Source organism: Schistocerca nitens, chromosome 5 (assembly GCF_023898315.1).
Source record: "Schistocerca nitens isolate TAMUIC-IGC-003100 chromosome 5, iqSchNite1.1, whole genome shotgun sequence".
Taxonomy (NCBI): domain Eukaryota; kingdom Metazoa; phylum Arthropoda; class Insecta; order Orthoptera; family Acrididae; genus Schistocerca; species Schistocerca nitens.
Window position 1 is genome coordinate 254,361,101 of NC_064618.1, and position 576,716 is coordinate 254,937,816.

General features: G+C 42.3%; 3 protein-coding genes and 1 long non-coding RNA gene across 10 annotated transcripts; 1 reads left to right on the top strand and 3 right to left on the bottom strand.

The window, feature by feature from the left end:
* The first annotated feature begins 910 nt into the window (after nucleotides 1-910).
* On the top strand, nucleotides 911-42,240 carry LOC126259286 (clavesin-1-like). 2 transcript variants are annotated; one of them, XM_049955933.1, is made up of 7 exons: nucleotides 911-963; nucleotides 18,120-18,274; nucleotides 19,047-19,206; nucleotides 24,880-25,129; nucleotides 34,407-34,517; nucleotides 38,132-38,237; nucleotides 41,982-42,240. In XM_049955933.1, exons 2-7 carry the CDS (start codon nucleotides 18,124-18,126, stop codon nucleotides 42,122-42,124), a joined length of 921 nt encoding a protein of 306 aa, XP_049811890.1. In that variant the 5' UTR covers nucleotides 911-963; nucleotides 18,120-18,123; the 3' UTR covers nucleotides 42,125-42,240. The 2 variants fall into 2 exon arrangements, with proteins under 2 accessions (XP_049811890.1, XP_049811891.1); XM_049955934.1 differs by lacking the exon at nucleotides 34,407-34,517.
* LOC126259288 (uncharacterized) lies at nucleotides 31,480-107,968 on the bottom strand. Its single transcript, XR_007546494.1, has 3 exons — nucleotides 107,924-107,968; nucleotides 96,383-96,592; nucleotides 31,480-32,817 (listed from the first exon to the last, which is right to left on the bottom strand). It is a non-coding gene; the product is annotated as an uncharacterized LOC126259288 (long non-coding RNA).
* A 22,893-nt stretch (nucleotides 107,969-130,861) lies between these two features.
* LOC126259252 (clavesin-1-like) lies at nucleotides 130,862-391,908 on the bottom strand. 4 transcript variants are annotated; one of them, XM_049955879.1, is made up of 7 exons: nucleotides 215,226-215,305; nucleotides 165,801-165,955; nucleotides 165,146-165,305; nucleotides 155,583-155,832; nucleotides 151,168-151,278; nucleotides 134,340-134,445; nucleotides 130,862-131,111 (listed from the first exon to the last, which is right to left on the bottom strand). In XM_049955879.1, exons 2-7 carry the CDS (start codon nucleotides 165,949-165,951, stop codon nucleotides 130,969-130,971), a joined length of 921 nt encoding a protein of 306 aa, XP_049811836.1. In that variant the 5' UTR covers nucleotides 165,952-165,955; nucleotides 215,226-215,305; the 3' UTR covers nucleotides 130,862-130,968. The 4 variants fall into 4 exon arrangements, with proteins under 4 accessions (XP_049811836.1, XP_049811837.1, XP_049811839.1 ...); XM_049955881.1 differs by lacking the exons at nucleotides 130,862-131,111; nucleotides 134,340-134,445; nucleotides 151,168-151,278; ... (2 more) ...; nucleotides 165,801-165,955; nucleotides 215,226-215,305 and adding exons at nucleotides 308,757-308,968; nucleotides 311,293-311,398; nucleotides 332,504-332,614; ... (2 more) ...; nucleotides 353,607-353,759; nucleotides 391,796-391,908; XM_049955880.1 differs by lacking the exons at nucleotides 165,801-165,955; nucleotides 215,226-215,305 and adding an exon at nucleotides 353,607-353,759.
* Nucleotides 391,909-397,489: 5,581 nt separating this feature from the next.
* On the bottom strand, nucleotides 397,490-461,872 carry LOC126259253 (clavesin-1-like). 3 transcript variants are annotated; one of them, XM_049955883.1, is made up of 9 exons: nucleotides 461,699-461,868; nucleotides 449,824-449,895; nucleotides 423,275-423,411; nucleotides 414,591-414,743; nucleotides 413,442-413,601; nucleotides 412,158-412,407; nucleotides 404,094-404,204; nucleotides 401,261-401,366; nucleotides 397,490-397,754 (listed from the first exon to the last, which is right to left on the bottom strand). In XM_049955883.1, the coding sequence occupies exons 4-9, from the start codon at nucleotides 414,739-414,741 to the stop codon at nucleotides 397,609-397,611; spliced, it is 924 nt and encodes a 307-aa protein (XP_049811840.1). In that variant the 5' UTR covers nucleotides 414,742-414,743; nucleotides 423,275-423,411; nucleotides 449,824-449,895; nucleotides 461,699-461,868; the 3' UTR covers nucleotides 397,490-397,608. The 3 variants fall into 3 exon arrangements, with proteins under 3 accessions (XP_049811840.1, XP_049811842.1, XP_049811841.1); XM_049955885.1 differs by lacking the exon at nucleotides 404,094-404,204 and having other exon boundaries at nucleotides 461,699-461,872; XM_049955884.1 differs by lacking the exon at nucleotides 449,824-449,895.
* Nucleotides 461,873-576,716: the final 114,844 nt, after the last annotated feature.

A 576,716-nucleotide genomic window follows, 5' to 3' on the forward strand; every position in this document is an offset into this window, starting at 1 on the left:
AGACTTGCAGAGGCACAGCGATGTTACTCTTCGCGTTATGGTATGGGGAGCCATCTGGTATGGCTTCAGTTCACGGCTGGTAGTGGTTCAGGGAACTGTGACGTCACAGCACAATGTCACGGACATTCTACGCCCTTCTGTGTTAACTCTCATACAACAGTGGCGTGGTACCGTTTTCCAGTTCCACAACGCTCGCCCACAGACAGCCTGTGTCTCTGTGGACGACCATGAAGTGCTGAGGTACTCATGGGGACAGGAGGATTCCCTCCCTGTCCGCAACAGAACATGTGTGCAAGTACCTCGGACCTCAACTCCGCTATTATCCAGGATACAGGCAGCCGTCACAAGACTTGTCTGCGAGTTTGCCTCAGGAGAGGCTACAAACACTTTGTGACACCTAACCCAATCATTGCATGCACGCAGACGAGAGCCGGTGCAATGTCATATTGCCAACTTCATCGTAAATTACATTCGGTAATCACTGAAATAACACGTCCTCTTAACCCGTGCAGTATTAACTTCAACATCAGGCAGTCATATGAAATTGAAGAAAAATCAATTTCATGTGCCATTTAGTGTCTTAGAAATCGAACGAAAAGTATTACGTGGAAAAGAAACGCACGGATCGGATAGGCGCTTCTTTCTAATTTCTTTTAAGGGGCAAGAGAACCTCCACTGCATAACTAAATACACGAGTTGATAGAATTTTGCTTCACTTACCGCATTTTTTATAGCAAGAAAATCGGAAAACTCGCGTGTTGCGAATTTCGGCCGGCCTTGATGGCCACTCACACTGTGATGGCCACAGCCGCGTGTTGCGTCAGTAAAACTTGTCCAACCGGTGCTGTTACTAACGACCCTGGCGCCATGTAGCGTAATAGTTTTTTCAAGGAGAGAGCCGGCAGTCTCTTTCCGACGGGCCTGGAGATAGGTCTGGCTCTGCTACAGAATACGATTTGTGCGGTGAGTCTAACGCCTTGAGCAGTGTTTTGTTTTCAACCTCGACTTATTACTACCGCTGTTAGAAATGCAGTGATAACAAGCTCGCATAACTTGGTATTATATGTGTTGTGTCTAGACAAGACAGCCTAGACACAATGAGAGGAAGCCGAAAGGTACGCGCTAAGCTCACGCAGATGGGCGTGAGGTCTGAAACAGGATACGTAATGAATGCTATAAAGAAAAGTACGTAGCTTCTGGAATACTTAACTTTAATCCATCCTTGTGTTACATCGCTGTTGACGATACAAGTGAGACTCTATAGTTTCAGACAATACACTGCTAATGGCGCCTTGCTAGGTCGTAGCCATTGACTTAGGTGAAGGCTATTCTAACTATCTGCTCTGCAAAGGAGCGAGGCTTCGTCAGTGTGCATCGCTAGCTACGTCGTCCGTACAACTGGGGCGAGTGCTAGTACGTCTCTCTAGACCTGCCGTGTGGTGGCGCTCGGTCTGCTATCGCTGAAAGTGGCGACACGCGGGTCCGACATGTACTAATGGACCGCGGCCGATTTAAAGCTACCACCTAGCAAGTGTGGTGTCTGGCGGTGACACCACAATATGATATTTAGGCTAGACGCGACTGAATCGTACACGTTGATTGTGATTCTACGTTTAGCGAGGCTGTATTCAAAGTAGTCACTAAGTAAATCGAGCCCTCCACGCGATAGTCAATCATATGATGTCATAAGGATTATCTAAATATCAGATCACTCTCAGTTATTTGTGGTTCAGTAGTCTAAAATTTATTTAACGGCAAAAATAAGTTGCAGTAGTAAAAGGCATTCCTGTTGCGGATGTATTGCTGTTTGAGGAAACGTATAAAATGTTGGGACATGTAAGGGATCACAAGAGATAACCGCCTCATATCCGAGAAACACGAACGTGCAGTTCGTTACAACTTCTAAAATTACTGCCTGCTGATGTTACGAACCAACGCGATTTGCCGTTACGTAATCTAAAGTGTACTTCATGCATTTTTAAGCAGGTAGTTATTAATAAAATGTGGCTGAGTATGCATTAATGTTACTTATAATCCGTCTTGATTGGAAAATTTTTATTCATATGACCGGTCTCGGTTCATCCAGAACCATCTTCAGATCTGTAACATAATGGTACTAATTTACTATATCGCGATTACAAATCTTTTTCATCCTATCTAATCAACATCAAATATACCAGAACGTATCTGATATTTCGGTTACAAGAGTAACCCGTCCAAATTCAGCAACTTTCACATGCTGTGTCACATAAAATTTGTAGGCAGAATGCACGTCATTTATATTTATTATAACACTATTACCGACAGGAGGCGTCTGGTACATATGTTACATTCCATTTGCACATATTGTATTCAGTAGATTTTTTTGATTAACTTTGATCTCCAAAAATACTTAATTAAAATCTGTGGATGTGAAGGTACTTATCAAAATTAAAAAACACAGTAAAATTATCGTTTATTTACGATCTAAAAAACATAGGGCGATTTCTGTATCTATGGCGCTGGTGTAGACTAGTTTTCCTCTACGGTCTGCTTCCGTGGTACTCGCCATTTCGGTGTTGTGCCGCGGTCCGCTCAGTCGTCTGACGTCCATCGCCGTGGGCAAGAGGGCCGCGCAGGAGGGCCCCGTCAACGACACCAGGAACCCAATTTTAACGTCAGACCCCACATCAATAAATGTCAGAGATTGCTAATAACAAAAGAAATCCACTTCTGTACATCTCATCGACGACAAGTTGCAGTAAACAGTATCTACCATAAAACATCAAGGAGTAACTATGCAGATGGCCGTGCGAACTAACGCTCGGCTTTCCGGCGGGACGGAGCGCCTGGCCGACGGCACGAATCCGCCCGGTGGATTTGTGCTGAGGTCCGGTGAACCGGTCAGTCTGTGGATGGTTTTTAGGCGGTTTACCACCTGCCTCGGCGAATGCGGGCTGGTTCCCCTTATTCCGCCTCAGTTACACTATATCACCGACTGCTGCGCAAACAAGTTCTCCACGTACGCGTACACCACTATTACTCTACCACGCAAACATAGTGGTTACACTCGTCTGGTGTGAGACGTTCCCTGGGGGGTCCACCGGGGGCCGAACCGCACAATAACCCTGGGTTCGGTGTGGGGCGGAGGAGGGGTGAAGTGGACTGTGATAGTCGTCGTGGGGTTGTGGACCATTGCGGCTGCGGCGGGGACGGAGCCTCTCCGTCGTTTCTAGGTCCCAGGTTGCAATAGGATGAAATACAACTATGCAGAGCGAACTTAAGTAGAATGACCACAAAACACGAACAGTAGGAAAAGTAGATGCCAGACTGACATGTTTTCTTCTCAGTAATTGACTTCGTTCTTTACTGAAAATAATATTACTACCGTTGCCAAGGATCCAGTCAATAAATTCAATTCAGTTCTTACAAAGAGAACAGATGACCACAACTTTGTACTGGACGTTGGGGAAAAGGTGATTTGAAGATGATAAACATTGCTGTTTCTGCCTGACGCTCCTATGTCAGTGTGAATAAACATACCAAAAGTGTTAGACAGAATGTAGATAGGAGATTCGCCCCTACCTACAAACTGAAAAAAATTTTAATTAAGAAATTAAAAGAAAGTTATGATTTTGAAAATTCACTCAACTTAAAAAGCGCTCTGGAACTTGCATTAATTTTACAAAACACAGTCATTTCTAATGACGCCACTTGTGTATCATTCGGCATTATGAAAGGACATACGAACACCCTTGTTAAGAAATGCCTAGAAATAATGAAAGAAAACTTATTATCGCACCAGAAATTGAGCCAGGCTGAATTTGTGGGAGGTCGCGAATCCTTCGTTTTCCAGGGTAACAGCTCCTTGCCACTTGTACTGCAAGGCTGAGACAAGCTGGCGGCTGCTCCATTTTGCTTTGGGGAATATACACCTGGGCATCCATGGGTCGAGTCGAAGACACCATGACGGCCAAGGTGTGTGCTACACTGGTTGCAGATCATGTACACCCCCTCATTATGATCATGTTTACAGACGGCAAAGGCATTTTTAACAAGATAAAGCGCCATATCACGAAGTCCTGGAGTATGATGGAGTATGGCGAGTTCAAATTGATATCCTGACCTCCCATCTCACCAGATCTGAACCCGATCGAACGCATCAAGGATATGATAAAACGTAGCGTCCGAGGTCATCGCCACCCTTCCCGGAATTTTCGGGAATCGAGCGCCTTGGGTGTGCAGATATGGTCCCAACTCCCTCCAGCGACCTAGCAAGGTCTCATTGCTTTCAAGCCACGACGTGTCGCCTTGGTTATTCTTGCGAAATCTGTTAGGTACGTGGTCGTAATGTACGGGCTGGTAAGTGTAACACACCATATGGTGATCACGTAGGACACTCAAAGCTCAGCATTACCAGCATCAACCACAAGACGAAAATTCTTCACAGTGCCTCTAAAGGCAAAACGCTAGATAGTCTTGAGAACTAACAGATATGTAGTCATGAGTAGCGACATAGCAATAATAACCTTGACGACCAGTTAAATTTTACAGTTAAAAGTATCTTTCAAATATTTCATGATGTAGTGTAGTGGCACTTTTTTACTTCAGCTTCTCTTATTAGCCTTCACAGATAATATTGTTAAAAATGTACCATTAAATGTTGTAGTCCACTTACCGGTTTTCCTGGTTTACAAGTCTCGTCACGCTTAACCATGAGCTATGGATCGAGATTTATACTCGACATTTCATATTACCACAGAGCTGAACGTCATCTTGTTTCACATGTCTTAAGCTGGATCATGCATGGGTCATTTTTTGGCCATGATCTCTATGTAATTACGTCGTAGATTTGTCCTTGCTTGTATCCATGGGCAATATACCGCGTAATTACACCTCTTAGTTATGACTATACGCCTGTTTCATGTAAACATCTTAGCGTCTTAATGAATTTTCCTTGTCAGCGTTGTTATATTACTATTTTAGTTTCGAGATTTTAATGTTTTCCCTAAACGTTGCTGGCCAGTGTGGCCGAGCGGTTCTAGGCGCTTCAGTCTAGAACGGCACTACCGCTACGGTCGCAGTTTCGAATCTTGCCCCGGGCATGGACGTGTGTGATATCCTTAGGTTAGTTAGGTTTAAGTAGTTCTCAGTTCTAGGGGACTGACGACCGCAGATGTTAAGTCCCATAGTGCTCAGAGCCATTTGAACCATTTGTCCCCTAAATGTTGCAGAGACCAAAATTATACGTAAACCTCTGGCTAATTACCAGATGACCTCCTGTGATATTTGACTGCATGTGTGGTTCGGGGACGGTTATGGTAAAAAACTGTTTCATGAAGGTTTGCCTCATCGTCACCTACAGAATAAGGTTATGTGGCTCTATACTGTGCAATCTCGTCGTCAGATGGTTTTCCGCTGTGCAAGCATATTGTCAACAAATGCTGCTGTGTGATTACTTTTCTTGTATCCGACGTTGCACAAAGATATAATAGTGGAATACGGCTTAGGTTGTAGTCGTAACTAGATGTTGTCTTTTTTGACTTCATTGTTCTTTAGAAAACATTTTAGTTTTATGACTGTATAACAGTTACAACTTTTTTTAGATTACGTAATTATATTCCCTGTTGACAATGATATGAATACACAAGAAATCTCTAGCAGCAATAAATGTCAACATGCTCTCTAGTAACGTCCACTGCGTGTCAGTTCAGCTGCGCTCTTGCATCAGTGATGTACCCTGAGATCGGTAGTATGGGACGGATAAATCTGGTGGAACATTTTCTAAATACTGATTTTAGCTTCGACATGCCAGTGTCAACTGTTCATCTAATAAAAATGTGGAGTACATGCATAGCTCAAATTGGGCACATTTATAACATTACTCAGGTATGTGTACCAGTAATCAAACTAAGTATTATATTTATGACTTGTGTGGTAGTTTTCTGAGTGTAATATATTTTACACTTTATGTACACGATTCACAGATCAGATGACGGTAACTTTTTTCACAGGAACAGGTCACCATAAATCAACATTTAAAAACGACGTATTGGCTGAGAAGTTGTTTTTCTTCAAGCTGAATACTTACTACTAGCTTAAGAAGTAATAATAATAATAATAATACGTGGCTGCTACATGTGCCCTTTTGCCCCCTGTGCTTTATCACCCAGCAGAAAGAGCTCTCCTCCCTCAACCTTTGCAAGTAAAGAAGAGCGTCCTGGAGGTTCTACTGCCATGGGTGGATACAAATGTCGCAGCGAATGGTGAGAACTCAGGGAGTTGGAACAAACGAGGAATTTAGCAGGCACAACACATCTCATCTCCTCCAGATCGTGAATAATTCGGCATCGAAGACAATGAGATATGGTGGCAGCTAAATCTTGAGGACAAGACCTGGGAGAACAACAGACCAGCCAACGAAATGCTCTTGTTTTGACCCATACATGAAAGTGGCTACATATTTGTATTGATCATTTAAGATGACAGAGAAAATCATATTAAAACCGCTGTACTGCACTAAATCTAAAATCCCTCTGGGCCTCTGCAGTCACTGGGGTGTCTGTCGGTTAAAACGCTGGATTTGAGCCCGTGCGTGCCCCACACAAAGGGACTAAAACCTTCTCGCTGGTTTCAAGAGGCCTCTTGGCTCGTGGAAGACTGGAGAAAACGTGTTTCATAACTGGACGAGCCACAGTACTATACGCTGGTGCGTTCGGAGCAGCGAGGAACTTAAATGATTGACGCACCATTAGCATTTTCCGCTGCATGTTGATGTGTTGATTCTCCAGCCTCAGTACGGAGGACCAACCTGGGTGTTTGGCTCGTAATGTAAGCACCCGAGCCCGTCTGATTGCCTCGTGGTGGATAACATCAAGGACTCTCGGGTAAAAAGGTCTTGCTGAGCCTTATACCGTACACCCACAGCCAGACAACTATCTCATGAAATCTCTATAAAACTGGAGCAGACGCTCCCTGTCCCTACTAAGGTGCTTTAAGTTATTCAGTGAATTTTCGTCCGTTGCATTTAGGCCCTTTGGGCGTGGTAACCACGACAGTAGCAAATCGAAAATAAGGACCAGAAATGTCATAAAGTCTGTACGAGGTAGAATGGTGTCCTTCCTATGCAAGTCGGGTAAACTAATATGCCGACGTGAACGATTACAAGGAACAGACACACACAATTGTCCGCTGCCTACTCTTCTATCTTCTTTATTGTACGTCAAAACTGGCGAGTCACTGTTGCAATGTTGGAGGAGGAAACAAATTGCAAAATCGTCCACAAATAAGCATTGTACATTACGCCTTCCTGCAGACATGATGCAGTTGAAGGCTCTAGCAAAGAAGGTAATCCTTAAAATATTCCCCTCGGGGATACCGTTCCTCTACTCAAATTTATCTGACACCACAGCACCAACTTGGTATCTAAAAAAGTGATGTGATTACAAGGACCGAATAATGATGGGAGGTAGCCACTGAAGCCCCATTGGTGGTCCTAGAATACAGTGTTGCCTGCTGCTGTCTTACGCCTCCTGATGTCAAAGGACATACCTAGAGAGTGTTGTTTACATAGGAAAGCCTTATTTATAATCGTCTCGAGTAGGATAGGGTTATCGACAACGGATCGCCATCTCCTGAACCGAGACTGAGAGCAGCTGAGGAGCTGCCTTGTCTCTATAATCCAGAGAAGACATCGGTTAACAATTCGTGCCAAGGTCTTCCCTCCTATTGTGACATTTTCGGTCCTTTGCTGGCTTCAGGAGAGCTGTCAAAATTCTTCTCTTCAGTAGATGGGAAAGTGGCCTGTCAGCCATATCGAAGTCTTGAATTGTGATTGGGAGCAGTATCTCCAGACTCAGCCAGTATTGAATCTATCTCTTTTATGTGGAAAACGGGCAGTTATAGGACACAGAATTGTTGGTCCTGAAATTCAACCCTCTAAATGGTGGCACATTAGTGACAGAGCACTGGATACAGGCTGGCAGTGGCAGTATCAGTGCGAAATGCTCTGCTATTGTCTGGATGATGTCTCTGGGTGTTGTTGGCAGCAACAACTGTGTGTAGAGAACCGACTGCAATTACCAGAAATCATCACTTTTAAACGCAGTTATTAGTGCAGAAACTAGCAACCTCCGTTTGTATAGAAGTGTCAGTTATCGGAAGAGGCTTTTTAAGAGCTGAAGAGAAATCTGTAGTGAAAGTGTAAGGATTCATGGCTTTTCTCGGCCTCTCTATACGGGATACGCCTCGTTATTGTCACCCCCTGTATCTTATGTTCTTCAAGGAAAATATTGCTGCATGCCCTAATCCCGACAGTGATGCCCAGAGTAGATGAACAACCGACTCCCTCGTGAATGGCCTTACCACATTTGCCGCAAGTGGCTTCTCCCTTAAGACCGAGAGTAGTGCGCGTAAAGCGCCAGCATTTGAAAAAGCGCACTATGTTAGGGACGTACGATCGCACACTTCAACTGTTGAAAGAAAGAGTAGACTTGTCTGATTTTAATCAGGTCGCCATCCATTTCATTATATTTTGCACGACAACAATGCCTTCTAGGCCGACTCAGCTTTCAGTTACTCCTTGGGAAAATTAGATCTCTGCACGACACAAGACATTTGCTGTAGTTCAAGATATTGTGTAGCTCACTTTCAACTTTACATTCCCTCAGGCTCTTAGCTTCCTAGAGGATCTTTAGATGTTGGGAACGAGGAATTTCTATGAACAATCGCTTGATAGATTTCAAAGTGCAACCGAGGCCCCATAAAACCTTTTGAATGAAGAAACCGGAAACTTTCTCAAAGTAGCCCTCTTCTCCCCCTCTTACTTTCCTTTTTGTACAACATTATGACCGACAGCATGCATTCTGTTCCTATTTACATAAGAACTCTGAAATATTCCTGAATCAGGAGGACTGGTTACACGAGCCCATTCGTTAGATTGATTGTTGAAACCCACCAGCGGTACATCCATTCCGCTTGGATCGGAAGAATATAATTACGAGGGTTCTACTCGGTTCCACGAAGAGCTGGGGTACACTCAGAGCTCCGCTTGCCTGAGTAAGCTATATAATTGAGGTGGGCATTTTCCTCAGTATCCCAGTTAGCGACAGTTCCACCTCAACAACCACGCATCTTATCAGTATGCAGCAAACTGGAGGCTTTCTTAAAGATGTTTTTACCATCCTCGCGACCCGGGTGGTCAAGCAAAGATTCTAGCTCCCAGTGGCACACAATGTTCTATTGTCGCGTCATACAGTGGTCATTGAAGCATTCCCAGAGTTTATAGTGACAGAAGTCTAGCGATGTTAGTCAGTTTCCTGCTCAGGCCCCCCCTGTGGGTCCGGGAGTTAGAATAGGCGCGACGTACTCCTGCCTGTCGTAAGAGGCGACTAAAAGGAGTCCACACGTTTCAGCCTTTATGTCTTGGACCCTTGTCTAGTTTGATCTCCATCTTTCTCAATTTTCCCAAAGAGCGAGCCATTTGTTGAAGGGCGCCTTACATGGTGCATCGCATCCGCCGTGCATTGAGATCTTTAGCCCACTCTCTGATCGTCGCATTTCAGTCCCGCTCATTCTCCATCTCTTGGGCGAGGACACCTTCCTCGGTGCGTTTTCCACCTTGCACTATGCAGTGTCGCTTTCTGCACCGACGATGACTATGGACTTACTAGCACCTCATATACAGCGTGGTAGCCAGTACATTGTGGTGGGGCTGCCATGTACCCTGTTGGTTGTAGCCCCCTGACAACACAGGAATCGCTCTGCTGATGCCTGCCAGGCGGCCCTTGCTGGGGCTGTGTGGCGCCCATGGGGAGGGCCCTGGTCAGAGTGGGTAGCATCAGGGCGGATGACAAGTCGTGAAGCATAGTATTTCATCTCTTGCTGGTGGTCAGCTGCCAGCAGTCTGTAAGCGGGCAAAGTCTCACTTCAATGCTAAAAATGTGACCCCAAATCGTTCTCCTCCCTGGTCACACCATGGGAAGAACGCCAGGCCAAGGATGGCAGTGAAGCCGATTCGCCCCGGTACCTTGTATGTACAAGAGTTGATGGGGAATCTTTCATATCCAAGAAGCCTCAGTTTTTTGTGGAGCATTTGGAAGACAAGTTTGGGGAGGTGGAGGGCTTGTCCAAAATGTGCTCTGGGTCAGTCTTGATAAAAACAGCATTCTCTGTCCAGTCAGAGGCATTACTCGCTTGTAACTGGTTGGGGATGTTTCTGTTACCATCACGCCCCATAGCAGCTTAAATATAATACAGGGTATTATATTGCAAAGGGACGTCCTTCTGCAGTCTGACGACGAGCTGAGCTCCAGTATAGAGCTGTGAAGTGTTCGTTTAGTCTGGTGCATCTAGTGGAGTCTGACGGATAATCAGGTTACCACCGGTGCCTTCATCTTGGCCTTTGAGGATGACACATTGCCCGAGAAAGTCAGGGTGATAGATGTTAAGCCATATGTCTTCTCGCTGTTCTTCCAGCATCACATGCCGCAATTGTGGACATCAATCACATCCCAATACTCCATGTGTCCCACCTCCTACCTGTGTCAACTGTAGAGATCATCATTCATCTTGCTCACCAGACTGCAGGATTTTACAGAAAGAGAGGAAAAACATTGAATATATGACCCCCGACCAACTGACCTACACTGAGGCTAAGAAGGAATTTGAGCGCCTACGTCCTGTGGCTATGACGTCCTCTTACGCTGCCGCTACGAGAACAGTTGTTTCCCCATCAGTTCCTCGCATTCCTGTATCCTCTCAGAATCAAAAGACTACACCTGCCCCCTTGATGGTGGGGGTCATTTCCTTTCCCACACCACCTACTTCAGGAGCAACACCCTCCCCAACCATTGGGGATATCAGGCTTCACTTCTGAGCCAGAGAAGTGTGTCTTCTTCCGCTCCTCTCGCTAGGAAGGGATCCCTTGGGTCTCTCCCTTCCCAGGTTTCTGCTAGTGGGAAAGATGACACCAACCAGTGGCTGAAGAGCCCAAAAGCAGCTGGTCATAGGGCTTCACGCTAAGCCTCAGTCTCAGAGACTGAATCAGTAAAATCCTCCTAGCCAGGGAAACCCAAGGAGGAGTAAGGAGTCCTCAAGACCAAGGGAATTGCGGTGGCACCCACAGCACCGCTAGCTACAAGCTGTGCATCTGCGGATGAGGTGGAGATTCTGACCTCTGCTGAAGACCTAGATCTCGTTGGATCCTCAGACACAATGGACATAGACTGCTCAGGCAAAATGTCAGTGGCAGCAGGTGACCCTGAGCTATAACTGCCTCATAGAATGTTCCATGCCTTCCCAGTCTCACGATGACATCATCCTCCAGTGGAATTGTGGCGGTTTTTTCCACTGCCTGGCTGAGCTACAGCAGCTGTTGAGCTTTACACCTGCTTTCTGCATTGCTCTCGAGGAAAGCTGGTTCCGGCAATGCGGACCCCTGCACCCTGTGGCTGTAAGGTATACTCAGGGACCGTAGCGACTACAATCGAGTGTCAGATGGAGCTTCCTTTTATAATCTAAACTCAGTCTGTAGTGAAACTTTGCCCCTTCAAACTCCTCTTGAAGCTGTAGCTGTCAGAATAAGGACGACACAGGAAGTAACTGTCTGCAATGTATATCTTCCTCCAGATGGTGCAGTATACCTGAATGTATTGACTGCACTGATTGATCAACTCCCTAAACCTTTCCTACTATTGGGAGATTTTAATGCCCTTAACCCCTTGTGGGGTTGCACCGTGCTTACTGGCCAAGATAGAGATGTCGAAACTTTACTGTATGAGTTCGACCTCTGCTTCTTAAATACTGGGGCCACCACACATTTCAGTGTGGCTCATAGTAGTTACTTGGCCATTGATTTATCAATTTGCAGCCCAGGACTTCTCCCATCTATCCACTGGAGAGCACATGACGACCTGTGTGGTAGTGACCACTTCCCCATCTTCCTGTCACTGCCCTGGCGTCAGGCCCATGGTCTCTTGCCCAGATGGGCTTTAAACAAGATCAACTGGGAAACTTTCACCTCTGCTGTCACCATTGAATCACTCCAACACGGCAACATCGATGTGATGGTTGAGCAGGTGACTACAACAATCGTTTCTGAGGCAGAAAACACAATCCTCGCTCTTTAGGGTGCCACCAGCGAAAGGCAGTCCCATAGTGGTTGCCATAAGTCGCTGATGCAATTAAAGAGCGTCGGTGAGCTCTACAGTGGCATAAGCGGCACCCTTTCATGGAGAACCTCATAGCCTTTAAACGGCTCTGTGCCCCTGTTCACCAAATTATCAAACGAGGGAAGCAGTAGTGTTGGGAGAGATATGTCTCGACTTTTGGGTGCAATACGTCACCTTCCCATGGGCAAAGATCAAACGTGTTTTCGGGTACCAGACCCCAACAGGTGTTCCCAGTGTTAACATAAATGGCGTGTTATCTACCGACGCAAACGCGATTGTCGAGCACTTTGCTGAGCACTATTCTCTAGCCTCTGTGCCAGAGAATTACCCCCAGCCTTTCACACTCTCAAAAGTTGGCTGGAAGGAAAGTCTCTCGTTCCCTGCACGCTACAATGAATTCTTTAACGCCCCATTTACACAGAGTGGGAGATACTCAGTGCCCTTGCACATTGCCCCGACACAGCTACTGGGCTGGATCGGATCCAGTCAGATGATTAAACATCTCTCATCTGACTACAAGAGACACCTCCTCGTCATCTTCAACCGGATCTGGTGCGAGGGCGTCTTTCCATCGCAATGGTGGGAGAGCAGCATCATTCCGAAGCTCACATCCGGTAAAGAACCTCTTGATGTGGATAACTATCAGCCTTACCAACGTTCTTTCTAGGTTGCTGGAATGTATGGTGTGTTGACAGTTGGCTCAGGTCCTGGAGTCACATGGCCTAGCCTACTGGCTCTATGCCAGTGCTTCCACCAGAGTCCCTCTACCACTGACAATCTTGTGTGCCTCGAGTCTGCCATCTAAACAGCCTTTTCCAGACCCCAACACATGTTTGCAGTATTTTTTGATTTACGAAAAGCGTATGACACCACCTGGCGACATCATATCCTTGCCACATTATACGAGTGGGGTGTCTGAGGCCCGCTCCCGATTTTTTTCCAAAATTTCCTGTCACTTCGTACTTTCTGTGTCCAAGTTGGTGCCTCCCATAGTTCCACCCCCCACCCCCTACATCCAGGAGAATGGGGTCCTGCAGGGCTCTATATTGAGTGTCTCTCTATTTTTAGTGGTCATTAATGGTCTAGCAACAACTGCAAGGCTGTCGGTCTCACCTTTTCTGTAGGCAGATGACTTCTGCATTTCGTACTGCTCCACCAATAATGGTGTTGCTAAGCGGTGCCTACAGGGAACTATCCACAAGGGGCAGTAATGGGCTCTAGCCTACACTTTCTAGCTTTCGGCCGCAAAGTCGTGTGTTATGCACTTCTGTCGGCGTCGTACCATTCATCCAGAACCAGAACTCTACTTCAATGACGATGCACTCACTGTAATGGAGACATATCGATTCTTAGGACTGGTTTTCTACACCTGATTGACGTGGCTTCCACACCTTCGTCAGCTTAAGCGGAAATGCTGGCAGCACATCAATGGCTTCCGCTGGCAGAGCAATACAAAATGGGATGTAGATCGCTCTACGCTGATGCAACACTACAGAGCCCTTGTTCAATCCCGCCTTGACAATAGGAGTCTGGTTTATGGTTTGGCGGCACCCTCAGCGTTGCGTTTACTTGACCCAGTGCACCACTGTGGCGTTCGACTAGCGACAGGAGCATTCAGGACGAGTCTGGTGGCCGGAATCTCACCATTGCAGGTTAGGCGTGCGTAACTGCTGGCCAGTTACGTTGCACACGTTTGTAGTCCTCCTGCGCATCCGAATCACCGTCTCCTTTTCCCAACCATGGCAGTTGATCCCCCCATCGATGGCCCAGGTAAGGGCTTCCAATTGCAGTTGGTGTCCCAACCCTTCTTTCCGAACTGGAGTCTTTCCCTTCAGCACCTATACTTGAGGTCCATTCACGTATGTCTCCATAGTGTACACCTAGGCCGCGGCTTCGAGTGGACATTTCACATGGCTCAATTAAGCCACTTCCTCTCGATTCTTGACATGTACCAAGGCCACGAAGTGGTTTACACCGACGGCTCGATGGCTGATGCTCACGTCGGCTTCGCATATATCCGTGGAGGACATATTAAAAAGCATTCCTTGCCCGATGACTGCAGTGTTTTTACTGCCGAGCTGGTCGCTATATCTCGTGATCTTGAGGACATACGTTCATGCCCTGGGGAATCGTTTCTCCTGTGTACTGACTCCTTGAGCAGCCTACAAGCTATCGACCAGTGCTATCCTCGTTATCCATTCGTAACGACCATCTAGGAGTCCATCTATGCCCTGGAACGGTCCAGTCGTTCAGTGGTGTTTGTTTGGACACCAGGTTACGTGGGAATCCCAGGCAACGAACTTGCGGACAGGCTGGCCAAACAGGCTACACGGAAACCGCTTATGGAGATCTGCTTCTCTGCAACTGATCTGCGTTCAGTACTACTCCGCAAGGTTTTGCGGCTTTGGGAGACGAAATGGCATAACCTCAGCACGCAGAACAAACTGCGTGCCATTAAGGAGACTACGAATGTGTGGCAGTCCTCCATGCGGGCCTCTCGCAGGGACTCTGTGGTTCTCTGCCTGCTCCGCTTTGGCCACCCTTGGGTGACACACGGCTACCTCCTGCGCCGGGATGACCCACCTCAGTGCCCGCGCGGCGCCCGGCTGACAGTGGCCCATATCTTGGTGAGCGGTCCTTCTTTGGCTGCCCTGCGACGGACTCTTCAGTTACCGGACTCGTTGCAATTAATTTTAGCTGACAACGCCTCATCAGCTAATTTAGTTTTACGTTTTATACTTGACGGTGTGTTTTATCATTCTATATAAGTTTTAGCGCATGTCCTTTGTCCCTTTGTGTTCTCCATTCTAATGCTTTGAGGGTGAATGTTTTCATGTGTCCCAGAGTGGCTAGCTTTTCCTTTTTATTCTCTTGGTCGGCCAGCCACGGACAACTGGTCCCTTATTTTTACCGTACGTACATGTTTCTTGCTTATCTCTCTAGTTTTCTTTTCCTGTTTTGTCCATAGTAATATTGGTTGGCCTTCTGCCGTTCTTGTGGTTCTTCCTTTCTCCTGTTATTGTGCTGTACATCTCCTTCATTTTCTTCTTTCCCTTGTGTAATTATTTTACCAGGAACAAGGGACTGATGATGTCGCAGTTTGTCCCCTCCCCTCGCCCCTCTTTTAAACCAGCCAACCTGCTCAGGAACTCCGGAGCCGTCAAGCCCGTATCCAGCAAACGACTGCTGATCCCCTGATGGTACTAATTTAAGATTTTTCATAAACTATATGACAGAGTTTGCCTCTTAAAAGGAGAACTTATCTGTGTATTATAAATTATTCTTCACATTTTGTTCAATTAGTTAGACGAAATCTTTTAATTTTTGCGCCATTGGGAGGTGGTTTACGAAAATGTTACAGTTCTTTTTTTATTACACGTCATTTATCCCAGTTCAGCTTCCGTAGAATTGGCGTACCTTCTCTGAAGTTGTCGAAGAAATATATGCAAAATATATAGGTACAGGAAAATTCAGCTTCCTTAGGCTTTTTTCTCTGTCATCAGTCCTCTGAATGGCCTGACGCAGCCCGTCACGAATTCCTCTCCTGTGACAAACTCTTCAGTACAGAGTAACAGAATCAACATCCGCAAATATTTCTTCGAAATACACTCTAAGACAAAAAGAAAAATGCCTCGCACGACGAAGGAATCATCCGACCGGGGCAGAAATCGGTAGATGTGATGTACATGTACAGGCTAGCAAAGAGGTGGACCGGATCGTCTTTGGTTTACCCAATTTGTGAAGCTCTTTCTCTTAAATAAATAATACATTTTTTAAAAACTGTAATTATTTGGTTCCCTGTATATGTACATCACATCTCCGATTCCTTCTTTTGTGTTAGAGAGTATTACTGTCGATATATTCCCTTGTTGTTTATACCCTCCACATCTCCTACAGCTACTATGGGAATTATTTCTTGATGTCCTATCTCCCTGTCCCTTCTTCTTGTTAATGTTTTCCACATATATCTCTCCTTATCCATTCTGGGAGAAAACTTCTCATTCCCTACCAGTCCACCTAATTTTCTACATGATTCTATAGCACCACAACTCAAACATTTCGATTCTCTTCTTTTCTGACTTTGAAACAATCTATGATTTACTTCTGTACAGTTCTATGCTGCAAATCGATGTTCTCAAAATTTTCTTCCTTAAATTAAGCCCGACATTTGATACAAGTGGACTTCTTCAAGCAGAGATGTCCTCCTTCCCTCTGCTACCGTGATTTTTTAGGTCTTCCTGTCTTCATCGTCATGTATTATTTTTCTTCTATGCCAGCAGAATCCGTTCGCTTTGTGTGCTTCTTGGTCCCGTAAGTTTTGGTGTTAAGTTTAACGTTAATCTCATTTGTTCAACTCTTCTTTTTTCTGTTTACTCTCAATATCTGATGGTATGTCTCCAGACTCTTCATCGAAAGTTCTGTTCAACTTTGATATTGACTCCCCTGTCTTCCATGATGATTCCCATTTCTTCTTCTACCGTGACTCCATACAGCTCTGCCCTCGTAGAGGTCTTCAATGCACTCATTCAGCCTACCCGCTCTCTTCCCTGTGCTTAACAATGGGATTCCCGTTGCATTCTCAACGTTGAGGCACTTGTTTTCAATTTCCCAGAAGGTTGTTTGCCTTGTCTGTACGCTGAATCTGTCCTTATGACGACAATTTCTCTCTTGATTTATTCGCATTTTTCCTGTAACCATTTCGTTTTCACTTTTCTTCGCTTTTTACTTATCTTACGCCTTAGCGACTTTGATTGCTGTATTTCTGTCATAATCTGAGATTTCTGAATTTCTGTACCTCCTCCCTTGGTCGTTCACCTAAAATACATCTGTTGATACCCAAGCCACAGTTACGTTCCGTTTACTTACATTTGGATGATCGATTACTGTGACTGCATTTTTGAGATGTGTAAATTCCTATTCAGCTGAACAGCATGCTGTGGTATTCATTATCGCTATATTACACACTTAGAGAAATTATCTCATCATTCCTCAGTAGTTCAGTAGCCTGCGTCTTTTCTCATTGATTCTTTTGGATAATTATCTTCACTTTTCTTAGTTTCATGTGGATTCTGACAGGGAAAGTCCTATCACTAACCATTCAGTGCAACATCTCTGCCCTACCCTACTATTCATGAGGAACCCTACTCCTGTACCGAGCGAGGAAGCGGAGTGGTTAGCTCACTGGACTCGCTGTAGGACGACGGTTGAAGCCCGCGTTCGGCCATCCGGATTTAGGTTTTCAGTGATTTTACTAACTCGCTTCGGGCAAATTCCTTGATGGTTCCTTTAAAAGAGCACTGCCGACATCCTTACCCGTCATTCTCTAATCCGATGGGACCGATGACGTCGCTGTTTGGCCTCTTCCCCCGAAATTAGCCAACCAAGTTACACCCGTTACACTATTTTCTGCTGCTGTGGATATTACCTAATATTCTCAGGCTAGATTTCTTTTAATTTCCATCTTCAGGACAATATGCAGAAACTGATTGCTGCTCTTGTCCCGTTCAGAACATTGTATATCGTCTCTGACTGAGAAGTACGAGTGGTTGGTTATTTGTAACCTGTTACGTTTCCTGAATGCAATCTTTGTCCAAGAAAAGGTCTACCGGAACTACAGCAATGTTCATTTGTAAAGTTCACTAGGAATGCAGCGCCTGCATCTCAAGACGCATACTCAACAATGTGATATATAGATAATAATTCAGAAATGTAGATCCATTCAAAAAGTACGTAAAGCAGTCCGGCCATTCATATTTAGGTTATCTGTGATTTCCCTACACCACTCCAGGCAAATGCCGTTGAACGGGATCGACCGATTTCCTCTCCGATCCTTCAAACAATCCAACATTGTTAACGCGACTTTATAAACTATACTCTTCCTTCTTCGATTTCTTTTAAGCAGTCGGAGGTTGTATGTCAAAAACACCTTCATGCTTTACCATAAGCGACTGTGTCTACTTTCTGCTTCAGAGCAATGACAGAAAACGGGAAATACTTGGTGACCACTGCTGAGGAGGTGGCGTATGTCAGAGAGCAGTTGGGCACCAGCGAGGAGGACATCAAGACGTCTGTGACGTCACTCCGAGAATGGCTCAGGATGCAGCCACACTTACCCGACGCCGTAGGTCTGTACATTTGTTACACTAGAGGCCATATAATACACCTAGGAAATGCAAACACTTTATTCATGAATGGTGTAACTACTTAGAGGTAATGCCTTGTACACCTAAATATTTTTTATCTCTTTCATAAGCCGATTTAGAACAGCATTGTCTTACCATTGTTGTATCTGAAACTCACTCCAATTTATTACACATATAACAAGTCAGAAATAACTCAGCTATATTTCGTTACTGATGATCAGGTTTTTTTTGTTGATGACTGGGAAACAAATACTGATAGTTTTGTTGACTAAATTGTGATTGCAACTTAAGGAGGAAGTAATCATTACCAATTTTCGTGTTAAATCTACCTCCTTATTACAACTTCAGTGCTTACATCTTAGCTTACGGAAGACACTGAATTACTATGATCAGCTCCACGTCTTATTTTTGAATATTATGTACCTCTTTCAGCTGGTTATCTTGGTTATCTGTTTAGTGATTAGGAATGCTTCGATATGCTACTACACTCTTTAATATTATGCATACTACAGTTCGCAGTAATGTGAACGCAGATGCGTATGTGTAGTATAATATGAATGTGGGATCATACGACCGTTCTAAAAGAACATATATAGTAAAAAACTGAAAAAGTTGATCTTATAACAATTTTATCATACGAAGTTTTATACAGCAAAACTGCTATCCATATGAGAACCCTTTCTGTTTTGTGTGTCCTTAATATCCTTATAAAAATCTACCTTCATAATCACTACTTGAAATCTCTGTGTTCCAGATGACTCCGTCATTGAGCGAATGTACATCAACTGCAAGTGCAGCATAGAGAAGGTGAAACTGGGATTAGACGCATACTTCTCCCTCAAACACAAATTTCCCGAGTTACTTATGAACAGAGATGCAGAAGGAAGTGACTTCCAGTTTGCAATGGAGCACTTGTGAGTTCCGACCTGTCTTAAGCTTTTTAAATTCATACAGAGTTGTTATTTTTCGAAGAGCTTTTCATGCTTTATTGTAATGGATGTATAACTCTGCAGAGCTCTGGTTCCAATGTTTGGACTCCAAGTATAGGCGTACGTTACCTTGTCACTTCTTCGTGAAATGATAATATTAGATATTTCGGGAAAACAGCGGAATATTTTGTGTTACTAAAACAGAATTTAAGTATTTGCATTTACGATCACATGAAAAATAATTTTTGAATCCTCTGGGACTGCTGCGTAATGAATGTCTTTAAAGGACATAATGAATTTGTATAACCAGTTACGCTGCTATGAGTATTACTTTTTATTTGAACTATGGGCCTATTTCAGCTAAACAGAGATCATCAGGTTAGCTGTAATTGAACATTTTAAAAGTTTTTGTACATTTCTTGTTTTACACGAGAATTATGATTAATATGATTTTACATTCGTTTGAAGTCCTGACTTCCATGCAGCATCGTGGTTACTGTTGCTATCTATTTGTTACTGATTATATTCTGGGTTAACGTAACAACAATAATTAGTTTTGTAGTTTGTCCTGACTTTTCGTTTAGTAGCACTCAGAAATAAATTGCAATCTGTTGTTGAAATCATTTACAAAATGTCAGCTACAGACTGCGATTTATATATGACCACTAGTAAAAGAAAAGTCAGACCAAACTACGAATATGATTATTACTGTTACACTAACGTAAAATATAATCAGTAACAAATAGAAAACAACAGAAACGACGTTGCATGGAAGTCAGGACTTGAACACGCAGGTAAAATCTTATTATTCGTAACTCATATGCTATTTAACAAATTTACCAAAATTTATAAAATGTAATATTTCAGATATGATGATGGCTGTTTAACTTAAATAGGCCTGTAGTTAAAATAAAAAAGTACTACTCATAGCAGTGCAACTGGTTATGCAAATTTACTATGACCTAGAAAAATCAGTTATGTATTTTGTCAGTCGTTCTGCCTTATAATTCGACAGTTGTTTTCAAATGGTTCAAATGGCTCTGAGCACTATGGGACTCAACTCCTGAGGTCATCAGTCCCCTAGAACTTAGAACTAGTTAAACCTAACTAACCTAAGGACATCGCAAACATCCATGCCCGAGGCAGGATTCGAACCTGCGACCGTAGCGGTCTTGCGGTTCCAGACTGCAGCGCCTTTAACCGCACGGCCACTTCGGCCGGCGACAGTTGTTTTAACGAGAGTTTCGATATCACACCGTTCGAGTGTTTCGTTAGGCTGCTTGCAATGGTATGCTTCTTTAAAAACTCGTTGACTGAAATGCACTTTTATAAACGCACAGTCGTGTCATTATTTCAACGCAGAAGACTTTATTCCTGTGCTCTAGATTTTCAACAGTTCTGCCAGCACTAAATATCTTAACAACATGTCCAGAACCTCCGTTGTTTGTCTATTAATTCTTCAACATTGGTGACAACTCGCAAAGTGATACAGACCCCTCTTCTTAGCTCATATCAGTGTCTATCTCGTCATTATTGTGTAAAACGGTCTGTCAACTATGGATCTGTCAGAATCAACTCGCAAACCCAAAAGACATATATGCCCACTGCATCCTCAGCTACATTTTTCTGTGTAAACCAAATGTGTGGCGTGTGGTGAAAAACAGATAGTGCATTCTCTGCTATAAAACTTAAAAGGAGGGATCACTCATTAGTCAGCTCTAATGTACATTGAAATATCTCCCTCAGTTTCAGTCTCAGTTGCATGTGTTGCATTATACTCACAATTTTAGTAATGCATTACGTTAAAAATGTCGTTCTGTGTAAACATTTTTTTCTATAATCGTGCGCCGATTAGAGGTTATGTTTTTAAATTTTTGGTACCTCAAATGTCCGTTATTTTTCCGGAAGATGTTGTACCACTCTTAATTTTCTCACCGTACTTTCGTATATGATCATCGGCGTTACCATCGAATTGTTATCGTCGGCTAGAGTACTGAAGAAACACTTTGGTGTTAAACCAGTATCAGGAAAACGCCGCACTGTACACTCCACGTTAAGTGTATTGAGACGCTAACAGTACTATATGGATACCGCTGTCTCCAAAAGCAAGTTTTTGCACTGTGTTCGTACTCGCACAGCACAAGCTAATACATTGCTTGGAGAGAGGTAGACACCGCTGTTTTTTTCTCTACGCCCCTGTTTTGTTTCCTACGCGAAAGGAAGTACCGGTTAAGCATTTAAGCAGACAAACAAACTTTCCTGTTGTTAACGTTATTGTCGCTTTAAGCCACGTGGTTGGAAGAACGCAATGCGATCTATCTTTCGAAGTTTCCAGTTTCTCTTCCATAAATGATGTACTAGCCCATGACTCAAAAAATCGAATGTAATATACCTTGCAAAATGCCTGCTAATCTAGTGAGACGAAAGAGTGGCAGAAAATCTAATCCAATGCATTCTAAGTCAGGTTCTTGGAAGTCTAAAATCAAACTTCAAAGTGATGCAGGGCGCATTTCTCATAGTTTTCATCGATCATCTTCAAAATGTCTCCTACAAAACAAACTCGTGGCAATACTGTCTGACTCCGCAGATTCTCATCTTCTTCAGAGAATTCAAAGATATCCTACACCGTCAGCTTCCTCACATATTTTATGGTGGATCTTCACTTACTTGAAACACTGCAGTAGCCCATATTGCCCTCTATACGATTAACGTTAAGCCTTATGGGATGTTCCAAGATATTAAGAAGGCTAAGGTGCATTTGAAACAATGTAACATATACAAAATTTACCACCACATAAAGGTGTCCCACCACAAATTTCTCTCCTATGCGGAACTCATCTGAGAATGGCACTTGCTACCGATATCCTCAATTATTTGCTGGATGTATCCCAATTTCTGTCTTCTTCCTCAGTTTTTCCCTTACAACGCCCTCTAGTATGTGCTACCATACTGTCCATTCTTCTTGTCAGTGTTTCCCATATATTCATTTCCTCATTGATTTTGCAGAGAATCTCCACATTCATTACTTAATCAGTCCACTTAATTTTCGACATTCTTCTGAAGCACCACTCTTCAAATGCTTCGATTCTCTTCTGTTCTGGTTTTACCACAGTCCATGTTTCACTACCACACGATTTTTTGGTCCAAACGTATATCCTTAGAAATTTTTCCTCAACTTAAGGCCCGTTTTTGACACTAGTAGACTATTCTTTGCCAGGAGCGCCATTTTTGCCAGTGCTAGACTCTTTGTTAGGCCGTCATTGCTTCGTTCGCCACGTGTTATTTTGCTGCCTACATAGCAGCTTTCCTTAACTTCCTCTACTTGTTGATCACCAGTTCTGATATTAAGTCTCTCACTGTTATCATTTTTGGTACTTCTCATTACTTTCGTCTTTCTTGGATTTACTCTCAGTCCATATTCTGTACTCATTAGAGCGTACATTCCATTCAACAGATCCTGCAATTCTTCTTCTCTTTCACTGAAGAAAGCAGTGTCAACAGCGAATCTTATGACTGATATCCTTTCAACCTTAATTCTGACCTCATTTTTGAACCCCTTATTTTTCCAATGCTTCTTCCATGTATAGACTGAACAGTTGGGGTGAAAGACTACGCCCCTGTCTTACACCATTATTTATCCAGTCTTATTTTTCCCCTTTGGTTCTTTTACATCCAGTATATTACCACTTTCTCCCTATCGATTACATCTACTTTTCTCGGAATTTCAAACATCTTGCTCCATTTTACATTATTGAACTTTTTTCTGGGTCGACAAATCCGATGAACGTGTCTTCCTTTAGTCTTCCTTCCGTTATCAACTACAATGTCAGAACCGCCTCTCTGGTGTCTTTACGTTTCCTGAAACCAAACTGACGGTCTTCTAAAACGATTTCAATTTTCTTTAAACTTAAGACCACACTTCACCACCACTAAACCTTGATGTGAGGGTACACCTTACATTCCTGTATCTGATTTCGGAATCTCTGCCTGACCACGATATAATTTAACTGAAATCTCCATGTGACCTCTAATTCATCAGATTTTCTTGTCGTGTCACTTCAAGAGGCGTTTTCGGGAGGTAGTAGTGTGTTACTTGACTCCTGGTGGAACGTACGCTCTCGCATTTGAAGTAGAATGCATCCCTTGTAGCGTCTGGCAATGGTTTGTGACGAGCATCACTGTAACACTCTGGCACTGTGTTATTGAATCTGTGAGAAAATGTGCCGCTATGAGCTTGATCTTTCCAGTCTCTTCTATTTTTTCGAAGTGGTGACGGTCCCAAACGGACGAATGGTACTCAGGAATTGGCCAGAGGAGTGAATGATAAGCTTCTTTAGTGGAGGAATTACAGTTACTTATGGTTCTTCCAATTAGTTCTGCTTGGTGCCCCCTTTTCCTGCAACAACATTCATGTAGTTTTTCCACGTTACATTGGAAAGGACGCATGAGGTAAAGTATTGTACCTGGAGGATAGTGTATCTAGGAGGAACACATGATGTTTCTTGGTCAGTGCTTCATTTTAGTGACTGATTTTGGAATCACGTGAAAGAACGTGCCGTAAGGAGTTTTGGTCATTTTCTAATGTTTTGTGTTGTTCTGAGACTTTAGGTTGTGTTTTGCCCAACTTTTGTAAATATTAAGAGTTCTATATATGTACACGTTGTGTAATATGTGAAAGTTATTTTGAAGGAAGTGTAAATTCCTCAGTTAATGATTTTTTCAGTGAGTAAGACTCTTAATATTTTTTAATGATAATTACATAACGTGTGAGCTGTTAAGTCATAGGTCATCAGACACGCACCATCTTGTACGTTGAGACTAAAGGTCATTTTACAGTGAAATACGTGATATTTGCAAATTAACTGAGTTTCTGTAATGTACCAAGAATATTCCATGTCTAGAAAATGGAAATTTGTATTAGATTCCAACGGAGTCTATTTGAAAATTTTTTAAACTGCGACTGGTATTCGATAATAGTTCTGCTTACTTTGATTTAATTTACTAATTATGGCCGTGTAGTAGAGTAATATTGTAGCACGTGGACTAGTAAATACAGTATTGGCAAGGTTCCCTCGAATTCGAAGAGTTAATTCCCTGGAACAGTTTTTCACATTTGGAATGAACCCAACTGCTGCGGAGTAATATTTGCAATTTCAGAAAACCACTGCCGAGTGCAACCCACATAAAGTGAATGCCATCTTTTCAAGTGGAATCAGAAAATTTATTTAACCTCTGTTCCAGGGCTGGTTAAATTGTTACATGATACAACAATGAGTTCTACTCACTGGTATTTAACAGTTGTTGATTCACAGAAGCTCTCCTGCATACTTTTCGGGTCTGCTACTCCAGAAGTAATTCCTAGACTCGCGTACAGAGGAAGGAGAAGATGTGAGGGCGGGTAATGATTGGTACCTATATACCTTAGGAGAGAGCCGCCAGCAAAGTTCGGAGTTTGTATCACGATCCGAGTCAAAGATTTAACCTACTAGGATTTTTCCAAAGAGTGCACACACCGCATTGGATTGAAGGATTCATTCTGGATGCATACATTATTGTTTCTTCTTGTATTTCGTAAATTGTAACTTCATGTTGGCCGACCGCATATATTATCCTCTGTCTCATAAGCATGTATTTACAAGAGTATAATGTCTCCTACAGTAAAATGATGATTATGCCACGACTCACAAAGGATGCATATCGCGTGCACGTCTGGACTGCAGTGGACGAAGACGCGACCAATATAACGTGGCCCCTGTATGGTAAGATAGTGACCGGTGCACTGGAAGTTATGTTGGCCGAAGACTACTCTCTTGGAGATGTCATCATCTTCGACTTGGCCAACGTGAATGCCGGACACATCGTGCGTGCAGATATCAACCTCATCCGCAATCTTGAACTCTGCTACAAGGTAAGTTAGCAAAACTATTCTATTCTGGTCCAATCGATTAAAATTATAACATGTATGGCCATGAAAACTATTTACCAGAGTGGGAATCAAACATGGGTAGAAAGTGGCCTGATGTTTTCTCCAAAAGTGACAGGAAGCTACCCCCTGACACAGATATCAGTTGCTGTATTGAGGTGGGTGGCGTGCTTGGAGCCTGTAACTGTTTGATCACAAGGCAATATATTACTAAATTTAAAAAAAAAAAAATATGAGCGACATGATGAACAACAAATAACAGGGTGTCGCACGAAATGTGTTACCATTTTGTTTTTGAATATAAACTTTATTTTCAATAGAATCTGAAAGGAACATATACTACAATGAAGGGCCGTCCATGGAGATTTGTTCTAACTCAGCACATGCTCAATATGTCCACCATTTCGTTTCCTAATTTCCTTCAAACGAACACTGCAGTTAGTGATTACCCTACGGCACATGTCTTCCGTAATTTCACTGCAAGCTTGAAGAATAAGTCTTCTGAGCTCCATTAAGTCACGTGGACGTTTCGGGAAAACTTTCCCTTTAGGTACCCCCAAAGAAAAATGTCACATGGATTGAGGTCTGGACTATTGGGGGGGGGGGGGGGCAATTTTGTCTGTCATTGAAGCGACCTGGAAACCTGAGTGAAATGATCCGCAGTCGAAATGCTCGTGTAAAAACTCCTACAAAGTGTTTGCAGAATGTGGCCTTGCTCCATCTTGCATGAACCACTGCGTGTTGAAGGGCAAGGCAGTAGCAAGAAGCTGTGGAATGAAGCTATTGCGAAGCATGCTCAAATAACGCTCGCTGTCCACAGTTTCTTCAAAGAAAAAGTGGGACCTATAAGTCCGTGACTGGAAATTACTGCCCACGCAGTAATCCTTGGAGCATAATGTCATTCATGAAGCACTTTTGGGTTTTCAGTGGCCCAAAATCATAACTGTTGTTTGTTAACCACACCGTCTAAATGAAAATGCGCCTCGTCTGAAAACCAAACGTTGTTGAGAGTTTCTTCCCTTTCCTCCGCCCACTGAGCAAACAGTAGTCTCTGCTGCTTGTGTTCTTCAGTGAGATTCTGTGCACAGGTCATCTTGTATGGGTACATATGGAGGTCACCTTTAAGAATGCGTTGAACGGAGCGTGTGGATATTCCCAGTTGCACTGCTGCCTTTCTACACGATTTCCCAGGACTTCTCTGTACAGCACTCGTACCGCTTCAGTATTCTCCAGCGAACAAACAGGCTTAGGCCGAGGTCGTTTCGCTTCCAATACTGTTCCTTCCTGTACAAATTTATCGTACAACCTGTCGTTGGTCTTCTTGCAAGGGACCCATCGTGTGTTAAACTGTTGTCGAAAATGCCTCTGAGTCACAACAAGGCTTTTCGTTTCGTGAAAAAGTAACACAATTGCCGATCGTTGCTGTGTCGTCAGTCTTCCATTGTCAGCCACTGCTGCTTACTAGTCTCCTAGCGGCAGTATCGTGAATTACAGGTCATTTCGTAACTCATTTGTTTTTCCAAGCTCTGCTGGTACTGCTGTAGAGATACCAGCGGGATATCTAATGTGCGCCGTAAATTGTGAAAGAAACAATTGGTAATACAGTTCGTGCTCCACCCTGTACAATCATTAACAGTATTATGAAAAACATAGTTGCAACTCGTCATATAGGTTAGATACTAAGTCGCAGATAGGAACAACAAAAACACTATCAAAAAGTGATATTTCGGCCAACATACAGACACACACTCACACAAACGCACACAAACGCACACATCACCACGGTCTCTGGCAGCTGAAGCCACACTGCGAGCAGCAGCGCACGATGAGAGAGGCAGCTGGATGACGGGGGAAAGGAGAAGTCTGGGGCAGGGAGGTGGAGGCATAATAGTGCAGGGGTGGGGGGCGGTAAAGTGCTGCTTGTTTGAGCATACAGGGACGAGATAGAGAGAGGGTTGGGAAGCAAGATGCAGTGTAGTGGTTAGATGAAGGGTGTGTGTGGGAGGGGGAGGGGTTAGCGGAAAAGGAGAGAGGTAAAAAGACAGTGCATTGTTGGAATAGAGGACAGTGTAGTGCTGGAATGGGAACAGGAAAGGAGCTAGATGGATAACAACGATGAGCAACGAAGATTGATGCCAGGAGGGATACAGGAACGTAGGATATTGCATGGAGAGTTGCTGGCCGTCCGCGGTGGTCTCGCGGTTCTAGGCGCGCAGTCCGGAACCGTGCGACTGCTACGGTCGCAGGTTCGAATCCTGCCTCGGGCATGGATGTGTGTGATGTCCTTAGGTTAGTTAGGTTTAAGTGGTTCTAAGTTCTAGGGGACTGATAACCACAGCAGTTGAGTCCCATAGTGCTCAGAGCCATTTGAACCATTTTTTTGAGAGTTGCTGTCTGTGCAATTCAGGAAAGCAGGTGGTGGGGGGAATGAACCAGATCAGACAGGCTGTGAAGCAGTCATTGAAATGAAGATCGTCGTGTTGGGCAACATGCTCAGCAATGGGGTCGTCAAGCTACTTCTTGGCCACAGTTATTCAGCGGCGAACCACGTGGACAGACAGTTTGTTGGTTATCATGCTCACGTAGAATGCAGCACCGTAGCTGCAGCTTAGCTTCTAGATCACATGACTGGTTTCAAAGATACCCCTGCCTTTGGTGGGATAGATGGTGCTTGTGACCAGACTGGAGGAGATGGTGGGGTGAGGATGTGTGAGACAAGTCTTGCACATAGGTCTGTTACAGGGATATGAGCCATGTGGCAAGAGGTTGGAAGCAGGAGTTGTGTAGGGGTGGATGAGGATATTGTGTATCTTCAGTGGGCAGCGGAATACCACTGTGGTTAATATGCACACAAATATTCACCTGCAGTTTAACGAGAGGGTATGGAGATGACTTCAAATTCCTGAAATCTAGACTGTATCTAACTCAGCGAATAATGACTAGCCAGTATAATTGTAGTTCAATCCAGATTACTGCTGGTGGCAGCACACGCAATTCGGGGTGGCTTCATGAGAACTGGAACTGGAATTGCTGGTAACCGGAAAAATAACTACCCGAGTGAAACCGTGCGGCCACTTAGAACTGCGGATAAGAGAATCATTTGTATGACATCATTCGAAAGCAGGACGAATGTCCTGCTTTCACCGCATTCTGTATCCGGCATGCACAGCTTTTGGTAGATGAGTCGGACTATTTTAATGTCTTGTGGTGGAAACATAATGTGTTTCCTGTTATGTGCACCATCTCTGTGACGAGCGATCCCATGTGATGCCATGCTGGTGACCGCCTGCCGTGTGACGCCCTCTCTGTACGGTATTTAACGGTGGCCACAGAAGGCTCAGTTCGACTCCCGATGTGGAGAGTATCATAGCAGCTTAACTGCCAAACGACAGAGGCTAGTTCCAACCTAGTTTCCTAGGTTCACTTTTACAAAAATAAGGGAAAAATATTACTCGTTTACGTGTTTGCCACGTGCTATCTATTTATTTTCTAATAGAAACTAATTTCATTGGTTCATAATAAATCTCATTATTTTCACTACATTCCCAAAAATTATAAAGTAAAAATCGTGCAAGTGATAGTGATAAAGATACTTGAACTGAGTACTTTGACATAAGGAACTAATGGTCAGAACCGTATATGACGGCTTTTATTGGTAAAATACTTGTACCTTACATCAACAGTTTAAGCTGATAGAAGCTGTTCCGTGTGACGCCCATTCTGCAATTCATTGGCGACGTACGAAAAACTATACGGGACTCGAAACCCGATTTCGTGGGCAGTTGCCTTAATCAGATTTCATTAATCAGGGTACGAAAATGCGCTAGATTAATTTAAGACCTGGGGACATGATAAAATAACAGACAACAAAAATTAATATAGAACGGCTTCCTGGCGGAACGAAACAGAACAGCGACCACACACCAGATGGAGACAGTAGATTCACATTGATCTCCAAGCCCCAGCAGGGGTGACACGGTCATATCTTCTCTAAAACCATTCCATAGTCTTATCACATGGCTCAAATAGTTGTGGAACAAACACCAAACAAATATTCTCCTTCTCATACCCAGCACACTGCAGCTATGAGGAGGATCCAGGAAAAGTATTCCCAAAAAATTGGCACAATACTGACGATACCTCGAATGGTGAATTGAAGAGGTATGACGATCTTCAAAAACGCCCAAAATATCAAGGATCCTCTTGTTGCCAACTTAACAGATACAATTCAGTGCGTTTCTGTTCGTGCATGCGAGAAAAGTCTCGTCCTGGAACAGAATCGGCAGTGGCGTAACAGCGTGTGGAGGAACATCGAGAAGGGAAGCAAGTATTTTCCTTATCAACAGCCACACCTCTGCAGAAGGTCCACACATCCGTTGATGTTCATCCATGTCAAGAGTTTGACACTGAGGGAAAAAAAGAAAATGTGCTATGTTAATGGCATCTAATTGGAGCCGCATCATGTGTCTCGCATTGACAACCAGGAATCAGCTCACACTAGCTTCCATGGTGAGGAGGACATGATGCAGGGGTCTGTATTCCACAGGCAGTGTGATTTCAGAATGGCGGTTCTACATGAAGTTCCGGGAGTGACCCCTAATCACGTGGCAATAAACGTCACATGTCATGGTACAAGGCAAGTCTACAGGGACATAACTTTATTCCATGAAGTTCTTGAGGCGCTAGAGTGCAGGAGAAATAGGCGCTATTGCAGTGGACAACACTCGGGAAAGAGGAACAAGTTTTTGTCTCGGAGTTCCCGACAAACAATTCTGAAACTTAACCATCATGCTGAGATAAAGGTCAGCCTTCTAACAAGACCAGGACCTCCTTCCAGAGGGGAGGAGTAAGTGTGTTATAACGAACCTTGAAGATAAGGCCCACGCTCACGAAATAGTCAAACGATGCTTGCAACGTGTTCGCATTGCCTTCGGCGCTGGTAAGCTGTGGGCCAAATGCTGTATCCTACAAGCGAGATGCACCACGTCCAAAGCTCTCACCAGATTATTTTTCTGTGTGAATTCCTAAGGGACCAAACTGCTGAGGTCATCGGCCACTAGGCTTACACACAACTTAAACAAACTTAAGCTAAGAGCAACACACACACCCATGCCCGAGGGAGGACTCGAACCCCCGGCGCAATCCGTGACGTGGCACCTCAAACTTCACGGCAACTCAGCGCGGCCAACCAGATTATTGCGAATACCTGTGTGGATCATTTGAAGGAGGGGTTTATAGACAGCTCCAGCAGTTCTGTGTATGTCATGTGCGAAGTTAATTCCCAAGTGTTTCCGAGTGTTCGTCCACTGCAGTGGAGCCGCACTCTCTTCCCAAAGACGCCTGCCAATGTTCGAAGCACCACAAATTGTCGAGGTGGCCCGTGTCACATCTGTAACTGCCTGCCCTACGGATCTTGGATATGATCGACATTTAATTTCTGTGTGCCTCGACTGTGCCACAATCTCTGTCGTCGGAGACACAGATCTTCTGAATGTGGTATTGTCAAAGAAAGCCGTTGACCACAGTTCAGTGTCAATTGGCGATGCTGTGAGACCGGGGGAGATTTACATGCTATCAAGAAGACACGACGAATGGCTCGTAATGTAGGTAAAATCCACTTAGATCACCATGCACACCTTCCCACGTTTCAGCGATATTCTACTGCTGCATCAGCAGTTGTAGCTCCTGGCATGTGGTATGATGAGGCAAATGATTCTTCTGGGATTTCATACAGTTGAAGCTCCCATTAAGGTTAAAATCTTCGTAGCGGTCCGCAACCAAAGGCGCGACTTCTTCCGAATAAAACCCCAACCGTTCTGCCCCTTTCCCGAGCCAAAGGGAGCGTAAACATTGATCATCCGAACATCATGGAAGGTCACCGTAAAATCTCTGCCCGACAGCAGATAAAAAAAATTACATCTTCAGCCGCGATACCTTTTTCATGTTATTTTTCGTTCATCTTTGCTCGCACAATATGATCGAGTAAGTGGTATGTAAAATTTCTCATTTCTCATGGTATATAATCAGTTATGGTAATTGGAAACGCTCTTCAAAATAAATTATTACAGTAGCATCTTCCCTTTATTTGTGTCTGCTGTTGCTAATGCCGGATCAGTACTCTTTTTAGCCACTCGATCACTGTTAATCGAGACAGATAACTCAAGACTTATCAGGCATATCAGTCATAATTTTCGTCTTACTCGTCAGAAACGAGAACATAAGAAGGTCGGCAACGACGTGCACACTATCTTATTTCTGGCTAACATCATATCAAGCCGTGGTTAATGGCCGAATTATTATTTTATTTATTTATTTATTTATTTATTTATGCATTTATTTTATCTGGCAAGATTAGGGCCTTCAGGCCCTCTCTTACACCTAACCAGCCATATTCAGATTCAACAAATTTCAGTTTCTACAGAACATTAAGGACATATAACATGTTATACAGTATTAATTTTAAAGAAAAAAATTAGAGATTATAAATGTAGTACAATGATAATTATAACAATCAAAAAATAATTATAATAATCAATAATAATAATAATAATAGTAATGCCTATGTATATGAAAATAAACATATTTTTCTTTTATGAATGTCAGTCCTATTGCTAGTTGGGAATTTTCTCGTTATATTCTTGCAGCTTGTGAGTTATTCTCATCAAGCAGAGACATAAGACGATAGAATGGGGTGAAAGAGATATAGAAGAGGTAGATAGGTTAGAGGAAGAGAAAAAGAATGGTAAAATTCGAAGCTATGATGGAGAGGAGAAAGAAAGAGATGAGAGGGGCACAACAATGGTGGCTATATCGTCCCTAATATGTAAGTCTTGAGTTCCCTCTTGAATGTTGAGTGGTTCTGGATAAGACGCAGATCACAGGGGAGCCCGTTCCATAGTCGTATGGCTGAGATGGAGAATGACACGGAGAAAGATTTTGTGTTATGTAAAGCTACAGCCAAGATGCTAGACGTATCCGATCTGGTATTGCGGTTGTGGAATGATGATAGGTGTTTAATGTGAGAAGATAAGTATTGGGGGCACCAGTGGCTAAGAAATCGATGAAGTAAACACATCGGGTGGAGATCGCAGGCCTTATGTGGGCGTATCCAACCTAGCTGGGAGTATGAAGGACTGATATGATCATACAACCGTATATTGCATACGTATCTAACGCAAGCATTCATCACTAGCTCGAGGCATCTCGAATTTTCACTATTTTACATTTTATTAAAAATTTGACGAATGTAACTTCTACCCGCAATGGAAGGTGAGATAAGATATGAGATGTCACAGTGGCACCTGTGCAACGAGCACAGTGTAAGATCCGAACAGTGCCACCACACTTACAGTCACCCTAACCTTAGACCACTTTGCACCACTCCTAAAGAGGTCTCTTATGACCATGAAGCAGCTTGGGCCGTAGATAAAGTGGGGTACATAAGAGGGTTAATCATAAAGTTTTAACTATCACTTAGTAAAATTAAAGTTACGTAACTAATTTCGTGTTTGTTTACAGTTACATGTCTGCCGTTCGAGTAAACAGTGCAATTCCCTGTTCATAGTACCTCTGCACTCCGATAGAGGCGACAAAGAGAATGGCCAAAGTTGGCTGCTCCATGGGTGTGCTGCAGAGGTGTGGAGTGGGTTTTCACTGTGAACCACGTCATGTGCCTGCAATAAACAAAAAATTAATTACATAACTTTATTTTTTCTAGGTGACAAACACAACAGTGTGGCTACCGCTCGTTCCTCAAGGAAAAACTATAACGTAAACTGTCCATTTGTCTCTCTTTTATTGCGAGTTTATATTTAATATCACAGCAGAAGAAGTTAGTGATTTCTTAAGTTCAAAGTACTGTGTTTATTTACTACATGTTTCCGAATTTATTTCTCAAAAAATATTCGTTTTAAGTATGCTCCCTCTTCAAGGTTCTTTCCTTTACCAATCCTCATCATATACATGCCTAGCGCAGGTGGCAGTTAATCTTCTTCGGACTACTAACTCGCTATAGCTGCGCAAATCATTGCTTAGTCTATACTTGTCTTGTACTGCTCGTATCCATGTTGAGCTATCCGTTCCCATTCCTCTCCAATCTTTAGTTACTTTATCGATTGTCTTGTTTTGGAGATTTTCCTAATTTTGAGAATCTCAATTGATTCCCATTATTACTCCTGTCCTCTCTTCTCCCTCATTCTTTTTGTAAGCCACTAGCCATCTTGTTGTGTGCCACTAGCTATTTCACCTACCTTCATATTCTCACTTGTCCACCTCTCTAGTAGATGAGCTCTGTTACCCATTTATATAGTGTTACAAGCTCTTAACTTTGTATCAGTAGAGCTTTTTCCTGACGTAAATGTACCTTGAAACTGTAGTAGCATCGTGATCCATCCCCGATCCATCCCTTTACGCAATTCAGCTTTTTTTTGTACTTCTCAAGCAATGTTATTAAACAAATGAATTTATGGGTCTTGTGCAGTTTCACCAACACATTATCAATTCTTCGACTATTACCTGCCTTTCTTCAAAATATAATACTAATATGTAATACTAATATTCAGACCAGCCAGTATTGCATTCCGCGTCAACTCCCTCACAATTTCTTCTACATCGCCTTTGTTCAAATGGTTCAAATGGCTCTGAGCACTATGGGACTCAACTGCTGTGGTCATCAGTCCCCTAGAACTTAGAACTACTTAAACCTAACTAACCTAAGGACATCACACACATCCATGCCCGAGGCAGGTATCGAACCTGCGACCGTAGCACATCGCCTTTGTGTGCAGCTGTTAGTAATATCATCTATGTAAACCATTCATTGTTTTCATTTAATAGCAATCCCCGACAATAATTTTGCTTATCAGCAGCCGTAATAATTTCTTTCAAAACTAGCTTAAAATTATATATGTATACATAAGTTGCCTGGTTCTCGTATTACCTTTAATGAGTGTGATATCACTACATTTCCACATCGATTTGGTGCTAGCTTCGTTTCATGCAATATAGTGCATACAGTTTGTCATTGAATACTGTCATGAATTCTGAAGATGTCTCCATCATGGTATTAGGATTTTCGTTAGTAGTTTACTTATTAAGACATTAAATGAATGAGAAATTTCAATTTTTGTTCCACTTACGCTAACGTTAAACCAAGTTTAGTTGTTTACAATTGAAGAAAATTCTTTCATAGCGTATTACACTTAAGTGCTCAGCCTTTAAAAGAACTTAGCGCTCATCTAATTAATAAATTTTATATGTATAGACTGCTTACCGCCGGAGGTTGAAAGGACTTCACTTGGTGAATGCATCGAAGATTATACATTCAGCCATGAAAATAGTGAAGCTGGCGCTATCTGAGAAGTTGCAAAAGAGGGTAAGTTATGCATATCTTTCATTGTTTTCGTCTCCTTCTTATCTGTCAAATGAAATCTGCTTGATGTAAACCCATAGGCAGTATACGTTTTACGATCGGACAATGTATAGCCTCTCGGTATGTTTAGTCTCCTCACACATATGCTGAACTGCACGGTACAAACTCCACGTAAAGAGCATAAATAGCTACACATTATGACTGCGTAAAAGCTACTTCGTATTACCGCCTGTCACGATTTACTTGTGTTTACGTATACTTTCCAAATAGTGTCGGTTAAGAGTACCGGTTTGGCAAACGGTTTGGGACTCTAAAGGGTTTTTCTTATCCAACAACATTTCTGACATAAACGTCGCCATCAAACAACTTTGACATCGTGTTAGAGCCGTTCGGCCCTCTGGGCGTCTTCACCTCACCAGCCAGGACACTGTCTTATTTGTATGTGTTGTGATCGTATCAGACATGCTTCCCGAGTGTTCATGAGAACTGTTCCATACATCATTATTGTCGGGTAGACTTCTGTAATTGCCTGCCTTCATTATGATGCTCTTAGTGCAGCAGAAAAGCGTACAGGCCGACCTCGTCTGTTGGCTGACATAGACCACCAACGGCTGAAGAGGGTCGTAATGTGTAACAGGTAGACATCTATTGAGACCATCACGTAGGAATTCCAAGCTGCATCAGGATCCACTGCAAGTACTATGACAGTTTGGTGGGAGGTGAGAAAACTTGGATTTCATGTTCGAGCGGCTGCTCATAAGCCACACATCAAATTTCAAATGACGGCTCGCATGGTGTAAGGAGCGTGAACATTGGGCCATTGAACACTGGAAAGTGGTGGTGTGGAGTGACGAATGCCCGGTGAACGTCATCTGCCAGCGTGTGTAGCTCAAACATTAAAATTCGGAGGCACAGGTGTAATAGCGTGGTCGTGCTTTTCATGAAGGGGATTGCACCCCTTGTTGTTTTGCGTGGCACTATCACAGCACAGGCTTACATTGATGTTTTAAGGACCTTCTTGCTTCCCGCTGCAATTCGGGGATGGCGACTGCATCTTTCAAAACGATCGAACAGCTGTTCATAACGCAAGGCCTGTGGCGGAGTGGTTACACGACAATAATATCCCTGCAATGGACTGGCCTGCACAGAGGGCTGACCTGAATCCTATACATCAACTTCGGGGTGTTTTGGAACGCCGACTTCGTGCCAGGCCTCACCGACCGACATCGATACATGTCCTCAGTGCTCCGTGAAGAATGGTCTGTAATTCCCCAAGAAACCTTCCAGCACCTGATTGGACGTATGCCTGCGAGAGTGGAAGCTGTCATCAAGGCTAAGGGTGGGCCAACACCATACTGAATTCCAGCATTACCGATGGTGGGGGCCACGATCGTGTAAGTCATTTTCAGTCAGGTGTCCGGATACTTTTGATCACATAGTGTATCTAGGATCGGAGTTGTGATGTACATATACAGGGAAGCACATGATTATAGTTTTAACAAAAAGGATTATTTATTCAAGAGAAAAACGGCTCTGAGCACTATGGGACTTAACATCTGAGGTCATCAGTCCCCTAGAACTTAAAACTACTTAAACGTAACTAACCTATGCCGAGGTAGGATTCGAACCTACGACCGTAGCGGTCGGGCGGTTCCAGACTGAAGCGCCTAGAAGCGCTCGGCCACACCGACCGGCGACATATCGTTGCCCAAAAACATTTGCCCGGTGGGCTGTCACATAGGTAGGTTGTGAAAGTGGCCGTTCACTCTACATGGATGGCGTTCGGTTTTACGGAACGCTTCTCCGTCATATCTCATTACATTTAGGACATACGCCATTTTTTGCGGCTAATCTATTCCATGGTAGTGACTATCACCCGTGGTTCTTTTAGTAATGTGTTATTATGTTCTTATATCATGACTTAACTCCAATTTGCACCTGAAGATGCAGCCGTGAGTGCTGTGAAACTCTTAGTGCCTAAGAATAAAAAGATTTTATGGCTGAAGAAGTTTTATTTCTTAAAATGATTTGTTGTGGCTGTGATTGCCCGAACTATATACAGTATATATATATATATATATATATATATATATATATATATATATATATATATATATATATATATATATTGTATGTAGAAGAGCGAGCTCGGTTGGAGAGTGCTGTGACATTCTAGGATGGTGGTAGATGCGGTAGTGAGAAAGCATACAACACACTTCAGGGAATGTAAGAACATTGGGCCAAATATTAGTCTCTCCATTAGCACTCTGATCGCTTCGTATCACTGTTAATGCCGAAGAAGTGATACGTGGCGATCGTCGAAACCTCCGATGCCATTGTATGACATGGCAGTTGAGTGCTTTGTGTGCCAGCGGTTGTATCAAATCGGCAGCGTGACGGACTGACGCAATCGAGCTTGGACGTCCACGTGACCACACTAGAAGTAAATTTTGGTCTAGTAACCCAGGCAGGCCAGTGTGTCCACAAATAATGTTGTTCGCTCGCCGCAACGTATAACAGCGCAGGGGCAGTAGCTGTAAAAAGATTCTAACCGATAGGGACCAGAGACAAGTGTTAGGTCTGTCAGTTAAATTTGCAAATCGAAGGGGACTGCAGTCAGCTGCAGTCAGCTTCGGTTTGCATATAACGTTTCACAACTATGCAAAGGTCCCGCATACAGCACACAGTTCTAATCTGCCAGGAAGTTTCATACAATTTCATTTTGGCCAGTAGTTTTCATGACGCTTATGTTATAGTCTAATGAGCTGATGTGTTTCCTCTTCTCAGTTGATGCACTGCATAGAGCGCACTTTCAGCCCACTGTGTGTAGAGGCCGTATTTCAGGGTGCAAGGTGTTTTGTGATGTTTTCAGGGTGATGTCAGTGCTTGGGGCCACTCATTCAGTTTATCGTGAATATGGCCAGGATGGTCACTTGAACATTGTCCTTAACCAAGTAGTGCCCTTTATTCTGTGTCACGGTAATTATTGCTCTTTACTTCCCCATCTTCCTGTTCGCAGAGTGCACGCACACGTTGTAGGTTTGACCAACACTCAAGCACCGTACACTCACTGGCTGCGGAACTGTATCATCCGACCTCATTCACATAAGTTTCAGGATCATTTGAAAGAGAGCATGAAATGAAGCAAACATCATAGCCACAATTTGGCTGCTCAGTGGGATGTGATCATCAATGAGCAGCTGCAGCTGGGTAAGCATACAGGAAGACACTTGTGGACTCTGTTACTCATCGAACTGCAACCATGACAGAGACCACTTGTTGTGGTAGACTGTGTTAGTGTAATGTTTCCTGGGATGACCAATACATTTTCCGGATTCTTAGCGTATTGCGTTTTCAATAACACATGCACTTGAATAAATTTGCGCATTCGTGACTGCTTATTACATCGTGTCACATAACAGGGCACTTTCAGGTCGAATTATTTGGGCACGTTACGAGTGCAGCGAATAGGAAAACTCTGTTTTTCTAACGAACAACTGGACTTGTTAACTGATCTCGACATATAACATCAGGTTCTCCAGATGTTTCGAGGTTAATGTCAGGCACTTTTCTGCTGTGTTCGGACTGTTTCGTGTCATAGCGCCTATCTGTTGCAGGTGTTCGCGCACCTTCCAGGATCGACGACTCTGTTCGACTACGTGCAGCGTGACTGCATACCAGACGAGCTGGGAGGCACTGCCGGACCTGTTGACAACTTTGCCTGTAAGCAGCTCCACTAAAAGTTCACCGAACAAATTCATCAGCGACTGCCTAGCACCTGTATTTTATAGACCATCCCGCTTCTTACCCGAATTATTCCAGTTGGCCTGAAGTCGTTTCAGATCGCGAAACAGATTACGCACAGGTTTCTAATTCCTTATGCAACAAAATCTTTGCCACCGCTGCTTTCATATACTTAGCAAAAAGTATCACTTTGCAATACACAAAACAATGTGTTGAAATATACAGAAGGCATCATTTTTATTTCCTCACATTGTATAAACATCATTTTACGGTTGTTCATCTCGTGGAATATCTACATCAGGGCAGCGAGGAATTCACCTCGCAAGCCACGCCTTGGCGCGCAAGCCATAGAGCTCAGCGTGAATCAACACTTTCCACAGATCCACGACACCATGTCTGAGTGTGACGAAGGGGAGGAGGGGTAAACAACGAACGTTCCGTATTTAGATAACAATGCAGTCGCACTGCATATGGCTTGGATTCAAATTATATACTTCTCAACAACAAAGATCAAATAGGAAACAGATATCCAGTATTATTTAATTACTTTCGACGCAATGAAGGTGTGATACAATATTTTTCTTATACAAACTGCAGGCATACAAACAGATGAGGACAATTTTACTGATTTTCGCACTCAGGTTTCCACGTAATCGTGAACTATTTAACATCGTAATCGTAGAAATGTGTTTCACACACATATGCTTATCGAAATACACACATCAAAAACAGTTTTGCATCACCCCGGTTCCCAGAACTCCTGAAGATAGACGTTGACTGTGGATATTGTATCACAGATACAGTCCCTTTCATTGTTCAGAGATGTCACTGAACCAGTCCAAAGATATAAACAACTATGCATGAGCAGCGCCTATTAGTAGGCGGGGGTCCGAAGGCCGATCAGTTCCAGTCATTCCACCAGAAAGGACGTACACGGCTTGTGTTATCTGTGGTTCAACCATACCTAGACGGTCAGTTCCGAGGTTGGATCGCGTCCCCATGTTACTTTGAGCCAGGATGCGCTCTCAACATGGGAAGTGTCCAGGCGTCTCGGGGTGAGCCAAAGCGATGTTGTTCGGACATTGAGGAGATTCAAAGAGACAGGAACCGACGATGACGTTCCTCGCCCAGGCCGCCCAAGGGATACCACTGCAGTGGAGGACCGCTACCTACAGATTGTAGCTCGGAGGAACTTTCACAGCAACGTCACCATGCTGAATTATGCTTTTCGTGCAGCGACAGGACGCCGTGTTACGACTCAGACTGTTCGCAATAGGCTGAGTGATGCGCTACTTCACTCCCGATGTACACGGCGAGGTCCATCTTTGCAACCACGACACCATGCAGCACGGTACAGATCGGCCGTACAACATGCTTAATGGACCGCTCAGAATTGGCATCACGTTCTCTTCACCGACGAATGTCGCATATGCCTTCAACCAGATAATCGTCGGAGACGTGTTTGGAGACAATCCGCTCAGGCTGAACGCCTTAGACACGCTGTCCAGCGAGTGCAGCAGTGTGGAGGTTCCCTGCTATTTTGCGGTGGCATTATGTTTGGCGACGTACGCCGCTGGTGGTCATGGAAGGCGCCGTAACGACTGTACTATACGTGAATGCCATCCTCCGACCGATAGCGCAGCCATATCGGCAGCATATTGGCGAGGCATTCAATTCGCCTTCATCGTGAACATCTTGTGAATGACTTCCTCCAGGATAACGACATCGCTCGACTACAGTGGCCAGCATGTTCTCCAGACATGAACCTTATCGAACATGCCTGAGATAGATAGAAAAGGGCTGTTAGTATGGACGGCGTGACCCACCAACCACTGTGAGGGATCTACCCTGAATCGCCGTTGAGGAGTGGGACAATGTGAATCAACAGTGCCTTGATGTACTTGTGGATAGCATGCCACGACTAATGCAGGCATGCATCAATGCTAGATGACGTGCTACTGGGTATTAGAGGTACCGGTGTGTATAGCAATCTGGACCACCACCTCTGAAGGTCTCGCTGTATGATGGTACAACAAGCAATGTGTGGTTTCCGTGAGCAATAAAAAGTTCGGAAATGATGTTTATGTTGATCTCTATTCCAATTTTCTGTACGAGATGATGAAAAACATATTTTGAAGTGTATATTATAGCAGTTTTGCAAACTCATTATGGAAACGTGGAACCATGCCTGAGGAAAAGGATGTAGGCGCCTTGGACAGTTTTTACGTAAACGGATTTGTCTTTAAATCGGGAATCTGTTTGGAGATTAATGGACTATATCTGCAGATGCACAGGGGCACTTTCGACTGAAATGGCAAATGGTCTCGAAAATAGAGGTGAGGTTGGCAGTGTCCTCAAAACGTTTAGGAAACTGCACTGGTAATTATAACAAGGCCATAATAAATTCATCAATCCTCAAGTTAGTAAACTTGGGGAAGTGGACCTCGTTACTCTCAATTTGTCCTTTGAGCACCGAGATTTTCTTTTTAAATGCATCCTCTTCAAATGAGGCTAAAAATCGTAGCAATGTATTTTTTTTAAAAGACATTATGTCTCAGCTTCACATGGTGAATTAATAATCACAACCTACACAAAGATATCAAAGTTAAATACTGACACTGTCAAGCTTATTTCATCACTGAATCAAAAGCCCAATATTTTGTTAAACTAATATTACCGGCGCTGCACCTCTTAGTTATAATTGTTTAACTGTCATTAAATCTTATTAATGATAACTGCAACCGCCCTGGCTCTATTAGGGATCAGTCAATCCAGAATGAATACAATTTAAGGACTAACAGTTGGGATATCCATTTTTCCTTCTCTTTGTTTCACAACCGCGGGCATGCATGAAGTGCTTCTCCAATGCCATCATATCACTGGCGGCTCAGGCAAAAAATAATTTTTTGTATAATTATCAATAAAATGAATTTGTCTCACTCGCAACTCTTTAATAGTCATTATTCTACTTTTAATTTGAAAGTAGTATTTTTTAATTTGAAATGAATATTTTAACGTATAATAAAAAATTTTACGTAGATAGACCATTAAAATGGTGTTAGACCTGTGGGAACTCCTCCAAAGCGGTGTAACACATATCCGTTGCACTTGAGTTCACCACTTACTCGAAGACTGCAAAATGCTAAATGAATTAACTATTCAAATACAATTACTGTGACTCAGTGTTAGAGAGCCTTTTCTTCTAAAATTGTATTCTTCAGTATTTGTCGTTCTTCCGACATCACAGATAAGGTGTAGAAGAAGAATTACTGATCCACTTTACTGGCAACAAGGACTTAATAACTGTATGAGAACTTACAAGCACTGCTTCTAACAGGTGTAAAGGTCATCTTCATGGTAATTCTCGTGAACATACCGCCCTTATGCCACTTTTAAACACTACGATTTTTGTTATTCAGTATGTTCTTGATTGTTAGGGAAGATACTTCAAACAAATACATTACGATGTTAGTTAGACTTACAAAATTCACATTGTTCATTTCGAACTAAGATCCAGAGCAAAAACTGCTTTGCACAATTTATCCAGCATTAGTCACAGTTACGGAAGAAATTGCTTGTTTCCTCGAGCAAATACGAACAGTACTACGTAACGACTTTGATAATAACAATGTCTCAAATTATTCCTTACGTACATACAGGAAAGCTACTGGAAACCAGAGTGATTGCGTAAGTTTGAATGCTAAACTGTTCCCTGTGTTTCAGACTTTGTTACGAAGACGACCAACCGTGAGTGGCTTCTGGAAAAGGACAAGTACATGTCAGACGAAAGCAAACGCCCCGCTGGGAGCAGCTATAGCGACATCTACGGCATCGCAGGCTCGTTTAAAAAATTGTCCGTGGATTGAAACACAACTCTTCTTTTCAAGATAGAGAGACGACATTTTTATACACGTGTACATATTATACAGGATTACCTGTAGCCAATAATCTGAAATAAACCGTTATCTACTAAATCTCTTAACACTAGTTTCATTTTATTATTTTTTAGTTTACTCTTTTTTTAACATATTGTTTGCATCAATACAACGACTTATCACTAAGTTAATCATCTTCTTCGAGACTACAACGAACTTTTCTACAGGTGTTCAGCACAACAGCCTTTCTGGAGTTGCCAACAGTTCGAAGGATACAGTTTTAGTTTCTGTGGACCTTCACATTGCGTTTTGGCATAGTGCTAAAGTCCGATATTACCTCCAGGACTGTGTGTATAGACTTGTGTATACATATGCTTGTATCATTCTTATTTTTTCATGTACAACGGTACATTAAAACAGTGTGAAATAGTGTCTGATTTCACTTTTATTTTGAGATTGTCAAGAATTTCGTGGACAAAACTTTGGAAACACTGAACACACACCGCCTTACCGCGGCTAGTACGATTTGGGAAACCCATTGGCCTTCAAAACAGTTTCCAGTCGTCCTTGAAAGGATAGAATCAGCATCTCTATGGTTTTCAAGACAATCCTGTACCATTCTTCCTGGAAATTATTGACCAATTCGGGTAACTATGATAGAGGAGGAGATCGACCACGCACACTTCTCCTCACAGCCGAACACAAACGCATAATAATGTTGAGAACTGGTGGCTGTGGTACATCTACATCTACATCCATACTCCGCAAGCCATCTGACGGTGTGTGACGCAGTAGCCCGGGGAGAATTTATAACTCATCCTCACATTCACTAACCCAGTCCTGGACACCGTAAGCTGTGTGCAAAGGTGCACTGTCGTCTTGGAGTGCAGCAGCGCCATTGAGGAGCAAACACTGTGCCATGGGATAGGAGTGATCAGCAAAACTGGCCAAATAATCCTTGAGAATTGTGTGCCCTTGTTGAGTAACCTACGTAGCTCATGGAATACAGCTATTTGGCCGACCCTATCATCACCGAACCTGCACTATGTTTCATTGTTAGGGTGTAAACTTGGGGAGAATTTGGAAACATGTGAAATAAGAACCATCCCAACAAATGACTTTCTTCCATTGCTCCATATTCGAAGTTTTATGTTGCACTTCCAAACACACAGACGTGGAACTGGCCTTAAACATACACACACACACACACACTTAAACAAACTTCCAAGGAGGCATGGTAAAGACCTTCATGATACCATGTAGTTGTTGACAACTGCTAATCGATCCCTCCTCTTTGAAAGGCGATGTTAATACTACTTCAGCCGTTATAACGATATTCATTTGATCATCAAATTGAAATTAAATCCTCTTAACGTATGACTATATTAGACATGCGGCTTATCATAATATTGTGGATGAATAAAATAAAACATAAACAAAGTATGTGGACTGCGGTTACGACGTCATAACGTCGTTCAGTATCATATTTGTTGATAATTAAAAATTAACAGCATTGTAACTCTTGTAAGAATCTGTGCACTTCCAGTGTACCGCTACACGTTGGTTGTTTACAAGGTAACACTCGTGGATCTTAAGCTATAAAAAAATTAAAACATTTTAACTCTGAAACTGTAAAAAAAATTTAAAAAAACCTTGCTTTCATGGACTCTGCTCCCACTCTTTCAGCCAAATCACACTCATTTGAACACAGAACTCCATCGGCTAAGAGAGATTTAATATCAGTCTGAAATCTAAGAGAATGATCATAGACATTAATACTTACGATCCCTCTGTATATGGATGTTCATTAAATCTATTTATTTAGAGAAGTACTCTTGCCAAACCACAATAAAAATTCTGAATGTTTATTGAGAAAGGTCTGCATGCATCGTGAAACTGAATGTTCGGGACAATGAACTATATGGAGCCCGACATAGCAGACACTCTGGTATTAAAATGCAACAGTTTTCAGAGACAATACACCACATGTAGGGCAACTGCAAAGGAGCGTCAGGAGCATTGTAGGGTAGAATAACATTGACTGTGGAGAAATTGGACTAGAAAACTACTGAAGCATATGAGATGTGGTGCAAAGATAGTGCACAAGGAACGCCCACTACAACAAGACTAATTTTCTGGCGATAAACAACCTTATTAGAGACATGTACTTCGAAGCGTGGTCGAGAATGAGCAGTGACGAATATATTGGGTCCAAATAACATTAACGGATCATACTTCAGTAAACCCTACAGTGGTTAAAAAAGGTGACTATCGGTGCAGCACAATATTGTAATATTTAATTAGGAGACACCCACATGTCCAAAATAATTTCTTGAGAGAACTTAGTACTGCAGAAATATTCCTTTTTATCTGTATCTTTATTGCGCATATTCTGCAGGAAAATAAGAAGCAGTTGCACAGGTATTCCCCAAACGCAATGCTCTCACCTTGAACATGTATGTTGTGAAAACGGCGCACCATTAGTATGCAGATAATCTGCGTGAATATAGTCTGTGTGAAAAAGTCTGCGTGTAAACTCGACAGTTGACGTCCTGTTGAGAGAAATACATTTTCCCATTTGCAGTTGGTGTCTCCATGACACTGAATGATGACATTACTTCATGTAAGTAGTGCTTAACTTTAGCTACAAGTATCAAAAATGTATCTCACTGTCGCTTCCGAAGTAGACGGCGTTGCACATTTTAGTATCTGTATATTTTCATTGAGTAATTCCTCAACGGCAGTGAAGGCGGTGATGTAGATTATCAGAACGGCGGAACTGGGGGGAAGAGGCAGGCCTTTGTATAAAAGCACAAGACGGTAGCGTCTGCTCCCACTGTGGGCGGCTACAAAAGGCGTCTGTCCCACATGTTAGTAGCGGCCTCTCGCTTATAATTCTAAGCTAAATTCTTGAATTTTTACCACAGAAAGGTTCAACTATCTTTCCCCAAACTAAACTTTAACCTAAGCCATGATAGCAAATTTCAAAAGGAAAGCTACTCCAGGAAGTAGCCAATCTTCCATCCCTATTCATGGCGGCGCAACTAGGCCTTTGTATACTGGAGAACCTAGAACATTATGCAAGGAATAGTCGGAGCTTCCTAGATCTTCTTCAAAGATAAGACCCAAGAAAAAACGCCTACTGCGGACTCTGAACATCAACACACTTATAAAAGTTGGAAAACTAAAACACATAACGGACACTCTCAGTCAACGCAACATACTTACAATAGCACTTAAAGAAACAAGGTATCTGGATGAAATGCATTTGAGTCAAGTCGATACAGGATCTGCAAAGGAAAGCCAGCCATTAAAAATTCCCATAATACGACTATATTAGGGACAGAATTTATGGTCAGTCATCAACTTACGGAATCAATAACTAATTTTAGCTCCCCATCAGCACGAATTTCATTTCTGACGGTCAAGTCAGGCAACAAACGACACACAATTATAAATTCAAATGCACCTATCAACCAATATAAAAGATTTTGGAAAAATGGCAGATTTTTGGGAAATGCTAGAATACGAAACATCCAACTTACCAAGAGAACGTATCAAAATTTTTGTGGGCGACTTTAATGTACAAGTTAGGAAATAAATAAAATTTAAATCACTAGTTGGAGATTATCTAGCACATGAAAGAACCAACAGAAATGGGGAAGACTCATAGACTTTTGTAAATAATATAACCTAAAACTAATGCCTGTGGTGTCACTGCCTGACACCACACTTGCTAGGTGGTAGCTTAAATCGGCCGCGGTCCATTAGTACATGTCGGACCCGCGTGTCGCCACTGTGTGATCGCAGACCGAGCGCCACCACACGGCAGGTCTCGAGAGACGTACGAGAACTCGCCCCAGTTGTACGACGACGTTGCTAGCGACTATACGGACGAAGCCATTTCTCTCATTTGCCGAGAGACAGTTAGAATAGCCTTCAGCTAAGTTAATGGCTACGACTTAGCAAGGCGCCCTTAGCCTTAAATAGCTTGTATATAAAGAGTCACTTGTATCGCCACAATCTCCAGATGTCTCATCAAGAACGATGTATACAAGGATGTATTAAAAGTTAAGTATATTCCAAAGATACGTATTTTCTTTATCACATTCATTAAGTCTCCTGTTTCAGACCTCACTCCATCCTTCGTGAGGTAGCGCGTGCATCTTGGCCGCCTGTTTCAATTAGTGTGCGTAGTGTTGGCAAGTCTGTCGACACTACAATGCCGACATTTTTCAGGAAACCTGCTAGAAAGAAGAAACCGTGAATATCACTTAGACCATATGGCGATAACGAGTCGTAACTATAAGGAAATCTTGGATGTTAGATTGAGGAAGGTTCTAAACATAGACTCAGAACATTATCTGACTGAAATACAGATAATGTTTCAACCGAACAAACCTAAACTTAAGCCCAAAAATATTTACAGGAGTAAACACTAAATTTATCATGCAAAATTAGGACAAATTCTGTGATATATTAAACACAAGAAAAATGGATTATTGGGAAGAAATTAAAGAAACAATGCTAGAGACAGTTGAAGAAATGGGACAGCCATGGAGGATACCAAGACACAGATGGTGGAACTAGCTGTGTGATGAAGCAATTGACAATCGACTAAAGGCATCGGAAAAATGGAACAGTAATAAGAAACATGAATACTGGGAAGAGCTTAAAGAAGACAGGAAAAAAAACAGAATAAATCATCAGATCAGTGAAAAGAAAATGTGACAGGGTCAGATTATAAGAAATGGATTCAGACATTAAAAGGAACAACACTAGAGACTTCTATAAGACTTTCAAAGACGGTCTAACAGGATTCCCGTCACCAATTTTACATTTTAAAGACAAAAAAGGAAACATGGTTTTAAGCGGTAAAGAGAAATTTCCAAATTTTAGTTGAACACTTTGAAAATCTATTTCATTTTGAAGAGACTAATGACAGATTAGAATTTCAAAAACCACAACATGAAAATCCACTATAGGAACCACTTACAGTAGGAGAAACAGAAAAGATTATCAAAGCATTGAAGAATAACAAAGCACAAGGAGAGGATGGGATATTAGCTGAAATGTGGAACCTAGGGGGCTTATCCACATGCCAGAAAATTCACAAAGTAATTAAAGACATCTGGACAAAAGGAATCATACCTAGTGACTGGAAAAATGCATTGATCCGTCCTCTCCATAAGAAAGGAGATAAAACATACAAAATACTGTCTAAAGAACTTTCAAATAGAATAGAGGAATAAGCAGGATCAAAATATGGCAGATTATCAAGAACTATTTAGAAAAGATAATCATGTGGAGAACAGATTCAGAATTTAAAAATACAAAATAAAAGTACAGTTGTTACTTTCATAGACCTCAAGAAGGCCTACGACTCAAATGACAGACAAACATTACTTTAGTTACTTTATGAATCAGGGATAGACGAAAACACTAGGAGACTTCTTGAACAAACGCTCACAGATACAACATGAAGGATTAAGTTTCAAGGCGAAATTTATGAACTATTCAAAATCAAAACAGGAGTTCGACTAGGAGATGGACTGTCCCCAATGCTCTTTAACTTGGTTTTAGGTAAAGTAATAAAAACGTGGAAAAGCACATTAAAAACAGAGGCACGAGGGCTGTAAGCATGGGCCAAGGAATGAACAAATTTGAAGTGAAATGTTTAGCATTTGCAGATGATATGACATTGATAACTGAAAACCGAACTGACGCAACAGTTATGTTTGATCTGGTACACGTGACTGCTGAAAAGACTGGACTAAAAATATCCTATGAAGAAACCGAGTATATAGAACACAAACCTAATACAGAAAAGTTTATGAAAACCAAGTATGAAAAAATTAAAAGAGTTGATAAATTCAAATACCTTGGGGAGTGGATCCAAGCCCATAGACTGGATTACACAACAAATAAAGAAAGAATAAAAAAGTTAGAATTTGCATATAAATTAACACAAAAGTACTACAATAGGAAATCAATATCCAAACAAGCGAAGATTAAGCATTATAGTTCTGTTATTAGGACACAAGCAACATATGGATCAGAGTGCCTAACATTGAATAAGAAAGGCTAATTAAGAGAACTAGAAAAAAGAGAGAGAGAAATACTAAGAAAAATTCTAGGTTCTGAGAAAAACAGTGAAAATAGGTGGATTAAGGGAGAAATGAAGATTTATACAAAAACACAGAAAAGATCAGAGATACAATGAGGAAAAGACGGCTAAAATTTTATGGACATTGAAAAGAATGGAAGAAACACGGATTACAAAGAAAATTTTTAATTACGTTAGTAAACTGAAGAAAACTGTAGGATGGATAGAAGCAGTAAAGAAAGATGCCAACAAAATAGGTGCTTCAGAAGAAATAACACGTGACAGGAATAACTTCAGGCTACTGATAGAAAACACAAACTATCATGAAGATGAGCCTATACCTCGACCCAAGAGAGTGTGGACGGATGAGCAGAGACGAGCAGTAGGAAAGAAAATGAAGTATTGGAAAGAAAGGAAGAAAAAGGAGCACCATAAGTCTTTAGCTGTATTCGGTTCATAGATGGCCAAACTAATAAATAAAAAAAGTTGATTAATCCTTGATTCAAACGTCATTTTCGTCGTCAGTTGTGGCATCTCGTTCCAACAACGTCAACTTAATTCAAGATGAATCTGCATTATTTATGGCACTGGAATATCAAACAATTAAATGTTTTGGGTAATGGTGTATTCACGAAACGCACTTCGCGTAAAACGTATAAATATGGCACGGAGAGAACTGCTATTATAATTACTGTTAGTTCCACGCAGCAACTATGCTGATAGTTAAAGCACCAACACATGCTGCAAAAACATTTGGCACCAAAAGATTTGCAACAGTTTACAATGATTTATTGACAGAAGTCTTGTAATACTTAACTGCACTCTTAGGACTGTGATATTTACTTTATTGGTTTGTCATGAAGCACTGGTACAGTGAACGATGAATCACATCACTTGTGTTATCCCTAGTTTCGCCCTCATTGGTGGCGGCTGTATATGAGTCTGACGCTCACTGAGAACTATTCTGACACTTTTTGACGACGGTTTACGTACACTATCGGGTAGATGGAACCATGTGTCTGGTTAGAATGATGAGCCAAAACATTATGGTCACCTGATTAATAGCTTGTTTCAGCCCTTGGAATGAAATAGGTCACTGATGTGTATCAGGGATCCGACAGTTTGTTGGTAGATTTGTGAAGGAATGTGGCATTACATACCTAGGCATAGGTCATGTAATTCGTGTAAGTAGCAGGCCGTTGATGTACGTACTCAGTAATGGCACCAGTTAGGGACCCAAATGAGTTTCCTGGGATTTACAGGAGGCGAATTTCGTCCGCAAGACAGCTCCTGAAACCGTTGTAGCACGGTTCTGGCTCCGAGACACCGACCATTATACTGCTGAAGGATGACATCGCCGGTGGCGAAGACATTATGTATGAAGGGAGGTAGGTGTTTCACAGCTGTCAGAGTGTTTTCGACTACTATTGCAGGTCACATGCCAGTGCATCAGAATGTCCCTCACGTTTCTAGCTGCTGTTCACCTCGATAGCGGCGTTTGTGGAGACGACCACAGATCTAGTGTAGCAAAAATGTGATTCACTCGGAAAGCCGACAGCTTCTCACAGATGCCATTGAAACCATCTATCGTACTTTACAGAGCAGACAAGCCTCCGAACCTCGTGTTCTCCGAAGAGTAGTGAACGTCCAAACATTTCGCTCCTAGTGGTAGTTTCATTGTCCTTCTACTTTTATCTGTAGATGCTCACGACAGTAGCACTTGAACATTAGACCAATTTCGCCATTTTAGAGATACTAGTTCACAGCATCTGCGTAAAAAGTGATCTGTCCATTATCAAAGACGCTTATCTCAATTGTTTTCCCCACTTGCAGCCCATATCTTCGCAAGAGTGACCGCCATCCCCGTCCGTTTCACGTACATACCTTTGTTAGTACCTCACTTGCTTGCAACACCACTAGGAGGCATCTACCGTTCCCATGGGCAGTGATCATAATATTTTGGCTTATTAGTCTATATTTACCTTTAACATACACTCCTGGAAATGGAAAAAAGAACACATTGACACCGGTGTGTCAGACCCACCATACTTGCTCCGGACACTGCGAGAGGGCTGTACAAGCAATGATCACACGCACGGCACAGCGGACACACCAGGAACCGCGGTGTTGGCCGTCGAATGGCGCTAGCTGCGCAGCATTTGTGCACCGCCGCCGTCAGTGTCAGCCAGTTTGCCGTGGCATACGGAGCTCCATCGCAGTCTTTAACACTGGTAGCATGCCGCGACAGCGTGGACGTGAACCGTATGTGCAGTTGACGGACTTTGAGCGAGGGCGTATAGTGGGCATGCGGGAGGCCGGGTGGACGTACCGCCGAATTGCTCAACAAGTGGGGCGTGAGGTCTCCACAGTACATCGATGTTGTCGCCAGTGGTCGGCGGAAGGTGCACGTGCCCGTCGACCTGGGACCGGACCGCAGCGACGCACGGATGCACGCCAAGACCGTAGGATCCTACGCAGTGCCGCAGGGGACCGCACCGCGACAGGCGTGAATGGAGGGACGAATGGAGACGTGTCGTCTTCAGCGATGAGAGTCGCTTCTGCCTTGGTGCCAATGATGGTCGTATGCGTGTTTGGCGCCGTGCAGGTGAGCGCCACAATCAGGACTGCATACGACCGAGGCACACAGGGCCAACACCCGGCATCATGGTGTGGGGAGCGATCTCCTACACTGGCCGTACACCACTGGTGATCGTCGAGGGGACACTGAATAGTGCACGGTACATCCAAACCGTCATCGAACCCATCGTTCTACCATTCCTAGACCGGCAAGGGAACTTGCTGTTCCAACAGGACAATGCACGTCCGCATGTATCCCGTGCCACCCAACGTGCTCTAGAAGGTGTAAGTCAACTACCCTGGCCAGCAAGATCTCCGGATCTGTCCCCCATTGAGCATGTTTGGGACTGGATGAAGCGTCGTCTCACGCGGTCTGCACGTCCAGCACCAACGCTGGTCCAACTGAGGCGCCAGGTGGAAATGGCATGGCAAGCCGTTCCACAGGACTACATCCAGCATCTCTACGATCGTCTCCATGGGAGAATAGCAGCCTGCATTGCTGCGAAAGGTGGATATACACTGTACTAGTGCCGACATTGTGCATGCTCTGTTGCCTGTGTCTATGTGCCTGTGGTTCTGTCAGTGTGATCATGTGATTTATCTGACCCCAGGAATGTGTCAATAAAGTTTCCCCTTCCTGGGACAATGAATTCACGGTGTTCTTATTTCAATTTCCAGGAGTGTATTTATGTCCACAAGAGAACCATTAAGTAAGACGGATATGTAACGTAATCAGTGTCATGTGTGCCCTCCCTAGAGTCCAACTACGCAGCTCCTGAGTAGTCTGCTGTCGGGTACTCTGTGCTCGTCCATGTAGGCTGCATCCCGTATCCTATGGAGGACGCAGCAGATAATGTTGCCTTACAGCGTCCAGAATAGAGTTCTGAAATGAAAAGGAGAAATGTCACTGGTTCTTGTACTGGCTTGAAACAGCTCCGTTCCTCACGTGATGGAATATTGGGTAAGAACCTTCTTTTCGGTCCTAACCACACTTATTGACTGTAGTGCTTCAGTCAGGTAAGAAATGAAGTACAATTATCTTGGGCCAGCACGCTCAGATAGCAGCAGCTCGACGTTCTGATTATATTAAGGTCTCGGGGTTCACTTTTTATCATCAAGGACAAATGTGCCGGCTGCTCCGAGCTCACAGAAAATTCAGTCTGTTTTGGAATATGGCGATGTGTCCGAGCGGTTCTAGGCGCTTCAGTCTGGAGCCGCGCGACTGCTACGGTCGCAGGTTCGAATCCTGCCTCGGGCATGGATGTGTGTGATGTCCTTAGTATTAGTTAGGTTTAAGTAGTTCTAAGTTCTAGAGGATTGATAACCTCAGAAGTTAAGTCCCATAGTGCTCAGAGCCGTTTGAACCATTTTGAACTCACGGTGTACTAAGACGATTGTGGGAGTCATTGAGTGAACACTTGTTGACAGGCTCGTCTTCGGTTGTAAGGAGTTAAACTGCAAAGTCTTCTAATATGGAGAATCGCACCAAGCGCTGACAGTTAACGTTTGTGAGCGATTTTAGTTCAACGACGTACGCGCTATTCCAGAAAAAGAGAGTGTACCATGATAAGTAACTTAGCTAGGGAATAAACAGGAGTCTCGGATTCAAGGAAGACGTAGGAAATATATCCGACTGTGTTTAACAGTAGAGAGAGATTTATAATAGATTCTCAGGTTCACAGCTGGTTCTGACAGCTGGCACTGTCGCCGCTGACGCATGGTAAACACAGGCACCCTCGTGCCACACCAGAGAGTGACATTCATTTGACACTCAGAAGTGTGGTCGTCTCTCACTCACCTATTTATTTTTTTGTGCATTCAACCAGGACCTATAGTTAAACATATTCACAATGGTTGGGCTTAATTGAAGCAGAAATGAAAGATGTCCAATCTATCGAAAAGGATGGATCAGCCACTGTAGACTTATGAATTGTTTTAATTATGCACTTCGGTTTGATTGCTTGTTACTGACCCTCATTCAGTTTTGTGTATTTACATTGTGCATTTTAGCGTAATTGATACCTCTGGTCCCAACTGCATTTAATTTGTTTGTATTTTTATCGACCCTAGACATGGTCATAAACCACCTTACCATTAAAGAATTTTATAATAGTTAGGAATTTTGCTTCACAGATGTGATAACCCAGTATCTATATGTTAGCATCCTGTACGTAATTTTGCTAACATTGCTATGTCATGAAGCCTTAAATAGAGTAAAAATAAACCTTAATTACGAAAATCTAAGATTTTCATTTTTACCTAACATAGTGTTATGCCTGATCCCGAACCCTAAATTCGTTTACAGGGAGTGCAGTGGAACCGACATTGAGATCATTGTCTGATTAAATCTCTGTCCTTACTGCTGCACTCTCCTGAACTCTGCATGTGTGAGATGCTACCCTCCTACCTTGCAGGCTGTAGGTTCAACACAAGATTCCTAAAATATTCACAAAGTGTCCTATGATATTAAGATAGATCCGAACCAGTCTCACACATTTTATATAATGGCAACCCTGGCAGGATGGTAAAATACCATGGTAATGTGGTCATCCATATATAATTATTTCGACAAAGGAAAATAATTATCATATTACATTTTTATAGCTAATTTTTGTGTTGTATCAACCAATGGTAAGAATTAGTGGCTACTGACAAGTCAGTAGGGACACTGAGACCTTCAAAGCACTGAGAGACTTATGCAGTATCCCCATAGTATAGTTCTAAAGCCATTGTTTGTGGTTGTTGTTGTTGTTGTTGTGATCTTCAGTCCAGAGACTGGTTTGATGGAGCACTCTATGCTACTCTATCCTGTGCAAGCTTCTTCATCTCCTAGTACTTACTGCAACCTACATCCTTCTGAATCTGTTTAGTGTATTCATCTTTTGGTCTGTCTACGCGATTTTTACACTCCACGTTGCCGTCCAGTACTAAATTGGTAATACCTTGATGCCTCAGAACATGACCTACCAACCGATCTCTCCTTCTAGTCAAGTTGTGCCACAAATTTATCTTCTCCCCAGTTCTATTCAACACCTCCTCATGTTATGTGGTCTACCCATCTAATCTTCAGCATTCTTCTGTAGCACCACATTTCGAAAGCTTCTATTCTCTTCTTGTCTAAACTATTTATCGTCCATATTTCACTTCCATACATGGCTACACTACACACAAATACTTTCAGAAACGAGTTCCTGACATTTAAATCTATACTCGATGTTAACAAATTTCTCTTCTTCAGAAACTCTTTCCTTGCCATTGCCAGTCTACATTTTATATTCTCTCTACTTCGACCACCATCAGTTATTTTGCTCCCAAATAGCAGAACTCATTTACTACTTTAAGTATCTCATTTCCTAATCTAATTCCCTTAGCATCACTCGATTTAATTCGACTACATTCCATTATCCTCGTTTTGCTTTTGTTGATGTTCATCTTATATCCTCATTTCAAGGCACTGTCCATTCCATTCAACAGCTCTTCCAGGTCCTTTGCTGTCTCTGACAGAATTGGAATGTCATCGGCGAACCTCAATGTTTTTATTTCTTCTTCATGGAATTTAATTCCTACACCGAATTTTTCTTTTGTTTCCTTTACTGCTTGCTCAATATACAGACTGAATAACATCGGGGATAGGCTAAAAGCCTGTCTCACTCCCTTCCCAACCACTGCTTTCCTTTCATGCCCCTCGACTGTCATATCTGCCACCTGGTTTCAGTATAAGTTCTGATGTTGAAGAGAGAAGATGGGCGAAAATATTTTAAGATATACCTTTCCAAATACCCGTCCCATTGTAAACTAGTTGAATGCGAAGAGCTAAAAAAATATAAATATCTTTAGCAATGTCTTGAGAAGAAAAATACACGTTTTTGAAGACAATATTCCACAAGACTCTGCACTAAAAGGTCTACATTATGCTGAGGGTCACACCAAACTACGGCAACATCCTGTTGCTAAAATCGACGAAGAATAACTCTGTCCACCCAAAGGTTTGCCGACAGGCATCTCGCACAAGTCGTTCACATTCGAGCAATGACATTCGTGACCAACCACACGTAAGAACATTCGTAGAAATTGTATGAAAATAGTGGTCAAGATTAGGTAAGGAGCAGTGTCAGACAGTGGAGAAGCTGCAGAAAAGCACAACAGTTAACATAGAACTTCGATGTTTTCATATCGACATGATACATTTAACATCTGTCTATACATTATGTATAAGTGTCAGAATAAGAACTGTATAACTATCTTTTCACAAGCTTTGTTCCATTAGCAATTCAGGAGAAATATATTTGTAAAGAAATGTCTTATGTACCTATAATATAATCAGAATAAGATGTTAAGAAGGAAACCTTTTCATGAATATTTTGTCTTAAAGATAACATCTTTGTAATGTTAATTTACTGCCTATGAGTGTAATATTTAAAAATTTTATCTACGCATAATTATCAATGCATTACTCTGTTACAGTAATAATTTATTTAGAATTATATGTGTGTACGAATACTGTTTGTGACTATAGTATTTTTGAATTGGATAAATCAATAATAGAAATATTACAATCTTTGACAATATTAGGATTCGCTAAAGAATTATTATGATGCTTACATTAGTTTTAGGAATCATAATTTTTGTAACACGAACAGCAGAATGTAAACACTGCAGTTTTGGATTACATGTAAAACACCTAAATTTTTAAGTTGATCTAAATACTGAGTGGTTGGGAAAATAGTATTAAAAGATCGATTTGAGAGGTTTCTCATCTTAGATAAAAAAGAATCTAAAATAGACACAACTCATTTAAATAAACGAAAGAAGAAGTTGATATTAGTGTAAAAATTTATGGTTTTCACTTAAGGGAGACAATTCAATCAATAACAAAGTTAACCATGTGAAAAATTAAAATATACCATCCAATCGAATTAAAAAGAATAAGAACTAGACCAAGTAGCTGACCAATATTCAATGCTTCACCAAAAGAATAATTTTTGACTGACTTAGACAACGCCTCAACTACAGCCCAACTTCAGCGCAAAAATTATCGCAGAAGAGTGGTGATATGTAAGGTACCAAACAAATGACACACCTTACATTGAATTTCTGAAACAATTCTGACTCGATATGTCTCACGACGTACTTCCGTGAAGTTGAACCAGTTTTATTAATATGTAGATGTAATAAATAAGCCAGTATTTCGTGAATATAAACTACTAACATTCACACTAGTAATTGAACAAAAGCAATTTCCCCAAGCAGAGCTACGAGAAGCATTTCTGAGGAGAAGGATACTTTTACGATGGCCTGCCACCATGCATGGCTAAAAAACTCTCACAATGGGATACCTAGCGAACACAATGAGACGCTGCCACCACTGCGTAGGCCGCTGGCAAAAGAAGCCCTTGTCCCTTCTTTTAACGATGGCCCTTTGGAAAGCCTTTCTACAGGGCCACGGCGGGAGATCCCAGAAAAAACGTCTGGAGAGACCAAACTCAAAACACTGGTGACTCAGTGTAGCCACCTGCGTTAGAACTCACATGAAAGAAGAAGCTGTCTAGCTCTGTAATCCGTAGTAGAAATTAAACTCTGCCCTACGAAAGAAACGACGGCTGTGACAAGCTAAAAAACTGCAGTAGGCGAAGATACAACAAGTAAAAACACCCTGATTGTCCAGAAAGAAAATGCTTGCCCACCAGCTTTGATATAGGCATACTGCAGACAGAGTAATTGGCTCTTGTATTGCAGAAAATCGTCCAGTGTTTCAGCAAGGCGACTCACACTGTGCTGAGACGATTGCGAGAGTCATTATGTGAACACTTTTTCACAGGCTCGTTTTCACTCGTAAGGAGTTAAACTGCAAAGTCTCCTAGTACGGAGAATCGCACCTAGCACTGACAGTTAACGCTAGTGAGCGATTTGGCGGCAGCGACATACGCGCTATTTCAGCCAAATAGCGTGTACCATGCCCATTAACTTATCTATGGAATAACTAGGAGTCTCGGTTTCACTGAAGACGTGGGAAATGTAACCGACTGGTGTTCAACAGTCGAGAGAGATTTAGAATAGATTCTCAGGTTCACAGCTTGGGCTGACAGCTGCCACTGCCGTCACTGACGCAAGGTAAACACATGCTCCCTCGTGCCACGGCGGCAAGTGATATTCAATTGATACTCAAAACTGCGGTCGTTTCCGTCTCTACAACTTTCTATTTTTTAATTTGTACATACAACCATGACCTGTAGTTAAGCATATCCACAATTGTCGGGCCTAAATGAAACAGAAATGTTAGATGTTCGATCTAAAAAACGGACTGATCAGTCACTGTAGAGTTATGAATCGTTTTAACTGTCTAGTTCTTTTTGATTGCTCTTTACTGACGCCCATTTAATTTCGGGCATTTCCATTGTGCATTGATATCTCTGGCCCCAATTGTATTTAATTTTTTGTATTTTTATCGCCCCCCAGACACGGTTATCAACCATCTTACCATTAAAGAATGTCATAATAGAAATTTCGTGTCACAGTTGTGAAAACCCAGTATCAATAATATTTACTATTCTGTACCTAATTTTGCTAAATTGCTATGACATGAAATGATAGAGTAAAAATAAACATTAATAATGAAAATCTAAAATTTTAATTTTTTGCTAACATATAGTTACGCCCGATCCTGTACCCTAATTTCCGTAGTGGAACCGACATTGAGATCATTGTCTAATCAGACACAAACAAATTTTCTCCATACTGCTGCACTCTTCTGTATTCTGCATGTGTGGGATACCTCCTACGTTGCAGGCCGTAGTTTCAACACTAAATTCCTAAAATACAGAGTGTCCTTGCTCACCTCTAATAGGAAGATAGATCGGAACCAGTCTCATACATGTTAGAGCACAACACGCTATTTACTGCGGTTTTCCCGGGGCAGTTCTTGCATCGTGTTACTGCGTAACACTGTAGTGCTGCCACATCCGCTTATCGTTTCAATTATTTTTCATCTGTGTGTCACTCAGCTCCCACCCCCCACGGCGTCCAAAATGTCCGCCTGCTTAGCAAGGTGGTAACGTGCTAGCCTCTCACGCAGTGGGCCTGGGTTCGATTCCCGGCCGGGTTGGAAATTTTCTCCGCTCGTGGACTGGGTGTTGTTTTGTCCTCATCATCGGCTCGCAAGTCGCTCAATGTGAAGCTGATGGAAAGAAGACTTGCACTAGGCGGCAGAACCCGAAAGGTACCTACCGGTCAAATGTGCCATACGATCATTTCATTTCATTTTCCCCCACGACTCGTAAACAGCTGTCACGTTAGTGGCGCATATTCTAAAGCCGAAGAATAAGCTTTGTGTGACGTACGAGAGAGAAGACAGGACTCAACATCTGATCTTACTTTCCGGACGTCCTGCTCTATCTCACAAGTTGCAGTTACCTGTAAGCCAATGATTACCAAAATACCTAATACCATTACGCATGACTTGTGTTCACTTGTCAACTAGTACCTTCCACAATGTTAAGCGCACAACTAGCTTTAAAATGAATAAAAAGGAACACTCACACGTGGAAAATGCCGAAAATAAATAATGTTTAGGTAACACTAGAATTCCTATAATAATAATTATAAAAGGTGGCAATTTCATTTACGCACTGTCTTTTAAATAGATATGATGGGATCTGATACTCAAGTAGTAATGCAAAGAAACGTAATGATGCTAAAATGCTTTAAATTCTTGCTATGATTTAATCTTTAAAATGTAATAATTCTCTTCCTGTTAATATTTAATTAATTAACTTAGTCGTTCAGATTTCGTAACGCTAACCTGGTTAAAATTTAAAGTTGTTCAGTCCCTGTTTTGTTTTCTTTCAATTGTTGCGAGCCAGTGATGGTGCAATGCTGTTCGCTTTCAAGTCTACACATTTATAAAAATCAGGTCCAGGAAAAACATTTTTGATCACGGTTGCGATTTAGACGGTATTCGCGTAATTGTACTGATTAAGAGTTATCGTTTCCGAAAGATGCATGTTCGATTAAAGCTGTGAGCACTTTTGCGCGTATAATGAAAATATTCCTAACACGTCGCGTAACAGAAAGTAACATGCGAAACACAGCCGTGGTCAAACGAAGAAAATATATGATGACATAAATGTTCTTCGCTGTTATTCAGGACAGGTTTAGATTAAACACCGCAAATTTTCAGTCTTTAGAAATCACAAGGCGATACACTTTAGAGATATTTGTTTTGAATAACTTGTATTTACCTTTTCTTATACAATATGGTGATTGTCCACAAGGATTATCTCTCTCTCTCTCCTTTTTATAGCCGTTACACATTCACATTACATGCATCGATTAAGAAACTTTTCTTTCTCTACCGACCAGTACGACAACAAAATCCGCCCAGACAAAATGTCTTACATAGAATCAGTTCACACTTAACAATCATATATAGTTTTGTAGTACAAACAACGCTAGTTTATTCCGTGCACTAGAAAGTCTTTGATTCACTGAGCACTAAAATTAAAATAATAAAATTTTAATTACATTTTTAATACCGTCAATTCATGTTTATATCATGAAAATAAGGTCTGACACAGTCGTGATATTATTTTTCATCGCTGTAGCACTACACACTCCAACACAAACAAATTTTATTCATTTAAATCAATAAAAGAAGTTAAAAAGTGAAATAACTAACATTAATTTTCTGCAGAAATATTTATGTTATGCCTCGTCATGAACTGGCTTTTGGCTTGTTAGATCATCCTCAGACAACACTGAACAGGTAGTCCACGTAACATCAGTGATAGTTTAGAGCTGCACAAAGATAATTGTCTTCAACGTTATGTAACTTTTTACAACTATACGACAATCCAGATGGAGTACGCAAAGGAACTATTACGTTGTAATCAAAGACAGAAAATTTATTAACGTCAAGGCTAAGAAAGTACACTAGTGAGTACTAGCACAGATTACTGCGATATAAGGAAATAAAATTCTTGACTGTAAAAAGCAAGCAAATTTGGGAGGGGTTAGCAGGGAGGAATGGGGCAGTTGAATGTTGTTGAGAAACAGTTGTGCTATTTGAAACAATTATATTATTTTGTGATGAGAGAAATGTTACTGGATGCTGCCACTTTATCAAAGGCGAACAATGGAGCCGCATTTATTCATTAAGGGTATGTCAGGATCCCATGATCCGTGTTTACGGATAGCTAGAATATGAAGTAATTATAGTTCTCAGCCTTTATTTGGTCTGTAGGGAACATCACATTTAATGTCAAAACGATAATGGTCATTCAGACAATGTTCAGCGAAGGCAGAATCTTTGTTTTTCAGTCTCGATCTTCGTTCATAATAGCTCAGTGACCCGGTGATTACTTCTTCTGTCCAACAACAACTTTTATTTTCTGATTGGTGTCAAACAGCGCACATTGTAACACCTCAAGATCGACATTCACACAGCTTCTTGTGTTTGTTTTTATTCCTACTCTAGTCAAAAGTTTTCATTCCTACTCTAGTCGGGAGTCTCATTTCACACCAGCAAGTTGCAGAAAGTGGAACCGGTATTAAGATTTTAGTGATAGTAAAGGATATGTGCGCCACATTTTTGTGAAAATGTCTCCAGTTCCTAGTTAGCTCTACGAGAGTCATTAAAATACACTTCGGTTCATGTGTCACAAGGCGATAATATTCCATCATCCACTGAATTTGACGGCAGGATCCACGAGTTAACTTTTCAGTACTTCCAATGAGGGAAAAATTAAGAACGGAGTTTGTTATTTTTACTAGTGTTGTTTCCGATAAGTGGATGAGCTTCGAAAGAAAGAAACAGAAGGGTACATGTGGCCAGGGTGCCTTTAGTAAACAAAATAGTTTTTTTAGGTGTGTGTGAATCAACATGTTCACAGTGAGTTAATATTACCAGTTTTGATTACGACAGTGAGACGTGGAACTTAACTGCACAAATATTCAAACGTAGAGGCAAGTTCGTTGTCAGCTGTCAATGGAGTCGTCGTTGTTGTTGTTCTTGTTGTTGCTGTTGTTGTGGACTACAGTCAAAACAACCGAGTGAGATGGCACAGTGATCAGCACACTGGACTCGGATTCCAGAGTACGACGCTTCCAATCCGCATCCGGAAATCGTGATTTGGTTCAAATGGCTCTGAGCACTATGGCACTTAACATCTGAGGTCATCAGTCCCCTAGAACTCAGAACTACTTAAACCTAACTAACCGAAGGACATCACACACATCCATGCCCGAGGCAGGATTCGAACCTGCGACCGTAGCAGTCGCGCGGCACCAGACTGAAGCGCCTAGAACCACTCAGCCACACCGGCCGGCTTCGTGATTTGGGTTTTACGTGATTTCCCTAAATCGATTGATACAAATTCCGGATGGTTTCTTTAAAAGGTCATAGCCGATTTCATTCCCCGTTCTTAGCACATAGAGCTTGTGCTCCGTCTCTAGAGACCTAGTTGTCGACAGGACATTAAACTGTAATCTTCTCCTCCTTCAGTTCGAAGAATGGTTTGACGCAGTGCTCGATGTTAGTGAATCCTAAATCTTATGGGTGTTGTATCGTCATTATATAAAATACTTTAATTATAAACTTAAAACCAACCTTTCAACCTTAAGACAATGGCCCTTCTTAGGCCAGGACTTGTGTTGGTGGATGGAAGACTGATTTATTTCTTGCAGACCATCGGTGTCAGTATGTCGGATTTCAGAAACTTTGTTGGCCTAGAATACAACAGGCTAGTCACGACGGAAGGCAACAGTCTCCAAGTCAGTGCTTGGCAAATTAGAGTGCTGGTGGGCACGTTTGCTTCCCGGTTTGCGCGGCAGAGTACTGGCACCTCCTCTGTCGCTGTCTATTTAGGCTCTCGCATCTGTGCCACTGCTGAATGGTTTCCATAGCTTCTAAAATTTTGCGTTGTCGTGTCCACAACTTTTACGCCAGCACACGGGCTTCCTGGAACAAGATAGGCTGTCTACAGTTACAGTGGTGTTCCGCTATCGCCGATGTATTGGGCTGTACTAACCGCATATAGCTTCGTTTTCTGATGCGTGCTAGCTGGTCTCTCTATCTTCCTTATGTACACAGCTCCACACTCACAAACTTAGTTCATATACACCTGCAGTATTTAGATTGTTGGCTGCATCCTTAGTGGAACCTAATCATTTTGTCGATTACGTGGCTGCTGCGGAATTCGGTTTTGAAGCCTATCCGTTCACTCACACCATTCACATATGGTAAGTATACTAGAGGACGCTTCTCTTCATTGCTCTCCTGTTCTATTTCGACTGGCGCGAAACGTTTGGTGTAGCTCCCTCTTCTTTGATGGTCTTAGTGTCACTTACCCAAAAGGTACAGGCAGTCAGCGTGTGCAGAACTGCATACTTCTGAGCTGCCTGATGATGGATCACCGCGTGCAGGTATCGATTTATGTGAGTTGGCTTCCGGTAGAGTTTGTGTTCCAGAGTACCATCCGCAGTTGTGTGTATTTCCACGTCCAGAAATGATAATAAACCTTTGTTTTTCCTTTCGTGGTTTAACTGTTTATTCATATGAGGCTGCGGAGAGGAAGGAGGACACTGCCGCTCCATGTAACTGCTCGTAACATTTTCCCCGCCTTGTGAAGTGCGTTGATTAACACGCATAAGCGCACTTAATAATAGATAACAAACAGAGCTACCTATCCTCCACCAAAACGAGTCTTGCCCTGAGGTAGGCAGTTGTGAGACGTCGAAACATTGATTTTAAGTTTATGATTGAAGTATTTTATATAATAGAAATCTTTGGGTAACAGAAGAGATATTGAATTTAATTTATGAAAGGAGAAAATATAAAAATGCAGTAAATGAAGCAGGCAAAAAGGAATACAAACGTCTCAAAAATGAGATCGACAGGAAGTGCAAAATGGGTAAGCAGGGATGGCAAGATGACAAATGTAACGACGTGGAGGCAGATATCACAAGGGGTAAAAATAGATACTGCCTACAGGAAAATTAAAGAGACCTTCGGAGAGAAGAGATCCACTTGTATGAATATCAACAGCTTAGATGGAAACCCAGTTCTAAGCAAATAAGGGAAAACACAAAAGTCGAAGGAGTATATAGAGGGTCTATACAAGGGCAATGTTCTTGAGGACAATTTTATAGAAATGGATGAGAATGTAGATGAAGATGAAATAGGAGATATGATACTGCTTGAAGAGTTTGACAGAGCACTGAAAGACCTAAGTCGAAACAAGGCCCCGAGAGTAGTCAACATTCCATAACATCTACTGACAGCCTTGGGAGAGCCAGGCCTAACAAAACTCTATCATCTAGTGAGAAAGATGTATGAGACAGGCGAACTACGCTCAGACTTCAAGAATAATATAATAATTCCAATCCCAAAGAAACCAGGTGTTGACAGATGTGAAAATTACCGAACTATCAGTTTAAGAAGCCATGGCTGCAAAATAATAACACGAATTCGTTACAGACGGATGGAAAAACTGGTAGAAGCTGACCTCAGGGAAGATCAGTTTGGATTCCGTAGAAATGTTGGAACACGTGAGGCAATACTGACCGTACGACGTATCTTAGAAAATAGATAAAGGAAAGGCAAACCTACGTTTCTGGCATTTGTAGACTTAGAGACGGCTTTTGACAATGTTGACTGCAGTACTCTCTTTCAAATTCAGAAGCTGGCAGGGGTTAAATACAGGTAGCGAGAGGCTATTTACAATTTGTACAGAAACCAGATGGCAGTTATAAGAGTCGAGGGGCACGAAAGGGAAGCAGTGGTTGAGAAGGGAGTGAGACAGGGTCGTAGCCTATCCCTGATCGTATTCAATCTGTATATTGAGCAAGAAGTAAAGGAGACAAAAGAAAATTTCGGAGCAGGAATTAAAATCCACGGAGAAGAAATAAAAACTTTTAGGTTCACCAGGAGGATATAAGATGAACATCAACAAAAGCATAACGAGAATAATGGAATGCAGTCGAATTAAATCGGTGATGCTGCGGGAATTAGATTAGGAAATGAGACGCTCAAAGTAGTAAATGAGTTTTGCTACTTGGGGAGCAAAATAACTGATGATGGTCGAAGTAGAGAGGATATAGAATGTAGACTGGCAATGGCAAGGAAAGCGTTACTGAAGAAGAGAAATTTTTTAACATCGAGTATAGATTTAAGTGTCAGGAAGTCGTTTCTGAAAGTATTTGTATGGAGTGTGGCCAAGTATGGAAGTGAAACTTGGACGATAAATAGTTTGGACAAGAAGAGAATAATAGCTTTCGAAATGTGGTGCTACAGAAGAATTCTGAAGATTAGATGGGTAGATCACATTACTAATGAGGAGGTATTGAATAGAATTGGGGAGAAGAGGAGTTTATGGCACAACTTGACTAGACGAAGGGATCGGTTGGTAGCGCATATTCTGAGGCACCAAGGGATCACCAATTTAGTACTGTAGGGCAGCGTGGAGGGTAAAAATCGTAGAGGGAGACCAAGAGATTAATAAGCTGAACAGATTCAGAAGGATGTAGGTTTCAGTAGGTACTGGGAGTGAAGAAACTTGCGCAGGATAGAGTAGCATGGAGAGCTGCATCAAACCAGTCTCTGGACAGAAGACCATAACAACAACATATAATGACGCGGTAGAATACCCAGAAGAATTTCAATCATAATGAGAACGGCAGCAGAAACCTATTTAGCTATTGTTGTACAAACCGCTTGATCTCTGCACAACTACCGCAACCTACATCCATTTTATACTGCCTGCTGTATTCAATCCGTCCTTTCCTCTACAGTTTTTACGCGTTAACACCTCCTTCCATTACCAAGTTGAAAATTCCTTTTTGTCTCAGAATATGATCCGTAAACAGAGCCTTCCTTTTAGTCAAGTTGCGCCACAAAATCCTTTCTTCCACAGTTCGTTTCAGTACCTTATTTGTTATTCTATTCTCATTTGTTTCACCTCGCTTGTTCCTATGTTTCTCCAGAACCCAGGCTATTCCTCTAATTGTTCTTCCACTATTCTGTAAGGAATTCGTCCTAAATTACGGAAGCATGACAAATTAAACTGACGGATCCGTAGTAGTCACACCTGTGTGCTGCTCCCTTCTTTGGAATATGTGCTGGAAATTGCTGGACTGGCAGAGCAACAAACAAATGCATCAGTTAACAGGCTGGCGCTAAAGATGTAATTATGATGTGATTGGGATGTGTAGTCAGGTGTATAAATGGTAAACGGACAAGAATATTTGTTGGGTTTAAGAGGGAACGAAGAAAGTAGACTTCTGTGCAGCAGAAGGAGGGTAGACCACACTGTAAATATGCACAAGTAGCGTGGAAGAGTTTCGCTGAAGACCGACATGATTACAAAAGTCTAGATGAGATTTTTATCTAGTTTGGATTCCGAAAGGATGCAGCTAATGGTGTCTTATAAGTAATGGACTACAAAGCAATAACGACAAATAAATTATTTTTACAAAAACAGTATGGGATCAGAGGTAATGCATAATCGAACACCTTTTCTTTATCTCTCACTTAATTTTGCTTTACTCCCTGGGGAATAGTTAAGTCCAGGTTGGGGAAACACTGCCCAACGTGCCTGTTTAACAGCAGGGATTTGAAACAGGTCTTCTTAAGAAACAAAATAATCGTCATATAGTAATTGAACGTGAAGTACACACCACCTTTGAAGAAACAAATGTGTACTTCGTTACGTCGTATTAAAATATCAAGACAGATGGGCCTATTGCCAACAATGTTCTCTCAACGGCTATTTAGCTTCAGTATGTTGCAAGTGATGTTAATTAGGTGGCCACTTTCAACCATCAAGAAACCTCCAATAAGCTTTTCGTAGTAGTGCAAATTGAAGAAAAACCAGTTCAGTTACAAGTAGACACGCCGCAGCTTGAGCATTCTGAATTACAGTACCTATTTGACAGCTGAAGCTCCTCCCTTGCAAGAAACATTGAGACATCTAATGGCGTAAAATAAACATACCATCCCAGTACGCGGTCAAGTCGAACTGCCAATTACATATCGTTATGTCATCAGCCACATTACCTTCTTAGTCGTTAAAAGTGATTCCGCTGAGAACTTGTTTGGACTGGACTCTTTCAGAAATTTTGATGTTTGATAGATGATCTTGTAAATTTAGTAACCAGATATGTTTCGTACTCGGATATAGAGACACTTTGCCGGGATTATGAGGACCTGTTTAACCAGGAACTCGGCACCGCAAAGGATTTTGAGTCAGTCGTCGCACTGAAACTGGCGCCATTCTGTTAGCTCCCGGACACCATGTAAAGGAAGAAATGGATTGCGATTCTAAAATCTAATCCTTCTAGTCAACGGGCTGCCCCGTTAGTCATAGTGCGAAAGCTATCCGGGAATATCCGCTTGTGCGGCGAATTTAAAGCAACTGTCAACTCCCAATCAGATATTGAGACACATCCTATTTCTAAGCTGGAAGAATTACTGTCAAAATTAAAAGGAGGAAACTTCTATAAAACAGATCTAGCGGATACATACATCCAACTTCCCCTTGATGCAGAATCTCAAAAGTCTCTTACACTTAACACACCGCGTGGGCTTTATCGTTTGAAACGCTTAATGTTTGGTACATCAAATGCAGCCGCCATCTTTCAATGGCCTTTGGACAGTTAATACTCCAAGTGGATGGATGCATTAACTATGTAGATGACATCACTGTAAAAGGGAGAATTACGGAGGAACATTTTCGCAATCTGAAACCTTTATACTGCGTCTTAAGGGAGACTGGACTAAAGTGCAGTAAAGAAAAATGTTGGTTTTTCCAGCAAGAAATTGAGTACCTTGGCCACATTATTTCCAACTTAGGCATTCGTCCAGTGGATAAACATGTCGAAGCCGTAATAAAACCTCCAGGACCAACAATGCTTAAGAAAAATGTTGGTTTTTCCAACAAGAAATTGAGTACCTTGGCCACATTATTTCCAACTTAGGCATTCGTCCAGTGGATAAACATGTCGAAGCCATAATAAAACCTCCAGGACCAACAATGCTTAAGAAAAATGTTGGTTTTTCCAGCAAGAAATTGAGTACCTTGGCCACATTATTTCCAAATTAGGCATTCGTCCAGTGGATAAACATGTCGAAGCCGTAATAAACCTCCAGGACCAATAATGCTTAAGAGAAATGTTGGTTTTTCCAGCAAGAAATTGAGTACCTTGGCCACATTATTTCCAACTTAGGCATTCGTCCAGTGGATAAACATGTCGAAGCCGTAATAAAACCTCCAGGACCAACAATGCTTAAGCAAGTTCGTTGCTTTCAGCGGAAGAAATCGTATTACCGAAAGTTCTTACCCGTAGCACTGACAGAAACCGCACCCTTGTCCCAGATATGCAAACAAGGGGTGCCTCTTCAGTAGATACCAGCTCGCGAGTGCGCCTTCCACAGGTTTAAATCGTGCCTCGCACGTTTTGATCCAACAAAGCATATATGAGGGTTGGAACTTAAATAGTGGCGACCATTTATTCATCACCGATACAAAAGAATTACATGTTTGCACCTGTTACTGTCCTTCAAAGTAGTTACCACCGTTGTGCAGAACCCGTTGCCAGCGATGTGGAAGGCGTAGTATACTGTTATCAGAGCCTGTTGTGTTGATGGTGCGACTGGAGCGGTCTACCGCCTGTCGAATCTCTGGAACAGTTCTGAAGCGAATGCCACGAAGTGGTTCATTCATCTTCCGAATCAAATCACTCACAAGGACATAGGTGCGGGGAGTATGGTGGATGGTACAGTACGTCCCAGTCCCATCGACCGAATGGAGCAGCCACAGCTTGCGCTGTATGCGCCCGCACATTGTCGTGCAAAATGATGGGTGGGTTGAGCAGAAAGTGTCGCCGCTTCTTTCAAAAGCTGGTTGCAGGTGATGCTCCAGAGCCCCAGTATGGTGAAAGTTGTGGTGATTCTCGTGTACGACGCATTACGTTCCTCCATAGCAGACCGTCAATGCTCAGTATTAATCTTCGTTTTCGGAGCATCACCAGCTATATTGCAACTTCAACTATTACTAGGCTTGGTATGTCAAAGGCCTTGTGGTTTCCGCCCGAAATCTACGTTTCATCTGCACTTCCTGGGCGTTGGTATAACCGTCACTAATTTATACAATTTCCAGAAAGTGTTCAGCTACAACTTGGTCCATGGTAACAGAATTATTTTGTATCAGTGTTGTGTCAATAAATCATAGAATGGTGATATATTTATTGTGTCATTCCTGATTATAACGTGTTTATGTTTGTTGTAGGAGTTCTGGATGCTGAAGTGCAAATTTTTAGGCTGTGTGCAGAATTGGTCAACATGAAATGTTGGTTGTATAGAACATTTTGATATAGTTGTGTCTGTACCAGTATTTTCTCTGTTAAAAGTTTCGTTGGATGTATTAGGTGACTTCGTCGTCATTGGCGTCTTAAATTTCTATAAAGTCAAGCTTTCAGCATTTCCCATCATGACCTTCGTCAGAAAATCTAGTAACTGTCGAATAAGTAAGAGAATCACACAGATATAAATAATCCAGATATGTATATATCCACAACGAGCTAATAATAAAACACCTCAGCGTAATTGGTTCCTTCGTGACAATTCAAAACATATTCTAACATTCTGCGTGGTGTCTGTTGTTCTAGGTCGTGTCTGCCTACCACTTTCGCGCAACGACGCTCTGAGCGTGTTTTTTAGGGAATTGACTAGTTTGAATCTGGGACCTGTTGCTGGTAAGGAGACGCCAGACCACACATGACATGTAGAGTTCAGAAGAGTTCAGTGAGACTAGTGATGATATAAACAAATACTTAATGATTTCAGCGTCAGCTCCACTGCACTCCCTGTAAAAGAATCTTAATACTAACTAAATTTAGTGGAAGGGGTTCAAGGCTTTCCTATTTTTAGTTAGCTGGTAGAATAAAGTCGAAAACGCAGTTAATTTTACCATTGGAAATTTTATTCTACTCCCAAAACACAATCCGCTGCAGAGTGAAAATCTCATTCTGGAAACATCCCCAAGGCTGTGGCTATGTCTCCGCAGTATCCTTTCTTTCAGGAGTGCTAGTTCTACAAGGTTCACAGGAGAGCTTCTGTAAAGTTTGGAAGGTAGGAGACGAGATACTGGCAGAAGTAAAGCTGTGAGACCAGGCGTGAGTCGTGCTTTGGTAGCTCAGTTGGTAGAGCACTTGCCCGCGAAAGGCAAAGGTCTCGAGTTCGAGTCTCGGTCGGGCGTACAGTTTTAATCTGCCAGGAAGTTTCATATCAGCACACACTCCGCTGCAGAGTGAAAATCTCATTCTGGTCACAAAACATTGTTTATAAATTGCACTATTGATAAAAGGAAAAGTTTTAATACAGGATGATAAAAACCAATTGCGTTCAACAAAAATGTGAACGAATATTCCCTGAATGGGTTTCCAAGTTCTACTATGGATCGAAGGATGACGTATGCCATATCACGTCTATAATCGAGGTTTAAATTAAGTTTCACAAAAGAGAAAACTATCAAAATGGTCTACAGTGACCCTCAATTATCTTTAATTACTTATCTAACTTGTCGTAAATTACAGTGGCTGATGTGGCTTCTCAATAATTATATAACAGAAAAATCATCGCATTTCATATTTTAACTTACGTAGCAAATGTGAATACCATGAGCTTTAATTGACGATCGACACTAGTATTACGCAAAACGGGAGTGTAACAGATGAGACTTGTGCAGTTCTGAGTGAAGCTTTATGCGCTGTTATGCGGCATCGCGTGCGTTCATTACATTGTCGTTGGTTAAGCAGCTTCAGGGGGGCAGCGGGCGGCGCAGCAACTCTTTTCTAACTTCTCCTTACTACCATTTACCGAAGCTGGTTGAAAAAAAAAGCTATCTGGCTGTGTTTTCATCTGACCAATCAGGGTCTCAATGTTAACCTTAAGCTCCACCTACAAAAATTCTGTCTATCCAATGAGAAACGTTATTCTTTTCGTGGTGGGGCAATGTTTTTAAAGATTGAAACGTAACAGAGACGCAAAAAAGTCTCACGCTAAAACTTGCAGCTGGTGTGACCCTTTTAGTGTTATCGTAAGATCTATACTGTTCTTCTGGAGGGCTCTATCTTTTAACATGGGCTGGGTGGTAGTCCTGGAGGTTACTTTTCTTAGTGGGGCAATGTTTTTAACGTTTGCAACGTAACAGAGATGAGAAAAAGTCTCACGCTAAAACTTGCGGCTGGCGTGGCCCTTTTTGTGTTATCGTAAGATCTGTACTGTTCTTCTGGAGGGCTCTAACTTTTAACATGGGCTGGGGGGTGGTCCTGGTTGTTAGCTGGCGACGTGGGTGTCCGTGCCTTATCGTAGGGCCTTCTAGCTTAACACGGTTCTGCTCTCGGCTTCTGTTCTCGTTTCTACACTCGGAACTGCGTCTGTCTCACGGTGGGAAGGTATGACATGCATTTAGACATTCTCTTCTTAGTTTGTGGTTTTCCATTTGCTCACTCGTTACTCGTATTACTTTGGTTAATTTAATGTCACGATTTATTCGGAGCTATGTGACATACTACTGGATGTGCTTATCATGTCAGGGTTTTCATGGAAGGTGTTGGTTTGCCTGACACCTTACAATATTGCTACTGCTTTTTGCTGACTTTGACGAGCGAAGTTCACTGCAGTGATGCCAAGTGTTCGCTAAGCGGTGGACAGTATACGTGACTGTTGCATGACTTCGCCGGCCGGAGTGGCCGTGCGGTTCTAGGCGCTACAGTCTGGAGCCGAGCGACCGCTCCGGTCGCAGGTTGGAATCCTGCCTCGGGCATGGATGTGTGTGATGTCCTTAGGTTAGTTAGATTTAATTAGTTCTAAGTTCTAGGTGACTGATGACCTCAGAAGTTAAGTCGCATAGTGCTCAGAGCCATTTGAACCATTTGTTGCATGACTTCTAATTTTTGTGCGATCTGAACGAAATTACTCAAACGTATCTGCAATCTACAACATTTTGAGAATACGAGAAATCAATGACGTGTCTCGCTTACTAAGTGCTTGAATGTATCTACAGGTACGTGGTCAAAATGAGGCTTTAATTATTTTACGCCAGCCGGCCGGGGTGGCCGAGCGGTTCTAGGCCCTACAGTCTGGAACCGAGCGACCGCTCCTGCCTCGGGCATGGACGTGTGTGATGTCGTTAGGTTAGATAGGTTTAACTAGTTCTAAGTTCTAGCGGACTGATGACCTCAGAAGTCGAGTCCCATAGTGCCCAGAGCCATTTGAACCATTTTCATCGAGGGTTGTAGTTTATCGCAGCTCAGAACGTAACTTCTGGGTTGAGACCAATATGTCTTGGACGAATGCACTGTACGATGCAGAACTCACCAGCTCTATGTTGTATGCACAAACGACCGTAACTTGCGTGCAAGCAGATCTGCTTTCATCGCTGAATACCATGGCGCGACATTCCATCTTCAAAGTGAACCTCTAACGGCACCACTCAGGCCGAGCACGTCGATGCTGTAGCGTGGTTAAAATGACTCTGAGCACTATGGGACATAACATCTGAGGTCATCAGTAGCTAGACCTTACAACTACTTAAACCTTACTAAGGGCATCACACATATCCACCCCCGAGGCAGGATTCGAACCTGAGAGCGTAGCAGTCGCTTGGTTTCAGACTGAAGCGGCTAGAACCGCTCGGCCACACCGGCCGGCTGCTGTAGTGTGAGTTGATGACGGGCTATAGATGTGCGTGCCCGTAGACCCACTACCAATGACTGGGTTGCAGCAGTTCATGTAAAAACGTTTGGCATCACAAGCCCTCTTATCTGTTCTGTGGTATCCTTACGATCCACTTCTGCTGCCCTTACAGTACGACGATCCTGGAGGGCGTCTCTGGCGTGGACGTCCAGAACCTCATCTGCGGCTGTGATACCAGCATCGTTGCACAACACGTTCAACTGGTGTGGCAGTTTCACGTAGAGACGATCCCGGTACTCGAAAGGCCACAATTTTCCACCTCCAAAACTTGCTCATTTTGATGTAGGAAGCAAGAGTGTGGTTACGTGGCATGGTTACCCCTTGCTTCACACCTTTCGAACACACGGATCCATTTGACTATGATACGCAGTTGACACGCTGGTAGCTATGCAACTGTGCTATCTGCGGGTGAGGTTGAAACCATTATCAGTGGCACGTGCCATAATTGGATCAAAATCGACGTCGTCCTTCCAGGTGTATTAATTTTTTCCGGCGTTGTAGTATATTAAACGAAAAGTCGTTTCTGAGGTGGCAATGGCATATTGTTCTTAAATATTTAACACAACGAATAGCACATTAAAGATTACAGGCAGTCAAAGAGAACCAGATGCATGCAGTATGGGCATGGTGGACCGTACCTTATCACCCACAGAGCACACATGGCGCTCTTAGGCTGGGCGTATTTGTATTCTAAACGAACATTCTGATCCTACGGATGGTGGCGGTCATGAAGGCATATGCCAGACTAGTAGAAAAAATACGGGGCTGTAACAGGGTCCGATATGTTGTGGAGAGGTATTCTGTTGAGTTTTTCCTTTCACTGCCATGAAGTAACGAAGAAAATAAAGTCTTCATCTGATAGAGCAAGAGGTGACGGATTAGTGTACACATGGCAGTACTCCACTAACGAAGTAGTAGGTAATATTATTGCTCAAGGCCATATTTCAACGCCCAAGTTTTATGTCTTTGGGGCACAGCGTCGTAACGTGAGTCGTGCATGCACTAGTATTGACGGTAACATGATGCTCCTGATGACGCGCTACCAAGGCGTTATAGGTTAAGACATTTGGCGCCATAGACAGTCTGTCTGTGTCTAGCTGCGGCAAGCTCTCGGCCTGAACTCGGTGTCATTTACAGAGAGTGAAAATTTAAAAAAAAATGTTCAAATGGCTCTGAGCACTATGGGACTTAACTGCTGTGGTCATGAGTCCCCTAGAACTTAGAACTACTTCAACCTAACTAACCTAAGGACATCACACACATTAATGCCCGAGGCAGGATTCGAACCTGCGACCGTAGTGGTCGCGCGTTTCCAAACTGTAGCACCTAGAACCGCTCGGCCACTTCGACCGGCAGTGAAAATTTCGTGAGTGGTTATCAGCACAATGTGGGGACACTAGAGCATGACTTTATAGAGGTCACTCTATCGCTTAGTTACGAAGTATTAAAGAACCGCAAGCCAAACTGTGTAAGAAATGTTTGTTGTTGTCTTCAGTTCAGACTGGTTTAATGCAACTCTCCGTGCTACTCTACCCTGTGCAAGCCTCTTCGTCTTCAAATAACTACTGCAACATACATCATTCTGAATCTGGTTACTATGTTCTTCTTTTGGTCTCCCTCTACAATTTCTGCCCCTCCACCTTCGCACCACTTCCCTCCAATAGTAAATTGGTGATCCCTTGATGTCTCAGAATGTTTCCTATCAACCGATCCCTTCTTCTAGTCAGGTTGTACCACAAATTTCTTTCCTCCTCAATTCTAGTCAGTGCCTTTCATTTGTAAGCTTAACATAAGCATTCATTTACATCACCATATTTTAAGTTTCTATTCCCTGCTTGTTTTAACTGTTTATTGTCCATATTTGACTTCCATACATGGCTCCATTCCACACACTCACTTACGGAAAAGACTTGGTACCAATTAAGCCCGTATACGAAGTTTGAAATATCTCTTCTTCAGAAACGTTTTCCTTGCCGTTGTCAGTCTGTATTTTATATCCTCTCTACTTTAGTCATAATCATTTATTTTGCAGCCCAAATAATAAAAATCAACTACTACTTAAAGTGTTTCGTTTCCTAGTCTAATTCCCCTAGTATCACCTGTTTTAGTTCTGCTACTGTCCATTTTCCTCGTTTTGCTTTTGTTGAGGTTCGTCTTATATCCTACTTTCAAGACACTGACCATTCCGGTCAGCTGCTCTTACAAGCCCTTTGCTGTCTCAGACAGATATACAGGGTCATCTGCAGACTTCAAAGTTTATTTCTTCTCCCTGAACATTAATTCCCGCTCCAAATGTTTCTTTTGCTTCTTTTACTGCTCGCTCAATGTACAGACTGAATAACATCAGCGATATGCTATATCCTTATCTCACTCCATTCTATGACTAAATAGTAAGCAACCAAATGCATAAAAGAAATTTAATATCTTTACCGGTTTCGGGGACTTCAGAAGCCATTACTTGAAAGTGTCAACAATAAGATGCACTGAACAAAATGCAATTCTCAACCACTGCTTCCCTTTCATGAACCTCGGCTCTTGTAACTCCGACCTGGTTTCTGTACAAGTTGTAAATAGCCTTTTACTTCCTGTATTTCGCCCTTGCTGCTTTTAGAATTTCAAAGACAGTATTTTAGTCAACATTGCCAAAAGCTTTCTCTTTGTCTACAAATACTATAAACCTAGGTTTAGTTTTCCTTAAGCTATCTTTTAAGACAAGTCATAGGAACAGTACTTCTTCGTGTGTTCCTGCATTTCTCTAGAATCCAAACCGATCTTCCCTGAGGTTAGCTTCTACCATTTTTTCCCCTCTTCTGTGAAGAATTTGTTAGCATTTTGCAACCATGGCTTATGAAACCCATAGTTCGTAATATTCACGCCGGTCAGGACCACCTTTCTTTGGAAATGGAATTATTGCATCTTTCTTGAAGTTTAAGGGTATTTCGCCTGTTACATACAGCTCGTTTACTAGATGGAAGAGTTTTGTCACGGATGGGTCTCCTAAGGCTATCAGTAGTTCTGACGGGATGTCTTCTACTCCGAGGACTTTTTTTTTTGGTCTTACATCTTTCACTGTTTTGTAAGACAGAAACCTTTCAATAACAAGCCGGATGATTAATTGAAAGAAAAATAAATGACTGAAAGAACAAATCGATACATTATTAGGAATAAGTGATCAAAATATGAAGTCCATTAAAACATCATGTGTGCATTCTTGACGTTGTTGTTAGATTTTATCTAAAAATTCTGCTCCAAGATTGTCTGTGGTTTGCGAGTGGCATTTGGAGTTTCACAATGCAGTCAATAATGATACTTGCAAAATTAGTGTACAAAAGAACTGTAGTTATAAAATTTATCAGTAAATTGATACCGATTGGTGAACTGATATCAGCGTTTCCCGTTATAATTCCACATGCAAACAGACTGTGTGCTCGGTTTTTGCCAAAATGGCCGGCTTTCTTTAGAACATGTACCTGTACCAAACATTCTTGTTACTAGAACAGGGAGACTGAACGAAATCCAGTGGAAAAATGTCAGCTGCTTACGACGAATTGGTACTGGCTATTCTTTCCCGCCGCACCTAGTTGACAGCTTTCTTAGATTAGATTATATTACATTAATTATTCATTCCATCTCATATTAACAGGGGATAGTTGAAGACTATTAATCTAGGCTTTATCAAAACATTTATAAGTTAAGTGCAAAGTGAAGTATGTTTTGCTGTAAAATAATTATTCTTACACTCCGTCTTACTCGTTAGAGAGGTCAGTAACGGGCTAAATCAAGAAGGACACTCTGTGTTTAGCAATTGATGGCATGAATAGCTTTCCATATATATTAAACAAAGCAAGGTGAGGACTAGCTGGAAATTCAGAACCATTCATCTGTGATTCAAATAGACATAATAGAAAAATGTGATGTGTAAGACATAAATCCTGGACTATCGAACAGTGGACGTAAGTCATTTCTTAGGATGAGTCTTTTGTCGCACTATTTCAAACTTCTGGTGTGTTTACTATTCAGGGGAGAAACATGAAGGGGCTTAGCGATATGATGTGGGCAGCCATATAATAGTATTCCTTGAGCTCCATGGTCAAACATGGAATAACACCCGCCAAGGTTTACGTGATTATTTTGGCTGATAAGGCCTTTACATTGGTACAATGTTTGTCCAGCTGTGGCAATGGTGGGTTGTAAGATGAAAAGGCCCCCGTTAACGCAGCTTGCATCCTCCAAGACTGGTTTGTGAGCACAAGGTTGAATTGTCTCAAGTCCCCTGTCCACCACAGCCCCGTATCTCAACATTATTATGCGTTTGTGGTCGACTTTGGAGAGAAGGATACGTGATCGCTATCCACCTTCACGTGAAGTTGCCACTACTCTGCAGGAAAAATGGCAACGTATTCCCGTGACGTGCATTTATTCACAGATAGATGACTGGAAGGTGTTTTGAGGATCAACATACGAGGCCTATCCAAAAAGTATCCGACCTTTGGCCAGAAAAAATATTTCGAATACCTCATGGGGTTGGGACCCTATTTCCCTTCAAAGTAGGTCCCTTGAGCTAGCACACACTTGGCCCACCGATTCTTCCACTGCTGGAAACACCTCTGGAAGACTTCTTTTGCAATAGTGTTCGACTCTGTCGTCGTGTTCCGCATTATCTATTCTCTACTCTCAAAACGAGATCCTTTCAATGGCATCTTCTACTTTGGAAACAACCAGAAGTCGCAAAAAGCCATATCTGGAGAGTACGGAGGTTAGCGAACGGCTGTAATTCCATGTTTGGCCAAGAAATTTTGGATCAAGTGGGAAGAACGTGCGGGGGCGTTGACGTGATGACATTGCCAGTCTTTCGCAGTCCACATGTCCGGTCTTTTACCCCGAACTGCGTTACAGAGTCGCCGGAGAACATCTTGATAGTAATCCGTTGTCACTGTTTGTCCTTCCGGTACGTATTCATGATGCACAATTCCATGCACATCAAAGAAGACAGTCAGCATCACCTTGATTTTGCTTCGCACCTGCCGCACTTTCTTCGGCCTTGGAGACTCGGGATGCTTCCATTGGGACAACTGTCTTTTTGTTTCTGGGTCGTACCCGTATACCAATTGCTCATATCTCGAGTTATCGGAGTGTTCAGAAACCCAGGATCAGAGTTGGTGGTGTCCAGAAGGTCCTGTGCAACGTCAAAATGAAAGGTCTTTTTCTTGTGGCGACAACGAGTTGGGTACGAGTTTCGCAGCTACTCGGTGCATGTTCAAATCATCAATCAAAATTGCATGTGCAGAATTTTTACTCACTCCAACCTCTTGGACAATCTCCCGCACGCTCAGACGACGATCTGCCATCATCAAATTTTGCACCCTCTCAAGAACAGCTGCACTCCGAGCAGTTCGGGGCCTGTCAGAACGTTGGTCACCCTCCGCTGATGTGCGACCATTTCTGAAATGGTTGAACCACTCCTTAATTTGTGTTACACCCATCGCATCTCCTCCAAACACCTTCTGTATCTTACGAATTGCTTCGCTTTGAGAATGAACAAGCTTTTGACAATATCGGATACAGAATTTTTGCTCGACACGTTTAGTCATCTTGAGAGAATCGGTAATCTGACGAACACGTTGTGTTGTACCTCCCTCAGCGACCGACAGCAAGCGCTGGAAGGCGGGGACAAAATTCACGCATGAACATAAAGGTCTCTTTCTTTACTGTGTACAGTGGTGCCACGCTATCGTCTCTATTCTGCGCAAGAAAATCATAGGTCGGTTACTTTTTAGACAGACTTCATATTTTTGTACACTCCGCACAGTAGTTCACACAGACGTCTGTGATATGTGCAACAAGAGTCATGAGAAAACCATAAGAAGCTGAGATTAAGAAGTGAGATATTGTTCATTCATATCTGGCAAACCCATACATAATTTTGAATTGTTAAACGTATCACTGTGTTTGAGAAAGTAATAATGACAATAACCATGTGTAAACAGAAGTCTGTGCACATCGTTCTTGTGGTAATGTCGAACACTAGTATTATGCAAAAACGAAGAGCTACAGGTGAAATTCGGCTCTTGATTTTGCCTGTCTTTTTCATGCAGTTCGAGATTCATTAAGTAATTAGAGGCAGATAACGGATTTTTATTTAACGTATATCGAATAACAGTGAATGGACATGCTGTGCTCTTTGCATGTTCATTTCCTGCAACTTAACATGGTGCCATGACGGCTTGTTTTCTGGATTATTTCTGTACTTGTGTGTCTTCTGTCTGATGTGGAACAGACTGTGCAGAGAATGCTACGAAAAAGTGGTTCTTTGCGGCCCGTGGAGGCTGTAGCCCCAGGTACCTGTATTCGTGTAAGTCGGGATGGCAGGAGCTACCCGGGCGGTAGCTGGCTATCGTGTATTTACAATCTGTGCCGTGCCTAGTGGCCGAACTATGGCCGGGGGATCATGCTAGCAGCAGGCGAACGCCACTCCCTCATGTTTCACTGAGAGCTGTGTGTGGATAATCATCGCTCGCTTTCCGAAAGAAACACGGTTAACAAAAAATAATGGCCTAGCCTCATGAGCAGCATTTCAGATTCCATCACAGAGGCGGAAATGTGGCGGTCGTTTTTTAGAAGTGAGAAGGCGTTTTGTCACGTGACTGGCGTTTTACAAGAAAACATTGCCTCGGAGAGATTTTGTGTGCTGGAAGGATCCAAGCTATTGGGTCAGCGTGTACACATTTTTCCACACTTGTTTTGAAAATAAAAATCGCCGTGCGTCCTTGTTCCATTTTATTTCTCCCAGGCGGGTTTTGCCCTTTTTCACTTTAAGGGATTTCGCCTTTTTTCACGTTATGGCATCATCAGAGGGATCTCGGCTGATAGTTTTTTCATATGTGTTACTTGTACATTATAAAACAGTTTACGGCCCGTTTTTTATGCAGATAAGTTATCACTTACTGTTCTTCGCGTTTTTAGTTGGCATTTTCGTTTTCTCTTATCTGGTCACATGGTGGAGGTCGCACTACAGCTCTATTTACGAAAAAGAAGCATGTTTTTATATTAGGAACTTTTTCTCCCCACTTTTCATCTTGTTTGCCTTTATTTTTGTGATGCATTGTCAGTCTTCTGTCTCTAATTATAGATACTTCATCGAAAACTGTGATTTCAGGACTCAACTACTTTGAGTGTCTCATCCTGTTTTTTTGTTTATAGATTTTTTTATTTTTTTCCCTTTCTAGTGAGTGGGCGTGTTGATGGTTATTCAGTGCGATCTGTAGAACGTTGAACGACTGAATTTACAAAACAAATATTTCTGTGTTTTATCAGGAGGATGGCCACCCAACAAATTTGGCATTTTTCGATATTGTCGGACACACAGTGTTTGGTGGGAAATGACAGTGAAAATTAGTGCATTCGATGGTTACGGCATAAGAGAGGAGATCGGAAGAGGCTTTGACATGTGCACGTCTTGTGCATATCAGACGCGTACGTTCGAGATGGTGATCAGCACACATCCTAGGACACAAACTTGGTCAAAAATTGTTCAAATGGCTCTGAGCACTATGGGACTTAACTCCCAAGGTCATTAGTCCCCTAGAACATAGAACTACTTAAACCTAAGTAACCTAAGGACATCACACGCATCCATGCCCGAGGCAGGATTCGAACCTGCGAACGTAGCGGTCGCGCAGTTCCAAACTGTAGCGCCTAGTACCCCTCGGCCACCCGGGCCGGCACAAACTGGGTCCGGAGTGGCGACAACAGCAACACTTCCTCAGCTTCTCTACGGCTGAGTCATTTCCATGACTGCGGCGTTCATCGCGACTGTCTGTGAATAATTACGGTGAGCATAAGCAGCTGCATCTGCATGATAGGGTATTCCTTGGTTCGCATTTGTAGACATCTCTACGATCCCCTGTTCTCACGTTCAACATTTCTGTATTGAATTTTTGAGCTTCTTGATCGACCAGCAGGTTCACAGTCACTGTTTTCGTTTGGGGTTAATGAACTTTCATATTCATGTTTAGACCCATACATCCATTAGGACCTCATCGTTCAAGTCAAGTAACATTGACAAATTGATAGAAATTCACTAACTAGAATTAATATGTATACAGTTGGCAAAGCATTACACAGTCTTTGAAAATCACTTGGATATGAATATAACCTGTTAACTGAAAGATTTCTTTTGATAGACACCTCTGACTCGTATTAAAATATTCTTTGAATAAATTTCCACTTTCGGATCCACAGCTGCGGCCTTAAAAACTGCGTTATCCATTGACGTAGTGTGTAGTAAAATTTATAACTTAGATCCCGTGGTCGTCGCCGGCTCATAATTAGTTTCCTGGTTCTGCGTGACTTAACGTACGTAGGAGGTTTCGCACTAGACCTAAAACGCAAGATTCGATCTGTTGGCAATCCAGAAGGCAGTTCCGTCGAACATCGGTAGAAGAGTTCATTATAGCCTCGGAGAACGTGGTTAACATAGTGATAAACTTTTATCATATTAGAAACAAAAGGAAAACGAGTAAATAATAATAGTAATAATAATAATGAAACTAGAATTACGAGATTTCGTGGGAAACCATTTCTTCAGTTTATTAGCTGCACAATATGAAGAAGTGTGTAAAAACTTCGTTTGTCTCTTAAACAGAAGAGCTGGTTCCGTCCATGGACAACTTCTTAAATGAGTCTGCAGTTCCGTAGACGTTACCTTACCAGTTATCGGCGGGACACCCATATACTTGACGGATGTTACCGCTTCTAAACACTAGGTATTTATTTTTTACTAGTACATTAAAGGGGATTTGCGCTTTGTTATACGCAGTAAGTTACTCTTACTAATATTGAGAGATAACTGCCAGCCATTTCACCATGCATTTATTTTCTGCAAAGCCTCATCGATTTGTTCACAAGTTTCGTGTGATTCTACTTTCCTGCAGACTACAGCATCATCGGCAAACTGTCTAATGCCGCTATCAATATCATCAACCAGATCGTCTATGTAAATCGTAAAATGCAACGGACCTATTACCCTGCCCTGGTGCACACCTGATGTTACGCTTGTTTCTGTTGAAGTGTCCCCATTCAGGACGACATACTGCTCTCTGTCTGTTAGAAAGCTTTTTATCCGACAGCATATTTCATCGGATAGACCGTAAGGGCTCACTTTTTGAAGCAAGGGACAGTGCGGAACTGAGTCGAACGCCTTTCGAAAGTCGAGAAATATGGCATCAACATGGGAGCCTGTACTTAGAGCCTGTTGTATATCATGCACAATGAGGGCCAGCTGTATCTCGCATGACCATTGTTTCCTAAAACCAAGCTGGTTTCTGCAGATGAGCTGCTCAGAGTCTAGAAAGGTGATTATGTCTGAACACAAAATGTGTTTCATTATTCTACAACAAATGGATGTCAGTGAAATTGGCCGGTAATTATGTGCATTATAAATTGATATTACCTGGGCCTTCTTCCAGTCCCGAGGAACTTTACGCTGTTCCAATGATATCTTATAGATGATGGATAAGAATGGTGCTATATTTGTAGCCAACATAAAATCGTACGGGGATACCGTCTGGGCCACATGCCTTCCTGGTGTCTAAGGATCTTAACAGTTTTACAATCCCAGATACACTAAACTCTACGTCAGTCATCCTTGCGTTGGTTCGATACCTGAAAGGGGAAATGGTGCTGCAGTCCTCTACCATAAACGAGTTTTTGAAAGCTAGGTTTAGAATTTCGTCCTTCTGTTTATCATCAACCATTACATTACCCGCACTGTCACCAAGAGAAGGTATTGAATTATTTGTAGCGTTCATAGAATTTAGGTACTACCAAAATTTTTTGGGGTAGTTTTTAGAATCTGTAAATAAAATATTGCTTTCAAATTCGTTAAAAGAATCTCTCATTGACCTTTTGACAGCTGCTTTCATTTCGCATGATTTCTGTTTGTCAACGGGGCAATGACTACATTTAAAATCACTGTTCAAAATTCTCTGCTTTCTCAGCAACTTCCTAATATGTTTACTGAACTAAGGTGGATCATTTCCTTCCCCTATATTTCTGCTAGGCACATATTTCTCTAGCACGTGGTGGACAATACATTTGAATTCCGACCAAAGATGCTCAATATCTTTTTGTCCCGCAGTGAATGCTTGGAGCTGACTATGAAGATATTCATTAATGACACTTTTATTAGCTTTTCCAAAAAACTCTACGCAGTTTCTTTGTTTTTTTTGCCACTTCCACTGACATACATGCCACAACGACATTATGGTCGCTAATACCATCCTCTAGATTAACTTCCTCAATAAGATCAGGCCTGTTTGACGCCAAGATATCTAATATGTTCCTATCTCGATTTGGTTTCCTAACCAATTGCTCAAGGGTGTATGTAGAGTGCGCTCCAAGAATAACTTCACATGAGTCTTTGCTTCTGCCCCCTGTGATAAACGTGTAATTTTCCCAGTCAATGGACGCCAGATTAAAGTCTCCATCTATAACTAACGGATTATTTGGATATTTATTTCCTGTATACTCAAGACTTTCCCTGAAATGTTCTGCGACGTTTTTTGTGGCTGCTGATGGTCTATAAAAACATCCAAATACAATGGTCACTCCTTGTATGATTGACAGCTTTATCCAGACTATTTCACAGTCCGACCCAGTATCGATCTCAACTGCGTTTAAACAGCTCTCAACTGCAATGAACACACCACCTCCTGTAGCATCAGTCCTATCCTTCATAAACAGTGTCCCATCCGATTTCCAAATTTCACTGCTATTTACGTATGGTTTCAACCAGTATTCTGTACCTAATACAATATATTATTACTTAGAGTAACTTGGGGATCTTGCTATAGACATTTCGACAGTTAACTAACATGAGATTTAGCATATTTAAATCCTTTGGAATGACCTTTTTGGCGAACTAACAATTTTTACAGTTGGCACACCCACACCAGTGTTATGAACTGGTAATTTTTCAGGCCAACGGTTTGTTTCCTTTGGGCAGGAATCTAATCTAAAAACCCTCCGTGTGCACGCTACAAGTACTGTGGTACCCACGTAGCTGCTTCCTGTGTGTAGTGCTCCCTTGACCTATCCAGGGGCGTCCTACAACCATCCACCCCCCAGCTTAGGTCGAGGAATCTACAACTATTTTCGTCACAGAGTCGACGTAGCCTTTGGTTTAGATTCTCCACTCGGCTCCAAACTAGAGGACCCCAGTCCACCCTGGGTACGAAGCTGCAAATCGTCATCTTGGCTTCCACTTCTCGAGAGATGGAGGCCGCCTTCACCAATTTAGCAAGCCGTCGAAAGGACCCAAGGGATTTCCTCAGAACCCCGACGACTGGCATCGTTGCTGCCGACATGTGCAGCAATCTGCAGCTGGCTGCAACACGCACGCTCGATAGCCGCCGGAAAAGCCTCTCCCACATCCCGGACAAGGCCCACTGGCAAGCACACCGAGTGAACGTTGGACTTCTTCCTCACCCCCGCCGCTATGTTCCTCCATGACCCGACCAACATTTGAGCTCCCAATAACTATCAAACCCACTATCCCCACGTGGCTGTCTGGACCTTACTGAAGGAGCGGCCACTATCCTGGCAGAAGGTGCATTCTGTCCCGGCTCAGACTCCTCCCCCCTCCACCCACCCAGCATCAAATAGCACACTGAATCTATTAGCAAAGTGCATGGGATCTGGTAGGAGCCCGCGTCCCTCATGCAGCCTTAGCCTTGAGGCTCGAGACCTCGACACAGTACGCCTCGCTCACTGAGGTGAGAGCGGGCCGGTGGGCTCAAAAAAATGGCTCTGAGCACTATGGGACTCAACTGCTGTGGTTATCAGTCCCCTAGAACTTAGAACTACTTAAACCTAACTAACCTAAGGACATCACACACATCCATGACCGAGGCAGGATTCGAACCTGCGACCGTAGCAGTCCCACGGTTCCGGACTGCGCGCCTAGAACCGCAAGACCCCGGTGGGCTCAGTCGCACCTGGGGTCGGCTCAGTGACTGAGAGCTGTGACATCCCCCCCCCCCCCCCCTGCACATCTAGCACAGCAGAGGCTGCCCCATGCACCCCATCCCCACAGCACCGCACCTTTAGGTGCCACTCTGGAGCCTGTTGACTGTGGCCAAGAGAGCTTCCAGCTACTTTTGGACTGTGGCCAACTCCTGCATCTACACACAACAGACACAGATCCTATCCATCTAGCTAATATGTGATTTGCTATAAGAAACTTAAGGAAACCTACTGCCAGACAAGATTAACAGCTACATTCTAGTTCGCAGAAAGGACACTCAACAATAAAAATGTATGGTAGTAGCTAGATCTGGTCTTATTTTCCTGCTAGGGGCTATCTAATGAATAATAAAGAAAAAAAAACAGTGACCGGCAGTAAACTGCTAGGGGCTATCTAGTGAATATTATTAAAGAATTAAACAGTAACCTACGGTAAACTGCACCTACTAATTATCCCTCGTATTTATAATGTAAACAAACGTTTATGTACACATGAAAATGACCTAATAAAACTATAAAAACTACGACCTTCAATGTATCGATTCTAAATGACACTAATAAACTTGTCTGAAACACAGAGAACAGCTTAGTTTTCAAAGTTACACAAGCACTCCGGGTTTCAGTAGTTTTCCTGCGTGTACGTAAGAAGTAATTTGAGACACTGTTATTATCAAAGTCGTTACATAGCACTGTTCGTATTTGCTTGAGGAAACAATTATATTCTCCTGTAATCGTTACTAATGTTGGATAATCTGTGGAAAGCAGTTTTTGCACTGGACCTCAGGACTAAATGAACACTGTGAAGTTTTTATGTCTGCCTAACATATTTGATCTCTTCGTTAGAAGTGTCTTCCCGAACTATTCTCTATACACTTATTTACAAATTAACATAGTCCTTAAACATGGCAGAAGGGCTGCATTTTCGCGAGAATTTCCATGAAGATGACCTTTACACTTGTTAGAAGCAGTGCTTGTCAGTTCACATTTCGTCATTAAATCTTCGTTGCCAGTTATGTGGCTCAATCATTTTTCTGCTATACCTTCTCTGTGATACTGCATGAACGACCAATACTGAAGCGCTTTCTAACAAGGGGTCATAGTCATTGTCCCTAAATTGTTACAGATTTAGCATTTTGCAGTCTTCGAGTAGATGATGAAATCAAGTACAACGGTCTTCTGTTACGTAACACTTGGAAGTAGTCCCAGTGCTGTAACTCCATTCTGTCTAGCTACTTAACGTTTTTATTAGTCACTAAAATATTAATTTGAAATTTAAAAAATGTCGCTTTCAAATTAAAACTAGAATAATGAATATCAATGTGTTGTGAGTGAACGGATATGGCGACAAGTTGTAAAATTTCATTTATTAAAAATTTTGGGAAAAAAATTTTAAGTGTACTTCATCGTAAGTGCTGCAGCCTGAGAGAGTTGGTAGGCTGCAGCACTTAGGGTATGTTACGATGAAGTGACACTTCTGGCTTTGTGTACGTGACGTAAGAGAATGTGAAGAGCACTATATCTAATGCTTAACACAGCAAATGGGCTTGGTAGCGGCTCATGGCCGAAATTAGCTAATAGCATGATTTTAATAAAGGACAATCAACGGACCAAACATTTACAGGCTTTGGATGCCTAGGACAGCAAAAACGTTGTGTTAAATTTGCAAGCACGGTGAAAGTGAAGAAATTGGGGTACAAACAACAAAAATGAGGTCATGCGCATTATGCCGCAGCCCGTTGCAACAGTTTTTTATAGGATAGAACGAAGCGTATGGAGACGATCAATCTTACATCTGTTTACGAGCTGCTTTCCAGGTCTTTTGCTGTCTCAGTTCAAAATGTGACTATGCATGTGGAGATATAAGCGATGCATGTGCAATGATTTTAAAGACAAATCCTGTCCAGGGCGTCTACATCGTTTTCTACAGGTAGAGTTTCCATCTCTCCATAATGAGATTGCAAAACTGCAATAACATTTCAATAAGCGTATTTGTGTGTGAGAGGTCTTATTCGACAATGAAACTAAATAAGTCACAATTAGGTGGGAACTTGAGTTTGAGAACCTGTAAAACTGTCTGCATCTGTCTTTGATCTAGCAGTTTGTACCAGATAAATATTATATTATTCCTTTAGAGCGTCAAAATAATTAAATAATACCCTATATTTGTTGCGTTGTTGAGAAACAGGCAATGCACCTGCATTGAAACGAAACACGCCGTGTTCGTTGTTTCCCCGTCTTGCGCCTCGATCCAGACATGGTGGCCTGGCTGTAGAGAAACTATGGGACCAGGATGAGCGCTATGGCATGTGGCTCGAGAGCTGAATTCTTGGTCACCCCAAATGTAGATGTTTTATGAGATGTACAAACGTAAACAGATGTTCTATGTTGTTGTTGTTGTGGTCTTCAGTCCTGAGACTGGTTTGATGCAGCTCTCCATGCTCCTCTGTCCTGTGCAAGCTTCTTGTTCTTCCAGTACCTACTGCAACCTACATCCTTCTGAATCTGCTTAGTGTATTCATCTCTTGGTCTCCCTCTACGATTTTTACCCTCCACGCTGCCCTCCAATACTAAATTTGTGATCCCTTGATGCCTCAGAACGTGTCCTACCAACCGATCCCTTCTTCTGGTGAAGCTGTGCCACAAACTTCTCTTCTCCCCAATCCTATTCAATACTTCCTCATTAGTTATGTGATCTACCCATGTAATCTTCAGCATTCTTCTGTAGCACCAGATTCTCTTCTTGTCCAAACTATTTATCGTCCGTGTTTCACTTCCATACATGGCTACATTCCATACAAATACTTTCAGAAATGACTTGCTGACACTTAAATCTAAACTCGATGTTAACAAATTTCTCTTCTTCAGAAACGCTTTCCTTGCCATTGCCAGTCTACATTTTATATCCTCTCTACTTCGACCATCATCAGTTATTTTGCTCCACAAATAGCAAAACTCCTTTACTACTTTAAGTGTCTCATTTCCTAACCTAATTCCCTCAGCATCATCCGACTTAATTCGACTACATTCCATTATCCTCGTTTTGCTTTGGTTGATGTTCATCTTATATCCTCCTTTCAAGACGCTATCCATTCCGTTCAACTGCTCTTCCAAGTCCTTTGCTGTCTCTGACAGAATTACAATGTCATCGGCGAACCGCAAAGTTTTTATTTCTTCTCCGTGGATTTGAATACCTACTCCGAATTTTTCTTTTGTTTCCTTTACCGCTTGCTCAATATACAGATTGAATAACATCTGGGAGAGGCTACAACCCTGTCTTACTCCCTTCCCAACATCTGCTTCCCTTTCATGTCCCTCGACTCTTATAACTGCCATCTGGTTTCTGTACAAATTGTAAATAGCCTTTAGCTCCCTGTATTTTACCCCTGCCACCTTTAGAATTTGAAAGAGAGTATTCCAATCAACATCGACAAAAGCTTTCTCTAAGTCTACAAATGATAGAAACGTAGTTTTGCCTTTCCTTAATCTTTCTTCTAAGATAAGTCTTGAGGTCAGTATTGCCTCAAGTGTTCCAGTATTTCTACGGAATCCAAACTGATCTTCCCCGAGGTCGGCTTCTACCAGTTTTTCCATTCGTCTGTAAAGAACTCGTGTTAGTATTTTGCAGCTGTGGCTTATTAAACTGATAGTTCGGTAATTTTCACATCTGTCAACACCTGCTTTCTTTGAGATTGGAATTTTTATATTCTTCTTGAAGTCTGAGGGTATTTCGCCTGTTTCATACATCTTGCTCACCAGATGGTAGAGTTTTGTCAGGACTGGCTCTCCCAAGGCCGTCAGTAGTTTCAATGGAATGTTGTCTACTCCGGGGGCCTTGTTTCGACTCAGGTCTTTCAGTGCTCTGTCAAACTCTTCACACAGTATCGTATCTTCCATTTCATCTTCATCTACATCCTCTTCAATTACCATAATATTGTCCTCAAGTAAATCGCCGTTGTATAGACCCTCTATATACTCCTTGCACCTTTCTGCTTTCCCTTCTTTGCTTAGAACTGGGTTTCCATCTGACCTCTTGATGTTCATACAAGTGGTTCTCTTATCTCCAAAGGTCTCTTTAATTTTCCTGTAGGCAGTATCTATCTTATCCCTAGTGAGATAAGCCTCTACATCTTTACATTTGTCCTCTAGCCATCCCTGCTTAGCCATTTTGCACTTCCTGTCGATCTCATTTTTGAGACGTTTGTATTCCTTTTTGCCTGCTTCATTTACTGCATTTTTATATTTTATCCTTTCATCAATTAAATTCAATGTTTCTTCTGTTACCCAAGGATTTCTACTAGCCCTCGTCTTTTTACCGACTTGATCATCTGCTGCCTTCACTACTTCATCCCTCAAAGCTACCCATTCTTCATCTACTGTATTTCTTTCCCACATTCCTGTCAATTGTTACCTTATGCTCTCCCTGAAACTCTGTACAACCTCTGGTTCTTTCAGTTTATCCAGGTCCCATCTCCTTAAATTCCCACCTTTTTGCAGTTTCTTCAATTTCAATCTACAGGTCATAACCAATAGATTGTGGTCAGAGTCCACATCTGCCCCTGGAAATGTCTTACAGTATAAAACCTGGTTCCTAAATCTCTGTCTTACCATTATATAATCTATCTGATACCTTTTAGTATCTCCAGTGTTCTTCCAAGTATACAACCTTCTTTCATGATTCTTAAAACCAAGTGTTAGCTGTGATTAAGTTGTGCTCTGAGCAAAATTCTACCAGGCGGCTTCCTCTTTCATTTCTTAGCCCCAATCCATATTCACCTACTACGTTTCCTTCTCTCCCTTTTCCTACTACCGAATTCCAGTCACCCATGACTATTAAATTTTCGTCTCCCTTCACTATCTGAATAATTTCTTTTATTTCATCATACATTTCTTCAATTTCTTCGTCATCTGCAGAGCTAGTTGGCATATAAACTTGTACTACTGTAGTAGGTGTGGGCTTCGTATCTATCTTGGCCACAATAATGCGTTCACTATGCTGTTTGTAGTAGTAGCTTACCCGCATTCCTATTTTCCTATTCATTATTAAACCTACTCCTGCATTACCCGTGTTTGATTTTGTGTTTATAACCCTGTAGTCACCTGACCAGAAGTCTTGTTCCTCCTGCCACCGAACTTCACTAATTCCCACTATATCTAACTTTAACCTATCCATTTCCCTTTTAAAATTTTCTAAACTACCTGCCCGATTAAGTGATCTGATATTTAACGCTCCGATCCGTAGAACGCCAGTTTTCTTTCTCCTGATAACGACATCCTCTTGAGTAGTCCCCGCCTGGAGATCCGAAGGGGGGCTATTTTACCTCCGGAAAATTTACCCAAGAGGACGCCATCATCATTTAATGATACAGATGTTCTATACGATGTGGAAAAAGAAAAATAGTGCCTTTGTACATTTACATATTTTACGTTGTGTATTGAAAAGTGATAATTTTCCGCATGTTTGTTGCATAAGAAATCTGTATGGCATCTATTTCGTATCTGAGCTATGGCGGCTTCTTTCTTTTAAGTATCCCGCGTGAATTGACATTGATAAAATATCGATATATCGATATTATTCCCACAATATATCCATATCGCAATGCCAACATTGAGCTCAGATATTTTTATTTTACATTACATTTTGTTACAATTTTCGTTAAATATTGGAAACCGTTCTCTCAAAATTGTAGTAGAACAAAATTTTAATTTCACTGTGCGAAGGAGTCTTACTGCTTTTTGAGCTTTCACATGTCCAGTCATTTTCTTTCACTGTGCTAAGCAAGTATAGGTGGCGCAGTATAGGTGGCGCAAGGAAGTTGTCAGACTGCAGTGCGGGGTGGCGTTGTGAATGTACACTACTGGCCATTAAAACTGCTACACCAAGAAGAAATGCATATGAGAAACGGGTATTTATTGAACAAATATATTATAGTAGAACTGACATGTGATTACATTTTCACGCAATTTGGGTGCATAGATCCAGAGAAATCAGTACCCAGAACAACCACCTCTGGCCGTACTAAATACCTTGATACGCCTGGGCATTGAGTCAAACAGAGCTTGGATGGCATGTACAGGTACAGCTGCCCTGTGCAGCTTCAACACGATACCGCAGTTCATCAGGAGTAGTGACTGGGGTATTGTGACGAGCCAGTTGCTAGGCCACCAATGGCTAGACGTTTTCAACTGGTGAGAGATCTGGAGAATGTGTTGTACAGAGCAGCAGTCGAACATTTTCTGTATCCAGAAAGACTCGTAAAAGACCTGCAACATGCGGTCGTGCATTATCCTGCTGAAATGTAGAGTTTCGCAGGGATCGAATGAAGGGAAGAGCCACGTGTCGTAACACATCTGAAATGTAACGTCCACTGTTCAAAGTGCCGTCAATGCGAACAAGAGGTGACCGAGAACCAATGGCACCCCATACCATCACGCCGGGTAACACGTCAGTATGGCAATGACGAATACACGCTTCCAATGTGCGTTCACCGCGATGTCGCGAAACACGGATGTGACCATCATGATGCTGTAAACAGAACCTGCATTCATCCGAAAAAGCAACGTTTTGCCATTCGTGCACCGAGGTTCGTCGTTGAGTACACCATCTCAGGCGCTCCTGTCTGTGATGCAGCGTCATGGGTAACCGCAGCCATGGTCTCCGAGTTGATAGTCCATGCTGCTGTAGACGTTGTTGATGGTTGTTGTCTTGCAGTCCCATCTGTTGACTCAGGGATCCGTTACAGCCATGCGGATAAGATGCCTGTCATATCGACTACTAGTGATACGAGGTCATTGGGATCCAGCACGACGTTCCATATTACCCTCCTGAACCCACCGATTCAATATTCTGCTAACAGTCATTGGATCTCGACCAACGCCAGCAGCAATGTCGCGATACGATAAACCGCAAACGCGATAGGCTACAATCCGACCTATTTCAAAGTCGGAAACGTGGTGGTACGTATCTAATACACTCCTGGAAATGTAAAAAAGAACACATTGACACCGGTGTGTCAGACCCACCATACTTGCTCCGGACACCGCGAGAGGGCTGTACAAGCAATGATCACACGCACGGCACAGCGGACACACCAGGAACCGCGGTGTTGGCCGTCGAATGGCGCTAGCTGCGCAGCATTTGTGCACCGCCGCCGTCAGTGTCAGCCAGTTTGCCGTGGCATACGGAGCTCCATTGCAGTCTTGAACACTGGTAGCATGCCGCGACAGCGTGGACGTGAACCGTATGTGCAGTTGACGGACTTTGAGCGAGGGCGTATAGTGGGCATGCGGGAGGCCGGGTGGACGTACCGCCGAATTGCTCAACACGTGGGGCGTGAGGTCTCCACAGTACATCGATGTTGTCGCCAGTGGTCGGCGGAAGGTGCACGTGCCCGTCGACCTGGGACCGGACCGCAGCGACGCACGGATGCACGCCAAGACCGTAGGATCCTACGCAGTGCCGTAGGGGACCGCACCGCCACTTCCCAGCAAATTAGGGACACTGTTGCTCCTGGGGTATCGGCGAGGACCATTTGCAACCGTCTCCATGAAGCTGGGCTACGGTCCCGCACACCGTTAGGCCGTCTTCCGCTCACGCCCCAACATCGTGCAGCCCGCCTCCAGTGGTGTCGAGACAGGAGTGAATGGAGGGACGAATGGAGACGTGTCGTCTTCAGCGATGAGAGTCGCTTCTGCCTTGGTGCCAATGATGGTCGTATGCGTGTTTGGCGCCGTGCAGGTGAGCGCCACAATCAGGACGGCATAAGACCGAGGCACACAGGGCCAACACCTGGCATCATGGTGTGGGGAGCGATCTCCTACACTGGCCGTACACCACTGGTGATCGTCGAGGGGACACTGAATAGTGCACGGTACATCCAAACCGTCATCGAACCCATCGTTCTACCATTCCTAGACCGGCAAGGGAACTTGCTGTTCCAACAGGACAATGCACCTCCGCATGTATCCCGTGCCACCCAACGTGCTCTAGAAGGTGTAAGTCAACTACCCTGGCCAGCAAGATCTCCGGATCTGTCCCCCATTGAGCATGTTTGGGACTGGATGAAGCGCCGTCTCACGCGGTCTGCACGTCCAGCACGAACGCTGGTCCAACTGAGGCGCCAGGTGGAAATGGCATGGCAAGCCGTTCCACAGGACTACATCCAGCATCTCTACGATCGTCTCCATGGGAGAATAGCAGCCTGCATTGCTGCGAAAGGTGGATATACACTGTACTAATGCCGACATTGTGCATGCTCTGTCGCCTGTGTCTATGTGCCTGTGGTTCTGTCAGTGTGATCATGTGATGTATCTGACCCCAAGAACGTGTCAATAAAGTTTCCCCTTCCTGGGACAATGAATTCACGGTGTTCTTATTTCAATTTCCAGGTGTGTATAATGTCTCCTGCAGCAAAATGATGACGCTGCCACGACTCACAAACGACGCATATCGCGTGCACGTCCTCACGGAAGTGGACAAAGACCCGACAAATATAATTTGGCCCCTTTATGGTAAGATACTGTCCATCGGAATGGAAGTTATGTTGGTCGAGGACTACTCTCTTGGAGATGTTCTCATCATCGACTTGGCCAATGTGAATGCCGGACACCTCATCCACAATCTTGAAGTCTGCTACAAGGTAATTTCGAAAACCTATTCCATTCTGGTCTAACCGATTAAAAGTATAACATGTATGGAATTTTCCACCATTAAAACTATTTGCATCACTGGGAATCGAACATGAGTAGAAAGTGCTCTAATGTGTTCTCCAAATAAGTTTGCCACCCAACATAAAAGTGGCAGGAAGCGAACCCCCTACCACAGAAAAATTTGCTGCACTGAGATGGCGTGCTTGCAGCCTGTAACTGGCTGATCACAAGGCAATATATTACTAAAGTAAAAAGAATGTGAGCAACGTGATGAATAACAAACAACCATCATTAACAAAATTACGAAAAGTTAGTTGCTACCCCCCATAAAGCAGAGATACTGAGTCGCAGATAGGCACAACAAAAGCACTGCCAGAAAGTGAGATTTCGGCCAACAAGACACACGCACTCACACAAACGCAGTTCACGCACACATGACCACAGACTCTGGCAGCTGAAGCCCGACTGTGAGTAGCAGTGGATGACGAGAAACACAGCTGGGTGATGGGGGTAAGGAGGAGGTTAGGGGAGGGGAAGGCGAGGCACATCACGGCAAAGTGTTGCTCGTTGGAGCACGCAGGACCGAATAGGAGAGAGGGTAGGGCAGCTAAGTGCCATTGGGAGATTAGATGGAGGGTTGAGGGAGGCAAATAGCAGAAAAGGAGAGAAGTAAAAAGACTGGGGGTGTATTGCTTGAATAAAGCGATGTGCAGTGCAGGAATGGAAACAAGGAAGGGGCTAGATGGATAATGACAATGACTAACGAAGTTTTAGGCCATTAGGGTTACGGCAAAGTAGCATATACAGCAGGGTGAGTTCCCATCTTCGCAGTTAAAAAAAGACCGTGTTGATGGGAAGCATGCTTGGATGGTGGCAGATGAAGTCGTGGAAGACAGCCGGACAACAAAAGAAAAATTACTGAATTTATCTATCACAACCTGGCATCGAGCATTCCAGAAAGGACCAGCAAAATCGATGTGTAAGCGTTGCCAAGAGGAAATGGCTTTTGGCCATGCAGAGAATTTCCGCTGTGGTGCTGACTGTTGTCTGGCACACACCATGCAAGAAGAGCACATATTCGTAATCGTCGCATCGATTCCGAACCAAGTACAGTGCTGACGAGCAAGTTGTTTCGTTCTCACCATACCAGAATGTCCTTGGTGGAGAAGCTTTAAGGCAGAGGACTGTAAAGAACGTGGGACCACGACCCTGGACTGATCACTATCAGAACGCAACAGCAAAACACCACGTCGAACAAAAAGTCTCTCCTTGTGAGCAAAAATCGGCGAACCAACGGGTCCACGATCCGTGACTTTAACAAGGGCCATTGCGTAGCAACAAAACGCAGAACAGTAGCAAGGACATGGTCGGCAGTTGTGGCTGTAGCTAAACGACGAAAATCAATGGGAAACGATTCGACCACGTCATAGGTTTTCGAATCAATGAACATGCAAGCAAGTTCGCAGGAATCGAATGCCCTATCCTCAGCAAGAGGCATACGGGACAGCGCATCGGCGTTTCCGTGCTTAGCAGTGGATCGATACAAGATATCGTAGCGGTACTGCGAGAGGAAAATAGACCAGCGAATGAATTCCTGCGCTGAACGTGGAGGTACAGGCTTGTTCGGATGAAAAAGCGATGTCAGAGGTTTGTGGTCTGTGATCATGGTAAAGTGACGACCATACAAGAAGTCATCAAACTTCTTAACATCAAATACGAAAGCCAATTCTTCTTTCTCGATCTGTGAATAATTTCTTTGCGCAGTCGAGAGCAATTTGGACGCAAAGGCAATAAGTGATCATGCGAGCCAACTTTGTGCCCAAGCACAGCACCGATCCCGAAATCCGATGCATCCACCATCAACAAAAGGGTCTTCTGGGGATCGAATGGCGTAAGGCAAGTATTGGAAAGCAACGCCGATTTCAACCGGCGAAAGGCGCGTTCGCATTCCTTCGTCCAGACGAACGGAACACCTTTACGGCGTAAGCGATGAAGTGGAGCTGAAATGGAAGAGGCATGCGGCACATATCTGTGATAAAAGTTGATTTTTCCCAGCACACTCGGTCGCTGCTTCAAATTCTGCGGCGAAGGCAGGTCTTGTATGGCACGGAGGTGCGTGGGACTGGGATTTATGCCTTGGGCACTGAGTACATGTCCCAGGTATGGCAAGTCACTAGCAAAAAACACACATTTGTCTTTCCGTAAGCGAAGACCATTTTGTTGCAAGACATGAAATAATGTTCTGAGTTTGGCTAAGTGTTCTTCTTCCGTCTTTCCGGAGATCACAATATCGTCCAGACAGTTTGCTGCAGTAGGGACCGACGCACGAACAGTTTGTAGATATTGCTGAAACAATGCATGGGCGGATGCACACCCGAATGGTGGTCGTTTGAATTGATACAAACCAAGATGCGCTTTAACCACCAAAACGCGCTGGGATTCTTCGTCCACCGCTATTTGCAAGTACGCATCTGCTAGGTCCAACTTCGAAAAATATGTGCCTGGGCACAGTTTGTCAAAAAGATCTTCCGGGCAGTGTAAAGGAAAAGTTGCAATCACTAGTTGTGGATACACTGTTGCCTTGAAGTCCACACAAAGTCTCAATTTTCTCGAAGGTTTTGGCAAAATTACTAAGGGTGATGCCCAGAGAGAAGCCTGCACACGTTTATTTACACCTTGTGATTCCAAATCGTGTAATGTTTTTGCGACCTCATCACGCAATGCGTGGGGAACATTGCGGGCTCTGAAAAATTTCGGTTGCGGGTTTACTTTCAGTTCTAAATGTGCTTTATAGTTCTTAGCACAACCGAGGTTGTGTGCAAAAATGTCTGCAAATTCTTCTCGTAGACAAGAAACACTGTCTGAAGGCACAGTCTGGTTCGCTGATAGGACCTGATTTCCTAAGACAAGTTAAACAACTGAAATGAATCGAAACCAAACATGTTCACTGCAGAAGAAGAACGAAGGACGTAAAATGACACAAGTTTTGTTTGTCCTTTGTATGTTGCAGGAAGGCTGCACTGTCCTGACACAGGGTTCTCTTGACCTGAATAGCTAGTTAACATTTGCGGCACGCAACGGAGGTGTGGCCAGCTGTTTGTAAGTGTCTTGATTGATCAGTGAAACTGCAGCTCCGGTATCGAGCTGGAATGGTATCGCTTTGCCGTTAATGTCCAAGTCTACAAAAAGTTTATTGTCCTGCTGACGACAAGAGCGACTGTCTCGTGCAATGTGAACTGACACAGGTACAAAATCACTTGCGACTTGACGGGAGTTCCGGCGATATCGACGCACGCTATTTGTGGGACGAACACAGTCACTGTTAGAGGGAGTGTCACTGCACGGAGTGTAACGCACGACATGAATTTCCTTGGGGAAATTCCGCGAGCCTGAGTATCCTTGGTTCGATTCCGATTCCGATGCGAAGCACAGGGCCTGGAATGGTTTTGAGTTTCCGATCTGAGCTTGTTCTGGCAAACACTCTGAACATGTCCTTTTTTATTACAGTAAAAGCAAATAGCTTGGCGTGATGCGCAATTCTCACGCGAATGTTTAGTAGCGCACCACAGGGCATTATTTGAGCACTACATTTGTTTGCCGGCGCGGCACACATGGCTGAGAGCCTGGCGGCAGTGGCGCGGCTGGGTGCGAGGGCTGAATATTGCTCCGTGCAGCACATCCGGCGGGCCGGTTAACCTGACACACGGCTGGGGAAGTCTCAAATGATTCCTGAGCAAAGTCAAGTGTGTCCTGCCGATCCAATATGTCCATCACTTGTTGAAGGGAGGGATTGACTAGTTTCAAAATCTGTCCCTTGTAGGAACATCAGAAACGTTCTGTGCAATTGCATCACGTACCATAGTATCTGAATATGGGAGTCCACATTGGCACTCAAAAGGACAATCCCTAGTAAAGCCTTCCAAGGTTGCAGCCCACTCCCGATTAGTCTGACCTGCCGTACGTTTTGTACGAAAGAAGGTATACTGTTTCGCAACAACATTGACTGATTGTTTGAAATATGCATCTAATGCAGACAAAATTTCTTCGTAGGACAGAGTTGCTACGTAGCGTCGGGAAAATAATTTGACTATCACATAGTAGGTTTGCACACCGGCGGACGACAAAAGAAAAGGCTGCTGCTCGTTACCTTGAACTCTGTAGGCTGCGAGATGGAATCCAATTTGGCGTGACCACTCCGTCCAGTTTTCCAGTGCAGCATCAAAAGGTCTGATGGTCGGCGCAACTGCGTGTTGTGGCTGCGTTAGCGGTGAGCGGCGGCTGCCGCATCGTTTTGCAATGCACGTTGACTCTGGATGAGCTGTCCAAGGACATCCAGTAATGCCTGCATCTGCTGGTTCTGTAAGCGATAAAATTCGGACAGTACGTCTGGAGATTGTGGCGAAGCCTATACACAATGAAATCAGGGCAGTCTCAACGACATATCCCATCCTCATCACCAGTTTTGTGTTAGCAGAAGAACCAACACCGTGTTACGAATTGAGGCCGAAATGCACGCGTTTTAGCTCAGGCAGGCTGGCATGAGGAGGGAAGAACTATACTGACGTGAGGTCTGGAACATGACAAGAAATGAGAATTCAGAAAGCGGACGTAATTAGTTTGATACTTAACTTTAATCCATTAATGATGAACGTCGCTCTTGATGGTACATGATTCACATTATTATCTGTTCAGAATACATTCTTGAAGAGAGTAATTATAGTAACTGAATATGGCCCCTTACTAGGTCGTAGCAAATGACGAAGCTGAATGCTATGCTAAACTGTCGTCTCTGCAAATGAGAGCGTATGTAGCCAGTGAACCATTGCTAGCAAAGTCGGCTGTACAAGTGGGGCGAGGGCTAGGGAGTCTCTCTAGACTAGACCTGCCGTGTTGCGGCGCTCGGTCTGCAATCACTGATAGTGGCGACACGCGGGTCCGATGTATAATAACGGACCGCGGCCGATTTAAAGGCTACCACCTAGCAAGTATGGTGTCTGGCGGTAACACCACAATAAGCTAGAACAATAGTTTGAAATTACTTTGTGTGTGGAAACAAAGATATTTACTCATGAAAGCAGGGGGACTGTGAAGCTTAAAATTAAGATATCTGCACATGCTGGTAGGTCGATGTAGAGTCTGGAGGGTAGGGAGCCTGGGGAGTCGGGAGGTTTGAACCTGAGGCCTGAGAACTACAGACCTGTCAAGTTTCGCAGAACTGCGAGATTTCAGATATTTGTACATGCTTGGTGTCGGTCTCAGGACCTTTACATTCAAGGGGTACTTGGGAAAGAGCTTGTGACATCAAATGCCACTGTGTACTAATGCTATTCTATAGCGTAACACTTGTTTTGAGAGTGGAGGGCTACTGCCCTTGCCGGGATGTGAAAGTATGTCAGAGGTGGCCCAGAAGGAACTAACACCTCTAGTAACGTATTCTCTTGTTCTCGTGTGCCCTTGGTTGGGCAGATATAAAATTAAATTCGTTGGGCGCGTGCTTGGCGGCGTACGGCGGAGGGAGGGGTGGGGGTTGTTACGCAATGCTGGTGTGTTAACTGCTTCAGTAAGCATAGGTGCCCTCAGCTCGATGGTCGATCTGGACAGCAATGTTCTCTACTACACGTAGTACGTCCTTGCTTGCTCCGACTTCCCCACTTACTTAAAAGCCATTCACAGAAGGAACAACTGTTTAATATTGTATATAATCCTAGTGTGGTGCAAATTTCTGTGTTTCACCTACATAGTTTACCGCCAGAGAGGGAAGGAGTGATAAGTGACAGAAACCAGCTGTGATGAACTGAACCACAAATTCCAAATTTTTGGACTTTTACTCCGTCATCCACCTAACCACAGAGCCTCACAGCCCATGTTTAGTACTGAAAGCTGGTGTAATACGACAAGAAAAACCTATAAGTGAATGGAAAATAATGTTCGGAGTAACTAGGATACATAAAACTGACAGGGTAAAAAGTTACGTAGCAATTTAACCAGAAATAATAAAATCGGTGCCCCAAGACACGGAGAGCTCTGTGCAAGCATTTGTGAAGAAAAGGTTTCCCTTACGCGATCGCAATCTTTTCCCGACCAGTGGCTAGTGAACCATGACATACGTCTGTGTAGCTGAAACTAATAGTCATAACGAAGCAATGTGTGATACATTTATCATTATCACGCAGTTGCTTCCTCCACAGTACCACAACTATTGGTTGGTGAATACAAGGAATGGAGCGTGGCAGACGCTAGGATAAACTTGGCTATGCCTTAATCCAGTCAGGGATTTTCTCTGCCTCCTGATGACTGGGTGTTGTGTGATGTCATTAGGTTAGTTAGGTTTAAGTAGTTCTAAGTTCTAGGTGACTGATGACCATAGATGTTAAGTCCCATAGTGCTCAGAGCCATTTGAACCATTTGAACCATAATCCTGTTTCAGGAACGCTATTATGCTGTGTCGAAGCCTCCGCAACACATAAGTTACGTCATGAAAGTTTTCAAGGGATGAGTAACAAGTAGAGTGAGACACCGGTTACTGACTGCCAGATAAGCGACTTGGGAGCCAAACAAAAGACAAAAGACAAGGGACAATTCAAGTAGTGGTTACAAAAGAAGCTAGAACACGAACGATTTTCTAGTAGACAATATGCCTGGAAGAGAAGCAACAGTGAGGACTACCAAAACGTATCATATTCAAGAGATGTATGATGAACGATGAATGCCATATCAAAATGGATACAAAACGGTACATCTGAGTTGCCGTAGGGCTAAATTGTACATTGAAAAATTCTACATCTTCCTTTGCCCACAGCTATCAGTTTATTCGGTTAGCGGTTCTGTTCATTGTCACTGAGTAAGTTTTTACAACCGTCTAGCATAATGGAGTTCACGAAAGGTAAATCGACATACTCTGCCTGGTACAATCAAATTACTCAAAGTTGTAAATATGAGACCTACTTACACAATAACAGAAAGACAAATACAGAATCTTCGCGATGGGCGAACGTCAAGAATTAGAACGTAAAATTCCTCCCAGCGAGCGACTGATACAGCTAATAACTCCAAATCTAAATGCAGCAGATACGAAGTACAGAGGACCACAGTATAATGGGTGGAATCTAAAATTTTATATTACGTGTGTTAGAGCAAATAAAATCCATAAATCGTTCTGAAACGAAGCAAATGCCGCAGCATAGTCAGAAACAGAGCTTAAATCATCCTTGAAAGGGCAGCTCTTGGATAACATTTTTTAATGAATAACGTGTGGATGACACGTGAAGAGTAGCAACTCTCAATCCTAAAAATAAATAATTCACCATTGATCAAATTAATACTGGCTTCTGAATAACTTAAAAATAAATACGACCAGTACACGTGGTTGACACATAGATGAAGAAACTCCTTAGTGCGAGCAAGCGTCTGTAAACATTTTATTTCCATGACAGAACATTTCCCACACCTCTTTACGATACCTGAATCCTGAGGAGCACATAGAAACAGAGTGCAGCTGCTAAGCAAATGAAACTCCTGCTTACATTAAGATGCTCTAAATGCCCACCTGTACAGCTGATACACGTAGCAGCTTCGCACCACACTGAATCTCGGACTGCTAGTTGAACTCTGGACTATCCACTAAAATGACTTAAGTTCGTAGCCGGCCGCGGTGGTCTCGCGGTTCTAGGTGCTCAGTCCGGAACCGCGCGACTGCTACGGTCTCAGGTTCGAATCCTGCCTTGGGCATGGATGTGTGTGATGTCCTTAGGTTAGTTAGGTTTAAGTAGTTCTAAGTTCTAGGGGACTGATGACCGCAGATGTTAAGTCCTTTAGTGCTCAGAGCCATTTGAACCATTTTGAACTTAAGTTCGTCTGTTGAGCCTGGATTGAAGAAGAAACAGTTATTACAGAAACTGACGGGCTGAGATGGGGGCGGAAGGGGTGATCCGCACCGGACCACGGGTTCTGGGGTGGAGGAGGGAGCTTCAAACCTCGAGTACCACTATATTTTGAGGTACTCCAGGACCAGACCATTCTTAATCACGTTGCAAAGAAGGTTAAAATATGTTCAGTATATAAGAGGGAATGGAGTTCTAGGCCCCAAAGTATGCAAAATAATAACATAGGTACGAACTTTCCTGTCATCATGCCGTGATCGTTGTCAATGGATTTGTCCAGAATATTTAGAATTTACGTAAAACGTCATATTATTATACATGAAACGTTTTCTGATACATATGCCATCTATATCACTATAAGTACAGTTTAAATCTACGCGCGTGAGTGTAGTGGAGAACGTACCAGTGATTGATCAATTTTTAACTGAAGTATTACATTACGATAATTACTTTTTCAAATGTGATACATAATAATTGCACAATATATTTTGTGAATATGAAAAGCCAACTAGATGAACCAGAGTCATCTAGCCGGCCGCGGTGGCCGACTGGTTCTAGGCGCTTCCGTCCGGAACCGCGCGACTGCTACGGTCGCAGGTTCGAATCCTGCCTCGGCCATGGATGTGTGTGATGTCCTTAGGTTAGTTTAAGTAGTTCTAAATTCTAGGGGACTGATGACCTCAGTTGCTAAGTCCCATAGTGCTCAGAGCCATTCGAAACATTTTAGAGTCATCTAGATTTAAGCAACGGTTTCTACCAGTCGTTAAGATCAACATCAGTGCTACAGTCGTCTGGACTTAGACTGGAATTAAGCACAAAAAAAAGTTTTGCAACGGTTTTTTTATGTCGGGAAAGACTGAAAAGGTTATTCAACAACATTGTTGTGGATATTGCCAATTGCAGGGCCCTAGGTGATGTCTGTGCCTCGTCAGAAAGATGTACACGGGAGAGTACAACGAAAAATTCGTGAAGCCAGTACAACAGCACTGTTTTGTCTCTGAAACAAATATTCCATAAATCTTTGTGGGGTTTACGTGTTCTATGTGTTGCTTCCAACGTCACATGTTTTAAAGTGTAGGGAAGTTACCCTCTTGTACATACGTATAGATGGGTTTTACTTGTAGAGAAAAATAGGAAAAAGTCTGACGCTACTTGATCATACCTTTCGCTGCCTAGCATACGCCAACGATCTTCTACTACTTGTCCAATTGAGTTCTGAGATACGCGTCGCACTGGGGTGGATTTGCGATACTGTAGTGTCGTTGGTAGTGTTCGGAAAGTTTCAAAGTGGTCAATCGTGAACATCGGATATGGTCTTCAGGATGGAGAGTGGCCCCAGCCTCATGTCGATTAACTTCGATACTTGGGCATCACCTTTACAAATAACGGCTTCGTACGGTGTCGATGAGCAGATTGTTGCAATCAATCCAGCACCTCCTACGCATCCTGGCCTCCCTCCAACGTGGGAACTCATGTGTTCATGTGGTTTCAATCTTGGTTCACGTAGCACAATTCCACCCGATCTCAGTGGATCTGGGGCACCAATTACAGGCAGACTTTGGATATTATATCTCCGCTAGGTCTATATTCAAGATAAAAATATAAATACAACACCTTTTACTTCCCTCTACGTAGGGGTAGTCTTCGCCTCATCAATGTGCAGGCAAGAGCGATGGCCTTATACATGAGCACAACGATAAAACTATGGACTTTTTATTTTTATTTAAATCTCATTTTGTCCATTTTCGTTCGTTTTATGTGCTGGGTAGGGACGTCGCAAGACACCCGTTTCAGTTCGTTGTTGATCCATTAACTCAGTTTTTTTTATTACAGAGGGCACCTAACCCTCTGACCGGACACGCTGAGTTCCCGTGCCGGCTGGACTGGATACCACAGATCTTTCACAGTCTCCTCGAAATTCTTATCCCAGTTTTTACTTCACCGCCGCTAACAGTTGCACATGTTGCTCACCCATACTCCCATTTCAGTGCAGAAGACAGCTATGTAGCTGCTACACTCCCGACCACAATCCCACCGAGGGCGACGGATTCTTCCATCTGCTACTGTGAAGTGTTCCCCAAAATTTCGTAGAAGTCAAACATACAGAAGTTCGATGGACAAGAGCACGGCGGTTGGTCGACATGCCATTTCTTCCCACCGCTTCAGGACACTGTGTTTCCATGTTTTCAACCTCAAATTTGCAACGAAGATCCTCCTCCTCGATATTGGACTGACCAATTGCGGTTTGTGCCCGGAATCTCTTTGTCCGGACACTGACGAACAACAATTGCCATGCACAATGTAATACAAACTGTGGGTATTGGTGACACACGTTCTTGCATTTTACCTTCCCACCCCGCGAGGGGTTTTTGAACCAGGGATGCTTCTATATCTAGCAGACTCTCACTTTCCAGTTGGCATACAGATTACATTGGCATGGTTTAAGGGCTTGTCCGTTGCGTATCGGTTCCAGGATGAAGAGAAAACGAAACTTCGTTACTAGCAATACGTTCAGGACATCCACGACATCCTTGAACGCACACCGCGATACCGACGGAACTTCGCCAACTACTTGCGAGGGGTCCCCTCCAAACACCGCTCACCATAGTTTGGGGGTGCAGGGCTCGCAGCGGATGTTTCACTGTGGGCTGACGATGGGCATGGCAACCCCATAAGTCCCGAAGTAGAACATCCTCAGTGGGTGGGAGGCACACTATAGGAACTGCGCCTCGTTCTTTCCGTACTGCAACTGTCTTCATTTTGTGGGTCGGTCAGTGTAGCATCCCAGTGGCATGCACACAGAGTTTAGAACAGTTCTATAACTCCACACTACCACAGTGCATTCTGAAAAAAAAAAGACATTTTCGGCACCCCTTACTGTATTTCAGTGTATCCGGCTATTTTTTTCCTATTTTTTCTTTCTTTCTTTTTTTTAGTTTTCTTTCTCTTTTTTTAAGTTTTCTTTCGAGACCGTGCCCATCCAACCGTCTCAACAGCATAATGTCAGTTATTACGACACGAACGTAACGACAACGCAACACCCAGTCACCGAGTGGAGAAAATCTTCAAACCCATGATCCTTTGCTCAGACCATCGCCACTCCGACCACGCAGCTACTGAGGCGTACTACTCTCACACTTTATCAACGCGGCTCGCCGGCTGGTGACGGCGACACCGAGGCCAAGGGTCGAGTTCATAGCCCTGCCCAATCTGTAGCCCTAAATCCTGCAACACTCGTTTGTTCTATTTGTAAGGTGGCTATAATTTCGCACCTTACAAACACTTATCTACATACTTTGCCGTGATTTACAACTGCAATTAGGTATCATTTGATAGGTTGTATATCGTATACATGAATATCTAAAGAAGACTGACATTGTCACGTACACCTTGTGAATAGTTGTTAATGCTTATTGCATGAAAGGTGACGGAGTGTCTTTCTTATCAAAACAGCGTAATGAATGATTGCCTATATTAGTAGACGTTGGAACGCCAGTGGAAATGAAACGGCAGGTGTGACTCAAGCCCTGGTGGAAAAGCCCACACAGGTGTGTTGGTCCTGCTTCACACAGAAAGTGCCAAAACGGACGGTTTGGGCACCTGAGCGGGGAAGTACAATACAGAGGCAGCCGGGCGTATTGTACTGGGGCCGGAAGGATAACCGGAAAATACTTCGGAAACTCTGAAAATCTTGGACGCAGCAGAGAGGAACGACGAAAAGTTACCTCTGAAATCGCAGGATGGGCTATTTCTGGGGATTTTTAGTCTGAGAAGCGTACCATTGTATGAGTACAGGTATTTCCTCGCAAACTCTCTGCACTGCATGACAAAAGACTAAAATATGGTTGGTCGGCGGTAGGAAGAATATGTAGAGAGGGAGAATATTCCAGGGTTTCGAGAAAATGAATCGCCTTCTGAGTAACTAGGGAGAGGAGCTGAACTTTGCTGGAAAGCCAGAGGTGGAAAGAGGAGGTCTTCCATTTTGAGCGCACTGGTTTGACAGTCGCTTAGTATCAGCTTTGTTGGCACAGACGGACTTGCTGTCTTTGCTCTCAGGAGATTTTATAGTTAGAACGGTTAGGCACTGTACTGCTGCGAACCTATACCATGCTGGATTTCGCCTCCAGGTTTGGAGTCGTCGTTGAATACACAGCGTTCAGTGATTGGGAGCACTACTTCTGCCTATACTCACGTTGAGACGTTATCTAAACTCCATCCTTGTGGCTGGGAGTTCGCGTTTCTCGTCTGAGAACACAGATAGGAGAAGACAGTATTAGATTATACTAGTCAGAGGACCATCCTGTGCCGACTTAAAGATTGAATGAGTTTCTTAAATATATTTTGTGGCTGGAGTTCTTCCGCCGTCGCAGACTTGTACGAGAACTACCACTCCGACGCACCGGACGCCATACATACGGTGATATTGCTAATTGCTTCGGTTTATTAGAGATATAAAGCTAAACAGCTGTGATCACGTAAATTTTATTTCCACTGAGGTATCACGCCGCGGTAGATCATCTCTGAAAGTAGCATCTTCTAGTGTTTGGTACTTAGATGACATCAGTCGTCTCGCGCTATTTATATTAGATCGCGTAGCCGTGAAAAGGGGCAGATTTGGTCAATCGATCAATCGTACTGGTAAGGAAATTCATTTGCATCTCTTTATGTCCATTGGACATTAATATGTAAACAGTTGTAATATAGAGGGGTTTTAATCTACAATAAATGTATGACCAGAAATATCATTTATCATTTTATAGTTATTAGTTCCCTTAATCATCCTTTAATGTTTATGTTGTATTTTATATGTTAAAGAGCAAGGAGATATCATCATTAAGAGATTCTAAGATCAGCTTCAGGGGGTAGTCAAACAGGGCCAAATCTTCATTTTAGCCTTCATTATTTTTCGTAGTGCACATTCATTTTACACCCGCCTGGAGTAGCATCTTGGATATTTAGTTAAAAAAAGTGGTTACCGTCGCCACTTCTAGATCGTAGGGTTACGTGTTCCAGTCTCGGCTGAGTCAGGGACTTTCTTTCATCTTTTATTGGGTGCTTGTGTTGTGCTCATCAGTTCATTTTACGTTCATCGAAGTGCATGCCGCCAAAGTGGCATCGTATCGAAAGACTAGCACCAGGCAGTACAGCTACACCTGCAGGGATCTCCCTGCCAATAAAGCTATACGATCGTTTCATTTTGCTACAGGATAGTTCCATGAACACAACACAGTCAGATCTGCGTATTGGTTCTTTAGTGCAGTTACTTTGTGGCTTGGGTTTACTCCAAGAGAGCTAATTGTGAAATACGGGTTTCCTACCGTTGAATATGGACTTGGAGGTCTTCTGATACTGGTATGAGTCTGTCGTTTTCCCAACCTCTATGAGAGGCTTCTGTCAGATTTGAAGTTTGTTCCGCCCAGAATGCCCACCAGAAAAAAAAAATGACTGCTGCAGGTATGTCGACGGCAATATCGTGCTTGTAGAGTCGTTCGAGGACGTTCGAGAACCACTAAAGAGAGAGCAAGTAAAAAAGCCAGAATGTCGGATAATGAACACGATGACAGAATAAAAACAGTATCTATGATTGTAAGTAAGAATGGTAGTACTCAGGGAGGCTGCCTCCAAACGGCACCTTCAGTACAATTCCACGTTGTCATTTAAACCAGAAAACATGTTCTTTTGTAATGTCGCAACAGATGCTCTAGGCAGCCTCCGTTGTTCCAGAGATCTACGATAAACTGTTGCTAGAAGAGGAACATGTTATTTCGCATAATTTTTGTGGGTCTTACAGGTATCACATCTTATTCTGATGCCCTTCCGCTAATAAGTTATTGGTGTTGCATATCGCAATATCTGCCATTTAGAAGTTCGTACGATCCTTGAGAGGAGGGACCGTATTACGAACTTCTGCGGTGAAAGTTTCGGAAGACCGAAATCAATACTTCAGCCGTCTCCTTGTTATCTTCCGTTTCTATCTCAGTATGATCACTGAGTGAATGAATAGATCGCTTACTGATTTTACGTAAACCCAAACTCCTTTAGGGTTCATAATCGGATCACTTGACAAAATTTTCTTTCAAAGTCACTGAACGCTTGTCTCATTCCTCTCCTCACGCTCATCTTTGCTTCGTTCGGCGTTTGTTTGTCAGCTACAGAAACTTCTCTTGAAGCTGTGATGGAACTATCTTTGTTTACGTAGCATTTTCTAACTCAGCTATTAAGCGATTGTGGAGCTTTCCCATCAATCAAGACTTTGCACTGAACGTACTTTTCTGAGGCATATGAATAAAAAGTTCTAACCAACATGTCCATTTTATAAATTAAAAGAAAAGTTTCAAATTAAACAGATTTCAACAACATTATTGAGAACGCCAGTAAAATAAAGGCACGGAAACATGAACTTTGTCAATGAGTCGTTGCTGATGAAAATCTGTAATTAATAAGTTCACAGCAACACGTGAATGGTTTGCTGTTGAGAGACAGCCGGCGGAGCGTTACGTTTTCCTTTCAGGGAGTGTGTCGTATCCAGCGCCAGTCATTGTTCTAGCTTTGATATAAATAATTTATTGTTGCTATGCGAGTTCACTTAGTAAATTTGTACTGTAAACAGCGCGAATAATATGAAACGTACTTCAGTTGGAAGCCAACCCCACTGCTGCAGCGGTAACACCGGCTCCTGTCCGATCACCCAAATTAAGTGCAAGCGAGCTTGGGTAAAACATGGATGGGTGCCCTTGTGAGGCAGACTGAGGAGCTACTTGACTGCAAAGTAGCGGCTCCGGTCACGAGACTGACAACGGCCTGGAGAGCGGGAGAGCGGAGTGCTTACCTCACGCCCCTGTGTATGCGCATCCAGTGACGTTCATAGGCTGAGGATGACACGGCGGTCGGTCAGTGTCGTAGGGTCTTCCAAGATATGTTATGACGCAGTTTGCTTTTAGTTTACTTAACTAAGATAGGTCCTCTAATTTTGGACTCAATTAATCCATGTATCATAGGAGCTGAATGAGAGTGAGCTGATGTGTACTTGGCTACGTTTTATTAGTAAGTATCTAATTATGAAGGCATTTACAGCAAAACGGCCCGAATGAAGTTTACTTTAATGAGGGGTTACGTAACTCCAAAACGCATTGGTTCGTAACATCAGCAGGCAGTAATTTTAGAAGTTAGAACTAACTGCATGTTTTGTATTTCAGATCATGCCGTTATCTCTTGTGATCCCTTACATGTCGCAACGTATTTTACAAGCGTATCCTCTAACAGCATGACATGAACAACAGGAGTGGCTATTACTAATGGAACTTATTTTTGCCGTTAAAAACCTTTTACGCTACCGGCCGGAGTGGCCGAGCGGTTTCTGCGCTACAGTCTGGAACCGCGCGACCGCTACGGCCGCAGGTTCGAATCCTGCCTCGGGCATGGATGTGTGTGATATCCTTAGGTTAGTTAGGTTTAAGTACTTCTAAGTTCTAGCGGACTGATGACCTTAGAAGTTAAGTCCCATAGTGCTCAGAGCCATTTTTTTTAACTTTTACACTACTGAACAGCAAATAACTGTGAGAGATTTGATATTTAGGTCATCCTTATGACTTCATAGGAGGCACTCTCACGTCGAGGACACGATTTACTTAATGACTACTTTGAATACCCCTCGCTGAGCGTAGAATCATTGTTAGTGCGATTCAGTCGATTTTAGCCTAAAGATCACCTAATCGCAAGTTGCACGAACTTGTTATCACTGCATTTATAACTGTGGTCGTGAAACGTCGAGGTTGAAAAGGAACCACTGTTCAAGGCGTTAGACTCACCTCACAAAGTGTATTCAGCAGCAGATCCCGACCTTCTCTCTCCAGGACCGACGCGGAGAGACTGACGACTGTGTGTTAGCAAAAACTAGTATGCTAAGAGACGCCAGGGGTCGCTAGTAATAGAAGCGGTTGCACAGGTTTTAATGACGCATCTGGACCTGTTGCCATTACAGTGTCAGTGGCCTTCACGGCAGATCCTGATTCGCAACACGTGAGAGTTCCGGTTTTCTTGCTGTAAAAAATGCGCCAATTGCAGCAAAGCTATATCAACTCGTGTGTTCACTTATTCGGTAGAGTTTCTCTTGTTCCTTAAAAAAAAAAAGAATATGAAAGAGTCGGCTTTCTGATCGGTGCGTTTCTTCTCCGCGTGATAATTTTGATTCGATTTTTAAGACTCTAAATGGCACATGAAATTGACTTTTCTGTGCCTTAGTTTCATATCACAACTTCATGTTGGAGTTAGTACTGCACGGGTTAAGATGATATGTTAAGTTATTTCAGTGATTAAATTTAGAATGAAGTTCACAGTATGACATTACAACGACTCGGGACTGAATGCATGCAGTGATTGGGTTAATGGTTCAAATGGTTCAAATGGCTCTGAGCACTATGGAACTCAACTTCTGAGGTCATCAGTCTCCTAGAACTTAGAACTACTTAAACCTAACTAACCTAAGGACATCACACACATCCATGCCCGAGGCAGGATTCGAACCTGAGATCGTGGCGGTCGCGCGGTTCCGGACTGTAGCGCCTAGAACCGCTCGGCCACCCTGGTCGGCTTCGGTTAATGTGTCACAAGGTGTTTGTGTCCTCTCCTGAGGCAAACTGCACAGAACTCTTGTGTCTGGTCCTTGTATCCTGGATATAGGCACTGGGCGGAGTTGAAGTCTGAGCTGCATGCACACACACATTCTATTGCGGATGGAAAGGGGATCTTCCCGTCCCAGGGAGTACCTCACCATTACACGATAGTTTGAAGAGACGCAGGCTGTCTGCGGACGAGCGTTGTCCAGCTGGAAACTGGCACCACGCTACTATCGTGTGAGAGGTAACACAGGAGGGCGTAGGATGTCCGTGGCATTCCATTGTGCCGTCACAGTTCCCTCAATCACTACCAGCCGTGACTTGAAGCCATACCAGATGGCTCCCCATACCATAACGTGAGGAGTAACACCGCTGTGCCTCTGCAAGTCTTTGGATTAATGGGATCTATCCCAAGGTCGCCTACACACTCTCCGAAGGTGGTTACCCAGAGTAGTGAAATCAGCGATTCATCGCTGAACACAATGTCACCATTTGTACAGATTGTGTTGTTACAGTCAGCCTAGGCGTGGGACGGCAACTGGCCAGTCCTGGTGCCGCCAGCCTCCTCCCTGTGCGACAGGACACCGAATTTTCAGGGAGTCCGCTACTCGTTCTGGGACTGCAGACGCAGATTTGAAGGGGTTACTGTCTGCCTTATGCACAATATGGCGGTCCTCACTTCTGAGGGACAGGTGGGGTCTACCGAAACCATGACGAGGTGTACGCCTGCCCTCACGTTTCCATGCCGTCCAACATGAGGCCAATGGCCCAGCCGAATGACCCACAAGTCTTAATGTTGCACGATTCACAACACGACCCACAAAAGCGTCGGATGCTCATAATGCTGTCTCAGTCGATCACGTGGCGAGTCCTTCACAGTGATCGCTCCTTATGTGACGCCGTTCATGGGCCTTACTTTATTAGGTCTGGTAACAACACGAAACAAGGACAACAGTGAAACTTCCTGGCAGATTAAAACTGTGTGCCGGACAGAGACTCGAACTCGGGAACTTTGCCTTTCGCGAGCAAGTGCTGTACCAACTGAGCTACCCAAACACGACTCACGACCCGTCCTCACAGCTTTACTTCCTACTTTCCAAACTTCACAGAAGCTCTCCTGCTTCTGTGAAGTTTGGAAACTAGGAGACGAGGTACTGGCGGAAGTAAAGCTGTGAGGACGGGGCGTGAGTCGTGTTTGGGTAGCTCAGTTGATACAGCACTTGCTCGCGAAAGGCAAAGGTCCCGATTTCGAGTCTCGGTCCGGCACAGAGTTTTAATGTGTCAGGAAGTTTCATATCAGCGCACCCTCCGCTGCAGAGTGAAAATCTGATTCAAGAACGACAGTCGTTCACTCTGAGGGCTGTTCTGCCGCAGAGAACTACGATTCTGACAATTTGTAAAAAATTGCAAATTTGTGGTAAGGTCTTATGGGACCAAACTGCTGAGGTCATCGGTCCCTAAGGCTACACACTACTTAGTCTAACTAGAACTAACTTACGCTAAGGACAACACGCACACACCCATGCCCGAGGGAGAACTCGAACCTATGACGGGGGCAGCCGCGCGAACCGTGACAAGGCATCTCAGCCCATCAGCTACCACGAGAGGCTCTCACCATTTGTGTATGACTAGTTACGTACAAACGCGTTGTTGTGAGCATCATTCAAATTTGGTATCCCTGTTGCGCCATCGCGAGAGAAGGCAGAGCGCGAAACCGGATGTTGCCGGATGTACCCTACGGATATCGAATAGCGATAATGGGTCCGCCGAGATTAATGTCTCTATCCGAAAGACAGGTCACCATCAACTTTGCCACATGCTCTCATTTCATGCCTGTGCAGAGATCCGGATTAAATTCGTGGCATTGGTGCAAAAACTGGCGGTCAGGAACCTTATGACATGGCCTGACTTCCCTTTGCCGGCCAAACACTGGCAGCTGAAATTCCATCCACCACCAAGATTTTAAGTGGTCCACTTTAGAGTCGAGCGCCACAGCACTGGAGTGCGTTAACAGCTTCCGCTACAGAGGTGGGTATTGATCATTAAGATTTGGCGACTTGGTCATTCAGTGTGCTGAAGCAAATCTTGTGGTTCACATTAGTGGCAGTCTGAATACGTGGGCCCAAGTCAAAGCATTTCCCAGAAACAACACTAACTTCCGGCGTGGGCGTTATCCTCCACAAACCTGGGTCGTGAGTGCCGTCGACGCCATGCATGATTTGAGAAGAGACAAAACAGCTGACTATCGGATCATGTCACATACCTCCAACCCGTACAGTTTCTGTATTTCTTGGTCGCCTGAAATTGCACAGTTTCATGTTGTCTTGAGAGCAGTGGCTCTTTGAAAGGTACCTGAGTGCAGATGTCAAGTGCATGTAGTTCACTACGTAATTTCTGCTCTTGTTGTAACTAATTGTCATTGACGAGGAGTGGACGCTTGTCGTCGGGACTTGTCGGTTAGCCTGCGAGTGGTCCAGTATTCCTTATATGCACGTTCGACAGTCTGCATTTATACGCCAACATATAGAGCAGGTTATGGAAAAGCATGGCATTTCCTTTCTGCGATTTTCCCACCTCGCGTCGGAACCAACTTACTGCACTGATTCCACAAGGAACATACACACCGTTCACTGCCACGGTTTCTGGAGGAGATCGAGGACCACGTAAATGCCTGACACAAGTTCTGCATAATCCACGGCAGTGAAAGACTAATGTTGTGTTGTGTCCTGCGAGGTAAAAACAACGACAAAATGTAGCTTTAGAGAACTACCGGAGTCTTGTGTGTTATAATTACGGGTATTCCTATGTTAAGCAGTGAACAGGGACTTATTAATTGCTAATTTATTGTCACAGTGCTAATACCGAACACGATGACGCTACATTTAGGACAAAGGAACCTACTGACAGTGAGTAATGTGAGAATCTGTTAATCTTTAATGGTTAGTTTTTTGTGTTGTGTTTCTCCTAAGTCACAGCTGACTTGATCCACCAACTTGGTTCAACTTAGCTGGTGACATCTCTGCAGTGACCTGGATACTGATTACACTTTATGCTCAAACCACCAGGTTCTCGCAACTTGAAGCTGACAGTGCCTCAGTTTCTGCTGCTGTGTGCAGTTGGACATGTCTCACTGTATAAATTTGAAGCGGAAGCCATGGTTGCTTCTCATATCAGAGAAAACGGGTCTCATGTTACTAAAGGTCTCCGAATAACATTATGCTATAAAGCATACATCATGCCCCTCTCCCCACATACCCCTATTTGCCAGCCAAGCAAGTATCTGAATTCCGGAAAATTTTGTCAACCGTGTTTCAATTACTGTATGCCACAAATTCGTTTAGGTCCTGGAACGCCAGTCCCATTGTAAAATTCATTGCAAAATGTAAATCATTTGCCATTGAATAATGGACCGAATAGACAGCTTACTTCTCTGTAAATAATTAAAAACCAACATTTGTTTATAAAATTTAAATAGTGAACTAGGAATTTGTTGGAAATGAGTATGACTTTAATAACTGTCCCACCAAATCAGAGGATGCAAAAAATAATCAAGACCTGTTTCACATCCTAGTTGTTATTGTAACCAGCAGATGGTTGCACTGAAGAAAACGGGTTATCCTGTCACTAGTAGATTCCTGCACTGCAGGTTCAAATGGCTCTGAGCACTATGGGACTTAACTTCTACGGTCACCAGTCCCCTAGAACTTAGAACTACTTAAACCTAACTAACCTAAGGACATCACACACATCCATGCCCGAGGCAGGATTCGAACCTGCGACCGTAGCGGTCGCGTGGTTGCATTGTAGGAAATGAGCACAGTTCGATCTTTGCACCACGATTTGGATGAGGCTGTTACTGCCACTAACAGATGGTTGCTCTGTAGAAACTTGGGCAGTTCGTTCTTAGGACTATGAGTAGTTCTATCTGTTATCAATAGATGGTTCCAACGTAACAAAAAGTAATAGTGTAGTAAATTTATTGGCTGGCTCTGAGCACTATGGGACTTAACATCTGAGGTCATCAGTCCCCTAGAACTTAGAACTACTTAAACCTAACTAACCTAAGGACATCACACACATCCATGCCCGAGGCAGGATTCGAACCTGCGACCGTAGCGGTCGCGTGGTTGCATTGTAGGAAATGAGCACAGTTCGATCTTTGCACCACGATTTGGATGAGGCTGTTACTGCCACTAACAGATGGTTGCTCTGTAGAAACTTGGGCAGTTCGTTCTTAGGACTATGAGTAGTTCTATCTGTTATCAATAGATGGTTCCAACGTAACAAAAAGCAATAGTGTAGTAAATTTATTGGCTGGCTCTGAGCACTATGGGACTTAACATCTGAGGTCATCAGTCCCCTAGAACTTAGAACTACTTAAACCTAACTAACCTAAGGACATCACACACATCCATGCCCGAGGCAGGATTCGAACCTGCGACCGTAGCGGTCGCGTGGTTGCATTGTAGGAAATGAGCACAGTTCGATCTTTGCACCACGATTTGGATGAGGCTGTTACTGCCACTAACAGATGGTTGCTCTGTAGAAACTTGGGCAGTTCGTTCTTAGGACTATGAGTAGTTCTATCTGTTATCAATAGATGGTTCCAACGTAACAAAAAGCAATAGTGTAGTAAATTTATTGGCTGGCTCTGAGCACTATGGGACTTAACATCTGAGGTCATCAGTCCCCTAGAACTTAGAACTACTTAAACCTAACTAACCTAAGGACATCACACACATCCATGCCCGAGGCAGGATTCGAACCTGCGACCGTAGCGGTCGCGTGGTTGCATTGTAGGAAATGAGCACAGTTCGATCTTTGCACCACGATTTGGATGAGGCTGTTACTGCCACTAACAGATGGTTGCTCTGTAGAAACTTGGGCAGTTCGTTCTTAGGACTATGAGTAGTTCTATCTGTTATCAATAGATGGTTCCAACGTAACAAAAAGCAATAGTGTAGTAAATTTATTGGCTGGCTCTGAGCACTATGGGACTTAACATCTGAGGTCATCAGTCCCCTAGAACTTAGAACTACTTAAACCTAACTAACCTAAGGACATCACACACATCCATGCCCGAGGCAGGATTCGAACCTGCGACCGTAGCGGTCGCGCGGTATCAGACTGAAGCGCCTACAACCGCTCGGCTACATCGGCCGGCACTAAATTTATTGTTTGCAACGCCTAACATGTTGGAAAATTGTAAAATATACGCAAGATGCGTAGGGAGCAAAACAACTCGATGATTATATCTATTATTCCGAACCTAGATGGGGTTAAGGGACTGAAAAAACAGTGTAAAACTCATCAAGTAATATAATGTTGCAATATTCCAGAAATGCATCTTCAGTGTAAAAGGAAGTGCAAATCAATTTCCACAAAAACTCATATTCACCAGATTAGTGTCCAAAATTTTAATTTCTATACTCCAGTGCTACATTTCCACGCCTAAGTATAGGTGACATTTCAGAAAGCGTGCTGAAGCATTCTCCGTCGTAGACAGAGGGGCATCAAAGTGAAGCAGTTGATGAGAAGAGCATTTTGCTTTATGCATCTTATTGTTCACACTCGCGAATAATGCAATTGATATAAACTTCTGAAGAAGGGCACTAATTGCCTGAAAACGGTAAAGAAATTACATTTCTTTCTGGTTGCTTACTATTTTGCTACAAACGTGAGCGTGGCAAGGTTGTAGCGTATCACTGATGTTATTCAGTCTGTACATTGGGCGAGCAGTAAATGATACAAAAAAACTGAAATTTGGAGCGGAAATTTAAGTTCAGGAAGATGAAACAAAAATTTTGAGGTTTGCTGATGACATAAAATTCTGTCAGAGACAGCAAAGAACATGGAAGAGCAGTTGAACGGGATGGCATTGTCTTGAAAGGAGGATATAAGATGAACATCAGTAAAAGCAAAACGAGGAGCCGGCCGAAGTGGCCGAGCTGTTCTAGGCGCTTCAGTCTGGAACCGCGCGACCGCTACGGTCGCGGGTTCGAATCCTGCCTCGGGCGTGGATGTGTGTGATGTCCTTAGGTTAGTTAGGTTTAATTAGTTCTAAGTTCTAGGGGACTGATGACCTAAGATGTTAAGTCCCATAGTGCTCAGAGCCATTTGAACCAAAACGAGGAAATGGAGCTGTAGCAGAACTAAATCAGATGATACTAAGGGAAGTGGATTAGGAAAGCAGACACTTTAAATTCTAGACGAATTGTGTTATTTGGGCAGCAAACTAAATGATTAAGACGGAAGTAGAGACGATATAAAATATAGACTGGCAATGGCAAGAAAAAGGTTTCTGGAGAAGAGGTATTCCTAACACCGAATTTGAACTTAAGCGGTACGAAGTCTTTTCTAAATGTGTGTATGTAGTAAATCCATGTATGGAAGTCAAACTGGGACAATAAAATTTAAAATACGAAGAGAATTGGAACTTTAAATATATTGTGGTTGATAAAATGAAATGAGCGTTTGCACTGTTGGCCGGGAGGCACCATCTGGGGAAGTTCGGCCGCGAGTGCAAGTCTTATTTCAGTCAACGCCACATTGGGTGACTTGGATGCCGGTGATGAGGATGAAATGATGTTGAGGACAACAACACCCATTTCACGAGCGTAGAATCGAACCCGGGCCCATTGCATGGGAGGCAAGCACGTTACCACTCAGCTAATCAGGCGGACGGTGCTGTAGGGGAATGCTGAAGATAGGATGGGTACACCATGTTACAAATGAGGAGGTACTGACTAGAACTGGGGAGGAAAGAAATTTGTGGCACAACCTGATTAGAAGAAGGTATCGGTTGATAGGGCAAGTTCTGCGACTACTGGAGGGAAGTGGGAGAAAGGGGGAGGGGCAGAAATTGTAGAGGGAGACCAACAGAAGAATATACTAACCAGATTCAGAAGGATTTAAATTGTAGTAATTATTCGAATATGAAGAGGCTCGCAAATGGTAGAGTGGCATGGAGAGCTTCATGAAACCAGTCTGAACTGAGGACCACAACAAACATGTCTTACAAAATTTGGCCACCGCTTCTTTAATATTTCATAAGCTAATGATAGAGTGACCTCTATGAACGATGCTCTCGTGTTTCCACATTGTGCTGATAACTATTCACGAAATTCTCACTCTCTGGAAATGAGCTACACTTCGAGACTGAGTTGAATTTGAAATTTAAAACTTATTAAAGGAATCAGAACTCTAATCTAAATTTGGACAGGCTCAAATCATTAAAAAAATATATAAAAATTGTAACGTTAACAGCAGGACATGAAAATCAGAAGTACAGTATTCCCAGAAAACAAGAAAAGTCGCATCAACTAGGCGTGAATGCAGGCAGGTTCAAGAAACAATTTTATCAACCATCTGAATTACGATAATTGGTGTTATATATATTGACAATTTCTCAGTTCCTTAAAAAATAACTTTAACAATTGTACCAGTAAGAGCAGGACATTAAAGTAGGAAGGACAGTCTTCTCAAAACATAAAAGTCACATCAACTAGACGTGGGTATAGGCAGGTTCATCAAACATTTTTATCAACTAAATCAATTAAAATAATAGCAGCTAAATATACTAACAAATCAGACATCATTTATCGAAATACGGGAATGATCACAAGACACGTCACTGACTGTAGCTGTTGGAAGGTCGCTTAGTAATGCACAACTCTTAATAAGAATATCCCTTAAATAATAAAGTACACAGTCCTTCAAACTGGCCAACTGGGAAGGTGTAAAATTTAAACATAAATGCCCACCTGTATATTCCAACCAAACATTAACAAAAACCATTAATAATGTACAATTGACAAACATTCACAATAAGCTGAAGGACCTGCAATTAAAATGTCCTGCAACTGTTACACACCAGCAGAAGCTTTGAAGCAACCTGCAGTAACTATATACACTATGTGATCAAAAGTATCCGGACACCCCCAGAAACACACGTTTTCCATATTAGGTGCACTGTTCTACCACATACTGCCAGGTACACCATATCAGCGACCTCAGTAGTCATTAGACATCGTTAGAGAGCAGGATTGGGTCCTCTGTGGAACTCACGGACTTTGAACGTGGTCAGGTGGTTGGGTGTCACTTGTGTCATACATCTGTACGCAAGATTCCCACACTCTTAAACATCCCCAGGTTCACTGTTTCCGATGTGATAGTGAATTGGGAACGTGAAGTGACACCTACAGCACAAAAGCTTACAGGCCGACCTCGTCTGACAGACACTGCCGACGGTTAAAGAGGGTCGTAATGTGTAATAGGCAGTCATCTATCCAGACCATGACAAAGGAATTCCAAACTGCACCAGTTTCCTCTCCTTAGTGCAGCAGTGCTGCCATTCCCCAAGAAAGCTTCCAGCACCTTATTCAATATATGCCAGCAGAAGTGGAAGCAGTCATCAAGGCTAAGCGTGGGCCAACACCATACTGAATTCCAGCATTACCGATGGAGGGCCCAAAGAACTTGTCATTTTCATCCAAGTGACCAGATACTATTGATCACATAGTGTAACTGCCCAAAAGTCGAAGTAAGCTGAGAGATACAGCAGACGGGTATCACAGCCAACAAGGACACGAGTTTAGTAGGTAATGACTGTGGACGAAGGTAAGGCTCAGCAGTTTATAGTACAGTCTGTCTTAAGTCCAGAACTGGCCCATCGGTACAATCTGACCGTTGTGTCATCCTCAAATGAGGATGCGGTTAGGTGGGGCGTGTGGTCAGCACCCCGCTCTTCCAGCCATTATGATGGTTTTCTTGGACTGGAGCCACTATTATTCGGTCGAGTAGCTCCTCAATTGGCATCAGGGGGCTGAGTGCACCATGAAAAATGGCAACAGCGCATGGCGGCCCAGAGTGTCACCCCTCCAAGTGACCAAATTGTTGCCTCCAGGCTACTGCACTTCGCCACGTTCGTATTTTGGTTGCTGGTGATTTGTCTTTGCTTCTGCGAAGTGCGATGCTGGTGTTCATATCTGTGTTTTGTTGACAGGACATGTGTACATCTTCGTAGTTGATACTTGTATGCATATCCTAACTAAATGGCCAAAGACAGTTGTCTCATTGTTTTTGTTATGGAGTGTCCTAGTTGACAATGTTGGTGACATCATACTCCGTTTTTTCTATTTGTCTTTTGTAGAGTTCTTTGTAAGTAGGACAGTCTAATCCCCAAGCTTTTTTATATGTTCTTTTCCTGTTGTTTCAAGGAACACAGTCAACAGTGGTTTATTCATGACATTCGAATTTTTTATGAGCAGGTTTCGCACATTTCTTGCATATAGCTTCCTTGTCACATCTTTTCAAAGAATGACCAAAATCCCGACGTTGACGCACTTTTGTACCGATACATAGTTCCTAGGGCGTAAAGATTCAAATCATATGTACACCATATCCCTCTGTAATAACATTATTATGTCCGTTGGTGTCATAACTAGAATATTATTTACAGTTTTTTTCCCTTTCGGGCCGGTTTGGAATCATATTTTGACTTCTTTTTGAAATTTCTCTTTGGTGATACGATCGCTGAGACTTATTTCAAGCCGGCCGGGGTGGCTGAGTGGCTCTATGCGCTTCTGTCTGGAACTGCGTGACCACTACGGTCGCCGGTTCGAATCCTGCCTCGGGCATGGATGTGTGCCATGTCCTTAGGTTAGTTGGGTTTAAGTAGTTCTAAGTTCTAGGGGACTGATGACCTCAGATGTTAAGTCACATAGTGCTCAGAGCCATTTGAACTTATTTCAAACTATTCGTCTAGGAAGCCCTGATCTGTTGGTGTTGCTGGAACGCTGTGTACTGCCAGTAGTGATCATAGTTTTCTTGACTCTTCACATCGAATGTCCTTTAAGTTTGATGTTTTTTTTTCAATAATCTTCCTCTTGCTTGCTTATGCCTCTGTTTCAAGAATTACTATGTTCGCTGCATTCCTCACTGCTTTCTGTAACTTTCATTTTATCAAGTCTCGGGTTTATTGCTTTAGTTAATGTATCCCTTGTTCCTTTAGCATCCTGGCTGTTCTTTGATTTAAAAAAAGAGGACAGTGGCCTGTTTATGTTTTACTAATTCAATTTGTTTTTCAGCCCGGGTTATCGGCTTTGTGACAGGACTACCTGCCGCAACTGCAGCGAAAGTCAGTGGTGTTGGCCACGTTTCGATACGTAATTTTTGATTTTCTTCCTTTAGGGCCACAATCTCCATTTGCAAATACTGTATTCTGTCTGTTGCTTGAGGGGTATTTGCCTCCGTTAATTCCCTACACAGTCTTTCGTTTTCAGTTCTTACTTCGTCGTTTTGTCCACAAAGTCTGACTTGGCCAATGCCCGTATTTCGTTCCTGATTTGAGGCAGTAATTGTGGAGGACACCCTTTAGTGTTTTAGCTCTGCTTGCAAATCTGCCATAATTTCGTCTGCAGCTGCTGTCATTTTGGAATCCATGTTTGTACGTCTGTGTGTTACAGCCTCTATAGAGCTTGTTCGCCAGATCACTCCTTGTTCCCGTGTTGGTGTGTTGCCATTGCCAGTTCCTGCTGATGTTGTTGTAATGTTTAATTGTGGCGTCTGTCAGCCTTCATCGGTGTTTGATCCAGCCGACGCCTGCTTGATCCACGATGTATGCTGCAGGGTCCTCGTGTTAGCGCGCACTTGGAGCTAAACCTCATGCACAGCCTAATATGCACGTTCTTAAAATCTCTCACAAAGTGAGACAGAGTGAGCCCACGCCAGGTGGCACTTAGTAGCTGACATCCAGCTCCCGGTATCTGGGTCTAACGAAAGAGAAAAACAGCTTTAAGACCTAGAAAACATTGTTAACTCGTCTTTCGTGCTCAGGCACTATGCCAGTGTGCCAGTATCAAAGTAGCGCGAAGAAATAAGAGCCACGCACCAGCTGAACATACCTGCAGCCAGCTTTCTGTAGACGGCCGCTGTTGTCTGTGACGCCAGACGCACCGAATAGCTGTAGCTCGCGCAATCAACTCACCGCAGGCCGCGGTGTCAGCACGGTCAGCGTCCCGGGGTCACTGCAGTCGGCTGCGCGGCGCACCGTCAGCAGAAGCAACACCGACTCAAAGGAAGGCCTCGGATAACCTTGATCTCGGCGCTTGTTGGTGACGTCACGTCAGCTAGGCACGGCGAACGCCAGGTCTGTTGCAGGCAGAAACGCCTGGGCGTGCTTATCACTGTAAATCTCTTATTTTAGGACAAAACGTTTGGTATTGTTTCGGATTCTGCAGTTTTATTTAGATGAAAGATTTTCTTACTATCGTAAAGCTACAAATGAAGATCGTAGTTCTATATTACTGAATCCTGTCGAAACAAACGTAGATCAATATGAGAAGATGCTTTGCCCCATTGCAAGCTTCGGAAATTTTACATTCAAGTATCTATAATTACTTGATCCCCTTACAATTAACTCGTTTCTATTATTTATTTATTTTCATTTGACATCGTCACTGGAAATGTGAACTAATTTACATGTGTAAATGTCCAACTGTTGCCAGTCATTAGATTACAGTCATTTTCAACGAAAGGAATTCTAAACAGGAAACAAAATAGCTTCATACATCGAAAATACTGCTGAGCTTAAACTTTTTTAAGCATGCGCATTAGAAAAGATAAATATTCCCCTCTTGCAACTGAAAGGAGAAAGTTTATAAGATAAAAAAATTTTATTTGATAAAACAAGTATCTCTCTTTTGCCTCTCCTTCTGTCCCCCATCCCTTCCCCAAACGTGTACAATCGCAAGATATTTTACTAACATTCAGTGCTCCTCACCCCATAGTCAACCAAGATACATAAAGAAGAGCACCAATATGTTAACAGTTTCTTGTAAAAGCAACCCAGTACAAACGTAACTTCCTCAGATTTACAAATAAGGTAAAGAAGCACGAATTCTGTTGCTGCTGGACCATGAAGTTGTTTTTGTATGTCAATCCTTAAAACAGGTGGAAGTTTAAGTTCAGGAGTACACTACTTGTTAAGAAGTGTAATGAATTGCTCTGGTAATTGATTGCAGAAATCTCTCAGAACGATGTGTGTTGGTCAACTACGGCCAATAGTTTCACATTTTCCTGTGTCAGAGAGGGAGACACCACCATTATGAGTATGCCTTCAACAGACCTGGGGTTCGCCGTGCCTAGCTGACGTGACGTCACGAAGAAGCGCCGAGGCTTTCCTTTGAGTCGGTGTTGGCAGAAGGCGCCACGCGTCGCTGCCGCCAATGGACAATGACAAGCTACTCTGCCGACGAAGCTTGCCACACGTCTCACAAGAATGCATCCACTATCACGGAGAAACGAAATCTCACCGTGAAACTTCAGTCCCGAACTAGTATTTATTGTGCAACGTGGCGGATTACACTTTTAACTATCTACAAAGAAAAGTTCACTCCACTATAACCACTCTTTCCCACCACAAAACACGAAACTAACCGGAGCTCCGAACACGTCCGCACGCCAAGCCGCGCCACATGGCAGTAAACAGGACCACGAATACCTAGTAGAAATCCTAATTCACATAGCTCATGCTTTCGACAACCTTTGGTGGCTAGCGCAGTTTGCAAGACTTAGAGTGATGAATGTTCCACTGGTTTCATACAACAGGCTTAAAGATTACTGTAAAAACAGGATAATAACGAGTTGTCCGCAATGATCCCCATGCTGAAAGATTTTCTGGGACATAGCCATAGAATTACTACTGACTGCACTAGAAGACAACGACATAGCAAACTGGGTGGCTACGTATGCTGATGACCTTCGGTCATGGTATCTGATAACTCCAGTCCAAATTAGAGAGTAGAGCCACGTGGTTCATTGTGTTCATCGGTGAATGGTGCACGAAGAACAAATTCATAATAGCGAAAAACAAAACTGTTCACCTACTTCTAAGAGGCATACTCAAAAAATGGCTCTGAGGACTATGGGACTTAACATCGGAGGTCATCAGTTCCCTAGAACTTAGAACTACTTAAACCTAACTAACCTAAGGACATCACACACATCCATGCCCGAGGCAGGATTCGAACCTGCGACCGTAGCAGTCGTGTAGTCCCGGACTGTAGCGCCTGGAACCGTTCGGCTACCACGGCCGTTTAAGAGGCATACTGAAAAGAAATCCAATTATAGAGCACTCTTTGAGTCAATAACTTGTTTTGCGGCTAGTGCGTGGGCCCATCGATTATGCTTAGGTACGCATAAAACGATTATGAGGCCCGACCAGAGGAGGGTCCTGCAAATAATGTTGGGGGGCTTTCGGCGAGACCTCGATTGAGGCACTATGCATGTGTAACGTCCCCTTAGAAAAATTCTGAATGACTGTGCTGCTAAACTTCTACGTTGTTTGATTTTCAAATAGCTGAGCAAAACTCAACGTACTCTAACCGTTTTCTCTTTACTTATTCTGATCATCACTAAACCGACACACAATATTTTTAGCGCAACGCAATCTGACTTTCAATAATCCCTATAAAAGAATGGCCCTGACTAACAATAACCTATACCTTTCATGAATCACTTACCTCACAAAAATCAGCGTTACTCGAACTACTGCAATACAGCGAGTGCCAAAACTGCCAGCTAGATAAAAGTTTCTAACTACTGAAGGCACTAACTACTGATAGTAATAGTTAGCAAATGAAAGATTTTGATAGAGAAAAAACAATGTATTTACTTTAATAATGTTCAAAAGTCATATATATATCCATCAATTTATGACACCCATCTTTACAAATTTCCTTTTTCTGGCGGACACACGTCCAGATCGTCCGCTTATGGTAACCTCTCTAAACTCTGTCATCTCTCTCTCCACATCCACCACTGCTTGCGGTTCACCTCCAACTGCCAACGCTACGCGCTGTTCACATCCAACTGCCCAACACTACTCAAGCGAATATTCCAATAATGAGTCAAACCAGCCACAGACTGTACACAGCGCAGTCAACGATTTTCGTACAGAGCACTACGTGGCGTTACCAACGTACAAACATGAACAGCCTACTTACATAGCCGCCATGCTCCCCACAAAAAATTTTACAAATTCTTTTGGGCAGTGGACAATACTGATTTAAAAATTTTTTCTCAATTGCTATAACAAAGATACCACATGCACGCCCTTTTTGATACACTGTTGGTCAATAGCAAAAATATTACTCACAGTCCATAAAGACAGTCCCGATCATTCATCACAGTAGTAATTGCACCTTTTTTTTTTTTTTGCACACAGTCTGAGCAGTAAAAGAAAATGCACACGGAAGTAGTTGATTTCCATGAGTCTTGAAGAAGTAGTGTTTTCCTTCCAGCGGAAACAGAGTGGTAACTCTTCACATGCAGACAGGTAATGGGCCACAAGTGAGCAAACCTGCAGCAGAGTCATTTGAAGTTTTGAAGAAGATGATGATATTAGTGGGCCACCGCAGATGCAGATCCACTCTATTCCTGGTTGAGATTATGGTATTGGTGGGCCACCAAAGGAGCAGACCCACTGTAGTCCTTGTAGAGATGGGCAGCAGCCATCCGTTGTGACTGTGCGGTTGCCAAATTACCACTGAAGAGTCTTGCGAATAATATACCAAGTCCATGAACCACCACTTGTGCACTCACAAAATTTTTCGAATGTCCTAAGAACCAGCGATTATGTTGTTCCGATGAGGCTTCTGCTATTAGAATATCGTATACATATAAGGTGATACGACGTTTTAAGAACTCAGGTAATATGGAATTTAGCCCACGAATGAATGCTGCCGAAGAAATCGTCAGACCAAAACGAAGTTTCCGAAATTGATAACAAACGCCGAAACAAAGAAAAGCTGTGTATTTTCTACATTCTGGATGAAATTCGATCTGATAAAATCTGGACCTGAGATCAATAGAAGACAACAGTTTTACACCATTAAAAATTCTAAACAAGTTCTTCCAACGTTTTTGGCCTGTCTGTTTCAGGAATGATGATAGTACTGATTTGTCTCGAATCTAAGACAACCCTGATCGATCCATTAATCTTCTCAACAAGATGTAGTGGATTGTTGTAAGAGGTTACTGCAGGCTCAATAATGCCCTAATCAAGCATAGATTGTATTTCTGTTCTATCACGGTCCCTATAATGTGCCGGAATTACGTATGAGCCGGCCGGAGTGGCCGTGCGATTCTAGGCGCTACAGTCTGGAACCGAACGACTGCTACGGTCGCAGGTTCGAATCCTGCCTCGGGCATGGATGTGTATGATGTCCTTAGGTTAGTTAGGTTTAATTAGTTCTAAGTTCTAGGCGACTGATGACCTCAGAAGTTGAGTCGCATAGTGCTCAGAGCCATTTGAAGCATTTTTTGAATTACGTGTGATCTAACACAAAATTTAGTATGCTCACGGACACGAAATTGGTATTGAAATCCCTTGACTGTTCCTGTTCTGTGAGTAAAAACTGTGGAATGTGCTTGTAAAATGTCAAAAAGGTCCTGCCCATCAGTATCATTATGGTTGTCAATTGTTTGAATTTTATGCAGAAATAAGTCATTAGAATCAAATACGTCGTCGATATCATCCCTGTCAATACTTGCAGAGTGATAGTGTCAAGTTCTGTCGAAAGTTCCGAACTGTTGTCTAACAAGATTAGATTAGATTAGAGTACATTAGATTAGGTTAGTGCTTGTTCCATAGATCATGAATACGACACTTCATAATGATGTGGAACGTATCAGTTTAATATAAGGTGTCTATACAAGATATTACATTACACAAAATATTACATGACACTTAATATTTTTATTTTCTTTTGTGGGGGTTGGGGAAATTACCCACTTCGTATATCCAAAAGTTCATCTAATGAGTAGAAGGAGTTGCCATTAAGGAATTCTTTTAATTTCCTTTTAAATTCTATACGGCTATCTGTCAGACTTTTGATGCTATTAGGTAAGTGACCAAAGACTTTTGTGGCAGCATAATTTACCCCCTTCTGAGCCAAAGTTGGATTTAAGCTTGAGTAGTGAAGATCATCCTTTTTCCTAGTGTTGTAGCTACGTACACTGTTATTTCTTTTGAATTCGTTCGGATTGTTAGTAACAAATTTCATGAGTGAATATATATATTGTGAGGCTACAGTGAAGATCACTAGCTCTTTAAATAAGTGTCTGCAGGATGATCTTGGATGAGCTTCAGCAATTATTCTGATTACACTCTTTTGTACAATGAAAACTCTTTTACTCAATGATGAGTTACCCCAGAATATGATGCCATACGAAAGCAGAGAATGAAAATAGGCGTGGTAAGCTAATTTACTCAGATGTATATCGCCAAAATTTGCAATGTCCTTAAGAGCATAAGTAGCTTAACTCAAACGTTTCAGCAGATCCCCAGTGTGTTTTTTCCAGTTCAACCCCTCATCAATGCATACACCTAGATATTTCGAATATTCTACCTTAGCTACCGATTTCTGATCGAAGTCTGTATTAATAATGGTGTCATTCCATTTACTGTGTGGAACTGTATATACTGTGTTTTGTCAAAGTTCAATGAGAGCCCATTTTCAGAGAACCACTTAATGATTTTCTGAAAAACATCATTTAAAATCTCACTAGTTAATTCTTGTCTGTTGGGTGTAATAGTTATACTTGTGTCATTGGCAAAAAGTACCAGTTTTGCATCTTCGTGAATATAGAATGGCAAGTCATTAATATATATTAAGAACAGCAGAGGACCCCAGACCGAACCTTGCGGCACCTCATTCTTGATTGTTCCCCAGTTTGAGAAATCACCAGTTTTTTGCATATTATGTGAACTGCTTATTTCAACTTCCTGCACTCTTCCAGTTAGGTAGTACTTAAATCATTTGAGCACTGTCCCATTCATACCACAGTACTTGAACTTATCTAGAAGTATTCCATGATTTACACAATCAAAAGCCTTTGATAGGTCACAAAAAATCTCAATGGGTGACTTCCGGTTACTAAGAGCATTTAATATTTCATTAGTGAAAGTATATATAGCATTTTCTGTTGAAAAACCCTTATGGAAACCAAACTGACATTTTCTTAAAACTTTATTTTTACAAATGTGTGAAGCTACTCTACAATACATTATTTTTTCAAGAATTTTGGATAAGGCAGTATTGGAGCGCGAGTGTCCTCTGAAACATGTCATTCTTGTTTACTTGTGCCAACTGATCTTGTACTTACCGGATTTCTCTTTTGTGTTCCGTATTATTTTGATTCTGATTTTGTTTGAATTTCCTCCTCCCCCCCCCCCCCCCCATGAACCATGAACCTTGCCGTTGGTGGAGTGCCTTGTGTGCCTCAGCGATACAGATGGCCGTACTGTAGGTGCGACCACAACGGAGGGGTATCTGTTGAGAGGCCAGACAAATGTGTGGTTCCTGAAGAGGGGCAGCAGCCTTTTCAGTAGTTGCAGGGGCACAGTCTGGATGATTGACTGACCTGGTCTTGTAACACAAACCAAAACGGCCTTGCTGTGCTGGTATGCGAACGGCTGAAACCAAGGGAAAACCACAGTCGTAATTTTTCCCGAGGGCATGCAGCCTTACTGTATGGTTAAATGATGATGGCATCCTCTTGGGTAGAATATTCCGGAGGTAAAATAGTCCCCGATTCGGATCTCCGGCCGAGGACTACTCAAGAGGACGTCGTTATCAGGAGAAAGAAAACTGGCGTTCTACGGATCGGAGCGTGGAATGTAAGATCCCTTAATCGGGTAGGTAGGTTAGAAAATTTAAAAAGGGAAATGGGTAAGTTTAAGTTAGATATAGTGGGAATTAGTGAAGTTCGGTGGCAGGAGGAACAAGACTTTTGGTCAGATGAATACAGGGTTATAAATACAAAATCAAATAGAGGTAATGCAGGAGTAGGTTTAATAATGAATAAAAAAAATAGGAGTGCGAGCAAGCTACTACAAACAGCATAGTGAAAGCATTATTGTGGCCAAGATAGACACGAAGCCCATGCCTACTACAGTAGTACAAGATTATATGCCAACTAGCTCTGCAGATGATGAAAAAACTGATGAAATGTATGATGAGATAAAAGAAATTATTCAGGTAGAGAAGGGAGAAGAAAATTTAATAGTCATGGATGACAGGAATTCGAGAAAAGGAAAAGCGAGATTGGGGTTAAGAAATGAAAGAGGAAGCCGTCTGCTAGAATTTTGCACAGAGCATAACTTAATCATAGCTAACACTTGGTTCAAGATTCATAAAAGAAGGTTGTATACATGGAAGAATCCTGGAGATACTAGTAGGTATCAGATAGGTTATATAATAGTAAGACAGAGATTAGGAACCAGGTTTTAAATTGTAAGACATTTCCAGGGGCAGATGTGGACTCTGACCACAATCTATTGGTTATGAACTGTAGATTAAAACTGAAGACACTGCAAGAAGGTGGGAACTTAAGGAGACGGGACCTGGATAAACTGACTAAACCAGAGGTTGTAGAGAGTTTCAGGGAGAACGTACGGGAACAATTGACAGGAATGTGGCAAAGAAATACAGTAGAAGAAGAGTGGGTAGCTCTGAGGGATGAAGTAGCGATGGCATCAGAGGATCTAGTAGATAAAAAGACGAGGGCTAGTAGAAATCGTTGGGCAACAGAAGAAATATTGAATTTAATTGATGAAAGGAAAAGATATAAAAATGCAGTAAATGAAACAGGCAACGTGGAATACAAACGTCTCAAAAATGAGATCGACAAGAAGTACAAAATGGCTAAGCAGGGATGGCTAGAGGACAAATGTAAGGATATAGAGGCTTATCTTACTAGGGGCAAGAGAGATACTGCCTACAGGAAAATTAAGACCTTTGGAGAAAAGAGAGCCACTTGTATGAATATCATGAGCTCAGATGGAAACCCAATTCTAAGCAAAGAAGGGAAAGCAGAAAGGTGGAAGGAGAATATAGAGGTTCTATATAAGGGCGATGTACTTCTGAACAATATTATGGAAATGAAAGAGGATGTAGATGAAGATGAAATGGGAGAAACGATACTGCGTGAAGAGCGACAGAGCACTGAAGGACCTCAGTTGAAACATGGCCCCGGCAGTAGACAACATTCCATTAGAACTACTAACGGCCTTGGGAGAGTCAGTCCTGACGAAGCTCTACCATCTGGTGAGCAAGATGTATGATACAGGCGAAATACCCTCAGACTTCAATAAGAATATAATAATTCCAATCCCAAAGAAAGCAGGTGTTGACAGATGTGAAAATTACCGAACTATCAGATTAATAAGTCACAGCTGCCAAGTAGTAATGCGATTTCTTTACAGACGAATGGAAAAAATGGTAGAAGCCGATCTCAGGGAAGATCAGTTTACATTCTGTACAAATGTTGGAGCACGTGAGGCTATACTGATCTTACGACTTATCTTAGAAGAAAGATTAAGGAAAGGCAAACCTAAGTTTCTAGCATTTGTAGACTTAGACAAAGCTTTTGACAATGTTGACTGGAATACTCTCTTTCAAATTCTGAAGGTACCAGGGGTAAAATACAGGGAGCGAAAGACTATTTACAATTTGTACAGAAACCAGATGGCAGTTATAAGAGTCGAGGGGCACGAAAGGGAAGCAGTGGTTGGGAAATGAGTGAGACAGGGTTGTAGCCTCTCCCCTATGTTATTCAATCTCTATATTGACCAAGCAGTAAAGGAAACAAAAGAAAAATTCGGAATAGGTATTAAAATCCGTGGAGAAGAAATAAAAACTTAGAGGTTCGCTGATGACACTAATTCTGTCAGAGACAGCAAAGGACTTGGAAGAGGAGTTGAACGGAATGGACAGTGTCTTGGAAGGAGGATATAAAATGAACTTCAACAAAAGCAAAACGAGGATAATGGAAAGTAGTCGAATGAAGTCGGGTGATGCTGAGGGAATTAGATTAGGAGATGAGACACTTAAAGAAGTAAAGGAGTTTTGATATTTGGGGAGCAAAAAACTGATGATGGTCGAAGTAGGGAGGGTATAAAATGTAGACTGGCGTTGGCAAAAAAAGCGTTTCTGAAGAATAGAAATTTGTTAACATCGAGTATAGATTTAAGTGTCAGGAAGTCGTTTCTGAAAGTATTTGTGTGGAGTGTGGCCCTGTATGGAAGTGAAGCATGGACGATAAATAGTTTGGACACGAAGAGAATAGAAGCTTTCGAAATGTGGTGATACAGAAAAATGCTGAAGATTAGATGGGTGGATCACTTAACTAATGAGGAGGTACTGCATAGAATTGTGGAGGATTTTGTGGCACAACTTGACTAGAAGAAGGGACCGGTTGGTAGGACATGTTCTGAGGCATCAAGGGATCATCAACTTAGTATCGGAGGGCAGCGTGGAGGGTAAAAATCGTAGAGGGAAACCAAGAGATGAATACACTAAGCAGATTCAGAAGGATGTAGGTTGCAGTAGGTACTGGGAGACGAAGAAGCTTGCACAGGATAGAGTAGCATGGAGAGCTGTAACAAACCAGTCTCAGGACTGAAGGCCACAACCAAAAGCAACAAAATTTGTTCGTACTCTTCTGTGTCAGTAAAGACTACCGGTCTTGTGTCATTCAGATTATCATCTACCATCGTACTCTGGGCACAGTCTGTGTCGCCTGGCCACCAAGAGCGGTTGCGTAACGATTTAATTAATGGATCCTGTTATATGGCTCCTTCCGTGTATAGGGGTTTTACGACTATGACGTGTGGTGCCTGAAGATGGCATCAGTGTAATGCCGAAACTGGTAGCACATAAGAAGTTCATAAAATCAATTTCTACAATACATACGGCTGTTGGTAAATTACTGCATCAAGAAAAGAAGTATCATCCGCTAGGCCACAACACGCACGAAAATGTGTGCAGAGTGGTCGTGACAGAGGATCAGTGAAGGAAACTGTGACGAAAAAAATAGAACGGTGGTTGTTGTAAGAGTCAGTGCATAAATCAATGTTGCATTCGCAAACCCTATCAGCACCATAAGAGCACGTCGGGAGCTACGTAAGCAGGGAACTGTAGGGTGAGCTGGATTCCCAAAACCACTCATCAGTTATGGAAATGTCCGTAAGAGGAAAGCTGCGGTGTTTGAAACTTCGAATATGGAGCAATGGAAGAAAGTCATTTGGAGGGGATGAGTCCTGTTTCACATGTTTCCGAATTCCCACCAAGTTTACGTCGTAAGAGTGAAACATAGGGACGGTTCGGTGAAGATGTGGCCGGCCATAATGTGGTATTCCATGAGCCACGTGGTTACTCAGCAAGGGCACACAATTACGGAAGATTATTTGGCCATTTTAGCTGATCACGCGTATCCCATGGTTCAGTGCTTGTTCCCCAATGGCGATGCTGCATTCCAAGACGACAGGACACCTGCGCACACAGCTCACATCGTCCAGAACTGGTTTAGTGACCATGAGGATGAGTTATTGCTTCTACCCTGGCCACAACAGCCACCAGATCTTAACATTATTGTGCGTTTGTGGTCTGCTTTGAGGAGAAGGGTAGGTGGTTGCTATCCACCTCCATCATCGTTACCTGAATTTGTCACTACTTTCCTGGAAGAATGGTACAGGATTGTCTTGAAAATCATAGAGGAACTGATTCTATCCATTCAAAGACGACTGGAAGCTGTTCTGAAGGGCAATTGGTTTCCTACATCGTACTAGCCGTGGTAACACACTGTGTTTTCGGTGTTTAAAATGTTTGTCCATCCTCTACAGAAGTTCATACAGAAAACTGTGATACTAAGAAAAGAGAGGAGCACGAAATTCAAGATAACAATCTGAGAAAAAAAGTGAAAATACTGTTGTTTTGTATCTCTTAAACCAAACACAATTTTGCACTGTTATAATATATCGTTGTACAAGAAAAAAATAATAATGATAGAAGCTTATGTACACACAAGTCTGTACATACAGTCCTTGTGGTAATATCGGTCCCTAGCATTAAGCCAAAACGCAATGTAGAAGGCCTGCAAAACGTAAAACTGCATTCTTCGAAACGCTGGCAATTCTAGAAAGGCAGTTTGCTTAACATCTGTAGAACTTTTCGTCGTTGTCTCGAGGAAGATGGTTAACTTAGTGATAAATCAGTGTCAGTATACAAACAATATGTAAAGAAAGAGTAAACGACTAAATCATAAAATGAATCTAGAATTACGAGATTTAGTAGAGAACAGTTTATTTCAATTATTGGTTACAAGTAATTCTGTACAATATCTACACGTGTTTTACAACGTCTTCTCTCTGTCTTACGAAACAGGGTTGTGTGTCAGTCCACGGACAATTTTTTAAATGAGCCTGCGATGCCGTAGATGTCGCCATCGTGGTCCTCGGCGGGGCGTTTGCTCTCGTCTGACTTGTACTTGTCCTTCTCCAGCAGCCACTCACGGTCGACCTTCTCCAGAAGTTTGTCTGAAACACGGAGAACAGTTTACCTCACATACTTACACAAGCACTCCGATTTTCAGTGGCTTTCCTGTATGAGCGTAAGAAGTAATTTGAGACACTGTTATTATCAAAGTCATAACGTAGGACTGTTTTTATTTTCTTGTGGAAACAAGTATTAATGTTCTTCCGTAAATGTTCCTAATGCTGGATAATCTGTGCAAAGCAGTTTTTGTTCTGAACCCCGATGTTAAAAGAACAATGACAGTTCTGTAAGTCTGCGCAACATCGTTATCTATTCGTTAGAAAAGTCTTCCTTAACAATTCTGTACAGACTAATTTTGAAGTAACGTAGTGACTGAACGTGGCAGAAGGGCTGCATTTCCACGAGAATTACCATGAAGATGACCTTTACACAGAAACAGTGCTTGTCAGTTCACGTTCAGTTATCAAGTCTCCTTTGCCAGTAAGGTGGTTCTATCGTTGTTGTACTGTATCTTCTCTGTGATTTCTGAAGAACGACAAATATTGAAGATCTGGATTGACTGATTCCCGATTGTGGCGGGGCGGGTTGTAGTTAACATTAATATGTTTTAAAGACAGTTCGACAACTATTTATGATACGTACAGTGCCTGTAATATTACTTGAAAAGGTATTTGGCTTTTAACTCAGTGATGAAGGGTTTAATTTACAGAGTGAATTCGTGTGACAGTGTCAATATTTAATTGCTCATCTCTGCGTAGTTTACGGTTGTTAATTCACAGTGTCAAGCTGAATCAAACTTTTCCTCTGTGATTTTTGTGTTCAGTTGTTTTATGAAAGATGACCGTAGCAGCGGAATATTTTTTTAAATTCACTGCTTTGATTTTTACCCCCATTTGACTGGAATGCATTTAAAAAGAAAATCGTGTTGTTCAAAGGACAAATTGTGACTAACATATTCCAGGTCCCTAGGCTTACTAACGTGACGTTTGAAGAATTTATTACGGCCTTGAAAGAATTACAAGGGTAGTTTCCTAAACGTTTTGAGGACGCTGCAAACGTCACATCTGTTTCCTAGACCGTTTGCCATTTCAATTGAAAACGCCCCTGTGCATATCTACATAGCTGATTGACCTTCAGTGTGATTCCCGATTTAAATAGGAATCCGTTTACGTTAACACTGTCGAGAGTGCCTACATTGTTGTACTCAGGTAGAGTTTCCACGTTTGCATAATGGGGTTGCCAAAGTGCTGTAATACTTCTATTAGCATATGTGTGTCGAAGACTTTTTTTATTACAACACTAAAGAGGTCACGATTACGGGGAAGCCAGAGTGCGAAAATCCGTAAAATTGTTCGCATCTATTCGTATGCAGGCAGTTTGTGTAAGATAATACGGTATTACGCCTTCAGTGCGCCGAAACTAATTAAGTAATACTGAAAACCTGTTTCGTCTGTGATCTGTGTTGTTGAGAAACACGGCATTGCTATCTAAATACGGCGCGATCGTTGTTGCTCCCTCTTCCCCCTCCTTACACTCAGACATCATGGAGTGGATGTGTGGGAAATCAGAATCCACGCTGAGCTCTGTGGCCTACGAGCCAGGTACGATAATAATTAGGGTAAGGGGCCAGATGGTCTTTAAATATAGACTACTGGCCATTAAAATTGCTACACCACGAAGATGACGTGCTACAGACGAGAAATGTAACGGACAGTAAGACGATGCTGTATTATGCAAATGATTAGCTTTTCAGGGCATTCACACAAGGTTGGCGCCGGTGGCGACACCTACAACGTGCTGACATGAGGAAAGTTTCCAACCGATTTCTCATACACAAACAGCAGTTGACCGGCGTTGTCTGGTGAAACGTTGTTGTGATGCCTCGTGTACGGAGGAGAAATGCGTACCATCACGTTTCCGGCTTTGATAAAGGTAGGATTGTAGCCTATCGCGATTGAGGTTTATCGTATCGCGACATTGCTGCTCGCGCTGATCGAGATCCAATGACTGTTAGCAGAATATGGAATCGGTGGGTTCAGGAGGGTAATACGGAACGCCGTGCTGGATCCCAACGGCCTCGTATCACTAGCAGTCGAGACGGCAGGCATCTTACCCGCATGGCTGTAACGGATCGTAAAGCCACGCCTCGATCCCTAAGTCAACAGATGGGGACGTTTGCAAGACAACAACCATCTGCACGAACAGTTCGACGACGTTTGCAGCAGGAAGGACTATGAGCTCGGAGACCATGGCTGCAGTTACCCTTGACGCTGCATCACAGACAGGAGCACCTGCGATGGTGTATTCAACGACAAACCTGGGTGCTCGAATGGCAAAACGTCATTTTTTCGGATGAATCCAGGTTCTGTTTACAGCATCATGATACTGGCAGAAGTAAAGCTGTGAGGACCGGGCGTGAGTCGTGGTTCCGTAGCTCAGATGGTAGAGCACTTACCCGCGAAAGGCAAAGGTCCCGAGTTCGAGTCTCGGTCGGGCACACAGTTTTAATCTGCTAGAAAGTTTCAAGTTTCAGCATCATGATGGTCGCATCCGAGTTTGGCTACATCGCGGTGAACGCATATTGGAAGCGTGTATTCGTCGTCGTCATACAGGCGTATCACCCAGCGTGATGGTATGGGGTGCCACTTGTTACACGTCTCGGTCACCTCTTGTTCGAATTGACAGCACTTTGAACAGTGCACGCTACATTTCAGATGTGTTACGACCCGTAGCTCTACCCTTCATTCGATCCCTGCGAAACCCTACATTTCAGCAGGATAATGCACGACCGCATGTAGCAGGTCCTGTACGGGCCTTTCTGGATACAGAAAATTTTCGACTGCTCCTCTGGCCAGCACATGCTCCAGATCTCTCACCAATTGAATGTTCTGGTCAATGGCGACCAAGGAACTGGCTCATCACAATACGCCAGTCACTTCTCTTCATTAACTGTGGTATCGTGTTGAAACTGTATGGGCAGCTGTACCTGTACACGTCATCCAAGCTTTGTTTGGCTAGATGTCCAGGCGTATTAATGCCGTTATTATGGCTAGAGGTGGTTGTTCTGGGTACTGTTTGCTCAGGATCCATGCACCAAAATTCCGTGAAAATGTCATCACATGTCAGGTCTAGTATAATATATTTGTCCAATGAATACCCGTTTATCATCTGCATTTCTTATTGTTGTAGCAATTTCAATGGCCAGTAGTGTAGGTGGATGTGTGGGATGTGATGAATCTGTTCGGTGAACTTTTAGAGGAGCTGCTTACAGGCAAAGTTGTCAACAGGTCCAGCAGTGCCTCCCAGCTCGTCTGGTATGCAGTCAGGCTGCACTTCGTCGAACAGAGTCGTCGATCCAGGAAGGTGCGCGAACACCTGCAGCAGACAGGCGGTATGACAACAAACAGTCCCAACACTGGTATGTTTTATTCTAATGTACTCCTGAGTCATTACCACACTGTCACTTCAATAAACAAACTAGTCTTTAAACTGAAATTAATGAGCACTACAGAATGCAATGGAGAAACAAAAAAAATTAATGATAATGTTCTCAGTAGCCACATTTGTAGAAGCAGAAACTTATCTAAGTAAAACTTCATTTAGTTTCACTTGAAAATAGTATTCCAGAGACTAAGCTTAATAATGGGTGGGGAAAACAGATGTTGCTACTTACGTCATATCAGAAGAAATGTGCCTGATATTAACCTTGAAATGTCTGGAGTATCTGATGTCATCAGATCAGTTAACAAGTCCCATTGTTCATTACAAAAACAGTATTTTCCTGCTTCGCTGCACAAATAATTCGACCTCAAAGCACCCTGCTGAAACCAGGATTTCATTACCAGACAAAAATGCGCAAATTTATTTAGCTGCATCCGTCATCGAAAACGCAATAAGCTAAGTCTCCGGACAGTGAATTAGTCATCCCAGGAAGCATCACACTAAGACAGTCTACGTTTCATGACTTTTTTTATGGGGATGATATCACATAATACAGTTTCGCAGTCAATGGGCAACACGGTGATTGTGTAGTCGTCAAACATGCAGCGTATGCATGCACTCTGTGAACAGGAGAGATGAGAATGTCCATAGAATAATTACAATCACACAGAATAGAGGGCAAGACTTGGATAAAGAGAATGTTGAAGTGAACACCCTGGTCCATACTCACGATAAACTGAATGAGTAGCCCCAAGTCATAGCACCAACAACACCCTGAAAACATCACAAAACCACCCTCCACCCTGAAATACAACCTCCACACACACTGGGCTGCAGGTGCGCTCTACGCAGTGCATCAACTGAGTAGAGGAAAACAGCAACCCATTAGACCACAACACAAGCGTCTAGACAGCTACTGTCCAGAATGAAATCACCACTTTGCAGCGGAGTGCTCGCTGATATGAAACTTCCTGGCAGATTAAAACTGTGAGCCGTACTAAGACTAGAACGTTAAGTATTAATTTCCTCGTCTTCTACCGTAACACAAATTCGTAAGACATTTAAAATATTTTCAGCATGATTCGGGTATATAAAATGCTAAAGCGAAACCAACACAGAAACTACATTGAGGCATATATTCATGATAACGTCGCACTATCCACAAGGAATCGTTAAATGCTATATACAATCAAGAGTGAGACTTTTTTAGTCTTTTGCAGCCATACAGTAATGTATCTGCGAAATAACATTCAACACATTGACGATTCATATAGTAAAACAGGTGCTTATATACAGGTGTAAAATCTCTCAAAATATAAAACTGAATGAGAAATGCAGTAGACTCCTGAAGCTGTATTTATGTAAGTGGATTGGACACCCACATAAGCCGGTTTCGCATTTTTTAATTTGTGTCTCCTGCTGTGTATAAATGCTCTATCATATGGTGTAGGGAGCTGTTACAGAATGCCGCAGTGTAAGATTTGGCGGGGCTAGGCAAAGTTCTCAGCCCTCTTAAACTGACGAAAACCATCATCAAATATAAATGTCCAGTCTGTGTTAAAATCACGAACTGTCTTCACTTTACCGCTAGAATATGTTCCTGTCGTCCTATGTCAAGCACCAATTGCTTGACATACACTCCTGGAAATTGAAATAAGAACACCGTGAATTCATTGTCCCAGGAAGGGGAAACTTTATTGACACATTCCTGGGGTCAGACACATCACATGATCACACTGACAGAACCACAGGCACATAGACACAGGCAACAGAGCATGCACAATGTCGGCACTAGTACAGTGTATATCCACCTTTCGCAGCAATGCAGGCTGCTATTCTCCCATGGAGACGATCGTAGAGATGCTGGATGTAGTCCTGTGGAACGGCTTGCCATGCCATTTCCACCTGGCGCCTCAGTTGGACCAGCGTTCGTGCTGGACGTGCAGACCGCGTGAGACGACGCTTCATCCAGTCCCAAACATGCTCAATGGGGGACAGATCCGGAGATCTTGCTGGCCAGGGTAGTTGACTTACACCTTCTAGAGCACGTTGGGTGGCACGGGATACATGCGGACGTGCATTGTCCTGTTGGAACAGCAAGTTCCCTTGCCGGTCTAGGAATGGTAGAACGATGGGTTCGATGACGGTTTGGATGTACCGTGCACTATTCAGTGTCCCCTCGACGATCACCAGTGGTGTACGGCCAGTGTAGGAGATCGCTCCCCACACCATGATGCCGGGTGTTGGCCCTGTGTGCCTCGGTCGTATGCAGTCCTGATTGTGGCGCTCACCTGCACGGCGCCAAACACGCATACGGCCATCATTGGCACCAAGGCAGAAGCGACTCTCATCGCTGAAGACGACACGTCTCCATTCGTCCCTCCATTCACGCCTGTCGCGACACCACTGGAGGCGGGCTGCACGATGTTGGGGCGTGAGCGGAAGACGGCCTAACGGTGTGCGGGACCGTAGCCCAGCTTCATGGAGACGGTTGTGAATGGTCCTCGCCGATACCCCAGGAGCAACAGTGTCCCTAATTTGCTGGGAAGTGGCGGTGCGGTCCCCTACGGCACTGCGTAGGATCCTACGGTCTTGGCGTGCATCCGTGCGTCGCTGCGGTCCGGTCCCAGGTCGACGGGCACATGCACCTTCCGCCGACCACTGGCGACAACATCGATGTACTGTGGAGACCTCACGCCCCACGTGTTGAGCAGTTCAGCGGTACGTCCACCCGGCCTCCCGCATGCCCACTATACGCCCTCGCTCAAAGTCCGTCAACTGCACATACGGTTCACGTCCACGCTGTCGCGGCATGCTACCAGTGTTAAAGACTGCGATGGAGCTCCGTATGCCACGGCAAACTGGCTGACACTGACGGCGGCGGTGCACAAATGCTGCGCAGCTAGCGCCATTCGACGGCCAACACCGCGGTTCCTGGTGTGTCCGCTGTGCTGTGCGTGTGATCATTGCTTGTACAGCCCTCTCGCAGTGTCCGGAGCAAGTATGGTGGGTCTGACACACCGGTGTCAATGTGTTCTTTTTTCAATTTCCAGGAGTGTATATCATACGACAAAGCATTTACAAACACCAGAAGATGCAACATGTAAGTTGTTTGGGTCTCTAAACGACCGAAATAATTACAGCTACAGCAGACTATTGGACTATATTTTAATAGTTTTAAAACCTATATTTAATCACCTGTTGTACTATATGACTTGCCAACTAGTTATGCATAACTAGTTTAGCTGTGGCTGCTCCAGTTTTAAAATTGTCTGTAACTTTGATTTTAATAATTACATTTAAAGGAACATAGAATGCGAAATTACTGTCTTACTAGGCCACTGTAATCTGAGTTGATTTTTCAGCGGTAAGACGCTTTGATCCCCTCTATAACATCAGTATACGTCTCTTGAATGCACTGTTTACATATCAGACACAGAGTCATGTCTTTCTTGGAATCACCATAATAGGTAGTACAGAACCAAGTATCCTCGTTGGAATTGAAACGTCTGTTTACTGAAGGCAATGAACGTTTAGCTTTTGCTATCTTCTTCGGCCTAGAACTCGGGAGTCGTTTTTTCACAGCGGTTCTTCTTCTCCCTATTGTTTTTGTCGCACCATGTTTCAGGATCTGACTGTGTTGACCACATGTTAGTATAACTCTTGTCAGAACTTTGTTTGTTTTCGCCTTTTCCAAATGAGATTTTGGGTGGTTGTAACATACTTTCTCCTTGAAACCTACATGCCATGTGACAGTTCACTAGTAGAAGCTGTTTCTACTAGCGAACTGTCTCAAACCTCTAAAACAGGACACCATCTGTTTCAGACTGAACTGCTGCTACAAAATGACAGTCTTGAAACATACCTCTGTTAAGTGGCCAAACTCTTGTTTTAGCGAAACCATTATTCCCGTACCTACTATTGCTGATGGTCCATATGCTTTCCCAAACAATGTTGCCATGTGGAACTGGGTGACAACCTCTACTCTCTCTTCGCTCCGTCTATGTCGTAGGAACTTCTCCATTTCATTTATGTAATAACTATTTAGTGGCCTGAAGAATGAAACGTCAAGGGGCTGCAGCCTATGTGTCGTGTGATCCGGTAGTGAGAGCATAATTACACCATTTTTTCCAGCAGGCTCTAATGCTTCGTTATTTACGGTGTGTGTACAATGTTCGGCTAGAAGGAGTAAATCTTATTTTTCCTTCGAAGGGTACACGACTTCGATTAAATGTTTTAATCACGGCACAAATACGTCTTTATATGCGAATCCACTTTCGGGGCTGTACGCAAAATATGTTCCAAGTGGAGCACCGTCTTTTAATCAGTCTGCAGGACACGTACTTTTGCAAATTAGAAGTGTAGGGACATATAGTTCAGTGGAAGATACACAGCAATCTGCTGTTGTAGTAAGCCTTTTCCTCGCTGAGTATGGATCTCTCAGCCTTTATACCCTTCGAAGCTAAAACTTTTCGAGGTTTCTTTTGGGTTGTTGACAAGCCTGTCTCATCCGCGTTGAAAATTGGTGTAGCATCAAGCTTATTCTCGTCAAGAAACCACGCTCAGACGTCAAAAAATGGTTAACGTTATCTTTTTTGAATCCTTTGGCCTGCGCAAAGGCTGTCGGCTCTGACTCACGCAAGTTGAGATCGGAATGTCTCATAAACAAATAACACCACTTTTTTTCCTCGACTCGAGCTGTCACGAAAGCTGGGATGCTCAACTCCCGAGGTGTTATCCCAAACAAATATTCCTCTACTTTAACGGCATGCGACACTAGTTCTTGTTCCACATCCTGGGAAGACCACACGTTGCTGTCTGTTCTTTTTTTCTGCTCCACTGGAGAACAGTTTATTCCGTTTGAAGTATGTGCAACGCAGCTCTTGGAACATCATATGACCTGGCATCCTCATTCAACCCCATGTCACATTTCGCGCTGATTCAAGTGCACGACTCACATTATCTTCCTCCCACTTGCGATATTTCGTTCCTAGCGGCATCTAGAAGAAAACATAAACGGTATACAGTGCAGTAATAATGATTTTCAGTCTACGTATTGACCAAGTACACTTTAAAAGCTACAAGTAGGTGAAAATCACTAATGAAATAATGGGAACATAATTTCAATAAAATATTCGTTACGTTAAAATTAGATTCAAATAATTAGTTTCGTAGCAAAGGAAGCGAGAACTACTCCAGTTATCACCTCCAAGACGACATGTGGCTGCCGAAAAGTACATATACGCGAAACGGGAATGACTGTTAAACATCGTATGAAAGAATACGAACGCCACACGCGCCTGAAACGAAATGTCAAATAGGTGGTGGGTTGACATTGGTTTCAATAAAGAACGTGAATTGGCCGAGGAAACCAACGCTTTTTGAAGAAAAGCCGAGAGGCGATTGAAATTTTTAACAACATATGTAACTTCATTAGAGAGGACGGCTACAGGCTCTCGACACCGTGGCTCCTCGCCATCACGGGTGTGAATACGCGGCCGCGATGTACGAGCAATGCAAACAACGCCCCTTCAGCCACCTCTGCAGACAGTAATATTTTGGATAAACATTTTCCCTCTCTCGATCTGCCGCTTTCGCTTCTATCCCATGATCATGGCCCAACAGACACATTATTTCCTCCGATATGCGTCTCGCCATATGACAACAACGGGAATACCCCAGACATTTGAGCTAATGGAAAAGCTTACCGGCTGTTGTCATTCTTCCCACTCGCCATTCAAGAATGCAAAAGAGAAGGTGGGATCAGACAGTGGTTTCAGAAATACTTACAGCTACACACTATCCGTTACCTGGCAGAATACTGATGTAGATGTAGAAGGTCCCAAATCGACATTACAGGGTATTGCACGAACACCCAAGGACATGGGTTACTAACACTCTTTGAATTATTAACTAGGCAGGTTACTACGGTAATATTTCGGGCAGTGACTGAAATGTGACGCTATTAAATTCGTAGTTCATTCAATGGAATGTGAATGGAAATGCCGTCACCTTTTTTTTTTTTTTAGCTGGAATTATCTGACAGTGGTCAGAAGACTTTGACGGAGGTTTTGGACAATTTTGAATACTACCGTCCTATACAATGTAGAAATTTAAATTTAAGGACTCTGCACACAGTGACACAACGTGGACATGGCGTCTGAGATTGGTGGTTAATTGGGAAGACACAGCGGATAGTAGCATTATAATGAAGGCAGATGATGTCAGGCTTCTACCGGACATTATAGTGATGTGTAGAACAATTCCCATGTACAGTCATACTCAAAAGTATCCGAACGACCTGAATTGCATTTCGCCTGATTCGCATGCAACCCACATAACGCAGCTGTCTAGCAGGTCCTCTAATCGCTCTTTGGTACAGTCGTTTGACTATTGAAAATGGTTCCAACAAGTCATTACTAGAAAACACTGCTCTGTATCGCAATAACTCAAGATGTAAAGTAATACTACTATACTACAAATATCAGGGAACACCTTATCACAGGTAAGACTGTCCTTAAGGTTTGTAAGCTCACATTTATTACAATAAATGACATACCTGAAATGTTACCACTCTCATTATTACGTCAGATAGGTAATCCACGTAGTAAGTTCGTCGTATTCATGATTTCCTCTTCAAAGTAACATACCTTACTTATTATTTAACACAAAATGACATTAAAAGTTTAAGTTATTCACGAGCAGCTAGATGAGAATGTGTATGAACTTCAAATGACACGACGAACCGTCTCGTTCTGCATATGGATTCAAACCCAGGTCATGCAGACTAAGCAAAGATTTCGTGACTGATGGAAGCTAACAGTCATTCCTGATTAGGCATACAGAGAGTGATATACCTCGATTTTAGACAGTATCAATTAGCAAATACCAACTTTAAATTACATAACGCAAACATTTTTAACGGACGCGAATTCCTACCCAGCACCTAATGTCCCTGTTAACGAACTACGAGAGATGTTAAATATTGCTTCTTAACAAGTAACTTATTTGAAATGCCGTTAGGTAAAGTCTTGTGTTGGACAGGGATTCGAACCCAGAACCTAATCGGATAGATATCGAAGCACAATCAACTGTGACATATCGCATTTTCTCAGCAGTAGCTAGATGTTTTAACTGAAATGACGAGACGAAACGTTAATTTTTTCCTTCCCAGGACTGCTACCCGGCACCTATCGCTGTTATATTATAGAGAAAACGAACGTTAAATATGGGAGTGTTGCACCAGCAACGACATGTGAGCATGTTTGAATTAGAAATAATATGACGAAGAATTCAGTGCTGACTGGTAATAGAGCTCCACACATATCGTTGTCGACTATACACAAAGAGACGTCAGCTACCGAAATTTTCTCCACCAGCAGCTTGGAATAACATCTTGAACTTACAATGAACTCGCACATAGTTCTGTCTCACTGGGAGTCAAAAATGTCGGATATCGTTAGTGTTGACAACGGATCAAAATGCATTAAAAATCAAAATTATTATCCACCAGCAGATAGTTGTTGTCATGATAGATCTCGATAATACATAATGAAATCTTTACTGCCGGGCCAGGATTCGAACCCATTCACGCGCAATATGTGGAGATGTTGAGGAATCTCCAGTTTTGAACAAACAACAAATTGTAGCCGAGCTGTATTGTCACAAAGGAATCAAATTCCGCGTTAAGGGCGGTCTGAGTTGCATTCCCAGTTCAGAACCAATTTTATCTACGTACAGAAGCTCAGATAAAAGATGGAATAGGTGTCCTGCGATCCTACATAGCGCTTGTTTCGTCCCTAGAAATAAGTAACTAGTATAAGAAACGTTACTGGTGATAGAGTTTCACAAATGTCGCCACTCCAGACTTTATTGTTGCTCAACCTAACGTCTACTTGGTAAAGATGGGATATCATTTTTAAGGTGAATTTCAGACCACAATGCCATTATATCTTCTTCACTTGGTGTAGCCAGAAGACAATGGAATCTGTCTCTCCCTATCTAAAATTCCTGCCCGAAGTTGGAATCGAACCCAGACCATAAATATATGAACCTATCATCAGCCCAATAGACCACCAAATCCTCTTCTCAGGGGGCTCATTTTTCTATCATAACGCCGGTGTGCTACAGTGGCTGAGAATTCTGACACACAGGGTCCCTGTTTCAATTTGCAGCATGTTCAGTAAATTCATTTACTTGGTTGATCGAATGACCATGAACTAGCTGCCTCGGCTACACAGTGCATACATTCTACTTTATTTTGTAATCACCAAAATAAAATCACGTAACTGCCACCAACACAGAACTGCCGACAGTGCAGGATGCAGAAATTTAAATAGGAAGCGTTCCTTTCCACTTGAGCTACTCTATTGCGCTATCTGTTTGTTGAAAACGTCGTGCAGTGCAAAAGAAAGGTATAACTGTTTGTCTCTCGTAAGTATTGACCTGGCCTTATGCATTATCCCACAGCGCTGTGGAATACAGAAGTTTTTTAGCAATTGTAATTGACTTCTTGAGCTATTATATCAATGCGTCAGCTAGTAGCGTGAGGGTATGTATCGCGCGTGGTAGGTAAGATGTCGCAAGTTCTACTCTATTTACTAATATATTTTTTAAAACGCAGTTCTGCTGTCTGCTAAAGTAATCAATCTAATGGAACTTGTAACATAATTCCATTCACTTCTCAACCAAAAATAGTCGTATGTGGAAAAAGGGTTAACTTCTGCGACATTTTGTTCATTTCAGGTTTAACAGACAGCCAGACAGTAGATGCATCTCGAAACTTTTGTATTATGTATGGGTAGAGCGCATCGTGCCAAAATACGTCGGGAAAGTATTTTCTACATTAGCTGTCGTCTGGTAATGGCATTTTATTCTTCTTCAAACCTTGTTTGAGAGCTTTAACTCAGAATAAGTTTTCTACATGCATGTAATCAATAAACTGCATGGGCATTTTCAGACTGTTATAGATAACATCAGAGAATTTGCATATATCGTTGATGATTAATTTCTCTCTCATGTTTACTATTGTTTTAACAACATTAAAGGAAACCTTACGAAAATTGTGAATTGTACTACAAAAAATGAAATAAAACTACCCACGATACCCTTAAGACGAAAGTCTGTTTTAATAAAACTGAGTATCTGTACACAAACGTGCCTCTATCGTCACGAATTGGTAAAATACTACTCATTTAGATTTTGATTGGGTCTGTGTTTAATTGGCATGCTGTGTCATTCTCAAGATGTATGCAAATGTGGCATTTCACAAATAAAGTTATGTATTCCTAGAAACCCAAAATATGCTTGTCAGCAGCGGAAAGAGGCGTTACCTGTTGTGCAGCATTGTAAGTTTTTCACCATGAGCCGAAAGTATTTCGTTGAGATTTCCTTAGCGATGTTTGATCTGACTGCTTGTAGCTCTTTCACAGAAGGGATAAAAACGCTACACTCAGTGAGACTGGAACTGCGGACCATAACACAGGCTCTTTCACAGGTCAGCACGTTACCACAGAGTTGGCGAAGAACTATGTGTTTTGCTTCATCTTACGAGATCAATAGTGACTAGAACTCGTAAAGCGCTATTTGAAGGATGAGATTAGTTGCAATTTCGAGGTGCAACGATTTTCCTGGGCTGAAAACCGTAAATTTACAATCTTTTGTTACATTTCAAGCGATAATAACTGAGATTATTCAGTGGAAGTGACAGGTAAAATCAAGTGAACTTTGAGGCTTAATTCCGTGCACACTAGGAAGTAACTCGTCTATCACAGCGTTGCCTAACATACATTGTCTTGTTGCCAAATCTCAGTTACAATAACAGCAGGAAGAAGACGAACCGATGTAATCTTACAGCGGGCTGGGAAGTGACCATAGCTGGTGTCACCAAGTCGCGGCTGCTACGGCCTGGAATACGTAATGCGTCTGATTCGCATTTCTGTAACTAGGTTTAGGGACTGGAGCGTAGTTACTAATAATACTCAGAACTGACTGCAAACTAAGCATCATGAACCAGTAACTCTCATGTTTTTATATTTCTTTCGTAAGTGTACTCAAAACTAAGAAACTCATTCACAGACGTTTTCGTGTGTGTGTGTGTGTGTGTGAGACAGAGACAGAGAGAGAGAGAGAGAGTGAGAGAGAGAGAGATAAAAATCAAAAAGAATGAGAGAGTGAGAGAGAGAGAGAGAGAGAGAGAGAGAGAAAATTGTCAAGAAATTGAATCATGGTATGTAAAGAAATCTTTCATTAAAATGATAGTTCCACATCATTACAAAATGTCGAATTCATGATCTATGAAACAAGAATTAATCTAATGTAATATAATCTAATCATATCATATTGATGACTAGCCATGAAGAGTCATGGATTACCGAAGTTTTTGCCAATACCAGTAACCAAATCTAAAATAAAACACGACAATTTTGTAATAAGCCGAGACTTCTGTCAAGACCCTTTCGTCCCTGTTAATTAACCGCGAATGATGTCTGATATACTTCTATTCTGAAGTAACAAAGTGTGCATGCATTTAAAGATGAGGTGCATGATGTGAAGTTCTGTGACAGAGATACGAACCCAACACGGTTCTTTCCCTGTCAACCGAATCCTTTTTATGTTAATATCAAACATCAGTGATTACTCGTAGATTACATTAAAACTAAAGTAATTGATGAAGACGTAACTTGATAACAAAAACGCACTGCCTTTCTTCATTTACTTGCGCCTAGAAATGGCTATCGAGTACTGTCAAACCAAAAGGCAAGAGATCTTGCTGCCTTCCGATATACGTCGCTGTCTGTTCTTCCATATGATTTGGTCGACATGACCTGTTTCAAGTTGTGACAATGTTTTTGAAAATAAATTGTTTTCCTTTTCAATAAACAGAAAGATTTTCTTTGTAAGCTATTCAAGTACAAAATTTTCGCAATATTAGTTCAAATTTAATATTCGCTTCTATAATGTAGGAAAGTATTTCACAGTTGCAAAACTCGCGTCCGACTCATTGACCTTACACTTAGTCGCTGACCATAAATTCTAGCTCAGAGTGACACCGCATTAAGCAACCTAATGTAGCGAAGACTGTTTGCCAGTGCTCTTTCTCACCGCAAAATACGCAATTCACGCATTGGGCTCCGTAAGTACACTGTAACAGTAATTTGTGTGTGTATGCAATGCATACGGATTAGAATTTAGTGGTGCTCTCACTTCCACTTCTGTATACAATATGCCTGACCTAAATGCGTCCTTTATCATTACAGGCCCTGGGCAGTGCAACATCATACTGACAACAGTAATGTCCTTATACTGACAACCTGACTGTTCGTTTTACCTGATTTTGTAATCATTTAAATAAAACAACATGACCTTCCAGTTGGAGACATTTCGTCCCCCTTTTCCTTCTGTGAAATTTGTCAGTAAGCTTTGTGCCTTCCAAACAGTGAAAGACGGCAGAGTACGGCCGGTAAATGATTCACAAACCACGACTTAGTGCCGCTAAGACGATTTATTTAAACGTCACAAGACTGCACATAGGTGTAATCGATTTCTAGGTGCAAAGTGTTTGTTATCTTACTTTTGTGACAGGTGGGCATAAGTGATTTCCAAAGACTTTTTATTGTACTGAAATAATCTTTTGTCACAAAGTAACAAGGTAAGTGTTTTATTCGTATATATTTTGTAGGATACTGTAATCGTGATGGATGATTATACACCTGAATGTTTGACACAACTGGTAGGAGAAAACGCTGCATATTAACCGATCCCCGCGCCTCCTCTCCGTATCCTCCTATGACACGAGCACGGGATTCTCCTCGCATACCGCTACAGAGCTGTTCCTAGCACAGCTGAGAAATGGCAACATCGTCACAAACATTAGGCAACACTGTGACAGAGCAATCACTTTCACGTATGGTACTGAATTGAGTCGCTAAATTCACTTGATATTCCCTTTACTTTTCAATGACTCGTGCTATATAATCCTCATGTAAACTAAGACACTGAGACAGAAAACTCTATTTTTTGCTTAAGGAAATGCTATTCTTCACATAAGTGACAACTTTTATTATCTTTCACGATGCTTTATGAGGCTGAGCGACAAATACCATGATGAGAGTGGTGTACAGGCAGCAGTGTGTCTGTAGCACGGTGGTACCGCCCGTATCTCGGTTCAGAACGGTTCAATCAGTCGTCAATTCTAACCGTGGTAGGGGCCATTGCATGCGAGCTTTTTTTCTGATGTATTTTATGGAGCTGCGAATTTCCAGAAAAAATTCCTTATCGAAATCGGAAGAAAACCCTTACACATCAAATCCTCTTGGTAGCTCGACTCAGTAAGTTATGTTAATGGTCATAGATCTTGGCTTCCGGACTGCCAAGCTGCTTCGCAATACCAGCGTCTCTGAAGAAATTCGAATCGACCATCAGCGATACGAATTTCAATATTGTTCTTCACTTAAGAATCACATGCCAGGGTGATAAGTATGAAGGAAATGAACTTCTTGATTACTATAGGGCCTCTATGCTAAATTTCCACAGCAGCAATTACGAACTCCCTGCAGACATTTGCTAACACGGCTCTAGCAACTTACTTTTTATCTGGGTAGGTAGCATCAAATATGGGCGATTGTGTCGCCTTAAATCCAGTTGAATATTTTATATTTCACTTGTGAACAGCCTTCTCCATTAATCAAGGTCTAGACCTCAAAACAACCAATTTGCCTGAGTAGCTGTAGAGCAGGTTCTGATACGTATTGACACAATCTTTTGTATCCATTTACCATAGAGAATCAAAGAAAGAAATCAAACACATTACATTGCGTTTACTCTCTGTGCCTTGACTAACACATATGAATCCATGACAATAATAAATTATGTGAGGAACCTCCCGTGAAAGGAAAAAGAACAGAATTTGACTCTTTAACTGTAGTGCACTGGGTCAGAAACAATGAAATTAATTCTGTGCCACATTGATGTATTGCATTCTAGCGTAATAAAATAATCATCAAATAAAAACGGTTTTGCGCCTCCTTTGCTATCAAGAGTGAAACACAAATCGCGGACAGATTTTATTAGACCACTCAACAACACTAAAGCATTTTACATGGTCGAGAGTGCGGCGTGGAGCAGACGTTGTCGGCAGAAGGACAGACAATGCAGCGCCTCAGGCCCCGCCGGTAGGCAGTAAACGGGTCCCAGAGAACTCAGACGCATGCGGTGTTCAAAGGCAGATGGTCGGCAAAGAAATCTTTCGCTAAAACATTGTTGGACAAAACTGTTATTAGCAGTGTGACAGAAAGCGAACTCTATTGTAGATTCGCTTGAATTACACTCATAGCTTCAGCACCGAGAGGAAAGGGGCGATAAAAAACTTTGTCGACGTGTGCTTGTAGTTACCAGACGTCGTATTAGCTAGTCTCGCGTTTTACCTCAAGACTACGGTAGTAGTCAAGAATAATGTACTAAGACTGAAGTTGAGACTTCCTCTAGGAAGTGCTACAGTCTACAATCTTGCCAGATCGAGCATATTGCCGGACATAGGATTCTGAGAGGAGCACGACTGTATTGCCCACCTTACGTGAACGACTCGGCGGTCAATTTTTTGTTCTAAGACTGTATCTACAAAACATATTGCACGCTGAAGACCCAGAAGAATTAAAAAACAAAAGTAGTTTATGAGAGCAACGTTAACTACGGGGTTCGAAGTATTCACAGTATTGTATACGTGTGTTTCAACGCCTTCCAATGCCCACTCAAGGCAGACAACGATACACAGTCTAGTTTCAATATTATAAATTCGCCTCAGTTTGCGGATGAACTCAGATTTAGGTTGATAATCATTTTGAATATTTAGCAGTACTATACCCATTGGTGTTAAACTCGCTTTCAACCAATGATTCCCACAGCTACAGGAAAACAACTTGTGATAATGCATTTTGATCCGTTGTCAACACTAACGATATCTGACGTTTTTGACTCCCAGTGAGACAGAACTATGTGCGAATTCATTGTAAGTTCAAGATGTTATTCCAAGCTGCTGGTGGAGAAAATTTCGGTAGCCGACGTCTCTTTGTGTATAGTCGACAACAATATGTGTGGAGCTCTATTCCCAGTCAGCACTGAATTCTTCGTCATATTATTTCTAATTCAAACATGCTCACATGTCGTTGCTGGTGCAACACTCCCATATTTAACGTTCGTTTTCTCTATAATATAACAGCGATAGGTGCCGGGTAGCAGTCCTGGGAAGGAAAAAATTAACGTTTCGTCTCGTCATTTCAGTTAAAACATCTAGCTACTGCTGAGAAAATGCGATATGTCACAGTTGATTGTGCTTCGATATCTATCCGATTAGGTTCTGGGTACGAATCCCTGTCCAACACAAAACTTCACCTCATGGCATTTCAAATAAGTTACTTGTTAAGAAGCAATATTTAACATCTCTCGTAGTTCGTTAACAGGGAAATTAGGTGCTGGGTAGGAATTCGCGTCCGTTAAAAATGTTTGCGTTATGTAATTTAAAGTTGGTATTTGCTAATTGATACTGTCTAAAATCGAGGTATTTCACTCTCTGTATGCCTAATCAGGAATGACTGTTAGCTTCCATCAGTCACGAAATCTTTGCTTAGTCTGCATGACCTGGGATTGAATCCATATGCAGAACGAGACGGTTCGTCGTGTCATTTGAAGTTCATACATATTCTAATCTAGCCGCTCGTGAATAACTTAAACTTTTAATGTCATTTTGTGTTAAATAATAAGTAAGGTATGTTACTTTGAAGAGGAAATCATGAATACGACGAACTTACTACGTGGATTACCTATCTGACGTAATAATGAGAGTGGTAACATTTCAGGTATGCAATTTATTGTAATAAATGTGAGCTTACAAACCTTAAGGACAGTCTTACCTGTGATAAGGTGTTCCCTGCTATTTGTAGTATCGTAGTATTACTTTACATCTTGAGTTATTGCGATACGGAGCAGTGTTTTCTAGTGGTAACTTGTTGGAACCATTTTCAATAGTCAAACGACTGTACCAAAGAGCGATTAGAGGACCTGCTAGACAGCTGCGTTATGTTGGTTGCATGCGAATCAGGTGAAATGCAATTCAGGTCGTTCGGATGCCTTTGTGCACGACTGTACACGCGGGAAGGACGTCTGTTACTATAGGAACTGGTACAACTAAGACAGTGTCGTGGCTTTTCAGGTGAAGGCGTCCAGAGGGCCGAACGTCTCTAACACGGTGTCAAATGTGTCTCATGGCGACGTTTATGTCAGAAGTGTTGCCGGCTAAGGAGAACCTTATAGAGTCCCAAACCGTATGCCAGAGCAGTACTTTTATCTGACGCTATTTGGAAAGTATATGTCACCACAAGTACTTCGCGACAAGCGATAATACGAAGCAGCTTTTACGCAGCTATTTATGCTTTTTAGTCTTATGGGACTTAACTGCTAAGGTCATCAGTCCCTAAGCTTACACAGTGCTTAACCTAAATTATCCTAAGGGCAAACACACACACCCATGCCCGAGGGAGGACTCGAACCTCCACCGGGACCAGCCGCACAGTCCATGACTGCAGCGCCTAAGACCGCTAGGCTAATCCAGCACGGCTGTGTAGCTTGTAGCGTGCAGTGGAGCACACGAGTCATGAGGCTAAACATAGCGAGAGGCTGTACAAAGTCAGATATGTAAAACGTACCACTGCGTATGGACTTATATCCAAGTAGATTCTACACTCCTGGAAATGGAAAAAAGAACACATTGACACCGGTGTGTCAGACCCACCATACTTGCTCCGGACACTGCGAGAGGGCTGTACAAGCAATGATCACACGCACGGCACAGCGGACACACCAGGAACCGCGGTGTTGGCCGTCGAATGGCGCTAGCTGCGCAGCAGTTGTGCACCGCCGCCGTCAGTGTCTGCCAGTTTGCCGTGGCATACGGAGCTCCATCGCAGTCTTTAACACTGGTAGCATGCCGCGACAGCGTGGACGTGAACCGTATGTGCCGTTGACGGACTTTGAGCGAGGGCGTATAGTGGGCATGCGGGAGGCCGGGTGGACGTACCGCTGAACTGCTCAACACGTGGGGCGTGAGGTCTCCACAGTACATCGATGTTGTCGCCAGTGGTCGGCGGAAGGTGCATGTGCCCGTCGACCTGGGACCGGACCGCAGCGACGCACGGATGCACGCCAAGACCGTAGGATCCTACGCAGTGCCGTAGGGGACCGCACCGCCACTTCCCAGCAAATTAGGGACACTGTTGCTCCTGGATGAAGCGTCGTCTCACGCGGTCTGCACGTCCAGCACGAACGCTGGTCCAACTGAGGCGCCAGGTGGAAGTGGCATGGCAAGCCGTTCCACAGGACTACATCCAGCATCTCTACGATCGTCTCCATGGGAGAATAGCAGCCTGCATTGCTGCGAAAGGTGGATATACACTGTACTAGTGCCGACATTGTGCATGCTCTGTTGCCTGTGTCTATGTGCCTGTGGTTCTGTCAGTGTGATCATGTGATATATCTGACCCCTGGAATGTGTCAATAAAGTTTCCCCTTCCTGGGACAATGAATTCACGGTGTTCTTATTTCAATTTCCAGGAGTGTATGTTATAGACAAGGAGAAGAAAATAATGAGAGATACGTATGACTTACCCTCTTCTGCAACTTTTCAGATAGCGCCATCTTTGCTATTTTCATGACTGAATGTATGATCTTCGATGCATTCACCAAGTGAATTCCTTTCAATCGCCGGCGGTAAGCAGTCTATAGATACCAAATTTATTGATTAGGTGAGCACTAAGCTCTCTTTAAGGCTGAACACTTAAGTTTAAAATGATATTGAACTATTTACTTCAGTTGTATATAACTAAATTGAATTTAAACGTTAAAATAAGTGGAGCAAACATTTCAATTTCTTATTTGTTTGATGTTTTAAAATCTAAACTGCTAACGAAAATTCGAATAAGATTAGTGATATTTCTTCATAATCCATGAAAGGATTCAACGACAAACTACTCGCACTATACTGCATGAAACGAAGATAGCACCAAATCGATGAGGAAATATGTACGAAGAGAAATGGTCTCAGACGAATTTAAGGTAATACGAGAGCTGAGGAATATTATTACAGATGTTAAAAAACAAAAGTAATTGCGAGGATTGCTACTAAATGAAAACAATCAAAGGTTTACACAGACGATCATACTAACAGCTGAATACTAACCCAATGTAGAAGAAATGGTGAGGTAGTTAAATCAGAGTGCTACATTGGTTGCTCTGAATATTAGTATAAAATATTAAGCATTAAATATTAGTATTCAATTTTGAAGAAAGGCAGGTAATACTCGAAGACTTGAAAATGGGTTGGTGAAGCTGCTCAGGAAGCACAAATTCATTTATTTAACGGTATGCTTTATTAAGGAATAAAGCTGTAACATAAAGGGATGGATCGAGGATGGATCACGAAGCTACAACAGTATCAAGGTACATTTACGTCAGGAAAAAGCTCCACTTCGATAAACTAAAGAGCTTACTGAGATAAAGCTCTTTTTTTTGTGATATGTTACAATACAGCATCACCGGCATATTGCGGTCTAACTGTGTTGGTGAGGCAGTAAATTTCCACAGGGCAGTGACTGCGTCACTGCAATTCACTTTGGAGGTGTGGCGGTGGGACTTGTAGTCCCGTACCACCCTCTGACGGTGACAGTAAGAGATAAAGTTAAGAGCTTATAAAACTATATACGCGAGTAATGTAGAGTACAACTACGAGAGAGGTGAACCACTGAGAATATTAATGAAGGTGAGATGACTAGGGGCACACAACAAGAATGAGAGAGAAGAGAAGACAGGAGCAATAATGGGAACCAATTGAGAAGCTCCAAACTACGAAATTCTCCAAAACAAGGCAACCGATGAAATGATTAAAAATTGGAGAGAAATGGAAACGGGTAACTCAACGAGGATAAGAGCAGTACAAGACAAAGTGTGTCTGGAGCAATGATTTGCGCAGCTATAGTGAGTTAGTCGTCCTAAGAAGATTAACTGTCATATGCGCTAGGCGTATATATAATGAGGATTGGTAAAGGAAACAATGACGAGGAGGGAATATAGAGTATTTAAAGCGAATATTTTTATGAGAAATAAATTCGGAAAAACGTAGTAAGAAAACACAGTTCGGCAAATTACTTTGAGCTTAAGAAGACACTAACTTCTTAAGCTGTGATATTAAATACAAACTAGCAATAAAAAGAGAGACAAAAGAGCCGTTTACGCTACATTTTTTTATTGAAGAACGACCGTTTTGATTGCGACCTAGAAAAAATAGAGCTGTGTAATTAATTTTGTGCTTATTGCAGGCACATGACGTGGCACACATTGAAACTCCGCACCACACCACACCCCTGGAATAGACAGTTTTGGCCATTCTCTTTGTGGCCTCTATCGGGGTGCAGCGGTACTGTGAACAGGGAATTGCACTACTTACTCGGACGATAGAGATATAACTGTAAATAAACGTGAAATTAATTACATAACTTTATTTTTACTTTATGACTAACCCTCGTATGTACTCCACTTTACCTACGGGCCAAGCTGTTTCGGCGTCATAAATGGTCATGTTAGCAGGGGTCTAAATTGGTTTAACATTAGTTTGACTGCAAGCGTGGTGTCACTGTTGTAATCTTACACTGTGCTCGTTGCACCCGTACCACTGTGATATCCCACATTTTTATCCACATTCCACTGCGGGTAGGAAATACATTCATCAAGTTTTTAGTAAAATGTCAAATAATAACTCGGCCATTTACCACGGCTTGAGATAATGTTAGCCAGAGATAAGACAGTGTGCACGTCGTTGCAGACCTTCTTCTGTTCTCGTTTCTGATGAGTAAGACGACAATTACGAGTGATTAGTCTTGAGTTATCTATCTCGATTAACAATGACCAAATGGCTAAAGTGAGGACTGATTCGCCATTAGCAAAAAGCACACGCAAATGAACGGAAAATACTATTGTAATAATTTATATTAAGGAACGGTTTCAATTACCTTACCTGATTATACACGATGCGAAACGAGAAATTTTACATACCACTTACTCGATCATTTTGTGCCAGCCAAGACGAACGAAAAATAACATGAAAAAGGTATGCGGAAAATCTAATTATTCTGTGACTCTTCAGTTTCTCCCGTAGTTTTTCTTAATCAAACAGTCTACTAATTTACTGCCAATCCATAGTGCACAAAAGGGCACAAAGCTTCGGCGATCAGACATGTTTCCATTGTCATGTGCACTGATGAACTGAGATCCTGAGGGCTCGCGGCTGGCTTATATACCCTCCCGCCGCAAACCGTTCCCTCCACAGATGCTGCACTTTTATGCTTCCACCAAAAAACATTAAAACAGTGAGGGCTATCTGCCAATTGTTGTGTATGCCGCTAGAGAATGCGCTGAAAGCATACCCTTCATCCTGCTTTCGAGTAATGCCAGACAAATAGTTCTCTGATTCGCAGTTATAAGTGACGGCACAGCTTCACTCAGGCAGTTATTGTTCCAGCTGCCAGCAGTTCCAGTTCCAGGTAATAGCAGGCCACCACCAGTCGTCGCAATCATCGCCGAGAGTCGCAAAAATTTATCCGGTAACTGGGTCTGTAGCTACCAACAGTTGTCGGGACTGAACTGTAATGATATTGGCTAGCCATAGTCCATTGGGTTAGATACAGACCAGAGTTCAGAACTTTAAGTCATTTCCACGCTCTCTCGTCAAACTGCAGCTGAATATTTGTGTATATATTACCTTAATAAATTCCTCCCACAGTGGTGTTGTGCATCCCTCCGAACCTACATAATATCCTCATCCATCCATGCACAACTACTGCTTGCAACCTCTTGCCTCAGGGCTCATATCCCTGTAAAAGACTTAGGTGCAAGACCTGTCGCATACATCCTCCCACCATCACTTCTCTAGTCTGGTCACAAGCACTACCTATCCCATCAAAGGCAGGGGTATCTTTGGAACCAGTCATGTGATCTAGAAGCTAAGCTGCAGCTAGGCTACCAACAAAGTGTCCCACATGTATAGCCTCTGACAAACTCTGGCAAAGAAGCAGATTAACGACCCCATTGCTGAGCACGCTGCCCAACACGATGTTCATTATTTGGATGACTGCTTCACAGTCTATGTGATCTGGATCCCTTCCACCAACACCAGCTTTTCTGAATTGTACAGAGAGAAACTCCCCTGCATCATATCCAACGTTCCCGTATCACTCCTCAGCCTTAGTTAGTCATTGTTGTTATCCATCTAATCCATTACCTGTTCCCATACCAGCACTACACAGTCCTCTACTCCAAAAACTCACTCAGTCGTCTCTCCTCAACCCCCCACCCTCCGTCTAACTTCCAAACTGCAGTTTCCCCATCCTCTCTCCATCTCGTCATTGTGTGCTCCCATAAGCAGCAGTTTACCGTCTCCGAACCCTGCATTGGTATGCCTAGCCCTCTCTGCCCCAGCCTCCTCCTTAGCCCCATCAAGCAGCTGCCTCTCTCATCATGAGCTGCTGTTTGCAGTCTCGCTTCAGCTGCCAGAGACCATGGTCATGTGCGAGAGAGTTGCATTTAGTGTGTGTGTGTGTGTGTGTGTGTGTGTGTGTGTGTGTGTGTATGCTGGCCGAAATCTCACTTCCTGACAGTCTTTTTGTTGTGCCTATCTGCTACTTAGTATCTCCCCTGTATGGTGAGTAGCAACTACCTTTTTCATAACACTGTTAATGATTCGAATTTGTTATTCACAGTCTTGCCCACATTCTTTTTACTGTTGTAATTTATTGCCTTGTGATCAGACAGTTACAGGCTACAAGTACGCCACGTCAATACAGCGACTGATTTCTGTGGAAGGGGGTTCGCTTCCTGCCACTTCTATGCTCGGTACCAAACTTATTTGGAGAACACATCACTCCACTTTCTACCCATCTTCAATTCCCAGCCTCATAAATAGGTAATGGCGGAAAGTTCCATATATGTCATACTTTTAATCAATTATACCTGGAATAGGTCTCCAACATTACCTTGTAGCAGAGTTCAAGATTGCGGATGAAGTTGATATCTGTGCGTACGACATGTCCAGCATTCACATTGGCCAAGTCGAAGATGACCACATCTCCAAGACAGTAGTCTTCGACCAACATAATTTCCAATGCGCCTGTAAGTATGTTACCATACAAAGGCCAAACTACATTGCTCGAGTCTTCGTCCACTGCAGTCCAGATGCTCACGCGATATGCATCCTTTGTGAGTCGTGGCATCACCATCATTTTGCTGTAGGAGACGTTATACTGCTGTTAATACATGTTTATGTGAAAGAGGGTAATATATGCCGTCAAAATGAAGTTACAATTTACGAAATGCAGGAACAAACAATGAAGTATGAATCCAGAATGAATCCTTGGCTTGGTGCTAAAAGGGCCAATGTCCAAAATCAAAGTTTTTCAGTTGTTGTCTCTACGACACTGTCCGTAAGGCCATTGTTTTGGTGTAAAAGAGGCCAGTGGTCAGTGCCTTTATTAACAGACATACAGATTCATTTAGGGCATATGTCCAAACGGAATGTCAGAAGAGCATTAATGAGAAGAAAGGCCAATATACACTTAAGCCCATTTGAAAAATATTTTTCTATAAATAAAAAGGCCAAAGTGCACATTGGCCTTTTTAACCCATGTGTGTTTGTGACATTGGCCCCCCATCAAGCAACGTGTATTGGCATTGTTGTATAACATTGTGTTGACATTGTTGTGTAATTGTGTGTTAACACTGTATTGAAATCGCTTGTCGAGATTTTTTGTAGTGTTTGTTTAAACGCCAGTTTGACCATTGTTACAAAGGTTACAAGATGGCAACAAGAGGGAAAAAGCTGCTACAAATGGGTTTGAGAGAACCTCCAAGCCAAGGTAATAAATACTTGTATTATTCCTTTTACTTTATTACACTTGACACTTAAGCATTAGTTTTGTTTGCTTTACGCTATAATAATCAACATAAAATTAGCAGTTATGAGTACATGTGTGTTTTAAATAAATTATTAGCATACGCGTTCTCTTCAGGTCTGTCTCGGGAGCCCCAGCAACAGGCACTGTCGTGCACTGACGAACTATTTTTACAACTTAGTAATGAGATTGATGGTCACCAGCTCACCACCTGATTGTGGCGATCTAAATGACTTTTCTTTTGATGAGTGTTTTTCCTCGGAAGGTAATTTAAGCGATACAGGCAGTGAAGCGAATGGACAGAATGAAGCGAATGAAATGAATTGTCGTGAACACTCCAACTGAAATGAATGCTTTGAGTGAATTGAATAATGACGAAAACGAACAGGACAATTTATTTCAGGAACAAAATGCATCGACAAAGAAAAACCGCGGAAGAAAGAAGGCTGAAGGAAATATTACCAGAAAAAGGATGTGGAACCCAAACTCGTGGGCAAGAGTAATAAGGAAGAAAAGAAGAAATGCAGGGTTAGAATATAAAAATGCTACAGGAAAAACGGTTAAGACCAAAGGTCTTAAAGCAGCCTGTACATTTAGGCTGAAGTGTTTTGAAAAAAACTATGTTTGCAGACTATTACTCATTAAGTAAGGAAGCAAAAAACCAATTCATAGCAGGATTCGTTTGTGAAAAACGTAAAGCTCGCCAAAGATTACGAGATGGTAGAGAATTGGAGAGTAGGCGAAAATTCACTTGCCTCTATTCACTACCTAAATCTGGTGAGCATATTGCAGTTTGTCAAAAAATGTTTTTAAATACACTTGGCGTCACCTTAAAAAAAAGTCCGAGTTGTAACGGAGAAGAAAAGGAAATCGAACTCAGGTATGTGTGCTGAAGGTCTGCGGGGAAAGCATGGGAACCAGCCAAAAGTGTCTCAAGAGGCACGGAAGATTATTCTCGATCATATACAGATGTTTGCTGCCATTGAATCTCATTACTCTCGTTCACATACTGCAAGAAAGTACCTTTCACCCGATCTGTCAATTTCTAAAATGTACAAACTATGTGTGGACTTTTGTACAGAGAACATCATACCTCAGAGTAGGTCTTTCTACAGGCAGATGTTTGTGGAAAATTTCAACTATCAATTTGAAAAGCCCAAAAACGATAGTTGCGCAAAATGTGATAAATTTGATATGATTATTAAATCTACCGACCAAAAAGAAGAGCGAATAAATGCTGAATAGTTAAAAATAAACACCTTGAATTTGCCGAAGATGCGTACAAACAGGATATAGACAAGAAGTTGTATTTGAAGGATAAAAAGCTAGCTGTCGTTTCCTTCGATTTGCAAAAGTGCCTTGCAATGCCGTTTTTAGTGAATGGAGTACCGTTTTACAAGAGGCATATCAGGACCTGTAATCCCACAGGTAATCAAGCTAATACAAAACGAAAAATTTGCTTCATTTGGGAGGAAACCATTGCCAAACGTGGTAGCCAAGAAATTGCTTCGCGTCTGATGAAGTACCTAAACAATGTATTAGACAAAGAAGTATCAGAAGTAATATTCTACAGCGACTGTTGTCCAGGTCAAACAAGAAATATCTTTGTTAGCGCAATGTTCCTTTATGTCATGCAAAAAGTCACGAAAAAGGGCATACACTTGTTATCCACCATAAATTCTTAGAACCAGGTCATACTCATATGGAAGATGACACAATTCATACCCTTATTGAGAGAACAAAGGAAAAAATCTGTAGACCCCACTGAAATTCCAAGGGATTGGGTGACCTTCATCAGGTACATACAGTGTGATTCAAATCTTATTGTATTCGAAATGGAGCAAAGGGAGTTGTTTGATCTCAAATCCCTCATGAAAAACATCTTCATCCACAGGACTAAAAACACCGAAGCGGAAACTGTGTATTGGAACAGTGTTAGGTGGGTTAAATATGCGTTTAATGAAGATTCACATGGCAAGTTGTTGTACAAAACCACTCTTCAAGATAATGTACAGTTCAAAGTATTGGACATAAGTAGAAAAAAAAGGGAAACGGCATGGGAGCAAATACCAAGCTAGCCTGCAGCCTGTATCAAACCAACCACTTTCTCTGTCAAAAGAAAGACCCGCAAAGTATGCAGGAGAGCTTCTGTGAATCAGTAACTATAAAATACCCGTCAATTGAAGCAGTGTTGTACCATGTAACTCTTTAACCAGCCCTGGAATATAAGTTTAATAAATTTTTGAAATTGTGGTGTACACTTTATGTGGATTGTAGTCGGCAGTGATTTTTTGAAATTTCAGGAATTACTCTGCAGCAGAAGGGTTCATTCCAAATGTGAAAAACGGTTCCAAGGAATTAACAATCTACCATGAGTAAAAAAAAAAAAATTCGAATTCGAGATAATATTGCCATTACTGTATTTAATGGTCAACGGTTACAATATTACTCTACTACACGGCCATAATTAGTAAGTTAAATCAAACTGAGAACAAATATTATCAGAAACCAGTTACAGGTTAAAAAATGTTTTCCAAACACAGGCTGTTGGCAATTAATACATTACAGAAACTCAGTTAATTTTCAAATATCACTATTTCTGTGTAAAATGATCTTTAGTCTTAACGTACAAGGTGGTGCACCCCTGACGAACTATGGCTTAACGGTTCTCACGTTATTCAATTATTTTTAAAAGTTATGGAGAATCTTACTGCTTGTAAAACACATTAAGCGTCTGTAGCAGTGTAACGTGGCAAAAGTTCAAAAATATTGTTACAGGTAAAGGAGGAACCAAGCAGAACTAATCGGAAGCACCCTAAGCTTCTGTAATTCGTCCACTAAAGAAGCTCCTCAGTCAATCCTCTGACCAATTCCTGAATATTATTAGTCCGATTCGGACCATCACAAATTCGAAACAACAGAAGAAACAGAAGAAATCAAATTCACAGCTGTGCATTTTCTCACGATTTCGATTACAGACCGCCAGAATGTTACAGTGATGCTCATTAAACTTCATTGGCAGATGCTGTAACTGATGCGCTGTACATCAAATGCGAGAGCTTACGTTCCACCTGGAGCCGAGTAACACATTACGTCCTCCCAAAAACGCCTCGCGAAGTGACATGACAAGAAAATCAGATGAATTAGAGGTCATATGGAAATTTCAGCTGGATTACGTCATGGTCAGGCCGAGATTCCGAAATGACATACTGGAATGCAAGGCATTACGAGGAGCACAAACAGACTCAGATCACGATTTAGTAGCGGTGAAGAGTAGGCGTTAAAAGAGACTACTCAGGTAGACTCAGCGCGTAGGTAGTCTGATGTGAAAATACTAAGAAATGAAGAGACAAACTTGAAGTTCTCTGATACTAGCGATACTGGAATAATGAATGGCTCCTTACGCAGTAAAGTTGTAGAGGAGAAAAGGGCATTCACTGAATGAAGGCTTTCACGACCGGGTGACATTGCTGTTGATATACTTTCCGGGATGTGTGGTCGTGGTCCAAGAACTTTTCTGCTCCTTACGTTTCGTCCAGGACTGCGCTGGACTTCCTCAGAGGCGCTGTTCAGTCGGCAAGACTCTGCGGAGCAGCGCCTCTGAGGAAGTCCAGCGCAGTCCTGGACGAAACGTAAGGAGCAGAAAAGTTCTTGGACCACGACCTCACATCCCGGAAAGTATATCAACAGCCGCATTCACAGAAGTTGGAAAGAAAACCATTCGAACAAGGAAGGCAACTGCGAACAAACAACAGATGATAGATCAAACACTTCCGCTGATCGATGAAAGAAAGAAGTAAAAAAATGTTCAGGGACATTCGGGTATACAGAAATACAAGTCACTCAGGAATGAAATCAGAATTAAGTGCAGAGAAGCTAAGACGAAACGGTTAGATTAGAGATATGAAGAAATCTGAAGAGAAATGATTGTCGGAAGGAGTGACTCAGCTTATAGAAAAGTCAAAATAACCTTCCGGTCAGAACAACCTTCGGTGAAATTAAAAGCAAGATTGGTAACATTAAGAGTCCACTGGGAATTTCACTGCTAAATGCAGAGCAGAGAGGGGATAGGTGGAAAGGGTACACTGAAGGTCTTCACGAGGAGGAAGACTTATATGAAGTGATAGAATAAGAAACAGGAGTCCACAGGGAAAAGACAGAGGATTCACTATTAGAATCAAAATTTTGAAGTGCTTTGAAAATCTTCAAACATGATTCAAATGGCTCTGAGCAGTATGGGACTTAACATCTATGGTCATCAGTCCCCTAGAACTTAGATCTACTTAAACCTAACTAACCTAAGGACGTCACACACATCCATGCCCGAGGCAGGATTCGAACCTGCGACCTTAGCAGTCGCGCGGCTCCGGACTGAGCGCCTAGAACCGCTAGACCACCGCGGCCGGCTTTGAAAATGTTAAGGTCAGATAAGGTAGAAGGGACAGATAACATTCCATCGGAATTTCATGGGGTGGAGTGATAAGGGATTGTAGTAGCAACAAAATGATAACTCACGTTGGGCTGCTGAATGTGTGAGTCTAGCGGTATACCCCTGAATTTCGCATACTCACACTATTCCGAAGATTGGAAGAGCTGACAAATGCAAGAATTATCGCGCAGTCAGCTTAAACGCTCAAGCATCCAAGTTGCTGTCAAGAATAATGCACAGAAGAATGGATAACAAAATTTAAATCGTTTTAGAACACCATCAGTGTGGGTTTAGAAAACGTAAAGGCACCAGGGAGACGGTTCTGACGTTGTAGTTGATAACGGAAGTAGAACTAAAGGAATACACTTTCATAGGATTTATCGATCTAGAAAAAGCGTTGGACGATGTAAAATGGAGCAACATTGTACAAATTCCAAGAAAAATAGGAGTAAGCTATAGGGAGAGAGGGATAATACACAATATGTACAGGAACCAAGGGGGATCAATACGACTGCTCTAATAAAAGAGGGTGAAAGAGAGGGACTTAGTCTCCCGCCCGTACTGTTCAATATATACATAGAAGAAGTAATTGAAAGCTAAGAGGTTCAAGAATGAGGGCAGGTTCAGGGTGAAAGGATATCAATGACACTACTGTCCTCAGTGAAAGAGATGAAGAATTGTAGGATCTGTTGAATGAAATGAACAGTCTAATGAGAACAGAATATGGATTGAGTGTAAATCCATGAAAGAGGAAAGTAATGAGAAGTACATAAATTACAAAAGCGATAAAATTAATATCAGAATTGGTGATTGCGAAGTAGAGGAAGTTACGGAATTGCTCTACGTAGGCAGCAAAATAACACATGACAAACGGAGCAATGAGGGAATAAAAACAATCTAGCACAAGCAAAGAGGGCATTCCTGGCAAAGAAAAGTCTGCTAGTATCAAACACAGGCCTTACGTTGAGGTAAAATTTCTGAGGATGTACGTTTGGAGCAAAACATTATGTGGTAGTGAAACATGGACTATGGGAAAACTAGAACAGAAGAGAATCGAAGCATTTGAGGAGTGGTGCTGCAAAAGAATGTTGAAAATTAAGTGGACTGATAAAGAAAGACATATGGAGGTTCTATGCTGAATCGGCGATGAAAGCAATATATGGAAAACACTGACAAGAATAAGGGACAGTATGACACCACATCTTTTAAAATGTCAGGGAATGATTTTCATCATAATAGAAGGAGCAGTAGAAGGGAAAAGCTGAGGAGGAAGACAGAAACTGGGATACATGCAGCAAATAATTGAGGATATAGGCGGAAGGTTCACTCTGAGCTATGTTTGACATTGGAGAGGAATTGGTGGGGGGACGCCTCAAACTGGTGTAAAATTTTGGTTATGTTACATTGTTTTAAATACACCTGAAACTTATTATTATCATTCAAAATCAAGTAAGGCTTAACGTTAATCGTGTTGAGGGTAACATGTGATACTTCAGCGTTCCAAGTAAGTGAAGATTCGCTATGAAAGATGTGAAGAATCTGATGATTTAAGATATCCTTGAATTCTCTGACTGTTACATATATGAAAAAGATGATGATGTTCAGAGTCAAACAGCACATTATTGACACTAGTTTGTTTCGTAGGTGACATTTTGGAGATGATCGTTAAAAACCATGAGAAATTCGCCCTGCATCACTTTGAAGCTTGATTTGAGAGATCCAAGAACCTTACTTAGAATGCATTGGATTAGATCTTCAGCCACTCTTTCATCTGACTAGAATAGAAGGAATTTTTCAGGACAGATTAAATTCAATTTTTTGAATCATAGGTGAGCAGATGGAAGAGAAATTAGAAATTGCGAAAGAAAAATCATATTGTGCTCTTCCAGCCACGTGGCTTTAAGCGACAATAACGAAAACAACAGTGAATGTTTGTTCATCTGATTAAGTATTTACCCAGTACTCCTTTTCACGTACGAAGAAAAACAGGTGCGTAGGGAAGAGAACAGGGATGTCTAGTTCTCTCCAAAAACTACATTAACTTGTGGTGTGCGAGTCCGAGCACAGGGGAAAAACTTGCATTTGGAGGCAGCAGTATCCATATTTTACTGTTATCGAAACAAGACACTTAACTTGGAGTGTACAATTCGGCATTTTCCTAATAATGGCAAAACGTCAAAAGATTTCTTTAAAAATCTAGTCAATAACTACAATTTGATGGTAACGCCGAGGATCATATAGGAAAGTACTTGACGGTGAAAAAATTACGACAGGTGAATAATCTTTTGGAAAAATAACGTATATGTGATGGAACCAAAACTAAATAAAAACCTGTGATTTGAACACAAATATAATACGAAAATAGCTGCACAGAATGACGTGTTTTAGTGTAACCCATTACTATAAATCGTGAGTGCAATACAACACAAGCAATTAAAAATGAAACAGATAGATATTTCAATGTACATTAGGATTCAGTATTAAGTGATCCCTACTTTTGAGTTTCAGAGCAAGAATGCACTCTCTATTTTCCACCACACACCACACATTTTGTTGACACAGAAAAAATCTAGCTGGGGACACTGTGGGTTTATATGTCTTTTGGGTCTGCAAGTTGATGCTGGCGGTTTTATAGGTGTCAGATCGTTTTACACAACAATGAGATAGGCACTGAAATGATCCAAGAAGAGGGCGCTGTGTCGCTTTGTGGGTTGTCACTAATGTTGAAGAATAAATGTACAAACAACGGAGGTGCTGGTAAGATATTTGGTGGCAGCAAAACTGTTTAAAATCTAGAGCACGGCAATAAAGTCTTCTGCGTTGAAGTGACGATACGACTGCATGCTTATAAAGGGGCGTTTCACTCAGCGAGATTTGAAGAGGCAAGCCATTTCAAGCAGCCTGACAAGATTGTCGAACGCTGTGAGATCGAAACACTCATTAAAAGAACTGTGGAATAATAATGCAGAACGACTGATTAAACTCACAACTGATTTTTCAAGGACATAATAAATTTGCGTATCCCGTTATCTGTAATAGAGCATTTTAAAATTTTTGTTTAATTTGTTATATAGTATGTGAGTTACGAATAATAAGAATTTACATGCGATTTCAAGTCCTGACTTACAAAGAAAGGCGTTTCTGTTGTTGTCAAATTGTTGCTGATTATATTTTACGTTAGCTATGAGTATTATTTTTTTATTTTAACTATAGGCCTATTTCAGTCATGTTATCTGTAATAGAGCATTTTAAAAATTTTGGTAAATTTGTTATATAACATGTGAGTTACGAATAATAAGAATTTACATGCGATTTCAAGTCCTGACTTACAAGGAAAGTCGTTTCTGTTGTTGTCAAATTGTTACTGATTTTTTTTATATTTTTTATAATATACTTTATATTTTATAATATATTTTATAATATATTTATAATATAATATATATAATATAATATATTTTTTATATTTTACTTTAGTGTAGCAGTAATCATCATTTTCGTAGTTTGCTCTGACTTTTCGTTTATTAGTGGTCAGAAATAAATCTCAGTCTCCAGTTGACATTTAGTGACGGCAGTTGTGCAGATTTGAACAACAGACTGAAGTTTATTTCTGAGCACTACTAAATGACAAGTCAGAACAAACTGCAAAATTAATTATTGTTATTAGGTTAACCCAAAGTATAATCAGTAACAAATTGATAGCAACAGTAACAACGTCATTGCATGGAAGTCAGGACTTGAAACACATCTAAAATCATATTTTTCATAAACCACATGTAATACAAGAAATGTACCAAAATTTATAAAACGTTAAATTACAGCTAACCTGATGATGGTTATGTAGCTGAAATAGGCCCGAGGTTCAAATAAAGAGCAATACTCATAGCAGCGTAACTGGTTACACAAACTTTTTATGTCCTTGAAAGAGATTCATTACGCAGCAGTCCCAGAGGATTCCAAAATAATTTTTCATTTGATCGCAAATTCAAATACTTAAATACTGTTTTAATAGCACAAAATACTCCACTGTTTTCCCGAAAAAAGTAATATTATCATTTCACAAAGAAGTGACAAGTAACGTAAGCCTATACTTGGCTAGAGTCCAGATATCGGCACATGTGCTCTGCAGAGTTATACATCCATTACAACACAAAATGAAAAGCTACAGAAAAAATAACAATTCTTTATGAATTTAAAAAGCTTAAGAGAGATAGGAACTCACAAGTGCTTCGTTGCAAACTGGAAGTCGTTTCCTCCGATATCTCTGTTCATTAGTAACTCAGGAAATCTGTGTTTGAGGGAGAAGTATGCGTCTAATCCCAGTTTCACCTTCTCCATGCTGCACTTGGAGTTGATGTACATTCGTTCAATGAGGGCGTCGTCTGGAACACAGATTTCCCGTAGTGATTATGAAGGTAGATTTTTACAAGGATATTAAGGAAACACAAAAGGGAAAGGACTCTCATATCGACAGCAATTTTGCTATGCAAAATTTCGTATGATGGAACTGTTAAGACGTCAGCTTTTTTTAGTATGTGGTATTTGTATGGTCCCATAATCCCTTTATTAAACTGAAGTCACAAATTAGTATACAAAACTGTAAGTATTTGTTTCACAGTGATCAATAAAAGAACCTGATCATCTGTAATGAGATAAGGTTCAATTACTTCTGCACTTGTTAAATGTGTAATAAATTGGAGCGATTTTCAGATAAAATAATAATACTAAGACAATGCTGCTATAGACATGGTAATGAAAGAGACAAATAATATTCAGATGTACAAAGCATTACATCTATGTAATTATACCAGTAATGGTGATTGTATGACCATTACTCAGGCGTAATATATGGCCTCTACTGTGACAGATGTACTGACCTACAGCGTCAGGTAGGTGTGGCTGCATCCTGAGCCACTCTCGCAGTGACGTCACAGCTGTCTTGATGTCCTCCTCGTTGGTACCCAGCTGCTTCCTGACGTACGCCACTTCCTCAGGTGTGATCACCAAGTATTTACCGGTGTCTGCCATTGCTCTAAAACAGGAGTAGACGCAATCGCTTGAAACAGAACACCAGTTCTTTAATAGTAAAGCAAGAAGGCGTTTTTGACATACAAGCACTGATTGCTTAAAAGAAATCGAAGAAGGAAGATTAGAGTTCTTGAAGTCGGATCAATAAGGTTGAATTGTTTCAAGTATCGGGAAGAAAATCGGCCGATAGCTTTCAAAGTCATTTGCCTGGAGTGATTTATGAAATTCACAGAAAACCTAAATATGGATGGCCAGGCTGCTTTAAGTTTCTTTTGAACGAATCTACACTCCGGTATTATTATCCATATCTCATTGTGAAGTATGCGTCTTGGGGTGACGGCGCTGTATTCCTACTGAACGTCTCCACTGAAGACAGCTGTAGGACGGTAGAATTTTCATTGGACTAAGATTGCGTTTAGGAAACGTAATAAGTTTAAAATAACTGAATGAAGCACTGTCAGAGACGGTATACAATACTGTGGCGGGGACGTTGAGCAGATCAGTTTCTGCACAGGACCGTGAATATGGAAACTAAAAGAAATCTAGCCTAAGGATATAAGATAACATGAACAGCAGCAGAAAATAGTAGAGTAACTTGGTTGGTAATTTGGGGGACGGAACCAAACAGCGACGTCATCTGTCCCTTCGGATTAGGGACATTTTAAAGGATCCATCCCAGAATTTGCCTGAAGCGTATAGGGAAATCACAGGAATCCTAAATCAGGATGGCCGGACACGGGCTTCAACCGTCGTCCTCTAGTTTACGAGTCCAGTGTGCTAACCACTCTCGACCTTTGTCAGTACGGGAGAAGGATTCCTAATGAATAGGAAGATAGGGCAGAGAGTAAGTCATTCTGAATGGTTAGTGACAGGATTTTCCTCATCAGAATCGATATGAAACGAACGCCAATAATGAAGAGCAAACTGTATAGGATTATTCCTAGGAATACATGTGGAAAAAATGGTTCAAATGGCTCTGAGCACTATGCGACTAAACTTCTGAGGTCATCAGTTGCCTAGAACTTAGAACTAATGAAACCTAACTAACCTAAGGACATCACACACATCAATGCCCGAGGCAGGATTCGAACCTGCGACCGTAGCAGTCGCTCGGCTCCAGACTGTAGCGCCTAGAACCGCACGGCCACTAAGGCCGGCCCGTGTGGAAAGAAGCAGGTACTAAAGTATTGTGGAGTGATGAGATCTCTAAGTGTGTACTATAGAAATAATGAATACCACAGTAGGCTGTTTAGTTGAAGAGGAATTTACGCATTTAAAAAGGAAACCATAGTAACTGATCAGTCAGATTTAGGTAAAAGGAACGTGACTGTGGAGACGCCTTGTGTCAGATGTATTTCAGTTGATCAGTAACAGAAGGAGGTACAGACTTCTCAGATTACGACAGATGTTCAGCAATCAAATTCGCTAAGGCATAAGATAAGTAAGAAGAGCAGAGAAGCCATGATGAAATAGTCACAGGAAAAATGCGAATAAATCGAGAGAAGAACAGATTCAGCTTACAGAAATGCCAAACAACCTTCGGTGAAATTAAAAGCAAGGGCGCTAGCATTGAGAGTGCTATGGGAATCCCATTGTTAAACGCAGGGAAGGGAGCGCTTAGGTCGAATAAGTACACTGAAGACCTTTACGAAGGGGGGAGTTGTATGGTGGCATGGTAGAAGAAGAAATGAGAGACGACATGGCAGGGTATTCAATAACAGAGTTAAACATAGCTTTGGATGAACTGAGATCTACTAAGGTGGAAGACACCGATAAAATGCCTACGGAGTTTCTAAATTGCTAGGGAAGTGACGACAAAATGACAATTCAAGTTGCTAAAATCTGTGAGTCTGCAGACCGAAGAAAGACGAGTAGTAGAAGTGAGATTGACGTTAAAAAATACCGGAACTGGGGGACCAAAAAGTAGATAAGGCGAAGGGGTCTGTTGCCTTAGAGGCAAAATATTATATGTCGATAAGGCAAGGACGACTCAAAGAAGTAGAGCACGTAGGCAAGGAGAACATCCGTGCTTAAAGAATTCTACTGGTATAAAACATCAAACTTAACTTAAGGGAGAAAATTTTCAGAACGTATAGAAGGAAATCATAGATTGTTTCTAAGGCAGAAAAGACGGGAATCGAAACGATTGAGTCATGTTGAAAATTAGATGGACTGAGAGGGAAAGATGAGTTTTCCCGATGAATGAACGAGGAGATAAATATGTGGAAATCACTGACAAGAAGAAGGGACAGGGAGATAGGACATCAAGGAATAACTCCCATAGTACCTGAAGAAGGTGTAGAGGGTATAAAAAGCAAGGGAATATATAGACTGTCATACACCATAAAACATAAAAGGAGTGCGAAGATGTGATGTGCATATACAGGCAAGTAAATGATTAAAATTTCAGAAATATTGAATTATTTATTCAAAACTGAATAAACCAAATACGTTTTGCTTCACCTCTTTGCTTGCCTTTACATGTACGTCACGTCTACCTATATTGGTCGCACTCGGATGATTCCTTGGCGGTTCGTCGTATTTTTTTTTCTTTTTTTTTTTTTTTTGTCGTAGTGTGTATTTCGAAGGAATATTTGCGGCTGTTGATTCTGTTACTCTGAGATCAAGAGTTTGACGCAGGAGAGGAATTCGTGACAGGCTGCGTCAGGCCAGTCAGAAGACTGGTGACATAGAAAAAAATTTAAGGAAATTAAATTTTCCTTTACCAACAAATTTAGACTGCATTTCATCGACAGCTGCAGAGATGGTACGTAAATTCTATGGAAGGTTAATTGAGATAAGAATTCTGTGCTTAACAAGGAACGGCAACTTTTCCGTGAATCACCTCAAAACTTGGCAAACATAAAACTTTCCGTGTGGCTAATTGAACGAAAATGTAAACAATAATTTTATGTGTAATGAAGAGACAAGTTCTTTTTTTAAGAGACAAACTCTGCCTTAAATATTATGAAAAATCTCAAATCAGTGCCATCAGGGCTCAGCATTTACACTCCTGGAAATTGAAATAAGAACACCGTGAATTCATTGTCCCAGGAAGGGGAAACTTGATTGACACATTCCTGGGGTCAGATACATCACATGATCACACTGACAGAACCACAGGCACATAGACACAGGCAACAGAGCATTCACAATGTCGGCACTAGTACAGTGTATATCCACCTTTCGCAGCAATGCAGGCTGCTATTCTCCCATGGAGACGATCGTAGAGATGCTGGATGTAGTCCTGTGCAACGGCTTGCCATGCCATTTCCACCTGGCGCCTCAGTTGGACCAGCGTTCGTGCTGGACGTGCAGACCGCGTGAGACGACGCTTCATCCAGTCCCAAACATGCTCAATGGGGGACAGATACGGAGATCTTGCTGGCCAGGATAGTTGACTTACACCTTCTACAGCACGTTGGGTGGCACGGGATACATGCGGACGTGCATTGTCCTGTTGGAACAGCAAGTTCCCTTGCCGGTCTAGGAATGGTAGAACGATGGGTTCGATGACGGTTTGGATGTACCGTGCACTATTCAGTGTCCCCTCGACGATCACCAGTGGTGTACGGCCAGTGTAGGAGATCGCTCCCCACACCATGATGCCGGGTGTTGGCCTTGTGTGCCTCGGTCGTATGCAGTCCTGATTGTGGCGCTCACCTGCACGGCGCCAAACACGCATACGACCATCATTGGCACCAAGGCAGAAGCGACTCTCATCGCTGAAGACGACACGTCTCCATTCGTCCCTCCATTCACGCCTGTCGCGACACCACTGGAGGCGGGCTGCACGATGTTGGGGCGTGAGCGGAAGACGGCCTAACGGTGTGCGGGACCGTAGCCCAGTTTCATGGAGACGGTTGCGAATGGTCCTCGCCGATACCCCAGGAGCAACAGTGTCCCTAATTTGCTGGGAAGTGGCGGTGCGGTCCCCTACGGCACTGCGTAGGATCCTACGGTCTTGGCGTGCATCCGTGCGTCGCTGCGGTCCGGTCCCAGGTCGACGGGCACGTGCACCTTCCGCCGACCACTGGCGACAACATCGATGTACTGTGGAGACCTCGCGCCCCACGTGTTGAGCAATTCGGCGGTACGTCCACCCGGCCTCCCGCATGCCCACTATACGCCCGCGCTCAAAGTCCGTCAACTGCACATACGGTTCACGTCCACGCTGTCGCGGCATGCTACCAGTGTTAAAGACTGCGATGGAGCTCCGTATGCCACGGCAAACTGGCTGACACTGACGGCGGCGGTGCACAAATGCTGCGCAGCTAGCGCCATTCGACGGCCAACACCGCGGTTCCTGGTGTGTCCGCTGTGCCGTGCGTGTGATCATTGCTTGTACAGCCCTCTCGCAGTGTCCGGAGCAAGTATGGTGGGTCTGACACACCGGTGTCAATGTGTTCTTTTTTCCATTTCCAGGAGTGTATAACGGATGTTAACGGTGCGCTCCGATCTGTTGTTTTCTTTTTTTTCCATTTCCAGGAGTGTATTTTCTGCGTACGGGGTTGGCGACCGCGGAGTTCCTGAGCAGGAGACTGGCAAGCATCGATCACCACAAACTCTGGGAGTGCTAGAACGACTACTGTGCGACGTAACAGTCGAACATTGTGGGCCACAGGGAAGTGTAATCTTGGCTTGACCACTTGGATCGCGAGGATGGTATAAACATCTATAATAATCCCTCCAGTCTCAAGGTGTGCTGCCCGCTGATGAGATGCGTTCTTGTTGAGGTGGAGCTGTCGTTAACTGGCAAAATGAGGTATTTGCCCATTTCAGTTGTACGTTGTACAGCTTACTTAGACAAGGGGAACGGATGTACCGTTGGTGGGCTTCTGTAACCAATCTAATAAGTGGACTCGTGTAACCGGGCTTCCTGATTCAAGGATTCTTATTTTAACAGCAACAGACTTGATGCTGTCAGTCATAACGTTCTTTTATAGTTAAAGAAAATGAAAGAAAAGAGAGGACGTGAAGGCAACTTTGAGATAATTTCCACTTCCTACACTGAAAAGGCTTTACAGAGTTTTCCTTTGTTAGCATTTTCTTACGGTAATGGCCTTGCCGCAGTGGATCCACCGGTTCCCGTGAGATCACCGAAGTTTAGCGCTGTCGGGCGTAGTCGGCACTTGATGGGCGACCATCCAGGCCGCCATGCGCTGTTGCCATTTTTCGGGGTACACTCAGCGTCGTGATGCCAATTGAGGAGCTACTCGACCGAATAGTAGCGGCTTCGGTCAAGAATACCTCCATAACGATCGGGAGAGTGGTGTGTGCTGACCCCAACCCCCTCCTATCCGTTTCCTCCACTGAGGACGACACGGTGGTCGGATGGTCCCGGTAGGCCACTCGTGACCTGAGGACGGAATGCTTTTTTTTTTAGCCTTCTCTGATAATATTGGTAAAAATGTGTATTTAAATTTCACATTACCTTAGAACTGATCGTCATCTTGTTTCACATGTCTTAAACTGGATCATACATGGAGTATTTATTTTGCCGTTGCCTCTACGTAACTACGTCGCAGATTTGTCCTTCGTTATATCTGTCGGCAATATACCGCGTAATTACACCTCATACCTATGATTATATCCCTATTTTATCTAAATGTCTTAGCACCTTAGTGAATTTCCTTTGTCAACGTTGTTGTACTACTGTTTTGTATTCAAGATTTTAATGTTTTCCCTTAGTAACAGTTACGGAGTCCAAAATCATACATAAGCCTCACGCTACGTATCATGTGGTTTATTATCAGGTGTTGCACAGATGACCTTCTGTGATATTTTACTGCATGTATGGGTCGGGGAAGTTATGGTAAAACTGAGTAATGAAGAGTTGCCTCTTCGTCACCTACGTAACAAGCTTATGGGGCTCTATACTCCGCAATCTCGTCGTCTGCTAGTTTTCCGCTGTGCAACAATGTTGTCAACAAATATTACTATGCGACTACTTTTCTTGTATATGACGTTGCACAAAGGTATAATGTTGGAATACGACATAGGTTGAAGTGTTAAGGACATGTTTTTTTACTTACTGTTGAACTGACTGTTTTTTTTTTAGAAAATGTTTTTGCATCTACCTGCCACAACAGTATTTTTAAAACTGTATACCTGTTACCACTTTCCTAAATTACGTATTTATATTCCCAGTTGACGATGACATGAATACGCAAGCAACCTCTAGCAGCACTAAATCTCAACATCCTCTCTAGTAACTATCACTGCGTCTTAGTTCAGCGGCGCTCTTCCATCGGTGATGTACTCTGTGATCTGTAATATGGGACTGATGCACTTGGCGAAACATTTTCTATGTACTGGTTTTAACTGAGAACATATTGTACTAGTGGTAACATCGATACGCCGGTGTATCTTATGTCAATTGTTCGTGTAATTAAGATATGGAGAACATTCATAGCGCAATTTGAGCACATTTATAAACCCTTACTGCTGTATGTGTAATAATAATAGAATCTATGTATTATATTTATGTCGTGTGTGGTAGTTCTCAAACTGTACTATGTTTTACACTTTATGCTGACGATTCACAGAACGGTTGATTGTAACTGTTTTTATCGAAACTGGAGGTTATAAGTAACTGTCTTAAATGTGTGATCTTGGTTGAGAAGTTGTCTTTATTCGAGCTGCATACTTACTACTAGCTTACAAAAACAAATTAACAGGTGGCTGCTACATCTGGCCTTTCGATCCGCTTCATACCCCTGTGTCTTATCACCCAACAGCAGAAAGACATCTCATCCCCCAGCCTTTGTAACTGAAGAAGGGTGTCTAAGATGTTCTACTACACTGAGTGCATGCAAATATCGCAGCGAATGGTGGGAATTCAGGGAGTCGGAACAGGCGAGGAATTTAGCAGCCACGACACATCTCATCTGCTCCAGCACACTCAAGGTCGTGAATAATTCGGCATCGAAGACAATGAGATCGGGAGCCAGCTGAATCTTCACGACTCACCTAGGGAAAATAACAGACGAGGCAATGAAATGCCCCTGTTTAGACCCATCCGTGATTGTAGGTGCATAGTTGTATCGCTCATTTAAAATGACGGAGAATGTTGTATTAAAAATGCTGTACGGCATGAACTAAAAAATCACTCTGGGCTTCTGCAGTGACTGGGGTAGCTGTCGGTTAAAACTCTGAATCTGAGCCTTTACTTGCCCCACACAAACCGGACTCCAATCGTCTCGCAGGTTTCAAGTGGCCTCTTTCTTCGTGGACGACTGGAGGAAACGTGTTCCATAGCTGGACGAGTAGCAGTATGATACACTTGTGCATTCGGAGCAGAGAAGATCTTACAGGATTGATGCAGCGTGAGCAGTTGCCGCTGGATGGAAAGTGTTGATTCTCCGGCCTCAGTACGGAGCACCAGCTTGAGTATGGGGCTCGTACTGTGAGCACCCGAGCCCGTCTGATACCCTCGAGGTTGACAGCGTCAAGGATCTTCGGGTAAAAAGATATCGCTGAGCCATATATCGTACACCCATAGTCCAGCAGCGATCTCACGAGAGCTCTATAAAACTGGAGCAGACGCTCCCTGTCCTTTGCCAAAGACCTGTGGCGAAGGTACTTTAAGCTAGCAGGGAATTTTGAGCTCTTGTTCTCAGGTCCTTTCGGCGTTGTAACAACGACAATTTCAAATAAAAAATAATGCCCAGAAACCTTACAAAGTTTGCTAGCGATAGAATGGTGTCCTTCATATGCAATCGCTTAAATTAAAATGTCGACAGGAACGATTACAATGAACATACACACAATTACCTGCTGAAAACGTAAAACTATTCTTGAAGCCTACTCTTCCACCATCTTCACCGTACGTTGCAATTGGAGAGTCACTGCTGCAATGTTGGAGGAGGAACAAAAAATGCAAAATCGTCCCCATATAAGGAGCATTTTACAAGACTCCTTACTGTAGACATGATGATTTTTTAGTCTACTCCAAAGACGGTAACCTTTTAAATATTCTCATGGGGGACGCCCATCTTCTGCTCAAAAGTATCTGACAGTAAAGCACCAACTCAGTATCTAAACAAGTCGTGAGATTGTAAGGACCCAATGAAAATGGGGAGGTAGCCACGGAAGACCCTTTGGTGAAGCTGTCCAAGAATAGTGTTTCCAGGTAGTTTCTTACGCCTTTTGATGTCATAGGACACATCTAGACAATGCTGTTTAAGTAGGAAAGCCCTATGGATATCAGTAAGAGTAGGATCACATTGTCGACAGTGGATCGCCATTTCCTGAACCCCCACTGACAGCGGCAGAGGAGCTGGCTGATCTCTAAGACCCAGACAAGTCGTCAGTTTACCATTAGCTCCAAGGCCTTCCCTACATAGGTGACGCTTTGTTAACTACCAGGACACGTCCAGTCGTTTGCTGACTTGAGCAGAGCCTTCTTTCATTAGATGGGAAACTGGCCCGACAGCCACATCTAAGTCTTGAATCATGATTGGAAACAGTATCATGAGCCTCAGTCAGTGCCGAATCCCTCTCCCACGTGGAGAATGGGCAGTTTTAGGGATAAGAATTGTTGGACCTGAAGTTCAACTCAGTCCTCTCAATGGTGGCACGACCATGGCAGAACAATGGATCCAGGCTGGCAGTGGCAGTAATCAGAACAAAATGCTCTGTCATCATGCCATCATCTGGGTGATGCTTCTCGCTGAACTATGTCCCGTTAGCTCTACTGATCTTGGCGGTGCTTTTAGAGGGAGTGCGAGCGCTCCATCCAATAGTAAGAGTTCCTGGAATGAAAGTCATCAAGAATTTCCCATTAATCCGAATCTACAATAGCCAGAGAGTAGAAAGAGAGGTCGATGGCTGAGTATGAGCAACTAGCAGAGTTGAATGGATAGGACAACCATTGTTTGGTTACATAGCTCTGGAGAAATCATGATATTCTCAAAACTCGGCCCTTGGGGCAAGTACAGCGGAAGCTCCACAATATATAATAGACAGTAAATTCTCGTAGTAAGAGAAATCAAGGGGAAGGAGTTATTCTATAAGATTTCTGAGATACTCAGATTCTATAGCTCCCTCAGATGGTAAATGCAGAGACCAAATAGTAATCCACTGACCCACATGAACTTCAATGGCTACTGCTTGTAACGAAGAGGAGAGTGGTGCAGGGATGTACAAACTCAGTGATACTTCCCTTGGAATTTTCCCAGTAAGGTCATCCTTGCAATAAAGGGCTTGGATTGCAACAGGTGCGTCCATATGCTTTAAAATGCATTTCTTGTGAACAAAAGCACAGGGGATGTTCCTGTGCTAGGAATTTCGATTCCTCCAAATGGGTCCGGAACCCACCGATGTTCTGCTGTACTATGGGCGCTATCACGGTGTTGCACTTTGAGTATCTCTCCATTGGGGTGAGGAGCTGGCAACAATTTTAGGTTCAGTCTTGGGGTGAGGTGGTTGCCCTTGGCAGTCATCACATAGCATTAGCAAACGAAGTAAAACCGTTAGCACGAATGACATCGACATGGAATGACGATATACCATCTGTTTTCACCTGCAAAGGGAGCTTTTTGTTTGGTTTTTGGTCTGGGAAGGCTTGGCAGGAACTACCACAGTAGTGATGGTGGCAGTGATAGACTGTTCACCAGATCTTAGCTCTGGAGGTGCTGAAAGGTCTGCAGTGTCCCGACATTCTAGAGGGGGCTGTTGACTCTGAAATAACTACAGTTGAACAAGTGCACTTTTAAACGCAGTTAGCAACCTCCATATGTATAGAGGTATCTGCTATTGGAGGAGGCTTTTTGAGAGCTGAAGACATAGTGAACGTGTGAGGCTTCATGACTTTTTTGGCCTCTCTATACGGATACACCACGTTGTTTTCAGCTCCGGCATCTTACGTTCTTCAAGGCAAGATATTGCTGCAGTCCCTAATCCACACAGTGATGCCCAGAGCAGTTAATATACTTCGGAGGAGATGAAATACCGAATCGTTCATTAGTGATCTTACCACATTTGCCGCAAGTGGCCAAAAAGTGTAACTCTTTTTTACATCATGAAATATTTGAATGACATTTTTAACTGTAAAATTTAACTGGCCATTAAGGACATTATTGCTGTGTCGCTTCTTATGACCATAAAATTTTTAAGTTTCAATAAGATTTCTCTCTTTAGGGGTACTGTGAAGAATTTTCATGTTGTGGTTGATGCTGTGCTTGTGCTTCGTCTCTCAGATGATCATCATATGCGGCGATACACTGATCAGCCAGAAATTATAACCACCTACCTAATAGTAGGCGTGTCCTCCTTTGGCACGGACAACAGAGGCGTCACGTCGTGTCATGAAAGCAAAGAAGCCCTTCCAAGTCGGTGGAGGGAGTTTTCGCTGTATCTGCTCGCTCACGTCACCTAATTCCCGAAAATTTCTGGGAGAGGGACGATGAGCTCTGATGCCATATTTATTCGTATTCCTCATGTTTTCCATCGGATTCAAATCTGGTGAGTTGGGGGCCCAGCAAATCAACTGGAACTCGCCACTTGATTCCAGGAACCGCACCATCACACTCTTTGGCCTTGTGCCATGGTGCGTTGTCTAGCTGAAAAATGCCACTACCTTCGGGAAATACGATCATCATGAAGTGGTGTACGTGATCTGCAACCAGTGTACGACACACCTTGGCCTCCACGGTGTCTTGCGCGATCTCCACTCGACCAATGAATGCCCAAGTGAATGTTCTTCAAACCATAATGAAGCCGCCGCCAGCTTGTCTCATTCCCGCAGTACAAGTGTCAAGGAACTGTTCCCCTGCAAGATGACGGATTCGCGCCCACACATCGGAATGATGAAGAAGGTATTGTGACTCATCCGACCATGGAACGCTTTGACACTTCACCAACGTCCAGTTCTGATGGTCACGTGTCCATTTCAGTCGTAGTTATCCATGTCGTGGTGTCAACATTGGCACACTCATCGGTCGTCGGCTGCAGAGGCCCATCATTAGCAGTGTTCGGTGCACTCTATATTCAGAGACGTATTTAATCTACCTAGAATTCAAATCAATTCCGCCACATGACCGATTTTACCAGTTTGCGCAGCCTATAACATCCGGCGTTGTAATGATGGATGGCAACGCAACCCCACGACGTTTGGGCGTAGTTTCACCGTGGTTTGGCCACGTGCTGAAGACACTCAACACAGCAGTCCTCAAACACCCGAAAAATCGTGGGGTTATCGGAATGCTATTGCCGAATATCGGGGCAACAGTAGTCTGCCCCCGGTCAAACTATAAACAGATCGCGCACCTTCCCTATTTTACACACCGACAGCTTGCTCGCTGCTACTACATGCACCTTGCGTGTGTCCAGTCATTCATCGACAGGTGATGATGCTTTCTCCTGAACAGGTTTATATCGATACTAGGTCGGTGGTCATAACATTCTGTCTGAATAGTGAATGTTTTCCAGTATAGAAATATATGTTCTATATCTGACAAAAAAAAGATTGACCCACTTGACATATATAAAACCCTTTACACTGGTTACGTTCTAGCTTATACGTACCACACTTCTCACATTTGTCACTATTCTCTGCGATCTCACGGCATAATTTAAATTTTATAAGTTCTGACTGCTTGGAAAACAATTGAAATATCACATTTAGATAATTTTTGAATACAGGGTAATAAATATAAAATCAAATAGGGGTAATGCCGGGGTAAGATTAATAATGAATAAAAAAATAGAAGTGCGGGTAAGCTACTACAAACAGCATAGTAAACGCATTATTGTGGCCAAGATAGATACTAAGCCCAGTTTATATGCTTACTAGCTCTGCAGATGACGAAGAAATTGACGAAATGTATGATGAGATAAAAGAAATTATTCAGATAGTGAAGGGAGACGAAAATTTAATGGTCATGGGTGGCTGGAATTCCGTAATAGGAAAAGGAAGAGAAGGAAACGTAGTAGGTGAATATGGACTGGGTGTAAGAAAAGAGAGAGGAAGCCGCCTGGTAAAATTTTGCGCAGAACATAACTTATTGATAGCTAACACTTGGTTCAAGAATCATGAAAGAAGGTTGTATACATTGAAGAAGCCTGCAGATACTAGAAGGTATCAAATAGATTATATAATGGTAGGACACAGATTTAGGAACCAGGTTTTAAATTGTAAGACATTTACAGGGGCAGATGTAGACTCTGACCAAAATCTATTGATTGAGAACTGTAGATTAAAAGTGAAGAAACTGCAAAAAAGATGGAAATTTAAGGAGATGGAACCTGGATGAACTGACTAAAGTAGAGGTTCTACTGAGTTTCAGGGAGAGTATAAGGTAACAATTGACAGGAATGGTGGAAAGAAATACAGTAGAAGAAGAAAGGGTAGCTTTGCGGGATGAAGTAGTGAAGGTAGCAGAGGATCAAGTAGGAAAACAGACGAGGGCTAGTAGAAATCCTTGGGTAACAGAAGAAATATTGAACTTAATTGATGAAAGGAGAAAATATAAAAATGCAGTAAATGAAGCAGGCAAAAAGGAATACAAACGTCTCAAAAATGAGATCGACAGGAAGTACACAATGGCTAAGCAGGGATGGCTAGAGGACAAATATAAGGATGTAGAGGCTTATCTCACTAGGGGTAAGATAGATAGTGCCTACAGGAAAATTAAAGAGACCTTTGGAGAAAAGAGAACCACTTGTATGAATATCAAGAGCTCATATGGAAACCCAGTTCTAAGCAAAGAAGGAAAAGCAGAAAGGTGGAAGGATTATATAGAGGGTCTATAGAAGGGCGATGTACTTGAGGACAATATTATGGGAATGGAGGAGGATGCAGATGAAGATGAAATGGGAGATATGATACTGCGTGAAGAGTTTTACAGAGCACTGAAAGACCTAAGTCGAAACATGGCCCCGGGAGTAGACAACATTCCATTAGAATTACTGACAGCCTTGGGAGCAGTCCTGACAAAACTCTACCGTGTGGTGATCAAGATGTATGAGACAGGCGAAATACCCTCAGACTTCAATAAGAATATAATAATTCCAATACCAAAGAAAGCAGGTGTCGACAGATGTGAAAATTACCGAACTATCAGTTTAATAAGTCACGGCTGCAAAATACTAATGCAAATTCTTTACAGAAGAATGGGAAAACTGGTAGAAGCCGACCTCGGGGAACATCAGTTTGGATTCCGTAGAAATGTTGGAACACGTGAGGCAATACTGACCCTACGAGTTATCTCAGAAAATAGATTAAGGAAAGGCAAACCTACGTTTCTGGCATTGGTAGACTTAGAGAACGCTTTTGACAATGTTGAGTGGAATACTCTCTTTCAAATTCTAAAGGTGGCAGGGGTAAAATACAGAGATAGAAAGGCTATTTACAGTTTGTACAGAAACCAGATGGCAGTTATAAGAGTCGAGGGACATCAAAGGGAAGCAGTGTTTGGGAAGGGAGTGAGACAGGGTTGTAGCCTTTCCCCGATGTTATTCAATCTGTATATTGAGCAAACAGTAAAGGAAACAAAAGAAGAATTCGGAATAAAAACTTTGCGGTTCGCCGATGACACTGTAATTCTGTCAGAGTCAGCAAAGGACTTGGAAGAGCAGTTGAACGGAATGGATAGTGTCTTGAAAGGAGGATGTAAGGTGAACTTCAACAAAAGGAAGACGAGGATAATGGAATGTAGTTGCATTAAGTCGGAGGATGCTGAGGGAATTAGATTAGGAAATGAGACACTTAAAGTAGTAGAGGAGTTTTGCTATTTGGAGGGCAAAATAACTGATGATGGTCGAAGTAGGGAGGGTATAAAATGTAGACTGACAATGACAAAAAAGCGTATCTGAAGACGAGAAATTTGTTAACATCGAGTATAGATTTAAGTGCCAGGAAGTCGTTTCTGAAAGTTTTGTGTGGAATGTAGCCATGTATGGAAGTGAAGCATGGACGATAAATAGTTTGGACAAGAAGAGAATAGGAGCTTTCGAAATGTGGTGCTACAGAAGAATGTTGAAGATTAGATGGGTGGATCACACAACTAATGAGGAGGTACAGAATGGAATTGTGGAGGAGTTTGTGGCAGAACTTCAATATAAGAAGGGACCGGTTGGTAGGACAAGTTCTGAGGCATCTAGGGATCATCAACTTAGTATTGGAGGGCAGCGTGGAGGATAAAAATCGTAGAGGGAGACCAAGAAAGGAATAGATGAAGCAGATTCAGAAGGATGTAGATTGCAGTAGGTACTGGTAGATGAAGAATCTTGCACAGGATTGAGTAGCATGGACAGCTGCATCAAACCAGTCTCAGGACTGAGGACCACAACAACAACAGCAACAAATTTTCTGTTAGAATTTGTTAGAAATTTTTCCTTTACATACTATGGGTTTCTTATTTTTTATTTACTTCAATCTTATTTTTGTAGAGCTTACTGCTGTTATCGCTATTAAGTATCTGTTTCATTTTTTTATATAAGTTCTCGACTAGTTGGCTATTATATCCGTTGTTCAATGCAACTCTGCCTCAAGGTACGTAATTCGGTGGGTGTAAATTCTGGTTCTAGTGGTGATTTAAGGATTCTGTGAATCATGGAGTTAAAAACGCATGTTTATATCGCGTGGGGTGACAGTAAGGTGCCTTTATAATGGAATAGTTATTCTTTCGTTTACAAGAAATGATGAACTTACGCTCACCACATTTAAATAATGAGTTCTGGGTAATTAATGCTTTCTTTTTTTGCTGTGTCTTAGGTAAACTGAATATTCTTGTGTATCTTATGTGAAGCTGTTAAGTAATCTTGCACGACCTCCCCGTGCGGCGTGGCGGGATTTTTTGCTTTTCCCGTTCGTGGTACCGCTAATTAGATTTCACCTTCTTCAGAACGTGTTCTACTCGAGGTCGCTTCACTTGGCAACGTAGATACATACAAGCTGATGTAAAAGCGCTGCCAATCAGAATGCTCGCTCATGATCATACTCGCGCCAAAACTGCCCTGCACCAAACCTTACATACAGACGCATCTACGTCATTTTGATATACGAATATTAAAGTAATGTTTAATAAACGAAAACGAAAAGGCAATAAATCTGGAAATATTCTTTAGATACCGATAATACTCCAGCTGACATTCTGGCTACTCTGTTACAATAGCAATCACACCTAAACATACGTCATCAGCAAAGTGGGTAAATTCCCTATGAACATTAGCAACGTCAGTGTTTTGTAAAATCAATGAAAGCTCTAGAGAGACTGAGTGAATTTTCAAAACGAACACTTTCTTTTAATTTCTTAGTAAAAGACTTGTTCAGTTTGTAGTTAGGGTTGAGTCTCCTATCGAAAATATGGTTTTTGGCATGTTTGTTTCCATTCACTTAGGAGCGTAAGGCAAGAATAGCAAAGTTCATTATCATCAGATCACGTTTTATCCCATCGTCCAGGAGAATGTTGTGGCCATCTGCTTTTTTTTTTCGTAAGAACTGAATTGATTTTATTGACTGGATATTTGCAAACGGTAGTAATATTATTTTCAGCGAAGAATAGTCAAAATCAAGCAGTGTGAAGAAAACATGTTAACATATTATGAGATCTCAGGCTTTCCCGGCGAATGTGCTGTATCCAAGGTTCTCGAGTGTCCAGCCGGATTCGTTCGTCGAAGTTCCACGATATTTCGGCGGATAACCGTTCTGCCATCATCAGGTGGTGCTGATGGAATGATCTGTCTGCGCACCTGCACATTTGAAGGAGGAAGATATCCTCGACTGGGGGCGAAGTACTAGCGCACGAGGCGCTTCACCTTCTAGCATGACGGTTTGGCTAGAAAATTACATGGCTTTATCGTGCTGCTTGGCTTTGTGCATTTTTCCCTTTTTTGTGATTTTTTATATATTTTTTATATTAAAATAAAAGAAATATTAAAGGATAGTGAGAGGGACAGTGAGAGAAATGGAAAACGAACGGCCTAAGTGACTGGCCCGTGGTTTTAGCAAGAGTCTCCGCTACTGTGGTGATGGCCTCGCATGGTTTTCGTTACTAAAACTGTTGTTGTTTACGTGCAATGGCTTCCATGGCTTCCTGAGCTTCGGGATCCACCTTCCTCCTACCACACCGGAACTCTTCCTTCACCCATAGGTCTATAACGTCTACTAGGTCGTGAAGATGGGGTGTGAATTGATCAAGGCTAGTTCTTCCTTCGTGAGCGCTTCCATCAACGCGTCACGGTATCTGTACGTGCGAAGGGGGATCGGTCGATGGGGGAGGGGAGGTATAGGCTGGTCTGGCGGGGTGAAGGGGTATGGTTGATCTGAATAGGGGTAGGACCCGTTCTTCAGTGCCGCGGCAATGTTCTTCAGGATGACCTGTACGTTACTCACTCCGGGGAATGGTAAGGTAAGCCACCTCTTCATCATTGGCTTCTCAGCTTGCGAGGAGTCAGGAGGCGCCTTAGCGCCCTTGCTTGCGGCTGCCACCTTGGAGGGGGGCAGCCCAGGCGGCACATCGTCTGTTTCCATGGGCGCCACCTCCTGCATTGCTGCAGGAGGCGGAGCGGCGGTTGTTTGCGTGGCCGCGTCGACCCCAACCGCACGACTCACAGCGGGGGCGGCGGCGGGAACTGGCGGCTTCTTCTTGATAGCCCGCAGCTCATCGCGCAGCTGCTGGAGCTGGCGATGCACAACTGCGAGCTCCTCCTTCAGTGCGGCCTTTTCGGTCGCGAAGGCGGCTTGGAAGCCGGCCATAGCTTCATCGGTGGCGGCCTCAAGGTGGCGCGGCTCGCACCCCTCGCCGGAGCGGGGGGGCGGGGCAGCCGTCGAGGCGCTTGACGTCGCCGCAGGGCGTGTTGCGGCGGGTAGACGGCGTGACTCGCGGAGGTAGCCGCAGCTACGCGAGTTGGCGGCGTGTGGTCCGCCGCAGTTCGCGCAGCTGCAGGCCACCCCACGAGGCCTCGTGCAGCTGCGGGTGTCGTGAGCCGCCGCGCACTTCAAACATGCGACGGCGTTCTTACACCCGCGCGCAGTATGCCCCAGCTGCTGGCAGTTGTAGCACTGGAGCATCGTCCTGTTCTGCTGCGTTCGCTTGCGCCTTGGCTGCCGTTGGCGGCCGCCGGTGAAACCCATCGCATTGATGAGGGCTTCCAATGCGGCGGCAATCTCCTTCCTAGCCGTAGCGTTGCGTGCGCGGTGACGATGTGAGTCGCAGCGAGTCGAGCAGCGGAATGATCTGTCTGCGCTGTGTCCGTGGTATTTATGTCCGCGGGGTCCCGAGTCGTACCCCGGCGCGGGCGGCCGGCGGGACGCCGCGTGGTGGGAGGGGTGGGGGAAGCTGCAGCCACGCCCGGTGGTAGGCGCAGTCCATCTCCGTCCGCCGTGGCGGAAGGATCTCGCGTCCGCTCGTGCCGTTGCTCTTTGATGGTGTTTAATAACGGTTTCCAGGCCTTGCTAAGTTGAAACCCGGTGTCCCTGTTGATGAGGTTATCTGTTACTCGAATTTCTATGGCCTCCTTGTAGATACTGTCCCAGTAGGCACTTGTGGCAGTCAGGATTTTTGTGTCTTCGAATTTCGCTGTGTGTCCGGTTTCAATGCAGTGTTCTGATAGGGCTGGGTTGGCGTAAGCGGGTGTGACATTCGTGTTCTTTGCATCGGTCCTCGACCGTGAGCACTGTTTGGCCGATATAGGATTTGCCACAGCCGCACGGGATTTTGTATACGCCCGCTTTCCTCAGCCCTACGTCATCTTTTGCCGTTCCTAGTAGGTCACGAATCTTTGCTGGTGGCCGGAAGACTGTGTCAATCTTGTGTCGCCTTAACAGTCTCCCTATTTTTGACGACACGTTGCCAGCAAACGGCAGAAAGGCCAGAGCTTGCTTTTCTTCTTCGGGTTGTTCTTCATCTGGGTTCTTGCTGCACTTCTGTTGTCGGAAGGCCCTTTGGATTTGGCGGTTACCGTACCCATTCTTGCGGAACACGGTCTCCAGGTGTTTGAGCTCCGTTGGCAAGTTCTGTTCATCAGAGATCGAGTGTGCTCTATGTACCAGGCTGTTGAGCATTCGATTAAGCTGCGCCGGATGGTGGCAGCTGGACGCATGTAGGTACAGGTCAGTGTGTGTGGGCTTTCGGTACACACTGTGACCCAGTGAGCCATCAGACCTACGTTCCACTAGGACATCAAGAAAGGGTAGTTTTCCATCTTTCTCAGTCTCCATCGTGAACTGAATGTTACTATGGACCGAATTTAGATGTTGCAGAAATATCTGTAGCTGTTCCTGTCCATGTGGCCAGATGACGAACGTGTCGTCCACGTAGCGAAAGAAGCATACAGGTTTCAGTTCGGTGGCTTCCAGTGCTTCCTCTTCGAAACTCTCCATGAACAGGTTGGCCACCACTGGGGAAGAGCGGGCTCCCTATGGCTACTCTGTCGGTCTGCTCGTAGTATTGACCGTTGAAAGGTGGCTACACTGAGCCACAGCGCCAGAGATCGCTAGAGAGCATTGTTCCGCCGCCTCCACTGGCGGTGATTATTGAGATGTCGTAGTGGGAGTGCTTGTCGAGGACTCGTAGTAGTCAGTTCGTGTTCAGATGTGCTAGTAGGGAGTGCTTGCTGAGATGTGATGCTGAAAAGTTCTTGTTGAGATGTGGTAATAGCGAGTCGGTGTGGAGATATATTGTAATGATAAGAGTGATTTTGGTCAATATATGAAGGTAACGAAACTTGATTTATTTTTCATTATTTCCATGTTTTAAATAATGCGTCATTACAGGTTCAGTCAACAAAGCATCTGGCTTGTGTTCTAGGATTAGAGTGTAATTCTGGTTCTCTTGAGTAATTATGGTATTTTTATTTTCTTTAATTAATTCAGTATAAATGATATTTAAAATTTCTTGTGTTGTTGAAGAAGAACCGTGCCAGATGCGTACGTTGAGTTATACTTCCACACGCAGAACAGTTACACTTGTGCTTTGGTTTCGTAGGTTTTATAGTTGCTGGGGACTTAATTAATTAATTGTGTTAATGAAAATTTCCATTTCATTCTTTGTTATTGTTCTATGCAGTCAGATAGCGTAATAAGACTAGTCAGGGCCAACCGTTACGAGACTTCGTAATCGGACAAACAGCTACTAAAAACAAAAAAATAAAATTATTTTCATTATATATTAATTAAGCCCCCATGCACGTGGCGACCGCTGCTTCGGATCGTCCCTTGGAATTCTTCTGATTGTAAAAATAGTAGACAGTAGTATTGTTGTAGTAATTTGTAATTTAGTAATTGTAGTCTATTTTGCATGTGTAGATTTGGTAATTGTCATTCTTCTAATGGTATTTTTTTCTCTGAATTTGATTGTTGTCTTGTATACGCGTTTGACGATTTAGTGCAATTATTTCAATTGTTCGTTAATCGTGTTTGAGGGAAACATTTCGAGTGAATGGTATTGTTGGAGATAAAGAGTCATTGTGTATAATTTCCATACAGTGACGAGTTTTGTATGTTTTGTAAATGATTACGCGATCAATGAAAAAGGCGAAAATGATGGATAGTGAGAATGACGAAATTGTTAACATGGCGAACTCGCCAACAGAGGAAAACAGTATGATGATAATGAAGTGGAAAACAATGTAATAAGTCGGGAAAATAGTCCGGAACCATTTCAAAATTTTTCTCAATCAGAAAATTCACAGAATCCGAGATTAACGACAGAAGATTCTGAAATAGTATCGAACACAGATAGCTTTACAGCTATGACGAAAGAAGTTGGTTTCGCGGGAAATGTTAGGGGCGAAAAGAATTTCGAACCGGCTATTATGGAGCAGTTGATGGGTGCAATATTAAATTTGGGATCACAAATAGGAACAATTAAAACTGAGCTGGGAACAATGGGATCACAGTTACGATCTGAATTTAAAACAGAGATGGGAACTTTGGCAACACGGTTAGACTCACAAATGGAAACACGGATGGGAACAATGGAAACACGGTTTGGTTCTGAATTAAAAACTGAGATGGGAACAATGGAAACACGGTTAGATTCACGAATAGGGACATGTTTCAAAAATATGAAAGATGAATTAAAGAAAGAGATCAGAGAAGAAGTACAACCGATTTTGAATGCTCACAATAATAGATTAATTGCAGTAGAGATTAGACAAAGGGAACAGGATAGAGAACAGGAGGAAAGAGATCGCGTGATAGTACAAAAATTTTCAGAGTTAAATTTACAACGTGCACACGATAAGGAAGAAATATTTGAGAGAATCGAGGAATCCGTACCAAATGACAGATTAAATAACCTAACACAACAATATGGACAGTTAACTACCAAATGTGTCAATACTGAAACCCGAGTCGCGACACTTACGGAAGACGTAAGTAAACAGAAAGAAAAAATAGGTGACTTATCGGAAAGAGTTGAGGAGATTTCAGATAAATTGACAAATCTTAGTTTACATGGGGACAGAGATTCGGATGATACAGCTCCATTACCATTTGCAGAGACCGAAGAGTACCAGAACATAAATAAACATGTTGACAATCAGGGAAAATTTAATGAACGCGTTAAAAGGGAATTTGAGGCATTAAAAAAGCAAGTCAAACAAATTGAAGGCGAAATCGTAGGAAAAGACGGCAAAAGAAATTTAGAATCACAGATACCAGAGGGGTTTGAAGAAGATAATTTGTTTCATTTACGGGACGCAACAAGAGAGCGCCAGGCGCGCGAACTTGACAATAATCGACATTCAAACTGGGACAGACGCGGTAGGTCTTTGTCGCCACGAGGCGAAAACTTTTGACTATAAACACTTTTTGACTGTTCGGAAATTTAAAATCTTCCGCAATTCTAAGAATGACATACATCCATGTGCATGGTTAGATCAATTTATGTACGCACTCCCACCAAATTGGCCACTAAGTCACAAACTGGAATTTATGTGTGGATATTTAGAAAACGAACCGGCGACGCGGATGCGCGCACTCATTAGAGATTGTAATAATCTGAATGATTTTTATCATACATTTCTATCGGCATATTGGTCCGAAAGCACGGAAGACAGAGTCAAACACAGTCTTATTATGCAGCGTAATTTCAAACAGTCTGAGTTCCGCACGCCAGCGGAATATTTTGAAGACATGATTCGAAAGAATCAGTTCCTTTCCAACCCTTATAGCCCGACTGAATTAATTCGCATTTGTTTAACTAAGCTGCCACAATCCATAAGATAAATTGCTTTAGCTGGAAGATGTAAAGACGACATCGAGACTTTTAAGACTTTATTGCAAGAACTTGAGTATGACAACGACGACGGGACTTCTTGTAACTTTTTCAGTAACAGTAATTACGATAGATTTTCAGAGAAAAGGGATAGTGATCGGAACGGGCGTTATATGGGTAATTTTGAGAATGACAGACGTAACAGACAGGACAATAGATACCAGCCCTATGACAATAACAGACGTTCTAACAGAAATTACACAGACAATTATAAAAACGGTAATTCTTACCGGAATGATCAATCATACGGAAACAGTAATCGGTATCATCAAGACAGAAATTATTCATACAATAATAGAAACTCTTACTACAGAAATAACCAGGGTAGTAGGTCTAACAATAATTTCAGAAGTGACAGTCGAAATTATACAAGAAGTAGTTATGCAGACAGAGAGGAAAACAGAAATTTTAATAACAGACACAACCAAGAATTTGCATCTAACAGACAGGAAGGACCTAATTGGCATCCTCCGCGTGACAGAAATTCAGAGAGACAAGTGGAAATAGTAGAAATTGATCCGCGAAATGTCGGGAATAATCAAAGACGTGACGCAAACAATCGACAATGACTAGCAGCTTCGGCTTCTGGCAGCAATATAGACGGTTCAGAAAGTAATGACACTACAACTTTACACTACGTACGCCTGGAAGATATGAGAGACATTTTGCTAGGCGAAAAGGAAAATAATGTAGACGCATTTTTACATCCTGTTATTGAAGTATGTGTGGGTAAGAATAAGTTCACTGCAGTTTTAGATTCTGGGAGCCCATTGAACGTCATTAGTGAATCAGTTTTTCGTATATGTGAAAGAACTATTGCCTGTCCTGTGTTACCTATTTCTAAAACTACAATTCGAGGAGCGATTTCTGGAAAAGGTGTGGAAGTTAAACAACAGACCAACCTAAATTTCATTTGTCAAGGATACGAATTGTCTGCTAATTTTATTATTGTTCCATTACTCAGTACACAGATTATATTAGGTATGGAGTTTCTTAACACACATAAGGCAATTTTGAACTTTAAAGAAGGAAGTGTGAATTTGACTGTTGCCGGAATGCCGAAATGTTTGAAATTTTTCGAGTGTTTAGCAAGATCTGAATCAGATACAAAATGTTTGAGGTTTCTTACTTCTGATGTTTTCGTTGAGCATTATGACGACAGTGTGTTTATTCATGACAATGACAATAGATACAGAGACGCGATGGAGGATATAATTAGTAGCGAAGAATTAATTAATGAAAAGGTTAAAAAAGCTGAAGTGCCAGATGACGTTGCAAGAGAAGAGCTGCACCATATTTTGACTTCACATGCTACAGTGTTTAGTCATCACACAGGAACTATACAAGGCTTACAATATTTATTTAAAGTAAAAGAACACACACCATTTCGCGGGAAAACGTACGCTATTCCTTTGGCTTACAGAGACAAGGTTAAGAATGATCTTCAATACATGTTAGATCAGGGCATTATTGAGCCAGCAGTCAGCCCTTATACCAGCCCATTACACGTTGTTCTTAAAAAGGATGGGTCAATTCGTTTGGTTCTGGATTCCAGACAGATAAATAATATTATTATTCCTGAAACTGACCGTCCACAAAATTTAGATGAACTTCTTCAACATTTCCATGGAATTAAAGTTTTATCCACGATTGATATGCGCGCAAGTTTTTGGCAAATAGAACTCCACCCTGATTGTAGAAAATATACTGCCTTTTTAGCCTTTGGTAACTGTTACCAGTTTCGGAAATTACCGTTTGGACTTACTGTATCTTCAGCAGCATTCATTCGTAGCTTAAATGAAATTTTACCTGTTTATCTGCGTGACAATATTACTTCATATGTTGACGATATTCTTATTGCTAAACGTTCTTGGAGTGAGCATAACAAAATTTTGGATTCATTATTACGTATTTTTGCAAGAGTTGGCATTACAGTGAACTTAGAAAAATCTGAATTTGGTCGTTCTCAGGTGAAATTTCTCGGTCACATTATTTCTACAGAAGGTATTCTTCCTGATCCAGAAAAAACTAGACGCGATTCGTAATTATGCTGTTCCTACCACAAAACGTGATGTTCGTAGTTTCCTAACAGCTACATGTAAACATGCAGAGAATACAAGGATACCGCGCTATGTTCTGGCGGCGGCGCGTACTCAAAGCAACAGTGAAGTCTGCACGCCGCACAAGGCAGTCGTTGACCGCAAACAATCACTTTCCACGTCACGCGTCTACAGCTGATCGAGCGCTCAGTGCGAATGCACTGACAGACGTAAACAAATACACAGTCTAATTTCTCCGATTAAATTCAGTATAAAGCGATAGTGACTTTATAAATTATGTTATTAACGTTCAGTATTTTTCAGGATACAGTTGTATAAAATATTTAAGACCTTCAGGTAAATTCTATGTGTGTCCGACGTTAAGAGGACTTGCTATGGAGAAAATTTCAGAAAGAATGTATTTTCAAAAAAAAAAAAAGGGAAGTAAAAAACCAAAAAGTTAACGATTAATTGAGTTTATTTTTCAGGTAACATATTTGCACTTAGGTACGTACTTTAGACGTAATTTGCTGCTCGCGATTACGTGATTCATACTTTGTGCTAAATTTCATGTTCTATGAATTTACTAGTGAAGCGACGTGCTTGCGCACATTAACTGATTTTGACAATTATTGACTAATGAACAGGGTTGTTATTTGTATATATTATGCATTGCTTGGCTGCACTGCTTTTTCACTGATGTCATATTTTTTATTATGTGCCTGCTGTGCTTATTTATTTAAATTATAATTGTCACCCTATTAGTTGTGCGGTTATGTATGTAGGTTACACTTTGTGATTTATCTGCTTGCGCCTTCATGTTTACTTATTAAGATTACATACGAACATTTATTTGCTTATGCTGATATGATGCTAATGACTTGTTTATTACGTAAGTTATATGTTTGCTGCTTTTTGTATGGATTGCATATTTACACATTTCTGTTTTGTTGTCATAACTACTCTCCAATTTAGAATATAGCAATGATGATGTACAGTGTACGAACATAGAGTTTAGGTTACACTGTGGTATTAATTATAGATTGTTCGCTTGGCAGAGCCTCGTTGTAAGAATTGTGCTGCATCCACTTGTTGACATTCTGTTCTCTACTGGTATATTTACTCGCTATTGCATGTTTTGCTTATGCCCACTGCCTTATATTTTAAGATAAGAAAATGAACTGCTATAATTCGACGAACGACATTAGTACAAGAAACTTCACAGAAGCCACATGAGCTGGAGGTTTTATGGAAGGTGTATAAATTTATGCTAATAGGAAGGAAGCTAACGACATGACATACCAACGCTAGGTTAGACCATTAACAGTTATTACACTGCATTCTTCGCGAGCAATTGAAATAGGAAGTGACACTTGACACAAGAAATACTCCATATGTTTGCTTCTGTTTGCCATAATTTTTGAAGTGGTGTACACACTGTGAAATATTATGATCATTCACACTCCGTAATCGTACTTAATTACTGAAAGTTATTCAAACTAAAGGCTGTTAGAGGTCATGTATGCATTTCTTTTATTTAATGATGGACAAGGAACCAAAATGTGTCTTATAATTTATAATGAGTAGAAAATTTGGGTCAGATGGATTACACAGAGGTTGTGTGTAGACACTGTGTCTTCGGATTGTATGGGATGATGAATTGAAGTTGCACTAGGATTTTGTCTGTACTTGTTCGAGGAAACTGACTAGAGGAGAGAGTTGTTATGGAAGTGAAATGATATTGGTGCTGAGGTTTATATATATCGACGTAGTGAAGAGGTATTATTGAAGTATTAAGATTAAGTGATGATTATTGGAGTTTTCGTGGACAAGAGGTAAGGTAAATGATATTGATGATAAGGTTTATATGTATCGACGTATTGAAGAGGTATTAGTGAATTAATGAGATTATGCTGACGATTATTGGAGTTTTGGTGGATAAGAGGTAAAGTAAGTGAGGAGCATATTTTTTTTGTTGGTCCATATGGAACAAGGAGGATGAAGATGGCAGACTAGAACACTGAAGTAGAAGGAAGATTGTCTACACACACACTTTGTCAAATCACAAAGCAGCATATACTTTTTTTTGAGAGAGGAAGCATTTGCATATCTTGGTACACTGACAGTTGTTCAGCAACCGTACATTTTGATCTGGCTTGGCAAACATTGGTCTTGACATGATGACTATGACGTTGACTTAACTATTATTGACTGTTATACATTGCTGCCACTACTACTTGGTACACATGATGAACATCAAATCTTGGACAGAGTTACATTTACACAGTTAACACTATTCAATTACACAGTAGTACTTAATGTGGATGAAAGATGAGTGAGTGTGTTTTGTGTGTTTTCCTTTCCTAATCCTACCCACCTATCTCCTAAATATTATTTTATTTGTTGGTAGTGGCTTGCACTGACACCCATAAATGTTATAGGTTTACTGGTATTTGTGTATTGTAATAGTTAATAGGACAATTATCTGATATCATTTGTGTGTTCGTTATGATTTGTATGTTTAGTGTAAAAGCATTGTATGTGTATTCAAACTATTGTTCATGCCTGAACTGTCTGATTAGTGATGGTGCTGCACTTTTCAACATGATGCGTGACATTTAGTCATGTTTAATTTCTGCTGATGAACTGTGTGATCAGTGATTGTAAAAAATTATGGACTGTTACTTGTACCTTTTCTACATGATTGGTGCCGCTAGGACATGTTTAATTTCTGCTTATAAACTCTGATGAACAGTGTGATCAGTGCTAGTGAATTTTATGGAACTGCTTCTGCTGAGAAATGTGACTTGTTGATGTCTGCACCTGCTCAACATTGCTGGGTGCCACTGATGGACTGTTTCTACTGAAAAGATGTCACCTGTTGATATCTGTACCTGCTCAACATTGCTGGTGCCACTAATGGAACTGCTTCTACTGAAATGGTGTTGCTTGTCGCTGTCTGCACCTGCTCAACATTACTGGGTGCCACTGATGGACTGTTTCTACTAAAAAAATGTCACTTGTTGGTTTTTGCACCTGTTGACCATTGCTGGGTGCTACTGCTGGAACTGTCAACTGCTTATTCTTGGGCTATGGAAAGCGTTTATGTGAATATTTGTATAAACTGATTTTTTGTGTATTACTGTTTGTGAAAAGTTATGAGACTCTTACCTGCACATATTCGTCATTGCTGACGCTATTGATTGAATTGTTTAACCACATAATACTTGTGTAAACTATTATGTAAAGTCACATGTATGAAAGAATTTGTATTGCTTACTGTATTCAATATAATAGGTTATTGAAAGGTCAGTGCAAAGCCAAAATTTTATCTAGTTATATGATATTTACGTATTAATATTATCTTTTATTTTTGTCTGTATTTTTTTTGACGAATTTGGTGGTATTTTCACCACCAATGCTGGCAAAAATACCATCAAATTCTAGCCGTGGAGGAAGGGCATATGAAAGGTGGCTACACTGAGCCACAGCGCCAGAGATCGCTAGAGAGCATTGTTCCGCCGCCTCCACTGGCGGTGATTATTGAGATGTCGTAGTGGGAGTGCTTGTCGAGGACTCGTAGTAGTCAGTTCGTGTTCAGATGTGCTAGTAGGGAGTGCTTGCTGAGATGTCATACTGAAAAGTTCTTGTTGAGATGTGGTAATAGCGAGTCGGTGTGGAGATATATTGTAATGATTAGAGTGATTTTGGTCAATATATGAAGGTAACGAAACTTGATTTATTTTTCATTATTTCCATGTTTTAAATAATGCGTCATTACAGGTTCAGTCAACAAAGCATCTGGCTTGTGTTCTTGGATGAGAGTGTAATTCTGGTTCTCTTGAGTAATTATGGTATTTTTATTTTCTTTAATTAATTCAGTATAAATGATATTTAAAATTTCTTGTGTTGTTGAAGAAGAACCGTGCCAGATGCGTACGTTGAGTTATACTTCCACACGCAGAACAGTTACACTTGTGCTTTGGTTTCGTAGGTTTTATAGTTGCTGGGGACTTAATTAATTAATTGTGTTAATGAAAATTTCCATTTCATTCTTTGTTATTGTTCTATGCAGTCAGATAGCGTAATAAGACTAGTCAGGGCCAACCGTTACGAGACTTCGTAATCGGACAAACAGCTACTAAAAACAAAAAATTAAAATTATTTTCATTATATATTAATTAAGCCCCCATGCACCGTTGAAGACAAAATACGTCGATGTTAACACGTGCCTGAACAGTTGTGTCGGCTCAGGCCCGAATTTCTCACTGATTAAGTGGAGAGAATCTTCCAACGGGACACGTGTGAATAATGAGACGACATCGAAGCTGACCATGATGTCGGATTCTTGTACTGTCATCTCCTTCAGGCGGCCAATGAAGTCCGTCGAGTTCCGAATATGGTGCGCACATTTCCCCACATAAGGTCTTAGCATGCCCGCTAAGTGGTTCAAATGGTTCAAATGGCTCTGAGCACTATGGGACTTAACGTCTATGGTCATCAGTCCCCTAGAACTTAGAACTACTCAAACCTAACTAACCTAAGGACGTCACACAACACCCAGTATCACGAGGCAGAGAAAATCCCTGACCCCGCCGGGAATCGAACCAGGGAACCCGGGCGTGGGAAACGAGAACGCTACCGCACGACCACGAGCTGCGGACCCCGCTAAGTGCTGCGCCAAAAGATACGTCGGTGCCTCTATGTTGCTGACTATGGGTCGCGTCCCTTCTTTGTGCGTTTTTGGGAGACCATGTATCCTCGGGGCTACCGCCGAACGTTGCCGAAGTATTTTGATGTCCTTCTCCTGGAGCGCGCCATTTTTCAGAAAGGTTGTAAGAGGTCCGAGCAGATGTAATTTCGATGTATTGCTCATGCGCTGCCTGCGATAAGCAAGGTCTCTGACCAGAGAGCAGTGTTGACTACAGTAGGAACTGTGTAGCTGTAGCAGTAAGTTGTTGCTAGTCTGGAGTCTGCTCTAGTCTGCTCTGGTGTATCGTGTTGGGTGGCCGGTCGCGGTGCAGCTATGCCGGAGTCTGAGTATTATTGTATAAGGTAAAAAGCAGCCTCGCGCATATGTAGTAATGTCATCTCAAGTCCCATGTAAATGTTTTAAAAATCTCGTAATAATAATCTTTCTCATAAAAAGTAACTTTTAACAACCATTCATTTCAATTTAAAGAATTTACTAATTTCTCCCATCCATGATCATCCCGATTGTTGTAAAAAAAAGGAAAAAAATCAGTTGCTTCCTTTCATAAATGACAGATAGGTCGGCCAGCATTGCACAGAGCTGTGCCGGAAAAATTTATTGTAAGAGCAGATATATCCGGCGACTTATTTGAGGTAAGAATTTTTCCTTTTCTTTTATTCGGAATGATCTTTCAGGGCCATGACGCAGCACTGCTGTCGTCCAAAATTTACCAGGTTAAATTCACAGTGACTTATTGAAAAGTCATAAGTGAGCGACAATTTAATTGAGAGGTTAGTTACATTGTTTTATTACCAGGTTACAGAATTTATTTTTTTATTGGGATGTTATACTGAATGTGAACGACATAATTATAATTATTACTGTTTAGAGGTTTAGGAATTTTTCTGTTTTGAGGTTACGCTAAATGTGAATGAATTTTGAGCTTAGATTAAATGAGAAAGAATTTAATAGGGAGGTTACAAATGAGAAAGAATTTTGTGGGGAGGTTATACTAAATTAGAATCATACTCATATTATTATTTATTTAAATTTTTGTGGGGAGGTTACACTTGGCGACAACCGGCCAGGATCGTATTTTCTTTGTGAATTTCTGAGTAGTAGTCATATATCTGCTCTTATTTACTTAAATGTAGTTTGCATCTGGCGCAACGCATTTACTAATTTGTTACCTTTTTTCACAGATCATCGGCAATTTATTGCTCTTTGTTGTAACTGTGTTTGTTCCATTTTTACTTCGTCTTTGTTTCATTTTTGTGCTTAATTTTGATTTGTGAGAAATGCCGCGAAAAACTGTTAACAGTACATCGCGATGTGCAATGAGTGAAATAGCCGACTCGAATAATTTGACCGATAATACTTGCGACACTCAGTGTAATAGCGATAATCCTCTAATTACTGATAATCAGTGAGTACCGATCACTAGTAATGATTTTAATGCTAATGATGAGCAAACGAATTCAATTGTGTCCTCTGTTAATTTAACGACAATTGATGACGTGTCACGTTCTGTTACAATGAACGCTAATTTTGGCTGGGATCAAGTTATGGCAGTATTGCTACAAATTAGTGAATCGCGTAAACAACTTAGTGAAAATCTCAAACAACAACTTAATGAAAATAATGAAAATCTCAAACAACAACTTAATGAAAAACTAGAAAATAATTCCAAACAGTCGAATGAAAAACAAGACAACAATTACAAACAACTTAATGAAAAACTAGATAACAATTCCAAACAGCTTAGTGAACAGATTACAGCCGTTTCCGTGCAATGTCATGATACTAAGGAACAATTACATCAGGAAATGAAGGCTTGTGCTAGGAGCAGTAGTGAAGAAATTAGATCTGTGGCACAGTAATTAAGTAATACACATGCAGCCACAACTAAATTACTTAGAGATGAAATTAGTGCTGTCGCTAAACAATGCTCTGAAAACACAACACAGTTACGCGACGAGTTTAAATTAATGTCAGCAGAACTTTCACGAATGCTGGATGCGAAAGTAGACGCGAAATTTGACCAACAGAACAGCCAAATTGACGAACGCTTTAATCACCACCTACACAACACTGAAAAGCGTTACAGTAAATTTATACAGGAACAGAATAAAGTAAAGCAACAAGTCATGGAAACAATTACTGTACAAAGACAGGAAGATAAGCGTAAATTGTTTACGAAAGCCAAAACATACGTAGACAACAATATTGCTACAGTATCAGACGAAATTAACAGTATCAAACAGTTGAATAACGAATTGCATGATGAAATCTCCGATCTTAAAACAAAAACAGACACACACATATTAGACTTTCAGACAATGACCAACAGACTTGAAAAATTGGAACTAATACAGGATTCCGATGCGATCAAAACAGACGTTAAAAAATTGAACAAAACCACACGTAAAATACAAAAACAAATTAATGTTTGTGATACTAAAAAGGATGATCACGTAAAAGTACTGACTGAAAAATATGATGAATTGGCCAGTCATGTTGATGTTATCGAAAATAATAATGACACCAAATCAGACGGTACGTCACGAGTTTCGCTTAATCAAACACCCGAATTCCAAAATTTACAGCAGACTATCAGTGAGATAGGTTCGTCCAATAATACATTACGTAGAAAATTGTCAACTATACAGCAAGAAGTGACGGAGATGAAAAATATTTCAGCCTTTAACACATCACAGCATATGCCACTTTCCGAACATTTGTCAGACTCACACAGCCAGTATAATTTAGGTAATTTACAGAGAGTACGTGACTTCGATTCCGAACAGTCACAGACAAACAGATTAACATACAATCCTGAACCTGTTCAGACATTCAAAGACGAAAATTTTGATTACAAGCACTTTCTATCCATGAGAAAATTTAAAGTATTTAATAATGACAGAACACAGATTCACCCTTTCGACTGGATACGACAATTTGCTTTTGTATTTTCATCAGCTTGGCCTGTAATGCAGAAACTAGAATTGGATTGGATACCACAACTTGCTTTTGAATTTTCACTGGCATTGCCTGTAACGCAGAAACTAAAATTTATTTGCAGCGCGGAAGTGACCTCAGGGGATTCATTACACTTCGATGAATATGTGCCGTAGCGTGCACAGGGCCCCGAGCCACAGTAGTGCTGTTTCATCTTTAGTTTTCTGCACTGCTGCCTTCTCTTCTACTATCCTTTATATTTATCAAAACAGCTCTTCAACTATCGATCTATCTAGGATTAGAAACGTGTAAAGAAAACCTGATATGACAAGTTTTACCGAAAGTGACAGTTTTCATTAGACATTCTTGAAATGACAACAACTACCAGCGTAATTTTAATAAGTGACAAAATTTTTAATCATCAATATCGTCAAAATTATCAGCAACAGCAAAAAACATTTTGGTAACAATAGAGGCTTTTCCCCACAACATCAACAAAACCAGCCGGTTAGCATACCTAACCAACAATGTAGTCTGCAAGGTCAACCAAGCTTTAGTGTTTAGCCGCGTACACGTATAGCGTCGGCTCCGCCAAATAGTAACGCACAGCAGCAAGGAAATCACTACGTACAGAAAACACACCATTTCAACTCATATCGCAATGCGCAGTATGGAAATGACTATCATGACAGACGTAAAAGTAATGAGCACAATTTTCAGCGTATGTTTAATAACAGTCGGTCTTACCAGTAGCATAATCAACCACAACAACAGATTATCATGAATGAACCAGACAGTAGGTATCATCCCGAACCTAATACGTCAGGACGAAGTAACAGAACAGTACAAATAGTTGAAATGCCACAGCATCCTCCCGAAAATAACAGCACGTCAGAAAGAATTTGACTAGATACAGTGCAGAATGAATCTTCCAGCAACGCAAGCAATACTTTTGACACAGAGAATCTTGTTCACGAAAATGTTGTTACTTTTGACGACATCTGAGACACACTTTTACATGAAAAACCAATAGTCTGAATTTGTCAATCTGAAACAAGCTTTGTTGAATGCACCACTTTTATCACATCCAGATCTTACTAGAAATTTTTCCATTGCCACCGATAGTTCTAACACCGCTTTAGGCGTACACATTTTTCAGGAAATTGAAGAAGATGGTTCTACAGTAATTAAAAACTTCGCCTTTGCGAGTCGCATTCTGTCACCTGCTGAACGCTATTATTCTGTTACAGAATTTGAAACATTATGTGTTGTATGGGCATTTACGAGATTTCGACATTTTCTTTATGGAAGACATACGACCGTTTACACAGACCATAGAGCTATCCAGTTTTTACTTTCAGCAAAATTTACACATGACAGGTTAAGCAGATGGAAACTTTATTTACAGGAATTTAATTTTACAATTGCTCACATTCCTGGTACACAAAATATTGTAGCAGACGCACTATCCCATTCTCTCAGCAACAATCAGCAAGACATCGCAACCAACTTCTGCCAAGCAAATTTCAGCGTCATGTATATTCAACAAGTTGCATTCGAAAATTTTATTTCGGCGTCATTACGAGACATAGCACAAGAGCAGAGTAAAGACAACGTGTGGAAAGAAATTAAACACCTTTGGCAAGATAGGAATAATGTTACCATTAGAGACCATTACACTGTACGCAATAACATTCTGTTTCGCCGCTCTCACCCTGACAGCAACAATTGATTACTATGCATTCCTGACGAGCTTGTTAACAAATTAATTTGGTATACTCATTTAAGTTACGCACATTATGGAGCCAGAAAATGTTTTCTTATACTGAGACAGAACTGTTATTTTGCCAACATGGAGAAACGTATTCGACGAGTTTTAGCGTCATGTAAAATCTGCCAGAAAGCTAAGTCAGACACGACTTCGCATATTCCTCCGTTACATCCCATTGTAACTGTTAAATTGAGACACATGGCCGCTGTAGACATTTTTGGTCCGATTCCCAGATCTAATAGAGGTTTTTGCTACATCTTTGTCGCTGTTGAACTCACTTCAAAATTTATTACCTTCACTCCGTTACGCAAAGCTACTGCTAAATCTGTTTCGAATGCATTTGTAAAACATTTTCTATTTCATGTAGGGCATGTATTGAACGTAATTTCCGACAATGGACCACAATTTCGATCTGCTATATGGACACGTATGTTACGAGCAAGAAACATTTCTCCGATTTATATATCCAAGTATCACGCTTCTTCGAATCCTTGTGAACGTCTAATGAAAGAAATTGATAAACTATGTAGAATATACTACTATAAAAAACATATCGATTGGGATACACACATACTGTCATTCCAGGACGTAATTAACTCGATACCAAATGAATCTACTATGCTATCTCCGACTGTTATATTGAAAAATGTTGAACCACCTAACAAAATTAAAGAATTAGTATCCTTTCCTACATCTCGTCGACTACGACACCATGAAATAATTGACTTTGTGCTGAACAACATCAAACGTGCCGCAGAGCGCCGGAGAAGACAGCAAAAACAGGTTTGTACACGCCGTGACTTTCACATTGGACAGAAGATATTAGTACGCACACATTATTTATCCAACAGAGGAAAGAGTAGATGCAGTAAATTTGAGCTTTTATACGCAGGTCCACACAGAATTCGCAGCATTCCTCACCCCAATGTAGCACAAGTCGAAACTCTGAGAACCAGAAAAAGTAAAGGCAATCACCATATCTCCAATATTAAACCCTTTATTGAATGAACATACTTTATGATTTATCACATTGTAATGCCATTTCCTGATTTTTATATGACCACTTATGCAATTGTATTTATATGACTACTTACTGATGATTATCGTATTTTTTCTGGGCAAGTGCCCGGCAACGTAAGGTTAGCAGGTCGCTTTTCTTGTCGTTATATATCAGACCATGCACATTTTCCATTTTCGTGTATGTATGATTGTTTTCCTGTTTTGTTTGTATGCACTACGAAATATTTAAGATGTAACAAACGCCAGTTGACTTTAACATTTTTCCTTATGATATCTCAATATCTTGACTATTCTACACTATTGGCTACTGCATTATGAGACTATGTGTACATTTTTGTACCTGAACACTCTCTATGTTTTTCACATAATACGTTTTCTGTCATGCTATGCTGTATGCTTAATTATATCACTAGGAACCAGTTTTTATTTAATGAGTATATGAATTAAATGCAAGATATTAATCCTTATTCATCATTTTCAGAAAGCAATAACGTGTAAAAGAAATGAATTAAACAAACCACAGTGGATTACTATGAAGTGGAAATTTCACCTTCGGAATGAACGAAATATAATGCAATACCTCGTCATGAAGAGTATATAGATCAGAATTAACAAGCATTAACGAGAATATACTATACACATCGTATGATAGCAGTCTTAACTAATTTTTTCTTTCAGAATACGAGGCGATTGATGCACGCTGTTAGACAGAACTACACATCTTAGTTTTAGTGATGAAATATGCTCGAAATAAGAAACTCTGTACTATGAATAGTTGTATGAAGTAAATGGTAATATGAATAATGCATAATGAAGTGTCTTTTTTGCAGATGATAATGAATGATGATGAATAGTTATATGGAGAATATGCTAATATGAATAATGAAGTTTCTCTCTGCAGGTGATGATAGTAATGAAGTTATGGTAATATGAATAATGAAGTTTCTCTTTGCAGGTGATGATAGTAATGAAGTTATGGTAATATGAATAATGAAGTTTTTCTTTGCAGATGAGGATAACGATGAAGTTTTTATATTTACTGTTAGTTAAGAGATGCTATGTAGTTATTTAAGTATTTGTTGCAGTTCGTTTTGACAGTATGTCTTATATCGCATGGTATAATGACTGAATGTTTTGTAAAGGACAGCTAGAGTACATACAAATTGAGTACACCTTTCATTACCTGTTAATTCGAAGTTCACTACTTTTCAGCATAATATGCGTTTCTTCTTTCAGCTTAATAATCCATTTTGTATTTTTTCCAGGAGAAGCTATTCATGGAAGTAATGTGCTATAAGCAGTTAGTTATTAAACCTGTTCTAGTACTTGCATTTTTATTACCCATTTGTGTGTGTCATTCATGAATGTGATCACATATACTCTACTTGTTCATAACCTTGCTACAGCTGACTCATGACGAATGACGTTACTAATCCTTATTTGCAGCAATAGGTCAAAAGCAAATATTTTCATGCCCCAGCAAATAATTATCGATCCCAACGCAATGCATTGCTGGCACAAAAAAAAAATGTATTACCAGTCCCAAATATTGCTACTAGTTTATGAGATATTTATAGTAATAAATATAATGCAGATTTGTCAGATGTATTGAATCCATTATATCTATGTATTATTGACGCACAGACCTTGAGTAATAGTTACAGTGTGTTACATTTTAAATATGTCCTATGTCACGTGAATGATGATATCTGAGTAATACTGAATGATGTTTTCTAGCCATAGACGTTGAGTAATAGTTATAGTGTGTTACATTTTAAATATGTCTTATGTCACTTGAATGATGAGTTCTGAGTAATACTGAATGATGTTTTGTAATAATGCATATATGCTATGCCAATAATTTCTGTAAATAATATTTTTGTTATACTCTATAAGTGCTATGCCAATAATTAACTCTCATTTTGAATGATGACTTCTGAATAATACTGAATAATGTTTTATAAAACTACATGAATACTTTATAACTGGCCAATGAATGCCACTGTTTCTTTTATTTTAAATTTGTCTTATGTCACTTACATGCTATTATATATGAATACCAGTAGTTTGATGCTACTACACTCATTAACTCCTGTTTTGAGTGATGACTTCTGAACAATGCATAAAAATGTTCAGTAACTGGCCAATGAGTGCCAATGATTACTATAACTAGATGAATTATGTAAATGGTATGCCATTAATTAACTCTTGCTTTGAATGATCACTTCTGAATAATGCATAAAAATGGTTTGCAACTGGCCAATGAGTGCCAATGATTACTATAACTAGATGAATTATGTTAATGCTATACCATTAATTAACGCTTGTTTTGAATGATAACTTCTGAACAATGCATAAATATGGTTTGTAACTGGCCAATGAGTGCCAATATTTAGTGTAATCAGATGACTTATGAATAATGTTCTGTAATACTCCATACATAGTACAGAAATATTTAGTAACTAGGCAATGAGTGCCAACAATTACTCAAATCGGTTAATAGACTAGTGTAATTCTCAATGATGACTAGCGTAAGACTTAAAGTCCTTCACCTTCTGACCTAATTACCAGAAATTACTGCAATATCCGTTTTTCCTGTCCATCCTCATGATCATGGAGCACTATATTTGGATTTTGCACTAATTCTACGTTGGTGAAAAAGTATCAATTCTTCAGGAGTGTGGTGTTGACACATCATGCTGTCCACCACCTTGAACGATGGAGATGTTATTATGGTCCCACTGTTTGGTGTACCTAATGTACTACCAAAATGATAACATTGAATATTAATACGACATTTCAGTGTCTTGGCTACACTGATTAATACTTCAGGGAAGAGAACTTCAGATTGTCTCACTTGGTGTTGTGCTTCTGTAGAAAGATATGGACTTTCAGTGCAGCTACGTGCAACCTACTGTGCTACAACCATGATGCAATCCTTCCCTTCCCTTTCCTAGTTCTTGTAAAATGGTAGAGACACATACAGTGCGTGTGCCCTTTATGTCATTTATTAATATGTTTTGTACTCATTGCGTATCCTAGTTCTTGTAAAATGGTAAAAAATATATACAGTGCATGTGCACTTTATGTCATTTATTAATATGTTTTGTACTCATTGCGTATCCTAGTTCTTGTAAATGGTAAAAAATATATATAGTGCTTGTGCACTTTATGTCATTTATTAATATTTTTTGTACTCATTGCGTATCCTAGTTCTTGTAAAATGGTAAAAAATATATACAGTGCGTGGGCACTTATGTCATTTATTAATATGTTTTGTACTCATTGCGTATCCTAGTTCTTGTAAAATGGTAAAAAATATATACAGTGCGTGTGCACTTTATGTCATTTGTTAATATGTTTTGTACTCATTGCGTATCCTAGTTCTTGTAAAATGGTAAAAAACATATACAGTGCGTGTGCACTTTATGTCATTTGTTAATGTGTTTTGTACTCATTGCGTATACATTTTGTCATTGGTTGATATTTGTCATTGCTTGATATGTTCTGTACTCAGTGCAGTTGCACTCTATTTCATTTCATGTTCTGCACTTATATATATATATATATATATATATATATATATATATATATATATATATATATATATATATACTCAGTGACTCTAAACTTAGTTAATTAAGTAGATTTTAGAAAAATTTGTTGCTCATGGCAAGTCCAATTGACTCAGCATCGCTGCCAAATTTTAGCCCCCCGCCCCCCAGTGGAGGATTAATGTAAGAGGTCCGAGCAGATGTAATTTCGATGTATTGCTCATGCGCTGCCTGCGATATGCAAGGTCTCTGACCAGAGAGCAGTGTTGACTACAGTAGGAACTGTGTAGCTGTAGCAGTAAGCCGGCCGAAGTGGCCGTGCGGTTAAAGGCGCTGCAGTCTGGAACCGCAAGACCGCTACGGTCGCAGGTTCGAATCCTGCCTCGGGCATGGATGTTTGTGATGTCCTTAGGTTAGTTAGGTTTAACTAGTTCTAAGTTCTAGGGGACTAATGACCTCAGCAGTTGAGTCCCATAGTGCTCAGAGCCATTTTTTTTTTTTTTGTAGCAGTCAGTTGTTGCTAGTCTGGAGTCTGCTCTGGTGTATCGTGTTGGGTGGCCGGTCGCGGTGCAGCGATGCCGGAGCCTGAGTATTATTGTATAAGGTAAAAAGCAGCCTCGCGCATATGTAGTAATGTCATCTCAAGTCCCATGTAAATGTTTTAAAAATCTCGTAATAATAATCTTTCTCATAAAAAGTAACTTTTAACAACCATTCATTTCAATTTAAAGAATTTACTAATTTCTCCCATCCATGATCATCCTGATTGTTGCAAAAAAAAGAAAAATCGGTTGCTTCCTTTCATAAATGACGGATTGGTCGGCCAGCATTGCACAGAGCTGTGCCGGAAAAATTTATTGTAAGAGCAGATATATCCGGCGACTTCATTGAGGTAAGAATTTTTCCTTTTCTTTTATTCGGAATGATCTTTCAGGGCCATGACGCAGCAGTGCTGTCGTCCAAAATTTACCAGTTTAAATTCACAGTGACTTATTGAAAAGTCATAAGTGAGCGACAATTTAATTGAGAGGTTAGTTGCATTGTTTTATTACAAGGTTACTGAATTAATTTTTTTATTAGGATATTATACTAAATGTGAACGACATAATTATAATTTTTACTGTTTAGAGGTTTAGGAATTTTTCTGTTTTGAGGCTACGCTAAATGTGAATGAATTTTGAGCTTAATTGAGAAAGAATTTTATAGGGAGGTTACAAATGAGAAAGAATTTTGTGGGGAGGTTACACTGAATTAGAATCATACTCATTTTATTTATTATATTTTTGTGGGGAGGTTACAAGGTGGCGGTGCTTTGTTGTATCTTCCTGGTCGGGTCTGTGTTGATTTTCCGTTATGCTGGATCGTCTAGCATTTGCAGCATCTTCTTTTCGTAGTCGCGTCTCCCAAGGATGACTGTGGCATTTCCTTTGTCGGCAGGAAGAACAACGATCTCCTTATCGTCTCTGAGGGCTCGTAGTGCTGCTCTTTCTGCTCCCGAGATGTTGCTTCTGGCTGGTTTTGCCCTTGAAACAATCCGGCAAGTTTCCCTTCTGATTTCTTCTGCTTTGTCATCTGGTAAGCCACGGACTGCCTGTTCTACTGAAGAGATTATTTCATTGAACGGCAGATATGCAGGTGTCGGTGCGAAATTGAGTCCTTTTTCAAGTACAGCTGTAGCTGCGTCGCCGAGTGGTTTACCCGTGAGGTTAATCACGGTCCGCCTACTGGGCACTGCCTCATGTCTCGGTTTGCCAGGTAGTCGTGCAAACTTGGTGATCTGCTTCTCCGTGGATTTACGGTGGGTCCAGTCTGCCTGGGCCCAGGTAACACCGTCCACCCATTCTCAAGAGTGATCTTGGAGTACGGAGGATAATCGTAGATGAAGATGCAGCAGCTCCTTGGCGTTCTTGTCCAGTTGTAGACGGGTGTAGCGAATCCTCTCCCCGACCAGGGCCAGACTGGCTCTTCGCTTAATACGATTCGCTGCAGGCGTGCATATAAAATGCATCATTTTGGCGAAAGTAGGTATGGTGTTTTCATCCCTACACCTTAGTAAAAAGGCGAGAGAACTCAGCCGACGTCCTTTCTGGTTCCGAAGCTTATCCAGTTTCTTCACCAGTTGGTACATATCCTCCCCGTAGAGGTTGGTGATATGAGATCTCAGGCTTTCCCGGAGAATGTGCTGTATCCAAGGCTCTCGGGTGTCCAGCCGGATCCGTTCGTCGAAGTTCCACGATATTTCGGCGGATAACCGTTCCGCCATCATCAGGTGGTGCTGATGGAATGACCTGTCTGCGCTGTGCCCGTGGTATTTATGTCCGCGGGGTCACGTTATTATTGTATAATTTATTTTGTGAATATGGAAACCCAACTAGAATAACTTGAGTCATCTAGATTTAAGAAACGGTTTCAAAATAAATAAACGGATTTGTAAATTTTTTTGTGACGTGAAAGACTGCAAAGTATATTCAGCTGCAGTTGTGCTGGATATTGCCATGTGTTTGGCTCTAGATTATGTCAACGCCACGTCAGTCAGATGTAAACGGGAGATTATAACGAAAAATTCGAGAAGTCAGTACTAGAGCTCTGTTCAGTCGCTGTACGAAATATTCCATAAATCTTTGTGGATTTCAAGCATTCTATGTCTTGCTTCCAACGTCACCTGCTTTTGATCTGTATGGAAGTTTACCCGTCTTCTGCATTTATATGGATGAGTATTAATTGAATAAAAAACAGGAATAAGGCTGAAATGACTATCTGATACTCGCTGGAATGGTCATTAATTGAGTAAAATAAATGTTGTGTGACTAGGGCCTCCCGTCGTGTACACCGTTCGCCGGTTGAAATTCTTTCGATTTGACGCCACTTCGGCGACTTGCGCGTCGATGGGGATGAAATAATGATGATTAGGACAACACAACACCGTCCCTGAACGGATAAAATCTCCAACCCAGCCGTGAATCAAACCCGGGTGCTTAGGACAGACATTCTGTCGCGCTGACCACTTTTATTTTTATTTTTCTTTTTTGGTTCGATATAGCCACTCAGCTATCGCGGGCGGATATTAATTCGGTTAAAGACATAAAAGGAAACAATTGTGGGCACTTTGGAAGATATGCAGGATCCATCTAAGGCAATCTTTGATATTAGATATGCAGCAAGCTTATTATATGTGATTTTAACTTTTCTTATCCACACGATGCTGGAAGAAGTAAATTTAGTCCAGCAATATTTACAATCTTCAGAAATGATTTTGCGTAAAATACTAGCCAAATTAAAAACCTTGAATGAGCTTTCAGTGGTGGCATGAACCACTATTATACAATATCCTGTTGCGCTTGGCACTAAAAAATGCAGTGATATGGACGTTAATATTGATCGACGAGGAACAAGGAAAGTAAATAAAACAGCGCCATGTGAACCAGCTTGTGATGCTGGATTATCGATTTAAGAAGTTCGTCGAACAGTGTTTAAACGCGCAGAGCGCTTTATACAAGAATTGTCACAACGATACACAGCCATGAAAGCAATCACAAAAAAATTTCCAGATTGTTGAAACGAAATCTATCCTTGAAGATCCCGATGTCACTATGGCTGAAACACTGGAGAATCTTGCAGAATCTTACATTTGATAAGATACGGGCGCAGCAAGAAACAAAAATGTTATCGTGGACAATAACGTGAACCCGATACGTATGTGAACTTTGCTGCTAGATACAGCCGAAGAAACCCTTCAGTTTACATGTAAGTGGGGCGTCAGTGAATGATTGCCGTGGAGAAGCTTTTCTAAACCTCTGTCATGTTTGTCGGATTCGGTGTTAACGAATATATTGCTTAAAGGCCGAATTCTTGAAACATGTTTTTATCTTGCCTATCATCTTGCGAGGTGGTATATGTGTAATGTAGAGCATGTTGTACATTTTATGTAAATCTGCATTTTATGAGTCTTATTGAAATATTCATTTTAGGCTATAAGGTTGCCACCCTTCCACCGTAAGGCCCCTTAAAAAAATTGCACTTTCGCTGGCAAATAAGTTGAGTGTTGTACCATTTACATCGCTCTTACGGGGTGCATAGTTTACGGTTTGTGGTTTGTGTGAGTTGTTAAAAATTTTGTAGTTTAAAGTAATCTGATGTGTTGCAGATTTGCACCAGTGTACTCTTTCAGAGGTTGTTGTGAGCGGTCATGACTGCGGTCGTGTTGAAAGGGAGCAGGCAAGCGTCGCAGTCCGAAGGCTCATACTGTCAATATTGTTCTTTCTGCCTCTAGATAAAATTCACATTTGTTAAAGTAATTTCATTTTCCATCAGTTACTTCCTGGCAACTACTTCCAAGCTCATCTAGTGTGATTAAATGTGTTAATGTTCTTCATCAATCGCTAGTAAATAAAGTAAATTTTTTAAGAAAAGACTCTGAAAGTAAATTTACGGTTCACCTAGACAAGTACAAGCAACAGAAAACCCATGGGAGGACACAATCAGGACCACAGATTCTGAAACCGAAGAAGGAACCAACACACTAAGTGAACATGTCTCAGAAAGGATCAACATGTAAGGGACCCAAATCAACAACGCATGACACTGCATGCCACAACACAGTCACGAACAACACAACAGGCAGTCACAATCATAAAAGAAACAAATACCGACAGCACATAGTAAGACTCTAGTAATAACGTAACGTCGCTTGGGAGGAGAAGGCTTGAAGAACATTTATTTCGACGCTCCTACTCCCCATTAACATATTGCGTGGTGTTTAAAGTATACTGCACACAAGCAGTAACGTATTGTTTTATTATGTGTAGATATAAGTATATTCTCCACTCTATTTAGAGCTACAATGAATTAATTTTATACATCAAATATGTTTTCTGTATAAAGTATTATAAATCTAAAAATGTAATGTATTAAGTTATTTAAGGAATAATCCACTCGAGTAGCCATGAACTTCATTATTCTTCTACTAAAAAATTACATAAATACATTTCTCATGTAAAGCTAAAATTCATGTGTCACTTGTAGCAAATGCTCAGGTGTATGTATCTAAGGTACCATATAGAATGTACCGCAACTACCCACAATAGGACAAACAAGCAGCTGCTGAATATCATGTAGTGTCCTGACTTGCAACACTCCCAGTAATATATCAATATACACAAACACAGTAAACATACACATGCAAAAATCATTTCAGATCAGAATAGCTCCAGGTTCTACCGAGATCTTCTCACCTGAAAAACGTAGAATTAGGCCATTACCAACCTACATGCTACACACGCTATGCTACACATCCAGATACAGTATATCACTTTCCTCAATATATTGTAAATTATTTCCACCACACTCATTGTATTACATTTTTTTTGACATTTGCACGTATAAAGTATATTCTCATCAGATAGGCAGAAAAAAATTGTATTGAACCATTTTAACTACTGTTACGCACTCAATTCGCTGTAACATTAGAGAAATTTTTAAATTATAGTCTTTATATTATTTAAAAAATAATAATTAACAACTGTATACCAATAACATTGTAATACTGAGAAGTGTTTGCTATTGGATTCAAAAGCATCCGACCCACCTTACATTTCAAGGCGATCTGTTAATGAAATACATGAATAAATATGTTCCACACTACCACAGTGCTTTCTGAAAAAAGAGACCATGTCGGCACCCCTTACTGTATTTCGGTGCTTCCGGCTAATTTCTTTTCTAGTTTCTTTCTTTCTTTTTTTATTTTTCTCTCCTTTTTTTAATGGGCTTTCCGCGCCGTGCCCATTCAGCCACCTCAACACTGTAACGTCAGTTATGACGTTACGAACGTAAGGACAACGCAACACCCAGTCCCTGAGTGGAGAAAATCTACGAACCCTGGACCATTCGCTTAGCAAACCGTCACTCTGACCACACACCTACTGAGGCGGACTACATTCAAATTTTATCAGCACGGCTCGCCAGCTGGTGAGGGGGACACGGTGGCCAAGCACTGCGTTTTCCAATCCTGCCCACCCTGTAGTCCAAAGTCCTGATGAACTGGTTTGTTCCATTTAGATCGTCGGATTACGTGTTCGATTCTCGGCTGAGTCGGAGATTTTCTTTCATAGTTAATTGTGCGCTTGTATTGTGCTCATCACTTCATTTCACCTTCATCGAAGTGCAAGCCGGCAAAGTGGTATCATATCTAAAGTAGAACTACACCAGAAGGGCTCTCCCTGCCAATAACACCATACGATCATTTCACTTGGCTACACAATAGTTTCATGAACGCAGCGCGAGTCATATCTGCTTATTGGTTCTTTGCTGCACTTACTTTGTGGCTTGGATTTACTACAAGAGGGCTAAGTTTCGAAATATGGATATTCTACCGATGAATATGGATTTGGAGGTCTTCTGATACTGCTATGACTCTGTGATTTCCGGACCTCCATGAAACGCATCTGCCGGATTAGAAGTCCGTTTCTCCCAGGACGCACACCAGAAAAAAAGTGATCGCTGCAGGTATGTTGACGACACTATAGTGCTTGTAGAGTCGTTCGAAGGCGTCGGAGATTCCCTGAAGTGCGAGCAACTAAAAGAGCCAGAATGTCGGGTAATGAACGCATCGACAGAATAAAAACAGTATTGATGATTGTAAGAACGACAGTATTCAGGGAGATTGTCTCCAAAAGGCACCGAATGCAGTTACGTTTGGAAACCTTCAGTATAATTCCACACTGTCACTTAGTCCACAAGAAATGTTCTTAAGTAATGTTGCAACAGGTGCAATATAGAATTTAGAACTACCTACTAAAGAGAATTCAGTACGTCACTGGTAATGAAGAGACTTCGCTACAACCTAAAGTAATGTCAGCATACCTCAGCGAAGCGAAATAGGATTGTAACCATCTATCATATCCATACTCATAGATGAACCAGCGCACTACGCTTGTACGTATACAGTGTTTGTACGCTCGTTAGATTTATGTATCTTAAGAGACAGACACTAATCTTACCATCACTCGTCAGTAGCAAGAATACTGATACAAAATTACAACTAAGCAGTCCCTTTGTATACATCTACATCATCTGGGAACACCAGTAATGAAAATTATTCTGCTATACCATACACAGTACCTTTTCTTGTGAAATACTGATAAAGATGTAGGACCTGATAGCGTTGACAAAAGGTATATATAAGTAGCACTGTTGAAGCTGGCTGGGTGTTTAAATTGAAATTAATTATTAAATTTAACAAGCACATAAATCATTAATAGGATAGTGTATAGGCAGAGGTCATTGTTGGCAACCGGAATAAAATAATAATTGGATCCTTTTACTGACCTCTCAATACAGATGATTCAGTTGCTGAAAGGTTCAAAGAAAACTTGAGTCTGATTTCAAACACGTACCCGACTCTTACGATAACTGTTAGTGGTGACTTTAATTTACCCTCGATATGTCGGCGAAAATACATGTTTAATTCCGGAGGTACGCATAAAATATCATCTGAAATTCTCTGAAAATTTTTTCCAACAGTTAGTTCATGAGCCCACGCGAATAGTAAACGGTTGTGAAAACACACTTGACCTCTTAGCAACAACTAATCCTGAGGTACTAATGAGCATCAAAACCGATTCAGGGATTAGTGAACATAGGGTTGTCGTAGCGAGATTGAATACTGTAATCCCCAAATCCTCGAAAAATAAGCGAAAAATATACCTATTCAAAAAAGCATATAAAAATTCACTTCAGGCCTTTCTATGAGGCAATCTACAATCATTCCAAATTAATAATATAAGTGTTGACCAGAGGTAGCTTAAATTCAAAGAAATAGTATCTGGCAGCAGTTGAGAGATTTATACCAAATAAATGAACAAACGACGGAGCTGATCCTCGTTGACACACAAAACGGGTTAGAACACTGTTACAGAGACAACGAAACAAACATGTCAAATTTAAACAGACGCAAAATCCCCAAGATTGGCGATCTTGTACAGAAGCTCGAAATTTAGCGCGGACTTCAATGCGAGATGCCTATAACAGTTTCCACAACGAAACTTTGTCTCGAAACCTGGCAGAAAATCCAAAGAGATTCATCTCGTTTGTGAAGTATGTTAGCGGCAAGAAACAATCCATATCAATGGAGATACTATCGAAGACAGCGCTGCCAAAGCAGACTTACTAAACACAGCCTTCCGAAATGCCTTCATAAAAGAAGACGAAGTAAATATTCGAGAATTCGAATCGAGAACAGCTGCCAACATGAGTAACGTAGAAGTAAATATCCTAGGAGTAGTGAAGCAACTTAAATCACTTAATAAAAGCCAGCCTTCTGATCCAGACTGTATATCAGTTACGTTCCTTTCGGAGTATGCTGATGCATTAGCTCCATACTTAACAATCATATACAACCGTTCCCTCGACGAAAGATCCGTACCCAAAGACTAGAAAGTTGCACAGGTCACACCAATATTCAAGAAAGGTAGTAGGAGTAATCCACTAAATTACAGGCCCATATCGTTAACGTCGATATGCAGCTAGATTTTGGAACTTAAATTGTGTTCGAACATTATGAATTACCTCGAAGAAAACGGTCTATTGACACACAGTCAACATGGGTTTAGAAAACATTGTTCCTGTGAAACACAACTAGCTCTTTATTAACATGAGGTGTTGAGTGCTATTGACAAGGGATTTCAGATCGATTCCGAATTGCTGGATTTCGGGAAGGTTTTTGACACTGTACCACACAAGCGGATCGTAGTGAAATTGTGTGCTTATGGAATATCGTCTCAGTTATGTGACTGGCTTTGCGATTTCCTCTCAGAGAGGTCACAGTTCGTAGTAATTGACGGAAAGTCATTGAGTAAAACAGAAGTGACATCTGGCGTTCTTCAAGGTAGTGTTATAGGCCCTTTGCAGTTCCTTATCTATATAAACGATTTGGGAGACAATCTGAGCAACCGTCTTAGGTTGTTTGCAGATGACGCTGTCCTTTATTGACTATTAAAGTCAGCAGAAGATCAAAAAAATTACAAAAAGATTTAGAAAAAGTATCTGAATCGTGCGAAAGTTGGCAGTTGACCCTAAGTAACGAAAAGTGTGAGGTCATCCACATGAGTGATAAAAGGAACTCGTCAAACTTCGGTTACACGATAAATCAGTCTAATGTAAAAGCCATTAATTGAACTAAATACCTAGGTATTACAATTACGAACAACTTAAATCGGAAGGAACACATAGAAAATGTTGTGGGGAAGGGTAACCAAAGACTGCGTTTTATTAGCAAGACACATAGAAAATGTACCAGATTTACTATGCCTACACTACGCTTGTCCGTTCTCTTTTAGAATACTGCTGCGCGGTGTGGGAGCCTCACCAGATAGGACTGACGGAGTACATCGAAAAAGTTCAAAGAAAGGCAGCACGTTTTGTATTATCGCGAAATATGGGAGAGAGTGTCACAGAAATGATACAGGATTTAGGCTGAACATCATTAAAAAAACGGCGGTTTTCGTTGCTACGGAATCTTCTCATGAAATTCCAATCACCAACTTTCTCCTCCGAATGCGAAAATATTTTGTTGACACCGACCTACACAGGGAGGAACGATCACCAAGATAAAATAAGGGAAATCAGAGATCGTACGGAAAGGTATAGATGTTCATTCTTTCCGTGCGCTATACGAGATTGGAATAATAGAGAATTGTGAAGATGGTTCGATGAACAATCTGCCAGGCACTTAAATGTGATTTGCAGAGTATCCATGTAGATGTAGATGTAGATGTAGATAGACATTTTAAAACATTCAGTATCCGAGTACTTCGACAAAAACTTAGTCAAGTCACAGTTCTCCGGAACAGAATACAATTAGAGTATTGAAAGATCCCACAGCTAAACACGTGATTCTCTCTAAGATGGGGATCCTAATATACAAAATCCTGCATTGACCACGTTCCAAACTATAAATTACTGAAGAAAATTGGAGATATCAAAAGAAGCTTTAATATTTTAGCCAAGTGATGAGGCTTCCTGATTAGCCAAGCTCTCTAGTGGACGTCTCAAGGTAAATGCATCAAATGAATTTTCCTGAATGGCTATGGACCAAGGTAAAATGCGATGTTCTACCCCAACAAACACTAACGGGTTTCTAATTGAAGAGCAAGAGTTTGAGGACGAATTAAAGCTTTTGACAATGTGTAGGCCCTACAGTCGCACTTGGTGAACTATCTTCGCAGTAGCTACATAAGACCTCTCTACTGAACATTACAATAAACTTGAATTGTACGTCTAGCAATCAGCAAAACCTGCCAAAATTGTAGGATAAGGTGGTTGGTAAAAAAGTGGTCCATTCAGCTGAAACTGTTCTTCGACGTACACAAATGAAAAAAAAGGGGGAGGAAGCCAGACTTCTAGGTTTTTAGTCCATCTTGTAATTTAACTGTAAGAGGAAAGTTGCGGGTTGTAGGTATGAGGAAGGAATGCATCTCGCGACTCGATGCGTCACACGGATCCATAAGCACCGTTGATGTTCACATCTGCTGTACAGTCAGTCAAGACTTTGGTCATGAGTGTATCTGAGTCGTTGATAAAAATCTGTTTCACAAGCTAGAGACCACAATAAACCCGACAGCACATAAATGCCACCTCCAAAGTCGTCTAAGCAAGTACACAGCAACACTGAATGCTTTGCTTTCGAGAGTCAGCCAACGGAGCGTTACGTCTCCCTTTCAGAGGTCGTGTCGTATTATGCGTCAGTCATTGTTCTCGCTTTGATATAAATAATTTATTGTTGCTATGCAAGTTCCATTGAATAATCTGTACTATAAGCAGAATAAATAATGTGCAACGTACTACCGCTGGAAACGTGTGTACAGTACGCAGAGTAAATAATATGCAATGGTAGCCGACGGCCTTGCCGTGGTGGAAACGCCAGCTCCCGTCCGATCACAGAAGTTAAGCGCAGTCGAGCTTCGCTAAAACTTGGATGGGTGCCCTTGTGAGGCAAACTGAGGAGCTACTTGATTAAGAAGTAGCAGCTCAGGTCACTAAACTGACAACGGCCGGGAGAGCTGTGTGCTGACCTCATGTCCCTCCCTATGACGTTCATAGGCCGAGGTTGACACGGCGGTCGGTCAGTTCGTTGGGTCTTTCGACACGTGCGCTGGCGGAGTTTCGCGTTAGTTCACTTCCCTTTGAAACTTAGATAGGTCGTATAGTTTTGGATTCTATTAATAGAACCATGTATCACACAAGCTAGACGGAACTGAGCTAATACGTACTTAGCTATATTTTATTAATAAATATCTAATTATGAACGCATCTACAGCAAAAGGGTTCGATTGAAGTATACTTCAATGAGAGATAGCGTAACAACAAAACGCATTTGTTCGTAAAATCAGCAGGCAGTAATTTTAGAAATCGTAACTAACTGCATTTTCGTGTATTTGAGATATGGTGCCGTTATGTCTTCTGATCCATTACATGTCGCAACATATTTTGAAACTGTTTCCTCCAACAGCATGACGCCCGCAACAGGAGTGCCTATTACTGCTGTAACTTATTTCTGCCGATAAATAACTTTTACACTACTGAACAGCAAATAACTGAGAGTGATTTGATATTTAGGTGATCCTTATGACATTATAGGATGCGCTATCGCGTGGAGGACTGCTTTGAATGCTGCCTCTACTGAGCGTAGAATCATAGTTAACTGACTGTAACTAAGCGATTGTACATCTACATCTACATTTATACTCCGCAAGCCACCCAACGGTGTGTGGCGGAGGGCACTTTACGTGCCACTGTCATTACCTCCCTTTTCTGTTCCAGTCGCGTATGGTTCACCGGAAGAACGACTGTCTGAAAGCCTCCGTGCGCGCTCGAATCTCTCTAATTTTACATTCAGTTCCTTTTAGCCTAAAGATCACTCATTGGCAAGTTATACGAGCTTGTTATCACTGCATTTATAACTGTCGTCGTAACATGTCGGTTTCGGAGACGAAACAGTTTTCAAGACGTTAGACTCACCGCAGAAAGCGTATTCAGCAGCAGACCCAGACCTTCTGCCTCCAGAATCGACGTGAACAGACTGCTGGCCGAATACTGCTGACAACCTGCTCACTGGCAGACCGGTTGGACAGGTTTTAGCCACGCAACATGCGACAGCGTCCATTACAGTGTGCGTGTCCTTCACTGCAGACCCAAATTCGTAACACGTGAGATTTCGGATTTTCTTGCTGTAGAAAAACAGCGGTAAGTGAAGCGAAGCTCTGTGAACTCATGTGTTTAGTTTTTCAGTAGAGTTTATCTTGTTGCCTAAAAAAAAAATTGAAAAGGTTCTTTTCTATCCGTACGTTTCTTCTCCTCGTAACACTTTTCAATCGATTTTTAAGATTCTAAACGACACATGAAACTGATTTCTCCGTGCCTTACAGTTTAATATCACGGCTTTATGTTAAAGTAGATTTTTTTTAGTACTGTAGGGGTTAAAAGGATATGTTAAGTTACTCCAATGATTACAATACCTAGTCAAATTTACAACGGCAGTAATTACACCGGCTGTGGCCTGGATGCATGCAATGACTGGGTTAGGGTGCCACAAAAGTGGCAAGCTGGCACTCACCTCTTGTGGCTGGTGCTTTGATCCCGGATGATGGCGGAGTTGACGTCCGATCTGGTTTGGACACACGTTCAATCGGGGGAAATATATGGGGATCTTCCTGTGCCTGGGAGTACCTCAGCACTACACGATCTTTCACAGAGACAGAAACCGTGTGTGGACGAGCGTTGTCCAGCTGAAAAATGGCACCACGCAACTGTAACACAGGAGGGCGTAGGATGTCCGTGACATTGCATTGTGCTGTCAGAGTTTTCTCAATCACTACTAGCCATGACATGAAGCCTTACCAGATGGCTCCCCACACCATAATTCGAGGAATAACACCGCTGTGCCTCTCCAAGTCTTTCGATGATTGGGACCTATCCCCAGGTTGCCTACACACTCGCCGAAGGTGGTAACCCGGAATAGTGGAATTCTCGACTCATAGCTGAACACTACGTGAAGCTGTCCGTCAGGAGACCGCGTTTCTCGCTCTCGACCGCTACAAAAGCCACCATTTGTACAGACTGTGTTGTTAAAGTCAGCCTACATGTGTTACGGTAACTATTTGGCCGTGTTTTCGCCAGCATCCGCGCTTTTCGACGGGACACAGAATTTTGCAGGGAGCCTGTTACTCGGTGCCTGGTGCGCAATATGGTGGTCCTCACTTCTGAGGGACAGGCGCGGTCTACTGAAACCATGACGAGGTGTGTGTCTGCCCTCACGTTCCCACGCATTCAAACATCAGGCAAGTGTCACAGCCGAATGACCCACAAATCTTAATGTTGCACGATTCGACCGACCGACAAAATAGACACTCATGTTTGGCCCCTTTCAAACTGGGTCGGATGCTCGTAAAGCTGTTTCAATCGATTACGTGGTGCGTCCTCTATAGTGATTACTCATTATGTGATGCCATTCACGACCCTTATATTACTAGGTCTGGTAAATACACTAAACAAGAACAACACTAAATCACTATGATGACTGTTCTATCTATGTCAGAGAATTGCGAATCTGACCATTTAGATGCACGTTTCTCAAAATGAATGACGGCTATTTATTGTTGTGCTTTCTGCTTGAAGCAGACGCCAAAGAAGGAGGCATTCTACTCCAGCAGGAAGACGTTACTTATTCAGGACAAGATCTGACGAAGGGTTCTTTACGTCACTTAACAATTGTTATTTACTGAAGGAAGGCAATCATTCCGCATTTCATTCAGGTTAAATATCTCCCAATTTAACTATGTCGTAGATCTGATGATAAAAGGTCTCTGTAATAGTTCGTTAGATAGACATATGTGCCTAGCAACACGTGAAAAAAGAAAAGCCATAATTTTTTGATGATTACAACGATTTTTTGATGATTACAACAATTTTTTGAAGTTTTGTTTTGTAGTGAAACATCGGAAAATATTTTTAAAGACTGAAAATTATTTTCCTACGAATATGTATATGATCAGTTACGTACGGTTGCATGATTGTGAGCATGATTCATATGTGGTGACGTTGAAGCTCTGACAGTGTTAATACTTGCGTATTCTGAACATGCTGGTTGAAAATTCTGAAGAAGTTCGTTACGATTTTCCATACTGAAGAACAATTACAGTGACATCATCTCCGATTATTTGGTAGTGTGGTCCTTTATTAGGATGAAAACAGCGATATTCTCACTTGATCCCTAGACAATTTCTCCAGTTTCACCCACGTTTTCATCTTCATACAGACGACTGGGCAGTTCAAAAGTACGTGGAAACTTGGAGACCACTGGCTACGGCCAGCTCTCGGTGACCGGTGCTCAGTGGCCAGCGGCTGGCTGAGTCCATTGCCATTCTACCCTTTCTTCACGGAACGTGGAGATTGTGTCGAATCGCATATGCTGCGTGTACGTGACTGTACTGGATCTGTGTACAGTTGGTGCAAAGTTTCCCTTTTGTGTATTGGCGAGAGAAGACAGAAGGCTAAACCTGGTGCCGATACGCAGCCTACTGATATCGAATAGCGATAAGGGGTCAGGGAGATTAACGTCTCTATCTGGAAGACGAGTCACCATCAACTGTGAGACATGATCTGATTTCATGACTGTGGAGGAGTTCGGAATAAATTCACAGCACTGCGCAAAGACTGGCGATCAGGATCCTTATGACATTGCCTGTCCTCTCATTCCCGGCCTAACACTGGCAGCTGAAATTCCATCCACCACCAGGATTCTAAGTGGTCCACTTTCGAGTCAAGCGACACAGCACTAGAGGGCGTTAACAGCTTCGGATACAGAGGCGGGCACCAATGAAGAAGATATGGTGACTAGGACAACACTTGGTCGTCCAGGGTGTTCCAGCAAATCTCGTGGTTCACATTCGCGGCAGTCTGAATGAGTGGGCCCAAGTCACATCGTACTAAACCCTTCCCCAAAACAACGCTAACCTCCGGCCTGAGCATTATCCTCCGCAAATCAGTGCGCTCTACGCCTTGCGTGATTTGATAAGAGGCAAAATAGCCAACTGTCGGATCACATCAACATGTTCAGTTTCTGTACTTCTTGGTCGGCTGAAGTTGGACAAAGTTGCCTTGTGAGCAATGGTTTTTTGCGAGGTACCCGGCTTCAGACGTGCATTGCATGTAGTTAACTGCGTAATTACTGCCCTGTTTTTAACTGATTGTCACTGACGCGGAGTGACGGTCGTCGCTAGTTCTTGTCGGTTGAGTAGCGAGTGGTCCAGCATTCCGTATACGAACGTTGGACAGTCTCCATATATACGCTAACATATAGAGCAGGTTAGTTCACATACTGGTTATGGGGAAACATGGCAGTTCCTTCCTGCGATTTTGCCACGTTTTATCGAAAGCATCTCACTGCACTGATTCCACATGGAACATACACACAGTTCACGGCCACGGTTTCCGTCAGAGATCGAGGACCACATACATGCCTGACACCAGTTCCGCATAATTCACAGCTATCTTTTAAGTGTAAGACTGTGTCCTGCGAGGTAAAAAGAACGAAAAAAAAGCTGTAGAGAACTACCGGAGACTATTTCGTTATGGTACAGGTATTCCTACGTTAAGCAGTCAACAGGAACTTTTTAGTTGCTAATTTTTGGTCACAGTGCTAATACCGAACTTGATGACGCTATGTTTAGGACAAATTACCGTACAGACGACGAGTTAAGTGTGAATGTGTTAGGCCTGAATGATTAGTTTTGTGTGGTATGTTTTTCCTAAGTCACAGCCGACTTGATCCACCTATTTGGTTCAACAAAGTTGGTGACATCTCTGCAGTGACCTGGATACTGATTACACATTCTGCTGCCCGCATCTCGTGGTCGTGCGGTAGCGTTCTCGCTTCCCACGCCCGGGTTCCCGGGTTCGATTCCCGGCGGGGTCAGGGATTTTCTCTGCCTCGTGATGGCTGGGTGTTGTGTGCTGTCCTTCGGTTAGTTAGGTTTAAGTAGTTCTAAGTTCTAGGGGACTGATGACCATAGATGTTAAGTCCCATAGTGCTCAGAGCCATTTGAACCATTTTGAACACATTCTGCTCAAACCACCACGTTCTCACAACTTTAAGATGATAGTTCGTCATTTTATACTGTTGTCTGCGGATGGGCCTGTTTCACTATGTAAATCTCAAGTGGAAGCCGAGGTTGTTTGTTTTACTATTGACACGAGAAAAAACCGGGCTCATGTCACTAAAAGTCTGCTAGTAACATAATGCTACAAAGCGTACCGCCATGCCCCCTTCCCCCACGTGGGCCTGCTTGGCAGCCAAGCAAGCATCTCAAATATGGAAAATTATGTCAACCATGTTTGCATTACTGACTTCCACAAGTTCGTTTAAGTACAGGATCGCCAGCCACATTGGTAAAGTTCATGTGCCATGGAATAATGGACCGAATAGACAGCATATTTCTCTGTAAATAACTAAAACACAAAATTTAAATAATGAACTAGGAATTTCCATTTGTTGAAAATGAGTTTTACCTTTAAAACTGTCCTTCAAAATTTGAGGATGCAAAATAAAATCAAGATCTGTTTCACAACCTAGGTGCTCCTGTAACTAGCAGATGGCTGCACTGTAGAAAACAGGTGCTCCTGTTACCAGTAGATTCCTGCATTGAGGAAGATGAGCACATTTCGATATTTGTATCATGATTTGTGCCAGACTATTATTGACACCAGCTCATGGTTGCTTTGTAGGAACTTTGGCAGTTTGTTCTTAAAACTATGAGTAATTGTCTCTGTTATCAGTATATGTTTCCAATGTTACAAAAAAGCAATAAAGTATAAATTAACTGTTTTCAACGCCTAACATGTAGGAAAATTGTAAAATGTACGCAAGATACACAAGTAGCAAGAAACATCGACGATTACACCGACTATCCAGAGCACAGTTGAGGTTGAGTGCGTGAAAAGACAGTGTAAGACTCATCAAGTAATGTAATGTCGCAATATTTCGGAAATGCATCCGCTGTGTAAAAGAAAGTGCAAGCCAGTTCCCACATATACAGATATTCACCAGATTAGTGTCAAAAATTCTACAGTATATACTCCAGTGGTACATTTCCATGTCTAAGTATAGTTTGCATTTTGGAAAGCATGTTTAAGGCTTCTATGTCATAAAACTAATAACAGCCTTGGGGCGTGAAAGGTAAGCAGTTGATGAGAAGACAATTTTGCTATATGCATCTTATTGTTAACACTCCCAAATAATGCAGTAGGTATAACCTTCTGAAGAAGGACACTAAGTGCCTGAAATTGGTAAAGAAATTAAATTTATGTTGTGCAACTGGTTGCTTACTATTTTGTCATAGAAAGGAGCGACCTGAGATTGTAGTATATCGCCAATGTTATTGAGTTTGTATACTGAGCGAGCAATAAAGGACACAAAAGAAAAATTTGGAGTGTGAATTAAAGTTCAGGGAGAAGAAATAAAAACTTTGAGATTTGCTGATGGCACTGTATATCTGTCAGAGACAGCAAAGGACTTGTAAGAGCAGTTGAACAGAGTGGTCAGTGTCTTCAAGGGATGATATAAGATGACCATCAACAAAAGCAAAACGAGGTAAATGGACTGTAGTAGAACTAAATCAGGTGATACTGAGGAAATTAGAAGAGGAAACACTTTAAGTAATAGATGAGTTTTATTATTTGGGAAGAAATAAGTGATTATGACCAGAGAAGAGAGGATATACAATGTGGCGACACCACTGTTTAATACGGGAAAAGGTTAGCTTCAGTGCAATATTTCTGAGTGCACAAGTTACAGCCAGGCGTGGGCCTGTTGACAGTAAGTTACGCTACCAGCGGTTGCGAAGTAGAATGAAGATCACAGGGTCGTAGACCTGCTGAAAAGTGGTTTGCATGGCAGAAGCTACAAGCAGAAGGGGACCACTGGCCCAACTCAGGTGTTATGAGTACAAGACTCAGAGCGGCACATTAGTAAAACAGAGGCAAAAAGCTGCGTATAAATGGACACCAGTTCACTAACAAGGCATTCAGGTGTGACAGCTCTCCCAGACATCAGGATGTGTCACACCACTGGCTACACGCAGCAGCAGATGGGGCGCCAGTGTTCCAGTCCACGGCAGGTCCTTGGTTGGACCCTCTGAGACCAATGCAGGGTCTGCAGCCAGCCACCGACGGGCCACACCATGGATCAGTACTGCGGACAGTCTTGTTGGCTTCCAACACAGAGGCATCCCGAGTCGAGGGCTGCAGATTTGGACGCTGGATCATGGGCGCTTGGTGTTGCCGCGATCTTAGCCACGCAGGTGAGGAGGTGAGGATGCACGCTGAGGGGCCACGTAGCGGCTTCCCACCTAGCGGCGCTAAGGCAAGCAGGGATGAAGACTGCTGAGTTGACAGCCAGCACAGCCTGATGTTGTGATAACTCCGCAGCCGTACAAGGCCAACACACCATAGGGCGTTGCACTGGTCGCTGAGGCAGCGATTCTACGCCAAGCTGTTTCGCAGACAGCGAAGTGGCATCCTCAGCATTGTGGAACACAGTGATGCAGACTGAGAGCAATGGGGGCACTGTAGCTGGAAATAATAAATCACTTAGGAAATGCGGATGAGTTTTAATACAGTGCATCCTGACAGTTTCCATCCACATCCAACACGCCTCTACATTTGGTGTCAGAATAGTGGGCGACATCTGCACAGTATGATGTTCAAACCCACCGCCTGCATTACAGTCACAAAATGTGGTGAGTGTTGAACGATTTTTCGTTTTGAGTGTTGGACGTTTCCTTTATTTTGTTTGTGTATTGAGTATGGCTCCTGGCAGGCCATTTTAGATGTTTGTCATAGGCATATATATTTTTTTTGTCAGAATAAGTGTTTGTTTGAGGCAGTAAAATGTTGTGTTTCGTGGCATTTCATTACTTTTGTATTGGTGTATGATGATGTTATGATGATATGGAGCTGTAGGAAGTCAGGTAATTTTTGTACTCAAATGTTTGTTTTGGGACTAACTGAGAACGAAAGCCGGCCAGAGTGGCCGAGCGGTTATAGGCGCTACAATCTGGAACCGCGCGACCGCTACGGTCGCAGGTTCGAATCCTGCCTCGGTCATTGATGTATGTGATGTCCTTAGGTTAGTTAGTTTTAAGTAGTTATAAGTTCTAGGGGACTGATGACCTCAGATGTTAAGTCCTATAGTGCTCAGAGCCATTTGAACCAATTTTTTTGGCAACGAAAGCAACACAATGGCAGAGTCAGGGACGCAAGGTGCGTTGGAACAAGAAGCAGTATGGATTTTGTCGGAAAAGGTAGCACAATTGGCAGTGGACAAAACGCAGTTCCAAAGCGCATGCACACCTAGAAGTGAGTGGGAAACCGTATCGGATCAGTCGTTGTTGCCTAGGGTGCTGCAGCAGGAGACTGATTCAGCCACCACGAGTTTGATTATTCCGTTTTCTGGCAAGGCATCAGTGTATGTGTGTTCGTTTGTGGAGGACTTGGAAACTTCAGTTGTGATGAATGGTTGGTCTGATGAACAGTTGTTACATGTAGCCAAGATTAGATTAACTGGCGAAGCAAAGACATATGTAAGGTCTTCTGAGGCCTTAAAGAGGGTAGGACAGTTTCAGCTGTTGAAGGAGGGGCTTTTACAGAGGTAAAAGAAACAGAATAGCGCTCGGTGTTTCAGGGAGAGGTTGAGTACAATGACGAAGAGGCAGGCAGGGGGAAACGGTAGAGAAATTTGCGGACAGGATAAGAGAAATTAACGAGTATACCTACGAGTTGGGTCACAGCGATGAAGCGAATGGAGTTCTGTTGCAGAAGGCCGAGAAAAGGGTCCTCGATGTGTTTTTGAGGGGGTTACCGGTGCATATGTAGCGGAAAGTGTGTGATGGGACTCCGAATGATTTGCATTCGTCCATTCAGCCGGCTATCCAATGTGAGGAAATAGACGTGGCAATGGGGTATGTGGTAGACAAAGTTTCACAGTGGGTATAATATGTTATGAGTGTGGTCGCACGGGACGTGTGCAGAGGCACTGAACCCAGTCACCGAGGAATAAAGGAAGGGGTAGAAATCAGCAGCATAGAGGATGGAGAAGTGAAGTAGGTAGAGGTAGACAATTGTTAAACGGCAGAGGGGGCCCAAGATCCACCTAAGGGAGCTTCTATTTAATTTCAACATTACAAATAAGTATGCAGAGGTGGAATGTTCAGTTGTAGGATCCTTAGGAACTAAATGGTTTAAGATTTTGTTGGACGCAGGGTGCAAGTGTCAGTGGCTATTAAGAGTTTAATGGGATTAAGGAAGTTAGACCCACCACGTTATAGGTTGCGCGGAGTGGGGGATAAGGAGGTCACACCTTTGGGGTCGGTGAGACTTGACTTTCACATAGAGAAAGTCCATCGACATAATCCTAGGAGTAGATTTCTTGCATCAACACATGCCAAAATTGACCTTGGACAACGAATGTGGATCTCGGTGGAATGTTATTTCAGTTAGGGGAAACTGTTGTCGATGCAAAGCTGACACGAGGGGCGTTCAACATAATGAACGAACCTATTGAACCGCGTAGATTAGCATTAAGGCTTAATTCGCATGAGTGTGTGCCTAGTGGCACCGGGAAGTCGCTTCGGGTAAGTGTAGAGTCGAATCTACCTGTGGGTACAGTATGTGTACCATTGGAGGATAATGAATTTTTGGATCCATTAGGTTGTTTTGTGAAACGTAGTATTGTACGCGTACAAGAGGGAAACGACAAGCGAGTTATCCCTGTGAACGTGGATAATATTTGCGCTGCAGATGCGAATTTGAGGAAACGAGTTTTAGTAGCGAATTTGGATGTACCAGATGATGAAGACTGGTGTCCGGAAGGTAGGTGTAGCGATCAACCACAAACTGCCGATAGAACTGCGTTGCGTAACAAAGGAGAAGGAAAAGAGCATATGGAAGAATTGTTGTGGGAAATTAAAGATTTGTTTTTTCCGCGAGGGTTGTTACCAGCAACTCCATTAGTTCAACATAGGATACCAACATGTAACGAAGCACCTGTTTACCGTAAACCATAAAGAATACCGAGGTATCTGCAACCGAATGTGGATTTCATTGATCAACAGCTTTCAGATGGTATTATAGAGCATAGTAATAGTTGCTGGGGAGCAGGCATTGTCGTTGTGCCTAAAAAAAAATTACGGATGGAACTAAGAAATACAGGTTCTATTGTGACTACCAATAACTCAATAATAAGACAGTAACGGACGCATACCCCATTCTAAACATATCGGAGACTTTGGATCACTTATGGCAGTACCAGTACTTTTCTACGATAGATATGACAAGCGGTTATCATCAGTTAGAGATGGCTCTAGAGGATCGTCCAAATACTGTTTTCTCTACTCTGGGAGGCATTAGCAGTACATCAGAATGCCATTCGTTTTCAAAAACGCTCCAGCAACGTTTCAGAGGTTCTTAGACAGTGTGTTGAGGGGTTTGGAACCACGGCAGTGACTTGTCAATTTAGATGACATTTATAGTGTTAAAAGTAGTATTTAGCAGCATAGACAGCGGTAAAGGGAAGTCTTTATGAGGTTAAGAGCAGTTCGTTTGATGCTGAGCCTGGAGAAGTGTCATTTTGCATTGGAAGATATGAAATATTTAGATCATATCATCAATAAGGACGGAGTGCGAAAAGCTCCGAGGTTGGTACAGGCTGTAATGGATTTTCGGGAGCCGAAAACAGTTAAGGAAGTGGCACAGCCAGTGACGCGATTGTTACGGAAGGGTGTGAAATTTGAGTGGACAGAAGAGTGTCAGAAAGCGATTGACAAACTGAAAGAAGTGTTAACATCAAGTCCAGTTATTGTGTATCCAGAGTTTGAAAAGGAATGTATTCAAGCATGCGATTAATCGAATCAAGCATTAGGGTGGGTTCTTAGTCGGAAATTGATGGGAAAGAACATCCTGTAGCCTATGCGTCTAGGCAGTGGAATGCAGCAGAGAGGAATTACTCAACAACAGAGAGGGAGATGCTTAGCGTAATCTATGGAATCCCTTATTTTAAATGTTATTTATATGGGAGAAGATTTCGCGTAGTGACAGATGATGCTGCGTTGTAGTGGTTTTTGGGTTTGAAGGATCTGTCCACTAGGCTCGCTAGACTGGCTTAGTGAATTCGGCTACGAGGTGGTGCACAAGCCTGGGAAGAAGCACGGTAATGCGGATGCACTGAGTAGAAAGGTGATAAAAGTAGAAGTCATAGGTTATGACCTAGCAGTATGGCAAGAATTACAGGATGCTGACAACGATTGTAAATTGTATCGGACACAGCCACAATTTAATATGTACGACGGTCTTCTGTGCAGAGAAACGAAGTTAGGGCCAAGGGTAATAGGGCCAGCGAAACTAAGAGATGAGGTTTTAAAGGAAGCATATGATCATATGTTATCTGGTCATGGCGTGTGTAGAGCGACGAATAGGAGAGTGGCGGAGACGTATTGGTGGAAGGTAGGAAAGTGGATGTGGTTCAGTACGTCAAGAATTGTATACCATGTGGGCATAGAGCAGACTTGAGTAGGAAACGGATATAGCTACAACGATTGCCGAAAGCGACATGTCCATTTTATATGTTGGGAGTCGATGTCTTAGGTCATTTCGGTCGAACACCATCGGGGAACAGAATCGTTCTGACAATAATAGACGATTTTTCGAAGTACGTGGAGATAGTGCCTATTCCAAATCAACAGGCAGCAAAGGTCACGCAAGCATTAGTAAATAACTTGATTTTGAAGTTTGGTGTACTAGAGACAATAATTAATGACCAAGGAACCAACTTCGTTTCCGATTTAATGAAGGAACTGTGTAAATTGCTGAACGTAAAGAAGTTGAGGACGAGCGCGTTGCAGCCACAGGCGAACGGAAGGACAGAATGGGTACACAAAGCAATCGGGAAGATGCTGAGTTTTTATGTGGCTTCTCATCACCGTCAGTATGACGAGTATTTGAAGCATTTTGTATGCGCATAAAATGCAGAAGTCCATATCAATACCGGTTTGTGTCCATATGAGGTAGTGTAGGGCGGAAAATGCCGTCACCGTTTGATTTAGTGAAGCTACAGGAAGGAAGGACCAGTGAATCTGTACGTCAATTCGCGAGAACAATTCGGGATGTTTGAAAACGAATACAAAAGGCAAATACGAACGCTTTAGAAAGGCAGGAAGACGCAGTGAAGCGGAAAGGAAGTTTATCGTAGTATAGAGCAGGACAATGGGTTATGTTATCGAGCCCCTATAAGCCAAAAGGGAAAACGAAAAAGATCGTCGCGCGGTATCAAGGGCCATACCAAATAGTTGAAACCACATCCCCCGTCAGTTTTAAGCTTCAGCTGCTAACTAGAACAACGATAGTACATATTGGGCAGTTTCAGCCATTTATGGGTTGTCCAGATGTGTTTCCAGGCATGTCACAGGAAGGGAAGAGGAAGAAAGAGAGAGCGGCGAGAGCTGTTAAGCGCAAGGAAAACCTGGGAGATAAAGTACAGTATGATGTACCGAATGCTATGCGATCCAGAAAGTAGTAAAGTATTTGTAGTTTTTTGTTTTCTTGTTATGTATGACTGGGTCTGTGTAGATTAATTATGCATAGTATTTTCGTACCTTGTATGTGTTTTCGAATTTTGCGAGCCTACGGGGGACAGCAGTCTTTTTGAAGAGGGAGGAAGTGTGATGGTGATCCCTGTCCTCAAATCACTGAAAAGAAGAGCGTAGAACAAGTTTGTAGAGGTAAAAATTTAGGAGGTGTTGCTGATCTTGGCAGTTAACAGCCGGTACGCCGAGATGACAAGGGAGAAATTACGAAGCTGCCCTAGAGGGAGGGTAGTGGTGTGTCCAGCCAGGGTGAGAAGCACCAGTCCGGACACATGCACGGTGCAGTTATTTTTAGCCAGGAGGAGAGAAACAGGCTGTCCAAAGGACATCGTGGAGCCAAAATTGAACTTGCAATGTGTCGGGATGCGCAGGATCTTCTCCATCCACGAAAATTTTACAGTAGTAGCAAGTTGTTTGGGCAAGGAGTATCTGCAGAAGCGAAACGCATAGAAACTCGAGGGAAGCAGAATTTTAATCACTGGGAGTAAGTGTAACATAATGGGACAAACCTTCCACCTGCCAGCGTCGATTTCATGAACCACGCAATTGAAAGTTACGCAGCCACACCTGTACTGGCCACAAACAACTTTAGAACTTTACCAAGGCAGAATCTGACCTTGTTAAATCAAACTTTGGAGTCAGGTCTGTTGAGATCCGTAAACCAGTTAATTGCGGAGAAAGAGTGGCGCATATCAGCTGAACAGCTTGTGCAGCATGTGACTCAATATAGGGCAAGGCAACGACAAGTAACGATCGTTTTGAGCACCTCTGTGCCAAGTACCACTTTATTGTGTGTTGTTTTCATTCTGATAAGGCGGAGAGAAAATCCCTAGAGGGTACCGATGGTAGTCCAAATCTCAGTGGATTGGATACGAAGGGCGTAAGTTGGGTAGGTAAGTGGTTGATCGAGCATTAAGTGGAGTGATAATCCAGTAAGGAATTTTCGCGTTTAGTCTTACGTCTGTGATTTAGGGGGACTAGATCACATCTAAGTCTCATAATAATATTAGTAAATACGTCGTAAGTACGTGCTGTCCCAAACAGTTTAAGAGTAGTTATAGGTCGACCAGGGGACCAGGTCTTTCCGAAGGGGGGAGGGGGGGGACCGTTTAAGATGGGAAAAGGTTAGCTTCGGTAAATTATTTCTGAGTGCACAAGTTACAGCCAGGCACAGGCCTGTTGACATTAAGTTACCCTACCAGCAGTTGTGAAGTAGCAGCATGCGTATCCACTTGCTTGTTAGTAAACACAGAGTGATAAGTGGTTGCGTAATGAGGTCAACACGCACACAGAGTGTATCCCATGTGGCTGATGCAATATGCTCATTAATTATTTAAGCAATGGCAACAATTTATTTAATTTCTATAATAACGAGTGAGATCATGCATGAGTTAAATTTTCTACAATTGCCAATACCTTTTACCCAGACTGACAAAGATTCAGATTGATTTACTTTACGATGATTCATAGTCCTCAGAGTGATGATTCCTAGTACTCAGAACCATAGCATCGAGGACAGGTAATATGATTTACCCATGGTATCATTGTTGCTATGGGTAAAGTTAAGAACTCAAACACAGAACACTGACGGACCATGCAGGACGACTTGTGCGCCTATATAGTTCTTGGCATTAATAGAAACATTGTCTACTGTTTTATAAACTGTAAGGTGGGTACGCCTTCTCCTCCTATAATATCGTGGTATCTTCCGTGTTAGCAGTCCAATGCTGGGCCATAGACCCGCTGAAAAGAGTAAACACAGCGGTGTGCATGGGTCAAGCTACAGGCAGATGGGGTACACTGACCCAATCCAGGTGTTATGAGTACATGACTTGGAGCAGGGCGTTAGCAAAACAGAGGCAAACAGCTGCATATTAGGCGCCAGTTCAATAACAAGGCATTAAAGTGTGACAGCTCTCGTGGATGATGGGTTGTGTCACACCACGTGCTACACGTAGCAGCAGATGTGGCGCCAGCACTCCAGTCCACAGCAGGTCGCTGGGTCGACCCTCCGAGGTCAACATGGGGACTGCAACCAGCTAGCGGCGAGCCACATCACAACTCGCTACTGTGGCCACTCTAGTTGACTCCCAACACACGCTGGAGGCATCCCAAGGCAAGGGCCACAGACTCGACGCCGGATCATGAGTGCTTGTTGTCGCCACAGTCTTAGCCACGCTGGCGAGGAAGCAGGCCGCGGGGACGCCTTGCGACTTCCCAGTGAGCAGCATTGATGCAAGCAGGGACAGAGACCACTGAGTCGACTGCCATCACAGCCTGAACTCGTCACAACTCCGCGTCCATACAAAGCCAACACACCCCAAAGCGTTGCACTGGTCGCTGAGGCAGCCATTCCATGTCAAGACATTTTGCAGACAGTGAAGTGGTGTCCTCAGCATTGCGGGACCTGGTGATGCAGACCAGGAAGAATGGGGGCGCTCTAGATGTAAATAATAAACTGCATGGGAAATGCACACGAGTTTTAATACGGTGCATCATGATAGTTTCCATCCACAAAAATGTAGACTGGCAATGGCAAGAAAAAGTTTCTGAAGAAGAGATCTTTCTAACATCGCACATAAACTTAAGTGGTACGAAATGTTTCCTGAAAGTAAGTGAATGGAGTGTAGCCATATAAGGAAGACGAATATGAGCAATAAACAGTTATAACAAGAAACGAATAGAACTTGAAATATGGTGCTGTAGATGAATGCTGAAGATCAGATGGGTAGACCTCCTAACTTAGGACGAGTTACTCATTAGAATTGGGGAGGAAAGAAATATGTGCCACAACCTGACCACAAATTTGGAAATTTGTGGTACGTTCCTATGGGACAAAACTGCTAAGGTCATCAGTCCACAGGCGTACACATTACAAAACCTAATTTAAACTAACTTACGCTAACGAGAAAACACACACCCATGCCCGAGGGACTCGAACCTGTGACGGGGGTAGCCGTGTGAACCGCGGCAGGGCACCCTAGACCGCAAGGCTACCCCAAGCGGCCACCTGACTAGAAGAAGGGATCTATTGATAGGACACATCAAGACATCAAGGGACCACCAATTTACTAATGGAGGGAAGTGGGGGAATCGAGAAGGGCAGAGCCGCTGGTGCTATAGATCTGTAAATGTAACCATCTCATATACTTTTTATACGCTGTTGTAGCAATAAATCTTGAGTGAATTGGAGAAATCTAAAACGACATACTACTTTTTGTTCTGGCAGTGTGTTTCAGAAACTGCAGACACCTAATACTAGTGGCAGTTACAAATACGACGGATTAAATTTGGATTTACTCTTCTTAGTCTTGTGAGATGTAGCCTCCTTGGAGCACCTCTCCCTTACTGTTAAGCATTACGTTACCCTGCGTGCTGAAATACTGTGGCCTAAAACGAGCGTCAGTTTTGATCCCCTTTCCGTCAATACATTTAGGCACGCAATATGTGAGACACGTCATTGATTTCTCGTATCCTCGACTTGCTGAACATTGTAGATAAGTTTGAGTAATTCCATTTAGATCGCACAAAAACTAGAAGTCATGCAACAGACGCTTATACTGTCCACCACTCAGCGAACACGTGGCACCACTGCAGTGAACTTCGCTCGTCCAAGTCAGCAAGAAGCTGTTACGTATCAGCAGAAGCCGTGCTAGTTCCAGCACCCAAAAATATTACGATGAATTTTCAGTTGAATTATCCATTTACCGCACACTAAAATTTATTGCATGTATTAGGATTTATGAAAAAAATGTAAGAAGACAACACACACAAAGCAATTTACGACGTCTTGCGAATATTACACTCAATTTGTATGGAGATCCTACGTACGAAAATAATGGAGGTAAGTGTATCATCCATGACCGTCGCTGCACATCGAAATCCTCAACTCACTTCCATGAGGGCCAGCGCTATATTAAACGTAAGTCCAGAAAAGAATTCTGATGACCACGTTGCTGGGCTATATTGCAAAGTCGTCTCACCACTACTTTCACTCAACTATCAAGAAACACGTGTTTAGGAAAAGGAAAGAACAACGCATCTGCAGGAAGCTCATAACAAATTAATACTATCTGAGGTGTACGCCGAGGTATCATTACCCCATTCGGTTTAAAGATGGAGTAAACAATAAGTATATCAGCTGAAGGTCGACTTCAATTAACGAATAATTCAGGAGTTTTTTTTTCAGATGTCGATAAATGTTCACTTGTTCCAGTTTTATACTGTTGCCACACCTGACCTTTTGAAACGGTTTTGAAAACTCCGTTATTTGCTGTTACAGGGTGTTGGAAACTACGAGATTTAGCAAAAATTGGTATTAGCTCTCAGCCAGTTAAAACAAAAGCCAATAAACGAAAACTATTCTTTACTTCTGAGAGACAGAACTAAGAATAAAAATGCATAATATCTTTGTCAGGGAGTCTTTCCTAAAGTATTTATTTTGATTGTAGCCATGTATGGAAGTGAAACGTGGACCATAAATAGTTTGTAAAAGGAGAGACTGGAAGCTTTCGAAATGTGGTGCTACAGAAGTATGTCTAAGATTAGATGGGTAGATCACATTAACTGACTGGAAAGTACTGAATAGAAATGGGGAGAAGAGGAATTTGTGGCACAACTTGACTAGAAGAAGGAATCGTTTGGTAGGACACACTGTGAGGTATCAAGGTTCAAATGGTTCAAATGGCTCTGAGCACTATGCGACTTAACTTCTGAGGTTATCAGTCTCCTAGAACTTAGAACTACTTAAAACTAACTAACCTAATGACACCACACACATCCATGCCCGAGGCAGGATTCGAACCTGCGACCGTAGCGGTCGCTCGGCTCCGGACTGCAGCGCCCAGAACCGCACGGCCACTCCGGCCGGCGAGGTATCAAGGGATGACCATCTTAGAACTGCATGAAAATGTGGAGGGTAAAAATCATAGACGGAGACTAGATGATGAATACACTAAGCAAGTTCAGAAGGATGTAGGCTGCAGTAAGACCCGGAGATGAAGAAGCTTGCGCAGTATAGAGTAGCATGGAGAGCTGCATTAAACCGGTCTCTGGACTGGAGACCACAACAACACATATTTCCAGTGACCGTGCGACAGAGTTCTCTGCAAAAAAGAAATGAAATGCACGTGAGCACCAACGACAGAAAAAATTAGTGATTTACGCAACAACAAAAAATCCTGATTATTACTCAGTTCATGCCAGCTTTGTCAGGGAGAAGGAACATCAAGAAAGGAGAAGTTTGGAAGAATACTGCTTTGACAAAATGCAGCATAAAGAAAAAAAGATCCCCGCGCAGTGTTTCTATGTGCCGCAACATTTCAGGAAACATCATGGATGTCCTAAGACAAAATTTTAAAACGCAGAAGACCTGGAGAAAACGTATGAATTAATGACAACCCTCATGTTGAACAAAACTGATGCAAAAACAATTCTTTGCAATAATGAAGGAGGAAAATCCAAGTCTGGTTAAAGTACGTTTTGACATACAACAAAATCAGCCAGTACCAAAGCACATCGTAGGTGAATTATTGTATTCAAAACAATTTATTCTCGGGCACAGTTGACGGAAAGGATTGCATTTTGTACTTGGTTTGAAACAGAAAGACCGAAAGGATGCAGCCAAGTAGCCTCTGCTCAATCGAATATTCTCAGAAACCTTCACACACCTGAGCCAGAAAACAGTCCAGATGCAGATCATTTCTTTTCTGACTCATCTATCAGTTAAAATAGAAATTCAGTAGTGATGTTCACACTAATGGCCATCATGGAAGAGAGCAGAAAATTTAATCTGGTATGTATGACCAAGAGACGAAAGGGTGACGTTCTTGGAAACGTGGCGTGGACTATCAGAAGCTTGAACGTGGTAGGGAAGGTAGAAAATCTGAACAGGGAAATGCAAAGGCTCAATCTAGAAGTAGTAACGGTTAGTGAAGTGAAATTAAAAGACGACAGAAATTTCTCGTGAGGGTAATATCAACGGCGGTCTGATGTAGTTTAACTAGAGTAGGATTTGTTATGAGTAGGCAAACAGGGCAGGGATTGTGTTACTGTGAGCAGTTCTGTTACCAGAATCGACGGTAAACCAATACCGACAACGATAGTTCAGGTATTCACGTTGCAAACTTTGAATGAAGAGACAGAGAAAGAGAGAGGGAGATGAAAATCGAATAGTCCTGGGAGACTGAAATGAAGTTTTAGGGAAGAAGCAGAATAAATGGTGGTAGGAGAATATCGACTTGGGGCAAGGAATGAGAGAGGGGAAAGGCTAATTGAGTTCTGTAATATATTTCAGTTAGTAATAGCGAATACTCTGTTGTAGAAGGACAAGAGGAGGAGGTATACTTGGAAAAGAACGGACTGTACAGGAAGATTTCAGTCAGATTACGTCATGGTCCGACTGGGATTCCGAAATCAAATACCAGATTGTACGGCCTACCCAGGAGCAGATATAGACTCAGATCACAATGAAGTAGTGAAGAAGAGTAGACTGAAGTTTAAGAGATTAGTCAAGAAGGGTCAATCGCAAAGAAGTGGGATACGGAAGTACCAAAGAATGACGAGATACGCATGACGTTCTCTAAGGCTATAGATGCAGCAATAAGGAATAGCTCAGTAGACAGTATAGTTGAAGACGAATGGACATCTCTAAAAAGGGCAATCACAGAGGCTGGAAAGAAAAACATATGTACAAAGAAGATATCAGAAAGAAAACATGGGTAACGGGAGAAATACTTCAGTTGATCGATGTAAGAAGGAAGTACAAAATTGTTCAGCAAAATTCAGGAATACAGAAACACAAGTCGCTGAGGAATGGAATAAATAGAAAGTACACAGAGTCTGACACAAAATGGCTGCTTGAAAAACTGAAGAAATCGAAAAAGAAATGATTGTTGGAAGGGCTGACTCTGCTTATAGGAAAGTCAAAACAACCTTCGATGAAATTAAAAGCAAGAATGGTAACATAAAGAGTGCAACGGGAGTTTCACTGCTAAATGCAGAGGAGAGAGTGGATTGACGGAAAGAATCGATTTAGATGATATAGGAGATCCAGTACTAGAACCAGAATTGAAGAGAGCTTCGAAGACTTAAGACCAAATAAGGCAGAAGGGATAGATAACATTTCATCAGAATTTCTGAAATCACTGGGAGAAGTAGGAACAAAACATCTATTCACTTTTGTGTGTAGAATTTATGAGTCTTTCGACATACCATCTAACATTCGAGAAAATATCATTCACGGATTTCGGGAGCTGCCAAGTGCGAGAACTGTCGCACTATCACCTTAACAGCTGAGCGGACCAGCATTCCCTTCGAATATGTTGTACATCCCCACGATGGATCTCAGAAGACTGCCCTCTACCGCTGGTGGAAAATTTAAAAACCCGAACTGTTGACAGGACACTTCTCCATTCACCAATAGAACCATGCTAGTGGAATCATCACGATGCGTAAAGAAATCCTGAATACTGTCACTTAATAATATCTCGGCAACCTGAAGCGAGTCAAGAAATTAAAAAAAAAAAAAAAAAAAAAAGAACCACACATATTTCGAAATCAAAGTACGCAGTTGCAAACTCAAGATACAGTTTGGATAGTGTAGTGTAACGACGTATAGATTTGTTTAAATGATTTTCATTTGACATATAACCATGTATATACTTCGTCACCTACGTCAGTTACAACCCACTTCAAAATTATTTAAAATTCTTTTTAAACTGTCTCAGCATGGTTCTTGAACGAAACTGTAAAACATTATTTGAGTCGTATGCACAGAATTACGTCACTCGGGCCAATTGGTTTGCGTACATTTTTTCAATTTTAGATGTTGTTTGTTTCTCCTCAGAAATTATATTGATACACGTTATCTGATTTAATCGATATTAGAACCATATTGAATAAACTTTTTGAGATTCAAAGTCGCGATGAATGCTGTCAAAATTCAATAATCTTGTCAAATATATTATTAATTCATTCACATAATTCTTCATAAATAAATCCTCGGAACACGTATTTCAACTTTAGTAGCATCCACTAGTTTATTATCTTCCTACATACAGACGTGAACCTGAGCATTGACGAAACAAACTAACATTTTCAATAAGATTAAACTTCCTATGATATCATTGTTGTACAAAACATTACATATCCTCATTTATTTGATTTTTAGAAGCACGATGCAACAACTCGGTTTCGGGATCTTCTGTTGCTCTTTGGCTGTCGACCCGCGACGTATAGTGGCCAGCAATTTTCTCTATGGTCCCGGCAGCGAAGATGCTGTCTCCGTTCGTTGCGCCGCCCTCTCCGTACATGAAACATAAAAAATAAATACAAAAACTTTAGACAATTCACAACCATTACAAATATTACAAAAAATACATAAACAAAACTAAATTAAACTTATATTCACCTGCAAACTGGGCTGACACTGGTGGATGGGTGACGCTTCAATTTCGCGTCCCACTACATACCCCACCCACAAGCTCAGTTTGTAAGGTTTTAACCGAAAATAAAACTTTTTCTGTATACAATATTTAACTGTTAACACATTTTCCTCACATTTTACGTAATCTAGAGTCCTTGCTCTTAGATAGATTTAATCCTTTTACTACAATATTGTTGTGACTGTTTGTCATTTACTCTTAATTGTGCTATTATGGTAATTCATAACCGAATATATGGAAATTACTCCTTTTCATTTAATAGTTGCTAGTAAATAATAATTTAGTACGTTCTTTAACGTGTTACATTAGGACAGAGCGATCAAATTGTGATAGATTAGTTTCAGTTTTATTCATTACTAGAGTTATTCTTTCCAAAAATGTATATTACTAATAAGTTTCTCACAATAACTAATAGTACTATTTACTTTACATTCTTTTCCCTAATGCCCTATTTATGCCTGAGGTCAAGAAGAAATCAAGCAAAACTTTCTTTAGAATCTCGGCACGGCTTTCTTTACCTTCGGACACTTTGTTGGATAATGGCAATTTATTTAGGAGAAACAAGCGAGAGAGCCCCGTTTGGTGTGTTCTAAATTAACACTATTACAAATCTCTATTAAAGGCACTCTGCTATGTTCTCGTGAGCCATATAGCTCTGGACGCCCATGGTCCCTAAAATTATTAACCATCCCCTTTGGTTCCTACTATCCGAGTAAATATAATAATATACAAATTTCCTTCTGACCTAATAACAAAATTTCTTCCATATAAATCCCCTTTTAGTGATCTTTCCCTTTTTGAAGTACCGGTAGACTATTGTAGAACACTTGTTTAAACTTTCTGTTATTTCTTTAAAATAACACGTAACTATCACGAAAACTTCACATGAATAAACTATGAACGCTCTTTCGTATGTAACATATACTAAATATTAACTTATTTAGCAATGAAGGGTTTCATTTGAACAACACTATATAATCCTTTAATTACACCTGATGAAGGTTCCATAAGAAGTAACGCTTTGGGATGTACAATCTTATGTGCAACATATGGACCTTCAAAGATAAAGAAAAATTTTCTACGTTCCTTATTGATCTTCGAACTTTTAGGATGAGATCGTACTAATACACGATCTCCTTTTCTCGTTCGGATGGATAAATCGTAGAATAACATTTTTCTTTCCTTTACATAATACGGTAACCTACTAATTAGGACTCGTATTAGATGACTTTCAATAATTGTTTCTCCCATTAATTTAGCACGGTTTAAATGCCATTCGAAATAATTCCTATAACCTCTCCACCGTTAAGAATATGGAGGAGAGTCTAACAACTCTAAAGTTAAGTGTTGTTGTTTTCCTCTTGACCAATAATTTTGTTTAAACAGCTTAACAAAATCATCCCAGTCCCTAAATTCAGTTCTATGCAGTACTGCCCATTCCGCAGCTTCTGCTTCTAAATGTCCTATTACAAATTGAATCCGTTTTTCATTACTCCATTTAGGAGATAATGATGTTTCAAAAGCTTTTATAAAGATTATAGGGTGAAGTTCGCCTCCTGGTTTGAATACAGGACATCGACTTGCTACATTTGAATTTGTCGTTATATCATCCCAACATTCTGCGAGAGACATAGTTGGATTTTGTTTAGATTGCAGAGACGGAGTTGCATCGGATTGGCTTGCCGTGATTTCTTTATTTATATTGTTGTCGTCCGAGCTAGCAAACACGATGCGACTGTTGTCTCTGATTACGTTATTACTTCTACTACTTGAAATGTTTTCATTATTATCTAATTCCGATAACCGTTTAGTAATTTCCTGTATTCGCATTTCTGTATTGGATACACGATTAGCTAATATCGATTCTTCACTGTGTTCACGATGTGAACGCTCTGTACCTTCATCAATGTTATTATCTTTGGAAGTCTCAAGGTTACTGCATATTTCGGTAGTTAAAAATTTCATGTTTTCTATTTCAGTATGATCTTTTTCTACTCGATGAGTTAATGTCCCTAATTCTACATTATCTATTGAAGACATCTCTAGAGGTCTGGTAGAAACCTCTTTAATAGATTCTAATAATTCTCTACGAACAGTTTCTGTTTGCATAGAAAATTCATCTCGTAACTTATCGTTATTTTTCTCTATTTCATTTGCAACTAAGACATTGACATTATCTAGTCTCTTGGATAAGTCAGTAATATCATTTCGCATTCGAGGTTTTTCCTCACGCGATTCCTGGATATGTTCTTCTAACCTTTTACAACTATCAGCAATCTTATTACTAAGTCCTACTAGTTTTTCCTGCATTTCAACTTTAGAAGCCTCTATTTTATCACTTAATTCTCGACTGGTTTCATTAAGATGTTCCTGTAACCTGTCGGTAGATTTTTTTAGCTCCCCTTTTAATCTAGCAGTAGATTCATCGTTAGACTGTTTTAATTCCTGTTTTAATCTAGCAGTAGATTCTTCGTTAGATTGTTTCAATTTAGCGATCGCCCTAAAAAGGAATCTCATGCTCCTATCGGACATAGATTGCTCTTCGTCTGACATTTCACTTCCCGACATTATTGTAAGATATTAACTAGTTACACACGCAGACTTGTAACCAACAATCCTGTAAAAGCACACTCCCTATGTACAACACTCCACTTCCAACTTGAAACAAACTCACCGGACACTAATATTCTAGTTTGTAGTTCTCGGTGATCAGTGTGCTGCTATGGGATGCAGAAGTAACAGCCGTCGATGCAGCCGCTGAGATGCTGCGATCCCGCTTCCGCAACCGGCAGGACGCTGAGTCGAACACCGGAGACGTCACTGGCTGCAACCACGCCCGGCACCAACGTAGACAGCCCCCCCCCCCCTGCTGACGTACTGGGCCTGTTAGCTTAGGGAGAAAAAAGGTTGTCGGGGTTTGCAGCGTTCAGCTGCTGCCCAACAGATGCGCCTTCTCGTGGAATAACTGCGTGACCGTACTGCTTGGCTGCGCTCCGTCAGATGCCCACACCCGCGAAGTCGCCGCTGGCTGGTGAAGGCTCCACGAAAACTCGCGTTGACTTCCGAAGGACTCTTGATGTTTTGTTTCGTACCTGTGTGCCTTAGTCGCACACAAGTCCTGTTTCCAAGGTCGCCACGGTGTAGTGTAACGACGTAAGTTTCTTATAAATGATTTTCTTTCGACATATGACCATGTATAGACTTCGTCACCTACGTCAGTTACAACCCACTTCAAAATTCGCAGAATGGTTCTTGAACGAAACTGTAAAACATCATTTGAGTCGTATGCACAGAATTACGTCACTCAGGCCAATTGGTTTGCGTACATTTTTTCAATTTTAGATGTCGTTTGTTTCTCCTCAGAAATTATATTGATACACGTTATCTGATTTAATCGATATTAGAACCACATTGAATAAACTTTTTGAGATTCAAAGTCGCGATGAACGCTGTCAAAATTCAATAATCTTGTCAAATATATTATTAATTCATTCACATAATTCTTCCATAAATAAATCCTCGGAACACGTATTTCAACTTTAGTAGCATCCACTAGTTTATTATCTTCCTACATACAGACGTGAACCTGAGCCTTGACGAGACAAACTAACATTTTAAATAAGATTAAACTTCCTATGATATCATTGTTGTACAAAACATTACAAATCCTCATTTATTTGATTTTTAGAAGCACGATGCAACAACTCGGTTTCGGGATCTTCTGTTGCTCTTTGGCTGTCGACTTGCGACGTATAGTGGCCAGCAATTTTCTCTATGGTCCCGGCAGCGAAGATGCTGTCTCCGTTCGTTGCGCCGCCCTCTCCGTACATGAAACATAAAAAATAAATACAAAAACTTTAGACAATTCACAACCATTACAAATATTACAAAAAATACATAAACAAAACTAAATTAAACTTATATTCACCTGCAAACTGGGCTGACACTGGTGGATGAGTGACGCTTCAATTTCGCGTCCCACTACATACCCCACCCACAAGCTCAGTTTGTCAGGTTTTAACCGAAAATAAAACTTTTTCTGTATACAATATTTAACTGTTAATACATTTTCCTCACATTTTACGTAATCTAGTGTCCTTGCTCTTAGATAGATTTAATGCTTTTACTACAATATTGTTGTGACTGTTTGTCATTTACTCTTAATTGTGCTATTATGGCCGGCCGCGGTGGTCTCGCGGTTATGGCGCGCAGTCCGGAACCGTGCGACTGCTACGGTCGCAGGTTCGAATCCTGCCTCGGGCATGGATGTGTGTGATGTCCTTAGGTTAGTTAGGTTTAAGTAGTTCTAAGTTCTAGGGGACTAATGACCACAGCAGTTGAGTCCCATAGTGCTCAGAGCCATTTGAACCATTTTTGTGCTATTATGGTAATTCATAACCGAATATATGGAGATTACTCCTTTTCATTTAATAGTTGCTAGTAAATAATAATTTAGTACGTTCTTTAACGTGTTACATTAGGACAGAGCGATCAAATTGTGATAGATTAGTTTCAGATTTATTCATTACTAGAGTTATTCTTTCCAAAAATGTATATTACTAATAAGTTTCTCACAATAACTAATAGTACTATTTACTTTACATTCTTTTCCCTAATGCCCTATTTATGCCTGAGGTCAAGAAGAAATCAAGCAAAACTTTCTTTAGAATCTCGGCACGGCTTTCTTTACTTTCGGACACTTTGTTGAGTAATGGCAATTTATTTAGGATAAACAAGCGAGAGAGCCCCGTTTGGTGTGTTCTAAATTAACACTATTACAAATCTCTATTAAAGGCACTCTGCTATGTTCTCGTGAGCCATATAGCTCTGGATGCCCATGGTCCCTAAAATTATTATCCATCCCCTTTGGTTCCTACTATCCGAGTAAATATAATAATATACAAATTTCCTTCTGACCTAATAACAAAATTTCTTCCATATAAATCCCCTTTTAGTTATCTTTCCCTTTTTGAAGTACCGGTAGACTATTGTAGAACACTTGTTTAAACTTTCTGTTATTTCTTTAAAATAACACGTACTATCACGAAAACTTCACATGAATAAACTATGAACGCTCTTTCGTATGTAACATATATTAAATATTAACTTATTTAGCAATGAAGGGTTTCATTTGAACAACACTATATAATCCTTTAATTACACCTGATGAAGGTTCCATAAGAAGCAACGCTTTGGGATGTACAATCTTATGTGCAACATATGGAGCTTCAAAGATAAAGAAGAATTTTCTGCGTTCCTTATTGATCTTCGAACTTTTAGGATGAGATCGTACTAATACACGATCTCCTTTTCTCGTTCGGATGGATAAATCGTAGAATAACATTTTTCTTTCCTTTACATAATACGGTAACCTACTAATTAGGACTCGTATTAGATGACTTTCAATAATTGGTTTTCCCATTAATTTAGCACGGTTTAAATGCCATTCGAAATAATTCCTATAACCTCTCCACCGTTTAGAATATGGAGGAGAGTCTAACAACTCTAAAGTTAAGTGTTGTTGTTTTCCTCTTGACCAATAATTTTGTTTAAACTGCTTAACAAAATAATCCCAGTCCCTAAATTCAGTTCTATGCAGTATTGCCCATTCCGCAGCTTCTGCTTCTAAATGTCCTATTACAAATTGAATCCGTTTTTCATTACTCCATTTAGGAGATAATGATGTTTCAAAAGCTTTTATAAAGATTATAGGGTGAAGTTCGCCTCCTGGTTTGAATACAGGACATCGACTTGCTACATTTGAATTTGTCGTTATATCATCCCAACATTCTGCGAGAGACATAGTTGGATTTTGTTTAGATTGCAGAGACGGAGTTGCATCGGATTGGCTTGCCGTGATTTCTTTATTTATATTGTTGTCGTCCGAGCTAGCAAACACGATGCGACTGTTGTCTCTGATTACGTTATTACTTCTACTACTTGAAATGTTTTCATTATTATCTAATTCCGATAACCGTTTAGTAATTTCCTGTATTCGCATTTCTGTATTGGATACACGATTAGCTAATATCGATTCTTCACTGTGTTCACGATGTGAACGCTCTGTACCTTCATCAATGTTATTATCTTTGGAAGTCTCAAGGTTACTGCATATTTCGGTAGTTAAAAATTTCATGTTTTCTATTTCAGTATGATCTTTTTCTACTCGATGAGTTAATGTCTCTAATTCTACATTATCTATTGAAGACATCTCTAGAGGTCTGGTAGAAACCTCTTTAATAGATTCTAATAATTCTCTACGAACAGTTTCTGTTTGCATAGAAAATTCATCTCGTAACTTATCGTTATTTTTCTCTATTTCATTTGCAACTAAGACATTGACATTATCTAGTCTCTTGGATAAGTCAGTAATATCATTTCGCATTCGAGGTTTTTCCTCACGCGATTCCTGGATATGTTCTTCTAACCTTTTACAACTATCAGCAATCTTATTACTAAGTCCTACTAGTTTTTCCTGCATTTCAACTTTAGAAGCCTCTATTTTATCACTTAATTCTCGACTGGTTTCATTAAGATGTTCCTGTAACCTGTTGGTAGATTTTTTTAGCTCCCCTTTTAATCTAGCAGTAGATTCATCGTTAGACTGTTTTAATTCCTGTTTTAATCTAGCAGTAGATTCTTCGTTAGATTGTTTCAATTTAGCGATCGCCCTAAAAAGGAATCTCATGCTCCTATCGGACATAGATTGCTCTTCGTCTGACATTTCACTTCCCGACATTATTGTAAGATATTAACTAGTTACACACGCAGACTTGTAACCAACAATCCTGTAAAAGCACACTCCCTATGTACAACACTCCACTTCCAACTTGAAACAAACTCACCGGACACTAATATTCTAGTTTGTAGTTCTCGGTGATCAGTGTGCTGCTATGGGATGCAGAAGTAACAGCCGTCGATGCAGCCACTGAGATGCTGCGATCCCGCTTCCGCAACCGGCAGGACGCTGAGTCGAACACCGGAGACGTCACTGGCTGCAACCACGCCCGGCACCAACGTAGACAGCCCCCCCCCCCCTGCTGACGTACTGGGCCTGTTAGCTTAGGGAGAAAAAAGGTTGTCGGGGTTTGCAGCGTTCAGCTGCTGCCCAACAGATGCGCCTTCTCGTGGAATAACTGCGTGACCGTACTGCTTGGCTGCGCTCCGTCAGATGCCCACACCCGCGAAGTCGCCGCTGGCTGGTGAAGGCTCCACGAAAACTCGCGTTGACTTCCGAAGGACTCTTGATGTTTTGTTTCGTACCTGTGTGCCTTAGTCGCACACAAGTCCTGTTTCCAAGGTCGCCACGGTGTAGTGTAACGACGTAAGTTTCTTATAAATGATTTTCTTTCGACATATGACCATGTATAGACTTCGTCACCTACGTCAGTTACAACCCACTTCAAAATTATTTAAAATTCTTTTTAAATTGTCTCAGAATGGTTCTTGAACGAAACTGTAAAACATCATTTGAGTCGTATGCACAGAATTACGTCACTCGGGCCAATTGGTTTGCGTACATTTTTTCAATTTTAGATGTCGTTTGTTTCTCCTCAGAAATTATATTGATACACGTTATCTGATTTAATCGATATTAGAACCACATTGAATAAACTTTTTGAGATTCAAAGTCGCGATGAACGCTGTCAAAATTCAATAATCTTGTCAAATATATTATTAATTCATTCACATAATTCTTCATAAATAAATCCTCGGAACACGTATTTCAGCTTTAGTAGCATCCATTATCTTCCTACATACAGACGTGAACCTGAGCCTTGATGAGACAAAACTAACATTTTCAATAAGATTAAACTTCCTATGATATCACTGTTGTACAAAACATTACAAATCCTCATTTATTTGGCTTTTAGAAGCACGACGCAACAACTCGGTTTCGGGATCTTCTGTTGCTCTTTGGCTGTCGACCCGCGACGTATAGTGGCCAGCAATTTTCTCTCTGGTCCCGGCAGCGAAGATGCTGTCTCCGTTCGTTGCGCCGCCCTCTCCGTACATGAAACATAAAAAATAAATACAAAAACTTTAGACAATTCACAACCATTACAAATATTACAAAAATACATAAACAACACTAAATTAAACTTATATTCACCTGCAAACTGGGCAGACACTGGTGGATGGGTGACGCTTCAATTTCGCGTCCCACTACAATAGGAGAAGAATCAAGTGGTAGGGAGGGTCCACAATAATAGCACCATTTGTCTTCACATTTATTTGCAACGCATATGCTAGCACAAAATGCAATAAAATAAACACGAAATATCTCTGAACATAAGAGTCTGTTAAATGGTTGTTTCAACCACAGACTGACATGATTTAACTTTCAATTCTTGTTGTCCAAAGGAATCAGTGCCTGAAACGTATAAAAGAAAACAAATAATAACAAAATCTCTCTCAAGCAATAATTAAGTAAAACATAACAGTTGCACAATCTTGTTAAATAGCCACAGTTATTAAGAAATGGTAATTTAGAATAAACACCCAAGCGTGGCAGATCTAACAGATTTTTCTACATCCATAGAACAGATATAATGGCAAATTAAGCTCAGGTAAGGAATAGTGAGTTATAATATAAACCAGAAATCTATGCGATGGCAATCAGAACGGAAATAGCATTAAAGTTATCCTTAGCACACCAAGTATATAGGCAAATATCAGAACAAGCATAGGACCTACTCGAAATTTTAACAACAATATGGCTTCCATATAGGCCTTTAGGCAGAACATTTAGCTGTTACAGCAAATACCTCCGAGCCTCAAGAATTGAAAGGCGAAACTTAAAGAAAGCATCCACAGAAATGTCAGGCTTGCGCTTCACGTGGCTAAGACGCGCGGCTAACAAACACCACATAAGTGCGATACAGGCTATAGATATACAAATTACGTGAACAACAATTGCCACCTTCTTAAGAGTTCTCGGCTATAAGCGCCGAAAAATCCATTATAAAAGATAGCATATATCATTCTCTCCCCCCTCCCCCCCCCAAAAAAAAACTGCTTAAAGAAAATTGATTTTTAGTGACTGGTAGGGGAGTATAAAAATATAACAATCAACGTCTTTCCAGACAGTTTAGGTAAACATTACACCAAAATTGCACGGCAAGTTGCCTACTTCAATCAAACAGATAGAGGAAATAAATGTTTAACCTTACCTCTCCAAGAGAATTCTTAGTGACTAGCGATTACTAACAGTGTTCCCTTGAATCAGTCATCATTCTTAACAAACGTTTGTAACCTAGTATCGAAACACGCATATTAATTGAGAGAATCCCCCTTAAAATAGTTAAAAGATAAAATTGTAATAATTACAAAACGAAAAAAAAATCAAAATTAGTGAAGACGAATTATACAACATAGCTCATGACCAAGTTACTAAAACTGAGTAAAGAACTTCATTAAACACTAAAGCTCAAATAGCAAACTGCCACACACATGAAGTGAAAATTTATGTTTCGCTATTAGACCACTGACGCAGGGACAGTCACTAACGTACACCCAAACCTTCCACCAATTCAATAAATGCAAAGGTACAACACGATTGCGGTCAAGATTAATCTCTATAAATTAAGATGTTCCTGTTGTCCATAAGGCTCCAACAAGAGATGCACAGTACCAGTAATACTGAAGGCAGAAAATTTCCACTAATGGTCCTTGCATACGCGGAATCGATGAGGGCAAATCTGCAAGCGTACAGGTCCACACAGCATGGATAAACGGGGAAGTGAAAATCCACTGAAGGCCCTGGGAGGACAGGGTCGATACAGCAATATGATTACCGCTGCTCAAAAGAGTGACAACTTGGTCTCGGCAGAAACAGAACTAACGGCCGAAGGAACCGTTTCGCGCGAAAACCCACGTGTAATGGTCACAAGTTGCGCCCCTCTTGCCCGTTCACACCTCACGGCAGGCCGCCGGGCTATTTTAAACTCTCTGAGCCAGCGATCACCTACGATAACTGCAAGCTAAATTCGCGCAGCCTATCGCGGGAACAGTGAAAGAAGACACCGGAAAGACAGAGATAAAATGAACTGGAGCCGCCACGACTCAGCAGTATACACATGATCTGTAGTATCCTCGATCTGGCCGGTGTAAGTAATATGAACCTGATAACCACAAACCTGCAAGTGAGAGAGAATATCTTTAGCCAATATTTCTACGAACTGAACCACGCTATAGGTCTGTAAGTTGTGCTGAGAATAAGTTTTCCCTTCGAATATGTTGTACGTACCCATAAGGGAGCATGATGGACCTCACGATACTGTCAGCTACCTTCGGCGGAAAATTAAAAACTCGAACATTTGTACAGACCGCTTATGTATTCACCTATTCACCAAAAGAACCATGCTAGTGGAACCATCACGACGAGTTGAGCGGAGCTGAGTACCGTGATGCAATAATACCCCGCCGATCTAAAGCAGATCAAGGAAAACACATACATTTCGCCGGCCGGAGTGGCCGAGCGGTTCTAGGCGCTTCAGTCTGGAACAGCGCGACCACTACGGTCGCAGTTTCTAATCCTGCATCGGGCATGGATGTTTGAGATGTCTTTAGGTTAGTTAGGTTTAAGTAGTTCTAAGTTCTAGTGGACCGATGACCTCAGCTGTTAAGTCCTATAGTGCACAGAGCTATTTGAACACATACATTTCGGAATCCAATTTTTCAGTATGCACTTGATCTCGTCCAACAACCAGCTGTGTATCTCTCATCAGCCAGGCTGGACATGACACGTTCTTTCTTTCTTTCTTTCACTGACGCCATAGTCCTGCACCGATCGCAGGGTCGGTGTGGTTACAACGGATTTGGCAATGTTAGTGTTAGGGATGGCTGGATGCCCTTCCTGCCGCCACCCTGTACCCCCCCCCCCCAGGATGGAATCAGTGTACCCCAACTGTCTGTACCGAGTGTAAATCGTGAAATAGTGTCGACGTGTGCAAATGTCTGCAACGCATGTAACTGAGGCGGAACGTGGGGACCAGCCCGGTATTCACCTAATGGGATGGGAAAAACCGCCTAAAAACCACATCCAGGCTGGCCAGCACACCGGCCCTCGACGTTAATCCGCCGGGCGGATTCGATCCGGGGCCGGCGCGCCTACCCGAGTCCAGGAAGCAGCGCGTTAGCGGGCTTGTCTACCCTGGCGGGTGGTCTGGACAAGACACGTGACTGCATCAAAATTGCAGTTGACAGAACTTGTATGTGGGACAGACGTGGTAAGCAGGTTGGACATGATAGCGCAAGAAATTGCTACTTCAGGAAGAGCTGCGCAAGCGTCGGACACAAGCCGACAAACAGCGATGCACTGCACAAGAGGACTCACACGACACTGGACAGAAACAAGGAAGACACGCGGCAGTGCGGTAAGAGGCGGAACTATGGCAACCTGCTACCCTGACGCACGAAGTGGAAATGACGACTGAGCTACCGAAGCACGACTCACGTCCCATTCTCACATCCTTACTTCCACCAGTACCTCATCTCGTACACCTCAAACTTCACAGAAGGTCTCCTGTGAAACTCACAGCACTAACCCTTCTGGGTGCAAGGATATTGCGTAGTTAAGAGTCTCGGTCTGGCACACAGTCTTAATCTGCCAGCAAGTGTCAGATCAGGCCACACTCCGCTGTAGAGTAAAAATGTCATTCTTCAGACAGTTTTGGATGTATACCTGTGCGCTGAGGGAAGAGTAGGCAACGACAAAGGGTGACTGATGAACTTGTTGAAGGAGTGAGGATCTAGCACGTGTAGCCCCAAGGAATCAGTTCGAAGGCTAGTTCTGAATTAGTAATTCCAGTGATGTCTGTGTGAAGGCTTTTAAGGAGATGCTGACCACTACGTTCTTATCGTTTGCAGTTATAACAAGCTCTAAGGCCTAGAGACGCGCTAACATTGCAAATGGAATGTTGCTGCATTGCGATAAAAATCTTCTGGATTATGTAGTCTTCAGTGATGAATCGACATTTCAGCCAAGTATAAACGTGAACACACACACACACACACACACACACACACACAATGTCCGTACCTGGGTGTCACCGAATGCTAACGGTATGGTATAGTTGTAACGAGACTACCCCAAATGGAATATTTTTATTGCCGTATCCCGGCGAAAGGTTTATGGGCCTTTATTTTTCGGTTAAGGCACTGTAACTGTTATTTCTTATCTTGACACGCTGGGGTATGGTTCTTTTCTCAACAGGAAGAAGCTGAAGCACAGAACTCTATTTGGCAGCAAGAAGGTGCGTCGCAACACTGGAATAAATCAGTACACGATTGGCTAAACTATACTGTACACGACCGCTAGATTAGCCACAAGTGGCCGGAAGACATAGCTTGTTTTGCATGACCTCTACGTTTACATACGATCTGACGCTCTGCGATTTTTACCGTTGGTGGTTAATAATGAATCATGTGTACGTGCCTCTGCCATCAACTCATCTACCTGACGCAAGAAACAGCGCTGTTGCAAGAATTACTCCAGTCACACTGATCAAGGTTTGGGAAAAACTTGCCTATAGATGTGTAACGAATGGTGCTAACTTTGAACATTAAAAAAAAAAACTGTTTGAGCATCGCTTCCATTTCATATGCTACTTACAATTTTAAGATAAACGCCACAAAGCCCTAAAATCTTTATACTCATTTTGAAACACCCTGTATTGTAGCACGATTTGCAGTTTTGCGTAAAATAAGGAATAAAGCAGCTTTCTTTGTAATTACTGTTAAACATGAAAAAGAAACAGAAAAAATCAATTTCAACGTGCATATAAAGACAACTGTTAGGTTTCATCTTTGAAGTTATCAACTTTTGAAAAATCTTGGAAACTATGTCCCACTATTCTGAATTAAACAATGAAAATTTTAGAAAAGTCAAACACAAGAATGGAATCGTGGCTACAAAAGCGGTGTAAATTTTAAACTTTATCTTTTATCTAATTAGTATTTTTGTCTGACATTTAAACATTGTGTTTCCGCAAAAATTAACTTTCTTGTAGTTATCGAGTTTTGAAACAATGTTCCTGAGTTGGAGTAAAACCTTTAATTACGCAATGGAGAGTGTGCTGCTCAAGTCACTTTCCTATGCAAGTCGTTCGTGCTTTGTCGAAGCTACATTCATCCTATTATCTTGAGAGTATTTTTTGCTGCAATTATCATGTTTTCTGTTACTGCGCTGTTGTATACAACATGTGCACTAGTGTGTAACGTCATGACAATCCCTCGCTTGAAGTCAGTTGAAGTAAGTTATGCAACATGAGATAACATCCTACTGTTATGCCATTAGTCGATCTGTTGCAATGATTCCAAGGAATAGAAGCTACGCCAGCCCTCCAGATGTGGTGTTCTGCTGGCTGGTCTGTGTACGGATACTAGTTATTACGCACAGACATAATGAGGAACATGGCGGCTCATCCAGTCGTTGGTTTCGCCGGTGAAATCCTGGTGGTTGGCTGCCGTCATATGTTCTTGTAGTTATTCTGTGTATCTTCTCTTGTCATCCATTACCTTACTGATCTGTCATTGAATCTCTGCTGTTCTTACTATTTGGTCGGGGAGATCCTAGTCTAGGGTAGCCTGGGCTACATCACTCTGGCAGGACTGGTTCTATCTCACTTTGCAGCCATTATTACTGAGCTATCACTCGTCCCTTGCAGCAGCATCCATTTTATCTATTCTCTCAGGATTTGCCATTGCATATGAACTGTAACTTAAGTACTTTTCTAAGCAGGAAGTCGGTGTTACTTTCTAGTCAGTCGGTTCAGAATCTCAATGGTCAGTCAGTAAACCTTTGCAAAACAACTGTTACCGCCATTTTTAAAGCCATGAAATTTGTAACATATGGGTATACGAAGTGCGACAACAAAGTAATGAGACTGATTTTTTTTGCAAAATGTTGCAACCCTGCAGGCTTGCGTAGGCACAACATCTTTGACCTTGGTCTATAAGCTGCTACTAGTCCAAGCGGCACATTGATGCAACTGCTCAGTCATGAGTTGTGCTGTAATAAGTTAACACGTGTTTGTGCCACTCGTCACGGAAATGGAACCGCATAATAATGCGCAACGCTATGCCTTTTCTTTTTGCGTTAAATTGGGTGAAAATGCGACGACAACTTTGGTAAGCCTCATAAGGCTTTTGGAAAGGAGGTTACGTCAAGAGCTCATGTTTTTCGTTGGTATAAAATGTTTAGTGAAGACAGAACGAATAGCCGGCCGAAGTGGCCGCGCGGTTCTGGCGCTGCAGTCTGGAACCGCGAGACCGCTACGGTCGCAGGTTCGAATCCTGCCTCGGGCATGGATGTGTGTGATGTCCTTAGGTTAGTTAGGTTTAACTAGTTCTAAGTTCTAGGGGACTAATGACCTCAGCAGTTGAGTCCCATAGTGCTCAGAGCCATTTGAACTATTTTTTTGAACAGAACGAATATTAAAGATGAAGACCGCATTGGACGACCATCAACCTCACGGACGGATGTCAACTTGGCCAGGGTGCGTGTACTCGTACGATCTGATCGAAGATTATCCTTGAAAATGATTGCAGGAGAACTGAACATCAATCGAGAAAGGGTTCGTCCAATAATAATTGAAGATCTTGGTATGAGAAAGATTTGTGCATAAATGGTCCCCAAAAATCTCACACCACAACAGCGAGAAACACGGAAAAATGTGGTAGCCGATCTGTTAGAGCAAACGGAAATCAATTCAGGATTGTTGAGCCATGCTATAACTGGTAATGAAAGTTGGTTTTTTCAGTACGATCCAGAGAAAAAACGCCAAAGTTCACAATGCTGCTCAAAGGGATCACCCGGGCCATAAAATGCTCGCACGTCAAAGTCAAAAGTAAAATGCATGCTTGTGTGCTTCTTTGATTCCAAGGGAATTATTCATAAAGAGTGGGTGCATCCTGGACAAACAGTTATCCAATATTACTGCAAAGAAATTTTAGAAAACCTTCGTAAAAACGTTCTTCGTGTCCTTGCCAATATTGCTGATAATTGGATTCTGCATCACGATAATGCGCCATCCCATACTGCTGTGTCAGTACAGCAATTTTTAACCTCAAAACAAATTTCAGTACTACCACAGCCACCTTATTCACCAGATATCGCTCCGTGCGACTTTTTTCTATTTCCTAGAGTCAAAATGGTGGTCATGGGACAACATTTTCAAACAACACAAAATGTCCAAAAAGCTGTGACGAGGGTCTTGGAGGTTATTACAGAAGATGAGTTCCATAAATATTACCATCAATGGCAGACACGCTGGAAAAAGTGTGTGCAATCAGAAGGGAACTGCTTTGAAGGAGACAACACTAAACTTGACTAAATGGTAAGCACCACTTTTTTCACATCTGTCTCATTACTTTAATGTCTCACCTCGTATGCGATCTGGTCAGACTTAAATATTCCCTTTCAGGGTTCATTTAGCTGACACAGTTAATGAGAAGACTACAACGGAACATGTTTGTGCCGTTATTGTTCATCCCACCTACCAATTAAAGACGTTTGAGTTGGCGTTCTCCGTATAAAAACATCTTGAGAAAGCAAGCCTCAAAATCACGTCGAGTTCGTGGATGCATGAAAGTTCATGTTTCTGTCTCACCTACAGTTTCTCATAGTAATTTCAGTAGATGTTCCATCGTCTCTACTTGCACATCTACACTCCTGGAAATTGAAATAAGAACACCGTGAATTCATTGTTCCAGGAAGGGGAAACTTTATTGACACATTCCTGGGGTCAGATACATCACATGATCACACTGACAGAGCGACAGGCACATAGACACAGGCAACAGAGCATGCACAATGTCGGCACTAGTACAGTGTATATCCACCTTTCGCAGCAATGCAGGCTGCTATTCTCCCATGGAGACGATCGTAGAGATGCTGGATGTAGTCCTGTGGAACGGCTTGCCATGCCATTTCCACCTGGCGCCTCAGTTGGACCAGCGTTCATGCTGGACGTGCAGACCACGTGAGACGACGCTTCATCCAGTCCCAAACATGCTCAATGGGGGACAGATCCGGAGATCTTGCTGGCCAGGGTAGTTGACCTACACCTTCTAGAGCACGTTGGGTGGCACGGGATACATGCGGACGTGCATTGTCCTGTTGGAACAGCAAGTTCCCTTGCCGGTCTAGGAATGGTACAACGGTGGGTTCGATGACGGTTTGGATGTACCGTGCACTATTCAGTGTCCCCTCGACGATCACCAGTGGTGTACGGCCAGTGTAGAAGATCGCTCCCCACACCATGATGCCGGGTGTTGGCCCTGTGTGCCTCGGTCGTATGCAGTCCTGATTGTGGCGCTCACCTGCACGGCGCCAAACACGCATACGACCATCATTGGCACCAAGGCAGAAGCGACTCTCATCGCTGAAGATGACACGTCTCCATTCGTCCCTCCATTCACGCCTGTCGCGACACCACTGGAGGCGGGCTGCACGATGTTGGGGCGTGAGCGGAAGACGGCCTAACGGTGTGCGGGACCGTAGCCCAGCTTCATGGAGACGGTTGCGAATGGTCCTCGCCGATACCCCAGGAGCAACAGTGTCCCTAATTTGCTGGGAAGTGGCGGTGCGGTCCCCTACGGCACTGCGTAGGATCCTACGGTCTTGGCGTGCATCCGTGCGTCGCTGCGGTCCGGTCCCAGGTCGACGGGCACGTGCACCTTCCGCCGACCACTGGCGACAACATCGATGTACTGTGGAGACCTCACGCCCCACGTGTTGAGCAATTCGGCGGTACGTCCACCCGGCCTCCCGCATGCCCACTATACGCCCTCGCTCAAAGTCCGTCAACTGCACATACGGTTCACGTCCACGCTGTCGCGGCATGCTACCAGTGTTAAAGACTGCGATGGAGCTCCGTATGCCACGGCAAACTGGCTGACACTGACGGCGGCGGTGCACAAATGCTGCGCAGCTAGCGCCATTCGACGGCCAACACCGCGGTTCCTGGTGTGTCCGCTGTGCCGTGCGTGTGGTCATTGCTTGTACAGCCCTCTCGCAGTGTCCGGAGCAAGTATGGTGGGTCTGACACACCGGTGTCAATGTGTTCTTTTTTCCATTTCCAGGAGTGTACATCTTTTCGGGATTAATACTGTTATGCTCTGCAAGAAGTTCTTTGTCGTCTGATTTAATTAGTGCGGAGTGGACTAATAGGACCTGTGGTTTAGTTGCAAGACCAGATTCTTTTCGGAATGAGCGAACGAATAGCAACTGATTCACCTCAATTAACTTACAGAGACTTTCTCTGTTATTAAGGCCTGTCCCCGGTTTTTTCGCATATAGAGCTACACCGTGTTTTCCGCAACGCGCTGGTTTGCTAAGGAAGTTACGGATTCAGACAGCTGATAGCAGCTATGTCCTCAATGTAACTCCTAATGTCACGTATTGCAATTTCCCAACATGTACGGGGATTGTCAATTTGCTCTTTCTATTAACAAACTCACACAGTAATTTTCTGAAAGTGCCATTCTTTGTCTAGTAACTGTTGAAGAATATTTCCTTTGCAAACTTCGCGAACCTTAGTTAAACACAAGCTTTGTAAACCAAGGTGAGAAACTTTCTTAGTAGTGGAATTTAAGGATTCTTCCGATGTATAGTCAATTCTTCTGGAACGTTATTTGGGCCTCAAGAAATGATCGGGTATCCCTTTGCAACTGTTATCCTTCGTAAGTGCTGACTACTAAAGAGTTGTAACAATATTCAGTACGGCATTGCTCCACCTGTTATGCTGGTTTCTTGCCGGTGTCCGATCCGTCATCATTCAGTCAGGTGTTCGATTAGGGTGTAAATCTTGATTGTTACCAAAGATCATCAAAGTCAATCCTGCAACACAATGAAATTCAATTTTGTCTACACACAAATTACGACTACACACTCACCACGGTTGTAGTGGTGCACGATCCACTGCTGGTGCCCATCTATAGCGGCCTATTGTACACTGTACCACTGCCAAATGTAGTAGCACTCCTCTGTTATGATCATGTCTTTATATTTCACACTCACTCGGCCATTCGTGCAGGCTTTGGACTCTTGTGTAATAGCTCTAACTGTGACTGGGACGTAACTTCCATCAGATTGTCGACTCATTTAACATATATGCAAAATATAAGCATAGAACATTTTCTGTGGTAATTACCCCAGCTACTTGCTTTACTGCCACAACCTGGTGCCTGGCCTGTGCTACCTAATCGTTCAAACGACCGTCTGCTTCAGTCAATGGATAAGGTTATAACCTATGAACAGGAGCAATTTACCACTGACCGTGCCACTACACTCAGTACTGGCACATTAAAGAATATGTAAATGGCGTGAACACACCGACCAGTTGTGCCTGTTCTTCTTATTGCGGTCGTCTTAGGACTAGCCCTATGGATCATGTATAAGAGGGGATATTGTAAGCAACTAAGATCGCCACCACCTGTCATCCCCAAACGCAACCGTCTAATGATTATCACAATTAAAATAAGTAGCACTAAATACAGTGACTACACTGTTATCAAAACACTCCTATCGCTTAGATTAAGGCTTAGCATTGCTTACAATTTGTAGAGTAACGTTTTTTTGGGTTCCGTACCTATTTGTATAAAAATGGCACTTTCATAGTATCGCTTTCTTGCCCATCTGTCTGTTTGTCCGACTATTAAAAACCCTTTATCTCAGGAACGAATAGACGCATATATCAACTTAAAATTTATGACTCAGGTTCTATGGACACTAGGAGGTATATAATTTTTAAACTTGTATGTCATTGTGATGAAAAGATAGGCCATTTAAATCACATATCCCTGATACTCGAAAACTAACTCGTCGGGAGCTATAGGGATCTTTCCTTTGACACAGAATCATCAAATTCGTCGACGCAAGGCTGCACAGTACAAGAAGGGAAATAAATCCGAAAATTGATAGCTTGGTAGCTTGTAGTTATATAAAACGAAAAACTATTATTTAACATTTTTTTATCCATCTGTCTTTCTGTCTGTTAAGACCCTTTTTTTTTGGAACACCTTAGTATATCAAGTTCAAATTCATGTGAAATACTAAGTTGTATGGTCTCTCCGCGAAGTAAAAGATTTAAGCTTCTAATCAATCCAGCATAAAAATACGGCCATTTATACCATATATTTTGTTATCTGAAATCACACTTGAGATTCTCGAAAATCTTGGAATCCCTCATATCGATATGGTGGCCCTATCAGTATCAACAACAGGAACAAATTGTCAGTATTCTCGAGTCTCTGAATGGATAGACTTTCTATACACAAGATTCAATTTGTACGGAACTCTCAGTTTGCGTCCATCACTCGCATCTGGCCAATTTTTCTTTTAAACTGCAATCTGGGCCTACTGTGTGAAAGGTCAGAGAATAATTCAGTAATAAGGTTGAATACCATTAATTGATACTGTGATACGTACCTGGGATGAGACAATAAACTGAGATTCATTACCGTAGTATCTCAGGCTGAATATGATACAGGGCTGTGTTCACTCAAGACGGATTTATCACAGTTTTTAAACAAAATGGATGGACAGTTAATTAGACTATTCCCCTGGACATTAGCAGCTGCATCATTAACTATTCTCGTTTTGCTAAATCTTATTACTTTTTCCGATTTGATCCATTATAAATGGTTCTGAAAGCCTGCAACTATGAAAACAATAGCTTTGTTTATAAACAATATTCCTTGTAAAAAATGCTAAACATGTCGGCCGTGATCAACCGTAGCCGATTCGAAAGCCTGCCATTATCTCTGCTCCTGACAAAGGGGGGCGTGGCTGGACAAGTGGGCTGTGTAAGAAATTTTTTTTTAAACCATTTTGTTCACCACTGAAAGTTTTTAAGTTCGCTTATGAGCTGTGGCAAGGGCTGTGCTGGTACCGGTTATCAGCCGGACGCTAGCACCCTCCCAACCACCATTCATGTGAAGATCGGGCAAACTTCTCTCTCATCGCCCGTCGGCAGCGGTGATAAGATGACGCTTTGGATCGACATCACTGATGTAGTAGTGCTTCCACAACAAACATCAGTAGAAACAGCCAGCCAATCGAAGGATCGGAATTGATCACTTGATGGACACTAGAGGTCAGGAGAGCGCGTTTGAGTCTAGAACTTTGCCCCCTCTGTCATCAACCTCTTGACCTTGTCACAGATACCTATCATGAAAGTATATTTATTTAATCCCCATTAAGCCATATTTATGGATTTAATTCAGTAACAATCTCAAAATACCGGGCGATTAAAAAAAACTTAACGTTTGAAAATACATTAATTCACTGAGTAATGCAGGGAGAGAGGTAAAGCTTGACACTCATGACGGAAATGACAGAAGGTTTTATAGAAACAAAAAAATGAGTGCAAAAACCGAAAAACAGGTGGCGCTGGACACTTTCATGTCAGTAACGCCGCGAAAAAATAAAGTATAAAATGAACTGCAGCGAATGATAGCGTCAGGTCCACAGCCCTCTTAATGTGTCATTATTGGTTTTGGGAATACCTGAATTCGAAAGCCTGCCATTATCGTCAGACCTCGTTAGGGATGCTAAAGGGGACATCCAACGGCAATTTCTCACCATATCTGTACAGTGCTGTTGGCAAAATCGTCCATCGGCTACGGTTGATCACGGCCGACATGTTTAGCATTTTTTACAAGGAATATTGTCTTCGCTAAAAATCAATTGTGATAATAAAAATATCCACGGGTGTGCTGCCGGTCTATAGTGGCCAACGGGCACAATATTTCGGCGATCATACATGTCGCCATCATCAGGTGAACTGACGGACTGAGCTCCTGTGAACGTGCCGGCACGGAGATCCGTACGCTATGGCTGCTCAAAGGGAACTGGGTTTGGTCGCGGCGGCGGCCGATTTAAATACCCTCCGCCCGCGGCGCGCTCCCTCCGCCGTCCGCGCCCCGCGCCACGGTCGCGCGGTGGAACAGATTGCGACTGCGTCTGCGATGACGTCGGTGTGACGGCTGTGTCCGCCGTGGTCGTCACAACTATACGTTTGCTCGATTTACTCTTGATTAATCCAATCGCTGGTTCCCAAGCCTTGCTAAGATTATAGCCACAGTCACGGTTTATGAGGTCGTCATTGGTGCGAATTTCGATGGCCTCTCTAACAACGCTGTCCCAGTATCTCGACGTCTGTACCAGAATCCTCGTGCGGTCATACTCCATGGCGTGATTTTCCGACAAGCAATGTTCAGCGACCGCCGACTTGCTCGGATACGTCAGTCGAGTGTGCCTCTGGTGTTCACGACATCGATCCTCGACGGTACGCATCGTCTGACCAATATACGACTTGCCACATTGACACGGAATCTGATACACGCCGGCCTTCCTCAAACCGAGGTCATCTTTGGCGCTCCCCACCAGTGCACGAGTTTTATTTGGAGGACAAAACACAGTTCCGACCCGGTGTTTCTTCAGAATGAGGGCGATTTTCCCCGAGAGTGCGCCTGTGTATGGAATAAATGCAGTGCCTACCTCCTCCCTCGTGACTTCATCCATCTCAACAGGTTGTGCTGCAGTGGTTGGGCGGAGAGCACGTTGAATCTGCCACTCTGAGTACCCATTTTTTCGAAATACAGTTCTCAGATGTTCCAATTCCTGGGGTAGACTCTCTGCGTCAGAGATAGTGCGCGCCCTATGTACTAGAGTTTTAAGTACCCCATTCCTCTGTGAAGGGTGGTGGCAGCTGTCTGCGTGCAAATACAGATCAGTGTGCGTTGTCATCCGATACACCCCACGACCTAGGGTGCCGTCAGCCCTTCTCTTGACCAAGACGTCAAGGCAAGGTAATTTACCCTCCATTTCCGTCTCCATAGTGGATTTGATGTTGGGGTGTATGGAGTTTAGATGTGTAAGGAAGTCAAGGAGTTTATCCATACCATGTGGCCAGATGACGAACGTGTCGTCCACGTAACGGAAAAAGCAAGTATGTTTCCATACGGATGACGACAGGGCTTCCTCCTCGAAGTTCTCCATGTACAAATTCGCTACCACCGGTGAGAGTGGGCTACCCATGGCGACTCCCTCCGTTTATTCGTATTATTCTCCATTAAAAAGACCGGCAGCACAACACGGATATTTTGATTATCAAATACGCCGGGAGAAACTCAAGAATCACATCAATTGTGATGTTAAGAGTGCCTTAGGTATTGACTTTGTCTTCTTACGTTGTGCGCCTAACTCCAGTATTTTGTTATTTTTCCTATTCTGTTTATATAGTATAATGTACTGCATCAACTAGATAATCTTGCTGATGCGCTGGTACGGGCTTTTCTAATTCTTTTCTTGGAACGCCGTGCAGTATGGTACTAGAGGCCCTCAGGAGGTCATTCCTCTAACCACTTCTCGCCTACGCGGCTTTCTGGCGTTAGCGCCAACAGAGGGTGCTCATTATGTGCCACAGTCTCTCTTCATTCATTGAGCTTCTTTAGCTATTTGTTCTGTAATTTTTTCTATTATTATGAGTGTTCGGAAAGCTGTTTATCATTTATGTCAATATTTATAATATCGCCACTTGAGCGTATGTCAATTACTCTCTCTTACCTTTGCACCTTTTTCGTAATCTAACTTTAGTCGTGGTTTGCTTCATTTCTTTTTATTACTACAATGCCTCTTACACCTTACAGGCCCATTACAGACTTTACTGATTGCAGCCCCCTTTATTATACATCTTACAATTATCATTTAAGAATATGTGTACGCACACACTAGCGACATCTGGCGAAGCTGCAACATAAACATTTTGTGGCTACTGTAGGGCAGTTTGTTTTGAACAATAGTGCTGGTGACAAGATGACTCTTGTGTGCTATTGTTTATATATGTTTAACTATGCTGGCGCTGATTCTGTGTTTAGCATTTGACGATGCGACTATGGCCCCAGTATATTACGTCATTGTTTTAAAAAACAGGTCTTCCTCATCATATCTAAAATGGACAAATGCACATATATGTCAGTAATACTTTTCATCATGGTGTATTTTAATATGTTAAGCTGTAGACAATATTGTTGTTGTGGTCTTCAGTCCTGAGACTGGTTTGATGCAGCTCTCCATGCTACTCTATCCTGTGCAAGCATCTTCATCTCCCAGTACTTACTGCAACTTACATCCTTCTGAATCTGCTTAGTGTATTCATCTCTTGGTCCCCCTCTACGATTTTTACCCTCCACGCTGCCGCCCTCCAATGCTAAATTTGTGATCCCTTGATGCCTCAAAACATGTCCTACCAACCGATCCCTTCTTCTAGTCAAGTTGTGCCACAAACTTCTCTTCTCCCCAATCCTATTCAATACCTCCTCATTAGTTACGTGATCTACCCACCTTATCTTCAGCATTCTTCTGTAGCACCACATTTCGAAAGCTTCTATTCTCTTCTTGTCCAAACTAGTTATCATCCATGTTTCACTTCCATACATGGCTACACTCCATACAAATACACTCCTGGAAATGGAAAAAAGAACACATTGACACCGGTGTGTCAGACCCACCATACTTGCTCCGGATACTGCGAGAGGGCTGTACAAGCAATGATCACACGCACGGCACAGCGGACACACCAGGAACCGCGGTGTTGGCCGTCGAATGGCGCTAGCTGCGCAGCATTTGTGCACCGCCGCCGTCAGTGTCAGCCAGTTTGCCGTGGCATACGGTGCTCCATCGCAGTCTTTAACACTGGTAGCATGCCGCGACAGCGTGGACGTGAACCGTATGTGCAGTTGACGGACTTTGAGCGAGGGCGTATAGTGGGCATGCGGGAGGCCGGGTGGACGTACCGCCGAATTGCTCAACACGTGGGGCGTGAGGTCTCCACAGTACATCGATGTTGTCGCCAGTGGTCGGCGGAAGGTGCACGTGCCCGTCGACCTGGGACCGGACCGCAGCGACGCACGGATGCACGCCAAGACCGTAGGATCCTACGCAGTGCCGTAGGGGACCGCACCGCCACTTCCCAGCAAATTAGGGACACTGTTGCTCCTGGGGTATCGGCGAGGACCATTCGCAACCATCTCCATGAAGCTGGGCTACGGTCCCGCACACCGTTAGGCCGTCTTCCGCTCACGCCCCAACATCGTGCAGCCCGCCTCCAGTGGTGTCGCGACAGGCGTGAATGGAGGGACGAATGGAGACGTGTCGTCTTCAGCGATGAGAGTCGCTTCTGCCTTGGTGCCAATGATGGTCGTATGCGTGTTTGGCGCCGTGCAGGTGAGCGCCACAATCAGGACTGCATACGACCGGGGCACACAGGGCCAACACCCGGCATCATGGTGTGGGGAGCGATCTCCTACACTGGCCGTACACCACTGGTGATCGTCGAGCGGACAATGAATAGTGCACGGTACATCCAAACCGTCATCGAACCCATCGTTCTACCATTCCTAGACCGGCAAGGGAACTTGCTGTTCCAACAGGACAATGCACGTCCGCATGTATCCCGTGCCACCCAACGTGCTCTAGAAGGTGTAAGTCAACTACCCTGGCCAGCAAGATCTCCGGATCTGTCCCCCATTGAGCATGTTTGGGACTGGATGAAGCGTCGTCTCACGCGGTCTGCACGTCCAGCACGAACGCTGGTCCAACTGAGGCGCCAGGTGGAAATGACATGGCAAGCCGTTCCACAGGACTACATCCAGCATCTCTACGATCGTCTCCATGGGAGAATAGCAGCCTGCATTGCTGCGAAAGGTGGATATACACTGTACTAGTGCCGACATTGTGCATGCTCTGTTGCCTGTGTCTATGTGCCTGTGGTTCTGTCAGTGTGATCATGTGATGTATCTGACCCCAGGAATGTGTCAATAAAGTTTCCCCTTTCTGGGACAATGAATTCACGGTGTTCTTATTTCAATTTCCAGGAGTGTACTTTCAGAAACGACAATATGGTAGTTGTATTTGTGTTTTTCCCATATTTTACTGCAAGTCTGAAGACGGTCATTATAAACCGAAACCGGTAATCTGAGAACATAAAAATTTGTGACGATAGACGTGAAGTAAAGGAAACTTATTGAGATATAAGGTCCACCTGTTATTTATTAATACTGATTTTTCATGTAAGGAAAACATTTTTCGTCTTTTCTGTGCCATCACCTGCTGGTTCTGTATGTAAAATGTGAACATATTTAGAGTGATAACTACAAAGTTAAGCCTACAGACAGTTTTTATTCGTTTTTGTCATTTCTTTAATTTTACATTCTGTGGTTATGCAGCACCATTTGTACATTGTCCTTTACTGGTAGGTTTTCATCTCAAAACCAAATTACGTCAATGTGAATTTTGTTGGCGAATTAACACACCACGCCTCTCAGGAATAAAACGGAAGTGTTATACGGCCTTCGTCAAGGAAGAGTCATAGGACCTCTTCTCTCCCCTATCTACACAAACTATTTAGGAGACAATCTGAGCAGCCCTCTTAGATTGTAAGCAGGTGATGCTGTCATTTATGATCTAGTAAAGTTACCAGAAGATGTAACCCAATTGCAAAATGATTTAGACAAGATGTAAGAATATTGTGAAAAGTGGAAGTTGTCTCCCCACAAGGAAATGTGCGACATCATCCACAAGAGTACAAAAAGACATCAGTTGAACTTCCGGATCATGATGTATCACATATATAAACAAATCTAAAGATTTCGATTAAATACCTAGGAATTAAATCAGGAACAACTTAAGTTCGAAAAATCACATGGATAATGTTATGGGGAAACAAATCCAAGGCCTACGTTCTACTGACAGAATGCGTAGAAGATGAAAGGTCTACTAAAGAGACAGCCTACACTATTCTTGAAACTTCCTGGCAGATTAAAACTGTGTGCCAGGAAGTTTCATATCAGCGCACACTCCGCTGCAGAGTGAAAATCTCATTCTACACTATTCTTGTTCGTTGTCTGCTAGAAATTTAATCCTGAATGGGAGCCTTACCAGGTACGAATGAAAGGGGAGATTGAAAAAGTTCCAAGAAAGGGAGCTCGTTTTGTACTATCTTGAAACGGGGGAGAAAGTGTCACCGATATTATAAGCGAGTTGGGGCGGCAATCACTAAAACATATGTGTTGTTCGATGCGTTGAGATGTTTTCACGAAACTTCAGTAACTATCTCCTCTGAATGTGAAAATGTTTTATAGTCGCCAACTATCAGCAAATTTCAGATACAAAAGCCAATAACACAAAGAAAATATGTTATAAATAAACACGCTACGCTCTCCAAAGGAAGAATTTTTAACATACTAAAGGAAATTTAGACACCAGACAACACAAACAGCTAAAAAGCACACAGACACCTTCCTGCTTTCTGCGTGGATTAACCTGCTCCTTGGAACTTCCCAGACAACAATGTCACATTGTATTAGCATTTCACGTAATATTACATAGTTTATCACAAAGGAATTGTCTTAATGAAACAGTTTCCAGTGACAATGAAAAATACTTGTATCATTTAACAGGCTCTGTTTTTGGTGAATGAGCCTGAATTCTGAGCAGACAGTTGACTGTACAAATGTAAAACAGTCTTGTTTTATTTTCTGCCATAGTGGTCATGTTTGTCAACCGTGACTGTGTGGGATTCCATTGTTTGTTACTGTAGCAGCTGGTGTGGCATTTGGGACGGGGGCAGTGTACGGCTAGAAATCTAAATCAGTGATGTCTTCTGCTGGAAGAAAACCAGAATGACACAATGGAGATGTACTTCCAACATGATGGATGTCCGGCACATAGCTCGCGTGCGGTTGAAGCGGTATTGAATAGCATATTTCATGACAGGTGGATTGGTCGTCGAAGCACCATACCATGGCCCGCACGTTCACCGGATCTGACGTCCCCGGATATCTTTGTGTGGGGAAAGTTGAAGGATATTTGCTATTGTGACCCACCGACAACGCCTGAGAACGTGCGTCAGCCGCGCGGGATTAGCCGAGCGGTCTAGGGCGCTGCAGTCATGGACTGTGCGGCTGATCCCGGCGGAGGATCGAGTCCTCCCTCGGCCATGGATATGTGTGTTTGTCCTTGGGATAATTTAGGTAAAGTAATGTGTAAGCTTAGGGACTGATGACCTTAGCAGTTAAGTCAATGCATGTGCGAAGATTACGAAAGGCGAACTACATGTGTTGAGAGGAATGTCGTTACACTTATTGCCAAATGCATTGAGGTTGACGGACACCACTTTGAACATTTATTTTATTAATGTGGTATTTACAGATAATCACGCTGTAACAGCATGCGTTCTCAGAAATGAGAAGTTCACACACAAAGATATCCGGGGACGTCAGATCCGGTGAACGTGCGGGCCATGGTATGGTGCTTCGACGACCAATCCGCCTGTCATGAAATATGCTATTCAATACCGCTTCAACCGCACGCGAGCTATGTGCCGGACATCCATCATGTTGGAAGTACATCTCATGAGAAGTTCAGAAAGGTACATGTATCACATTGGAACAACCGAAATAAAATGTCAAACGTAATTACGTTCTGTATTTTAATTTAAAAAACCTACCTGTTACCAACTGTTCGTCTAAAATTGTGAGCCATTTGTTTGTGACTATTATAGCGCCATGTACTACAAAACGAAAAAAGTGGTCCAACTAAAACATTCATATTTCTTTACTTTCTACACGAATATGTAATAAAAATAGGGGTTCCTATTTTTAAAAATGCAGTTGATATCCGTTTGACCTATGGCAGCTCCATCTAGCGGGCCACCCATAGCGCCATCTCGTTTCCCCCTTCAAGCTAGACAAGTTTCGTTCTTTGTAGTTTTTCCGTTTGACGCTTATTTCGTGAGATATTGGGCCCGGTCACTATCAATGGACCACCCTGCATAGTGAGCAGGAGACCCAGGTTCAAAACCAAAACTTGTACAAATTCTCAATCGTTGCTTCAATCGGCATTCGTTTATCTTTCGTTTAAGTTCTTAGCTAAAGTGAATACATTTTCTCCTTCTACACATTACAAACCAGCTGCCCATCAACTGAGTCCCCACAATACTCATACAACCGTAATCCATAGTTCACTCACTCGCCTCCTGAAGAGTTTACACAGCATAGCAATCACAGTCCTTAGCGTATTAAATAATTTTGAGAGAATTCTTATTAGCTTGTTACATGTGAAAATATAAATCGTAACCCAACTTTAGAAACAGGAAAATTATTATACCAAAAAAGTAGTCGTACGGGCTGTATCTTTGAAATGATTCTCTAGGATATCTCACCAATCAAAAAAAATACACCACAGGCTAAAAATTAATACACACCTTTGGAAGGTTCCACTTCGGTCAGGATTTGTTTCTGTGACAATGCATATGGAGTACATAAAATGTTTACGTCTACAGATAAATGACACGAGCGGTTTTGACGTGCCAGGTATCCATCCATGTTGAAGCACCAATTTTAGTATATGGTGTAGCCTCCACAGGCAGCAGTGCAGGCACTGACTCTAGCATCCAGTAGATGGTACAGAGAGCGGATACTGTCTTGGGGAAAGTTATGCCACGCCTGGTGCACATCTTCATGTAGCTTTGTAAGAGTTGCTGGTTGACGAGCTGCACAAGTCGCCTCTCGATTCATCGTGCCCCACACATGCTCGTCTGGAGACAAGTCCAGACATCGTGCTGGACAGGAAATCAGCTGCACGCCTTGCAGAGCACATTGAGTTTCACGGACAGTGCCTGGACGAGAATTATACTGTTGGAACAACATAATCTACCTTTTGCAGGAATGGTAAAAGAACGGATCTAAGAACATTCAGCATCTAGCGAGTGCTAGTTAGCATCCCAACCAGAAGTACCAAAGGCAAACGAGAGTTGTAGCTCATAGCACCCCATACCGTAAAGCCGTCGGCACACGGCCGTGCATATGAACGTTGAGCGTTGAGCGTGACTAGTTTCTGACGTTATAAAAATATGTTGAAATGTGTGTGAAATCTTATGGGACTTAACTGCAAATGTCATCAGTCCCTAAGCTTACACAGTACTTAACCTAAATTATCCTAAGGACAAACACACACACACACCCATGCCAGAGAGAGGACTCGAACCTCCGCCGGGATCAGCCGCACAGTCCACGAGTGGAGTGCCTTAGACCGCTCGGCTAATCCTGCGCGGCTTGACGTCATAGCGTGGAATAGCACGTTCCAATAAAATAATGAGAAACATCATATTCCTGGCAAAAGGGTTATTGTAAAATGTTCAAATGTTTAGGGATACAGCAAAGGAAACACTCATGGGAAACCCAGTGGGCAAGAAGATCTGTGCAGATGCGCTGGAAAGGAGAAAGGAAGCCAGGAACAAGTGGCTGAAGGGGACAAATCTGGCACAGGCCAAAGCACAATTTGAGGAGGTCCGAAACGCTACACAAGCAATTCTGAGAAGAGCAAAGAGGAAATACATAAAGAATATCATCATTGAAGCAGAAACAGACTTCAGAGGACAAATGACTAGGGAATTGTTTCTGAAGGTGAAGTACCTCTGCAAAGGTCGCCAGGCCAAGCAGAAATTTGTCAAAGATTCCCGTGATAAGATCCTGATGACCGATAGGGACATAGCTGAGAGATGGAAAGAGTACTTTCGACAGCTGCTAAATTGTGTTGAACCCGAACTGCAGATTGATTTCCAGTACCCAATTACAGCCGATGCAGGCTATCCCCCACCTACCCTGGATAAGATACAAACCAGAATCAAACACCTTAAACAGAATAATAGTCCAGGTGAAGATGGAATACAGGCTGAAATGATCCTGGCAGGAGGAGAGAAACTTGCAGAAAAAATACACCGACTGATACAGGCAATATGGACCAAAGAAGAACTACCAGGAGAATGGAAATACATAAGAAGGGCGACAAACTGAAATGTGACAACTATCGAGGAATCGCCCTGCTTAACGTCTGCTATAAGATCCTGTCCAATTGCCTCATACATAGAACTCAGCCAGTGGCAGAATTGGTGATTGGGGGGTACCAGGGAGGTTTCCGGCCAGGACGGTCAACGGTAGATCACATCTTCAGTCTCCGGCAGCTCACTGAGAAACTGGGTGAATATGGTAAAGATTTTCATATTTTATTCGTTGATTTTAAGAAGGTCTGTGATTGCATACATCGCAAGAGCCTGCTCAACTGTTTAAGGGAGTTTGGCATAGCAGAGAAACTCATCAACCTGATAAAGATCTGTCTGAACGAAACACGTGCACAGGTGAAGATGGGAAATCGGGTAACTGAGGAGTTTGAAATTGTGACAGGACTCAGGCAAGGAGATTTGTTGTCCACTATCCTGTTCAACTTTGCCCTCGAGAAGATCGTACGCGAGACGTTCCAAGAGAACGAAGGGATTGAAATCGAAGGAAAGAGATTGGCATACTTAGCCTATGCAGACGACATCTGTTTACTCTCTAGGTCTGAAGAGGAGTTGGAGCAAATGACCAAAGCACTAAAGGAGGCTGCCAGCAAATTTGGGCTAAACATAAACGAAGCCATGACAGAGTACCTCGTTATGACACGTGGTCAAAGTCAGACTGCTGGTCATCTACAATCACTGCCGGTGGGAGACAAGTTCTACAAGAGAGTGCATGAATTCAAATACCTAGGGAACTTTTCGCTGAGAACTTGTCATGTGAAGCAGAGATCAATGCCAGATTACAAGCAGGAAACCGATATTACCACAGCCTAGCACAACTGCTTCGGTCCAAATATCTCTCCAGACAGTTCAAGATTCGACTGTACAAAATCCTGATCCAGCCTGTTGTTCTACACTCCTGGAAATTGAAATAAGAACACCGTGAATTCATTGTCCCAGGAAGGGGAAACTTTATTGACACATTCCTGGGGTCAGATACATCACATGATCACACTGACAGAACCACAGGCACATAGACACAGGCAACAGAGCATGCACAATGTCGGCACTAGTACAGTGTATATCCACCTTTCGCAGCAATGCAGGCTGCTATTCTCCCATGGAGACGATCGTAGAGATGCTGGATGTAGTCCTGTGGAACGGCTTGCCATGCCATTTCCACCTGGCGCCTCAGTAGGACCAGCGTTCGTGCTGGACGTGCAGACCGCGTGAGACGACGCTTCATCCAGTCCCAAACATGCTCAATGGGGGACAGATCCGGAGATCTTGCTGGCCAGGGTAGTTGACTTACACCTTCTAGAGCACGTTGGGTGGCACGGGATACATGCGGACGTGCATTGTCCTGTTGGAACAGCAAGTTCCCTTGCCGGTCTAGGAATGGTAGAACGATGGGTTCGATGACGGTTTGGATGTACCGTGCACTATTCAGTGTCCCCTCGACGATCACCAGTGGTGTACGGCCAGTGTAGGAGATCGCTCCCCACACCATGATGCCGGGTGTTGGCCCTGTGTACCTCGGTCGTATGCAGTCCTGATTGTGGCGCTCACCTGCACGGCGCCAAACACGCATACGATCATCATTGGCACCAAGGCAGAAGCGACTCTCATCGCTGAAGACGACACGTCTCCATTCGTCCCTCCATTCACGCCTGTCGCGACACCACTGGAGGCGGGCTGCACGATGTTGGGGCGTGAGCGGAAGACGGCCTAACGGTGTGCGGGACCGTAGCCCAGCTTCATGGAGACGGTTGCGAATGGTCCTCGCCGATACCCCAGGAGCAACAGTGTCCCTAATTTGCTGGGAAGTGGCGGTGCGGTCCCCTACGGCACTGAGTAGGATCCTACGGTCTTGGCGTGCATCCGTGCGTCGCTGCGGTCCGGTCCCAGGTCGACGGGCACGTGCACCTTCCGCCGACCACTGGCGACAACATCGATGTACTGTGGAGACCTCACGCCCCACGTGTTGAGCAATTCGGCGGTACGTCCACCCGGCCTCCCGCATGCCCACTATACGCCCTCGCTCAAAGTCCGTCAACTGCACATACGGTTCACGTCCACGCTATCGCGGCATGCTACCAGTGTTAAAGACTGCGATGGAGCTCCGTATGCCACGGCAAACTGGCTGACACTGACGGCGGCGGTGCACAAATGCTGCGCAGCTAGCGCCATTCGACGGCCAACACCGCGGTTCCTGGTGTGTCCGCTGTGCCGTGCGTGTGATCATTGCTTGTACAGCCCTCTCGCAGTGTTCGGAGCAAGTATGGTGGGTCTGACACACCGGTGTCAATGTGTTCTTTTTTCCATTTCCAGGAGTGTATATGGCTGTGAGACATGGAGTATCCGGAAACAGGACTTCCATAAGCTCCTTGTTTTTGAGAGAAAAGTGCTTCGGAAGATCTTCGGTCCAGTTCTGGATGCAGATACAGGGAAATGGAGGATCAGATACAACCAAGAGCCTGAGGAACTACACCAGCAGCCCAACATAGCAGGAACTGTCAAAGCCAAACGAATGCAGTGGGCCGGTCATGTGGCCCAGATGGAGGATCGCAGATGGCCTCGGAAGCTCCTGGATTTCACACCTACAGGAAAGAGACCCCCAGGGAGACCCAAGAAGCATTGGAGGGATGGACTCCATGAGTATTTAAAATAAGTGTCAATAGATGTGAACGGATGGTGGATAGCAGCAATGGACAGAATACAGTGGAGGAGGAAACTTGAAGATGCGTGCGGTCCACTGGGCCTGATCACGTAGTAGTTGTAGTAGTAGTAGTATTTCAAATGTGTGTGAAATATTATAGGACGTAGCTGCTAAGGTCATCAGTCCCTAAGCTTACACACTGCTTAACCTAAATTATCCTAAGGACAAACACACACACCTATGCCCGAGGGAGGACTCGAACCTCCGCCGGGACCAGCCGCACAGTCCACGACTGCGGCACCCTAGACCGCTCGGCTAATCCCGCGTGGCGCATAGTTATTGTAACTTGCGTATTATGAGAGTAGGTTATTTGAAGACAGCGACACACTGAAGACCCACCCAAAACGCATTGTTCTTGGTACAATTTGTTATAATTAAATTTTAGTTAGTTACACAATGATCTACGATTAACGTTTTTAGCAAGGGGTAAAATAATATGACACAACGCTTGCGATGGTGGTTTAGAGTAATGAGCAGTTCGGCGCTAGCAGCCGTGCGAAGCGGAGGTCCGATACTTCCGCCTGTGCGGCGTGTGCGAGTGTTTGTTTACTTGTGGACTTAGTCTGCACGCGGGCTAGTAACAACGATCATGGCGAACAAGTACAGGAAAACTACATTACGATTCAATTTCTGCAAAGACTACGAACGACCAAAGGCTTTAGCAGTGGAACGATTCATTCGAGAGGACGTCAAGATACCGCCAAACGATATTATCGGAATTCACCTATCCATCGTTAGTCCCACGGTGTATGTTAAGATGGTAAATGACGCGGCGTGTGAGAGAATTCTACAGGCGACAAAAGCAGGTCTCCGATTTTGCCATAGTGACGGGAATGTCGGCACGGTAACTGTAGAAAATGCTGGTCTGGGTATACGGACAATACGCGTTTTTGAGCTGCCATTTGAGCTCCCGGCTGACGAAGTTATCGAGGCTTTTAAGCCATATGGCACAGTACATGGTCACACAGCAGAACGCTGGACACAATTCGCCACATACTCCGTTCTTAACGGAGTGCGGCAGATCACTATTGATCTTCAGAAGCATGTACCGTCCTATCTGACAATTGGTAGTTGTCGGGCGGTGGTGATTTACGATGGTCAACCACGTACATGTTCTGGATGTGGCCAGGAGGGACACCTCAGGTCGAACTGTATGCAACGGCGGATTACGCAACTGCCTTCAGATGTGCGGGAGCCGTCGCCGGCGATGACAGTACTACCGATCACCTATGCAAAAGCCCTCACTGCGTCCGCTGATGACCGAAAGGACACAGCCCCGGTGGAAGATCAAGATGGCACTCTCCGAAACCTTGTCGCAGACGTCGGGAATGCTCCGTCGAGCATACAATCTACGGCGACAACATCAGATGAGACCGAACTCCCACCAAGCACACCGATAGTACAAGAAGCAGTTCCAGCCACTACGGATGCTGTTCCGTCTGAAACGCACTCTGAGACGACGTCATTAGTTTCGACCGAACTCCCGCCAAGTTCAACGATGGGACTCGAAACACTTCCAGTTCCTACGGATGCTTTTCTTTCGGGCAGCCGTGATTCCCTGCAATCTGAGGACACGGACGGAAGATCACGCAAACAGCGTTCCCCGAAAAGGAGGAAACGGCGGCGTCGCACGACATCTCCTCGGGATGACTCCCCTTGCCCCGACGACGATGTGCCTGTGGACCACGACGACACAACAGCCTCTACGAAACAGGATGAGGCACTGGGAACTGTCCGATCCGACCCACAGCGGTCTGTCACATTGACGGTACCGGTACGTGGTGTTGCTGAAGAGAAATCATAGCCAGTAGGCTCTCCAGACGCAGATGCTGTGGCTATGGACACGAATATATCACAGCCTGAAAAGATGTGGTATGAGGATATTGAGGAGGCGCCGGACGTCATACAGAGGCAGCCGGCACTCACGAAGACGGACTAATAATTGCTGAAGGTGAAGGGAGAGGGGCGAGAGAACGTCTTCCCACTCAACCCCCGGCGCCGGTGCAGAGAGATGTTTTTGCGCCTCGACAGAGTGGGATTCAACGCCATGCGAACCGTATTGCGACATTAAATATCAATGATGTGCGTTCACCAGCCAAAATACACCTATTGAAGGAAACGGTCTGGGCATCTGATGTGGATATTGCTTTGCTGCAGGAAGTCCACATAGCTGCACTCCCATACATCGCATGCTACCAATCCTATTCGTCACATGGAGATCACAATGGGAGTGGGGTGGCAGTTTACGTGCGAGATGGCTTCCCAATGGAAAACGTGTGTTATCTTCCGTCGGCCAGGGGAATGGCTTTCACGACGTTTGGGACACGCATCATCAATCTTTATGCACCGTCGGGAAACAATCGGCGGCGGGAAAGGGCGCGATTTTATGCAGAAGACATTGCTCTACTATTCCATAGACGTTCTGAATGTGTAATAATTGGTGGAGATTTCAACTGTGTTCTCAGCCAGAAAGACCAATGGCCGCAAGCAAACATCAGCCAGGAGTTGCGAATCGTTGTCAACGACCTTGTACTTAGTGACACGTGGGAATTACGACATGGAGCTGCACCGGGATACACCTATGTGACAAGTCATTCGGCGAGCAGATTAGATCGCATTTATATCTCACGGGCTCATGCAAATGATGTCCAGGACGCGGAACGCTGGCCATTGGCATTTTCCGATCACAGCGCTTACATCTGTACGGTGCTTCTTCCCCGTAGAGAGGTGTGGAACAGTAAGGCCCCGTGGAAACTAAACATTCAACATCTACATGATCCTGAATGCCGTCAACGGATCCTTGAGACATGGACGATGTGCGAGCGAAGGGTTGGAAGGTATGCGACGAAGCTTGATTGGTGGCTGACTTGTGCTAAACCGGCACTTCGCCGTACGTTCATCTCATATAGCAGGGAAATGGCAGAATGGCGCCGCCGTACCACCGACTTTTATTTTGCAGCACTGCGCGACCTGGATGATGGCCCGCCGGGAGAGGACATCTGGATCGAACGCAAAAGGATAAAAGCTAAACTAGTGGCTTTAGCTCGGAAACATCTTCAAGGAACCATGGTGCGTGCCAGATGTCACGATACGGTAAGGCACGAGATTCCTTCCATGCACCACGTCGTGAATGAACGAAAGCACCGACGACGCGTTTTGGTACGGGAGTTAATCACCCGCGAAGGCCGAAGAGTGACGCGTCAAGCGGACATTGTCTCTGCATTCGTCGACCATTACCAACACATCTATCGGGAAGAAGCAGCCTCTTTCGATGACCTCGACCGTATAGCCACGTCCGTCTCCCGTACACTGACGGTGGAAGCCGCGGGAACCTTACTGGAAGCCATTAGCTGTGAGGAAGTACATGATGCGATCGCACAAGGTGCGTTGAATCGGTCCCCAGACATTGATGGGCTTCCTGCTGAATTCTATCGCGAATTTCGCAACGAAATGGCACCGCGATGGACGGAAATGTACAACGAGATGTTAAATTCCGATGCGCCTATTCCACCGGCTTTTATGGAAGGCCTCCTGGTGCCAGTACATAAACCGAAGCCAGGAATTACGGTCACACATTATCGCTCCATCACCCTGCTTAATGCCGACTATAAGATCTTTGCACGGTTGCTAGCGTCCCGATGTCGTATGTTAATTCGTAGCGTTCTCTCTCCGGAACAGACGACACCGGGTGGATCGGTGAATGTGCAAACAGCTACTGGCGAATGCCGTGATGTGATAGCGCTGGCGGAGGAGTGCCGGCTTAAAGCGGCGATGGTGGCGGTTGATTTTGACAGTGCTTTTGATAAGGTGCGCCACAACTATCTGTATGCTGTACTGGAACAAATGGGTTTTCCAGACCGTTTTACTGGTCTCATTAGAAGGATTTACGGGGGCGCACAATCCTTGGTACAGGTTAATGGGCGTATAGCAGGGCCCATTCAAATTCGACGATCCATTCGCCAGGGCTGCCCTCTTTCGATGCTGCTGTTCGCGATAGCGTTGGAACCATTAATTGGGAGGCTCACCAATTTTCTTTCTGGAGTGGAACTACGGGGCTACACCTTCAAATGTCGTGCCTATGCGGACGACCTCCTGCTGCTCGTTCGTTCTGAGGAAGAGGTGAAGACGGTCCTTGAACTGTTGTTGGACCACAGTGTGACGGCGGGTAGTGCAGTGAACATGAACAAATCGGCGGCAATGCCGGTGGGAAGGGGCCTTACGCCGGAAGAAATCAGTCCGTTTCCTTATGTGCAACGATTCCGCTATCTCGGCATAGACTTTACCTCATCTGTAAAACATACTGCAGCAGTTAACTACCGACGTATGTTACAGACAACACGTACCATGGTCCGACAACATCTCCTACGGCGCCTTGATCCTTTGCAGCGAGTCGAGTACCTGAACACTTATGTGGTTTCTCGAATGGCGCATATTTCGCAGATCCTGCCCATACCACTCACGCTCGGACGTCGACTTCAATCAGCACTAGGCTATTTCGTGATGATTGGATCGCCCCTCAAGGTGCGATACGAAACGCTCACTCTCCCTACGGACAAGGGGGGACTCGGACTTACGAATGTTCACCGCCGTGCGACGGCGCTCCTTCTAGCCACGGCGCTCCTGCTAGCCACGATGTATAAGCAATGGTGTAGCGGGCGTGATTCCCTTACATCCCGCCTACTGGATCTCCTGGTTCCAGCGTCCCTCACACCTCCGGTGGCGGTGGGCAACATTACGCCACATTTTGCGCATGTCTCAACATTTATCGTGGAACTTAGTTATATCAGAGACGAGCTTCCGCGCACGAGACCGCCATGCGCGAAGGATTTTTATGTTTGGCTGCTACGACGGATAAGTTGTAATGTAATTGAACTGAAACACCCCAGGTTGCATTGACCGAAGATTTGGAGACATGTGCACCAAAAATTCTTTCCTACCTTCGTTCGGGCACTGTGGTTCTCTGTCGCCTGTGGCAAGTTCAACACCCACCAACGGCTCCATGCAATTGGACTAGTGGACACTCCACTATGCCCGAAATGTCACCAAGTGGATGACGACCATCACCGCTTAACTTGTATCGCGGTGGAGGACGTCTGGCTCCTAGGAAGAGAGATGGTGGCTTGCTACCTCCGTGTGACCCCGCAACATATTACACCTGCTTCCTTCTTACATCCGGAGAGTGACTACTTTCCGGCGACTAAATCACAGTCGATCATCTGGATCAAAGGTTGGACGATCGCGTACCTCTATGGGGATACTGCCACGTCGCGACTTGACTTTTGGTATTTCTTGCAGCAAGCCCACAGTGAGGTTCATAGATGGTCACACTATCGGAAAACCTTTGCCAATTATCTTCAGGCAGTCTTCCTTGACCCCCCATGCAGTTGGAATGTGCCGGGTGCAGTCGGTGTGCACATTTGACAGCTGATGATGAACCTCACGCTTCTCTCACCACTCACTATGTAATGCACATACTATACGATGAAATGGTCTATATGTTCCTTTTAACAGAGTGATCCTTCTTGAAAATAAAGAAATAAATAAATAAAAACCACATCCCTGTTCCTTTCAATTTGTGATTTGTTTTAAAATATTTTGTTTTCTTTCTTTTTGGCAGAGGATGCATTTCAAAAAAAAAAAGTAGTGTCACTGTCCAATAATTACTTATTTGTTGGGGCGGTGGTTCGCGTCTTAATACTTCCAACTTTTTTTCTTACCATTCGCTTTTTCATTAGGTTCTGATTCTTTATAATTAGTTAAATATAAGTATATACGATAATATCTTATGTTATGTAAATATAGGGCCACCTTTTTATTAGGGGTGACTTTGTTCGATTGGCTTAATCTACAAGATAACTTGTGATACGGATATAAAGATATTTTGCTGCCTTTTCTTTTACGCTTCGTAATTCACATATTGCAAAGATTCTGCTGCTGGGTAGGAGTAGTGATCAAGTAAGACTGACCTTGGGGTTTTACTAAAATGTGGGAATGAAGAAATAATGTTTGTGTTATGCCGAGAAGTATTCCAAATTTGTACCGCACCTTTTGCAATGGAACTTTTACAAGCCTGCGCCCTTATTGATTGGACATGGTACTTTCCTTTTCGTGGAACATGGAGGAAACGTGCGTTTTAATAGAGCTAAAGAGGGAATTTTAAGCACGCTCGTTGAGTAAACAGTGTAAATTACGAACTAGAAACATCCCTCCACTGCCGCTGGAGTTCGCTGCGATTGCGTATACCACGTTGGGCCCACGTACCGTATGCACAAGTCGCATCGTTCCTGAGCGTTCAGCAGCACGTTCAACTTGGCACGCTCAACGTTAACGTTCGATAGCACGGTCTGTGTGCCGACGGCTTAAGGCGTGGATGGAGTGACCCCAGCGCATACTTCCAAGTGATCCTCTGACGACAGCAATCACCCCTTGCACGTCGATGCTGTGGCGAGAGTGGAAGACGGACTAGAGATGAGCTAATAACTGCTATACGTTCGTGTTGACACGTATGGGTTCAAATGGTTCAAATGGCTCTGATCACTACGGGACTTAACTTCTGAGGTCATCAGCCCCTAGAACTTAGAACTACTTAAACCTAACTAACCTAAGGACATCACACACACCCACGCCCAAGGCAGGATTCGAACCGGCGACCGTAGCTGTCGCGCGGTTCCAGACTGTAGCGCCTAGAACCACTCGGCCACCCCGTCCGGCGCACGTATGAGATCACAAGCCGTCTTGTGCTGCGATAGCTGTACGACCCACCACTGCTGCCCATACAGTATGACGATCCCGGCGGGCCTCTATGCTGCACTGATGTCCAGAATCTCGTCTACTGACGTGCGAATGTTCACATCACCACTGACACCAGAATCATTGCACAAATGACGCAGCACATCCATCTTGTGTGGCATTTCTTTGAAAGGGCCATTCTGCCACAATTTGACTCTTTCAAACTCGCTCAGTTGGCTGCAGGAACCACGAGTGTGCCTACGTGGCATGGTCACGTCTCGCTGCACATGTTTGCCGCACACTGAGCCTATAAATCGACCGTGTCCGTTCACAGGAACTATCCCGGCGTTTGCCTGAAGCGATTTAGGGAAATCACGGAAAACCGAAATCAGGATGGCCGAACGCGGGTTTGAACCGTCGTCCTCCCGAATGCGTGTCCAGTGTGCTAACCACTCCGCCAGGTGAGCCTTCTGCCTGTAAGCATTCCCTATAAAGTGTAGACACAGATGGCTCTTTGGTGGCTATGCCACCACGCTATCTGTTGGCAGACGGCACTGAAACCATCATCAGTTCATCTACTACCCTCCAGGTGGCATATGCCATCAGCATATCAAAATCGACGTCGTGTTTTCAGAGTGTAATAATCTCTTTTTTGTCCGTATAATTGGATACATCACACTGAATATTTTAAATATAACTTCGGTTCCAGTAAGTAAACTACATCTGTACTTCCACGACGGATGTATATCACGTACGATGAATAAAGGATCGCATGGATGTATGACCATTGTTCTACTGATCGGCTATCAACCACGGTCTCATTTGCGTAAATACGGACAAACTGCATACCGTGTCCAACACGGCCGATCGTAAATAAATATTTCGTGACAAGATATACCCAGACTGAACGTTTTTAACGGAATAAATATTCCTTTTGTGTTCAATAAAATTTATCAGGTACATGACATCGTCAGCGTGAACTTGTCACTAAGAATGTTTCGCCCACTGTTGAGATTTCCCGAAACGTTGATCTACACAGAGTGCTCCGAAACTATTCGCTCAAATTGATACAAGAGGTAGAGAACGTCAAACCAAATATATTTCGACAGGGGACATATAGTCTCTGAAATCAACTTGTTTTGTAATGGAATATTTTGTTAGTGCTGCTGACGTAATCAGATGCGTCGGTGATGCTGACATTCAAATATCCAATGTTTGAGCACCTATGAATCAACGAGGTTCTCAACCTCGCGCTAATCAACAGCGACTTGGTGTTAATGTGTGGGCCTGCATTCTCGGTGTTAGGCTGACTGACCCGTAGATTCTTCCAATCCGCCGCAACGGATACCGATATCGCTAGAACTGCCATAGTTGCTGGTACCATTCCTGACATGTCTGGAACGACGTAACGGACACTAAAGTCAGTTTGCACGACTATGTAACATACGCATACAGGTCAATGCTCGGGCATTCGGGCCGTTCCTGTGAATGCCATTACTATAATTAGCATGCTACACTACCTTCTGGTTACATCGTCGCTAGCATCAGAAATCGCCGTCAGGTACCATGTCTATCGTACTAAAGATATTTATTTCTCCGTTCTTTTTCCTCCTAGATTAATGTGAACTAATAGTTTGTAAACACTTTGTATATCAAACGATGCAGGAGCCTCGTACCTGGACAGGTCTTATTACTGAAGACTGGGTGTGGAAATCAGTCTCTCAGTGTGTGTTTGTGCAAAATGAATTAGTTTGTAATTACGGGTTCTAGTCTTCAGACAGCATAACAGTGCGTAGTCTTCAGACTCCGTGACATATAGAAGAGGGAGCACGAAGATTTATAGATATTATACGAGGGCAGTTCAATAAGTAATGCAACACATTTTTTTTCTGAAACAGGGGTTGTTTTATTCAGCATTGAAATACACCAGGTTATTCCCCAATCTTTTAGCTACACAACACTATTTTTCAACGTAATCTCCATTCAATGCTATGGCCTTACGCCACCCTGAAATGAGGGCCTGTATGCCTGCACGGTACCATTCCACTGGTCGATGTCGGAGCCAACGTCGTACTGCATCAATAACTTCTTCATCATCCGCGTAGTGCCTCCCACGGATTGCGTCCTTCATTGGGCCAAACATATGGAAATACGACGGTGCGAGATCGGGGCTGTAGGGAGCATGAGGAAGAACAGTCCACTGAAGTTTTGTGAGGTCCTCTCGGGTGCAAAGACTTGTGTGAGGTCTTGCGTTGTCATGAAGAAGGAGAAGTTCGTTCAGATTTTTGTGCCTACGAACACGCTGAAGTAGTTTCTTCAATTTCTGAAGAGTAGCACAATACGCTTCAGAGTTGATCGTTTGACCATGGGGAAGGACATCGAACAGAATAACCCCTTCAGCGTCCCAGAAGACTGTAACCATGACTTTACCGGCTGAGGGTATGGCTTTAAACTTTTTCTTGGTAGGGGAGTGGGTGTGGCGCCACTCCATTGATTGCCGTTTTGTTTCAGGTTCGAAGTGATGAACCCATGTTTCATCGCCTGTAACAATCTTTGACAAGAAATTGTCACCCTCAGCCACATGACGAGCAAGCAATTCCACATAGATGGTTCTCCTTTGCTCTTTATGGTGTTCGGTTAGACAACGAGGGACCCAGCGGGAACAAACCTTTGAATATCCCAACTGGTGAACAATTGTGACAGCACTACCAACAGAGATGTCAAGTTGAGCACTGAGTTGTTTGATGGAGATCCGTCGATCATCTCGAACGAGTGTGTTCGCATGCTCTGCCATTGCAGGAATCACAGCTGTGCACGGCCGGCCCGCACGCGGGAGATCAGACAGTCTTGCTTGACCTTGCGGCGATGATGACACACGCTTTGCCCAACGACTCACCGTGCTTTTGTCCAGTGCCAGATCACCGTAGACATTCTGCAAGCGCCTATGAATATCTGAGATGCCCTGGTTTTCCGCCAAAAGAAACTCGATCACTGCCCGTTGTTTGCAACGCACATCCGTTACAGACGCCATTTTAACAGCTCCGTACAGCGCTGCCACCTGTCGGAAGTCAATGAAACTATACGAGACGAAGCGGGAATGTTTGAAAATGTTCTACAAGAAATTTCCGGTTTTTTCAACCAAAATTGACCGAGAAAAAAAATGTGTTGCATTACTTATTGAACTGCCCTCGTATATATCTTGTATATAAGAAAAGTATCAGGGACAAATACGACATTGATATTCACAAGTACGTGATATAGAGCCTACCTTCCCGGAGAGAAACTCCCATCTGCTTCAGTAACGTCTGAAACCTTTTCTTGAAAATCACGCTGGTGACTTGAATGTCATCTGATGGAACATAATGCTCTTCCAGAATTCCACTGGGTTAACATTGTTCTCATCAGCAGCCATCGTCTCACAGCAGCGTCATTTATTAGATGAATCGACTTGGACCTACAAGCATATTTTCTTCTCAGAAATCCCAGTGTTCTTTCAGTCCTAGCTAACTCATGGTTATCCACCTGCTTTATCAACTTTCCTTACTCATGGGTGACCAAATACTTCACATATCAGTGTTATTTTTAAGCAACGATATAGCTGTTTATAGGCCTCCCTGTTTACTCTGCGGTATTCCATCATCCCTGAACAGTCAGCACCGAGTCATTCAAAAATGTCACCGTGACAGAAAAATTGTATGTCAACAAACTGACAGAATAGAGCAAAATACAATCTACACTACTGGCCATTAAAATTGCTACGCCAAGAAGAAATGCAGATGATAAACGGGTATTCATTGGACAAATATATTATACTGGAACTGACATGTGATTACATATTCACGCAATTTGGGTGCATAGATCCTGAGAAATCAGTACCCAGAACAACCACCTCTGGCCGTAATAACAGCCTGGGGATTGAGTCAAACACAGCTTGGATGGCGTGTACAGGTACACTGCCCATGCAGCTTCAACACGATACCACAGTTCATCAAGAGTAGTGACTGGTGTATTGTGAAGATCCAGTTGCTCGGGCACCATTGACCAGACGTTTTCAATTGGTGAGAAATCTGGATCCAGAAAGGCCCGTACTGGACCTGCAACATGCGGTCGTGCATTATCCTGCTGAAATGTAGGGTTTCACAGGGATCGAATGAATGGTAGAGCCACGGGTCGTAACACATCTGAAATGTAACGTCCACTGTTCAAAGTGCCGTCAATGCGAACAAGAGGTGGCCGAGAAGTGTAACCAATGGCACCCGAAACCACAACGCCGGGTGATACGCCAGTATGGCGATGACAAATACACGCTTCCAATGTGCCTTTCACCGCGATGTCGCCAAACACAGATGCGGCCATCATGATGCTGTAAACAGAATCAGGATTCATCCGAAACAATGACGTTTTGCCATTCGTGCACCCAGGTTCGTCGTTGAGTATACCATTGCAGGCGCTCCTGTCTGTGATGCAGCGTCAAGGATAACCGCAGCCATGGTATCCGAGCTGATAGTCCATGCTGCTGCAAACGTCGTCGAACTGTTCGTACAGATGGTTGTTGTCTTGCAAACGTCCCCATCTGCCGACTCAGGGATCGAGACGTGGCTGCACGATCCGTTACAGCCGTGCGGATAAGATGCCTATCACCTTGACTGATACGAGGCCGTTGGGATCCAGCACGGCGTTCCGTATTACCCTCCTGAACCCACAGATTCCATATTCTGCTAACAGTCATTGGATCTCGACCAACAGGAGCAGCAATGTCGCGAAACGATAATCTTCAATCGCGATAGGCTACAATCCGACATTTATGAAAGTCGGAAACGTGATGGTACGCATTTCTTCTCCTTACACGAGGCATCACAATCACGTTTCACCAGGCAACGCCGGTCAACTGCCGTTTGTGTATGAGAAATCGGTTGGAAACTTTCCTCATGTCAGCACGTTGTAGGTGTCGCCACCGGCGGCAACCTTGTGTGAATGCTCTGAAAAGCTAATTATTTGCATATCACAGCATCTTCTTCCTTTTGTTAAAATTTCACGTCTGTAGCACGTCATCTCCGTGGTGTAGCAATTTTGATGGCCAGTAGTGTATTCTAAATATCTTGTATATAAGAAAAGTATCGGGGATAAATAGACATTAATATTCACAAATACACGATATAGCTTCCCGGAGAGAAAATCGCGTCTGCTCCAATAACGTCTGAAATCTTTTCGTGAAAATAACACTGTCGAGTTGAATGTCATCTGATAGAACTTAATGCTCTTCCCGAATTCCAAGGAGTTAACATTTTTCTCATCTGCAGCCATCGTCTCACAGCAGTGTCATTAATCGGATGAATCGACTTGGACCTACAAGCATATTTTCTAATCCCAAAACCCAGTGTTCTTTCTGTTCTAGCTAACCCATGGTTATCCACCTCCTTTACCGACTTTCCTTACACACAGGTGACCAAATACTTCAATATATCAGCATTATTTTTAAGCAACGATATAGGTGTTTATAAGCCTCCCTGTTTTCTCTTGACAGTTTGACCCGCTGCGGTATTCTTTCACAACTGAGCAGTCAGCACCGGGCCATTTAAAAATTTCACCGTGACAGAAAAATTGAATATCAGCAAACTGAAAGAATAGAGCAAAATTCAATCTCTATACATTGCACATCTCCCTTACCAGACAATTAGATATCAACAGTTATACACGATTACTGCAAAACTAATACATACGTGAGACTTAACAGGGTGACGCAAAAGTTCGTGAAAATTTGAAAATGCGCTACTTCTCGGAGTAATATAGGTAGAGAGGTAAACTTGACACACATGTCTAAAATGAAATGTTGTTTTATTGCAATCAAAAACAAATGTTTTTGACCAATGAGGGCCAGTATCTTAGGTATTTGTTGCAAGGAACATCGTCTTCGCTAAACATCTCTTGTAGGATAATTAAATTTTCCTCGAGAAATTTGAGTTTCATCTTTATCTAAGGAAAAAAATTTGTGCCATGCCAGTACCGGAGAGCCTCGGAAATAGTGATGATTTAGGAAGGAGAAAATTAGGTGAGGAACTGAACTGAAGTTTGTATTAGGGATGGCTTTGCACTAGGGTAGTCCATGCAGCTACATTACCAACAACGCTGTGGCGTTGTAATGGATAGTGCTCCGGCACAGTAAACAAACAGAGACAGCTTCAGGTCCTGGCCACACACGTATCTTCAGCTTCTATCATGTGTCGTAACATTAAGAGTTGCTTTTGTTTCCTATAAAGTGCCATCTGTTGGTAATTTTGTGCACTGTTTGTGGTTTCAGTGAATCTCTATGTTACGTCAAGCATGTATGTCAATTTTTACCTCCTTACCTACGTCATTCTGTGAAGTACTGAATGTTCATATGTTAACGGCATTTTGGATCACCCTGCATGGGCTGGGGGTACACCAGGCGGTCATGTAGTGTGAAACGTCCCCTTTGAACAATTATACATCACTGTGCTTAAACTGACATACAATATTTTTAGCGCAACGCAATCTGACTTTCAAAAATCCCTACAAAAGAATGGCCCTGACTAACATTAACCTATACCTTTCACAAATCACTTACCTCACAAAAATCTTGGTTACTCGAACTACTGCAATACAGCGAGCGCCACTACTGCCAGCTAAATAAAAGATTCAAACTACGGAAGGCACTAACTACTGATAGGCATAGTTAGCAAATGAAAGATTTTAATAGAGAGCAAACAGTGTATTTACCTTAATAGTGTTGAAAAATCATAATATACATAGCAGTTCATGACATCCAGTCTTACAAATTTCAAAACTCCGCCATTTCTCTCCCCACATCCACCACTGCTGGCGGCTCACCTCCAACTGCGCAACGCTACGCGCTGTTCACATCCAGCTGCCCAACACTACAATGGCAGACAACAATGCAAACTAGCCACAGACTGCACACAGCACAGCCAGTGATTTTCATACAGAGCGCTACGTAACGTTGCCAGTAAGAAAACATAAACAGCCTACTTACAAGTGTACCAAAGTCACGATGGGAGTTTAACTGTGAATAACCTCTTTATTTATTAGAAATTCTTTCAGTCCATATGTGGCATACAGCAAACCAGTACTTAACAGTATTGATTAAAAACAGTCTTGGTTGCAGTTTTATTTTTTTTTTTTTCAACGACCCGTTTCGCCTTATTTAGGCATCTTCAGGTTATCTACATAGAAAACAGAGAACAAATATATCTATTTAAGAATCAAGAACGTGTTGTGCACACTTGGATAACCTATAAGCATGTATAAACGGATCAAATATTGAAAGAGCAAGTACCTTGCTTTGATATTTCTTAGAAGAATCCTTTAGTCATTGTATCCACAGGGCATCGTCGAATATATCAGGACAACATCGCCTTCCTTAAAGCCAGTAACAACTAGAAATATAAAATATAGAAATATAAAACTAAAATTGCAACTAAGACTGTTTTTAGCCAATACTCTTTATTTATTCTTTTCTCCTCTCTTTCTTTCAGATTCTGACAGAGACAGCGAGCGTGTCAAGAGTGTACGGAGTTTCCGGCCGTTGGGTGGCGCAGCAGCTGAGTGTAGCACGTGGAAGCTTGCTGGCCTTCCGGACCGAGCCGCGGCTGTCTGCCTTAAGTTGGCCACCTTGAGCTCTAGGACGGGAAGTTCTGCACTGCTCGGCGGGGATTGTTGACTCATCCGCGAAGTGGTCTTCTGCTGTTATCAACCGCGGATGTAAAGCTGTAACTCTCTCCATTGAATGATTCCAGCCAAAACAGCTCTCTAATACTGTGCTGCTCAGGACCGTCTTTCGCCGTTCTGGCTGTTTGAATTCAATCAGCAGTTAAGCTCGTTGTGGTCTGTTTGGTGTCAGGCGTGTCGCTTTGGTGACCCTGTACTTGTTCAACCTCTCAGTGTTAATGCTAAGTCACTTTTGTAAAGTTTGGGTTGTTATTGCTTTCCAAATCATGGGCTATAGCCTCCCTTACTTAAGGGCGACATTTTATATTATGGGCTAGTCTATTTTTAATTGAGCTGTGATCAGAAATTTGTTTTAATCACTGAGCTGTGCGGTTGTTGCTTCTACTGTCTAAAAGTTACTTGTGCATGTTTATCGTTATTCTCACGAATAGTTTTAAAATAAGAGTGAGCAAGCTATCATTTACGTATAAGCACAGCACATCAAAATATTTTCTCCTTGTGTGCGGAGATGCAGATATACACAGGTTGGTCCATTGATCGTGAGCGGGCCAAATATCTCACGAAATAAGCGTCAAACGATAAAACTAGAAACTTGTCTAGCTTGAAGGGGGAAACCAGATGGCGCTATGGTTGGCCCGCTAGATGGCGCTGCCATAGGTCAAACAGATATCAACTGCGTTTTTTTTAAATAGGAACTCCCATTTTTTATTACATATTCGTGTAGCACGTAAAGAAATATAGTCACAAACATAGGGCTCACAATTTTAGACGAACAGTTGGTAACAGGTAGGTTTTTAAATTAAAATACAGAACTACGTACGTTTGAACATGTTATTTCCATTGTTCCAGTGTGATACGTGTACCTTTGTGAGCATATCATTTCTGAGAACGCATACTGTTACAGCCTGATTACCTGTAAACACCACACTAATGCTATAAATCCTCAAAATGATGTCCGCCAACCTCAATGCATTTGGCAATACGCGTAACGACATTCCTCTCAACAGCGAGTAGTTCGCCTTCCGTAATGTACGCACATGCATTGACAATGCGCTGACGCATTTGTCAGGCGTTGTCGGTGGATCACGATAGCAAATGTCCTTTAGCATTCCCCACAGAAAGAAATCCGGGGACATCATAACCGGTGAACGTGCGGGCCATGGTATGGTGCTTCTACAACCAATCCACCTGTCATGAAATATGTTATTCAGTACCGCTTCAACCGCATCCGAGCTATGTGCCGGACATCCATCATGTTGGAAGTACATCGCCATTCTGTCATGCAGTGGAACATCTAGTAGTAACATCGGTAGAACATTACGTAGGAAATCAGCATAAATTGCTCCATTTAGATTGCCATCGATAAAATGGGGGTCCATTATCCTTCCTCCCCTAATGCCGCACCATACATTAACCCGCCAAGGTCGCTGATGTTCCACTTGTGGCAGCCATCGTGGATTTTCCGTTGCCCAATAGTGCATTATATGCCGGTTTACGTTACCGCTGTTGGTGAATGACGCTTCGCCGCTAAATAGAACGCGTGCTAAAAATCTGTCATTGTCCCGTAATTTCTCTTGTGCCCAGTGGCAGAACTGTACACGACGTTCAAAGTCGTCGCCATGCAATTCCTGGTGCATAGAAATATGGTACGGGTGCAATCGATGTCGATGTAGCATTCTCAACACCGACGTTTTTGAGATTCCCGATTCTCGCGAAATTTGTCTGCTACTGATGTGCGGATTAGCCGCGACAGCAGCTAAAACACCTACTTGGGCGTCTTGACTTGCTGCAGATCGTGGTTGTCGTTTCACATGTGGCTGAACAGTTCATGTTTCCTTATATAACGTAACTATCCGGCGAACGGTCCGGACACTTGGATGATGTCGTCCAGGATACCGAGCAGCAAACATAGCACACGCCCGTTGGGCATTTTGATCACAATAGCCATACATCAACACGATATCGACCTTTTCCGCAATTGGTAAACGGTCCATTTTAACACGGGTAATGTATCACGAAGCAAGTGCCGTCCGCACTGGCGGAATGTTACGTGATACCACGTACTTATACGATTATGACTATTAAAGCACCATCTATTACAAAGCGAAAAAAGTGGTTCAACTAAAACATTCACACTTCTTTACGTACTACACGAATATGTAATAAAAATGGTGGTTCCTGTTTTAAAAAAAACGCAGATGATATCTGAACCTACGTCAGCGCCATCTTGCGGGCCAACCATAGCGCCATCTGGTTTCCCCCTTCAAGTTAGACGAGTTTCGTTCTTCGTAGTTTTTTCGTTTGATACTTATTTCCTGAGATATTTGGCCCGGTCACTATCAATGGACCACCCTGTACATATATATCTATCTGTATGCTGCTTTATTGCTAGCAAATTCTTCTAGGCTACCATTTACGTATATGCAGGTTATGGTACGTCACATGGTTATGCGTTCATCTGTGCGGTGAATGATCCTTATTATCATATGTACAGAGAGTAACTGGTGATGTTTGTAGGTTTTAGTGTTTAACTGTAATTCGATTTGTGGCTGTTCTGGCTCGTTATTGATGTGCAGGTCCTAGTTGGGCTGGCCGTTAACCCTTGCCGGCAGGTCCACTGCGCTGGTGTGGTCTTGTGGTTGCAGCGGCGGTGGCGTCCGGGTCTACGTGGGTTGGCCGTTGAATTATCGCTTGTGGACGTATCGTTAAGCCCAGCCTCGTTAGATTATTCTCTTGTTTTGCTTCCTTACTGTAGTGTTAACGTCTTTCTTGAGTATTAACTGCTGCATCTACTGCAATTTTATTGTTTTGAGTTTCGGCGTATGTCCAGTCCCATGTTTTCACTTTGATTTGCGGCCTTTTCTTTATGGTAAATGTGGCTCCGATCAACAGGAAGCGGTTACCTAGCTCCTGGTCCTTTTATGGATTTGTTTTACTGTTTTAATTTAAACTATTGTCTGATTTTTTTCCTCTATTTATTACTTGTAACTCTTAAGTATTGTACTACACTTGAATGTTCACTATAGTTATATCTTCTAGTAATAATTGTGATAATAAACCGTTGTGTTAAATTGTGTTCAATTAAACCATCTTGACTAGTCTTTCATGATTCCTGCTTCTCAACCATTTCTGGTTCTTGGTGAGGTTTTAATTACTATTGAAGATTGTATGTTTTGGTTTGCAAACCTCTCTAGGAAAGCGGTACCACAGCGGCATCAACGCACAGTACTGTAAGTGCTTCGATATAAAAAGAAACATGCGACTGGTTATCATAGAAGAAAAATCAACAAATTCAATACAAGGAGCGCGCCGGCACGCTCCTGCAGTCAGCGACGGAGGGCTTACCGGCGCGCTCCCCTTATCACTTGTCAGTGACTGAGAGCGTGCCCTGTCGCTCGCAGATCCTGAAAGGGATTTTGAACAGCGTTTCGGCTTTGCATTGTAAGAGTTTATGTCTGACTCTTCATCGAAAATACATAGTCCAACTGAAGTGTAGAAATTTCTGAATTAAAAATTACCGTTGAGGCAGTTTTCACGTATATGCCTTTTTCAATTTGAAATTATGGTTTTTATCAATAAAAGAGCAGTTCGTATTTCAAGAATTATAATTTGAGTCATAATCAAAAGTCAATAAATAAATGTTTTAACTTCTGAAAAACTCGATATGAAATATTAAATTGTCATATGTTTATAATATTGGAAACAGGTTGTTACGCATACCGCTGACATATCTGGGCAGATAGGGCAATAATAACAAGTTTCCTGCCAATTCTTTGTTATTTTTCTATCTGTTCCTTCAGCCTTCCGTCATTCTATGGCGAAATGATCAGAGCGTCCTTTGATCCCAGTTCATTTTAAAGTAGGCTCATTACTGGAATCTGTGTAACAGGAGGAAGTAGGGATTTCATTACTGAATTACGAAAGTCGTAAAAAAAATTTTGGCCTATATTTGTTATATATTGTATACGCATTATATAGGCATAAATGGAGAAAGAAAGATACAAAGTTCACGCCTACCACAGAAGCGCTAGTTTATATGCCAACTAGTTCCGCAGATGATGAAGATATAGAAGTGTAAGATGAGATTAAAGAAATTATTCAAATAGTTAAGGGAGAAGAAAATTTAATAGTCATGGGGGACTGAAATTCGATAGTAGGAAAGCGAAGAGAAAGAAAAGTAGTAGGTGAGTATGCACTGGGAATAAGGAATGAAAGAGGAAGCCTCCTGGTAGAATTTTGCACAGAGCATAACTTAATCATCGCTAACACTCGCTTTAAGAATCGTGAAAGAAGGCTGTATACGTGGAGGAGACCTGGAGAAACAGGAAGGTTTCACATTGATTATATAATGGTAAGACTGAAACTTAGGAACCAGTTTTTAAATTGTAAGGTATTTCGATAGGCAGATGTTGACTCTGACCACAATTTATTAGCTATGAACTGTATATTAAAATTGAAGAAACTGAAGATGGGTAGGAATATGAGGAGATGAGACCTAGATAAACTGAAAGAACTAGAGGATGTAGAGATTTTCAGAGGAAGCATTAGGGAACGATTGACAAGATCAGGGAAAGGAATATAGTAGAAAAAGAATGGACAGCTTTGGGAGATGAAACAGTGAAGGCAGCAGAGAAGTAGATGAAAAGACGAGCACCAGTAGAAATCCTTGTGTAACACAAAAGATATTGAATTTAATTGATGAAAGGTACCATATACGTTTAGATAAGGATGTTGTAAAAAAAAAAAAAAACTATTTGTCCCAATAAAGTACTGAAATATATGACTGGTCATTGATTAGATACCAAGAGAAGAATTTTTTATTCAAGGATTCAACATAATAATGGAATCTAAATGCGTAAAAAATGAGCTCTACTTACCATCAGATTTCAGAATTACTGTCGGCGAACTGCAACCGATACTGAAAACGAAGACCTTCTCGTGGTTCCCTAAGCTTGTCAGAATCGCTGAAAAATCACATGGATTTTAGCAGGGGACTGTCTGGGAGCGAGGTAAGCGTAAAAGTGAAGGGCGACGAGCGGGAGGCACGCCCTCCAGTCTGGGAAGGGTTGTGGGGAAGTGCGCCGGTGCGGTCTTCGTCGCTGGCTGGGGAATGGAGGGGCGTGCCGGAACGCTCCTTGTATGGAATTGGTTAAGAAGTTTCGTGCAGACCGCTGTAAAAGTGTGTCTGCAGAGAAACTAAGACATAACGGACGTGAAATCTGTACGCTTAAATAAATAAAGGGCAGGTGGTGTACATAGTACATCTCTTGCTAAGGCTGATGTTCAACTAAAGAAATTAGACAATCCAGACAGAATACCCATTACACCAGACTGTCGTATGGAGCTGTAGTATTCTTTTGATTTTCTGATGTTACAGCACATGAAATTTGAGAAATGTTGCCAGCTTTTGGATCAAATGTTGTGAACGCCAGTGCCAAACCTTATCTCCCGGACAGCGAAATAACATTTTAACTGTGTCTCGGTCTCACTAATGTCACAAATTAATTACTAGAAAAACAGTTTTTTGCAGTCCATGGTTACGAAACGGATTGTGTCAGAGCAATTCCGTGACCTCTTCACGGAAGTGGTTGTCCTTGCTCCTAAAGTCCTGTCTGCGAGTGCACAGTGCCACCGTCTCGCCCCAGGGCAGTCACGCTACACAGTCGCACGTAAAGCCTTCCGTTTATCGCCTTTCCCTCTCCTCTCTGTTTCTTTTCCCTTAAGACGCACGTATTTCTTTGTACAATAATATTATCCTGGAACTCTTCCACTTGATCCGTGTTTGCATAGAAAAATAGTAATATCACAAATTGAGTCCGCCTTGGTGCAAACACCGTGTTATTTGTTTATTTCTTTATTATCCCAAACTAGTTTCGGCGACAAATATCACCATCATCAGTGTTTTTTTTTTAAATCTAAAACATTCAGAAAATGGTATGGTTGTGCAAACACAGTAAAACATATTTACATTTTTACAAATCGTCGTTTGAAATATAGTTTTATATTGATACTTTTATACACCTTATTTATTGTATGCTACAGCATGATTTAAGCTATTATTGGCGCTGTTTGTGACATATTTTCGGTGCTCTTTCTCTGTTGCCGTCTTTTTATACATAGCGAACGTCATGTCATCTGCAGCCTATTGAGCGGCTGTTAGTAAAGAGAGAGATGGTACACACTAACATACAATAACAAAATATCGCATAGAATAGGAAACATCTTAAAAAAGCAAGGGATCCCAATAAAATTCAGAACAAGCAATACAGTTCAGAAAAGACTAAGACAAGTCAGAAAAACCTCAGACAAATTCAGCAACGCTGGAATATATCAACTCACTTGCAACTCTTGTCAGGCCCACTACATAGGACAAACAAGCAGAAATTTCCGAACGAGGTACAGAGAGCACATGAGAGCTCTAAGAAGTGTCAGCACAAATTCAACTTTCGCAGAACATCTAATGAACAAAAACCATAACCCCACCAATATCGAAAACGATCTACGTATTCTGAGAAACAGCAACATTTTATACCGACAACTAACGATAGAAGAAAATTACCACATACAGAAGGCTGTAGTCGAAGGGGAAAATGTAATAAATGAAAACACAACACTCTGCAATAACACACTCTTTACCGCTCTGAGAGAACTGACCAAGGACACAGAACAGAAAGCACACACACGCAAAAGAACCACCTCCCCATCACAAACAGAGACATAAATAATGAACAGAAGTCGTCGTAATTCGCGCTACAGTTTTTCATAGCATTTCTCGCCACTTGTGATACGCCTCTCGCGACACATGCGAACAGCAAGATGGCTTAAGATTATGGATCAGAAACAAAGTGGAAGAGTTTTGTTTTTCTGTGTAAAAAGCAACCACATTGCCTCCAACGAACGTGAGCACACGAATAGCTAAGCAATAGTTAAATACACACTAAAACAACTGGTTTCCACAAACATACCACAACTACAAGTATATATACTGCTGACATACGAAGTTCACCTTTGAGCGTTTGTCTACTAACAGCCGCTAACATGGTTACAGATGCATGATCTTCGCTAAGTATAAAAAGACGGCAACAGAAAAAGAAAACAGAAAATATGTCACAATCAGCGCCAATAATAGCTTAAAACATGCTGTAGAAGCCGGCCGTGTGGCCGAACGGTTCTAGGCGCTACAGTCTGGAATCGCGCGACCCCTGCGGTGGCAGGTTCAAATCCTGCCTCGGGCATGGATGTGTCTGATGTCCTTAGGTTAGTTAGGTTTAAGTAGTTCTAAGTTCTAGGGGACTGATGACCATAGATGTTAAGTCCAATAGTGCTCAGAGCCATTTGAGCCATACAATAAAAAGGTAGTATAAAAGCATCAATATAAAACTATATTTCAAAAGATGATTTGTAAAAATGTAATTATGTTTTACTGTGTTTGTACAATCATACCAATTTATGAATGTTTTAGTTTAAAAAAAACACTGATGAAGGTCATATTTGTCGCCGAAACTAGTTTGGAATAATAAAGAAATAAACAAATAACACGGTGTTTGCATCAAGGCCGACTCAGTTTGTGATATTACTATGTATTTCTTTGTGTCGACCAGAGTGTGTTACTGTATACAAATTGCTCTTATTACTGGAATGGACACTTCCTCTACCGAAACCTTTCATTGTTGTGCACGGAAGGACTACAGCCGTCTGAAATTGTAAACACGAGGTGTGTGCATAACATAAGGGGCTGCCACTGCAAAACAACTTATTTGGAAAACAGACCTCATTAGTTATTGTCACCCTAAATTGACTCCCTTCCTCCTTCCTACAACGCTCCATTCGAGTTTTTCTTCCAATGCTTCAACGGACTGAAATTCGGATTGACTTTCCTCACGCTGAGAAATTAGAAGGTGTGATCTGTTTTACTTGGTAAGAACTTTCTATATCCAAGATCATATAAATATTCCTTCATTCACAAACAACCAGTTTCGACAGACTCTGCTGTCATCTTCACGTCTATAACATAGTGAATATACATGGAATGTATCTCTTATCAAAAGTTCTGGCGTAATACTTGAAATAATTTTTTTTAGTTAGGCATTACGAGAAACGCAAATGGAATTTTACACTTACGTATTTTCGAAACTTTATGTAGTAAAATGTATTCATTTTGAGCTGGACCTCATGCTAAGTAGTCATGAAGACAAAATGTAACGCTTAATACAAAGGTTCGTCATAAATAGATCATTTAAATCAAGAAGAAGCTTGTAGGTTCGTCATAAATAGATCATTTAAATCAAGAAGAAACTTGTGCACATCATCATGTCCATATACCTAGTGCTCACTGTTCTTTGTTAGGTCTTGGAAAACACAATTTACAATAAAATGAAAAGAACATGTACAGATACGGTTAAGTGATGTGATACTGTCCATTTTACTGTATACTATGTTTTTCCTGACGTAACAGGCATCTGTGGGAGCTACATACATAGATTGACATGGCCTTGTGCCCAAGCTGCTTATTGATTTTAAATGTTCTATTTATGATGAACCTTTATATTATGTGCTATACTTATCTACATGACAACTTGGCGTGAGGTCCAACGCAAATTGAACTCATTTTATAACATAAATTTTAGAAGATATGTAAATTTATAGTTCCATTTCTGTTTTTTGTAATGCCTAACTAAAACTTTTATTTCAAATATTTCGTCATAACTCATGATGCGAGATATATTCCACGTCTATACACTATGTTACAAACCTGAAGGTGACACGAAAGTCTGTCGAAACCGTTTGTAAACAAAGGAATGTTTATGCGATCTTGGCTTTAGAAAGGTTTTACCAACGGCTGATGTTTAGTTCCCTTTAATGCAGATTTGACCTTGGTGCGATAGCTAAGTGTCGGTGATATGTTAGGCGAATAAGGTGGTTGGTCCAACACTGGGATGTTGTACTTCGCTAGAAACGTCCTATCAGTGTGAGAGGATGTGTCGTGTTGATGCAAATCCCATGTCTTGCTCTCGCACAATTCGGGTCGTTTCCTTATTATTTTTTCACTGAATTGACAAAGAACCCCAAGAAAGCAATGTTGATTAATAGTATGACCTTCAGCAACTCAGTGACTATCGAAGCAACAATCACCATCGATTTGATCATAATTTGCTATTTCGCGCTTTTTCGGTCACGGTGGCGTTAGGCCCCTCCAGTGTGTGGATTGGCACCTAATTTCTGGATAACAAGTGAAAAACCAAGATTCGTCACATGTTATCACTATTTACAAGTAATTAGGATCGGTTTCAGTGATATTTAAAGTGTCAGTACAATTGATCTCACCAGCTTGTTTTTGATCGATTGATCTTCCGACACTAGTTTCGCACACACTTTTATCATGGTAATTGGTTATTTAAACTTTGCTTACGCACTCTTTGTCATTTCTAACAGTATCAGCAATGAATCCAATACTCAACCGATGGTAAGACCCAAACAGTTTACCAACTTTCTCGATATTTTTATCCGTTTTTGATGTTAAACGACATCCCGGACGAGAGTCATCTTCAACGTCTTCTCGGTCACCTGGGAAACGCTTGAACCACTCTATAACAGTCGTACACGATAAACAGTCTTCGCCATATACTTCTTTTGGTAACAGATAGGTCCGGTTGCCGTTTTACCAAGTTTCATATGAAACCTCACAACAATTCGTTGCTCTGTTGTTTCCAATTTATTGGCTTTCGAGAGGTGCCCATTCAGTAATCTCACTAGAGCAATGTCAGTTATGGCGAAACGAACGTAAGGGCAACACAACGCGCAATTCCAGAAAATCTCCGACCTGGCCGGGAATAGAAAACGGGAGCGTTCGCTTCGCAACCCGTCGCTCTGATGGTGCAGCTACCGACGGGGACACTCTATTTTCCTGCAAAACTAAATAATAACTCCTACACAAACGAAGCCCAGGGCCGCAGAATTGTCTACGGGCACCAGAGATGCAACATTCGTCTGATTAGGCTTCAAGCTTCACGGCTATTGGTCGTTCATCTTTGACGCATGTATGCTCTGTGTCAGCAACAGTCCCCGTAAATTACCGCTAGCTGCAAGGACGAGTTTTAATTTCAATAATGTAAAATCTGTTTCGGGACTGCCAGCCTCATTTTCACAGGCAGCTTGAGCTATACACCTAATCGATGTTAGGTATTATTATTTTGGACAGTGTACGCAGTATACTGTTGACCGCTTAGGTGTCGTTTTCTGTACTGCTATTGTTATGATGACGACGAACGAATCGTCGCCAGTGTGAATGTGGCCAATGCTAAATAGAAACATATAAATCTTTTCTTTGCATATACAGCACGTTTTTCAGTGAAGTCGATAAGGAGCTGGCTGCATGGTCTGGGTCTACAACGATTAAATTATTAGAAGTCGTTGGTAAAAAAATAATATATTGTACTTAACTGGTGGTACAGGGGTCTTCATAGTCAGGAGGAATATAATTACAAACAGAGAGCTATCAAGGCATCACATAGGCCATACTTTAACTAAGCGCCTTGTTAGAGGTTGCTTCCTATCACTTGAAGGGTATACTACTTTCCTACTTGACGTCCCGAGCAAGAGTGGCCGAGCGCACGCTAGAGACTTGTTACAAGCCGCGGAGCGGCGCTAGTCTCGACTCGCGGATCCAGCGATACTAGTACGGACCGCGGTCGATAACTGCAAGCCCTAACAAGTGTGGTATCGAACGTTGATACCACAGTTATGGACGCAGGTGCTGCGCGTTTGCTGATCGGTGATGACAGCTCCTTATGAATCTAAAAAAGTAACACCTAACGTTGATTACATGTGAAAAATGTACATATGAAGACGGGTTTGGCGGTCCCGAAATCGATTATGCAAAAAAGAAATTAGAGACCTTTCTTGCCATTACAGGTTAATTTATTTGTAATAGCGACTACTTTTTCATCTGAACAGATTTCGCTGAGCGAAATAACATTCTCTGTGAAATTCACGGCGACAGTGACGCCGAAGACACTTAATATATCCAACAGAGTTTTTCACCAAGAACATACTGGTGCAGACAGCGACTGGGCGGTAAATAAAAGAAGCGCGGTTGAAGCGTTCACACGAATGTGCATATACAAATGTTGGTTAAAAAATGTTATTGCAAATTATGGGCACTCACGTAAGTTTCATGGAATGATTTCCACACTTGGTGCATTAGTACACTGTTCCACACCGCGCATTAGTTATACTTTTTGAATTAATTATTCATTCAGACATGAGTACAGTTTATGCTAGGGAACAAAAATAGGCGATTATTATAGCAAAATCAGTTTTTCACGACACAGTTCAACCTACTTATTGGCATTGTCCTTTTCTTCCACACAATGAAATTAGCACTCGTGAGACGGTTTACAGTTTTACTTTAATAATAATTTGACTCCGAGCCCCCAATAGCAGTAATGTAGGCTGCTATAAACGAAAATTACCTAATCAATTCGAACAGAACCACAAGTCCCACTGTCCTCTTTGTTCTAGCAGTTTTGGCGCGAAATCACAGATCACCACATGTTCACTTACGCCGATGTGAACCTTGTAATTCGCACTCACACAAATAATCGTAGTACTTCCAGTTCACCAAATATGTGCTTGCACACTTGCACTATTAAACAGTACTCTTTGTAGAAATAAATCGGAGCAAAAAAGAATTCTCAAACGACCACACGGGCCACCCTCAAGTGGGCCTTGCTCGCCACCCACCCTCCAAAACGACTGACCAACGACTGACCCATGGCGAAGATGGCCGCTCGCTTATATGGGCTTTCATGTCCACCCCCTGGATACACAAGTACTAATCTCACCAGTTAAGGTTACAAATTTTGATACATACATCCCTCAACAGAAATAAGTACACCATCGGAATTGCGCTAAAAAGCACATCTTATTTACTACGATGCATTAATTACTAGGATTATTCTATCGCCAGTAAATCAAGTTTTAGTTTTTGCAAAATTTCGCAACTTAGGCAAATTTGTTTGTTACATCTGGGCTGCAAAGTTTTATCGTAGAACTGCATATAGAACCGTTTTTAGACGTGATGTATAGCGATTTACACATTGCGCCGCTCAAAATCTTCATATCTACAATAATTAGCTAATTATGGGCGATAAATGTTAATAATAATTTGCAAACAATGAAAACTATTGCAAGTTAAGTGTATAGTATAACTTAACTAGTTTAAAATACCTGTCATGCCTCCCAAAATATTATATAGTGCCGTTCTTTACGTGAAGAATTTGATGTTGAATTTTATAAACTGTTTTCCCTCAAACTTTGTTTATTGCTTCATTATTTATGAATCTTAACATATGACTATGGCACTCGATCCGCTATGACAAAACGTTTTTAATTAGTGCTCGCTCATCCCTGTAAGTTGTTATTTACTATTTTTATCAATCTTTCAGTATTCGTGATATTAACCGATTTTGAGGTTACTATAACTTTCGCGCCTCGTGACTTGAAATAAAGATCGATCTTTCAGAAGGTGCATATTGCTGACCACAATCCACTGTCGCGTCGCTCTTCACCGTAAGTTACATAGTTTTCGCGTAATGCGCGAAAAACCAAACAATGCCCCAAGCTGCAGGCCACGTGGCCCCCCGGCGGCGGAGACATCACACTGACCATTGCAGATCTTGCGCGGGCGCGCCACGCGCTTCCGCGAATCGCGGACCATGTAGAGCACTCGCTCTCCACAAAGCAGTCCTTGCATACTAGAAATATTCATCTAGTAACGGGGATTTGTACCGTCACAAGACACAACTATTCAAGACTGTTCTTTGCAAATATTTCATATAGACCAATGACCTATGATGAACTCCTACAAGAAACGTAAACATAACCAGGAATAACACAATAAATATATCTCACCGCTATACGGTTTATTGACACAACACTGACACAAAATAATTTTGTTACGAAGCACAAAGTTGTAGATGAACAACTTACAGAAATCATATGACGTTATATCAACGTCCAGGAAGTGCAAGTGAAATGCAGGATTCCGCCGGAAATCGCAAGTCCGCTGACATACTAAGCCTACTGAACGTTGAAGTACAAGTTTCAGTATAGCATTCGAATTCTGAGTTCAGAGCACAGCAAAACTGACATCGGATAGCAGGTCCACCGCAGCGTAGTACCTCCTGGTTGTGGAGTAGAATAGAGCACGATGAGACCTGGCTTGTAAGCGTCAGTAGCGGCGTTAAATAAGGCTCCACAGTTAATTGAGCCGGAGGCTGTGGTCGCTGTATATTATCGGCTGCCAATAGCTGAGTGTTACAAGTGGCCACTCACTGTGTTTGAAGCGGGCGCGCGTGATGGTGGCCTGCGATGCTAGCACCGGGTTTCGCACCGAAAAGGGCGGCCAACGATGCGTTTCTCGGCAGCGCGTAATAGCTCGCCGCTTCTCGGTGCGGAGATCTGATAGTGGTGGATACCACATCCCTTCCCCCTTGAGGGAGCGGGAAGCATCTGCTACGAATGAATGCCACATTGTGACGGTAGAAACCCCCTTTACTAGATGGATGGTTCTAGTGTGCAAGGATTCCCGGAAGCACGAGCCGCACCCGAGCGAGATTTGCAACGGTCGGTCTACGCGGCCGGGCGACCACATGGCCTGCAGCTTGGGGCGTTGTTTCGTTTTTTGTGCACTACGCGAAAACTATGTAACTTACGGTGAAGCGCGATGCAGCAGTGGATTGTGGTCAGCAATATGAACCTTCTGAAAGATCGATCTTTTTTCATGTCACGAGACGCGAATGTTATAGTAAGCTCCAAATCGGTTAATACCACGAATACTGAAAGATTAATAAAAATAGTAAATAACAACTTTCAGGGATGTCCGAGCACTCATTAAAAACGTCTCGTCACAGCAGATCGAGTGCCGTAGTCATATGTTAAGATTCATAAATAATAAAGCCTGTAAAGAACAATAAACAAAGTTTGAGGGAAAATTGTTTATAAAATTCAATAGAAAGTTCATGACGTAAAGAACGGCACTATATAATGTTTTGGGTGGCATTACACGTATTTCAAACCAGTTAAGTTATACTATACACTTGTCTTGCAATAGTTTTCATTGTTTGCAAATTATTATTAACATTTATCGCCTATAATTAATAAATTATTATGGATATGATGATCTTGAGCAGCGCAATGTGTAGATCGCTATAGATGACGTCTAAAAACGATGCTATATGCAGACCTATGTTAAAATTTTGCAGCAAAGATGTCAACACAGAAATTAGCGCTAAGTGACGAAAGTTTGCCAAAACTATAACATGACTTATGGGCAATAAAATAATCCTAGAAACTAATGTAAATATAGTGAATCAGATGCACTTTTTAGCGCGGTTCCGATGGTGTACTTATTTCTGTCGATGGATGTATGTATCAAAATTTGTAACCTTAACTGGTGAGATTCGTACTTGCATTACCAGGGGGGTTGACGTCCGAGTCTATATAAGCGAGCGGCCATCTTCGCCATGGGTCAGTCGTTGGTCAGTCGTTTCGGAGGGTGGGTGGCGAGAAAGGCCCACTTGAGGGTGGCCCGTGTGGTCGTTTGAGAATTCTTTTTTGCTCCGATTTATTTCGACAAAGAGTACTGTTTAATAGTGCAAGTGTGCAAGCATATACACTCCTGGAAATGGAAAAAAGAACACATTGACACCGGTGTGTCAGACCCACCATACTTGCTCCGGACACTGCGAGAGGGCTATACAAGCAATGATCACACGCACGGCACAGCGGACACACCAGGAACCGCGGTGTTGGCCGTCGAATGGCGCTAGCTGCGCAGCATTTGTGCACCGCCGCCGTCAGTGTCAGCCAGTTTGCCGTGGCATACGGAGCTCCATCGCAGTCTTTAACACTGGTAGCATGCCGCGACAGCGCGGACGTGAACCGTATGTGCAGTTGACGGACTTTGAGCGAGGGCGTATAGTGGGCATGCGGGAGGCCGGGTGGACGTACCACCGAATTGCTCAACACGTGGGGCGTTAGGTCTCCACAGTACATCGATGTTGTCGCCAGTGGTCGGCGGAAGGTGCACGTGCCCGTCGACCTGGGACCGCACCGCAGCGACGCACGGATGCACGCCAAGACCGTAGGATCCTACGCAGTGCCGTAGGGGACCGCACCGCCACTTCCCAGCAAATTAGGGACACTGTTGCTCCTGGGGTATCGGCGAGGACCATTCGCAACCGTCTCCATGAAGCTGGGCTACGGTCCCGCACACCGTTAGACCATCTTCCGCTCACGCCCCAACATCGTGCAGCCCGCCTCCAGTGGTGTCGCGACAGGCGTGAATGGAGGGACGAATGGAGACGTGTCGTCTTCAGCGATGAGAGTCGCTTCTGCCTTGGTGCCAATGATGGTCGTATGCGTGTTTGGCGCCGTGCAGGTGAGCGCCACAATCAGGACTGCATACGACCGAGGCACACAGGGCCAACACCCGGCATCATGGTGTGGGGAGCGATCTCCTACACTGGCCGTACACCACTGGTGATCGTCGAGGGGACACTGAATAGTGCACAGTACATCCAAACCGTCATCGAACCCATCGTTCTACCATTCCTAGACCGGCAAGGGAACTCGCTGTTCCAACAGGACAATGCACGTCCGCATGTATCCCGTGCCACCCAACGTGCTCTAGAAGGTGTAAGTCAACTACCCTGGCCAGCAAGACCTCCGGATCTGTCCCCCATTGAGCATGTTTGGGACTGGATGAAGCGTCGTCTCACGCGGTCTGCACGTCCAGCACGAACGCTGGTCCAACGGAGGCGCCAGGTGGAAATGGCATGGCAAGCCGTTCCACAGGACTACATCCAGCATCTCTACGATCGTCTCCATGGGAGAATAGCAGCCTGCATTGCTGCGAAAGGTGGATATACACTGTACTAGTGCCGACATTGTGCATGCTCTGTTGCCTGTGTGTATGTGCCTGTGGTTCTGTCAGTGTGATCATGTGATGTATCTGACCCCAGGAATGTGTCAATAAAGTTTCCCCTTCCTGGGACAATGAATTCACGGTGTTCTTATTTCAATTTCCAGGAGTGTATTTGGTGAACTGGAAGTGGTACGATTATTAGTGTGAGTGCGATTTACGAGGTATACATCGTCGTATGTGAACATATGGTGATCTGTGATTTCGCGCCAAAACTGTTAGAACAAAGAGGACAGTGAGACTTGTGGCTCTGTTCGAATTGATTGAATAACTTTAGATTATAGCAGCCTACATTACTGCTACTGGGGGCTCGGAGTCAAATTATTATTAAAGTAAAACTGTAAACCATCTCGCCAGTGCTAATTTCATTGTGTGAACGCCAATAAATAGTGATTGAACTGTGTCATAAAAAACTGATTTTGCTGTAATAATCGCCTAATTTCTGTTTCCTAGCATAAACTGTACTTATGTCTGAGTGAATGATTAATTCAAAACTATAACTAATGCGCGGGTGTGGAAGTGTACTAATGCTCCATGTGTGGAAATCATCCCCTGAGACTTACGTGAGAGCCAAAATTTGCAATAACATATTTTTTAACCAACATTTGTATATGCAGCATTTCGTGTGAAAACGCTGCAGTCGCACATCTTCTTTATTATTTACCGCCCCGTTGCAACATCCATGGGGTCCTCCTCTCGGCGTCGTTCGTAAGTTAGGGCAAACGATCGTATTGACGAAAATGCAGTGGCCGGGAGTGAATGTTTCATGTTGTGGGACTCGGAAGCGCGGCAGGTGGAGTCACAGTGCAAATTGGGACCCTCATCTAAGCCTTCAGAGCTCATCTTTTCAAATATTCGTCCGATGACTAAATATTACCAGCGGCACACCCATGTTATTTCCTCCCACGTAGCATTTTACTAATGCAAGAAACAGCCAAACCAGACTCATAGAGAATGAGCTGCAGAGTTGCAAGGTTTAGAGATGAAATGTCAGTTTTTACCCCTAAAAGTAAGGAGTCCTATGAAGAAGAAATGATCAGATATATGATCTTCCGGGATACCCCCGACAGGGATTTCCAGGACGAGGCACCTCAACTCGAAGAACCGTCATTAGTGCAAGTCTTGGACTTAGCACAAAGCTTCGAAGTAAACACCGCAGCAGGCAAGAAACTAGAGTCGTGGATCGACATAGCAGATGTTAACGTAAACACATCCGAGCCAGCATCCAAAGGCCACACTAGTGGTAATTTCGACGTAGCAACAGTACGGGCAGGACGCATTAACCAACAGCGTCCTCCATCCCGTTGGAACCAATCAAACTGGTCTTGGGGACCGAAACGACTGCCGTCTTGTCCGGATTGTTTTAAGAAACATCGAGTTGAATACTGTTCTGACAGATGGACCTACTGCCAACACTGTTTTTCCAACGGCCATTTAGTCGAAAGTCCCATCAAGCAAGACAGCCAAAGATGCATGTTAATCTAGTAGCCACTGTACACCATCAACAGACCCCCAATAAGGTTTTCGTAGAAGTGCAGATTGCAGAGAGATCAGTTCACTTAGAAGTAGACACCGACGCACAGTTAGCATTCTGAATTACAGTACGTGTTTGAAACCTGGAGCTCCTCCCTTGCAAGAAATAAAGAGACGTCTAATGGCTTATGATGAACATACCGTCCCAATACGCGGTCAAGGCAAACTGCCAACGACATATCATAATGTCACACGCCACATTACCTACTTAGTCGTTAAAAGTGATTACGCTGAGATCTTGTTTGTACTGGAGTCCTTTTAGAAATTTGAATTTCCAATAGACGATTCTGTGAATTTGGTATCCAAAGACGTGCCGTACTAGTACATAGAGACACTCTGTCGGGATTATGAGGACCTGTTCACCCCGGAACTCGGCACCGCAAAGGATTTTGAGGCGCATATCGCACAGAAACATAATGCACGGCCTCGGTGCTTTCGAGCCCGCGCCGTTCCGTTAGCTCTCAGAACACAAATAAAGAAAGAACTGGATTGCAGTTCGCCGGCCGCTGGTGGCCGAGCGGTTCTGGCGCTACAGTCTGGAACCGCGCGACCGCTACAGTCGCAGGTTCGAATCCTGCCTCGGGCATGGATGTGTGTGTTGTCCTTAGGTTAGTTAGGTTTAAGTAGTTCTAAGTTCTAGGGGACTTATGACCTCAGCAGTTGAGTCCCATAGTGCTCAGAGCCATTTGAACCATTTGATTGCAGTTCTCAAACCTATTCCTTCTAGTCAACGGGCTACTCCAAAGTCATGGTGCAAAATCCATCGTGGAAGATCCGCCTGTGGCGCGATTTTAAACTAACTGTCAACGTCCAATTAGACATATCCTATTCGTAAGCCGCAAGAATTACTGTCAAAATTAAAGATGATAACTGCACTAAAATAGGCCTAGAATCTGAGTAGTTTCTTACACTTGACAAGGGTTTTGTCGTTTGAAACGCTTAATGTTTCGTATAGCAAAAGCCGCCGCCATTTTTCAACAGTACTCAATGTGGATGGATGCATTAACTATTTAGACGACGTCATTGTTACAGGGAGATCCATGGGGGAGCACCTTGGCAATCTGAAATATTTATTCAGCGTCTTAAGCAAGGCTGGCTTAAAATGCAGAAAAGAAAAGTGTCTGCTTTTACCAGCCGGAAATTGAGTACCTCGGACACATTATTTCCAGCTTAGGCATTCGTCCACTGGATAAAAATGTCGAAGCCATAATCAAATCTCCCAGAGCAACAAATCTTAAGCAGCTTCGTTCATTTCTGGGGAAGATATAGTATTACCGAAAGTTCTTATCTGCAGAAGTAAGAGAAATCGCACCCTTGTCCCAATTATGCAGAACAGGTGTGCCTTTCCAGTGGACATCAGCTTGCGAGTGTGCCTTCCACAGGTTTAAATCCCAGTTGTTAACGGCCCTGTTCCGCGCACGATTTGATCCAACAAAGCAGACAGTTGCTGCAACGGACGCATCTGATACAGGCATCGGAACGGTCCTGGCACACAGGGAGGCGGATGGCTCTGAGCACCCTGTGGCCTATGCATCGAAAACATTGGCTGACATGCAACGAAGGTAGTCCCAAACAGAAAAAGAAGCGCTGGCAATCACCTTTGCATTAAGGAAATTCCACCTTTTTCTATGTGACACAAAGTTTCATCTCGTCACAGACCGCTGATATCCTTATTCAATTCAGCAGCAAAGATATCAGGCCGGACTGCTCACCGCCTCCAGCCCTTGTCTTTAATTTAGGCGCACTACCAGTATGAGATTCACTTCCACAAAACGACTGAGCATGCCACCAAGGATGGCATATTCTGCCTTCCGTGGGGACCAGATGCAGATTTTGACAAACAAGAAATTCTGTGTATTCACATCCAGGAAGAAGAAGAAGCCACCGTAGATTCTTTTCCCGTTACCATCTCGCGGGTCGCAAGCTCAACCGGTAACGACGAGATCCTCTAAGTCCAGAGTCACATACTTCATGGATGGCCCGGACGACAATCTCCCGCCGCGCGGGATTAGCCGAGCGGTCTCAGGCGCTACAGTCATGGACTGTGTGGCTGGTTCCGGCGGAGCTTCAAGTCCTCCCTCGGGCTTGGTTGTGTTTGTTTGTCCTTAGGATAATTTAGGCTAAGTAGTGTGTAAGCTTAGGGACTGACGACCTTAACAGCTAAGTCCCATAAGATTTCACACACATTTGACCATTTGACAATCTCCCAATGCTTCCGCGTCATTCCGTCAGTTCTTCAGTGTCCGTCACAAGTTCATGCTCATCGACTGTTCCCTACGAGGTACGCCCCCGAGTAGTCATTCCTTATCTTTCATGTCAGCACATCCAGCAAGTATTACACCTGAGTCATTGGTGGGAGGGGGTAGCCCAACTAAACTCCTGGCTTGCATGTTCATTTATTGGAGATTGAACGACTGACCCGAAAGTGTCAATCCTGCCAAAGCCAGCAGGCAGCCCCAAGAAATACGTTTGCTTCGTGGCCACCATGTTTTCGCCCTCAGGAGCGGGTACGAATTGATTTTGTCAGGCCCTTGTTTTAACGCCAGTTTCTTGATAGGGGATGATGCTTACTCCAGAGTTCTGTTCACTGTCAGAGGCAAGTCCACCTCAACCACCAACACAATCACGGACTTAGAAGAAATTTTTGCGACTGAAGGTCTGCCGGAAGTGCTCGTAACTGACAACGCTCCACGATTCCGTAGCGAAGAGTTTCGCACTTTCTGTGACCAGTATAGCATTCGCCACATTCAAACTGCCCCCTTCCATCCACAATCTAATGGAAAAGCCGAGATAATCTCGGGTTTTCACCAAGATAAAAACAAAGATTTCATGAGGCTGGCATTAGTTACTTTGCATTCGTGGAAATGCTCCAGTAATCTTGATTCGTAGGCTTCCCAGCGCCCTAAATCCTCATCAAAGGAAGCAAAAGCCGGCACTTGCTGAGTTGCTTGCGTCTGCAATAAGTCTTGAAGGAATGGTCGGAGGGCGTTCAGTAGCAGCTTCTGGTTCTAGTCCTGCTGATGAATAAGTTGCGTGAGTAGATCTTCCAGCGTAGATGGTCGCTAGCTCGTCGCCACTTTTATTGTATTACAACCAGGAATAACACAATAAAGGTATCACCGTTTTACGGTTTTTTGACAAAACACTGAGACAAAATAATTCTGTATCCAAGCGCCAAGTTGTAGATGAACACTTTATGGAAACCATTGATGGTGGTTGTACTAACGTCCAGGAAGCGCAAGTGAAATGCAGAAATCCATCGGTAATCACAAGCCCGTTCACATACTAAGCCTAGTGAACGTTGAAAACCAAGTTATTGGGATTCTAACGCCAGCGCACAGCTAAATCAACATCGAACTGCAAAACGTAGCACAATGGGAACTGGCTTGTAGATGTCAGTAGCGGCGTTGAGTAAGACTCCGTAGTTAATGGACCCGGTGGCTAGGGGCGCTGTATATTCTGGGCGGCCAATAGCTGAGTGTTACGGGTGGCAAATCGTTGTGTTTTGAAGCGCGTGCGCGTGAGGGCGGCCTGCACGGAGAAGTGCGTCCAACAACGAATTTCTCTGCCGCACGTAATGGAGAGTGTCGCTGCTGGGTGAGGAGATTTAATAGTTACGTTATGTTATGTTAACCGGGGACCTACAAACGACGGAGAGGCTCCATCCCCACCGCAGCCGCAGTGGTCCGCAACCCTACGACGACTATCGTAGTCCACTTCATCCCTCCGGCACCCTACACCGAACCTAGGGTTATTGTGCGGTTCGACCGCAGGTGGACCCCCCAAGGAACGTCTCACACCAGATGAGTGTAACCCCTATGTTTGCGTTGTAGAGTAATGGTGGAGCATGCGTACGTGGAGAACTTGTTTGCGCAGCAATCGCCGACATAGTGTAGCTGAGGCGGAATAAGGGGAACCAGCCCGCATTTGCCGAGGCAGATGGGAAACCACCTAAAAACCATCCAAAGACTGGCCGGCTCACCGGACCTCCACACAAATTCGCCGGGCGGATTCGTGCCGGGGACAGGCGCTCCTTCCCGCCCGGAAAGCCGTGCGTTAGACCGCACGGCCAACCGGACGGCAAGATTTAATAATGGTGGATATCATAAAACCGTAAAACATACCGCAATGAACAACGGATAAGATACGTAATTCATTACTGCAATATCACAACCGATAACAATAAACTGAACAATCAACAGCAAATTCGACTCACAACTCACGGCACACCAGCAGTTAAATATGTAAAAACGCCTTTTGTTGGTATGTCTGACAAAACCAGCTATGTTCGATGCATATTCACAAAATAAAACCGTCAGATACCGATCCTGACGCATCTAGCATTTACAAAACTACCGGCAGCTACTGAAACATATACACCGGTATGCAAAATGTAAGGACGGAAGTAGTTTTCACAAGAGGCGTTACTGCCAAGTAACACATCTCGGCGAAACTTGGACCATGAATAAAAAGGAATTGCTTTAGTATAGAATAAAACGTAACCGAAGGAAATACGCAATGAGAGGAACAGAAATAACACTATAAGTAGCCTATTTATATGTGTGTATGTTGGCAGCGCGATAGACTGCATTAATAACTCTGACAGCGCTGTGCGCCATCTGTGAGAGACTCTGTGGCTGATTAGCTGATCCAACTCGCAGTTGGAGGTGAACAGCCAACAGTGTTGGAAGTTGGTGGGGAATAGCCAGCAATGATGAAGCTTGGAAGTTTATAGTTAGCGGAGATGGTGGTTAGAGGTTTGAAGTGTTAGCGCAAGTGGACGATCTGGATGTGTGTCCGTCATGGAAATGTAATATTGTTGATGATTACATTATTTTTGGAACTGGTTTTCACCGTACGATTATATAATTTTTTTGAACTGTATGTGACATAATTAAGGTAAAATTTGCTAAATACGTTGTTTGCTCTGCAGCAAAATCTTTCCTTTGCTAACCGCATGCCTATTAGAAGTTAGAGCCTACAGTAGTCAGAATCTTTTATTTAGCTGACTGCATTTGTGCTTGCTGTATCGCTGTAGTTAGTGAAATGAAAATTTTCTGTGAGGACTTATGAAATGAATAGGTTTTTGTTAGGATTTCTTCTAATTCAGTGCAATTCTTTTGTGTTAATTATTTGAGCAGTCAGACTGCATTTGAGTTGTATTTGTCACGAATAATTCTGTTGGTCAGATATGAAATGATAAAAAAATAGTAAAGGGCCACATGCATTCATTTTCACTCCACAGTTTAAGAACATTGAGTAAGCAATCAGCAGTTTATGTAAAATCGTATTGAGAAGTTTCACCTGTCGACCCTTAGCCGAGGGTATCTCACTGGAATCTTCTGATTTTCTTGTAGTCTAAATAATCAGTGCATGATTAGAAATTAGTTATTGTTTACTGCTAGTGCATAAGTGTATAGAGAATTTCGTTTGTAGTCGTAGTGTCTTATTGTACTGCATTGTGATGAGCAAAGCAGTTGTAGTATGGATGTGAATTTGCACCAAGTATCTCGCAGTCGAATTTTCAACTAATTGGATATTAATTAGTTTCTGTGCTATTTTGGTGTGTGTTTTTTTTTCAAATTGTGTTTTTTGTGTGTTATCGCGTGAAACACTGTGACAATTACAGCGTGTGACAAGCGCAACGCTAGGCGGAAAGTAAATTGAGGAACGATGGTGACGACGAGCCTAGCTTGTTAGTGCCACCTTGTAACAAATTGACTAATGTTTGAGCCAAGTACTTTGATAATTCTGCATACAGACATGGACCAGGCAGTAAATAACGGGGTGTAAATGGAAACTATGAGTGAGCTCGGGACTATTGTCGATCGATCGATCAGTAACTATTCGCCTCAGGAATGCGAAATGACAGAACAAAATCTTGAAAATTCCTTAGATTCAGGCTTTGCGTCATTACCCGCTTATCAATTTACTCAAGACACACTTTCTGTTTTTCGATATATAAGTATTGCCGGTGTGAATGCACTGCCGAAAAGCTCAATGGAACATGTTTCAGTCACTCATGCATTGTTGTTGCTATTAATTCAAAAGGTTGATCAAATAAACCAGAAGCTTCAAAAGTGAGACACAATGGAACAAAATCAGAAACAAATTCTGATACATCCTCAAAAGCTAGATATAATTGAACAAACGACCATTGTATACGAAAATCATGACGCCTTGCAGGCTAAATAGACTCTATTGCATCTATCGATACTGTCACGCAACCTGCAAAAAATCAGGAAAACTTAAAGGACACAGTAGATACGATTTCGACACAAATAGACACTCTAAAATTTGTTTCAGAAAACACATGGAGGAAATCACCACATTATCGGAAAAAGTAGCCGAACTTTCGGATCGGGTAACAAATTTATCTACGCAGGTAGATGATGATCTGAATGACACAGGACCGGTAGCTGTTACTGACATAGAAGAGTACGAAGAAATTAGGAAATTCTAAGTCAGAAACAAATCAACACGCAACATAAAAGAGAAACGCTGGAAATACAAAATCAGTTGCCACACGTGATACAAGAGTTACATATTTCAGAGGATACTCGCGTTCCGACACGGGAAGAGAGATTTAGAAATACAGAAGGGTTACAAAGTAATAATTCATGGTATTTGTGAGATTTTGAAAGTTTCCTCTACCTTGATATAATTTCGCATCCTTAGTACGTGGTTTGTTTAAAACAGCTTATACCGACAGCCAGAATGTAAATGAATTTGCTGAACTGAATCAATCCCTATGGAGGCTGTGACATTTTGACAGGGCATAACATAAAAATGGTTCAAATGGCTCTGAGCACTATGGGACTTAACATCTGAGGTCATCAGTCCCTTAGAACATAGAACTACGTAAACCTAACTAATTTAAGGACATCACACACATCCATGCCCAAGGCAGGATTCGAACCTGCGACCGTAGCGGTCGCGCGGTTCCAGACTGAAGAGCCTAGAACCACTCGGTCACATCGGCCGGGGCATAACATAATTTCGAGCACAATAACAATACGTTTTACACAGAAAGTTGTAAGGCAAGTGAATACGACAACAGAAATTTGGAGTTTCACATCTAGTACCAAACATTTTCTGATGTCGGTTAAGAGTTAATATCTGTTCAGTTTATCTTCGAAATATGAAGAAAGTTTTCTATATTGTTACTATCTGTTTAATAAAAGTAGCTATAGTTAAAACGAACTTTACAATTACTGTTATTTCCCGCAATACTTTGTGTGAAAGATAATACAGGGGCAGGACAAAAAACGGAGATACCGAGAGAAATGCTTGCTTGAACATAAATGCAGATGCCGCCCACGGCTGCAGTTCGCGCTGTGGTGTATGACCACGAGTTACACCTGTGCAATGTCCTCAATACATTGCGGCTGTCAGAACAGTGTTCTGCGTAACTTTGAGATCATTATGTAGGACCTAAGAGAATTCTAATATGAGCAAATAGTTGGTGCTGGATTGGGGTCTGATTCCATAACCAAAGGAGCCCAACTGTTTGGTGTTTCAAGAAGCACCATGTCGAAGATTTGTAAAATGTATAGTGAAAGCGGAAAAATATCATCTGCTAAGTCACAAGATGCATGTCGTGTAGAATGATCGTGACAGACGATCATTGAAGAAAACTGTGACGAATAAATAGAAGGTTCATAGCTGCAAAAGTCACTCAAGAACTGAATGCCGTATTCGTAAACCATGTCAGCACCAAAATAACACAGTGGGAGCTATATAAGCGAAGAACTGCAGGGTGAGGTGGTTTGCCAAGACCACTAATCAGAGATGGAATAGACCATAACAGGAAAGTGCGGTGTTTAAAACATTAAACCTGGAAAATGGAGCAATAGAAGAAAGTCATTTGTTGGGATGAGTCTTGTTTCATATGTTTCCGATTTCTCACCAAGTTTACGTCCTAAGAGTGAAACATAGTGCAGGTTCGGTGATGATGTGGCCGGCCATAGTGTGGTATTCCATGAACCACATGGCTACTCAGCAAGCTCACACAATTGCCAAGGATTATTTGGCCAGTTTTGCTGATCACGCCCACCCCATGGTACAATGTTTGTTCCCCAATTGCGATACTGCATTCCAAGACGAAAGGGCACCTGTGCCCACAGCTCACGTCGTCCTGGAATGGTTTGGTGAACGTGAGGATGAGTTATTGCTTCTCCCCTGGCCACTACAGCCACCAGTTCTCAACATTATTATGCGTTTGTGGTCAGCTTTGAGCAGAATGGTAGGTGGTTGCTATCCACCTCCATCATCGTCACAATTTTCCAGGAAGAATGGTACAGGATTGTCTTCAAAGCCATAGAGGAACTGATTCTATCCATTCAAAGACGACTGAAAACTGTTCTGTAGGGCAATGGGTTTCCTACACCGTACTAGCCGTGGTAATGCGCTGTGTTTTCTGTGATTCCAAAGTTTGTCCATCCTCCACAGTCGTTCATACAGAAAACTGTGATACTAAGAAAAGAGAAAAGCGCGGAATTCGTAACAACAATCTGAGAATAAAAGTGAAAATACTGTTGCTTCGTGTCTGGTAAATCAACCACAATTTTGCACTGTTATAATGTATCGTTGTACAAGAAAAAAATAATAATGATAGAAGCTTATGTACACACAAGTCTGTACACACAGTCCTCGTAGTAATATCGGTCCCTAGCATTCAGCCAAAACGCAGTGTTGGCAATTCTAGAAAGGCAGTTGTGCTGAACATCTGTAGAAAAGTTCGTCGTTTTCTCGATGAAAATGGTTAACTTAGTGTTAAATCATTGTCATTATACAAACAATATGTAAAGAAAGAGTAGACGAGTAAATAATAAAATGAAAGTAGAATTAAGAGATTTAGTAGAGAGTATTTTATTTCAGTTTTTGTCTACACGTAATCCTGTATAATATGTACAAGTGTTTCATAAAGTCGTCTTCCTGTCTTACAAAACAGGGTTGTGTTTCAGTCCACGGACAATTTTTTAAATGAGCCTGCGATGCCGTAGATGTCGCCATAGTGGTTATCGGCGGGGCGTTTGCTCTCGTCTGACATGTACTTGTCTTTCTCCAGCAGCCACTCACTGTTGACCATCTCCCTAACTTTGTCTGAAACACAGAGCACAGTTTAGCTTTCAACCTTACATAAGCAATCCGGGTTTCAGTAGCTTTCCTGTATGTTCGTAAAAAGTAATTTGAGACATTGCTATTATCAAAGTCGTTACGTAGCACTGTTTGTATTTTCTTGAGGAAACAAGTATTGATTTTCTTCCGTAATTATTACTAATGGTGAATATTTTGTGCAAAGCAGTTTCTGTTCTGAATCCAAATGTTAAATGAACAATGGTAGTTTTGTAAGTCTGCCTAACGTTGTTATCTATTCGTTAGAAGTCCCTTACTTAATAATTCTGTACGCACTAATTTAGAAATAACGTAGTGATTAATCGTGGCAGAAGGGCTGTATTTTCACGAGAATTACCATGAAGATTATCTTTACACGTGATAGAAGCAGTGCTTGTCAGTTCACATTGAGTTGTTTAGTCTCTGTTGCCGGCTAAGTGGCTCAATCATTCTTCTACTATATCTTCTTTGTGATTACGGTAGAACGACAAATATTGAAGACCACAAATTTACAAGACAGAGGCTCTCTAACAAATGGTCATAGTAATTGTTGTTGAATAGTTACATTCATTTTGCACTTTGCAGTCTTCGAGTAGATAGCCAAATCAAGTGCAACGCACACATGTGTTACATCGCTTTGGAAGTTGTCCCAAAGATCTAACACCATTCTAACAATCTGGCCACTCAAGGTTTTTTTATTACGCGCTAAAATATTACTTTCAGATTTAAAGGATATTACTTTCATATTAAAACTAAGATAATGAATATCAACGTGTTGTGAGTGTTGGGATTATGGAGACAAGTGTGAAAACTTCATGTTTCAATAATTTAAAAAAAAATTCCTTTTTTGTATGTGAACCGCTAGTGATATGATGGCATACCATTGTCAAAGAGAGAGAAGGAAAAATGGACAGCCCAACGGTCAGTCCTTGAGTAGTATTTATTATGGACTGACTGATTCCTAATTGTGGCAGGGCAGATGCAGTTAACATTAATATATTTTAACGACAGTTTGACAGCTATTAATGAGAAGTGCATTGCCTATAATATTATCTGGAAAATATATTTCACTCATAATTCAGTGATGAATGGTTTAATTTACAGAGTGAATTCGTATGACAGTCTCAGTATTTAATTTCAGTATCTCTGCCTAGTGTAGGGTTCTTAATTCACTGTGTGCAATTCAGTCAAACTTTTGCTCTCTGATTTTTGTGTTCAGTTGTTATATGAAAGATGACCGTAGCAGCGGAATATTTCTTTTTAAATTCACTACTTTGATTTTTAGCCCCATTTGACTGGGATGCATTAAAAAAAATCGCGTTTTTCAAAACACAAATTGTGAGTAACACAGTGCAGGTCCCTAAGGTTACTAACGTGAAGTTTGAAGAATTTATTACGGCCTTGAAAGAGATACAAGGGAAGTTTCCTAAATTTTTTGAGGACGCTGTTTACGAAACCGTTTGCCATTTCAGTTGAAAATGCCCCTGTGCATATCTGCATAGCTGATTGACCTTAATTGTGATTCCCGATTTAAATACAAATCAGTTTACGTTCAAACTCTCCAGGGCGAGTACATTGTTTTACTCAGGTAGAATTTCCACGGTTCCATAATGGGGATGCAAAAAAAGAAAAAAAAATGGCTCTGAGCACTATGGGACTTAAATTCTGATGTCATCAGTCCCCTAGAACATAGAACTATTTAAACCTAACTAACCTAAGGACATCACACACATCCATGCCCGAGGCATGGATGTGCGGTCGCACGGTTCCAGACTGTAGCGCCTAGAACCCCTCGGCCACCCCGGCCGGCGGGGATGCAAAAGTGCTATAATACTTCTATCAGGATATGTGTGTGACAGATTTTTTTTTACAATAATATACAGGTCACGATTACGTGGAAAACAGAGTGCGAACATCTGTAAAATTGCTCACATCTGTTCGTACGGCGGCAGTTTGTCTATGATAAATACTGTATTACGCCTTCAGTGCGAAGAAAATAAATAAATAATAGTGAAATTCTATTTCGCTCGTAATGTGTGTTGTTGAGAAATATGTAATATGAATCAAAGCCGCATGCAGTGCGACTGCATTGCTATCTAAATACGGCGCTTTCGTTGTTTCCCCGTCTTCCCCCTCCTCGCACCCAGACAGCGTGGCGTGGATGTGTGGGAAGTGTCGATCCACGCTGAGCTCTGTGGCCTACGAGCCAGGTACCCTAATAATTTGGGTAAGCAGCCAGATGGGCGTTAAATATAAGAGGATGTGTGGGAAGTGATGAATTTGTTCGCTGAACTATTAGAGGAGTTGCTTACAAGCAAAGTTGTCAGCAGGTCCAGCAGTGCCTCCCAGCTCGTCTGGCACGCAGTCACGCTGCACGTAGTCGAACAGAGTCGTCGATCCTGGAAGGTGCGCGAACACCTGCAACAGACAGGCGGTATGACAACAAACAGTCCGAATACTGGTATGTTCTTTTTTTCTAATGTTCTACTGAGTCAGTGCCACACACAGTCACCTCAACGAACATACATTTCGTGAAATTGAAGTAAACGAGCACTACAGTATGCAACTAGAAATCGAAATAATGATACTGTTGTTAAAAGCCACATTTCAAGCAGCAGAAACCTGAAAATAGTATTGCGGAGACTAAGCTTAATAATGGGTGGGGAAGCAGATGTTTCCACATACGTCATATCAGTAGGAAAGTGCCTCATATTAACCTCGAAATATCTGGAGTGTCTGATATATGTCTACATCAGTCAACAACTCCGACTGTTTGTTACAAAAACGTAGTTTCCTACTTGTACTGCACTCATAACACGCACAAATAATTCGACCTCAAGGAACCCTGCCGTGTGACAGGATTTCTTTAGCAGCCATGAATGCGCAAATTTATTTAAATGGATCAGTTATCGAAAACACAATAAGCTAAGTCTCCGTATAGAGAACTAGTCATCCCAGGAAACATCACACTAACACAGTCTACCACCGCCTACGGTCTCTTTCATGGTTGCAGTTCGATGAGGAACAGAGTCCACAAGTTTCTTCACGCATGACCTACGCAGCTGCAGCTGCTCATTCATGATCACATCCCGCTGAGCTAACAAATTGTGGGGATGATGTTTGCTACGTTTCGTGTGCTGTTCCAAATAATCCTGACTTTGTATAGGACTGAGGTCGGATGATATAGTCCCGCAGTCAATGTGCGATACGGTGCTTGAGTGGCAGTCAAACCTGCAACGTAAGCGTGCACTCTGTGAACACGAAAGATTGCGATGTCCAGAGCAGTAATCACGATGTCACAGAAGAAAGGGCAAGACTCGGTTAAAGAGAATGTTGAAACGAACACCCTGGTTCATACTCAGGATTAACTGAGTGAGTTGGCCCAATTCATAGCACCAACAACACCCTGAAAACATCACAAACCACCCTCCACCCTGAAATACAACCTCCACGCCACTAGACCGCAGGTGCGCTCGAGGCACTGCCTCATTTGAGAAGAGGCAAACAGCAAGTCGTTGGACTACAACACACGCGTATCGACAACCACTGCCCAAAATGAAATTAGCACTCTACAGTGGAGTGTGCGCTGATATGAAGCTTCCTGGCAGGTTAAAACTGTGTGCCGGACTGAGATTCGAGCGCTAAGAATTAATCTCCTCGTCCTCCTCCGTAACATAAGTCCGTAAAATATTTTCAACGTGATTCGGGTATACAAGATGCTAAATCGAAACCAACACAGACCACAGAAATTACATTGAGGCATGTATTCATGATAACATCACATTATTCACAAGGAATCGTTAAATGCTGTATACAATCAAGAGTGATACTTTTTTACTCTTTTGCAGCCATACAATAATGTATCTCCGAAATAAAATTGAAATTTATACATAACTGATTGACGATTCATATACTACAACAGGTGCTTAAATACAGGTGTTAAAGCTATTAAAATATAAAACTGAATGAGAAGTCTATTAGACCCTGAAGCTGTATTTATGTAAGTCGACTGGACACTCACATAACCATTCAAGCAATTTTTAATTTGCTTCTTCTGCTTTGTATAAATGCTGTGTCATATGGTGTAGGGAGTTGTTTCAGACTGACACAGAGTAAAATTTGACGTTTCTAGGCAAAGTTCTCAGCCCTCGTCAACTAACAAAAACGATCATTAAATATGAATGTCCAGTCTGTGTTAAAATCGCGAACTGTCTTCACTTTACCGACTACAATATGTTCCTGTCGGCCTATGTCAAGCACCAACTGCTTGTCCTATACCACATAGCAAAGCATTGACATACACCAGAAGATGCTACTTGAAGTTGTTTGGGTCTCTAATCGACCGTAATAATTACAGCTACAGCAGACTATTCGACTATATTGTAATAGGTTTTTTAAAACCTATATTTAAACTCCGGTTGTACTATACGACTAGCCAACCAGTTATGCCTAACTACTTTTGCTGTGGGTGCTCCAGTTTTAAAATTGTCTGTAACTTTGATTTTGATTACTACAAACAATATAAAGGATCAGGAAATGGCAAGTTAATGTGCAACTAGGCTAGCATGAAAAGAACAATACCCGTATCTTGAAACTTAATACCGCACAAAACAATTACTATGCCTACTAGTAATATTATTAGTGTAACAAAAATTAGTCTAATGCAACAGTTCTTCATTCTCGCTAATCTGAGGTGCATTTTTCAGCAGTAAGACGCTTTGATCAGCTCTATAACACCAGTATATGTCTCATGACTCCACTATTTACATATCAGTCACTGAGTCATGTCTTTCTCGGCGTCGCCATAATAGGTGGTACAGAACCGAGTATCCTCACTGGAACTGAAACGTCTATTTACTGAAGGATATGAATGTTTAGCTTTTGATGTCTTCCTCGGTCTAGAACTTTGGAGTTGTTTTTTCACAGCGGTTCTTCTTCTTCCCTTTGTTTTTCTCACAGCATGTTCCAGGATCTTATTGTATTGACAACTTGATACTGTAACTCTTGTCTGAACTTTGTTTGTTTTCGCCTTTTTTCCAAATTAGTTGTTGGGTGGTGTCGGAGAGGTTTCAATCAAGGAAGCTTGAATTTCTTACTTTAACCACTGGTGGTTGTAACATATTTTCTCCTTGAAACCTGCGTGTCAGGTGACAATTCACTAGTAGAAGCAGTTAGGATTGTGTCTCAAACCTCTAAAACAGGACACCATCTCTTTCAGACAGAACTGCTGCTACAAAATGACAGTCTTGAAACATACCTCTGTTAAGTGGCCAAACTCTTGTTTTAGCGAAACCATTATTCCCGTACCTACTATTGCTGATGGTCCATATGCTTTCCCAAACAATGTAGCCATGTGGAACTGGGTGACAACCTCTACTCTCTCTTCGCTCCGTCTGTGTCGTAGGAACTTCTTCATTTCATTTATGTAATAACTATTCAGTGGCTTGATGAATGAAACGTCAAGGGCTGCAGTGTATGTGTCGTGTGATCCGGTCGTGAGAGTATAATAACACCATTTTTTCCAGCAGGCTCTAAAGCTTTGATATTTACGGTGTGTGTACAATGTCCGGCTAGAAGGAATAAATCTTATTTTTCTTCGAAGGGTAGACGACTTCGATGAAATGTTTTAGTCACGGGACAAATACGTCTTTATTTGTGAATCCACTTTCGCGGCTGTAAGCAAAAATTGTTCCAGGTGGAGCGCCGTCTTTTACTCCGTCTCCAGGACGCGTACTTTTGTAAATTAGAAGTGTCGGCACACATACTTCTGTGGAAGATGCACAGCAATCTGCTGTTGTAGTAATCTTTTTCCTCAGTGGGTATGGATCTCACAGCCTTTATACCGTTCGAAGCAAGAACTTTTCGAGGTTTCTTTTGGGCTGTTGACAAGCCTGTCTCGTCCGCGTTGAATACTGGAGTAGCATCGAGCTTATTCTCGTCAAGAACCCACTCTCATAGTCAAAAAATGGTTAACGTTATCTTTTCTAAATCCTCTGGCCTGCGCAAAGGATGTCTCATAAACAAATAACACCACTTCTTTCCACTGAACGAAGCTGTCTCGAAAGCTAGGATGCCCAAAGGCCGAGGTGTTATCCCAAACAAATATTCTTCTACTCTAAGAACATGCGACACTAGCTCTTGTTCCAGGTCTTGGGTAGGCCACACGTGCCGCTTGTTCTTTTTTTCTGCTCCACTGCAAAACAGTTTATTCCGTTTAAAGTCTGTGCAACGCAGCCCTTGGAACATCATATGACCTGGCATCCTCTTTCAACCCCATGTCACATTTCGCGCTGATTCAAGTGCACGGCTCACATTATCTTCCTCCCATTTACGAGATTTCGTTCCTAGCGGATTCTAGAACAACACATGAACGGTATACACTGCAATAACAATGATTTTCAGTCTACATATTGACCAAGTACACTTTTAAAACTACAAGTAGGTGAAAATCACAAATGAAATAATAGGAACATAATTTCAATAAAAAATTCATTACATTAAAATTAGATTCAAATAATTATTTTTGTAATAAAATAAGTGAGAAAATTGTGGAATTACTTCAGTTGTCACCTACAAGGTGACGTGTGGCTGCGTAAGAGTGTATATAGGCGATACGGGAAGGACTGTTAAAGATCGAAGTGTGAAATAGGTGGTGGCGGAGCGAGAACTGTGGACTTGACATTGATTTCAATAACGTACACTCTTTGACATAAAACTTGACCGGCGGCCGGCCGCTTCAGAGGCTAAGTCCGCGCCGATCGCGACATGGGACAAAAAAACTGGCCAACTCGCTAATTCTCTAAGTCCGTTTATCTGCACAATCTGGCAACACTGTAGACTGCGGCACTTCCTGGAGGAAAACTTGTCCCATGATAGAGAAACTCTAGGATGATTACGCCTGTGGTCTAGCGGTAGCGTGCGTTGTTTCTGTTCATAATGTAAGTGGATCGAGAGCAACTGGCATAAAATATTTTTATAGCCTCTTCTGACTGAATGCTGAAGACGTGAATGTAATGGTAGCGCAGATTCAATCTATTTCGCTTTGTGACACACCGATATCAAAATTTTATCCAGTAACGATTTTGCGGCAGATTTCCTGCAGACTGTCCTCCTCTGGACGCCGTATGCGGCAAAGCTCCGGGATCCATTTGCTGGCTACTGGCAGCGACCGTGGCGACAGCAGCGGCGCTGCACTCCCCCGTTCTTTATCGAAAGCGCCTGCTACCGCTCATCGCTTTTGATGATTTAAAACGCTTTATTATTAAATGTTGCTCCACAGAAAATTTCTACAATTTCCATTCACGCTCAAAAGCAACGGAGACAGACGCCCTGATTAGTAGGCGGGTATTATATTACATTAATCGGCAAGAGCTGAGTATGGCCCGAAATTAATTTTATAGACTGGGAGGAAATTAAAACACCTCACTACATTCGATGAATTTATAAATGCTTCATACCTCGTTTCTTTTCCTTTCAAACTCAATTATTTGTGCAACTTTTGGTCAATGTTTGGATGTTTTCGTCAAGCCAGAGTGAGCGTCTGTGGTGTAAAGTGTATTACAGTTCTTGTTTCATTCCTTATGGTAAGTCTATGCGATAAACTGTGTGAATACCTTGCAATGCATGCTCTGTAGCAGTGCAGGAACACTGCACATTTGGAGTTCCATGTATGGGTTCATGAAGTATTTATTGTTGATCGGAAGTGATAGTTAAGGTCATCAGATGTAAACCAGAAAAATTTGTCGTTTTGAAGGTTTCAGAGAACGGAAAGGAATTGCTAACGTCTACAGTTAAATGCTATTGCAAAAATTTAGAAGAAGGGAACTATATTAATGAACATGTGCACTTCATAAACAACCTTCTGACATGTTAGACCTATATGACGAACAAAGCTCAAATTTATATCGTTGACAGTCGGTTTGAATCTTTTCAGGGTCTATTTTACAGTGAAGCACCTTGGAATTTGCAAAGCAGAAATCCATGAAATTAACTTAATTTACTAAGTCGAAATCGGACGAAGATTGATGTTTAAAGGCATTCTTCAGATTTCGCATAAGAAATTTTTACTAGCAGTTTGCAACTCCATTAATTAAAATGGAAAATAAAAGGTTGTAGTCAGCGGCTTCTACCGTGATTCGAACTGCTATGTCTTATAGTACAAGCACTGCAGCGCACAAGGGAATCTCTGAGCTAACGACACACTGGCGGCCAGAGGCGGAATATAGTCACTGCGATGTTGCCTGAGCCTCAAATCGCAACCTTAAACACACGAACAGAGGAGGTGGAGATTACTGTTTTAACGTCCCGTCGACAACGATGTCATTAGAGACGGAGCACAAGCTCGGATTAGGGAAGGATGGGGAAGGATATCGGCCGTGCCCTTCCTAAGGAACCATCCCGGCATTTGCCTGAAGCGATTTAGGGAAATCATTGAAAACCTAAATCAGGATGGCCGGGCGCGGGATTGCACCGTCGTCCTCCCGAATGCACACACAAACAGGTGTTACTTATGTGAAGAACGCCGTTCTTGGAGTCCAGAAATTAAATATACTTTCTAATTGTGTCATCTTGCAGTGGATTATATCGTACGAGTCTTCGATGTGGAAAACGAATGTCAAGTGAATTTAGCGAGGTAACGCCGACCTACACCCGGAAGTAAATGCACTATCAGAGTGTTGACAAATACTTGCTACGACGCTGCCATTTCTAGGCTCTCTGACGAGGCAGCTCTTCAGCGAAATGCTTGCCGTGATTCTCCGATACGGTTCTTCAGAGTGGAGACGCGCGCGCACGTTTGGTTTTTATGCGGCGTTCTCCCCTGATGGTTTCTGACGTCGCCTTGTGGGCTATGTATACATATGAGACATTCAATTATCATTAATCCAGAATCATACAAGTTGCAGCATCCGGCGAGGAAAATGGCTGTTGACGCCGACATTATATCATTTCAACGTAGGGAAAGCAAAACGGATCATTCAGTGTTTCTCATTCAACATAAAGCATGTGAGATAATTTTCCGTAACGTTCATAATCATCTAAAAATACAAACGAAGTAAAAATACACCGGAAGCTTATTCGAATTGAATATAACGCTTTGCACCTCGATGTCGAATTTGTCCACTTGCAATCTTTTGCAGCATACACATAGAATGTCATGAGTACCACGAGAATGAAGAAATATGTTGGTAAGGATGGAAGCAAGAAGAGACGCAGTCAACAAATATTCTATTCCTCATGGCATTCATTTCATTTGACACGTAAGAAGAGGTAAAGCGGGAATTTACTTTCCTTAACACGAAAGATATGCCGCACATATTGATAACGAGGAAGTCTGCGTCTTCATACGTTTCCTCCTTGAAATCTGTATGCTCTATTATATACTAAGTAGCCCGATCATTGTTTCAGTAATGTTACCCTCTTGTTTGACCCCGTAACGATGAACAGATTCCAAATGCATGTCTCCCTTCCTGGGTTGTTTTTTGTGTTTTATTGCTTGGAATTCCTGAAGCAGACCACTGTGCCTTCCCCCATCGTGGGTTAGGTCTCAAAACTAAACCGCTTTGTATCCAATGGCATAATTTATTCAGACAGCATCAGCATAAGACTATCAAACAAAGCCTTCCATTTACAGTTGCAGCACTCTAACCAGCACTGACCAAAGTGTAATCCACGGTCATGGTCCTAAATTACCAGCTGTCTGCTACTGTGGCAAAGTCCGTACTACACTTTCGATTCCGCAGCACCATTTTATCTGGTAACACTGTGTAGTTGCACAGTTGTGCTACCAGGTCTGTCCTCACACTGTCAACTTTATGTATCTCACTTCTCCTGTAGCGTAGATCACGAGGAGCCGAAGTAAATGAGTCTATTCTGCATGACGTAACATTCAGTATTCCCTTCTTTCATAGCCACTCTTCATGTGCATCGATACCAAATAGGAATGCGAAAACTCTTGCGAGTGAGAGAATGACAATAACAATCGTAACAAGAACTAGCAAATAATGAATGATGTTTATTCCAACGCAGAACGAGAATGGCTTTAAATATAAAAATCTGTATCTATATCTATATCCATATCTATTGATCTTTGAGTTGGCACAATGCAAATATATTCTTAGCATTTAGTTACTGAATTTAGTTCTGGATGTTTGCAGAGAAAAGGAAAAGTCGGTACTTCTCGCTAGTGTAATATAATGTGAACCAGCAACTACCCTTTCCTTAGAACACGACTCAAGCAGGCCCTCAAGTAGGTAGCAAGGCACTGCTGCATTCTGTTCCCTGACATTGCTCTGATGACGGTTAATGCAGATAGTTCCGATTATGAAATACAAAACGTATTGCAGGTTAGTTCCTAGGATAGTAACATTAAATTTGCGTTGTAGACGGCACATGAACGTGACGACTATCCATATTACTCATCAATATAAAAAGACAATATTTTGGGAATTTAGCAGGATTACTCAAAATGAATTCTGAAATTGGGTGACTGACTGCACAGGTGCTAAACGTCGTCAAGAGTATACGATGTCCTAATCGCATTAGGAATATGAAGATCGTCTTCGACAGTTCGCAACTTTCACATTGCTATCTCCACCCTACTCCAGACAGCCCTCGGTGGAGTTGCACTACGTTGCCGATGTTATGGAAGGCCTTCAAACCGACAACAGACCACATATTGAAAAATACAAGCGTAAGCTTATTGTAACTAATCTAAAGATTATTGGAGAGGAACATTGTTCTATTCAAAAAAAGTAAAATGTTACACAATGTTGACGTCAAACGGACATTATCTATGTCCTGTCCTGTGTCCTACTCATCTATAATATCAAGTGTACTATGAAAATGATTATATGTAATGGATGATAGGGTAATGCATTGATACCAGATGGAGGGGGCCGGCCGGTGTGGCCGTGCGGTTCTAGGCGCTTCAGTCTGGAACCACGTGACCGCTACGGTCGCAGGTTCGAATCCTGCCTCGGGCATGGATGTGAGTGATGTCCTTAGGTTAGTTAGGTTTAAGTAGTTCTAAGTTCTAGGGGACTGATGACCTTAGAAGTTAAGTCCCATAGTGCTCAGAGCCATTTGAACCATTTGAACTATTTAACACAAAATGACATTAAAAATTAAAGTTATTCACGAGCAGCTAGTTGAGAATATGTATGAATATTAAATGACACGACGAACTGAAATAATATGACGAAGAGCTCAGCGCTCACTGGGAATAGAGCCCCACACATATCGTTGTTGACTACACACAAAGAGACGTCAGCTACCGAATTTTTCTCCACCAGCTGCTCAGAATAACATCTTGAACTTACAGTCATCTCGCAAATAGTTCTGTGTCTCACTGGGAGGTAAAAACGTCAGATATCGTTAGTGTTGACAACGAATGAAAATACATTAAAAATCAAAATTATTACCCACCAGCAGATAGGTGTTCTCATGATAGAGCTTGATAATACATAATAAAATCTTTAGTGCCGGGCCAGGATTCGATCCCATTCACGCGTAATATGTGAAGGTGTTGAGGAATCTGCAGTTTTGAACAAACAACAAATTGTAGCCGAGCTGTATTGCCACGAAGGGATCAAATTCCACGTTAAGGGCGGTCTGAGTTGCATTCCCAGTTTAGAACCAATTTTATCGACATACAGAAGCTCAAATAAAAGATGGAATAAGTGTCCTGTGACCATACATAGCGTTTGTGTCGTCACTTGAAATAAATAACTAGTATAAGAAAGGTTACTGGTGATAGAGTTTCTACATGTCGCCACTCCAGACTTTATTGTGGTTCAACGTGTGTGTAAACGCCTTCCAATGACCACTCAAGAAAGACAAGGATACACAGTCTAGCTCCAATATTATAAATACGCCTCAGTTTGTGGATGAACTCAGATTTAGGTTGATAATAATTGTGAAAATTTAGCAGCACTGTACCCATTGGTGTTAAACTCGTTTTCAACCAATGATTCCCACAGCTACAGGGATACTACTTGTGATACCTCTTAGACAAAATACTTAAGCAGTGTTATCAGACGAAAAGATCAACCTGACACAAACTGTGGGAAGTTTGTTTTACAACCTTCGTACCTGGATATTCAGCTTTTTCCTATTTGAGATATCTGTGAACGTTGCTGCTTAAGACGATTTAAGTAGAAACTAAATTCCCTCAGCTTCGACAATGTTTAAAGAAGTCGTCTTATTGGCACTAAATCGTGGTTTGTGAATTGTTTACCGGCCGTACTCTGCCGTATTTTGCCGGTTGGAAGGCAAAAGCTTACTGACAAATGTCACACAGAAATTACTGTTACAGTGTACTTATGGAGCCATATGAGTGAATTGCGTATTTTCCGGTGAGAAAGAGCACTGACAAACAGTCTTCGTTACATTAGGTTATTTAAACTGGTGTCACTCTGAGCTAGAATTTATGGTCAGCGACTAAGTGTAAGGTCAACGTTTCGGATGCGGGTTTTGCGACTGTGAAATACTTTCCTACATTATAGAAGCGAATATTAAATTTGAACTAATATTGCGAAAATGTTGTACTTGGACAGCTTAGAATGAAAATACTTCTGTTTATTTCAAAGGGAAACAATACATTTTATAAAACACTGTCTGTCATACACAACTTGAAACAGGTCATGTCGACCAAATCATGTGGGAGAACTAACAGCAACGTATATCGGAAGTCAGTAAGATCTCTTTCCTTTTGGTTTGTCAGTACTCGATAGCCATTTCTAGGCGAAAGTAAATGAAGAAAGGCAGTGCGTTTTTGTTACCAAGTAACGCCTTCGTCAATTACTTTATTTTTAAAGTAATCTACGAGTAATTGCTGGTGTTGGATATTAACATGAAATGGATTCCGTAGACAGGGAAGGAACCTGTTCTTGGGAAACTACATCTACAGTAACCAAAAGGCATTAAATGATGTTCAAGCACTTGTGTTACAGCAGCGGTATGAATAAAATGATATTAATAATAACAGTAATAATCGAATTATCCGGCAACTTTACACTTCACAGTGGATTTTCTTGAACTAAGAAATTTGCCGAATTTGTGAAAAATCAAAATGGCTTCACATCCAGCCTATGATGCCTAGCAGAGTCTTTACATCCTGCTGACATGAGAATAGCATAATCTCTGCGTCAGAAGCTTGCTTCTACTTGACCATTTAATAGACTCGCATTTTTTCCACCGTGACTAATTTTGTAAGCTAAGCACATCATCCGTTACAGCACACTCTTGGGGCTGGGTAATGTGGCCACAATGGTATGGTGGAACGAGCTATCGCAGGTGCAATGCGTGGGTTCAGGCATTTACTTTTAAGAGGCACAAACAGATTTATTTTACCTCTGGTAACCTCAAGAGAAAGACGTTATAATCCAGAATCCGCATTAAACATCACGTTCCTTCATTACCAACTGGGCAGAGCAGGTTTACGTTGGGAAATGACACAGCGGAAGTCATGGTAAACAGAAATACAGTCGCCAGTAAGCTTACTTACATTAGAAAATTTTATTTTATTTGATGAACCGATAGCCATTTAAAGGGACAGGGCTCTTATTTTACTTGTACTTGATTGAACTAGAGAAGTTTAAATTTTTGGTGCTGGACTGTGATTCGAATTCGTATCTCCTCTTTCGAGGATCTGAATCTCTCGGAACAGTATAGTTCAGTCATTTCGTTCCTTTTCCCAAGACTGCAATCTTCTCTAGGTCTCCTCCAAAGGTAAGTATGTGGGTCTGAAACCTGATCCAGTACAAAAATATTCATAATTTCATTTCAAGCTCTATCAAGTGCACACCCACCTGCTAGTGAAAATTAACTTGCATTTTTAATGTCTGTTCATGTGTTGCCAACAATCGAAACAGGTGTCGTTATTTCTGGTCAACCACGCACACATCTTACTGTTCATGAGTAAGCAACTGATACTTAAGCTATATTCGTGGATGCACGGTAGGTGTGAAGTTCGATTGTCGCTTAGGTACAAAAGTTTGTATCCTTATTTTAGATTCAGACACCTAGCGGCTCGTAAGAAAAACCGATACGTAACATTTGATTTTTCTTAGTTAACAATCGGATTACGTGTTGGGTTCGTATCTCCATCACAGAACTTCACATCATGCACTTCATCTTTGAATGCATGCACACTTTGTTACTTCAGAATGGAGGTATATCAGACATCTTTCGTGGTTAGATAACAGGGACGAAAGGGTCTTGATAGGAGTCACGGTTTATTACAAAAATTGTCGTCTTTTATTTTCAAGTTTAGATTTGGTTACTGGTATTGGCCAAAATTTCGGTAATTCATGACTCTTCATGGCTAATCATTAATATGATGTGATTAGATTAGATTAGATTACATTAGATTAACTCTTGTTCCATAGATCATGAATACGACATTTCGTAATGATGTGGAACGTGTCATTTTAATGAAAGATTTCTTTAAATACCATGATTCAATTTCTTTACAACAATTTTTTACACTCTCTCTCATTGCTTTTTATTTATCTCTCTCTCTCTCTCTCTCTCTCTCTCTCTCTCTCTCACACACACACACACACACACACGCACGCACATACTTTTTTATTTTTATTTGTATGTTGTGCTCGACTATCGGCGAGGCACGAAAACGCCTGTGAATGACTTTCTTAGTTTTGAGTACACTTACGAAAGAAATATAAAAACAACAATGAGAGTTACTGATTTATGATGCTCAGTTTGCAGTCAGTTCTGAGTATTATTAGTAACTACGCTCCAGTCCCTAAACCTAGTTACAGAAAGCTAATCAGACGCATTACGTATTCCAGGCCGTAGCAGCCGCGACTTGGAGACACCAGCTATGGTCACTTCCCAGACCGCTGTAGGATCACATCGGTTCGTTTTCTTCCTGCTGGTACTGTAACTGAGATTTGGCAACAAGGCAACGTATGTTTGGCAACTCTGTGATCGACGAGTTACTTCCTGGTGTGCACGGAATGAAGCCTCAAAGTTCACTTGATTTTACCTGTCATTTCCATTGAATAATCTGAGTTATTATCGCTTGAAGGGTAACAAAAGATTGAAAATTTACGGTTTTCAGCCCAGGAAAGTCGTTGCAGGTGGAAACCGCAACTAATCTCGACCTTCAAATAGCGGTTTACGAGTTCTAGTTACTATTGTCCTCGTAATAGGAAGCTGAAACCCATACCTCCTCGCCAGCTCTGTGGTAACGTGCTGACCTGTGAAAAAGCGTCTGTTACGGTTCGCAGTTCCAGTCTCACTGACTGTAACGTTTTTATCCCTTCTGTGAAAGAGCTACAAGCAGTCAGATCAAACATCAATAAGGAAATCGCAAGAAAATGCTTTCAGCTCATAGTGCAATGTTGAAAAACTTACAATGCTGCACAACAGGTAAGGCCTCTTTCCGCTGCTGCCAAACGAATTTTGGGTTTCTAGGAAGACGTAACTATATTTATGAAATGCCAAATTTGCATACCTCTTGAGTATGACACAGCATACCAATTAAACACAGACCCAATCAAAATCTAAGTGAGTAGTATTTTACTAATTCGTGTCGATAGAGGCATGCTTGTGTACAGATACTTTCGTCGTAAGGTTATCATGGTTAGTTTTATTTCATTTCTTATAATACAGTGCACAATTTTCGTAACGTTTCCTTTAGTGTTGTTAAAACAATAGTAAACATGAGAGAGAAATAAATCATCAACGATATATGCGAATTCTCTGATGTTACCTATGACAGTCTGACAATGCACATGCAGTGTATTGATTACATGCATGTAGAAAACTTGTTCTGAGTTAAAGCTGTCAAACAAAGTTTGAAGAAGAATAAAATAACACTACCACACGACGGCTAATGTAGAAAATACTTTTCTGACATATTATGGCACGATGCGCTCTCCCTGCACATCTTCGAGATGCATCTGCTGCCTGCTGTCTATTAAACCTGAATAGAACAAAATGTCACAGTAGTTAGCCCTTTTTTAACATGCGACTACTTTGGGTTGAGAAGTGAAGGGAATTATGTTCAAAGTTCCATTAGATTGATACCTTCAGCAGAGAGCAGAATTGCGTTTTAAAAAATGTAGCACTGAATGTATTCCAACTCGCGACATCTTATCTATGCTACAAGCTGACACGTAGCTACAGCAGCTCCAGAGCTCGGCAACTATTCCTCCAGAACTTTTGGATTCCACAGCACTGTGAGATTATGCATATGGCCAGGTCTTGACTTCTGAGAGACAAACAGTTACAGCTTTTCTTTTGGACTGAACGACGTTTTCTAGTAACAGATAGCGCAATAGAATAGCTCAAGTGGAAAGGAACACTTCCTATTTAAACAACTGCATCCTACACTGTTGGCAGTTGTGTGTAGGTGGCAGTTACGTGATTTTATTTCTGTGATTACAAAATAGTCGAATGTATGCACTGGGTAGCCGAGGCAGCTAGTTCATGGTGATTCGGTCAACCAAGTAAATGAATTTACTGAACATGCTGCAAATTACTACAGGGAGCCTGTGTGTCAGAATTCTCATCCAGTGTGGCGCAACTGCGTTACGATAGAAAAATGACTCGCAGAGAAGAGGATTTCGTGGTCTGTTGGACGGATGGTAGGTTGTTATACCTATGGTCTGGGTTCGATTCCCACTTCCGTCAAAGATTTTAGATAGGGAGAGACAGATTCCATTCTCTCCTGGCTACACCAAGTGAAGGAGATATAATGGCTGCGTGGTCTGAAAATTCACATTAAAGATGATATTCCTTCCTTACCAAGTAGACGGTAGGTTGAACCACAATAAAGTCTGGAGTGGCGACATGTAGAAACTCTATCACCAGTAACCTTTCTTATACTAGTTATTTATTTCAAGTGACGACACAAACGCTATGTATGGTCACAGGACACTTATTCCATCTTTTATTTGAGCTTCTGTATGTCGATAAAATTGGTTCTAAACTGGGAATGCAACTCAGACCGCCCTTAACGTGGAATTTGATCCCTTCGTGGCAATACAGCTCGGCTACAATTTGTTGTTTGTTCAAAACTGCAGATTCCTCAACACCTTCACATATTACGCGTGAATGGGATCGAATCCTGGCCCGGCACTAAAGATTTTATTATGTATTATCAAGCTCTATCATGAGAACACCTATCTGCTGGTGGGTAATAATTTTGATTTTTAATGTATTTTCATTCGTTGTCAACACTAACGATATCTGACGTTTTTACCTCCCAGTGAGACACAGAACTATTTGCGAGATGACTGTAAGTTCAAGATGTTATTCTGAGCAGCTGGTGGAGAAAAATTCGGTAGCTGACGTCTCTTTGTGTGTAGTCAACAACGATATGTGTGGGGCTCTATTCCCAGTGAGCGCTGAACTCTTCGTCATATTATTTCAGTTCGTCGTGTCATTTAATATTCATACATATTCTCAACTAGCTGCTCGTGAATAACTTTAATTTTTAATGTCATTTTGTGTTAAATAGTTCAAATGGTTCAAATGGCTCTGAGCACTATGGGACTTAACTTCTAAGGTCATCAGTCCCCTAGAACTTAGAACTACTTAAACCTAACTAACCTAAGGACATCACTCACATCCATGCCCGAGGCAGGATTCGAACCTGCGACCGTAGCGGTCACGTGGTTCCAGACTGAAGCGCCTAGAACCGCACGGCCACACCGGCCGGCCCCCACCATCTGGTATCAATGCATTACCCTATCATCCATTACATATAATCATTTTCATAGTACACTTGATATTATAGATGAGTAGGACACAGGACAGGACATAGATAATGTCCGTTTGACGTCAACATTGTATAACATTTTACTTTTTTTGAATAGAACAATGTTCCTCTCCAATAATCTTTAGATCAGTTACAATAAGCTTACGCTTGTATTTTTCAATATGTGGTCTGTTGTCGGTTTGAAGGCCTTCCATAACATCGGCAACGTAGTGCAACTCCACCGAGGGCTGTCTGGAGTAGGGTGGAGATAGCAATGTGAAAGTTGCGAACTGTCGAAGACGATCTTCATATTCCTAATGCGATTAGGACATCGTATACTCTTGACGACGTTTAGCACCTGTGCAGTCAGTCACCCAATTTCAGAATTCATTTTGAGTAATCCTGCTAAATTCCCAAAATATTGTCTTTTTATATTGATGAGTAATATGGATAGTCGTCACGTTCATGTGCCGTCTACAACGCAAATTTAATGTTACTATCCTAGGAACTAACCTGCAATACGTTTTGTATTTCATAATCGGAACTATCTGCATTAACCGTCATCAGAGCAATGTCAGGGAACAGAATGCAGCAGTGCCTTGCTACCTACTTGAGGGCCTGCTTGAGTCGTGTTCTAAGGAAAGGGTAGTTGCTGGTTCACATTATATTACACTAGCGAGAAGTACCGACTTTTCCTTTTCTCTGCAAACATCCAGAACTAAATTCAGTAACTAAATGCTAAGAATATATTTGCATTGTGCCAACTCAAAGATCAATAGATATGGATATAGATATAGATACAGATTTTTATATTTAAAGCCATTCTCGTTCTGCGTTGGAATAAACATCATTCATTATTTGCTAGTTCTTGTTACGATTGTTATTGTCATTCTCTCACTCGCAAGAGTTTTCGCATTCCTATTTGGTATCGATGCACATGAAGAGTGGCTATGAAAGAAGGGAATACTGAATGTTACGTCATGCAGAATAGACTCATTTACTTCGGCTCCTCGTGATCTACGCTACAGGAGAAGTGAGATACATAAAGTTGACAGTGTGAGGACAGACCTGGTAGCACAACTGTGCAACTACACAGTGTTACCAGATAAAATGGTGCTGCGGAATCGAAAGTGTAGTACGGACTTTGCCACAGTAGCAGACAGCTGGTAATTTAGGACCATGACCGTGGATTACACTTTGGTCAGTGCTGGTTAGAGTGCTGCAACTGTAAATGGAAGGCTTTGTTTGATAGTCTTATGCTGATGCTGTCTGAATAAATTATGCCATTGGATACAAAGCGGTTTAGTTTTGAGACCTAACCCACGAGGGGGGAAGGCACAGTGGTCTGCTTCAGGAATTCCAAGCAATAAAACACAAAAAACAACCCAGGAAGGGAGACATGCATTTGGAATCTGTTCATCGTTACGGGGTCAAACAAGAGGGTAACATTACTGAAACAATGATCGGGCTACTTAGTATATAATAGAGCATACAGATTTCAAGGAGGAAACGTATGAAGACGCAGACTTCCTCGTTATCAATATGTGCGGCATATCTTTCGTGTTAGCGAAAGTAAATTCCCGCTTTACCTCTTCTTACGTGTCAAATGAAATGAATGCCATGAGGAATAGAATATTTGTTGACTGCGTCTCTTCTTGCTTCCGTCCTTACCAACATATTTCTTCATTCTCGTGGTAATCATGACATTCTATGTGTATGCTGCAAAAGATTGCAAGTGGACAAATTCGACATCGAGGTGCAAAGCGTTATATTCAATTCGAATAAGCTTCCGGTGTATTTTTACTTCGTTTGTATTTTTAGATGATTATGAACGTTACGGAAAATTATCTCACATGCTTTATGTTGAATGAGAAACATTGAATGATCCGTTTTGCTTTCCCTACGTTGAAATGATATAATGTCGGCGTCAACAACCTTCTTCCACGCCGGAAGCTGAAACTTGTATGATTCTGGATTAATGATAATTGAATGTCTCATATGTATACATAGCCCACAAGGCGACGTCAGAAACCATCAGGGGAGAACGCCGCATAAAAACCAAACGTGCGCGCGCGTCTCCACTCTGAAGAACCGTATCGGAGAATCACGGCAAGCATTTCGCTGAAGAGCTGCCTCGTCAGAGAGCCTAGAAATGGCAGCGTCGTAGCAAGTATTTGTCAACACTCTGATAGTGCATTTACTTCCGGGTGTAGGTCGGCGTTACCTCGCTAAATTCACTTGACATTCGTTTTCCACATCGAAGACTCGTACGATATAATCCACTGCAAGATGACACAATTAGAAAGTATATTTAATTTCTGGACTCCAAGAACGGCGTTCTTCACATAAGTAACACCTGTTTGTGTGTGCATTCGGGAGGACGACGGTGCAATCCCGCGCCCGGCCATCCTGATTTAGGTTTTCAATAATTTCCCTAAATCGCTTCAGGCAAATGCCGGGATGGTTCCTTAGGAAGGGCACGGCCGATTTCCTTCCCCATCCTTCCCTAATCCGAGCTTGTGCTCCGTCTCTAATGACATCGTTGTCGACGGGACGTTAAAACAGTAATCTCCACCTCCTCTGTTCGTGTGTTTAAGGTTGCGATTTGAGGCTCAGGCAACATCGCAGTGACTATATTCCGCCTCTGGCCGCCAGTGTGTCGTTAGCTCAGAGATTCCCTTGTGCGCTGCAGTGCTTGTACTATAAGACATAGCAGTTCGAATCACGGTAGAAGCCGCTGACTACAACCTTTTATTTTCCATTTTAATTAATGGAGTTGCAAACTGCTAGTAAAAATTTCTTATGCGAAATCTGAAGAATGCCTTTAAACATCAATCTTCGTCCGATTTCGACTTAGTAAATTAAGTTAATTTCATGGATTTCTGCTTTGCAAATTCCAAGGTGCTTCACTGTAAAATAGACCCTGAAAAGATTCAAACCGACTGTCAACGATATAAATTTGAGCTTTGTTCGTCATATAGGTCTAACATGTCAGAAGGTTGTTTATGAAGTGCACATGTTCATTAATATAGTTCCCTTCTTCTAAATTTTTGCAATAGCATTTAACTGTAGACGTTAGCAATTCCTTTCCGTTCTCTGAAACCTTCAAAACGACAAATTTTTCTGGTTTACATCTGATGACCTTAACTATCACTTCCGATCAACAATAAATACTTCATGAACCCATACATGGAACTCCAAATGTGCAGTGTTCCTGCACTGCTACAGAGCATGCATTGCAAGGTATTCACACAGTTTATCGCATAGACTTACCATAAGGAATGAAACAAGAACTGTAATACACTTTACACCACAGACGCTCACTCTGGCTTGACGAAAACATCCAAACATTGACCAAAAGTTGCACAAATAATTGAGTTTGAAAGGAAAAGAAACGAGGTATGAAGCATTTATAAATTCATCGAATGTAGTGAGGTGTTTTAATTTCCTCCCAGTCTATAAAATTAATTTCGGGCCATACTCAGCTCTTGCCGATTAATGTAATATAATACCCGCCTACTAATCAGGGCGTCTGTCTCCGTTGCTTTTGAGCGTGAATGGAAATTGTAGAAATTTTCTGTGGAGCAACATTTAATAATAAAGCGTTTTAAATCATCAAAAGCGATGAGCGGTAGCAGGCGCTTTCGATAAAGAACGGGGGAGTGCAGCGCCGCTGCTGTCGCCACGGTCGCTGCCAGTAGCCAGCAAATGGATCCCGGAGCTTTGCCGCATACGGCGTCCAGAGGAGGACAGTCTGCAGGAAATCTGCCGCAAAATCGTTACTGGATAAAATTTTGATATCGGTGTGTCACAAAGCGAAATAGATTGAATCTGCGCTACCATTACATTCACGTCTTCAGCATTCAGTCAGAAGAGGCTATAAAAATATTTTATGCCAGTTGCTCTCGATCCACTTACATTATGAACAGAAACAACGCACGCTACCGCTAGACCACAGGCGTAATCAGCCTAGAGTTTCTCTATCATGGGACAAGTCTTCCTCCAGGAAGTGCCGCAGTCTACAGTGTTGCCAGATTGTGCAGATAAACGGACTTAGAGAATTAGCGAGTTGGCCAGTTTTTTTGTCCCATGTCGCGATCGGCGCGGACAGCCTCTGAAGCGGCCGGCCGCCGGTCGAGTTTTATGTCAAAGAGTGTACGTGTGCTGTATAAGGAAACCAACATTTATAGAAGAAAAGTCCGAGTGGCGATTGAAATTTCTAACAACATATGTAACTTCATTAGGGAGGACGGCTACTGCCTTTCGAAATCGTGTCTCCCAGCCATCACGGAAGTGAATACAAGGCCGGGGTGTGCGAGCAATGCAAACAACGCCCCTGCAGCCACCTCTGCGGGCGATAATATTTTGGATAAAAATTTTCCCTCTCTTGATCTGGCGCGTTCGCTTCTATCCCGTGACCATTACCCACCAGAAACATTGTTTCATCCGACTTGCATCTCGCCAAATGATAACAACAGGAATACCCCAGAAATTTGAGCTAATGCAAAAGCTTACCGGCTGTCATTTTTCCCACTCGCCATTCAATAATGGGAAAGGGAAGGTGGCATCCGACGGTGGTATCAGAAATACTCTCGGCCACAGGACTATCCGTTGGCTAGCGTAGAACTGATGTATAAGTTGAAGGTCGGAAATCGACATTACAGGGTATTGCACGAACAAATGGTTCAAAGTACTATGGGAGCACTATGGGACTTAACTTCTGAGGTCATCAGTATCCTAGAACTGAGAACTACTTAAACCTAACTAACCTAAGGACATCACACACAGCCATGCCCGAGGCAGGATTCGAACCTGTGACCGTAGCGGTCACGCGGTTCGCGACTGTATCGCTCAGAACCGTTCGGCTACACCGGCCGGCTATTGCACGAACACACAAGGGAATGGGTTACTAATCCTCTTTGAACTAATAACTAGGTAGGCTACTGCGGTCATATTTCGGACAGTGACTGAAATGTGACGCTGTTAAATTTGTAGTTCATTCAATGGAATGTGAGTGGAAAATCCGTCAGGTATATATATATATATATATATATATATATATATATATATATATATATATCAGGAATTATCTGGCAGTGGTCACACGACGGACTTTGTCGCTTTGTCGGAGGTTTTGGACACTTTTGAATACTACCGTCCAATATAATGTGAAAATTTAAGGTGTCTGCCCCCAGTGACACAACGTGGACATGACGGCTGAGATTGTTGGTTAATTGGGAAGTAGCATTACAATGAAGGCAGATGCTGCCATGAGTCTACTGGAAATAATAGTGATGTGTGGAACAGCTCCCATGTACACGCAGGAAGGATGTTTGTTACGATAGCAACACGTACAAATAAGACAGTATCGTGGCTGGTCAAGTGAAGACGTCCATAGGACCGAACGTCTCTAACACGATGTCAAAGTTGTTTCATGGCGACGTTTATGTCAGAAATTTTGCCGGATAAGAAAAACCATTTAGAGTCCCAAACCGTATGCCAGAGCGGTACTTTTATGTGACACTATTTGGAAAGTATATATAAACACAGGTACTTCGTGACTAGCAATAATACGAAGCAGCTTTTACGCAGTCGTATCGAATAGCTATTTATGCTCTTTACGTGTAATTAGTACCGTGCAGTACAGCACACGAGTTATTTGGCTAAATATAACGAGAGGGTGTACATAGCCCGATATGTAAAACGTACCACTGCGTATGGATTAATATCCAAGTAAATTGTGTGTCATAAACAAAGAGAAAAAAACAATGAGAGGAGAGATACGCATGACTTACCCTCTTTTGCAACTTTTCAGATAGCGCCATCTTCACTATTTTCATGACTGAATGTATGATCTTCGATGCATTCACCAAGTGAAGTCCTTTCAATCGCCGGCGGTAAGCAGTCTGTACATACCAAATTTATTGATTAGATGAGCACTAAGCTCTTTTTAAGGCTGAACACTTAAGTATAAAATGATATGGAAGAATTTTCTTCAGTCATACATAACTAAACTGGATTTAAACGTTAAAATAATTGGATAAAATATTTTAATTCCTCATTCGTTTAGTAATTTAATAACTAAACTACTAATGACATTTCGAATAAGATGATTGGTACTTCTTTATAAACCATGAAAGCATTCAACTATTCATAATATACTGCATGAAACGAAGGTAGCACCAAATCGTTGAGGAAATATGTAAGAAGAGAAATGGTAACAGACGAGTTCAAGGTAATACGAGAGCCAGGCAACATACGTATACATATACAATTCTTAAGCTAGCTTTGAGGATTATTATTATTATTATTATTATTACAGATGCTGAATAGCAAAAATAATTTCGGGGGTTACTACTAAATGAAAGCAATGAATGGTTAACGCAGATGATAAAACTAACAGCTGAATACACAGGCGATGTAGAAGAACTGCAATATTGACTGGTATCTGAATATTAGTATAAAATATTAAGCATGAAATATTAGTACTAAATTTGGAAGAAACTCAGGTAACAGTCAAAGACTTAAAAATGGGTTGGTAAAACTACACAGGACAGAGCAGTTCATTTACATAACAGCATTGTTTGATAAAAGAAACTGTATTACATAAAGGGATATATCGAGGATGGATCACGAAGCTACAACAGTATCAAGGTACATTTACGTCAGGAAAAAGTTCTAGCGAGATAATGTAAAGAGCTCACTGAGATATAATTAAGAGCTTATAAGACTATATACAAGTGTAACTGAGCACAACTACGAGGGGCGTGGACAACTGAGGACAGTACAAGACAAAGTATAGCTGAGGCAATGTCATCTGCGCTAGGCGTGTAGATAATGTGGATTGGTAAATGAAAGAACGCAGAGGAGGGAGTATACTTAAAACGACTATTTTTATCAGAATTAAATTCTGAAACACTTAGTAAAAAAACACAGTACAGCAGATTACTTTGAACTTAAGATGACAGTAACTTCTTATGCCGTGATACTGAATACAAACTCGCAATAAAAGAGCGGCAAAAGAACCATTTACGTTAAAGTTTTTTCATGACAAACGAACGTTGGCCACTCTGTTTTGATTGTCACTTAGAAAAAATAAGTTGTAAAACTAATTTTCTGTTTATTGCATGCCCGTGTTGTGGTACACAGTGAAACTCCGCACCACACCTCCGCAGCCTACCCCAGGAGTAGCCTATTTCAGCCATTCTCTTTGTCACCTCTAGTGGAGTGCTGCGGTACTTTGAGGAGGGAATTGCACTGTTTATTCGAACTTTAGACGTGTAACTATAAGAAAACACGAAATTAGTTACGTAATTTTATTTTTGCGATATTATAATTAAAACTTGATGACTAGCCTTCGTACGTTGACTGTAAGTTTTGCGGCACTGTCGGATATTTACACTGTGCTCGTTGCACCGGTGCTATCGTTGGGTCTGATTTTTTTCCCACCTTTTACTGCGGGTAGGAATTACGTTCGTCAAGTTTTTAATAAAATGTCGAATAATAATTCGACGATTGACAACGGCTTGAAAAAATGTTAGCAAGAGAGACGATAGTGTGCACGTCATTGACAACCTTCTTATGTTCTCATTTCTGATGAGTAAGCCACAAACTGTGACTCATATGACTGATGAGTCCTGAGTTTTCTCTCTCTCGATTACCAATAATCGAGCGTGTAAAGAGAGTAATCTGCCATTAGCAAAAGCAAACTCAAATGAAAGGAAGAAACTATTGTAACAATTTATTTTGAAGCGTAGTCCTATAACACCCCCCTGCTTCCCGGGATTTGCGAAATTACAAGTTGACAACGACCGTGAATTATGAATTTTGACCCGCGTCGTGATATGGCATACGAATCCGAAGTAAATAATGATTATTCCGCGGGAAGCAGGAGACGTTATAAGTTGATCGTTATTGAATGAGTAATTTCATTCAATAACGATCGGTAAATGAAATAATGGAAATAATTTGGAAACAAATTTTGCCAGTGGAAATTTTGCCGAAAGAAATGATTAAGTGGAAAAAGCAATTAAAAAATCGGTCGCCAACTCAACTGATGAGCGACAGTACTGTTAAGAACGTGAATAATTGTTTCAAAAATAAGCTTTACCTGCTTGTAGCGCAGCAGGTGGAACGGGAACTTTTACGTAAGTGGTGTGTCAAACAACGTCATAACAATCTAACTACACTTATTTTGTTCATAATTTGTCAGCTAAGTGCAATGCTGACAACACATCTATCGAGATTTTGAATAATGGACTGTCATTCTGTCTTTAAAATTAGGTACTCTGCACAGTTTAATCTACTGATAATGAAATATATTACCAATAATTGATTAACTGTATTTTGACTGATAATAAATCATTAATTAGGGGATTGTCAGGTGGAATAAGCTTTATAGTTTCATGAAATATCCTTGAATTAACTTCGGCTGAATATGCAATGAAATAAATCTTAGTAATCAAATTTATTACTTCAGTCTATTATTATGTTACTACGGTTTGCGTAAGCTTGTTAAGTGCAACAATTAACTACGATAACCAGTCTGAAATTTTCTCTTCACGGTCTATGCAAATAATTTGATAATTAACATATTTTCTCTTGATAATGGCGTGAAACACTCGGTTCAATAAGGTAAGGATTCGAAGGAACCTACTTTGTGTTATTGTCGGGAGGAATGTAACAGCAACACTTCGATTATAAAGTGCTTGTTATTAACTGTTCAACTTCAGAGAAAAACACAGTCACTGGCAAGCCTTCTACAATTTTATCCTCCGAAAATTACGTAGATCTTACTTCCCTCGTTGTCGGTGGATCGATGGAAGTCCACGGCAGCGACACAATGTGGCAGCGGGCTTTTACTGTTGCGACTTGGGCCCACAGTGCGCTTCACATTTAAGTCCTGGTTTCTTCAGCACTATGCCCATTAACCCATAATAACTTGCCCGGTCATGCTTCCAGATATGCCGACCATTACATTCCCGTCGTACTTAGATCGACACACTAGCCGTTAGATGTAACACAGCTAGGACTAGCAGCACTCGACTGTACTTCTTATTCCGAGCACAGCGTCACTGCTACTACTACCCGCTGACGCGCTCCCGCCCCCAGAGGCGCGACAAAACAATCTCTCTGACTTCAACGTTAACTAAATATGTCCAGACTTGCCAGTGTTAAACATTACATAATTTAAACATAGTATTTACAATACTTATTTACACTAGACAATACCTCGTATACAAACAGTTTCGTGTGTTAAGTATGCGAAAAAATTCATAGCAAGGACTGCGTTGTAGCGTCACAGTCCCAATTACCGCTACTGATTATATACGAAGAGAAATGATAAATTTTACGTACCATATACTCGAACATATTGTTCGACCCAAGATGATCGAAAAATAACGAAAAAAGGTACGTGGAAAATCTTATTATTATGTAATTCTACAGTTTCTCTTGTATTTTTTGATCGAACAGCCCACTAGTATACTGCCGATCCATAGTGTCCAAAGGGCCCTATATTTTGGCGATCAGACATGTTGCTTTTATCAGGTGCACTGATAACTGAGCTCGCAGCTGGCTTATATCTCCTCCCACAGCAAACCGTTCCCGTGCCCTCCGTGGTCCGCGCACGAGGACGCGCGTTCGCAATCGCGGAGAAGCCATCGCCAGCTCCAGTACTGGCGTCGATGCAGTTGCTCTGTCTGCCCTGGTCGCTACTTCTTAATTATAGCCAGTGCTGAGTGCCAAGCAAGTGGAGGAGTCGCTCAGCGGGCACGCTCCACTGGGTCCGCCGGATCCTGCACGAGCACTGTCGGTGTCTGAAGGAAACTAAAATTCCGTTGCCAAGTAAAAGATGCCCATGGGGTGGTATCGATAGATGATACCACGGAAACACACATTACCTCAGTTTTGATATTTTTTTTAACTGTAGTATGCATCAAAGATATTGATGTAGCTACACAAGAGGCAAAGATGATGTCCAGACGAACAAGATTGAAAGCCGTTCATAACAGGGCGAACTCAGGTATTCGAAAAAATGAAGGAGGGTTGTTAGGAGCAATATACAAATGATAAGGTACGAGACCATTAAAGTCTTTTCTTCAATTTGAAATGTATGATCATCTTGTGTGCTTCTGCTATATATCTGTGTCTTTAACGCATTATTTATTATAACAGGCGGTGGTCGTGCGGTTCTAGGCGCTGCAGTCCGGAACCCCGGGACTGCTACGGTCGCAGGTTCGAATCCTGCCTCGGGCATGGATGTGTGTGATGTCCTTAGGTTAGTTAGGTTTAAGTAGTTCTAAGTTCTATGGGACTGATGACCAAAGATGATAGTGCTCAGAGCCATTTGAACCATATTATAACAGGAGCTATGTTTTTCTACACACATCGAAGTTGTTTGCTTCATATGTTGTACTGACAAGCTGGTTATGCTTTGCTTCGACTTGATAATGGTCTACTGATCGAAACCGATTGCACCGAGCTTAAAACTAAGCAGCTGATGGTCATCTACAATGAAGTTTCACAGTTTTTAAGGAATACAGACGAAAGTATGGCGGATGCACCAAAAGCAAAAGAAGGATATTAATGGACACATTTAGGCACAGTATATTAGCAGATGTCCGTAGTAAAAGTTTTTAAATTGTAATATAAAGACTTAACAAAACTGAAAATTGAAAGTACACACCAACACACACAAAATGACTACGAAATAGACTACTCAATGGAAGAAACTTACACTTAAGTTGGCTTAAAAATGAAAGTCTCTGGGGCTAGAGGGAATATAAATTGAGGGGGGAGGGAGTATTACATCAAAAGCTTAATACTTTATTTACCAATTTTATGGAGGATGGTGGGATTCAAAGAGGATGGCGACCTACACAGAGGGCGTCACACGCCATGTGGTCTTCACCATGGCATCACACGGGATCGCTCGTCACATAACATCAACCACTTTGTGTTTCCATCACAAGGCATTAAAATAGTCCGGCCCATCTGCCAATAGTTCTGTACACCGCTATGTAATGCGCTGAATGCAGGCCCTTCGTTCTGCTTTCGAGTAATTTCAGACAAATCGTTGCCATATTCGCAGTTATAAGTGGCTGCATGGCTTCACTCGGCCAGTTATCGTTCTGGATGTCAGCAAGCCACCACCAGTCATCGCAATCATAGCCGAGTGTCGCAAAATTTATATAGTAACTGCGTGTGCTGAAACCGGCGATAGTCGGAACTGAACTGCAATTAGACTTGTTAGCCATAGTTCAATGAGCGAGATGCAGACTAGAGCTCAGAACTTTTGTCACTTCCACGCTCTCTCGTCAAACTGTAGCTGAATATTTGTGTACTATTATTTTAATAAATGCCTTCCACAGTCGTACTCCACTGCCCACCGAACCTACACAATATCAACAAAATTTTGAAAAACACAGCCCTCAGTGACGAACACAATTAATTTGTAACCTAGGTTTCGGTGTCACAAGGGACACCTTCTTCGGACAAAGTTAAAACTAAATGTCACAGCATAACGTACCAAAAAATACGAAAGCTGTGGTCATACCTGACAGCTTCAGATAGTCAGTTTTTGTGTTGACTGTAGCAGAGGACGCATGGCAGCCCCTAGTGGCTTGCACCCCTGTTGCATTTTATTTTAATTCTGACTATGTGACGCTGTCAGGTATGACCGCAGCTTTCGTATTTTTTGGTACGTTATGCTGTAACATTTAGTTTTAACTTTGTTCGAAGAAGGTGTCCCTTGAGACACCGAAACCTAGGTTACAAATTAATTGTGTTCGCGACTGAGGGCTGTGTTTTTCAAAATTTTTTATTATACAACAGTCGCTGATTGACAGCCATGTTAAAACGCCTAGACAATATCCTCGTCCATTCCTACACAACTCCGCTCCCCTCCCAGCCTAATGGCTCATATCCCTGTAACAGAAATAGATGCAAGACTTGTCCCATACATCCTCCACCAAATACTCCAGTCCGGTCACAAGCATCACGTATACCATCAAAGGTAGGGGTACTATTGTAATCAGTCATGTGATCTAGAAGCTAAGCTGCAACTACTGGCCGACCGGGGTAGCCGAGCGGTTCTAGGCGCTACAGTCTGGAACCGCGCGACCGCTGCGGTCGTAGCTTCGAATCCTGCCTCGGGCACGGACGTGTGTGATGTCCTTAGGTTAGTTAGGTTTAAGTAGTTCTAAGTTCTAGGGGACTGATGACCTCAGAAATTAAGTCCCATAGTGCTCAGAGCCATTTGAACCATTTTGCAACTACTGTGCTGCATTTCACATGGGCATGGCAACCAACAATCTGTCTGTCCACGTAAATTGCCTCTGACAAACTGTAACCAAGAAGCAGCTTTATGACCCCACTGCGCCGGCCGGTGTGGCCGTGTGGTTCTAGGCGCTTCAGTCTGGAAGCGCGTGACCGCTACGGTCGCAGGTTCGAATCCTGCCTCGGGCATGGATGTGTGTGATGTCCTTAGGTTAGTTAGGTTCACGTAGTTCTAAGTTCTAGGGGACTGATGACCACAGCTGTTACGTTCCATAGTGCTCAGAGCCATTTGAATTTTGACCCCACTGCTGAGCACGCTGCCCAACATGACGTTCTTCATTCAATGACTCCTTCACAGCCGATTCCACCTGAATCTTTCCCACCGACGTCAGATTTTCTGAACTGTGCAGATGGGAACTCTCCCAGCAACACATCCTGTGTTCCCCTATCGCTCCTGGCCTCAACTTGCGTTAGTCATAGTAATTATGCACGCGCTAATCGTCCACGAGACTCAGAGGGCCATAGACACGGGTTCCCAGGTGGATGCCGTGTTTCTTGACTTCCGCAAGGCGTTCCATACTGTTCCCCACAGACGTTTAATGAACAAAGTAAGAGCATATGGACTATCAGACAAATGTGTGATGGGATTGAAGAGTTCCTAGATAACAGAACGCAGCATGTCATTCTCAATGGAGAGAAGTCTTCCGAAGTAAGAGTGATTCCAGGTGTGCCACAGGGGAGTGTCGTAGGACCGTTGCTATTCACAATATACATAAATGACCTTGTGGATGACATCGAAGTTTCACTGAGGCTTTTTGCGGCTGATGCTGTGGTATATCGAGAGGTTGTAATAATGGAAAATTGTACTGAAATGCAGGAGGATCTGCAGCGAAGTGACGCATGGTGAAGGGAACGGCTATTGAATCTCAATGTAGACAAGTGTAATGTGCTGCGAATACATAGAAAGAAAGATCCTTTATCATTTAGATACAATATAGCAGAACAGCAACTGGAAGCAGTTAATTCCATAAATTATATGAGAGTAGGCATTAGGAGTGATTTAAAATGGAATGATCATATAAAGTTGATCGTCGGTAAATCAGATGCCAGATTGAGATTCATTGGAAGAATCTTAAGGAAATGCAATCCGAAAACAAAGGGAGTTGGTTACGGTACGCTTGTTCGCCTACTGCTTGAATACTGCTCAGCAGTGTGGGATCCGTACCAGATAGGGTTGATAGAAGAGATGGAGGAGTTCCAACGGAGAGCAGCGCGCTTCGTTGCAGGATCATTTAGTAATCGCGAAAGCGTTACGGAGATGATAGATAAACTCCAGTGGAAGACTATGCAGCAGAGACGCTCAGTAGCTCGGAACGGGCTTTTGTTGAAGTTTCGAGAACATACCTTCACCGAGGAGTCAAGCAGTATATTTCTCCCTCCTACGTATATCTCGCGAAGAGACCACGAGGATAAAATCACAGAGATTAGAGGTCACACAGAGGCATACCGACAATCCTTCTTTCCCCGAACAACACGAGACTGGAATAGAAGGGAGAACCGATAGAGGTACTCAGGGTACCCTCCGCCACACACTGTCAGGTGGCTTGCGGAGTATGGATGTAGATGTAATCCCTTCCCTGTTCTCCTGTTCTATCAGCCCTCTGTTCTATCATTGCACCTTCAGTCTTCTTATTTCTCTTCTTCTTATTTTCTCCTTTTGCGCTACCCCCTTCTCCTCGCCCTCCTTGTAACCTCCAAACTGCACCTAGCTGCCCTACCCCACTCTTCCTCTCGTCCCTGTATGTTCCCACAAGCAGCTCTTTACCGTCCCCACCCCTACCGTGGTATGCCTCCCCCTCCCTGCCCCAGCCTCCTCCTTACCCTCTCAAACAGCTGACACTCTCATCATGCACTTATGGTTTCACTCTGCCTTCAGCTGCCGGTGACTGTAGTCATGTGTGCGTGAGCTGCGTTGCCTATTTTCGATGAAGGCCTTGTTGGCCGAATGCTCAGTTTCTGACAGTCTTTCTGTTGGGCCTATCTGGGACTTAGTATCTCCCCTACATGGTGAGTAGTAACTATCTTTTTCATAATATTGTCAATGATTGTTATTTGTTATTCATCTTGTTGCCCACTTCCTTTTTACTATTGTAACTATGATCAGACAGTTACAGGCTGTAAGCACGCCACCTCAACACATCAACTAATTTCTGTGGTAAGGGGTTCGCTTCCTGCCACTGTTACGATTGAGCCGAATTTATTTGGAGATCACATAAGGCCACTTTCTACCCATGTTCGATTCCAAGTCTGGTAAATAGTTTTAATGCCGGAAAGTTCCATATGTGTAATTCTTTTAATCAATTAGACCAGTATGGAGTAGGTTTTCAAAATTACCTGATAGCAGACTTCAATATTGCGGACGAGGTTGATATCTGCACGTACGATGTGTCCAGCATTCACGTTGGCCAAGTCGATGATGCCCACATCACCAAGAGAGTAGTCTTCGACCAACATAATTTCCAATCTGGTGGTCAATATCTTACCATAAAGGGGCCAAATTACATTGGTCGAGTCTTCGTCCACTGCGGTCAAGACGTGCACACGATATGCATCCTTTGTGAGTCGTGGCATCACCATCATTTTTCTGTAGGAGACATTATACTCCTGTTAACACATGCTTATGAGAAAGAGGATAATACATGCAGTAGTCATGAAGTTACAATTTACAAAATACGGGAACACACAATAACGTATGCATCCAGAATGAATCCTATGCCCTACCGTGTGGTGTACAATCTTTGGAAATATCCTGGTAAGTTAAGGCTGTGACTCTGATCGAGATACAGACTCGAAACTTTACGGGTGGCGCTCTGCTAATGTAAATAAGTCCCAATCACGAGCCGTCCTCACAACTGCTCCCCCGTCAGTATGCGAGTCTAGGAATTCCTTCTGAAGTATCACACCAGCAAGGTATGAAGCAGAGCTTCTGTGACGCAGTAATCGTAAAACACCTGTGAGTAGAGGTCAGTGTTGTACCACGTAACACTTTAACCCACCCTGAAATAGAAGTTTAATAAATATTGTGATCCCATTTTGAAATGATGGCGTACACTTTATGTGGACTGCAGATGGCAGTGGTTTTCTCATATTGAAAAAATTACTCCACAGCTGTAGGGTTCGCAACAAATGTGAAAAATTGTTCCAAGGAACTAACATTCTATTGTGATTGAAAAATGTTCGAATTCGAGATAATTTTTTCAATATTTTATTTAATGTCTATGTCTTACAGTATTACTTTACTGCATGGTAATAATTACTAAGTTAAATCAAACCAAGGATAACTTCTATCAAATAGTAATAACAGGATAAAAAAATTTTCACAGAGACGCTGTTGGCAACTAATAAAAATTTCCACTTTCGAGACAGGTAAAGTTCTTGAAACATTACAGACACTCATTTAACTTGCAAATATCACATATGCACATATTTCATGGTAAAAAGGTCTTTAGTATCAAGCTACAAGATGGTGCACGCCTGACGAACTATGGTTTAACCATTCATGTTGTTGTTGTGGTCTTCAGTCCTGAGACTGGTTTGGTGCAGCTCTCCACGCTACTCCATCCTGTACAAACTTCTTCATCTTCCAGTACTAATGGCAACCTACATCCTTCTGAATCTGCTTAGTGTATTCACCTCTTGGTCTCCCTCTACAATTTTTACCCCCCACGCTGTACTCCAATGCCAATTTGTGATCCCTTGATGCCTCAGAATATGTCCTACCAACCGGTCCCTTCTTCTTGTCAAGTTGTGCCACAAACTCCTCTTCTCCCCAATTCTATTCAATACCTCCTCATTAGTTATATGTGATCTACCCATCTAATCTTCAGCATTCTTCTGTAGCACCACATTTCGAAAGCTTCTATTCTCTTCTTGTCCAAACTAGATATCGTCCATGTTTCACTTCAATACATGGCTACAATCCATACAAATACTTTCAGAAACGACCTCCTGACACTTAAATCTGTACTCGATGTGAACAAATTTCTCTTCTTCTGAAACGTATTCCTTGCCATTGCCAGTCTACATTTTATTTCCTCTCTACTTCGACCATCATCGGTTATTTTGCTCCCTAAATAGCAAAACTCCTTTACTCCCTTTAAGTGTCTCATTTCCTAATCTAATTCCCTCAGCATCACCCAACTTAATTCGACTACATTCCATTATCCTCGTTTTGCTTTTGTTGATGTTCATCTTATATCCTCCTTTCAAGACACTGTCCATTCCGTGCAGCTGCTCTTCTATGTCCTTTGCTGTCTCTGACAGAATTACAATGTCATCGGCGAAACACAGAGTTTTTATTTCTTCTCCATGGATTTAATTCCTACTGGGAAATTTTCTTTCCTTTCCTTTACTGCTTGCTCAATATACAGACTGAATAACATCTGGGAGAGGCTACACCCCTCTCTCACTCCCTTCCCAACCACTGCTTCCCTTTCATTCCTCCCGACTCTTATAGCTGCCATCTTGTTTCTGTACAAACTGTAAATAGCCTTTCGCTCCCTGTATTTGACCCCTGCCATCTTCAGAATTGGAAAGAGAGTATTCCAGTCAACATTGTCAAAAGCTTTCTCTATGTCTACAAATGCTAGAAACGTACGTTTTCCTTTCCTTAGTCTTTCTTCAAAGATAAGTCGTAAGGTCAGTATTGCCTCACGTGTTCCAACATTTCTACGGAATCCAAACTGATCTTCCCCGAGGTCGGCTTCTACCAGTTTCTCCATTCGTCTGTATAGAATTCGCGTTAGTATTCTGCAGCTGTGACTTATTAAACTGATAGTTCGGTAATTTTCACATCTGTCAACACCTGCTTTCTATGGAAGTGGAATTACTGTATTATTCTTGAAGTCTGAGGGTATTTCGCCTGTCTCATACATCCTGCTCACCAGATGGTAGAGTTTTGTCAGCACTGGCTCTCCCAAGGCCGTCAGTAGTTCTAATGGAATGTTGTCTACTTCCGGGGCCTTGTTTCGACTCAGGTCTTTCAGTGCTCTGTCAAACTCTTCACGCAGTGTCGTATCTCCCATTTCATCATCATCTACATCCTCTTCCATTTCCATAATATTGTCCTCAAGTACATAGCCCTTGTATAGAACCTCTATACAGTATACTCCTTCCACCTTTCTGCTTTCCCTTCTTTGCTTAGAACTGGGTTACCATCTGAGCTCTTGATATTCATACAAGTGGTTCTCTTTTCTCCAAAGGTCCCTTTAATTTTCCTGTAGGCAGTATCTATCTCACTCCTAGTGAGATAAGCCTCTACATCCTTACATTTGTCCTCTAGCCATCCCTGCTTAGCCACTTTGCTCTTCCCATCGATCTCATTTTTGAGACGTTTGTATTCCTCTTTGCCTGCTTCTTTTACTGCATTTTTATATTTTCTCCTTTCATCAATTAAATTCAATATTTCTTCTGTTACCCAAGGATTTCTACTAGCCCTCGTCTTTTTGCCTACTAGATCCTCTGCTGCCTTCACTATTTCATTCCTCAAAGCTACCCATTCTTCTTCTACTGTATTTCTTTCGTCAATTGTTCCCTTGTGCCCTCCCTGAGACTCTATACAACCTCTGATTTAGTCAGTTTATCCAGGTCCCATCTCCTTAATTTCCCACCTTTTAGCAGTTTCTTCAGTTTTAATCTACAGGTCATAACCAATAGATTGTGGTCAGAGTCCACATCTGCCCCTGGAAATGTCTTGCAATTTAAAACCTAGTTCCTAAATCTCTGTCTCACCACTATATAATAAATCTGAAACCGTTCACTATCTCCAGGCTTCTTCCATGTATACAACCTTCGTTCATGATTCTTGAACCAAGTGTTAGCTATGATTAAGTTATGCTCTGTGCAAAATTCTACAAGGCGTCTTCCTCTTTCATTTCTTCCCCCCAATCCATATTCACCTACTATGTTTCCTTCTCTCCCTTCTCCTACTCTCGAATTCCAATCACCCATGACTATTAAATTTTCGTCTCCCTTCACTACCTGAATAATTTCTTTTATCTCATCATACATTTCATCAATTTCTGCATCATCTGCAGAGCTAGTTGGCATATAAACTTGTACTACTGTAGTAGGCGTGGGCTTCGTGTCTATCTTTGCCACAATAATGCGTTCACTATGCAGTTTGTAGTAGCTTACCCGCACTCCTCTTTTCCTGTTCATTATTAAACCTAATCCTGCATTACCCCTATTTGATTTTGTATTTATAACCCTATATTCACCTGACCAAAAGTCTTGTTCCTCCTGCCAACCAACTTCACTAATTCCCACTATATCTAATTTTAACCTATCCATTTCCGTCTTTAAATTTTCTAACATACCTGCCGGATTAAGGGATCTGACATTCCACGCTCCGATACGTAGAACGCCAGTTTTCTTTCTCCCGATAACGATGTCCTCTTGAGTAGTTCCCGCCCGGAGATCCGAATGGGGGACTATTTTAGGAACCATACGACTGTCTGGCCTCTCAACAGATATCCCTCCGTTGTGGTTGCACCTACGGTACGGCCATCTGTATCGCTGAGGCACGCAAGCCTCCCCACCAACGGCAAGGTCCATGGTTCATGGGGGGTGGGGGGGGGGACCATTCATAAATTATATAATTTTCTTTGAAAAATATGATGAATCTTACACCTTGTAAAACTCATTATCTAAGGAATTTACACTACCTTCCAAATAGCTTTTATGTGTTATACAGTACTTAGACATACAGAACTCGAAACATTTAGAAATACTGGGCAAAACAAAAACAGTAGAAAAGTCCTTATGGCACGGTCCTTCATGTGATTCCAAAATCTGTCACTAAAACGAAGCACAGACCAGGAAACATCATGTGTTCCTAGATACACAATCCTCCCGGTCCAACACTTTACCCGTCGCGTCAGTTGCAATGTAACGTAGAAAAACTATAAAAATATTTGAGCCGTGTCTGACTCATGTTATGCTTTGCATTAAACTTTTATTGCTATTCTGTGATTAGTCTCCCACGGTTATTGCGATTGTGGTGTCACCGCTAGACACCACACTTGCAAGGTGGTAACTTAAATCGGCCGCGGTCCTGTAGTACATGTCGGACCCGCGTTTCGCCACTGTGTAATCGCAATCCTAGCGCCACCACATGGCAGGTCACAAGACACGGACATGACCTCGCCCCAGTTGTACGGACGACATAGCTTGCGACCAGACCTACCAAGTCTTCCTCTCATTTGCCGAGAGACTGATAGAATAGCCTTCAGCTTATTCCATAGCTACTACCTAGCAAGGCGCCATTTGTATCAGTGCTTATAGCTTACTACTATTCAAGAGATGTATTCCAACAAGAGAATAAAGTTAAGTATATTATTCCAGCTACGTACTTTTCTTCTTATTCATTAATAAGTCTCATGTTCCAGTACTTCACGCCCGTCTGCGTTAGTTTAGCGTGCACTTTCAGCCACTTCGATCTACAAGGTGTTGGCCCAGCTGCCGACACATCAGCGATTATGCTATTATCCTCTCTCTCTGCGAGTAGCAGCAGCAGTGTGTATCGATATTCGCACCCTTGTACTATCTTTGGCCTCGCGCTTATAGTTTCTGGCTGTGCCGTGTGCGGGCGGGTGGTTGGATGGCGTGTAGCAGCGAGGAAGTCTCCATGGAGCGTGTCTGTCTGGGCCCACTGACGGCGCCCACGCGCGGTCGGAGTGTGAGGTATTGTTCCCATTGCTACGAGGTCCGTGGCTCACCGATCCCGGACACGAAATTTGAGTCTTTACTTAATCTACCAGCCAGCCCCAACTGTTCACATTGTGTCGTTTGAATTTCGTTGTGGGCTGTTCGGACATTCCCGCGAGCAACAACGTGTGTTTTCAAGTAGGCTAAATTCTAGCCGGCCTCCTGTGGAATTTAACTTAACTTGACAATTTTGAATTGAAGTGCACCAGCGGAATCTTCTGACTTGTGGCCGTTAACGTTCTGGTTACCTGCCCCGGCCTATGACGTAAATTCAGGCAGTGTATTTTCCTCTTCGTGTTCTGGCTGTCCAGCATGGCGTGTATTTTGACAGCTGAATGTGTAATTTCTTACGGGCGCCGATAACTCTGCATTGTTCCATTGAACTCCCTGTTGTGTGCTTGTCGGGTGGATCGGAAGTCATCCTGTCGCTTGGTCCGTTGACTGTCTGTCGGTTGGGTTTCCGTCGGATTGAGAATTTGTTGGGCCGGCTGTCTGTATCACCTAAGCGAGCATTAGGGTTTTAAGTCCAGGCCCACCCTTAGAAACTTCTGAGCGCCGTTTGATGTGCTGTCCTTTCTTATTTTTCCTTATTGTTTGTTTGTGTATGGTTTCTAGCCGATTTTAAATTAAAGTTGTTTTGCCCTTAAGGCGTGAGATTGTTTGGGCCTTCAGCCTGATTTAAAGATATTTTTAGGATAAGGCATTCTGCCTTGTAAATTGAAATTCCTGTTTTTGAGTCTTAAGGTATTGGCCTTCAGCCGATTTTAAATTAATTTTGCCCTTAAAGCGTGAGATTGAATGGCGGATTAAGCCGGGAATTAAATTCAAAAATTGATGTTTGGCTTGCTTTCTTTTCAATTTTTTCTCTAGTAATGTTCGTCAAATGAATAAAGTAGTATGTTCGAGTTCAACTGACAGCCACTCATTTTGGCCCCTTTCCACAAACTAAACTGTCTGTCCTGTCTTGCAGGTATAGCAGGGGATCTCAATATTGTTGCAGGTAAAGGAGGAACCAAGGAGAACTAATTGGAAAAGCTTCAAGCAAATGTAATTCGTCCACTAAACAAGCGTCTCAGTCGCAACTCTGACCAATTCCTGAGTATTAGTCTTCCGTTTGGGACCATCACCACTTCGGAAAAAAAAACGAAGTGAAAGAAAAGACCAAACACACAGCGGTATATTTTCTCACAGTTTCGATTAGAGAGCGACAGAATGTTACGCCTCAAACAGAATGTTACCTCATCAAACTCCACTGGCAGACGCTACAAGCGATACGTTGTACATCAAATGCGAGAGAGTACGTTCCACCAGGAGTCGAGTAACACATTAATGTCTCCCACAAACGCCTCCCGAAGTAGTAGAAAATCAGATGAATTAGAGGTCACATTGAGATTTCAGTTAGGTTACATCATGGTCAGGCAGAGATTCCGAATTCATAATCTGGAATGTAAGGCGTACCCAGGAGCACAAACAGACTCAGATCGCAATTTAGTAGTGGTGAGGAGTAGGCGTAAGTTTAAAGAGACTACTCAGGTAGACTCACTGCGTAAGTAGTGGGATACGAAAATACTAAGAAATGAAGAGACAAACTTGAAGTTCTCTGATGCTAGAGATACTGCGATAATGAATAGCTCAGTACACCGTCCAGCTAGAAAGGAGAAAACGGCATTCACAGAAGTAGGAAAGAAAGCCATACGAACAGGGAAGGCAACTGAGAACAAATAATGTATGACAAACGAAATACTTCAGCTCATCTACAAAAGATGGAAGTACAAAAATGTTCAAGGTCATTCACAAACACAGAAATACATGTCTCTAAGAAACGAAGTCGGTAGCAAATGCAGGGAAGCTAAGACAAAATGGCTGTATTAAATATATGAAGAAATCGGCAAAGAAATGATTGTCGATAAGACTGACTCAGTATATAGGAAAGTCAAAACAACCTTCAGGTCAAAACAATCTTCGGTGCAATTAAAAGTAAGAGTGGTAACATTAAGAGTCCAATGGGAATTCCACTGCTAAATGCAGAGGAGAGAGGGGAGACCACACTAAAGGCCTCTATGAATGGGAAGACTTGTCTGATGAAGTAATAGAAGAAGAAACAAGAGTTGACAGTGAAGAGATAGAAGATGCACTATTTGAATCAAAATTTAAAAGTGTATTGGAAAGCTTAACATCATATAAGGTAGAAGGGATGGATAAAATTACATCGGAATTTCTAAACTCATAGATGGTGGGGGGGGGGGGGGGGGCGGAAGTGGCAACAAAATGATTATCTACGTTGGGGTGCAGAATGTGTGAGTCTGGCGATATATCCCCTGACTTTCGCAAAACCATCATCCATACAATTCCGAAGATTACAAGAGCCAACAGATGCAAGAATTATCACTCTATCAGCTTAAACGCTCATGCATCCAAGTTACTGACAAAACCAATGTACGGAAGAATGTAAAATAAAATGGAGGATGTTTTAGAAGACCATCAGTTTGACTTTAAGAAACGTAAAGGCACCAGAGAGGCGGCTTTGACATTGTAGTTGATAGTGGAAGAAAGACTAAAGGAAAACACTTTCTTAGGATTTGTCGAACCAGAAAAAGAGTTCGACAATGTAAAATGGAGCAAGACGTTAGAATTTCTGGGAAAAATAGGGGTAAGCTATAGGGAGAGACTGGTAATAAACAATATGTACAATAGCCAAGGAGGAACAATAAGACTGGAAGACCAATATCGAGTGTGAGACAGGGACGTAGTCTTTCGCCCCTACTGTTCAATCTATACATAGAAGAAGCAATGAAAAAATAAGAGATTCAAGAGCAGGGTCAGAATTCAGAGTGAAAATATATCACTGTTATTCTCAGAAAAAGAGAAGTAGAATTGTCGGATTTGTTGAATGGAATGAACAGTCTAATGAGTACAGAATATCGATTGAGACGAAAGCAATGAGAAGTACCAGAAATGATAACTGCATAGCAAAATAACACATGACAAACAGAGCACTGATTGCCTAAAAAACGGTGTAGCACTGAAAACAGGGCATTCCTGGTCAAGAAAATCTACTAATATCAAACATAGTCCTTTAGTAGATAAACATTTCTGAGCAAAACATCGTGCGGTAGTGAAACATGGACTGGGAAAACCAGAAGAGAATCGAAGTATTTGAGGACTGAAGTTAGAGAAGAAAGTTAAAAATTAGGTGGACTTACAATATAAGGAATATGGAGGTTCTCTGCTGAATCGACAAGGAGAGCAATCTATGGAAGACACTGTCAAGAAAAAGGGACAGTTTGATAGCATGACAGCACTTCTGTTAAGACGTCAGGGAATAAATTCCATCATACTAGAGGGAACTTTAGAGGGCAAAAACTAAGGAGGAAGAGATGGGATACATCGAGCAAGTAATTGAGGATATAGTTTGCAAGTGCTACTCTGAGGTGATAAGTTTGGCACACGAGAGGAACTTGTGGTAGATCGCCTCCAACCGGTGGTAAATTTTAGCTATTTTACATTGTTTGAAACACGTCTTAGTTTCACTATTACCATTCAAAATCACATTAGCCTTAACGTTAATTGTATAGTGGGTAACATGTGATACTGCAGCGTTTCAGGTAAGTGAAGATTCACCATGAAGGATGTGAAGAAGCTGATGATGTAAGATATCTTTGAATTCTCAGTCTGTAACATTTATGATAAAGATGAATATGTTCAGAGTTAAACAGCACAGTATTGTTGCGAAGATCAATAAATCCCATGAGAAATGCACACTGCATCACCTTGAAGCTTGATTTTAGAGTTACAAGAACCTGACATTTAATCCATTGGATTAGATCATCAGACACTCTTTCATCTGACTAGATTAGAACCCAGTTTACAGGACACATTAGATTCGATTTTTTGAATCCTACGTGAGTAAATTATACATAGAAGCTAAACTGGAAACGACTAAAGAAGATCATAATGCACTCTTACAACTATGTGGCTTAAGGCGACAATAGCGTTAACAACAGTGAAAATTTGGTCACTCGTTGAAGTGGTTGGTCAGCACTCCTTTCGTATAAGAAGGAAACAGGGGTGTCTAGTTCTCTCCAAACCCTATATTTGTATTTGGCGTGAGAGTACGAGCACAGTGGAAAAATTTGTATTTGGGGACAGCAATATCCCTTAGCATCTCAATACACTTAACGTGGAATGTACAATTCGGTATTTTTGTAATACTGGCCTAATGTCAAAAGATGTCTTCAGTAATCTAGGCAATGACAACAGTCTGAGGGTAACGCCGAGGATCATATAGAAAAGCACTTGACGGTGAAAGAATTACGAATGATGAACCATCTTCTTCAAAAATAACGGACATTTGATGGAACAAAATTTTGGAAACAAAACCTCTGACCTGAACACAATTATAATTAGAAAACAGTAGCACAGAACGACATTTTTTTCAGCGCCAGCATAACAATAATTTGTGAGTTTTATACAAGACATGTAATTGAAAAATGAAACTAAAAATGATATTTCACTGTACATTAGGGTTCACTATTAAGTGACTTCGCATAGTTGTCAGATTGTTTTACACAACAGTGACGACATATGCACTCAAATGAGCCGAAAGGAGGGCTGTGTGTCACTTTGTTGGTTGTCGCCAATGTTGAATAATAAATATACGAATAATGGAAGTGTTGGGCATGTTGTTAAGATATTTAGTAGCAGCAAAACCGTTGACAAGCTAGGGCACAGGAATAAAGTCTTCTGCGTTGAAATGATGACACAACTACTCGTTTATAAAGGGCGTTTCACTGAACGAGTTTTTAAAAAGGCATACCATTTCAAGCAGCCTACAAGACTATCGAACGCTATGAGATCGAAACATTCATTAAAAGAACTCTCGAATTATAATGCAGAACGACTAATAAAACTCACAACTGATCTTTCAAGGACATAATAAATTTGCGTAACCTGTTACTGTACTGTGGACATTATTTTTTATTTGAACTATACGCCTATTTCAGCTATACAATAATCATCATGTTATGTGCAATGGAACATTTCATATATTTTGGTAATTTGCTGTATAGTATGTGAGTTACGAATAATAAGATTTTACATGCGTTTATAAGTTATGGCTTCCATGCAACATTGTTGTTTCTTTTGTTGTCTATTTGTTTGTGATTATATTTTACGTTATTGTAGGAGTAATAATCATTTTCGTAGTCTGGTCTGACTCTTCGTTTATTAGTGATCAGAAATTAATGTCAATCTATAGTTAACATTTAGTGACGCCAATTGTGACAGATTTCAATGACATTCTGAAATTTGTTTCTGACCAATACTAAATGAAAAGTCAGAACAAACTGCAAAACTGATATTCTTCTTACATTAATCCAAAACATAATCAGGAACAAATAGACAGCAACAGAAATAACGACACTGCATGGAAGGCTGGATTTGAAACGTATGTAAAATCAAATTATTCATAATTCACATGTAATACAAGAAATGCACCAAACTTCATAAAATGTTCAATTGCAAATAAGCTGATGATGGTTGTGTAGCTGAAATAGGCCCATAGTTCAAATAAAATTCAATACTCATAACAGCACAACTGGTTATACAAATTTATTATGTCCTTGAAAGACATTCATTACGCAGCATTTCAAGAGGGTTCAAATATAATTTTTTATTTTATGGTAAATTCAAATGCTTAAATACTGTTTTAGTGGCGCAAAAGTCACCAGTGTTTTTTCGAAAACGTACTATTATCAGTTCACGAAAAAATTACAAGATAACATACTCCTACACTTGGCTAGAGTCCAAACATTGGTACATGTGCTCTGCAGAGCTATACGTCCATTACAATAGAGCATTAAAACCGTCTGAAATAATAATAACTCATTATGAATTTAAAAAGGTAACGACAGGTCACAACTCACAAGTGCTTCTTTGCAAACTGGAAGTCGCTTCCTTCGATATCTCTGTTCATTAGTAACTCGGGAAATCTGTGTTTGAGGGAGAAGTATGCGTCTAATCCCAGTTTCACCTTCTCCATGCTGCACTTGGAGTTGATGTACATTCGCTCAATGAAGGAGTCGTCTGGAACACAGAATTCCCGTAGAGAACACGAAGGTAGATTTTTACAAGTATATTAAAGACACAGAAAACAGAAAGGATTCTATTATCGACAGCAATTTTACTATGTACAATTTCCTACAATAGAAGTAACACGACATGAAATTTTTTGTTTTCTGTTACATGTGTGTCCTCAAAACGGTTATATGGTCCCATAATCAATGTATTATACTGTACATACGCATATGAATTCACACTGATAATAAACGTAGTATGCATAATATTAAAGAGAGTATTAGCATTCCGAAGCATTCCTAATCAGTGAACAGATAATCAAGATAACGAGCTGGAAGAGGTCCACAAAATTTGAGAATAAGGCGTAAAGCTGGTCATAGTAATTCTGTATATTCCATAAGCTAAGATAGAGGCAGTGAAGTAGTAATACGGAATTTAAAACGACCGTAGGTAGTGTTTATTTCCTTCTTAAGTTGCAATCGCAAATAAGTAGAAGAGACTATAACTCTTTGTTTCACAGTGATCATTAAAAAAAACCTGATCATCCGTAACGACATATAGTTGAGTTATTTCTGCACTTGTTAAATGTGTAATAAATTGGAGCGATTTTTAGATACAATAATGATAAGATAATGCTGCTACAGACATACTAATGAAAGACACAAATAATATATAGATGTAAGAAGCATTACATCTATGTAATCACACCAATAATGTTGATTGTATGACCATTACTCAGGCGTAATATATGACCTCTACTGTGACAGATGTACTGACCTACAGCGTCAGGTAGGTGTGGCTGCATCCTGAGCCACTCCCGCAGTGACGTCACAGCCGTCTTGATGTCCTCCTCGTTGGTACCCAGCTGCTTCCTGACGTACGCCATCTCCTCAGGTGTGATCACCAAGTATTTACCGGTGTCTGCCATTGCTGTAAAGCAGAAAGTAGACACAATCGCTTGAACCAGAACACCAGTTCACTAATAGAAAAACCTGAAGGCGTATGTGACACCCAGCCACTGATTGCTTAACAGAAATCGAAGAAGGCCGATTAGAGTTTATATAGTGGCATCAACAAGGTTGGAGTGTTTCCAGGATCTGGAAGGAAATTGGCCGATAGCTTTCAAAGACATTTGCCTGGAGTGATTTAAGAAAAACACAGGAAACCTAAATATGGATGGCCAGGCTGCTTTACGTTTCTTTTGATCGAATATACACTACGGTATTATTATCTGTAGATCTCATTGTGAGGTAGGCGTCTTGGGAAGACGGCGCTGTATTCCTAATGAATCTCTCCACTGTAGGTCCGGTAGACCTTTATTGGAGTAAGATTACATTCAGGAAACGTAACAGGTCGAAAACAACCGATTGAATCACTGTCAGAGACGATATACAATACTGTGGCGGGGCCGAGATCAGGTCAGTTCCTGCATAGGACCGTGAATATGGAAATTAAAAGAAATCTATCCTAAGGATTTAAGGTAACATCAGCAACAGCAGAAAATACTAGAGTAACTTGGTTGACTAATTTGGGGGAGGGGACCAAACAGCGACGTCATCGGTCCCATCGGATTATGGACATTTCAAAGGAACCATCCCGGAATTTGCCTGAAGCGTATAGGAAAATCACGGGAAACCTCAATCAGGATGGCCGGACACGGGCTTCAACCGTCGTCCTCTGAAATACGAGTCCAGTGTGCTGACTACTCTGCCACCTCGCTCGCTACGGGTGAAGCATTCCTCATAAATAGGAAGGTGGGGCAGAGAGTAAGTTATTCTGAATGGTTAGTGACAGGATTTTCCTCATCAGAATCGACATGAAACGAACGCCAATAATGGAGAGCAAACTGAAGAGGAATATCCCTAAGAATCCATGTGGAAAGAAGCAGGTACTGAAGTACTGTGGAATGATGAGACAATATCTCTAAGTGTGTAATATAGCGGTAATGAATACGACAGTAGGCTGTTTAGTTGAAGAGGAATTTACACATCTAAAAAAGGAAACCACAGTAATTGATTAGTCAGATTTGGGTAAAAGGAACGTAACTGTGAAGACACCTTGCGTAACAGCAGATGTATTTCAGTTGACCAATAAAAGAAGGAGCTACAGAAATCTCAGATTACGACAGAAGTTCAGCAATCAAATTCGCTAAGGCTTAAGATACGTAGGAAGAGCAGAGGAGCCAAAATGAAATGGCTACACGAAAAATGCGAATAAATCGAGAGAAGAACAGATTCAGCATGCACCTTCGGTGAAATTAACTGCAAGGGCGCCAAAATTGAGAGTGCTATGGGAATCCCATTTCTAAACGAAGGGAAGGGAGCGGATACGTGGGATAAGTACACTGATGACCTCTACGAGGGGAGGAGTTGTATGGTGTCATGGTAGAAGAAGAAATGGGAGACGACATGGAAGACAATGGATTAAGTAGCCGAGTTCAACAGAGCTTTGGATGAACTGAGATCTAATCAGGTGAAAGGCACAAAACGGCTCTGAGCACTATGGGACTCAACTGCTGAGGTCATTAGTCCCATAGAACTTAGAACTAGTTAAACCTAACTAACCTGAGGACTTCACACACATCCATGCCCGAGGCAGGATTCGAACCTGCGACCGTAGCGGTCACGCGGTTCCAGACTGCATCGTCTACTTCGCCACTTCGGCCGGCCCGTGAAAGGCACAGATAATATCCCTATGGAGTTTCTAAATTTTTAGGGAAGTGTCACCAAAATTCAAGTTGCTAAAATCTCTGAGGCTGGAGACATTCCATCAGATATTGAAAGTAAAGCGAAGAAAGGCGAGTAGTACAAGTGAGAGTGACGTTAAACAATACCGGAACTGGCGGACCAAGAAGTAGATAAGGCTTCTGTTTCCTTAGAAGCAAAATAGTATGTGACGATGAAGCAAGGTGGACTCAAAGAAGTAGAGTAGCAGAGGCAAGGAGTACATCCGTGCTTAAAGAATTCTACTAGTATCAAACGTGAGACTTATTTTAAGGGAGAAAATTTTGAGAACCTAGTTTGGCAGCACAGCATTGTATAGAACTAAATCATAAATTGTTTCAAAGACAGAAATGAAGAGAATCGAAACGTTTGAGTTATGGTGCTTTAGAATCAAGTTGAAAATTAGGTGGACTGATAAGGAAAGAGGAGTTTTCACACAGAATAAACGAGGAGAGAAATATGTCGAAATCATTGACAAGAAGAACAGACAGGGACATAGGACATCAAGGAATAGCTTCCATAGTAGATAAAGAAGATGTAGAGGGTATAAAAAACAAAGGAATATATGGACTGTCATACACCACAACACAAAAAAAGGAAAGCGGAGATGTGATGTGCTTATACAGGCAAGCAAATGATTATAACTTCAGAAAAGCTGAATTATTTATTCAAAACTGAGTAAACCAAAAACCTTTTGTTCCACCTCTTTGCTTGCCTGTACATGCACATCACATCTACCGATTTCCGTCCCACTCGGATGATTCCTTCGTGGTTCGTCGTATTTTTTTTTTCTTTTTTGTCGTAGTGTGTATTTCGGAGAAATACTTGCGGCTGGCGATTCTGTTACTCTGTGATGAAGAGTTTGACGCAGGAGAGGAATTCGTGACGGACTGCGTCAGACCATGTAGAAGACTAACGACAAAGAAAAAATCTTAAGGAAATTAAATTTTCCTCTACCAATATACGTATTTTGACCACATTTCGTCGACAACTTCAGAGATGATACGTAAACTCTACGGAAGGTGAATTGAGATAAGAATTGTGTGTTTAACAATGAGCGGTAATTTTTTCGTAAATCACCTCCAAACGTTGCAAGAATTATAAGTTTTCGTGTAACTAACTGAATGAAATGTTTTTAAGAGTTAAGAGTAATATTATGAAAAATCTCAAATCACTGCCATCAGGGCTCAGCATTTATTTTCTGCGTACGGGCTTGGCGACTGCGGAGTTCCTGAGCAGGAGACTGGCAATCATCTGTAGACCTCTGTCACCATAAACTCTGGGAATGCTAGAACGACTACAGTGCGACGAGACAGTCAAACATTGTGTAGCACAGCGAAGTGAAATCTTCACTTGAACACCCGGATCGCGAGGATGGTGTAAACATCTTTAAGAATCCCTCCAGTCTCAAGGTGTGCTGCAAGGTGTTGAGATGCTTGGCTGTTGAATTGGAACTGTCGTTAACTGGCAAACTGAGTTAACTGCCCACCTCAGTTGTATAGCTTATTCAGGCAAGTGGAACGGATCTATCCGTTGGCTAGCAGAATACTGATGTAGATGTAGAATGTCCTAAATCATTATTACAGGGTATTGCACGAAAACCCAAGGAAATGAGTTACTAATCCTCTTTGAACTAATCACTAGGTAGGCTATTACGGTCATAATTCAGACAGTGAGTGAAATGTGACGCTGTTGGTTTTGTAGTTCATTCAATGGAAAGTGAGTGGAAAATCCGTCACTTTTTTTGCACCACTGCCCATAAAATTGCTACACCAAGAAGAAATGCAGATGATAAACGGATATTCATTGGACAGATAACTTATACTAGAACTGACATGTGATTACATTTTCACGCAATTTGGGTACATGGATCCTGAGAAATCAGTACCAAGAACGACCACCTCTGGCCGTAATAACGGCCTTGACACGCCTGGGCTTTGAGTCAAACAGAGCTTGGATGGCGCGTACAGGTACAGCTGCCCATGCAGCTTCAACACGATACCACAGTTCATCAAGAGTAGTGACTAGCGTATTGTGACGAGCCAGTTGCTCGGTGACCATTGACCAGACGTTTTCTGTTGGTGAGAGATTTGGAGAATGTGCTGACCAGGGCAGCAGTCGAACATTTTCTGAATCCAGAAAGGGACGTACAGGACCTGCAACATGCGGTCGTGCATTATCCTGCTGAAATGTAGGAGACGTGTAACCAATGGCAGCCCATACCACCACGCCGGGTGATACGCCAGTATGGCGATCACGAATACACGCTTCAAATGTGCGTTCAACGCGATGTCGCTAAACACGGATGTGACCATCATGATGCTGTAAACAGAACCTGGATTCATCCGAAAAAATGATGTTTTGCCATTCGTGCACCCAGGTTCGTCGTTGAGTACACCATCGAAGGCGCTCCTGTCTGTGATGCAGCGTCAGGGGTAACCGCAGCCATGGTCTCCGAGCTGATAGTCCATGCTGCTGCAAACGTCGTCGAACTGTTCGTGCTGATGGTTGTTGTCCTGCAAACGTCCCCATCTGTTGACCCAGGGATCGAGACGTGGATGCACTATCCGTACAGCTATGCGGATAAGATGCCTGTCGTCTCGGCTGCTAGTGATACGAGGCCGTTGTGATCCAGCACGGTGTTCCGTATTACCCTCCTGAACCAACCGATTCCATATTCTGCTAACAGTCATTGGATCTCGACCAACGCGAGCAGAAAAGTCGCGATACGATAAACCGCAATCGCGATAGGCAACAATCCGACCTTTATCAAATCCGGAAACGTGATGGTACGCATTTCTCCTCCTTATACGAGGCATCACAACAACGTTTGACAAGGTAACACCGGTCAACTGCTGTTTGTGTATGAGAAATCGTTTGGAAGCTTTCCTCATGTCAGCACGTTGTAGCTGTCGCCACCGGCGCCAACCTTGTGTGAATGCTCTGAAAAGCTAATCATTTGCATATCACAGCATCTTCTTCCTGTCGGTTAAATTTCGCGTGTGTAGCACGTCATCTTCGTGGTGTAGCAATTTTAATGGCCAGTAGTGTATTTTAGTTTCGTCTCTTCGTAACGGTTACTGATTCCAAAATCATACCTAATCTTCGGACGACGTATCATGTAACTTAAATACAGATATTTTACATAAGTTGCTTTCTGATGGGCACATCAGAAAAAAGAACAAAAAAATTAGACGTTACTTAAACCATGATAGTTGATCACTCCATGCTCTTAACCTCACATTTAGATTGCCCGCGGGTCGTGGCATAGTGGCTAGCGTTTCTGCCTGTGGATCACGGGGTCCCGGGTTCGACTCCGTCCGGGTTGGGATTTTCTCTGCCAGGGGACTGGGTGTTCGTATTGTCCTCATCATTTTATCAACATCATCATCTTCATCATCCATGAAAATGGCAAAATTAGACTGTATAAAGTTGGTACATTGTACGTCCGCTGATAACCACGCAGTTGAGCGCCCCACAAACTAATCATCAACCTCATCATCATAATCACATTTAAATTCTTGCACAGCCACACAACGATCACAATGCGTGGTTCCAACAGTTACAAAAGAAATTAATTTATCAACTTAAGCACCTACACACAGATGATTACTTGTACCTTGTCTGTTTAGGCACACGTTACGATCAGATAGCACATGGCTCACGTAAACCAAGAAGCAGGAAAGCAATGAACTTTGAGGAGCCGGCAGAAACCTTCCGACGATGCCAAAGCCGCCGCTCACCATCAAGATTTGCACGGATTTGAGAAAGGAAGATAATTCCATGCTGCGGTTAGCACCGCAAAGATGTCAAGTGCCACGCTGGTCGAGTCCACATTCCTGACTGACAGCAACGAATATTAGACCAGGTCGCCACTTCTTCCACACTCAGCTGTCCACCGCCAGAGGCGCCTCCAGGCAGTCAATTCAGCTGCCTCCACATCCAGCCAGCACATAACCTTATGCTTCGGGCATGGACGTGTATGATGTCCTTAGGTTAGTTAGGTTTAATTAGTTCTAAGGTCTAGGCAACTGATGACCTCAGAAGTTAAGTCGCATAGTGCTCAGAGCCATTTGATTTGAACATAACCTTAATAGCCTTAAATCGGAGGCAACCGTCCACCGGCCTGCCACCTCGCGGGACGGAATGGTCTCCCTCCTACGCAACGGCGGAAGACATTCCAAGCAGCGCCGCGACTATCGATATTCGATGGGCACGACAAAATATATAGTTTCATAGAAGTGTCTGCGAGTTTAAAGTACGCAGACTGCGTGCAGTCTTCCTCTCCGCAGTTATAAAAAATCAGTACATCAATCATTACTACGTTAAATGTATGGGAGCTTATAACTGACCACGATAAAATAACCTTAAACTTAACGATATGGTGTTACCTCGAACATTGAGTTCGATCTTCAGAGGGGGGGGGGGGGGCGTTCTTCTCATAAAGAGTTTATAAACAATAGATAATGTTAATAAAATTCATATACTGCATGCATAAATTGTCAAGAAAAGTGTTTTATTTACGGTGGTCAAAGGTAAAAGATAGCAGGTTGAACCGCTTGTGTTTTTTCTGCGCACAGTTTTGAAAAATCATTTCTGGAGAAAAACTTGTTTAAAGTTTAGGGAAAACTGTCATATGTATGATCAGTTAAGTATGCTTAAAAACATCCCGTCATTACCTAGTACTGATTTCGCCGAACACAAATCTGAAGTTAAGATTTTCAAAACTCAAAATAGCTAATCCAATATGGCGGACCAAAAATTATGCTTTGACCAATTTTGACTGAAATTAGACCAAAAAGAAAAGTGTTTTCGTTACTTGTGTTTATTCTGAAATTCCAGGACCGTACATCACCCTTACTTTATTTCGAAATTTTCCTGGACGGCAATTCGCTCGTTCTTCTTGGTGAGAAAAGCCGATCTGGCTGAGCTGGATATACTACGTTTGGCAGCCTGCACACGATGTTCGTTAGGTGTTTCGACGAATATGTATGCATGCATACAGCATGCATAAATCATTCTGTGAAAGCGTATCACGACACGACAAGTTTCCTACATGAGCCAGGCGTCTGCGGCTGAGATCGTTCCACGGCAGAAGTGACACTGCTTCGAACTATGGCCCGTAGAATCTTTTATAGCGCAGCGTTTAAAAAACCTTTTCGTCTCAACACTCTAGACAGAGATACAAAATACAATAAAAATTCGAATTTTCAACTATTTTGAATGAGAACGTTGCCTTAAATAAATTGAGAATAGCTCAACTTTTCCTGTTCGCAGCAAGATGTCGGAAGGTTTCCCTTGATTGTAAAGCAACTCTTGCAACCGGAATTCCTCTGCATATTATTCCGAATTGGGACGCCATCTGCCTCACTGCCCATAATCTTTACACATACGGTGGATAAAATAATCATCCAGAAAATCTCTACAATAAGACTGACGTTGTGGTTGGAGCTCTGGTCGGATAGTTAGCGTTTTTATTCACTACGGGACACGTCTGGCGCGTGACAAAAGATGTGAAGCACCCAGTAGATATGGTCGGAAATCACTGTAACATGGCACACGTACACACCATCGACGAGTACTTAAATGATGGGAGTTGCAATTCTCAGAGGCAGGGCGAACGCCTACCAGGATGCATTAGCTATGTTTCCGTTTAGTATTATTACAAGTCCTGATAGACTTACGAGAGACATTTGCAGCATCAGATATTCAGTGATCACTGTGAGGGAGGCAGGGATGCACGGTACCCGCGGAAGACAGCGTTATAAGCACGTGACAAGTCCGAAAAAGGGCCTCATTGTGGGTCAGCATTTGAATGGCTGGTCGGATCGGGCAATATTGAGATCTGGGAGGGGGGGGGGGGGGGGGGGCGATTAGAGTTGACACTAGCCAGATGTCGCACTGCATGTGAAAGTGTGGGCATACGTACTCATCGTCAAGGTTAGGGTAGGCCACGACTAACCGCCACAAGGAAGGGTCGGCGCATTGTGCAGGAAGCACTTCATTAACCCTTTCACACCTGAAACATCTTAATTTCTCGTTTGCACCGTATTCAGAAATGATTACGATTTTAACACGGTTAGCGTAACATGCAGCTTGCCTGGAGCCCCTGGTAAATTATCACATTCATGAATGTAGACAGCTGTTTTGGTAACAGCCAGAGTAACCAGTGGTAAGAGCCTTGAATTTCTTTGTTCCATCTAGTGTTTACATACAGTTATTTACTTACGGCATGTGTACTGGCGTCGTGCCACGATTAATCACTGCTTTGTTGTGGTTAGCCTTGCGCTCTCAGTTGTCATCCGATGCAAGTTCCATGAGTGGTAGATAATTTAATTTACTTGTTAAGTAGGCAATAAAAAGAAATTAAATGTCGTACCTACTTCGTCCAATCTATAATCACACTGTTTCTTTGTGACAGATGTTGTTCTTTCTAGTGAAAGAAGGAAGCTGGCAGAATACAATGTAAGTAGAGGTTGTTCTTTCTGGCCCAACCTTGATACATATTCACACGCGACAAACTGCCATCCTGTTCTCAAGACAAGTGTTACACAACCTAACAGCACAAGTGCCGAAGGGCACATAGGCCACAAGCTCTTTCGCAAGAATACCTAGACCCTTGAGCCTAAAGGTTCTGAGTTCAACTCCCAGCATGAGCGAGTATCCGAAATTTTAAATCCCGCAGCGTCAGGCCCAAGGTTCGAGCGCTCGCTTGTGTTAACATAAAATAAATTAGTGCTACTGTGCTAGCTTAGTTTGCATGTAAATATTGCAACAAGAGCCTAAAGGCTCTGGGCTCAATCCCCACATGTGTAAGTATATTAATTAACCGAATTTTCACTTAAAATCAATTGAGTCACGTACGGAAACTCGAATAGCTTTAACATCCCGTAAAATTCTAAGTCTAGTGTTATGCGGTAAGTTTCAGAGCGAACACCTCAAAGCCGGCCGCAGTGGCTGAGCGAATCTAGGCGCTACAGTCTGGAACCGCGCGACCGGTACGGTCGCAGGTTCGAATCCTGCCTAGGGCATGGATGTGTGTGATGTCCTTAGGTTAGTTAGGTTTAAGTAGTTCGAAGTTCTAGGGGACTGATGACCTGAGAAGTTAAGCCCCATAGTGCTCAGAGCCATTTGAACCATTTTTTTGAACACCTCAAGCATAGCGTAAATAGTTAAATTTTCATTGCGTTAAACTCCAGAGCTTGTTGAGAGATGCAGTCTCATGCATATATCATGTGTATGAGACTGTTCTAATGCAGGTTTTATAATTTTCCTTACATCTTCAATACACATGTTAAATCCGCTAAATCCGTCGTGTTCTAATTGTTTCCACATGCGAACACATGCGGGGCGATAAGCGTACGTCCATGTAATCTGTTTATGAACAACTACATACTGTTGAGCGAACCGAACTTCCTCTTCAGTGGGCGAAGCCGTCATGCCGACTCAACAACACGGTATGGGAAATCGTGTGTCCGCAGTTTCTGATCCAAGCAGTTGGAATAGCTTTAAAAGTAGGTCCTGTTTCAGATTTCCAGAGACGAGAATGCTCACCCTCCTGCCCCCAGTTCTTGTGATCAATGTTTCCACACATCCGACGTTTGACATGTTTCACATAATGTTCATGGTAAAACAAATCACATGTAATACCGAAATAAAAGTCAGTAATGAGCTATACATTGAACTGTTAACATGGAGAGATCTTCATGTCAGTTCTGTAAGTGATATATGCAGTCTACTAATGTGTAAGTTTATATGGCTGTGAAACAACGATTTTTATGTAACATTTATTATTCTTGCAGGTGGTCTCGTGGAATACCCGCTGATAATAGCAAGAATCCCTCAAGTTATACCAATTTCACTGTACACTGTGACATACAGTTTGGACAGCAATGAAACTAAAACACCGTTTTCTTCAACTATGTATGGTTTAAACAGCAACGATGCAAAATATGTGGTTATAGGAGTGCCTTAAAACTACAGTTTCAGTCCGGTGATTGAAAACCCTTCATACATGCGGAAGTATACTTTTCAACATATGAAGTACTGTTCTACTGCAATTGAAAGATCTATGGCGCTTAAAAGAGGTTGGTAACCGTACGTAAATAATATATGTGGGAAGTTATATCAAATGTAACTGAATGATATGAATTTAGATCAAGTAGTAACACGGGTTCCAGTCAGGTCACGGAAGTTAAGCGCTGTCGGGCTTGACTAGCACTTGGATGGGCCACTGTCGGGATCTGACACGCGCTGTTGTCAAGCAGGGTGCCCTCAGTCATTTTCAGGTCAACTGAGGAGCTACTTGATTAAGAAGTAGAGGCACGAAAACTGACAACGGCCGAGAAAGCCGTACGCTGATCATATCCGGCGACTCCTAACGGCTAAGGGTGACACGACAATCGGTCGGAAACGTCACGCCTTCAAGGCCTGTCCGGCCGGTGTTCCTTTTGTCTGAATAATCGGTCTCTAAATATTACGACGGTTGCTGTGTGTTTATACGTAACACACCTCACGATTCATACATACAAGTTACAGCGACTAAATCGATATCATACAGGACCGGTCATTAAAATTGCTACACCACGAAGATGACGTGGTACAGACGCGAAATTTAACCGACAGGAAGAAGATGCTGTGATATGCTAATGATTAGATTTTCAGAGCAGTCACACAAGGTTGGCGCCGTTGCCGCCAGCTACAACGTGGTGACATGAGGAAAGTTTCCAACCGATTTCTCATGCACAAACAGCAGTTGACCGGCGTTGCCTGGTGAAACGTTCTTGTGATGCCTCGTGTGAGGAGGAGAAATGCGTACCATCACGTTTCCGACTTTGATAAAGGTTGGTTTGTAGCCTATCACGATTGCGGTTTAACGAATCGTGACGTTGCTGCTCGCGCAGCAGGTCCTGGATACAGAAAATATTCGACTGCTGCCCTGGCCAGCACATTCTCCAGATCTCTCACCAATTGAAAACGTCTTGAAATGGTGGCTCGTCACAATACGCCAGTCACTACTCTTGATGAACTGTGGTATCGTGTTGAAGCTGCAAGGGCAGCTGTATCTGTACACGCCATCCAAGCTCTGTTTGACTCAATGCCCAGGCGTATCAAGGCCGTTATTACGGCCAGAGGTGACTGTTCTGGGTACTGATTTTTCAGCATCTATGCACCTAAATTGCGTGAAAATGTAATCACATGTCAGTTCTAGTATAATATATTTGTCCAACGAATACCTGTTTATCATCTGCATTTCCTCTTGTTGTAGGAATTTTAATGGCCAGTAGTGTATTTTAAGAAGTACATGTACCCTATCGTTTTTAGAAGACTTCAAAATGTTAAGAGCGACGTGTCTACAGTGCTATCGGTCTCATGAATGAAAAGAGACGAGCTGAGTTTCGGAAGCTCTCTGTTTGGTGAATCCATGTTAAGTGCTACAGAGATTTTAATTCTCCAGGAAGGTCATAATTCTCGAGCATAAGACGTCGTCCATAATTCTTCAAGATACTGTCAACGATACAGGCCTACATATCTGCGCATCTGTCCCACGGCCCTTACTGAAAACGGGAGTGATTTCTGCTTTTTCTCAGTCGCAAGGTAGCCTCCGTTGTTGCAGCTATCTACGATAAACTGCTGCTAGAAAGGGAACAAATTCTTTCGCATAATTTTTGCGCATCTTACAGGTATCTCATCTGATACTGACGCTCTTCCGCTGATAAGCGACTGTCGTTGCTTATCTCAATATCTGCCATTTAGACTTTCGTACGATCATTGAAAGGATGGACCGTATTACGAACCTCCGCTCTGAAACAATTTCGGGCGACCGAAATCAGTATTTCGGCCGCCTCCTTGTTATCTTCCGTTTCGATCCCAGTATGGTCACTGAGTGACCGAATAGATGATTTCGAATCACTTACTGATTTTACATAAAACCAAAGCGCTTTACGGTTCGTAATCAGATCGGTTGACATAATTTTTTTTTCAGAATCACTCAACGCTTGTTTCATTGCCCTCCTCACTCACATTTTCGCTTCGTTCGACGCTTATGAGTTACGTCCTGACTTCTCTTGAAGCTGTGCTGAAGCTACCTTTGTTTACGTAGCATTTCCTAACACGGCTATAAAGCCACTGTAAAGCTTTCTGTCCATTAAGATCTTGCTCTGAACGTAGTTGTGTAAGGCATATGAAGAAAAAGTACTAGCCAATCTGTCCATTTTATCAATTAAAAGAGAAGTTTCAGCTTAAACAGATTTCAACAACATTATTAAGAACGTCAGTAAAATAAAGGCACGAAAACATGAATTATAAAAATATCAATAACAATTACCGTGTCGTAACTTAAGATAGGAAACTAACTGATATTACAATTGTAAAAGCTTTGTTCACTGACATTTAAAATAAAGACAACTGTCTTTATTACAACCTTGCACTATATCTGATGGATGCTATGCTTAATAATGATTCGTATTCTTATATTCTCACCTCTATCTTTCAATATACACGCAGTGAATCACCTAAGACCTGCACCGAAAATATAGTACAAATGGAAAGTGCTAGTGATGTACACTTTTCACAGATTGGTTTGGTAGTCATGGACTCGTAATACTTAGAAACAGCAATTTTAGTGCAAACAAACTTTTTTATTTGGAACAATGCCTAATAATGTTAACAAACTAAAAGTAATACGTTGTTGCATACCGTCTGGTGTACCTTTTATGTCCTTGTAGACAGCGTGTTTCAGCTTTCCCCACAGAAAGATGTCTACGACGTCAAATCCGGGGAACGGGCTGGCCTAGGTAGAGGTCCTCTGTGGCCAGTACAACGACTTGGAAACAAACCGTGAAGACACGCTGTAGTGCTTCGTGCATTTTTGGATGGACAGCTACCACGTTTATACCAAATATTCAACTTAGTCTGTAGAGCACCTTCTTCTGGCGCCCTATGGAAATGGTCTGTTACAAGGATGCAATACGTTTGCTTGTTCAGTTTATTGTTTATGAAAAACGATTCTATGAGCTTACGGTTCACTGTCCCGCACAGCAGTTTACACTCCTTGGACGCTGACTCTCCGCCTAACGAAGCCAACTGGGCTGTCACAGACCAATAATGCAAAATTATTTGGTTTGCCTGGTAATGATTGGTACACGTGGAGTACCCTGTCTTGATGCCCACGTACACAAGTTGGCAATATTCTCATAATCGTTCCGATGCAGCTCTTGATGAAGAGAGATGTGATAGGGAGGGAGCCAATATCGATGGAGAATGAGTACGAAGCCTGCCTGACTCAAGCAATTCCCTCGTGCGATTGCGCAGGAGCTAACGTGCGCATCAGCTCCGATAGCAACAAGAATATTATTTAATTCTTTTGTCGTTACTTGTTTCCTTCTGTTGTCTAGGTGTTACAGTACCAGTTTCGTGTAACAGGCTGATGAGACTGATAAATAATTGCCAAGGATGTTCACGTCTATTGGGATATCTTGCCGCATACACCGTACAAGGACGAAAACTTCATTCTTCCTACACTCTCCATACACCACGATCATGTCGGCTTTTTCTGCATTGTTAAATCCCATCGTGCACTCACGACCTACTGCTCGGACAGTCACACACTAACTAACCAGCAAGTCGCAGTGCACTCAAGGATCACACAAGCACACTGTAAGCAAACATAACAACACCATACCTAGCAACTACGCAGATTGATTGGCACAATTCGTGTCGTTGCGTTAATATTTAAAAATGCGGTATCTCGTAAATGACGACCACTAGAATCCAGCAACAAATACCACTGGCATCCTTACCTACTTTACCCACTTTTAGTTTTATTGATGTCAATATGCATTGTTCTATATAAAATTACACTTTCTAGTTACTATTACAATGCGTTTATTGGCTAAAAATACGAGCCACTGGCTACCAATCCACGCTGTGAAAACCGCACGTCACTAGCACTTCCTATTTCCGCAATATTTGCGGTGCTAGTTTTAGGTGATTCAGTGTACGAGGTGCGACTAGAAAATAAACAGACTGATGCTGGAAAAAACATTTATTTACAATTATTTACAATTTCATGTTATCTCCTTCAATGTACTCTCCTCCTCGGTCTCTACACCGCTCCATACGAATTTTCCACTGTTCATAGCAATGCTGCAGATCATTTTCGGTAAGTCCATACATTACTTCCGTCGCTTTTTCTTTTACTGCTTCAAATCTAGTTCCTTTCAAAGCTGACTTGACTTTAGGGAAAAGAAAAAAGTCACAGGGGGCCAAATCAGGTGAGTAGGGTGGATGATCTAAGATGGGAATGTTGTGTTTTGCCAAAAAAGTCTTCACTGACAACGCACTGTGAGCTGGGGCATTGTCTTGGTGAAGGATCCATGACTTTTTTCTCCACAAATCGTTCCGTTTTCTCCGTACTCGCTCACGTAGGGTAGCCAGGACGCTAATGTAGTAATGCTGATTCACTGTTTGTCCCTCTGGTACCCAATCAATGTGCACAATCCCTTTGATGTCAAAAAAAAAAAAAAAACAATCATCATTGCCTTGAATTTCGATTTTGACATTCGTGCTTTTTTTTGTCGTGGAGAACCAGGAGTTCTCCAATGCATTGATTGGCGTTTAGTTTCGGGATCGTAAGTAAAAAACCACGATTCATCGCAAGTAATAACATTTTGTAAGAAGGTGGGATCACTTTCAATGTTTTCCAGGATGTCAGAACAAATCATTCTTCGGCGTTCCTTCTGTTCAATTGTGAGACACTTTGGAACCATTTTTGAACACACTTTGTTTATGTTGAAACTTTCATGAAGAATCTGCCTAACACTTTCCTTGTCAACTCCTGTTAACTCAGATACTGCTCTGATTGTTAAACGGCGATTTTGTCGAACAAGTTTACCGATTTTTTCAATGTTTGCATCAGTTTTTGCTGACAATGGTCTGCCAGTGCGAGTGTCATCACTGGTGTCTTCGCGGCCATCTTTAAATCGTTTAAACCACTCAAACACTTGTGTTCGCAATAAACAATCATCGCCGTACACTTGTTGTAACATTACAAACTTGCAGATTTTCCTAGTTTGAAACAAAATTTGATGTTAACACGCTGTTCTTTCTGTACACTCAACATTTTCCGACGCACAGACAAAACGTCAACTACTTAAAACAGACGCCACGGGCAGACTGAGTGCAGGAGGCAGATGAAACTCGAGCAGTAGGCGGAGCGAGAGTCACGTGACAGGCCACGCGACTTTCAGCCTTATTGCATTCGTTTTATTGTTTCACCAGTACTAGTCCGGTTTCTTTCTAGCCACACCTCGTATGTCTTACAATTACTAGCGCCTAGAATACATACATTATAAATAGCTTTTTTCTATTGGCCGTTATACTTATAATACTTTTTTTTGCAAAATCTGCACTGAAAGTGTATCAGTTTCCAAGCAGATCAGTAGCCTCATTTCGCTTTGCTACCCCGTGCCTCCATTGACCATAATCCCCCATTGATCACAGTGTCTGTGTAATCACTGAGAGAAAGTCAGTGTTCCGGCCGTACTTCAGGATTTATGAGAGTAATCACGTGAGAATTTACGGTTTGACCTCGCTGAAACGACGCCTCATCTGTGAATAGCGCGCTTGCACTGAAAGAAGACTTCCTACATTGTTGAATAAACCAAATGCAACAGTTTTTGTAGCTCCATCACAGAGATGTAGTTGAGGGACTGCTGCTGATCGGTAGCTCGTAAAAAAAGAACACCAACAAACGTAATTCATCAATAAATTATAATTATTTAAGTAAATTGTTGGATGCTTCATGAGCGTCATCTTCAGGCGTCTTCTCTCATACACATAATAGACTTGATAATTGATGTTGTCGTTTTAACATGATTTTCTTGTTAACAATGCGACAGGGTTGCCCCATAATTCGAGACATATCAAATAATGGGGCAAGATCGTGGATTTCTCAACAACAAAATTAGGTTACTGACAGCAACAACAGTATACATGAACAGCAAACTCAGTTACTGATACTGTTACATGCGCTGCAAATGGTATGAATACAGTAGGTTATATGTAAGACTCGTCAAACAGTTTGACTTGTTACAGCTACTTCGCTTACACTGACATTGGCTCTTCGTCAAGAGAGTCAGTATCTGCTTCTTCTAGTTGCTGTGTCTTCGTCGAAGTAAACGTATGAGCACAGATCTCCAAGTAACATCAGCTTCTTCAAATATCTTCCCTTTCAGGCCATCTACCTCCTCCCAATCTCTCCAGATAAACGTTGAATGTTACAGCCTTTACCGTAAGCTAATCCACATACAAAATGGGCGTCTGTCAACTTCACATGTTTGTGTGCTTCAGTTGCACTGTTACGAGAAATATTCTTGCAATGAAACCCAAGGATTACAATCAAAATAGACTTAAACGTGTTAATCTATTGAACACTTCACTTAAAAAAGAATTTAATGTTGTATTCTGGTACTTTCTGTTCTTATTTTTTTCTTATTTTTTCATGGTTAAACACTTAGAAGAATTGTAAGAAACTGAGTTTTACATGGCGATAAATTGTTTATGGACGCATATGGCTTCTCATTTCTTATGAGTGAAGAATGTGTTTTGTTGGTCTGGCCGTCCACAACACACTGCACTTCACACACAGATCTGCAGCTTCTTCGTCAGAACTACTGCCCAGGAACAGGCTTATTACGACGCAGCCATGATCTTCTGTGTACGACGAATTTAACGAAACATTACTGATAGTTGTGAAGGATAATAGTTTGGTAACAATTAGGGGCACAAAACCTCACATGCAGTCGACATGAAAGATTAGTAGGAGTAGTCGTGACCTTATGGTATTCGCCATTGGAATAATCGACGCTGCAGAACGATACCATGAAATATGATCATCTCGCAATTAAAATTAAGTATCAGCCAGTCCAGGAACTGGAGTAGAGATCAATCCGAAGTGGAAAGTAACGTAATCGCATCGGAAAGAACGTCAAACGTTCAGTAAGCGTCACTTTGTTTAGTTTAGGAAACACCACTAACAGGACAGGTGACACTATAAATTCATCGAAAACATTAACTGAACTGATGTCAAACACAGCACAGTTAAGAAAATATCGCAGAACTCAAGAAACATCCAACCAATTGGTAAGATACAGACGCTGTTGCGACAAGGAATAGTACCTAACACAATTCCAGGCAGCTAAGTCACTTAAGAAATTTTTAAATTACGAGAAGCATTTCATGTTAACCTGTTTACAATTTATCGATTACACGAATAACATTGAAATAAGGTTATCGAGAACTATTGAAATACCAAATTACAAACTGTGAAAACAGGAACACACAGGAATTCTGTTTTAATAGTATCGGAATTGAGAAGACAGCTACGACATTCACAGACACAGCTAATACTGGGGTAATGGAAATTATCTGAACTACTGAAGAAAACAAGATATTGTAATTGGTGAAGGAACGTAGGGAGTTAAGAAATTATGTAGAGTTAATGAATGACGAACACGGGCGGCCGGGGACATTAGATGGAGAAGCAAGATTACAGTGCGAAGGCGAACATCACCCACTGTAGAGCAGTAAATCTAAACATTGCGTCCAAATACATGTGACCATTCTTTCGTTGCCATTCGATACAATTAACGTAAGGACTAAAAGTTGCATACTATTCAGTCATGGATGATATTCCAGTCTTCTGCAACGAAGACATGTAAGAAATAATTCTAACTGTAAACGTATGTATTAGGTGATCAAAAAGTCAGTATAAATTTGAAAACTGAATAAATCACGGAATAATGTAGTTAGAGAGGTACAAATTGACACATATGCTTGGAATGACATGGGGTTTTATTAGAACCGAAAATACAAAAGTTCAAAAAATGTCCGACAGGTGGCGCTTCATCTGATCAGAATAGCAATAATTAGCATAACAAAGTAAGACAAAGCAAAGGTGATGTTCCCTACAGGAAATGCTCAATATGTCCACCATCATTCCTCAACAATAGCTGCAGTCGAGGAATAATGTTGTGAACAGCACTGGAAAGCACGTCCGGAGTTATGGTGAGGCATTGGCGTCGGATGTTGTCTTTCAGCATCCCTAGGGATGTCGGTCGATCACGTCACACTTGCGACTTCAGGTAACCCCAAAGCCAATAATCGCACGGACTGAGATCTGGGGACCTGGGAGGCCAAGCATGACGGAAGTGGCGGCTGAGCACACGATCATCACCAAACGACGCGCGCAAGAGATCTTTCACGCGTCTAGCAATATGGGGTGGAGCGCCATCCTGCATAAACATCGTACGTTCCAGCAGGTGTTTATCAGCCAGGCTGGGGATGATTCGATTCTGTAGCATATCGGCGTACCTCTCACCCTTCACGGTAGCAGTTTTGCTGTCCAGCGCCATCTGTCGGACATTTTGTAAACTTTGTTTTTTTTTCTTTGGTTCTAATAAACCCCCTTGTCATTCCAAGCAAGTGTGTCAATTTTTAGCTCTCTATCTACATTATTCCGTGGTTTATTAAGTTTTCAAATTTATACTGACATTTTGATCACCCGTTATGTTATCCAACAGTGGTTATCAACAGTTGATGAGATAAAAACAACAGTACTTCAGTGACACCACTAAAGTTATCAAATAAACACAACCCCGTACTGCAGCACTCTACGAAACCTCCTCTACACTGAGAGATTCAGAGTTGTCAGCAGTATGGGTTCTGTACGACCACTCTGGTTTGTGATTCACACTGCCGAGCTTCGTCATACCGCCACCCTCTCCACCGAACAGAATTAATTATCATTAGTGTGCCTCTGTATGTATTCGGTTAGTCTATATCCTTTAAAAGATACAGCAGTGACCCCCAATATGTAAGACGTCACAGTAATGCCGTCTATGGAGAGTAGGTGGCAGCCAAAGACGGTGTAATGTTTCATCTCGTGGTCCAGTGACTGATATTGTAACGTTACGTGTGTGTAGGGGAGCCAGTCGGCCGCCCAGTACTGAGGGCAGATGAGACTATTGTGTGACTGAACGCTAGCGCGTCCAGGGCTCAGGGCGCTGGGGCAGAAAGACAGGAAGCGTCGTTGTATTGTGTGTGTTAATTTGTAAATCATCACACTGAACTCTGACCTGTTTTGAGCTGGTGAATATTTCATGTTCTGTGATCACGAAATGGACTTAGTTTTCACATAGTTTGGGGATTTCGCTACCATTCTCATAATGCTCTCAACATAGCTTTATTGCATTTGTGAAGGGTATTTTGTGTTTGTGCGTGATCTGAATACCGTAGCACCACTTCCAGTTCAGCTGAGATTCCTTTCTTGATTAAACATTATTCGACATAATTCTATGTAGTCTTCATCAGTCACAGAATTTAGAATAGACCCCTAGTTATTAAATTATTCATTTTAGTTTTACGTTGTGTGTGTTATATTAACTCGCTATTCTATACAATTCATGGTCTATTTAACTGGAGCTATTATATGCAGAGGATTATTTACGAGCCATGAAAGCAGACGTGCACAGACATACTGTGAATACATTTAGCAATTCTCTTGAAACAGGGGCAGGTATAGCCCAAGTACTTGAGTACGAGTAACTCCAGGTAAAGAGGAAACTAGTTTCCTCCTATGGGATGTTGTCTGGAAGAGCAACTACACTAACAGTAACCGTTAGACATCGTCTCAGAATTTACCGGGAAATGATGTCTATTAATACGGATCCACATGTCATCCCAAGAATCGACGATTGCTCAATACCGTCTGCTTACAATGTTAAAAGTGGACTATATGACCTACGCTAGACTTCAGACAGTGCGTATACAGACCATGCTGCCACAGATCTTTTCCTATGAGCAGACAAGGTGAACTCAATCTACAAATGGCCACTGGCGAATATTGAAACTTGATAGCGCTATCCGCGTCTTGTCACCTTCGTGCTGCTCTCGTTTCCATCAACCCTGACAGTGCCTTCGACAGAACCCAACACAAGTTTCTCCGCCCCCGGCAGCTGAATTGTCAATGTGACGGATTGTCAAACCTCTGGGGCCGGGTTCGATCCCCGGCTCGGTTGGGAAATTTTCTCCGCCCAAGGACTGGGTGTTGTGCTATTCTCATCATCATCCTATCATCCTCATCGACTGCAGGTCACCGAAGTGGCCTCAAATGGAAAGACCGGCACCCGGCGAACAGTCTGCCCGACGGGGGCGCTAGCCATACGATGAAATAAAAAATAAATAAGTTTCTCCTGTTAGCAGTGGCCTGTCTGGGTTTCCCGCTGCCTTTCATCCACGTTCTACGACGAGTATTAACTGATGCGGTCTCCCAAGTGCAAGTTAACATTAGGGTGGCGGTACCGGTGCCTATCCGGTGCTCCGTACGGCAACGATGCCCCCTCTTTACGGTTTTTTGCTCAGTTGCTTTGGAACCGCTCATAGGATGTCTTCAAAATGGTTCAAATGGCTCTGAGCACTATGCGACTTAACTTCTGAGGTCATCAGTCGCCTAGGTCTTAGAACTAATTAAACCTAACTAACCTAAGGACATCACACACATCCATGCCTGAGGCAGGATTCGAACCTGCGACCGTAGCGGTCACGCGGTTCCAGACTGAAGCGCCTTTAACCACACGGCCACACCGGCCGGCCATAGGATGTCTGATAGCACATTTTTAACATCTGACACTACTTGCTCATACCTTTCGCTGTGTAGCATACGCCGACGACCTGCTACTACTTGTCCAGTTCTGAGATATGCGCAGCGCTGGAGTGGATCTGCTACATTGGACTGTCGCAGGTAGTCTTCGGAATGTTGCCGTCAGTAACGAACATCGGACATGGTCTTCAGGATTGGCCCCTGCTTCAAGTCGATACTTGGGCATCACCTTTACAAATAACGGTGTCGTACGGTGTCGACGAACAACCACAGATTACTACAATCAGTCCAGCACCTCCTACGCAGCCCGGTCTTCCTCCAACGTGAGAACCCATCAATGTTCATGTTGAGTCAAACTTGATTCACGTAACACAATCCCACCCGATCTCGGCGGTACAGGGGCACCTATTACAGGCAGACTTTGGATATTATATCTCTGCAGGGTCTGTATTCAAGGTCCGCTACGACACCCGCTATTTTCCTCCACGTGGGGTTGGTCTCGGCCTCATCAAAGCACAGGCGAAAGCGATGACCTTATACATGAGCACAATGGTGAAACTAGGGACGATAGCACAGGTCCTTCTCACACTGTCCCCTGACGATCCTCATGCCAACTTCTACTTCACCGCCACTAACATTTGCACACGTTGTTGCCTCGTACTCCTACTTCAGAATAGAATACAGCTGTGTATGTGCTGCATTCCCAACCACACTCTCACCGAGGGCGTAGGGTTCTTCCCATCTGCTACTGTGACGAGTTCCCAAAATGTCATAGAAGCTAAACGTACGGAAGTTCGATGGACAAGAGCATGACGGTTGATCGACATGCCCTTTCTTCCCACCGCATCAGGTGTCAATCTCAAATTTGCAACTAAGTCCCACCTCCTCGATATTGCAGTAACCAATTCCGGTTTGTGCCCGGGATGTCTTAGTCCGGACACTGACGAACACCGATTCACATGCGCAACGTACAGCGAGCTATGGGAATTGTTGACACACATTCTTGCATCTTACTTCCCCGCCCCGCCAGTCGTTTTTGAACCATGGATGCTTCTTTATCCAGCAGACTCACTTTCCACTTGGCAAACAGATTGCACTGTCGTGGTTTAAGGGCTTATGAATATGTTCCAGGATGAGCAGAAAACGAAACTTCGTTACTGGCAATACGTTCAGTACATCCAAGACATCCTCGAACGCACACGTGGATACCGAGGATACTTCGTCAGCTACCTGCGAGAGGTGCTTTCCAAATCCCACTCCCCATAGTTGGGGGCGCGGGGCTCGCAGCGGATCTTTGCACCATGGACCGATGCTCGGGGTGGAAGATCCCTAATTTGCGAAGTAGAACATCTTCCACGAATGGGAGGCACGCTAGAAGAATGGCGCCTCAATTTTTTTCCGTATTGCAACTGTCTTTCTTTTCTGGTTCAGTCAGTGTAACACGCCCGCCAGTGGCATGCACACAGAGTTCAGGACAGTTATATAGTTCCACAGCGCTTTCTGAAAAATAAAATAAGACCATATCGGCGTACCTTACTGTTTTTCGGCGTATCCGGCTACATCATATCGGCATATCTTACCGTTTTTTGGTGTATCCTACTATTTCATTTCCTAGTTTCTTTTTTTTATTGGCTTTCCGGGCCATGCCCATTCAGCCATCTCAACAGTCGATTATGCCGATATGAATGTAAGGACAACATAACACCCAGACCCCGAGTGGAGAAAATCTCCGATCCGGCCGGAAATCGAACGTGGGACCCTTCGCTTAGCAAATTGTCACTCCGACCACGTATCTACTGAGGCAGACTTATTTCAAACTTCATCAACGCGGCTCGTTGGTGGTGATGGGGACACGGTGGCCAAGCCTCGCGTTTTCCACCTCTGCCCACCTAGTAACCAAACTCCTGGACGACTGGTTTTCTCCATTTCGTGAAAAAAAACGTGGTTACCATCACCACTTCTAGATCATCGGATTACGTGTTCGATTCTCGGCTGAGTCGCAGATTTTCTTTCCTCGTGTAGTGGTTGCTTGTGTTGTGCTCATCAAAGTGCAAGCTACCAAAATGGCTTCTCATTGAAAGACTTGCACCAAGCAGTGGAACTACACCAGAAGGGGTCTTCCAGCCAATAACGCCATAGGGCGTTTCATTTTACTACAGGGCAGTTTCATGAACGCGTCACATTCATATCTGCATATTGGTTCTTCGATACACGTTCTTTCTGGCTTGGATTTATTGTAAGAGGGCTAAGTTTGGAAAAAGCGGCATCCAATTGTTAAATATGGATTTGGAGGTCTTCTGGTATTGGTATGAATCTGTCATTTTCGCAAACTATGTGAGAGGCATCCGTCAGATTAATTCTTTCCGCCCAGGATGCACAACAGAAAAAAAGGATCGCTGCAGATATGTTGACGACATTATCGTGGTTGTAGAGCCGTTCGAATGCGTTCGAGAATCACGCGAGAGCTGCTAGAAAAGCCAGATTGCCGGATAAACAACAGATCGACAGAATAAAAACAAAATTGTTGATTGTAAGTAAGAACGGTAGTATTCAGGAAGACTTCCTCCAAATGGCACCTTCAATACAATTCCACGCTGTCACTTAGTCCACAAAAAATGTTCTGTTCCAATGTCGCAACAAGTGCGCTATAGAATTTAAGAGTACTTACTATACAGCATTCATTATGTCATTGGTGATGGAGAGATATCACCACAAGCTAAGGTAAACGCCACAAACGAACTATTATGAATGGCGATGGACCAGGGTAAAATGCGATGTTCTACCCCAACATGCATTAACGGGTTTCCAATTGAAGAAGAAGAAACTTTGAGGACGAATTATAATTTTGGACAATGTTTAGGATCTACAGTCGTACTTGGTGAGCTATCTTCACGGTGACTATATAAGACCTGTATACTTATCACACGCTCATTCTCAGAATTGTACGCCTAGCAGTCTGGACAATCTGGCGAAATTGTAGGATATGGCGGTTAGTAAAACAATGGGCTATTCCGCTGAAGCTGAAACTGTTCTTGGCGCTAAACAAAAGAAAAAGCGGGATATACGACAGACTTCTTGGTTTTTAATCCGTCTTGTAATGTAAAAGTAAGAGGAAACTTGCAAGTTGTTGGTATGAGGAATGAATGCATCTCCCGAGGCAGTGCGACATACGCTTCCATAATTTTTTTTTTTTATGTGACTTAACTTCTGAGGTCATCAGTCACCTAGAACTTAGAACTAATTAAACCTAACTAACCTAAGGACATCACACACATCCACGCCCGAGGCAGGATTCGAACCTGCGACCGTAGCGGTCGCACGGTTCCAGACTGTAGCGCCTAGAACCGCACGGCCACTCCGGCCGGCATAAAATGTTTACTCCTGTTTTATTGTCAATCGAGACTTTGGTCATGAGTGTAAGGGATGCCTGTGTCTGAGACGTTGCTGATAAAAACCTGTAATTAATAAGCAGATAAATGCCACCTTAAAAGTCGTCTAAGCAAGTACATAGCAACAAAAAATGGTTCAAATGGCTCTGAGCACTATGGGACTTAACATCTGAGGACATCAGTCCCCTAGAACTTAGAACTACTTAAACCTAACTAACCTAAGGACATCACACACATCCATGCCCGAGGCAGGATTCGAACCTGCGACCGTAGCAGTCGCGCGGTTCCGGACTGAAGCGCCTACAACCGCTCGGCCACCGCTGGCGGCACAGAGCAACACATGAATGCTTTGTTGTCGAGAGTCAGTCAACGGAGCGTTAGGGTTTCCCTTTCAGGGAACGTGTATCCAGCGTCAGTCATTTTTCTCGCTTTCATATAAATAATTTATTGTTGCTTTGCGAGTTCCCATGAAAAATCAGTACTTTAAAGAGAATGAATAATATCAGTGTACTGCCGTTGGAAACGTGTGTACTGCAAACAGAGATAATAATTTGCAATGGAAGCCAACGACCTTGTAGCTGTGGTAACACCGGTTCCCGTGCGATTCCCAAAGTTAAACACTGTAGGGCTTGGCTAAAACTTGGTTGGGTGACCGCCCGGTCTGTCGAGCGCTATTGGCAGGCGGGGTGAAGTTAACCCTTGTGAGGCAAATTGAGGAGCTACTTGACTCAGAAGTAGAGGCTCCAGTCACGAAACTGACTACAGCCGGTAGAGCGGAATTGTGACCTCCCCCCCCCCCCCCCCAGTATGAGCATCCAGTGATGTTCATCTTGAGGCAAGGCGGTCGGTCAGTCCCGTTGGGTCTTCCGAGACGTGTTCGGGCAGACTCTGGTTTTAGCTTGCTTTACTAAGGTAGGTCCTCTAATTCTGGATTCAATTAATAGAGCCTTGTGTCATACAAGCTGAATGAAAGCGAGCTGATGCGTACTTACACTTTGTGATCAGAAGTATCCGGACACCGAAAAAACATACGTTTTTCAAGCTAGGTGCATTGTGCTGCCACCTACTGCCAGGTACTCCATATCAGTGACATCACTAGTCATTTGACAGAGCAGAATGGGGCGCTCCGCGGAACTCACGGACTTCGAACGTGGTGAGGTGACTGGGCGTCACTTGTGTCATACGTCTGTACGCGACATTTCCACTCTCCTAAACATCCCTAGGTCCACTGTTTCCGATGTGATAGTGAAGTGGAAACGTGAAGGGACACGTACAGCACAAAAGCATACAGGCCGACTTCGTCTGTTGACTGACAGAGACCGCCGACAGTTGAAGAGAGTCGTAATGTGTAATAGGCAGACTTTTATCCAGACCATCTCACAAGAATTCTAAACTGGAGCAGGTTCCGCACCAAGTACTATGAAAGTTAGGCGGGAGGTGAGAAAACTTGGATTTCATGGTCGAGTGGCTTGCTCATAAGCCACACATCACGCCGGTTAATGCCAAACGACGCCTCGCTTGGTGTAAGAAGCGTAAACATTGGACGACTGAACAGTGGAAAAATGTTGTGTTGAGTGACGAATCACGGCACACAATTTGGCGATCCGATGGGAGGGTGTAGGTATGGCGAATGCCCGGTGAACGTCATCTGCCAGTGTGTGTAGTGCCAACAGTAAAACTGGGAGGCGGTGGTGTTATAGTGGTAGTGCTTCTCATGGATGGACTTGCATTCCCTGTTGTTATGCGTTTCACTATCTCAGCACAGGCCTACACTGATGTTTTAAGAACCACCTTCTTGCGTCCCACTGCTGAAGAGCAATTCGGGAATGGCGATTGCATCTTTCAACACGATCGATCACCTGTTCATAATGCACGGTCTGTGGCGCAGTGGTTACTCGACAATTAAATCCCTGTAATCGACTGGCCTGCACAGAGTCCTGACCTGAATCCTGTAGAACACGTTTGGGATGTTTTGTAACGCCGAATTCGTGCCAGGCCTCACTGACCGATATCGGTACCTCTTCTCAGTGCAGCGCTCCGTGAAGAATGGGCTGCCACTCCCTAAGAAATCTTCCAGCACCTGATTGAACGTATGCCTGCGAGAGTGGAAGCTGTCATCAAGTCTAACGGTGGGCCAACACCACATTGAGTTCCAGCATTACCGATGGAGGGTGCCACGAACTTGTAAGTCATTTTCAGCCAGGTGTCCGGATACTTTTGATCATATAGTGTAGCTATGTTTTATTAATAACTACCAAATTTTAAATACCTACAGCAAAAGGGTTCGAATGAAGTGCAAATTAATGAGCGATTATGTATTCGCAAAACGCATTGATTCGTAACATCAGCAGGCAGTAATTTTAGAAATTGTAACTAACTACATATTCGTGTGTTTCAGTTATGTTGGCGTTATCTCTTCTGATCCTTTACACGTCGCAACATTTTTTTACAAGTATTGCATGGGGGCTTAATTAAAATAGAATGCAAATAATTTTAATTTTTTGATTCAGTAGCTGTCTGTTCGGTTACGAAGTCTCGTAACGGTTGGCCCTGACTAGTATTATTACGCTATCTGACTGCAAAGAACAACAACAAAGAATGAAATGGAAATTTTCATTAACACAATTAATTAATTAAGTCCCCAGCAACTATAAAACCTACGAAACCAAAGCACAAGTATAACTGTTCTGTGTGTGGAAGTATGACTCAACGTACGCATCTGGCACGGTTCTTCTTCAACAACACAAGAAATTTTAAGTATCATTTATCACTAACTCCGTCTACAGGCCGCAAGCGACCCATCGGGACCATCCGACCGCCGTATCATCCTCAGATGAGGATGCGGATAGGAGGGGCATGGGGTCAGCACACCGCTCTCCCGGTCGTTTATGACGGTTTTCTTTGACCGGAGCCGCTACTATTCGGTCGAGTAGCTCCTCAATTGGCATCACGAGGCTGAGTGCACCCCGAAAAATGGCAACAGCACGTGGCGGCGGGATGGTGACCCATCCAAGCGCCGGCCACGCCCGACAGCGCTTAACTTCGGTGATCTCACGGGAACCGGTGTATCCACTGTGGCAAGGCCGTTGGAAGTATCATTTATACTGAATTAATTAAAGGAAATAAAAATACCATAATTACTCAAGAGAACCAGAATTACACTCTAGTCCCAGAACACAAGCCAGATGCTTTGTTGACTGAACCTGTAATGAAGCATTATTTACGACATTAAATAATGAAAAATAAATCAAGTTTCGTTACCTTCATATATTGACCAAAATCACTCTAATCATTACAATATATCTCCACACCGACTCGCTATTACCACATCTCAACAAGAACTTTTCAGTATCACATCTCAGCAAGCACTGCCTACTAGCTCATCTCAACAAACACTCCTCACTACGACATCTCAGCACTGACTACCACGAGCTCTCCCCAAGCACTGCCTACTACGACATCTCAAGAATCACTGCCAGTGGAGGCGGCGGAACAATACTCTCTAGCGCGATCTCTGGCGCTGTGGCTCAGTGTAGCCACCTTTCATATGCCCTTCCTCCACGGGCTAGAATTTGATGGTATTTTTGCCAGCATTGGTGGTGAAAATACCACCAAATTCGTCAAAAAAAATACAGACAAAAATAAAAGATAATATTAATGCGTAAATATCATATAACTAGATAAAATTTTGGCTTCGCACTGACCTTTCAATAACCTATTATATAGAATACAGTAAGCAATACAAATTCTTTCATACATGTGACTTTACATAACAGTTTACACAAGTATTATGTGGTTAAACAGTTCAATTAATAGCGTCAGCAATGACGAATATGTGCAGGTAAGAGTCTCATAACTTTTCACAAACAGTAATACACAAAAAATCAGTTTATACAAATATTCACATAAACGCTTTCCATAGCTCAAGAATAAGCAGTTGACAGTTCCAGCAGTAGCACCCAGCAATGGTCAACAGGTGCAAAAACCAACAAGTGACATTTTTTCAGTAGAAACAGTCCATCAGTGGCACCCAGTAATGTTGAATAGGTGCAGACACCAACAAGTAACACCATTTCAGTATAAGCAGTTCCATTAGTGGCACCAGCAATGTTGAACAGGTGCAGACACCCACAAGTAACAGCTTTTCAGTAGAAGCAGTCCATCAGTGGCACCCAGCAATGTTAAACAGGTGCAGACACCAACAAGTGACATCATTTCAGTAGAAGCAGTCCATCAGTGGCACCCAGCAATGTTGAGCAGGTGCAGACATCAACAAGTAACACCATTTCAGTATAAGCAGTTCCATCAGTGGCACCAGCAATGTTGAACAGGTGCAGATATCAACAGGTGACATCTTTTCAGTAGAAGCAGTCCATTAGTGGCACCAGCAATGTTGAACAGGTGCAGACCGCAGTCCATAATATTCACTTTCACTAATCACACTGTTCATCAGCAGAAATTAAACATGTTCTAGTGGCACCAATCATGTAGAAAAAGTGCAGCACCATCACTAATCAGACAGTTCAGGCATGAACAATAGTTTGAATACACATACAATGCTTTTACACTAAACATACAAATCATAACAAACACACAAATGATATCAGATAATTGTCCTATTAACTATTACAATACACAAATACCAGTAAACCTATAATATTTATGGGTGTCAGTGCAAGCCACAACAACAAGTAAAATAATATTTAGGAGATAGGTTGGGATCACTTCTCTGGGATTATAAAAGGAAAACACACAAAACACACTCACTCATCTTTCATCCACATTTAGTGCTACTGTGTAGTTGAATAGTGTTAACTGTGTAAATGCAATTCTGTCAAAATTTTATGTTCATCCTGTGTATCAAGTAGTAGTGGCAGCAATTTATAATAGTCAATAATAGTTAGTCAACGTCATAGTCATCATGTCAAGACCAATGTTTACCAAGCCAAATCAAAATGTACGGTTGCTGAACAACTGTCAGTGAGCCAAGATATGCAAATACTTCCTCTCTTCAAAAAAAGTATATACTGCTTAGTGATTTAACAAAGTGTGTGTGTAGACAATCTTCCTTCTACTTGAGTGTTCTAGTCTGCCATCTTCATCCTCCTTGTTCCATATAGACCAACAAAAAAAATATGCTCCTCACTTACTTCACCTCTTATCCACCAAACTCCAATAATCATCAGCATTACATAATCTCAATACTTCAATAATACCTCATTTACCTTACCTCTTGTCCACGAAACTCCAATAATCATCAACTTCACATAATCTCAATACCTCAATAATACGTCGATACATATAAACCTCAGCACCAATATCATTTCACTTCCATAACAACTCTTTCCTGTAGTCAGTCTCCGCGAACAAGTACAGACAAAATCCTAGTGCAACTTCAATTCAGCATCCCATACAATCCGAAGACACAGTGTCCACACACCTCTGTGTAATCCATCTGACACAAATTTTCTACTCATTATAAATTATAAGATACATTTTGGTTCCTTGTCCATCATTAAATAAAAGAAATGCATACATGACCTCTAACAGCCTTTAGTTTGAATAACTTTCAGTAAGTAAGTACGATTACGAAGTGTTAATGATCATAATATTTCACAGTGTGTACACCACTTCAAGAATTATGGCAAACAGAAGCAAACATGTGGAGTATTTCTTGTGTCGTGTCACTTCCTATTTCAATTACTCACGAAAAATGCAGTGTAATAACTGTCAATGGTCTAACCTAGTGTTGGTATGTCATGTCGTTAGCTTCCTTCCTATTAGCATAAATTTATACAGCTTCCATAAAACCTCCATCTCATGTGACTTCTATGAAATTTCTTGTACTAATGTCGTTCGTAGCATTATAGCAGTTCATTTTCTTATCTTAAAAATATCAGGCACTGAGCGTAAGCAAAACATGCAATAGCGAGTAAATATACCAGTAGAGAACAGAATGTCAACAAGTGGATGCAGCACAATCCCTATAACCAGTCTCCGTCAAGCGAACAATCTATAATTAATACCATAGTGTGGCCCAAACTCCATGTACGTACACCTCATATCAGCATTTCTATATATAGCAAATTAAAGAATAGTTATGACAACAAAACAGAAATGTGTTAATACGCAATCCATACGCAAAGCAGCAAATATGTATCTTACATAATAAACAGGCCATTATTGTCATATCAGCATAAGCAAATAAATTTTCATACGTAAGCTTAATAAGTAAACATGAAGGCGCAAGTAGATAAATCACAAAGTGTAACCTACATACCTAATTACAGTCAGCACAATTAATCAGGTGACAATTATAATTTAAATAAATAAGCACAGCAGGCACATAATAAAAAAAAATATGACATCAGTGAAAGAGCATTGCAGCCAAGCGATGCATAATATATACAAATAACAACCCTGTTCATTAATCAATAATTGTCAAAATCAGTATATGTACACAAGCACGCCGCTTCACAAGTAAATTCATAGAACATGAAATTTAGCACAAAGTATGAGTCACGTAATCTCGAGCAGCAAATTACATCTAAAATACGTACCTAAGTGGAATTATGTTACCTGAAAAATAAACTCAATTAATAGTTACCCTTTTTTAGTTTATTACTTTTTTTTTTTTTTTTTTTGAAATTACATTCTTCCTGAAATTTTCTCCATAGCAAGTCGTCTTAACGTCGGACACGCACAGAATTTACCTGAAGGTCTTAAATATTTTATACAACCATATCCTGAAAAATACTGAACGTTAATAACATAATTTATGAAGTCACCATAGCTTTATACAGAATTTAGTCGGAGAAATTAGACTGTGTATTTGTTTACGGCTGTCAGTGCATTCACACTGTGCGCTCGATCAGCTGTAGGCGCGTGACGTATGAAGTAATTGTTTGCGGTCAACGACTGCCTTTTGCGGCGCGCAGACTTCACTGTTGCTTTGAGTATCTGCTGCCGCCGGAACACGGCGCGGTATCCTTGCATTCTCCACCTGTTTACGTATAACTGTTGGTTTCTCAAAAGTATGTCATTCCACAAAAATTTTTACGTTCGATATATGATGTATTCCCTTAGAGCGCCGAGATTTAAGAGTTTCTACTTCCACAGTATTATCATGTATAATTTTGCGAATCCTATATGGACCGTTATAAAGCAGAAAAAATTTGCGACACAAGCCTTTTCCTTTATGAGACAAACGATGAGACTTAATTAACACCTTCTGACCAACTGACAAGATTTTTAAACGACCAGGACGTTTAGCTGATTTCTCTCTTCTAGCAGCCGCAGATGCAATATTTTGCAGAGCCAGGTTGACAACTTCAGAATGCCGCAGTTTCCGTGAAGGCGGAAATGGAACGATTTCAGAAATGCGATTTGTTGGTACTTTATTTTTTAATATCAATAGAGGCTGTAAAGAAGTTGAGTCATTAGGAAGTTCATTCAGAATGTTTTGAAAAATATGAAGATACTGATCCCAAGTTCTGTGATTCTGATGACAATAAAGACGGCACAATTTATTGATTTCCTTCATCCATCTTTCTGAAGCGTTAGATTGAGGGTGAAAAAGTGAAATGAAGATTGGTTTAATTTTACGACGCCGTAGAGTACGAAGCCAAATTTTAGAGCGAAACTGTGATCCATTATCTGATATAACCTTATCAACATGACCCACTTCTTTAAGAAAATGTTTGATGAAAGCATTAGATACTGAACGAGCTGTTGCTTTGCGTAACGGTGTAAAACACACATATTTTGATGTCAATTCCACTGCTACAAAAATGTACGCAAAACCATTAGTAGATCGAACCACTGGACCGAACAAATCAACTGCAGCCATCTCCTTTAATTTCGCTGGAATGGTAGGAAACAACGGTGCTCTGTGAGAAATTGTTGGCGGCTTAGCCTTTTGACATAATTTGCATTTGGCAAGAACAGATCGAATACGTTTTTCCATATTACTGAAGTAGCAATTTTCTCGTAATTTATGAAAGCATTTTCTGGGACCAAAGTGCGCATAACTAAAATGTGTGTACCAAATCAATTTATTGACCCACTCATCAGGAATACAAACTAACCAAACAGAATTGTCGACCGATTTTCGTTTGAAAAGAATATCATTGCGAACTAAATAATACTGTCTGATCGCTACGCTTTCCTTTCTCCTCCACTTCTCCTTAATGTCCTTCCAGATTGGATCCTTATTTTGCTCCTTAGCGATGTCCTGGAGCGAAGATGAAATAAAGTTCTCAAACGCAACACCTTGAATGTACATCAAACAATAATGGTTTTCTTTGCAGTCCTCTTCAGCACTTTGTTTCAAACCCATAGGTGCACGTGATAAAGCATCAGCAACAATATTTGAAGATCCCTGTATGTAAACAATACTAAAATCAAATTCCTGTAGATACAGCGCCCATCGTGACAATCTGCCATGAGTTAATTTTGTCGACATAAGAAATTCCAAAGCTCGATGATCAGTGTAAACCTTAGTATGTCTACCAAACAAAAATGTGCGAAATTTTGTGAAAGCCCAAACAACAGCCAAAGCTTCAAGTTCCGTAATCGAATAATTCTTTTCGGATTTAGAGAGAACACGACTTCCAAATGCAATAGTCTTCTGTACTACAACGCCGTTTTCTTCTATCTCTTGAAATAAATGTGCACCTAGGCCTTTGTATGATGAGTCCGTCGCCAAACAAAAATCTTTAGATAAATCCGGATGTGAAAGAAGTGGAGCAGCAACTAAAGCGTCACGAAGTTGTTCAAATTCTGATTGAGCTTCCTCATCCCAACACCAATTAGAATTCTTTCCAGATAGTTCACATAAACGAGGTGTGGCCAAATTGTCCAATCTAACAAAGCGTCTAAGAAAATTACAGACACCAAGGAAACTACGAACATCACGTTTTGTGGTAGGAACAGCATAATTACGAATAGCGTCTAGTTTTTCTGGATCAGGAAGAATACCTTCTGTAGAAATAATGTGACCGAGAAATTTCACCTGAGAACGACCAAATTCAGATTTTTCCAAGTTCACTGTCATGCCAACTCGTGCAAAAATACGTAATAATGAATCCAAAATTTTGTTATGCTCACTCCAAGAACGTTTAGCAATAAGAATATCGTCAACATATGAAGTAATATTGTCACGAAGATAAACAGGTAAAATTTCATTTAAGCTACGAATGAATGCTGCTGAAGATACAGTAAGTCCAAACGGTAATTTCCGAAACTGGTAACAGTTACCAAAGGCTAAAAAGGCAGTATATTTTCTACAATCAGGGTGGAGTTCTATTTGCCAAAAACTTGCGCGCATATCAATCGTGGATAAAACTTTAATTCCATGGAAATGTTGAAGAAGTTCATCTAAATTTTGTGGACGGTCAGTTTCAGGAATAATAATATTATTTATCTGTCTGGAATCCAGAACCAAACGAATTGACCCATCCTTTTTAAGAACAACGTGTAATGGGCTGGTATAAGGGCTGACTGCTGGCTCAATAATGCCCTGATCTAACAGGTATTGAAGTTCATTCTTAACCTTGTCTCTGTAAGCCAAAGGAATAGCGTACGTTTTCCCGCGAAATGGTGTGTGTTCTTTTACTTTAAATAAATATTGTAAGCCTTGTATAGTTCCTGTGTGATGACTAAACACTGTAGCATGTGAAGTCAAAATATGGTGCAGCTCTTCTCTTGCAACGTCATCTGGCACTTCAGCTTTTTTAACCTTTTCATTAATTAATTCTTCGCTACTAATTATATCCTCCATCGCATCTCTGTATCTATTGTCATTGTCATGAATAAACACACTGTCGTCATAATGCTCAACGAAAACATCAGAAGTAAGAAACCTTAAACATTTTGTATCTGATTCAGATCTTGCTAAACACTCGAAAAATTACAGACATTTCGGCATTCCAGCAACAGTCAAATTCACACTTCCTTCTTTAAAGTTCAAAATTGCCTTATGTGTGTTAAGAAACTCCATACCTAATATAATCTGTGTACTGAGTAATGGAACAATAATAAAATTAGCAGACAATTCGTATCCTTGACAAATGAAATTTAGGTTGGTCTGTTGTTTAACTTCCACACCTTTTCCAGAAATCGCTCCTCGAATTGTAGTTTTAGAAATAGGTAACACAGGACAGGCAATAGTTCTTTCACATATACGAAAAACTGATTCACTAATGACGTTCAATGGGCTCCCAGAATCTAGAACTGCAGTGAACTTATTCTTACCCACACATAGTTCAATAACAGGATGTAAAAATGCGTCTACATTATTCTCCTTTTCGCCTAGCAAAATGTCTCTCATATCTTCCAGGCGTACGTAGTGTAAAGTTGTAGTGTCATTACTTTCTGACCCGTCTATATTGCTGCCAGAAGCCGAAGCTGCTAGTCATTGTCGATTGTTTGCGTCACGTCTTTGATTAATCCCGACATTTCGCGGATCAATTTCTACTATTTCCACTTGTCTCTCTGAATTTCTGTCACGCGGATGATGCCAATTAGGTCCTTCCTGTCTGTTAGATGCAAATTCTTGGTTGTGTCTGTTATTAAAATTTCTGTTTTCCTGTCTGTTTACATAACTACTTCTTGTATAATTTCGACTGTCACTTCTGTAATTATTGTTGTATCTACTACCCTGGTCATTTCTGTAGTAAGAATTTCTATTATTGTATGGATAATTTCTGTCTTGATGATACCGATTACTGTTTCCGTATGATTGATCATTCCGGTAAGAATTACCGTTATTATAATTGTCTGTGTAATTTCTGTTAGAACGTCTGTAATTGTCATAAGGCTGGTATCTATTGTCCTGTCTGTTACGTCTGTCATTCTCAAAATTACCCATATAACGCCCGTTCCGATCACTATCCCTTTTCTCTGAAAATCTATCGTAATTACTGTTACTGAAAAAGTTACAAGAAGTCCCGTCGTCGTTGTCATACTCAAGTTCTTGTAACAAAGTCTTAAAAGTCTCAATGTCGTCTTTACATCTTCCGGCTAAAGCAATTTGTCTTATGGATTGTGGCAGCTTAGTTAAACAAATGCGAATTAATTCAGTCGGGCTATAAGGGTTGGAAAGGAACTGATTCTTTCGAATCATGTCTTCAAAATATTCCGCTGGCGTGCGGAACTCAGACTGTTTGAAATTACGCTGCATAATAAGACTGTGATTGACTCTGACTTGCGTGTTTTCGGACCAATATGCCGATAGAAATGCATGATAAAAATCATTCAGATTATTACAATCTCTAATGAGTGCGCGCATCCGCGTCGCCGGTTCATTTTCTAAATATCCACACATAAATTCCAGTTTGTGACTTAGTGGCCAATTTGGTGGGAGTGCATACATAAATTGATCCAACCATGCACATGGATGTATGTCATTCTTAGAATTGCGGAAGATCTTAAATTTCCGAACAGTCAAAAAGTGTTTATAGTCAAAGTTTTCACCTCGTGGCGACAGAGACCTACCGCGTCTGTCCCAGTCCCAATGTTGATTATTGTCAAGTTCGCGCGCCTGGCGCTCCCTTGTTGCATCCCGTAAATGAAACAAATTATTTTCTTCAAACCCCTCCGCTAACTGTGATTCCAAATTTCTTTTGCTGTCCTTTCCTACGATTTCGCCTTCAATTTGTTTGACTTGCTTTCGTAATGCCTCAACTTCCCTTTTAACGCGTTCATTAAATTTTCCCTGATTTTCAACATGCTTACTTATGTTCTGGTACTCTTCGGTTTCTGCAAATGGTAATGGAGCTGTATCATCTGAATCTCTATCCCCATTTAAACTAAGACTTGTCAATTTATCTGAAATCTCCTCAACTCTTTCCGATAAGTCACCTATTTTTTCTTTCTGTTTACTTACGTCTTCCGTAAGTGTCGCGACTCGGGTTTCAGTATTGACACATTTGGTAGTTAACTGTTCATATTGTTGTGTTAGATTATTTATTCTGTCATTTGGTACGGATTCCTCGATTCTCTCAAATATTTCTTCCTTATCATGTGCACGTTGTAAATTTAACTCTGAAAATTTTTGTACTATCACACGATCTCTTTCCTCCTGTTCTCTATCCTGTTCCCTTTGTCTAATCTCTACTGCAATTAATCTATTATTGTGAGCATTCAAAATCGGTTGTACTTCTTCTCTGATTTCTTTCTTTAATTCATCTTTCATGTTTTTGAAACATGTCCCTATTCGTGAGTCTAACCGTGTTTCCATTGTTCCCATCTGTGTTTTTAATTCAGATCCAAACCGTGTTTCCATTGTTCCCATATCAGTTTTTAATTCAGATCGTAAAGTTCCCATCTCTGTTTTAATTGTTCCTATTTGTGATCCCAGTGATTCCATTGTTCCCCTCTGTGTTTTTAATTCAGATCCAAACCGTGTTTCCATTTTTAATATAGCACTCATCAACTGCTCCATAGTAACTGATTCGAAACTCCTTTCGCCCCTAACATTTCCCGCAAAACCAGTTTCCTTCGTCATAGCTGTAAGCTATCTGTGTTCGATACTATTTCAGACTCTTCTATCATTAATCTCGTATTCTGTGAATTTCCTGATTGAGAAAAATTTTGAAAAGGTTCCGGACTATTTTCCCGACTTATTAAATTGTTTTCCACTCCATTATTCATCATACTGTTGTCCTGTGTTGGCGAGTTCGCCATGTCAACAATTTCGTCATTCTCACTGTCCATCATTTTTGCCTTTTTCATCGACCGCGTAATCATTTACAAAACATACAAAACTCGTCACTATATGAAATTACACACAATGACACTTTATCTCCAACAATACCATTCACACGAAATGTTTCCCTCAAACACGATTAATCGAACAATTGAAATAATTGCACTAATTGTCAAACCCATAGACAAGACAACAGATATGAAATTTTGCAAAAAATAAATAAATAAATAAATAAATACCATTAGAAGAATGACAATTACCAAATCTACACGTGCAAAATAGACTACAATTGCTAAACTACAAATTACTACAACAATACTACTGTCTACTATTTTTACAATCAGAAGATTCCAAGGGACGATCCGAAGCAGCGGTCGCCACGTGCATGGGGGCTTAATTAAAATACAATGCAAATAATTTTAATTTTTTGATTCAGTAGCTGTCTGTTCGGTTACGAAGTCTCGTAACGGTTGGCCCTGACTAGTATTATTACGCTATCTGACTGCAAAGAACAACAACAAAGAATGAAATGGAAATTTTCATTAACACAATTAATTAATTAAGTCCCCAGCAACTATAAAACCTACGAAACCAAAGCACAAGTATAACTGTTCTGTGTGTGGAAGTATGACTCAACGTACGCATCTGGCACGGTTCTTCTTCAACAACACAAGAAATTTTAAGTATCATTTATACTGAATTAATTAAAGGAAATAAAAATACCATAATTACTCAAGAGAACCAGAATTACACTCTAATCCCAGAACACAAGCCAGATGCTTTGTTGACTGAACCTGTAATGAAGCATTATTTACGACATTAAATAATGAAAAATAAATCAAGTTTCGTTACCTTCATATATTGACCAAAATCACTCTAATCATTACAATATATCTCCACACCGACTCGCTATTACCACATCTCAACAAGAACTTTTCAGTATCACATCTCAGCAAGCACTGCCTACTAGCTCATCTCAACAAACACTCCTCACTACGACATCTCAGCACTGACTACCACGAGCTCTCCCCAAGCACTGCCTACTACGACATCTCAAGAATCACTGCCAGTGGAGGCGGCGGAACAATACTCTCTAGCGCGATCTCTGGCGCTGTGGCACAGTGTAGCCACCTTTCAGTATTTCCTCTGACACCACGACATCCGTAACAGGAGTGCCTATTACTACTGCAACTTATTTTTGCCGTTAAATAACTTTTACACTACTGAACGTCTAATAACAGAGTGATTTTGTATCTAGGCGATCACAGGATTCGCTCTCGCGTGGAGAACTTTATATATAATTAGTGACTACGTTGAATAATCACTCATAGCTAATCAGTTGACTCTAACTGTGCGATTCAGTCGCTTTCAATCTAAAGAGCACCTAATCGCAACTTGTACGAACTTGTTATCACTGCATTTATAACTGCTGTCGTAGCACGTCGAGTTTGAAAACAAAACACTGCTCAAGGCGTTACACTCACCGTACAAAGCGTATTCAGCGGCAAACCCAGAGCTTGTCTCTCCGAAACCGACTCGAGCAGACGGCTCTGTCCAGTGAATTACCAGACGCCGGAGGTCTCAAGTAACAGCACCGGTCGCACAGGTTTTACACGAAACTGGCGGCTGTAACCGTTACCGTGTGCGTGGCCTTCACGGTAGACCCAAATCGGCATCACACGAATTATCCGGTTTTCCTTCTGTAAAATATGCGGTGGGTGAAGCAAAGCTCTATCAACTCGTGTGTTTAGTTATTCGGTAGAAATTCTCTTGTTCCTTACATAATTGGAAAAAAAGCTGCTTTCCGATCCGTGCGTTTCTTCTCCGCGTAATACTTTTCATTCGATTTTTAAGACACTAAATGGCACATGAAATGAATTTTTTCGTGCCTTGCAGTTTCATATCACACTTTATGTTGAAGTTAATGTTTTTTCACAAGTGCATGAGTTAAGAGGAAATGTGAAGTTATTTCAGCCATTACGATACCGAATCAAATTTACAATGTAGTTGGCAAAATGACAAGACACCGACTTTGGTATGGATACATGTACTTGTTGGGTTAGGGTGCCACAAAGTGCTTGTATCCTCTCCTGCGTCACGCAACTCTTGTGACTGATGCTTGTATCCTGGATAATGGCAGAGTTGACGTCCGAGCGGGTTGCACACACATTCTGTCAAATGGCTCTGAGCACTATGCGACTTAACTTCTGAGGTCATCAGTCGCCTAGAACTTAGAACTAATTAAACCTAACTAACCTAAGGACATCACATACATCCATGCCCGAGGCAGGATTCGAACCTGCGACCGTAGCGGTTGCTCGGCTCCAGACTGTAGCGCCTAGAACCGCACGGCCACTCCGGCCGCGCACATTCTGTCGCTGACAGACAGGACATCTTGCTGACCATGGAAGTACCTCATCATCAGTCGATCGTTTCGACAGACACATGCCGCGTGTGGATGAGCGTTGTCCAACTGAAAAATGGCACCAAACTACTACCGCCTGAGAGGTAACACAGGCGCGCGTAGGTCAGTTGCCCCCAACGAGGGCGTTGTTACCCCCTGAGGCTAAAATGAAATTTTCTGAGGGGTAAAAACTAGGCGATTCGATTCTGCTTCAGTCACAAAACTAAATTATTTTCAAAAGATCATTATTATTGTTACAATTTTGTAAGAGTAATACTGATTATGTAAGTTAACAGTACTTACTTCCGCTCAATTAGTAACATTAATGCGGTGGAGGTTAAGGGATCCTCATATAGTCTGTCAATTACATACATATGTTGTGCTTAGTCCTGTACATCGGTGATGACAAAACTGAGACAAATTCGTACGAGATGTTAAATATCTTAAGATAATGTCTTCTCTAAGTTGTAGACAGTAATTGCAGTAGTCCAGAAATTGGTTCATTACTTGCTTAGAGACGGATAAGTGAATTAACTGACAGTACGAGAGAGCAGTAACTGCAGCCGCACGGGATTAGCCGATCGGTCTCGGGCGCTGCAGTCATGGACTGTGCGGCTGGTCCCTGCGGAGGTTTGAGTCCTCCCTCTGGCATGGGTGTGTGTCTTTGTCCTTAGGATAATTTAGGTTAAGTAGTGTGTAAGATTATGGACTGATGACCTTAGGTTTTAAGTCCCATAGCATTTCACACGTATTTGAAGACTTTTAGCAGTAACTGCATAAGGGCTGCCACGGTTTTATGGGCAGTATTAATATTATTAGTATTATTGTTAATGTAATTATTAGCGACTGTGGTCAGACACAAAGTGTTGACAGCCTGAAGACTTACAACTTTTGGCTGTTCAGAAGTATGGAGTGTAGCAATCAAGTGATTTACGCACAGGGCAAGCAAGTGCAGAATGGAGAGGAGTAATACAGGGGAAGCATGTTTTGTAACAAGCGTCTGTCCTCGCTGTGGATAGTTGTCTTTCTTATCTGAAGGGGTGAAACGTCCCCTTTGGAAAATTATGTAATGAGTGTACTGGTAAATTTCTACGTTATTTTATTTTCAAACAGCTGAGCCAAACTGAAGGTACTCATACATTTCTCTCTTTACTTATTCTGATCAAAACATTCATGGAAAATGCAATTAAAATATTCACTGTACCAATGCAAATTAAATTCAGCTTACAACAGAACCATCGCGGCGGCAGTCTATCTTAATAAAGCATTATGTGTCTGTAAGACGATTGAGCCTATTTTAACACGAATTAGTAGGATATTACCGACTTTTGACTTCAAAAAGATCTGTATTTACTTCATTTCCTGTATAATTCGCAAGTATTATGAAAATGTAGCATTTCTGATCAACACATCATATATATCAGTTAATGACATCCAGTCTTACAAATTTCCTTCTTCTGACGGACACACGTCCAGATCGTCCGCTCTCAAAACTCTGCCATCTCTCTCCCCACATCCACCACTGCTGAAGGCTCACATCCAACTGCACAACGCTACGCGCTGTTCACATCCAACTGCCCTACACTACAATAGCAAATATTCCAACAGTGCAAATCAGCCGCAGACTGCACACAGCACAGTCTGCGATTTTCATACAGTGCGCTACGTGGCGTTACCAGCATAAAAACCTAAACAGCCTACTTAGTGGGTAGTACTTACGATGCACCACGATTTTCTACGCCATTGACTCTTCCCCTCCCCCCTCCCCCAAACACGCACAAAATAGAGATTATTTACCTTTGATCATTTTAAAAATAGAAGTATTCCATTCTACAATTTCCTTAGGTGCTGAGGTTGGTATTAATATGGAGGAGGAGGAGGGGGGCGGGGCAAAGATCGGGGTACTAGATAACGTCTGACTGCGCTCAGGGGAAACTGTCTAAGATAAGTTGGGTACCACTGGCTTAGGATGTCCGTGACTTTTCGTTGTACCGTCAGAGTTCCCTCAACCACTACCAGGCGTGACCTGGAGTCGAAACCGATGGCTCCCCACATCATAACGCGAGGAATAACAACGGTGTGCCTCTCCAAGTCTTTCGATGAATGGGACCTTTCCCAAGGTTGCCTACACATTCGCTGACGGTGGTCACCCGGAGCACTGGCTCCGTGACTCATCGCGGAAAACTATTTGAAGCAGTCCGTCAGGAGTCCACGTTCCCCAGTCACGACACCACTCCAAAAGCCACCATTTGTACAGACTGTCTTCAAAAAGTCAGCCAACGCGTGGTACGGTAACTCCCTAGTCCTGCAGCCACCAGTCTCCTCCCTATGCGACGGGACACATAATTTTGCAGGGAGTCCGTTACTCGTTCTCAGATTGCAGTCGCAGATGTGAAGGGGTTACTGTGTACTTGATGTACAATATGGCGATCAAGTGAAACTTTGAAAATCCTATAAGAAGAACGGAAAATTATGATCATACGAATTTGTGTATGACTAGTTACGTACAAAAGCGTGGTTGTGAAAATCATTCATATTTGGTGAACTGGAAGCTGGACGAAGATCGTTACGATTTTCCAAACTGAAGTATAATTACAATGACATCATTTCCGCTTCTTTGAAAGTATATACTTTTAACATGATGAATACGGTCTTATTCTTACTTGATCTCTGGACAATTCGCGCAGTCCACCAGGCAACATGTTTCGAGTCATCAACTGTCCAATGTCAGTGTTCATGGGCCCAATAAAGTAGTTAAAAGGATTATACACGTCATCATTTACACACGGAAACAGTGTTGCGCAGGGACCAATTACCCGATCCATTCTGTATTGTCTCCAGCCTGATAATATCATGTTCTTTAGCTAAGGGGTGGGGGGGGGGGGAGCGGCGTAAAATTGCCTGTAGACACATATTTGATACTTTATAAAAACTATGCAGTCTACGCTATAATTGGAGGTCATCGGAGTGGCCGAGTGGTTCTAGGCGCTACAGTCTGGAACCGCGCGATCGCTACGGTCGCATGTTCGAATCCTGCCTCCGGCATGGATGTGTGTGATGTCCTTAGGTTAGTTAGGTTTAAGTAGTTCTTAGTTCTAGGGGACTGATGACCTCAGAAGTTAAGTCCCATAGTGCTCAGAGCCATTTGAACCATTTTTGGAGGTCATCCCTGGTAAACAGTGAACGCCAACTCTCCTATCTTACAGTTGTAACCGTAGGTGTAGCTGTATATGGGAGATGACACTTCCAAGCGGACGTTACGCTCCACCAAGGAAAAACTTTATAAAATTGCCGAAACAGGTTGGTTCCGTTCAAGCAAGTGTATGTCCTTATTGTTTGCTGAGAATAATCGTCTTTATTAACCTCCAAAGCCTTTAAACACATAAACATATATATTTTACTACTGTTTCAACACCACACCCTTGTACTAACGTTGCATACCCCCTGCGTCGCTGTTTCCCCAGATTTGAAGCAAAACTTCATGTTAAAGTGTTGCTCCAATTTGCCCTCCGTTTTGCAATGACACGTGTGTGGCGGATAGTTGAGTCGGATGATTGGTGGCTATATTTGAGAGAATTACTGCAGATCAGCTGAAGGTAAGCAAAGACAGTGTAGGCACTATTGATCAGGAACATTTGTGGACGTTGCATGCCGTGGGACTTCTGGTGACTCTGCAAGAAGCAATAGCTGACATTCTTCTGGAGAAGAGTGTTGTAACAAATGCTGATTACTTTGAAGGCCAATAAACGCATTTCATTTGCTCCTCTGTTTTCTTATTTTCTGTGAGCATTCATTGAACTTTCTACGTACCTTGTACGAGGCCTGTTCAGAAAGTAAGCTCCGATTGATTGCCAAATTGAAACCACAGTGAACATCAGAAATGTTTTACTTGTAACAATTAGCTACACCTTTCAGCTACTTCTCTACGTAGTCGCCGTTCTGACGTAGACTTTTGTCATAGCGTTGTACCAACTTTTCAATAGCCTCATCATAGAAGGCAGCCGCCAGTGCTTTCCGCCAATTCTCCACGCTGGCCTACACCTCGTTGTCTGTGTCAAAATGTTGTCTTCAAAGACAGCGGTTCATGTGACCAGAGATGAAACTCAGGGGGAGACAATTGCGGACTGTATTGTGGGTAATCTCACTTTTCCATTTGAAAACGATGCAGGAGCATCTTCATTGCCCCTGCAGAATGCGGCTTAGAATTGTCTCGAAGAAGAAACAGCACGACAGTTATGTAATGTTAGCTGCATAGCTTCAGGCGAAATTTCTCACCAGGCCCTCGTACTTGGCGGCAGACACTATTTTCTAGACATCTTTACGCACTCACTGCGAGCTCAGAAATGAGAAGAGCGACGTGATGCTAACTGGGGTTATACTAGAGACACTACCCAACACATATGTGCAAAGCTTTATCGGATTTTCATAGTCGTTTCCATTTCGCGACCGATCGGAGCTTACTTTCTGAACGCTCCTCGTACATTATCTTGTACTGTTAATTTGTATAATAAAACCTACACATCAACAGAAGTCTGCAAATATCGCACGTACGATAATATCGAATACTATCATTTTGTCAAAACGCACCGGGAAGGGCCTATGGGGCCTATGACATCGTCACTGTGCCTGTTGGAATCTCCAAAAGGGAGCTGTACTGAACACCTGTCGTGGTCTTGAATGACGTAGCTGTTGTAGCCGTGTCGAGTTCCTTATGCTATTTCGTTATATAAATGAGATCTAAGTGTGAGTAAAGCAATAAATAATAAAACTAGAATTACAAAATTTGTAGGAAAACCGTTTATTTTAATTTTAATTATAATATCTACAGAATAAACTGTACAATATATACATGTGTACAAAACTTTCATCTCTGTCTGTAACAGAAGAGTTGTGTCAGTCCACGGACAATTTTTTAAATGAGCCTGCAATGCCGTAGATGTTGTCGGCGTAGCGGTTCTCGGCGGGGCGTCTGCTCTCGTCTGACGTGTACTTGTCCTTCTCCAGCAGCCACTCACGGTTGGCTCCCGTAATAAGCTGGTCTGGAATAGGGACAATAGTTTAGTTTTCGAACGTACACAACTACTCGGGACTTCAGTGGCTGCCACTATCAGTCCTTAACTATCACTGTGCTGGCTAATCTCTGCAAAACATTTTTAAGTTACTTCCGTGCTTTGTGCTACATAAACAATGTGAATTTTGTAAGTCTATCTAACAACGTAATCTATTCGTTAGTTGTATATTCCCTTGTACATTTTTCTTTCCACCCAGATCTTTCCCATTTCCAGTATTCTTAGCTGGCGCAGCCCGCATAATTTTCCGTTCCCCAGAACTGGCTGTATCAGAAAACATCTATATTGTACACCCATAAATCCTCTATTTATCTGTCTCTGTAATTATTATTATTATTATTATTATTATTATTATTATCGTTATTTGAGGCAGCAGCAGGACAAGTACTGCCAGTAGCAACTTTATGTCCATAGTCAGTATTGCACTAAAGCGCCAAAGAAACTGGTATAGGCTTGCGTATTTAAATAAGAGATATTTAAACAGGCACAAGACGGCGTGCTGTCGGCAACGCCTATGTAAGACAACAAGTGTCTGGCACAGTTGTTAGATCGGTTACTACTGCTACAATGAAGGTTATCAAGATTTAAGTGATTTTGAACGTGGTGTTATAATCGGCGCACGAGTGATGGGACACAGCATCTCCCAGGTAGGGACGAAGTTAGGTTTTTTCTATAAGTCCATTACAGGAGTGTACCGTGAATATCAGGAATGAGGTAAAACATCAAAACTCTGACATCGCTGCGCCGGAGAAAGATCCTACAAAACGGAACCAACGACGACTGACGAGAATCGTTCAACGTTACAGAAGTGCAACCCTTCCGAAAATTGCTGCAGATTTCAATGCTGGGCCATCAGCAACTGTCAGCGTCAGAACCATTCACCGAAACATCATCGATATGGGCTTTCGGAGCCGAAGGCCCACTCGTGTACCATTGAGTACTGCACAAAACAAAGCTTTACGCCTCGCCTCAGCCCATCAACATCGACATTGCACTGTTGGTGACTGGAAACATGTTACCTGGTCGGACGAGTCTCGCTTCAAATTGTATCGAGAGGATGCACTTATACGGGTATGGAGACACCCTCATGAATCCATGAGCCATGCATGTCAGCAGGTGACTGTTCAAGCTGGTACAGACTCTGTAATAGTGTGGGGCGTGTGCAGTTAAAGTGATATTGGACGACTGATACTTCTAGAAATGATTCTGATAGGTGACACGTAAGTAAGCATCCTGTATGATCACCTGCGTCCATTCACGTGCACTGCGCATTCTGACGAACTTCGGCTAATCTGACAGGACAAGCCAGCCGCTGTGACAGAGCGTTTCTAGACGCTTCAGTTTGGAACCACGCGGCTGCTACGGTCGCAGGTTCGAATCCTGCCTCGGGCATGGATGGGTGTGATGTCCTTAGGTTAGTTAGGTTTAAGTAGCTCTAAGTCTAGGGGACTGGTGACCTCAGAAGTTCAGTCCCGTAGTGCTCAGAGCCATTTGAACCATTTAACAGGACAATGCGACGCCCCACGTGTCCAAAATTGCTACAGAGTGGCTCTAGGACTAAACACTTCCGCTGACCACCGAACTTCGTAGCCATGAATATCACTGAGCATATCTGGGATGCCTTGCAACGTGATGTCCAGAAGAGGTCTCTACCCCTCGTACTCTTACGGATTCATGGGCAGCCCTGCAGCATTCATGGTGTCAGTTCCCTCCAGCACTACCTCAGACTTAAGTCGTGTTACCGCTCTTCTACGTGCTCGCGGAGGCCATACACGACATTAGACAGCTTGTACCAGTTCCTTTGGCTCTTCAGTGTATTTACTTACATTACCACTGTAACATTCAAATCATTCTAATACTGCTTGTCATACCGCAATTGTTATTTGTTAAGCAACTATGATGGAAGAAAGGTACTGCATGAGTGAAATCTTGACCTGACGTAAGACATTAAATAGATAAATAACAGTTCTTTGCACACTGATTTATACGTTATTTAGTGCCTATATGTGGTAGAGCTGTATTTGCGTAAGCATTACCTTTAAGCTGACCTTTATACTTGTTTGAAGCAGCGTTTCTCAGTTCTCATTTCTTTACTAGGCTTTTGTGGCTCGTAAAGGAGCGCAGTCGTTCTTCAATCTTCTCTGTGATCTAGACCAAGAAATACAGACGTATACAAACTAACAATCATGCGGCTGTCCAACAGAGGGCTGCAGTAATTGTTCTTGAATAGTTATATGTATTTTGCCTTTTGGAGTCTTGGAGTAGATGCTGAACTGATGTGCAACGAAGACGTGTGATATCGAATTTGGAAATAGTCTCGTTGACCTAATACAACTGTAAAAGTCCAGCTACAAATGTTTTTTTTTTTTTTTATTCTCCGCTAAAACATTAATCTCAGTCTTAAAACTTGGCTAATGTTTGCCAAACTGTTACTGAATGATGGTAGAGGTAAGACTCCTTTCACTAATAACGTAGAAAAAATATCAGTTCGTGTCTCGGCAGCCACTCAGCTTCTCGTCGGGGGAAACGGATAACAATGCAATGGAGTCGCCGAACAGTGACCTAAGAAGCACGGGGAGTACGACTCGCCTTTATCACAGAAAAAGGAAGGAAAATAAGTTGTAATACTCATCGTTGAATTGCTTTCGTTCTGGACTGACTGGTTCCTCATTGTGCGAGGACTTTTGCAGTTGACATTAATGTGTTTTGAAGACTGCTACGCAGCTGTGTCTACGAGGTACAGTGCCTGCAGTATTGCGATAACTGAAAAAATATATTCGGCTTTTAGTTCATTGATAAAAGGTAGAGTGAAATTCGTGTGGTAGTGTCAGTATTTAATGTCGGTAGGTAGTGTGCAATTTTTAAATCACTGTGTATAGCTGAGACAAATTTTTAACCTTTGCTTTATCGTTTTATTTCAGTTGTTTTACGAGAGGCGCCCGTAGCGGAGATACACGTTTTTTAATTCAATCAGATTCTAAATCTAATGCCTCCATTATGCATTTTTACTAGTAACTAAAATTTTTCCAGGGGATTCTCATTTAAGTCCTTTTATTTCAGTTGTCCGCCTGAGACAAACTGTAAGAATTAAATTATTATTGAACGTACCGCTTGGTATTCAACCACATTTAATTAATTTCGCGCCTAAATTTTAGGAGAAGGAGGTGTCACACCATCCGCAGCAACTATGCTGTAGATGTTCTGTGAGGTGCGCTGCGTAAAATGATATTTTCTGCGTTGTGCAAAAATAAAAATAATGCCTCCTTTACTTTTACATGTATTATATGGGATATTAGAGACCAGGGCAGGGAATATTTTGTTGCATAAGAAATCCAAAACCCTTATGTACTGTGTTTCGTAATCTGAAACTATTTCAGGATTAGCTGAAATAATTAAAGTAAGCAGCAGGTGGTTTTTAAATACAGTTGTTAGGCAGCCGCTGACGAATTTGCTGAACAGTTAGAGGAGTTTCTTACAAGCTAGTTTGTCAACTGGTCCAGCAGTGCCTCCCAGCTCGTCTGGTAAGCAGTCACGCTGCACATGATCGAACAGAGATGTCGATCCTGGAAGGTGCACGAACACCTGCAACAAACACGCAGTATGGCATAAAACAGTCCAAAAACTTTCTAGTATACCACTGAGACATTGCCACACAGCCATGAACCACCTGAATGTACGAACATCTCTTGAAATTGAAATGAATGAACACGAATATATACTATTGAAAAAAGATATGAAAATAATGACAGTGTCCTGAATAACACATTAGTAGCAGCAATAAATTATCCACTTAAGACGTTGTGTGACATCATTTTAAGGATTTATTGCGGAAACTAAGCTAAGCGGATGTTGTTTCTCATATCCCGTCAATAGAAAAATATGTGACATTACTCTACAAGAGTCTGGTAAACCTAATATTCTATGTGTATGTTAGTTCATATGGTTCAAATGGCTCTGAGCACTATGGGACTTAACTTCTGACGTGATCAGTCCCCTGGCGTAGATCAGTTAGAAGTCCAATGGTTTATTACAAAAACAAGACTTCCCTAGTACGTCACACTCGTAATATGCACAACAAATTCGACCTGAAAGTATCCGGTAGATGTCATTAGCTGCCACCAGTGCTAATTAAGTGCCATCAATGATATTTACGTGCTAACTCGTTCCTTTTCAGTGTGCTATCGAAAACCCAACATATACACAAACCGGGACTACAAATTCGCAACAGAAATCATTCCAAGCATCTAACACTGTCTATAACAGCATCAAGTCTTCATAACGGTAGCAGTTCGCTGGGTAATGGACTCCACGAGGTTCTTCAGGTATTCCATGTGCAGCCGAATTCACTACTCAATGACTACCTTACGCTTTGTTAGCTAACTATGGGTATGATGTTTGTTACGTTTCATTTGCTGTTGTAGCCGGCCGAGCGCTTCTAGGCACTACAGTCTGGAACCGCCCGACCGCTACGGTCGCAGGTTCGAATCCTGCCTCGGGCATGGATGCGTGTGATGTCCTTAGGTTAGTTAGGTTTAAGTAGTTCAAAGTTCAAGGGGACTGATGAATTCAGATGTTAAGTCCCATAGTGCTCAGAGCCATCTGAACCATTTGCTGTTGCAGATAGTTCTGACACCTTTTATGGGAATAACATCGGGTGATACAGTTTTGCAGGATAGTATAAAAATATAATTATTAATAAAAAGACCCCATCAATCATCTAAATACGTCAGCTGTGTGGTGACCACGATAAAGATTATAGAATTATAAAATGTATTACAAAAGTTTGAAAGTGAAACTGTGAAAAGCAACACAAATTATAGGAAAGAGGGTGTGAGAGTCATACTTAATTGACATTTTATATTTTCATGCTTCTTATATTTTACACTTTTATTACATTAAGAAAGTTGAATTTAATTTACTTCACGTGATTGTAATTTTATGATTTTACTAATTACGTTTTACAGTTTACACATCCATTGTTCTAAACTATTAATATTTTAAGAACAGCTCTCAACTGTTTTACTCATTACAATTTCAGTGTAAGTCGTCCTTTTCTTATCCTAGTAACTAGAGTGTTTTACAAATTGTAAATTCTTCATGACGTCCTTCCCCATTGTTTCCACAGTCTTAATATCTTAGCTATAACTTTGACATAATTTAATCTTTTAAGATTTAGAGTAATGCTCTCTCTTTTTATGCCGATTACTACAATGTTTTATCAGATATAAATCGGGGTATGCTCATAACACCCCTCTCTATTGTTCAACACTCTTAATATTTCAACAAAAATGTTACATAATTTTACTTTGTAATTATTTTTGGTTAAGATTTTGACTTTTTACATGAGTTTCTACAATTTTTTACCGGATGTAAATACAGTATGCTCATAACATCCCTCCCACTCCCCCTTCCTGAATTTCTACCCCTCCCCCAATCCCCCTCTCCCACGTTTTCTCCCCTCCTACTTTGCACTTTTGCCCCTCTCCCGTCATTCTATCAGTTACCGACTTAAAACATGGACCACAGTTTGGCGTAAAACAGTATCCTGGTGTGTACTTCCGATACAGACGTTTCGGGTTGCTGATGCAACTACATAGATAGATTAAAGAACTATGTACAATGTTTGGCTACATTTTGTCAAATAATCGCTAATACATATTCAGCTTTACTTTATTTTCAGATCTGAATATGATCCAGGGCGATCGAAACTAGTCATATTATATAAAGATGTGAAACGGCGCCGGGAAATTATGAAATTTAAAAATGTTTTTAAAAATACTGTTCTTCACTCGACTTTAATTTTCCTGATAGGTGTGATACATTTTCTGCTAGGAATGTTTCTGGATAAGTAAACATTTTACAGTCTCAGATCCTGCGCCAGTGCGGTAATTTATCTGGATTTTTTTGTTTTCTAGTTATCGGTCTCTCTACCGACTGTTGGGATTGTATCTGCATGTGTGTTGTTATCATTAATTTGTTAAGCTTACGAGATTTCCTAGACTGACACTATTTGGAAATAATTTCTAAACATAAGTATTTCATCGCAAGCGATAAATCGACGCAGCTTTCACGCAGTCGTATTGCGTAGTTATTTACTTGGACACGGTAGCTTAATACAACTCTGTATATCGTATATTGTAAAATGAAATATTGTAACTTGCAGTGCTGCGTGTGAGTCATGAGGCTAAACATAGAGAAAAATCTGTGCGCAGCCCGAATGTAAATTGTTAGAATTTCTACGGATTGATCCAAAGACATTCTCTTATATTAAGCAGAAGTAGAAAACAAATATGGATATATATGACTTACCCTCTTTTGCAACTTCTCAGACAGCGCCATCTTAACAATTTTCATGGCTGAATCCATAATCTTGGATGCATTCACGAAGTGAAGTCCTTTCAGCCTTCGGCAGTAGGCAGTCTATACATATCAGATTTATTAATCAGTGCACAAAGCCTTTTGAAGGCTGAAGTCTTAACCTTAATATGATATAAAAGAATGCTTTTTAGTTACGAATAAATAGAAAAACCGAATTTGAACGTTAACATAAGTAGTAAAAAGCTAAAATTCTCTTGAGTTCAAGGTTTTAATGATTAAACTAGTAATACGCAAAAACTCCAGTGTTGTGATGAATACCTCTTCGCAGCGGATAACATGCAATGACAAAACTTACACATTCTACTGTACGTAGTGAAAATACAACCAAGGCGACGAGGAAATACGTACGAAGCGTACTAAGCTGAAAGTTAGTTTCAGGAGAAGAGTCACAGACGCATTACAGGTAATTCGACTGCCAGGAATGATAATTTTAACTAGTTTTGTAGAAACATATTAAGGAGGTAGATAGACAAAAATAGTTTCAAGGATTGCTACTGAGTGGATGCAGTAAATAGTTTACACATATGATGTACTAGTTACAGCTAAAAATAAATGAGATACAGAAGAAATGGTCAGGGAGTTGAGGGAATGCATTGTTGGTTGGTCTCAATATTAGTAGGGCAAAGACGGAGGTGATGAAGTTATCTACAATGACAGACAATACTGGAAAAACAAACTGCGTTGGTAAGGTTACCCATATCAGAAAATTCAAGTATTAGGGGAAATATTTGACAAGGAAGAAAAGTCTAAAATTATATCAAAGGATGGATTTAGGCAAGACATCTATATGGCGCGAAAAATGGAAATTGACCCTTAATAATGAAAAACATGAGATCATACACTGAGTACTAAACGGAATCTGCTACTTTTCGGTTACACAATAAATCACACAAATCTGAAGGCTTTCAGTTCAACCAGATAACTAGGAACTACAGTTGGGAACAACTTAAATTGAATCGATTTAATAGACAATGTTGTGTGGAAGGCAAACCAAAGACTGCGTTTTATTAGCACAACACTTAGAAGATGCGACAGCTCTACTAAGGAGACTGCCTACACAACGCCTGTCCGTCCTCTGCAAGTGTATTTCGGTCCAGTATGGGATCTTTGACAGACTGGACTGCTGGAGAACACCTAAGAATTTCAAAAAATGACAGCTGTTTTTTACTATGGCGAAATAAGGAAGAGAGCGTGACGAATATAATATGCGAGTTCGGATGACAATCATTAAAACAAAGGGGTTTTCGTTGGGTCGAAAACTTTGTCACAAAATTTCAATACCCAATATTTTCCTCCAAAATGCGAAAATATTTTTTTTACCCACCTACATAGGAAGAAATGATCATTGTAATAAAATAATAGAAATCAGAGCTCTCACTGAATGATAATTATGTTCGTTTCTCTCGCGCGCTGTTAGAGGGTGGAACAGTAGAGAAATAGTGTGAAAGTTGTTTGATGAACGGTGTACCAGGTACTTGAGTGTGAATTGCAGAGCATTCATGTAGATGTATATGTAGAATGAAGATGCATGATGAAGCAATTGTAGTTTAAAGATATGATTACGCCAAGAAACACCTCTGCTAAGATAAAATTAACATTTTATAAAACTGTATACGTCAAAAACGTTGATCACAACTACGAAAGAGGGGAAATTGAGAACATGCGAACAGTTCACAATGAAAAATATAAAAAGAAGACAAAACTACAGAATTTGTTACAGTCAAAAGATTCACAAGTTGATACAAGATGATGATGTTTGGTTTGTGGGGGCTCAACTGCGCGGTTATCTACGCCCGTACGAATTCCCAGCCTTTACTCAGTCCAGTCGCACGACTTTCATCAATGATGATGAAATGATGAGGACAACACAAATACCCATTCATCTCGAGGCTGGTGGAAATCCCTGACCCCGCCGGGAGTCGAATCCGGGACCACGTGTTCGGGAAGCAAGAACGCGACTGGGAGACGACGAGCTGGGGACTTGATGCAAGAAACAGACATTGTTCACAAGACGAAGGTCGGAGTGATGACCGTGGAATCAAACTCAGTTGGCGAAATCATTTCGAACAACCACGAAACAGGAGACTTGATGACGAAAGATTGGACGGGACTAGAAATAGACAACGCAGCGTGGAGAGAAGCATCATTAGACAAATTAAAGCGGTAGCTACTTACGAAGTCGGAACATGATCTACATTATCTTTGATTGTCGAAGTGAAGAAGTGATGATAAAAGGCTTGTGCAGATACAAGGAGATAGTGATCTGACGAGTACTGTCTGTCATCTGTGCTAGGCATGTAAGTAATGAGGACTCGACGATTGGTAAAGGGAAGAACGCTGTACGTTGACGAGAGCGTCGTCAAGGAATAATTTTACAAGAGTTAAATGTTGAAACATGTAGTCAACCATCGTACAGTAAATACCTTGGACTTAAGAAGATACTAACTTCTTATCCTGTGATATTAACTGTAAACTCGCAATACAAGAGAGGCAAGAGAACCATTTACGCCATTATCTTCCCCCGACATGCACGATGTAGGCATAAAGTTATAAATATCAGCTCGAAAAAATAAATTTACGTAATTATTTTTTTTGTGAAGCAGGTGACAGTCAAACGATGATAGAAGCTGGTTTGTGCAGCCTACGAACTGGAGACACAGCATCAAACTTTCGGACAAATATCGGCCACACAATCCCGAGAATTGCATGGTCAGGCGTGTGCGAGAACTATCACACAATCAGTTTAACAGAACGTGCATTAAAGTTACTGATAAGAATAACATACAGAAGAACAGAAAACAATATTAAGGAACTGGCTTTAGGAAAGGTACAGTTTCCTGAGAGTCAGTTCTGAAGCTCCGCTTGATAACGGAAACATAACTTAAGAAAAATCAAGACACTTCCATTGATTTTATGGACCTAGAGAAACTATTTGTTGACGGTGCGGAATGTTGCAAGATGTTTGCCAATTTGAAAAAAAAGAGTAATCAATAGCAAATAGGAGTAAAATACTATATGTGCGCCAAGATGAACGATAAGAATGGTAGATCAAGAACTAAATGTTAGTGTTAAAGTCTGTAAGACAGGGATGCTGTCTGTTGCCGCCACTGTTTAATCCATACACCGAACAGGCAGTGATAGGAATCAAAGAAAAGTTCAGACGTGGAGCTAAAACTCAGGGTGAAAGGATGTCAGTGTTAAGATTCGCTGATTATATTGTTATCCTGAATCTGAGGTAGAATTACAGGACGTGTTGAATGGAATGAACAGTCTCATGAGTACTGAGTATGGATTGATAGTAAACAGAATACGAAAATAATGAGGAGTAGCAGATTTGAGATTAGCAAAAAACGTAACACCAGACTTGAGGATCAAGAAGTAAACGAAGTTAAGAAATTCTCCTACCTTTGGAGCACTATAACGTATGACGAACTAAACAAGGTGTACAAAAAAGAAGCAAACTACCTCAGACAGAGAACTCCTGACCAAATCTATTAGTATCAAACAAAAACCTCATTTTGAAGAAGAAATGTCTGGAAATGTACGATTGGAACATCTCATTGTGTCGCATCAAGGACTGTAGGAAAACAGGAAAACGACTAAACTGAAACTTCTCTGATGTGGTGCTACAGAAGGTTGTTAAAAAATAAACTACTAGGATGGGAAATGAGAAGGTGCACCGCAGACTCAGCGAAGAAAGGAACATTCGGAATACACTGACAAGAAGAGGGGCAGGATGACAGAACATGAGTTAAGAGAATGACTTCCATGGTTAGAGTGAATTGAGAGTGAATGACTGTAGAAGAAGACAGAGAAAATAATTACTGCCGACTTTTGTTGCATGTACTACTCGGGAATGAAGAGGTTGCTGGGCCGCATCAATCCAGTCCGAACACCGACACCAACAACAACAAAAGGAAAAACACTCCGACGACAGTGAGGTGGAAGTTACTTCAACATTACATTTGTACAAGAGCAATTTTTGGCCTTTCAACCAGTAATTATTCGACCGTTAGAAAAGCTAAGTGATTTGCCAGGAGCGTAGGGGCAGTTTCCTGTAATTGGTGGGCAAGGCCAGTCAGGTATTGGCAAGCTGACACGGTTGGAGAATTCTCTTATAATTCGCTCGTCAGACGTGAGGAACTGGGGAGTAGGCGAGGTGTAACACAACAACAACCTCTTTCTCTCTATGAATCTAGGACAACATGCTATGCTCGTCTTTGGCATTCTCTATGCCCTTGTGATACAATTGAAATTATCCGCTATCTTCCTTGTTTTGAAGACCAGTTGTGTATAAAAAGGGTAACTGTCCCCCTATTGCAGGCGTAATTGTCCTTTGGACTTAAATTAACCTAATGATTCAGTTAGATTTCGACTACATGCAACAAAACTGTGATAACACTTTAACTGTATACATAATTTTCTGATTTCTTTGACACATGACACTCTAAAGATACATGCGAATATTTGTGAGAGTATCCCATATAAATGCTCAGTTTTTGTATAAACGCCACATAATACTAACGTTTACTGGAACACAAGACACACCTTCACTGGTACTTCAAACCTGATACGTGGTGATCTGCATAGGTCGTAAAGTTTAAGTTGGTTTACATGTTGTGTTAGGCTGTTAGTGCTAGTGCAGATGTTACAGGGTAACACGTTTCCTCGACCCAAGCAATTGAACACGAGTAAAAAGCTTTAGTTGAAATTAATAATGAATTAATAACTATCATCATATTAAATCATTGTCATCTCATAAATATACACTGCAGGAAGCCTTCAACGCTAGAATAAGGCTAAACAAAGATTTCAAATTTATTTTTGTGATTCATGACAAAGTAGTTATCTTTATTTTTAAATATCATTTATACTGCCTTTTATAGTAGATGGAGTTCAGCTGGATCAATGCAAATAGTGATTACAAACGAAAAGGAAACTATGAAATTATCCATCTATTAATTCATGCTTGAATACAGTCAGTTGTGATCCTCTGCACTAAGTGTCGATTCTCTGATACCAACTTTTTCCTACACACTTCCTCCGTATACAAGACGGGCAAAATATGAGTAGAAACGGCCTGGAAAATATTTAGTGCACCTTAAGATAGGCAACCCAAGTTACATCATCTGTCATAGGCAAGGATGATCTAAATTGGGTTACCTGCCTTGAAGTGCATGAAATATTTTTGGGACAGGCTTAGTTTGCCCACCCCATATAAACACATCGCCCACAAACAGAATGTTACAGAGCTCCCAGCGTAAATTCCACAGATCATTTACTGAGTGGCGATCCAAATTGCGCAATCGTAAACCATTTAATCGAAAATGGGAATTCTAAGCAAATGACTGCTGGAATGAGTGAAATGTGTGTGGCATGATCACATAATTTCGCTTATTGGACAATGGGCAACAGAATGACATTATTGGAAAACTTTGGCACTCCTCCACCCCCCCCCCCACCCAAACAATTCAGTCCTTCTCTAAGGACATCCAAGATGAAACCTCACTGAACATCACACCATCCTTTTGGTTTGTACTGTTACTGCAATTTCTGGTCTTGTGTGCTGGGTGGAGCCACAAGGGACTGTTCAAAACCATTCGGTGGATTATATATGTGATCCAAAGCAGCAGAGTGTGCTTATGGCTTTTCAGCCCGCCTGTTTCGCTTCCTCCTGTGACATGATCACAGAGATGTGTGAACTTCACATATGTATAAATAAAATGGCAAAGGATCCCTCTTAGACCCCTCAACTCGGCAACACCCTCGCTGCCAATAGTACACCTTTGTTGAGCACTTTATAGATATACCAATAGACATGCAAACTCTGACTGAGTCCTAGGCGCCTGCAGGCAGACAACCTCCTGACACCCTTCCGATTTCATATCCACAGTAGTAGGGGCAAGAGCAGCAGCGTAGTCTTACACCTCTCGTGAACCTTTGAGCTCTGTCCGTTTTGCAGTAGATGTCGACACTTCTGGTTTAACGACTCGTCGAGCCCAAATGTGACGTCCCAGATCACCACACTTTTGTGTCAGTAAAGAGGATGATTTTAGTGTTCCAAAATTCTTCGTTTAAATGGGACACAATTATGGGGTTTGGAAAAAGTGACCCTAAAATTATGTTATTCAGGGTATTTCTTTCATTTGGAGTCCGCAGATTTAAGCAGCTGCACTGCTTCCCTCGGCCAGTCATCATTTCTCCTTGATGTAATAATTTACCAACAGCCGTATGTATTGTAGAAATTTATTTTATTTTATGAACTTCTATGTGCTATCAGACTGTGTCGCCAGGCCACCAAGAGCTGTTGCAGGACGATTGATTCACGGATACAGCTATATGGCTCCTTACATGTATAGCGATTTTACGACTATGACGAGTGGTGTATGAAGAGGGCATCAATGTAATGCCAAAACTGGTAGCACATAGAAGTTCATAAAATAAAATAAATTTCTACAACACATACAGCTGTTGGTAAATTATTGCATCAAGAAGTTCATGCCAGCCGTCGTCCCACGATCCATAATGGATCGAGAAAGATTAGTCATCTTTTCAGTTGCCAACAACTCCAGTTCCAGAATGAGATTTCCACTCTGCAGTGGAGTGTGCGCTGATATGAAACTACCTGGCAGATTAAAACTGTGTTCTGGAAACATCCCCCAGGCTGTGGCTAAGCCATGTCTCCGCAGTATCCTTTCTTTCAGGAGTGCTAGTTCTGCAAGGTTCGCAGGAAAGTTTCTGTAAAGTCTGGAAGGTAGGAGACGAGATACTGGCAGAAGTAAAGCTGTGAGTACCGGGTGTGAGTCGTGATTCGGTAGCTCAGATGGTAGAGCACTTGCCCGCGAAAGGCAAAGGTCCCGAGTTCGAGTCTCGGTCGGGCACACAGTTTTAATCTGCCAGGAAGTTTCATATCAGCGAACACTCCGCTGCAGAGTGGAAATCTCATTCTGGAAACATCCCCCAGGCTGTGGCTAAGCCATGTCTCCGCAGAATCCTTTCTTTCAGCAGTGCTAGTTCTGCAAGGTTCGCAGGAGAGCTTCTGTAAAGTTAGGAAGGTAGGAGATGAGATACTGGCAGAAGTAAAGCTGTGAGTACCGGGTGTGAGTCGTGCTTCTGTAGCTCAGATGGTAGAGCACTTGCCCGCGAAAGGCAAAGATCCCGAGTTCGAGTCTCGGTCGGGCACACAGTTTAAATCTGCCAGGAAGTTTCAACTCCAGTTCCATTTGGCACACAGTTCTAATTAAGCCATCAGCGAGTCACCAGCAGTTATGAAGAAGTATCGTCATATTTTTGCAATCATCACCAAGTGTCGAGAAATGTATCCATTAACTGAGCCTGCTGCCAGCAACACCAGTAGAGGCTAAACTACAATTAGATTGGAGAGCCATCATCCACTGAGCGAGTCTGAGACTTGTGTTCTGAACTTTTACATCACTGCCACACCGTCCCCTCGAACTGGCGCCGAATATTTGTTTGTGTACATATTACTTTAATAAATGGTTGTTATTTGTTATTCAGTGTGTTTCATTCTTTTTGTTGTAGTTATAAAAGGTTAAAATGGCTCTGAGCACTATGGGACTTAACATCTGAGGTCATCAGTCCACTAGAACTTAGAGCTAATTAAACCTAACTAACCTAAGGACATCACACACATCCATGCCCGAAGCAGGATTCGAACCTTCGACCGTAGCGGTTCCAAACTGTAGCGCCTAGAACCGCTCGGCCACACCGGCCGGCTGTTGTAGTTATACTTTGCACTCTGATCATACAGTTGCAAGTGCAAGCGCGCACCTTAATATAGTAACTAATTTCTGTGGCAGGAGGTTCGCTTACTGCTATATTTCTGCTGGGCATCAAACTTATTTGGTGAACATACATGATCCTTTATACCTGCGTTCGATTTACAGTCTGGTAAACGGTTTTAAGGCCCGAAAGTTCCATACATATTACACTTTCAGTCTGTTAGGTATGAATGTAATAGGCTACTGAAATTACCTTGTAGCAGAGTTCGAGATTGCGGATGATGCTGATGTCCGCCCGGACTACGTGCCCAGCATTTACGTTCGCCATGTCGATGATGCACATATCTCCAATAGAATAGTCCTCGACGAACATAACTTCCATAGCAATGGACAGGATCTTACCATATGGGGCCCAAATTATATTCATTGAGTCTTCGTCCACTGCGGTGATGACGTGGACGCGGTACGCGTCCTTTGTGAGTCGTGGCATCGTCATCATTTTGCTGTAGGAGACATTATACTCCTATTAATACATGCATACGGGAAAGAGGATAATACATGCAGTCAACATGAAGTTACAGTTTACGAAATACAGCAACAAACAAGGAATGAAGACTGGGTTTGACGTCCTGTCGGCATCGAAGTCAATATAGACGTAGCATACGCTAGGATTGTGTCAAGGATAGTGAGGAAAATCGGCCGGCGCCTTTAAAAGGAACCATCGCGACTATTGGCTGGAACGATTTAGGGAAATAACGGAAAACTTAAGTCTGGAAACCGGACACGGGTTTGAGGCGTCGTCCTCCCGAATGGGAGTGCAGTGTGCTAACCGCTGCGCCACCTCATTCGGCAACAAACAACGAAGTACGCTTCCAGAGCGAATCCTTCGGCCACAGTGTACTGTGCACTCTTCTGAAATTTCTTGGTGGGATAAGACTGTGACTCGGACCATCATACAAACTGAGTGAGCCTAAAAAGTGAGCGTGAGCTGTCAACAATGGTGAAGAATAAATGTACGAACGAAGGAGGAGGCGCTGGCCGTATTAAGATATTTAGAGGCACGTAAACAGTGTAAATTCTACGTCACGGCAGTAAAGTATTCGTTACTACTTATCTGTGTTGAACGGATAATACGATTACACTTTAAAAATACTTGTTTCTCTCTACGAGTTTTTAAATGTGCGCACCATTTCAAGCAACCTAACCAAACTACCGAACACTGACACCGAAATACACATTTAAAAAATCCGACGAATTAGAAGGCTGAACTGTATATAAAATGTAGAACTCATTTTTCATTTGATTTTAACTGTTTTGGTTGTACAAAAGACTTTACTGCTCTCGACAAAAGTGTAATATCATGATTTCGTTGAGAATTTACAACATAACATACCCTTACACATGATTACAGTCTAAACATTGGCACAAGTTCTCTGTAGTATTATAAATCCATTCCAGTAAAGAGCAAAAAATTCCTGAATCAATTAGTAATAACTAAATCATGAAATTAAACTGATGAAGACAAGTCGGGACTCACATGTGCTCCATTGCAAACTGGATGTCGGTTCCTCTTGCATCTCTGCTCATTAGAAACTCGGGAATTCTGTTTTTCAGGGAAAAATAAGCGTCTAATCCCAGTTTGACCCTCTCCATGCTGCACTTGCAGTTGATGTACATGCGCTCGATGAGGGAGTCGTCTGGAACACAGATTATGCGATAGCCAATATGAGCAAGGACATTAACGACACAGGAAACAGAACACGTAAGCGCTCATATGGAAGGAATATAGCTCATCACAGTTAGCCTAATGCACTCAAATTTATGGCCTTAAGTAACGGAATGATTTCGTCCACGTGTCATGTCTTATTGAAGCAACAAATAAATACAAAATGCGAAAAACCCTTGACTAAATGTACTTAGCAACACTCAATACACTGGGTCAAGTGTAATGCGTCTATCATTTATTATCAGATCGGCAGAAGTTTTGCCATGCAAAACTTCCGACACTAGAACTATTAAGAAACGATGTAATTTTTTTTAGTTTTGGCTGATATATGAGTCATTAAGTTGGTTATATGGACTCAAAATCAGAATACTGTGTTCTACATAGGAGTTGCTGCTAAACGTAGTACGCATAACAGAAGATAAAATTGAGCAATAGCACATTAGAGCATTCTCAGTCATTGAACAGATAACCAAAGGAAATGGAAACATAAGGTTTGGGTATAAAATGCAAAGCTCAAGACCGTAACTCAATATTTCTCGTAAACTAAAATGGAGACGGTGATGTAGTAACACAGAAGTAAATTTGAAACGAACATAGTTTCTGTGCATGAAACTATATCCTTCTTTTCCATAGTTAACAACAAAAAACTTTATTAGACATCTTTAATCTGCCGGGAAGTTTCATATTAGCGCATACTCACTACGCTGCAGAGTGAATATTTCATTCTGGAAACTTCGTTCACATCAATTACAGTTCAGTTACGTTTACACTTGTAAAATGTGAAGAAACATGGAGGGAAGGTCAATAAAACTATTGTAAATCAGTGCTGTTCCAGATATGGAAATGGAAGGGAGAAATAATATTTGCATGAACAAAGGCATTACATCTGAGTAGTTACATCAGCTACGATGACGGTACGTACATTACGAAGGCATCACGTACGACCTCATGGGTACTGACCTACGGCGTCAGGTAAGTGTGGCTGCAACCTGAGCCACTCTCGCAGTGACGTCACAGCCGTCTTGATGTCCTCCTCGTTGGTGCCCAGCTGCTTCCTGACGTACGCCACCTCCTCAGCCGTGATAGCAAAGTACTTGCCCGTGTCTGTCATTGCTGTAAATCAGAAAGTAGCACAGTCGCGTGAACCACCAACACCGGTTCACTAACAGTAAAACACGAAGGAGTATGCAATACACAACCAGTGACTGCTTAAAAAAAAGTAAAGAAGGAAGATTAGTGTTTATCAAGTCTCGTCGACAATCTCTGATAGTTTCAAGGACAGGTAAGGAAATCTACCGGCCCTTTCGAAGATAACTGCCTAGAACGATTTGGGGCAATCACGAAAAGCCTAAATAAGAGTGGTTGGGCTTCTTCGTGTTTCTTTTGAATGAATCTAGATTACTGAATTACTACCCACAGATCTCAAGTTGGAGAAGGGCATAGTATTCTTCGTGAACTCCTTAAATGAGAATGGATATACACTACTGGCCATTAAAATTGTTACACCACGAAGATGACGTGCTACAGACATGAAATGTAACCGACAGTAAGAAGATGCTGTGATATGCAAATGATTATCTTTTCAGAGCATTCACACAAGGTTGGCGCCGGTGGCGACACCTACCACGTGCAGACGTGAGGAAAGTTTCCAATCGATTTCTCATACAAAAACAGCAGTTGACCGGCGTTGCCAGGTGAAACGTTGTTGTGATGCCTCGTGTAAGGAGGAGACATGCGTACCATCACATTTCCGACTTTGATAAAGGTCAGAATGTAGCCTATCGCTATTGCCGTTTATCTTATATTGACATTGCTGCTCGTGTTGGTCGAGATCCAATGACTGTTAGCAGAATATGGAATCGGTGGGTTCAGAAGGGTAATACGGAACGCCGTGCTTGATCCCAACGACCTCGTATCACTAGCAGTCGAGATAAAAGGCATATTATCCGCATCGCTGTAACGGATCGTGCCGCCACGTCTCGATCCCTAAGTCAACAGATGGGGACGTTTGCAAGACAACAACCATCTGTACGAACAGTTCGACGACGTTTGCAGCAGCATGGACTATCAGCTCGGAGACCATGGCTGCGGTTACCCTTACCGCTGCATCACAGACAGGAGCGTATGCGATGGTGTACTCAACGACGAACCTGGGTGCACGAATGGCAAAACTCATTTTTTCGGATGAATCCATGATGGTCGCATCCGTGTTTGGGGACATCGCGGTGAACGCACATCGGTAGCGTGTATTCGTGATCGCCACACTGGCGTATCACCCAGCGTGATGGTATGGGGTGCCACCGGTTACACATATCGGTCACGTCGTGTTCGCATTGACGGCACTTTGAACAGTGGTCGTTACATTTCAGATGTGTTACGACCCGTGGCTCTACCCTTCACTCGATCCCTGCGAAACATTACATTTCAGCAGGGTAATGCACGACCGCATGCTGCAGGTCCTGTACGGGCCTTCCTGGATACAGACAATGTTCGACAGCTGCCCTTGCCAGCACATTCTCCAGATCTCTCGCCAATTGAAAACGTCTGGTCAATGGTGGCCGAGCAACTGGCTCGTCACAATACGCCAGTCACACCTCTTGATGATCTGTGGTATCGTGTTGATGCTGAATGGGCAGCTGTACCTGTACACGCCATCCAAGCTCTGTTTGACTCAATGCCCAGGCGTATCAAGGCCGTTATTACGGCCGGAGGTGGTAGTTCTGGGTACTGATTTCTTAGGATCTATGCACCCAAATTGCGTGAAAATGTATTCACATGTCAGTTCTAGTATAATATATTTGTCCAATGAATACCCTTTTATCATCTGCATTTCTTCTTGGTGTAGCAATTTTAATGGCCAGTAGTGTAGTTCCGGTTGTCGTTTTCTTGAAACGGTTATTCGGTATATGCGTCAGGGTGAAAATAGCCGATTAGAGCCCTCGCACTTCTTTGTTGGAGACGTTAGGTAGTACTGTGACGGAAATGAGAACTGCAGTCAATTTCTGCGTAAGATCTTGGACAACGAACTTAAAAGAAAGATAGCCCAAGAATATAGTGAAATATCAGCAGCATCGAAAACAGCGTAATGGGAGCAGGGTTCGTCATTAATAGGAAGGTAACGCAAAGAGTAAGTTACTTTCAACAGTTCAGTGATAGAATTATAATTATGTTCATCGGACTCGACAGTAAATCAACGCCAATGACGTAGAGCAAACTGAAGTTTAACAGAATTGCTCGGAAGAGTCATTGTGGAAAGAAGTAGGCTATTGAGGTAGTGAGAAATGACGAGATGCGTTTGGAATGACGTACTGCATTTCTGAATATCACAGTAGGCAGTTCTCTAAAAAAAAGCAATCACAGAAGTTGGTGCGATGATGCGAAGACGGCCTGGGTAATAACAGATGCATTGTAACTGAATGACAAAAGAAGGGGGTACATAAATGTGTAGTATGAGACAGAAATACAGCAACCCAAAGTATTTGGGAATAAATTTAAAAAAAAGTGCGATGAGCTAACGTGAAATGGCAGCAGGAAAAATGCAAATAATCGGAAGAAGAATTATTCATCGGATGGACAGATTCACCATACGGAAGTATTAAAACAAACTTTGGTGAAATTAAAGGAAACGATGGCAAGATTGATGATGTAGTGCTTAGCAGAATATTAAAGTACTGGGCTGCCCATGTTAGGCCTGTATTTAGCCATATTTGTAATTTATCCTTTAGGAATGGTCAGTTTCCTAAACGGTTAAAATACTCAGTAGTAAAGCCGCTTTATAAAAAGGGGAAAGGGATAATGTAGCAATTTTAGACATATTTCTATGCCATCAGTGTTTGCTAAAGCTGTTGAAAAGGCTGTGTATGTATGGATAATTCATCATATTACATCACACGATTTGCCATCAAATGTACAGTTCGTCTTTAGAAGTCATTTAACAACTGAAAATACTACATTCTCTCTTCTCTGTGAGGTACTGGATGGTGTAAACAAAAGGTTTCGAACACAAGGCATTTTTTTATTTAATTAAGGTGTTTGATTGTGTTGATCAGGAAATATTGCTCCAGAAGTTAGACCGTTACGGAATATGGGGAGTAGCTCGCAATTGGTTCACCTATTACCTTAGCAACAGACAGCAAAGGGTAATTATTCACAGTGTTGAGAAGGCTGTGATGTGGGGTCTAAGTGGGGTACGGTCAAATGGCGGGGGGGTGGGGGGGGGGGGCAGAGATCAGTGTCGGAGCCACTCCTATTCATCACTTACATAAATACATAAATGATATGCCCTCCAGTATTACGGGTAACTCTAAAATATTTCTGTATGCTGATGACAGTAGATTGGTAGTAAAGGATGTTGTGTGCAACATTGGCTTAGTTTCAACAGTGCAGTTCATGACATAAGTTCATGGCTTGTAGAAAATGAACTAACGCTAAATTACAGTAAGACTCAGTTTTTAGTTTCTAACACACCATTCAAGAAAACCTGATGTATTAATTTTACAGAATGGACATATGATTAGTGAAACTTAACAGTTCAAATTTCTAGATGTTTAAATATATAGTAAACTGTCGTGGAAAGCCAACGTTCAGGATCTTGTTCAAAGACTTAATGCTGGAATTTTCACTATTCGAAAGATATCTGAAGTAAGAGATCGTTCGACACGGAAATTAGTCTACTTTGCTTATTTTCATTCGCTTATGTCGTATGGCATTATATTTTGGGGTAACTCTTCCCATTCTAAAAGGATATTTCTGGCTTAGAAACAGGCGATTCGAGCAATGGGTGGTGTAAGATCATGGACCTCTTGTCGATCACTCTTCAGGAGTCTGGATATTTTGACATTGGTGTCTCAATATTTATATTCCTTACTGACATTTCTTGTTAACGATATTATCTTATTCCTAAGAATAATCAGCTTTCACTCAGTGAATACTTCGCAGATATCAAACCTGCATTAGGATCGGACTTCCTTAACTCTTGTGCAGAAACTTGTGTAGTATACTGCTGCATCCATTTTCTATAAGCTACCACTCCAATTCAAAAATCTTGGCAGTAATCCATGCGCTTTCAAATAGAAACTGAAGAGTTTCCTCATGGGTCATTCCTTCTATTCTGACTAGGAGTTCCCTGAAAAGTTAAGCTGATTCTTGTGGTATTGTTGACTGCGGTTACTTAAACTCATGGTTTGACATTTTTCAGGTTCATAAACATTTTATTTCTATCTGTTATTACTTTTATGTTGTAATTTCGTGTACTGACACGTTCCATGACCTTGGAGATTTGCTCCTCAGTTTGGTCCTCCGGAACTTGAAATGTAAACAAAAATAAATAAGTAAATGAAATTAAGAGTGCAATGGGAATACCGCTGCTAAATGCAGAACTAAGGATGGATAGGATGGAAGATGGCAGTGAAGGGTTCTACGAGGGGGGGATCTGTCTGGTGACATGGTAGAAGACGAAATGGTAGTCGATATGGGAGACAGAGGATTCAGTGTTAGACTTAAACAGAGCTTTAAAAGACTTGTCAGCAAATAAAATGGAAGACACAGATAACATACAAAGCAGACTTGCACAGGTAAAGAGGAAATTCTTATTAAACGAGATGTATTAGTACCAAACATCGGACTTAATTTGAGAAAGAAAACTGTGAGAATTGTTTGCAGCGTAACGTTGTACAGAAGTTGGAAAACAAGAATGGAATAGAATCGAAGCGTTTAAGATGTGGTGCTAGAGAAATGATAAGGAATGCGGTATTTCTCCTCAGAAAGGACAATGAGAGAAAGATGTGGAAAACATTGACAAGAAGAATGGACTGGACAATGGGACATGTATTAAGACATCAAGGACTAACTTACATAGTGTCTGCAAGATATGTATGGGCAAAAACTGGAGGGTGAGACAGAGATTGTAATATTTCGAACAAATGATGGAGGAGTTGCAAGTTTTCCTCTGAGATGATGAGTTTGGTGGAGAAGAGGAATTCGCGACGGACTGCATCTAATCAGCCAGAAGACTAATTACAAAGAAAAAATTCCAAGGAAATTAAATTTTCAATTACTCGTGTATACTGATAATGTTTCTTCGACAACAGAGAAAATCGTAAATCCTATGAAATACCTACTTGGAACTACCGAGCTAAGCGCTTTCGTAGCTTATGAACCTTGTAAACATTAATGGGACGTTTTGAAAATTGTGTGAGGAATATATAGCTCTAACAAGCACATATCAATTACTCATATACAACAATCAAATGGTGCAAATTTTGAAGCATTTCGTGCCACCACTTGAGTGAAACGTAAAGAGTCGTATGTATAACGGAGAGAGAAAGTTTTTTTAAAGATGGGATAACTCTTCCACAAATGTTATGAAAAATCTACGATGTGTGGATGTTTTAAGGTCCATCATGCATCGTCTATGAGATGAATTAATAATATTAAACTAGTAACAAAACAAAAAGAAGAATAAATGTAACTTTTTTTACGTACGCTGGTCCATGATGTTAACACACAACAAGGCGTGCATCTCACAGCGCTTCTAAAGAGTAAAAGAGCGAAGAAAAATTTGAAAACAAAACCGAAACGATTTTAGCTATACAATTTCTTGTACTTCATACAAATGTTTCAGAAGGTTGTCTATTACTATGTGCATTTCAAATATAAATTCTAAACACTTGCATAGATAATATGTGAATACAATTAAAATAACAGCCGTGATTAACATTGCAAGCAGAGGCACGAAAGCCCTATGTGAGTAACGAAATATTCCTTCTCGTCGATGGAAAAACACGTGCATGTGTATAGAATGAAACAGGAAACCGGAAACTTACTTTAATTAGGAATTAAATGCGAACAGGTTAAATCGTGTAGAATAAGACATTTAAACAAACTGATAAAGCGATAACTAAAGGAAAAACGGAGACGTAGATATACAAGAAGATTAAACGTAAAAATCAAGGAAATCACTTACGAAATGCGACTATGCTAAGTGCAGAACATAGAAGCAGTAGTTCCAAGTGTTTTCTTATTATTTGTACGGCTAGAGAAGCCTTCGACAATGTAACGTGTAATAGAATGTCCACAGTTACGAGACTCGTGACATCATAGACTGACGAGTTGTCCGTAGTATCTATGAACACTAAACAGAGCATAATAAAAGGGGAAGGAAATTTATGTCGAGAAGTGTGTGAGGCATGTGTGAAAGTATTCAGTATCATAACTTGTACGTCAAAGCAACAGGGAAAGAGAGAAAGTGAACACGTGTGATTGGGAACCAACAGCCAATGATAAGGAAAGCAGACGACTTAGTCCTTGTGACTGAGTTCCAGTTCAATGGAATGGGCAGGATCCTCAGTACTGTAGATGGTTTCCGGATAACAAAAGCAAAATGAAAGCTGATACTCAGTAAAGACGGGAAGACTATGAAAGCTGGGTGTGATGCAGTAACAGGATTCTCCTGCAAAGGTTGCTAAATTATTCCGGATGGCTGAAGTGAGAAAGATGTCCGGCGTCGATTGGCATAGGCTAAGAATACTTTTTCTCAGCAGAACAACTTGACTCGTGAAACTTCAGTTTCTTTAGGCGTAATCAATGTTCAGATAACTTAGGGGCATGCAACCGGACGACATCGTCGACAACCGACGATATTTAGACAGGAGCACACCCTTCCATTTACAAGGGAAAACTGCAGTAAGTAAACGCTGTGCAAGCGAATTTAAAATCTTGGTTTTCAGAGAAACTCTCTATTTATAATGTTACTTTATAATTTAATTTCAACAGCTTCCTTAGTAACACTATTCCAGTATGAAAACAATTTGTAATTCTCAGGGCCTGCTGCGTAATAAATGTCTTTCTGGGACAATAAAGTTTGTACAACCTGTTACGCTGCTATGGGCAATACTTTTGTTTGAACTATAACCCTATTTCAGCTATAAAGCCATCATCACGTTATTTTTTTAATAGAACATCTTCCAAATTTTGGTACGTCTGTTATATGAGATGTGACTTACTTATTAATAACATGATTTTATATACGTTTTTAAGTCTCGTCTTCCATGCAATATCGCTAATTCTCTTGCTTTCTATTTGATTACTGACTATATTCTTTCGTTGCTATTTTACTAGTAATCAGTGTGTTCTGGCACTTCATTAATAATGATCAGGAATAAAATTAATTTCCAGTTGAAATGTTGGAGGAAATCGATACAGATTTACACACAAGGCGTTATCCGCATTTAATTCTCAACAAACCAACTGACATAAAATATAAACATTGTATTGGAAACTTTGTTGACGTTAACCACCAGTCCTCAATAAATCACAATAAAACCAGAGAAAATTTAAGTAACACAGCACCACAGATATCCAGTCATTATAACCCAATGACATCGCTCACAGAATTCAACAAGCTGATGTCAGTATCGCTGATCATCTGTCATAATTGCTGTCACGAAATTTCAACTGGAAAATGGGTTTATTTCTGACCATGATTAATGAAGTGTCAATACATGCTGAGACACACAACTGATTACTACTAAAATAACAACGAAAGCGGCCGCTGATGACCTAACCAATGGGAGCCCGTAACATCGAAACACAAATACACCCACCCACCCACCCATCTACCCACCCATCCTCACACACACAGACACACACACACACATACACACACACAAATATAGTATGTAAACAAATACACAGTAACACAATCAGCGCTAGGAGCATGGAAGTCAGGACTTGAAAATGTATGTAAAATCATATTATCCAAAAGTAACTCAAGTGTCACACAGCAAATATACAAAATTTATAAGATGTTCTATTACAGATAACCTGATGATGGCTGCATAGCTGAAATAGGGCTATAGTTCAAATAAAAATAAAACTCATAGTAGCGTAACTGGTTAGAAAAGAATTTATTGTGGAGTTGAAAGACTATTCCGATAGCTGGAAGTGCTTGCCAGAAGGTCCGTGTTGTTATATTCCATAGGATGGTCAGTGCCAAGACAAAGTTCTGTACTTCTCGCATCACGCACGACGTTCCAGCTTATTACTTCTTGCTACAACCTCTATTCGAATAAAATTCGCAGACAATGTCTACATATTTCACTACATGTGCCTTCAATATTAAAACACTGTACGATACATATTTTAAGAGATATGACGTTACAAACAGTGAGACGCTTGAAAAACGGCCGCATCGTGCACGACGTTTACATGTATTGCTTCATTGCAACCAACTCCTTTCACAACACATTTTGTAGGCAGCAGCCACATACGACGCAGAATGTATCTCAAAATTATGTCACTGTATGAGTCATAGTTATTAAGCACAAGACTGGATCACAAACGACGGTTTCAGACAGTGTTCGTAATGTCTGTCCGTTTCTGGAAGTATGTCTTCACACAAGTATCTACTTGGGTTCAAAAGACAAAATCACTTCTTACGACATAACTATGCAACGTACAATACAATTACATCAATAAAATGATTTTATTATACTTGCGTTGATGTGAATATGATCCCACAACTCAACAGAAGTATCAGTTTTGTGCTTTACTACCCAATATTTATCGCATGCCATTTCAATCGTGTATTGAAGCTGAACATGACACAACGCTGAAATTAGGGATGCTACAGATTTTGCACTTACTAAGAATTTTGGTTGGCTGTGCAAATAGTCTTCAGGCGAAGTGCCCACAGATGAATCAAGATGTTTGTGAAATAAGCAGGCTATGGTCTGTATGGCTTTCCACGAGGGTATGGGCGATGTCCAGACGAAATGGTTGCCTGAAACACGAATTTTAGAAACACAAATTAAACGCTAAAAACTTTTTCAAAAACTTAATTTTGTTCTAGCTGTTGATTTCAATTTGTTACGCCCGTTGAACTCAGACCATTACGAGATTCGACCTAATTTGAAATACTTATCAGATTAATTTTTTAGTTAATAAAGCAACAATATAAGTGATTAACAATCGTCACAAGTTCTGTGGTGGAAATTCATGACATTGAAGGCTGTTGGCATTGTTGATCTTTGTTTAAAGTATTAACTTGTTGAAACCTGACCATTACTCGAAACTGCACATGGGACAAGCATTTACAAGTGCAGCACTAAGATACAAAAGATATATATACGCTATAAGTCAGTTAATCTGTTGTTAAAAATCTTATTGCTCGAAGAAAACTGAGTAGAAAGTATCATAAATTGACTGCAGATATTTCTCCATACTTAAAGAACATGGAATGTGTTAATATTTATCTTAATTGCTACACACAAGTAGAAATCATATTTACTTAACAGAGATAGATAAGACGTGCTACGTTACCATAGTATTCTATCTTTTTGAAAACGTGCCGAAATATTTGGCATTGCGCAATATAACTGCATAGGTCAGTAATAACTAAAGTAAAATGCATAAATGGGAAAGAGAAAGTAATAGCTAGTAGGAATAACATGCCACACGAGGTAAGCCCTTTCGCTCAATGTCTTTCTTTCCCTCTTTCACGTTTTTTTGGTTTTTATTCAGCTGACGTTCTTATAAATATCACAGTACCATTTATGATCATCTCCCTAGGTAATCACAAAATTATGCTGTCCTGATTCGATACACAATTGTGTGACATATTTTTTTTTCTTTTTCCTGTATTTAGAGTGCAATGCACTAAACATAAGTATCTTATTGTTTTTGATTGTGGGAAGCGAATCACATACCTTAGAAATAGATAGTATTTTCGGGATAATCGAGCTGGACAACGATAGGACAATGAATTGCATAGTGAATTTGTAAAATTACTGTTCTCTTTACGAGAGAGGGTACTACAAGTGTGAATATTCTTAAATGTTACGAACTGCATTAACGACGCGAAAATGGAATAGGTCTCTTGCAAAATTCTCACAGAAACACATGGTTATTAAATTTCTTTTCTAAATTTTAGTGTTATCGTATTACTAATCTTTCATTTGTATCTTTTTTATTTTCAGTATAAGGCAATATTGTGGCGTCCAAAGGTTGCAGACATACACCAGATCTGTTTTGCTCTGTTCCTGTCTGCCTAAAAGGTAAATTCCATTGGAAGGCATTAACTTGGTTTCTGAAGAAAGCATATGAATTACACTTCGATTAAAAGGTGGATACTAGTAAATGGTGAGTATCACCGTTAATCTCTTTGAAAAGTGCATGTAACCTGCGCTCTTGAGCAAGGAAGCCGAAGAAGAACAACCGTCTAGCATTCGGAGTTCTTATGCTATGGCGCGAGTCCACTAGCACACCATAGACTGTTATTTCTGTTTGGCAAATGTTACAGGATTTTCCTACAAAAACCGTGCATCTGTAATGTATTTTGACGTTCCCTCAGTCTCTAAACCAGTTCCACATAATCCCTCCCCTTGTCCAAACCAACAACACCTACAGAATATATACGAGTTGTTGACGAAATGCAAGGAGAAAGTTCTCTTTCATGTTCCAGCAACGTGTCAGACGCATATCACCAATCTGATGAGGGTATTCAGACAATGAACAGAGCTGAACTTTGTGACTCCGTATGGGACATAACACTAGCAAAAGGTCGAGATGAACTGATCAATTAACACCTTAAAGAATTTAATTTGCTTGTACCGGGTACAACAAATACAAATATTATTGCCGCAGACACCAAGAACTTGTGAAATTCTTTGCCCTCAGTGGGACTACTTGCTACTGTACGGACGTTCGAGGTCTCACGTTATGCCGTATGGGGGACTTAACATTTAAATATGGCGGTTGTTCGTTGACCCATCTAAAAGCAAGTTTGAATGCAATATTACTGAGCAGGTCTGCTTTCGGTTCCCGAAGATGTTGCGGCACGTCTCTTGGTGACGCCTATACCGGCGTGCCGGTAAACGGCAGAGGATTCGTGCAGCGAGACTATAAACTGAGGTGACAAAAATCGTGGGATGGCGATACGCACGTATACAGATGACAGTAGTATCACGTACACAAGGCATAAAAGGTCACTGCATTAGCGACGCAATCATTTGTACTCGGGTGTTTCGTTAAAAAAGACCGCACAACAGGAATTTTTAGAAGCGGAATAGTAGTTCGAGCAAGACGCATGGAACATTCATTTCGGAAATCGTTGAGAAATTCAGTATTCCGAGATCCACAGTATCAAGAGGGAGCCGAGAATACCGCATTTCAGGCATTACCTCTCACCACGGAGAATGCAGTGGCCGATAGCCTTCATTTAACGACCAAGAGAGCGGCGTTGGTGTAGAGTTGTCAGTGTTATCACGTACAAGGTGCGTACCATAAGTAATTCGACCAAATTCATACAAAATCATTTATTTTGATAATCGTACAAATAATCAAATATTTTCAAAATAGCACCCTCTTGCGTCGACACACTTCTGGAGGCGGTGTTTCCATGCCTGGAAGGCATCCTATAATGCTTTTTCCGGAATGTCCGTTAGAGCTGATGTAATATGCGGCTGGATGCTGTCAATCGTGTCCCAATGTTTTCCTTTCATGACTACTTTTAACCAAGGAAACAAAATAAAGTCAGCGGGAGCCAGGTTAGTTAGGACTGTATGGAGGCTGGACAACCAGTGGGGTCTCGGTCCTGGCCAGGAAGACGTTGACAATGAAGGCGCTGTGACTCGGCGCGCTGTCGTGATGAACTTTCCACGTGTCCCTGACGTCGCTTCGGTGGCGCGAGACCCTCCTTTTCAATGTTTTGAGCACTTCCAAGTAGAAAGCTGAGTTCACTGTAGTCCCAGTAGGCACGAATTCGTGGTTGAAAATGCCTCTGACGTCAAAGAAGACAATGAGCTTGGTTTTGATCCTGGACTTGCTCATGCGGCCTTCTTGGGACGGGCCGACGATGGGGTGTGCCACGCTAAACTCCGCCTTTTTGTCTCAGAGTCGTACTCAAAATTCCACAACTCATCACCAGTGATAACTGAGTTTAAAAAATGAGGATCATTTTCACACATTTCTGACATTTCTTGGCACCGAAGCACTCACATTTGCTTGTCTTCGTCGGTCAACACTTTAGGGACGAGTTTGGCACACACCTTTCTCATGTTCAAATCTTCGGTCACAATGCGGAAAACGGTTGTTTTTGACATTTTTAGAGTTCGTGCTATCAATTGAAGGCTCAGCTGTCTGTCAGAGTTCAAACATCGCGCACACGTGTCGCATTTTCGTCGACTCGTGCGGTTGATGGCCGTCCACTGCGAGGTTCGTCGGTGATCTCCTGTCGGCCCTCCATGAACGACTTGTGCCATCGGAAAACTTGTGATTAGGACAGACAAACAGTCCCAAAGGCATCCTGAAGTAATGGAAACGTTTAGGTGCCGGACTTCCCAAGTTTAACGCAAAATTTGATAGCTTACCGTTGCTCTGCAAAAAAAAAAAAAAATGGTTCAAATGGCTCTGAGCACTATGGGACTTAACAGCTATGGTCATGAGTCCCCTAGAACTTAGAACTACTTAAACCTAACTAACCTAAGGACATCACACAACACCCAGCCATTACGAGGCAGAGAAAATCCCCGACCCCGCCGGGAATCGAACCCGGGAACCCGGGAACCCGGGCGTGGGAAGCGAGAACGCTACCGCACGACCACGAGATGCGGGCGTTGCTCTGCAGAATGACCCATTATCCCGTGTTACTTAAACTCAAAACGGGGTTGACGGAAACGCACGTCCTGACTCTCCGGCAGCTCCCATCCGAATGAGACAATGAGCATTTTGAAGCTAATAGCCCCCTCCACTTAGCCCAGCCGGTTACAACACGCTGTGGTGTACCGCTGCGTCAGAAAAAAAAATAGGTCGCATTACTTACGGAACGCACTCTGTAAGCAGTACTGCGTGAAATAACTGCAGAAATCAATGTGTATCCGTTAGGACAGTGCGGCAGAATTTGGCGTTAAAGGCCAGTGGGAGTAGACGACCGACGCGAGTGCCTTTGCTAGCAGCACGACGTCAACTGCAGCGAGTCTCTTGGGCTCGTGACCATATCGGTTGGATCCCAGACGACTGGAAGACCGTGGCCCGGTCAGACGAGTCCCAGATTTCAATTGGTAAGAGCTGACAGTAGGGTTAGAGTGCGGAGCAGACATCACGGAGCCATGGACCCAAGTTGACAGCAAAGCACTGTGCAAGCTGGTAGTGATTCCGTAATGGTGTGGACTACGTTTATTTGGAATGGACTGGGTCCTCTGGTTCCGCTGAACTGATCATTGACTGGAAATAGTTGTGTGCGGCTACTGGGAGACAGTCTGCAGCCATTCACGGACTTCATGTTCCAAACAAAGATGAAATTTTTATTTGTGAGCATGCGCCATGTCACCGGAGTAACAAATTTTCGCGATTCAATTTAAGGGGCTCCGGAACGCCCTATACTTGCAATGTTAAAATAACGCTTATAAATTACATCTTTCCTCACAAAGTATTTGAGGTAGGAAGTTGAACTTTTTACAGATTATTTATTGGAATACGGCCTACAACCTAACACAGGGATTTTACAAAATTTTAGTTCAGTTATTAAAGATGATTTTCTTTCAATTGTAATGAAAATTCACAACATTTTTTTGCAATTTTTTATTTATATATTCAAAAATATACAGTTTTTTGGAAAAAGGCTGTGTTAAATTATGCAGAAGGTACTGTGTAACATTTACTGAAAGTTTGAAACAAATATGTTTGGAAGATCCTTAGAAAATATGTAATTAGTATGAGAAAATAAAAGTTTTGGGAATCGAGCGACAAAGATTGGATTAACTTTTTAGTGCATTCCAGGTCCATAGGATGGATTATCTTCATCCTCTGCAAACTCCTCCTCCAGCTTCCTCTTGTTCCTCCTCCGGTTTACTCTTGCTTGTATTTCTAGACTCTTTACAGCCCTGTCTGCAGCCCGAAGGCGTTCCTTGTCTAAAGCAAGCATCGCTCGTACCATGTTAGAACCTATCTTCATTCCCATATTTCTAAATACCTTGCACCTTACAATGTTGCCATCATTGAAAGTCGCAACAGCATCATACACACCAAAGTGAAGTGTTTCTATTCCAACAAATACAGTGTTGGGGATTCTCGACCATATAACACTATTTACACTTTCATTGGGGTTTTGAGTTTTTCCGTGAATACACTTTTTCAACAGTTCAGGTGCTGCTAAGTCTGTGAAAATAGGTTTTATCACCTCCATTATTGCATGAGGCAGACTATGCTTATGAGTGTACACTTCACCAGTTAGCAATCCTTTGTTATATTTGCACCAACTGTCTTCTTCTTCGGGACACAAGCTATGTTGGGGATTTCCATCGTCTTTATTGTTTACAGTAATAACACATACCTTTGGCTTTCCAACATTTCTCCTTTTCTTAAAAGCTTTCAGAGGATTTCTAATAACTTTACTTTTACTCATTATTATACTTCAACAAAACAGAGACTCAAGAAACAGAATTAATTACGAATATTTTCGAGATAACGACAGAGTAAATAAACATGAAACAATCGACAATTACACCAGCGATATATATTGAACCATCACAGGTTAGCCACAACACATACTTTATCTCACATCACTAAAATGTACCTGATGAACACGGACGTTAATAATAACACCATTTGACAGCAGTTTAACAGCGCCACAGTGGGTCAAGCCCATGTAGAACACATTTCAAAAAAAAAAAATTAAAAATAGTTGTAGTCTTCGAAATTGAATAAATTATATATCTATTAAAAGGTAATCGTCTGCAGATTCAGAAAACGCAAAAAAGTAAATATTGAACTTTTCATGATTTTGAGACTTTCCGGAGCCCCTTAAGAACATTCTAGACCGATCGAGCGAATTGTATGGCCACCCACTTCGCCCGACATTAATCCCGTGGAACATTTATAGGATATAATCAAGAGGTCAGTTCGTGCACAAAATCCTGGACCGGCCACACTCTCGCAATAATAGATGATAAGAGATACAGTATGGCTCAGTATTTCTGCAGGGAATTTCCAGCGAATTTTTGTGTCCATGCCACGTCGAGTTGCTACACTACAAACGGCTAAAAGAACGCTCGATACGATACTAGGAGGTATCCCACGGGTTCTGTCCCTCAGTATAAAGCGCTGTACGCGCATCGGCGGAGGATTTTGTCACCTCCGCCGAATGGGAGAGCGAGTGAATCTTGTGGGACAACTGGGGAGCTGTTCGTATGTGCAGTTGAAGCCGTTAGGTTGACAAAGTGTTACACTGGACGGGAGTTCGGCTGCAGCATTTATAGTAGATGTTCGCAAGGTCACTTGCATCTGATGTGGAATTCGAGTTATACAGGGAGTTTAAACTGAGTATGCCTGCCGGCTTCGTAATTTGGAGGAGGACGGCGCAAACGAATAAACGGTGGACGTGATACGAGAACATCTAGCGGCTTGAAATGAACGTACGCCAGCGACTCATCTTTCTTAAGAGTCTCACGGTAATTGAGAGCGTTCTTTTTCAAGTCTGTGCTGTGGGTGACGCAGTCATGACCAGATGGTTCTGCGTTTCTAAGCATTTTGGTTATATATATATATATATATATATATATATATATATATATATATATATATATATATATATATATATATATATATATAAAAGGGTCATCATGTCATCATGCTGCTACATGTTTCTCCTCTTAGTTTTTTTTTAAGGTTTTAAAAGTAAATATATTGTTCATAGCTCTGCTCTTGGTTAAGAGCAATGTTTTTCCCTAGACAGAGAGAGAGGGAGAGAGATTTTGGATGAACTGTGATGCATGTCAAGAAAAGTGCTTTCAAATCAAGTTGTGGCAAATTTGTTTTAATTTTTTAATGACTGATATTTCAATATACACATAAAATCTTGTTATTGAAACCACAGTTAAATCTAGCATTTCATTCAATGGGACCGCTGATTTAAGACGTCTGTCAGGTCGTTACTCTGTTTTCAAATCACAATGCCCAATACTGAGCTTTTTTTCTTTGTGATGTAAACACATAGTGGTTTATTTCATTTTATGATGATGAGGTCCCACACTACGAGGAGCGTAGTGGACGATGCGGGAGACCAGCACCGACGTAGTAGGCAAGGTCCTATTGGAGGTGGATGGCCATTGCCTTCCTTTGGCCGTAATGGGGATGAATCATGATGATGAAGACGACACAACACCCAGTCACCTCGAGACAGGAAAAATCCCTGACCCCGCCTGGAATGGAACCCGGGATCCCGTGCGTGGGAAGCGAGAACGCTACCGCAAGACCACGAGCTGCGGACTGTTTCATTTTAAGACATGATGTAATTGTTTCTTACGTGAGTTTCAGATCGCTGAAGAGTGTGATTCCCTACGTATAAAAATTAATGTCGTTGAGACACACCGCTGAATTTTGGAAGTCTGGACCCAGCATGTACTTGAGGCTGCAGTAAATGGTTGGATTACGTAAAGGAACTGTACCTAATTCAATGTTTATATTTTACGTGTAGATACTTTCCATGGTAATCATAAGTTTGTTGAGAACGTAAATGTGGTGAGGCAGTGCATCAGTGTGTACAAACAGCTGATTTCTACATATCCTCCAAAATTCATTTGCAACACTCACGTCTTCTTCCGCGTAAACCTAGGTTCCGTCAGTGATGCACTTGAACGTTCTCAGCAGGTGATAGAGACACGGTATCAGGGTCGATATGGGTGCAGCAATGTTAGTTGACTACTGTTTGATACTTTAGTCTGACATGCGAAATGCCCAACAGAAGAACAAGTCTACAGACAAAGAAAAAAAGAAAAGAAAACACTTCTTAGATTAATAAATTATTTTCAGTGTGTAAGAATTTTATTTATGTACACACCTCAAAAAAGTTTTGCATCATCCCGGTTCCCAGAACTCCTGAAGACAGACGATGATTGTGGATATTGTATCACAGACACAGTCCCTTTCAATGTTTAGAGATGTCATTAAACCCGCCCAAAGAGGTAAAGTACTATGGATCAGCAGCGCCTATTAGACGGAGGGCGTCCGACAGCCGATCAGATCCTGTCATTCCACCAGAAAGGAGGTACAGTGCTCGTGTTGTCTGTGGTTCAACCATGTCTAGACGGTCAATACCGCGGTTCGGTCGCGTCCGCATTGTTAGTTAGTGTCAGGAAGGGCTCTCAACGAGGGAAGCGTCCAGGCGTCTCGGAGTGAATTAAAGCGATATTGTTCGGACATGGAGGAGATACAGAGAGATAGGAACTGTCGATGACATGCCTCGCTCAGGCCGCCCAAGGGCTACTAGTGCCGTGGATGATCCACACCTACAGATTATGACTCGGAGGAATCCTGACAGTAAAGCCAACATGTAGAACAAGCTTCTTGTGCAGCCTCAGGACGTCGTGTTACGACTCAAACTGTGCGCCATAGCCTCCATGATGCGCAACTTCACTGGTGACGTCCAGCGCGACGTCCATCTTTGCGTGACTCTTTCATATAGTGTTCATTAAAAAATGACGATCATTCCACTTGGGACCTGTGGAATGGGACATTAGCTTATTTGTTTTAGTTGTAAATGTTTGTCATGTATTGTTGTTTTTCTGACATATTCCACATCCTGTAGGACCTCCTCACTACAGATCAATCGGAATGAAAGTAAAGAGCGGGACAGAAGTGTCCAGCAACATGCCGAATGGACCGCTCAGCATTGGCACCATTTTCTCTTCACCGATGAGTTTCGCATAGTCCTTCAACCAGAAAATCGTTGGAGACGTGTTTGAAGGCAACCCGGTCAGGCTCAACGCCTTAGACACACTGTCCAGTGAGTGCAGCAAGGTGGAGGTTCCCTGTTGTTTTGGGGTAGCATTATGTGGGGCTGACGTACGCCGCTGCTGGTCACCGAAGGTGCCGTAACGGCTGTACGATACGTGAATGCCATCCTCAGACCGATAGCGCAACCATATCGGCAGCATATTGCCGAGGCATTTGTCTTCGTGAACGGCAATTCGCGCCCCCCTACTGCACATCTTGTGGATGACTTTCTTCAAGGTAACGACATCGCTCGACTACAGCGGCAGGCCTGTTTAGCAGACATGTACCCTACCGGACATGCCTGGGATGGAACGAAAAGGGCTATTTATGGACTACGTGACCCACCAGCCACTCTGAGGGATCTATGCCGAATCGCTGTTGAGGAGTGGAGCAATCTGGACCAACAGTGCCTTGATGAACTTGTGGATAGTATGGCACGACGAATACAGACATGCATCAATGCAAGAGGACATGCTACTGGGTATTAGAGATACCAGTATGTGCAGCAATCTGGACCACCACATCTGAAGGTCTCATCTACATCTACATCTGAATACATACTCTCAAATCACATTTAAGTGCCTGGCAGAGTGTTCATCGAACCACCTTCACAGTTCCCTATTATTCCAATCTCGTATAGCACGCGGAAAGAACGGACACCTATATCCCTTACTGTGTCGTGGCGATAGTTTTTCCGTATGTAGGTCGATGTCAACTAAATATTTACACATTCTGAGGAGAGATTTGGTGACTAATTTCGTGGGAGGATTGCGTCACAACGAAAAACGCCTGTCTTTTAATGATGTCCAGACCAAATTCTGTATCATTTCAGTGACACGCTCTCCCGTATTTCGCGATAACACAAGACGTGCTGCCGTTCTTTGAACTTTTCCGATGTACTGCATCAGTCCTATCTGGTAAGTACCCCAGACCGCGCAGCAGTATTCTAAAAGAGGACGGACAAACTTAGTATAGACAATCTCCTTAGCAGATCTTTTACATTTTCTAAGTGTTCTGCCAGTATATCACCATTTTCGGTTAGCCTTCCCAACAATATTTTCTATGCGTTCCTTCCAGTTTAAATTGTTCGTAATTGAAATTCCAAGGTATTTAGTTGAATTTACGGCCTTTAGATTTCTGCATCTACATCTACATTTATACTCCGCAAGCCACCCAACGGTGTGTGGCGGAGGGCACTTTACGTGCCACTGTCATTACCTCCCTTTCCTGTTCCAGTCGCGTATGGTTCGCAGGAAGAACGACTGCCGGAAAGCCTCCGTGCGCGCTCGAATCTCTCTAATTTTACATTCGTGATCTCCTCGGGAAGTGTAAGTAGAGGGAAGCAATATATTCGATACCTCATCCAGAAACGCACCCTCTCGAAACCTGGACAATAAGCTACACCGCGACGCAGAGCGCCTCTCTTGCAGACTCTGCCACTTGAGTTTGCTAAACATCTCCGTAACGCTATCACGGTTACCAAATAACCCTGTGACGAAACGCGCCGCTCTTCTTTGGATCTTCTCTATCTCTTCCGTCAACCCGATCTGCTACGGATCCCACACTGATGAGAAATACTCAAGTAAAGGTCGAACGAGTGTTTTGTAAGCCACCTCCTTTGTTGATGGACTACATTTTCTGAGGACTCTCCCAATGAATCTCAACCTGGTACCCGCCTTACCAACAATTAATTTTATATGATCATTCCACTTCTAATCGTTCCGCACCCATAGTCCCAGATATTTTACAGAAGTAACTGCTACCAGTGTTTGTTCCGCTATCATGTAATCATACAATAAAGGATCCTTCTTTCTATGTATTCGCAATACATTACATTTGTCTATGTTAAGGGTCAGTTGCCACTCCCTGCACCAAGTGCCTATCCGCTGCAGATATTCCTGCATTTCACTACAATTTTCTAATGCTGCAACTTCTCTGTATACTACAGCATCATCCGCGAAATGCCGCATGGAACTTCCGACACTATCTACTAGGTCATTTATATATATTGTGACTCATTTATCGTGTAACCGAAGTCTTACGAATTCCCTTTAGCACTCACGTGGATGCCCTCGCACTTGGGTCTTTTGTCAATTTTAGTACCATTCAGATATCATTTCTAAACCGTTTTTCAATTTGTTCTAATCAATCTGAAATCCCTTGTCAATAGCACTCAACACTTCATGCGGATAAAGAGCTAGTTGTGTTTCACAAGAACGATGTTTTCTAAGCCCATGTTGACTGTATGTCAATAGACAGTTTTCGTCGAGGTCATTCATAATGTTCGAACACAATATATGTTCCAAAATCCTGCTGTATATCGACGTTAATGATATGGGCCTGTAATTACGTTCATTTCTCCTACTACCTTTCTTGAATATTGGTGTGACCTTTGCGACTTTCAAGTCTTTGTGTATGTGTGAATTCCTAAGGGACCAAACTGCTGAGGTCATGGGCCCCTAAACTTACACGCTACGTAAATTAACTCAAAACAACCTACGCTAAGGACATGACACACATTCATGCCCGAGAGAGAACTCGGACCTCCGTCGGGAGGAGCTGCGGAATCCGTGAGACAGCGGCTCGGCCCGCGGCCCAGTCTTTGGGTACGGATCTTCTGCCAAGCGAACCATTGTATATAATCGTTAAGTATGGAGCTAATGGATCAGAATACTCTGAAAGGAACCTAAATACAGTCTGGATCAGAAGACATGCTTTTATTGAGTGATTTAAGTTACGTCACTATTCCAAGAATATTTACTTCTACGTTTCGAGCTTCTATAAAAGATCGCTAATCTTGGGGATAATACGTATGTTTAAATTTGTTATGTTTGTTTCGTGGATTCTGCAACGGTGTTCTGGCCCGTTTTGTATACCAGGGAGGATGAGCTCCGTCGTTTGTTAATTTATTTGCTATAAATATCTCAATTTCTGCCGATACTATTTTTGTGAATTCAAGCCACATGTGGTCAACACTTATACTATTAATTTGGAAGGAGTGGAGATTGTCTCTCAGGAAGGCGCCGAGGGAATATTTTATGCGCTTTCTTGGTGGTACAACATGCAATGTGTGGTTTTCATGAGTAATAAAAATGGCGGAAATGATGTTTACGTTGATCTCTATTCAAAATTTCTGTAGAGTTTCCGGAACTCTCGGAACCGAGGTGATGTAAAACTTCTTTTGTTGCGTGCGTTGTTACTCTATAGTATATGCGTCATGCCACTCAATCTACTTTCGTAGCTATGCCATGTTCATTAGTGCTCTACGTAACAATAATTGTTCTAATGGAATATTAATGATGCTCTTGAATTTTGTTTTTTTAAAATGCTGGAGCTGAAGATACGAGGTGCATTCAAGTTCTAAGGCCTCCGATTTTTTTCTAATTAACTACTCACCCGCAATTGATGAAACTGGCGTTACTTCTCGACGTAATCGCCCTGCAGACGTACACATTTTTCACAACGCTGACGCCATGATTCCATGGCAGTGGCGAAGGCATCTTTAGGAATCTGTTTTGACCACTGGAAAATCGCTGAGGCAATAGCAGCACGGCTGGTGAATGAGCGGCCACGGAGAGTGTCTTTCATTGTTGGAAAAAGCCAAAAGTCACTAGCAGCCAGGTCAGGTGAGTAGGTAGCATGAGGATTCATTTCAAAGTTGTTATCACGAAGAAACTGTTGCGTAACGTTAGCTCGATGTGCAGGTGCGTTGTCTTGGTGAAACAGCACACGCGCAGCCCTTCCTGGACGTTTTTGTTGCAGTGCAGGAAGGAATTTGTTCTTCAAAACATTTTCGTAGGATGCACCTGTTACCGTAGTGCCCTTTGGAACGCAATGGGTAAGGATTACGCCCTCGCTGTCCCAGAACATGGACACCATCATTTTTTCAGCACTGGCGGTTACCCGAAATTTTTTTGGTGGCGGTGAATCTGTGTGCTTCCATTGAGCTGACTGGCGCTTTGTTTCTGGATTGAAAAATGGCATCCACGTCTCATCCATTGTCACAACCGACGAAAAGAAAGTCCCATTCGTGCTATCGTTGCGCGTCAACATTGCTTGGCAACATGCCACACGGGCAGCCATGTGGTCGTCCGACAGCATTCGTGGCACCCACCTGGATGACACTTTTAGCATTTTCAGGTCGTCATGCAGGATTGTGTGCACAGAATCCACAGAAACGCCAACTCTGGAGGCGATCTGTTCAACAGTCATTCGGCGATCCCCCAAAACAATTCTCTCCACTTTCTCGATCATGTCGTCAGACCGGCTTGTGCGAGCCCGAGGTTGTTTCGGTTTGTCGTTACACGATGTTCTGCCTTCATTAAACTGTCGCACCCACGAACACACTTTCGACAACATCCATAACTCCATCACCACATGTCTCCTTCAACTGTCGATGAATTTCAATTGGTTTCACACCATGCAAATTCAGAAAACGAATGATTGCACGCTGTTCAAGTAAGGAAAACGTCGCCATTTTAAGTATTTAAAACAGTTCTCATTCTCGCCGTTGGCGGTAAAATTCCATCTGCCGTACGGTGGTGCCATCTCTGGGACGTATTGACCATGAACGCAGCCTCATTTTAAAACAATGCGCATGTTTCTATCTCTTTCCAGTCCGGAGAAAAAAAAATCGGAGTCCTTAGAACTTGAATGCACCTCGTAGTTACAAGAATCCTCCTGTCTTGCCACGATAAATTATCGCGCTATTGTTGTTAGTTTTCCGCCTTCAGTTGCCGTCCTATGCAACTCCCATAATGTCAGTTTAAAACATTTAAAGATAAGTCATTAAAAGAACAGAAATATGAACCTGTTTCATGGAGTCATGTGTCACTGCTTCATGTAACGTTTTTAGTGATGAAACAAGAAACTTGGCAGAATATAACATATTCTCATGTACCGATGATTGGGTGTATAATAAAAAAAATCGGACTCCCTGACATCAATCTGACGGGGGTATATGTAATCCTGTGAGTTAACTGAATCAGTAAGGTAAAGGTGTCCTCAACTCTATGGCTGGTTTGGTAAGCAATGTGCCTTACAATAGGTAGCATGAACTTGCTTTGTTCCCCCTTTCCATTCACAAACCATCCATGGGAGCACCCACTGTTTAAGATGTAACCTACTGTGGCGCAGCTTGTTATCTTTTACCTGACTAAATTATAGCCCGAGTAGAAAGGAGCGATAAGTGGCAGAAAAACAGCTATGATCAATTGAACGTTGGAGTCCAAACTTTTGGACTCTTACTCCGCCATACACTTAACTGTAGGTCCTCAAATCCCAGTTCCCTTTTGAAACTTGGTATAATTTCATAAGTAAATGAAAAGTAATCTTTACATAAAGTAGTACTATCAAAACTGGAAGGATATAAAACAGTGTACGAATTTAATCAGCAAGAATTCCATGATCCAGTGAGTTCTTAATTAGTATTTATATAGAAAACTTCGATTTATTTACTTGGTCGCAACATTTCCTCCAGCACCAGCTAGTTAACCATGAAGTACTGATGTGCTGCTCGAAGTATTAGTCATAGCGTTGCAGTGTGTGATACATTTACCATCATTAGGCACTTACTGCCTCCACCGTACCGCAGTTATTGGTTGGTGAGTGTAAAAAATGTAGCGTGTAAGACACCAGGGTAAACTCTGCCAGTCCTGTATCCAGTTGCAAGCATGCCAATAAGCTGTGTCGAAGCCTCCGCAACAAATAATTTACTTGACGAAAGTTGTCGAAGGATCTACATCAAACAGACTGCCACTGCGATTATCGCCTGTGAGATACGTGACTTGGAATCCAGTCTCAAGACAAGAAAATATGCAAGTAGCTATCATGCAAGAAGCAAATGTAGGGTCACCTTTAGAGTCGATAACGTGAGACTCCTGAGAGAGGAGCGACAGTGCGAGCAACCAAAACATATCATACATAACAGATGTTGATTGATGATGATTGCTATCTCAAAGTTGATAAGAAACAACAAATTAGGACTCGTTCACACTGCACGTTGAAAAATTCTACATAAATATTGGAAGATGTTTTCCCACATCCACAACTAACTTGCTGTGTCCTCATATGAAGGAGTGATCGAAGACACTTTAAAAGAACTCAGTTGTAACGTCCTTGGATGAATATCGACATAACTACATAGAACAGCGGTGTCTCTCCTACTTGTATGACGTTGTCCGCAATATTCCTACAAGACGAACCGTAGAGCCGTAGTAGGCGGCGCCGTGAAGACCTGGGTAGTTACTGGGTCTCTACTGCCGGCGTGTTACGGCTGACGTGCTGTTGGTATAGACCAAGGCGACGGAGGTCAGGTCTGCCGACGTCAAGCGCTGACACGAAACTGCTGGTACTGTCAACTAGTCGATCCAGAACTGGACTGTTGATGCTACTGGAAGGAGCTGTTGGCAGTGTTGACGCGAGTCGTAGGGCGTAACTGACTTCGCACAGTCCGACGGCGGCCTCAATAAACGGAAGCGGATGGGTATGTTCGTAGCGCAGCGAAGGCACGTGACATGGCGTAGGTAAATAGTGCTTTATCGACAGCGATCTCAGCTGCGAAAGGCATGCTGCCTGTCGGCGAGCTTGGCGCCCCCATACATTATGGTGGCGACGTGTTACTCCATGGTAGACAGCCCAGGCCGTACAAGAAAATATCGCTGTGTTCATGAGATCTGTTTACGCACGTTCTCCTGGCGTTGCGCCTGCCCGCACGACCTGCCTGGTGTGCAGAGGAAATGACTACCAGGCGGATGCAACAACCTACTCAAACTTCATAAATACTATAATGAAATTATAAGCAGCTAGTTGCATAAAAGAAATTTAATTTCTTTACCAGTTTAGAGCACCTAGTGCGCTTCTTGATAAGACTGGTGAAGGAAAATATACCACAAATAAGCAGAAGTCAGATAAGAATATTAAAATTAGGAACAAAGGCCGGCCGCGGTGGTCTCGCGGTTCTAGGCACGCAGTCCGGAACCGTGCGACTGCTACGGTCGCAGGTTCGAATCCTGCCTCGGGCATGGATGTGTGTGATGTCCTTAGGTTAGTTAGGTTTAAGTAGTTCTAAGTTCTAGGGGACTGATGACCGCAGCAGTTGAGTCCCATAGTGCTCCGAGCCAGTTGAACCAGGAACAAAGTTTTAAAAAATATTTTAAAAATTAAAAGATGAAAGTCGTACATACCTACGCCTATCGCATTATTTTCGAGCGTTAATAATAAAGTGTTTACAGCACAATGTCGTGGTCCTAAAAATATATGCAAGAGCAACGAGTAATACAATACTAAATCGACTAACACAATAACAGCGCTTAGATGCCTACATGTAGTTCACAGTGTCCGCATAAAATTAGTATAAAGAAACGAAACCAAAAGTGCAAACAGTACGACAGAACCGACAGAACATGAACCAATCAGCTAATGACATTTTGAAGTTGATATCAGAGAGGGGGTGAAAGTACGATAAAATAATAAAGCAAAGTAACTGTAGTTGTCGTAAGGCATAAACAAAATTTTATGTGAATATAAGTGGCGTCGTAAGTAATATTAAAAAACCTAATGACAATTGAAATAAATTAATATGGATGACAAGTGGAGCTGTGGATGGAAAATTTGGGAACTAATCTCTATACAGCTGCAGCGAGGTCAGTAGCATGCTTGTAGAGAATCTGTCAATAAAAACAGAAACCGAAAAGCATCAAGGGAATGCAATATGTGACTGGAGTAATCGGAGAGTCTGTTCTCAACCATTAGCTAAGATTAAGAATCAGAAAGTGACTGTACAGGGAAAGAAGCGAGGGCACAATTATGAAATAAAGAAACAACTAGCTCTGGAATATAACCTGGTCGCATGTACGTTTCGTGAAACAATTGTATCTAGCAGCCTTAATATCTGTTGTATGGTGCTGTAAGTTTTAAAATAAGTCGGTGTAGGGATGTCAAGAGCGTGGGCATATACCATGCTGCCACTGCTGTTTTAATAATATATCAGTGGATCATAAAATATGAAGGAAAAATACATTGGACAACTCACATACCTCATAATCATCTAATGATAATATCATCATTTAAAAACAAACAGAAATGTCTGTGAACATACCTGTAGTTCCTGGACGTAACGAAATGGCCCATGCGGCCAGTAACCTGTTACAAACATCATGCGGCTCTACTGCAGTACATCAATCGTCCGATGCGACGCGCTACTTTATGCTATCAGTGCGACGGTGTAGCAGAGCTGTAAAGCTAACGGCGGCAGATTCCCTCCTCTGAAGACTACGGATGACGCTGTCCAGGAAGTAAAGCTGAGAGTCACTTAGTGCAGTCCCAGCTACAATAGCAGGAAAACTAACACGGAAACTCTGCTATGAGCGAACGTCATGAATTAGGGCGCACGCTCCGTCCCAGTGATTGTCACAGCTAATGGTTCCAAATCTATATGCAGCACTACCTCAGACTCTAATCGCCCATGAAACACAAAGTAGAGAGGACAACGGTTTATTGGGAGGACTCGAATTTTGTACTCGATGCACTCGTGTTTGAGAAAATGAAGTCCTTGTGAAATCAAGTAAATGCCGTCCTCGAATACAGCATTTCTTGTACATCATATTTTCAGGTGTTCTGGGTCGATGACCGGTGAAGAGTAGCAGCTCCCATTCAGGAAAATAAAAAGTGCGCCTTGGAACCTATTAACACGAGCTTGTAATGCACTCTTACACAGGTACAGTCACTCAACTTTACAGACACCGAAGGAGAAAATATCTTAATCATATGTATGTCGGTAAAGGTTTGTTTTCATGTTCGACTATTTTCTACAGCTCTTCATAACACACTAATCGGGGAAATACCCAGAAACAGAAAGTACAGTTTTACCGCGTGGAAAACCTTATTACTTTGCTGTTCCAAATATCCAGTTGCACTTCAACAGTTGCAGAATAATTCACGTCAGTTCATACGGGCTGACTGGATATTTGCTATTTGATCCCGTGTAACAATGCGGAATCCCTGAACAGCGTATTCTCAATAAACCAATGCTTGATACAGTGTTGAATAAATCACTTGCATTAGCGTACACGTGCAGAAAATTTATCTGCAGATAGTGCTATGCACGCTGTAAACAGTCAAGAAGGAGAAATTTCCTATGTCTTACTCCTCAAACAGCAGTGTGGGTAATATCACTTGTTGCAGCTACTTTTCTTACATCGACACAGATTCTCGTCAACAGCATCAGTATTTACATCCTTTAGTTGCAGCGTCTTAGTCGAAGCAATCATAAACATTCCATGCTTCAGGATTACATGAACTGCTTCAAATGTCCTTTCATCGGTACATCCCCCTTATGCCAATATCTCCAGATACTAAAGCTGAATGACATGGTCATTACCGTAGGGTAACCGATATTCACTGAAGTTCCAAAGAAACTGGTAAAGGCATGCTTAGTCAGATACAGAGATATGTAAACAGGCAGAATGCGGCCCTGCGGTCGGCAACGCCTATGTAAGGTAAGTGTCTGGCGCAATTGTTAGATGGTTTACTACTGTTACAACGGCACGTTATTCAATACACAGTGAATTTCAACGTGGTGTTATAGTCAGCGCACGAACGCTGGGGCACAGCATCTCCGACGTAGCTATGAAGTGGAGATTATCCCGTAGAACGACTTCACGAGTGTACCGTGAATATCAGGAATCTGGTAAAACATCAAATCTCCGACATCGCTGCGGGCGGAAAAAGATCATGCATGAACGGGATCAAAAAAGACTGAAGAGAATCGTCCAGCGCTACAGAAGTGCAACCATTAGGCAAACTGCTACAGTTTCAGTCCTGGGCCACCAACTAACAATTCAAGGAAACATCATTGATATGGGGTTTCGGAGCCGAAGACCCACTCGTGTACCCTGGATGACTGTACAACACAAAGCTTTAAGGCTGACCTGGACCCGTCAACACCGACATTGGACTGTTGATGACTGGACACATGCTGCCTGGTCAGAAGAGCCTCGTTTCAAATTGTATACCCTGCATGTTAGCGGGGGACTGTTCAAGCTGCTGGAGTCTCTGTAATGGTGTCAGGAGTATGCACTTAAAGTGATATAGGACCCCTGATAACGTCTGGATACGACTCTGACAGGTGACACGTATGTTAAGCATCCTGTCTCATCAGCTTTATCCATTCATGTCCATTGTGCATTCCGACGGGTTTGGGCAATTCCGGCGGACCAACGAGATACCACACACCTCCAGTAATGCTACAGAGTGGCTACAGGAATACTTTTCCAAGTTTAAACACTTCCACTGGCCACCACACTCCACAGACATGAACATTATTGAGCATATCGGGAATGCCTTGCAATATGCTGTTCAGAAGAGATCTCCACCCCCTCGTACTTTTACGGATTTATGGACAGCCCTCCGCGACTCATAGTGCCAGTTCCCTCTAGCACTACTTCAGACACCAATAGAGTCCATTCCACGTCGTGTTGCGCACTTCTGCAAGCTCGTGGGACCCTACAAGGTATTAGGCAGGTGTGGCAGTATCTTAGGCTCTTCAGTCTATGAAACGAGAGTCTGCCAACACTACAAGTGTCAACATTCCAACTGCACTGTTACGGCAACGTTGTAAGTCTGAAATGAAACCTGAGCATTACAACCGAAACATACGTAGACATGTCGTATAATGACTACTTTATTTAAAAAATATTTTCATATGTTGTTCTGGTACGTTCCGCTGCTAGTTTCTTGTAGCTGTTATACTATGAAGAAATAGCATGACGATAAATTCTATCAGAATGCTGGTACATTTTCACTTTCTATGTGTGAACTACGTGTTACGTAAGTCTGACATGCATTACACACTGCCCTTCACACACAGACCTACAGAGTGTCCTGGGTTTATGCTTCGTCAGAACTACAGTCCAGGAATAGGCATACTTCGAGACAGCCATCGTAGGGTCGTATGTGACGACATCAAAGAAGAATTAATGTGAGGTATGGGACATAATAGTTTGGTATTTCTTAAGGGTATAGTACCTTCATTAATATCCAATCGACACAGAAAACTAGGATGAACAATCGGGACCATGTGGTCTCCGACATTGATGGAGTGGACATTGCTGGAACATATATAACTAAATAGACTCATGTGAGTTTTTTCGGGAAGACTGGAATATATAGATAACAATGCAAGTTCTGTAACATAGAAGACAACGAAGGCTTAGCTCTTTCTATAGCTGTCTTTTCATGCATTGCCACACTTTGGAATGACTAATTAAATTAAGTTATGATGCAGCACTTAAACGACATATTTTCGTAACACACTAGTAGAACTTCTGCTATGTTTACATACATCACAACATGACAAAAGAATCAAAAAGTTAGATAACCTTACTGAGAGAGCGCGATGCGACAGTTAGGTGAAATTAGTAAGAAACAGTCCCGATCGCACAATCATTTTTTAAAAATATGACCGATTTCGGTCTGTAGCAGTAGACCTTCTTCAGTTAATGCACTGTAAAGATAAATACTGGAACTGCTGATTTACATAGGGAAGTAAGGATATATTAAAAAGAATATATGTTAAAATAATGTAGCGTTAGCCATCCGGCCGATGACAACGACGCTTGAAATATTCGCAAAACTGCTGCTAATGGCTGAATAGTCAAACGTTAAATACAGGGAGAGAGGGCGCACCTGTACAGCATGACGTCAGTGTCAGCCAATGGGAAGCGATTTACATGTCGTACGTTAAGATTTAAACATCTATTTTCTAAAATGTACATGAAGTTAACTGTAAACTGCTAAAAAGCATACCTTAAAAGAGAAAAAGAAACATGAGATTAGTTATAACTAGAAATGTAAGTTGCATAACATGGCCGCGTTTCAACTTTTAATGGTAAAATGACAACAAATATTACAAAAGTACCTCGTTATTTTAGAAGTATTTATGTCTTCTGTGTAAAGCGCAGGTTTGGTAAAAATTATCATTATATCAAATAATGATTTTAACTTTATCTTCCATTTTGAAGTGATTGTTTATAAATTTCTAACGCAATTTTATACGTCGACTTTTTGTGACTTCCAATTTCGGCTCCAGCTTAAATTTAATCAACTGGTCTTTTTGTTGGAAACATCCACCAACGTCTTGCTATTGACTACAAAATTTTATCACATTGGCACCACTTCTGTAAGCGACACCATTCTCTTTCATATTTCACGATGAAATGGTTCAAATGGCTCTGAGCACCCTTGCCGGCTTTGACGATAACTATGGACCACTGTCGTCGAGGCAACACGCGGCGACCATTGAATACATTTTTTTTCAAAAGATAATCATTTGAACGACGATGTCTCCATGGAAACGGCCTCCTTAGGCATCCTAACTGATGCCACAAGATGGCGTTCATACAACCAAAAAATTCTAATTTGCCTTATTACTCTAATGTATTATAATAAAGCAATTATGCTCATGTCAATACTGGTGTATTTAATGGTTACGTAGGTGCTTCTTTTATTTTAATCTGTTATGAGTCTATAATTGATGAGTTAATAGCAGTTGCTACTGAAATATCGTCTTCGTAATGCTATTGCTCCAGACGGCGTTCTGAATTACAGTTTAACCCATGTCAATGGCTTATTATTTAATGTTATTAAACTGGTTTTAACCTATAGGATACTATAGAGTATTGTACAGTAATTCCCGTTTCGCAATATTTTGTACATGGTTGCACGTTCAGAGACCGTTTTCTAACCATTTAGAACTGAAGTTACGTACATTTTTAAAAATGGATGTTCAAATCTTATCATACGACGTATAAAACGCTTTCCATTGACTGCCATTGACGTCATGTGGCTCATGCGCGCGCTCTTTGGCGCTCTTTAACCCGTGGCTGGTCAGCTATCAGCAGAATTTTTGCGACTGGCGTCAGTACAGCTGTGCCAAGTCCCATCATCGTTAGCTGTTTTATGACTTACCTACGTAAATCAGCACTCTGAATTTTTATCTGTACAGTGCATTATCTGAAGATAGCCTGCTGTTACAGGTCGTAACCAGTTGTAGTTTAAATAAATGACTGTGAGATCGAGATTGTGTTTAGTCTTACACAACCGAAGATGGTGCTCGAACAAGAAGATACGAAATATAGCCAAAGACGATGGTAAAAGACAGAAATGAAAAGTCAGTATCTCAAAAATAAAATCGAGCAGACTGGAAAGAAATTATTTATCATAATCAAAATAATTTCGCGTACAAAACACATGCAGGCTGTTTATCATAATGTGCAAGTATAATTACAGATCTCTGATTACGAATGAAAATTCCACCTTTAGAACAAAATAAATGTGTATCATTTCTCTAAAGATGCGAGATTTAGAGTACAAAATACACTTGGCACTCCTGTCATAATGTAATTGTTGCATAAGATTGTTCAAGAAGTACATAAAGTGCTTACCTTGGCACTATTGGTAAAAGTAATAGGTTAGGCAACACTTGGTAATGACCAAAGTTACTTGTTGTGCTACAGTTTGCAAGTACAATGGACATACAGTTTCATATTTCTACATCTAAATTGTCTGCATAACTTACCAAAATTCATGCAGCTCACCTATTGGCACTACTGAAACAAATTATGGGTTAGCAGACAACCATAGTTTGATTTTTGTACCATGCATCAAATTCATCCAAGCACATAAGAATTCGTTCTATTGCACTGTAAAACACACGAAGTCACTAAAGCTGACTTAACCTAAAGGTTAAAGTGCACTTGCCGCCGAGAATTACGCAAGTAAACAACGTTATTCCTATATCTAGATTCGAAAAACCTCATCCAATATCAAAGTTTGTTAATCACTAAAATGAACCCATGGTAGGCTATTAACTTCTTATTGCAGTACGTATTGTTATCTTCTACTGTAACACAACGGAAACTTGGGGCAAACTGTATTCCTTTCACTTCCTCTGGAAGTATTACTCGTACAATGTTGTTGCCTCATAGAAGTAACGTTGCAGGTTACATTACCTCTGTAATATATCAAAGTGATTGTTGCACCATCAAACGTAACCATTACATAGCGAGAGGAAATTCGGTGTAGTCTGTTAGTCAGCGGGATGATGTCACGTGCTGGGCATGTCAGCTACTGGGAGAGGTGTCAGCTCCTGCGGAAAACTGTATTCCTTTCATTCACTCTGTGTTGTTGTTGCATCATTAAAGTAAGCATTACAGAGAGAGAGAGAGGAAATTTACTGTGGTGTGTAAATCAGAGAGATGACGTTAGCGGCTGGGGACGTCATTTACAGGGAGAAGGGTGAGTTACTGAGAAAAAGTGTGCTTCTTTCATTTCGTTTGTAATATATTATAATGTTGCATTCTCATTTAAGTAAGCATTAAAGGTGTTACATGGGGAGAAAAAATTTACCGTTGTGTATACAATATCAGAAAGACGATATGGTTGACTGACTGTTGATGTCAGCTGCTTGGGAAGGTATAGGCAGTCCCTTTGTAATGTATTATAATATTGTTGTTGCTTTGTTACTGTAAGCGTTACAGAGGGAGAGGAAATTTACTGTGATGGTTCAAATGGCTCTGAGCACTATGGGACTTAACATCTAAGGTTGTCGATTCCCTAGAACGTAGAACTACTTAATCCTAACTAACCTAAGGACATCACACACATCCATGCCATGCCCGAGGCAGGATTCGAACCTGCGACCGTAGCGGTCGCGCGGTTCCAGACTGTAGCACCTAGAACTGCTCGGCCAACCCGGCCGGCTACTGTGATATATCAGTGTATCAACCAGATGAAATTCACTAATGATGATGATGAAGTCCATGTGGAAATACTGTACGTATTTTTTTGATTTTGTATAGACACATGTGACATGAAAATTAATGACACGGCAGTACAGTATTTACAGATGAGAAACGCTATGCGTTTTATGTGTGTGTGTGTGTGTGTATATATGTGTGTGTGTGTGTGCTGTTCATAAACAGACCACACATAACATAAATTATGCTGGTCATTTTAGTTTTTTGGTATTGTATTACTGATTTTGGAGCACATCATCGTGTGGTAGTGATAAGGAAAGAAGTGAGCAGGTTTCTCCTCAAAATAGAGAAGAAAGGGATATATGGAAAACACTCATAAGGAGGAGGGACAGAATGGTAGTGTATCTGTTAAGACATCAAAGAATAACTTCGATGAAACTAGAGGGAGCTGTAGAGGGTAAAGAATGTAGAGGAAGACAGAAATTGGCATAAATACAGCAAATAACTGAGAATGTAGGTTGCAGGCGCTACCATGAGGTGAAATAGTTGGCACAAAAAATACAGCTTTCCGTGAGCGTTTCTACGTCGTAGAATCTACCAGTTAAGGCGATTTCTTTAGTCTGAACTGTGGAGTGGTGTCCGTTTGTGGACCACGCGTATGTAAAGTGCGGAGCACTATTAAGCAGCAGTGTTGCAGTTTCACTAGCAAGTATTTGGGCCACTCACAGCTGCAGAGATCGAGTACGAACATGATTTGGTGAATGACACGTCACACACATATTTCAGGTGCTCTATCATACTCTAAAACAACCATGGTGCCTGCATTCATCATCGTGTGGAAATGTACGCTTTCGTAAGTATTCCGGTTACTATTAATTCCTTCACTCTTTTCAGCATCTTCTATTTCATGTGCCTTTGTCCCAAATCGGCGCAGAGTCAGCGTGATTATCTCCGGATTTTGTGGCCGGATGCACTTCCTGTCGCCACCCCGTTACACTCCCGTGACGTAATACTGCTACTACAGCTGTTTGCATGTACAAGTGGTCGAAAGTTTTCTAAATGTTTGCGAATCGTGTAACTGAGACGTGAGTTGGATACTAATGCTGCTTTCAGCGAGTTGGATGTGGGAAACCGCCTAAAAGTCACATCGGGGCTGTCAGGCATAATCTGGTAGATTCGATCCGGGGACAGTACACCTCCCCGTCCCGGAAGTGGCACTTTAACACGCACGGCGACTACACGGGTTGGCGTTTGTCCATACTTTGCTGAAACTTCCAATCACTTTCCCATAGAACGATGCTATCAAATTTGTCTATTGGCTGACTATTAGAGGAGATAGGACGAGAGAGACGTTTCCCCCCCCCCCCCCCCCCCCCACACACACACACACGAGATCATTGCGTAGGAATGGGCAAAGAAAGAGGTCGTTCAATTTTCAGTCATCATCCCCACAATTATGTCAAGCGGTTAGGGGAAACACAAACTTTGAGGACACTATTTGTTTTTTTTTTATTTCTGACTCATTCACTTTTTATTTAATAGTGTAGTATATACAATATGATCACTTGTTCAACATATCTCACACACTGCATTCGAATAAGGCTTTTGTAACATGAAACCGGTTGAGATTGCATCATAAAAAAGTAGCTGGATCAAAAATAAAAAGTAATTCCTTACAACAAGTTAATCACCGTTTCCGCAAACGGAATGTCATTTTCTCCCAAAAACATAAATCTGGACTGGGCTTTAAACGTCGTTCTCCCAGTTTCTTAACCGTTACGCCGTCTCGATCTATATTTTTATGATTTTTCGAAATGTGGTTTGATAATTCTAAAGACTCATTGATGAACAAATAACTGTTACTTAGCTTATGTTTCTGTCACAGAGGGCACTTCATTGTGTCGGTTTGATTCAACAGTTCTGCCACTAGGTTCACTTTGATACTGGCGACACTATTCACTACAATTATTGCAGTTCCCAAAACTTTTCTAGGACTACGTTAAATACTTCACCTACCGATGGTCCTGTTTCAAAAAGATAGGCCACGTGAAGTTTTCATCCATAGAGAGTTTAGAGAGAAATACATCGAGCTTCATTTCGTGTGTAATGGAAGGGTGCAAGTTACAATGCAAGGAGAGAGAGGACACAACTATACTCAAAGTTTAACGCAAACACTTTGTTCTTCTTAGTACTACATCCGAAGTGTTTTCCCTATCGTTGGAGAAAGGAGGGTTCGCTGTTTTTTTAAAAAAAAAAAAAACAGTGAAATATACGAGTAGTAGACCGATAGAGAAATCTCTTTCGATCGATCCCTTAAATCTTGCAACATGTAACATGTTTTTCCTCAAACTGCGTGACATTTGGAACAAGAGGGCTTATTAGTATAGCAGTATAAATATCCTCTTAAATAACTTTTATAATGTTAAACCTGGAATAAGTGACAATGATATGGTCTTCAGGAGACGCTTAACGTATTAAGTGAGGCATTCTCGCAGGCTGGTCCGGACTTACCTCGTGACGACATTGGATATTGCATAGTGTGCGTAGAATGTTCAGCCGCTTAGCCTATAGATCGCCTGATACAAGTTATACTAAGTTGGTGTCACTGCATTCATAATTTGTAGACGTCGAGTTTTAAAACAAAACACTGCTGAAGGCGCTAGACTCACCGCACTTAGGGTGTTCATCAGCGGCCTCGCACTTGTTCTCTCCAGAGCCACCAGAGGTAGACTGCAGGCTCTCTGTTAGCAAAGCAGAAGACTGCATTAGCTTACGCCACAGGTCACACGTCATCGCGAAAGCTGCGAATGTTCTTATAATGCAGGTGGCGCCTGCGTCATCGCACTGGGAGCACGGAGCACGGAGCACGGAGCATGTGAGGAAAAGAAGTTTTCTGATCTTCTTGCTACAAAAAGTACAGTATGCAAAGCTACATCAAATCTGAAGGTTAGCTATTCGGTAGAATTCCTCTTTTTCGTTTAAAATATTGAAAACTACCTCTTTCGGATCTGAGCGTTTCCTTCGAGGTATGGTATGTCTCGTTCGATTTTGATGCACAGGTAATTCGCACACAAGACTGATTTTCTCGTAGCTTATAGTTCAAGTCACAGCTTGATGATGAATGTATTTTGTATGCTCCATCGATTAAGAGGGTATGTGAGGTTATTCCAGTGATCGTAACATGGACAGAAATTTAAAGAGAACTTGATAGTATGAGCCGACTTATCAGTAGCGTGTTATACTCTCTGTGGTGTGGATACTTGCATCTATTCGGTGGGGAAGGGTATCATAAAGCCTGTGCATCCTCCCCTGAGACACTCAACTGTTGTAACAGCTCTCTGACATCCTGAATGAAGATACCGAGGCGGAGTTAATGTCCAAGCTGGTCCTCAAATTTTGTATCGCGGACAGACTGAGGCGGAGGGCCTCTACATCCTACTTATTTATATGGGACATTACAGCAGTGATCACACGTGCAGTATGTGTCACTCGCAAGACAGGTGGCGTCATATTCTTCGAGTGCATGTAATTTTTAAGCCACGTGATAGAGGTCACTGATCGACACTGTTTGAGCTGCAGTCAAAATACTGTCAATTTTAGTTGCGGTTCCGTTGGTTTAATTTCTAATTGTTTGTTGGTTACTACCACTCTTATACTTAGTTACGAGAGTTAATCCAAGCGTAAATGTAAAATAACGTTTTATGTAAAGTTTTTGTACTAAACTTTGAGGCGACTGGTCACGTGCGGACTTTCCGAGAAAGACGTGTTTCTTACTCATTCGGACAAGGGAATTCGTTATAAACTATTTCGTCAGTTAATGGTAGTGGAAAAATGAGATTACGATTTCGCAAAGGTAGTTTTGTTAAGAGGGAATTAATTTTATATTTGTGAGTTTTCTAAACTTATTTACAGCAATTTACTGTTCTGATTCAGTGACAAATTTTGATTCAGTCGGTATATACGCACGGGACTGAGCGGATCGGATGCTGCTTTCCGACTGACTGCGAAGTTTCTCCGCCAACGCGGAATTAACATATTCGCGCTTTCTTTGGGGAACTAGAAACTTCTTTTGCGTAGAGAGAGGAAAGTCGGGGCTTGGATCTCACAGTGATCAGACCTATTGATATGTGCTCTGTTGAAAATTATTAATATTGCGAAATATCGATACCAAAATGTTTTGAGAAGTACCGTAAAGGGTGAAAGAGAGCTCAAGTTAATTCACGGCATGAAATTATGAACTTTTGGGTGGCGTTTAAAGTAACCAAATTCAGAGTGGCGTGTTCCTTACTCGCGAACGTGAACATTGTGTTTTGTGAGACTGTTTGGAGCAACATTTGAGGGCAGCGCAGGGTAGCCGCGCGGTCTTTGGCGATTAGTCACGGTCCGTGCGGCTCCCCCCGTCGGAAGTTCGAGTCCCCCCTCAAGCATGGGTGTGTGTATGTTGTTCTTAGCCTAAGTTAGTATAAGTTACATTAATGAGTGCGTAAGCTTATGGACCGGTGACTTCAGCAGTTTGGTCCCATATGACCTTCCCACAAACTCAAAAGTTCCATCGTTTGAGAGAGCTGTTCTAAAATAATCCGTTAGTACTAGGTCTACAACTTTGCTTCCGCCGTTTTTTCTCGTATTTTGGGCCTTTATTGTGAAAAACGTACAAAAAAATTATGACTCATAGTCTTCCCATTGCTGGCCACTACATTCTCCCATCTTTCGGATAGCACAAGAATCCTGTGACGGAAGAACTGGGCATCTTTTGTGGGGATCTATGAATTTATTCAATGTTGCACTTGTTCATTTGATCGGAAGTGCTTGTCAGCCAGACTGTATGCCACTGATCGAAAAAAGTGCTAGTCAGAGAGAGCAACGTATTAAGAATACGGGGTGAGGGATAGCACTTCTCATTTCAACGTTTGCGTGTATATTTTGACGGGTTTTACGACGGGGTCGAGCACTGACCTGCTGCAAAATTACGTGTCTATCGCTCTATTGTGCCGTTTGTGTGCTGTGCTCTAACGCATCAATTGCGTGACAAGTATGTAAGCATTCTGTCTGGTCACCTGTACCCACTCATGTCCATCGTGCATTCCGACGGACTTGAGCAATTCCAGCAGGACAATACGACACCCCACACGTCCAGCATTGCTACAGTGTGGCTCCAGGAACACTCTTCTGAGGTTAAAAACTTCCGCGGGTTATCATTCTCCCTAGAAATGAACATAATTGAGCTTACCTGGGATGCTTTGCAAAGTACTATTCAAAAGAGATCTCCCCCCCCCCCCCGCCCTTGTACTCTTACGGATTTATGGAGAGCCCTCCAGGATTCATGGTGTCAATTCCCTCCACCACTACTTCAGAAATTAGTCGAGTCCATGCCGTGTCCTCTTACGGCATTTCTGCGTGCTCGCGGGGTGTGTACATGATATTAGGCAGGCGTACCAGTTTCTTTGGCTCTTCAGTGTGCTAGTCATTACCGTTGGCTCAGCCGCCATAACTCCAGGAGTAACACTGCAGTGCATATTCGAAACTTTGGAAGAGTGGAACCTCTCGCCAGGTTACCTCCTCAGTGGCCGACACACGTTGAACACACCATGGACTGCATCATCAGAAGTCTATACTTTCTGGTCAGGGCATTACTCCAGACGCAGCCGTTTGTATAAATCCTCCCGTTCTATAGCCATCATGTAGCAACCGTGATATATTTTCAGTAGGAAAAACAGTAAAGGTTGCAAAAACAGGATAAGTTTGATTGACGTGTTTCGCCTCTTTTCAGGCAGCTTCAGAAATCGTTTCTCCCTACTGCAGCCGTTTGTGCTGTGGTATCGATGTAGTATAGGCATGTAATAGTAATTTCCTACTCCACCTGTTTCTAAAGTCCAACTGAATGTTGCAGGGAGTCCATTACTTGTTCTCGGATGGCAGGCGCAAATGTGAAGGTTTACGACGTTCTTGGTGCACGGTACAGCGATCCTACTTTTGGATAATCTGGTGTGTCTGACCTGAATATTTACGACATGTATGCCTGCCCTCACCTTCCCATGCAATGCAGCATCAGACCGTTGTTATATCCGAATTACCCACAAATCTTAACACTGAATTATTCGACCAACCGACCAGATGAACACCTTCAATCAGGCTCCTTGCAAACTTCGGCAGGTGCTCATAACGCTGTCTAAGATGAGTGCGTGGCATCTCCGTATCCTTCATAGTGATCACTAATCATACGAAGTATTTTCAAAAGATTCTGGAACATTCGTAATTTCGCGCCAATGGTGCGTTGGAGCGAAATGAGATTGGCATCCCGACGTAAGGTAGCGTTTCATGTGTGACTGCCGTAAAGTGCATCGTTGTGTGCCTGTTATTTACTATTCAGTGCTGTACTGAGTAGAACGTTGTGTCACACTGTTTGCGAAATTCGAGATGGCAGAGTTAAAGCAGCAAAGTGTCTGCATTAAAGTTTGTGTGAGACTCAAGAAAATCTTTACAGAGACAAACCAAATCATGCGGAATGCCTACGGTGATGAGTGTTTCAGCCGTACACGGTGTTGCAAAATGGTCCACACGGCTTAAAAATCGCCGGACGTAAGTAAAAGATGTCGGTCGTTCAGGATGCCGTTCGACGTTTACCGACGACGATCATGTCAGGAGCGTCAAGGAAATTGTGCGCGCGAGTCCAAACCTGACTGTCCGAGAGATTGCAGAAGAACGTAACATTTAAGTTGGATAATGTCATGAAATACTGACACAGCATCCCTGAACGCATCGTGTTGCCTCCACGTTCGTCCCACGGCTCATGATTCAACACCAGAAAGACCTTCACCTCGTAATCTGTGAAGAGCTTTGGGATCGCGTAAGTGAGAACGAGATGTTCCTTAAGAGAATCACAGCTGGTGATAAGACGTGGGTCTACGGTTATGATGTTGAGATCAAGGTTGAATCTTCATAATGGACCGGGAAAGGTTCCCTAAGACCAAAAGAAGCCTGTCAGATCAGGTCAAATGTCAAAGCCATGCTGACAGTCTTCTTTGACTTTGAATAGCTAGTTAGTTATAAATTCGTGCCACAGGGAGAAACTGTTAATGGATGGCACTATCGAGACGTGTTGCGAAGCCTGAGAGAAAAAACGATATCACTGTGGCGCCTCATGCTCTGTACTCTCCAGACCTGGACCTGCGGACTTTTTTGGATTTCCGAAGTTGAAAACCTCATTTCAAGGGCAAAGATTTGCAACGATAAACGAGAGGAAACAAAATTCGCAGGCGGCATTTCGCGCGATCCAGCAAGAGACGTACCAAGACTGCTTCCGGAAGTGGAAACGGCATTGCGAGCGGTGTATTATTTGTGGAGGAGACTATTTCGAAAAAGACCGTGCACAATAAGCAAAAGGAAAGCGCAGAAAAATTTTGTGGACAATGCTCTGGAATTTTTTGAACATACCTCCTATGACACAGTTCTCATCCGTTACATCTCTAGGTCTGGTAAGAACGCGAAACACCAACAACACCATTGCGCTCTGACGGCCGTTCTGTAACTCTATACATTTATATCCACCAATGATGTGAAGGAGTGCCAAGTGGCATTGACATCCGACCACACTTACTGGGTGCTTCACTTTTTTTGTCAGGCAGTGTAGAAGTTGAACAATTTCATTTGCGGGCGCCACGGGCAATTAGCTTGCAGTTTTTCTTAGCTTCTGTCTTGAGCAGTTGGTGGCAGTAGATGCATGTTTCTCAGAACGACTAATAGCGATTTATTGCTGTGTTTCCTGCTGGAAGAAAAAGAAGACAATGACTCTGCTCCAACAGTTACATAACGGAATAGATGAACGCATCCCATATCGAGACAACGTTCGATGTAGGTTTATTTACGATACATTTCATCGTTAATTATTAAAAGTTTCTTGAGTGATTCACCAGCCGCTGTGGCCGAGCGGTACTAGGCGCTTCAGTCCGGAACTGCGCTGCTGCCGCGGTCACAGGTTCGAATTCTGCCTCGAGCATGGATGTGTGTCTGATGTCCTTAGGTCAGTCAGGTTTAAGTAGTTCTAAGTCTCAGGGACTGATGACCTCAGATGTTAAGTCCCATAGTGCTTAGAGCCATTTGAGCCATCTTGAGTGAGTCAGGTTAAATATTGCCCAGTTTAACAATATCCCAGATTTGATAAAAAAAAGTTCTCAGGAATGGCTCATCAAATAGATGTTTCTCTCTAGTAATTAATCGTAATATTGAGGTACCAGAATACAAAATAGTTTTAAGAGGGCACCGTATTTTGAACATTTATTTTGCAATAAAGTTCATACAAAAATGAACTGAGAATTGTTGCCCTGTGAGGTTGTGCATGAGCAGTTAAGTTCAAGAACATGGCTATGAATTAGATACACATCTGGTGGCGATAAAGCTGTGTCCGTATTAATTGTTGGGTGTGCTGAACGCCCTCGTTGAAAACCATCCGCCATGACATCATATTCGCAATTTTTTCCACATAGGGGAATACATTATTATTAATACTTGATCTCTGGACAAATTCCCCACGCTCTTTCCAAACACTCTCTTTCATGTTTTCATCTTTACACACATGAGTGGCTACGTCAGACATACATGGAAACATCGATGTTGGCGATGTCCCGGCGACCTGCAACCAGTGCTCAGTGGTCAGCAACTGGGAAAGTCTTTCTTCCTTCGCCCCGTGGGCAACGGCCTTGCCGCAGTGGATACAGCGGTTCCCGTCACATCACCGAAGTTAAGCGGTGTGGGCGTGGCCGGAAATTCGATGGGTGACCATCCGGGCCGCCATGCGCTGTTGCCATTTTTCGGGGTGCACTCAGCCTCGTGACACCAATTGAGGAGCTACTCGACCGAATAGTAGCGGCTCCGGTCAAAGAAAACCATCGTAGCAGCCGGGAGAGCGGTGCGCTGACCAGATGCCACTCTTACCCACATCCTTAGCTGAGGAAGACACGGCTGTCGTATGGTCCCGATGGGCCACTTGTGGCCTGAAGACGGAGTGAGTGCTTCGCCCCGTCCTTCGCGTTGCGTGGATGTTGTGTAGTATTGTCTCTGTGGAATGTACGTGACTGCAGTGGGTGTGTGTAGCAGTGTGTTGTTTTGTTTGTGTTGTATGTCGATGTTGAGAAGGGAGATGTTGTGAAACCGGGTGCTTGCACACAGACTATTCCACTAGACTGACACCAAGGGGGCCGCCGAGGACACCGACAATCCAGAACGTTGGCGCAAAATCTGATATTAGTGATGATTACGCCATCACCTTTCCACCTTCTTTGGCCTAAAATTTCTTCCAACATCAGTATTCGAACCGGTTGCGTGGCGTCCGTTGGTGACCTGGGCTACGAAGCCGAGTGACGGCTGCGTCAAATTGAAAAGTTCTCAGTTGCAAAGTGCAACACGTCACGTCTTGTAAAATCAAGTACAGAACCATTAAAACGTCTATCAGTTTCAGTATTCAGTACTTGATTCTGCGATATGAGGCGCGTTACGCTCTTTGACGATATTTTCTGATTTGAAGATGATTGCAATCACAATCGAAACCGATCATGTTATTTTAGCAACTCGATTCTAGACAAAGTTTACAATAAAAACGTAAATGTCGAAAGACATAGTAGTCTAGGAAATTCCACAGGATTTCTCCTTCGGAAAGGCTGAATTTGCTCCAAACGCAATGATCCTTTTCGTTGCGGATGTGTGAGAGTTGTGTCGTGTGCTGATTTGTAGAGTGTAGGCGAATGTAATGGATCCGTGTATCGTGTCGTGTTATTTTTGTGCTGATGATGAGAGAAGAGGGAGATTGAAACCCGGTGCGGTCATCCAGAGTTTCTCCTGTCGAATTGCACGAATGGAGGCCGCCGATATTAATGTCCCAATCCGATAGACGAAATCGACGCTGTCACGTGGCCTTATTTCATAACTGTGGGATGGTCGGAAATTAATCCATGCTATTGGTACAAAGACGTGGTAAGAACTTTACGCCAACACTCTCCTCCCCTTACAGCAAAAATTTCAACCACCATTATGATTCGAGTCGAGGGCAACGCGGCTATTTATCACGAAAATATAATGGAAATGACGACACTTGTTCACTCAGAATGTTGAAACAAATAGTTTGGTTTATGTTAATGGTTGTCTGAATGCGTGGGTACAAGCCGAGGTATACAAAACTTCCCCAAAACAGCACAGAGCTCCGGCCTGAGCTTCGTCCTTAATATATTGCACTCAGTCTTGCGTATTTGAGAAGAGGTGACATTGCGACTTTTCGGACCACATAACAAAGCAACAGGCAGGTACTGCACAGTTTCTGTGTTCCTTAGTCGACTGACGTTGAGCAGTTTTGTATGCCTTGTGGACTATGGTCGTTGGCGAAGCATCTGACTCCGAATGTTTATTGCTTGGCTCGTCCAGGACCTGTCTGAGGACGATCTAAAAGGCCAAACGCTAGTTTAATACGAACTGTGAAATATATATTACTGTGGAACATCAGTGTTATTTATTTTAATTTTTGGGACTATTTGTTGATTATATATATATATATATATATATATATATATATATATATATATATATATATAATATATATATATATATATATATATATATATATATAATTTAATCAACAAATAGTCCCAAAAACTAAAATGTCATAAACGAGTGTTGGTTTTTGTTCACTTTAAAGAGAATAGGCAACTGAAACTTATGGAGGATATTAGCTAACACGTGACTTCATTCGTGCGTAACGGTATCAGGAATTTTGGTAATCACTGAAGTGGAGATTGGTGCAATTCGATAAATACTTCATGGCGTCCCGCGTGACCGCTACGGTCGCAGGTTCGAATCCTGCCTCAGGCATGGATGTGTGTCATGTCTTTAGGTTAGTTAGGTTTAAGTAGTTCTAAGTTCTAGGGGACTGATGACCTCAGATGTTAAGTCCCATAGTGCTCAGAGCCATTTGAACCTTTTGAACTATGGCGTCCGGGAAGTAAGATTTGCTGTTGAGTCGTGTCATGAAGCAGGTGTCATCCTTCGCGTGCATCACATAAAGCTTATTCTTTTGTTACAGAATATGCGGCATTTCCGCGACAGCTGTATACGAGTTGTGATTAGTCGCAGTAAGGTGAAAAATGATCGAAACAGCAAACGGTCGTGAGATCACTGCCACGTTTCCAACGTTATGCGGCAACGAGATACAAAAACTATCCCGAGAAACCCGCAGTAAAATACCGTGTCGTGTTTATCAACGGGGTTTTACTGACTCGCAATAATTCCCGACCGCAACACGAGGATGAGAAGCGATTTGGCCGCGACTCTTCTTACACTTTAAACTGTTTCCAACCGAGGATAACCTGTATCCATATTTAAGTTTAGTTCTTACTTGATAGCTCTCCCATAATGACGAAGTGAAAGTAACACAGATTGTAGCATAAAGTAAAATTATTAACTTATTATAGAGTAATAGTGGGTTCGAAACATTAGAGTAAATGCTGAAATCTGTGTTATTTAGACTCACTCACCTGGTCAGTAACTTCAGATTTCCAGAGGTGCTATCTCAGTAACAGAAGATGCAACCTAGCGACAAGTACTTATTTCTTTTGTATCTGTTATTCAGTCACGTTCACATTCCGGTTAATTTGGAAAAATTGAGGTAAGTTCCAAAATGCTGAAGTCATCGGTCACTAGGCTTACACATTACTTAATCTAACTTAAACGAACTTATGCTAAGAATAAGACACAAACCCATGCCCGATGGAGGACTCGAACCTCCTACGGCGGGAGCCGCACGAACCGTGGCAAGGCGCCACAGACCGTGCGGCTACTCCGAACAGCTCCGTTTATCTAAAGTGAAAAATACATGCTGACAGCAGTAATGATGATAGCAGTAATTATTAATAATAGATATACCCTCACACATCTTATAAATTAGTGATTAATGAGGTAAATTACTACTTTCACTCCTGTATCCTTTTTCTCTTCTAGCCGCTCCAATCATAACTATAAAACTAATGTCTTGTGCAAGCTGTGAAGTGGTGGGCTGCTATGTCATGAACGCAAGAGGTATGTGAACGTAATAAATAATACCACTTCATGATGCGACATAGAAATTCCCTTTTACACTGAAGCGCCAAAGAAGCTGGTATATGCATGCGTAATCAAATAGAGAGATAAGAAAACAGGCAGAATACAGCGCTGCGGTCAGCAACGCTTATATAAGAAAACAACTGTCTGGCGCAGTTGTTAGGTCGGTTACTGCTGTTACAATGGGACGTTATCAAGATTTTAGTGAGTTTGAACGTCGTGTTATTGTCGGAGCACGAGCGATGGGATACAGCAATTCCGAGGTAGGGATGAAGTGAGGATCTTCCCTGTACGACCGTTTCACGAGTGTACCGTGAATATCAGGAATCTGGTAAAACATCAAATATCCGACATCGCTACGGCCGGAAAAACGACGACTGAAGAGAATCGTTCAGCGTGACACAATACTAGGCCATCAACAAATGTCAGCATGTGAACCATTCAAGGAAACATTATCGATATGGGCTTTCGGACCTGAAGACCCACCCTTGTATCGTTGATGACTGCACGACACAAAGCATTACGCTTTCACTGGTTCCATCAACACCGACATTGGACTGTTGATGACTGGAAACATGTTGCCTTATCGGACGAGTCTCGCTACAAATTGTGTCGAGCGGATAGACGTGTACGGGTATGGAGACAACCTCATGAATCCATGCACCCTGCGTGTCAGCAGGGATCTGTCAAAGCTGGTAGAGGCTGTGCAATTATGTGGGGCGTGTGCAGTTGGAGTGATATGCTACCCTTGATACGTCTAGAAACGATTCTGACAGGTGACAAGTACGTAAGCATCCTGCCTGATCACCTGTATCCAGTTATGTCCACTGTGCATTTCGATAAACTTGGGCAATTCCAGCAGGACAATGCGACACTCCACACGTCAAGAAATGGTACCAAGTGACTCCAGGAACCATTTACGCTGGCCACCAAACTCCCCAGACATGAACATTAGTGCCTTGCAACGTGCTGTTCGGAAGAGGTATCCATCCCGTCGTACTCTTATGGATGTATGGACAGCTCTGCAGGATTCATGGTGTCAGTTCCCTCCAGCGCTACTTCAGACATTAGTCGAGTCCTTGCCAAGACGTGCTGCGGCACTGCTGTGTGCTCTCGGGTGCCCTACGCGATATTAAGCAGGTGTACCAGTTGCTTTGGCTCTTCAGTGTATTATGTAAATTGGAGGTGGAGGGAGAGAAGTGATAGAGGAGGGAACGAAGTATTGGTTTCACCTGGATCAGTCCGCCATTTTTTTGTGGAATGAGCGAAAAATGTGTGCTGGATTTGGTTCGAAACCATTATCTCCGCCTTATTAGGTAGTTTGTTAGCCACTGCCCGACCCGGACACAGTAGTCGTCGGCATAGCGTCAACTATCTCGCGATGCCTCCCGGCGATCCATATTCCCACCTAGCGTCTCCTATCCTTCATGCTCGCTACGTTGAGATTCCCTCAGGAGGCCGACCATAATTGTGCATCCGCATCTAGATGTTGGATCCATTACCAAACGAGACGAATTAACTATATGAATGCGTGGTGTTTCTTTTTCTTTCGGACATGCCCACATTCATATACTTTTTCCTTATAGTTTCGTGATTTTGTGTAGAGTTTTCGTCTATATTTTTCGCGACAAGTTCCACTATAATCTATTAGGCTTTCTCTTAAGCAGTTTCATCTCTTCCGGAGTCTCGTTTTCAGTTGTCTTGAAATAAGTGAAAAGCGGGAGAGACAGACGCTACTTGCCGTTTCCTGCTAAGCTGGACAGATGCAAAGAGACACGTTCTTGCTTTTGTAGCAAAGATCGACATGGATCCATTTAACAGTTTTATATTTATGTTCAGAAATGGCAAAGAAACAGACTGCATCCAATAAAGCGAGGAACAATTTCTTCCGCCAGCCTCAGTAGTAGTAGTAGAAAAAAGTTTTATGAAAGCCTCAACGCTGCTTTAAATGAGAGAGCAAAAGGAATTCCTTTACGGAAGGGAGCCGCGGCGCATAGCAAGCCTGGGCTAGGATGAGAGTTTATCTTTACGGAACGCCAGCAGAAGAAACAGTGGAGTCTCCAGCTGGCAGATTCCTTCCTTACCCACAGGGAATCTTTTTCACTGGCTACTCCTAACGTGGTCTAACACTGTCCAAGCAGTGGAGAACGCCAGAAATCACTTCTGTTTTACTCGATGTCTTTCCGTCAATGACTACGAACTGTGACCTCTCTGAGAGGAAATCGCAAATCCAGTCACACAACTGAGACGATATTCCATAAGCACGCAATTTCACTACAAGTCGCTTGTGTGGTACAGTGTCAAAAGCCTTCCGGAAATCCAGAAATACGGAATCGATCTGAGATCCCTTGCCAATAGCACTCAACACTTTATGGGAATAAAGAGCCAGTTGTGTGTCGCAAGAACGATGTTTTCTAATTCTCAACTCGTGTGCCGCTGTGCCTGCTGCCACTGCTTGCGACTCACCCGCGGGCAGTGGTTCCGCCGTTCCACTCTGCGCCTTGTGGCTGCCGGCGTCTCGTGGCGGTGGCTGCCTCCGTGGACGGAGCGTCTAGCGGACGGCACGGGTGGCTTGGCACGGAACACGGTGCGAGCAGGCGGCGGCGACCACAGCGTGGCTGGTGTCCGCCGACGTCCCGCGCCTGTGAAATACTCGCCGCTGCTCAAGGTCCCGCGGAGCGGGTTCTGGGGTGGCTGCCGCGACTGCTCGCAGAATGCTCACCAGCCCCTGGACCGGTTTTCTGCGACACAGGTAGATTTTCTGGTGTTTCGCAACAGGACCTTGCCGTTTACCCGAAAAACCCGATTCGCACGCCTTAGTGATCCGCGTCACGATCGGTACGCGATACCTGTTACCTCTTTCCTGTATTGTGTCAATACGGTTAAAAGCACGCGAGCTGGTCACCTTGGAGCGTGGTGGCAATTTTGCAGCGTACTCTTAGTAGCTTGCCTTTTCACAGATTTTACGCGTATTTTCACTAAATTTAAGCGTATGGCTAGGGCCGCGCCCTTGGGCAGGCCGTTCGCCGGGTGCCGGTCTTTCAATTTCACGTCAATTCGTCGACCTGCAGTCGATGAAGATGAGATGATGATGATGAGGACAGCACAATACCCAGTCCCTGGGTGGAGAAAATCCCCCGACCCAGGACCCAGCTGGGAATCAAACCCGGGCCCAGAGGATTGACAGTCCGTCAAGCTGACCATTCAGCTAACGGGAGCGGGCATTTTTACTAATAACTGCACGGGAATAATTTTTTTTTTCTGGTGCCTGTTTGACGCAAATTTCTGCAGGTGGGGATCCACAGTTCAGGTATTGCGGAAGCTGCCATCAAACCAACTTCATCGTTTTCAACGGCTTCCTCTGTCGCCATTGGGATAACTATCGTACTAATGGATAGGGATGGGAAAAATCGACCGATTATAACTGGTACCGGTGCTTTAGTTTCGAATAACAGTAATTTTTCGCTATTTGTTTTGTCTCGGATATAAGACTAGTTTTTTTTATTTTTTACTAACAACCGAACGAAACAAAAAAGAAAGAGAAATATTAATTAGCCACAGCAACACTGCCCAAATTTTTAGTTTTTAAATGAACCTTTTTTTTGAAACAAGAAAGAAGACGTAATTTTTGTTCATAAAATTTGCATTGGTTAGCAATATTGCGTTATTATACAAAATGGAAAAAGTGACCAGTCGTAACAGTTCCAACCGAAACGAGCAATAAACATATTGCATAAGAATTATTACAGCACTAATGTGACAGAAATGCACATATGTATATATGAAGATGGTATCTGTTCTTTCGAAAAGTCCGAAAGAACAGATACCATATATATATATATATATATATATATATATATATATATATATATATATATATATAAGGCTCACCGGCCATTTGATCATCTCCTTCTGTGCGGATGCACAAACATTGCCCGAACTCTTACGGGAATCGGCAGTAAAGCCGCGAGTAATGAGTATGATGGGCAGAGGCACTATGAATATAGTGCGGAACAATGCAAGAGATAAGTCCCTGCAGTCACACTATCATCTGTGTCCTCGGTGGCTCAGATGGATGCCGGCCTCTGTGGTCGAGCGGTTCTAGGCGCTTCAGTACGGAACCGCGCGACTGCTACGGCCGCAGGTTCGAATCCTGCCTGAGGCATGGATGTGTGTGATGTTCTTAGGTTACTTAGGTTTAAGTAGTTCTACGTTCTAGGGGACTGATGACGTCAGATGTTAGGTTGCATAGTGCTCAGAGCCATTTGCATCATTTTGAACCAAACTGTTTCTCTTCAATAAATTATCCAATTTTACGTCGGCACGATAGCTCAGCGTGTTCAGTCAGAGAGCTGGTTGCCCTCTGTAATAAAAAAAGCTGAGTAGAAGGATCAACAAACGAACTTTAACGAATGTCATGTGACGGCAGCAACGACCAAACACAACGATTAACTACGAAGAAAAAAAAAAGTGATGGATTGAGCGTTGCCAAGTAAGCAGGGGATACCCGGTTCGAGTTCCGGTCGGGTCACACATTTTCAACTGTCCCCGTTGACTTATATCAACGCCTGCTTGCAGCTAAGGGTATTCATTTCATTGTAAGAAACGCCTCTGGTGCCCTGTGTCGTGGCTAAAGGCACGCTTGTACGTGACGTGTGCAAGACTTGCCCCCAACTCCTGTATACAGAAGTTTCTCGCTGTCGTCGCAGGACGTTCGTTTGTATTCCAGAATACTCTGGAGATATTTTCACGAAGTGACGTAGAAAATGGAAAATCGGATGACAGATCTAATCTACATCTACACCATACTCCACAAGCCAAGTGATGTTGGGTGGGGAAGGGTACTTCCGGCACCGCTAACTGATATTCTCCCAACCCTCTTCCACTCGAGATCTTTGCGCGAGATGTATGCGGGAGGAAGTAATACTTTGTCTGACTCTTCCCCAAATGTTCTCACTGCAAATTTCAAAGCTAAACCTCTCCTTGATGCAGAACGCTTCTGTTGCACCGTCTGTCAAAGGTGTTTGTTTCGCATCTCGGTGACGCTCGCTTTCGCGAGGACTAAACTATCCTGTGACGAAGCGCGCCGCTCTTCGTTGGATGTTCTCTATCTCTTCTACAGCCCTACCTGGTAAAGATCGCATATTGATGAACAACACTCAAGAATCATTCGAAAAAGCGCCTTGTAATCCACTTCTTTCGTAGATGGGTTACATTTCTTTAAGATTCTCCCTATGAACCTCATTATGGCATTTGCTTTTCCTTCTATTAGCTTTGCGTGGTTATGAAACTTAGGGTCGCTCTGGATAGTTACTCCTAGTTGTTTTACAGTAGATACCGTTTCCAGCAATTTCTCCTCAATAGAATACTTGTTCAGCAGTGGCTTTCTTTTTCTACACCCATAAAAAGTTTTACATCGCATCGGTTCCGTGAGTTCCGGAACCCGTACAGAAAATTGGATTAGAGATCAACGTAAACACCATTTCCTCCCTATTCATTGCACATTAAAACCTCACATTGCATGTTGTACCACCTTCAGAGGTGGTGGTCCAGATTGCTGTGCACACCGGTACTTCTAATACCCAGTAGCACGTCCTCTTGCATTGATGCATGCCTGCACTCGGCGTGGCATACTATCCACAAGTTCATCAAGGCACTGTTGGTCCAGATTCTCCCACTCCTCAACGGCGATTCGGCGTAGATCCCTCAGAGTGGCTGGTGGGTCACGTCGTCCACAAACAGCCCTTTTCAAACTCTCCCAGGCATGTTCGATAGGGTTCATGTCTGGAGAACATGCTGGTCACTCTACTCGAGCTATGTCGTTATCCTAAAGGAAATCAGTCATAGGATGTGCACGATGGCGGCGCGAATTGTCGTCCATGAAGACGAATGCATCGAAAATATGCTGCCGATATGGTGGCACTGTCGGTCGGAGGATGGCATTCACGTGTCGTACAGCCGTTACGGCGCCTTGCATGACCACCAGCGGCGCACGTCGGTCACACACAATGCCACACCAAAACATCAGGGAACATCCACCTTGATGCACTTGCTGGACAGTGTGTCTAAGGCGTTCAGTCTGACCGGGTTGCCTCCAAACACGTCTCCGACGATTGTCTGGTTGAAGGCATATGCGACCCTTATCGGTGAAGAGCGGCATGTTGTTGGGCCCATCTGTACCACGCTACAAGGTGTCATCATTGCAAAGATGGACCTCGCCCTAGACGTCGGCAGTGAAGTTGTGCATCATGGATCCTATGGCACACAGATTGCGTCGTAACACGAGGCAGCACAAAAAACTTATTCACCATGTTGGCGTTACTGTCAGGATTCCTCCGAGTCATAACGGTAAATTAGGGGTAATCCACTGCAGTAGTAGCCCTTGAGCGGCCTGAGCGAGGCTTGTCATCGAAAGTTCCTGTCTCTCTGTATCTCTTCCATGTCAGAACAACATCGATTTGGCTCAGTCCGAGACGCCTCGACACTTTCCTTGTTGAGAGGCCTACCTCGCCCAAAGTAAAAATGTGGACGCGATCGATCCGCGGTATTGACCGTCTAAGCATGTTTGAACTACAGACAACAAGAGCCGTGTACCTCCTTCCTGGTGGAATGACTGGAACTGATCGGCTGTCGGACCCCGTCCGTCTAATAGGCGCTGCTCATGCATGGTTCTTTACATCTTTGGGAGGGTTTAGTGACATCTCTGAACAGCCTAAGCGACTGTGTCTGTGATGCAATATCCACAGTCAACGTCTATCTTCAGGAGTTCTGGGAACCGGGTTGATGAAAATTTTTTTATTTGTTTATATATCTGCAATATTTTACATTTCTTACGTCAACTGCCAGAGCCTGTATCAATCATTAGTCCTCTGCAGTGACTCTGCAAATCGATACTGTCATCTGGCGTTGCTACTTAGTTGCGGACAACCGCATCACCTTCGAAACTCTTAAACACCATCCAGCTCATTTTGCTAGATCATTTGTGTAGACTGTAAACAGCAACGGTCATAACACACTTCCGTGGAGTACTCCGGATATTACATTTGCACCTATAGACTTTGTTCCGTTAAACGCGACTTGATGAATTGTATGTGCAAGAAATTCTTGAATCAGTTCACACGTCTGGCCCAGAGCTGGATACGTTCGTATTCGTTTCAGTAAACAACAGTGCGGGACGGTGTCATGTCTTGCTGAAGTCAAGGAACATGGCATCAACCTAAGCGCGTTAGTGTACGGCTCTATTGATTCCATGGAGGAACAGACCGACCTGAGTTTCACAAGATCTCTGTTTGGGAATCCATCTTGGTTTTCTTGAAGCATCCGCCTTACTCCCAATTATTAACTAAATGCTCATGACGCCAACTCGAAAATACACACACACACACACACACACACACACACACACATTCTCCGCTCTTCTACCCCACGAACGAATATTTGTAGTTGTCTCTGTGTCTGCACCGATACGAAAGCTTACTTTGAAACATTTTAGTTCATTAGAGCAGCAGTAACAGCACATATGGTCGATCAGCAGTGGTAAGTGACGTCGAAGTTGGGCTAGTATAGGATGTCAACTGAGTAGTGAGTGAGTCAGAGAGAGAGCTTTCATTTGGTGCCGGTATACATACCATTGTTTTCAAATGAATGCAAATAAACATTTTGCGGAGGTTTTTTCACCCACAAAAAAATGAAATACTATTATGTGAAATTTCATTTCAGGCTACTATTGCTGAATTAATGTGACACTACAAAAGCAATAAGATATTATCAAGAGCACAAAATAACATTTCTGAATAAAAAGAAAACGACCCCCCCTCCGCCAGGTACACCACAAATGGCTCAAATGGCTCTGACTACACGGAACTTAACATCTGAGGTCATCAGTTCCCTAGAACTTAGAACTACTTAAACCTAACTAACCTAACGACATCACAAACACCCATGCCTGAGGCAGGATGCGAACCTGCTACCGCAGCGGTCGTTCGGTTCCCGACTGAAGAGCCTAGAACCGCTCGGCCACATGTGCCGAGGTACACCACACGTCATCGCTGAAGGACGAACGCATCTACTTCTTAAATCTCTATTTCTCCGCTCTCGTACCCCACGAACGAATATTGGTAGCTGTCTCAGTGTCTGCATCCATACAAAAGCTTACTTTGAAACATATTAGTTCATTAGAGAAGCAGTAACAGCAATGTGGTCGGTCAGGAGAGGTCAGTGACGTCGAAGTTTGGCTAGTATTGGATGTCACCTGGGTAGGGAATCTGTCAGAGACACTGCAACCGTTTTAAAGCTGCCCGATTGGTCATTACGTGGAAACATGGGGGAACAACCTCAGCTAAGCCATGGCAGGGAGACCTCACTTACTGATGGAGAGAGAGAGATCTTAGAGCATGCCAGGGGGTGGTTGTAAAAATCGCATTAAATCAGCGAAAGGAATTACTCCTGTGTTCCAGTAGAGGATGATCACAGAAAGTGTGTCTAAGTGGTATCCAAGAAGCGCTGGAGAGAAGAGGAATGAAAGAGGATGGTGAAGAATGGCAAGATCAAGGCATTTGGCCACAGTGGTGCAAGATGCGCCGACAGCTGTAGGATCTCCGCAGCAAGGAGGTAAGGAGCAAATAAATCAAGAATAGCTTCTCTCTCTCTCTCTCTCTCTCTCTCTCTCTCTCTCTCTCTTTCTCCCTCTCTCTCTATCTGTGTGTGTGTGTGTGTGTGTGTGTGTGTGTGTGTGTGTATGTGTTTTAGTGAGACAGAGGGAGAGGGGGAGGGGGGAGGGAAGTGGGAAATACAGCAGGTATACCGACTGGATTAGCTCGATAAGTCACGTGGTGGGGATGTACTCGGATCTTATACAAGTTGTCAGAATATCAGAAAAGGCAGCTTAAGAGCTCGAGCTTTTTGAGTCGTGTTCTGTATGACTCCCATTTTAAAGAGGGCCAAGTCAATCCGTCGTGCTTTACGTTATAACTGAGATTTAATGAATATATTTACACTGAAGCGTCAAAGAAACTGGTATAGCCATGCGTACTCATGTACAGAGAGAAGTGCAACCCTTCCGAAAATTTCTCCAGATATCAATGCTGGGCCATCAAGAAGTGTCAGCGTGTGAACCATTCAAGAAACATCATGGACATGGGCTTTCAGAGCCGAAGGCCCACTCGTGTACCCTTGATGACTGCATAATACAAAGCTTTGCGCCTCGCCTGGGACCATCAACACTGACATTAGGCTGTTAGCAGAAAGACTGTCGTTGGGGAGTTAAAAATGCTGTGCGCGATGGGGTAGCAGCCCCTCGTAGGCCACACATTTCTGTAGTCAACGCTAAGCGACGCTTATTGTGCTGTACGAAGCGACAACATTGGACACTGCCTGACAGGAAAGGAGTGATTTGGCGCGATAAATCACGTTCTGAAATTTTTTCAGTTTGATGCAAGGATTTAGGTTTAGTATATTCCAGGAGAATATTACCTGCCTCCATGTGTACTGTCAACTGTCAAGTACAGAGTACTCGTGCTACGGTATGGGGATGTTTTTCATGGTTAGGGTGTAGGGCTCTTATTGCTTTTACAGAAACACGAAATGCGAAGGGTGTGATTACATTTTATAGCAATGTTTATCATGTACTACAGAGGAACAGTTGAAGCAGCATCTGTGAGTTAATGGTTTGTGGATAATAAAATTGATTGGCCTGCACAGACTCCCAGTCTAAACCCAATGGAACACCTTTGGGATGAGTTGCATCAGCTTCCTCCAGACACCAGCGTTCAGCTTGACTACCTTTCTAGTTTCGGCTATTGAGGAAGAATGAGGTGCCATTCCTCCAAACACATTCAGATACCGAACTGAAAGTGTCCCCAACAGAGGTCAAGCCACCACGAAAGACACACCACATAGTAATGTCCTCTACATATACATATACATCAATACTCCGCTAGCCACCTGACGGTGTGTGGCGGAGGGTACCTTGAGTACCTCTATAGGTTCTCCCTTCTATTCCAGTCTCATATTGTTCGTGGAAAGAAAGATTGTCGGTATGCCTCTGTGCGGGCTCTAATCTCTCTGATTTTATCCTCACGGTCTCTTCGCGAGATATACGTAGGGGAGAGCAATATACTGCTTGACTCCTCGGTGATGGTATGTTCTCGAAACTTCAACAAAAGCCCGTACCGAGCTACGGAGCGTCTCTCCTGCTGAGTTTATCTATCATCTCCGTAACACTTTCCTGAATACTAAATGATCCTGTAACGAAGCGCACTGCTTGGGTCTTCTCTATATCCTCTATCAACCCCACCTGGTACGGATTCCACATTAATGAGCAATATTCAAGCAGTGGGCGAACAAGTGTTCCTGTAACCTACTTCCATTGTTTTCGGATTGCATTTCCTTAGGATTCTTCCAATGAATCTCAGTCTGGCATCTGCTTTACCGACGATCAACGTTACATGATCATTCCATTTTAAATCACTCCTAGTGCCTACCCCCAGATAATTTATGGAATTAACTGCTTACAGTTGCTGACCTGCTATATTGTAGCTAAATGATAAAGGATCTTCCTTTCTATGTATCCACAGCACATTACACTTGTCTACATTGAGATTCAATTGCCAGTCCCTGCACCATGCGTCAATTCGTTGCAGATACTCCTGCACTTCATTACAATTTACCATCGTTACAATCTCTCGATATACTACAGCATCATCCGCAAAAAGCCTCAGTGAACTTCCGCTGCTATCCACAAGGTCATTTATGTATATGTGTATGTATAGTTATCTCGAAACGTTTGACCAGATGATGTGTATGTTCCAGCATTGTCTTTGAATCTCTTAGAAGAATGTGTAAATGTGACGACACTGCATCGGAAGTTTGTTAATTTTAATTTAAGTGCTGTAAAACAAATTTTAAACTCACGGAGATTTTCTAAAAAATTATTTCAATACGTGCTGAATGAGAAACCCAGCCGCTGCATAGCAGCTATCGTCATGCCACCGTTGTGGAACCTTCCACTAACATGAATAATCTCGTCCTTGGTTTCTGTTCAGCTCCGACCGCAAGTTGTTAGATCTGAAGCATTACATGCTAGACTCTGGAAAGTACGTGCTCAGCCCACTATGTTTATTGTGCTCTACCTGACACGTGAGGTCACTCGCTGTTGTTGGCTGGAAACTTTGAAATGCGTGTTGCTCTTTCTGAGTGGCTCAGTCATCACTTTTCTTGTCAGTCTCTAGTAACGGCCTTCGATAGGAATGGTGGATGCTGTTTATTAACTAATCAGCATGTTCCTGTAAATCGCCACGTGGGTTAGCCGCGCAGTCTAAGGCGTCTTGTCACGGGCCGCGTGGCTGTCCCCGTCGTAGGTTCGAGTCCTCCCTGGGGCATGGGTGTGTGTGTTGTCCATAGTGTAAGTTAGTTTAAGTTAGTGTAAGTTAGATTAAGTAGCGTGTAAGCTTAGGAACCGATGACCTAAGCAGCTTGGTCCCCTAAGATCTTACCACAAATACCATTATCCTATACATCGTCTTTTGGTTTTAAGGTTGGTCATGGATAACGAATGTCACTATTTACCAAAACGGATAAAGTTTTACTGTTATTGTATGTGAATTTTCATCCATTATAATATTCTAAATATGTTCATTAAATCTCAGTTATAATGCAAAGCGCGACGGACTGACCCTCTTTAAAATGACAGTACGTTTTTTAGCCATGGGAGTCATACGACGCAAAAAACTCGAGCAGCTTAAGCTGCCTCTTCTAAAATTCTGAGGCAAAAGATCTGAGTACATCACAAGACGTTACATATCGAACTATTCCACTCGACATACCTGCTGGATTTCCCATTCCCCCTCTCTCCCCCTTTCTCAGAAACACACACACACACACACACACACACACACACACAGAGCAGTTACTCTTAATTTATTTTCTCCTTCCTTCCATGCTGCGGGGTCCTAGAGCTGTCGCCGCACCCTGCATCTCTGTTGCCAAGCGAATCGATCTCGCGTTTCTTCCCCATCCACTTTCATTCCTCTTCTCTCAGGCGCTTCTTGGATACCACTTAGATACAATTCCCGTAATCTTCCTCTACTTCTCCTTCCAGGAGTTTGCCGTAAAATTACTCTCTTTAGCCATCTGTCTTCATCCATTCTTTTGACATACCCACACCACCCTAGTGACCTTTCTTCTTTTTATCTGTAATACTATAATGAGTTTTTGTCCTTTCTTTTTTTTTCCTCATTTATTACGCAATCGAGTAGGGAAATTCTACAGACCCTTCTCGGGTCGTCCATTTCTGAAGCTATAAGTGTCTTTTTGTTTCTTTCTGTGAGTTCCTAGCACTCACTCCCATACGCTATTATTGGTTCCGTGATGGATCTGTATAAATGAATTTTACCCTCTAAATTCATTTTGAGGACCAAGGCACAGGGTTTATGGATAGCCTCCCTTCCCCGCCTGATCTTTTGTTGGATATCTTTGTGACATATACCATCACGTGATAGGATACTATCCAGACACTTAAACTCTTTACACACTATAATAAGATGTCCATCAATGTCCAGGTTACTTACTTCTCCTCCGTAACAAAGATATTTCATTTCGAAAAATTAAACCTCACTTTCTTTACTCTTCCAACAACCTGTAAATATATCCCCTTCATGTTTGCTCCAGCGATCTGATCCGCAGTGTAGAAAAGTGTACATACACTGGTTCCCTACTTCAATCGCCATGCCCCAGGATCCCTGCTGCGGTCCTTTAGTTATTCTGAAGGTCACTCTAGAAGTCTCATTCCCTACTTCCTGCTGACTTGTAGAGGTTTATGATACTTCTTACAAAAATTTTTGCCAGTCTCCAGACCACAGCATTTCGAACAGTACCTTTAGTAACGCTGTGTCATATGCCTTCTCAAAATCAATGAAAACCAAATGACTTCTTAAATTCCTTTTCCGTCGCGCGGTTCCATATTGTTGCGCCTAGAACCGCTCGGCCACACCGGCCGGATTGGAGGTTGTCTGGGTCACATTCTGCATCCCTGGAGACTCTAACATCATTTATTCCTATGTTGAATTTTTCATTTTGAATTATATAATCTGTTAATGACCTGATATTTCTGGAAGAACTTACCCATACACACTTGTGGATCTGTTTGTGAAGGAAAGAAAGGTTTAAAATCTTCGAGGACAATGTCTCACACATATACACTAACCTCTCTCCAATGTCATTTACTGTACCACCTCCATATCTTCGCACTACTCAACTATCAGTGGCCACCCTACTTTTTCATTAAAATCACCCATTACAATTATTTCTTTGTGAATACTTATTCTCTCTGGCATACTCATTAACTTCTCATAAACTCTCATAAAATTTGCTGTCAGAGTCATTTTTAGGTGCACTAGTCCCAAGAATAATCAGTTTGTGGGCATATTTTGGATTTCTTCGTCATTATCCCCTCATCATTGCCTTCCCAGTATTTGATATCTCGTCTCTGCTATTAAAATATATCTTTTGGCACTTTTCCTCCTACCTAACGCCACTGTAAAGATGAGTGTAATCTGATCTGCTACATTTTTATTTCCCTTCCCTTCAACTTTGTTTCGCTGAGGACACACACATCCACCTTCAGCCTCCCCAGATCCTGTAATAATTCTCTCTTCTTTTTTTGTGTCCAAACCCTGCACATTACACATAGCCATTTTCGTTTCCGTGACGATCCAGGGCTGTTATTTTTCCAAGGGTTTTGATTGACATCTCGCACCGAGAAATAGTTTGTACAAATGCTGGGAGCTATCGCAAGGATTCACCCCCACCCGAAGCACTGGGCAATACCTTGGGTTACCATTCCTTAGGCAGACCGCCTTCGCAGGACTTCGAACTCTGCCCACCCGACAAATCAAGGAAAGGGAACATCAAGACTGGGTGTAGGAAAGATGGACATTGTGAAACACTCTTAGTCTGGTTCCCCCGCAGAGGCCTGGCCGACTTGGGATACCCTGCCAGTGGCTAATCTGCCGCCGGTATAGCCGTTCACTTGATTGCAACACGCCGACAGTGTTACGGTAAGTCGGCGTCTCATCAGAGGGATTTATTTGCTGCTTTGAGACAATACCAAATAGGTAAAGTTGTTTGACAAAAATATGGAAACACCACGAGAAACGCGTGCTTAAACGTAAATGCAGGTTGAGCTGTTGTATTTGACCAGCACTTGTGAAATGTCCTCAATAAGTTGCAAGTGTCAGTAGTGATCGAAACCATGTTCTATGTTGTTGTGAGCGTATTATGTCGGAGCTAATTGAATTGTTGCTGCGGTCGTGGTGGATTCTCCCACAAGCAAGGCAGCCGAATGATCTGGTGTTTCAAGAGGAACTACATCGAATATTTACACCGCATACGGGGAAAACGGGAAAACATCATGCGGTAAGTCACATAATGGACGAAAGTGTGTGTTGAGTAATCGTAACAGACAGTTACTGAATAGTGCGACGAAAAATGAGGTGACGGCAGTTGCAAAAGTCACTGCAGAACTGAACTTCGCACTTCCGAACGCTGTCAGCACCAAAACACTAGATAGGGAGCTCCCGTAACAGGGAACTGCATTGCGAGCTGGATTTCCAAAAATGCTCACCAGTCATGCCAATGCCCAGAATACGAAAACGCGATGACGAAGCCATAACACCTAGACTATGGAGCAATGGAAGAAAGTCATTCGATCGGATGAGCCTTACTTCTGACCGAGTTTACGTCCCAAAAATGGAACATGGCAGCGGTCGGCGATTATTTAGGCGGCCATATCGTGGTTTCCCATGGTCGCACCGTTACTCGACACTACAAGGTCGCCTTACTGCCAAGCTGAACATTTTGGCTCATCAGGTCCGTCCGATGATATAATCTTTGTTCGCTTATGGTGGTGATGTGTTTCAATATGACAGGACCTCTGTTCACAAAATTCGCATCGTTTATAAACGAGAATGAATTGTCGCGGATAATCTGGCCACCACAGTCTCCAGACCTCGGCCGGCCAGGATGGCCGAGCGGTTCTAGCGCTACAGTCTGGAACAGCGTGACCGCTACGGTCGCAGGGTCGAATCCTGCTTCGGGCATGGATGTATGTATGTGATGTCCTTACGTTAGTTCTAGGGGACTGATGACCTCAGATGTTAAGTTCCATAGTGCTCAGAGCCATATCTACCTTTTTTTATTTTTTTATTTTTTATTTTTTTGTCACTGGTATGCTTTGCCATATGACCGAAATATCTTCGGATTATCTGGTAGGTTACGAGACAGTGTTTCATTGTGGAAACTACTGAGAGCTTCTCGCATGGAAGTCAGTACTAAATTTCGATCTTCTGTAAGAGATCGGCAATCTTGGAGATTAATTTTAACATTCATGACTTTGGTAATCAGCTCTTGTCAATTGTAAATGAAAATGACATACAACGGTTTATTGATTCTATATATATTTGACAAATGTACGACTGTTTATTCATTTCACTAGTTTAAGTTATTGCATTTAAAATTACTTTATATTGTTTATTTTCAAATATTGTACTTTATCGGCGTGTAGTTGTGAATTCCTTCGCTTTCTTTCTTGCAGTAGTACATGCCAATGTATTATGTAAGTGACTCTCGGTCTGTGTTCTTTTGTGACATATTGCTTGACGTCCGTTTCTCTGTTATTGTCTTTTCAGCAGTCATTCAAGCTATTTTATGGTGTCCCCTTTTCCTTCCTAGCCTTACATAATGGTCCTCCGTTTCTGAGATGTGGCAATCAAGGTCGTCGGTACGCTGCTCTTTCCCATTCCATTGTTGCTCACACTAAAACATCTACAGGTTTCACAGTTGTCTATGTAAGTAGCAGAACATCCTTTAAAATGTTTCGTAGGATACATGCCAATGTTTCGTATGATACATGCCGATCTTCTTTTCCTTTGTATGCCAACTTAGATGAAAGTTTAAACAGGAAATAATATCTGTCTTAAGCTGTATCCAGTCCTCATTCATCTACTTACGTTTTTCCGTTCTCTCTTTCAATATTCGTATACCTTCCCAACCCAATTACACCGCTTATGATTTTCTAACCGTTGAACAATTTCGCGAGCCTCTGTGTTCGACTTGTCACATTTTGTAACGATTGGTAGTGTTACGTTACGTCCATGTTCATTCTGATGGAGATGATAAAATGGAAAGTGGAAGACTATAGCTTAACACTGTTTCACAGATAAATAAAAATGTAAATGTCGTGTGACTAGGGCCTCCCGTCGGGTAGACTGTTCGCCGGGTGCATGTCTTTCGATCTGACGCCACTTCGGCGACTTGCGCGTCGATGGGGATGATGATTAGGGGAACACAACACCCACTCTCTGAGTGGAGAAAAACTTCAGACCAGCCGAGCATCGAACCCGGAACCTTTGGATTGACATTATGTCGCACTGGCAACTCAGCTACCGGGGGCGGATGTTGTACGGGCAACAATAACAACCTTTGACGATAACTAACTATGTTTCATATTTTTAAATAAGACAGTAAACTGTATTTTTAAGTGATGCGTACAATGTATTTACTAATGAAATTCAATCATTGTCATTCCCTGGAATCACGTCCCCTCTACTTCTTATACGAGGGCTATTCCGAAAGTAAGGTCCGATCGGTCACGAAATGGAAACGACTATGAAAATCCGATAAAGCTTTGCACAGATGTGTTGGGTAGTGTCTCTAGTATAACCCCAGTTAGCATCACGTCGCTCTTCTCATTTCTGAGCTCGCAGTGAGTGCGTAAAGATGTCTAGAAAATAGTGTCTGCCGCCAAGTACGGGGGCCTGGTGAGCAATTTCCCCTGAAGCTATGCAGCTAACATTACATAACTGTCATGCTGTTTCGTCTTCAAGACACGTCTCAGCCGCATTCTGCAGGGGCAATGAAGATGCTCCTGCATCGTTTTCAAATGGAAATGTGAGATTACCCAAAATACAGCCCGTAATTGTCTCCCTCTGAGTTTCAGCTCAGGTCACATGAATCGCTGGTTATGAAGACAACATTTCGGCACAAGACAACGAGCCGTAGGCCAGCGTAGAGAATTGGCGGAGAGCACTGGCGGCTGCCTTCTATAGCGAGGGTATGGGAAAGTTGGTACAACGCTACGATACACGTCTAAGTCGGGTCGGCGACTATGGAGATAAGTAGCTGCAAGGTGTATCTAACTGTTGCAAATAAAACATTTTTGATTTTTACCGTGGTTTCCATTTCGCGACCTATCGGACCTTACTTTCGGAATAGCCCTCGTATTTCCTTCTCTACGTAGATTCAAATAAATTCATTGTTTCGCAAACCGTTATGCGTTATTACCCTGGAATGCCCTTACGAACGGCTGACAGAAGTTGTATGTTACTTCTTCTGCAATGTCAAATCGTGCATAAAGACGTATTTTGTTGAAGTTTTCTTTTTCCACTGTGATTACCAATTATAAATACCATTAAACAATCTTCTTTATTAATAACCTCATCTTTTGGTTTTACCAACCTTTTTTATTGGAAATGAGAATCTCTAATCGAACCAGATATCGTTAGGATGACTTCGGTCTTCATCTTACTGCACTGGCTGTAGCTTCTGATAAACTTGTATGAAGTATTACATTGCAAAATGCTATAAAAATATCTGATTAATGAGTCGTCACCTTGGTGTTGATTAAATCGATCAGATCCGATTGAAATACAGAGGTTAGAGTTAATCGTCGGTGCCTTGGAACCTAGCTGTCATGACTGTATCTCCTCTGAATAACTGGGTCTCAGCATCTTTGTAAGTGGATAATCTACATTAATATCGAATACATGTTATTCAGGTTATTTCACAAGGAGAAGCATCGAAAATACATTGAGGCGTCAAAAATCATCCGACAATGATATCCACGCATACAGGTGGCGGTAGTACCGTGTACACAAAGCAAAATAGGGCAGTGAATTAGCGAAGCAGTCATTTGTATCCCGGCGATTCTCGTGTTCAGAAATCGTTAGGGAATTCAGTATTCCGGGATGCATGGTGTGTCAAGAGCTGGGAGGGGGGGGGGGGGGCTGCAACGGGTAGGCGATAGAAAATGAACGGATGCACTTTCTGTCCACCCTTAAATTAAACATGCCAAATCCGTTAATAGCCCTGCAGTTCCTGTACCGATACGGGACAAAGGCACAAGAAAAAGAAGAAGTGCGTCGATACATGTACATCTTCTTTCTCCTGGTAATCGTCCGCTGATGACAGGGTCTCGACTTCCCAGCCCGGTGGTCGTATGGTTGTACTGCAACATTCAGAGGCCATACACGCCATTTTCCCCAAAAGGCACTCGTCGAAACGTTCCAGTACGTCAACACCGCCATCCGACTGAAAGGTCGAGAATTTTCATCTGTAGTATACGCTGGACAGCTTCATATTTACACATCATTGCTGTTAGTTTTTGAGAATGTGATACAGTTAAGTCCATGTAACTGCGTGTTCCGTTCCCCATTTCTTTCTTTGCGACTGAAGTACTTTTCTTCGCCGTCATTATTATCCACAATGTTTCCAAATCTTTTTAGATACCTTTGAGAGCGCTGCAATGAAAGTAATGGACAGTACTGAGTAACTCCCACACTATGTAGTCACAAAACATACATAATGGTCCGCTTGCTTTGCTGAGTGTTTACGTGCTTGTCTCCCATACAGAGGGCCCGGGTTCGATTCCCGGCCGGGTTGGAGATTTTCTGCGCCCTTGGAGTGGGTGTTGTGATGTCTTCGTTATCATTTCACTCTCACAACCGGCACATGAGTCGCCCAATGTTGCATCGACTGAAATAAGCCTCGCACTCGGGAACCGAACTTCGCAGGATGGGGACTCTCGGCCGGCAATGCCATACGATCATTTCATCTCATTTCTGTACATAATGTTTAGCGTCATCGGTTGGTCACTTACCGTTAAGGCCGTTATAAAATATTCATGAACTACATTCTGCCGAAAGTATGCAGCACAGCCATAATATGCTAGAACTTGACCATATAGAACGGATTATCTGTTAACCATTTGTGTGAACGTCTGTGTAATTTCATAAAGATGTTGTAGGGGAAATCAGTAGACCTCGAAATGGCGTTGCTTCAAATTATTCAAATGGCTCTGAGCAGTATGGGACTTAACTTCTGAGGTCATCAGTCCCCTAGAACTTAGAACTACTTAAACCTAACTCACCTAAGGATATCACACACATCTATGCCCGAGGCAGGATTCGAACCTGCGACCGTAGAAGTCGCGCGGTTCCAGACTGTTGCGCCTAGAACAGCTCGGCCACCCTGGACAACGGCGTTGCTTCGTCAAGATGGAGAGTAAAAGAACGTTTTTAAAAATTAGGTTAGTAACCAATATCTTTCTTGGATTCGGACAATGAATACTAGGCAAATACTGTGGGTTAGGTAACTTATAATTAGATTTTTTTATTTTGCAGTTGAAAGGAAAGCCTCCATAAAATAGTTGACATGAGCGCGATCTGAGCGGCTTTTTTTCAAAACAACAGGGAAAACACTGGACAGCATAACAAGGTGCCATTTCTTAGTTTTTTTCTCTTTGCCTTATGACAACAATAAACTATCATTTTGGACTCACCTAGCGTGTCGAAACGTTATTGGGTTCATTTGAGCTCCGATGCTGAAGCAGAGATTCATAGTACAACTCAAGAGATGTGTTCTTAACATCTGTACAGCGTCACGTAGTTCGTCAGTATGTATGAACGTTTTGATTTTTTAGTACGCCCCTTAAGACCTTGAACTGTTGTATTATTTTCTTGCTGTAAGGAACGCAACCAACAATAAATACTAAAGAAATCATTCACGGAATTGTTATTGAAACCATTCCGTCATTCTCGAGGAAAGGTTTAGACGGGTGGTAGATAAAGTAAATCTTGGGTCTGATATCAGAGCTCAATCCGATATTTTAGAGTATACTACCATACTGTATATTACGGCTACAGCTCTCTGTTCACGTCGTCGTCAATCCCTTTTTTTATATAAACGATGGGGCCCTCCACGCCCACACCAACGTGGTGACCAAACTTAAAGTTTTATTGTCACCTCCGTATAACATGTTAGTTTTCAAATGGCGAGTCACAGGATGCGGGCTGTGATGTTATCCATGCGTCTGGGTGGGATTACTCAATGACATGGTCCATCAGGAGACAGAAAGTGGACGAAAGCGATCGAAGGGTAGCGGTTTTTAAGGGGAGACGGAAAAAAGTGCCAAGGCAAGCGCCAAGGGAAAAAAACCTCTGCGACAATAGATGGGGAAGTAAGGGCAGTAGCGGCTTGCTAGCCGCAGCAGTGCATGCAAGGTGTAGTTATGTCAGTGCGAGGTATCGTGCACCGTTACCTTTGTCGTTTCGGAAGCGACTTGTAGAGCTTGCTGCAGCTGCTGCGTCCCTGTAACAATTCAAGGTCGCCATACATTAGTGGGCGATCGGGCATAGATCAGCTCACAGTGTAAGGGGTGTGTGTGGCTGGTTTGCGTGCTGTGTACAGTACGGTTTCTCTGCGATTGCCTGGTTTTCGGTGGGTCGAGCATCTGGGGTTGCCAGTAGTAGCTATGTTGCAGGGGCTCGCCAGTATTGTCGTGTTAGTGTGCTTTGGACCATAGATGCTTAGTTTCTTGCTAATAGTGTGTTTGGTCAATTATGTTTCCATCTATGGTTGTGGTCGTAGTTACCCAGAGGATAAACGGGTTACGCGGGTGTCTCGTGTTTCTGTGCAGTCGTGTGGAGAGTTTTTGGAATACCTGCAAGATGGCATCTACCCGATATTCTCGGTGAAGATCCGCGGTTCATTTGTAGTGCGGAGCGTTGCTTGTGATTCTGAGTACTTTGTTCTGTATGAGCTGCAGACGGTGCAGCCGTATGGGCGCAGCGTATCCCCAGACAGGGGCTGCGTACGTCATCAGGGGTCGAATAAGTGTCATGTACACCCTCCTATTCAGGGTGCTACGGCTGTTAAGCATAGGGTAGAGTTGTTTGAGCGGTTACTTTGTTGGTCACTTGTTGAATGTGGTCCCCCCCAGAGTATTTTCCGGTCCAGCCAGACACCGAGGTATTTCACCTTCTCGCGGAAACGTATTGGGCGTGCATGTAGTGTTATTGGGTTGCACTGTTGATGTTTGCGCAGTAGTTTCGTTCTTATAGTGACCAGAACGGCTTCGCATTTGTCGACGTTTACCCTAACACGCCATTTCACCAGCTAAGGCTCTGCAGCTTTCAGTGCAGTCTGTAGTCGTGAGTTAATGTTACACGGCTTCCACTCTTGCGCAAGGATGGCAGTGTCATCCGTGTAGATTGCCACCGTCGTGTTGCGTGTAGCTGGGAGGCCGTTAATGTAGTAACGGCCCTAGGATGCTTCCTTGGGGTACGACGGTCTGGATACCATGTCGTGTCGATTGCTTATCTTGCACGTCGGTGTTGAAACTCCTGTCCGTGAGATATGAGTGTATGAGACGTACGAGCCCGTAGGGGAACCCTGCGTCGCTGAGTTTGCTTATGTGGCCGTTGTGCCATAGACGATCGAAGGCCTTTTCGATGTCCAGGAACAACGCCCCAGTTGCTTTGTTTGTATTGTATCCGTGTGTTATGTATTCAACGACGCGGAGGAGTTGTGTTGTCGAGTGGTGATTCCTGATTTCGAATTGCTCCGGTCTCAGGGTGTCGTTTGTGATGCAGTGCCTAGTGATTCGTTTTAGTATTACCTTCTCAACCATTTTGCTGAGCGTGCTCAGCAGACTGATGGGTCGATAATTTTGTGTGAGGGAGTGCTCTTTCCCCGGCTTCCTGGACATCAGGACCTTCGCCGTCTTCCAAAATGCAGGAAGTGTTGCTGTTTAAGTATGACATTCGTGATATGTGTGAGGTACTCTACTGCTTTATCCGTTAACTCCGGGAGGATCCGGTTTTGAATGCCAGCGTAACTAGGGGCCTTCCTAGCTGTGGTATGCATGATGGCCCATTTGACTTCAGCTGTGCTAGTCTGTGGGATGATGTTGCGCCCTGGTTGGGCCAGGATGCGGTCGGTCGCAAGTGTGAACGCTAGGTCTGAGGGATCCAAGTTCGGTGTGAATGACGTTGCAAGTGTGAGGGCCGTCACTTCCGCTTTTTCTTCCTCAGAATATGCTGGTCCTTCGGGACCTTGGAGCGTGGGTGTGTACAGTTTCTCCCTGGTGAAGCATCGGGCCATCTGCCACACGCTAGGTCGCGTGGTGTCCAGCCCTTCGAGTTTCTTGATGCACTGTTGTGTTTTAAATGTTTGTATTTTGTCCCGGATTATTGCCTGGAGTCTGTTCATGTGCTGCTTCAAGTGCTGGCGCCTGGTAAGCTACCAATGCCTCCTGAGGCGGTTCCTCATTGAAGTAAGGCCCAGTATATCCTGGAGCAGGGCAGCACTGTGTTGTTGTAGTGTGCGGATTGGTATGGTGTCGGCTATTGCGTCTTGGAAGGCGCTAGTGAGGGTTTCAACGGTCTCATCAGTTTGAGCTGTCTCGTTAATCGCGTGAGAGGGGGGGGGGGGGGTGCGACTGTCAAGCGTTTACTTGAACAAAGTCTAATTCGCGCGCCTGTAGTGTACAGTATAAGGGATTGGTGATTTGACGGCAGATCGTTTTCAACGGCAACGTAGAGTGTCGGTGCTATGCTCTTGATGAGGGCCATGTCGCACATGTCTGGGCTGTGACCCTACCGGTAGGGAATGTGCGTCGGTTCGGTCGGCGCTAGTGTGATGTAGTTTTGTCCAAGTGCGTGTTCCTATAGTTTCCTGCCGTTTGAGTCTCGGTGTTTTGCGTTAAGATCTCCAGCGGCGATTACGCGCGGTGATATGTTGAGTATTGTGCTGATGTCGCGTGTTTTGATGTTCTTAGGGCTTTTCTATACTGACACCAGTGTAGTGTAGGCTCCGTTAAACATGACCCTGACGGCGGTAGCCTCTAAGTTTTCAAGTTCAGGGAGCACAATGTTTGTGTGTTCTATGTCTTTGTGTATGATGATGGCCGTTCCACTGTGACCAGAGCCGTCCTGTCGGTCGATACGATAGACGCAGTAGCCGGTGAGGTTTTGGCGGTTGCGTGGTTTGAGCGTAGTTTCGCTCAATAGTGCGATAAGGATACCCTACACTCCACGAGCGCGGCAAGTTCCGCCCTTTCGTTGTCAATCCCAAGACATAGTTCCGCTATTGACCACATTCCCTTAACAATAGGGTAGATTTACTGTATACGCTGGCCTGCTATCAGCTTGACTTTTGCCGCTCTTCGTGATGTTTGATGATGTACACTGAGAGGTGCACTTTCCGTTGAAGACTGTAGTCACGTTTAATTTGTATTCTCAGGTAGACGACGCCAAGAAAGGATGCTATTTCCGTCCAGCTCCTTCAATCGCAGTCGTTATTAAACTTAATATTTAGCGAAATGTGTACGAGTTTTAAAATTTAATTAACTTGATCAATTGTGTGTAATTGGAAGTAAAATTAACACTTTCATTACTTAATCTAAAATGGACAATTCTTAGTTACTCGGAAAAGAGTACGTTCACCAAAGGGTTGATGATAGAATAAAATTTCTAAAAAGACCTCATATGAGGTATCTGCGGGAAAAAAAGACGACAGGCTGCAAAGTAATGACTCAAAAATTTTAATGTGAAGACTCTTAAGGCATTTCAAATAACTCAAACGTTATACATCTTTATTCTTCGTGTCTACATATTTATTTCTCAACAAAGTCACCATGGATACGAACACATTTCTCCGAAAGAGAGACCAGTTTAATTGCGTAGGCGTTGGTGGCCAGACTCACACCCAGAAGAAGGCCGCTGCAGCCGTGGCCGAAACGTTGGTTTTTCCCCAGCAGCAGTAGTTCTATACATTATGACGCGGCACCATACACAGAAAACTTCTATGTCGAGAGACTAGTTTGTTGGTACCGTCAGCGTAGAATGTTTAACTTTGTTGACGGAGCCGCAACCCTGCTTTTACTTGCACCGCTTCCTCACAGTCAAAGTCCTCGAAGCTATTCTTTAACTTTTGAAAACAGTTGAAAATTGTTTTTCTTCCTTTATTGTATTTCTATTCCCCCCGAAGGGGACGGGCTGGCAGCAGCTTATTACGCTGTTGTGCAGCCTACAGACTTTTTAAAATGTAAGGAGAAGTTAAGAAACAATAAAAGCAGGCGATATAATTGGGACTTAAATTGTAAAACAGCGGAAAATTGGGGAAAGTTAAAACATAGCCGGCCGCGATGGTCTAGCGGTTCTAGGCGCTCAGTCCGGAACCGCGCGACTGCTACGGTCGCAGGTTCGAATCCTTCCTCGGGCATGGATGTGTGTGATGTCCTTAGGTTAGTTAGGTTTAAGTAGTTCTAAGTTCTAGGGGACTGATGACCACAGATGTTAAGTCCCATAGTGCTCAGAGCCATAAAACATGAAGCAAAGGTTTGGCAAAGCGAATAAGAATACACCGGATGCAGACAGACAATTAAAAAACATGGCGACACTCTGGTTTCTGTTCGCAAGATATATAAAATCACACCCAGCGACAGTATGATGGCCGTTCTCAACATTTTGGAAGAGACACACAACACTGAACACTCACTGTAAACACTGCACTAAAATGTCGGCACAAAGAGGACACACCATAGCCTAGGGCAGATGGGGGAGGGACCTGGACAGATGAGGGGGAAACAAGGAGGGAGGAGAGGAAAAACAAAAGTGGGGGGGGGGGAACCAAAGGAGGGAGAGGTCCCATAAGGGTGGGGGGAGGGCCAGGGCAGACGTGAGATGGAATGGAAAAAGGCAGAGGAGGGAAATGCAAAAGGACTTGGGGGAGAGAAGGGGGCAGAGAGAGGGTAGGTGGGGAAAAAAGAGGATGGAAGGGGGGGAGAGGGAGCCCAAGAAAAGGATGGAGGAAAGGAGGAGGGTGAGGATGATAGGAGGGATAAATGGAGGGAGAGAGGGCATCATCCAGGAGGGGGAGTCGATGGAACCCACCTTGGGAATGGAGATGGAGGATGTAGAAATGGAGGGTAGGGGGGACACAACAGTGAAGACGTGGCAGGGGGCAGGGATGGGAGAGGAGAGAAGCAACCAGGAGGTGAGGGGGATCAAGGCCGTGGGAGGTATAGAGTATGCGGAGACGTTCAAGGAATAGGAGCAGATGGGGGAAAGGAATGAGGTCATAGAGGATCCACATGGGGGACGGGAGGCGTATACGGAAGGCGAGACAGAGTGAATGACGCTCAAGGATCTGGAGGGACATAGAATTTGCGGGCTGAAAATTGGATGGGGCCTAGTTAAGGTAATCATCACCGTTTCCTTCATTACGAGGACAAACAACCCAACGCTGCAGTCTGGAACCGCAAGACCGCTACGGTCGCAGGTTCGATTCCTGCCTCGGGCATGGATGTTTGTGATGTCCTTAGGTTAGTTAGGTTTAACTAGTTCTAAGTTCTAGGGGACTAATGACCTCAGCAGTTGAGTCCCATAGTGCTCAGAGCCATTTGAGCCATCTCTCCTCCCGCCTAACTATCGTAGTACTTTCAGTGGATCCCGATGCAGTTTGGAATTCCTGTGGATAGATGTCTGCCTATTACACATTACGATCCTCTTCAACTGTCTGCGGTCTCTGTCAGTCAACAGACGAGGTGAGCATGTACGATTTTGTGCTGTCGTGTCCCTTCATGTTTACACTTCACTATCATATCGGAAACAGTGGACATAGGGACGTTAAGGAGTGTGGAAATCTCGCTTACACACGTATGACACAAGTGACACGCAATCACCTGACCACGTTCGAAGTCCGTGAGTTCCGCAGAGTACCCAATTCTGCTCTGTCACGATGTCTAATGACTACTGAGGTCGCTGATGTGGATTACCTGGCAGTAGGTGGCAGGACAATGCACTTAATATGAAAAACGTATGTTTTTGGGGTTGTTCGGATACTTTTGATCACATAGTGTATTTACAGTGCGAGTCATCACCGTAATAAACACAGCACTCAGGATTGGTGCTACACTAGAAATGCCATTGTTCATACGGTAAACCTTTCAGAGACAAACGTCGACCTTCGTTCAGTCTTCCTGATCTGGTTGGTTGAACCGGCTTAGCAGGTTTCTGCAACATGTTACCAATTGGGAAAGTGGACAAGGGACTCGACGGAGGCAGCTTGTATGACATTGGACTTCTTAACAGCGTTCCAGATCACTGTTGCGTTTCTTCCTGATTCGTGAGTCGTAATCGTTATGGAATGAGAACCGGTACGGCTTCTCGCAGAAGGCTCCGTGACTTTGATGGCATAAGGCAGCCGCCGCTGCGCTGATTACGTGTACGCCGCCGTAGACGCAGAACTTGTCAACAGAGTATTTCGTCCTAAGGTACACGTACCGCACTTAACTTCACGTATCGCAGCTTTTCCGTAACAATGTCCTAGTCGTGACGGTCACGCTTCGTCCAGGCCATAGCCAAGGAGCAGTGATGGTGCGAGCGCCATACTCAGTGCATGCAATTAACGACTCAAGTAAGAACAGTTATTCAGCAAATTTGAAAGTGAGTATTTTCACCCACCTTATGCGAATCTCATAAGATATGGACATATCATTATATGCTTTTCTTTTAAGAAATGAGGTTTTCCTGTTTGCAGGACATGTGCCTGATGGCTGTGATATAGGGCTTCTCATGAAATGACGGTGTAAAAACGGATCCATTTTTTCTAGTGCCTTGACTTTTAACCATTTAATAGGTAACACGAACTTGTACAAACATTTCCTGTGTGGTTTATGTTAAGATGAAGTCGTCTACTTTCCGGATTTCAAGCGGTTCAGCGAGTATAGGTTCGACGGTATAAGATGCTTAACTATTAAATCAGGGTAACTAAATCCCTTTTGTAGGGACATTATTTTGTGGACTGTAATTTTCAAGCGTTTCGGTGCTGAATTTTTTGTTCGCTAACAAGAAGATAGCAGATGTATCTATGAATAGTCGAAGAAAATTTATTTGTGTTTGTCTGCTACCATCGAGATTGTTGCGGAGACGTTGGAAGATTCAGTGGTTTAGCGCAATGGGAAGTAAAGGGCTATCCAAGAATAGAGAACAGAATTCAAACATTTATTTCTTCCGAACTGCAAAAGACAGAAATACAATTCCATCGTTCGTGGAAAAAGAAAGGTTCAAACTTTTAAGAGCTCAGCGTGAGCACGATATAATACACCAAAAATACGAGGGTTGGAACATAAATAGTGACAACTATTTATTCACAACCCATACAAAAGGGTTACATGTTTGCACCTGCTACTGTCCTTCAAAGTAGTCACCAGCGTTGTGTTGAACCCGTTGCCATCGATGTGGAAGGCGTTGTATACCATTAGCAGAGCCTGTTGTGTTGACGGTGCCTGTCGAATCTCTGGAGCAGTTCTGAAGTGAATGCCACAAGTCGTTCCCTCATCTTCGGAATCAAATCAAAATCACAAGGACTTAAATCAGGGGAGTATGGTGAATGGTACTGTACTCCCCTGTCCGATCGACCGAACAGAGCAGCCAAAGCTTGCGCTGTATGCACCAGCGCATTGTCGTGCAAAATGATTGGTGGGTTGCGCAGAAAGTATCGCCGCTTGTTTCGCAAAGCTGGTCGCAGGTGATGCTCCAAAAACGATCAGTAATACTTTGCATTGACGGTCTGCGGTGGAGGAACGTAATGCATTAGGATAACACCATCACAGTCGTACACGAAAATCACCATAACTTTAGACCTCTCCATTCTCACCGTAAACAGAACAGGCTCTGCTAACGGTATACTACGCCTTCCACATCGCTGGCAACAGTTTCTACACTACGCTGGTGACTACACTGAAGGACAGTAGCAGGTGGAAACATGTAACTCTTTTGTGTCGGTTGTGAATAAATAGTTGCCACTATTTAAGTTCCAACCCTTGTATCAAATTGGTGCTAATTTCCTGCCACACACGAAGCAAGTGGTCTCGTTACCGAATCCACCACAGCTTCAACAATGCAATGTCACAGAATTTCTTTTACTTAACCCCGAAGGTAAAAGTCACAAGGTGTGAGATCTGGAAAGACTGTGGGGGCGGCGGGAGGGGGGGAGGGGGGGGAGGGAGGACGGATGACACCGTCAGTGAAGTTCATATTCTGCCCCTCCCCCCCTCCATTCCAATCCAACGTCCCAGACCTCACACGTTGTGACTTTTATCTGTGGTGTTACGTAAAAGACCGCGTTGTTATTCACCCTCTGCCTGAAACTCGCGAGATTCTGTGACATCGCGTTGTTGAAGCTGTGAATCCGATAACAAGAGACCAGCTGCTTCTTGTGTGGCAGGAAATGAGCCACCGCTTTGGTATTTGTCGTGTAACACATGGTGTTCACATTGAATACATAAAAATTTTAACTTTTCTTTTTCCAGGAACGTTATGATTGCGTTTTTAACTTTTGTAATTTGGAAGCAATAAATATTTGAAATCTGCTCCTTCTTTTTGAATAGTCCTGTATATCTCTGGATCACAGCCTGCCAGTATTTCTGAAGCTCAATCAAATCAGTGAACTTTAATTATTAAGTACGAAATCACAGCAGGCTGAAGTAAAGTAATATGACGAGTTACTCTTTACATAATGGGTAGATCACTGATCATAAGAACGGATTGTTTCTAGGCTGAGTGCAACTTATTCACAGTAGCCGTTTGTAAGAACTGGTCAGTACCAACAAAGTAGAACAACAACACTGACAAACTGCCTATTGGCTTCTGACTCGGGTTTTCGGCCAACGTTCATGTATTGATTTTACTGACGTTTCGCCAGCACGAGTGGCTGGCATTGTCAAAGCTTCACGCTCCATTGCCGGTCGTGAACTGGAGCAGAGCTCGCGGCCGCAGTTTTTACACTACTGGCAATTAAAATTGCTACACCAAGAAGAAATGCCGATGATAAACGGGTATTCATTGGACAAATATATTATACTAGAACTGACATGTCATTACATTTTCACGCAATTTGGGTGAATAGATCCTGAGAAATCAGTACACAGAACAACCACCTCTGGCCGTAATAACGGCCTTGATACGCCTGGGCATTGAGTCAAACAGAGCTTGGATGATGTGTACACGTAGAGCCGCCCATGCAGCTTCAACACGATGCCACAGTTCATCAAGAGTTGTGACTGGCGTATTGTGACGAGCCAGTTTCTCGGCCACCATTGACCAGACGTTTTCAATTGGTGAGAGATCTGGAGAATGTGCTGGCCAGGGCAGCAGTCTAACACATTCTCTATCCAGAAAGGCCGGCACAGGACCTGCAAAGTGCGGTCTTGCATTGTCCTGCTGAAATGTAGTGTTCCGCAGGGATCGAATGAAGGGTAGAGACACGGGTCGTAACACATCTGAAATGTAACGCCCACTGTTCAAACTTCCGTCAATGCGAACAAGAGGTGACCGAGACGTGTAACCAATGGCATCCCATACCATCAAGCCGGGTGATTCGCCAATACAGCGATGACGAATACACGCTTCCAATGTGCATTCACCGCGATATCACCAAACACGGTTGCGACCATCATGATGCTGTAAACAGAACCTGGATTCATCCGAAAAAATGACGTTTGCCGCTCTTGCATCCAGGTTCGTCGTTGAGTACACCATTGCACGCGCTCCTGTCTGTGATGCAGCGTCAAGGGTAACCGCAGGCATGGTCTCCGAGCTGATAGTCCATGCTGCTGCAAACGTCGTCGAACTGTTCGTGCAGATGGTTGTTGTCTTGCAAACGTCCCCATCTGTTGACTCAGGGATCGAGACGTGGATGCACGATACGTTACAGCCATGCGGATGAGATACCTGTCATCTCGACTGCTAGTGATACGAGGCCGTTGGGATCCAGCACGGTGTTCCGTATTACCCTCCTGAACCCACCGATTCCATATTCTGCCAACAGTCATTGGATCTCGACTAATGCGAGCAGCAATGTCGCGATACGATAAACCGCAATCACGATAGGCTACAATCGGACCTTTATCACGTGATCGGTCTCACTCAGTGCGTGCTCTGCCACGACCCATTTCTCCACCTGCCTCAGCCCACACGGAAGTTCTGGCTGTAGAGAAGCACTATCACACGCGCTTGTTCAAAGAAGGTGTAGAAATACAAAAACACGCAAACAGCTTCAACAATAAAGAGGAAAGCCTTAAGGTAAACGAATCCTGGCTTCCCGTATTGCAGCGAACGACCGTCGCAGTTAGCAAGAGGAGAACCGCACCGGAAATGACGACGGAGAAGCCCTCGGACGTTGGCGTGCCAGGTACATATAAACTGCGGCCGCGAGCTCGGCTCCAGTTCACCACCGGCAATGGAGGGTGAAGCTTTGACAATGTCAGCCACTCGTGCTGGCGAAACGTCAGTAAAATCAGTACATGAATGTCGGCCAAAGAACCCGTGACAGCAACCAATAGGTAGTTTGTCAACAAGTGGCCACGAAAGCCTTAACAATTTTGAACGACACTGACGTTGATAGCTAATCGGTGTGATATGGTATGGCTCAAAGTAAGACATCGAACGGAGTCATTGTAGGATGATATATGGTATTCGTAGAGACAGAGTCAGTGGATTTATGCAATCGCTTGAGATTTTAGCAGAGCGGTGCAGTCAAGTTTCAGACAATCCGTCATTTATGTGAAAGTGCGACCGTGGGTGGTCATGAACTCGTAGAAATGAGAAATACCAATTTCCGTACTTTTTATACAATATATTAACTGACGTGACCAGTTTCGACACTGCAACACTGTTATCTTCAGACCCCTATGCAAATTAAATGGTGATATACAGATGTCCGTGCATTAGGACAGGTATCATGTTTATTCTGTGTTCTCATGGATTTCTGCTAACAAGATGTATGCCCTGCAGTCACCTTAGCTGTTGTTGTTGAGACCAATGAATGTGCACGGTACTTGTCCTAATACACCAATGATTGGATGTCACCAGTCGGCTTGCATATGGGCCTGAAGATGACACTAATGCATTGTCGAAACTGGTCACGTAGTTTATATATTTTTATAAATTATGGCTGTTGGTGATCCTTATTTCTACAACACAGTTAAGAATACGACAGGTCGGCAGTGTTTTAATAGATTAACTCAATAACGAAACGAAAGAATGCTCGATATTTCACTTTATAGTCGCGCTGAGGTCATCTGTAGGACGAAGGACCCTGGCGCTCGCTAAAGTTTTCGGGGTAACTGTACAGAATGGAATTCAGGAAATGAGGATGAAGATTTGAATCCCGCTCTTTCCCGATAAGTGGCACTCAGTCTTGAACTGTGTCCACTCTCGCGTCGAGCCACAGTCTTGAACGCATCCACAAAGCATTTAATGTGAACTGTAAGTAAATAGTTGTGAGGAAGCATCCTGAGGCACATTTACTGTTCGGTTCCCCTATGGTTCAAGTAATCCTGTACAGTATTTTGCTTATGAAGCAGATGTTTTGCGATGTCGTTTGACGTAGGCTCTTGATAGTTCTCGATTTCATGCTTTCTTGCATTTGCAAATGTGGACGCTGACCAATGACGAACGCACACTGATGCTCTGTGAAATCATATAAAATTACGTGCAAACTACATTACGGCAATGCTCAGTACATATCATCTCGATTCACAGCTACTGGAAAACAGACTGTAGTATCTTTGCTGAAGTACTGCAGACCGCACCACTGCGTGCAGAATGGCTAAAACCGTTGTGCACGTAGAAAGCCGTATGTGAATGCTCACGTGTGCGTAGGTGACACTCTTTGCGCCATTGATAACGAGACACGCGTAGTATGAGTACAAAAGCATGTACTGAAGTGGATGTAAAAACTATTCTCTAGATTTCTTAATAAATCCAATTTATTCTATTTGGCAAATGCCAATGGAATGATTCTAACATAGGCTTTATTGTCTCCACAGTGCACCGTGGCGCAAACACACATGATTCATATTCAGGAGGACGACGGTTCGAATCCAGATTTAGATGTATCGCCATTTCCCTAAATCATTTAAGGTATCTGCCAGTATGGTTCCTTCAATAACGGTACGGTGGATTTCCTTCACAATCCTCTCCTAATACGAGCTTGTGCACCACTTCTCCTCATTGTCGACGGGACGCTATACTTCCTTGCTTTTTATTGTCTTCTTCAGGTGATCAGCAGTGCCGGCCGCTGTGGCCGAGCGGTTCTAGGCGCTTCAGTCCGGAACCGCGCTGCTGCTACCGTCACAGGTTCGAATCCTGCCTCGGGCATGGATGTGTGTGATGTCCTTAGGTTAGTTAGGTTTAAGTACTTCTAAGTCTAGGGGACTGATGACCTCAGATGTTAAGTCCCATAGTACTCAGAGACATTTTAATCATTTGATCAGCAGTAGTTGTTGTACACTTCAATCTACGTTGGTTCAAAAATGGTTCAAATGGCCCTGAGCACTATGGGACTTAACATCTGAGGTCATCCGTCCCCTAGAATTTAGAACTAATTAAACCTAACTAACCTAAGGACATCACACACATCCCTGCCCGAGGCAGGATTCGAACCTGCGACAATAGCACTCGCGCGGTAGTCTACGTTGGTTCGATGCAGCTCTCTGCACTGGTTTATGATGTGTGAATCTCTTCATCTCTACATAACTAGAATAACCTTCATCCCTTTATTATCAAGTTAGCTCTCGCTTACTGCCTCATGACGTACGCTGTCACCGGATTCGTTCTTTAAGTTAACTTTTGGTATAAAACTCTTTTTTTCTCCAGCCAGATTCAATAGCAATTCATGAGTTGCTCCATTAATCGCATCTAGTCGTCAGATATCTTCAGTAACACCACATTTCAAAATCTTTATTGTCTTTCTGTATTGCTTATGTCCAAGTTCATGTTCCGCGTAAAAATAAACTCCAGATCGATACTTTCAGAAAATAGTTACTGTTACTCATATTTATATTCAATGTTAGTACATTCTATTTTAGAAACGCTTTTCTTGGTATTGCCGGTTTACATTTTATAAGCCCTTTTAGATCCTCAGTTATTTTATATCAGCCTTTACGATTGTCTTTTTCATCAACAGGTCATGTACATGGGCAGCTTGCTTCTCATTGCATACGAATTTTCTATTTTCTTTCTGCATATACAACATTGTTCGGCAGATTCCAAAAGCAGTACATTACAAATTCGCGTGTAAAGTAAGAATGTTCACTGTTGAGCCGAAACAATATGGCTAACTATAACTGCGAAGGCTTCAGCGGCCAGAGTCACATCACTTACATGTTTTCTGGATATGGTGGACCGTCATAGCATAAAAAGCTATTACTTGTGAAATCAACGTTTCAGCCTCGGTTACCGTGATTAAAACATTGGTTTCGCCAGTAACAGTTTGTTTTATGGTACATGGCGCCCATAAATTATCCTTTGTAAGACTTTAATAACCTAAAAACTGTACTAGATATTAAGAAATGGTTTTTAACATGTCATAGTTCATAAAGTTTTTTTACCGTCCAGGTGACGCAATTTTGACCCAAAATTATACTTGAAAACCCAATAAAATGTGGATCCAACAGGAGGAAACTCAGTGTGTGGCCGGGGCCATACACACGACGTCCGACATCAAAGTACAAAATAACTTCCTAACCCTCTAGGGCATACGTCATCTATGGAAACAGGTAGCTTTCTCCAGAAAAAGTCGGCTGGTCGCCCGTATGTTTCAGAAGCCTATGTGGACAAGGTACGGCAGGCCTCTTCGAGGAGCCCGACAAAATTAGTGCGTATGGTGGCCAGAGAGTTCGAAATCAGAAGATCAATAGTGAACAAAGTATTGCATAAGAGGTTACAACTATATCATTACAAGAAGCAGTTGTGTCAGGCATTAAAACCTACGGACATAACTCAGTGAGAACAGTTTGTAGTGGATCTGCTAGGCAAGAATGACGAAAACAGTAACTTTTTGGTAAACATTTGTTTCTCAGATGAGGCAACGTTCTTTATTCGGAAAACTGAATCGTCATAACGTTCGCATACGGAGTTCACAGCATCCTCATGTTCCACGTGGAATGGAAAGAGACAATCTCAAGGTCAGTGTTTGGTGCTGACTGATACACAGTTTCATTACTAGTGAATTCTTCTTCATCGAGTCTGCCGTCATCGATGGTGTTTAGCTGGACATGTTACAAGAGATTTCTGTGCCACAATTCGCCTGCAACCTAATGCCATATTGCAGCAGGATGCATTGCTCATGTGAGTCAGTCTCTGGATGAAAAGTTTCCGGATAGAGGTACTGGACGACATGGTCCAGTTCGATGGCCACCACGATCCACTGACTTCACACAACTTGACTTCTTCCTGTGGGCTTTTATAAATGATCTAGTGTTACCGACCAATCGCTAGAGGCAGGACTAGGGAACTTGAAAACACGCTTTAGAAATGAGTTTGAACATGTCACCGTGGACTCATGAATCGTACTTGAAGAGAATTTAAATTCCGACTAGACATTGTCCGTGGCACTAAGAGTGCCCACGTTGATGTGTGTGAATGAGTGCCGGCCGGGGTGGCCGAGCGGTTCTAGGCGCTACAGTCTGGAACCGCGCTAGCGCTACGATCGCAGGTTCGAATCCTGCCTCGGGCATGGATGTGTGTGTTGTCCTTAGGTTAGTTAGGTTTAAGTAGTTCTAAGTTCTAGGGGACTGATGAACTTAGAAGTTAAGTCCCATAGTGCTCAAAGCCATTTGAACCATTTTTTATGAATGAGTAAACAACATTTTATGAATTATATTATCATATGCTGAAAACCACTTGCTAATTATCTAGCATAGTTTCAAAGGTATTTAAGTCTAAATCTTTACTGTCCTTTTCTTTTCCTTGATTTATGTCTTATGACTAGTTGGGTGGGACACACCACGAGTTTCTCTTCTGTGCCAACCGCTTCATATCAGAGTAGCTATTACAACCTATGCCCTCAGTTATTTGCTGGATGTATTCCAATCTCTATCTCCCTTTACAGGTTTTACCCTCTACAGCTCCCTTCATTATCATGGAACTTATTCTGGGATGTCTTAACAGATGTCCTACCATCGTGTCCCTTTTCTTGTCAATGTTTTCCATATAGACGTTTCTTCGCCGATTCTGCGAAGAACCTCATTCCTTACCTTACCAGTTCGCAAAATTTTTTAAGATTCTTCTGTAGCTCCATATATTGTTCCGTTCATTTTCCGGTTTCTTATAGTCCGTGTCTCACTGATCACTGCCCTACAATTCGGTGCTCCTAAAGTACGTTTTCAGTAACTTCCTCTTCATACTCAGACCTATGTTTGATAATAGTAGGCTTCTGTTCACCATAAATGCCCTTTTTGCCAATGCTAGTCTGTTCTTTTTGGCCAAAATTGCATTTAATCGGAGAAGGAACTTACTCACCAGCAACAACATCAGTCTGAAAATAAGGAAACGTATCATGATAGGTTTCGTTTGGAGTGTGGCCCTATACGGATGTGAAACTTGGACAATTGGAAGAGAAGAGAGAAGACGGCTAGAGGCCCTGGAGATGTGGTGCTATAGAAGCAACAACATCATTGGAACAATAGCAGAAGGAGCTATTGAGGGAAGGAATCGGCGGGGGCGACCAAGGATATCACACATGCAACAGATCATGAATGACGTTGGATATAAGACATACGTGGAAATGAAGAGGAAGGCAGACAGAAGAGATGAATCGCGCTCTGCTGCAAACCAACCTCAGGGTTGAACACTAAAAGAAGTCTCCTTTTTACGTCCTTCTTGCTCCGTCCTTCATGGGATATTTTGTTGTCTACGAAGAAGAATTCCGGAACAATATGTTCTTCGTGATATGCAACTCTAACGTTAAGTTTTTTGTTGTTCTCATACATGCTACTTCTCATTACTTTCTTCTTTATTCGATTTACTCTCAGTCCATATTCTGTACTCATTAGGCTGCACATTCCATTCAGCATATCCTGTAAATTATTCTTCACATTCACTGAGGATAGCCATGTCATTAACGAATCTTATCGCTGATATCCTTTCACCTTGAATTATAATTGCTATCTTTTATGAACCGCAACGTCAGAACTGCCTTTCCGATGCCTTTACCTTTCCTAAAGCGAAACTGATAATCACCTAACACAACCACAATTTTCTTTTTCATTCTTCTGTTTGTTATAATTATCACCAACTTGAATGCATGAGCTGTTAAGCTGATTGTGCGAAAATTCTCGCAGTTATCTGCTATTGTAATCTTCGGAAATGAGTGGATAATGCTTTTGCGAAAATCTGAAGTATATCGCCAGTCACATACATTCGACAGACCAACGTGAATAATCGTTTTGTTGCCACTTCTCTCGATGATTTTAGAAATACTGGTGGATGTTATGTATCTTTTCTGCCTTATTTGATCTTAAGGCTTCCAAAGCTCTTTTCAATTCTGATTCCAATACTGGATTTTCCATCTCTTCTGTATCGACTCGTGCTTCTCCTTCTATCAGACAACTCTTCCCCCTCATAGATGCCTTTAATGTACTATTTCGACCTATCCGCTCTCTCGTCTGCACTTAACAGTGAAAGCCCCATTACGCACTTAATATTACCGGCCTTGCTTATAGTTTCACCAAAGGCTGTTTTGACTTTTCTATATCGTGAGTCAGTCCTTCCGACAGTCACTTCTTTCTCGATTTCTTCACATGTTTCATGAAGTAATTTCTCCTTAGTTTACTCACACTTTCTGTTTATTTGATTCCTAATTGATTCGTATTTCTGTATTCCCGAATTTTCCTGAATGTTTTTGTAATTCTCACTTTCATTGATCAACTGAAGCATTTCTTTTGTTACATATGATTTCTTCGCTGTTATTTTCTTTGTACCTCTGTTTTTCTTTCCAGTTTCTGTAATTGCTGTGCTCAAGGATGTTTCCTTCGATTACTGCAACAGGTCCCGTGGGAAGCCTGCGACCGGAGAACCGTGCATGTTTCCAGCAACCTTTCGCCTGTATAAAGTCGTATGTGGAGACCACCATCGACATGGTGTAGCAAGAAACGTGATTCTTCTGCCCAGGCGACAAGTTTCCATTGATCCACGGTCTGATCTCGGCGATCGCTGCCCGCTCCGGATCCACTTCCAAAATGTGTACTGAACAGCTGTGCTTGAACCTGCGTTGTACTTTGTCGTCAGATCTGCCAATGATCGCCAACTAACTTCATTTAAGAGTGCGTGAGTGTCCGACGTCCACCTTCTAAGCTAAGTCGTAAATTTCCGAAACCTTACCGCGTACTAGTAGTTTCATCGTTGTTGAAAAGCTTTCCATAGATACTAAAAGTCAAATAAAAACAGTCTCAATCAGATTTCGTTAGCAACCGGTTTCAGCCATTTCCTCAGACCATCTTCAGGCTTTTCCCCGTACGGCAATAATATATATTCAGTATAGAGGGATGAAAAAATGGCAAAACAGTGTCTAAAATATACGGTATAATAATTAAAAAGTTCGCTGTTATACCCATTATGGCAGCTGGTGGAGGCAGACGGAGCGAGATCCGTAGAAGCAAAGATTTCACTGTACATGCAGTCTTTATTGCGTAACGTGCTCGCAGAGCGAGCAGGCGTGATTCAGTCTCATTGTGGGTAGTGCTTGCCATGTTTTCATCTGCATCTACATCTTCATCGAGTCTACATCTACATCTCCACGGATACTCTGCAAACTACACTTAAGTTCCTGGCAGAGGGTTCATTGAAGCACATTTACAATAATTCTGTATTATTCCAATTTGGAACAGCATGCGGAAAAAACGAGCACCTATATGTTTCAGTGCGAGTTCCGATTTCAATTGTTTTACAACAATCACCGTTCCTTCCTGTGTATATATGGGTCAACAAAATATTTTCACATTCGGAGGAGAATGTGGTGTTTGAAATTTGCTGAGAAAATCCACCCGCAGCGAAAAGCGCCTTTATTTTAATGATGTCCACCCCAAATATCGCATCATGTCCGTGACACTCTCTCCCCTATTTCTTGATAGGTTCCAACATGGCGCAGCATTACTCCAAAAGTGGACGGACAAGCGTCGTGTAGACAGTCTCTTTAGTACATCTGTTACATTTTCTAAGTTTTCTGACAATGAGAGACAGTCTTTGGTTTGCCTTCCACACAACATTTTCTAAGCGTTCTTCCCATTTTAAAATGTTCATAATTGTACTTCCAAGGTATTTAGTTGAATTTATGGCCTTTACATTTGACTGATTTATCGTGTAACTGAAGTTTAACGGATTCCTTATATAACTCATGTGGATGACCTCAAATTTTCATTATTTTGGGACAATTGTCAATTTTCGCAACAGTCTGATAACTTTTCTTAATCGTTTTGCAATTTGTTTTGATATTCTGAAGAGTTTGCTAGATGACAGACTACAACATCATCTGGAAACAACCTAAGATGGCTGCTCACATTGATTTCTAAGTTTGCATGAGGAACAGCAAAGGGCCTATAACACTATCTTGGCGAACGACAGAAATCACTTCCTTTCTACTCGATAACGTTCCATCAATTGCTACAAACTGTGACCTCTCTGACAGGACATCAGGAATCCCATTACATTACTGAGACGATATTCCATAAGCTCGCAATTTCACTACAAACTGCTTGAGTGGTACGGTGCCAAAGCCTTCTTGAAATCTATACATACTGAATCCATTGTCAATAGTACTCAATCATTAGTGTGAGCAAAGAGCTAGTTATGTTTCACAAGAACGTTGTTTTCTAAATCCCTGTTGGCTGTGTATCAATAGACCATTCTCTTCGAGGTAATTAATAGTGTTAGAACACAATGTAGGTTCCCAGACCCTGCTGCATATCGACGTTAATGATATGGACCTGTAATTATCGGATTACTACTGTTGCCTTCATTGTATATTGGTGTGACCTGTGTAACTTTCCAGTCTTTGGGTTGGGATCTTTCGTAGAGCGAGCGATTGATGATTGTTAAGTATGGAACCACTGCGTCGCCATACTCTGGAAGGAACCTGAGTGGTATTCAGTCTGAACCGGTTTAGGTTCATCGATGTCGTCTACATCCACATCTACAATGTACTCCGCAAGCCACAAAACGGTGTGCGGCAGAGGGTACATCTGGTACCACTAACTGTCTCCCCTTCCCTGATCCTCAAGCCAATGCGCGTGGACAAAATGACTGTCGGTAAGTCTCCGCCTTAGTTCTAGTTTATCTAATTTTATCAACGTAGCCATTTCGCGAGATGTATGTGGGAGAAAGTAATATGTTGTCTGAATCTTCCCAGAAAGTGCTCTGTAGAAATTTCAGTACTAAACCTCTGCCGCCGCGGTGGTCTCGCGGTTCTAGGCGCGCAGTCCGGAACCGTGCGACTGCTACGGTCGCCGGTTCGAATCCTAGGGGACTGATGACCACAGCAGTTGAGTCCCATAGTGCTCAGAGCCCTTTGAACCATTTTTGAACTAAACCTCTCCGTGATTCAGAACGTCTCTTGTAACGCCAGCCACTGGATTTTGCTAAGAATCTCGGTAAGACTCTCGCGCCAACTAAACGTACCATAGACTAAACGCGTTAAGAGAAGACTAACTGGTGCCATCTCTTCTCTTGGCTACGCCAGGGTGCCCTAACCTTATTCTATGACTTTCTAGCCTTTTGTGCAGTAGTATAAGTAAGTTTCGCCTAAGAGCATTTAGTACGTGACCGTTTTATATAGCCTGCTAACGGGCCTATTTAGTCTAAACTTGTCTCTTCAACGGACAATGACATGCGTGTTCCCTGAATATTGGAAAGCGTACCTCTGTTTTACGCTTCGGTAGTCGTTGGAATGTTAGGGATACTCCTGTAGAGTTATTCGGTATGGGGACCATATTTAAAACCCTATTGTTTCTTGTGGCTGAACGTTACGTAATTAGGACTGGAATACACACTTGAAATCGAGGAGGACATACCTGACAGAATACTAAATGTCACGTAAGTTACTGTCCTCGAGAGAGTAAGACAAATTTCTTGTCCCCTTTTTATGAGTGTATATAAGTATTTGTCATTTTTTAATGTAAAATAAAGCGATAGTTTTAGCTACTAACTGAGTGCGGCGATAGCGATGTGGCGCTGTTGTAAGACACGGTGTGGAACGGTGTTGCGAATATACGTCCCTCTTTATATGTTCATATTCTCTAGATGTTCCTAAATCACTATCGCACAAAACTTGCAACTGTTCTGACAGGTTCTTTTCCCAACTTTCCTACTTAGCTTGCTTTCCGTCTCTTAGTTAGTTCCTTATCTATTACAGTTTAAACCATAAAAAATCAATCTATGTTTTGTTTGTTTTGAAGAAGAAGTTATGAGTCATAGCGAAGTTCATTGTTGTCAGCGCACAAAAACAGGTTGTTTCATAGCGGAGATCAATGTTACTTGCAGTCCAAAGTCAACCACGGCATTCCCTAAACGAACGATTCTAGTGTACGGATCTCCTTCTTAACGTCTTCAGGTGTTACTTCTCCGTTGCTCAATGTGTTTTGGGTTTCCTATCAGAGACTCATTTAAAGGGGTTTAGTAACTGGAGTGATGTTTATTCAGTGATGCTCTGTACTTCCCGTAGTGATTGTTGATTTGTGATTGTGGTCTGAGTTACATACAACAGCATTTTACGATAACGCCTGGTATATAACGAACCGGAAATCTCCACTTTTGATAGCTCTAAACATCATCCGTCTCTTTTCTCAATTTTTATATTGTTTTCATTGAGTTACAAAAATATGTATTATCATGAAGATACATTATATTTAGTTGCTTGATTTTTCATATTATTTTTGCAAAATATTAATGTTTATTTCGAACAGTCCGAAACGTTGCGTAAAGATCTTCATTAAGTTAACCATTGATCTGCGGTAATTTGGTACGTATTTCTTATAATAACCTCATTGTTCCTTCCTTTCTTTTGCGCGTTACTTTTAATGTGACGTTACTGTAATCATTAAACTTGTGGACTTGTTTCATTTGTTTACTTATCTGATTAATTAGTTGTTGGATAATTTACGGCTAATATTACAATATTATTGCAAAAAATCCTGTAGTATCTTCGTAATTTCAGTATATTAATTGAGTTTAATGTCTAAGAATTTTTGATGATATAAATTGGCCAGCCTTCTCCATACGTTTCATTTGAACCAGTTTTACACTGTTCGTTCTAAACGTTATTAAACCTTCATTTATCATAAGGGAGAAACAACTCTCATATTTAGTTCACATTTTCATTGAGCGTCTTATGAAAAATTACTGCCTTTTTCAGTATGTTGTCTGAAATTCATAGTTTAGATTCTTTATTAACTCCTGTGTCTTATTCTTCTATATTTCTTGTCAAATACTTCGTTACTTTGTAAACTGTGGAACAGTAGTCTGTTATTTCTCTATCACACTCAAATTCCATTTATTCCTATATATATAGTCAGCTGCTATTTGACCGCTGTCGCTAATTTTTTTCGCTTCATATTGTATTTGCATCACACCCTACAGCTTTTTGAATCCTTTTTGTACCCTCGAAGCTATCACTGAAATCACCAGCGCTGATTTTCATTCTGTATGTTACTTCAGAACAAGGATTGATCTGCTTTCGCAGAATAACATTTTCCACATTCCTTAATTTACACATGTAATATTGGATTTTTGTAAAATGTGCTACTTTTTGAGCACACGTCTTTTGATTTCATCATCAAAGCTTAAAGTTTTGTCTACAGAGGAAGTCCATAATATAAAAATCGGAATTTCTGGCTGTGTATGTTTGCGTACATCTATACGTATTTAAACTTCCTTAATATCGACTTTTCGAAAAACGTTTAATAACCACTGAATGGTAGTGAAAATATATGTACTGTAGCATGGCAATGACGTTCTACTTTGTTACATTGCTTAAGATAGCCTGCTAGCTGTTGTTTTAGTAACAAGAAACCCTTCCGCAGTGACGACAGACTTTGTGTTGTAAGATAATTTAAATTTAATACTTTATATTTTGATATTTCCAGTGCCTTGGCCCTCGGGAATGCAGGCTATGTTACACTATATCCACCTTCCAGGGAAAAAATATAGGGAAATATCACTTTGTATTGACAAGATTTAATCCATCAGCTTTAACGACTGTTATTTCAGTTTATCTTTGAAGTGTTAACACTCTGCTCTATGTTAACTCATACACTGTTGCGTTCATTTAACGTATGAGATTCATGCCAGCAGCGACATTGGAGGGAAAACCAGCGTTCTTTGTGGTGGCCGACTTTTGAAGCGTTACGTCAACGTTTATTGCTCTACCTGCGAATCTGGAATGTGGGATTTTCACGGCACGTGTCGGTTACTGTAACCAAAGGTTATTTAATCTCGTCCGCGAAACCGGTCGACCGTCAGAAAACTTGTCAGTCTGCTGCGCCATGGTTGCAGAAAGCACTCGGGAAACGGATATGCACTGCTGATTCGACTCTGCCGCTGGTCGTGGAGTTGTTTTACCTTGTTATACGGGTATTTTCCAGATTCCACTGGCAATAATGGTTGTTTAAAAAAGTTAATCATATTTTAGGTTTTATAAGCAAATGAAAAATATGGAAGGAGAATTTCAGGTGCTGATGTGTTCTTGTATAAAGTCCGACGGTAACCACTGGTTTTAGTACTAGTGGCATTGTGACGTGGCATCATTCCATTATGGCTTTCGTGCCCGCCGTATAATAGGTCGTTATCTTTTCATAGCTTTCCTGGGGATCGAAAAACCATAAAGATCTTCAACGCGCTTGTATGTCTTAGTCCTAGAATCAATACTAGTAACTATTTTGCTGGTATATATATTACCTATGCATACATGTGTTAACAAAACTGGGTTTATGATGTTTTCCTCCTCCAATTAAGTTTAGTTCTTTGTCATCAGCAACTTATGAACGAAACTTTTAGTATTTTAGCTACAAAGATTGAAGTACTTTCCTAAGGGCATCTGAGAGCTTGTGGAACGACGACTGTAGCGAGGAAGAACATTTCAGAAGGAAAAAAAGTATTTTACAGGAGAAACATACTCTCTGTTTCATTCTTTCGCGAGCGCGTGCACGCACACGCACACACACACACACACACACACACACACACACACACACGCAAGCAAACAAAGAAAGATGAACACCCTACCTAAAAATGTAATAATAATAGAAGTAGATTAATAAAAATAAATTAATTAAATTAAATAAATTAAAGAAGAAACCTCTCTCTGTTTCACACGCACACACATACACACACACACGCACACTATCGCCTCTCTCTCTCACTCTCACTCTCTTCCTAATTGTAAAATATGAACATAAACAGAGTGACAGCAGACGCCTTCATCACTATCAAAACAAACAAACTACGAACGCATTTCAAAATAGCAAAACAAAACACGCTAAACGACGAAAGGGCAGTGCACAGAAGTGTAAGAATGCTTTGTGCAAATGCAGACAATCAACACGTGCACGCGGAAGACGAAGAAGAATGGAACAAACACCAAAAAACCATTAGTAACTAAAAGAATGAAAACTGTTTCTGATAATAAGTAAAGCATGCGAAACGTTAAAAAGCAAAACAAACGAAATTGTAAGAGAAAAAAAAAACATATTTTTACAATGACCATTGCAGGTGCTTTAAAATAAAGCGAGATGCATCTGGTCTGAACGAGACTTTTATTACAGTTGCTAAAGACGGTGGTTAACCTACACAGCTCGTATTTCAACAGACATTTACGAGGATGTAAACGATGTCAGTGAAGCTTTCATAAAAAGTTTATTATTATGGACTCAAGAAATGGTTTTAGTCATTTTTATAGTGGCTCTGATTGGAGAACCCCAGTCTCCCTCCTCTTCGAAATGTTTAATATAGAGTAGTCGTTTAGATGTATACGCTTCTGGAATTTTTGCCTCTACGTCTTCGTACATCGGGCCGAAGACATAAAAGTCACTCAGAGCGAAGTTGTTTAGTAACATTGGTTTTCGAGACCATCACATTTCATGTCCCTTATTGCTGCTGCTCTATAACGGGCAGAATGAGGCCGAGCAATTACATGTTTCAACAAAATATCTGCAGTCAGACGTGTTCGGCGTTACCTCCTCATTGCAGGCTGAAGGTGACGTCCTAGGATATACTCATATGAGTAAGTGGTCGCAGTCAGTCCCCTTTCCATACCCCTCAATGCAGGGCGACTTTCAACAGAAGCAGGAAAAAAGGCCACATACGGTGTGTGTCATTCCCAGCCACCTCCTGCACACATAGACACATATGTTAATTAGGTTTCTCCAGTGTTTTAGGATCATAACAAACTGTTAATCGAAGTCACCGTTATTAAATTATTCTGAAGAACTGCTGCACTGATGATAACGTGTTACAGCAGTGGCTAGCAATAAGAAGGGGCCTGACATGGCCATGTGTCTATATATACTAAACTTATTCTGAGGAACTGCTCCTCTGATAATAACTTCTTACAGCCATGGCTACCAGTAAGAAGCGGCCTAACATGGTAGTGTGTCTATATACACTCAGTATACACTCAGCTTACTCTGAAGAAGTGCTACACTGATCATAAGTTGTTACAGCCATGGCTAGCGTTAAGAAGAGGCCTGACATGGGCGTGCGTCTATACAGCGTGAAAAGTATTTAAACCGAAAAACTCTGGGACATCAAAACAAATCTTTTCCCATAATGTCATTTTTTCCTACGAGGAGTATTTAAACCGGTAGAGGAAGATTTCTCTGGTCGCAAATTAGTTAAACCAACAAACACTTCTCCATTTTTTTATGATCAAGAGACAACACATTAACACAACCCAATTTCAATTACATTAGATTTTCAAAAATGCCTCCATTGACACGTAAACAAAGGTTACACCGTCGGATCATGTTCTGTCTGATACGGGCCAAAACCCCAGGAGTATCCTGAATTGTTCCTGCTGCTGCTACTATCAGGGCAACCAGATCCTCTTCTGATGCCACAGGAGTTGCGTAAACAGGATTGCGCATCTAGCCCCACACAAAAAAGTCCACAGGGGACATATCTGGGGATCGAACATGCAGTGGTACAGGACCACCTCTGCCAATTCACGTTTCTTGGAACCGTCGGCCCAGGAATCGACGCACACGACGACCGAAATGTGCCGGCACCCCGTCATGTTGGAACCACTTGCGTTGTCTTGTAGGGAGCGGGACGTCTTCCAGCAATTCTGGCAATGCTCTGGCGAGAAAATTGTAATAGTGCCTGCCATTTAATGGCCTAGGTAGCAGATAACGGCCGAATTAAACAGTCCCCAACAACACCGACCCACACATTAACGAAGAACCACACTGATTGAAGGATCTCGCTCCACATGCTGCAAGACAGCTTCCTCAAATTGCAGCGTTCTTACCGTGCGACGGCGTCCCTGTCCAGGTAATCTGCTAAATGACCCGGTCTCGCGCAGACGTTGGTACACAGCAGCAAAGGTCGTATGATGCGGGATACGGCGATTAGGATATTGTTGTTGATAAACCCGCTGTGCAGCTCGTCCGTTGTGGTGCGATACATAGTACGCACCAACCATATCAGTGTACTCACTCCAGGTGTATCGCTCCATTAGTAAACAGAGACAATGCACTACTACACTGGTGGACAGCAGTTGCCTACAACTGAAGAGCATAATACGCGCTCTAACAACTGAAGATCGTAATACGGCCTCTAACAACTGACTAGCGTAATACGGCCTCCACCGGTTTAAATTATCCTCATAGGAAAAAATGACATTAGGGAAAAGTATTTGTTTTGATGTCCCCTACAACCTCTCAGAGTTTGTCGGTTTAAATACTTTTCACCCAGTATACACTGAATGACTGCTGGTAGAGCTTACTATCAGCAGCAAACCAATACTCTCGTTTCATTGAGTATAATGAACCAATGGTAACACTGATGGAGAAAAATATCGCAACATCAGGAGGCAGTCCTGCAACATAAGCGAAGGTTGGTAGGTGTGTTTCCACATATTAAAGATAACGTCTAATCAAACTTCGCGCCAGCTGTATAAGAGTAGCGCTTGTAGCCACACTACGAGGATTCAAGTAGGATTGCGTAAAATACACACTGTAGTCTGAGACTGGACGTGGTGAGATGATGTTAGTCAGGAATGCCTTTAAAGTGAGAAAGTTGCAATTATCAGCGCCTCACCGAATTTGAACGAGGTCGTGTAAAAGGGCTACGAGAAGCTGGATGTTCCTTCTGCGATATGGTAGAACGAGTTGGCTCTCTTGATGAAACTACTTCTGGTTCTATGCCGCACGTTATATTAGTGGCTTCGGCTCCCGACGTCTTCAGTCCTCTACCTTGACAAACCTTCTCTCTCGTAATTTCTTTGGTTGCTGTTGTTCTTATTTTCTCCAAAGTCTCAACCTCTTGAGGAACGCATTCTACGTCGCATTGAAGAATTAGTACCCTTCTAAAAATTTTGGAATGCCATTGCAACAATGCCCAAGCAATAGTGTTCTAGAAAGTTTCTGGTTCCCCTCTCCTCACATCGTTACTTCGCTCTCCGTCTCCACACAATGTCCCTGTCATCTCCTTACACTTCTTTGCTTTCATCTGCAATGAAAACTGTTTTTCCTTCCATAAAATAATTAAATTTGCGCTAATTATCTCAGTGCTCGAGCCCATTCTTCAGCATACATAGGACACTTTCACCTTTCACTGCACTTACGAATTTTTTTCGTAGTTTAAAGGTTCCATACTCGACTAAAGCTTCATATTACACAGAAGTTGCATGTAACTGCATTGACAAAGTAGTTTTACAGATTCAAAGAATTTTTTCCTCGTATTTCCTTTTTCATTAAGACAGGAAATAAATAAGAGGAAATTAGAAAATCTGAGTAAATACAATATTACTTTACAATCCAGGTAAAGGTAAGAGTAGTAAATCTTCTCTTTGTGATGAAAGAAGGAGCTGAAAATATGCCCGATATACTGTGGGCTACATGCAGTTACGCAGAACACGTTGTCTTGAAATCGGATCAATTTTTTGAAACGGCCTGTCTTTAGGCCTTCAGAATTGCTGGTATACAACTTGATGAGCCGACAGGACGCTCAGAATAGCTTTGATGCAGGCGGCGTAACTGCAAACGCAGTCGCAGCAGACGGCGCAGTCTGAGTTCAAGGACGGGTTGGAAGAAGGACTTTCGCGCCGCGATGGAGTCCATATAGGACCCAATAAAATTCTTTTGCCTTTCCTTATGAGTACGAACACTTGCAAATAATAAAAATACGTTGGCCATGAAAAACTCGTCTTCATATACAGAGATAGTTGGTGTACACGCCGATTTCTGGTGCAATTTTAAGCATATGAAAATGTAGCCTGCTTGTGTTTGGGTTCGCAAAGCTCGAAAAGCAGTCGGGCGATTGACTTGAAATTTTGACACATAGTTATTCACATACAAGCGTGTTTTTATACACCTGTTTATAAATATATGTAATATACAAGTTAATATGTAATATTCACTGAAGAGCCAAAGCAACTGGTACACCTGTCTAATATGGTGTAGGGCCCGGCGAGCCTGCAGAAGTGCCACAACTGGTATGGCGTCGACTAATGCCTGAAATAGTGCTGGAGGGAACTGATACCATAAATCCTGCAGGGCTGTCCATAAATCCATGAGAGTACTAGTGGATGGGAATCTCTTCTGAACATCACGTTTCAAAGCATTCCAGATATGCTCAATAATGTTCATATCTGAGGCATTTGGTGGCCAGAGGAAGTACTTAAACTCAGAAGAGTGTTCCTGGAGCCACTCTGTAGCAGTTCTGCACGTGTGAGGTGTTGAATTGTCCTGCTAGAATTGCCCAAGTCCGTAGGAACGCACAGTGGACATGAATGGATGCAGATGATCAGACAGGATGCTTACGTATGTGTCACTTTCACAGTCGTATCTAAACGTATCAGAGGGTCCATATCACACCAACGGAACACGCCCACACCATTACAGAGCCTCCCCCAGATTGAACATTCCCCTGCTGACATGAGGGTCCATGGATACATGAGGGCCGGCCGAAGTGGCCGTGCGGTTAAAGGCGCTGCAGTCTGGAACCGCAAGACCGCTACGGTCGCAGGTTCGAATCCTGCCTCGGGCATGGATGTTTGTGATGTCCTTAGGTTAGTTAGGTTTAACTAGTTCTAAGTTCTAGGGGACTAATAACCTCAGCAGTTGAGTCCCATAGTGCTCAGAGCCGATACATGAGGTCCTCCACATACCCGTACATGTCTATCGGCTCGATATGATCTGAAACGAGACTTGTCCGACCAGGCAACATGTTTCCAGTCAGTTTCGGTGTTGAAGAGCCTAGGCGAGGCATGAAGCTTTTTGTCGTGCAGTGCTCAAGGGTAGACGAGTGGGCCTTCAGCTCCGATGCCGATATCGATGATGTCTCATTGAGCGGTTCACACGCTGACACTTATTGATGGCCCAGAACTGAAATCTGCAGCGGTTTGTGGAAGGGTTGCACTTATGTCACGTTGGACGTTTCTCTTCAGTCATCGTTGGTCCCATTCTTGCAGGATCTTTTTCCGGCCGCAGTGATGTCGGAATTTGATGATGTACCGGGTGACATATTCACGGTACACTCGTGAAATGGTCGTACGGGAAAATCCCCGCTTCATCGCTATCTCGATGAAGCTGTGTCCCATCGCTCGTGCGCCGACTACATCACTTTCAGACTCAATTAAATCTTGATAACCTGTCATTGTAGAAGCAGTAACGGATCTAAAAACTGCGCCAGACACTTATTGTCTTATAAGGGGGTTGCCGACCGCAGCGCCGTATTCTTTCTATTTACATACCTCTGTATTTGAGTACGCCTGCCTGTACTAGTTTCTTTGGTTCTTCAGTGAGTATTTAAGTGATTAACATTGCAAAATCATAAGTTAATGTAAGATCGACCAAAAAATCTGAAAAAACTGTCGAGCCATTTGCTTAAAACATTTAGACATTACTGTGATAAATGTTTGGACGTACACATAAAATATATAGCAGTGAAATGTTGTTCACAAAAATCTCAGAAAGTTCTTGATCGATTTACCTAATATTTTGCATGATATTTTGTTCAACATTCAGACGGCAGTATCTGAATTTACTATAACAATATAGAAGACTCATGGTTAAAGAGAAGAGGGAAGAAGAGCTGGACAGATGGGCAGGAGGATATAGACACAGAGAGAGAGAGAGTAAACGAAGAGATCGACAGAGAGGGGGTGTAAGAGGAGGTGGAGAGAGAAGGGCTGAAGAGGAAGACAGAGAAAGGCGGGAGAAGATGTTGGTCAGAGGAAGGGGAGAAGGATACAGGAGATAGAGGGAGGGAGGAGATGAGACAAGTGAGAAGGTGATAGCCATAGGGGGAGTGGGGGGGGGGGGGGGGGAAGGAGGAGGAGTTGGACAAAGAGTGTGGGTGGAGGAGATGAACAAAGACAGGGGTAGAAGGAGATGGACAGGGAGACGGAGGGGGGAAGAGATTAAGACGTATATCCACTTCCTATACATATTTACCAATTTCCCGTTCAACCAGACTGAGCCACACCAATGTGTGGACCGCCACAGCTAGTTAGTCACAATATTGTTCACATATCATAGAAGAGCAATAAGGAGTTAAATGTACTATGATTTCTGGGGCAAAATGTAAGGTTACTGCTTCCCATGCTGGTCTCGGCTTTATTATTGTTCAAAGTATTGCCAAAAAACTCATTTCGCACATAGTAACATTGGAACATAAACGTAATGAATCCGGCAAGACAAATATACTATGAGGAGTTTTCGGACTACACAGATTGATTTCCGTAAGTATGTGTCCTCCTTTGTTTACCTTCTGGATGTCAGAGCTTTGGTCATTTACATTACTGGCCATTAAAATTTCAGTACCATGAATACAGCACACCACAAATGCCTAACTGATAAGGAACGTACTACATGTTTAGGTATGCTAATAGTTAGTAACTCAGCATAACTGCATTAAAGTAGGTGGACATAAGGGAGATTTGTCATTGAGCATTCGCATTTCAACATGACTGTTTATGAGAATATTGGATTTCGTGGTGTTAAAAGTAGAAGCCACCTACTACCAATTGTCGGCAGTTGAAAGCAGCAAGACCGTGACTTATCGAACTGCATTTTATCGTTCTCCGATACTAGGTTGGTTGGGATCATATTCCTCTTAAGCTAATATGGACTCTATATGTGTACTCACGTTATCACCAATCTCAATAGCCACAGACGACAAGCGCCCAAGAGAGAGAAAATTTTTCGTTGGGCCGTGTAGGAGCATACAGCTACCACAGATACACTGCGTCATTAAAAGAGTTTGCAGCAAGAAGAGCAGCCACAACAACAGCGCGACAGCGTTTGGAGCACCGTGGGCACTCAACATGGCGACTATCTTGTACCTTTCCTAGAAGCAGAAGTCTGTCCACGGTGATGGGCCAAAGACGACATAGCACACAAAATTATAATTTTAAATGAGTCTCGATTCTCCGAATTGCATTACAATGGATGTATCTGTGTATAGAGCTTTCAGAAGAACGAACAATGTCAGACTGTGTCATATTATACACACGTGAGACATTTATCTTGAGTATAAAATATCATATCAAAACACCTTCAGCAGTCTATTTTTTTTCCTTTATTAAGTTTAGATTCCCCCCAAAGTAAGGGGGAGGGAGCTGGCAGTAGCTTAGTATGCCACTCTTCAGCCTACAGAATTTTTTAAACATAAGAAGAAGATAATAAACCATTAAAAAAGGCGATAAAAACGGTGATTTACATTGTAAAATGGCGGAAAATTGTGGAACTTAAAACATAGAACAAAAGGTTGGCAAAGCTAGTAAAAATACACAGTAAGCAGTCAGGTAAAATAGTAGACAGACGATTAAAAAAACATGGCGACTGTCTGGTTTCTGTTCACAAGAGATATAAAAGAATCACACCCCAGCGACAGTATGATTTTTGTTCGCAACACTTTGGAAAGGACGCACAACACTTAACTCTCAATTAAGCCACTGCACTAAAAAGTTGGCATGAAGATGACACACTACAGCCATGGGCAGATTGGGGGGGGGGGGGGGACCTGGACAGATGAGGGGGAAAAAAGGAGGGGAAGAGAGCAAAAACGAAGTTGGCGGGTAGGAGTCAATGGAGGAATTGGACTCATAAGGGGGGCAGGCAGGGCAGTCCCGTGAGGGAGTCGGGAATGGCAGAGGAGGGGAAGGTGCGGCAGAGACCAGGGGTTGGAGAGGAGAGAAGTAACCAAGGGATGGGGGGATCAAGTTGGAGGGAGGTGTAGAGTATGCGGGTATGTTGGAGGAAAAAGAGCAGATGGGGGAAAGGAATCAGGTCATAGAGGATCCGCGTGGGGGATGGGAGGCGTATATGGAAGGAGAGGCAGAGTGCATGGCGTTCGAGGATCATCAGTCGAAATTTCCAGCTTTATTGTACTTATGCTGCCAGTTCCAGCGTTACGTTACGCTATCTTAATGCCCTCTGACCAAGGTGTTGGACGAATCCCACCTCTTGGACAATCAAGTTTGGGGCCAGCATATGGCCACTGGTATCCTATAGTCGTCTTTTAACAAAGCGATCCCTTTGATCATCGCCTGCTACCTGGAATTTTTAAATTTCAGCCATCACTAGAGGAATCATGGCCTTGACTGGTACTGCGACCGCAGCTCCGACTAACGGAGGATGTGTGCACTATATACTGGAGCGCCAAGGTCGCACTATTTGTACTTCCGACTCACGTGTTTCTCCCTCTTTCCAAATGCAACGAGACATCGAAACCACAGGCAAACGTATTAGGTGTTCAATCTACAGTATGTCTAGTGCCGATTCTGTGTATTTTGGGAGTTTTCCGTATCACTTGGACCTACACACTCACGTTATCATGAAAATGCATGAGGACGTTTATTTCAGCGTTATCGATGGTCAAGTGTTGCCCTATTTTCTATATCTTGTTGTTGATCATATTGTGTATAGTATCAAATGGTTCAAATGGCTGTGAGCACTATGGGACTTAACATCTTAGGTCATCAGTCCCCTAGAACTTAGAACTACTTAAACCTAACTAACCTAAGCACATCACACACATCCATGCCCGAGGCAGGATTCGAACCTGCGACCGTAGCAGTCACGAAGTTCCGGACTGAAGCACCTAGAACCGCACGGCCACCGCGGTCGGCTGTACAGTATCATTTTGACACTAACCATGTACACAGTGCTCCACACAAATGTTCCTTGTTTCACGAAGTGTAAGGCACCTATCCCACATCGACTGCTCCATCGACATACTCGATCTCAGTCTTGTAGAAAATATTTGGGATAGTTCTGAACAGGGTCTGCTTCATAGTAATCATCAATCTCCGCGTTTCTATTCATCAGTAAGTAGCTTAAACTGGATGAGACATAACTGAACGAAGGCTAGAGTCGATGCTGCATCCTGGCTGGAAATGTTTTTTATCCAGAATGATTGTCAACAGTACACACTGCTTTAATCAAGTCAAAAGGTGATTATAGTCACGTGTTGGGCTGCAACAATTACTCAACAAGGACTCTATGCTTTGGCAGAGCAACCTCTGCTAAGAATGATTTCCCTTTCCCTTAAAGGCTGCACCAGATGGAGACTACAACAACATTGAAACTTCCTAGCAGATTAAAACTGTGTGCCCGACCGAGACTCGAACTCGGGACCTTTGCCTTTCGCGGGCAAGTGCTCTACCATCTGAGCTACCGAAGCACGACTCACGGGCGGTACTCACAGCTTTACTTCTGCCAGTATCTCGTCTCCTACCTTCCAAACTTTACAGAACCTCTCCTGCGAACCTTGAAGAACTAGCACTCCTGAAAGAAAGGATACTGCGGAGACATGGCTTAGCCACAGCCTGGGGGATGTTTCCAGAATGAGATTTTCACTCTGCAGCGGAGTGTGCGCTGATATGAAACTTCCTGGCAGGAGAGCTTCTGTAAAGTTTGGAAGGTAGGAGACGAGATACTGGCAGAAGTAAAGCTGTGAGTACCGAGAGTGAGTCGTGCTTCGGTAGCACAGATGGTAGAGCACTTGCTCGCGAAAGGCAAAGGTCCCGAGTTCGAGTCTCGGTTGGGCACACTGTTTTAATCTGCCAATAAGTTTCATATCAGCGCACACTCCGCTGCAGAGTTAAAATCTCATTCTGGGTACAACAACATTTCTTCTGTATGAGTGATGATAGAAACGTGGTGCAAATTAGCACTTACGAGGAATACAAAGTTTTTATTTTCAAGAACACCATCTGATTTCACATACGTATATTTTTATGTAAATTGAAGCTGGAAGGTGGGGGGGAGGGGGGGCAGATAGAGTAAAGGAAAGGGAAGGAAGTAATGATATCAAATGCATTGGGAGTTTGTGCGGGAACAGCGGCGATGAGTTAAAATGTGTACCAGATTGGGACTCGAAACTGGAAACTCCTACTTACCAGACAGCTGAATTATCCACTGCGTCCCCCAAACTCAGTGTTTATCGCAAATGCACGGACTGTCTCGGCACTCTCTCCGGCCGACTCACCAACCCATCTAGTGTCACCTGTCTGCATTCCCTGTCCACGTCCTCTATGCTCGGTACTTCCAGATACCCAGTGGAGATGGAACGTAAATGTGCTTCCACACTCAAGGTTGTGGATTTATTGCCAACCAAGTTGAATCGATGCATGGTGTCTGTTCTTTTGGACATGGCCAAAACAACAGACATACAAGGGTCACTCCAAAAGAAATGCACACTATTTTTTTTAAATCCACTTATTATTATAGATGCTTCAAATACAGTGTGTAGATACATTTCCCCACATAATTTCCATCCCTCTCAACTGCCTTACGCCATCTTCGAATCAGCGCCTGTATACCCGCACTGTAAAATTCTGGACCAACCTGATGGAGCCACTGTTTGGCAGCGTGCACAAGGGAGTCATCATCTTCAAACCTTGTTCCACGAAGAGAGTCTTTCGGTTTCCCAAACAGATGATAGTCACATGGAGCCAGGTCAGGACTGTAAGACGGGTGTTTCAGTGTTGTCCATCCGAGTTTTGTGATCGCTTCCATGGATTTTGACTGACATGTGGCCGTGCATTGTCGTGAAACAGCAAAACATCCTGCTTTTGCCGATGTGGTCGAACACGACGCCGTCGAGCTTGAAGTTTCTTCAGTGTCCTCGCATATGCATCAAAATTTATGGTGGTTCCACTTGGCATGATGTCCACAAGCAAGAGTCCTTCGGAATCGAAATACACTGTAGCCATAACTTTCCCCGCAGAAGGTGTGGCTTCGAACTTTTTTTCTTGGGTGAATTTGCATGATGCTACTCCATTGATTGCCTCTTCGTCTCTGGTGAAAAATGATGGAGCCATGTTTCATCACCTGTCACAGTTCTTCCAAGAGACTCATCTCCACCATTCTCGTACTGTTCCAAAGTTCCCTGCATTCTGTTTTTCTTGTTCCTTTGTGAGCCACTGTCAACCTCCTGGGAACCCACATGGCACAAACCGTTTTTAACGCCAACACTTTCAGTATTCTGCAAACACTTCCTTCCCCTATCCCATCGTAGCGTGACAATTCGTTCACTTGGATGCGTCTATCAGCAGTCACCAATTCGTTAACTCTCTGCACATTGTCTGGAGTGTGTGCAATACGAGGCCTGCCGCTGTGAGGACAATCCTCAATATTGCCGTGCCGGCTTTCATCACGTAACTTGCTTTCTCACCGGCTAACTGTACTGCGATCGACAGCAGCATCTCCATACACCCTGTTCAACCTCATTTGGATGTTTCCCACTGTTTCGTTTTCACAGCACGTGAATTCTATGACAGCACGTTGCTACTGACGAACGTCAAGTGTAGCAGCCATCTTGAAGACATGATGTGACGGCGCCACCCACGGAAACAGGTTGAACTAAGTCTGAAAACAAGCGGGAAGGATTTATCTACACACTATAAAACTTTCAGACATGCAGAATGAAAACAGTATTTTTACAAAAATAGTGTGCATTTCTTTTGGAGTGACCCTCATATGTATATATTCTACATGCATGCACACAATACTTTGTGTACTTCTGATAATTACGTTCTTAATTTTTCACAGTTATTTATTATACCTTCCACCAGGCAGACGACGAATAGGCAGTCAATAGCGAAAATTGTCTCATACGTTTTCATGTACGTACATTCATCTGGATTTATTATTGTATTCACTGCTGTTACTATGTAGTTTGGCAGTTCGTTTTTGGAATGGAAGATACATGGAGTCTTTCACCAAACCCCACCAACAGAAACTCACACCCTGAGATAAGGCTACCTTGAAGGCCAACGGGGCACTGCGAGATCCATATTCACCTTAAGGGCAATCCACCGTTGAGGCAAATCGCTGTTAAGAAAATGACACCGCCCAGTGGTAGGTCAATTGCACCTGTTGGAGCGGAGATCGTAAAAGTCCTTTTGAACACGTGTTCACGGAGCTCCACGCATATCTTCTTTGTTGAGCGAACTCTCAGGCACCTTGCTGTGTTATTGCCATGTCGACTTAGCGCATGTAGGTCGTTAGACAAACGAGCGAACGCGTGAGAGACCTAGCTGTGGCAGTCACCAAGTGAACTGCAACATAAATATGGGGTCAGGTTCAGGATCCAACCTAGGGCATGTTATTATATTCTTCTGCGTCCACTCCAGGATATATTTTTTAAATTATTTACGGGTCCTAACACTTTAATGAAGCACTGAGATTCAGTTGTATTTTTCACTAGACATGACCTCCTCCACCATTATTTTGTGTATAAAGTTGTCTGAGCAACTACGTTTTTTAATAATAAGTCTATCTAAATCACTTTCAACATTTCTGAACAGTTTTTAATCCCCTTTCTCCACATATCACCAAAATTACTGTTGTGACAGTGAAAAGGTTTTCCCAAGGGGAAGGTAAGGACCAGCACAACGGCTGTGCTGTGGAAGGGGAGCCCAAGGGTAGCACAACAGCAACATCTTTCACAGTTAAATAAATTTTCTGTTGACATGGGGAAAAATCGGGTCTACTGCCGGATGTTTGTGTCGCTCTGGTACAATATTTCGGCCACGTAACTCGTTGCCTTCTTCAGGTGCTACCTGAGACTGCCGTATTGGAGTGTCTTGTCCAGTATTTATGCCCAGAGTGCGCTGGGTGCTCTGTTTGCCGTCCGAGCCCGCCTGGCGCTGGTGGTAAGGTGCTGTCTCTCTCGGACGTCCGAGGGAGCACCGGGGGAGCTCTATACGTTAGGCTTCTGCAAATACTCCCTGCTCAAAACAACTTGCTACTACTATCAAATTTTCGAAGGTGGAGAAGATCCAATGCATCCCGACTCGTTCCAAGCTCAATTTTGGCTCCACGATTTCCCTTGGACAGTCTATTTCTTTCCTCCTGGCTAAAAGTAACTGCTCCGTGCACGTGTCCGGATTGGTGCATATCACCCTGGCTAGACACACCGTTACCTTCCCTCTATGGCACCTCCGTAATTCCTCCCTTGTTATCTCGGCATACGGGCTGTTAACTGCAAAGACCAGCAATACCTCCTCACTTTTACTTCTACAACCTTGCTCGGCGCTCCCCCTTTCAGTGACCTGAGGACAGGGATCACTATCACACCTCCTCCCTCTTCAAAAGATTGCTGTCCGTAGCAGGCTCACAATACTCGAAAACACATAAAATATATGAAAATACAATGCCTAATTAATCTATGCAAACCCAATGATACAAAACAAAAAAACTACAAATACTCCACTATTTTTTGAATCGCAAGGCATTTACATCTGCACCTACATGATTACTCTGCAATTCACACTTAAGTGCCTGCAGAGGGTTCATCTAACCATTTTCATACTACCTCTCTACCATTCCACTCTCGAATGGCACGTGGGAGCAAGGAACACCTAAATCTTTCCGTTCGAGCTCTGATTTCTCTTATTTTATTATGATGATCATTTCTCCCTACATAGGTAGGTGTCAACAATATATTTTCGCATTCAGAAGAGAAATTTGCTGATTGAAATTTCGTAAATGATCTCGCCGCAAAGAAAACCGCCTTTGTTTCAGTGGCAGCCACCCCAATTCGCTTATCATATCAGTGACACTCTCACCCCTACTGCGCAATAAAACGAAACGAGTTACCCTTCTTTGCAGGTTTTCTATATCCTCCGTCAATCCTACCTATTTTAGGATCCCATACAGCGCAGCAATATTCCAGCAGAGGACGGACAATTGTAATGTAGGCTGTCTCTTTAGTGGGTTTGTCGCATCTTCTAAATGTTATGCCAACAAAGCGCAGTCTTTGTTTCGCCTTCTCCACAATATTATCTATGTGGTCTTTCCAATTTAATTGGCTCGCAATCGAAATTCCTAGGTATTTAGCCGAATTGACAGCCCTTACATTTGTGCGATTATCGTATACCCAAAATTAATCGGATTTCTTTTAGTACCCATGTGGATGACCGCGCACTTCTCTTTGAGTAGTGACAATTGCCACTTTTCGCACCATACATATATTCTCTGTAGATCATTTTGTAATTGGAATTGATCGTCTGATGGGTTTACAAGACGGTAAATTACAGCGTCACCTGCAAGCAATCTAAGGGGGTTGCTCAGATTATCACCTAGATCATTTATGTAGATCAGGAACAGCAGAGGGCCTATGACACTACCTTGCGGAACGCCAAATATCACTGCTGTTCTATTCGATGATTTACCATGTATCACTACGAACTGTGACTTCTCTGAGAGGAAATCATGAATTCATGATTAATAGTCGCTTATGGGGAATGGTATCAAAAGCCTTCTGCATATCTAGGAATATGGAATCGATCTGAGATCCCTTGTCGACAGCACTGATCACTTCATGGGAATAAAGAGCTAGCTGTGTTGCACAAGAACGATATTCTCTGAATCCGTGTTGGTTATGTATCAATAAGTCATTTTGTTCAAGATGATTCATAATGTTAGAGTACAGTAATGCTCCAAAATGCTACTGCAATTGGGGTCATTGATATGGGTCTGTAATTTACTGGGCTACTCCTATTTCCTTTCTTGAATATTGTTCTGACCTGTGCTACTTTCCCGTCATTAGGAACAGACCTTCCGTCAAGTGAGCGGTTGTATATGATTGCTAAGAAAGGTGCTATTGTGTCTTCATACTCTGAAAGGAACCTGATTGGTATACCATCTGGACCGGAAGACTTGCCTTTCTTAAGTGTTTTTAGTTATTTCGCAACACCTTTTATGTCACTCATGATAACAGCTGTTCTGGTTTCGAATTCTGGACTATTTACTTTGCCTTCCTTCGTGAAGGAATTACGGAAAACTGTATTTAGTAACTCCGCTTTAGTGGCACCATCATCGGTAACATATCCATCGCTATGGCGCAGTGACAGCATTGACTGTTTTTTTGCCACTGGTGCACATTAGATATGAAAGAATCTCTTTCAGTTTTCTACCATATTTTGAGACAAAATTTCATTGCTGTAACTGTTAAAAGTATCTCACATTGATGTCCGCACTGAATTTCGATCTTCCGTGAAACTTAGCCAGTCTCAGCATACGGTTCATCATGCTGTACTCTATCTTCCTGGTCTTCTCTGCGCTGAACACCTCTCTTCATTCTATCTTTCTTCCTCTTCCCTTTCTGTGACATGCCTGTAATCACATTGGGACCGCCCTTAAATGGCCGCAATCGCCCAATGTGTACTACTGTTGTTCTAGTTGGCAGCTGAAGGTTACCATTAACGGGGGATGTTGTTTTGAACTACTTGGTGTGGCCCTTGATACTTCGTGACGAACTTCTTAGTTTTCCCTTTTGGCGTATACAGGCTGCATAGCATTATCCATTGCCCTACTCTATACAGCGGTAAACTTCCTTTCCGCTTCATTGAATCTTCCTGCCTTTCCAGAGCCTTCGTATTCGCCTTTTGTACCCGTTTACAACATCCCGAATCGTTCTAGCGAATTGAGGTACAGATTCACCAGTCTTTCCTTTTCGTAGCTTCACTAAATCAAATTGTGATCGCATTTTTCGCCCATACGCTACCTCTTACAGAGACAAACCTGTACTGGTATGGACTTTTGCAATGTATGCACATACAATATGCTTCAAATACTCGTCGCACTGATGGCGATGAGAATCGACATAAAAACTCAGCATCTTCCCATTGTTCTGTGTACCCATTCTGTCCATGGAGGGATGCAACACGCTCATCTTCAACTTCATTACATTCAATAATTTACACAGTACCTTCATTAAATATGACATGAAGTTGGTTGTTTCAGTCTTAACGCCTGCTGAGCCTGTGGTTCCGTCCCTGTCTGTCATGCCGGGTGATACCCCTGCGGGTTAGTTTACTTTTCCTAGTCCAACTCGTGCTTGACCCCACAATTCTTCAGGCTGCTGAGGCGGTTTAGCCTCAAGCTACAAGTACACAGAGTGTCTAAATGGATCGCGCTCGATTCTGCAGGGCTCTGCAGGGCGTGGGGTTAGTTCCACTCAATAGGACTCGCAATGTATTGATGGTCGGAATCTGACATAGATGGATTCACTTTTGTTCCACTCTGGGATAGCTCAGACATACATCGTCGTTCTTTGAATGTAAATCGCATTGAATTTTTGTTACGTCTCGCTGCTCTCCGTCAGTTTATTTATGATTCTATCATAGATATGATTTGCTTCCAGGAAGTATTGTTTACTACCTTTTGCTTCCCTGGGTTTCAGACCATTTTTAATGCAGCGCCTAAATATTCGACGGGTACTGTTGCGTTCTATCTTGAAGGTACTTCCGCCTGAGATTGAAGTTTTCGATTCTAACCGCGGGTTGGTTGTCGTCTTTTTGACCTTACGCTGGCTGCCCTTTAAGCACGTCTGGCACGGGTCAAATATTTGCGCTCTCGAAATTTTGTATAATGGAGCTCCCTTACTTATGGGTAAGAATTCTCAAAACCTTCTGGTGGGGGGGGGGGGGTAAGTCTTGCGTACCGTTGACCAGTCCCCTCTTTCTAATTTTAGTCCTAATCTCCATGAAATGGTCCGTACGATGCGTTTCAGGGAGTTTTGGGAACATAAATTTACGACGTTGATGAAATCCACGCTTTATACTGCGAGTTGACAGGTTATACACACATGGAAAAAGTTTTTCATCACCGCAGTTCCCAACACTCCCGAAGACAGACATTGACTGTGGATATTGTATCACAGACAAAGTCCCTTTGACTGTTCAGAGACGTCACTACTCGCCCAAAGATGTAAACAACAGTGCATTACCCACGTCTATTAAACAGAGGGGATCCGACAGCCGGTCAGTTCCAGTCAGTCCACCAGGAAGGACGTACACGGCTCGTGTTGTCTGTAATTCATCCATGCCTAGACGGTCAATACCGCGGTTCGATCGCGTCCACATTGTTAATTTGTGCCAGGAAGGGCTCTAAGTGTCCAGGCGTCTTGGAGTGAAGAAAGCGATGTTGTTCTGACATGAAGGAGATACACAGAGAGGAGAACTATCGATGACATGCCTCGCTCAGGCCGCCCAAGGGCTACTACTGCAGTGGATGACCCCCTACTTACGAAATATGGCTCAGAGGTACCCTGACAGCAGAGCCACCATGTTGAATAACGCTTTTCGTGCAGCCACAGGACGTCGTGTTACGACTCAAACTGTGTGCAATAGGCTGCATGATGTGCAACTTCACTCCCGACGTCGATGGTAAGGTTCATATTGGAAACCACCACACCATGCAGCGCGGTACAGATAGGCTCAACAACATGCCGAATAGAACGCTCAGGATTGGCATCACTTTCTAATCACCGATGGGTGCCGCATATGCCTTCAACAAAACAATCGCCAGAGACGTGTTTTAAGGCAATCTGGTCAGGCTAAACGCATTATACACACTATACAGCGAGTGCAGCAAGGTGAAGGTTCCCTGCTGTTTTATGGTCGCATTATGTGGGGCCGACGTACGCCGCTGGTGCTCATGGAAGGCGCTGTAACGGCTGTAAGACATGTGAGTGCCATACTCCGACCGACAGTACAACCATATCGCCAGCATATTGGCGAGGTATTCGTCTTCATGGACGACAATTCGCGCCCCTATCGTGCACATCTTGTAAATGACTTCCTTTAGTATAACTACATCACTCGACTAGAGTCGCGACGATGTTCTCCAGACATGAACCCTATTGAACATGCCTGTCACAGATTCAAAAGGGCTGTTTGTGGACGAAGTGACCCACCAACTACTCTGAGGGATCTACGCCGAATCGCCGCTGAGGAGTTGGACAATCAGGACCAACAATGCCTTGATGAACTTTTGGATAGTATGCCACGACTAATACAGGCATGCATCAATGCAAGAGAACGTGATACTTGGTGTTAGAGGTATTGGTGTGTACAGAAATCAGGGCCACCACCTCTGAAAGTCTCACTGTTTGGTGGTACAACATGCAATGCGTGGTTTTCATGAGCAATAAAAAAGCGGAAATAATCTGTATGTGGATCTCTGTTTCAATTTTCTGTACAGGTTCCGGAACTCGCGGAACCGAGGTGATGCAAAACTTTTTTTTATGTTTGTATGTGTCCGATGTTTTGTGTTCCTGCCCCTTTTACTAACCATTGTGCTGTTTGAGCGACTATCAAACTCGCTAAAAAGTCCTCGAAACATATTCGTGATCATCGGATGTTGAACTTTTCCAGTCTTGCAGATGGGTCCGTTGATGTGTCGAATGGTGCTGAGTGGGAGTTTTGCTTCAGCTCGGTAGAGCTTTACCCATCCTTGTTCGCATGGTGGTTTGGGTAAGCAAAGCCGGGGATCAATAAAACGATGTTATGTTATTGTGCTGCAAGGGCAAGAGACTTTCGCAGCACGTATGTCCTCCGTTGGAGGGGAGGCTTGCGTGCCTCAGCGATACAGATAACCGTACCTAAGATGCAACCACAATGGAGGGATATCTGTTGAGAGGCCAGTCAGTCGTGTGGTTCCTGAAGAGGCGCAGCAGCCTTTTCAGTAGTTGTAGGGGCAAGAGTCTGGATAATTGACTGATCAGGCCTTGTAGCACCCACCAAAATGACCTTGCTGTGCTGGTACGGCGAACGGCTGAAAGGATGGGGAAACTACATCTATAATTTTTAGAGTAAACTATTGTGGAGGTAAAATAGTCCCCCATTCGGATCTCCGGGCTGGGATTACTCAGAAGGACGTCATTATCAGGTGAAACAAAACTGGCAATCTACGGATCTACGCGTGGAATGTCCGATCCCTTAATCGGCCAGGTAGGTTAGATAATTTAAGAAGCGAAATGGATAAGTTAAAATTAGATATAGCGGGAATTCGTCAAGTTCGGTGGCAGGAGGAACAGGATCAAAAAAAAATGGTTCAAATGGCTCTGAGCACTATGCGACTTAACTTCTGAGGTCATCAGTCGCCTAGAACTTAGAACTAATTAAACCTAACTCACCTAAGGACATCACACACATCCATGCCCGAGGCAGGATCCGAACCTGCGACCGTAGCGGTAGCTCGGTGCCAGACTGTAGCGCCTAGAACCGCACGGACACTGCGGCCGGCAGGAGGAAAAGGACGTCTGGTCAGATGACTACAAAGTTATTAATACAAAGAGGGGTAATAAAGGGGTAGGTTTAATAATGAAGAAAAATATTGGAATGCTGGTAAGCTACTAAGAATATCATAGTGAACACATTATTGTATCCAAGTTAGAGATGTAACCAACACCTATCACAGTTGTAAAAGCTTATATGCCAACTAGCTCCGCAGATGAGGAGATTGAGGAAATGTAGGCTGAGGTCAAAAAAATTATTCACTTAGTTAAGGGATAGGAAAATTTAATAGTCATGGGGGACTGGAATTCGATAGTAGGGAAAGAAAGAGAAGGAAAAGTAGTAGGTTACTATGGACCGGGAGAAACGAATGAAAGAGGAAACCGCCTGGTAGAATATCGCAAAGAGCATGATTTAATCATAGCTAACACTTGGTTTAAGAATCATGAAAGACGGTTGTATACGTGGAAGAGTCCTGGAGAAACAGGAAAGTTTCAGATTATTTATATTACGGGAAGATAGAGGTTTTGGAACCAGGTTTTAAATTGTAAGACGTTTCCAGAAGCAGATATGGACTCTGTCCACAACTTCTTGGTTATGAACATTAGATTGAAACTGAAGAAATACGGTAGGAAATTAAGGAGATGAGACCTGGAAAAACTGAAAGAACCATAGGTTGTAGAGAGTTTCAGAGAGAGCATTATGGAACGTTTGACAAATACAGGGGAAAATATTACATTAGGAGAAGAATGGGTAGCTTTGGATGATGAAGTTGTGAAGGCAGCAGAGGGTCAAGTACCTAAAAACACGAGGACTGGTAGATATCCTCGGGTAATGTGCAAAATGGCTAAACAGGAATGGTTGTAGAAGCATATATCCCTAGTGGTAAAATAGATACCGTCTACAGGAAAATTAAAGCTACGTTTGGAGAAAAGAGAACCATCTGTATGAACATCAAGAGCTCAGATGAAAACCAGTCCTAAGCAAAGAAGGTAATGCAGAAAATTGGAAAGAGTATATAGAGAATCTACACAAGGGAGATGGGCTTTAGGGCAATATTATGGAAATGAAGATGAGAAAGGAGATGTAATGCTACTTGAAGAAATTGACAAACCACTGAAACACTTAAGTCAAAACAAGACCCCGGGAGTATACAACATTCCGTCAGAGCCACTGACAGCCTTGGCAGAGCCACACAGAACAAGTCTCTTATATTTGGAGGGCAATATGTATGAAACAGCGAAATACCCTCAGACGTCAAGAAGAATATAATAATTCCAATTCCGGAGATAGCAATTGCTGACAGGTGTGAAAATAGCTGAACTATCAGTTTCGTAAGTCATGGTTTCTAAATATTAACACTAATCGTTTACAGAAGAGTGGAAAAACTGGTAGAAGCCGACCTCGGGGAAGATCAGTTTGGATTTCGGAAAAATGTAGGAAAACGAGAGGCAAAACTTACTCTACGACTTGTCGTAGAAGATAGGTTAAGGAAACACAAACCTACGTTTATAGCATTTGTAGACTTAGGGTAACCTTTTGACAATGTTGACTAGAATAATCTCTGTCAAATTCTAAAATGGCAGCGGTAAAATACAGGCAGCGAAAGGCTTTTTACAATTTGTACAGAAACCAGATTGCAGTTATAAGAGTCAAAGGGAATGAAAGGGAAGCGATGGTGGAGAAGGACGTGAGACCGGGTTGTAGCCTCTCCCCGATGTTATTCAATCTGTATACTGAGCAAGCTGTAAAGGAAACAAATGAAAAATTTGGAGTGGGAATTAACGCCCAGGGAGAAGAAATAAAAACTTTGAGGTTTACCGATGACGTTGTAATTCTGTTAGAGATAGCAAAGGCAGTTGAATGGAATGGACAATGTCTTGAAAGGAGGATATAAGATGAACATCAACAAAAGCAAAACGAGGATAATATAAAGTGACCGAATTAAATCAACTAACGCTGAGGGAATTAAGTTAGGAATTGAGTCACTTAAAGTAGAAGATCAGTTTTGCCGTTTGGGAAACAAAATAACTTACGATGGTCGAAGTAAAGAAGACATAAAATGTAAACTGGCTATGGCAAGGAAAGCGTTTCTGAAGAAGAGAAACTAGTTAACATTGTGTATAGATATAAGTGTCGGGAAGTCTTTTCTGAAAGTATTTGTATGGAGTGTAGTCGTGTATGGAAGTGAAACATGGACTATAAACAGTTTTGGCAAGACGAATATATAAGCATTTGAAATTCTACAGAAGAAAACTGAAGATTAGATGGGTAGATTACGTAACTAATGGGGAAGTACTGAACATAATTAGGCAGAAGAGATATTTGTGGTAAAACCTGACTAAAATGAGGGATCGGTTGGTAGGACAAATTCTGAGACACCATGGGATCGCTAATTTAGTACTGGAGGGAAGCGTTGATGTAAAAATCGTAGGTGGACATCAAGAGATGAAAACGTCAATCATATGCAGACTATGTAGTTTGCCGCAGTTACTTGGTGATGAAGAGGCTTTCGCAGGATAGAGCAGCAAGAGAGCTGCATCAAATCAGGCTTTGGACTGAAGACCACAACAACAACAACAACCACATGAATTTTACTATATCGTTCTTCGTGAATTATACATATGAGCAGGTTATGCTCCAGTAAGGATCGCTGACGTTCGACGGATCATGACTATGTTACTGCTGATTAGGGTGGAGTGGTTGGGGGTGAAGTCTAGGCGTACATTTTTTCGTTAACAGGGAACTGACATTCTTGTAACACCTGCTTCGCCATAACGCTCATCGTCGTCACCGTGTTATTCCCTCCATTATTACCTTCCGACAATAGTTTGCGACCCTCGATGAGATGACTAGAATGTTGAGTTTTTGGTTTATATTCAGGATGATGAAATACTGATTTTGTTGTTAATTCCCCCCCCCCCCCCACCCATAAGTCACCAAGTCCATACGGCCTTCGGAACGAATTTTCTTTACATTTTTGGAATTTATTGACTTCTACTATTACAAGCATTTCAAACGGAATTTTGCAGGGCTCCAAACTGCTGTGACTGCAAAATCTATGGTGAGGAGAATTGTTATCATTCCGAAGCATCATGGCCTTTTAACAGCGAATAATTTTCGTACCCCATGCTACTCAAGTTTTACTACAAAGACAGCGAATAATTTTCGTACCCTCATGCTACTCAAGTTTTACTACAAAAATGTTGCACGGGCTGTAAACAGCAGATTGTCCTTCTTGCTTGGTCGCATGATTGATAAACATCAGTATCGCCTCACTAGCCGTACTAGTTTGATCGAAGTGACAGAATATAGGAGGCGGCTGTTTCGCCAGTTCAGTGTGCTTGTGCCTCCTTAGAATTTTTGTGGCATTTAATCGCGTTAGTCACTCATATCTCGATCGCCCGTTGGAGATTGTTGGTTTTAACGCTCCTGCACGTGTTGTTCTTTCTAAATTGTAGAAGAACATTGCTTCTGAGATGGTCAACGGTCGGCTGACGCCGCCGGTTTTTCTCTGTCCGGGAGTGCCTCAGGGCAGTCCGCTCTCTGTCTTTGTTCTTTCTCTTTAACCGTGTTGCTGCCAGTCTCTGTTCGGAAGTCAGGTCTAGAACTCTGAGGGGGGAATCTCCCGTCTTGGTCATATGTCGATAACGTTGTGGTCCTCCTTCGACGAATGAGGAAGTCCCTTTCTAAAACTGATAGCTGACGATTTTTCTCGTACTTCAGGTGCTCGGTTAAATGGAGTCAAATGCAGTTTGGTCATCCTACGCGGCTTCGAAGTCGCTGTCGTCCCTTGGGCACATTCATTGGAACACCATACATCTGTCGTGGTTGTCGCTGATCGTTGCCCACTGAAGATGGCAGCTTTGAATTGGGAATCTGTTACTGATAAAATTTAGGCTGCTGTACTGGAACATGAACGACGCTCGCTTACCAATCTGCAAAAGGTATTGATATTGGTTACCTAAATTTTGTGAGGCGTATGTTGTATAGTACAGATGTCCCTTTGCCAAAACAGAAGCGAAAAAATTGCAATAACTGCCTGGTCGATTTATATGACGGTGCCACAGATGAAAGAAGCTTGTCTCTATGAGATTTCACATGTAAGGCGACTGAATTGTATGTCCGACGCATGATAGTGATAGTTACCAGGTAACTGCATACTATCATGTCACCATTCTTCACTATTATACAGTCTGTGAGTCTTGTGTCGCCTGTTGAGATTGGTCTCCATAATTCCACATATTCGCTGGAAAGTTGTATGGACCAACATCAGCCTCCCGATTCACACAATGGAAATGGCTTCCTCTTGGTACAGATTCATTAATAACTTATCGCCTATTGGTGTACGTGTTGTCTATGTGGATTCATCAACATGCTTCAGCACAGTTTTATCAGCAGTTGTCAACTTTACAACTGGCTGTCACTGCGAAATCAACTTGATTTCTTCGCCTGGATTTCGGTCACGACCTTATCCTGCGACCAGATTCCTCCTTCATTCCAAACTCGAAGTCTAATTCCCTGATGTGGTTGATTGCTCATTTTGTGCATTTTTTTGTTGCTGGTGCGACGGGGACGACTTCTTGACATTTCAGCAGTACATGATTTCTGAGCACTGTAACGCCTCGCAGTTGCCTCGTTAGCGGGACGGTTTTGATGACATGCTGATTTCACGTCTTCCAGACATGTTTTGGTTAAGGCGGTCAGCGGCTGTGGCCGTTTTCTGATGGAGATTTCGGGGTCCCTATTGGCGTGAATGGCCCTTTTCGTTTCTCGTTTGTATCTTTAGCAAGGTGTTTCATTGATTGTTTTCTCTCTTATACGTAGGGAAAAAAGGGATTCCCGTTTGGACACGTGTTTTTGCCCTTTAGCTGTTTGTTGCTGCAGTTTTATTTAAAACAAGCGGTAAAGTGTGTGCCTCTGAAGCGAGAGACTGTATGAAAAAAAAATCTGCCGCTAAACAGGGGGGTCGTAACATAAAGAAAAAGTGGTGAGGGCAGTTTACTGTTACGCAAAGGACCCAGGTTCGAGTCCCAGGACTACCAACAATTTTCCTTTGTGGGAGGTACTAGAGGGGGTTTCACTCGCTTCGTGATACCAATGGAGGAGCTACTTGAGCATGTAGTAGTGACTCCTGGTCACAAAAACTCACAATCGCCAGGGGAGCGGTATGCTCACTGCACGTCCCTTCGTACTGCATCCTATGACACCTTTGCCATAGGATGACACGGCTGAAGGTCAGTACGGGATGAGCCCTCTGGGGCTTGTGAATGGAGTTAACATATAGGAAAATTAAAGAAACTTTCGAAGAAATAAAAAGCATCATATTTCGGGCTTGCAGCCGGATCACGTTGACATCTTGGCACGATATTTCGGCTAACAAACATGCAGCCATCTTCAGGTGAGTACGAGACTGAAGATTACTGGTGCGCGTCGTTCTATATATACCGAAAATTGGCGCGGCGGCGCCTGCGCAGTGGAGAAGGCTAATACCGCGCCCCCTATCTAATTTGGCGCGCTCTGCAGCAGAAGCGGGCCGCGCATGCGTAGTGGTGTACCTACATTTGCGCTATCTGTCGTAAAGCGCCTTCGCGCAGCTGAGGCGCGGTAGCCGAAAGTATAAAATCAATTTTCGTCATCCGTCGCACTAGATGCAGACCCAGTCTCTATGAAGCGATTAAAGAAATTACAGGATCCCATGCTTTATCCATCTGAAAGCCGCCGTCTCGATTAATAAGATCTTTTGCCAATAGTATCTCCACGGACTCCTTGATAATGTATTCCCAAAAAGATCTAGTTGTCGCTAAAATTTTGGTTCCACAATAATCCATGGAGTGTCCCGTCGAAATACAGTGTTCCGCTATGGCTGATTTGTTGGGCTGTAATAGACGTGTGTGGCGCTCATGCTCCACGCATCTTTCCCGTACTGTGCGAGTAGTTTGGCCAATGTAGGATTTGCCACATTGACAAGGGATCTTATAAATACCCGCCTTCCTCAGACCCAGATCGTCCTTCACAGAGCCAAGCAAAGCCGATATTTTCGTAGGTGGTCGGAAGATCACTTTAACACAATGCTTCTTTAAAATCCTTCCTATTTTAGAGGAGAGGTTACCCACATACGGAAGAAAAGCCCTGGACCTGACCACCTCTTTGTCTTCTTCTTGCCCGCATCTCGTGGTCGTGCGGTAGCGTTCTCGCTTCCCACGCCCGGGTTCCCGGGTTCGATTCCCGGCGGGGTCAGGGATTTTCTCTGCCTCGTGATGGCTGGGTGTTGTGTGCTGTCCTTAGGTTAGTTAGGTTTAAGTATTTCTAGGTTCTAGGGGACTTATGACCACAGCAGTTGAGTCCCATAGTGCTCAGAGCCATTTGAACCATTTTTTTTGTCTTCTTCTTCTTGTTTCTCTTTACATTTCTTCTTTGTTACAGCTGTGCGGATTTGGCGTGTAGAATATCCATTCTCCCTGAAGACGGATTGCAAATGTTCTAATTCTTTAGGAAGGCTGTCCTTATCAGATACCACATGTGCCCGGTGCACCAGAGTACGCAGAAAACCCATGGTTTGTGCAGGGTGGTGGCAGCTTGTCGCCTGCAAATACAGATCTGTGTGTGTGGGCTTCCGGTAGACGGAGTGCCCCAAAGATCCATCGGTTCTACGATTGACAAGGACATCTAGAAACGGCAGACATCTATCTTTTTCGACCTCCATGGTAAACTGAATATTCTTGTGAATGGAATTCAGATGTTTTAAGAATCCTGCCAGTTTTTCTTCTCCATGGGGCCAAACTACAAATGTGTCATCCACGTAACGCCAGAAGACTTTCGGTTTAAATTCAGCCGACTCGAGTGCCTTCTCCTCAAAGTCTTCCATAAAAAGGTTTGCTACCAGAGGGGACAAAGGACTGCCCTGGCAACACCGTCAACTTGTTCAAAATATTCATTATTGAATAAGAAATAAGTTGAGAACAGGCAATCATGAAATAATACTGTTATGTCGGCTTTGAACCTTCTGCTAATGAGTACCAGTGAATCCATCAGTGGAACCTTAGTAAATAAAGAGACGACATCAAAACTCACTAATAAGTCAGAATTGTGGAGTTGGAGCGACTTCAGTCTACTAATAAAATCGGCGGAATTACGAATGTGATGTGGACACTTGCCCACATAAGGTCTCAGTAACGAAGACAGATGTTGTGCTAAGTCATAGGTTGGCGCACCGATATTACTAACAATAGGGCGTAATGGTAGTCCCTCTTTATGAATTTTCGGAAGACCATAAAGCCTCGGTGGAACAGAGCTATGCGGTTTCAGTCTTTTAATGACTTCAGGTGGAAGCGTAGAAGAGTTTAACAAAACTGTCGTTTTTCTTTCTACTCTGCTCGTCGGATCCTTGTCGATCTTCCGATATGTGGATTCACCAAGGAGGCTATAAATCTTCTCGTTGTAGATGTTTCGTGGCAAAAGTACCGTCGCATTGCCCTTGTCCGCTCGGAGAACCGCAGTGTGGGGATCTTCACGTAGTTTGCGAAGTGCAGCCCTTTCGCTAGAAGAAATGTTGTTCTTCAGAGGAGTCGCTTTCTTAAGTGCACGGCATGTTTCACGCCTGATTTCTTCAGCTGCGTCGCTGGGAAGGGGTCTAACAGCTTCTTCAATAGCGGTTATGAAATCCGCGAAAGGTGGAGTCTTAGGTGTAGGAGCGAAGTTAAGTCCTTTTCCGAGTACAGACAGCGTCGCATTGTCCAAATCTCTATCCGTGAAATTAACCACGGAGCGTCGAAAAGTGCCTTCTTGCGGCGATGCTGTCGATAGACGTGCAAACTTCGATGACTGCCTAGAAGATGACTTGTTTTGAGCCCAGTCCGCTTTGGCCCAAGTGACTCCGTCAACCCACTCCCAGGTGAAAGAAGGAAGACTGGATGCTATTTCCAAATGAAGGTGATACAGTTGTCTTGAAATCAGATCCAGTTCACGGCGAGTGAAGCAAATCCTCTCCTTTACTAGAGCCAGGCTAGCCTTCCGAGTTATATTCCTGGCGGCGGCGGTCTTGATGAAATGTGTCACTTTGGCAAACTTAGGGATAAAGCCATTGTCCCGACACTTCAATAAAAAACACAGAGAGCTAAGTAATCTTGCTCGTTTGTTGCGTAACTTATCCAAACTCTGGACGTGTGCTACCATCTTCTCCCCGTAAAGGTGTCTGATGTGTATCTTGAAGTTTTCCCGGCGTATTGATTGGTCCATCATATTTCGGGCTTGCAGCCGGATCACGTTGACATCTTGGCACGATATTTCGGCTAACAAACATGCAGCCATCTTCAGGTGAGTACGAGACTGAAGATTACTGGTGCGCGTCGTTCTATATATACCGAAAATTGGCGCGGCGGCAGAGCGCGCCAAATTAGATAGGGGGCGCGGTATTAGCCTTCTCCACTGGGCAGGCGCCGCCGCGCCAATTTTCAGTATATATAGAATGACGCGCACCAGTAATCTTCAGTCTCGTACTCACCTGAAGATGGCTGCATGTTTGTTAGCCGAAATATCATGCCAAGATGTCAACGTGATCCGCCTGCAAACCCGAAATATGATGGACCAATCAATACGCCGGGAAAACTTCAAGATACACAAATAAAAAGCAGCTGTACAACAATCACGAGATCACATGTCAAGTAAGTGTTGACCAAAGCCTGGGGATACATAACTGTTAAGTCTTTCGAGGCTACTTGTTGACAAATTGCCTATTGTCTTCTGTCTCGGGTTCTTCGGTCGACCTTCGTTTGATAATTTTTCTGACATTTCGCAAGTACGAGTGGCTAGCATAGTCAAAGCTTCATCTTCAATTGCTGATGGTGAACTGGAGTCGCGCTCGTGGACACAAATTATATGTACCTGGCGCGCCAACGTCCTTGAGCTTTCCGTTGGACGATGGCGTGCGAAGTACAAATAGTCTGCGGCGGCGAGCGCTACTCCATTCCACTAGCAGCTGTGGAGGGTGAAGCTTTGGCAATGCCAGCAACTCGTGCTGGCGAAGTGTCAGAAAAATTATCAAAAAATCTCAGCCGAAGACCCCGAGACGGAAGCGAACAGGCAATTTGTCAAAGAAAGGAAGGTCGGTGGACGGAATAGATAAGCTCAATGGACAACACGGCTGAAAGCAAGGGGAAACTACGGCCACAATTTTTCCCGAGGGCATGCAGCTTTACTGTATGATTAAATGATGATGGCGTCCTCTTGGGTAAAATATTCCGGAGGTAAAATAGTCCCCCATTCGGATCTCCGGGCGGGGACTACTCAAGAGGATGTCGTTATCAGGAGAAAGAAAACTGGCGTTCTACGGATCGGAGCGTGGAATGTCAGATCCCTTAATCAGGCAGGTAGGTTAGAAAATTTGAAAAGGGAAATGGATAGGTTAAAGTTAGATATAGTGGGAATTAGTGAAGTATGGTGGCAGGAGGAACAAGACTTCTGGTCAGGTGACTACAGGGTTATAAACACAAAGTCAAATAGGGGTAATGCAGGAGTAGGTTTAATAATGAATAGGAAAATAGGAATGCGGGTAAGCTACTACAAACAGCTTAGTGAACGCATTATTGTGACCAAGATAGATACGAAGCCCACACCTACTACAGTAGTACAAGTTTATATGTCAACTAGCTCTGCAGATGACGAAGAAATTGAAGAAATGTATGATGAAATAAAAGAAATTATTCAGATAGTGAAGGGAGACGAAAATTTAATAGTCATGGGTGACTGGAATTCGTCAGTAGGAAAAGGGAGAGAAGGAAACGTAGTAGGTGAATATGGATTGGGGCTAAGAAATGAAAGAGGAAGCCGCCTGGTAGAATTTTGCACAGGGCACAACTTAATCATAGCTAACACTTGGTTTAAGAATCATGATAGAAGGTTGTATACATGGAAGAACCCTGGAGATACTAAAAGGTATCAGATAGATTATATAATGATAAGACAGAGATTTAGGAACCAGGTTTTAAATTGTAAGACATTTCCAGGGGCAGATGTGGACTCTGACCACAATCTATTGGTTATGAACTGTAGATTAAAACTGAAGAAACTGCAAAAAGATGGGAATTTAAGGAGATGGGACCTGGATAAACTGAAAGTACCAGAGGTTGTAGAGAGTTTCAGGGAGAGCATAAGGGAACAATTGACAGGAATGGGGGAAATAAATACAGTAGAAGAAGAATGGGTAGCTTTGAGGGATGAAATAGTGAAGGCAGCAGAGGATCAAGTAGGTAAAAAGACGAGGGCTAGTAGAAATCCTTGGTTAACAGAAGAAATATTGAATTTAATTGATGAAAGGAGAAAATATAAAAATGCAGTAAATGAAGCAGGCAAAAAGGAGTACAAACGTCTCAAAAATGAGATCGACAGGAAGTGCAAAATGGCTAAGCAGGGATGGCTAGAGGACAAATGTAAGGATGTAGAGGCTTGTCTCAGTAGGGGTAAGATAGATACTGCCTACAAGAAAATTAAAGAGACCTTTGGAGAGAAGAGAACCACTTCTATGAATATCAAGAGCTCAAATGGCAACCCAGTTCTAAGCAAAGAAGGGAAGGCAGAAAGGTGGAAGGAGTATATAGAGGGTCTATACAAGGGCGATGTACTTGAGGACAATATTATGGAAATGGAAGAGGATGTAGATGAAGATGAAATGGGAGATACGATACTGCGAGAAGAGTTTGACAGAGCACTGAAAGACCTGAGTCGAAACAAGGCCCCCGGAGTTGACAACATTCCATTGGAACTACTGACGGCCTTGGGAGAGCCAGTCCTGACAAAACTCTACCATCTGGTGAGCAAGATGTATGAAACAGGCGAAATACCCTCAGACTTCAAGAAGAATATAATAATTCCAATCCCAAAGAAAGCAGGTGTTGACAGATGTGAGAATTACCGAACAATCAGTTTAATAAGCCACAGCTGCAAAATACTAACACGAATTCTTTACAGACGAATGGAAAAACTAGTAGAAGCCTACCTCGGGGAAGATCAGTTTGGATTCCGTAGAAATACTGGAACACGTGAGGCAATACTGACCTTACGACTTATCTTAGAAGAAGGATTAAGGAAAGGCAAACCTACGTTTCTAGCATTTGTAGACTTAGATAAAGCTTTTGACAATGTTGACTGGAATACTCTCTTTCAAATTCTGAAGGTGGCAGGGGTAAAATACAGGGAGCGAAAGGCTATTTACAATTTGTACAGAAACCAGATGGCAGTTATAAGAGTCGAGGGACATGAAAGGGAAGCAGTGGTTGGGAAGGGAGTAAGACAGGGTTGTAGCCTCTCCCCGATGATATTCAATCTGTATATTGAGCAAGCAGTAAAGGAAACAAAAGAAAAATTTGGAGTAGGTATTAAAATCCATGGAGAAGAAATAAAAACATTGAGGTTCGCCGATGACATTGTAATTCTGTCAGAGACAGCAAAGGACTTGGAAGAGCAGTTGAACGGAATGGATGGTGTCTTGAAGGGAGGGTATAAGATGAACATCAACAAAAGCAAAAGGATAGAGTAGCATGATGCTGAGGGTATTAGATTAGGAAATGAGACACTTAAAGTAGTAAAGGAGTTTTGCTATTTGGGGAGCAAAATAATTGATGATGGTCGAAGTAGAGAGGATATAAAATGTAGACTGGCAATGGCAAGGAAAGCGTTTCTGAAGAAGAGAAATTTGTTGACATCGAGTATAGATTTAAGTGTCAGGAAGTCATTTCTGAAAGTATTTGTATGGAGTGTAGCCATGTATGGAAGTGAAACATGGACGGTAAATAGTTTGGACAAGAAGAGAATAGAAGCTTTCGAAATGTGGTGCTACAGAAAATGCTGAAGATTAGATGGGTAGATCACATAACTAATGAGGAGGTACTGAATAGGATTGGGGAGAAGAGGAGTTTGTGGCACAACTTGACCAGAAGAAGGGATCGGTTGGTAGGACATGTTCTGAGGCATCAAGGGATCACCAATTTAGTATTGGAGGGCAGCGTAGAGGGTAAAAATCGTAGGGGGAGACCAAGAGATGAATACACTAAGCAGATTCAGAAGGATGTATGTCGCAGTAGGTACTGGGAGATGAAGAAGCTTGCACAGGATAGAGTAGCATGGAGGGCTGCATCAAACCAGTCTCAGGACTGAAGACCACAACAACAACAACAATGGACACCATTTTAGACATTCCTTTAAAAATGATTATTAAGTGGCTTCAGCTCGATCTAGCCCTCTTGAAGACTCTCTTAGTCGCTGAGCTCAGATCATTAACTACATTAGTGGCAACGGTACACGCTGTTCGCGTCATGTCTTTGGGGAATCAATATCTCTCTGTCGTGTTATTTGTTATACGGTTGCTTTTGGGAAACTATCACACAGTGCAGAAGGGCAACCTGTTGGCAGGGCATGAGCACAGTCGAAGGGCTGTAATTACGTATGTTACTCGGTACGTGCAGTTGCATCTCGAGCCACCTGCTTAGCTTCTTCTCCGCGAACTGAATGTCTTCCATCGTGACGCCCAGCCGCTTGCTGGTGAATGCAACCTCCCCTGGAGTGGCAGGTTGGAAGCTGCAGGTGGTAGCTATCATGCAGTGACTCTGTAAAGTAGAAAGGATGATCAAACATCGCCAGAAGAAGGTGTTAATAGCTACATTTGTCAAAGGAACTGAAAGTGCCGTGTCTCTAATAGCTGCGAGAACAAACACATTTCTGCAGCAATGAGAACGGGGTGTCCTACTCCAGTGTCGTGTCAGCGGCAGTTAGTGACCGGACGGATACAAATGGCATTGTGCAACAATAGTGACTGCAATAGGTACTCTTCCTGACAGTCCGCAGCTCGTGGTCTCGCGGTCGCGTTCTCGCTTCCGGAGCACGGGATCCCAGGTTCGATTCCCGACGGGGTCAGGAATATTCACCTGACTCGAGATGACTAGGTGTTTTTGTTGTCCTTGTCATTTCATCATCATTCCTGAAAGTCGATAATTTGGACTGAGTAAAGGTTGGTAATTTTTACGGGCGCTGATAACCACGCACTTGAGCGCCCCACAAACCAAACACCATCATTATCTTCTTGACACCAGAACAGGTGGTGCGGTACTTCAGAAATGTGACGCACTCCAATCAGTGCCACAGTGAGCCATCAGTTGTATGTGTAGAAACTGAGCACAGGGGTGGTTAAGGCGCCAAGCCGCAAAGGCGGCTGGTTGGGATGCCGAGCTGAGAAGGACTCCAGAATTCAGATTAATTTTGGAGAGGGGACCAAACAGCGAGGTCATCGGTCCCGTCGGATTAGGGAAGGAGGGAGAAGGAAATCGTCCGTGCCTTTCCAAAGGAACCATACCGGCATTTCCCGGAAGCGATTTAAGGAAATCACGAAAAACCTATATAAGGATGGCCGGACGCGGGTTTGAACCGTCAGCCTCCCGAATGCGAGTCCAGTGCGCTAACCACTGCGCCACTTCGTTCGGTCAGAATTCAGGGTTAGTATTTCGATTGGAGTCTAATTGGCCGAGAACGGGATACAAAGGAGCTTGCCGGTAAACTAAGGTGTCATCCCGGCTTCGAAAAAGAAAACAAAATACGTTTCAGGAGAGTGAGGAAACAACTTACGAGTGAGTCTAGGAATGTTTATCAATTTTCAGCTACCCTCATGGCAAATTTATATGGTTCAAATGCTTACTGATGAGTCGTCCTCATATGCTGCAACTTATGTTTTTAAACAGTGTCTTTTGTTTAACATGCCAGTATAAATCTAATTTTTGTTATTTATGCCCCACGTTTTGCAATGGAAAGTGAAATACACTACTGGACATTAAAATTGCTGCAACACGAAAATGACGAGCTACAGACGCGAAATTTAACCGTCAGGAAGAAGATTCTGTGATATGCAAATGATTAGCTTTTCAGAGCATTCACACAAGGCTGGCGCCGGTGGTGACACCTACAACGTGCTGACATGTGGAAAGTTTCCAACCGATTTCTCATACACAAACAGCAGCTGACCGGCGTTGCCTGGTGAAACGTTGTTGTGATGCCTCGTGTAAGGAATAGAAATGCGTACCACCACGTTTCCGACTTTGATGAAGGTCAGATTGTAGCCTATCGCGATTGCGGTTTATCGTATCACCACATTGCTGCTCGCGTTGGTCGAGATCCAATGACTGTTAGCAGAATATGGAATCGGTCGGTTGAGGAGGGTAATACGGAACGCCGTGCTGGATCCCTATGGCCTCGTATAACTAGCAGTCGAGATGACAGGCATCTTACCCGCATGGCTGTAACGGATCGTGCAGCCCCGTCGCGATCCCTGACTCAACAGATGGGGACGTTTGCAAGACAACAACCATCTGCACGAACAGTTCGACGACGTTTGCAGCAACATAGACTATCAGCTCGGAGACCATGGATGCGGTTACCCTTGACGCTGCATCACAGACAGGAGCGCCTGCGATGGTGTACTCAACGACGAACCTGGCTGAACGAATAGCAAAATGTCAGTTTTTCGGATGGATCCAGGTTCTGTTTACAGAATCATGATGGTCGCATCCGTGTTTGGCGACATCGCGGTGAACGCACATTGGATGCATGTATTCGTCATCGCCATACTGGCGTATCACACGGGGTGATGGGATGGGGTGCCATTGGTCTCGGTCACCTCTTATTCGCATTGACGGCACTTTGAACAGTGGACGTTACATTTCAGATGGGTTACGACCCGTGGCTCTACCCTTCATTCGAAACCCTACATTTCAGCAGGATAACGCACGTCCGCATGTTGCAGGTCCTGTACGGGCCTTTCTGGATACACAAAATGTTCGACTGCTGCCTGTCTAGCACATTCTCCAGATCTCTCACCAATCGGAAACGTCTGGTCAATGGTGGCCGAGCAACTGGCTGGTCACAATATGCCAGTCACTGCTCTTGATTAACTATGATATCGTGTTGAAGCTGCATGGGCTACTGTACCTGTACACGCCATCCAAGCTGTATTTGACTCAATGCCCAGGGGTATACGTGCCGTTATTACGGCCAGAGGTGGTTGTTGTGGGTAGTGATTTCTCAGGATCTATGCACCCAAATTGCGCGAAAATGTAATCACATGTCAGTTCTACAAATGGTTCAAATGGCTTTGAGCACTATGGGTCTTAACTTCTGAGGTCATCAGTTCCCTAGAACTTAGAACTATTTAAACCTAACTAACCTAAGGGCATCACACACATCCATGCCCGAGGCAGGATTCGAACCCGCCACCGTAGCGATCGCGCGGTTCCAGACTGTAGCGCCTCGAACCGCTTGGCCACTCCGGCCGGCTGTCAGTTCTAGTATAATATATTTGTCCAATGAATACCCGTTTATCATCTGCATTTCTTCTTGTTGTAGCAATTTTAAGGGCCAGTAGTGTAATTTGTAAGTTAAAAACTTCCATTATTTAAATTTAAAGAAAAGGTATTTTCTGCAGTCAGTTTCACAGAAGGGATATTTTTTATCCGACTTCTGATCAGCCTTGAAGTTAAAACCACTGTGGAAATCAGTTGAAGTTTTGTATGGATCTGTTTCCCCAATGTCTCTAGTAGGCCCGTCTATCACGCAACAACACATTTTCCGGTTCTACGCACACAGTGAGCAACTGAAAATCCCAAGAAAATGTCGTGCTGTTAGCAAAGGCACTCGGTCATCTGCTATAGTAACCCATTAATGCCGCCCTGTCCTAACGGATACATCCATCGTACATCTCAGTTTGATTCCTGCAATTATTTTATGCAGTGTTGCTTGTCTGTTGGCACTGACAACTCTAGGCCAATGTTGCTGGTCTCGGTCGCTAAGTGAAGGCCGTCAGCTACTGGGTTGTCCATGGTGAGAGGTAATGTCTGAAATTTGGTATTCCCAGCACACTCTTGACACTATGGCTCTTGGAATATTGAATTCCCTAACGATTTCCGAAATGGGTTGTCTCATGCATATAGCTCCAACTACCATTCCACATTCTCATTGTGTTAATTTCCGTTGCCAGACCATAATCACATCGGAACCTTTTCATATGAAGTTAAGTGACAATTTCACCAATGCACTGTCCTTTAGGTATGCGATACTACCGCCATCTTTGTATGCACATGTCGCGATCCGATAACTTTTCTCACCTTAGTGTACATCATGAGTCCCTGTACTATAAATAGAGGAAATACGAGATGTGATTGTAATCCTGATTTCCCCTCTGGTTCTCGTCAAATGAAAGGCGCACATACCCAGGCAAAAGGGATTGGGTGGGTGGAGGGGGGAGGGAGGGGGCGCCCCCCTCCCCCTAGCTCTCAGAGAAAGGAAAAAATGTGGTGACAACAGGTGTTTTTCTTTCTTTTAAAAGTCGGTTTTACGCGGGTTTTTAAAAGTATTGTGTCTGGAACTTTTTTATGACTACTTACAAGTCGCTATTTTTCCTCCAGATATTACAAAGACTCCAGACCCCTAGGCCTAGCCGCCCGCTCCGTCGCTCAATCCTACTAACTGTCATATGGGCGCCTTTGCTTCTACTAATTGTAACAGCAGTCAATACACTCCGTTAGCAACTCGTCTTAATCCCGCCAATTTGTAGAGGATTTAAACTCTGTATCTCTGGTTCTGTGAACATACTGAACACGCTGACCATATAGGTCGAGCATATTTAGTTTTTGCTGGGGTGGGGGAGGGGGGGAGGGGGGAGGGGGGAGAGGGGGAGGGGGGGCGTGGTATGAATCAAGTGTTGAACAAGCTGCAGGCTTTCGGTGGGATGGCTTTCGGACAATAAAGCGTCTCGTCTGAGGTAAAAACTTGGTCTTGCTTCCGGGGACTGGTCGATGTTGCACTGGTCAGGATGGGTAGCAGGTGCTAAGGGTGACCGGGAAGTCAAGGGAGGTTGTGAATTTATACACACAATGCCGCTTATATCTTCGGCTTAATGTAATGTTGACAACTATGATCTGACTTATTGCAAGCTCTTTGCACTGTTAGTTTTGCGACGGTAAATAAAGAGCTGTATTATACTGGAGTCATTGCTTGCTACTGGCATCACAACATAAAACTTGATGCCGAAATTTGAGACGTTACCACTACCACTGTTGTGAAATCATGGCTCTGACTGCATTTCATGGGCGGCATTAGTAGAGTTAGTAGAGCAACAAGGCCTTTCGATGTCGACAGGCAATTAAGTCAAATTGGAGATTTTTTGTAGTACCATGACTAAACACAGCTGATTTCAATGTTGTGGACCATTCTACTACTGTTGCAGTTCTGTTGATGCGTTAACTGATTATCGTAATCAGATGTTTACGCTACACCTACTGCTTGTTTATGACTCGCGCTGCCACCTAATAATTGTTTATCTAAATACGTACTGCAATGGCCCACACACAACTGAAAATCGCCTCACAGTCAGCTACAGCGCCTAAAAATGGTGCGGACAGGAACAATAGCAAACATAATACTCATTTTTGAAGGAGCTACATCAGTTTAATGGCATAGCCCCCAATGAAGATTACTGATATTATAAAGATTAGCTACACGAATCATTATCTATACTAAGATTCACTGACATAAAAACCCACAATCTTCTAACTGTCGCTGTTTAGGAAGCTGACACGTCCAAATGTAACGAATATACAGCTCCAACCAATCGCGCTATTTTATGCACGCCACAGGGAATCAAAGGGAAACTGATGAATTCCGTAGCTCACACTACCATTAATGATACACAATCTGCTTTGAGCGTCTCTTCTGTTGTTCCAGCAGCTGATATGCGACTGTTCGCCATAAAACTTGAGACGGTTTCTGAGGACGTCGAGACCTGGACTCGTTTTTGGTAACAGTTCCAGGTGTCAGTAGCTCAGGATCCCACGATATCTGCCATTCATAAAAAGATATTGTTTGTAACTTCTTAAAAGTGGAGCCAAAGCGTTTAGCTGATGGTATTGCTGTGATCTCTGACACATCTGAACAAACCAAGATACTTCTCGTAGCACGCTGTGGCGATACAAATAGTATTATACACAAATGGTTCAAATGGCTCTGAGCACTATGGGACTTAACATCTGTGGTCATCAGTCCCCTAGAACTTAGAACTACTTAAACCTAACTAACCTAAGGACATCACACACATCCATGCCCGAGGCAGGATTCGAACCTGCGACCGTAGCAGTCACGCGGTTCCGGACTGAGCGCCTAGAACCGCACGGCCACCGCGGCCGGCATTATACACACTCACCTGGATTATACTCACCTGGATTATTTGGAATCTATTAAACCAACACAATTTCCGAATCCAGAATCAAATTTTTCTTCATTTATCGATTTTAATGGCCACATCCAAGCATTCCGCGCGGTCGGTAAGGACGTGAAAGCTTATGTTCGTGTAGTAGCACCAAACGATCTCTCAACTTTTCTTAGCGATTTTTGCCGAAGCTAGCTTATTCATGTCAAGTAAACCGGCCCTTCGGGAGGCGACGAATCTCGGTCGATGGAATTTATAGGAGTGGAAGATCCACTGTGCTTCGCATAAGATCCACTGTGACAAAGAAACGTGGACTTACACTCCCACGACAGCAGCCCTTCATATCCATTCTAATCAGAAACAAGCATTATCCAAACGCAATAACAGTTATGGTCCACTTTGCGTCTTTTACGAGGAACGTGGCGATGGGGCCCAAGAATGTAATAAAATTACTTTCACTGAACGAAAACAGAAAATGGGACTTGATAACCAGTGTTTTCCATGCCTAAACAAAGGACATAAAGTGATAAATTGTGAGATGAAGGGTAGGACATTTTGTGCTAACTCTAAAAACCGAGCGAGGTGGCGCAGTGGTTAGCACACTGGACTCGCATTTGGGAGGACGACGGTTCAATCCCGTCTCCGGCCATCCTGATTTAGGTTTTTCGTGATTTCCCTAAATCCTTTCAGGCAAATGCCGGGATGGTTCCTTTGAAAGGGCACTGCCGATTTCTTCCACGTCCCTCCCTCACCCGAGCTTGCGCTCCGTCTCTAACGACCTCGTTGTCGACGGGACGTTAAACACTAATCTCCTCCTCTTCCTCTAATTCTAAAAAACTGCGGCGCAAATTGACATGTGTCGAAATCTCAGCAGCGCAGAGCAACGTTTCTTCTTTCAGTATAATAGATGCAACTACATCAACTTCTTATTCTTGCAAACAGCTCATGTGCGCCTCATAGGACCAACAGGACGAAGGAAAAACTACTCGATGTGTGCTACACAACGGAAGCAAGCATCCACAACAGCAGTCATTAATAAAATATTCGAAACTGCCAGCCTCCGACCAACGACAACTTAATGTTTGCACGTTCGAATCTCTTACTAGTTCCTCGCGACGGCGTTTGAAATAATCTCCATCTTCCATCAACAGGTATAAAAGTGACTACTGCTTCACGCCCCAGCCTAGAGTTTCAGAAGATACTACAAATTTGTAACATGTCCGTACACAGCAGTTAGCTGATCCACGGAGAGGTTTCCAAGAAACACTCATCGAGGTTTTTGTTGGCGGTGATAATTACTGGAAGAATGTCACCGTTAATGTACGTATGTAAATCCATTGTTCTGTTTCCCATCACACTCGGTTGGATCCCCAGCGGCAGCAGATATGTTCAAACTTATATTCCGTCAGACTACAAATTCAGACCATTTTGGGACTTAGAGACAATTGGGAATACAGCGCACCATGATCCAGTGAAGACGAATGAAGATTCTGCCTTCCTTCAAGAACTTCAGGCATTTTGTCCTGTGAGTGATCACTTAAGAGTCGTTCGTCTTCCTGAGAAACAAAACATTGTTCTATCTAGATTGCAACATATGGGCAACAAAAGTTCGATTTCCTTATCTTGCGTGGTTATTGACCAAATTCAAAATGCTTTCGTAATCAACTCACTAAGAGGTATGATTGTCTGTTAAAAGTTTAAAACACTAACGTAAGTATTACGTTTGGAAACTATGTTTGTCTTGAGGAGCACAAAAGCCGATACTTCATTCATACAGACAGCAGACTCTCGACTATCCTCAATTATTCAAAATGACAGTCATAATCGCATTATTTATTTTGCCGCCAACCGGTTTCAACTCGCGATGGGGTCACCTTCAGGGCAATTTACACCATTTTGTCGCTCGCTGGAGACGTGACGCGTGAAACCGGTTGGCGGCAAAATAAGTAACGCGATTATGACTGTAATTTTGAATAACTGATTATAATTAAATTAATCGCTGTTTATCTCCATACAACTATGTTGTCTAAAATTCTCGACTATCCGGCCTAAAGTGGCGGGAAGTCAAACCGGATAACAAAAAAACCGGATAGTCCGGAGTCGTATAAAGTTTCTCCTGCGTCCCCAGCTGTCCCATTCGGAACACTCCTTTTTAGTAGCGAAACCAAATTTTGTTAATATTTTCTGACTCATTACATGATACATACTAGTTATAACTGTTTGTCATCAACATACTGCAACCTTCAAAAATTACTGCATGGAACATAAAGCAATCTGATGTGAAAATCAGGCCTGACAAAAAAGATGGAACTTACAGGTTTGAGTTTTAATAAACAATGAGGGATGATTATTTTCCCTCCTTTAGCCATGTTCCACGCTACAGTGTCCTTGCACTTACGCTAAGAGGTAAAACCATCGGGCGTTGCTTTCTTCGGCTCACTAATACTCGTATACTGCTGCACTGCTTCAATCGTCTTGAACCCTTCCGAATGTGGGATGAGATTTCTCTAGTCATCTAAATTTGCCTGCTCCTCTTGTGTTACGTCTTCGTTCGTCGCCATTTCCTCAATATCTTTGTCAGTTAATCAACCTCATCATTTGCCATACAATCTTTGACCTGTTCTATATCGACACCCTCACAGCGCGGTACATTTGTGAGCAACGAAACAATATCACCTTTTCCATCTCTAACTTCGGTCTCACTACATGGATTCAAAGTTCAAATCTCCACTTTCGTGGTCTAAAAGAAGTTTCCAAGACCTTACAAGTGATATGTTCTGAACCCCTTCCTACACTTCGGCGAACCACCTTATGACATCTAGCAAGTCTGTCCTCTTCAGAATTGTTACACAGTCTCCTTTATTACCGATCATTGATGCCAAAGGGCTGAGAAAAGGTCGACGATATTTCTTCTTTAGCATTTCAAGGATCCCTCTTGCCCTATCGGCTGACAAAGAGCAGTCCCATTTGCTGGTAAACGCTTTGGTGTCTCCATCTGTGGGTTCGTCACTGGCAGGGTGTGAAGACACGTTATCGGCAGAGATTTCATCGGTAAACTGTTGTCTTTCAAATATTTCTCTACAGCTAGTGATAATTCATTTTGGAACCCGGTATTAAGGATTTCTGAATTCATACGTGCTTTATTTTAGTGAGTGAAATGTAAGGGAGGTGATACCCGATTTTCAGCTTTTTGAAAGATGTAGGTTTCCGTGGTTTTTTTGTTAAGGTAAGATCAAGGTTGAGGTTGCCAGTTATATTACTGCAAGTCAATACGGTAAATCTTTCCTTACTGTACTTGTACCCAGCTGCCTCAGCTCCTTTTTTGAGGCAAGCGTTTTCGTAGGAAGCATATTATACTTTAAACAACCAGCTGCTTGCCAGAAATTCCCTCCTGGTCAATTAACTTCTAAAGATAGACTTTAAACAACGGAAAAGCCTTTTTGTCAGCGCTAAGGCCTCTCCACTAACGGTAATCTGGCGAATACTGAATCGTTACATCCATCGATCAGACCGTCCGTCACTGGCAGTCAGTTTTGAATCTTCTCCTGTATCTGAGCTTTCCTCCTTTGTGGGCCCAGTAACGGGCAAATCTTTTCCTGTTAAATGTTCATGACTCAAACATAAAGCTTCTCAACTTCTTCGTGCTTACCTTTCAACATTGTCGCATTTATTTTTATTCCACTTCTTCCACTAGCTCGGACCGCATACAACTTTTCAATTTCTGCTCTATTTTTTTCTAGATTCCTACAGTACTTTTTAGTGCTTCTAATCCAAATCAAAGGTTTTGGTTGCTGCCCCATAATCAATTCGCATTATAGTACGTAGATTCATAGTCACTGCAAGCTTTTTCCATTTATCTCCCTGTTCCCGACTCTTTAATTAAAACACAACAATTTAACAACGCACTCGTTTTGGACGTTTGATATGTAACAGAAGAAACAAAGAACACAGGAAGTCCAACATAGCTTCTCTGCACATGTTTTCATTATTACTTGTGAGCCGTGGAAGAGGGCACTAATTATAGTTTGTTGAAGAGTGGTTCGCGTAATTTGATCAAAACTAACTATATAGTATGTACCTCGTAACTGCGACTCCAGATGTGCTAAAGCATAAAACATTCGGAAAGGGCACACGGAATAATAAAGAACGCCCGTTAGCTAAAGTTTTGGAGAAGTACAGTACATACTTTAAATTAATCCTGTTGGTGACCAAATTGTGTTATCTTCATCTACATCTACATCAATACTATTCACACCAACTGACGTCGTGTGGCTGAGAGAACATCTGACACCACCACTAATTGATCCCCCTCCACTGTTCCATTCACGGATGGGACGTGGGAGAAATGACTGTCGGCTATAATTTCTCGAATTTTCTCGTTATGGTCGTTTCACGAGACCATCCAAGCCCTTCACTACTAATGGCATACACTTTGCAGGTCGTCACATTGTATTTCCTCTATACAGGATGAATCACGGAAAACTTGCACCTCAAATACTGCAGAAATGGGAAGTTATATTGATGTGCAGTTTTCACAGAATGGATCAGTAGTCAGAGCTCGAACTGTTAGCCAATCAACAGATTGTAATAATATTTAGAACGTGTGCTTCTTGTGCAAACATACGAGTACACTTTTTTAAATGGAACACAGCGTATTGATATTAACAAAGTAAAAGCAGGATGCTGGATTCTAGTGCGAGTTGTTTACGACATACCGTATTTTGAAAACTTTCCACTCCAACACTTGTAGATACCTGTGGTAGCACACACTACAGAATAACACAAGTGCATATACTAGTTATATGGATTCTGATCAGTAACGAACCAATTGACCATCAGAGGTTGTGTTGAAAATGACCACACGCTTCCAGTCTGGGACGACTGTTGGACACGTGCTAGCATTTCAGCGGAGATGTCCGAGCAGGTTACAGTCATACGTCATTGGTCTCTACAAGAGTGTAGCGTTCCAAAAGATTGGAAAAGGGCACCGGTCATCCCCGTTTTCAAGAAGGGACGTCGAACAGATGTGCAGAACTATAAACCTATATCTCTAATCAGTTGCAGAATTTTGGAACGTATTATGTTCGAATATAAGGACTTTTCTGGACACTAGAAATCTACTCTGTAGGAACCAGCATGGGTTTCGAAAAAGACGATCGTGTGAAACCCACCTCGCGCTATTCGTCTATGAGACTCAGAAGGCCATAGACACGGGTTCCCAGGTAGATGCCGTGTATCTTGACTTCCGCAAGGCGTTTGATACAGTTCCCCACAGTCGTTTAATGGACAAAGTAAGAGCATATGGACTATCAGACCAATTGTGTGATTGGATTGAAGAGTTCCTAGTTAACAGTAGATAACAGAACGCAGCATGTCTTTCTCAATGGAGACAAGTCTTCCGATGTAAGAGTGATTTCTGGTGTGCCGCAGGGGAGTGTCGTAGGACCGTTTCTATTCACAATATATATAAATTACCTTGTGGATAACATCGGAAGTTCACTGAGGCTTTTTGCGGATGATGCTGTAGTATATCGAGAGGTTGTAACAATGGTAAATTGTACTGAAGTGCAGGAGTATCTGCAACGAATTGACGCATGATGCACGGAATGGCAATTGAATCTCAATGTAGACAAGTGTACTGTGCTGCGAATACATAGAAAGAAAGATGCCTTATCATTTAGCTGCAATATAGCAGGTCAGCAACTGGAAGCAATTCCATAAATTATCTGGGAGTAGGCATTAGGAGTGATTTAAAGTTGAATGACCATATAAAATTAATCGTCGGTAAAGCAGCTGCCAGACTGAGATTCATTGGAAGAATTCTAAGGAAATGCAGTCCGAAAACAAAGGAAGTAGTTTACAGTACACTTGTTCGCCCGCTGCTTGAATACAGCTCACCGGTGTGAGATCCGTACCAGATAGGGTTGATAGAAGAGAAAGAGAAGAGCCAACGGAGAGCAGCGCGCTTCGTTACAGGATCATTTAGTAAACGCGAAAGCGTTACGGAGATGATAGATAAACTCCAGTGGAAGACTCTGCAAGAGAGATGCTCAGTGGCTCGGTACGGGCTTTTGTTGAAGTTTCGAGAACATACCTTCACCGAGGAGTCAAGCAGTATATTGTTCCCTCCTACGTATATCTCTCGAAGAGACCATGAGGATAAAATCAGAGAGATTAGAGCCCACGCAGAGGCATACCGACAATCTTTCTTTCCATGAACAATACGAGACTGGAATAGAAGGGAGAACCGATAGAGGTACTCAAGGTATCCTCCGTCACACACCGTCTGGTGCCTTGCGGATGATGGATGTAGATGTACATGTAGATTGCATATCAGCAGGTGTTGTTGGTATGTCCTTGTAGACAGCGCCTTTAGCTTTCCCACAGAAAAAGTCCACAGGCGTCATATCCGGGTAATCGGCTGGCCAAGGTACAGGTTCTCTGCGTCCAATGCAACGATTTGGGAACAGTTTGTGAATATAATCTGTAGTACTTCGTTCACCATGGTGTGGACAGCAATCGTGTTGGTACCATAGATACGTCCTAATCTGCCGAAGAACGTCTTCTAATATTAGTTGCAGATGGTCTGTTAGAAGGGTGCAACACTTGTGTGCGTTCAGTGTTTCGTCTATAAAATAACTGGCTTGTAAGCTGATGTTTCACTATCCTGCACCACACATTTCCGCTCCATGGACGCTGACGTTCCACCTGATGAAACAAACGATGATTGTTAATTGACCAGTAGTGCATGTTTCAGCGGTTTACATGGCCAAGATTCGTAAATGTGGCTTCCTGACTAAGCAAAATACATGATACATGTGGAGTATCCTGTTTTACGTGCAGAAGTTAACATCGTTCTCTTAATCGTCTAGACGATAGTGGTGTCAGCTAACACAAGGGATTTACCACTTTTAAATTGCTGTGGTTTTTAATAGCACTTGCAATCAACATTTAAATAAAGTTGCTGGCAAAATACTAAACTGTTCATTAATACCTACAAAGCTATGAAAATATGAGGTATTAATACCGGGCTCATTTGCTGTGTAAATGTGGAGAATTAGATGTTCTAACAAATATTTGCATAGTAAAAACGATATAGAAGATGTCATAAGTCAATAAATGAAATAGGTATAGATATGTGGCTTTGAGGGATTATAACTACACTGCAATGCTGTTATCTGAGATAACGTTTGTTGAAATCGCATGAAGCCATTAAAAGTTGTTAATTCAGAGGATAACTGTAAAAACGTTCATTCACTGTGAATAATTGTCGAAACTCCAAGAGTTGTAAAATGCCCGGCTTTGATATTATTTTGCACTCTGCGATTTCCCGGAGCATGTCTTGCACAAAGGAAACGCGAGCATCAGTCCTCCAATACCCAGCTTTGGGTTTCACCTGTTTCCGGCGACGCTCTCTTTGTCTATAGACCTGAACTGGCCTGGGGTGGCCGTGTGAAGGAAGCCGGAACTGCCGCGGCGCCCATTGAGACCTGGGCCCGCTAGAGTCCAGCCGTACATCAAATTCATCCTACCTCGCAGGAATTCTACATGAGCTTGTCGAGATAAGCGTAGCGTTACAATGGAGAATCGGTGGGACACTTGCCACCTCCTCGTGCGATTGCGCGGGAGCCTACTTGCGGTTACGATGTCTGGGTGTCACACTATCACTTTCACGTAGTTTGTTGAAGAGGTAGACGTCTATTGGCGTATCTCACATATACACCGTACAAGAACCAACTGCATTCCCCTACACTATCCACACACACTGATCATGTCGCTTTTTTCTGCATTTGTAAATCCCATCGAGCACTGACGATCTACTGCCTGGACTGTCACACACTAACTAATTGGCAAGTAGCAGTGCACTCAAAGAACGCACAACCGCATTGTAAGCAAACATAACAACATCGTACCTAGCAACTATGTAGGCTTAACAGCACAAAAAAGTGTCGATTAGCAATCTTTTCAAATTACGATATCTCGTACACGATTCGCACTAGAATTCTACAACAGAACCCAGTGACATTCTAATTTACCCTATTTTTAGTCTGTGAATGTCAACAGGCGTTGTTCCACTTTAAAAAGTGTATGTTTGCTCAAAATACACTTTCTAGGTATTACTGCCATCTGCTTATTGGCTAACGATATTGGCCCCACACTACCGATCCATTTCGGGGAAAACGCACATCAATAACAGTTTCCATTTGCAAAATATCTGTGGTGCAAATTTTAGGTGCTTCGCCCTATATATCACGATAGGATTGATCATATAAATTGGCCTTGTGGCACCCTCCACATGCACAGCAACTCAAGCAGCCATTTACAGCTCTGTTCCAAAACGAAAACTGACACATTGCTAATGATTCTGCAGAGATTTGCTAGTAGTTGTGGATTGCCCCACAACATCGACAACGACAACACAAGGACCTTTCATATCACCAACAAAGAATTATCTGATCTATGCTACTAACTATTTCAGAGCCCTATCGCTTACTCGCCAAAAACGAAATCACTTGTAAGTTCATCGCTCTACGGGCATTTTTGTGAAGAAAATGGCGGGGAAAACGGTGTGCACCATTAAGCGACATGTACAGAAAGTGTTGGGACGAGTAGGGATAACTGCAGAACAACTCCACTCCTCCTCAGCCAGCATCCAAACTGCAGCGAACTCGACGCCCTTCTGTCCTCGAGATTACGTAGAACCTCCGACACCAGCTCACTTTGTGGTCGGTGACAAAGTATTAAATGTGCCCACCTATATCGAACCCACGTAAAACTACACCAGAAGCCAGCAGACGACTTTTAGGAAAGATAGCCTAAGGATTATGTCAAGCAGCTTTGGAGCTTTCCTAAAGTTAGGGGCTTGTCTGCAAAATGTATCGACTTCCGACCTGGTGAGCAGGCTTCGATTCAAAAGAAAGGACGGCCACAACATTTCAGAAGGGAAGGGAAAATGGAAAGATCTTGAGCCGTGACGGCTGGCGCTAGGGTGTTCGACTTGCATCGCTCATATCGATATTCGGCTGCCCTGCTGTCTTTGACTGCTCCCCAGGCGGGTTTTCCGGATGAAGGTGTGACGAGTGAGTCTCCGGTCGGCGTTCAACGAACCAACTTTTGTTGAAAACAAGCTCGCGTACCTAACCGTGGTGCACGGGCCTCGCCGTGCTTGCCGTCCTTGTCTTTTGGCGCGCTCCGGATGTACGGTGCCGATCATTGGGTGCCTTGCCCTGCAAAATTGTGGTTGGTTCGTCGTCTCATGCTGAACAGCTTCCCAGCTCGTAATTTGCAAGCTCCAAGTTACGTACGACTTTTTCTGTGTTTAACTAAGAACACTGTTGAAACTCTTTGTGGCATGGATAGCTGCCACAGATGGTTCTGAACTTTGCTCCATAGTGGCTATTTTAAGGAAGCTAATGTTCCTCATTCCGTTTTTGATCATCCGTGGAGTGTGTGTGGTTTAAGTGGTTTTCATGCTAATTTTAAATTGTATTAGGACATATTGTCTACTTTGGGACTGGGTGCGGTTGTGTACGTGCCCGGCAGCCGTAGAGTTAATGGTTTAAGCATTTGCAATGGCAGCATTTAGTACTTTTATTTAATGTTGAAAGTGCCTTAAGGCTTTCCTGCTAATTTACTGGGAGACGATTAATATTAGAGTATTTCTCTTTAAGAATTTGGGGGTGTGCTTATTATACATTCCAGTGTGGCTGTGATTTGACCTTGTTTTCGTTGTAATCTATTTGTGCTGCAGGCCATTTGTTAAGACTGCACTTTCCCTGGCGTCGGCGCTGTTATGGATTCTTGTAAGGACCGCTCACTGTGAGGCCGGTCGGATTATATATAATTATATACCCCCTGCTATGTGACCTTGTGCACAAGACGTGGGGAGGGAACGCTTGTATTGCCTGCCGGCCGTAGCGTATTTGCTTCCAAACACTTCTATGGGCCTTAACGCTGTTCTCTAAAGTTATGTGCAACTTGGGAATCATTCTGAGTCATTATGTCCGTTAGTTAAGTGGGCCACCTTGTTAGTATTGGCGTTTCTGTAAGTCATTTTATTGTTTGAGTTATTAATAGCCCTTCTTATTTAACACTTACGTTAATCATCTTTAATGAAAGTGCAACTTGTTATTGTTCCTGTGTGCAAGTTTTGCGACCTTGGTTGGCCCACTTTGTATTTTTAATATAAGCATGTTTCACTGTGGGCCTTTCTGTGGGCAGTTCTATTTTATTAAGCTTTAAGACCTCTTTGTTCTTTATGAAGTTGTGGTATTATGTGACTGTGTAACTTTGGTTAGCAGTATATAGTGTTATTAGTCTCTTTAGATATGTTTAAACAAGAACGATTGTTTGTGATTGATTATTCACCGTGCCTACTAACAATGATTTTGGTTGATGGTGTTAGGACAGCAACCAGCCACAAATTTACTTCCGATTCCTTTATTCAAAGGAAAACGGTAACGGTTTCCTTTGAATAAAGGAATCGAAAGTAAATTTGTGGCTGGTTGCTGTCCTAACACCATCAACATTTGTCTTCAAACAACAGCCGCGGTCTCCATCATGTCATCATATGACAAAATTGCACAATGATTTTGGTTGCGGACGCAAAATAATATGATTCCTATTCGTGTTTATGTAATTCAAAGTGAAGATTTGTATATTGCATCAGTAAGAGGGCAAATGTCCGAATAGAAGTTTATAATAAAGTCTGTTTTGAGGCAAATTAAAATTGTGAAACAATCGCAAGCTTGTCCATCGCCAGTGATCCGGGGCTTAGTATTTCCTTTAATTAACTGTGGTGAGATTGTAATTTTGATTTCCTGAAGAATTTGTTAGTATGACGGTTTTGGTTCAGATCTATTTGAGTATGGAGACAATAAAATAAGGACGGTAATACTGTGCACGTCAGGTGCGCTTCAGAGTGCACGTCCAGTTCAGCTATACGGACGTTGGACAAAGTTGGGAGGATGTTGGGAATTGATACAGACAGGGACATATGTATCTTTGATATAATATAATTGTGACAGCTATGATCTGAGTTACTGTAGAGTACTTGTAATATAAATTCTGTGGCTGTAAATAAAGAGTTGTGTTATTCTAGAATCATAGCTAATCAAGACGAGCCATGTTAGCGGTGTTGATGTTACTGAGCTGTAATTAGTGATATTCCCATCTTTAATGTGTTAAATATGTTTCAAGAGTGCTTTTTAACATAACTTCCGACATTTCGCAAGTGTAATGTATTTAGTTTAACTGAGGTCTCCTTTGTGAAATCGTGCCTGTGGCACCAGACAACCTTTCGAATGTCCTTTGGTCTTAGTTTCTCACGGTGTTTCTCCTCTATTCCCTGTTAACGGCTTAATATATTTTCCCACATTTAGCGAGTGTAATTTATGCTGTGTAACCAAGGGTTGCATTGTGAATTCGTACACGTGTCGCAAGGTAAACTCTGACATATATTGTGGTCTTAAATAGCTTTCCACTGTGTCTCGTGTTAAATAAGTTTCAGTAGTGCTGTAATACCGTTTAGGACGTCATGCGAGTTTGATATTTCTAATTTAACACAGGGGAGTGTTATGGGACAATTGCTTTTCACACTATATATTAATGACCTAGTAGATATTGTCGAAAGTTCCATGCGGCTTTTCGCGGATGATGCTGCAGTATACGGAGAAGTGGCAGCACTAGAAAATTGCAGCGAAATGCAGGAAGATCTGCAGCGGATAGGCACTTGGTGCTGGGAGTGGCAACTGACCCTTAACATAGACAAATGTAATATACTGCGAATACATAGAAAGAAGGATCCTATATTGTATGATTATATGATAGCAGAACAAACATTGGTAGCAGTAAAAATCTGGGAGTATGCGTACGGAACGATTTGAAGTGGAATGATCATATAGAATTAATTGTTGGTAACGCGGGTGCCAGGTTGAGACTTTCCTAAAGAGTCCTTAGAAAATGTAGTCCATCAACAAAGGAGGTGGCTTACAAAACACTCGTTCGACCTATACTTGAATATTGCTCATCAGTGTGGGATCGTTACCATGTCGGGTTGACGGAGGAGATAGAGAAGATCCAAAGAAGAGCGGCGCGTTTCGTCACAGGGTTATTTGGTAACCGTGATAACGTTACGGAGATTTTTAGCAAACTCAAATGGCAGACTCTGCAAGAGAGGTGCTCTGCATCGCGGTGTAGCTTGCTGTCCAGGTTTCGAGAGGGTGCGTTTCTGGATGAGGTATCGAATATGTTGTTTCCCCCTACTTATACCTCCCGAGGAGAACACGAATGTACAATTAGAGAGATTCGAGACTTTCCGGCAGTCGTTCTTCCCGCGAACCATACGCGACTGGAACAGAAAAGGGAGGTAATGACAGTGGCACGTAAAGTGTCCTCCGCCACACACCGTTGTATGGCTTGCGGAGATTACCGTAGATGCAGATGCAAATGACCCTGCAGACATGGTAATGCGAAAACCTTTGACCGTCTCAATCTCATACACAGCTCTGCTTGATATCTCACTTTTCTTAATTAAAAAAAAAGGAAAAAAGAAATAACGAGCAAATGTGAGTAGGGTTCGCACTGTGAGGGATTCATACGAACATAATGATGTAATAGACAGTTCGTCCATATGTTAAAATAAGTGTGTTCACAAGTTTCAAATTATGTGACGTAAATGGCCGTATGTTTTGAGTGCATTGACTTAGAGGTCGCAGATATCAGCTTGGTACATCTACCTGGGAAAAAGTGGTCTTAACAGACGGACAGACAGATGGCCAACAAAGTGTTCATCTAAGAGTTCCATTTTTATAGACATAGTTACGGAATCCTAAAGAAAAAAGAAAAGAGATTTCAACAGTATGTTGCGAACCCTGAGTCGTATTTATTTCATTTCATCGGCGTTTTTACGACAATCAGGACACATTATAGGGGGGTGGCACTAGTGAGACGTTGGTGCCAGCTCCATACTAGTACATGTGGTGAATAAATGTCGCTAACAATTCTTAAGTGTGTGGGCTACCCTAGAATCTTTCTGTACGTTTCTTATATCCAAGGAACACAGGATCAGTCATTTCACCGAAAATACTTAAGACAACTGAGAAGGTAATTGTTCTTTACCATTTGATTTTTTGTGCCCCACATTTTCAAGAATTGTAATCGAGTTGATGTAAACAACTATAGGCCTACCTTATTAACGTCAGTCGACCTTGGGATTTTGGAACATATCATATGCTCACATATTATACACTACTGGCCATTAAAATTGCTACACCACGACGACGACGTGCTACAAACGCGAATTTTAACCGACAGGAAGAAGATGCTGTGATATGCAAATGATTAGCTTTTCAGAGTATTCACACAAGGTTGGTTCCATTGGCGACACCTACAACGTGCTGACATGAGAAAAGTTTCCAACCGATTTCTCATACACAAACAGCAGTTGACCGGAGTTGCGTGATGAAACTTTGTTGTGATGCCTCGTGTAAGGAGGAGAAATGCGTACCATCACGATTCCGACTTTGATAAAGGTCGGATTGTAGCCTATCGCGATTGCGGGTTATCGTATCGCCAGATTGCAGCTCGAGTTGGTCGAGATCCAATGACTGTTAGCAGAATACGGAATCGGTGAGTTCAGGATGGTAATACGGAACGCCGTGCTGGATCCCAACGGCCTCGTATAACTAGCAGTCGAGATGACAGGCATCTTATCCGCATGGCTGTAGCGGATCGTGCAGCCACGTCTCGATTCCTGAGTCAACAGATGGGGACGTTTGCAAGACAACAACCATCTGCGCGAACAATTCGACGACGTTTGCAGCAGAACGGACTATAAGCTCGGAGACCATGGCTGCGGTTACCCTTGACGCTGCATCACAGACAGGAGCGCCTGCGATGGTGTACTCAACGACGAACCTGGGTGCACGAATGGCAAAACGTCATTTTTTCGGATGAATGCAGGTTGTGTTTATAGGATCATGATGGTCGCAACCGTGTTTGGCGACATCGTGGTGAACTCACATTGGAAGCGTGTATTCGTCATCGCCATACTGTCGTATCACCCGGCGTGAAGGTATGGGGCGCCATTGGTTACACGTCTCGGTCACCTCTTGTTCGCATTGACATTTCAGATGTGTTACAACCCGTGGCTCTACCCTTCATTCGATCCCAGCGAAACCCTACATTGCAGCAGGATAATGCACGATTGCATGTTGCAGGTCCTGTCCTGGCCTTTCTGGATACAGAAAATGTTCGACTGCTGCCCTGGCCAGCACATTCTCCAGATCTCACACCAATTGGAAACGTCTGGTCGATGGTGGCCGAGCAACTGGCTTGTCACAATACGCCAGTCACTACTCTTGATGAACTGTGATATCGTGGTGAAGCTGCATGTGCAGCTGTACCTGTATACGCCATCCAAGCTCTGTTTGACTCAATGCCCAGGAGTATCAAGGCCGTTATAACGGCCAGAGGTGGTTGTTCTGGGTACTAATTTCTCAGGATCAATGCACCCAAATTGTTTGAAAATGTTATCACATGTCAGTTCTAGTACAATATATCTGTCCAATGAATACCAGTTTATCATCTGTATTTCTTCTTGGTGAAGCAATTTTAATGGCAAGTATTGTATACCATAAATCTAGAATGTGTGAATGCCAGATCGCTCTGTATTTCCACCGCCCCCCTCTCCCCTTGAAGAGAGAGGAGATGCCGGTGACCAGTCTAATACATTAGACACTGATATTTTGCCTGAATGATGGCACAATGCCATAATTGCCCAATCCCAATCAAACGCGAATTTCGTAAGTATTTGACACCTTACACGTCTGTGGCTACAGTGCGTGTGTGTGGAACTCTTTGCTAAGTGGATGTATTTCAGACACAGGAAACAGATTTCCTGCATTGCAATGTAGTGCAGTCGCATTCGAAACGACTGAGAGACCACAAGTGGTCCTCTTCTAAAATCGGATCTGGGACAGGTGTGAAATGATATAGCCGCTTGTGGGGACGGGCAGACTGCTCCTAACAAACAAGAAGCGTCTACCCGCATTCCAAATTGCAGGTCTTGACTGACCTCCCAGTGGTCAAAGCGGGATGACGCGTCCGGTTGAATGCGTGAGTCTAGCAGGGCACTGTGTCTGATGTCTCGCGGTGCTTGGAGTCGGGCGAACCTGTTGCCACCAATTCACTCGTAGCTCGCAGGCCAGACGTGGCAGCCTGCAGTTACATGTGCCAGCAGCCCCTGTGGTGCGCGTAATTTGTGGGTAAACTGCGGTAGCAGCAGGAGGTCACTGAGCAGACTACCGCAGTGTGTTTCAACAAATAAAACGCAATGCACAGCTCCCAAATTCCTATCCAGCTACACACGACAGCGGGAAGTGTTTGACAACCGTACAGTTTGTAGCAGTGAGCTATGCAGTTTCAACAGTAGAACTGCTGGATTTTTCGAAAGCCCTAAAACCGCTGTCGGGCCAAAAATGTCCCATCTCTAGTCGATGCGTTTACAGCTCCTTTTTAACTTCCTTGTTTTGGGGAGTAAGTGTTTCTGTAATAGGTATTCATTCTGTCAGTTATTTTTCTTTAGTTCCAAACATTAAGCATAGTCACTCTAGATACTTAACGTTCACCACCATGACTACTTCCATCTTTACCATGATATGGGAAAACACTCAGCGTATACTGAGAATCTTTATCGACAGCCATCCCTTATTTCTGTGCATACTTATTAGGTTGTGAAGCCTGAAATGAGTGACTGGGCATCTAAATTTGGCCGGGACGTACCGCGTATCAACACGGATATATGGACCATGAATACCTTCATTGTTTGTTACGACTCTCTCCCATACAAGTGACATGAGAGCTCCGACTGTTTCGACCATAAACCAAACATGAGGGACATAATGATTTTCCTGAAGCGATTACGTGACATCACGTAACCAGTAGGGCTGTGTATATTCCGGATTACCTATAACTAACCTTCGATGTAATATTACCGCTGTGACAATTGCATATTTGATATTTTGCTGGCATCAGCAATTCTTTGTCGCCAAGGCAACTCCAGGTATCGTGACGCTCAGTATGTGCAAAGACCAAGAAGAGGAGAGGGAGGACTGGGAAGGAGGCGAGTCGACCGGGTTTCATGTCACATCAGCATCGACACTTTCTTATTTCCAAGGCCATTCTGGGAATTATAAATGAGTATCACTACATCCAGCCCGTGGTCTAGGGGGCACCGGCACGTTAGATCAGCGTCTTCGCTCGGAGGGTTAGCTATCCTCTGTACGAAACAAAAAAAAAAAAAAAATACTGAGTGAATGGATCAACGATGAACTTGAACGAATGTCATCGGACGACTACCCCGAACAAATGCAATTAACGACAAAGAAGAAAATGAGATTATAAAAAAAAGGGTGGCATCTTTGATTCATAATCAAAACGTCCTCAGTCCGAGTATCGAAAACGGCCACCGCTTAAATTTTGATTAATAATCAGCATTGTCATAAGAAGTCACTCTCATTCTGCCTTGTCAAAAGAGGGCAGAGGATCGGACAGAGGTTCAATGCACTCTCATGCCCTTGGGGTGGGAAACTGCCCTGAAGGCGGAAGAATCAGCAATAATCAATGACATGATGATGCAGAAGGCAATGGAAACCACTGCATTAAAGACACATAATGTACATCCACAAGACATGTGGCCTATAATTTAAAAAGTGTCACGATGGCCTCTCTATTGGCAAAAGATTCCAGAATAGCCCCCATTCCGATCTCCGGTAGGGGACAGCCAGGGGGAAGTGACGTGAGCAACAGATTGAATAATCAAAGGAAGGATAATGTTCTACGAGTCGGGGCTTGAAATGTCAGAAGTTTGAATACAGTAAGGAAATTTGAAAATCTGAAAAGGGAAATGCAAAAGCTCAATCTAGATATACTAGGGGTCAGTGAACTGAAATGGAAAGAAGACAAGGATTTGTGGTCAGATGAGTACAGGGTAATATTAACAGCAGAAGAAAGTGGTGTAACGTGAGTAGGATTCGTTATGATAGGGAGGTAGGACATACAGTGTCTTGCTGTGAATAATTCAGTTATAGGAGTATTATTATCACAATCGACAGCAAACCAGCACCGACAACGATAATTCAGGTATATATGCCGACGTCGTAAGCGGAAGATGAAGTGATAGAGAAAGTGTATGAAGCAATTGATAGGGTAATACAATACGCAAAGGGAGATGAAAATATAATAGTCATGGCAGACTGGAATGGAGTTGTAGGGGAAAGAGCAGAAGCAAAGGTTAGAGGAGAATATGGGCTTGGGAAAAGGAATGAGGGAGGAGAAACACTAATTGAGCTCTGTAATAAAATTCAGCAAGCAATAGCGAATATTCTGTTCAAGAATCACAAGAGGAGGAGGTATACGTGGAAAAGCCGGGCGATACGATAAGATTTCAGTTGGATTACATCATGGTCAGGCAGAAATTCCGAAATCAGGTTCTGGATTGTAAGGGGTACCCAGGAGCAGATATAGATTCAGTTCAAAATGCAGTAGTTACGCAAAGAAGTGGGATACGGAAAAACTAAGAGATGAGGAGATACTCTTGAAATTCTCTAAGGCTGTAGATAGAGCACTAAAGAATAATCCAGAAAGTAGTACAGTTGAAGAGGCATGGACATCTCTAAAAAGGGAAATAACAGAAGTTGGAAAGGAAAACACAGGTACAAAGAAGGTAACTGTAAAGAAACCAAGGGTAACAGAAGAAATACTTCAGTTGATCAATGAAAGGAGAAAGTACAAGGATGTTCAGAGAAATTCACTAATACAGAAATATAAGTCGCTGAGGAGCCATATAAATAAGAGGTGCAGAGAAACTAAGACAAAATGGTTGGATGTTAAATGTGAAGAAATGTAAAAAGAATTTTAGTTGAAAAGACTTTCACAGCATATAGGAAAGTCAAAACCAGCTTCAGTGAAATTAAAAGAAAGGGTGATAACGTAAAAACTGCAACTGCTCATGTTCATATTAATAGCTTGACCTTTGTCGCTCAATAGCATATAAGTGTGTTGGCAGTGGCGTTGTACGCCCTAACACTCCCTGCTTTAAATATTACGTCCTTATTTCTTGGTAGTCTATGTGAGAATTCCACCACGCTCACAATAATGCTTATCCTAATTAGTTAATAGTCTTATAGGCAATATCCTATACAGGTATATCTGATACATTAGAGTGTGTATTTCGACAATGAGTGTGGCAATACATATTTAAATGCACATGGACCTTGAATCCACTACTATCTAATAATTAACCTTTCCACTTAAGAGTTTTGTTCCGCGTCACCCTTGTGACTATATATATGTGGACGGTCGTACATATTATATGTGTAGTTAGTGTATGTTTGGTTAAGTTATTACAGGTTTCCTAAACACAACGTTGACCATCTGTGCATAAAGTCATATATGATGCCCTAAGCTTGACGCACCCAGTCAATCATAAATGCGTAGTAATGTAGTGCCATAACATAACAACTTTAGCAAATTTCGCGTTAACAAATTGACGTACGAGGGCTATCCACGTTTCGGAATTAAAAATAAATAAAGTATTGGAATTTTTTTTATTATATACAGATGAAAGCCACACTTAAACACCACTTTTCTACATACTTGCCATTTAAATTAAGGCACGTATCGTAGCGATGGACGAGCTTGGAAATTCCTTCGTCGTAAAATTCGGCCGCCTGCGCCTTCAACCACGTGGTTACCTCTTTTGGGACAGAAAAGGTGTGATTTTTGTGGATTTCCTGAAAAGAGGCACTACAATAAACTCTCAAAGGTATTGCCAAACTCTGCACAACCTCAGAAGAGCAATACAAAACAAGCGCAGGGGAAAGTTGGGCTCAAAGATTCACGACAACGCCCGGGCCCACACGGCAAATGCCACTCGTGAAGTTCTCGAATATTTTAAGTGGGAGTTGCTTCCTCATCTGCCGTACAGTCCCGAACTGACACCGAGCGACTTCCACTTATTCCCAGCAATGAAGAGGTGGTTGGCTGTGCAGCGTTTTGAAACTTCCTGGCAGATTAAAACTGTGTGCCCGACCGGGACTCGAACTCGGGACCTTTGCCTTTCGGGGCAAGTGCTCTACCATCTGAGCTACCGAAGCACGACTAATGCCCTGTACTCACAGCTTTACTTCTGCCAGTATCTCGTCTCCTACCTTCCAAACTTTACAGAAGCTCTCCTGCGAACCTTGCAGAACTAGCACTCCTGAAAGAAAGGATACTGCGGAGACATGGCTTAGCCACTGCCTGGGGGATGTTTCCACAATGAGATTTTCACTCTGCGGCGAAGTGTGCGCTGATATGAAACTTCCTGGCAGATGAAAACTGTGTGCCCGAGCGAGACTCGAACTCGGTCCGTGACCGAGTTCGAGTCTCGGTCGGGCACACAGTTTTAATCTGCCAGGAAGTTTCATATCAGCGCACACTCCGCTGCAGAGTGAAAATCTCATTATGCAGCGTTTTGATGACGACGCACAGCTTCAAGAAGAGGTAACCACGTGGTTGAAGGCGCTGGCGGCGGAATTTTACGACGAAGGAATTTCCAAGCTCGTCCATCGCTACGATAAGTGCCTTAATTTAAATGGCAACTATGTAGAAAAGTAGTATTTAAGTTCAAAAAATGGTTCAAATGGCTCTGAGCACTATGGGACTCAACTGCTGAGGTCATCAGTCCCCTAGAAATTAGAACAACTTAAACCTAACTAACCTAAGGACATCACACACATCCATGCCCGCGGCAGGATTCGAACCTGCGACCGTAGCGGTCGCCAGGTTCCAGACTGTAGCGCCTAAGTATTTAAGTGTGGCTTTCATCTGTACACAATAAAAAATTTTCCAATACTTTATTTATTTTTAATTCCAAAACGTAATGTACTTTGTGGATAGCCCTCGTATTACACAACGTACAATGGAAATTATTTTATTTCCACCTTCTCCTAAGTCTGAAAAGTTCTCACGTTACGGACATATAACCTTGTTCACCCCCCGCATGAAATCGTGCGGAACCATGCAACATAGCGGTGATCATATATGGTTTTTAATCTAACAACCTGAACTTCACAAGTAAATTTCTTATCAGTTAATAAGGTCTCGGTTTACAGTTAACGCTCATCGGGATTCTATCTACTTAGTGCCTTGTTCTCTCGCAAATTTACTGTTCAACATTGTAGGTAATTTCCCAGTACATAACAGCAATGGCCGGCACCGTGACTATCAGTGCGCGCGTGCGCGTGATCCGCCGTCTTGCTCGGTACATATCCGCTTGCCACAGTCAGTTCCAACGTAGCGTCCCCGGTTAATAGACCGCTCTCCACGAAGTGGGGCCGGGGCTGCTCCTCAGTTAAGTAACGTAGCTTGACGTGGTACCACGGTACTTTAGCTTTTTATGTTTGAGTGTGCCTTATTCTGGCATTTATTAATTTATTTTATGCTTCTGTTGAAGGCTAGATTACTTTAGCTGAAACCTGGGTAAAGACCAATAACATTTCGCAACTGAAGCAGATTTTTGATATATTAATTTATCGCCGTTGCTGACAGGGCTGCAACATGTTAAAAATTCTTAGTATAGAATATGGATTGAGAGTAAATCGAAGAAAGACGAAAGTAATGAGAAGTAGTCGAAATGAGAACAGCGAGAAACTTAACATAAGGTCTGATGGTCACGAAGTAGATGAAGTTCAGGAATTATGCTACCTAGGCAGCAAAATAAGCAGTGATGGATGGAGCAAGGAGGACATCAAAAAAAGACCAGCATTGGCGAAAAGGGCTTCCCTGGCGAAGAAAAGTCTACTAATATCAAACACAGGCCTTAATCTGAGGAATAAATTTCCGAGAATATATGTTTCGAGCACGGCATTGTATGGTAGTGAAACATAGACTGGGAAAACCGGAACTGCAGAGAATCAAAGCATTTGAGATGTGGTGCTAAAGACGGATGTTGAAAACGAGGTGGATAAGGAATGAGAAGGTTCTGCGCACAGTCGAAGAGGAAAGGAATATGTGGAAAACACTGACGAGAAGAAGGGACAGGATGATAGGACGTCTGTTAAGATATCAGGGACTGACTTCCTTGGTACTAGATGGAGCTGTAGCGGGCAGAAGTGTAGAGGGAGACGAAGGTTGGAAGACAGAGGTTGGAGATCATTGAGGACGTATGTTGCGAGTGTGAGTTGAAGAGGTTGGGACAGGAGAGAAATTCATGGCCGGCAGATAAAACCAGTTAGAAGACTGAGTAAGATGTCCATGACTAAGGAATTCCTTGCTAGCGTACTCGAGCAGATGTAATTTCGATGGACTGCTCACACGCTGCCTGCGATATGTAAGCTATAAGAGAATCTCAGGCCAGAGAGCAGTGTTGGCTGCAGTAAAAGCAGTGTCAGTAGGAGTAAGTAGCAGCTAGCGGTCGTGTGTATTGAGTTGGCGGGGTCTGTCGTGGGAGCGATGGCAGTGCCTGAGCGATGTAGTACAAGGTAAAAGCAGCTGCGCACATATGTAGTTTGTTACAACAAGATTTGTACTACTGTTATATCAAGTCCCATGTAAATGTTTTTAAAAATCCTTTAAGAATAGTCTTCCTTATAAAATTAACTTTTGACAATCATTCGTCTGAATTTAAGGAATTTACTAATTTCTGCAATCCATGGTCAGCCCTATCATCGTAAAGAAAAATCAGTTGTTTCTTTTTATACGTGACAAATCTAGCGGCCAGCATTGCACTGGGCTGTGCCAGAAAAATTTCTTATAAGAGCAGATATATACGCGTTATCCAGCGACTTCATTGAGGTAAGATTTCTCAATTTATCCAGAATGAATTTTCAAGGCCATGACGCAGCACTGTTGACGTCCAAATTTACCAGTTTAGATTCACAGACAGTTAATTGTTGAAAGGTTACGTATGAGTCACATTTTATTTTTCGTAGCTTTCAGAATTTATATGTGGGGGGGTTACACTTGGCGACCCTGCCAGGATCATATTTTATTTTATTTTATTTTATTTTTTTTGTTAATTTCTGAGAAGTAGTTAGTTATATATCTGCTCTTATCTACGAAATGTTAAACGTAGTTTGCATCTGATGCAATGCAGTTACTAATTTGTCACTTCTTCTTTCACAGATCATTAGCAATTTATTGCTATTTGTTGTTATTGTATTTGTTCCATTTTGGCTTTGTCTTTGTTTGATTTTGTGCCTACCTTTGACTCGTGAAAATGCCACAAAAAACTGCTAACAGTACATAGCGATGCGCAATGAGTGAAAAAGCCAAATTGAATAATTTGACAGATAATAGTAGTGACACTCAGTTTCATACTGATAATTCTCAAAATACAGATAATCAGTGTGTGGCGACCACCAACAATGATTTTAATCCAAATGATGAACAAACAAATTCAATTACATCCACTGTAAATTTAACGACAATTGATGACTCAGCACATTCTGATACAATGAATGCTGCCAGTTTGACACACTTGATTTGCAAAAGTTACACAGTGAACAGACAAATGTTTCTAACGAAGGTGAACAATGTACTCAAAATATGTCAGATTTATTTGATTCCGATGTAGTGATCAACAGTGCTCATCCAGTTAGTAAACCTTTTTATAAATCAGACAATGACCAAATGGTTACACAAAACGTGACAAATGTAGATACACCATCACACAGTACAAAGAATAGAGTCGCTAATTTTGGCATGGATCGAGTTGTGGCATTATTGCTACAACTCAGTGAAAAACACGACAACAATTCCAAACAACTTAAGACAACAATTATAGACAAGTTAATGAAAAACAAGAAAACAGTTGCAAAAAACTTAGTGAACAGATTACAGCCGTTGCCGTGCAATGTCATGATACCAAAGAACAGTTACGTGAGGAATTAAGGCTTGTGCTAGAAATAGTAGTGAAGAAATTAGATCGGTTGGACAAGAATTACGTAATACTCAAGCAGCCATAACCAAATTACTTAGAGATGAAGTTAGTATAGTTGCTAAACAATGTTCAGAAAACGCAACACCGTTACACGAAGAGTTTAAATTAATGTCCGCAGAACCTTCACGCACTCTGGATGCGAAAGCCGACAAGAAATTTGAACAACAGAACAGCCAAACTGCCGAACGTTTTAATCACCACCTACAAAACAGAGAAATGCGTTACCGCAAATTCATACAGGAACTGAACAAAGTAAAGAAACAAGTCATGGAAACAATTACTACACAAAGACAGGAAGACAAGCATAAGTCGTTTACGAAAGCAAAAACAACCGTTGACAACAACATTGCTGCAGAATCACACGAAATCAATATTATTAAACAGTTGAACACCGAATTGCATGACGAAATCTCCGATCTTAAAACAAAAACAGACACACACACACAGTAGACTTTCAGACATTGACCAGCAGACTTGAACAATTGCAAATATTACAGGATCCCGATGCCATTAAAGCAGACGTTAAGAAATTTAACAAAACCACACGTAAAATGCAAAAACAAATTAATGCTTGTGGCACTAAAAATGATGATCAGTTAAAAGCACTGACTGAAAAATATGATGAATTGGCCAGTCGTATTGACGTTATCGAAAATAACAATTACACCAAATCTGACGATACGTCACCAATTTAGTTCAATCAAACACCCGAATTCCAAAACATACAGCCGATAATCAGTGAGATAGGTTCGTCTAATAATATATTACGTAGAAAATTGTCATCCTTACAGCAACAAATGACAGAAATGAAAAATGTTTCAACATTTAACACTTCACAGCATACGCCACATTCTGAACATTTGTCACACTCACACAGCCAAGATAACCTAGGTAATTTACAGAGAGTACATGACTTAGATTCCGAACAGTCACAGACAAGCAGATTATCATACAATTCTGAACATGTTCAGACATTCGGAGACGATAATTTTGATTACAAGAACTTTCTATCCGTTAGGAAATTTAATGTATTTAAAAATGACAGAACACAGATTCACCCTTTGGATTGGATACAACAATTTAGCTTTGCTTTTCCACCAACTTGGCCCATAACACACAAACTTGGATTTATTTGCAGTTTTTTGGAAGGCGAACCGGCAACTCGTATGAGACCGATCGCGAGATAATGTTATTCGGTAGAAGAATTTCAGAATGCCTTTCTGTCAGCGTATTGGTCGAAGACGACACAGCGCGGTATCAAGGATCAGTTAATTGTTGTTGTGGTCTTCAGTCCTGAGACTAGTTTGATGCAGCTCTCCTTGCTACTCTATCCTGTGCAAGCTTCTTCATCTCCCAGTACCTACTGCAGCCAACATCCTTCTGAATCTGCTTAGTGTATACATCTCTTGGTCTCCCTCTACGATTTTTACCCTCCACGCTGCCCTCCAATACTAGATTGGTGATCCCTCGATGTCTCAGAACATGTCCTACCAACCGATCCCTTCTTCTAGTCAAGTTGTGCCTCTTCTCCCCAATTATATTCAATACCTCCTGATTAGTTATGTGATCAACCCATCTAATCTTCAACATTCTTCTGTAGCACCACATTTCGAAAGCTTCTATTCTCTTCTTGTCTAAGCTATTTATCGTCCACGTTTCACTTCCATACATGGCCACACTCCATACAAATACTTTCAGAAACGACTTCCAGACACTTAAATCCATACTCGAAGTTAACAAATTTTTTTTTCTTCAGAAACGCTTTCCTTGCCAGTGCCAGTTTACATTTTATATCCTCTCTACTTCGACCATCATCAGGATTCTGGATCAGCTATAAATGAAGAAATATTCAACGAATGAAACAAAGAGAATACTTATCCTACGTTACCATTAGGCAAAACTAAACTAAAAGGAGTAGTATCTAGTAAAGGAGTAGATGTAAAATTACAGACACACTTATCATTTTGTATTGCAGGTCATACGTTCGACTCAAATTTTTGGTACTTCCCTTATTGACGTTATTTTAGGTACGAATTTTTTGGTAAAACATGACACAATTATTGACTTTCAAAATTCCTATTTTATGTTACAGCATGGAAAAGTACAACTGGCATTAGAATTTCAGCACGCTTTGTCTGCAGAAGAACAAACAATTAATCGAACAGATGTAATTTTTACATCACAAAACATAGACTGTCATTCCACATTGTTCACAGACACGTATGTACAAATAAACAATACACCAGACAAAGCCGACTACGACGTTATGCAAATGATTTCAGACAAAGTAAAACAGAGCAGTGCAAATACAGATGAACGTGAAGAGCTACGCAAAATTCTTATACAGCAAGCTCCAGTTTTTGACAACATCCGTGGTACTACGTCCTGTTTTATGTATGAATTTCAAGTTAAACAGCACGACACGTTTAAAGCCAAACATTATCCCATTCCATATATCCACAGAGAAAAAGTTAAGAAAGAATTACAAGCTATGCTAGACCAAAGAATTATTGAACACGCAGTTAGTCCGTACATAAACCCGCTCCATATTGCTAAGAAAAGGGATGGATCACCTCGTCTCGTACTTGATTCGCGACATGTCAACGACATTATTATAAATGAAACAGATCGCTCACAGACACTAGAAGAACTTTTACAGAAATTTCATGGTACTGCTATTTATTCAAAAATTGAAATGGCTCTGAGGACTATGGGAATTAACATCTCAGGTCATCTGTCCCCTCGAACTTAGAACTACTGAAACCTAACTAACCTGAGGACATCGCACACATCCATGCCCGAGGTAGGATTCGAAGCTGCGACCGTAGCGGTAGCGCGTTTCCATACTGAAGCGCCTAGAACCGCTCGGCCACCAGCGCTATTTATTCCACATTAGATTTGAAATCGGGATTTTGGCAAATTCAGTTCCATCCAAACTGGAGAAAGTACACAGCATTTCATGTTGTGGTGATTGTTATCAATTTTGAAAATTACCGTTCGGTTTAACAATTTCTTCAGCAGCATTTATTCACGGTTTGAATACTATACTTCCTACAGAAATTAAAGACAGAAGCACAACGTATGTAGACGACATCCTTATCGCAGAAGCTAACTGGTCTGAATACAATTTGATTCTTGAATAACTGTTGCAAACTTTTCGTGCACAAGGACTCACAGTTAATCTTAGCAAACAGCACTTTGCCAAACTTCCATAAAATATCTTGACGTGTAATTTCAAGAGAAGGCATTGCGCCTAACACGGAAAAACTTCAAGCTTTACGTGATATTACTGTTCCAACGACGAAGAAACAACCTCGCAGCTTTCTGGGATTAATAAACCTTTTCCGTAAATTTATTCACTACTCTGCTTTAGACACCCCTAGATTATGCCAATTGACGGGTAAAAACGCTATTTGGTCCGGGGGTAGTCGAGCACAGTTTGGATTTGTTAATCTGAAACATGCCTTGTTAAATGCACGCACCACTTTTATCACACCCAGATCCTACCAGAAATTTTTCCGTTGCCACCGGCAGTTCTAACACCGCTTTAGGTGTACACATTTTTCAGGAAACTGAAGAAGACGGTACTACAGTAATTAAAAATATCGCTTCTGCAACTCGCATTCTGTCATCTGCTGAACGCAATTATTCTGTTACCGAACTTGAAACATTATGTGTTGTATAGGGATTTACCAGATTTTGGCATTTTCTTTATGGAAGACATACTACATTTACACAGGTCATAGAGCTATACAGCTTTTACTCTCCGCTAAATTTACACTTGACAGGTTAAGCAGATAGAAACTTTATTCACAGGAATTTAATTTTACAATTGTTCACAATACCGGTACACAAAATATTGTAGCAGATGCACTATCTCATTCTCTCAGCAACAATCAACAAGACATCGCGACCAACTTCTGCCAAGCAAATTTTAGCGTCATGTATATTCAACAAGTTGCATTTGAAAATTTCATTTCGTCGGCATTACGAGACATAGCACAAGACCAGAGCAAAGACAACGTATGGAAAGAAATTAAACACATTTGCCAAGATAGGAGTAACGTTACCATTAGAAAACATTATACTGTACGCCGTTCTCACCCTTACAGCAACAACTGGTTATTACGTATTCCTGACGAGCTTGTTAACATATTAATTTGGTATACTTATTTAAGTTATGCACATTACGGAGCCAGAAAATGTTTTCTTATACTGAGACAGAACTGTTATTTTGCCAACATGGAGAAACGTATTCGACGAGTTTTAGCGTCATGTAAAATCTGCCAGAAAGCTAAATAACACGACTTCACATATTCCTCCGTTGCATCCCATTGTACCTATTAAATTGAGACATATGTCCGCTGTAGACATTTTGGCCCGATTCCCAGATCTAATAAAGGTTCTTGTTACATCTTTGTCGCTGTTGAACTCACTTCGAAATTTGTTACCTTCACTCCGTTACGCAAAGCTACTGCTAAATATATTTCGAATGCATTTGTGTAACATTTTTTATTTCATATAGGGCATGTATTGAAAGTAATTTCGGACAATGGACAACAATTTCTATCTGCGGTATGGCCACGTATGTTACAAGCTAGAAACATTTCTCCGATCTTTATTTCCAGGTATCACGCTTCTTCGAACCCTTCTGAAAGTCTGATGAAAGAAATTGGTAAACTTTGTAGAATATACTGCCAAAAAACACATATTGATTGGGACACACACATACTGTCATTCCAGGATGTAATTAACTCCATACCAAATGAATCTACTATGCTATCTCCGACTGTTATATTGAAAGATGTTGAACCACCCAACAAAATTAAAGAATTAGTATCTTATCCTACATTTCGTCGACTACGCCACCATGAAATAATTGACATTGGGCTCATGACATCAAAAGTGCCGCAGAAGTCCGGAGAAGACAGCAAAAACTGGTTTGTACACGCCGTGACTTCCACATAGGACAGAAGATATTAGTACGGACGCACTGTTTATCCAACAGAGGAAAGAGTTGTTGCAGTAAATTTGAGCTTCTGTACGCAGGTCAATATAGAATTCGCAGCATACGTCACCTTAATGTAGTACATGTCGAAACTTTGAGAACCAGAAAAACCAAGAGGAATCACAATATTTCCAATATTAAACCCTTTATTGAATAAACATACTTAATGATTTATCACACTGTAATGCCATTTGCAGATATTTATATGAACACTTACTGATGATGATCATATTTTTTCTTGGCAAGTGCCCGGCAAGGTAAGGTTAGCAGATCGCTTTTCTTGTCGTTATACCTCAGACCGTGCAGACTTTTCCAGATAAACTTACATATTACGTAGACACTTATGCAATTATATCTATGTGACTGCTTACTGATGATGATCATATTTTTTCTTGGCATGTGCCCGGCAATGTAAGGTTAGTAGGCCGTTTTCTTGTCGTTATATATCAAACCATGCACATTTGCCATTTTTTAATGTATAAATGATGTTTTTCCTATCGAAAGTAGAATTTTCACTGTATGCACTATGAATCTTTAAGATATAACAAACACCAGTTGCCTTTGACATTTTGCCTTATGATATCCGAATATCTTGACTATTCTACATTTTTTGTTACTACATTACGATATTGTGTGTACATTTTTGCACTTGAAAATTGTATATGGTTTTGACATAATACGTTTTCTGTCATGCTATGCTGTATGCTTAGTCATATCACTACAATAAGTTTTCATTCAATGAGTATATGATTTAAATGCAAGATATTAATCCATATTCATCATTTTCAGAAAGCAATACCGTGTAAAAGAAATAAATTAAACAACCACAGTGGTTTACTATAAAATGGAAATTTCACAATTGGAATGAACGAAAGAAAATGCAATACCTTGTCATGAAGAGTAAATGGATCAGAATTAACAAGCATTAAAAAGAATATACTATACACACACTATGATAGCAGTCGTGACTAATTATTTTTCTTTCAGATTACGAGGCGACTATTGCAGGCTGTCAGACAGAACAACACATGTTAAATTTAGTGATGAAATATGCTAGGACTAAGAAACTCTATAATGTATGAATTAATGAATCATAATGAATAGTTGTATGAGCAAAATGGTAATATGAATATGAATAACGAATAATGAAGTGTGTATTTTTGGCAGATAATAATAAATGAAGAATATGGTAATATGAATAATAAAGTTTTTCTTTGCAGATGACGACAATGAAGTTAAATGTTTTCTATTAGTTAAGAGTTGCTGTGTAGTTATTTAAGTATTCGTTGCAGTTCTTTTTGACAGTATGTCATATGTCGTATAGTACAATGACTGAATGTTTTTGGAAAGACAGTTATAGTACATACATATTAAATACTCGTTTCGTTACCTGTTAATTCGAAGTTTACTACTTTTCAACATAATATACATTTGTTCTTTCAGCTCAATAATCCACTTTGTATTTTTTCCAGGAGAATCTTTTTATGATATAAATATGCTGTTATTAAATAATATGCTTAGTTATTAAACCTGTTCTAATACTTGGATTTTTTTACGCAATTGTGTTCATCATTCATGAATGTGATCACATATAATCTACTTGTTTCATAACCTTGCTACAGCTGAGTCACGACGAATGACGTTATTAATACTTACTTCCAGCAATAAGTCAAAAGCAAATGTTTTCATGCCCCAGCAGTTGGCTATCGATCCCAACGCAATGAATTGCTAGTACAAAAAAAATTATTACCAGTCCCAACTATTACCGGTAAACAACTAAAAAATGCTACCAGTTTCTAGTCCTAAATATAATGCAAATTTTCTGTTGTATTGATTCCATTAGGTCTATGTATTAGTACACTGAACACCTTGAGTACTAGTTTAAGTGTCCTACATTTTAAATATGTCTTAGATCACTTGCATGATATCAGATATAAACACTAGCAATTTGATGTTACGCGCAATAACTCGTGTTTTGAATGATGACTTCTGAATAATGCATAATAAACGCTTTGTAAATAGCCAACGAGTGCCAATGATTACTGCAATGAGATGACTTATGAACGATATTATATAATTGTTCATACGTACTACACAAATGTTATGTAACTGGCCAATGAGTGCCAATAATTATTGCAATGACATGAATTTTAATAATGTTTTGTTAAACTCTATAAATGCTATGCCAATGATCAGTGTAATGAGATGAATTATGGATGATGTTTTGTAATACTGCATTAATGCTATGCCAATAATTACTGTAATGAGATGACTTATGATGCCAATGATTACTGCAGTGAGATGACTTATGAATGCTGTTTTGTAATACTCCATACATACTACATAAATGCTTTGTAACGAGCCAATGAGTGCCAATAATTATTCAAATCGGTTGATACACTAGTGTAATTCTGAATGATGACTAGCATAAGACTGAATGTATCCTTAACCTTCTGACCTAATTGCCACCAATTACTGCGATATCTGTATGTCCTGTCCATCCTCATGATCATGGAGCATTCTATTTGGTTTTTGCACTAATTCTACGTTGATGTAAGAGTTTGGATTCTACAAGAATGTGGTGTTGACATCAAGCTGTCCACCACTCTGACCGAAGTGTCCGGCCCCGGTAGCTGAGTGGTCAGCGTGGCGGAATGTCAATCCTAAGGTCCCGGGTTCGATTCCCGCCTGCGTCGGAGATTTTCTCCGCTCAGGGACTGGGTGTTGTTGTTGTCCTAATCATCATCATTTCACTCCCATCGACGCGCAGGTCGCCTAAGTGGCGTCAACTCGAAAGACCTGCACCAGGCGAACGGTCTACCCGACGGGAGGCCCTAGCCACACGACATTTCATTTTCACTCTGGCCGAAGGAGATGTGATTATGGTCCTACTGTTTGGTGTACCTAATGTACTACCAAAATGATAACAAACAATTGTAATACAACATTTCATTGTCTTGCCAATACTGATAAATACTTCAGGGAAGAGAACTTCCGACTCTCTCACTTGGTGTTGTGCTTCTGTAGAAAGATATGGACTTTTAGTGCGGCTATGTGCAACTCACTGTGCTACAACCATGATGCTATCCTTCCCATTCCTTTCCTAGTTCTTGTAAAATGGTAAAGACTTACACAGTGCGCGTGAACTTTATTTCATTTCTCAATATGTTTAAATTGTTGTAATACAATGGTAAAGACTTATACAGTGCACATGCACTTTATGTCATTTCTTAATATGTTCTGTGCTCAGTGCGTGTCGACTCTATTCGATTTCTTAGTATGTTTTACACTCATTGCGTATACACTTCGTCATTTCTCACTATGTTCTGTACTCGGTACATGTGCACTCTATTTCATTTCTAAATATGGTCTGTATTTATATTATTTATCAGTAATACTATATATATGTATATACTCTGTGACTGTAGACTTAGTAAACTAAATAGATTATAGAAGAATTTGTTGCTCATGGCAAGTCCAAGTGACTCAACACCGCTGCCAAATTATTACCCTCCCAGTGAAGGGTTATGTAAGAGGTCCATGACTAAGGAATTTCTTGCTAGCGCACTCGAGCAGATGTAATTTCGATGGACTGCTCACACGCTGCCTGTGATATGTAAGCTATAAGAGAATCTGAGACCAGAGAGCAGTGTTGGCTGCAGTAAGAGCAGTGTCAGTAGGAGTAAGTAACAGCTAGCAATCGTGTGTATGGAGTTGGCGGGGCCGCTCGTGGGTGCGATGGCAGTGCCTGAGCAATGTAGTATAAGGTAAAAGCTGCCGCACGCATATGTACTTTGTTACAACAAATTTTGTACTATTGTTATATCAAGTCCCATGTAAATGTTTTTAAAAATCATTTAATCATAATCTTTCTTATAAAATTAACTTTTGACAATCATTCGTCTGAATTTAAGGAATTTAATAATTTCTCCAATCCATGGTCATCCCTATTATCGTAAAGAAAAATCAGTTGTTTCTTTTTATACTTAACAAATCTAGTGGCCAGCATTGCACTGGGCTGTGCCAGAAAAATTTCTTATAGGAGCAGATATATACGCGTTATCCAGCGACTTCATTGAGGTAAGATTTTTCAGTTTATCCAGATTGAATTTTCAAGGCCATGACGCAGCACTGTTGACGTCCAAATTTACCAGTTTAGATTCACAGTCAGTTAATTATTGAAAGGTTACATATGAGTCACATATTATTATTGGTAGGTTACGGAATTTATCTGTGAGGAAGTTACAACTGTTAAGTAAAAAAAAAAAAAAAATTATATAGAATCTCGCTAAATGCGAAGGGCCTAGTTGTAGGGGGGGGGGGGGGCGCTCTCCACATCTGTCACCCCCCCCTCCCCCCACACCTCATTCGTTCCCGACGCCCGCCACGCCCACAGTCCGCCACATCTCCCCACACTCCCTACACTTGTGATACAGTATCTGAATTGCCAAAAGTTTTGTCAGCTATGATTGCAGTACTGACCTCCAAAAATTCGTTTAAGGACACTGGTAAATTTCATTTTAACCTATGAATTATTCACCATGGGATTTTGGATTGAGTAACTAGAAACAAACATTTGCTTGTGAAATATAAGTAACGAATTAGGAATTTCTGTTTGTCGAAAATGTGTTCTACCTTAAATACTATTCCACAAAACCTGAAAACACAGAAGAGAATCAAGTCCTGTTTCACATCCCAGTTGCACCGTCACCGGCAGTTGGCTGCACTATGTAAAATGCGTGCTTACTGCTACCAGCAGATCGCTGCACTCTAAAATCAAGCAATGATTCGTCTGTGTGTAACAACTTCTAACTGCCGCCAACAGAATCGTAAATTAATAATTTCCCACATGTAAGATGAAAGATTCTAAAATGCTTGCACGGTACGCCCGCAGCACAAATTCTTCGATGGTTACACTAAGTATCGAGACCTTGCTGCGATAATACAGGAAGAAAGAAAACACTGTAAGTCTCAAATCAGTTAAAGTGATGTCAGAATACTGGAAAAATGTGTCTCAAGTATCAAAGAATCTGCAGGTTAATTGCACACAGTAAGTGCCGAAAATTCTGAAGTACCTACCCCAATGTTAGATATCCATGTTTAATAACAAAACACTCTACAAGTTAACCCTGACAAATCGATATTGTGAAAGCTAACCTGACGCGGCTTAAAAATACAGAAAAACATATGTTAGCTATAATACTACACTAAGCAGGCAAATGAACAGAATGAATTTAAGTAATTAGGTTTTCTCTTGATGTAAGTCACAACACCTCCTCAAAGTAGATGTTTCCGCATTTTAATCGGTGTCATGCACCACTTTAGAAGGGACAGAGGAATGCATTGAATTATTCGTTAAAAAAATTAATTAATGATACAGACTGTGAAAATTACTGCTATTATTAAAAGTGACACAAGACTACTGGGGGCTATGTAAATGACTGCAGATTGCAATCAAAAGGCTCTCTAAAAGTTTATAAACTGTTTTCTTTCTTTATCATTGCTCAAAATAGTGTAAAAAATATGTCAGCAACGCGAAAAGTGCGATGTTCACATTGAAGCTGTACATAAACTCATAAAGTGTGTGTTCAACCTGTGCAGCTGCTTTTCAGGAAACATCGGCTCACGGAAATAAAACCTGTAGCCAACTACATTACAACAAACAAATGCAAAACACAATTGTCTTATTAAGGAAGGAGAGAATAAGGTGCTTTTATCGCCAAATATTACTTTATCGACGGAAGGACATGGACTGGTTATAAACATGCGACCAAAGACGGTAACAAGAAGAGACATGACGTTTCCAAAAACAATGTCATACTCGATAACTCAGAAAATAAATGAAACTACTTTTCACATTTTCTGAGACATATCACACTTTGAAAACACAAATTAATTATTGTTGCATCTGAATTATCTGTATAATCCATTAAAATGCATGCATATCGTAATATAAAAAATACCTCTACGAAATTATATTTCACACGACTTGCACCCACAATGAGGTATGAAGCATACCTATAGCCTAATGCCTTCATTGCTATAAACGCTATGCAAATGAAGCAACAGTTATTAAAAGGATGTTATTTTCTATAATACACAGATATGTAGAAGTGGCAGTTGAAGTGTTATAAAATTTAGTGGGCCTCAACCAGATACAACGTTAGAGATTCTACCAATACAGGATGCTGCCTAGGCTGAAATATACGCTTAATATCAACTGTTCAACCACATCGTTCATGTTCACACTTCGAATAAGGAAATAGTAAACATAATGGCTGTAAATATTATGAGATATGGTACTTCAGCGTTGCAGTGTGAGCATGACAGTATCGGCATGGAGAGAGGAAGATATCGACCACATAATACTCAGAAAATAGAAACGAAGTAATCTGATTACATCAGCATTAGCAGTGAGGAAGTACCATTAATTACCATGGTCTGTAGCCAAGCAAGACGTAGAAGTTTCTCAGAGACGCCTGTCTGGACGCTTTAAAATCTGTAAGTTGGTTGCCAGTACCGTTGCTCAATCCTAGGATTGTGATTTGACGTACAAATACGCCACCTTGCATAGCTACAAATTCAATAAATAAATAAATAAAATGTGCAACATGTACCGGTTGCTCAAAAAGTCAGTATAAATTTGAAAACTTAATAAACCACGGAATGATGTACATTGAGCGGTAAAAATTTACACACATGCTTGGAATGACATGGGGTTTTATTAAAACCAAAAAAACAACAACAAAGTATTGCTAGACGCGTGAAAGCTCTCTTGTGCGCGTCATTTGGTAATGATCGAGTGCTCAGCCACCACTTTCGTCATGCTTGGTGTCCCAGGTCCCCAGACCTCAGTCCGTGCGATTATTGGCTTTCGGGTTACCTGAAGTCGCAAGTGTATCGTGATCGACTGACATCTCTAGGGATGCTGAAAGACAACATCCGACGCCAATGCCTCACCATCACTCCGGACATGCTTTACAGTGCTGTTCACAACATTATTCCTCGACTACAGCTATTGTTGAGGAATGATGGTGGACATATTGAGAATTTCCTGTAAAGAACATCATCTTTGCTTTGTCTTACTTTGTTATGCTAATTATTGCTATTCTGATCAGATGAAGCGCCATCTGTCGGAAATTTTTTGAACTTTTGTATTTTTTTGGTTCTAATAAAACTCCATGTCATTCCAAGCATGTGTGTCAATTGGTATCTCTATATCTACATTATTCCGTGATTTATTCAGTGTTCAAATTTATACTGACTTTTTGATCATCACCCGGTATAACAATCATTATATCAGAAGGTATCATGTCCTTTTTTAAAAAAGCTACTAGTGCACCTGCTTACCATTGCTCTGCTGTAATCTTTACTGATTTTCGTTTTCTTCGAACACCCTGCATGTCTCCATTCTAAGGTACATAAATAAACATACGATTTTAATTGATTAACAAGTAGCACAGCGCATTATTTTGGTGGAATAGTGCCGTTCTGTTAATGGTAGATGGTAAGGCAACATCACATCCTGGCATGCAGGTTCAACACATTATAACCAATGGTATGACAACATAAAAGTCTAGCAGTAAGAGAAGCATAGGCATCCAGTGTCTCTGACAGGTAGAACCACATAAGGTATTTAAAGTTAATGATGACGTGACAGGCATTGTAATACAAACATTGCAGTTTGTAAGGCTCGAGATATAGATGCAGGCATCCATCTGTAACATATGTTTATACCAAAAAACCCATGACGTTTGTAATTTTCTCAAGGAGGTGAGGATGCTTTGACACAGAGAGCAGTTATTAATACAAATGCAAGGTAAAAGCGCTGCTGTCTCTGCGAAATCAAAAGTTTTTATGTGAGCAGTATCCGAGTATACAACTGACTGCAGCAAGAAATTAGAGCTGCAGCGATGTCAGTGATCAACAACAACCTGATACTGCTGACAGCGCTCTGATGCCATGCCATTCTATGTGTAATACATCATGGAGTTTACGTGCTTAGCTGTAAATATTTAGCACTTTAGCAAACCTACTACCTTGTAACCTCCCCACAATAATTTAAAATCTTTAATATAAATAAATATCGTCATTCAGTGTAACCTGCTCACAAAATTCTTTCTCATTTGTAACCTCCCCACAAAATTTCTTTTCACGTTAACCTCCACACAAAATTCTTTCTGATTTAATCTAAGGTCAAAATTCATTCACATTTAGCGTAACCTCAAAACAGAAAAATTGCTAAACCTCTCAACAGTAAAATTATAATTATGTCGTTCACATTCAGTGTAACATCCCAATAAAAAATGAATTCAGTAACCTGGTAATAAAATAATGTAACTAACCTCTCAATTAAATTGTCCCTCACTTATGATTTTTCAATAATTCACTGTGAATTTAACCCGGTAAATTTTGGACGACAGCAGTGCGGCGTCATGGCCCTGAAAGATCATTCTGAATAAAAAAAGGAAAAATTCTTACCTCAATGAAGTCGCCGGATATATTTGCTCTAACAATAAATTTTTCCGGTACAGCTCTGTGCAATGCTGGCCGACCTATCTGTCAGTTATGAAAGGAAGCAACTGATTTTTCTATTGCAATAATCGGG

Bases quoted from the DNA above. Each gene is read 5' to 3' on its own strand.
- LOC126259286 (XM_049955933.1), top strand. From the start codon at position 18,124: ATGACAGAAAACGGGAAATACTTGGTGACCACTGCTGAGGAGGTGGCG. The intron at 19,207-24,879 runs GTGAGTTCCGAC...TGTCTCCTACAG, and splicing joins CAGTTTGCAATGGAGCACTT to TAAAATGATGATTATGCCAC. The intron at 25,130-34,406 runs GTAAGTTAGCAA...TTATATGTATAG, and splicing joins ATCTTGAACTCTGCTACAAG to ACTGCTTACCGCCGGAGGTT.
- LOC126259252 (XM_049955880.1), bottom strand. From the start codon at position 353,757: ATGGCAGACACCGGTAAATACTTGGTGATCACACCTGAGGAGATGGCG. The intron at 151,279-155,582 runs GTAATGTTGGAG...TGGTATCTATAG, and splicing joins ATCTTGAACTCTGCTACAAG to ACTGCTTACCGCCGGCGATT. The intron at 134,446-151,167 runs GTAAGTCATACG...TGTCTGCTGCAG, and splicing joins CTGAAAAGTTGCAGAAGAGG to GTGTTCGCGCACCTTCCTGG.
- LOC126259253 (XM_049955884.1), bottom strand. From the start codon at position 414,741: ATGACAGACACGGGCAAGTACTTTGCTATCACGGCTGAGGAGGTGGCG. The intron at 412,408-413,441 runs GTGAGTCCCGAC...TGTCTCCTACAG, and splicing joins CAGTTTGCAATGGAGCACAT to CAAAATGATGACGATGCCAC. The intron at 397,755-401,260 runs GTAAGAAACTCC...TCCCTATTCCAG, and splicing joins ACCAGTTGACAAACTAGCTT to ACCAGCTTATTACGGGAGCC.